The 576716-nt window shown below is 37.3% G+C and overlaps 1 protein-coding gene, 1 long non-coding RNA gene and 1 pseudogene across 5 annotated transcripts; 2 read left to right on the forward strand and 1 right to left on the reverse strand.

The window, feature by feature from the left end:
- Positions 1-124110: 124110 nt before the first annotated feature.
- Positions 124111-479481, forward strand: B3GALT1 (beta-1,3-galactosyltransferase 1). Of its 4 annotated transcripts, none has more exons than XM_086718817.1 (4): positions 124111-124216; positions 415941-416177; positions 439571-439704; positions 474529-479481. In XM_086718817.1, the coding sequence occupies exon 4, from the start codon at positions 474758-474760 to the stop codon at positions 475736-475738; it is 981 nt and encodes a 326-aa protein (XP_086574943.1). In that variant the 5' UTR covers positions 124111-124216; positions 415941-416177; positions 439571-439704; positions 474529-474757; the 3' UTR covers positions 475739-479481. The 4 variants fall into 4 exon arrangements, with proteins under 4 accessions (XP_086574943.1, XP_086574944.1, XP_086574945.1 ...); XM_086718818.1 differs by lacking the exon at positions 124111-124216 and adding an exon at positions 378671-378802; XM_086718819.1 differs by lacking the exon at positions 124111-124216 and adding an exon at positions 380272-380525.
- On the reverse strand, positions 267937-305840 carry LOC147578514 (uncharacterized). The gene is made up of 3 exons (XR_015255286.1): positions 305800-305840; positions 270193-270260; positions 267937-268202 (listed from the first exon to the last, which is right to left on the reverse strand). It is a non-coding gene; the product is annotated as an uncharacterized LOC147578514 (long non-coding RNA).
- On the forward strand, positions 312947-317372 carry LOC147578515 (small ribosomal subunit protein uS14 pseudogene; annotated as a pseudogene).
- Positions 479482-576716: the final 97235 nt, after the last annotated feature.

A 576716-nucleotide genomic window follows, 5' to 3' on the forward strand; every position in this document is an offset into this window, starting at 1 on the left:
ATCAGATCATCTTCCCAACTGGTTTCTAGGAATTGCATTTGATGTTCTGCATCAGTAGGTGTATGTGTTTTAATATAGGGAAATTAAATTTTATGTGTTTTGTGTAACCCTTCAAGCTGTATGTGACTTGGGATTCACAAGAACTGATTATACTTGAAATCGACTTGACATTTTTAAACATCAGTATTAGTGCCAGTAGAGTTTATATAAAAGTGTGAATAGAATGCATTCCTACAGAATCAGTAATTCTGTCTTGTATTTTAGTATCCACTGGGCTTGCTGCTTTTCCGTAAAAATATCATTTATTTCTGTGATCAGGTAAAAGAAGAAAATAGAAAATAATTCTCTTATTTTTTATCCTGGAAAAAGTTGAGTTAGTATCTGGGAAACCCAAATGTATTAATATCATCAGAGATCCAGGTTTACCTTTAGAGATATTAGGTTGGTCTTGGGGCGTCTGAGTGGCTCAGTTGGTTAAGTGTCCAACTCTTGATTTTGGCTCAGGTGATGATCTCAGAGTTGGGTTCATGAGATCAAGCTCTGCATATGCACTGTCAGCATGGAGCTTGCTTGGGATTCTCTCTTCCTTTTTCTCTGCTCCTCCCCCACTCACATGCACACTTTCTCTCTCCCTCTCTTACCCTGTCCCTCTCTCTTTCAAAATACATAAATAAACATTTACAATACTAGGTTTGTGTTTAAAGTGCTAAAAGGAAGTGACACTAGTTTTGCAGCTTGCCCAACTGACCTGAGTAACCATCTCAGATCCAAAACTTATTTTACTATGTGACCTTGGGCATTTCTGAATCTTAGTTTCATCTATAAAGTAGTATTAGCAATTCCCAAATTACAGAGCTGCTATGATGATCAAAGGTAGTGTATGTAAACCCAAATTTTGTGTAACACCTGACCTATATATTCAGAAAAGATTAACTCATATTATTAGAAATAGTGATTGATTTTTTAAGACAAAAATTTCAGTACAATTGAGTCATATTGGCATTCATCCATACATTTAGCCAATTTTTTTCTGATGCCTTTTCAATAATTTTTATATTGTTTCTATATATTAAGTTAAACGAGGTTGCATTGAGGCAAAGTTTTGGTAATAAGTTTATTTCTTTATATTTTTTAATGGACACTACTACCTTTAATTTCATAGAATATATTCATGCATAGATAGAACTGAGTAAGACAAATTTTATTGATGAAGATCTTAGTGCTTATGATTTTCCAGAAAACTGAAATAATTGATAGAACCTGGTATGTTTAACTATATTAATTACCTAAATGCAAGCTTATGTGCCCATCGTTCAAAGACTTCTGTGAACTGGTTTCTTCTGTTCTGAACTTTTATTTTATGAAGGCACTTCTAAATACATAAGCTGAACTCCACTTTCTGGCTTCACAAATTGTATTTTATTCACCCAGGATATGAAGTATTTCTGTCCCACTCAGCATATTCACATTTCATTCCTTCTAAAAGATTTTTCTCAAAGTCTTATTCCAGGAAGCCCTCCCAGATTCCCTTAATAAAAATATTGCTTTTCCTCTCACCCCCAGTGTTATTTTTCTAGAGAGGTTTTATGATCTGTATCTTTCTGCATTGTAATATAATTATATTACCCATATCTCATCTTTCTTATTATATTAAAAGCTCCTTGAAAGTGGGATCATTCTTGATTAATCCTTGTGTCCCTGCATTCGGTGAACAGAGGGCTTTACTTCTAATATTCACACCATACACATTTGTTGAACTGGTCATAATTCAAAGTTTTCAGTTCATGATATAGGTATTGAAATATCATACTAAATGGTAAGTGATGAGATAGATAACTATGTATTTAGTGTTCTATAAAGACCCAGCCTGTAACAACTTCTTATATTGTTAATGGAGCATATCCATATCTGTAACAGTTTATCTTTAAAACTCCTTTCATGTCTCTCTATATATTGAAGAACTAAAGTTTACAATTAAAACCTAATTCCAATCAATATATTCCACAAATTAAATACGAAAATACAATTCCTGTCATAAAATGCTTTAAATAAAAGGCCTAGTATCAATACAAACTTTAAATGTATCTTCATCGTTATAATTGCCAATAAGGACTAATCAGCATTTTCACAGAGATAGCAAAGCATTATCATATCCAATCTTTTAAACCTTTAGTAAACCATGGTAGTAGAAAAGACATTAAATGCATCCCAAATTGACCAGAATCATAACGTTAAGTAATTCCACCACTCATTTACAGTGGGCTTTTGGGTAGATTCCTAAATCTCATTAAATTACAGTTTATTCTTCATTTCAAAATGAGGATTATTGAACATAGCCAGCCTATTCTGTGGGTTGTTGAGAAGATCAGCTATGATTATATAAGCAAAGGGACTTTTAATCTCTGAAATGTTTATAAAATATAAGTATTATAATTGATTGTAATACTTGTTTGTAGTCTTTTTTTTTTAATGGTTTATATCAGTGTGGGCAGGATCCAAGTGCAGCTGGACACCTCCTCTGTGTTCCCAAGAAGAACCTTGTGTTCAGTAAAGGACACGCGGGCAAACACATGAATCACATCGCAGGCAGGGAGCTCAGAGCACAGACAATATACATATCTCTGTTCCTTCTGTATCTGGCACAGGCAAGCTTTTCTTAGAATTGCATGGCTCTATATGCTACTATGGCCCTTGGCCATGCCCCCAGATCTTTTTGTATTTCAGAACCCACTCGGTCAGGGTTGGGGTTCTTCTGCTGTAGCCAAAGTGGGGTGTGTGCAGCTGCACTGCCCACATTGGCTGCAGAGTGAAGCCGGCTGTGGGGGACCAGCACATTGCAAGGAGCTGGATCTTGTGTACTCTCTTCTCTTGCTAGAAATAAACACCGTGTCACTTGAGCCTGGTGTGCGTGTTGTCTGTTCTCAGGGATCTCAAAGCATGCACCGGTCTCTTCCCTGAGTGGCATTTATCTGCCTTTTAACCTTGACTGTGCTCATGTTATATTCTATCCTGGGGCATAACCTGACCACTTAGTGAAACAATATCATTTTAAGTTTTATTGTCATACTGGAGGTGTTTTTGTACGCTGTTAGGTCTCCATGTTGTCATAGATAAAGACGATATTTATGTAGTTCCTTTTAGAGCAAAAATGAAATATGTCCCTTGACAGTAAAAATCAACCTTCGTAGTTTTGCATTAATTCTTATTTATGGCATGAACAATAAAAAGCAATTTTGCCTTGGAAAGTAGACTTGGCTTTGTGAAAAGAGATTTGGTGTGACAAATCAAATAAAGTACACAAGTGTGTGTGGAGGAACGGTCAAGATGGAAAGTTTGCTTAGTATTCAGGAATATCTTTATATTTCTGGATTTTGCATGTTTAATGAGTAATATGCTGGTAAGAGAAAGTAAGATGGAGGTCAAGGGTATTGAAAACTTTGAGAATATGAAATGACCCGCTTTCCTTTCTCCCTTACTTTCCATGCCTCCCCCCATGGTCGAAAAGTGTTACTTATGTTTACTAATGTGGGTACAAAGACACATATAACAGCCACTCTACTTGATTTTCACCATTAACACAGCTAATCAGCCTATATGGTTATGTAATAATAGCTATGACTAGCAGTGACTAGCAGAATCTGTCAATACTGTGAAACAAGAAGGTTCCTTTTGAATTATTTTCAAAGTCCATTGCTATTTGCTTCTCTACGTTACCATTTATTAAGAAATATATGAGTAGTTTGTTTCTCTGTTTGTCACAGACATGGCTCTAGAGTTTGTCTATGTAAGTAGACTGGGAGTATGTGAGATAGTTCAGGAAATGTACAAACTGTACCTAGAAGAGGAAGGACTAAAGGAATGATTAACACCAGTGGTCACACTCAATAACCTGGCATAGACAGTCCAAAAGAATGTCTGAAAGTGATGGATAACCCCGCTGTCTCAAAAGGAAAACCACTATTGAGCAGACATCTCCCATTATCCTAGGAGAATGAATCCTAGGATAACAACAATAATTATAATATTTTGACAATGAGGCATAATACTGTAAATAATAAACCCAGTGTGAATTTTGGGTGCCAAGTGTTTATCAATAATAGAGATTGAAAAAAGAAGCCCTGTGGGGAAAAGTTAAGGTGAGGAACTAGAAATAACAGATTGTATCTCGGTATTATAAGTGTCAGATTTTCATTGGTTTATTAATTTGATCAAGCTATGACAATAAATGGATTTCCTTCAGAGGCTATGATTTCACTCAAATGTTAATAGAAGTAGAAGTAGTTCCTCCTTCTTTATTTCCTCTCCCAATTGGGGTAGAAGACTGATTGTATATGAGATGACTGGGAAACAGTTATTTCTTAGAATTTAATTTTGGATTGGTGATTTGAGGTCTTGAGGCCATGTATTTTAAGTGCAAGATTATTGATAAAAGTTCCCAGTGTAGAGACAACAATTTGTTCAACAGTGTCCACTGAAACTGAAGTCATACTGCAAATTAGATGACCTGTGACTAAACTGCTTCACAGGTCTCTCAAATATTGCTTGAAGTTGAAGCTTAATACTGTTTTTTTTTTTTCCCCCAGTGATCACATTTTCAGGTGGACAAATGGCTGTTTTGTGGTGTTTCGCTATTTTTATACCACTGCTCGAATGTTGTTAGGTAGGATATTTTCTAAGGTCTTGGGGTGTCTTATGAATTCAACTTATATAAACAGATCAGCTAATACAAGCATCATGAAGGGTAATTTTTTTTTTATTACCATAGCTTGTATCATTGTAAAATCTGAGTACATCAAATGAACAGTTTACAGTATGGATCTATTTTAAATTCTGAAATCAGGGGTACCTGGATGGCCCAGTCTGTTAAGCATCTGACTTCAGCTCAGGTCATGCTTTCATAGTTTGTGAATTTGAGCCCCACATCGGGCTCGCTGTGGTCAGCTCAGAGCCTGGAGCCTGCTTCATATCCTCTGTCTCCCTCTCTCGCTGCCCCTCCCACCCCCACTTAAAAATAAATTAAAAAACATGTAAATTCTGAAATCATATTGGAATAATATCAGTTTAGGAGACTTGCATGATTTTCCAGTTCCCTGTTTTCTTACTGTGTTGTACCTGGCTGAGTCACTTGGAATATCTACTATGTGCCTAATGGGTGCTGTCTCTGTTGTTTATCTCACACTTCCTAGAGGTTTGAGGGAGAAATTTAGTGTTGCAGTTTTGAATGATGGAATGTTAAGCCTCGTTTTATTTCTTGTGATAATTAAGGATGATATAATCATAAACATGGTACAGCACATAACAGTGAAATCTTACAGAGCTAATTAAATTCTTAAAAGCGTAATATGTGGATACAAATATGGTTTCCCCTTTTTCTGGAGAGATGCTACCATCTTGGCATACTGTGTCAGGATGCAAACAGTCATGAGGAAGCTCCTACAGGTCACCTGCATGTCAGCTCTTTTCCAGATAGGCACAGTCCACAGCAATACCCAGTCCAAGATGCCAAGTTGTATAATAGCTCTCAGTTTTATATACATCTTTTCCTGACTTATGATCAAACCATAGTGGCATCCTCTCTCTGAAACAGCTAAAGCCTCTTCAAGTTACTGCCAAATCTTCATATTTCCTTCCCTCTCATAGTAATACAAGTAGAGTTTTTTCCTTTGTTAACTCTTTTGTACTGTCCTTTTTGTTCTACTTCCTTTGCGCTATTTAGGCTAACACCTTTATAACCTACTATTCCATTTATTAAGAGCCCATTAATGGGGATTTAGTCTGTCATGATATTCCATGCAGGTTATTCCCTGCTTCACAATCCTTCAATTGTCTTCAATTGCCTCTACCACATTTACTATCTGCCTGCCCAGTCTAATTCTGACTTATTTTTCCATCTTTATTTCTCATAATGACATTATAGCAACCACTGATTCCTAGCAAATTGGTTCACTAGAACATGGCATGCGGAGTCACCATGCTTTTGCTCATTCAGTACCTTTCTCTTTTCCTTTTCCTAAAATGTCTTAATTCCTTGCATTCTCCATGGCTAACTTCAAGTCTTATCTTCTCAATAAAGTCTTGCTACATCTATCAGTGCTGGGTCAACAAGAGCTGAATTCATGTGGGTTTTAAATAAAAAATATAGGAGAATAGAGGAAATTGTTACATAGAAAGTGGTCAATAAACATGCTTCTTTGCCTGCTTTCTTTTCAAAATACATTTCAGGATGATGATGAATTTCCATTTTAACCTTGTAGGTGACTATCTCAGTGACTTTTGAAGGCTATCAGAGCCTTACCAGAAATTTGCAAATTACAGTTAATCTAAAAGTGGAAACCGAATTGATGAAAATTGCATTACATGGGTGAACAAGTGAGGGCTGAGTGGACTCAAGGCTCTCTCATGGGACACTGCTGAGTGACCAGAACTTACAAAGTTGGATTTGACAAATAATGGGCAAACACATATGTATTATATTTAACAACTTTGTAAAGTCAATAAATAAAGAATATCATTTAGAAATATCAATCTTTTGATTTCAAGTAATCTGAGCTGTATGTGGTATTTGGACATGATGCCGTTATGTATACAGTCCTAGATTTATTGTTAGCTTGGAATTTATCTTTCATGAAAAATATTTATTAAAACTAGTCCCTGTCTTTTTTATATTTCTTTTTTAATATTTACTTATTTATTTTGAGAGAGAGAGAGCACACATGAGTTGGGGAGAGGGACAGAGGGACAGAGAGAGAGAGAGAGAGAGAGAGAGAGAGAGACAATCTTAAGTAGATTCCATGCTCAGCACAGAGCCTGACACAGGGTTTGATTCCATGACCCTGGGATCACAACTGAGCTGAAATCAGGAATCAGATACTCAACTGACTGAGCTACCCAGGCCCCCCTGTTTCTTTTTATTTCTGAAATTTAAAAAGCTTTCTTCCTTATAATGAGGTTTTTTTAGTCTTTTGTGTTTTTTAGACCAAATGATTTCCTCAACCATTGAGTTTCAAATGAGTGCAATGTTTGAACATTTGTACTAGATCCCAGATACTAATGATGGATACTTTTCATGTAATAAAATGTAGAAAAATGAACATTCACAGCTTTCCTTTTCTTCCAGAGGAATAATTCATGGTAATACACTGAGACATGCATTTGAAGTTGTATAGGTGGGAGAATATTTTTGATTTCAATGTGGAAGAAAGGTACTGAGAATAATTCATACAGTACAGTGTTTCCAGGTGTGGCACAGCAAAGTTTATAGAAACTGAGTATATCAAGTTTTCCAAGGAAAAATGAGAAACTAAGCAAACTAGTGGAGTGTGAAGCCCGAGATTGGTTAAATCTTCTCCAGCAAGAAAGTTACTACTCTTAACTTCTCTCCCCTGTTTGCTGCAGGAATTGCTCTGGATTTGGTGGTAAAGGCAATACTTCTTTTATAACACGTTATGAACAGTGGTGTCTGAAATGGAGATATTGTGCACATATCTCAGTACCTATTGTTACTTTGTTTTCATACTGACTATGCCAATGGATCAAAATGAAATAGACCCTCAGTACACATATGTCTGTAGCCAAAATTTGGAGAATGAAAGGTGGATGAGGATTTAGATTAGAGTGATGTATTTGACTTTTTTTTTCTTTTGTATTTGACTTTTTAAAGTATCATTGTCTTGAAGCCATAGCATAGGTGTGTTAAATTTCATAGATAACAATATATTCATATAATTATGCTAAATTACATCTCTTATGTTATTCTAATTTTAAATTTCTTTGTCTGCAACACTGAATAAGTAGTGGTATAATAAACAAATACTGCATACTATTGGGAGTCTTTTTTAAAATTTTTTTTTCAACATTTATTTTTATTTTTGGGACAGAGAGAGACAGAGCATGAACGGGGGAGAGGCAGAGAGAGAGGGAGACACAGAATCGGAAACAGGCTCCAGGCTCTGAGCCATCAGCCCAGAGCCTGACGCGGGGCTCGAACTCCCGGACCGCGAGATCGTGACCTGGCTGAAGTCGGACGCTTAACCGACTGCGCCACCCAGGCGCCCCACTGTTGGGAGTCTTATATTTAAAGAAAGCTGGGTTTGAATCTTTTTGTAAAATGAGAAATTTTTGATCATCAAAAAAATACAATTTTAGTTAATATGTTCTCTAATTTTAGACTTTTCTAAGATTTGCTTAGTCTTTGGTTCTAAAGTAATTGCTAAAGGTTGGATCTAATAAAATTTACATAGTCATATATATTTATTAAATACATATGTTTAGGCAGCAACTTATTGCTAGTTTCCAAATAATAACGTACATGAGTCTAGCATTATTAGGTTGGCATTTCAGTTCACTTAAAGTCACACAACAAATAACTCTAAAATGGTTTCATGATTTAAATGTAAGTAAGGAAATCATAAAAATACAAAACAACAACAAAGTAGATACATCATTAAACTTATGTTTAATATGACTGTTGCAAATAATCTTTCCAGTTTAAGTTGTGTGCCTCTATACATAGGTATGATCATAAATATATACCTGTGAGTATGTATGTATACAGAACTACGCTTCTAGTGCTTTCTGGAACTTTGCAGAGAAGTTATATAAAAACTATAATAAATATACAACCATATTTATATTTAGTATACTACTTTAATATTTATCTTGAGAATTCTTTGTATTTTCCAAATTTCTTCAATTAACTTGCATTTCTGTTATGATAAAAGCATGTTTGAAGTAGAATAGGTACAAAATGTTTACTTAATTAATGTTGCAAATCCAGGAGAAAAATGTGTGGCCAAAAAAATTCCCAAATATTTAATTAACTTTTAAACACATTTTTCTTTTGGAAATTCACTTCAGTGTTATTATTATTACTGTTGCTATTATTATTTAAATTGCCAAAATATAATAGTGCTGGTATTTATCTTAGCTTCACTCTAAACGAGAACATTTGGTGTATTGAATCACATTTGGATACAGTTTGTCACTGCTGTAGTTTGTTAAAGAAGAATTTTCTTCTTTTTTTAATCTCTGCCACTATAACTTTGTGTCAAAAAGCCAATCAATTCTGTCAGGGACCAGGATGGTGCTTAAGAAATTGAAAACATTTCTGCTGACAGGTTCACTATTCATTTCTGACACCCGGCTGGTACAATATTGAGCACTTTAATTTATTGAAGTTGCTATTTGGAAAATAAAAGCCATACATTCTCCTACATGGAACCTATTTCAATATTTCCTTATATCTGTTTGGACACAGTTCATAGCTTTGTAATAAAACATTGCACATCCCTCTTTTTAAACTGCAATATCAATTATAGGTAAAACTATTAACTAATTTGAATCCAGGATAGATTTTTAAGATTTGTAGACATCACTGGATATCAAACTAAGAGCATTTTATATACATGATAAATTTTTATTTGGTTAAATCTTCAAAATATGGGTGTTTTGAAAAAGATTTAAAATGTAGATGTCTGTTTTTAAAAAGCCCACTTATTTGATATCAAAATTATTACGTACTTTTTTTTGTTTTTGGTTTTTGGTTTTTTTGCAAAGGATGGAGCAAAATCTATAGCTGTCCTGATCACTTGGATGAATGCTAGGAACCAGAGCTAAGATGGTCAGATATTGAGTTTGAACCATACTTTATAAAGAGCCAAAGTCAAGGCCGGGGAACCAAGATGAGTTCATAAACCCCAAATCTTAGAGATAGAAGCATGTATAAGGAGCAAGTACAATTAAAAAAAAAAGAATAAGGGAAGAAGGGTTCTGGGTGATTTTAATGAATGGCATTGCAGTTTGGGACTTATTTTCATAGACTGTTCATTTGAAGCACGTAGGCAAATTAAGCTGGCATAATGGCAAAACCTCAGGCACATTCTACCTGGTGGATTTTGTTTTGTTTTGTTTTGTTTTGTTTTTGGAGACAGTATATGCAGAATTTTTCATTACAGTTTTCTAATTATCATTAAAGGTAAGAAAAACTAACCAACTTTGTAGAGCATGTTGGTAAACTTCTTTTCACTGATAATTTGAGAATTGTATAAGGGGCTCAATTTGAAATTGTCAAACCTTTTACTTACTAGATCATACATTAACACTCCTTTACTTTGATTCGATATCTGGATCAGTAACATCATAGTGTGACAGGATTTTAATAAATTTTACTTATATGGGTTGCTAATTTCTATTAAGTTAGACACTGTAGTTCTTATTAACTTTCTAAGGGAATAGTTGTTTTAGCAACAAGCATATAATTATAATTCATACTGTATATGCAGAGATCTACTAAGAATATCTTGTAAATGAAATAAAGTAGCTCAATGAGTTCTGTCGTTAATGCTATTAATGTCATCTTTAAAAAAATTTTTTAATGTTTCATTTATTTTTGAGAAAGGAGAGAGACAGAGCGTGAGCGGGGGAGGGGCAGAGAGAGAGGGAGACACAGAATCTGAAGCAGGCTCCTGGCTCTGAGGTGCCAGCACAGAGCCCAAAGCAGGGTTCAGGCTCAGGAATGGCGAGATGATGACCTGGGCCGATGTCAGATGCTTAACCAACTGAGCCACCCAGGAGCCACACATGAATGTCATCTTTAAGTGCATCTTGGGTCAACCCTAACAGATTTTAGAATATGTGAAGGCAAAACCTCAATCTGTTGAATCTATTTAACACCCTCCCCAAATACAAAATACTAGGAGCATACTGCTCCCTTCTGCAGTACCCACTGCTCACTTCTGCAGAGAAGTAAATCTTCTCTGCCATTACCCACAACTTCAGTGATTCTGACATTTTAGGGTGCAGGCTTTCAGGTACAGTTTAAAAATGTTCATTCCTGGGGTGCCTGGGTGGCGCAGTCGTTTAAGCGTCCGACTTCAGCCAGGTCACGATCTCGCGGTCCCTGAGTTCGAGCCCCGCGTCAGGCTTTGGGCTGATGGCTCAGAGCCTGGAGCCTGTTTCCGATTCTGTGTCTCCCTCTCTCTCTGCTCCTCCCCCGTTCATGCTCTGTCTCTCTCTGTCCCAAAAATAAATAAACGTTGAAAAAAAAAATTAAAAAAAAAAAAAAAAACATGTTCATTCCTGACACAGAATACATATACATTGTTTATACATATCCTGGGTGATTCTGATGCAGAAGATCCACAGACCACATTTGAAGAACATCACAGTACTGGCTACGGCAACAACTAAGCTATTGACTGTGAATAGTGTCTCCTGATAACCGACAGTGGGAAAAATGTGGCCTAAGTTTGAACACTTAGAAGCACTCTCTTTTTGCCCATTCAGGAATACCACTTGCACATACTCCACAAAGAGTTTGGCTAAATCCATCTCAAGAAATATATTTACTGGTTTATGTGATTTTTGTCTTTTGTAATATTTGCCTTGTTAAATCCAGAAAACATTACAGTGGTAAAGAAGAGAAGTAAAAGGTAAAAACTCTCACCACAACAGGAAAGCATAAGAAGTAGTATTCGTGTTAATATGTTACTAGGTAAAAATAGAGCCTTTCATCTTGAAATGAATTATAATAATAATCAACTACTGGCATAAAGCACTCAAAATTATCTTTCAAATTTCCATGAAGGTTTATGCCTTCTCCATTTATCTCTGCTTTTCTTATACTTATTGATAACAAAATAAGAATTAAAAATTTTCAGACAATGGTTCGTATCTAAAAGTTTTCTCCTTTTATTTAAGCTAAAATCCACAGGAATATTAGAGGGTTGCATATGAGGAAATGTGTTATGAAGTGCAAAATGTTGATATTTACATACTTTGGTGTACAAAACTTATACTTAGGAACAGAATTAGGAACTGTTATATTCTGCCAGACACAAATAGGTATATACTAATTCATTATTTGTCTCCAAATAGTGGTGAGGAGTATTTTAAGCATTCCTTTAAATTAATGATAGGAGTAGAGAACATTGTTGCTAATCAAAGGGCCTTAAGTTCACTTGCTGTCATTCTAGATATAGGAGGAAGTCTTTTGAGAAAATCTTTTTTTAGTAGGAATGATCTAAGTCAGTGGTTCCCAAAGTGTGGCTCCCAGACCAGCAGCATCAGGATTATCTTGCAGCTTCTTAGAAATGCAGACTCCTGGGCCTTGCTACAGACCTGCTGAATCACAAACTGCAGGTGAGGCTTGGGGATCCTGATGTGTATTTAAGTTTGAGAACTACTGATGTGCATAAATGGAGCTGTCACTTAATGTGGGGATTATATGACCTTTGTACCATAGAAGCAAGAAAATTCTCAACGAATCATCTCTTCTAAACGATACAGACAGAATTCTTCATTAAGGAAAAAAATCAAGTGATCCAGCAAAAACTGACAATGCACGGTAGAGTGGAAACCACAAGAGGCAGGAACAGAGCTAAAAGTCAGGTGTTAGGCAGAGTACTGGCAGTTGCAATGCCGCATGCAATGCGGATTGTGATCCACGAACAAAAACCAAAAGGACGAATCAAAAGAAAAAAAAAAATCTCTCTGCTTTTCCTTTGTCAGAGCGTCTTACTGCTTAGCATTCTTGGTGACTACTCATCTGTTTCCTTCTTGTCAACATGCTGACAGCCAGCACCAATCAACACTTATCCTGTTTCCTTGTTTTTCTCCCTCCCTTTGTTTATCATTCTAAAACCTTCTCTGTCCCAAATCAGAGTTTTAGATTCTAAGAAAATTACCTGTCACTGTTGCAGAGATTTTTTTAAAAAGAAATACATATTTCACTGTTTGAAGCTATATCTTGTAAATCCTCCAAATAAACAACTGCTTTTCCACTTTTGACTTTAAAGAAGTCTTTTTTAGACAATGGGCCGAGAAAGAAGTAGTAACATATAAGAATATGAATAAAATGTAATTAGTGCCATGAAATATATCTATATTTTCACCTCTTTTTCCGTGCTTGCCTTTATTCTTTTTTCTCCTTTTCTTCACATCTGCCTTTCTGCACACGTTTACTTCTGATCACTCCGGGATGTTCTCTTTCATTTCCACTTCATTATCCTCTGTCCTTTGTTCCCCCATTTTCCAGCATTCCTTTTTTAAAATGAGCATCTTCCCCCAGATCTCAGTACAAGAGTCTTTTTTTGATTCATTGCCTCATTTACTCATTCACATATTCATTTTTTTTTTCTCCAGTTTCGTGCATTCATGTCCCTGTCCTTTCTTCCACCTCCTTTGTCTCTCCCTGCCATGGCCTCCTCATTCTGCTGGGCTTACTTATCAGTCTCCTGATCTCACCCTTCAGAGTGCTCTCTAGATCTTAATTTTTTTCTTTTTATTCACTTTCTTCTCCTTTTCACTCCTTTTCAATAAAACAGTTAATGCTCTGAGAAAAATGCATACTGTATACAGAGTTCTAGATGTATACTTATCCTAGCAAGATGAATCAGGCAGAGTTCTCACTCACAAGAAGGCAGCATTCACAGTGACTTTTGACACCTGCCTCTGAAACGTAGGCTGAGCCTTCAGATTTTACTCATTCTTAACTCATGCATTTTCATACTTGCTTTCTTTTCTTTTCTTCCCTCAAGCCCTGTCTCTGTGTTCTCTGCTGTTAGAGGATGGCCTTTTCTCCAGATTCACACACACACCCAAAAAATAGACAACATTGGTCATACAGTTTCTTAGGTTTTCAGCTGCCCCTGCTTCTCTCTCACACTTTACCTGCTAAACCTTCAAGTCCATCTAAAGTTGGATGTATTCCTACTCCACTTTCTATTATTTTGCAAGAGGTGACCTACCTTCTCTCCTGGGTCGTATTTATTGCCTGGCTCACAAAAGGAACTTCATAAATGTTTGTGGAACCAAATTAAAGTACATTTTCTCTACCCACACACTCCGTAACTTTTCTTCCCATCCTCTGTGTCCCATGCACTTATTACTGTCAGGTTTTTGGGGGTTTTTTGACTTGACTCTTGTTTGTTTGTATGTTTGTATGTTTTTAGTTTTTGCGGGCAGGATTTCCATCTCTGACTCCCAACATCTTAGTATCCAGTACATAGCAGAAGTTCCTACCACCATTTTGTGTAAAGGAAGAGTAAACACTGAGTCAATCCATCATTTTGCCTGCTGTGAAAAATGAAGGCATATCAACTCAACTCCACTGGTGGCCCTTCTTCCATTCTGCACATTTTCACCAAGGTGACTAGGAGTGAGGCAGAGGTATGGTTTACACAGGCCTGACGACTGCACCATTCATAGACGGGTGTTCTCTTACTGATTTTATATACACACATACACTTGCACAGCATTTGTGCTTTATGTTTGGCCTAAGTATTGATGTAGCTCATATCTTCATTTTCTTTACTCTGTCCCCTCCAGCTTATATGCCATGTATATTGCTAAATGAGGTGGAATTGAAAAATGCATGAGATCCTTTTAAAACCCACTGTTGTTTCTGGGAATACAGGGTATTATTTTGATGGACAGTCTAGATGGCCTTAAGGTACTTTGATTTAAAAGTGCCTCATTGGTGCTGACAGTGCAGAGCCTGTTTGGGATTCTCTCTCCCCCTCTCTCTCTGCCCCTGTCTCCCTCCCACTGTTTCTGTCTCTGTCTCTCTCAAAATAAATAAATAAATAAACTTAAAAAAAATGTTAAAGTGCCTCGTTGGTAAGTGAAAAATTTTCCTTGACTCTAAATGCTTGAAATGTAACAACAACAATAAAATGTGGGCTGTATGAACTTGCTTTTTGATGAATATTATACTGTCTCTGGATTTTGATATTAGCTCAATAACAGACTCCAGAACAGCTTTGGACTTTTTTGACTACAGGTAGTTGCTGGGGCTTCAGAGAATGAATTACAGTTGAGGAGTTAGAACCAGAGACTGGCATCTAGGATCTCTGTACACCTCCCCTCATAGATTAGGAACTGAAGTCTGAGAACAGTCTTGAAGTGGGAAAAGATCAGAAAGAATTATGTTCTTCCTGCCCTTTCAGTTTGAAGCATTTGGTAAAGCTGCCAGGAAATCTGGCTTCAAAAACAAGGCATAAGACTTCATGTTATGTTTCATTCATTCTCACTAAAATATGAAGAGTGTATTCCACTGTGAAAGGATCAGAGACACGGGCTCTTACATATCTGTTCTTATTGTTGTTGCTGCTGCTGCTGTCATGATGATATTGTTCTTAATCACCCCTAGTTTGCAAGATGCTGAACAGAAGATACACGAAGATCATATGTCTTTCCGTAGGGAGCTCATATTCATAGTATGAGACACATACACACACAAATACACAAATAAAATCCCTTTTGCCAGATTTTTGGGGACAGAAGAAAATCTGCCTCTTTTCCCAGTTTTTGAACCTCTGATTTTATTTCCTCAGAGATATAAAAACAGATTGCCCTAAAATCTCTAAATCATAAAAATGAGGCATACCTATTCATATGGTACACAAAAGAAAGCAGGGTGATAATAATGATGATAATTATTGACTACCACTTACTGAATGCCTTTGTAGCGCCTGTAACAATAAGTAGTTACACAAAACAGCAAGGAAGAAATAGTTATTCTTAATTGATGTAGAATGGAACTGAATCTGAGAATGATTAAATGACTGGCCAAAGGCTACACATATGGAAGATTCCCATGTTCCTTTTGGAAAGCATCAGAAGAAAGAGCAGAATTGCTTACAGAGAACAATATTGGGAAATGTCTTCCCAAAGACAAAATATAAAGTTTGAGAAGCATTTTTGAGATACTAATAATTTTGAAACACTTTGTAATTGCTTCTCTAAAATGTAAATAGACCCACTCTGTGTACAAGTGTAGCAACACCTTATTTAGAAAGTGTACCAGTTGCTGGCACCAGTGGCTCGTCAAGTTGAATCATGTACAAAATCAAGTATACAGATGCAAAAAAATTAAAAAAAAAAAAAGCTACCTCTTTGGCTCCAAAATTTTACTTTTATGTAGATTATAATAGATAAGAAGTTAGAATGGAGACTTAAGGGTTACATGCTAACAGTGAATAGATTCAGATGTATGGAATAGTTTTGAAAGTACTGTGATGTGTTTGTCACTCACTTTGTACAATAATCCTATGGGCTGGTCAGGATTTATACATGTGGAAATTGAGAATATGAATAGCCAAGCAACCAGACCATAAGAGGTAGACCTAGAATAAGAATCCAGACTTCTGATATCTGCTTGTTGTGCTCTTCAAAAACTATCGTGACCATGAGTCATTAAGAAAAGATCGACTGCAGTGTTTTAGTTGTCTGCTATCCCAAACACAGTGGCTTAGAATGACAGCAATCATTTATTTACTTCTATGTCTGTAGTTTGGGCATGACTCTAGGGGACAGCTCCTCATCTCTGTTCTATGAGACAACAGCTGGCTCAGTCCAACTGAGGAAGAGCCCCTTATAAGGCAGTTCACTTATATGTCTGGCAAGTTGGTTTTGGCTATTGCCTGGAAGCTCGGCTGGGGCTGCTGGCCAGGGATTTCAGATCCTCCTCATTGTGGGCTCTCCCTGAGGCTCAGGGTAATTGGACTTCTCCTAAGGAATCCAACTACCTCTAGAGCACAAAAGCAGAAGCTGCCAGACCTTCTTAACTCTTAGGCCTGGAACTGACACAGTTTCACGTTTGCCACATTCTGCTGCTTGAAGCCAGTCACGGCGCTAGTCCAGATTCTAGGGAAGAGACTACATAGTGCTAGTGGGTAAATAATGGGAGGTGTGGTCCACTGGGGGCCACTGATATAAGTGACTATTACATTACATAGAGTTTAGAACATTCTGCTTAAGAAGAACAAAGACATAGTATGCATTTTTTAAAAGATTTCCAAGTCAGGTATTTACAAAAAGAAATTTTAGTTAATAGGAAATATCATTTATTTCCTGTAATGAGCCAGATAGAAGAATCCACTGTAATTTGAAAAGGATCCCAAAATAATATATCTTAACTGTTTTTTGTTTTTTGTTTTTTTTTTCCTGTTAGCAGTTTGGTAATCTGCCTTCAACTAGATCTTTTCAATGAGGGTGTGATGGATTACCTATTGCTTAGTTTTGGATCTTCTTTGGCAGAGTGTCCAACATTTTTCAGCATTCTCTACTGGATATAGAGCCAAGAAAATAGTCTCTCATTCATATTACTGTTCTACCTTAGAGAAATCACTTATATTTTATAAAGGACATGTTTTTGAAGAATAAGCTAATAAGATATCTTAGACATGAGATGTAGGTTTGTGTATTATTGTATGTGGCTCTATTCAGCAAGAGGAACCTGCAGTTTTATTAAGAATTGAAGAATCAACTATTGTTATCAACTTTACATCTGGGAAAGGCAATGAAGTTCTTTCCCGTCAAACATATAATCTGGTCATGAAGGAGTTTGATCAAGAATTTGAACATTTATTTGCCAACTGAATAAAAATCCACCCAACTCTCCCCTGAGCAAGACTAGCCACCTTCATGGGATATTTATCAACTGCAATGTCTCCCTTGCTAACATCCCCTTACAGTGGTCTAGTCATTCTTTAAATCATAAGTAAGAATCTCTGGAGTGTTTCAAGGCATAGCAAATCAAATATAACAGGACTGCAAAGCAAGAATTTTGCCGTTTATTCTTCCACCAGTCTTGCGAGCAGGAAAAAGAATTCTCTGTCAGTTTACACTAAACTGTAGCACTCTTCTCTGAATGCTCCTTCCTTTAGCAGCCAGACTAAAAAGCAAGAGGACCAAATAGCTATAAGGAACACTTTTTTTTCCCTAAGAATGAGAGAGTATGATGCCTTCATCTCAAGTCATCTATACCAGAAAATGTGAAGATTCTGGAAGCAGTTCAGTGGGAGCCAAGAAAAAACTAATTTCAGGGAAACATTGTCTTCTGGAGTGTGTGACCACAGTGCTCAGGTTCACACTAGTTTCATCCTTGGGTGTCTTGAAGTTTTATCCTTATTTTTTTCCCTTACTGCTTTTTCCCTTACTGCTTTCCCTTACATTTTACAATGTAAGGCATGCATAGTTTAGGTCTAGAATCTATTAAGAAAAATAAAATTCTGTTGAGTCATTATTTGTGCTGAAACATGAATAAATCTTGAGGGTTGTATTTCAACTTTTGAGGCCTTGGATCCCCCTTCTCCCTACACCATGATTTCCACGTGCCCTATTCTCTTTACCTGGTTCCTGAGATGGCAAGATTAGCTAAGACGGCTGTGGTTACTTCATGGTTATGCAGAAATAATGTCAGTAAAATAAAATTCCCAGCCAGTACCTGCTGCACTTGGTTCAGACAACCCTCGTTCTCCAGTTCTGCAAAGGTCTGGCACTTCCGTGACTCGCTATTTAAGCAGCTTGCTGAGAGGAATCACGTTTACCTGAAACATCTGATTAGGAAGTGTTAATTAAGACGTTATATGATTCACAATTAAGTCTCTAAATTTAACCTTGTGTATGTTCAAATAAATATTATCCTTACTGTCTTGCCTCACTATTGATAGGCCTGTTGTGAATCCATGCTCTTTTGAATCTTAGGAATGCAGGCATCCCCTCAGCCCCAATGAAAAATGCTGCAGTATTTTAGTATGCCCATTACTTATTGCTTTCCCCAGCCCCATCAGTATTCTTAACATAGTGGAAGGTATGTAAAAAGCAGCCAGTTTAAAATGAGGAATTTAGGGACACCTCGGTGGCTCAGTCAGGTAAGCATCCGACTTCAGCTCAGGTCATGATCTCATGGTTTGTGAGTTCAAGCCCCATGTCAGGCTCTGTGCTGACAGCTCAGAGCCTGGAGCCTGCTTCAGACTCTGTCTCCCTTTCTCTCTGCCCCTCCTCTGCTCATGCTCTGTCTCTCTCTCTCTCAAAAATAAATAAACATTTAAAAAAATGAAGAATTTAGTCAGTACAACAATTATTTATAAGGAAGTATCTTGACTTGTTTAATTACAAAATTTACTTTTTCAACACTAAGTAATAAGATCTTTTTGTATTGGATAGATACAACTCATATTGTGTGTGTGTGTGTGTGTGTGTGTGTGTCTATGCATGTGTGTGTACTCAGTATCTTTGAGCAGGAGAGAGATCAGACTGGTTTTGTATGTGCTTAGCTTTGCATAGAATGGTACTTGTGTGTGTTGATATTTTGGTTGGTGCTGGTGCTGATGTTTTGGAGGCCTTGCCTTTTACTATCTCCATATTCAGAATAGTGGGAAGGAGTGAAGAGTAGAATATTCTATGACTTTGAAACACTGTGTGGGGAAATCAAATCAAAAGTTGCTAAGAGTGATAGTGTTTGCAATATTTTATATTTACTATTTGTGGAAAAGATGAAGAGGCCTTTTAGGGAATGATGGTAGGGAGCATAGATGTTTTATTTTGAATGATAACAGACAAGATTAAAGTTTGAAGTATTGCGTTGAGTAAACTAGGGATTGGAAAATATTATACATCTGCTCACTACCGAATCAGCTGAGCTGTGAAACAGTTGAGTAAAAATATATACTTTACAAAGGTAGTGATAGTATTACTCAATTTTGTTTTAGCCATCCAAGCATAGACTGGAGTACATTAAATGGAGGAAATGAGGCTAGGGTAATTTTGTAGGTCTGGAATAGGATTGCTTTTAGCTTCAAGACTGCTGTAGCTAACAAGGAAAGGAATATGTGATATTAAGTATAATAGTGATTATAATTAAATAAAAACCAAGTTTCAGAGTTTCTTAGCACCATCACACTGGATCAAAGTGAAATTTACCTTAGTGCAAATAGAAATATCCTTCATAATAGTTTTTAAATTTTATTTCTTTATTTTTGGAAGATGCTAAAATTTTTTTTTATTGTATAAGTTTAATTAACAAAAGAGACCAGATGATTTAGTTCCATTACTGAGACTTGGTAATCCTCTATGGGTTTTATGTTGTTGTTGTTGTTGTTGTTGTTGTTGCTTTAATAATGGATGCAGCGATGGTTGAAATTAACTGTAATTAAATGCAAAGCAGGTTAGTGTTAGTTTTTTTTTTTTTTTTACAAAACCAAGGTTTCGATTGCTATACAAATGTTAGTGCCTTCCCATTGCTTTCATTATGAGATTTTATTTTTTTTTATTTATTTTTTTTTTTAATTTTTTTTTTCAACGTTTATTTATTTTTGGGACAGAGAGAGACAGAGCATGAACGGGCGAGGGGCAGAGAGAGGGAGACACAGAATCGGAAACAGGCTCCAGGCTCTGAGCCATCAGCCCAGAGCCCGATGCGGGGCTCGAACTCACGGACCGCGAGATCGTGACCTGGCTGAAGTCGGACGCTTAACCGACTGCGCCACCCAGGCGCCCCTCATTATGAGATTTTAATATACAATGATTATGAGAACACCTCATTACTATATATACGCAGTTTAGTTTAGATCCCAGTCTCTTAAAAGGCTAAGATTGTATGCATTTAATTGCTGAGCCCATGCACATGATTGTTCATTTTGTTAAGCATATTTCTTGCAGAGGCATATATTATATCTCATGGCAATGTCTGCAGAGACTGAATGACAGAACCATGAGTTCCTGTAATACCTTAATTCAGCAAACATAAACTAAACACATACTCTGTGCCAGTCCCGTGCTGGCCTGGCCCTGTGGGAAGAAAATGAAGAAGATACAGCTGGCCCTCCAGTAGAGCATACAACCACTCAGGCTGTTTTGGTGCTTCTAAGATGGGAAGATTAGTCTACCAGAGGAATTAAAAGGTGGCTACATGCGGTTGAGGGGCACTGAGGTGGAGTTAGGGAGTAGAAAGCATAGGTAGGTATTATTTCATCATATTCTATTTATTTGGGTTGGGCTCTCTCTTTGTAGTGTTTATTATTTTTTGAAAGAAAATACCTAAATGATCAATTTCATGAAGCAATAATGAAATTGTATCATCACCATAAATTTCAAAATTTCACTTTTGTGTACTGAATACCCTCATCAGTGAGACTGCAGTAATGTCATAGAGATAGCACATACACACACACACAAATAGAAATTAATGGAAAGGGCTTTGCAAGTTTCTACTGCGAATCAAGACTGAGCTAATTCACTAGTCTTGTTCAATCTCATTTACGTGACAGGAATATTTGCTCTGTGAGGGCTTTTTATATATTTTTGTTCACTGCTCTATCTTTGGTTCCTTGTATATAGTATGTGCTCAAAAATATTTATTGAATGGTAGCATCATATGTCATAAAATTCTTTAGTCTCAGTAAGTCATGTATCTTTAATATTTTTCAAAATTTAGTAAATATGTTTCTGTACTAAATAGTCTATATTTCTAAAAGGGCAACATTTAGATATTGAAGATGTTGTTTGGCTTTTAGTAGCAATGTGATTAAATAGATAATACTAACATTCTACCCCCATATATAATGATAAAGTCCAAAATTGCCTAAAATGTTCTTGTGAAATATTTTAAAAACTTTCAAAAATAGATTTAATTAAGATTATTGGCAGGCAAAATTTATTCAATCTTTAGGTAAAACATTTAACACCTTATCTAAAGAAGGTAATAGCATAATTTGGAATTAATAGGCTATTGTGGTTGGGTGAATTCTTAGAGATTATTTAATCCAATCCCTTCACTTCATAAATTAGGAAACTGAAAAGGAGGTTAGAAATTATGAATTGCTAAATTACATGTATTTTAAGGAGAAATAATTGCTTTTCACAAATTCTTTTGGCTTAATTCTGAACCTTTAATAGAAGAAATAAATAATATTTTTGCTATGTTCTGGAATTTCTCATTAGAGATGTGCTGACAGCTCAGAGCCTGGAGCCTGCTTCGGATTCTGTGTCTCCCTCTCTCTCTGCCCCCTTCCCCTCTTGTGCACACACACGCTCTCTCTTTCTCTCTCCCTCTCCAAAATAAATATTAAAAAAAAAATCTTTGGGATATATAGGACACAAAGCACAAACCATACAAGAAATAATTAATAAACTGAACTAGGGATGCCTGGGTGGCTCAGTCAGTTGGGTGTCAACCTTCGGCTCAAGTCATGATCTCGCAGTTAACAAGTTCGAGCCTGCATTAGTCTCTCTGCTCTTACCACAGAGCCCACTTCAGATCCTCTGTCCCCCTCTCTCTCTCTGCCCCTCCCCAGCTCATGCGCTCTCTCTCTCTCTCTCTCTAATAAGAAATCAACATTTAAAAATAAATAAATAAATTGGACTCCACCTGCTCTTTGAAAGACACCCTTAAGAAAAAAATGAAAAAGCAAACTACAGGCTGGTAGAAAAATATTCTTAATACATATATCAGACAAAGAACTCAATACATATATCAAAGAAATGACTGGTGTCCAGAATATATAGATAATTTCTATCAATCACCAAGAAAAACAAACAGGCACATAAAAAAGGGGGGCAAAAAACTTGAACAGACACTTCATAAAAGAAGTAGATTAATGTAATCATGGTTTGAGGAAGCAAAATGATCAAATTAGTATTCAAGGGTTGATTTTTAAATGCTTTTGTTTTAATGTAATTTTTTTCCAAATTATACTCTGATTTATTACACATATCTAAACCAATGATTTTCAATGCTGGTTGCATATTAGAATCACTTAGGAGCCTTGAAAAATACCAGTGCTCAGGTTGCATCCTTGACCAGAATCACTGGGGGGAGGGTCCTGAGGATATCAGTACTATTAGAAAGTTTTTGGCGATGACAGCATGCAGTCAGAGCTGAGAACCCATGTGCTGATACTCACTTGATGTGTTTTACTTCTGACTCCAGGTCTGAGAGAAGCTTACATAAACTGTGCTGAATTTGTACTATGAAAATCTCATTTATCATTGCCAACTTTCCGGACATATATTAGGCATTATACAACAGGAACCTACAGGGAGTGAGTAATGCCAGCTGTTAGCTAGAGAGGGACTATTGTTTCAAGGATCACGTAAAAGCCTTTGTGGTGTTGAGGCTGCAGAATTGGCAACCAACATCTCATTTAATGGTTTATTTACCTACCATTTTTATCAATTTATCTTTCTTACTCTGATGATGTAGACAGCAGGATCCTTTTAAATTTGGATCAAATATGTTAGGCATAGCCTATTACCTCAGTAACCAGTGCTGCCAACTGTGTTTTATTGGAGGTTGATGGTGTGAGCCAAAGGTGGCTTGTTGTAACAACAGTGGCAGGAATAACTTACTGGGATTAAATTGAGGCTATTTGTTTTAGTTGCAGGATGCCATTTCCTCCTATCTCCGTTTACAGACTTATCAAGTTGCCTTTAAGTCACACTGTCACACTTATATAATGTCAGTGATTCCACCATTAAACATTTTTCTCTCACATGACAAAACTTCATTACTATTATTTAGAACTGGTCTAATCATAATTTTGGCATTAAAGCTCTTCTCATTTCCTTTCAGTCCTCTGCATGAGTCTTTTCTCCCTTCCTTTTCTTCCCTAAACAATTGTAATGAACACTTTCTTAACCTCTTTACTACCTCTCCATTACTTTTTTCTTTTATTAAGGATGTTGCTTATGGTTGAAAATTATATTTGAGCTGGGTCCCTGCCTCTCTCTTCCTCCCTCTTTCCCTCTGTCCTTCCCTTCTTTCCTTTCTTCCTCCTTTCCATTCCCTCGTATATTTATCAAGAACTTCTCCAGGAGGATCATTCAAGAGCTAATTGGGCTTTTACCTTAGAATGGAAATCAGTATTTTTAAAAAACAATCACTGTTAGAAATACAATAGGGAAAAGAAACTGCAGTGAAATATATACCTAGAAATCAAACTGGATGAATATGGGGTATGGAAACCTAGCCAACCTTCTTTGCAGGTGGAGAGGCAGGGGGCAAGTCATGTCTGAGTTTGTGTGTCTGCCAGATATTACTTTTAATAAGTCATCAGGTAGGATTGCATCTACTTTAATCTTAGATGCTGTACTCTATACCTCATTTATAAACATCATCTACATTCCTAGGTTGCTTATATATCACACTAAAAAGGTTAGATTCAATTTGCTTCCAGCTCTAGCACTTTGTAATTCTATGTGCAGTGCCTTATTTAGACCAGAATTCACTTGGTAACCTCTTTACCACGGTTTGCCACCAGAGGACAGGAGAAACTATGGTTTAATTCTGAGTAATTTCTAATCATAGGAGGAACAGCTGTTCAAGAAAGGTATCCCAAAGTAAGTCAATATGAGGGATTCAATTCAGAGATCTGTCCAGGAAGTAGGAAGTCTTCAAAGAATGGGAAGCAGGCTTTGATAGTTCCCACTGTTTAATAATATACTTGCCCAGCTTTTATCCTGGTTAATTCCTACACATCCTTCAGACTCAGGTCACTTCCTCTGCAGGCCTGCCCTAGCTCTAGAGCCTGTGTTAGGCACCATTCCTCTGGATTTCCTCCTTTATAACATGTAACACATGGTATTGCAATAATAATTTCTTGTGTACTTTTCTGACTCTTCCACTGGACTGGGATCAGGGATCAAGTTTTTCAGCTCCAAAACACTAGCACATACTATAGTATGAAATACATTGTAAATGCACAGTGATTTTTTTTTAAATACATGAATGAGTATTCAGATATTCTGTCTGGGTGGTTATAATGTCCATAGTTCTCTTCTGCTGGTGGCAGCTTCAGCACTGGGGAGCCAAACACTTCATGGCCGTTTGCAGTGTAAACCTTTAGTCACTGACATTGGCAAAGTTTTTCTACACATTTTCTAATGTACCTTCTCTCGGGTTTCAGTTTTATAGTTAAAGTTTTATATTTTATGGCTAAAAGTTTTTATTGTGTGCTTAAAAATGTATTACAGCATTACTCTAAAACTTTAAATTAGGTGTCCTACATTTACAATGTGAAATATTTATATATACACCTTTACATAGATGTTAAATAGCTATGGTTAGAAACAATGTGGATTCATGTAAAGAGCACCAGGTCCCTCAGTAACGAGTTATTTGAACTCAAGCAAACCTTTCCATTTTAGTTTTAAAATAGTAGCAACAAAGCAACAAAGGCAGAGCTTGCCTCAGATAATGAATTTGGAAGAGTTTGAAAGCTAGAACAACACACCGTGTTAATAAAATGGCACTACCTGATGATCTCTTCTGGATCCTTAATGACTCAGAACTGTTCTCGAAAGCATCTTCCTCCCTGAATAGTACAGATATGTGCTTGATAAACCTTGTTTATGGGCACATTGCAGTTTTCCTTGGATAAACTAACATGTGAACACGCATGCTCTCTCAGGGAATGCTTGGGGGATCCTGCAGGAAGCTTGGGAAGTTTCAATTCTAGACTCTTATTTTTGAAACCCTTTGTTGATGTCCACCCACTCATTGTGCAGACATGCTCCTATATTGCCTGATTTACCTGTCAGAAATCATTATCCAGTCAGCTGCCCAACCCAGAAACCTCTGATCTGTCTCATTTCCCTCCCATGTGCTGTCAGTCACTTGCTGCTTTCCGTGTCTGTGCTATCATCTCCTCTCTCCATGCACACTGCTGCTGCTCTAGGGCCAGCCCTCCACATCTCTTCACTGCACTACTGCCATGGCCTCCGCTCTGCATTGCTCTCAGCAACTGGCCTTTCCTTTCTCTCATCCAAGCCATCCGCTGTGCTTCACGCCTCCCACGCATGTACGAAACCTCCATTTTGCCAGTTTCTGGGAACTAAAAGCCAAATCTTCTTTATCTGGCCCAAAAGTTCCCCACAGGAGGTGGTTGGTCCCCTTTTTAGCTTCTCAGCCCCGGCTTCCTCCAAATCATCAGCATTGATATTGATACTCCCAATCTCATCATCATCATTCCCACCACCACCACCACCACCACAGTAACAACTTACCATGGGCCACACACTGTGCTGAGAACCAACCAGAGTCTTCTCAATTTGTCTTCACCACAGTCAAGCATAGTGGTGATGTGGAGGAGAAAATTAAGGCTTGAGGAAACTCAGTACAAGCTAGGAGGCAGGTCCCCAACTTGGGACCACTGAGGCTTCAGAGAAAACTGAAGTCACTGCTTCCTTGCCATTCTTCTCAAAGAGGAGGCACCTTTACTGCCCCTCTGTTCATCCATGCTGTCCCAAATGCTCTCTCCTCTTCTCTACCTATCAACTTCCAACTCATCCCTTAAGATGCTGCCTGTACTCTACCTTTCTCATGGTAGAGGAACTGTGGAAGATTCTAATGGCCACAATGCTAGGAAATAGCATAATTGGGGTTGAAATAAAGACACAGCACAACTGTAGCTTTCCTTTCATCAAAACAGTTGTTTTGATGGATACCACTAGCACAGGTTTGGAAATCTATCCAAGACAACTTGTTGATCGCAGTAGCATTCTGTTTTGCAGCATAATCTCAGGTTTCTTGGAAGGTGACCTTTAAGAGTTCTATTAACCCATCTCCCAACTTTTCCATCCTGCAAACACAGACATAATTGGAAGGAGGACTGTTTATATTCTTGGGGGACATGTTCCAGGTAAAGCAAAAATAACCAGTTTCTTAGTTCTCCCCTTTCTTATTTTGTCTTGCATAATGCAGCTGTTAAGTCAAGTCAAAACGGGTTGGTCGCCTACAAGGAGACTCTAAGCCGTTAGTGGCTTCTGCTAATTGACATAGACTGGAATTGAAATAGATGCACAGTGGGAAGTCCAGTTATCTTTTCACCAGCAGAAACCTAACACTCTTGTTCCTTAGAAGATGCTAGTAAAGTTCAGCTAGATTTTGAAAGCTCTCTGGATGCCTGGACAGGCCATTTTGTGTAAGATTGCACTGCTCACTCTTTATGAAGAAAGTTCCTTAGTGTAACATGAAAATTCTGCTTCCCTAAACTAGTTAATTAAATTACTGCAAATAATGGCATTATTTTATGGTGGGAAATCAAATAGAAAACTAAAGAGTGAAAACACATAAAACAATAGTATAAATAGTGGTTCTTAATTGAGGATGAGCAGCAGAATAACTTGGGGAAAAGTTTCTAAATATATACCATGAGAGCCATCTCTCATTTCCCCCAGTTCTAACTCAGTATACCTGGGATGTTGCCAGATATTGAATTTTCTTTCCCAAAAGCTTTTTAAGTAATTCTGATGTACTTATACTGGATTATAAATGGGGGTGATGGTCTCAAACCATGTTACTAGCCTTACACAGCCTTAACTTTTCATCCTCTTATATCAAAATCCAATACAATATCACTGTCTGATATGCAAATTCAAATTTCCAGTCAGAGGCTTAGGACACATGACCTAGGAGTTTAGATCCTATAATAAAATGTTCTTCCACTTCTGGAATTAAACAGGACCTTGGCCAATCTTTATTTTAATGGTATTTCAAACTAGTTTTGGAAACTGAAACCTTTTTTTCCCCCCTAATAAAGGTAGTACTGACTGTAAAAATAGATGAAACAGGAGATCACTTGAGTGAAGTGAGGCCTGTATAACTGCCTCCATTTCCTCTGGGCCTTGAGTGACTTCCTTGATTCCCTTGGGGCTCCACAGTTATAACCGCTGGTGGTATAATCATCCCATTTCACAGGTGAGGAAATCAAGGGCAAGTGAAGAGAAGCACCTTGCCTTGGAAACCGTTGTTGGAACATGAGAGTCCAAACTGCCAGTGGAATGCATTTTCCTTTACTGTAATTATGACTTTTGCTGGGAGAGGATATTAAGACATATAATGGGCTGCTGTTATCCTCATTAACATTTTGAACAACAACATGCCATTCCTACTCTTGGACTTATAACTGCTAAAATAAATGGAAAAATACATGTAAAATTAAATTAGCTTTATTATCCCATTAAAGGAACCATTTGATTTTGTCAGTTGGGAAAAATTTAATAAAATCAGATGTTATATTAATTAAGTAGAGTAATATAATGAAACTTCAAATTGTAAAATTGGATCTGGATGGGGCCCTGTAGAGGAGGTGATATGTTATCTCATCATATGAAATCTCATGGGGATTTCTCTACTATACATTCTATGGCAGAATGTAGAAATTAGTTGAATCTCTCCCTCTAGTCAAAAAAAGACTAAGAAGCATTACAAAGGGAAATTATGATGTTAGAAAAAAAACCAAACAAACCATTTAACTCAATGTGATCTCCTTACTTTGGCAACAATTGGGCTTATCTTAAAAACTTCCAAAACGAGGCTGCTTCAATTTAAGTTGTTACTAAACTTGCACATTTCAGAGTTGTTTTTTTTTTTCACATGTCATTTTTAAATACACCTATTTACTAGTTAAGTCATAGAATGTGTTGATTTGCATACATTCAATTTAGGTCAAATAACTCTAAGCCATATAATACTGTGGACATTTTATTTGAAAAAGGAAAACAAAAGAATAATGTAAATCTCCACTGCCAACCCTCCCCCCAAAAGGCTAATCCTGCCTTATTTTCTCCAGCTGGCAGAATATAGAGCATTGCATTTCAAACTTCAGTCTTTATTTTGTGATAGCATTAAAGCACATTTGAAAGGAACATATGTAATTTAATGGGATGTTACCTATTATATTACTAATGACATTTCCTAAAGAGCAAAACTTAATAAAAATATGAAACAAATATTGAATATTTTTGAATAGCAGGTGACATTGGACAGAAAAATACCTCTTCTGTCACCAACATTAAATGGAACATTTTAGATGGAGGGGAATTCCTGAGGCATTAGAATACTAAATCCTGCATTTATTGGGGGATGCAAGATGATGAGATAAATAGATATGACAAAATAAAGGGAGGATGGACTTGGTGCTAGGTAATTCACTGAGGAGGGTGGAATAATCTGTACTTGGTAGGATTTAAGATTGCCGTGAGACCCACTGAAGGCTTCTGCGCAGCATGAGGAGAGAATCTTATCTTAATTTATCAAACAAATTAAAAATAGCAAAATTTTGGTTAAGACAATCCATCTGTTCCAAAGCGTTAGACAGAGAGAGACTAAGGAAACCTCCAGGAAGGCTCCTGGGGTCTAAGAGTAGAAGGATGGTCACCCTGCAGCTGATTCTCCTCTGGGCCTCATTCAAGTTTATTGTGTCTGATCTAGCCAGGCTTGAAGGTAATATTTGGGAGTTAGAAAGTGAAAATACCTGAGATCAATATTTTGTAAAGGTACCCAGGATTCCAGTGCTCAATAACAAGGGAAGACAGAGACAAACTGACGCTGTAGCCATGGTTCCCAATGCTGGGTCACAGTAAAATTGCCTGGGGGGAGCTTTGGAAAAAAAATTCCACTGCCTGGGCCCCTCCTAGGTCATTCAAATCAGTCCTTGGGGGGTGATGCATAGGTATTACAAGGATTTGTTAAAAACTCTGCAGGTGATTTAATGTGCAGCCAGCCTTGAGAACTTCTTTTCTATAATAAGAATACAATAGCAATACTTCCCATAGAAACAGGGAGAGCCATCTCTCTAATCAGACCATACACTGCTATTTGGCAAATTTGATGTCTGTAAATACAAGAGAAAGATGGGGGGTGGGGTCTTGTCCTTTAAGGGGGAATGTATCTGTTTCTTTTGTGGACAAAATAATTTCCTAGAGTGTAAATTATCTTTAAAAAAAAAAACAATTCTGTAGGAGACATTTCCAAGAATATATCAGCTTTTTGGCTGGCAGGAAGAAGTCACAATCTGGTTACAGAGAGAGCCAATATATTATATAAGAACATCTTGTCATAGACTTAATTCTGTGATTCTGGTGTGCCCGTGAATATTTTTGATGGTGAAGACAAGTCTTAAATTATTTTTTCCTAGCACATAAGCATTGAATACGAGGAATTTGAGATTTTGTCTGTTAAGCATTCTAGTTCTATTTGCAAGTCAGAGAACAAATTCAGATGTATAGACCTTAGTAGTTTTATTCAGCAGAAAGCAGAGGGAAAAAATGTCAATGAACAACCACTGGTGGAACCCGGGTGATTTTCAGTGACTTGGTGCCATTTTATTATTTCAAAGTCAGTTTTTAACTTTTTTATTTAATGTTTATTTACTTTTGAGATGGAGACAGACAGAGCATGAGTGGGGGAGGGGCAGAGAGAGAGGGAGACACAGAATCTAAAGCAGGCTCCAGGCTCTGAGCTGTCAGCACAGAGCCTGATGCAGGGCTCAAACCCACAGACCATGAGATAATGACCTGAGCTGAAGTTGGATGCTTAACTGACTGAGCCACCCAGGTGCCCCTCAGAGTCAGTTTTAATAACAGTCATGCCTTTAGGAAGCAACTACCCTAAAAATAAAAAGAAGAACCACCAAGAGTGTCTGCTGTAAATTGTGAGAATTAATCACCTTGGTGATACTACCTTGAGTGACGTCCAGCAAGTACTTCAAGGCATAATAGGGGGCAACATCAATATCTCATGCATGAATAAGGCCCAGAAATGGGAAAGTCTAGGTTATTGTACAGTGAGCTGGAATTATGTGGTGGTTGTAGGAAATTTGCTTATTTACAAAAGGACCCTAAGCAGAGATCAGAGGCATGAAAAGCAAAGTCCAGCCACCTAGAAAAAGGCAATGGCCAGGTGAGTTAGCAAGAGAACAAGAGAAGAGGTTCTGGAAATAGCTCCATTCTGAAGGGGACACGCGTCATATTAAGGCAGAAGCCCAGATCTACACACTGAGCCATTGTGGAAGAAATAGGGTATAATATCAGCTACGTAGGTCCCAGACTAGTCCATTGATAGCCTCCAAGTCCCAGTAGAAGGTAAGATGAAGGCTTTTCAAATTCTTGCTGCTCCAGCTAGCATTTATTGTGGGTACTGGAGCTAGACTGGTGTGCAGGTGGGGCTAGATGGTTGATTCAGGTATGGGGGGCTACAAAGATACAGAAGAAATGAGGCAGTAGCTGATCAGGAGTTGCTCCCAGGGAATATGATCCTGATCTTGCCACTTCCAGAAATAGCCAGTAATGGTACACCAAGAAAATTAACTTACTGTCACCTACCAAAATAATTTACTTCTTTCCTCTCTTACTTTCCTCTTTGCTAATGGAAATAGAACACCAAGTATAGTTGGAAGAAGGTTCTCTTTATTTTTTTTAAATTTTTTTAACCTTTATTTATTTTTGAGACAGAGAGAGACAGAGCATGAATGGGGGAGGGGCAGAGAGAGAGGGAGACACAGAATCTGAAACAGGCTCCAGGCTCTGAGCTGTCAGCACAGAGCCCGATGTGGGGCTCGAACTCACGGACTGCGAGATCACAACCTGAGCCAAAGTTGGACGCTTAACCAACTGAGCCACCCAGGCGCCCCAGAAGGTTCTCTTTAAAGCTCTCAAATTTATGTGGCGCCTGGGTGGCGCAGTCGGTTAAGCGTCCGACTTCAGCCAGGTCACGATCTTGCGGTCCGTGAGTTCGAGCCCCGCGTCAGGCTCTGGGCTGATGGCTCAGAGACTGGAGCCTGTTTCCGATTCTGTGTCTCCCTCTCTCTCTGCCCCTCCCCCGTTCATGTTCTGTCTCTCTCTGTCCCAAAAATAAGTAAACGTTGAAAAAAAAAAATTTAAAAAAAATAAAGCTCTCAAATTTTATGTAGGCTCCAAGCAGAGGTTTTCAGTTGGAGTGCATCACCTTTGGAGCTTTATCAAACTAAACATACCACTACCTTCTCTTCATCCCCATATTTTTCTGGACATTCTGATTATGTTCTTTCCTTCTATCCCTCAGCCTCCCTACCCAGACACAATGCAGAAATCTTCCATATTTAAGATCCTTTTTCAGTGTCATTCATGACACTTGTAACTATGTATTTAATGTATTCCCTGCTAGGATGTGGACCATGATATTGATTTCTATGAGGGAGGAATCTGTGTCTGAAGTGGAGAAAGCATTTAGTAAATATCTAAATGAATGAGTGAGTCAATCTACTTGCTTATTGGTTTTTTAATTCAACACATTCATTGGCCCTCCTGCTTTAACAACCATAATGTAGAGAACATCTGAAGTCTTTTTATTTATTTAAAAATTTTTTTTAAATGTTTATTTATTTTTGAGAGAGAGACAGAGCATGAGTGGGGGAGGGGCACAGAGAGGGGGACACAGAATCTGAAACAGGCTCCAGGCTCTGAGCTGTCAGCACAGAGCCTGATGCGGGGCTTGAACTCAGGAACTGTGAGATCATGACCTAAACCAAAGTTGGACGCTTAACCGACTGAGCCACCCAGATATGCCTTATTTATTTTTTAATTATGTTACTTCCTAATCATCGTTCTCATTTTATTTATTTTTCTTTTTTTTTCCTAAGATGTTTTTAAATTTAAATTCAAGTTAACATATAGTGTAGTATTGATTTCAGGAATAGAATTTAGTGATTCATTCCATTTTTATAACTTTCAGTGCTTATCCCAACAAGTGCTCTCCTTAATGCCCATCACCCATTTAGCCCATCCTCCCACCCACCTCCCCTCCAGCAACTTTCATTTTGTTCAAACCCTAGGGTTTGCCTCCCATTCTGTTTTCATCTTATTTTATCTTTTCCTTCCCTTCCTCTATGTTCATCTGTTTTGTTTCTTAAATGCCACATGAGTCAAAGCATATATTTGTCTTTCTCTGACTGACTTATTTTGCTTAGCATAATATACTCTAGTTCCATCCACATTGTTACATATGGCAGGTTTTCATTCTTTTTGATCGCCAAGTAATTTTCCATTGTGCATGTGTGTGTGTGTGTGTGTGTGTGTGTGTGTATACCACCTCTTCTTTTTTTTTTTTTTCAACGTTTATTTATTTTTGGGACAGAGAGAGACAGAGCATGAACGGGGGAGGAGCAGAGAGAGAGGGAGACACAGAATCGGAAACAGGCTCCAGGCTCTGAGCCATCAGCCCAGAGCCTGATGCGGGGCTCGAACTCACGGACCGCGAGATCGTGACCTGGCTGAAGTCGGACGCTTAACCGACTGCGCCACCCAGGCGCCCCCCACCTCTTCTTTTATCTTCGTCAGTCGATGGGCATTTGTGCTCTTTCCATAGTTTGTCCATTGTTGATAGTGCTGCTATAAACATTGGGTTGCATGTGACCCTTTGAATCAGCATTTTTGTATCCTTTGGATAAATACCTAATAGTATAATTCCTGGGTTCCTGGATAGATCTATTTTTAGTTTTTTGAGGAACCTCCATGCTGTTCTCCAGAGTGGCTGCATAGTTTGCATTCCTACCAACAAGGCAAAAGTGTTCCCCTTTCTCTGCATCCTTGCCAAGTTTTGTTGTTTTCTGAGTTGTTACTTTTAACCATTCTGACAGGTGTGAGGTGGTATTTCATTATGGTTTTGAATTGCATTTTCCTGATGATGAATGATGTTGAGCATCTTTTCATGTGTCTGTTAGCCATCTGGATGTCTTCTTTCAAAAAGTGTCTATTCATGTCTTCTGCCCATTTATTCACTGGTTAGTTGTTTTGGGGTGTTGAGCACCCACTAGCATGCATGCACATACTCTCACACTCTCTCTCTCAAAAATAAACATTAAAAAACAACAACAAAAAGAAGTTGCTGCTGCCAAGGTCAAAGAGATTGCTATGTGTTTTCTCCTCTAGGATTTTGACGGTTTCCTGTCTTATATAAGTTTTGGTCTTTCATCCATTTTGAAATTATTTTTGTGTATGATGTAAGGAAGTGGTCCAGTTTCATTTTCTGCATGTTGCTGTCCAGTTTTTGCAACACCATTTGCTGGCAACTATCTTTTCTCTTGGTTTTTTTTTTTTTTTGATGTTTATTTTTGAGAGACAGAGCGCAAACAGGGGAGGAGCAGAGAGAGACACACTGAATCTCAAGCAGGGTCCAGGCTCTGAGCTGTCAGCACAGAGCCCGACGTGGGACTCGAACCCATGAACCACAAGATCATGACCTCAGCTGAAGCCAGCAGCTTAACCAACTGAGCCACCCATGCGCCCCTAGACTGTCTTTTTTCCATTGGATAGTCTTTCCTGCTTGTTGCAAATTAGTTAGCCATATATCTGTGGGTCCGTTTCTGGGTTCTCTATTCTGTTCCACTGATCTATGTGTCTGTTCTTGTGCCAGTTGCCAATACCATGTAATATAGCTTGAAGTCTGAAATTGTGATGCTTCCAGCTTTGGTTTTCTTTTCCAGCATGACTTTAGCTATTGGGGGTCTTTTGTGGTTCCATACAAATTTTAGAATTGTTTGTTCTAACTCTGTGAAGAATGCTGGTCTTATTTTGAAAGGGATTACACTAAGTGTGTAGAATGCTTTGGGTAGTATTGACATTTTAACAGTATTTGTTCTTCCAGTCCATGAGCATGGAATGTTTTTTTTTTTTTAATTTCTTTGTGTCATCTTCAGTTTCTTTCATAAGCATTCTGTACTTTTCAGCATATAAATTTTGATCATCATTCTCATTTTAAATGACTTTATATATGGGAGGATGAAAAAGGTCTATATTTATTCTGAAATATACTACAAAATGCACTCTTAGACAAAATTTCTCCTTTCTGTCACCTCAGATTATTGAAGGGAGAGGGATATGGATATTATATGAAGGAATCTAGTTGATGGCCTCCCAGAGATGGAGATTATACTCTCTGTCCTATTATCCACTATCATCAGCATGAGTAAGTAGTTTTATTGTATCATAGAAGTTATGTCTCCTCAGAACACAGCAATACTATGCAGATGAGTGAGTGAACTGGATAACAGTACATTTATGTGCCAATTTTATTTATAGTTCCATGGTTACTGTATTATGATCATTCTTTAACTCTGTGAGCTCCCTGGACTTGTTTTTGTTTCTTTATTATAGCTCACTTATTATTCAGAAAGCTTTATATAACAGTTCCACTGATTTGATAAGAGTTGGAATTACCTGATAATATTGAATTTTGGCCCAATAAATCAGTTGATGAAGAACACTTGTGTGAATCATGGGAATAACTGATGAAAGAATAATGAATGCTCTTCCAGCCACTGGGGTTGCTTCAATGAAAGCTTTTGTTAGATAGGTGTAATTTTGCTAAGGCTCAGTCTGGATTAACCTGATCTAATAGTTTTTTTTTAAGTTTATTTATTTATTTTAAGAGAGAGAGAGATAGAGGCAGAGAGGCAGAGAGAGAGGGAGAGAGATTCCCAAGCAGGCACTGTGCTGTCAGCGTGGAGCCCAATGTGGGGCTCAAACTCACAAACGGTGAGATCATGACCTGAGCCGAATCCAAGAGTCAGCTGCTTAACCCACTGAGCTACCCAGGCACCCCATGATCTAATAGATTTTTATGGCAAATGTGAGTTTTCAAAGTTTCCTGTTTTTCTGCATTCTCCTCCCAACTACCATTTATGTCTTTTGGCTCTTTGTCTATGAGAATTTAGAATCCCTGTTACCCCTTCAATTTTAGGGTTTTTTTCCTACCCTACTGTAAGTGGACTGTAACTTTTCTAAGAAAGGCATGTTATCTACTTTGTCTCAACTTGTGATATCTGGCACCTAAACAGAGCCTAGGACAATGAAATCCTGCAGTAAAAACCTGTTGAATATGTAAACTTAACTACTATCCCACTTTGAATAAGGTGAGGGTGAATCTGATTAGCAAGTGCATACATTTTAAAAGTAACTAAATATTGACTGTATCCTACAACTTATCTGACTTGACTTTTTGGTCTCTGTAGAACTCCATATTCTTCATCACTTTTGTGCACGTGATATTCTTCCGTGGCATTTGTACTAACTATCCAGGCAGACCACTGTTGTTACTTTTCTGTGACCTTATTCTTCTCTTCTCCCCTTTGGGCCTACAAGTAAACTAGACCAGAAATCTCTGTTCTCTGTTCAGCGAGTTGTCCTTTCAAATTCGTTCTCTAAAAATTTTAACAATTCTGATTTAGGAAGCTTTATCTCAAGGACAAAAGGGTTGGGAATATGAAAGAATCTGAAAAAAGGCTACATCTCCCCTTGCCCTGCCAAAATCCCCCACATAAGATGGTCTTTTTTTCAACCTACTGATTTGCTTCTTTTGGCTCTCCTTTAGGATGTAAACCCATTGGACACAACAGTGTAATCCATTATATTTCAAACTGCTTCAGGCGATTTAGATTTTCAACTCAGGGTAAAAACAATACAGTTTCAACTGTCATGACTTCAGTATTATCTGTGGTAGGAAAGATTGTAATTAACAGAATTATTATAGATACTAATTTTTGAAACCTATACTGAGATGTTTTAAAGTTGAATCATATTGAAAATCAAGTGAGACATAATTAAAATTACTTGGTCAATAAATATTTTTAAGTAGCTACTCTGTCTTAACTTTAGGTTTTTGGTTTTTGGTTTTTGTTTTTTTGAAAACAACAGAAAATAGCACAAAAGAACATTACAATTTAAAGATAACAAGCAGCATTTTGGTATATTTATTTGACTCAATGTATTATTTTTTATATGAATTCAACAAAAATCAGCCATGCCAGAAGCAATTTATAACCCATATGATATTGGTGGATATATCATAACACACTCTCCTTTAGAATGAACACTTCTGAAAAAGCTATACATTTTTGAGCTGAAAGTGAACCATTAATAAATATTTCTGTTAGTGGTGGTTTTTGTGTTTTGTTTGTTTTATAACCATATGTGGACCTGGTAGAAATCCTTCTAAGCACCAAGGTTTATTAAAGCAGACCTGGGCAACACCAAGATGTTAAAGAACAGAGAGATTATGGGTGCTGAGAGCAGGGATCTGGGGTTGGAAGACAGCATTAAAGGTAGCAGGGATCTGCTACATGTTTCTCTCCTGACAGAAACACATCACGAAGCAAAGACATAGCAGGAAACAAAACAATCAAAGGTCAATCTTCTTTTCTTAAAAATAATGCTACTGTATAAGACTTTTTAAAAAGATATATGATTATGAAAATAATTCAACTTCTTACATTTATCTTTTTGAAATTAGGGATTATTCTGTCTCGCTCAGTAAAGATGCCCTGCTTTCAGTGAGACACAAATCCACTGTGTAACAATTTGGAGGTCATTTCGACAAAATCTTTCAACATAATGTGGTATTTTTTTCAACTGCAGGCCTACATATGTCACCTCTTAATACTCATTACATAGGGAGGGAGTTTAAGGTAATAAATAGACCAGAACATGCCTCATGCTTTAGAGCCCTGATCCACTTGTCTGACTTTGTTCTAATTTGTTCTAAATTGGATATAGAGTGAACAGTACTGTCCCTTACCATTATATTTCATTATAATAATTTAATTTTTATAACTTATTGCTCTACCTATGTCATATGGCCAAATTTCCCCCTCCATTATTGGAGCTGGCTTGTTGAATTAGAATTAGAGATGGGTCACATTTCAGAGACACCACAACTTTGTTCTGGTTAGAATTCTTATCTGAAACAAATAGACCATTCTTCATATTCAATTTTAGCCGTGAAGTTAATCCAAAGTAAATACCAAAATAAATTGTTGCCTTAGTGTGTACCTTACAACAATGAATCTTGTGAATTATAAAGATTTCCAATGAAGTTGTATCCAGCAAAAATTGGGGTCAGAAAAAAATTTAGAACTAACTAGTTCATCTACTAATTTAAAATTCATAGTTTTAAGTCAGATATACTTTGTTCTCTATATCCTATGCAGAAGAGGTTTGGCAGTTCTAAATTTTCTCTGTCATAACAGAAGCTAGATTATCCCAAAGTAATCATTGCATTTAGCTCAGAAACACAACTGCCCTAACAAAATATTTCATTACACAAGGTTTACTCTGCTGTATTTCTGAAATAGTATAGATAACTGTAGCAGAATTTTTTAATATATTACTCTAGTAGATGTGTACCTTATGTTTTGATACTGCAGCTTTAATGCAGCCCTACTGAAACAAGGGTCTTTCCCTCTCTTTTTTTATTTTGGGTATACTTTGAAGCAGACTTTTTGCTAGGAGCAATTTGATGTGTGGACACTTATACATTATACATTTAAAAAAATCATTATTGTTTCATTTCGTTACTAAGTGCTAGGCAAAATAGATATTTTCCTTCTAACCTTGAAAATAGATATTTGCCACCAAATACTCTCTACTCATTGACCATGGAAATAAGGAATAAAGTGGTTTACAGGTGGAGTAAGGTCTCTGAGGGCAGAACTGTAAACCACAGAGGGTAATTCCCAGGCATTGGAGCCTAATGGAGTTTACCCAGTTGGATTTGACATTGCTTAGCACCAGTGATTCCTGTCTCCCTTCCATTTTCTTCCTTTGGAATGGGAATGTCTACAACTATTTTCCTATGCTGCTTCACTATTGTATTTTTGGAGCAGATCATTTATTCTCTAATTTCACAAGTCTGCAGATAGAGAGGAGTTTTGCCCCAGAATGGCTCATACCTAGAGTGTCATCCGTACCTGATTTAGATTATTTAGATGAAGACGTTTGAGCTGCTGGTATTTAGGTGAGATTTTTTACTTTGATTTGATGTTGTAATTATTTAGACTCTGTGGGATATTGACAAAGAGTGAATGTATTTTGCATGTGGGATAGATGTGAATCTTTGGGGACAAGAGGATGGGTAGAGTAGGCTGAATAATGACAGTTATGTCCTTGTCCTCATCCCTGAAACTTGTGATGGTTACTTCGTAGGGCAAAAAGGAACCTTTAGAAGTACTCAAGTTAAATATTTTGAGACTGGGAGATTATCCTAGATTATCTGAGTAGCCTGATGTAATCGCAAATGTCCATATAACAGGGACACAGGAGGAGTCAGAGTTAGTAGGGAAAGTGATATGATGATGGAGGCAGAGATTAGAGTAATATGTTTTGAAGATGGAGGAAATGGCTACAAGCCAAAGAATACAAGTGACAATAAGAATCTGGAAAAGACAAAGAAACCAATTCCTCCCTAGAGCCTCCAGAAAGAGTGCAGCCCTGTGGACAGCTTTAATTTTAGCTCAGTGAAACTGATTTCAGACCTTTGACCTCCAGAATTCAAAGATAATAAATTCAGTTGTTTTAAGCCACTAAGTGTGTGGTAATTTCTTACAATAGCAATAGGAACTAATACTGAGGGTCCATATGAAACTGCTTTATAAAGATGAGTTCTGGTACAAAACTGAAAATTCCTTGAATATTTAATTCATACTTCTTGAAAAAAATCAAACAAATATAAAAATAAAATTATGTAATGGGAGTGGGAGTTGGAGATGAAGTCAAAGTCAGAAATGTCTGCTGCACACATTACTGGGTAATAAAGAAGAGGAATTTTACAATTTGGCAGGGATGCTTTAACTAGTGTCCAAAAAACTGCATTAAAAACATTTTTATTTTGGTTTTCCTAGATATTTTCTCTCCTTCGTCACCCACCCCCACTCCTCTATAGCATTTCAAGTTGGACCTGCAGAGATACTTTTGAAGGTTAAATGAAGTTCAAGGGCTTCAATTCTTAGTTTCCCTGCTGAGACAAAAGATACACTAATTAATGGCTTTTATGAAGTCTTGGCTTTTACTGGAAATAAAACCAAATAATTCCTCTGAAGACTTTATAACTAATTGCTGTTTAGCATAATTTGATTTGAATTTCTCATGGAAAACAGTTGAATGGAAACAGAGTTGATTATTATGAATCCAAAAGTTTCTTCATTTTAAGATTAGTCATGCTAAAAGCCAGTATATCATTATAAATTTTATTCTGCAACACATTTTTTTTGTTTGTTTTGCTGTACTGTATGTGTTGGAATGAAATGAGTATTTGGAGGAACAAAGAATTTATTACATTAAGTGGTCTAAAACCTTTGTTACCTAAAAATTTCAAAAAAATAAGTTGCTCTAGATTGAAACATTTTCTGGATAAAATCTATCCTTTTAATCAAAAAGCAAATGTTGGGATGAGGGGGGGATATATCTTATATATTATATATGCATATAAGCTGTGTGTGTATGTGTAGAAGCCATATTATCTTTGCATGTTTTGGTTTTTATTTTAAACATTCTGGAAGGAAACATATATAAATTATACTTAGTTGTGATTTTTAAATTATATGTGTGATATAAATTAACTTTACCTTAGTGATATTGTACTTGCAATAAGACACTATTTCTTTGAGACAATGTATAAGGACACAAGAACAAGCTTGCTGAGATGCATAAAACCTGGGTGTACACAAGATTCAGGACATGCCCATGAAGAGTCACAGGTATGGCTGTGACCTTTCTAAAATGTAGCATAAAAAAGTAATATCATTACTTACATGTTTTAGTATATATGGAAAAAAAGATAAAGTACAACTTGTTATTGCAAACTGGAGAAATTTCTTCGTAAGGCCCTGATAAAAATGGCATGTTGTAATTCAATGAGCAAAGTCCTCAACATCTTTAGGGCCATTACTACAATGATTTTATAGGACTTTTTCAAATAAAGAGGCTTCATATTTGCTAATGGTTTGAAGCCAAAGTTTGAATAAAAACAATCTTAATCAGAATCTGCCAAGTCTTCAAATCCGAGACTTCCTAAAAGACTCTGAAATTGTACCCTTTATAAATGGCAATATGATATTTAGGATAGGATTTGTGTTTGTTACAATCCTATGTGAAATCTGGTTGTTGTATCATTAATCATCTTTTATTTAAATTGAAGTTCCTTCCTTCCTTCCTTCCTTCCTTCCTTCCTTCCTTCCTTCCTTCCTTCCTTCCTATTATTTTTTCCCTCCTTGCTGTTTTCCTCCCTCTCTCCCTTTTTCTCTTCTTTTCCTTCCTACTTTGCTTTCCTTCCATTCCTTGCTTTCCATTTCTTACGTCGCTTATGTCCTTTTTGTCTTTTTTTAGCCTTCCTTCTTTTTACTACCTAAGAGTACAAGTCGAAGTAGAATCTAAAATGCTGAGCACATTCTCTGGGGCAACTATGAAAACTTTTTAAATGATTCTCAAGTTATTGAAGTGAGGGTAAAACCTTCACCTCTGAATTCAGAAGGCACTGTGTTGAGATGTCATTAATAATATTTTGAAATCTCTTGGAACATCTTATTCTCACTGGGTCCCTAATTGTCTTGACCAGCCCTCAATGCAAACACTCTTGGACACTTAAGAAAGGGAATGGGGTTGGGGCGCCTGGGTGGCGCAGTCGGTTAAGCGTCCGACTTCAGCCAGGTCACGATCTCGCGGTCCGGGAGTTCGAGCCCCGCGTCAGGCTCTGGGCTGATGGCTCAGAGCCTGGAGCCTGTTTCCGATTCTGTGTCTCCCTCTCTCTCTGCCCCTCCCCCGTTCATGCTCTGTCTCTCTCTGTTCCAAAAATAAATAAACGTTGAAAAAAAAATTTAAAACAAAAAAAAAAAAAGAAAGGGAATGGGAAGGAACTGGTGGCGGGGGGGGGGTGGGGGTGTGGGATCATTTTCTACTCAAATGTTTCATATTGCACATGTAACAAGTGAGTTATTAAGAAATATTTTGCTGTCTTCTCTTGATATTTTAGATTTGTCACTTAAAGGATGCAAAGTTGTTTTCCCCTACATGCTTCTGTGTTCTCATGTTCTAGATTTTGTTCCATGGGTGGAAAGAACTTAGACTATATTCTAAGAACATTTTCACCAATTTAAGACAGCAGATCAATGAGCAGAATGTCCTCTCCCCCATTTTCCAGGCAGTGTAATTGTAGGTTCTGCCACAATCTAAGAAAGAATGCAGGAAGATATTGGACTTACTGTTAGTCTAGTTGTATGGCTTCATCCCTAGATTTGATTTGCACAAAAGCAAAGTAATATGTTATTTCTTGTACCTTGAGTGTTGTGGAGTAATTAATCTGTATTGCCCATAGAAAATAATAATAATTGTACTTGAAATTCAATTCACCGATATATAACTATGAATAGTGTGCTTTATTCAGTAACTTGAACAAAGTTTATGGTTCAGTCTTTGAGGAGACAATCAAAGTCAGTTCACGTTAAAAGTTACTAGTTATGCAAATTGAATGGATTTGGTTCCAAGGAATGGCCAAAAGTTTTAGATCTTCACAGGCTTATTCCAGGCTTAGCAATTTTAAATTTTTAGGTAAGGAGAAATGTATTTGATTTGATTTTGCCCTTCCAGTCCCTTTCTTCTCTCTCCCTTTCTCCTTCTTTCCTCTATTGCTAGTGGTATACCTATCTCTACCTTAATCTTTATTTCTATTTCTATTCTCTAACTCTTAAAAAATGATAATAGTTAACAGCTAATCTTTACTGAGTGTTTAATGTGTGCCAGGTATAAGTCTTACATTTATTTTATATAGATTTGGAAGAATGGTGAAATGGAGGACAAAACAATTGTTGCACTTTAAAGTCTTATGAAAAGTGAACTTCAATTTACATTTTGAAGTATTAAGCACTCATGTGAGGAATACCTACTAATGGTATTCATGAGAGAAATGTTCAGTAAGGTTATAGGTCTGACTAAACTAACTGGTCAGAATATTATTTCCTCAATCACTAATTTATCCCTCCCCCTCTTTGTTTAAGCATATCTTAGGTGCCTACTATATATAGGGAGGTGTACCAATAGTGAATACAAAACAAAGAAAGCTGAGTTTTCATCCACAACAACCTGTATCCTGTAGTAGGTGTTGCATTTCCCTGCTGGAGCTCTGTCTTTAGGGATCCTGTTCTAAAACCAGTATATCTAATGTCAAGGTAACATCTGCCAACCTAGACCTTCATAAACTAAGACTTTACTGACTGCTATCAATCAATAGGGTTCATAGCTCCCAGCAGTTTGAGCAACTCTAGATGTGGCAAACTTGCTATGGCCATGACTGCCAGAAGCAGTTTTACAGTTATGACAGGGCAGAATTTTCATTAGGTGGTTTCATTAGGTGTATAACAGAACACAATCAGCCACAGCTCTCTGAGAGTCTAGAAACATATGGGCCAGCAGGAATAGGACATAGTAGTAATGGAGTCAAAAGCCACTCATCAAGAATCATCTTTAAAACAAGTAACCAGTGTCCCTTAGAATGTATGAAATGTTTCCTGTTTCTTGGAAGTCAGAATAGTTGTTTATTTATAAAATAAGTATAAATGAATTGGATAAAACAAAGTTTAGACACTTTTTTTTTCCTCTCTAAGGTGTAAATGAAGCAAGATAGATCGGTATAATGTGATAACACCTATGTCACTTGAAAGTACATATTTCTAGCATCAAGTCCAGATGGTTCATATTCATTCTCTTTCCCTTTCTTCTTCATTCTATTTTGTTTTACTTTCAGTTGTTTAGAGTTGTGATATAATTATTTTGTATTTTAACATTTGTCATTTTACTTTTAATTTTCCTGAGATTTTTTATTGCCTTTGTTTTTACTGGTTTATAGAAGCAACATATTTTTTTATTCTTCAAATTTGTTTTTCCAATTACGTGATATAGGGATTCTCTTTTCTCCCAGTGAGATCCCTCCCATAGTCCTTGATCTTCTGCTCTACAGTGAATTATTTCCTTTCTAGGCATGCTTTACACTTGTCATTATGAGACTTCTTTTAGATGTTCTTCTGTGTTAGAGGCACTGTATCCTGGGATTTTATACATTATTCTATCTTGTTTGAACGTCATTTTGCTAAAATATATACTCAAGTTAGCTTCTCAAAATCAGGACATGAAGAACAAAGAAATAAATGTTTGATAATTGCGTATTAGAACTTCTCTCTATGGTACCTTTATCCTTGGTAAATAACTTCACTAGACATAAGATTATCTATCCAAAATCATTTTCCCTTAAAATTTGCACATGCCATATTATCTAACACTTATTTGTGCTCATCAGAAGTCATACCAAAATGATTCTTACTCTATTATAGGAGATCTAATTTTTAGTCTTTGTAAGTCTAAGTCTTTGTAAGTTCTCTTTCTCCTTGGAGTTGTGAAATTTCATAAATATGTATTAGAATAGGACCTGCCTCATCTATTGTGCTTGCAAGTAGGTGAGCTATTTCAACTTACTTTCTTCAATGCTATGTAATTTTGGAGGGTCACATTTTGGGAAATTTCTTACCCTCTGTTTCTTCTGTCTTTTTCTTCAAATCTTTTTAGTGAGATATTTGATCTCTTCTATGAAGACTTTATTTCTATATTTTGTTTGCATATCCTGTCTCCTTTTACATTGTGATATAAATTTTACCATTATGTTGTATCCATTAGCAGCATATCTTTTCACTTTTGAGTTTTTAGCTGAATCTTTATTAGGCTTTTTAAACTAGGGTTGAGGACAGGGGCACTATGGGTTCCTGTACCCTTACTAGACCCTGGAGATACACCATTTTCAGAAATTTGTTATAAACTCATTCACTAAAGACTTCCCTTTCAATTCTGTTTTCTTTGCTGTTGTAGATTTATACTCTTCTTTATGCATCTTCACTGTCAATTCAGTGGGATTTGGAAAGGCCTGGAGGGAAACTTGTGTAGCAATTTGGCCATATTGAACTGAACAGGATGCACATTTTCAATAGCTTAATTGGATGAAGAGCCTACTAGAAAATCTGGCTTTGTGTAGGAAATCTATCCCAAAAGATTGCCATCTCAGTCAGGAAACAGAAAGTGCAACCTAAACTTTCATAGACCTGAATTAAATAGGAAATTCTTATACTCAATCCAATAGCTAGGACTTCTAGCAGACTTGCCAATGACTAATATAGAGTGAGAATTTTATTTTGCTTCAGTCTATTTTTTAAGTAGTTTTTTTTTTCATGCATACATATATAATCAGTTTGAGTAGGCAAGTCTCATGGGATATAGTTAGAAATCACCATTATTTTTGTCTTCCACTGTCCCCTTAAATCTGTTTGATGAGGGACAGTATGTTCCTACCACTGAAGAAGCCCAGGCCAATCCAAGAGTTACTTTAAATTACCAAGAGTCTTGATTAAATAATTAACATTGCTTGGTCCAGATAATATAAAGAATTTTAAACTTCATTTAAAATTAGTCTTCCATTTTTTCTTCTTCCTCTTTTCTCATCAGGATAACCTATTTTCAGCCCAACTGGAGTTAGAAGAAAGCAAGGGAAGGATTACGTTATATTCTCTGATTTAGCAAATGTGTAAAACTGACTCTCTCATGGGGACTTCGGTGAATTTTGTGAAGAATCTTCTATTCTCGTGGATTCTTGGGTCCTTCTCTCTGCAACTGCTTTGGGATGGGCATTACCTCTCCTTTGCCAGGATTCTCCTGAGCCCCCAGCTTCAGTACAAGCTCTTACCATTGGGGTCCTCTTGCCTAACAGCCTGCCTTCATTAGCTGAATTCTTTCAACAATGACCTTCTCACTATCCACTGCATCCATAACTGCAGGGCATGCATATTTAATTTTCTGAGTGATTCCTTAGAATTCACTGTTGTTTTTGCTTGAGGTTAGAAAATAGCACCTCCTTGGCCTTTATGCCTCAGGGGATGGACTACTAGGCTGGTTCTCTTCAAATCAATCCTCCTCTCAAATTTCAGCAGTCAGGATGATCACTCAGAATTATCTTTGCCAGCATCACCTATGGCCTTCATACCTTAACCAAAACTGAGTAGGGAAAAGTCACATTTTAATAGTGTGTTATGCATGGGTTAATACTTATTAAGACACAGTGTTGAGGACAAATTTGAATGACTTTGGAAAACTCTGTGAACTGAGGAAGATTATTTAGGCTTGAATTTCATAACTGGAGTAGAATCTCATTAAAAGCAATGAATTAAATGGAAATGAATGAGTTGTTGCAATAAATGGCTTGAGAAAGCCACTAATTTGGAAGCAAAAAGTTCTGAGTGGAAGTTAAAAATATATTGACTTTTGAGAAATTACAACAGCATAAATTTGAGTAGGAATTAGTTAGGAGTTAAATAATAAAAATACATATAAGTAATTTCATTAGGGGAGGTAAATGGAAGGAATTGTTAAAAATGCTGACTAATTAATTTTATCATTAATAGGGTAAAATAATTTTAATTTCTAGAAGAAGTTCATAAGGAACCATGCTTGATTTTTATCTTTATGAATAATAGAAAATCACCAACTTAAAAATTCGGAAGTGTAACAAGTATTTCTCCCATTTGTCTTATGTGCCTATATGTCCTACTTTAAATAAAAATGCCAAAAGAACTAACAAATCAGATGGGACATGAAAATATGCATTTAAGGAAGGTGATTCATAAGTATAATAATTTCTGAAAAACTATTGTCTGACAGAATACATAATAGGATCACTATTCTGGATGAGTCCCACAAATGGGTTGCAATGGAAATGTGAGTAAGGTAAAAGGGCCCACAGTGACCACTGGGCCTGAACACAAACAGGCCCATTAGGTGACTCACCTCAAAATATCCATAAGCCCTAGCTGACCAATGGGCTACATACAACAAATGGGTTGCAAATTAATAGGTTGTCACCTAAGACTTACTATGAACTAGAAGCTTTCTTAGTAACTAATTATATTTTAATCAAATGAATCCTCACAAACTATGTAGCAGATATTGTTATCATTTTCATTGTACAGACAAAGAAAGAAGACATCAGGAGTTTAACTCCTCACAACTAATAAGCAGCAGAAACTGAATTAAAAATAAGGCCATCTGGTATGAGAGCTCTGCTCTTAGTCATTATGCCACTGGAAGTGACCAGACCCTTGTGAAAAGTGGAAGTTATCATGATGTTTAAGTTGACAAGCAGACAGGGGTCATAATGTCAGATTTCTGAAGTTCCAAATGTGGGGCGACCTGATCCTGTGGAAGCTTGTGGCACAGGCAATGGAAGAAATCACCCAAGGCAGAACAAAGGAGACAGAAATTTATTGATTACACTGCAAGGGAGCAGCGGGCCCTGAGGGCAAAGGTAAGAATGCCAGAAGGCCATAATAGGGGGCTGTAGTTAAGGGGGAAAGTGAGGAGGTATGGGAATGTATGGAATTTTATTTTTTTGGTGCCTGTGCCTGGTTGTAAGTAGCCCATTGGTCAGCTGGTGCCAGTGGGTATTGTGAGGTGGGTCACCTAAGGAGTCTGTTTGCATTCAGTCCAGTGGTCACTGTGGGCCCTTTTACCTTACTCAAGTTTCCATTGCTCAAGCCTGTTGCCTAAAAGTGGCCTCTACACCAAAGTTAGTCACATTTCCATGGCATGAGACTTTGGAAGATAAGTTGAAGGTATTGGGAAGCACTTAGCAATGCAGTTCTGATACTGCAATGAACATGAAAAATATTCTAACAAGCATAATATGGAATAATGGGAAGACCTTCCACCCATTACATTTGTCTCTGAATAATGAGCACGATGTGGCTAAATAGAGCATGTTAAAAAAATGACTCAGATTTGCACAAATGTAGCTTTGGTTGAGTCAGTAGAGGCCAGAGAGTGATGTGCTCAATATTATGATGTGGCCAACATAATCTGATGATGGTTATATGAAGAATAGCTAGAGCCAGCACATAGAAACCATTCTTAATCTGTACTGGAATGGTCTGACTGGAATATTGCACACCATTATGGACAGACTGGACATATTCATAAGGGATACAGCTCAGTCAAAAAGAGCCTAAAACCAGGTTGATGTGGAATAGTTGACTATTATCTTGGGAAGAGGAGAATGTAAGGGGAGGACATGATTTATTTTTTAAATATGTAAAGGCTAAGGTCTGTTCATGAAAATCAACTAGATTCTTTTTTTTCCCCTTGGTCTCAAGAGGCAAGGACAGATGGATATACATAAAAGGTTTCAGGGCAATATAAGGAAGCATTTTTTCAGAGTTGACAAAAAATAAAATAGACTACTTTGTGATTAGTGATTATTCAAGTATTAAACTAGAGAAAATTTCAGTTAATTAACAGGTTGTTCTGTTTTATTGTTTTGTTTCTTCACTGTTTAATACAACTTGTTTGCCTAGTAGTTTTTGGCTGATATGCCCAGCTTGACTAATTATTTTGAAATTGTGAAGATGCATCACAGTCAGTATGAATATGTTCACTATAATGTAAGTCTTTTTTTCACAGTGAAAATTGATGTTAGATGGCATAGTCATTCTTCACTCAGGGTAGTTTGCTCAAAGACATCTCCATTTACAAGAATGTCTTACCTTAGCATAGATTTCAAATGCTTTGGTGATTTGTACTATGCTTAAATAAAGCACATTCTGGCATGAAAATGAATGAATGCCTCCTGGCACTCTGTTCACATATTCCTCAGAGTTTATGATAATTAGGATGCTTGTTTAATTGCTGTCCTTTTATTTCCATTGGGTTGTGGCAGCTAAAGAGCAGCTTTCAAACCATGTGTGTAACACACACAGGTAATTTATAAACTCATTTTAGCTGTTATAAGCAGAGGAAAAAAAAAAAACCTTGAATGTCAATAAGTCAATATTTTAATCATTTTGTCCCCAGTAATAGTAATGGCACACTTGTTCTCCTTACACAGGAAAGATGACCATTTGAGTGACTGTATTACATGACTGTGTCATTTTAGTCATAAGGAAGCATCATATTACTACAATAATTTTTATGGAATAAGAACTCTTGAGATTTCTTATAGGTGCAGTTTACCAATGCAGTTATTTAAATATCTAGAAGTATAAGGTAGCTTTCAGTTGTTATCAGGAGCAAATATTTTATTCTATATGAGTGTTACTAAATAATTACTATCACTTAAAATGACTACTAATCCTATATATCCAATTTATTATGTTAGGAATGCTTAAAGGATATTGAATTTCTGAGGGTTGTTAATTTTAACTATTACAGTGTAATCATTATTTTCCAAATAGTACTCTTTTTATAGTAATTGTTTTTTTAATAATGAGCCTAGTTTCCTGGGGTATTATTATTGGGTCAGAATGGGTCAGAAGCTGGGGAGGTATTATTCCTTATAAGGAAATCATCTGCAAGTTCATGTTAAAGGCAGGATGAAATCAAGATAAAGAAAATCTGATTGTCTTTGTTGCATTATCAAAGGATTTTATTTTATGTGTATGTGTATTTGAAGCTATAAAATTACTTAATCATTAGATTCCTCATGCCTTCCCTTTTTATATGAAAAGTAATATATTAAATGTATTGTGTAGTTAATTCAGTCCCATTTTTTTTAAACCTTATTTCACTTTTGGCTGTGATTTACATTGAACTTTCCCATAAAGATCATGAAGTGAACAAATATGACTATTATCCAGAGAAGCTTGAGACAGCAATGGTGAATTGCACACTCTAAGGATTTAAATAGTAGAGTTGTATTAAAAAACTGTGACTGAGGGGCGCCTAGGTGGCGCAGTCGGTTAAGCGTCTGACTTCAGCCAGGTCACGATCTCGCGGTCCAGGAGTTCGAGCCCCGCGTCAGGCTCTGGGCTGATGGCTCAGAGCCTGGAGCCTGTTTCCGATTCTGTGTCTCCCTCTCTCTCTGCCCCTCCCCCGTTCATGCTCTGTCTCTCTCTGTCCCCAAAATAAATAAACGTTGAAAAAAAAAAAAACTGTGATTGAATAAGTGAAGCATGTAAACATGTATAGATAAATAAGTAGGAAGAAAAAGTAGAAAGAAATATTGGAAAATAAAGCAGCTGTTGTGTAAGGATGGATGGTATTTGGGGAAATACTTACAGTTTGCTAAGTTTTAACATAATTGAAATATTTTAAGGTCATCATTAAAAAGGGTACCCAGTGCAATTTCTTGCCTTTAAGCAACCAAGATGGCATAAAGATGTTCAAGAAGGGGAAAGGTTATAATTGGAAGGAAAGATCTTAGGTAGGGACCTGGATCAAAAGCCACACATGTTGTGGCTGAGAAGAATGATGTCCAGAAACTGATTTGCTTCCATTTTGACAGCTGTTGTAGATGAAATATCACCTGATTTCTAGTCCAAAACACTTCACCATGCCATTGTTGAAAGAACACTGAATTTTATAAGATCATTCCTAGGTTTAAGCTATTTTAAAAGTTATTTAATATTGGTGGTACCATTCAGTATCTGCTTCAAAACTGAAGGTAATATTTAAAGTTATGACCCACTTTTAGAAAAGGTAAATTCTTAAAAAAAAAATAGAGGTATATTGACTATACTTTATGCATTAAACAAAAACAAAACAAAACAAAACAAAAAGACAACCAAAACAAAACAAAAAACAATTCCAGATGGACTGTAGAAATAAATGTGAAAGGCAAAACAATAAACTTTTTAAAAAAATCATGAGGGAATCTTTTCATGAAATGGTGCTGGCAAAGATTACTTAAATAGCATATAAATAGCATTAACCATGTAGAAAAAAAAATGAAGAAAAATAAAAAGAAGTAAACAAAGTCACATTTTAACTAGAAATTTCTGTGCATCAAATGATATCAAGTAGTGGAAAAACCCAGCCATGGAATTGGAGAACATATTTGCAATATTATTATCTAGCAAAGGCCTTGTATCCAGAATATGTAAAGAAGTTCTACAAATTAATAATCAAAACATAAACAATTGAATGTAGAAATGAGCAAAAGTCTTGGACAAGCACTTTGTCAAAGAGGATATATAAATGATCAATAGAAATATGAAAATATGTTCAACTTCATTATAGAAACAAAAATTGAATTTGTAACATAATACCATAGATACTCACCAAATGGCTACTTTAAAAAAGAAAAACTATACCAAGTGTAGGCAAGGATGCAAAGCAATTAAAACCCTCATACATTGAGAAATAGTATGCAAATTGATGCAAGCGCTTTGGAAAACTGTTTGCTGTTATTTACTAAAGTTTAACATACGTATACCTTATAACCTAGTAATTCCATACCTAACATAGAACCCCCTCCAAAAAAAAGTGTACATTTCCTCACCAAATATTTTGTGGAAGCTCTAGAACTGAAAATACCTTTAAGAACTCAGATGTCCATAAATATATTGCAATATATTTGAATACCTGAAAATATGAGAAGAAAATAAAACATAAGAAATCTGCAAACTGGGTGGAACTCACAGCATAATGATAAACAAAAGACATCAAACAAAAAAGTATATATTATATGATTCCATCTATTGTATTAGAAATCAGGATAGCCTTGTAGAAGGATAACATCTAGAAGAGGATAACTAAGGAGCTTTTTGGATTCTGGTAATACTGGCTATACTGATCTGTTCACTTTGTGAACATTAATTGAGTGTGCAGTTACAATTTGTGCACTTTTCTATATGTACGTAGATTGAACCACAGTGAAACTTACAGATAGTGTAAAGGACTGAGGGACAGAGCCAGAGAGAGAGAGAGAGAGAGAGAGAGAGAAGGAGGGGAGCGAATAAATGAGAATGGAAGAAAAATGGTAGAATATAGTCAGCATTGTGTGGATCCTTTGAAATTTACTGCGAGAATCTTTTGACCTAATAAATGGCCAATTTTGTAAATGTTTATACTTAAACAGATTGTTTATTCTGATTTGAGAGGCAGAATTTCATATATGATTGATAACTCAAACCTAGCAGTGGTTATAAAGGTTTTTGTTGTTGAGGTTTACTGTATAACTATGTTTTGTTTTTGTTTTTGCATGGTTTATGTTTTCTGAAAGGGGTATGACAAAATATTTAATGCAAATTTTTTATTTATCACTTCTTGTTTTGTCAGTTAATCCTTTATGTATTTTAAAGATTTATTGTTGGATACATGTGTCTTTATGATAAATGTATCTTCTCCATCTATTCCTCATTTTTAAAATATGACATCTTTCTTTGTACTCTATTATTATTATTACTTTTTTTTTTTGCCTAAAGTTCTGTGCTTCCAAATGTTAGTATTACTGGAGCTTTCTTTGGGTTCATATGTGCCTGATGTATCTTTTTGTATACAATTCATCTCATAGTTTCTATGTCTTTTAGTTTTATGTTATGTAAATATATTGTAATTGCTATTTTATTAGTACTTAGCTTTGTCTTTTTGTCCATAATTTCAGTTTTATATATCATTTTGTTTCATTTTTATTCACTTTTGCTTTCTTAGAATAGCTGAAGGTTTTTTTTTTCCTGATGGTTTAAAAATTATGAATTCTATGTAAACTAGTACAGCCACTCTGGAAAACAGTATGGAGATTCCTCAAAAAATTAAAAATAGAACTATCCTATGATCCAGAAATTACACTACTAGACATTTACCCAATGGATACAAAAATGCTGACTTGAAGGGCCACATGCACCCAATGTTTGCAGCAGCACTATCAACAATAGCTAAATTATGGAAAGAACCCAAAAGTCCATGAATGGGAAGATGTGGTACACACACACACACACACACACACACACACACACACAATGGAATACTCCTTGGCAATGAAAAAAAAATGAAATCTTGCCATTTGCAACAATGTGGTTGGAATTAGAGGGATTTATGCTAAGCGAAATAAGTCAGAGAAAGGCAGGTATAATATGATTTCACTAATATCTGGAATTTGAGAAACACAACAGATAACATGGGGAAGGGAAGGAAAAATAAGATAAAAACAGAGAGGGAGGCAAACCATAAGAGACTCTTAAATACAGAGAACAAAATGAGGGTTGCTGGAAGGTAGGTGGGGAGGATGGGCTAAATGGGTGATGGGCATTAAGGAAGGCACTTTTTGGGATGAGCACTGGGTGTCATATGTAAGAGGTGAATCACTGGATTCTACTCCTGAAGCCAAGACTACATTGTGTAGTCTTGAATTTAACTTGAATTTAAATATAAATAAATAAATAATAAAAAATAAAAACACTCATTCTAACTTTATTATTGTAGTTGCCATAAATTTAAGAACTATACTCAGTTTATTGACCCCTATTGTTGTATTTAATATATCAATATCTTTCTTCTAATAGGAGAAACACTTTTGTAGCTGAGGGAAAGTACTGGTTGGTGATTTAATGTATGTGCGTTTTTGATCAAGATGTAAGATGTATTTTTATTGTGGCTGATAATCAAAAATGTTAATGGTCACAAATCTATTTTGTAGTCCTTTTTTTTAAAAAAAAATGTTTATTTATTTTTGACAGAGACAGAGTGCAAGCAGGGGAGGGGCAGAGAGAGACAGAGAGAGAGAGAGAGGGAAAGAGACACACATACACACACACACAGAATCTGAAGAGGCTCCAGGCTCCGAGCTGTCACACAGAGCTAAACTCACCAACTGCAAGATCATGACCTGAGCCGAAGTTGGACGCTTAACCGACTGAGCCACCCAGGCGCCCCAATTTTGTAGTCCTTTGTGAAAAAAGGTTGACGTATTTCTTTTAGGTCGTTAGTTTACTCCTCTGTCCTAGTGCATTACCAAGATCATTTTTATTCAGGTATTTATTGCAGCACACTTCCAGCAGGGAGTGGTTCTCAGAATGATTGAAGAGCATTCAGGTATAAAACTTGTAATAGGAATGTCTCAACAATCAATCTTTTATATTTCTTTAACCAAGCTCTAGATTTTCCAAGCATAATAAGTTATTTTAATCTTTGGAAATGGTTTCAAAAGAAACAAATCAAAAAAGCAACAAAGAAAAGAAAAATTACTAAAAATTAAAATGGTTTTACTTTTTATGTTTCTTTTAATTTAAAAAAATCTGAATGGATAATCTGACAGAGTAGGAAAGATATAGCCAACTTCTTCCTGTCTAATCAGTTATGGTTAATGGAAGCCATTCAGGTTAAGGAGTAGTTTTGATGAAGGAAGAATGAGAATGACTTACCACTGATATCTGAACATTATGCTTACATTGATTTCTTATTTATCAACATCATTTTAAAATCTTATCTTCATTTACATAATAGGTTATTGCATTCATTGACTTTAGGAATGGGTAACACTAATTAAAAATTGGAATAAGTAGGGGTGCCTGGGTGGCTCAGTCAATTAAACGTCTGACTTCAGCTCAGGTCATGATCTTGCGTTTGTGAGTTTGAGCCCCACATGGGGCTCTGTGCTGACAGCTCAGAACGTGGAACCTGCTTCGGATTCTGTCTCCCTCTCTGCCCCTCCCCCACTCACACTCTGTCTCTCTCAAAAAATAGATAAACATTAAATAAATTTTTTTAATTGGAATAGGTAAAGATTTTATTGATAGATAATATACCAAGTTGTTATAATTTCTGTTTTTATTGTGTATTGCCAATATCTGTTTTGATAGGTTGGTCTTCCTGTTGTACATGCTTTAAAATATTTTTATTAACATGAATTTTTCAAATTGGCTCTACAAATTAATTTCACAATACCCCCTGATATAGGTTAAATGTAAAACTTATTCACTAAATAAGGGAACTAAAGGCAAAGGGAGAGAGTCAAGTTTTCACAGAGCAGCCTTGCCTTTCTTATAGCAAATACAGACAATAAAGACTATTTTTTGCCCAATCTTAATTCAGTATTAATTGAATTAATTAACTAATTAATTCAATATAATTCTAGCAATTTTCATGAAAACCCTCAATACCACCCATTTCTTCTTACAAATTCTTTAGAGAACACAGAAAATAGAATGAATAGCAATTTTGAATCAAGAAGACTTGAGCTTAAATCTTGACTTGGTAGTTGACTGACTGTATAATTCTGGCCAAGTGATATAACAGCTCTATGATGCAAAAATATCTTTTTGCTAATTATCTTTAATTTTTAAGGTGCAAGTAACCAATTAGAATATAATATACACTTTATGAAAGTCATTTTTGTTCATTGTGTGTTACATTTCTCCTAAAGTGACACATAATTAACCATGTGTCCTCTTCTTGGTTCAGTGCTTTCTGTAAGATCCACAATAAATTAAAGATGCCAAATCTTAGATCTCAATGCAGAAAAATAAAGTGGACTTTCTCCATAAAAGCCATTTATATGAACTGTGAAATCTTAAAGACATAAGATATGTTAAAGATTCATTACATTTGAAATGAATGCATACTCACTCTTATGAACCTAGGGTAATGGCTGCTGTAATCGCTGTTGAAAACCATCAATCAACAACTTCTTTTAATTCCACTAATAAGTTGACAGTGCCATGGATCCATTCACATATACTTTCATCTTTCACCAGACTCTCACAAATATTGCATAACAATCTTGGCAGCCGCAGGTATGAGGAGTATGAGGTATGTTCCCTCAGGTATATGCACAGTCCAATCTTTCGTTTTAATTTTTTAGCAGATGTTTTTCAAATATACATTTAATACTTTTTAAGTGAGGAAGAAGTCCATCTTTATTGAGTGTTTATTGAGACTTAATGTTTGTTGAGTCTTATATGCATTATCTCATTTAATTTTGTAACAACTCAATGAGAAAGATATGTCTTATCCCCTCTTATGTAGATTAGAAACTGCATCTCAGAGTTATGTCACTTGGCCAAATTTACATGGTCAGTTAATTGCCAAGTCAAGAACTGTGCTCTCTTAAGAAGTAGTTGAAGGAAGCTATGTAGTATTATTAGGGTTATCCTGGAAATTTCTAGGACTCATTGGCCTACCATTGAGGTGACCTCAGGAATAATAGTTTCATGATTTTACTTAACACATTAGGCCCAATAAATCACAAAGTATCATGGTTGTTGAAAGTATTAACTACTCAAACAAATGCTAATAGTTTTCGTTAAAAATAACAGTTTTCCTATTGCACTGGTGACTTGGATGCTACAATAAACATCGTGCAGATCTTGATCCAGTAGTTGTACAATATGAATTTCATGGCATAATTAGTTCAATGTATTGCAACGGTAGTAATGCATTTATGATGTTAAGCACTATCTTTTGTGTTGCAAAAGTCATATTGTGTTCTTCAATTTAAAAGAGTTTCTTAGCTCTTGAAAATGACAGATTTGGCAATATTTTAATATTCACTTAGAATTTGCATGTGACTTATTTCCATTTTGAACCTCTGTCTTGTAGTCCACTTTATGCTGCTTTGATTGAAAGCAATTTTGGAAATCGCTTATATTTACTTCCATTGTGCCATTGACTCCCAAAGTGGAACATAGCTCTCAGTCCCCATGATTTTTAAGCACTTCTGGAAAGTTCAGATCTCCAGGTAACTGTGAATTAACTTTCTGACTACTACTTTCTTTCACTTTCTCTTCTTGGGTGTGGGTTTAAAAACAATGACATACAGAGAAAGACAGATACCATATGTTTTCACTCTTATGTGGATCCTGAGAAACTTAACAGAAGTCCATTGGGGAGGGGAAGAAAAAAAAAAGAGGTTAGAGAGGGAGAGAGCCAAAGCATAAGAGACTCTTAAAAACTGAGAACAAACTAAGGGTTGATGGTGGGTGGGAGGAAGTGGAGGGTGGGTGATGGGTATTGACGAGAGCATCTTTTGGGATGAGCACTGGGTGTTGTATGGAAACCAATTTGACAATAAATTTCATATTAAAAATACCTTAAATAAATAGGTAAACAAACAAACAAACATTAAAAAAAAACAATGACTTACCTGGGGAAAACAGCTTGTTGCAAAGTCTAATGTCCTCAATACTCTCAGAGAAGCAAAGGTAGGGGTGTGAGACATGAGTATGAGAAAAAGATGATGAAAAAGAAGAGGTCATGTTTTTTATATGGTGTTGAAAGAAACTTACCAGAAGAGAAGCCAGTTGCTTCAGTAACATCCGAACATTTTCCATTGTCTTCCAATACCTTAAATAATTAATATTCCAGAGCTTCCCAACTATGCTAAAAGCAATGGTGGAATAGAGTTTGTAATTAATATTGGTTCCCTGACTTTTCCTCATAAATAGGACTGCTAGTTTACCAAAGATCACAGCTGAAATGATTTTCCCAATTTCTTTCTTTCTTCCTCTTTCTTTTCCACCCATCTGAGTGAACAGATGCACAATGCTTGACTGAGGGGTGAAGTTGCTGTGGTGGTTTTCACTCTATTGTAGAGGAGTGTGTGTTTGCTTTTGATAAGTAGCATAGATACCACCTCACCACTGGGTGCTTTGTTTGCCTCTGGTTAGTGTTTCCCTGTGGGAATGAGATGGTTCTGTTTGTTAAACAACTTTCTTAACGTTTCCAGAAAAAAAAATAATTAGGAAAGAGACTCTGTGCCCTCTGGTTTAGAGATACTACAAAGAAATGGGGGAAAAAAAAAGCTTAACTACGGCTCTGAAAAAATATCTAAAAGGAAAGGAAATTCAAAGTTTTATCGAATAAAGAACTAATAAGCCCCAGAAATTAACCTTTTGGGAGCTACTCTGCTTTCAAATATGATCACACAAAAAAGACAATTGCAAACTTATGTAAGACGCAGAGCACCTTACCTGAGTAAATGAGGTATTAGTGCTTAATCACTACTGGTAAAATATAGCAATATTTAAATCTAGTTTCTCCTCCCCCCAAATGGTTGGCATTATACTTATTACAAATAAACAAACATTTATTAGATGCATTCTATTCCTAGAGTCATACTAGGTGTTGTGAAAAATATAGAAAATGCTTGAGGCATTTCCTCTGTTCATAAACACAATATGTATATGAGAGGTGGATACTAGAAGGCATTAAATTGCCAAGTCAGGTAATAGCAAGAAGTACCATAGGATTTTGGAAAATGTAAAAGACTGATACCCGATAAAGCAGCAAGGATGGTCTTTAGGGGGAAGTTAGTACAAAATGTCTTTATTCATATCATCATTCATACTCAAAGAATGAAGAATTTAAATCGTACCTGAGTTATAGTGCTTTAATGCACCAAGATGTATCTGATGGCCTCTTCAACTCTGACAATACACATTGATAATGGTGTTTACTATTTTCAGTGGCTGTTGGCTTTATTCTCCATCTTTAGTTTGAAACAGTCCCATGGATCTGATTGTGTCAAAACCAACGTGTCTGATAATAATGTTATTTCCCAATAGATACCAATAATACCACATTATATGAAGTTACAAATGTGGACTAAAACCACTACTATAATCAGAATAATTGGTGTCAATCAGAAAATATTTTTCCTTTAGAATTTGTTCTGAAGATTTAAAAGCCTATGAAATATAAACTTGATGGGTTTTCTCCTAGAAGAGTAGTCCCAGAAAATTGATATCTGATTTCCCTCCATCTTTTAGAGCATAACTCCAAAGTGAAGTTCTAGAACAAATGGAAGTTTTCTGCAGTAGTTTAAAGGGCTGCTGGAGATGTATAAATGATTCAGAATTCACATATGACCTCTATGCATTGGCATCAGTATTACTTCTGTGCCACCAATTGTTTTAAAGGACAGAATTAGTAGCCAACAAAATCTTGGAATTGTGCCTATGGCATACTCACTGAAGCTTGGTGTCAATGATATTCTACTTAAACTGGTGAACAATGGATAGAAACTGTATGTTTTGGCAAACTAGCAAATGGTAACTACAAAAAATAATAAGCAAAAATACTGAAAATTTGCTAGGTTAACTAAGGGTAATGTGGGGCTCCTAGTAAGTTTCGGAAGTAGCTGGTTCAATATAAAGTGCAGTTATCAAAGGTAGTATGGTTTTGTTTGTATAAAGACATTGTACATTTCAACAAAGCAAGGAAAGATCCATAAGCCAGAGTGTTTTGTAATAGCTGTAAATTACCTGATGCCTGAGATGGCCGTTGCAATCCATCTTTTCCATGATGATTGACCTTGGAAACCATACGAACCATTGTATCCTTGTTCTGGTAGTACTCAGTCTCAGAACATATGTAGTCATTGCTCTAAAGCTGCTGCTTTGAAGAATAAAGAATGCACACTGCTAAGTCCTACCTTCCAAAATCACTTTATTGCATGATATAGAAAAAGCATAGGCATAGTCGTGGTAGCAAATAGAAAGGGACATCGTTTGGTATTGGGATATTACTGAATGGAAGTGGCTTTTTCTAATATCACAAACTAGACATATTTAAATGCTAATTTTGGCTAATGTGAAATGATGAAATAATAGTCATTCAGTATTCTGAGTAGAATAATATAATGTACTATAAGTAGGACATCGTTCTGGATACTACTATATAAGGAAAAAGAAGTAGAGATCAAAATTTTAGTAATTTGATACTGTACTATCTGATATGGTAGATCCTAAATGTACATGGCTATTTAAATTTAATTAACTTTCTAATTTTATTTAATTTAAATGAAAATTTAATTTAATTAAAAAATTAATGAAAATTTTCATTAAATTAAATAGAATTATAAATTCCAATCTTTAATTGCATTAGCTACATTGCATGTACTCAATAGTCAAAGATAGATATTGGCTACCATATTGGACAGAGCAGAATTTTCCATCATCACCAAAAGTTCTATTGGACAGGTCATTTATTCTAGAACTAAATGATTTTTATATATGTGAAAAATATGGGGAATATAAAACAATAAAGCAAATGCAAACAGGAGACAAATATTAGTATTTAAAAGAAAAGACAAATCTCTATAAATGAAATCAAGGTTAGTTTTTCAAGCATTCATATATTTAAAAGGGTACTCAAATATTCTTCCTATCTCAGCATGTCAGAGGAATTCACAAAACTGATAAAAATGAGTCTAAATACCTCCATCATAAATTGAGTTTCTAAATTTTACATGCCATTCTTCAAAAGGGGTGACCAAAAGGTGGTTTGATGAGTTTTGGCACATCAGCCTCTTATATGGGCTGAATTGCGTTCCTCCAAAATTCATACATTGAAGCCCTAAGCTCAGTGTGATGGTATTTGGAGATCAAACTTCTGGGCAGTAATTAGATTATAAAGGTGGAGCCTTCATGATGGGATTAATGACATGGGAGACAAGAAAGTAGTATGTTCTTTCTTTTTCTTCCTTTCTTCTCCCCACCTCGCCTTTCTTCCTGTGAGGATGCAGCAAGGGGGCAGCCATCTGTAAGCCAGGAAGAAAGCTCTCACCAAGAAGCTGGCTCAGTTGGTAGAGCATGCGACCTTTAATCTTAGGGTCTTGAGTTCAAGCCCCACATTGGGTGTGGAAACTGCTTTCAAAAATAATAAATAAATAAATAAATAAATAAATAAATAAATAAATAAATAAGAGCCCAAACTGCTTGAGTTCAAGCCCCACATTGGGTGTGGAAACTGCTTTCAAAAATAATAAATAAATAAATAAATAAATAAATAAATAAATAAATAAGAGCCCAAACTGCTTGAGTTCAAGCCCCACATTGGGTGTGGAAACTGCTTTCAAAAATAATTAATAAATAAATAAATAAATAAATAAATAAATAAGAGCCCAAACTGCTGATACCTTGATCTTACACTTCCTAGCTTCTAGAATTGTGAGAAATGAATGCTTGTTGTTTAAACCAGTTTATCTGTGATATTTTATAATGGCAGTTCGAGCCAACCTCCATTTGGCTATGGGTTGATGAAGTGTGATAGTCAGGATTTCTTCTGAGACAAGCTAGATGTGATGTTGTTGCATTTCCTATCTTCAGTGCAGAGGAAGAGGGAGGGTTCTTTCTCCTTCACTTCATGCCAAGTAAGGGAGAATTCCAGAGGAACCTTGGGCATTCTTCACTTGAGTCTCCTAGAGATTGGGGGATGAGGTTATGGGTATCTGATTCATGCCTATAAAAGTGTAAAGGTCAGTGGCTGGCAGGTGGGCAAGGCAGGTCAGCTCTGAGAGCAGAGCTAAGAGCAGCACTCTAGGAATGGCCTCTCCTTCCAGAGGTTGGCAGGGCAAAAGCACATTTTTTCCATGAACCTGATGTGGATTCTACAGAAGAGAGCCAGGCTTAAGTTGTCTTGCAGTGGACAAAGGACAAAACAGGACAGAGGAAAGGCAGACTCATCAACCAGAAGAGACTTGCCCATGTCAGAGGATTGCAGCTAGAAGACCTCCAGCAACAGGAGTCTGAAATCCCTCAGAAGCATCCCAGAAGAAAAAAAAGAAACAGCATTTGGTTAACCAAATCCATAGGGTCCCAATATTAGGTTATACCTATACCAGTCAAGTGAGACCTATCTTCTTTTTGCTTCTCCTTTGTCTCCCCACTCATACCTGAGGAATCAAGAGGGAGCACTGTGAATGGGGGAGAAGTCTAAAAGAGCCAGAGGTGGGGAGTAAAGAAGTTGACTGTAGCCCCGGTTCATATGGGGGTATTGAGTCCAGGCTTCAGCCAGGAGAAAGAGAAATTTTCACCTGAATGAGTGATTACATTAAACTGGGCTAATCTTTGAAATACCAGAAACAACTATACAAAGAAGAAAGGAAGAAAGATATTATAGCGATTGACTGAAGGGGACTTAGTGAGAAAGAATTTATTTGCTTTCTGCTCATAACTTACCAGAAGCAGTTTATGCAATAAATCTGATACATATAACAAAAGTATTTCTCCCCAGTGCAGTTAAAAATTTTAAATCCTTTAAAGAGTCTTTTAAAAGTTCACATGCTATATTGTCGAGTCCAAGTTGAGGATCTCCATTCAGATTAACCGAATTATTTCCATTCAGAGTTTGTCATCATCATTTTTTGCAGCAATTAGCACCAATCTGAAGAAGTGTTATGAGTAACGTGGGAACCAACATTTTACCACGGGTTAACTTTTAATTTTTTGATCTTCTGTTTCCACATTTACAGATGGGCAATGATAGCCTCTAGAACACTATCCCTCTTCCTTAAAACAGAGAAGTTTCCTTTATTTATTTCGCTATTCCTAGTGCCAAAAATGGTGCCTGGCACATAAGAGATATTCAATAAACATTGAATGAATGTCTTTCCTGCCTACTTTATAAGAATACTGTGAAGATCAGATGAGGCGGTAGACATGACATGTTTTAAACACTACACCAAAGCCAAAGGTATATACAAAGTGTCTTTATGCAGGATGGAAGTGATTTGAAATGTCCAGATGCCATATTTCCCAGACACATTTGGTATCTAGTCATTCAACTATAATTTATTAAGTGCCTGATTAGGTTAAGTGTTTTTGTTTTGGCATGTCTATTCCAATGTGTCTTGACTGCTGCACATGCCATAAATGTAAGGATCTTAAATGATGCCAAAGAGGCAAAGAAAAAGAATTGGGGGACAAAAATGTTTTCTTAAGAATAAAATATAAGGGAATCCGGGATAACTCTCGTGCTAAAAAAGGAGGAAAGGTGCCAGAAGACCTGGTTTTTATAGGCATCTAAAAATGATGGTGACAATAATGTAATTCTAGATCAGTGGACTGGCAGACTAGCATAATATACAAGGAAGCGCAGATGCCACAGCTTCATTGATCACTGAAATGCCACCTGCTAAAATGCCAGAAGGAAGACATAATTAAAATTATGTAACCCAAGGAAGAGCCTTTTTTTTTAACTTGAAACTTTCAGAAGTGTTCTCTACAGTAATGTGTGTGCATGTGTGTGTGTGTTGTGATTTCCAAAATGATAGAGCAAAAATAGTTTGCAAGCCATATTTAGATTGAGGCAAGTCTGTAAGTCCTAGGGCTCTCATTCCCTGCTCATTTTTCTGTAGCTGACAATGAAAATACACACTCTTGTAACAGCCTTTGCCTTTTATAGCCAAAGGGGTTGTTATGAAAGATCGCAGACTAACAGCAATAGTAGAAGGCTTACATATACTACACCTGATTTCCAGCAGTAGACAGACAATGAAATTTGAAAGTATCCTGTTTAGATTCTGTGCCTTAGGGTGAGCATAGGAGAAGGAAGAGAATTCTTTTCCCGTCATTTTGAAGTCAACATTGCATTTTAACCAAATGCACACACATATGCCTGCACTTCTTTCCCCAGCTGCTCCTTCTGGTTAATTTGTTTATTTCTACAAGCTGCATCTTGCCAGTGGTTTTATCAGCCTCTCCTGCTACTATAAATCTACCCTATTACTTAATATGCTGCGGTAAATAATTTGTATTTGTGACTGTAAACAGTACTGGCAAACCGCTCTCGGTGATAAGCACTTCACAAAGTCTGCAGTCTTTATTTGTCCATGACAGACAGAACCCTACTGTTTGTGTCCTGTATTGAGTGCGAATCCAAAACCGTGAGCTTCACACGTTCTGTTGGCCGTTGACACTTATACATTAAGCTATATGGGAAGGCTACAACTGCTTTGGTTGTTATTTTGTATGTGATTCATTCTTTTTTCATGTTTTTTTTTGAAGTAATGCAGTGACAAGTTGCATTAAATAATTAAGAGATTCTATAGAGGTTTATTTATTTATTTATTTATTTTTTAATTTTTTTATTTTTGAGACAGAGAGAGACAGAGCATGAACAGGGGAAGGCCAGAGAGAGAGGGAGACACAGAATCTGAAACAGGCTGCAGGTTCTGAGCCATCAGCACAGAGCCGGACGCGGGGCTCGAACTCACGGACCGCGAGATCATGACCTGAGCCGAAGTCGGAGGCTTAACCGACTGAGCTACCCAGGCGCCCCTCTATAGAGGTTTAAATGTCCACCAAAGATTATTAAAAAATGAATCTCGCCAAAGGAAAAAAAACACACCTATTTTTAAAAGAAGCATTTATGTTTAAAGGATTAGGAATAGCATAAAGTAGTATAGTTGAGAAAAATTACTTTTTCATACTTCTACAGATGACATATAATTCTCCAATTGCATGCTGTGTGGACCACTGCCAAACTTGGGTCACCAGAAGTAACTCCTCTGGCAAATTAGTGTGGGAATAAGAGAATTGCTGTGCTGTGCAGTCTTTTACTTGATATTCAATGCCACATTTTCTCGGTTTCTTTTTTTCTTTTCATTCTACATTTATGCACACAAATGTACATTTGTATCTGAGTACCAAAGCTATAATGATTCGGTGACTTTGTACATGATTTAAATGCACTAATTTTGTAATTATGAGCACAGTAGATGCATATGCAAAAACAGAGGCACTCAGAAAAGTGTGTCCATTGAATTTAAATGAAATAAAAGAGGTCCTATTTAAAAACTGAACTGATTAAATATTATTCCGACATGAAGCATAATATACCATTTGTTGCTGCTTTGAGACACCTTTTCTTCATTCCATCAGTAATTTGTCAAGCTAAGACATGTAACCTATAACCTCAAAGCAACAATACAGGAATAATTTCTTGTGATGTGCAAGAACAGTAGTCCTCAAATAAGATGCACTTATCAAACCAATAGATTAGAAGGGAAGCAACTTGAACTGCTGTTGAATATGATCTCTAATCATTACCAGGATGATATGCACTAGATTCTTTACCTCTGCAGTAGGATCTTTCCTGAAAAATCATGTTCATAGTTTGTTGACCCACTGGAGTGCTGATGGAAATCTGAATCCTGAGGGGTGCTCAGGATTTGTTTATCATTATTTCAGTTTAGAGTGGACACAGCGTCATTGTGTCTGTTGTATTCATCTTCATGTTCCCAGTGCCTAGCACACTCACTGGGACATAGAAAATGTTAAAAATTTTTGAATGAATGATGGATGGATGAGTGAATGAGTATAATTTACACAAACTTACACAATTAGTGACAAAACTATCAGGAATGCTCATGCACTGCTGATAATTATGTAAACTGGCAAAACAACTTTGCCAAATGGTATAGCATTATCCAGTTAAGGTGAGGATATGCATCTCCTGTGACAATGAATTCCACTCTTATCTATATACGTATCTATATATATCTCCAAGAGAAATGTATGGTTATGTGCAGCACAATAAATATGCATTATGTTCATAGTAGTATTCTTTAATATAGCCCCGAAGTGGATTCAACCTAAATGTTCTTCACTAGTGAAATGGGTAAAAAAAAAAAACATGGTATGGTCATATGAAAGAATATTATACATCAATTAAAATAAAATTTCCAAACATTATATTGATTAAAACTGAAAATCGCAAAGGAACACAAAATGCAATTCCATTTGTACAAGCTCAAAGATAGGGGAAACAAAACTATGTTGTTTAGGTAAAGTAAATAGGGGTAACATGATTAAGGTAAGGAAATTAGTGCTGTAAAGTCAGGAGAGTGGTTATCTCTATGGGAAAGAGAGAGCTATGGTTAGAAAAATTTGCATGACCTGGGGAGTGTATCTGGTTGTAATGATGTTCCACTTCCTGACCTGATTGATTGTTATAATAATATTGATTAAACTCTCTATGAAAGTTTGTATACTCTGCTATAAATATATTTCACAATAAAAAAGTAAAACAGGTAGAAATTCAATTTATATCTACCATTAAAACAGTTGGACAGTATATTGATCATAAACTTCTTATGCAAGAAGCTACTGGCAAAAGTAACATTTTTCCTCAACCTTATTGAGATAAAATTGACACACAACATTGTACAAGTTTAAGGTATGCAACATAATGATTTGATATATGTATATGTTACAAAATGTTTGCCACAGTAAGTTTAGTTGAAGCATCCTTCACCTCACGTAGTTACAATTTTTTGTGTCCGATAAGAACTTTTAATTTTTTTTTTCAACGTTTTTTTATTTTTGGAACAGAGAGAGACAGAGCATGAACGGGGGAGGGGCAGAGAGAGAGGGAGACACAGAATCGGAAACAGGCTCCAGGCTCTGAGCTGTCAGCCCAGAGCCTGACGCGGGGCTCGAACTCACGGACCGCGAGATCGTGACCTGGCTGAAGTCGGACGCTTAACCGACTGCGCCACCCAGGCGCCCCCCGATAAGAACTTTTAAGATCTTACCTCTTCACAACTTTCAAATATACAATATGGTATTGTTAACTACAATATATCTCTAACAACAGGTCTCTAATAATTTTCTTCTGATAACCAATATTATACTTTATCAAGTCATTATTGGAATCATAAAATATTAATGTCAACTGTCAAGTAGTCCAACCCTTTATGTCATGATCCAGATGAAGCCACTGCGACCAAAGGGAATTGGCTAAGTGTAGGTAAATCTCAGTGTTAGAGGCCAGAAATGCCAGTCTTGTTTCTCTCTAATACTGCAGTGTTTTTTCTCTAAATTTCTCTCCAGTCAAGACAGTTAAGGGGAAAATGCTCATTCCTCCATCCTGGTCTGGTTTCAGGTTTCTTCTCCTTCAGGCCGTTGGCTATTCATGTCATAATACATTTTTTCTAACTTTCCCCCTCCGTAGTCTAGCTGCAGTAGAGTGAATAAGATGAGACTATGGCTTCATAGTATTAACTGACCCTGATGTGAGCTAAATTGTGCGCAAAATGAATCATTAGTTTTTTTATGCAGAGGGGGTTCAGATGGAGGTTTTGATGAAAGATTGAGATTGATGCAGAAGTTTTTGAAAGCCAATTAAACTAAGAACCTAAGATTAGATTAGACTGAGATTAGACCCTACAATCTTCCTTCTTAACAGCTTCTTAAAAGTGAAAATTTTATCAAAAATTTATGAGGCTACATACAGATTGACCTTAACCTGAAGAATTTAGGTTTTTCTTTTTTAGTGGAATTTTGACTTTTTTTGAATCTCACAAAATATATAATATGACATTATAAATGTTAACATTTGTAAAAGGCACATACCATGGAAACTATAAACAAAAATGCCAGTTTTCACTGCAATAGCTCCTCTAGAGTTTCTATAAATAAGTAAGAGAGTTTAGGCCTAAAACTTTAAGTACTTTCTAAGTTCTTATAAAAGCCTTTACAGAACATTAATTAATCTTTAAATTCAGCTATCTAAAGAAAATAGATTTTAAAATGACACTGTAAACTGCCCGAGACCCTATGTATTCCAGTATTTTTTGCAAGCTGGAAATCTTATGAGATATTTTGGAATTAAGATCCACTGTCTTCTACAGTGGATCTTAGTTTTCTTTAAAGAGAATTATGGGCACCAGGAAGTGGAGAGCACCATAGTAACTACGTTTTCTGATCTCACATCTCTACAAAAGCTCCAGGACCAAAGACAGATTATCCTGATAGCAGCAATGGGAAAAGCAGATTTTATCTGTGACCCTCCATTCAGGGAATATGCACTTCCTACTTAATAGAAGTGGTCCAGATTGCAAATGTAACACCCCAGAATTATTCTGGAAGTAGAGCTGGAAAGACACTCAAAAGGCTGTAATGAGTTTGCAAGCTGTGTTTGTTCTACACATATAAGCGACCAATATTTTCTTGACTACTTTAATGGTAGTAAAATGCACATTAACTGAGAACATGATGTGATCATTATTATTCAGTTCCCCATGTGCTGTAACCACTTTTTAAAGCTAAAAAAAAAAAGAAAGAAAGAAAACAAATGAGGGGAAATAAGGCCTGAAGATCATGTTTCAAAATTCAGAGTACAGAACTAAAAATGCATAATTAATAATAGTAACCACTATTTACCAAGGACTTAGACTAATAAAGTACTTCACATTAAATTATTGGTTGTTCCTCACAACTACATTAAGATGTATAATGCATCTTGCAGGAAAGAGAAATTTGATACAACAGATTTTAATTCAGCCTCCAGGATATTCAATAGAAAGATCATTTGAATATCATTTAAAGATTATACTTCAAACCTTGAACATAATATCATTCTAACTCTGAATTCTTTATCTTTCATTCATATCACTTTTTTTGCATGTCTTCTTTTTGGTTTCTGTATTTATTTTTTATTGGGTTGATTGGTTAGTTTGGACTATGACCGGTTCCAAAAGGAGCTTGAAGCAGCTTATGTATATATAGGCCCACAAACTCAGGTTTGCAAAAATGTCAGGGACAGGACCCATCTCTGTTGTTCTTGGTTTCATTGGCCTTCCTCTGCTTTCCCTCATCCCCCACCTTCTTCACTCACAAGAGCATTCTTCCTTCTCTTTCCCTCTTCCACAAACCCCTTTGCAATTTTTTTAAGGGTATAGGCATATGGAAAACAGAAGCAAGAAATACTTGCATGCTATTTTTGTTTCATGGCTGCTCCTTTTAGTATCTCACCTACAATACAAAGCTGAAAACATAGTACTAAAGGACAACTAAAGAATAGGTAGTTGTATAAGAGGCCAAAGCAATTTGGTGCAAGAACATAATTCTTTAATTTATAAATGTATGTATCTATCTCCGTGCCATCTCATTCTGAAATGCATTTGGGGAGTTTATGCAAATACTGTATACTATAAAAGGTAAAGTACATAACAAGGGAAATTGGAATGTGTATGAGAATGGGGATTTTAGAAAATAGTATAAATCCAAGGTTAAGATTAGCACCCAACATTGCATGCTAAACATTAGCTCTAAATTTCTGAGTTTCCTAGTCAAGAACCCAAATGGAAACATAAACATTTAGACATTTCATAGAGTCCAAAAGATGAAGAATGAGCCAACATAGCTTGTCCGTCCTTGAGACCTGAAATTTCTTCCATCTACATAACAGAGAAACTGTCTCAAATAGTGAATAGTGCCGTCTACATAAAATAACACACACACACACAATCAAATGTCATTGCATTTCTGATGAAAGTAAGTCCAATGTTGCGGTTAAGAAAGTGGAGACTTAGGGGAGGAAGAGACTTGGTTTGGATTTCAGCTCTGCCACTGCCATCTGTGTGACCTCAGTTAAGTATTTCCTATGGAAGGCCTCAGTTTCCTCTGATGGAGAACAAAAGCACCCAGTGTATAAGACTGTGAGCCTAAATAATTCCTGTAAAGATGTTGTCTGTCCAGTACAAAGAGGCAACTTATGTTAGTTTCTAATATTGTCATTCTTCTTCATAATCACTTATTCAGCACATATTTATTGAATGTTTACTATATGCAAGGTACCATTCTAGACACTGGGGATGCAGCAACGAAGAAAACAGATCAAAATCCCTGCCTGCTAAGAGTTTGAATTAAACTAGGAGGAGGCAGACAACAATCAAAATACTTAAGTAAAATGCATAGCATGGTAGGAGACCATAAATACAGGGAAAAAACAGGAATGAGGGCAAATAGTGTCAAAGATAAGTGTGGATGGTTTCAGTTTTAAATAAGGTTGCTGGTAGAGGCCTCTCCTAATGGGTTAGCGAGAAGGCATGAGTTTATGTGAAGGAAGGCATGCCAGACAGAGGGAGCAGAATAGCTGTTCATAAGTGTTTAAGGAATAACAAGGGGAGTAGTTTGGCTGAAGCAAAGGAAAGAGGAAGAGAGTGACAGAAGATGAGGCCAGGGAGCTGATGAGGGGCCAGACCCAGTAAGACCTTGTAAATACCTTCTTGCTTTCTGCATGTGAGGGGGCTACTAGAATTAGAGCAGAAGAGTGATGTGATCTCACTTGCGTTTTAATGAGGCCACCTGATTCCTCTGTCAGGAGGCTTCTGGGTCTATTCAGGTAAGCAGTAATCATAGCTTGCATCATGATGGAGGCAGTGGAGGAGGTGAAAACTGGTTATCATCTGGATTTTTTTTTTGAGATTAGAGGCAACAAAATGTGATGAAGGATTACGTGCGGGATATCAAAGGAAAAGAGGAGGCAGTGATGGCCCCAAAGTTTTTGATCTAGCAAATGGAAAGATTGAGTTGATGCCAACTAGATAAAGACCTAGAGGTGCTAGGGAGAGACTGTGGCAGTACCAGTCACAGGGAAAATAATATCAGCATCAACATTATCACTGTTGTTGTTAATACTGTTTTCCTGGGAGCAAAGTGATGGCATATCCCCAAACTGTAATTCAGAAGAAGCACTTCAATGAAGATCTGAGAGAATGTAGTATAAGTGTGCAGCTTTTTGATGGTCTAACTAATGCAAGGGTAAATTTAGGATATTAGGAGGAATTAATGAACTGCTTATCCTTTAGGCAACCTTCCAAGTTATTTCTTACGGCAGCGGTGTTGATAATATTTGGGCAACAGAGAATTCTTTGGCATGAAACTGTCATGTTCTTTACACTACTACTTAGGGAAAACCCATGTGCTTTGATAGTCAATTGAGTGGATGGTATAATTAATGATCTAAAAGGAAAATGAAAAAAAGAATTGTACTTGAAGAGATAATCATCCCACCTTCCCAAAGAAGAAGGTGAGGGAGTACACAGTCAGGGTAAACATTTTCCTCAGAAAACAACACAAATAGAAAAATAAAGGCCCTCAAATTCTTTTCCGTGGAACATTGCTCTAATAACTTTGACCTGGCAAAATTTCAAAGGAGTATTACCAGTCACCTAACATAGAAACTTTTCATTAACAGACCCATGAGACTTTTAATTTTCAAGTAATATAAATTCCTTATGAATTCAGCAAGACTGATTAAGTTGCAAAAATGCATCCCTGAGTAGCTATGTGGGTTAACCTTCTATAAGATAGGATGTTTACTAGACAATTAAGTGTTATAGGACATCTCCCTCAAATAGAGATTTTTTTTTTCCTTTTAGAATACTAGTCCTTAATTCTTTGTCCTGACAATAGTTGGATATGATGTTTAATTGTCTATTGAGACTTCTCTTACTTTGAGATAATAAAAGCACATCAGTGGCAACTTACTGTTTGTGGTGATAGAGGTGTTTGCATTCAAATCAGTCAAAAGCAGTTTCAAGCACACCTGTTAAGAAAAAATGGGTAAAAAAAACACTGCTTTTTCAGAGCACCTAAAATTATTATCTAAAATGTGGCCATTCGTTCTGGAAAAGGTGATTGCTTGAGAATTTTTGGCAGGTGCAGTATCCCCTTCCATTCTATGAAAAATATCTAGAAAATATAAAAATAGGGGGAAATCTGGAACAATGCTGGAAACTAAGGTTTAAGGAAACCCATAAACCTGCCACTAACTTAAAATACATTTTGTTACAATCAGCGTGAGTGGGGCATGAATAAAGAAGAATCTATTTGTAAATCACTGGCTCCAAAGAGAAGGATTTTTCTTATAGGAATTTTTGCAGTTGATATCCTGGAGAACATAACCCTTACTAGATTTGGAGAAATAAACTGAGGAACTGACCAGGCAAACCCTATGTAGGGCTCTATTGAATTACATGGATCCCATAGGTCATATGTCATAATGGCACTGAAGCTGGAAACTCAGAAAGGTGAAAGGAACAGAAAGGCTACAGTAACAATGACTGCAGTGAGTTGGGGGAACATTCCAGTCACTTCCAAGATAAAACTGTATTAGGGCTTTAGGAGCTGTTGATCTGAAATAGTGGTAGCCTGATACTGAGTGGGAGGCTTTGTTGGTTGGAAAGTTAGTAAGACTGGTCCAAAGAAATAAGACTATTGGTGCACCTGAAAGAAGGCTGGGTCTCACCAAATTTAGCTACTGACCCAGAGGCTTCTTTAAAAACAGGAGAGTGGTGCCGGGGTGGCTCAGTCCATTAAGCATCAGACTCTTGGTTTTGGCTCAGGTCACAATTGCACAGTTTGTGGGTTCGAGTTCTGTCAGGCCCTTCAGCATGGAGCCTGTTTGGGATTCCCTCTCTCATTCTCTCTCTCTTGCCCCTCCCCTGCTTGTGACCTCTTTCAAAATAAATAAACTTAATTTTTTTAAATAAAAAATAAAAACCGAGGAGAAAGCATGCAGAGATGGAGTTAGCCTGCTGAGATCATTCACAGCCTTAGTGGCCCGAGTCCTCTTACACACTGTCAGCCCATTAGCAGCATGTCCTCCAGTTCGAGCTTTGAAAGAATTCCTCTGACAGCATGCAAGTGGAAAATGAGGAGGCCTAAGAAGAATCCTCTTGCCCTGTTTTCATGGGAAATAATAGACATAGGTGGCCTTGCCATCCTTGAAAAATAAAGAAATTCAAAGAGAGGCCTATGAAAAGATTTTATAATAAAATTGAACACAAAGCATTCAAGATGCAGAGGGGAAAAATTTTTAAGAAATAGACTTTATTTTTTAGGGCAGCAAAATTGAGCAGAAAGTATAGAAATTTCCCATATACCACCTGCTTCCACACATACATAGTCTCCCCCCATTAATAACACTCCCCACCAGTTTGATACATTCGTGACATTCAATGAACCTACAGTGACACATCATTATCACCCGAAGACCATAGTTTACATTACAATTTACTCTTAGTGTTGTACATTCTGTGGGTTTGAAGAAATGTATAACGAATAACATGCATCCATCATTATGGTATCACAGAGTATTTCCACTGCCTTAAAAATCCTCTGTGCTCTGCCTATTCATTTCTCCCCACGCCCCTGCATCTCCCGGCAACAAATGATCTTTTACTGTCTCTGTAGTTTTGCCTTTTCCGGAATGTCATAAAGTTGGAACCATATAGTTTGTAGTCTTTTCAGATTGGCTTCTTTCAGTTACTAATATACATTTAAATTTCCTCCATGTATTTTTGTGGCTTGATAGCTCATTTAGTTTTAGAGCTGGATAATACTTTATTGTCTGGTTGTACCACAGTTTATTTATCTATTCACCTATGGAAAGGCACTCTTGGTTGCTTCCAGGTTTGTGCAATTATGAATAAAGATGCTATCAGCATCCAGAAACATATTCTTGAAAAAGATTTTATATATACAGTAAGAAATTTCGGATTCTATTTGCTTTGTCCTTTTGACAAAGGAAGAAAACATAGACTATACAAGCCAAGAGATAAAAGGTGAAAGAAGAGAGAGGCAAGCAGGTGTTTGAAGAGAGATCAGTAACATAAGGGATTAGGTTATGAAGTTATAGAAGAATTTTAAAATGTTTTAAAAACCAATTAGGAACAAGAACTATACAACAGGCAGCTGAATGAGTGCTATAGATCTCAGAATGTGGATGATAATAATAAAAACAACAAACATTTAACTGAACAGAAAAAAGATGAGTGGTGTGGAAAGCAGCATAGAATTGCTGAAGAAATCAGAACATACTAAAAATGATACTGGGGCACTTGGGTGGCTCAGTTGGTTAAGCATCCAACTCTTGATTTCACCTTAGGTCATGATCTCAACAGTTCATGGGATAGAGCCCTGAGTTGGGCTTGGTGCTGACAGAGGAGAGCCTGCTTGGGATTCTTTCTTCTCTCTCTCTCTCTCTCTCTCTCTCTCTCTCTCTCTCTTTCTCTCTCTGCCCCTCTCCCACATTCCCTTCTCTCTCTCTCTCTCTCTCTGTCTCAAAATAAATAAATTAAAAATTTTTAAATGATACTAAAACACATAGTAGAAGATATTCCATAGCTAAGGATGTAATTTAATAGTTAACAAAATTTATAGAATTCGTTTTAAAAGAATAAGACATGGGGGCGCCTGGGTGGCGCAGTCGGTTAAGCGTCCGACTTCAGCCAGGTCACGATCTCGCGGTCCGTGAGTTCGAGCCCCGCGTCAGGCTCTGGGCTGATGGCTCAGAGCCTGGAGCCTGTTTCCGATTCTGTGTCTCCCTCTCTCTCTGCCCCTCCCCTGTTCATGCTCTGTCTCTCTCTGTCCCAAAAATAAATAAACGTTGAAAAAAAAAAATAAAACATTTTATTGAGGGGTGCCTGGGTGGCTCAGTCAGTTACAGTCGGTTAAGCGTCCGACTTCAGCCAGGTCACGATCTCGCGGTCCGGGAGTTCGAGCCCCGCGTCAGGCTCTGGGCTGATGGCTCAGAGCCTGGAGCCTGTTTCCGATTCTGTGTCTCCCTCTCTCTCTGCCCCTCCCCTGTTCATGCTCTGTCTCTCTCTGTCCCAAAAATAAATAAACGTTGAAAAAAAAAATAAAACATTTTATTGAGGGGTGCCTGGGTGGCTCAGTCAGTTACAGTCGGTTAAGCGTCCGACTTCAGCCAGGTCACGATCTCACGGTCCGGGAGTTCGAGCCCCGTGTCAGGCTCTGGGCTGATGGCTCAGAGCCTGGAGCCTGTTTCCGATTCTGTGTCTCCCTCTCTCTCTGCCCCTCCCCCGTTCATGCTGTCTCTCTCTGTCCCAAAAATAAATAAATGTTGAAAAAAAAAAATTAAAAAAAAAAAAAAAAGAATAAGACATGGTAATACTATTGAAATTTAAGCAAAAGGAATCCAACAAGCATTCCGGCAAGAAATAGTGAATAAATAACACTTTTCTTGCCGGGGCAACAGTATACTCAGATCTGTCTTCTACAGTTGTAGAAAAGAGTAAACAATAACTAGGCTTTTTTTTCCTTCTTGTTCCATTATGGAAATTTTCTAATATATACAAACATGGGGAAACTTGTATAATAAACCTTATGTACTCTCCCCCCCAGCTCCACATTTATCAACTCATGCCAACCTGGTTTCTTCTATATCTCCACCCATTCCCCCATACCCCAATCTTGGAAGCAGTTCTAAGACATTGTATCACTTTGATCATGAATACATCATTACATATCTCTAAATTATAAGCATTCCTTTTAAAAGAACCGAATAATAACAAATCATTACCATATCTAAAAAAATACCTTTATAATATCATTTAATAGCCAATCAGTGTATAAATCTTCCCCAATTTTACATATTTACTTTTGGTTTGTTCAAATCAAGATCCCAAATACATTCACAAATTTTTGGTTTAGTCTCTAAAGTGTAATTTAAGCTATAAATGTCCTCAACCATTCTTTTTTCCTTATAACTTATTTGTTGAGGAAATAGTTATTTCTCCATCCTATAGTGTTGGAGGGAAAACACTATGATTTAAAAACTCTAAATTTAGCTAATTTATTTGTCCATGAGATTAGAAAATGTGCCATCCCTGTACCTTTCCTGAAATGCAAACAAACAACAAAATCTGTGAAAATAAAGAATCTCAAACTGGAAATGTTGTGGTATAGAACTGGCAATGAAAAAGGATTAACTCTTAAAATTACATATCTACCTTACCAAGTAGAATGAAAATGTCGTGACTGATTTTTAAAATCAAAAGTACATAATGCCTGAGTCTGTAATCCTAGATGATTTCAATAAAACCATATTAAACTGATCTTTTCTTTTGTAGTGGATAAACACATTTCTCCTTCATGCTTAAAGTGGGTAATTAGAAAGCAAGTTTAACAAAATAAAAGCAATGTTAAGACATATGTACTTTTTAAAAAGTTTTTTTTTTCAAAAACTTTGCTTAATATTCATCACAAGTACAAATATACTGAAGAGGATTTATTTAGTTGTTTACCACTTTACTAAATTCTGGACTCAATATTTTCAAGAATACCTATCTTTATCCTACATTTTTTTCCCAATAATAAGTCATTTGGCAGAAGTATGAGTTTTTGTTTGGGTTAGTTCCAGTAGTTTATTTTTCCTTTGTTTCCTTTGCCTTGAGGAGCCATGTCCATAAATATGTTGCTCAGGCTCATATACAAGGGATTACCGCCTAGGTTTTCTTTTAGGAGTTCGCATCTCACATTTAGGTGTTTAATCCATTTGGAGTTTATTCTTGCCTCTGGTGTAAGAAAGCAAGCAGTCCAGTTTCATTCTTTCACATATAGATGTCCAGTTTTTCCAGCACCATTTGTTGAAGAAACTGTCTTTTTCTCATTGTAATTCTTGCCTCCTTTGTCATAGATTAATTGACCATATAAGCATGGGTTTATTTCTGGGCTTTCCATCCTGTTCTGTTGATTATATGTCTGTTTTTTGTGCCAGTACCATACTGTTTTGATTATTATAGCTCTGTAGTATAGTTTGAAATCTGGGATTGTGATACCTCCAGCTATGTTTTCTTTTGTGAAGATTGCTCTGGCTCTTCAGGGTCTTTTGTGGTTCTGTACAAATTTTAAGATTTTTTGTTCTAATTCTGTGAAAAATGAAATTGGTATTTCCGTAGGGATTCCTTTTGGTTAGTATGGACATTTTAAGAATTTTAATTATTCGGATCTGTGAGCACAGTATATCTTTCCATTTATTTGTGTCATCTTCAGTTTCTCCCATGAGTATCTTATAGTTTTTAGAGTATAGGTCTTTCATCTCCTTGGTTAAATTTATTTCTAAATATTTTATTTTTTGTTGGTATAATTGTATATTGAATTTTTTTCTTAATTTCTCTTTCTGCTGCTTAAAAACAACAGATTTTGTTTTTTTAATTTTTTTTAATTAAAAAAAAATTTTTATTAGTTTTCTTTATTTTTGAGAGGCAGAGAGAGACAGAGTGTGTGTGGGGGAGGGGCACAGAGAAAGGGAGACACAGAATCCCAAGCAGGCTCCAGGCTTTGAGCTGTCAGCACAGAGCCCGATGCAGGGCCCAAACTCATGAACCGTGAGATCATGACCTGAGCCGAAGTCAGACGCTCAACCAACTGACCCACCTAGTTACCCCCAAAACAACACATTTTGTATCATACAACTTTACCAAATTCATTTATTAGTTCTAATAATTTTGGTGGAGACTTTAGGGCTTTCTATATATATATAGTATCACATCATCTGCAAATAGTGAAAACTTTACTTCTTCCTTACCAATTTAGATGCCTTTTATTTCTTGTTTGATTGCTGTAGCTAACACTTCCAGTACTATGTTGAATATAAGTAGTGAGAATGGATACCCTTGTCTTGTTCATAATCTTAGGGAAAAAGCTCTTAGTTTTTCACCACTGAGTATGCTGTAAGCTATGGGTTTAACATATATGACCTTTATTATACTGAAGTATGTTCCCTCTAACCTCACTTTGTTAAGAGTTTTTATCATAAACAGATGTATCTTGTCAAATGCTTTTTCCGCATCCATTGAGATGATCATATGTTTCTCATCATCCCTCTTGTTAACGTGATGTTCTTACATTGATTTGTGAACATTGAACCATCCTTATATCCCTGGAATAAATCCCACTTGATTGTGGTGAATGATCCTTTTAATGTACTATTGAATTTGGTTTGCTAATGTTTTGGTGCAGATTTTTGTATCTGTTTATCAGGGTCATTGGCTTATAGTTTTCTTTTTTGTAGTGCCTTTGTCTGCTTTTGATATCAAGGTAATGCTGGCCTCATAGAATGGATTTAGAAATTTTCCTTCCTCTTCTTTTTTTTTTTTTTTTTTTTTTGCAATAGTTAGTTTAAAAAGAATAAGTTTTAACTCTTTTTTAAATGTTTGGTAGAATTTACTGTGAAGCTATCTGGTCTTGGACTTTTGTTTGTTGGGAGATTTTTGATTACTGATTCAATTCCATTACTAGTAATTTGTCTAATCAGATTTTCTGTTTCTTTCTGATTCAGTTTTGGAAGATTGTGTGTTCTAGGAATTTATCAGTTTTTTCTAAGTTGTCCAATTTGTTGGTATATAATTTTTTGTAATATCCTCTTAAAGTTGTTTGTATGTCTGTGATGTCAGTTGTCATTTCTACTACTTTATTCCTGACTTTGAGTCTTCTCTCTTTCTCTCTTTTATTTTTTAAATGAGTTTAGCTAGAGATTTTTTTTCATTTTGTTCATCTTTTCAAATAATCAGCTCATGGCTTCATTGTTTTTTTCTGTTTTTTTTTTAAGTCTCTATTTTATATATTTTTACTCTAATCTTTATTTTTTTTCTTCTACTAACTCTGAGTTTTGTTTGCCCTTGTTTTTCTAGTTAGTGTTAGGTATAAATTTAAAGTATGTATTTGAGATTTTTCTTGTTTCTTGAGGTAAGCTTGTATTTTTAAAAATTTTCATCTTAGAACTGCTTTTGCTGCATCCCAAAATTTTAGGCTGTTGTGTTTCCATTTTCATTTGTCTCCATTTTGTTTTGATTTCCTCTTTAATTTCTTTGTTAACTTTTGGTTGTTTAGCCTCCACATGTCTGTGTTTCTTCCAATTTTTTTCTTGTAATTGATTTCTCGTTTTGTACAGTTGTGATCTAAAAATATGTTTGATATGATTTCAATCTCCTTAAATTTATTGAGACTTGTTTCGTGGCCTAACATGTGACCTATCCTGGAGATTGTTCCATGTGCAATTGAAAAGAATGTATATTCTGTTGTTTGGAGATGGAATATTCTGTATATATCTGTTAAGTCCATATGATCTAATGTGTCATCCAAAGCCATTGCTACCTTGTTGATTTTCTGTGTGGACAACCTAGTCATTGATGTAAGTGAGGTGTTAAAGTGCCCAACTACTTTTGTATTACTGTTAATTTCTCCCTTATATTTGTTTATATTTGCTCTATGTATTTAGTGCTTCTATGTTGGTTGTGTAGATTGGTACAATTGTTATATCCTCTTGTTGGATTGATCCCTTTGTCATATGTAATGCCATTCTTTGTCTCTTGCTCCAGTATTTGTCTTAAAATCTATTTGGGGGGCACCTGGTGGCTTAGTCAGTTGAGTGTGTGACTCTTGATTTTGACTTAAGTCATGATCCCAGGTTCCTGAGATTGAGTCTCACGTCAGACTCTGCACAGAGCATGGAGCCTGCTTAAGATTCTCTCTTTTTGTCTCTCTCTTTCTCTCACTCCCTCTCTTTCTGTCACTCTCTCTGCTTCTCTGTGCTCTCCCCGACTTATGTGCTCTCTCTTTCTAAAATAAAATTTTAAAAATTAAAAAAATAATCTAAAAAAATAAAATAAAGTCCACTTTGTCTCATATAAGTATTTCTATCCTGGCTTTTTTTTTTTTTTTTTTCTTTCATTTGCATGGAACATCTTTTTCCATCCCTTCACTTTCAGTCTGTATGTATCTTTAGGTCTGAAGTGAGTCTCTTTTAGGGAGCATATATATAAGTGTCTCTCTCTCTCTCTCTCTCTTATCCATTCAGTCACCCTATATCTTTTTTTGTAGCATGTAATCCATTTGCATTTGAAGTAATTATTGATAAGTATGTACTTATTGCCATTTTGTTAATTGTTTTCAGGTTATTTTTGTTCTTCTGTGTCCCTTTCTTCTTGCTCTTTTACCTGTGGTTTGATGGCCTCCATTAATGTTGTGCTTGGATTTCTCTTTATTTTTTGCGTATCTATTATTTTTTTGTTTGTGGTTACCATTGGTTTCGTATATAATAACCTATGTGTATAGCAGTCTATAAGTTAATGGTCACTTAAGTTCAAACACATTCTAAAAGCACTAAGTTTTTAGTACCATTCCATGTTTTATGTATTTGAAGTCATATTTTTACATCTTTTTATGTATCCCTTTACTAATTTTTGTGGATACAATTGATTTTACTACTTTAGTGTTTAACTTCCATACTACCTTTATGAGTGACTAATCTATCTTTAGTATAAGTTTGCTTTTAGCAGTGAAGCTTTTTTCCTTTCATAATTTTCTTCTAGTTATGGCTTTTTCTTCCCACTTAAAGAAGTATCATTAACATTTCTGGTAAAGCTGGTTTAGTGGTGATGAACTTTACTTTTGTTTGGGAAGCTCTTTAGCTCTCCTTCAATTCTGAATGATAACCCTGTGAGTGGAGTATTCTTGGTTGTAAGGTCCTTTTCCCTTTTAATACTTTGAATAAATAGTGCCACTCCCTTCTGGCCTGTGAAGTTTCTGCTAAAAAATCAGCTGATAGCTTTGTGGTGTTTCCTTTGTATATGAGTATTTTCTCTTGATGCTTTTAAGGTTATCTCTTTATTATTAATTATTGCAATTTTAATTATTATTGCTGTGGACCTCCTTGGGTTCATTTTACTTGGGGCTGTCTGTGTTTCTGGACCTTGATGTCTCTTTCCTTCCCCAGATTAGAGAAGTTTTCAGCCATTATTTCTTTAAATAAGTTTTGCTTCCTTCTTTGTATCTTTTTCTGGGATACCTATAATGTGAGCGTTATTATGCTTGATATTGCAGAGGTCTTTTAAGCTATTCTTTTTTCTTTTTGCTGTGCAACTTGGGTGCTTTCTACTACCCTGTATTCCAGATCACTGATCCATTTTTCTGCATCCTTTAATCTGCTACTGATTCCCTCTAGTGTATTTTTCATTTCATATATTGTATTCTTCAGCTCCAACTGGTTATTTTTTTTAATGTTTATTTGTTTTTGAGAGAGAGAGGAAGAGACAGCTGCATGAGCGGGGGAGGGGAAGAGAGAGAGGAAGACAGAGGATCCCAAGCAGGCTCTGTGCTGACAGCAGAGATCCTGATGAGGGGCTCGAGCTCAAGAGCCATGAGATAATGACCTGAGCCAAAGTTGGACGCTTAACTGACTGAGCCACCCAGGTGCCCCCAACTGGTTATTTTTTATATTTTCTGTCTTTTTGTTGAAGTTGCCACTGAATTAATTCATTCTTTTTCTTTTTTAATTTAACATTTATTTATTTTGAGAAAAAGAGGCAGAGCGTGAGCAGGAGAGGGGGAGACACAGAATCTGAAGCAGGCTCCAGGCTCTGAGCAGTCAGCATAGAGCCCAACACAGGGCTCGAATTCACGAGCCATGAGATCATGACCTGAGTTGAAGTCGGACGCTTAACCGACAGCCACCCAGGCACCCCTAATTCACTCTTTTCTTAAGTATGATGAGTATCTGAGAGACCATTACTTGGAACTGTGTATCAGGTATATTGTTTTTCTCTGTTTCATTTTTTTGTCATATTCTTTTATTTGGGACATATTTCTCTGTTTCCTCATTTTGTCTAGCTCTCTGTGTTTGTTTCTATGTATTAGATAGATCAGCTATTTCTCCTGGTCTTGAAAGTACTGGCCTTATGTAGAAGAGATTCTGTTGTGCCCAGTAATGTAATGCCACTGATCACCAGAACCAGACACTCCAGAAGTGTTCCCTGTGTGGGCTGCATATGCCCTACTGTTGTGGCTGAGCCATGATTGCTGTGGGCACACTGGTAGGTGGGGTTGGCCTTTAGACCAGCTGGCTGTAATAACCCACTGCCTGCTTTGGTACACTGGGAAGGGTTTGTTCCCATGCTGTTGAGAGGCATGGCTGTAGCCACCATAGGCTTGCTTGTGGTTGAGGCCAACACCCAGCCTTTCTGTCTGCAGTTAGTGTCTGTGACAGCTACACGCATACCAAAGGGCAGCACTTGCTCACTGCACGTCCAGCTAAGAGGCCTGGCTGCAGGAAATGCCAGAACACTGGTGTGTGAGGTTATCTCCCTCCCTGTTCAGGGCAGGAGTTACTTTGGTGGGCCACTGGTCCTGTCAGGGGCTGCCTGCCAGGTGTGCTTGGGAAAGAGCAACTTCAGAAGGGTGCCTGTCCTGGCGGGTGGTTTGAAAGGGGCAGATTTACAGGAGAATGCTGGGGAAGGACATACTAACATGGTAGATACAGCATGTCAGAACTAGCTCCCACAGCATCTGCCTATCTAGGATGAGGGAGGGCAAGAAAAATGGCACCCACCAGCATTTTTGTAACCAGAGAAGTTTCTTGCAGATCCCTGCCCCTCCAGCCTAAAAAGTAAGATTAATTAATAGATCTCCTTATAGTATTTCCCAGGTGCTTTTCAGATTGCTGCTTCTGTGCTGTGTTTTCAGCCAAGTTATTTAGCATGCTGTCTCTTTAAGAGTGGGGATTTAGTTTCAGACATTATAGGGACTTGTCTTCCCAGTGCAGGTTCCTAGGGCTGAGGAGCATTGTGTGGAGTCTGATCTTTCTCCTCTGTACTTACAATGGCCCTTCCATTTGTGATTAGTTACCCCGTGGTTTGGTTCCCGACCACATCTTTGCCCTTCCCCCACTTTTGATGTGGCCTTTCCTCTATGTCTGGTTGTGGAAGATCTATTCTGCCAGTTTTCAGAGTCAGTTGCAATAGTGTGTCAATGGGATGAGGTGAGTTCAGGATCCTCTGACTCTACCATCATCCCCCTCGGACTCTGAAGAGCCATTTATTATCTTCCTAGTATGAATATTCTGATGTGAACTCTGTGCTTTTTACCCTTTTACTTTAGGACTGATATATCCTCAATGTGAGATTGTTAATGTTGGCTAAGAAATGAGTGATCATTAAAGGTATCCCTTCATTTGTGACACCGAGAGTCTTTTATGAAGTATGAATCCTCACATGTTCTGCAAGTGATGTTCTATGAGTAATAGATTTCCAGTGTTAACTTCACTAAATTGCTTCTGCAGCATGAAATACATGGTCTCCCCCAGTAAGATTCCTTCTTCCGGAAAAAGAACTCACATGGGAGAAAAAAACCTATGTCTATAATCAATGTGAGAGAGCCTCAGTGGCCATTCATTCTTCAAGCAACATAAGTGAATTCATACTCATGGAGGGAAACCATAAAGTCTCTATAGGAAAGCCTTCAATTTATACTGTATCCTTAGCATCAGAAATGTTATACTGGAGAGACACCATGTAAATGAATGTGGAAGAATCTTCTTTCAGAGTGTGCATGTACACAGACACCAGAGAATTAACACAGGGTGATAAACTATATAAACATAATGAATGTGGAGAAGATGTCAGCTAAAGAGCTCAGTTTTATTCACACCAAAGAACACATGGTAGAAAAACTCTGTCGGAAATCCTCCGACATAGAGTGGAACAGCCTCCATTGATAATTTATCCTTTAAAAAACATTAGCAGATTCACATGGGAGAGCAGCCCCCTTTCTCTAATTACTGTGGCAGGACCTTTAGTTAAGCTCTAGCCTTGGTATGCACAAGAAAACTCTGAATTCTAGTAACATGTAAAATAGGAAAGAATGTAGGAAAGACTTTACTGAGAGATAGGCACTTTAAAAACATACAGTTTCCGAGAGAGAGAGAGAGAGAGAGAGAGAGATGTATAATTTTTTTAAATACTGAAAGACAGGGTATGGGGAGAAATCATAAGCCCTGGACTCGGGAGAAAAATTATAAAACATATATCCTAGAAATGTAAGCCTCCTAGTTTTACATTCTTATTCTATACCTGGGCAAAAAAGGGGGCTGGCCACATGGATTCTAGTTTATTTTTTATAAAAAAAATTTTTTTTAATGTTTATTTTTGAGAAAGAGAGACAGAGTGTGAGTGGGGGGAGGGGCTGAGAGAGAGGGAGATACAGAATCTGAAGCAGGCTCCAGGCTCTGATTTGTCAGCACAGAGCTCGACCCAGGGCTCAAACTCATGAACCATGAGATCATGAGATCATGACCTGAGCTGAAGTTGGACACTAAACTGACTGAGCCACCCAGGTGTCCCATGGATTCTAGTTTAATAAAGACTGTTAGATAATAAACTAAAAGTTATACTGAGACTTTAAAATATTTCTGGTGGGTTAGATTTGTTGTCTAGTCTGCCATAGTTAATATTTAGTGTAATTTCATTGTGATTCAAGAATGTTGCCTCTTTGCATTTTACTTTTTGGAATTGATTGAGTTTGAGTTGATACCTTAATAAATGATTTATTTTTATAAATGTCTCATAATTATTTGGAAAAGAATAGGTCATCTTTGTTGGATGGGTATGAATTGCTCTGTCTTTCCATTTTGGTCTCTTTCTCCATCTCTTCCTCACACACACATAGTCTCACACACAGTCTCCCTTAATCCAAGCCACTGTTACGTCTCATCTTGACTCCTACGGTAACACTTAACTAATCTCCCTGTCCAACATTTGACCCTGTGTACTCTACGTGGTCAGAAGAATCCTTTTGAAAATGACTTATATAATGTCACTTCTCTGCTCAAAACCTTCATCTCACTCAAAATAAAATTCAAAGTGCCTAACAAGGCCTATAATGACTTACACCATCTGGCCCCTGACATCTCCTCTGACTTCTCCTACTCCGTTTCTCCTTTTGCTAACTGCTCTACTCACACTCTACGCAACACAACCTGCAAAGTATAGTCTCGCCCTAGGTGTTTTACTGTACCACTCCCTCCCTGCTACACTCTTCCCCAGACATGTTATAGGACATGCTCTCATTACTTCCAGGTCTCTACTAATGTGTTATTTAGGAGTCCTTCCTTTGCCAACCTGTCTAACCTTTGCTAACACCTACCTATCCCTTTATGCTGATTTAATTGTACTCATTGCTCTTAATCATCACATAGAACACTATGTTTATATGTTACTATATATTTATTTGTTATTTATTTAATATATTTGTGTATTGTCTGTCTCCTTTCACTGGAATACAAACTACATTGCTATATCCCCAGGTTCTAGAACACTGCATTTACTCAATAAATATTTGGTTAATGAATGTAACCCACTCGCATCTTTCTGTTTGCATACAGGTAAAATCTCTAACACCCTAATATGAGAGATACGGTGGGGCTTCTAATCATCCATTTTGCTTTGACCTTGCAGTCTCCAATTCAGGAACATACTCTCTGCTTCAGTACTGTAGGCTAACTACTACATTGATATTTGGAAGTATTGTTCTTGAAATCTGTCCCTGAGGTTAGCAGCACACTGGTTTCTGGATATATAGTCTTCATCATTCATACTATAAAGAAATAAAAGGCAATAAAGAAATAAAAGGCAGCTGAGATGTGTTCCCTAATATTAAAAATGGAGGGAAACAATGGCATGGTCCTGGTGGCATTATGGAGAAACATTGTATATGTTCTTTTCTCTTGGGGAATGTATCCCCAGGATATTTAGTAGACTTTCATTTAATCTTTTATTGAGGGTCTCTCTTGAGGGATAGAAGGTTCTGGATATCTGAACTCCCACTAGGTGGAGCACTTTCCACATCAAGGGGTTCTGGAAACCTTCCCCGAAGTCACTAACTCCTATAGTGATAAGTGAGCATTCATTCATGCCTTCTGATTTTGAGTGGGATAAATTGGACCTAAAAGGTGAGGTGTTTCAGCAATTGCAAGTATATTCCCTACTTAAGCACAAAAGTCTATGAACACTAATTCCAATGAGTCCTGTATGAATTGTCCTTAAGTTAAGCTGCCTGTGTGGGTAGGACATTCTGCCAGAAGCAGAAGGCACAAATTTTCCATTTTTGGATCTGATAACTTCTGCAATTGTAGGGGGTGGAAATCACTGTCTAGATTAGTTTTAAAATTTATGTCCCCATTCATATATATGATGTTCTCAAAAGCAGGGAGATACTCACAGAGTAAGGCCAATTTTATCTTCTGACCTTGAACCTAGAGAACCACACATTACTTATGAACTCACTACCCAAGTAACATTTTAAGGCTTGGAAGTAGGTCTAGTCCATCTGTTCAACTAGCTTTTGCCTTTCTTCTTTATCACTTGAAATGATGGAGGTAATGGAGATTTTCCTAGTGTCACACATTCCTCAGCCACAGCGAAATCCCCAAATGCTTAGCCATTTCTTCTCCAAGAGTACTGATGCCACCATTGAGTCCCAGACTGCCTTCACTCTCAATGGGAAATGATTTCCATGACCTGAGCTAGAGAAATTCACATCTTTATTGCTGATGTCTGATTCTTAATAGACATTGGAAAATTATAGTCTGGAAGAGTAGACCTGTTGTCCCTAATCCAGTTCACTGTGAAACAGGATGTTTAATGGGGTGTTAGTAGTAGTTTCTAGTGAAGCCAAAGTGACAAAGTAGAAAACAATAGGTGACAATTTCTCCCATGTTCTAAAATAAGTTATGAGACTATTTGCATATGCCTTGCATAGGAGGTTTTCAACTTTTGGCTAACTGGTCAATTGTAAAAGAGGATAGAGAAGATGAAAGGAGATTGGAGAGAAAATGTCTTTGTAAAAAGTTGTTGAAATGCTATGGAATATCCCCACATTCAACATGACAGGGGAAGGGAAGTGCTTTTTCTCTAACCTTAACCTCAAATAGATTGAGGGAAGTTTCTTATAATATTTTCTTTTTTTTTTTTTTTTTTCAACATTTATTTTTGGGACAGAGAGAGACAGAGCATGAACGGGGGAGGGGCAGAGAGAGAGGGAGACACAGAATCGGAAACAGGCTCCAGGCTCTGAGCCATCGCCCAGAGCCCGACGCGGGGCTCGAACTCCCGGACCGCGAGATCGTGACCTGGCTGAAGTCGGACGCTTAACCGACTGCGCCACCCAGGCGCCCCTGAGGGAAGTTTCAAAGAGATCATTCAGATGCCTGAAAGAACCAAAGGACAAGAAATGGAAGTTTCTTACAGAAGCCCAGGAGAAGCCTGTGATTTTTGAGAATAATCGCTTATTCAAAGACATAAAAATACATGTTTCCTGTGATATATGCACAGAGAGTTGTGTGGAATTCTCTTATTAGTATTATTCCTAAGAGTACAACCTGGAGTTTTGGTAAAATTCCAAAAGAGATTTTCTCATGGGCTCAGACTGTTGAGAACCAAAATGTGCAATGGTGGTGATGGGGTTGGGGGTGTCATCATCATCAGCCCCCTGGAAACTACATCAAAAATTTCAGCAAGAGATTCCAATCAATGAATATCCTTCATGGAACCCACAAAGTACACTGAAAAGTACAAGTCAGCATATAACATATACCAAGCTAAGAGAGAACTGAATCCAGCTTACAACTCTTTTCATTTAAGGAGCTATTCTCTGCTCCTTATTAATCTCTACAACCTTTCCAGCTTCAGAGTATTGGCATTCCAGTGAACTGGTGTGGGTAGAGAGAGAGTAGCTTCAAATGGGGCAACAGAGTAGAAGTAACTATGCCCATCTTTCTCCTTGAAATGTTTTCATCTAGAGCATACAGAAGGACTTTGTATTATCTAAAATAGAACAAATGAGAGGTGGGATTTGCCTGAGATTTTATCCAAGGACAAAAAAAGACTTGCCCTCAAGAGTGAATTTTCAGAAGCAGTCATGAAAAACAGTAGCCTTATTTTGCCTTTTTATTCTGCCCTTTGAATATGCCACGTACATTTTATATATTTACATATATAATATATAAATATACATATATACTATAATATATATTATACATACATTATACATTGTATATAATTTGTATGCACATTATATGTTACATGCATATGTATATACATATATGTATCAACATTGTTCATTTTCTTATTTAAATCCTTTACATCCTGAATAGGTTTTGCTTTTATTTTCTGATACCTGAGATAGTAGTGTGAAATTCATTGTGATTGTTGTTTTGTCAAGTTTCTTCTACACTAACAAGTTTTTCCTTCTATATTTTAAAGCTATATTGTTTGATCCAAAAGGTTTCTGTTATTTATTTTATCTTAGACCACTTTAATTTTTTTCAATCCTAATTTTCACATCAGTATTATAAACTCTGTTTGTTTTCTATTAATGTTTTCCTAATATGTTATTTTATATTACCTTATTTTCAAATTTATGTTATTTTGTAGGCTCTTGGGTTTGGATATACACACATTTTGCCTAATCTGAGAATTAGTATTTAAAATTACAGATATCTTTTGGTATTATTTCTGCCATCTTATTCTAGTTTATTTCCCTAGTAGTAAAAACTACCCTTAAGTTTTTAAATTAAAAAATAGAATTTGAGAGAGAGAAAGAGAATGCAAATGGAGGAGAGGGGCAGAGGGAAAGAGAGAGAGAATCTTAAGCAGGCTCCACTCTCATTGCAGAGCCTGACATGGGCTTCCCTTAAATTTTTAATAGACATATTTAAACATATATTTTGTTATCAGTGAACACATCTAATCAGTAACCTCTCCTGTGAATGAGCAAAGATTTACTAAATTTTTTAGGTATTTATTTTTCCTCTCTATTTACTTTCACATTTTGTAGCAATTGTTCATAATTTTAGTTGCAGTATATTATACTATGTATTTGCATTATGAATCCTTAGGTAATAAAAACAGTATATTTCACAGGTACAATATAAATAATTATTTGGAATTAAATAAATGTTTTCCTTTTATCTTAGGTTACCTGTCTTTTATCTCTTGTATTTTTGTTTTGTTTCGTTATTTTGACAGATATCAGCAAGAAATACTATTGGTTGGCTCAGTCCCTTAAGCGGCCTACTTCAGCTCAGGTCATGATCTCACAGTTTATGAGCTTGAGCCCCATGTGAGGCTCTGTGCTGACAGCTTACAGCCTGAAGCCAGTTTCAGATTCTGTGTCTCCCTGTCTCTCTCTGCCTGTCCTCTGCTTGTGCTCACTCTTGCTCGCTCTCTCTCTCAAAAATAAATAAGTAAACATTTTTTTAAAAGCGTAACCTAAGATTTTTTTTTCCTTATGGAAAGAACATTTTTCTATATGGTTTTAATGATGTTTTTTCTTTTTTCAGTTCTTAATTTTGTTGGTCTATGTGTTTTCTTTTTTTTTAATATTGGCCTTTATATTTTCTTTGATTATTTCTTCTCCATTTTCTCTGTTGTCTCTCTCTGGAATGGCCATTTTGCTGGTTATTGGACATCTTAAATCAGTTCTCCATATCTCATAGCTTTTCTCTCAAATTTTTGCCTTTCCTTTTGCATTGTGTTCTGACAATTTCTTCTTTCACCTTTCCCTGTCCCTAACTTAATCTTTTCATTTGCTCTTTTTCTCTATTCCCTTCCAGCCTTAGCCATTATTTTATTCAGTCTTCTTGTTGATTCTTTAAAAACGATGATCACGATTACTTTTTGAGAATTCTAATTGGATATGTTTGGTCATTGGTATTATAAAGGATGGAATGTAGGTAGACCTTTTCTAGTTGCTAGACTGGGCTTATTTATCTCTAGAGGCCTAGGATAGTACATGTATTATGATTAGAGAATCCCTGGCTGTCATGCTTTGGATGGAAAGTATTTGGTCAAATGGATTCTAGTATGAAATGCTCCCCATAGTTGAATTTCACCATTCATGAAGAAATCTAAAAGTTGCCTGGAGCATGACTCCATTTTTGACTTAGTTTCTAGCACCCAGAGTATGACTCTCTGGAGGCAGATTGTTCTATTGTTAAAACAGAGAGCTGGCTGTTCTTTCATTTTTAGCTGGTTTGAACTCTGAGGCCAGCAATTCTGAGAGCAGGGGAATTAAACAGATTTGTACAGCCCTTTTTTTAATGGGTCCACTGATTGCCCCCAGTTCCTACTGCTTCATCTTGTATTTGTAACAAGGGTCTTCTTAAAACACTCACTTTTTGGCAGTTCTGTTTTTTAAACTGTTGTGATTTCTTAAATTTTGCTTGGCTTTTCCACCAATCTCATAACATATATATGTTAGTTTTCAGAATTTCTCCAATATTTGATTTGATAGGCATTCTTTCTCATTCATCATTAGTATACTGGATTTATTCTTACTTTTATTTATATTTTAACATTTTAGTGGAATTTGGAAAGAACAAATATACAGATGCCCTTTGGGTTTTAATAACTCAGATTATTGGATTTAGATATCTGATTATTAAACAGCAGGTACCTCTTTATATTAATGTAAGATGTCTTGTAATATTTACAGAATAATCATTTGAAACAGTTGTGATTCTGATATCCAGTTCTCTGAACTATTTTACTTGCAGATAGAAGTAGGATGTTTTGTTATTTGTGACTTCTTCTCACATTTGTTAACTTTTACTGAAGAGATACATTGAAAATCTGCCAAGATAACACATTCAGAAGCAGAAATACTCAGGAAGAATATCAGCTGCATTGCCTTTGCTTCCTGAATTCCAGATCAAAACATTCAGTCAGATGCTTTCCTCCTACTCAAACAAAGGAGATTGCCAGGGTGTAGAAGGGGAAAGAATCAATGTTCTTTTGCTACTACTAGCGAATAATGGCAATGACTCCTCCTCATATCTGCATCTTATAACTTATTAAAACAAGTAAGCATTAAAGATATGATTTAAGGTGGGAATTCTACTGGAAAACGGTCATAGCATAGCATCCTAAACACAGTTATTCTGTTATCAAGCAGTTGTGTTTGGAGGCAATCGTATCTGCAAAGCTTGTTTTCAAATCATTCCCAAGTGGTAGCTCTTCCTTTCTGAGGTACTTAATGGATCAGGATCATGGACTCTTATTGATAAGCAGGTATTTTCCACCTTAAACTTTTCCCTTAAATAATAGAAGGATCTTTTATTCCCTTGCTCTACAAAAACATGACCATTTAGGGACTTGTTATCTATTAAAGAAGAAAGAAAAACAAATGTGCACTGGGTAATTTCTAAAATAAGTCAGTCTTCCTGGGAGAGACTCCCAGCCATGCAACCTTCAGAATGAAAACAAAAATGAATGAATGATTTAGCAGTAATATTGTTTTCGATTTTGATGTGAGTTAAAAAGTGAAAGTTATTCAGAATATTCTTTCATTCAAATTAATCTTCCCTGGATCCTTCATACATTATTCAGAATGCTGTGGTAGAATGACCAATTCCCCATGAATGCTGGATGGTTTATTTTCTTCTAAATAGAGCCTCTGCCAGCTGCATGAATAACCATAACTCAATGACAAATTTTTTAAATGTAAAATATTTTTTAAAAATATTATTCCTATTCCTTTTTAGTAACTACTTTTATTGCCATGCTGGTTTCTAAGTGACTGAATAACAGCATAGATTTATCAAAGAAAGAATTGCCACTCTTCTAGTATTTTTGGACCAGATGATTAATTTTACAATAGTTCATATTTTGTAAACAAGGCGTAATCATGGCTATCTGCGTCTCTCAGGAGTATTTGAAATATTAATTTTTGATGAAAGAGAGAGAGGTGACAAAGTAGTCACAGTGGAAAGCTGCCTACCTGTGGAGTGAGGGGCTCATTGTGTTCAGTCTGGGTGGGGCTCAGAAATGTACACTTTTAGTATTATTTAGAGATGCAGATATAAGAATTGTACTTTGAGAAACATTAAAGCACAGCGCTCTTCAAACTTAAATGGGAAAAAAGAATCAACTAAGTTCAGATTCAGTAGGTTCTGGGTTTTCCCTGAGATTCTAAATTTCTTGACGAGCTCCCAGATAATGCCAATGCTGCTGATTCAGAAATAACCCTGAGTAGCACAAGGTGTCGAGACTGGGCTTCAGCTTCACAAATCCAAAATCTCAATTTTGTCAATTCACAGAATTTGATCATGAAAAGACAACACACAACAACCAAAGAGATAAGAGGCTGATGTATAAGCCAAAGTACCAGCTTAATGATTGCCCTGGTTCTTAACCCTGAGTACTGTGAGATTCACATATAGATTGTCAATATATACAGAATTGACCCCAATTCCAGAGAATTCTGATTTAATCGGTCTGCAGTGGTAGTGACATGCATAGTTAAAACTTCCCAGGTGATTCTGATATTCAGCCACATTGAGGACCGTTGATTTACATTGCAAAATAGATCAGATGCCAATGTCAATTGATCACCATGCTCCTTCCTGAAGAGATGTCTACATGGGGAGCCAATATGAAGTTGGTGGCTCACCTGAGGAAGTAGAAATCACAACAGAAGGGGTTAAATAACCAAGCGGCTAACCTCATCAAGTCTGTTAGGTATCCTTTCACGAAAGGATACACCTGAGAGACAGGGGGTAGTGTACAGGTAGACCCCTTTGGTGCCTTTCTTCATTTCCTATATTCTTGCATTCTGAGTTCCCACTGTCTGTATACGAAGGCAGACTATCCCACCTCTGGTATTCTTCTTCATTCTTGGAAACATATTTTTAGTATTAGCTCATGCAAGACTTATACTTTGTTTATTTCTGTTTACTGAATCATGTATTTCCAGCTCCCCAAAATTCTTAGTCCTCTTGATTAAAAGTGGACATTTCAACATCACCTCCATGGTTCACTTCATAGTTCATGCCTTAGGGTAGATTTTCTTTGTATATGACATGTATTTTCTGTTATATTTCTCACTTTTTGGGTTTCTTCTTTGACACACACCTGCTGACTTTGTATTTCCTAAATCTTTTGTTCATTGAATCAATTAGATGAATACATGAAATGCACAGTATATATTCTGCTAATTTTCACCGAGTTGATGCAATAGCTGTAATATTTGAAGACAAAACTGAAATGAGATTGCGTAGAATGTATTTTAGTTTAGGGTCATAGAACAGTACTACATTTTTCTGTCATTTAGAAAAAGTGTTTAACATAAAACTGAAATGATATGTACAAAGGCACATTCTTACAAAGGCACTTCAACCTGAGCACTGGACAAGTGCCATTGGAGCATTTGACTTTTTATTTTAAGTGGGAAAATGGCTGACCAAGAATTATTCTTTTTGGGAGGGGGTAAACTTTTACTACCATTAAACTCAATGGAAGTTTTAACAACGTATCATTTTGAAGACATATAAAAGGAAAGAGGTAGTAATCAGAATTTCTTTGTGAAGTTCTGTCAGACTAATTGAATTTTCCTCTCTGTCAGAATGATAGGACTGATATATCAGTTGAAGTAACAGCTGTAATTTACCTTGACTTTAAATGAGCTTCAGCTTCTACTTGTTTGGCATACAAATTACAGATTTTTAAAAATAAAAATAGTCTAGACTAGAATCTTGCATGGTTGGAGTTTTACTTATCCATACCAGATACTTATCCAAAATTACCTAAGATTTTTTATCTATGTGATATATTTGTATATACTTGACACACAATTGCAGATGAACCACTGTTATATAGTAATAACAGGAATATTATGTGTGGGTGTGTATGTGTGTAAATCACAGACGAAGCCAAGAATCTGCTAGTGGAATATTAACTTGGCTTGAGATACCAGTCCTGACTTTCTAAAGAAGCCATAGCATATGGCAATAGAGCCCAGAAATGGAGAGTGTATTAATCAGTTTTCCCCAGAGAACAGAGCCAATAGTACACACGTATGATGGAGTGATGGGATTCTTATTTTGTTCCCCTATCTTGAAACCCATCAAAATCAACAAAACTAAAATATTTAGATCCTCAGAAAGTGGGGTGAAGCCTGAATCTGGCCTGGAGAGTGGCATGTATTCTCTCTATATATGTTACATTTGTTGTTTTTAACATAGTAAAGATATGTATATTAAGAAATTGGCTCATGTGATGATTATGGAGGCTGAAAAGTCCCGTGATCTATCTTCAAGCAAAAGATCCAGGAAAGGCAGTGGGGTAGTTCAGTCCATTTCTGAATACCTGAAAAGCAGGAGAGAAGAGGCCATAAGTCCCAGTCAGAAGGCAGAAGACTTAACAGCACAGCTCAAGCAGTCAAGCTGAGGAAGGGAATTCTCCCTTCCTCCACCATGTTGTTCTCAGGTTCTCAGTGGATTGAATGATGCCCACCGGTATCAGGGAGAGCAATCTGCTTTACTCAGTCCAGATTCAAATGCTAATTTCACCTGGAAATATTCTCACAGACACACCCAGAAATAATGTTTAGCCAAATATCTGGGCACCCCATAACCCAGTCAAGTTGACATATCAAATTAACTGTCACATATAGCTACATCCATCCCAGCCCTCCCCAAGGTCTTTCCATTACCTGCTACGCTGTGGAAGACCTAAAATCAACATCATCATTGCACAAGGAAAAAAAAAAGAAACAAAAGGAACAAAAAGGAAGTTAGGGAGCTATATGGAAGGAAAAACACCTTAAAAGTTCAGAAACCAAACCAATTTCTCAAACATAATTCATACAGCAGAGAGATGTGGTTCAGACTTAGGCATCATGTAAATACCATCTGCCAAGTGTCAACCTTGTTCTCCTGGAAAACTGAATATGCAGAGAGAGGAAAGCAATGTTAGAAATAATAACCCCTTTGAATAGGATTTTATACTAATAAACAAAAGTCCTGTTATCTCATTTGCTACTCAGAACATCTCTTTAGATGGCAGTTGCAGGACGCTAGGGTGGCTCAGTTGGTTGAGAGTCCCACTTCGGCTCGGGTCATGATCGGCTCAGATTCTTGAGTTTGAGCCCCATGTCAGGTTCTTGTTGCTAACAGCTCAGAGACTAGGTTCTACTTCAGATTCTGTGTCTCCCTCTCTCTCTGCCCCTCCCCTGTTCGTACTCTGTCCCTCTCTCAAAAATAAACATTAAAGAAAATTTAAAAAAATAAAGTGAGATGGCAGTTAGTACTGTAATACCAGGTTTTCATATAAGAAAATCAGAGTATTTAAATGTTAGTTTTTAGCACCCACCCCCGAGGATCCAGAAGCACATACAGAGGCCTGCAGTTTGTACCTCTCTAAAACCAAACAAAGAACAACAAGTCAGAGAAATCTCCCTTTGGAGAACATGTTTCAAAATACCAATCCCGTATTTCAATCTATTAACACCATGCAAGAATTTAATGTATCTAAGTTCAACATTTGCAAATTGAAACATCCCCCCATGGGTTTCCATGCATGGTACATTCCATAGTTTTTCTATACCCTATTAATCCCCTAGATTGAGAACATCTAAAACATATGCTCATGTATTAGACCTCTCAGAATGATAACATTAACCTTTAGGGAAAATTCTAACTGAATCAAGGTTAGCTTTCAGTGTTTTCCCAGATTATGCAATTTTATGCAATTTCCCTTATATGCAAGTTTCACTAAATTTAGAAAAAACATACATAATATCATTTGGAAGATGAGGCAAGTTCCTTATTTTTTTTTATTTGTATAAAATACATGTATTTGTTCATTTTGGTGGGCCTTAAGAAAGAATAAAAATGTCACTGCTCCTTCTTCTCAAAGCAGAATTCAGTCCTTTATTCTTAATGGATCACTCTAAATGGTATACTCTTAATATCTGTAGAATCATAGACTACCACATATCACATTCCCTTAAAACTGTGGTCCAGCCAAACATCTATGATCACCTGATTTATGACAAAGAGACCAGACAGTATAATAGGGAAAATTTGGTCTTTTCAATAAATGTGAAATGAATCTCACCTCGAATTCATACCATGCATATAGAACAACCATAGATAATTTCAGATTACATCTGGTATAAATTCAGCAATATCTGGTAAATAAAACAATAAAACTTGCAGAAGAAAACATTAAAAAAATCTTCATAGAGTAGGCAAGGATTTCTTAAATAGGAATCAAAAAGTACCAATAATTAAAGAATAAAAAAAGATAAATAGGACCATATTAAAATGGTTCATCAAAATGCACCACAGGGAAAGTGAAAAGGCAAGGTACAGACTGGGAGAAGGCTCTGTATTTGAGCTATGGGCTATAGTTTGCTAACCCCTAGTCTAGAAAATGTAAATAAATGAAAGGAAGGCTAAGAGACAGAAACATTTTTGTGAAAGAAAGAAGACATTTCGGTAGTAAACCACTGGAAGAGAATCAGACTTCAGAAGGACTGAGTCATCAAATATAAGTCCAATGGAAAAAAAACTCACAAAATGTCTAAGGTTACCAATTTTATGTCCAGTCTGTTTATGGTTGGAAAGTAGCATTTTCCCCCGCAAATGAATATCATATCTGCAAAGGACAGGGCATATCTTAAGAAATCAGCATTGCAAAATTCAGGGTTAAGTTGTTTTGTTAGAATATGTAATACTTGTGTTTTCATTTATTTGAGAAACTTCACTTACTCAGCTGACTTTTTTTTTCTTGGAATGCAAAATGCAGATTCCTGATGGAATTCCTGATGTGCACACTTTTGATGGTGACAAGACAAAAATGTCAGTTTTACATCCACTTATGAAGGGTCCCCACAGCAATATCTCAGTTCATAGAGATTATTATAAAAGGCATAATGACTTCAGGTATATTTCTAGGGATTTTTAAATACTTTGCTTCATGAAGGATATAAGTATATTAGTTAAGATGGTTTTCAGTATAAAGAAAAGAAAGTTCAATTCAAATCAGCTTAAATATTGAGAGTTCTGGAGGGGTGTCTATTAACTGAATAAATTCACAGGTGGTTCAGGAAGCAAGTTCATTTCTCTGTTCTGTAGCTCTGCCTCCTCTGTGTGTTGGTTTCATCATCAGTCTCTTTATAAAATGCTTTATAAATTTGTTCCACATTTATAAGCAGATCAAAGGCAGACAGAGTGACTTTCACAATTTGGCCCATAATTGAAGTTGCTATCCCAGGAGCCATCATCAAACCTGCCCTCACATGTCTTTGGTCTGAAATAGATTATTCACCTATTTCTTGGGCAAATCTTTATCACCAGGGGAATGACCCTGGTATCAGCTGCCCATCTTGAATGAATCACTGAGCACTGGGGTTACCTTGAGTAACTTAGTCCACTGCTTCTCAAAGTGTGGTCCCCGAACTAGCAGGGTCAGTATCACCAGAGAATTTGTAGAAATGTAATTTCTAGGGCCTCATTCTAGACCAACGAATTTGAAGCTCTGAGGGAGTACCCAGCAATCTGTATTTTATTTTATTTTATTTTATTTTATTTTATTTTATTTTATTTTATTTTATTTTATTTTTTTAATTTTTTTCTTCAACGTTTATTTATTTTTGGGACAGAGAGAGACAGAGCATGAACAGAGGAGGGGCAGAGAGAGAGGGAGACACAGAAGCGGAAACAGGCTCCAGGCTCTGAGCCATCAGCCCAGAGCCTGACGTGGGGCTAGAACTCCCGGACCGCGAGATCGTGACCTGGCTGAAGTCGGACGCTTAACTGACTGCGCCACCCAGGCGCCCCGCAATCTATATTTTATTGAGCCCTCCAGAAGAGTCTGTACACACTAAAACTTGAGAACCACTGTTTTTGACTAATCAGAAGCTTATCTAGAGCTGGAGTCAAAGCATCAAACTACACAGCTACTAATTAATTGAAGAGATGTGAAGTGCATTATAGATACAGCCATAAAATCAACCACACACCAAGCATATAAAGTATACTTATTTGATAGGGAACAATTTAAAAAGCATTATGTGTAGTCAATTATTAAAGTTGTGAAATGTCATTTCTTGGAGTATATGTTATATGAGATTCATTTTTATTTGAGTGGTTGATTTTTCATACTTTGGATTGTGCTCCTTAAAAGTGATTATAGAAGTTGCTTTATTTAATCATGACCAATTTTTTAAAAAATGTATTAGATTTAGTAGAGAGAATAAAATAGTAGAAAATAGAGTGCAGCAGTGTGAAATTTTTATTCAAATGGATATCTGCATGTGTAAATATATGTGTGCTACTAGGTTGTAATATAAGATATTTAGCCACTAGGTGTCTGGGGGCAAATTGCTCTGGCTTATAGGTTGTCAGTTTGCATAGTGTAAATATTATACCTTTCCACTGCCCCATAGCAGATGTCAGGCTACCAGTGTGGCTCCACTTGTCTGTGGATGCACAATGCATGCCACTGTAATGTGTTTCAACCCTAAAAATAAGTATAAATAGCCTCAAGCATATAGTAAAATGTAATAATTAGAAATTGTTAGGTTTTGAGCATTTATTACCTTTACTTTTAAGCATTTGATTTTAAATTATATAATTTAATGTTTAATAATGGCCATCTTTAACAACTGTTTCACAGTGTTCCCAAAAAGTTAATAATCAGCTCTTGTGAGCTGGTAGAAGCCAGCTCAAATACGAGTAGACTGTGCCAGAAAGTTTCAGAGCTAGTGGCTTAGGCCATTCCCCATGCTTTCTGCTGACTCAAATGTTGAGGGAAAATGGCAAAGGTAATAAGCCATTTCAAAACCTTTATCCTGTCTCTGGACTACCTAAACTTCTCTATTAAAATAAGGAAATCTGATTTCCATCCACTCCTCTTTTCCATAATCATATTATTTTCTCCCTAAAAATTGGCAACTGTATCCATCTTCAAACTAATATACCTGATGAATTGGATTTGGGCACTGAAGGGAAGAGAGGAGTTGAAAACCATCTGATATCCAAAGATTGGTATAATTTTATGTCATTAACTTCAATGAGGAGACAGGAATAATAATAATTTAAGTGCAGTTGACTGGATCATGTTTACCATTCAAAGGATTCCTTCAATAGAAGCTTTTCTCACAATAAGCTTTAGCACATAATGATATGATAAGAAAAATAAACAAGGGCACCTGGGTGGCTCAGTCAGTTAAGTGTCTGACTTTGGCTCAGGTCATGATCTCATGGTTTGTGAGTTTGAACCCTGCATCGGGCTCACTGCTGACAGTGCAGAGCCTGCTTGGGATTTTTGCCTGCTTGGGATTTTCTCTCTCCCTCTCTCTCTTTGTCCCTCTCCTGCTCACATGCTCTCTTTCTCTCAAATATAAATAAACCTTCAAAAAAAGAAAAATAAACAAATAACTAATGAAATCCATTCTGCCTACATATTGTCTCTAATATTTCATGAGAAGGTATCAAAGGAAGTACCTTATGCAGGGAACAAAATTTCAAATATAACAACAAGATAATTGCCATATAATTTTTTTCTCTGGCACTTTCCTCAGAGTTTTTTGAGCATGTTAATAATAAAATGAATGCAAATTTATTTATGAATGATGTTTAATTTCCACTTAAGCTGCTGGAAAACATCATAAGCCTTTCCCTCAAGGCACAACTTAAGTCCTATCTTCTTTGCAAAATCATTCTTAATGACTTGCTCCAGTTTATTTACTTTTTATTTTTCTGATATCTATTATACATATTTTTTTGTGGCAAAATTAGAAAGCTATTGTTCTCTCAATAACATCTTACCTTCATTAAATTTTAAGATCTGTAACAACAGAATATTTTGCTTTATTTTTGTCCTCTGTAACCTCTACCAGCATCAGGAACATAGTAGTATTCAATGCCTTTTAAAGTCTATTAGAAAGAAGTGTAAGGTTCTGTACATGAGCCTACACAGTCAGCTCCCCCTAATAATATTAATAATATATTAGTATAATTATTTAGTATTTAATAATGCTAGCACTATTCTAAGTAATTTACATGGATTATTCATATAATTCTTACCACAAACTTTAGGTAGTAGAAAGAAAATTATCTCCTGATCATATAGTTTAAGGACCAGCATCCAGGAAGTTTGGGTCTAAAATCTGCACCCATAATCATTCTCTCTACCATCGCACATACAGATATGATCAAGTGATAGCAGCATGTTTCAGAAGTCTACCAACAAAAATCCCAACACTGGTGGAGTTCAGTGCTTTTAAGATTCTGTACAAATGAAATTTAGAGTTTTGGAAGTTCTCTAAGTGTAACCCAGTAAATGATGTGAAAATGGCAAGTGTGAGACCAAATACATGAGGAAATATGAGAATAAACTCAATGTGATTTGAGCTCCTTAGAAAGTAAAAACAAAACAAGAGACTTATGGTCATTCATTAAAAATTTACTGGGAAGACAGGAAGCAGGAAGATGAGATGTGACATTTTAGAACCACAGTTCACGTCTTTTGTAAGGCTTAACCCAGAGGACCTGCAAGAGCTAAGGCAAGCTGAGCTTTGGGTTGGGCCATCCTTTCAAGGCTCTGCCTTACTCAGGTCCAAGAAACTTAAGTATTCCATCTCTAATCTTTAATTTCTAAGAAAAGTCCAACTAAAAGAGGCTTTCTGAAACACAGTCTGCTTAAATGATTTATATGAGGAATTTAATACTAATACCAAAACCAAGAGTCCTGTGTGATTTTTTTAAAGGATATCTTTTTATTTAAAATAATGATTTGGAAATCCTAAAGGATCAGGGTGATAATCATATGCACTATTCCACTGCTTCAGCTATTTCTTAAAGCAGATAACCTGAAAATAAAGACAACAGAAATGCAAGTTTTGGGCCTCAATTAAGTCATCAGTCTTCGTTATATTATGTAGAATGGACTATTTTTTCACTTGTAAGAAGTTAAAATTATTGTTTCCTGTCAAAAATTTTATTTGGTCATTTGAAAGTTCTATGACATTCCAAATAAGAAAAAAAATATAATACAGCCTCTTTCTGGATAAAATGTATATTTCTGGAAAAATATATTTTGAGTTCTAATAGTGTCCAGTACTTATCTGTTCAGCAGAATCAGAACTCATCCGATATAAAATAGAGTAGGGCAACACTGCCTGGGAGCAGTAGCGGCTGAAGTCAGATAATCTTAAATTAGAAGCTCAGCTTTTCTTATTGGTTGAGTGACCTTAAGTTACCTAATTTTTCCTAAGCCCCACTTCCAAATCTCTGACATGGATATGAATGGAAATATTGACTCAGGGGATCATTGCAGGAAATAGATGATCCAATAGACATGAGGTGCTGAGTGAAATAAATGGAAATTACAATGATATAACGTAAAGTCAACACTCTGCTTTTCATTCATGTATTATTCATAGCATAATTGATCACAAGAACATTTTTCAAATTTGTATTGGCATTGTGGTCCATTTTGTTCAATTCTTTATGTGTTGACATAAATAAGATACTATTTCAAAGTATTGCAGTTTTTCATAGGGAGGGTCTTATAAGCATAGATAGATAGATAGATGGTAGGTAGGTAGGTAAGTAGATATATACTTAGTATTTCCAGACAACATATTGCCACAGTTATTTAGGAGGTACCTGCTAACTACTCTATTTTCGTCCTTTGTATGAATCTAAGATTTTCTTTCCATTCTGGAATATGAAGAGAACAATATTTAAGAAACAGTCAAGTATTAAGAAAGGGGAAGGTATTTAAGAAATCAGTCTCTTGAACTTTGGGTTTGTGTATGTTTTTGATGTGGGATAAAGTATTTGTTCATAACAAGATCAAAGATCTGTCTATTCAAATGTGCTTCAAAAAGAACTCCAAAGAGCAAATATACATTATTTTTAATTATCTAAGACATTGCCCAGTAATTGAGATTACAGTATAAAAGAGAATAGCGGCAGGTGATAAAAAATAATTTCATATTACCTAAAGGGAAAGTTGACAATTCAATGAAGATGTTGACTGGATTTTTCTCCCTCCTTTCACTGAGGTTATTTCTTTCCATCTCCAAGGGCCTTTCTCACAATAACCTTTCTTAAAAAAAAAAGAAAAAAAAAAGCTCAATGACATTGCCTGCAGAAATCATCTGCTGCTTCTAAAGTCAGTCATAGGTTTTGCTTCAAGGCAAGAAAATACGTTGCTCTCAGTCACACCTCAGTGTGTCATCTTCAGAAAGCCTCACATTCCTATAAATGCAACCCCATCTCTTATAGTCAGACTGAAATACAGACGGTCCCAGCTTAATATAGTTTGACACAGTTTTTTGACATTATGATAGTGCAAAAATGGTACATATTCAGTGGAAACTGTACTTTGAATTTTGAATTGTGATCTTTTCCCTGGCTAATGATATGCATTTCGATTTAGAATATTTTATTTTTTTTTAATGTTTTTTTTTTTTAATTTTTTTTCAACGTTTTTTATTTATTTTGGGACAGAGAGAGACAGAGCATGAACAGGGGAGGGGCAGAGAGAGAGGGAGACACAGAATCGGAAACAGGCTCCAGGCTCTGAGCCATCAGCCCAGAGCCTGACGCGGGGCTCGAACTCACGGACCGCGAGATCGTGACCTGGCTGAAGTCGGACGCTTAACCGACTGCGCCACCCAGGCGCCCCTAAATGTTTATTTATTTAAGAGAGAGAGACAGAGAGTGCATCCACACCTGTGAGCAGGGGAGGGGCAGAGAGAGAGGAAGAGAGAGAATTCCAAGCAGACTCCACGCTGTCTGCACAGAGCCCAACATGGGGCTCAAACTCACAAACCCTTGAGATCATGACCTGGGCCAAAATAAAAAGTTGTTGCTTAACTGAGTGAGCCACCCAGGTGCCCTGATTTAGGATATTTCCTACTTAGTGGGTTTTTTGGGATGTAACCCCATCATAAGTCAAAGAAAATTTGTATTTCAGGAAAACTTGAATTCCTCAAAAGGAAATGTTACTTACACTCTAGTTTTGTTAATGTGTTCGAGGAACTGTGGGTTTGGTTTTTTTTTTAAGAAAAGAAAGAAGATGCTAAGATATCAAAAAAGGGAACAATGAATTTGATAATCATATATGGATATATGCAGCGTGTATTAAAATTATGCATGTTAGGGGAGCTTGGGTGGCTCAGTCGGTTGAGCGTCCAACTTTGGCTCAGGTCATGGTCTTATGGTTTGTGGGTTCAAGCCACGTGTCGGGCTCTGTGCTGACACCTCAGAGCCTGAAGCCTGCTTTGGATTCTGTGTCTCCCTCTCTCTGGCCCTTCCCCTCTTGAGCTCTGTCTCTCCTTCTCTCTCAGAAATAAATAAACATTAAAAACAATATGCATGTTATTTAGAAATATCTTAAGTAGGATGGTTTAAAAAAAATTTTTTTTTTTTTGAGAAAGAGCACACATGCATGAGCAGGGGAAGGGCAGAGAGAGAAAGGGAGAGAAAGAATCCCAAGCAGGTTCCGTGCTGTCAGTGCAGAGCCCAACACAGGGCTCGATCTTACAAACTGTGAGATCATGACTTGAGCCAAAACCAAGAGTCAAAGGCTTTAATGACTGAGCCACTCAGGCACCCCTAAAAATTAAAAAAAAAAACAAAAAAAAAACTATTAACTTGGTCTTAGTAGGCTATGTGTACCCTTTTAATATAATTATTAACTGCTATCATGGTCCTTCATATTAAAAACTAACACTGAGCTGTGACATTAGGCCTCTGGATGGTTATAAACTCATCTATAATTTCCTTTAGTCAATCTAATGACCAGTAGGGATAGGGAATGCCTTCTGCAGTGAAAAGGCAGAATTAAGAGAAAATTGAGGCATGCTTAGCAAGGAAAGGAGTATAAAGCCCACTGACCCACTCAAGCCCTCGTTAATATTATCTATCTTTATCTGAGCTAATCTACAACTATTCTTTGTTCTCCTGGGAAGAAAATGAAAAGTACAGAAGCCCTGGTATTCTCTTGGCTTACTACTTAATGTAGGGCCTCTCTCAGACATTGTTTTTGATAACTCCTAAATAGTCCTCAGCAACCATGTTGAGTTATAATATTACCTAGCAGAGCAAACAGTAAAAAACAAAAATGTCACATTAAGTTTCTCAAAAGAATGGGGCTCCTGGGTGGCTCAGTCAGTTAAGCATCCGACTTCGGCTCAGGTTATGATCTCGCAGTTCATGGGTTCAAGCCCTGCAACAGGCTCTGTGCTGACAGCTCAGAGCCTGGGGCCTGCCTCGGATTCTCTCTCTCTCTCTCTCTCTCTCTCTCTCCACTCCCCCCCCCCCCCAATTGCTCTCTGTCCGTCTCTGTCTCTCTCAAAAATAAATAAACATTAATTTTTTAAAAGACTCTCAAAAAGAAGACTGCTTTATTTCTTTGAGTTATTATTCCTGCAAGTTCATAAACACTATATTATAAAACGTTGGCTGGTGAGTCTTTGTTTTGTCCTGTCAGCCAGAGTTTTGACATGATGACATCTGACTTGGCAGGGTTGTGTTTCTTGTAAAGGATGGGGGCAGAAGGCCATTCAAAGATAAAGATAATAAGGAGATGAATAAAGTGGCTTTTAACTCAAAATGCTATTTTGTGTAGGATTTGTATTTTGTCAAAATTGTTTTCCACAACTAGCAAAAAAGCAATTAAGCAAATTAATTCAGCATCTACTGTATAAACTTGATACAATATACATATGTATAGATCATCCAGAGTATATAGTATAATGTATTTATTCCACAAATTTATCTAGTTTGTGCTAGACACTTATTAAGGCATAACATGTACCCTTATAATGGTAAACAAAAGACCCTACCTCATGCATTTTATAGTCTAGTGGAGGAAAATAAACATTTAATAAACATCTAAACAAATATACATATAATGGGTTAATTGGTGATAAGCGCTTGGAAGATATATAAATATCAGTAAGGGGGTTGAGAGGGACAAATAGTGATGTCATTTATTATTCAGTGAGGGATTCAAGGGCCATGAAATTGTGAAAGAGCCTACCTTTCTGGAATGATGCCTATCTGGGAAGATTCTGTAGACTACTGATTTTCAAAAGTTAAGGTACTATAATGTTATAGAAAAGAGATTTTATGACATTAGGTCTATGCTAAACAATTTTCAATATAAATTACTTTTGAGTATAGACTATAAGATGGTTTTGTAATCAAATCTCATCAGAATCTGACAGAGACCTTACAAGAAAAGATAATTACAGACTATTCTCTCTTCTAACATAAATGCAGAAACTCTTACCCAAAATATTAGAAAACCAAATTCCATAATACATAAAAAGGATAACACAAATGATAAAGTTGGGCTTATTCCAATGGCACAAGATTTGAAAATTAAATCAATATAACTTACAAAATAAAACAAGAAAAGACATATTCATCTCCACTAATATAGAAAAGGAATTTGATCAAAATCATTTCTTCACAGTTAAAAAAAGTAAAGCTGTTAAACTAGTAATGAGAAAGATTTCCCAGTCTGACAAAATATATATGACATTATATTTAATGATGAGATGCTTAATATTTACCTCACTTAATATAGTGGCAAGGATACAGTATAGCCACTTCTATCCAATATTGTACTATAGAAACTGTCCAGTGAATAAAGTGAAAAGGAATGAATGTGAGCAGATTAGAAAAAAAGGTGACAAGTTGTAGATGAAAATAATATAAGAGATTCTACAGAAAAGTTATTAGAGTAGTAAGTAAATTTAGCAAGGTCTCTGCACCTGAAGCAAACATTTAAAAAAAAAATGTATTTCTTTATAACATTGTGGTAGATTTGAAAAAATGGTCACCAAATACATATATTTTGACATATATATCAAAAGACATATGATAGGGGCATCTGGGTGGCTCATTCAGGTAAGCATCTGGCTCTTGACTTTAACTCAAGTCATGATCTCACATTTTGTGGATTGGACCCCCATGTGGGGCTCTCTGCTGCTTGGGATTCTCTCCCTCTGTCTCTGCCCCTCCCCTGATCTCTCTGCCCCTCCCCTGCTCTTTCTCTCTCAAAATAAATTTAAAAACCTTAAAAAGAAAGAGACATATGATATGTTCAAAAGTTTTGTTAGGAGTTCAAAAAGAAATGTTGAATTCCTAACCCCTACTACCTCCAAATGTGACTTTATTTGGAAGTAGAATCTTTGCACAGGTAGTCAAATGAAAGTGAAGTCAATGGGGTGGGCTTAATTCAATATGACTGGTATTCTTATGTAAAGGAAATTTGGGCACAGAGACAGATGTGTACAGGAGGAAGACAATGTGAATACACACAAGAAGATAGCCATGTGACCAGAGTGATGCATCAGGCAACGAACACCAAAGATTGCTCACAAACTACCAGAAGCTAGGAAGAGGCAACAAAAGATTGCCTCGCACATTTCAGGAGCATGGCCTTACTGATTGCCTGCAAAACTGTGTGATAATACATGTCTGTTTTATGCCACCCAGTTTTGAACAGTTCATTACAGTAGCCCTAGGAAACTAGAACAGTTCATATTTGTATTATTTGTTGCATCTAAATTATTTGGAAAGAACCCAAATATTCATCAATGGTAACATGGATTTATTTTTATTTTTATTTATTTACTTTTAATGTTTATTTTTCAAGGAGAGAGAGACAGAGTGTGAGTGGGGGAGGGGCAGAGAGAGAGGGAGACACAGTATCTGAAGCAGGCTCCAGCCTCTGAGCTGTCAGCACAGACCCCGATGTGGGGCTCGAACTCACGAACTGCGAGATCATGACCTGAGCCGAAGTTGCATGCTCAACGGACTGAGCCACCCAGGAGCCCCAGCATGGATTTTTTTTAATGTTGTGTGTTCACATATTGGAATAGATGTATTCATGCATTGGAATGGGAATAACAATGAAGAGAATACTGCAGCAACCAGAGATAAATAGATAGATGATAGGTAGACAGATATGATAAACCCATACATAAAGTTGAGGAACAGTTAAACTACTCACTGTTGTTACAAGTCAGAATAATGATGACCTGTTGGGAAGAAAGAGATAAGGAGTGATGTGTGGAGGTACAATCCTCTTAGTTGTAGAATGAGTAAGTATCGTGCTGCTATTCTTGAAATAGCCTGAAACACTCATTCTACGATTAAGAGAATTGTAGAAGCCAAAACTGCAAGACAAGCTACTTAGCAGTATCTGAGAAGCAGCCTGGAGACATTGTTAAAATTGTGGACAGTGGACCCAGTCTCCCACACCTACCACTTACTGGCCAAGTAACTTTGGGTTAACTTTTCTGTGCTTCCATTTCTCATCTGTGAAATTGGGACAATTATCTCTCTTAGGGCATTACTTTGAGGGCTATATAAGTTAATGCTTCTAAAATATTTATAATAGTGCCTAAACATTTAATATATATTTAGTATATATTTATTAAATAAATATTAATATGTATTTATATTTATTATAAATTTATGTATATATTGTGTATTTAGGATATATTTAGTACATAAAATCTTGGAAAAACAAACAAAATTTGAACTATGGAGATTTCATGTTTAGAATTAAAATGGTTTTCTTCTTTTGCACTAGTCTGTATAAACCAGTACACAGGTGCACTTAAGCATTAAGCAGTACATGCAAACAAATGTGTCCAGGATAAGAACACATTCTGAATCTTAATAAAATAACATCTTGAATTGCTATAGATACTCACAATCATGATAAAACAAAACAGTTAAAAATATTATCTACATAAAGCAAAGACACTGATAACATACTGTCAAATTGTAGTTGTCTTCCTAGAAACATCAAACTATACTGGAAAGCAGTTTCTTTTGCTTTTCTTTTCTTTTTTTTTTTTTTTTTTTTACGTTTATTTATTTTTGAGACAGAGAGAGACAGAGCATGAACGGGGGAGGATCAGAGAGAGAGGGAGACACAATCTGAAGCAGGCTCCAAGCTCTGAGCTGTCAGCACAGAGCCCAACGCGGGGTTTGAACTCCCAGACTGTGAGAACATGACCTAAGCTGAAGTAGGACGCTTAACTGACTGAGCCACCTAGGCTCTCTGAAAGCAGTTTCTAATTATTGTTCATATTTTTAGGTATCAACACATGATTTTAATTAATATGTATGACCGTTAAAAGTTCATAGTAGGTAAGAAAAAACTATGTTAGCATTAAAATGTGACTAGCCTTTTTATATTCCAAAACTTATACAAATTGTCAGGTATTCCCTATTTCCTTATTAATAGCAAATTATATAAAATTATTTCTGTGGGATTTGCAACAAAAGACTGTCTTCCCACAGTGTTGATTCTCAAGATTTAAATCAGTATTGTTTTCTGGACATTCATTTTGTCCACTTTCAAAAATAAACTCCTATCACAGTGGGTTTCCTCTCAATCATAATCCTGATGTATATTCATGAGTTCCAGAATGAAGGGCTCAGCAGTACATCTTCCATCTTCAAACCCAATGTCTGTCTATTTGACCTCTTGCTCTACCCCAAAGGGAGTTTATTTGATGCCATTAGTTTCATAATACCAAGAAGGTCCACTAGGTTCACTGACATAGTCATCCCTAAGAATGGACCCACTGATCATTTTCTGCTCTCAGATCAATCCAAGACATAGTAAAAATTGGTTAACTCATTTTTCTGGATTCTAGCAATTAAAAAATAAGTAGAAATAGAATATGTTCTCTCTTTTGTTTTATTGAGAAATAGATTTTAGTCTCGGCATCCTTGTTTTATGTATGTATGTATGTATGTATGTATGTATGTATGTATATCTTAAGTTTATTTGTTTATTTTGAGAGAGAGAGAACAAGGGAACAGGGAGAGAGAGAATCCCAAGCAGGTTCTACACTGTCAGGGCAGAGATGATGTAGAGCTTGAATCCACAAACCTTGAGATCATGACCTGATCAGAAATCAAGAGTCTGTTGCTTAACCAACAGAGCCATCCAGGCGCCCCTGGGCCATCTTCACTTTAAAATGTAAATAATATGTAAATATATTTGTAATCCATTGCAATTTATTGAAAGTTGTAAAGGTTTGACTTTTAAATAATACTTCATGGAGTATTAATTATTAAGCTATTAAGTATTCCATTTTATTTTTTTAATGTTATCTAAATTGCAGTTGGAAACAGAAGGAGCAAGGAGCAGGAGAGAGACTGTAACTCACTTTATGAGTTTATGCTACCCTCCCCCCATGTCTACAGTCCACTCCTATACTACTGACTACCCAATATCATGTTCCATTCAGCCCAAGTTGAAGTCTTTACTGTATTACATAAGGTTATATTCACCTGTCTTTTGTCTTACTTTGTGAGATATGGTAGACCAGTTTCTAGGAGCTTATTTCTATTTAAAGAATTTGAAAAGCATTGAGGAAATGTAAAATTAAAAATAAAATATGTACCTGTTTTTCCATATAACGTGATCAATTTCATTTAGCTATTGTATGGGAGCATTCAGAGTCTCTGCCCTAAGGATTCATTATTCTACATAGAAAATAGGCTTTGTGGCTTTTGGCAGCTTGATATTTTGTTATCCTTTATATAGGTAGGAAAGAGCAGGCTGATTGAAGAGATTCATTATAATGTAGTTTCAGTTCCTTGATCCTGTCCAGTGGGGAAAACTGAAGAAGAATCTGCTAAAAATAGATAAACAGAATGTTGAATAAACAAAACGAAGAGACCCTTTCTTGTTCAGGTTTCTTTCCTGAAAAAGCCTGTGGGAACTGTTATTTCCGAACAGGTCCTGCTAATTAATTAGCACATGTTAAATATCTGTGCATTTTGAAAATAAAAATCAACATTTGGTTCATTTATGCCACATGAATAGATCTAAGCCTTGGTGGGAAGACATATTCCTATATACAAATTATTCTTTCATAGATGGAGTAGTTTCATCCCTTAAAAGTTAGCTGAGAAGGAAAAAAAAAATCAATATATCAAACCTCATCTTCTAAATTACTCCCATTGAAAATGAAAGATGGGTTTTGGAGTTGAAGATTTAAGAGAGCAGATGTAGAAACTGAGATTTTGGCAGCCCTGTAAAAAGCTAATGAGCTCTGGGGAAATCCAGCTGATACAGAGTTTGGATAGACTACTATCTAAACTATAGGGTGTCTAACAGCTACAGTGAACTGGCTTCAAGGTGGCACACAGAAACTGACCAGAGGTAGTCTTTCCCAATCACGTATAGAATTATTCAGTATTATAAAAGACTACCCAGTGTAGTATTACTCAATATATTTAGAATTAATGTTCCTATTAATATTTGCACCATACCTACTCTTTTTGAAGCAGGTAAAAGTTCACAGTACTTTAAACTCTTGGTAGGTGCCTTACATGGTTCATTAGTCACCATAAAGCTATGGATGGTCTTTGTTTCATGGAGGCTATCTAGGGCAGGCCTATGGTTAATATGCAGTGGACTCTCAGAGAGAGTCCCAGAGCCTTCAGCCAGCCATTAGAAGAGCAGAGGGATGGTATGAAGTGTAGTAAGGCAAAGTGTAAGGAGAGTATGAAAGCTCAGGGTTCCTGTACTCCATGGTCGGGAACTCTTTTTTATAATTGGTTCTCCTAGTGGTTTTGCTGTTTGTTTCCTTTCTATGATTGGCTATATACTAACTACCTAATTTCAGTGTGTTTAGTGTTTTAGTATGTTTTCAGTGTATAAATATAATTAGTGCATATTTGACTCTGCTATTCCTGCACATCTGGCTGTAGATTTTCAGGATATACAAATTAGGCAATCTTTATATATTGATGCTGATAAGATGCTGCCATGGGACTTCAAGTCAGAATTCATACATACACATTTTCTGGTTACTCAATCCTGCTCTACCAGAGTTTGGAAGGGTATGGAGTAAAAGTGGAGGTGGGAGATACTAACATGAGTGAACAGGAATCTCTCTCAAAGACTGTTGCCCCCAAGTATATTGGACCCCTCCATTTCGGCACCCCTCCAACTTGGCACCCCTCCAACTTATGGGTCTAATCCAGTGTTTCCAAAAAATCCAATCTCACTGTGGCCTCTGTCCCTTCATTCCAGTGGACTCAGCTTGATGACTCACACCCTAGTAAACTTTCAATGACTTCCCATTAAACTTTAGGATAAAGTTCAAACTTCTTATAGCCTGTATGATCCTATACAAATTTACCCCTGTCCACCAAACCTTGTCTATATTCTAGGAAATAGTTGGTTATCCTTACTCTTCTCTAAATTTTCAAAGCACCTCCTATTTCAAAGCCTTTGCCTTTTTCTTCTCTCTGCCCACTGTTTGCTCTTCCTCACTCTTCATTTTTGTAACTGAAGTATATAGTCTTTATCTGGCAACATCAAAGCAACAGAGTTGTCAAATGTTAAGGGAAACATGGTGAAAAATGGCAATCACTTGCTGTGATGTCAATATTTCCATTTGTTTTGTATTTTTTTTGTGACAAATTGCCATATATATGTGAGGGAGGTCTAAATGTCCTTCCTAATTTTTGTAAAAAAAAAAAAAAAAACAAAAAACAAAATGAAGGATAGTTAAGCCATTTTCTATTAAGAAATCTATGTCAGGCACATTCTGCATTTAGAAATCTGCAATGAGTGCTACCTCAGATCAGAAAGTCTATTTGCAGAGGTTAATTATTCACAAACCCAAATCTTATAAATTCATTTTTTTAGCCAATAGGCATTTATTGAGTAACTGCTATATGCCAATCACTCTAAAAGATAGCATGCAACATTTCCAGTTATCCTGTTGTAAAGAAACATGATCCCAAGGAAAAGATACATAGGGAATAAACTGTAAAGATATTTTACTTTCTTACAAACATTACCTGAGAATGTATTATGTGCCTATCACTCTGCTAAGCATTGAGAACATTAGAGCCCCTGATTTCAGAAGTTTACACTCTTTGGCAGAAATAGACTTAAAAATTTTTTCAGTATATTTTCCTAAGTATGATATGTTACAGAGGTTTAAAAAAAAAGGAAGGAGAAATAATGAATTAATAGTGAGAGAGGGGGCAGTGGGTCATTAGGGGATTTTTCCTGGGGTTTCTGAGAGTATTTGAGTTTTGAAAAGAGAAGGAACAATGTATTCTCAACCAACATGGGATGTTCCCCATCTTTCCCTTCCACCTGGAGGTAAAGGTGGTTTGTTGGTTTATTTGTTTTTAATTTTCTGTCTCCCCACTGTTCTTCTAGAAAGGTTCTGCCTTTGGCTAATCAGTTACAGTATTTAATTATACAAGTCAAGAGAAGGAAGAAAGAAGTCCTGAGTGAATCATAACTGGAGGAGAAGGTTGGAGATAATTTAGTAGGAATATGAATAGAGGTTGCTATTGTAAATAGGACAGAAAAGTAGAGACTTCTAAAACTGTGGCTCTTCTTAGGCTATATATCACATATATGGGGTCGAGAACATAACTATCCAGGAGTAATAGAGAGTAATGTAAGGAAATGTGTGCTCAACCCATTATTCTAAGGTCTAGGGCTAAACAATGGATGCAGAAAGGTAAGAAGACATTTACTGAGAAGACAGAGAGCAAGGATACGGACAGGGGCATAAACACATACCATAGCATAGGGTCTTGAGGTGATTGTAAAAAGCTTGGTACTGAATATTGTGTAGAGAGAAAGGGAATGTAACAGAATGTAGATGTAAGTATATGAAGCTTGTCTATGGGATACGCCACTGGAGTATGGAAAATTTCTAATCAGCCACTTGGTTCATACTTCAGGAGCTGTTTTGACTTACTGTGAGCATTAAACTGCCAAAGTGGCCAGCTAATTGGTCTGACTTCTCATTGGCACAGTCTTACTCATTGTCTATACAGTGAAGTTGCTTGTAGAGAAATGCTGGCATAAAATTAGACTGGATTAATCTGTCCAGGACATTTGCAGTATGTCTCAGCACATTGTCTATCCTTCCCTTGTGTTTGTACTTCTGTTTCACAATTATAGGCTAGCAAAATTCTGTTGATATCCCTTCATCCCTGTGAAACTGGTTGTAATCTTTCTGGGCTCTGTTGTCATTTTTTTATTACCAGAGGTGGATTTCAGGTGAAGTTAATCAAGACTAAGCTTCAGGGCCTATCACTTACATGGGCTCATTCCATATGAATCTAATATTTAACTTGTAATCTTGTCTTCTTTTCTTAAATAGGGATCCCAAAGTTGTATAACATGCAGGCCACATCACACCTGGATCTACTCCTGCAGTAATCTCAGCTATAAATATGTGGCCCAAGTTGAAATAGCCGTCAACAGTATTTCAGTCAGTTCTTGAAGCTAAATTGTAGTTCCTTATTTTCACTGTTTGGTAGACTCCAAAAATTTGATGTGATTTTGACCCAGATGTTAAAATATAAATTATTCATTATGAGGTTTGCTCTCCAAAGGGAGTACATAAATGTGATTCTAAAGTGATTCTAAAAGTTTTGAATTGCCAATTCAGATATAATTACCGGATGATGGAAAATTTTATCTCCTCATAATCACAAATAAATATACATGCAATGTTTTGTAAACATCACATCAGATTTTATATATCATCTTATTTAACAACTGTATTAAATTGCTTGGGCTGCCATAACAAAGTGTTTGAGCCACAAATTAGGTGGCTCAAACAACAGAAATTTGTTGTGTTCTCGGTTCTCGAGGCGAGAAGTCTGACATCAAACTGTTAACGGGGCTGGTTCCCTTGGAAAGCTGTGAAGAAGAACCTGTTCCATGCCTCCCTTTTAGCTTCTGCAGATTTGCTGGCAATTTCTCTTATTCCTTGGCTTCTGCTTCATCACCCTGGTCTCTGCTTCATCTTTGCATGGTGTTCTCCCTGTGTGTGTCTGTGTCTAAATTTTCCCATTTGATAAGGACACTAATCATATTGGATTAAGGGCCCACCCTAGCCCAGGGTGTTCTCATTTTAACTAATTACATGGGCAACAATCCTATTTTCCAGTAAGATTAGATTCTGAAATGCTGAGAGTTAGGGCTTCAACATATGAACTCTGAGGGAACAGAATTTAAACCTTACCAACTCATGATAGTAAACAAATCAGAAGGAATATTGACATGTATACAGTTGGCTTGCTTCTATTGGGGGAGGGCGGGTGCTTACAATTCAAGTTAGTAGCTCTAGGGATCTGTCTTGAGGAGGCACAGCCAGAGTCAGCAGAGCTAAAAGTATTGAGCATGTTTCTAATGACAGTGGGCATAGTTATAAGTATGTACTGTGTTTATGGTCTGGAGTTCAGAAAATATCATATCTTGCCCACAGGTTGTGGCCTCAAATACATTTCAATTCTAGGGCCTGCACCTTTGTAAGAGTAACTGATGCTGAAAGATACACAGTCCAATCCTTCTTGTCCTGTTAAACCTTGAAGCTTTTTGGGTTTTTCCTTTAAGCGGGGAGTAGTATGGACAGTTTTGAAGTTCTGTGAACTGTTTTAGGGCTGTAGTATCTTAAAAAACGTTCTGTGAAAAAATTGACTCCCTCATATAAAAATATATGTACCCCATTCAAAATAAAATTTTGAAATTCCAACTTCTATACTCTCATGGAGATAATGGTCTCCTTAATTTTTTGAGCAAAGTTGCCTATAATCCATATTTCATGTTAATTGATGAAATGGAATTATTAAAAAAGAAGGAAATTAAGGAAGAGAAGGCAAGGAAGAAAAAGAAAAAAGAGAAAGAGAGATGACCAAATGTGAAGAAAAGAAAAACAGAGAAAAGACTTTGTTCTGAATTTTCAGAAAGCCTCTCTTAAGTAAGTATTGTAGTTCCGTAAATAATTCTGACTGCCGAAGATAAAAGGAGCAGATTGGCCAATTACTTTCAAACTGTTTGATCAGATCCATGTTTTCATTAATTATTCAAGCTTTAGTACTCATCAAAGAATCCTAATGCATAACTCAAAAGGAGGAGCAAAAGCTAAGGCACTGGCAAATGCTTCTTATGTTTAAGATTTCTCCCACTTATGACATAGGTGCTTTTGAATGTTGAGCTGATTTAAACCCTGTCCATGGGAAGGAGGTTGACAGTTTACCCTTTGGAAAAAGGGAAAGAAGGCCATAAATTAAAGGTGCTTAAAAAGTTGTGTCAGCAAGTAGAGCTACAGGTGCAGGACAAAATGACATCCTTGGCTTTATGTGACCTACTCGTAGGTTGTCCCTATTGTGCCACCTCCTTGGCCTGGCTGTACATTTGATGCTGCAGGCCAAGCAATGATTGACCATATATAATAATGGTACTTGAGTCTTTACATGAAAAATAGTTGTAACAACAGTTTAAGGATCATATGAAAAATGAAATGAGATGATTAGACCCAAGAAGGAAGGATGATGCAGTGAGATCCTGCAATAATGTGAGAGTAAGTTCCCAAGAAACATTTTTATGAAGTCTATAATGTATTACTTTAGTTTTATCCTGATTGTAAGTTATCAGACCATTTTATGGGCACTATAATGTCACTAGAAGTGCATGTCTAACAAAATAATAGAGTGCATTACCGATTCCTCTGTGATGACCACTGCAGAGAAACTATTAGTCCCATTTGTCAATGTACTTTGGTGTCTAGTAACTTTAAAGAACGGATACTTGTGAACACTATTCAACATTTTAAAGGTATTGTTTCTCCTCACGTACAGTCCATTGAATCATCAATTTTGAGTACCTCTATTTGTCCACCCTTGCCTTTTCAGTAAGCTGATTGAAAAGTAAACAACAAAAACACATTTTGAATGACGGAGTAGAAAATACTAACAGGTGTAAGTGGAATTTGTAAGATCTATTTATTATTTCAAATACAATTGGTATTTTGTTACATTTTGGGTATTATGCAAGTTGGCCTAGAATATTAAAATATATACAACATATATCTTCAGAATAGTAAAAATCTGCTTTGCAAGAAAAAGCTTAGAAGTCCAAAATAGTAGGGTTCATGCCATTATAAGGAATTTCTTTACAACAGATAGATTTAGCAAGCTCTTTAAAAGCATAGTTTCGGATATTGTTTATAGTACTATATTTATGTAAAGGGGTTTGCTTTTCCAATTCTAACTTCAACCTTCATTGACTGATCTCATGTTCCCAATCCTTTATAATCCTAAATACCACTACCCTTCTCCTTTCCAACTCCTTTAATTATTAAAATGGATGAAGAAAAAAGAAAAAAAAAAGGAAAGAGGAGAGCAAGAGGGGTTTTCCTTTAGGAAGAGCTACTGGTTTGCTCTGTGCTTTTGAGTCAATTCCAATTGTTAAATAAGGGACTGAACAAGGTGATCTATAAAGCGTCCCTGCTCCAGATCTACAATGCTATGATGCCAAGCGGGGGCATGAAAATAAAAACTGTAAACAACAAATAAAAGCAAAGGGTAGTGTGGAACCAGCTTTCCAAAATTGTCACAAATGCTCAAGAACAACTTTTTAAATTAAGATTCAGCATTGCAGTATTTTGTATTGCACACCTTTAAGTCCTAGGTGGACTATTAACTAGCTCTGAGACATTGGGCAGATCATCTAACTCCTTATAAACCACAATTTCCTACTTCTTACTCTGTTAAATAAGAATAATGATATTACTATATAGGTGAGGATTCAGTAAGGTGATATAGGCTAAAATGTAGTACCAACTAAATGTTATCCAGATGTGTATTGGCCATGATTAATTTATTCTTCAGTTACCTATTCACAAATATTCATATATATTTTATGTCAAAAATTATACCTAATACTGAACCTCCACATTTAAATGTGGTCTGCCATGCATTTGTAGGATTGAAAAGTAAACTGATTAGCTTTTGTTTTAAAAATATATATGACTGAGAAGATATAACAAGTCACAGATTCAAGTGTGTAGAAGAAAACAACTTTTATTTATCTACTACTAAGTAAATGTAAGTCACCTATCTGGTCCTTTTTTGATTGTTAGCAGAAAATCTGATCTTGCCAGTGGAAGGTGACTTGCACCTCTTTTCTCAAATTCATTGACTTTTGGTTCACTTCAGGGTTTTGTATCACCACTTTTTTCTACCCCCCTGCCTTCTTCCCATTGAGTTCTTTTGTCTTGTCCTAGAATCAGGATATCTGATCTGTGGTTGCCTCTCTGTTTTCTGCAGTCTTGGTTGTCATTTGGCTTCTGTGCTGTAGGCATTGAAAACATGGAAGTTGTTCTGTGGGACCATAGGGTTCTGCCATTGAACACCCAGACTCTGTTTGGCTTTTGCTGACTTTGTGGTCCTCTACAATTTAGCAGCATCCTCCACCTGACCCCTAGCTAGAGATGTCCATCCTGCAAATTTTGTTTAGCTATGGAATCCCGTCACATCAAGCTAGAGTAACATTCTAGGCTCACTGATTCCCAACTTTTAACTCTCATTTGTTCCTCATTCATGGTCTTGAAAATTTCTTTTATTTCCTCCCTACCTTATGAGAACTAAAGAAAGCTTGGGTAGGATTGGGGTCCATCTCAGGCCTTCTCTATCTAGATCTGCCTGGCTCACACTTCTACCTACTGCAGTCAGCTGGTTTGGTGAAGGGTAACTGCCAAGGTTATTTTCTTCTCAAGTTCCAGAGTAGATGTGGGGGAGTCAGCATTCAAGAGTTACTAAATATTTGGGGGAATTTCTGTCACCCAACCCTAGAATTTCAATCGCAACATGGTTTCAGGGAATAAGGCCACCTATACTATTTTTATTCTCCTTTCTCTATCTCTCCTTTTCTAGTCCAAAAAGGATTTTTTATCACCTCTCTGTTTTATAGGAAAACTGCTCCAATGGCATCACTTCTTTTTCTTACACTTTCTCCAAGGCCTGAACCCTTGCTCCAGGATTTGGCTCTTGATATTTAAATCCAATCTTTTGGATTTTTTTTTTTTTTCTTTTAAAGCTGCTTGTACTTGCAATTCAAAGCCTTGGTTTTAAAGACTATTGTCTGCACATTTACTTACAAAGGTCAAATTAATTGCTCAAAGGCCAAAAATGTGATTCTTTGTTCTCTCTGAATCAACCATATCCTGAGGCATAGAGAAAAGTATTCTTTGCCACTTAAATTTAGTAGAAAAATAGAACTAAAAGAAATTGAAAAAACTCAATACTTAGTTTAATAGCAAAATACCTACTACAGAAAGAAATCCACAATGAAATAAAATAATAAGTATACTATATAATTTATCTATGTTTGCCCAGCTCCATAAGGTAAAAGAAAATCAAAACAACAAATGTGCCATATATATGTGTGTGTTTTAGTTATGTGCATATATATATATATATAATATATATATTATATATTACATATATTAACATGTTAATATATATAATATATATAATATACATAATGTTTTTGAGCTGCACATGTTATCACTGACTCTGTTTTTAAAAATCTTTTTGGGGCACCTCGGTGTCTCAGTTGGTCAAGCATAAGACTCTTGATTTTGACTCAGGTCACAATCTCACAATTTGGGAGATCAAGCCCCACATCAGGCTCTGTGCTGACAGCGTGGAGCCTGCTTGGGATTCTCTCTCTCCCTCTCTCTCTTGCCCTTCCCTCATGCTCGCTTGTGCACTCTCTCTCTCTCTCTCTCTCTCTCTCTCTCAAAATAAATAAACATTTAAAACAATATTTTAACATAAGCATACTATCTTGGTTTAATACTTCTAGCTATAAACATCATTAATTTATATATCGAATGCCTACTATATGCCAGGAACTAGGGATAAATAAGTGAAAAAGAACAATGGACATGTCCTTGATCTATTAAATGCTAAGAATTTCTCAGCCAACAAATAGACATCAAAAATCCTCAAGCTTACATCTCACACTGTGTAATCTCTGAAACCTTATCTTTCCAAGATGTTCAAAGCCACACCTAGAATCTTCACATGTTCTGTCTGGTGGTAAAGTAAACCATATCTGGCATTTCATTCTCCATCACCACAGAGAGTACTGTTAGATCCCCAAAAGAGTTAACCCGAGGAACACAGTTTTAAGGCTGATTTCTAAAAAAGAAGAACCTTGTAAATGAATAGTATCAGAAAGAAATGTGCTTTTTGTTAATAATTACAACTTACTGTCCACCAATAGCTATCATTTTTCAAGATGCAACTGGTTTTTAGAAGACTACAAAATGACTCCATCAGTTTATACGACAGAAATTTGATATATTTCCTTTCTTCTTGGATTTAAAATTGGATACAGCATAAATTCATCTCTCTTTATAGTTCTTTGCTAGCAAGTAGAATAATCTCATAGTCAGATTCTATTATTGCTAAATTGAAATTAATAGTATATCAAAATTTGAGGAGTTGAATGGTATTTTACAGCTATACAAGGGAGATTTCACAGTTCCACTAGGACTGGTTGGTTTTTTTTGTTTTTTGTTTGTTTGTTTTTAACAATGACATTTATTTTAAGCCTTCTTTTTTCTTTTAGTACATGATCTGGTGGGAAGTCAGGATGAATTAAGGATGATCATGAGATTTCAGTAAATTAACTCTTTCAGGACACCAGAGCTTTATCTTTTAGACACTAAATATCCACAAGTGCGAAATTTAAAATATACATTTTCCACAATCTTGTAGGTAGGTCAGTTCTTATTAAACTTGCATAATATAGAGAGTCTTTTTAAGGGAAAAGCAAAAACAAGGACAAAAATCTTCTCTTTGAGCCCCAGTATTAAATCACGTTTATTACATTGTTACTTAAAAATATGCAAACCTAAAACCAGGCATAAACACCTTATGCTTATACCTCTTACAAAACATAACAACAAATAAATTACAAATCTACAAATGTGAGAATTTCAATTTCACAATATTGGTTTTTAATGTAGCAGGAAATGTTTTATTAAAATGAAATATTTGTTCACTATGTGAATATGGCATTGGCTTGCTACATAGAAGATTCTTATCCAGTATGACAGCATGGTGTACAGTATAGTGACCATCCTTCTCATGTTTTGTTTGTGGAAACTCTCTTTGTACAGTGTCATCACTGGTTTTTTTTCTAGCTCTGTTTTTATTACAACTTCCTGGTGCCATTGTATTTACAAATATGAATGCTGGGTTCATTGGAGAGTATGTTGCTGTTAAAATACTGGTCTAGAAGACCCAGAAACCACTTGGATTATTTTTTGAATTACTGTGGGAAATCAAAACACAAACATAAAAAAATATTAAAGGATAATTTTTAGAAGGGCAAACTCAGAATTATTATACAAGTGTGAAAAAAATTAAAAAAAATATTTCACTTAGTTATTAATGAGGAACTAATAAAATGTTATCACCTGGCTCAGTAGGGTATTCAGAATACCGCACATACATGGTCAAGTCAGGAATGTTGAAATGAATCTCCAAATAAATAGATATAAAGCTGGCCTTTTCCCCTAGGGTTGGAATAGAGAGAGAAATCAATTTTTTCTCTATTAAGAGGAATTTGCAGGTCTTTGGATAAGTATTATTTTAATTGTTATCAGTAATGTATAATTTACAGCTCTGTAAAATGGCTAAAATTGCCCTCCAAAAGAATTAGATAGCCAAGAAATATGTGCTAGATAATGTCTCCTTTCCATTAAAGATACTCAGTCTTCTTTTGGTCCATTCCAGTCTTTCACAATTTGTCCATCTAGTATGTTTAAGAGGAATATGCAGACTGTACAGAACCTATCTCTGTGGAAACCTTGGAGATCTTCTCAGCTCAGCTCTTCCTCTTGAGAAATGACTTCTAGCTATGAATGAATGCCCCATCATGAGCCTTTAGTCTTAAAGGAATTTGTAGCTCTCCCTTCAAATATAAACACTAAGCAGCTGTTTGGATGAATTCAGTGACTTCTAAGGGAAGAAGAATTATGATAACTAATCCCAAATCTTTTATATGTGGAAATCGTGCCCAAAGGCGGAGTTATAACGATAAGCCAAATCTTCAATAGGAATGATAGAGCTTTCTCTTTTTCTCTTCCTTCCTTCCCTCCCTCCTTCCCTCCTTCCTTCCTTCCTTGCTCCTTCCTTCCTTCCTTCCTCCCTCCCTCCCTCCCTCCCTCTTGCTTCCTTCCCTCCTTCTTCCTTCCTTCCTTCCTTCCTTCTTTCCTTCCTTCCTTCCTTCCTTCCTTCCTTCCTTCCTTCCTTCCTTCCTTTTTGCTTTCTTTCGAGGGCAATTGGGCAGTTACCAAATACCAGGTATTGCATTAAGTATTATATATATATATATATATATATATATATATATATATATATATATATATATAATTTCATTAAATATCATAATAAGCCTATAGATATATGTATTTTATAAGTAAGAAAATTCTGCCTGAACTAACCCCATGTTAAAAATTAAAGAAGGGGCGCCTGGGTGGCGCAGTCGGTTAAGCGTCCGACTTCAGCCAGGTCACGATCTCGCGGTCCGTGAGTTCGAGCCCCGCGTCGGGCTCTGGGCTGATGGCTCAGAGCCTGGAGCCTGTTTCCGATTCTGTGTCTCCCTCTCTCTCTGCCCCTCCCCCGTTCATGCTCTGTCTCTCTCTGTTCCAAAAATAAATAAAAACCGTTTAAAAAAATAAAATAAATAAAAAATAAAAAAAAAATAAAAATTAAAGAAAAGATTATTAGATGAAAAACAGGGCAAAACCAAATGTATATTTAATGAGATCTGCATTAGTAATTAGGAAAATATCTTAAGGACTTAGATGACACATGTTGTCCCCAAATTAGATCAGTCAATATTTATGGAACACATCCTAGTCCTTCCCACCTCACCTGGGAAACTGAGTGCCCAACTTACTTTTTATTTTTTTTCAGAGCCCTGTGTATGCATTTGTCATAACACTTGCCAAATGAGATTAAATTATCTTTTTATATGTTTACATCTTCTTACCATCAATGGCTAAGCTATGAATTACTTTAGAGGAAAAGCTGTGTTTGATTCATATACCCCTAGTGACTTGCATAGTGACTGGCATATACTAGGAGGTAATATATACCTTTGAACTTACCTAAGGAATGCATATGTAATAAAGCCATTTCCTACAATTGAACCTCTAGAAAAATTGAGTCCTAATCACTAATTCTAAATGTTTCAGTGCTGTTATGTAGATTTTAGTACTTAATAAATCCATTAAATTTGGAGCTGCTTAGAATTTGCTCTAAGGACACATGGGAAGCCTTGTCTTATGGGATACAAAGCCTGCAGGCTGAATGTCATGATGTGACATCTCTTTGAGAGTGGGGAAGGAAGCTGTGACAATGCAAAAACCATTAGAAATCATCTAGAACTTTGCACCACAATTATGTATCTAATGGATTGAGATTGAGAAAGCTTTAAGTGCCAGTTTTTATAAGGTTCTTCAAATATCACAAACTCAACACCACGTTTTTTCCTTAAAGTATTTCTTAAAATACCAGTGACTATCAAAGAATGACTAAAGAACTGGGAACCCAGGGAGCTGATATTTACATTGGCAGGAAGAAAGAATGCAAACCAAACTAAAGTCAGATTGGTAGAGTAAAAATTAGAAAAGTAGAAGGAAAAATTACAAGAAAATATTCCATTGTGTTAATTATTATAATCATCAGCTATTTGGGGAATAAAAAACAAAACATGGGATTTAATAAAATGTACTACTTGGTCAAAATATTTACATTTCTTAAATATTTAATGTGTTAAACCTACACAAACAGGAACCATAATTCCTAATTAGCAATAGAGGATTTCTTTTGAATTTGTCACTGACCAGAGTTAGAAAGTAGTAAAAGTGTCATTCCACAGTTTGAACTACAAGCTCACAGTATTTTCTGTGGATACGTGGGATAGTTCTCATTTTTGAGAGAGTTAAGAGTTCCAGTTACTTTTGAGTTTTAGTGGCCATTTATGGTCCTTCCAGTAGAATGCAACCCAAATCCTAAATTGTCTGGTCAGAGACTGGGAAGGACAGTAGAAATCAGTGAGAGGCAATGTTGTGGATGCATGCTTGATTAAATACAAAACATTCATTATCCATCACGGCCTTGGTTTAAAGTACGCTTCTCATTCCGAGGCCAATTTTTGAATTACTCACTATTTCTAGTGTCTCACTATGAGGTTTCTCATAGAGCAATCTTTAAAAACTCATGGTGGTTTTCTTGTAGACAGCTTCACAAAATAAACCACAGCATAGTCCTCCTTAACAGGCTTGGAAATTCAATAATTATGTGGTTCATGTTTTATTTATTTGTTTTTAAGTTATATTTTTTCATCTTTCTGATCTTATAAATGACTCCTCCTATTTTGGAAAGAACTTTGGACAAATAGGTTAGAAAGCCATGAAAAAGAGAAAGATGATTTTTATACCAGTTAGACAAAGGAATATTATCACGTACTTTAAAAATTAGATTGCCCATAGAGAGACTTCATTTAAAAGTGTGTTGGGGTGATGGTGAGGGAGATGTATTTACCTAAAAGTACTTTATATTGGAATGCTGGTCCATTCATGGTTATACTTTGTTTGTGTATCAAATACTGTACCTGTCACAAGCTTGGATTTATTGTGCGTATGTATAGTGCTTGCTGTTGGGAAAGCCTGCAAATCCCTTGTTGGCAGCCGTCACCAGAAGTAGATGCACCTGTCTTCCCAGCTGGGATTTGCTCATGGGAAAGAGGGTCATTTAACACCATGTTATCCTCATGGACAGCTGTATCTATAAGTTGCCCTAGGGTATGGAAGACCTAAATTCTGTTTTACAAAAAGACTTCAATGTCCAAATGAAATTTGACATGAAAAGTATTTTGACGTTTTGATTCAGTAGATTTAGAGAATATTTAGGCTTGGTTTAATAGAAAAACATCATTTAGTTTGCTTTAGCCTGATCACTCTAACAGCTTTTAATGACTCAGTGAACACCAATATTTTCAGCTTAGCTTAGCTTGGGGTTTAGCATAGAATAGTTCATTCTGTTTTGATGCAAGCCCTTAGTTAAAATATGGTCCTTCTCTCAAAGCTACAACCATAACTCTTTGTTTTTGTCCGTTTTAATTGTCTATTTTCCCCCAACAGGCCCTAAGCTCCATAATAGAGGCTGTGTCTCTTTTGCTAACCATTATTTTTTCTAGCACACTGCCACTGTGTTAACTCTGGATATATCCGTGCTTAATAAATCTTTGTTAAGTGGATACCTAAATGGAAGAATGAAGAATTGTTTTTCACTGGCCAGGAAGGCGGTAAAGACTTCTTCATAAAGACTAGGTGATTGAAAATCATCCCAAAACTGAGAGGTCTCTTTAAGTCCCTTTGTTTTTCATTTTTTATTATGGTATTTACTTACAATAAAATGTAGGCTTTATGAGCACAGAGCCATAGAGGTTTTTCAATTGTGTCTACTTATATAATCACTAACCCCATCAAGACAGAGGATTCTTTCATTATCCCAGAAAGTTCCCTCATGCCATTTTCCAGTTAATCTCTCACAACCAGTGTTCTAATGATCACCATAGCCTCGTGTGTGTGTGTGTGTGTGTGTGTGTGCCTGTTCTAGAGCTTCATATAAGTATAATCATAACCAAATAAAGTATGTACTTTTTTTGTCTGTAATAAGATTAATAAGGAAGGGCTGTGTTATTTTAAAAAAAACTGCTTTATGCCTCTCCTTGGAGGATTTATTGTCCTACCTTCCCACTCTCTAATCATTTGCTCTTAAGAATTTCAAAGGTGGGGCGCCTGGGTGGCGCAGTCGGTTAAGCGTCCGACTTCAGCCAGGTCACAATCTCACAGTCCGTGAGTTCGAGCCCCGCGTCAGGCTCTGGGCTGATGGCTCGGAGCCTGGAGCCTGTTTCTGATTCTGTGTCTCCCTCTCTCTCTGCCCCTCCCCCGTTCATGCTCTGTCTCTCTCTGTCCCAAAAATAAATAAAAAACGTTGAAAAAAAAATTTAAAAAAAATAAAAAAAATAAAAAAGAATTTCAAAGGTATACAGAATAGGATTCCCAGAAGTAGAGTTCAGAAGTACCATCAAACTAATATCATTGTACTGTGTGCCTCCATAGTCAGATCATTTGACAAATCAAGCCGATCAAGAGGGGCATATTTTAGAACTGGGAAGGCAGCCCGCCTTCCTGACTTCTCTGAGCTTTACACAGCACTGCACCATTGGTTTCTCTTATCCTCGAAACAGTTCTGTGGGTAAACAACGTATGTGTAACAAGTTGGAGAGGTTAAGAAGGAGCTCCAAAATTAGATATTTCCACTAAAAGTCTCCTTTAAAATGTATTTTCAGTAACATGTAATTCTTTGTGGTGTAGAGGGTGGTGTCTGGGGTAGAGCTGCAAAGGAGGTTTGCAAAGAACTGTAGTCAGTTTGCAGGCAGTGGAAAGAGGCTTGCCAAGTAAAGCCGGCAGAAAATGGATTCATCGAATTAGAGCAGTCCATGATCAACTGCCAGAGCCGGCTTATTTTCTTTGCTAGTTCCAAAAAAGAATGTCTGAAACTTTGTGGTGATGGAAGGCTATCTTATAGAACATGCTGGCAGAGCACACTTTTTCACTGGCTCAGGTCAGTATTATTATAGACTTGATGGGGTACTTAGGGCTCTGGTAGAGATTTTTAGGTCAGAAAAAAAATTAGGCATAGGAGATTAGGGACCAAAATGTGTTAGTTTATTTCATAGCAGAGTAGAGCAATAAAACAGTCTTAGCAAAGCCACAGACAGGACTGGCTAAGCCTAACAATTTTTAACTTTTCTTGCAGAAGCATTTGCTATTACTAATGAGACCAAAGAATCAAATTGTGATCTAGGGAAAGGAAGTAAATAATCATGAAAAATAGTTAATATGATGTTATAACAGAGAAAGATGCCATTCGAAGATGGATGTGGGGGAGATTATAAATGATTGAAAGCAAGTAAATTCCTTGTCCAAGTTAAATGTTCTGTAAATGCTGATTATTTTGTACAAGATGGTTGGATGCAAGATATGTGGCAATCATGAAATGGCAAGAGAGAATGTGAACTCAGAAACGAGTGTTAATGTTAGCTGAAGTGCACCAAGGTTATTTACATATTTCTCTTGCCCCTCAGAGCTGGTAGAGACGCTTCAAGAACTGCTCAGTCCCGGAGTGGAGGGATTATGTGAAGACCCCAGTGCTTTACCCTGAGACCAAGTGCAGAGGTTTTCATTATAGGGTAAGAGCCGATTCCTACATTTGGTTTTATAGTGCTTGAAAATTAATGAAACTGTGATGTAAAATTGGGCAGTATTATCAGAAGTATGAGGATGCTCTGAATTTGATTTTAGCTTTGTAGTAGCTTAAGCCTTATACCTTTCATGTGAAGTATGTTGAGAAATAATTCCTTGGCAGGTATTATCCTTATGTTTGAAACAGGATGATATGTAGAAACAATGGGAATTGCAAAGCACCAATCTGGCCATTTTAGATGAAAACATCTTTAGCGAAGATTCTCTTGTGAGCTGCTTCTCAGCCTTTTTCTTAGCATGCCTACGTAGAAGAGAATAATATTCTTGTGATACACCGCAGAGGCTGCTTACTACCAGAGACAACTCGCACCAATAATCAGATCCAGAGCAACTCCACAGCTGAACAATTTGAATCTTAGGACATCTATAAACCATTATTTGGGGGAGATCTGCTGGGGAACAATAGAAGTTTTCCTTTTTGAAAGTGCTAAATATCCCCAGCTTTGTAGGCATCCAGGTGCTTGGAGTCTGGATTTAGAGGAGTTTTTCTTAGAGGGAAAAAAAAAATAGGATACTTTGGATCCCAAATTTTCACATGAAGGTAATTTGACCTAAAACTTGACCAGTATCCCTGATTTTGTGTCAAAAAAAATGAACCTAAAATATTTTCTCCTTCTTTCTGTTAGTACAATGATAAAGAAGCTCTCTCCTAGAGAATCCACAGGTACATTTCAATTCTGGCAAGGCTCCTTGTTGTCCTAGAGCTCTGGGGAGGTTTATATAAGACAAAATCTGCCCTAAGAGTCACAAGTTTCCCCAAGAGTCTGAGATGTGTACAGCTTATGCCTCATTTCAATATTCAATCTAGTCTGGGTAAGTCCTGTTAGTTGTCTTAGTAGTCATTTAAAAAATGATTATGTGTTCATCAGTTTTGGGGCCTGATTCAAACCCAGACTGAATACTGCAGAATTATAGGTTTCAGGCTAATGGGACCTGGATACTCTCTGGTATTTCTTCTGTGCCTTATTCCAGTATCATCACAGGTATCAACATAATTATTATCTCAAGAATAAATGACAACAACAGGGATGTCCAGTGGTATCACTGTGAAAGACTGGCATAAAATAGCCTTTGGTCACAATTCTAGAAGTTGTCTTATCTTACCAGGATTTTTGTCTTGTTTTGATTTGGTTTATTTTGGTATTATAACCTTGGTGTATTGGGTCTTGCTTTAAAAAAAAATTGGTAAACAACTTTTTTTTAGAGTTTTAGGTTTACAGCCAAATTAATTGAAAGCTATGGAGAGTTCCTATGTATCCTACCCCAAAACACACATAATTCTTAACATCTTGTATAAGCATTGTACACTTGTTATGATTAATGAACTAGTATTGGTAGGTACATTATTATTAAAATCCATTACATATGAGTTCACTCTTTGTATTGTACATTCTTTGGTTTTGAAAAATGTGTAATGACATATTTCCATCGTTACTGTGTCATGTAGTATCCCATACAGTACTGGACACTGCATTATACAGAAAATACAGAGTATTTTGACCTTCCTAAAAATTTCATGTGGTTTCCCTCCCCTCACACCCTGGCAACCTCTGATCGTTCTCCTACCTCCAGAATTTTGCCTTTTCAAAAATGTCAGAATCATACAGAAGATAGGCTTTCAGACTGGCTTCTTTCACTTAGTAATATCTCACTTAGCTTTTAAGTTTCCTTCATGTCTTTTTGTGGCTAGATAGCTCATTTTTTATTGCTGAATGATATTCCAGTGTATGAAATATACCATAGTTTGTCTATCCATTTGCTTCCAGAAGAACCTCTAGGTTTCTTCTAAGTTTGATAGTTATGAAAAAAGCTGCTCTTAACATTTCTCTGCAGATGTTTGCATGGACATGAGTTTTCAACTCATTTGGGTATCTGTCAAGGAGTGTGATTACTGGACCATGTGGTATGAGTAACTTGAGTTCTGTAAGAAATCTCCATACTGTCTGGCTATATCATTTTGCATTCAAAATGATGAGAATGCCTGTTGCTTTACATCCTTACCAGAATTTGGGGTTGTCAATGTTTTGAATTTTAGCTATTCTAATAAGTGAGTAGTGTTTTCTCGTTGTCTTAGATTTTTAACACAATTAGTTACACAAGATCATAACTGCCCAGAATACTCTGAACACTTAGCCACTAGAAATTTCTTCAGTATTTACTTGACAATGAAAATTATTAAGAATATGGGTTTTCCCCTGGTAACATCGACTGTGACAGTACATTTTTATGAGAGAAGTATGTGTGTACACCTAAGTGTATATTTATGTGTGTCTCTGTATACCTACTATTCTCTATTATACAAAGAAGGAGTAATAGGCAAAGACTTTTCTAATAATACACCCTTAAAATGAAAATATGCAGAGTAAATCAAAGATAGTTTCTAAAAATGAAATATGAGTATTCTATAGATCCGGATATTAGAGCAAACCATGCTCGATGTTATTTAAAGCTAACTCTCTGACAATGGTAAGCTGTTTCTAATTAGGCATTCCTAATTTTTGTATTCAGTCAAATTCAGCCATGTAGATATATCTATAGGAAGGAATTCTTTATTGCCCTTTCAAGTTGTAGTAATTTTTCTGTATGCTTGGTGCATGTTTCTCCTTTAGATTTGATTATATTGCTTTGTAAGTATGCTTGATGTGATAAACTTCCATTCTAGAGGGCTACTTTCTCAAGCATAAGGACTACTTCTCTCATAATTCTATCTTTAAAACATAGCACAATGCCTGTGTTAAAGAAAAAATTTTCATGACGCTTCATTAAAGATCGTAAGGAAGACTTTATTCAAGAGAGACTATGGCAGTGGAGTTTTTCCAAAGGGGAGAGAGATGGACCTCAATCCGCAATACAACATGGATAAGTAGAAATTTATAGCCAAGGATCAGGGTGGGGATCAGGGGATGGAAAAGTACCAGGCTAGGGGAATTCTCCTTAGACTGACTCAACAGGATTCTTACTGAAGGCAGGCCAGGATGATAAGATACGGAATGTGGAGAATGAGAAATTTGATCTAATATCAAGGATCATCAAATACCAAGGGAAGAGTATTTTCACTGAACTGATAGCAGAATTCTTGCTAAAATTCCACTAAACAGGTCAGAGCTCAGTTGAGAAGAGGATTCAGAGGACCCTGACACAGATTTGGTCCAGGAGAGAGTCTTTGTCACCTGACACATAGTACAATTTTAGTGAACATGTATGATGTTGTTATATAGATGGCTATCCATCACATACGATAGAAATCAATTAACAAAGTCCTAAAGACACAAGGCAAGCATTGTAATTTAAGGAAAAAAAGAGGGAAATCACTTTAAATGATGTAAATAATCCTGTGTAATGTTCAAGACTAAGCTATTAAACAAAGCATGGATTTGGCTAAAAAATAAAACAACTAATATACATGAGCAGTTTCTATGTGCAAAACACAATCTCAATGGTAACAAAAATGCAAAGATAAAGTAGACATGTTCTTTCTAAAAACGATGCACTCTAGTGGAGGAGAGATGGGGGAGAGGGGTAGGGGAATTGTTTTGTATTAGTGATCACAGATTATATATATATATATATATATATATATATATATATATATATATATATAAATTTTATAGAGAAATAGAATAAAATGTATCTTAAATCTAGGATGTACTTTAAGTTGGACTGTACTTTGATTCTAGGTTGCAAATTCATTGATATCATATTATATGGAAGCCTGGTTTTCTAAACATCAGTATACATAAAAATTACCTTGAGCTTTTATGTAAATTTCATTCTCTTAAGCCCCTCACCTCAATATCTGAGAAATTTGAAGGATCAGTGATTTTTCACTTTTAATGAGTACCCCAGTTTATTCTATTACAAGGACCTGTAAGCCATGCTTTAAAGAACGCTGATCTGTACCATTTACAGTTTTCCTCCCTGTAGTGTGGTTGATGTTAAAAAGTACCCCCTGAGAATAAAGTGATAGGGAGACCAGCCCAAATATAGGAACCAAGAGAATGTGCCAACAAGATTAACTTCATGGCCTCTTACAATGGTGTAGTTGAAGGAAGATTGTGCTACTAAGTCTGAAAGTGAGAAAACAAACTAATTGAAGACACCAGCACAAAAATTGTGTTTAAGATTAGAAAGTTTAGAAAAGACTGAAATGTGTATTTAGTAAATGGAATGAATATTTTCTAAATAAAATATAGTGTAATTACATCACTAATGAATGAGTTATTTCAAAGGTATGAGTTACAATATTTATAATTATAAGGGGAATAATAAATACCCAAGAGTCCAAAAGTGGGGGAATGATTGAGTTACTTAGTATCACTGTCCCAATGTAATATTTTCACTGCTTTAAAGAATGATGTTACAGGAAGTATCTAACAATGTTGTATCAAGAGAAAAATGAGAGTTGATATGACTGTTTCCCAGAAAATACATATGTATATGTGGTAAAATTACAGGTGTCTTGAATTCTAAATCTTTTCTTAGATATTATATGGTATTCACAAAATCAAATGCTAGAATCTAACACCTAGATGAAGTGGATCAATAAAATCTGGAATCAGAAGCCTTTGGTCATGAATTTTTAATAGTTAGTAATTTTTTTTTTTTTTCCTTTTGGCTGGGCTCACCATCTGCCAGTAATTTGCTGAAATGACTGCTGCAAAGGGGAGAGGAGAGGCACCCTCTGTATGTTCTCTAAGCCCTTTTAGAAAACATGGAGTGATTCCTTTGGCCACATACATGCCAATCTACAAGAAAGATGATACTTGTAGATGATACTACAAGAAAGACATCAGGGGAATGGCACAGTTTACAAAGGAAGCCCCATGGATGTTACCATGCCAAGACTGGGAGAATCTACATTGTCACCCATAATGCTGTTGTCATTGTTGTAAACCATAAGTTAAGGACAAGACTCTTGCCAAGAGAATTAATGTACATATTGAGAGTATTAAGCACTCTAAGAGTATGGATAGCTTCCTGAAGTATGTGAAGGAAAATGATTAGAAAAAGAGGAAGCCAAGGAGAAAGGCACTTGGGTTCAATTGAAGTCCCAGCCTGCTCCTTCCAGAGAGGCACACTTTGTAAGAACCAATGGAAAGGAAAGGAGTCTGAGCTGCTGGAACCCATTCTCTATGAATTCATGGCTTGATAAGTGACAAAAATATAAACAATCCCTGGACTATGAAAATATTTCTCTACTTGGATAGAAGTGTAGTATCCCCTCCCCCAAATAAATATTTAGCCATAAATAAATAAATGAATAAATAAATAAATAATTTTTAAGTAAAAAGGTATTTTGAGGTTATGTTACCATTAAGCTCTAGCAGTGATACCCACATCTGGCTGATTAATGGAATCATTTGGGGGACTTTTTGAAAATATCAATTTCTTAGAATCTAGACAAGTGATTCAGTTTCTGCAGATCTGAATTTTTCAAATGCTGTATTGATAGCCTTATTGATTATCAAATGTTGTCAACCACTGTTGTGGGGAAGACAGTTTTATGCCTCCAAGAATTTCTGCAATAATCAATATATGACAAAAAATATAAGTAAAAAATAATGTAAAAGTCTAGAATGTGTAATGTATATAACATAGTAAATAAAGTAGAAGTTAAGACAAGGGGAAGAATAACACAAGGAGGATTACCTGGGAGGGCCTTCTTGAACAAGAACCTCATAAGCATTGGTGGCAAAGGTAGAGTAAATGCTGCAGAAATTATCCTCATCTTAGTAACTCTCATGTTAGGATGAGGGGTGATGACCCAATGAAACACTTAGACATGTCAGTAACACAGTGGGCCCATTTGGGGATGCCAGCTCTTTCACCAGTCCAAAGTGTAAGCCCTCCATCCTTTCCCTTGAGGCCCAGGTCCCTTTCCAGGCTTTTCCTCCCAAGTTGGATCCTGGTTCTGGGGCAAGGGGTGCCTCCTGGTTGAAGAGGTTTTCAGTACTTTGGGATGGGAAGGCATGTGGAGTCTACAAATCATTCTTTTTCAAGTGGGGGAAAGGCATATCAGTATATTATGGAAAGACAAAATATTTATTTTTTATGTTTATTGAAAGGAATTATGGGTGTACCTAGGTGGCTCAGTCAGTTGAGTGACCCTTTGTTTCAGCTCAGGTTGTGATTTCACGGTTCATGGGTTTGAACCCTGCATAGGGCTCCTCACTAACAGTGTGGAGCCTGCCTGGGATTTCTCTCTCCCTCTCACTCGCTCTTTCTCTCTCTCTCTCTCTCTGCCCCTCTCAGCTTGCTCTCTCTGTCTCTCTCTGTCTCAAATAAATAAATAAATATTAAAAATTTAAAAAAATGAATTATGACTTCTAAAAGACAGAGAATCAGTCACAGAATAAGTTGAACTTGAACCTTTACAAATAGGTATGATTCCCTCCCCACCCCCACCAAACATGAAAGGTAGAGGTGAGAGGCATTTCAGTGATGGGCACCACATATGCCTAAATCTGCCAAATGTCTTTCTTCTGCAGACTCAATTTCTTCTTTAATACAAATGCCATTGTTTACACTCACATTCTTCTAACTTATGTTGCCTAAACTGATAGTAAGTTAGTTTTATGCCACATAGGACCCAAGAGTAGGAGGTCAACAAATACTTCTTAAAGAAAAAATGCCAATAGCAGCTTGACTCGAGTGGACCAAGGAATGGCGTAAGTGAGGCCGGACATGATTGGTAGTCATACTAAGCAGGGTGTCAAGTTCCAGAATAAGGAATTTTGACTTGGCCTTATAGTGAAGGTTTCTGAAAATGATAATGAGAAGATAAATATGGGTTTTGAAGAAGAAAATCAGCCAACAGTAAAGAAGATGGATTAAAGAGAGGAGGAACAGGAAATGCAATTAGCATGCTAATTAGCTAATTACCACAAGAGGAAACCTGGACTAGGCTGTTGGCAGTGAAAAGAAAAAGAAAGTAGAAGATAAGAGCAAAGTTTTTCAGCTCAATTAGAGTGATATTGATTGATCACCTACTAAGTGCCAATCACTGTTCTAGGCCACTGGGACATCAGTGAACAAAATGGAGCATATATTCTATCTGGAAAACAAGCATAAGGAGCAATAACTAATACATATAATAAGGAATGTATATTATTACATATCATTGGAAATTTTAAATGCTATAGAAAAATAAAAATCTGAGCAGAGTGAAGGGGGTAGGGGCCGCAGTTTGCAATATTACATAGGATAGTCAGGGGAAGAAGCCTCACTGAGAAGGAGCAAAGGTTTGAGGAAGGTGAGTGAGGCAGTACCCTGAGGGAAGAGCCTTTCAGGCAGAAGGAAAAGGAAGGGCAAAGACCCTAAAGTGGGGATGTGCTGCTAATATCCACATTTTGAATTTAAAATCTATCCCTTGGCAAGATGCTCAATTATACCAATTACCAACTACTGAAATGGGGGATTTTGCTGCAGGAAAGAATCTTCTTGCTTTGCAGTGCTGCTTCAGGCCAAATTGGATTACATTTCAAAAGGACAAAAGAAATAGAAGAGTGAATTAAGGAGTCAGCCTTGGGCCATGCCCATAGTTAAAGTCAGTGGGAGAAAATAAAGGACATAGAAGTCAAAGAGAAGCCAGAATCTCATTTGTTCCTTATAGCTGATTAAAGAGGGCTTGGCTAAGAAAAGGAGACTCCCAGATGCCAAATGTAAAAAGATTAAGGGAGAATACAGATTACAGAAACAAAAAAAACAGTGGGGTTGAGAAAAGAGGTGTTGGGGTTATGAAGGCTATTGATGACCCAAGAGAGAGCAGTTTCAGTTGATTGAGAGCACAGTTTTAGGAAATGCTCATCTAGTCATGTTGCCTATACCAAGAACAATGGAAAATCTGTGCTGTTAAGAATGAGTAGTATCCTAGACAGGTTGATTATCAACAATCCATTAAAGATATTTTAATAATGTTTTGAAAACGATCTTTGATAAAAAGTGTTGACAACTTTGAGAGAGTAAAATGAAATGTGTTAGGCTTCAAACTGAGGATGTATGCAACTTCTCTTTACCCCTTTGCTCTTCCCTTCTGCTCTGATTTTTAACAAGGCACAAGGCACAATATTGACATGTTAAAGAAGTCTCCACATACTGGGGTTGGGTAATGTTGCAGTATTGATCAGTTTGCAGAAATTCTCTGGACTGGGGCACCTGGGTGGCTCAGTCCATTAAGCGTTGGACTCTTGATTTTGGCTCCGGTCATGATCTCACGGTTTGTGGAATTGAACCCCTTGTCAGACTCTTCGCTGACAGCATGGAACCTGCTTGGGATTTTCTCCCTCCCTCTTCTCCCTCTCTCTCTCCCTGCCCCTTCCCCCACTCACATGCTTTCTAATTCCCCTCCCCACCTCTCAAAATAAATAAATAAGCATAAAAAAAAAAAAGAAATTCTCTGGCCTGAAGTATAGTTTTCTTCAGGTCATCACCAAAGCTTGTATGTTATTAATGTATCGACTCAAGTCTTTTTCTAGCACATGGTGATGTTCTGGTTTCAAAAGGCTTACAGAAACATGGTTATCCTAGAGTTAAGAGTGGAACCTGTCATTATTTGGTAGCAAAATAGCTCCCTTAAAGTTCATACAAATTAAAACATACCAATAAATAACCTGGGTGGCTCAAGTGGTTGAGCATCAAATTTCAGCCCAGTCATGATCTCACAGTTCATGAGTTTGAGCCCCACGTGGGGCTCAGCACAGAGCCTGCTTTGAATCCTCTGTCCCCTTCTCTATGCTTCTGCCTGACTTGCGCTCTCTCTCATTCTTTCAAAAATAAATAAACATTAAAACAATTTTTAAAAAAACAAAACAAAAATAACAACAACAAAAAACATAGCAATAAATAAATAGCACTCAGTTAAGCGTCTGACTCTTGATTTTGGCTCAGGTCATGATCTCATGGGTTTGTGAGTTCAAGGCCTGCCTAGGGCTACACACTGACAATGTGGAACCTGCATGGGATTCTGTCTCTCCCTCTCTCTCTCTCTGCTCCTTCCTGGTTCATTCTCTCTCTCAAAATAAATAAATAATTAAAAACATTTAAAAAAAAAACAAAAAATAAAACATCACAATAAATAATGACTCAATATACTTCTATTTAGAATGTCAATAACAAAATGTATAGGAGTCAGGGATTTATAAAATTGGTACATTCAACCATGCTTCCTGCTTCTTGTGCTATGACCTAGAATTCACTTTTTAAAACATCTTTTTTGTATTATGTAGTGAATCTATCAGGAAAAAGGGCTTTGAAAGCAGTAGGGTATTAGCCATTTAAAGACTGGAAAAACATCTAAATATAAGAAAAGGGATAGACTTGTCATTCCAGAAAACAAATAGGGAAAGTATGTTAAAATTGATGTGATAGGTCATGGAGATTATTTGGAATTTCAGGATTTATGGTAAGGAAATTTCTGGAGATCAGATTCATATTTAAGGTCAGTCTCTTTGCCCTTATTCTCTTCTTGCCTCTTCCTTCTAGATTCCCATCATTCTCCCCCTATTAAAACAGGATCCTGCTCAGGAAAGGATCCACTGTCACAGTCTTTTATAACTTCCTATGAATTTAAATCAGTGTGTTACTTCTCCCATGTGTATTCACATTTTATTTTCTTAATGTTTATTTATTTTGAGAGAGAGCATGTGAGCAGAGAAGAGGAGAGAGAGAGAGGAAGAGAGAAAATCCCAAGCAGGCTCTGCATGGTAAGTGCAGGGCCCCACTCAGGACTCCATCTCATGTACCATGAGATCATGCCCTGACATGAAATCAAGTCAGATGCCCAACAGTCTGAGCCACCCAGGTGCCCCATATTTACACTTTATTTTTATTTTATTTTATTTTTTTAATTTTTTAATGTTTTTAATTTATTTTTGAGAGTGAGAGAGACAGAGCATTAGGGGGGAGGAACAGAGAGAGGGAGACACAGAATCCTTAACAGGCTCCAGGTTGTGAGCTGTCAGCACAGAGCCTGCTGTGGGGCTCAAACTCATGAACCATGAGATCATGACTTGAGCCAAAGGCAGACACTTAAATGGGCCACCCAAGCACCCCACCCCCACCCCATAGTTGCATTTTTTAAAAAATGTTTATTTATTTATTTTGAGAGAAAGCATGAGCACACATGCACCTGCGTGAGGGGGGTGGGGCAGAGAGAATCCCAAGCAAGCTCTGCCCTATCAGCATGGAGCTCTATGCAGGGCTCGATCCCACCAACCCTGAGATCATAACCTGAGCCAAGATCAAGAGTCTGATGCTTAACAACTGAGTCACCCACGCACCGTGGTAGTTGCATTGTTAAATATATTTTCTTTTTGCTGGCAATTTATAGTAAAGGAACTGTGTAGTTCCCATAATTGCAACATGATGAGATTCTCATTGCTTCTAATTAACCTGCCTTTTTCTTTCTCAACTCCACAATTAATTTGGCTAAATTGGTTAGCAAACAAAAAAATGTAACTACACTAGCTGCATGTTGCTTTTACTGTGGACTGTTTGGTACTTCCATTGTGTTTCACATGAGAAAAATCTTAAAGTCTAGATTTTATATTCTGTGATAAAAATCACCACTTTGTCCTTGAAGGCATTGTCTCAGAAATGATTTTTTAAAAGATAGCACTATTGGTTTCATTTCTGGGAAGAGAAAAACATCAGTCAGAGTAGTAGTAAAATAGTAATCTAGTACGTTTGGTATTATGAGACTCAAGGATTTTGCAATAAAATGAAATCTTTACTGAAGAAAAATTGGCATATTTTGTTAAGAGGAAGAGAGTTGAATTGCTATATTTGACTGCAAATCTGGCAACACTAGAAGTAGTTACTTAGAAGTAAAAGTTTTCCTAAAGCTTTTTATTTGAATTAGTTGTTGTAATTGCATCAATAACAGAATTCTTAATTTTTACAAGCACAGAAGTATGCATAGGTTTTTTTAATCCTGTAATATCCCCAAATACCTAAGACATGTGCTTTATAGAAACAGAGTGTCAAAAGTTCAGAAATAACAGAAGTAAAACCAATGAATTACCAAAGTAGTAATTAGTACAAGTTTATTGTGCACACACCAAAAATTTTGCAAACTGGAAGCCTTCAAAGCAAAGTGTGGAATGAGGCTCAGGAGCGTATTGGTATAAAGCAATTCATATAGTGAGAAAGCAGTGACTGTTTATTCTTGACAGTGATTAGTTATAATGTTAGGATTTTCTTAAACAATAAGGAATTCGTCAGTGGTTACCTCAATATCTACCTTGAGAAATAGTTTAAAATTTGCTTATGATTTCCAGAGGCAGAAGGAAGAAATGATCCATGTCAAGTTCATCTTGTGAAATAAGCTAAATAAAGCTTTGCTTATGTGACTGAACTGGTTTTGGCTGCCCAGGAAATCTTCAAGGTTCATCTGTTGTTTTGATTATAACAAATCCCACTTTTGGTTATTCTCTCAGCAGGCTAAGAATATGACTAAGCAGTATAGCAGTATTTTGGTTACTACCATTGATGTAGTCAGACTGAAGAATCACATGTCAGTGTTTGCATTCATCAGGCCAGAGGGCCTTGTAACCACAGGATTCATCATTTGTGTGATTATTGTTGATTTGATCTAGTTGTCTGATCCTGATGAACACCATTTGGCATGTGATTGACTGACAACAGGCTTTTAAGACCCTCAAGGCAATACAGTGCACTAGAGAGGTCTATATGGTGACTATAAGAAGAAAAATAGCCAAGGATTAAAAAATTCACTGGAGGACAGCTTGTCATGAGCCAAGATTTAACCAGTTAAGTGTTTCAAGTAGGTTATAATTTAAGTTATTTACGTAGGCACAACGTGATGTGTTAGCAAACATCCTTGTGCTTACTTAGGACAGGATGAATATTGAGGATGCTTAATTTTAGGAGATGGTGTTGTGGGTGAGCTTCCACCTAAATTAGGTGGAATATATGAGATGAACAATCAGGTAATTTAATGAGAGGTGTTTTTAGGGAAACAAAAGAGAAACACAGCTTAATAGTTTGAACAGTTTATAAGTTTCTGAGTTTGGGAACCAGCCAGTTGAGATTTCCTTTTCCGGTTTCTAAAGCATCCTTAGATACAGTGAGAGCAAGCAGGGACAATCTGACAGATTTTCCTGGTTTGCAGTGTGAATGTGTCTGATGATCTTTCTGAGTGTCTACATAGCAACAGGCATGAAGATGGTCCACACATCCGCTGGGGTGGTGATTTCTCAGGAGTTTATATCAAGTTGTCCAGCTTTAGCTTGCGTGACTTCAAGAAAAAGATAGTTTTAGTTTCATAGTGATTCCAAATCTTAAGAATGGGAGAAAACTGGAAATGTTAGTTTGAAAAATTCTAGCCAAATATTAGAGGAAACTAAAGGAATTCAGGACCCAATCCAGTTTATGGGTAGAAAACAAAACCTCAAAAACATTAACAGCACTAGGATCTGATACCCACAAAAATGTATTACTGAAATATAATTTTTCTCTCTATAATCATCCCCATTTCCTTCAAAGATAACCACAGTAAGACTAATTTGTTTGCAAACTAATTCTGATTTCAATAAACTTGACCCGGTTATTTACCAAAGTGTAGCAAGAACAGTGGTTGGCCATATAGTTCTTTTGTTTTTTTAAAGTTTATTTATTTATTTTGAGAAGAAGGGTGGGGGCAGAGAGCAAGGGAGAGAGAGAATCCCAAGCAGACTGCACACCCAGTGCAGAGCCTGCTGTGGGGCTCAACTTCATGACCATAAGACTGAGATCATGACTTGATCTGAAATCAAGAGTCAGATGCTTAACAGACTGAGCCAACAGATGTCCAAACCATATAGTTCTTTTAAAAAATTTCTTTAATGTTTATTTATTCTTGAGACAGAGAAAGAGCATAAACAGGAGAGGGTCAGAGAGAGGAAGACACACAGTCTGAAGCAGGCTCCAGGCTCCGAGCTTTCAGCACAGAGCCTGATGCAGGGCTCAAACTCAGACTGTGAGATCATGACCTGAGCTGAAGTCAGATGCTTAACCAACTGAGCCACCCAGGTGCCCCCATATAGTTCTTCTAAATGTGCTTTGCTGGGCCTTTTCATAGGGTATCTCAGATTAGACTTTCAAAAGCCTTTCAAGGTTAGGAAGCCAAGCCAAGGATTTGTCTTTGAATTCAGAGAATCAACTATAGCAATAACTTGTGAGTGACAAAAGAGCCATGGTTAAAGAGCCATGGTTAAAGATCTGGTGAGAGTTCACACACATACATACACACACACACACACACACACACACACACACACACACACACAATGTTGACAAGTAAGTTTGTTTTTTGTGTGTGTGTGATTTATAATATTTTAAGTTAATAGCTGGAATTATGACTAAAAACATATCAATTTTTAAGGAATTTATATAAAAATTTAACTTACTTATTTTAATGATATATGTCCCATATAAATATGATCTAAGAAGGTTAAATATTACTTGTTATTTGACAATGTTCCCCATGAAATTTAATATATCAAGTTTAAATAAACTAACTTTTCTTTTTTTTAATTTCATTCAGATATGATTTGAGGAGGTTTAAATGTCAAAAGATTTTTTTTAATGTCAAAAGATTTAAAATACTTGATCAAATAGTATCATAAGTCTCTGTGAGACAACACTTCATTATCCATTCAACTCAAAAGTGAACTTAAAAGATGTCAGAGGCAAATACAAAGTTACATGGTTATACAACTAGTATGTACAACTATTGAATTTAACTTCATTAATGGAGAAGATTCTGGGTTTTTCTTTACGAAAACCAGGACCTGACAAAGACAACATGAAGCAAAGGGAATTATTTTCATAAGACACAGAATCTTTGTTTCCTAGGCAGAGTACATTAAAGGTAAGAAAAATCTTTGTTTATAATTTCTTATTAAGATCAACTGATGATCTAAAGCAAACTTTGTCATTTTAAAGGAGAGAAGCAAATTATAATTTTGCACCAGTATTCTTTTGATATTAAAAGTACCCCCCTTCTTTTTTTTTTTTTTTTACCTTGTTAACATAAATGTATTCCAATCTTAGCTTGACTACATATAAAATTCCTTTCTGAAGATTTCTTTTTCACAAACCTACAATTTTCTGTATCCATTCAGCTGTTGTCCTATCTTTTCTTATTCTGGAACAATTATATTACTTTAGGACAAAATTACTTTCTTTTGTCCTTTACAAAAAACCAAAAACATTCCATGTCCTTCATATCTTTTCTTACCCCTCCAAAATTCTATTTTCCTTACCCACTTTTCATATTCAGTCATTTTCTTTTATCCTTATTACTTCTAGTAGTTTTAATTACATATATTAATTAAAATTCTAATCTCCTAGAATCCTTAATGCCTAGTGAAAACTAAAAAGTAAGCAGTTGTGGACTGGCAAATTTATAATTACATTTCATAATTTCTAAAAGTATATTCTTCCTCATAGTAAATTTTTCGGTGTGGCACAAAACATGTTTATTAATAGACCCAAATATCTGTTGTCTCTCTAAAAATTAAAAAGCCAAAAGATGAACTTATGTTTATTATTTAATGTTTTTCTTACTTGGAAATTATTTAGGTATTCAATGAATATTCATTATTTAGTTTAACTTAGTATCAACTTTTATTTGCATTTATTTAAATTAATTGGTTTTAACAGTTATGTTTGGGTTAGACATTGAACAGCTAACTGTTACATTAAGTAACTTTTCTTGTTGACCAATTTTGAAGAACTAGAGATACCCTGAGCTTATTGGATTAGTAAAACTAGGTAGAAAAAGTTGTATGTTTGCATTACATTTAATATTTACAACTCTCAAGACATTCCTGTTTTTATTAAACCACAAACTTAAACTAGCTTTTATTTGTCAAAGATTATCCCAGATCATTTACACTTGAAAAACGTTTGAGTTAGTTTCTGTATTTCTGGGAATTTTAGGAGTACTTAATTTTTATAAGTGCTTGTTTTTCTTTAAGCCAATTAAATTGATCTCCTTACAAATTAGTTTTGGCAATATCCAGAGTTTGAAAAATATCACATATTTACAACATACATCAGGTGGCCCAAGTTACAGTTACCTGCTCAGATGGCCAAAGAGATTTTCCTGAAGACTTTTTATTTGCACGCTGCAAGGATCCTTTTAAAGCTATTTTCAAAGTAATTTTGTCTATTAGAAGCTTTTAAACACCAATCAAAGAATGCACTCCATTGCCTCTAAGAAGTTTGGAATCCTCTTTTTTGAGGATGCCTCTTAAGGTGCACTTATCTAAGTTAAAGTTTCTCCAACATGGCTACTACAGTTCCCAAAGCTCCTACAATTTCCAAAAACACACAAGATCCTGAACCATAGACCAGGTTGAACCCATCTCTGCCTTAAGATTCCCTAAGTCATCTTAACTACGAGGGGCCTTGTTTTCTAACAATTGTTCCAAAACACAGGGAATCATGTATTTTTCCTCCTTTTGAAAAGAATAGGACAAAGAAGCTTTATTAAGCAAAATATGGATATGCACAATAAAGTCAGAGAGCTCAAAAGGCAAAGAGAGCAGTACTGGGATCCAAGAGAGATTTATTCTCAAAACCAGGGTTAGTAAGAAAGCAGTGAGCTCAGCAAGCTCTGTAGGTACAGCACCTGTTTGTTTACAGGCCTTGGAGTCATTAGGCATCTTCTTTGGATCCTACGTCTGATGCCATGGCATGCCAAAAGTTTAGAAATAATAGAAGTAAAACCAGTGAACCACCAAAGTAGTAATTTGTACAAGTTTATTGTGCACACACCAAGAAGATAATTTGCAAACTGGCAGCCCCACAGACCAAAATGTGGAATGAGGCTCAGGGGAATATTGTTATAAAGCAATTTATGTAGTGAGAAAGCAGCAACTGCTTATTCTTCACAATGATTGGTTATAATAGTAGAATTTTCTTAAATGATAGGGAATTGGTCAGTGGTTACTTCATATCAACCTTGAGAAACAGTTTAAGTTTTGCTTATGATTTCCAGAGGAATAAGCAAGAAATGACCCAGGTCAAGTTAGTCTTATGAAATAAGATAAATTAGGCTTTGCTTGTATGACTAACTGGTTTTGTCTGACCAAAGGATTGTCAAGGTTAATCTCCATTTGTTTTTAATTTTCACAGGAGTAATAGGGAAAATAAAATAAACATCTCAAAACTCTATATTAAAAGATGAAAGAAATTATGTTTTCCCTTCCCCTGCAAAGAGCAGCACAAGAAAAATTTGGGTGGAAAAATAAGTGAACCAAGTGAGAATGCATGACTGGCTTGGAACCTGGAGATACCTTAGTTAAATTCACTTATCTGTCCTACTACTAGAGTAGTTTAAGTAAAATCTTGGGGATGGTGGGAAAGGAGTAAGGTGGGGGGAGGGGGAGAAAGGGAGAGGGAGGGAGGGAGAGAGAGAGAGAAAACAAAGAAAGAAAGAAAGAAAGAAAGAAAGAAAGAAAGAAAGAAAGAAAGAAAAGGCAAGAAAAGGCAAGAAAAGAACGTGTGTGTGTGTGTGTGTGTGTGTGTGTGTGTGTGTGTGTGTGTGTGTGTGTGTGTGTATAAGAAATAGTCTAAAAGACAGGTACAAAACCAAGCTCAGAGGGAAGAATTTGAGTTCCAAGTAGAGGAAGATATTTGATAATCTTTCAAGCTTATGGTTTGACACCACCAATGGCTTTTGTTGCTTTGGAAACATCATTTCACCTTCTTGCATCTGAATTTTTCTGGGAAAAACATCCACTTAATGTCACAGTAGCCTCACAGGAACAATTTAATAGTCCCTGTTAAAAGCTTGTACGAACTCTCAGGACTGAAGATGCAGTTTTGCAAAGGCATTCGCAGCCTCTGTCAATCTTAATTTAACAGATTGAGAATTTGATTGTTTTATTACCAAACCATCAGTTGCACAGAATAGAAGGCAAGAACAATTCTTTACAAATTGTTAAAATGCTAGTTAAATAATGACCAGAAAATTGCAAATTGACCTTCTTTAGTGGCATTTCTAAAAGATGGCTTCAATACGCCCAGTTTTATTTCCTTACTCTAAATGATAGCTCATCAGACAAAGTTCCCATGTTGTGCCATTGATGGAATCTTTGGAGAAAATTCCTTTCCTCTATATTTGTTTTATGAGTTGTGGCATCTTCTCTTGGTTTGACCATATCTGGAGGATCTGGCTATATTCATCATAAGCGTAACTGCAAGCATTTGAGTTCTGTTCCACACTAGGACCCCAGACAGAACTTAACTTAGGAGGAGCAAAACATGCCCATTTTATGCTTGTTATAAAAGCAAGAGTGTTTGTTTACAGCTTCATTTTTGTGAGCATCAGTAATTCTTTAATACATTGCTAGCACATGGGTCTTAAAATGAATATGACTGACAATCCCTTGACTAATGTTATTGGAATTTTCAATTCACTTGCTGATTCTAACTTATTCCTGGGGTAAGAGTAGAAAAATCTTGCAAAGAATGATTCATAGGAAGATTGATGCCAGTGAGGTAATTATAGGCTCTTTAATAATAGTTGATTGTTTGAACCACAATTCTTTACTGATGATAGGTCTATCATACTATCTGGAATAGTGAAACTATTAGTTATAAATTCCTAAAGTAGAATAATAGGACACCCTTTAAAAAATGACATTTAAGTAGCCACTGAGGTAAACAACTTTATAACATATTTTAATAAATTAAAATGCAGTGATTATAAAATTATTGTCCTTTTAAATAATTTAAAAGATATTATGTCATAGAAGTAAATGAAATGGGCTTTGAGTTTACAACAGTAGAAAACCTCTTAAAGTGGATATTTAGGCTGATTTTTTTCTGATAATATATCTGTTATGTATAAATGAAAGCAAATACAATATTTATTAACTCAAAATTCAAAAATATTTACATTGATTTTACTTTAAGTTGTAATTTCTATCATAGTTTAGTAAAAGTAATACATAATGCAGCTAATAACTATTTCTAGTTTTCAAACCTCAAGTTTTGTTTTTCCATATAAGCTTTTAAATATGCTAAAAATAATTTCTTGATTTTACCTTGAAGTTCAAACTTTTAAGCAATAAATTAAAATAAAAAACACCAATACCTTTTATTTACAAAACAAAATCAATGTTTTAAACATGTATGAAACAGTTTATAGTTGCCTCTTTGTTGTAATGTAAATATAAGATTGATTAGATCTATTCCAAATTTGGAAACCTTTTGCTCCTAAAGACAACTCTCCAAAATATTAATTCACTCATCTACAGCAGCAAAAGAATGTCAGTAAGGTTGAGCCACTAGTGTGCTACTCTTGCAGTAATTACATACCTTGGACTTTACCTTGAAGTACTTGCTTATTTGTTGGAATTTAGCCTTCAAAGTAGTGTTGAGTTTGAGATGAGTACATAAATGAATTACATATGACATTTATAGCAAGGCTCTAGAGTCTCATTTCCTCTCTAAATTCTTAAAGTGTTAAATCCTTTGAAGTTTTAAGCATAAAGTAAAATAAAACTTGTAAACTAGTAAAATAAACTTGTCTTATATCACTTGTACATTCCATTTTTCTTACAATAGATGCAAAAGACATTGGACTATAGATGATTCACTCATTCATTCATTCAAGGAACATTTACTAAAAAGTCTCTTTTATGTTAGGCAGTGAACAAGGTGGTGAAAGCTTCCAATTTAGTAGTAGAGATACACACTGAACAACACATTTCACCCATCTATCCACAGATGCAATTATGAGAAATACTGCAAAGGAAAGAACAGGAGGTGAGTGCATTTAAGAGAATGCCTTACCATAAAAGGGTCATGAAAATCCAGGAGTAAGGTAGTTAAAGGGAAGGGGAACATCCTGGAAAAAGCAATCTGAATGTTCGAGGGATGTATTCATTAAGATATTTTCTGAACAAAAATGGACAAAACCAAAGGACTATAAATGTAATTGAGTAAGATTTTAATTACTGCTTTATAACATATATTTTCAGATATTTTTAAAGTTAAGATTTTTGACATACTGTCCACTAAAACTTCTTAAATTTTTCTTCACAATCCTTCTTCCTCCCTAACCTCATGGATTAACTCAACTATTACATAAGTATTTAAAGGAGTGAATAGATCTGATGAGTGTTCATGAGCGATTATTTGTGAAAAATTTATGGGTGTGTATACTTCAAGATCTGCAGAGTCTCTACCTGCCATGAAGTTTCCTTTCACCTGACTATTACCCGGGCTACTGCTGGTTCCTGAATACCTGCAAAAAGTAAAAAAGCTTACTGCTAAGTTTTAATATGTTAAATTATTTAAAGCTTCCAATAGCTGCTGTATTTTATGTGATAATGTCAAAATACAGTAGCTTGGCTATGAAAACTCTTTATAGTAAATGTGATCTCCAACCTACGCTTCTAGCATGTTCCCCTTTATTTCATGAACACAGTCTATGCTTTGGCCAAAGTAGTTCATTTACTTTTCCCCTAATGGCACCCTAAGTTATCTCACTTGCAAGATATTTCCTCCATCTAAAGTGCCCCCTCCCAATTTCTATTCTTCAAAAGCCTACTCGATCGTCATAATATCATCACTGACCACTCCACTCCAGAGTACTTTTTTTTATCTGAATTCCAATTTAGAAATCATACAAACTCTCTAATAACATTCTATATTCCTGGATGCCCTTGTGGTTGGTAACCCAAAACTGAATTGGCTTCTTTGTGTTAAAATTTCAAGTGCACTTTGTTTTCATTATTTTGTACATAGATTCCATTTCCATAGCTGTCCTATATTCTAGGATGGTTTTTCTTTAAATCTTTGAGGTCAGGGTGCTTTTCCCATATTCAGCGTTCAGTAAATGCATGCTGCTGGGTTGATGAAAAAGAGCAGAGTTATCAATAACCACCAAGCAAAAGAACTACTGAATCTTCATCATCAGGAACTTTCTGGCTCCCTGGATTAATACGCAGTGGGTACAGTTCCATAACAGATTAATTGCCAGCAATCATGAAGAAGTTAAAATAGTCTCAGAATTTAAAAGCTATACTTGAATCATAATGAAGTTTCTTAATTTTGTGCCAAGCCCACAGATTGAGTGCCTGGTATTGTTTAGCTGGCCTTATTTACTTAGTGATAATCATTTCCTGAGATGGTGTAGAACACTGAATTAGAATGGATATAAGTCTAGCCTAGAATCCATATCCTACTATTAGTTATAAGTAGCTCAATATTAGATATTGTAAGTGACTATATGTCAACTGTGAAGGTAAGCACTAGCTAGTTTTTAGGATCTCAAATCATCTCAAATTTAAAGGTCAATTTTTTTCTGTTTTCACTATGATTGCTTTTCATGCAGAGGCAAATTATAGGACTATTACAGGACTATACAGATACCTCTTTTCTTTTAAACTGTTGAAAAAGAAAAATATAGAGGGGAGCCTGAGTGGCTCAGTCAGTTAAGTGTCAGACTTCGGCTCAGGTCCTGATCTCGCAGTTTGTGAATTCAAGCCCCACATCGGACTATGCTGACAGCTCAGAGCATGCAACCTGCTTTGTATTCTGTGACTCCCTCTCTCTCTGCCCCTCCTTGCTCAGCTCTGTCTCTTTCTGTCTTTCAAAAAATAAATAAATGTTAAAAAAATTAAAAAATATATAGGAAGAAAATCGCTTATCAGAAAGGAATAGGTTACTTCAATTTCCATTGATAGCTGGATGGTTAATTAAATTAAGGTACAATAGGGTGCCTGGGTGGCTCACTTGGTTGAGTGTCCAACTTCAGCTCAGGTCATGATCTCACAGTTCATGGGTCTGAGCGCCGCGTTGGGCTCTGTGGCTGACAGCTCAGAGCCTGGAGCCTGCTTTGGATTCTGTGTCTCATCTCTCTCTGCCCCTCCCCTGCTCATGCTCTGTCTCTCCCTCTCTGTCAAAAATAGATAAGTATAAAAAAAAATAAAAAATGAAATATGCTTAATTTAAAAAAATAAATAAATTAAAGGTACATTTACTAAATGTAGAATTGTTAAATTGTAAATATTAATTTACTAACAATACATTTATTAAATGTTACTATGCAACATAATGCATACAGCCATAAAAAGGAGTATATATTTCTTTATATACTGATATATAGAGATCTCCAAATATATGAAGTGAACAAGCAAAAGACAGATCAGTGTGCAGGATACGCTGCCATCTGTATAAATGTAATAAAAAGGAATATGGGTAGATCTACATATATGTGAAAAGAATATATCAGGAAGAGCATACAATAGGCTGATCATTCTTATGACTCTGGAGGAGAGGGGAGATTGTTAAAATGAAAAAATGAGAGACAGTCTTTTTGCTGAATACACTTTGTATTTTCTAAATGTTGAACCATGTGACTGCCTTAACTACTAAAAAATAAATAATGTTCAGAAATTTAGTTTTAGTAATGTACTATGTGTGATAATCATGGAATTACAGAATATTTATTATAGTGTTATTTTACTTTTTTATTTATTTTTTTTTAAATTTTTTTTAACGTTTTATTTATTTTTGAGACAGAGAGAGACAGAGCATGAACAGGGGAGGGGCAGAGAGAGAGGGAGACACAGAATCTGAAGCAGGCTCCAGGCTCTGAGCCATCAGCCCAGAGCCCGACGCGGGGTTCGAACTCACGGACCACGAGATCGTGACCTGAGCTGAAGTCGGATGCTTAACCAACTGAGCCACCCAGGCACCCCTATAGTGTTATTTTAATAAGACATTAAAAATAACACATGATAGAATGTAGTTAATTATTATATTCATTCATTTATTAAAAATAACGAACAAATATATGGAAAATAAAAACTGCAATAGATTAAGAATCTACGTGATTTTAGATAGACCAAAAATATTTTTGCATATTTGTTTTTAATTTAGAGGGTCATCTAAATGTTAGGAAACAATTATTGCTGAATGGTAGGTTTTCCTTTTTAACTCTTCTGTACTTTCTTAATTTTCTACATAAATTATATGTTGAGGAAAAAAGTTATCTGAAAAGAAAGGAACAATGAATGACATGAAAAACATAAGACAATTAATAAGATAGACTTGAATATTAATAAAATGAACATTTTTTTAAGTGTATTTATTTTGAGAGAGAGAAAGACAGAGAACACAATCAGGGGAGGTGCAGACAGAGCGGGAGAGAGAGAATCCCAAGCAGGCTCTAGACAGTAATTGCAGAACCCAGTGCAGGGGTCGATCTGAACCATGAGATCATAACCTGAGCCGGAATCAAGAGTCAGATCCCTCTCCGACTGAGCCACCCAGGCATCCCCAAAATGAACATTTTTTAACTTACTACCTTTACTAATGCAAAATGTGTTTCTTATTGAGAACCCATCATTGTACACCAAAAAGATACAGTGCTAAACACAAAAGACAAAGTCCCTTCTATGGTTGAGCTCACATTTTGACAAGACAGAGATAGAAAAATAAACATAAGATATGTTAGCAAATGATAGGTACCATGAAGACAAATGAAGCAGGATAGAGGGCAAGTTGTTAAATGAATGACATACTTTGAATTAAAAGTGCAGTTGGAAATAGAAGCTAAGACAACAAGAATCCTTTTCTCATTCCCAGCATTAGGTGAAAAGATTTTAATATTTCAACTATTAAATATGATGTTTCTACAGATACTTATCTAGAACATTTTTATTGGTTGTAGGGTATCCTTTATATTCCTAGTGTTCTATGAATTGTTATCATGAATAAATTTTGAATTTTATCAAAATTTTTATATATTCTTTGAGATAATCATGCTTTTCTTCTTTATTCCATCACTCTGGTAAAATGCATGAAATAATTTTCAAATGTTAAACCAAAAATATTCCTGGAATAAACCCATTTTGATTTAATTATATTTATTATATAAACTTAAATAATATTTTATGAATATAGAGGATTATAGATGCAAAGTTGTATTTTAAATTTTTTAAGTTTATTTATTTATTTTGAGAGAGACAGAGAAAACATGAGTGGGGGAGGGGCAGAGAGAGATGGAGAGAGTGAATCTCAAGCAGGTTCCACACTGCCAGCACAGAGCCCAATGTGGGGCTTGAACTCATGAAAGTGGGAGATCATGACCTGAGCTGAACCCAAGAGTCAGGCGCTTAACTGAACCACCCAGCCTTCCCACAAAGTTGCATTTTATATCCATAGAAATCTGTGTGTGTTATTTATATAAATATATATACTTGCATAATTTTTAAGTATATTTATATTCAGTGGGAAAAAATTGTGTACAATTCCTATTATTTCTTTAAATGTTTGAAAGAATTCACAGACTATCTATGGCACATTCTTGCTAAAAGTAAGTAAATAAATAATGTGGGATCTTTTCAAACCTACAGATGTAACTACCAATTCACAGAAAATTTAGGGGATTCAGGAACAAGTTAAATGACACCTGAAGAAGTAATCAGCCATATATAAAATAGCAGAAAATTTAAAGGATAAATGACCTGGTTTTTTCATCATATTTAAAGGTAAAAGTTGAAATCTTTCTATCACAACTTCTATTTCAAGTAGTACTTTCTATTGCCTGGTACAGAAAGGGAAAAATGAAAGGTGGAGTAGTTAGTTACAAATGCAAGCGTAAGCCATATTTGAGTTTTAATTTTTTTCCTTTTTTTTAATTTTCAATTTTTTTAAATCTATTTATTTAAACTCAAGTTAGTTAACATACAGTGTAGTATTGGTTTCAGTAATAGAATCCAGTGATTAATCACTGACATATAACACCCAGTGCTCATCCCAACAAGTGTGCTCCTGAATGTCCATCATCCATGTAGCCCATCCCCTCCACCCTTGGGTTTTAATTTAAACAAATCAACTGCAGGAGACATTTTGAGACATTGTGGAAACTTGAACATCAACAAGCTGTTATTAAAACTGAATTATCTGTAATATATAGGCTTATCATAATATTATTTTTTATCTTTGTGTATATTGGAAATGTCTATCATACAGTTCAGTGTTTCATAAAAAAAAGAATAAAAAGGTATCGTCAGCTTACAAATGTACAGTTTTTGCTCCACTCTTATTTCTACTGCTGCTATAAAATACCTGTTTCCCTACTGTACATGGTTTATTTTAAAGTTTGAGAAAGTTTTCAAAATTGGTATGTATTTCACTAGCTACTTTTTAAAGAGATTTGCTACATTTTAGAAAGAATACCAATTATATGTTTTTGTAAAAGAAAAATAAATATTTGGAACCAAATGAGCAAACTTATGGCAGTTTTAAAAAATATTTATTTTTGAACATTAGAGGATTTTCGACCAGTAACAGTTCCCTGTAGTAAACAAGAACAAGAACTGTTTTTTCTCTTTTCTTTCTGCCTTCCAATCTCTCTTTAATGTGTCCTATTGAAAGAATCTAATTGGAAGCCATGGGGGAAAGGAGAAATAAAGTTCAGAGTCCCAGCACCAGCTTCACAGAGCCGAGTGTAAATGAGTAAATTTGAGACTGAGTTATAATAATGATAACTGGAAAGCAGAGTATCTGTTATTTTATGTGGTAAATTTTGATCTAGTATTATTTTTTGTTACTTGTAGTCAAATTATGTAAACTGTATAGAATAGTGACTAATAATGTAGACTTTTATTTTATTCAATTATTCATTTTTATTATTATTTTGAGAGAGAGGGAGGGAGTATGCGAGCAGGGAAGAGAGAGAGAGGGTGGGAGGGAGGGAGAGAGACAAAAAAAGAGAGAGGGAGAATCCCAAGCAGGCTCCACGCCCTGCAGAGAGCCCCACACAGGGCTTGATTCCAAGCACTTGGGATCATGACCTGAGTTGAAATCAGGAGTTGGATACTCAACCGACTGAGCCACCCAGCCACCCCAGATGTAAACTTTTTAAAAGCAGCTAAATCCTGGCTCCTAGTTGTGCAAATGTGGGTAAATTACTGAAACTTTCCAAGCCACTGTCTTTTCATCCATAACATTGGTATATAATAATCCTATCTACTTTATGAAGTAGTTTCTTTACCCTTGTGAAGAAAAGGTGAAGGGTAAATGAGTAGCCTGGTCACATATGCAAACTGCTATAATTTTTTAATAATCATCATCTTGCTATCATTATCATCATTGTGATTTATAAACTTTAAAATACACCAAAAGTTTATTTTTAAAAGTGAGTATGAATATTCTGATAATTTCGTAACTGATTTACCATTTTTGATATAGTCATTCTACAAATTATCACTTTTAATGATATTGCATTTAATAACCAAAATAATACTGAGGAGAAAAATAATTGTCTTCAGCTTGAGTTAATCTAATATAGCTGGGAAAACCCAGAGATACAAAAGAGATTTTCCTCTGGAGGTAAGAAGGTAACTAGATTTAGCTAGATACCTATGGATTTGATGTACATATCTACTTCAAATGTTATTATTTCCTTTAGTATGTTTAAGGCCAATCAGGCATCTTAAAAGAGACAGTTGACATGGAGAAGGTGCTCTCTTCAGATTGTCTTCATGTTCATGTTGGAGTTGACAAAGGAATCCGTAGCCACGTGCCACTGACTAGGGTTAGTTAACACAGTCCTACTGATGAAGCATTAGCTGAGCACTCATCTGCTTACAGTGAAGCATAAATCAAAATGCTGAAAAGTGCCTCTGCCAACAGGTTAATGCCTCAAGGATGATGTGCAGCTCTTCATTTTCTTTGTACTGGATACAAAGCCACCTCCATTCTTGTTCATTAGGATGGAATATTGACATTATCTTTGTTTTCGATCTTACTACCTTCAATTACTTTATTTTTCTAGGGAAATTAAGCCCTCATAAAGCAAGTTTCCCTCAAAATTTTCTTCTAAAATGCATGGTGTATTTGCTTTAGATTTCAGATGTTCTTTGGGACGTATTTATCTCGTGAATCTGCTCAACCTTTCTTGGGAATCAAAAATTTTTTTATTATAAAATAACTTTTATGCTATATGGTTAAAGAATTTTCTAGTTGTGGGATGCCTGGGTGGCTCAGTCAGTTAAGCATCTGACTCTTGATATCAGCTCAGGTCATGATCTCATGGTTCGGGAGATTGAGCCTGGCGTCAGGCTCCAAGCTAATGGCAAGGAGCCTGCATGCTGCTTTCTCTCTCCCTCTCTCTCACTTGCTCTCTCTCTCTCTTGTCTCTTTCTCTTTCTCTCTCTCTCTCTTTCAAAATAAATTAATAAAAATTAAAAAAAAAAGAACATTCTAGTCAACAAGTGACTTTTAAAAACCAACTTTACTAGGTCACAAGACAAACTACATAAATTTCCCACATCTGCCTATATATGTGTTTAACATATTCTAGTAATTCCTATTCTGAAGCAAAGTTAGGCAGAATGGATTTTATCTTCTATTAACCATTAATTTAAATCATATTTGCCCATTTATGGTTTTTCCCTTTCATCCTATTATGACCACCCTATTTAGTTGCTGTGATTCTATACAGACGTAGAAGATTCTGTTTAATTATGCTGAAAAAATCCAATGTAATTTTTTTCTATCTCCAAGGGACATTTGTTGTCAACCTTCTTTCTTCTGGCAGGCCCTTATTTCTTGTTTGGACTGATACAAGAACTTCTTTAATGATTGCCTTCGTGGTGTCTTGCTGCTTTCTACACCATCCTTAATATTTCTGCATATGAAAGTTCTCTAAGACATAAATTTGATTTTAAAATTTTTTTTTGCTTATAATTTTTCAGTGCTTCCATAGTACCTTCAGAATTAATTTTAAACTTTCCTGTGACATACAAGGCCAGGCTGATCACTCTAATCTTGAATTCTGACCAAAGTATCAGAATAAGCTTAAATTCTTAATCTGTAATTAGGTAGCTGGGTCACCTTTGGCAAGTCATTTAATCTCTGTGGGCCTCTGTTTTCTCATTTGTGAAATGTTGGAAATAATAGTACTGTTAATGAAGAAGGCATTATTGTTGAAGAGATTGAAATTAGTTAACATATGTAAACTGCTTAGAACAGTGACTGGCATGAAGTAGAAACTATATAACTTCAGCTATTATTATTTTGTTGTTGCTGTTAGTTTTTTTTTTAAGTTTATTTATTTTGAGAGAGAGAGAGAAAGTGTGAGTGGGGGAGGGTCAGAGAGAAGAGAGAGTGAGAATCCCAAGCAGGCTCTCTACCTGACAGTGTGGCTCCCGATGTGAGACTCAAACCAATGAACTGTGAGATCATGACCTGAGCTGAAGTTGGACGTTCAACCAACTGAAACACTCAGGTGCCCCACTGTAACTTTTTAAAACATTTTTCTTATAACAGCATTACCAAGCCCATGTACAAACACATGTTATACTGCAGCCACAATGATCTGATCATACTCAGAGTGCTCCTTTGTCTATCTCTATAACTTTCTTTTGCTCTTCAAGATTTATTTCATTTTTCAATCTTGTGACCATTCCTCATATGGGTTACCTGTTTGTCATAGATGCCATCCACTTACTTACTTATTAAAATTTACTTTTTTAGTAATCTCTACACCCAATTTAGGGCTCGAACTCATGACTCTGAGATCAAGAGTTACATGCTTTACTGAGTGAGCCAGGCAGATGTCCCCATATTTAGTTAAACATATAAAATTTAACCTTCTTGACTATCTACATTACAAGATTATAAATAGTTTGAAGACAGAAATTTGTTGTTTTAGATATTTTAAAATCTATGTACCATGAACAGGACAGAGGCCAATATATATTAAGTGCTTGATAAATAATTGAACATTTGTCTTTTGTGAAAGAGACAAAGATGAGATCAGGTATGTGAAGGATGGTATGTTTGTAGACAAAACGGAAAAAAATAAAAAATTCTCCTCAAATGAATTTTCTTCCCTTTGCTTAAACATGATGCCATCACTTTCTGCATTGAGATATCAATGTTTTTACTGCACATTTAAAGGGAAATCAGATTATACAATATATAGAAGCTACCTTTCCCTTCAGAGATAACAGATTAGTAACAGCAACAGGTCACCTACTGAGCAAGCTTTTGTATTTTCTAAAGGAAATGCTGTTTCTTTATAGGAGTTACAAGAAAATCTTCTCAAAGGAAAACCGTTTTCAGTCTGGAAAGAGTTAAAAATACAGCAAATTTTATACTAACATGATACTACTGTTAACCAGTTCTAGCCAGTGGGTGTACTGCCCATATAATCAAGAAGTGCTCTTGTGAAGTTTTATATGCACTTTTTATTTTCTGTTTTATAAGTAAGCCTCTTACTTTTTCATTGATTTCCGTTATAGTGAGAAGAGCAGTGGTCCAGAAACAACCCATGAATTACATTATCTAATTTAATTAAGGTGAACTGGAAATTTCTCTAAAGATTTAACAGTCACCAGGCAACTAAAAATGAAACTTTAAACTAGCTCTGTAGTGGACATAAACTTCTTCCATTTACCATCATTATCCACTTTTACATTCCTTGACAGGAATTTATGAATAATTCTACAGGCTCCTCCATGCTGGATTTACATAAGCAAAACAGGCATTTCAAAATGTTAGTCTATTGCTTAGTCCCAAACAGTTTTAGAAGAAAATCGTTATCTTTAATTTTATGAAGCATGTGACACTCAAGTCTATAGAAACTATTTTATTATAACAATATAATCTAATTTAATCCAAGTATCTGCGAACTCTCCTTGCCATGGGGTTTACTGGTCAGAGGATTCAATGTGCTTTCATCAATAGAATTTTGATCCTAAGTGACTTTGCATGGAAAGAGAAGTTCCTGGGGCAGGGAGAAAGGTTATGGCTGTAAGAAGAGAAAAATCAGGCATTAACTATTTTCCTTCAAGTGCATCATACTACGAAACACTGGGAAATCCTAACAAATGGAAAGTAAGAAATTGATTGATTGGATGTAAATCATGAGATTTTGTTCTGGTTTTTCATCTGAATATAACAGACACCCAGCTTTCAAACAGGGATAAAACATTGTAAAAACACAAGTTGCTGTCGGTATCAGTTACTGACTGCTGAATTCTTACCAATCATTTGCTTTCTGTTACCTAGATAGAGCAAATATTCAATATTCAGTAGTTACTCGCTTCATCTCTGTCACATTTTACCCTAATTTCCCAAAGATTTTTCTTTGCTCATTCAGTTATTCTTTAAATCAGTTTGTACCTGTATTTCTTGTAAGGCTCCAAACTGCATGTGAAAGGGTCTAGTAAATTCAATATCTTTCATTATTATAAGCCTTTTGCTGGGAAGAATAAAATGAGTAGTGTGAATTTACATTAAGCTTAAGAAAATGATTTTCCATTTGCTGGTTTTTGAATAAGTAAATAGGAGTCAGCTAAATTGGTTAGAATATGGTGCTAATGAGATTAAAATTGCAGGTTTGATTCCCATATAAGGCAATTAGTGTTATATGGAAGAAAGCTATTCAAAGGCCATAATTTTGATCCCCAGTGGAATTCTTATGAAACAGGACCCAGGATATGAGTTGTAAAGCAAGATTTTCTCCTTGGGTTAAAAAAAATAAGATAGAAAAAGTTAAAATAATTTAGAGCATGCAGTTTGTCAACTGGACAATAGTATCATCATTTTATATAAGTCTACATATCAGCATTTAAGTGGACACTTAAGTGGAGTATGGACTTAGTTGATTTCTCCCTTAGCTCTGCACCATTGGAAATCACTTAGCATCAGTGGGAATACTGAGCACAGAGTAGAACTGCAGAATGCAAAGAATAATTGAGAAATGGCCCCCTGCTAGAGCAATTATTAAGACTTATTCCTTAATTGCTATATATGTTCTCTCGAAATGAGTAATACCAACTTGGAAAATATTTATATTTTTATTAGATACATATACTGAGATGAGCATTTATATTAAATGTTATTTTACCTTGTTTGTTTCTGATATGGCAAATCTTAGCTAATCAACATGGATATTGTGAGTACATTTTATATGTGCCATATGTTTTCTGCATATTAGCCAGCTGTTGGGATATTAACAGTAAAATTGAAAAACCTAACCTCATTTTAGGCTTGTTATGAATATATTAAATTAGCCTTCAATTATTTGATTTTTAAGTTAAAACTCAATAGCTTTATTTTAACAGAAATATGTGGTCACTGTAGGGAATTTGGAAAATATGTAAAATTTCAAATAAAATGGATATATGATGTATTCATAATCCCAGCCAGTAAACACAATTATTTCCTTTTATGTTTCTTTTCCTTTTATGCAAAAAAAGTATCAATATGAAAAATAGAATGAAATATAGATGCAAACTATAGCCTGGTTTTTTCCCCCCACTTTCCTATCAGTCATTTTTCAAAAACACTACTTTAATGACTATATAGGGATTTAATGACTTAGGGCTTAAATTATATACTGTAGTTTTAACTATTACCCAACCTTAGGATTTATCATTGTTCATATTTTTTCATTATTTGAAATAATGCTTTAGTGAACATTTTTGTTTATAAATCTGGCCAATGTAGATGAGAGAGTCTACATTGGTTCTTTAGATAGTCTTAGGACTGAGGTTATTGGATAAATGGTTTGAATATTTTCAAGTCTTTTATCACAGATTGCCAAATTTCTTCTCTCCCCCCTAAATTACCCCAGTTGATCCTACCACCATCAGAATACAAGGGTGCTCAATTCTTCAGTCTTACCACATCTACTGTTTCAATTTTAAAATCATTAATTGCTACAATTTTGTGTAATTCCTAGAATCTACTTCCTATGTCCTTTATTTTTAGGCCAATTTATGTTTTAAAAGATATGTAATTCATGTATATTTATTTCATTGCACCAAAAACATGGAGGTATTACTTAGAAAGATCTATTCTACCCACAAAGCAATATTAGTTTTTTGTAAATTGATGAATATAGATAAATTATAGATCAGATATATGGATGAGAGTTTTAAAAGAGAAAATTATTTAAATGTTGACCCAGATATATTAAGAATTATTAACATGGCCATTGTACCACAAAATTGAGAGACTGTAATGTGACTTCTGCCATAAGATTTCTAGAAAGGAAGCAGCAACCTAACTTTTATGAGACGAACTTTTGGTATTTTTACTAAAGAGTAGAGTATTTGAAAATACTCAGCCTCTTGGAGGATAGGTCTGAAAAATCTATTAAGATTCCTTGAGAGGGCAAACTACATGTACAAATTCTTTTCAGAGTTAGTCAATCACATTTCTCAACCTCAGAAGAGGGTTGCCTCTATCCCCAGTTTTGCTCGCTTGCGATGAAAAGCATACTCCGTTAAAAGTACGTAATTAGCAGATTCACAAACCTTCCAGATGTCTCTGTTGTTCATAGTCACACCCCAAGATGTTCATGAAAATTTCAGTGTTGGGGTGATCTTTCACTATCCAAAGATATATTTGATCAAGGAAGAAAGATTACCCAGTTCCCCAGTGTTTCTTGTGTATTACATTCTCAAATTAAAATATTTTGCCAGTTAGAAATTTTTTAGCATTTCTTTCAAATGAAAACATATTTTTAGAATCAGAAGTAGGAAAACAGTACAAACAAAAAGGATTAAGCCTTACCTGATCTCTCTGAATTCAAAATGGAATGTTTCCATCAATTGTTATTAGTGTGAGATTTTAAATGTTTTCCAATGCTTTTCAGATTAAAGAATAGAGTTCACTGGAGGTCTTGAGGTGTGCTTCTACATTCCCCACAGTATGTATAGTGAAAGTACTATAAAGCAGGAAAGTACTTTCAAGTAGGAAGAACTCCATAAGTATTTGAGGGAGATTATCAATATAGGATTAGCCCAGAGCTTAATGGTAACTTGGAATGTTCATGTTCGTTCTTCCCTTGGCCCTTCCTCCTCTTACATGCTATTGAATACTCCTGACTCCCTATCAAAAGCCCCTACCATCCTGTGAGCACTCAGACACCACACCTCTTCTGTTCCCCTACCCCAGCCTGAATCCTATCCGAATTTAATTTCATTCATAGTTCCATGCTATTAAAACTGAGATTGTTTTAGACTTTTAGAAAAAACATCTTAATGTCCAAAGACTGATTTCTATAATAGGAATAAAAAAAATTATTAGATCTTTATTTTTGAGAGAGAGAGAGAGACAGACAGACAGACAGACAGTGTGCCAGCAGGGGAGGAACCAGAGAGGGAGGGAGACACAGCACCTGAAGCAGGCTCCAGGCTGAGCTGTCAGCACAAAGCCTGATGCGGGGTTCAAATTCACAAACCGTGAGATCATGACCTGAGCTGAAGGATGCTTAACTGAGCCACCCAGGCGCCCTGGGAATTATAATCTTGTAGTCAAAGATATATTTTGGATCAATACTTCAAATCACACCAATTATAAAAAGGCTCACTCTTATCCTCTAGTCATTCAATTCTACTCAAGAACAACCACTGTTAGAAGTTTCTTGTGTATCATTCCGAATACATCCCATATTAATTGTTTAACTTGTTAGCAGGATGCTAATAAAAAAAAATTTCATTTTTAGAGAGATTATGTTGAGTTTTCAGTTTTTAGAATGGCTAACTCATGAACATTTTTTGAAAGTTAAGTACAAAATAGTGTACAGAGAAAGTACTTGCCCATCCTTCTCGATACTCCATCAGCCAGTTCTTCCAGAGGACAAATACTTTTCACCAGTTTCTCACAGGAATGTGTGTATATCAAGCCAAAATAGACACACCAGCAGCACCTTGCATTTGTTCCCGTAGACAGTGTATTTGGGAGGACTTTTTATATCAGTAAGTATAAAATGATGTCATTTTTAAACAGCTATGTAGCATTCTATTGGGTGTGTATATTCTAGTCTATACTGATAGACATCAAGGCTATTTGCAAACATTGGATATTACCAAAAATGCTGCAGTGAATTTCCATGTTCATATGCTATTTCCCATATGTAAAAATATATACAAAGGATACATTATTAGGAGAATTCCTAGGTAAACTAGTAGGTGCATTTTCAATTGGCAAATGTCGCCAAATTGTCCACCATGACACCTTATGCCAATTGTACTACCACCTCCACACATCTCTATGACATTGCCTGTTTCTTCAGACACTGAACAACTCTGGATTATCAATGGTTTGACATTTGTCAGCATTAGAGAAAGGAATTCATGTTTTGCTATGATTTGTTTCAGCGTATTTTCCTTGTTGCTTGCTGTATTGGAATTGTATTACCAAGTTTTTCAGTCTACGTTTTATTTAGCAAAATATTAAGAACATTTCCCACTTATTAAATATTCCTTATAAACATTTTCAAATAAGCATATTACTTTGAAATAATTTTAAATTTACAGAAGCATTGCAATGATAGCACATTTGTCTTTTGCTCCTCATTCATTTATTTAGTCATTAATTGTATCATTATGGACTCATGTATGTTTCACATCTTAGGATATAATCAATCCAACACTAAAATATTATTTTTTTTTACTCAAAAATTTCCAAATTTAGCCATTGGGGCCTTTTTCAGGTTGGCTCCTATGTCCCTCTGACATAGCCTAAACCTTTTGTTAGTTGAGCACATCCTTATTTTCTAATACAAGATGCTCCAGGATCATCTTGTATTTTCCTTGCCCCGGCCTTGAAACCATCATTTCTCCATTTCCTTCAATGGAGGGTACTATCTAATAATGAAGTCTAGTCAGAGTATATTTGTTGCTGCTAGTGTTAGTGATTCAAGGCCCTCTCACTGGACCAAATAAAGTAATATATGTATGTGTGTCTATGTATGTGTATATGTATGTATGTACACATATATATGTATATATGTGATTATTTCCTAATCTATATCTCTGTACATATGTTAAGGTAAACATGCGTCTGTGTGCATGTCTCCAATTCCAATCTGGCAGTGAAGGGTTCATTCAAATCTTCTTTTCTTATTTATCTATAACTTCCCTCTCTGACAGTGTGATTATTCTGGCCCTCACTATCCACCATCTGTTTACTTATTTGCTCAACCCCAGTGTATATGTAAAACATTTTTAGAATTATTAACCTATATCCATGTGAGAAACTTAGCAAGTACAATTTTTTTGTAGTTCTAAGTTGCATTTTTTATATAAGCCAGGAGATTGAATATGTTTTCAGATGTTTAAGAAACATTTGATTTTGCTTTTCTTTTGAGTACCTATTATATTCTTCATACATTTGAAAATTGAGTTATTACTAATTTTTATAAATTTGTAATTACTTATTACACTAAGGAAATTAGCCTTTGATCCATGATGTGAGTTGTAAATATGTTTCCAGTTTGTCATTGGACTGTATTTGTATGTGTGTGTGTGTGTTTATATTTATACACATACATATATATATGTACTAATCCATGCAAATGTTTGTATTATATGAAGATAAATATATCAATCTTTTATACCTTCTGGATAAAACGTTTTTTTAACTTGACTTATTTTTTTCTACTTGGAGGATAAGTTTATACACAATCCTCTGAATGGATGAGCATCTAATAATATTTTTTCAAACCAAATAATAAAAAAGGTGTTACCACCTCTTCTGTGTACCCAAATCTTATATTTTCATATATGTGTCAAAAAATCTCACTTACATACATGAGAACTGGTATTTGCCTGATTTGTATTTTGTTTTTTACTGGCTCTTTTCTTAGCAGAATATATCCTAGTAAGACTGTAAGTTACTGCAAAACTATTTTAAAGAAACCTTCCGCCAACATTATAACCAACCTAACTCAAAGCATGTAAGGAGATAGTTTCATTTCTACAGGGAAAACATCTGACAGTCTTCATTTGTAAAATTTTCTTCTACACATAATTACTTAATTCTCAGGGCCAACCACAGCATCTTCTGCAAATTAGTTGCTCCTCAATCACATAGTGCAGTTACTATACTTTATAACCCAGGTCCTACACCTGTTATGGCACTGAATTTTTATTACAACAGGACTAAGCTGTGGTGAACCAGTGGGAGACTTCTTGTTTGACAAGTATCTTAATATGTATTACAGATATATCTTCTATGGTTAGCATTCTCATAACTATAATAGATTTTAAACTTAGTTTATGCAAAATAAGGAAATCCTTACTTCTTTACATGAAGTGTAGAAGCTTTTTTACCTTAAGCAACAAAACTATGCTTCTGTCAAGTATCCATTTAAGACCTAAATACTGAACTGTGAATCGTAGACAAATAATTAGAAGGTTAATTGCTGATCATGAATTATCCATCTATTCTTTCTTCCCCTTGACTTTTTTAAACATGAACTTACACAGTAGAGTCCTTAATGGTTCCAGTATAGACAATTTAAATTTCTCTCTTTCCCCTCAAGAATAAACCCTGATAATAAAACTAGCTAGCAAAAACAAAACAAACAAAAAGGCAAAAAAGCCAACTAGCTAGCATGTTCTCTTAGTTCATTTAGTTCTGTAAACTAATTATTTAATATTCAGCTTTTCCATTTTTTAGCCTATTGTTTTTCTAAAAATCAACCTTCCTTTTTAAACTTATGGGTTTGGTGGAAAATAGATGTTTTGATGCTATGTCTCCAATTCTATTTTTATAATGAATTCACTTAACATTTCCTCCATGGTAAAAGCAAAGTATATTCATTATGACATATTTGAGAAAAATACCCTAAACTTAGAAAAAAAGAGAAGGAAATCACTTCTATTCTTACCTCTCAAAATTACCTCTCTTAATTTTTTGATGTATTTTATTTAATCTTTCTATTCATAGGGTTATTGTTATCTTTTGATCCTGTAATATACACAATTTTATATTAGCTTTTTAAACATAATATTATCATACAAACATTTATTATGTTCTTATAACAATTTGTGACTTTATTCTAATGGGCATGCAATGTAAATCATCTCAAAAATATTTTTCAGTTAATTTAATATCAACTTTTACTTAAGAGGATAAATAATGGATCTGTTGGACTGTTATACCAGGAGTTAGAAAACATTTTCTGTGAAGGGCCAGATAGTAAATACTTCGAGTTTTGCAGGTTATAAAGTCTTTGTCACAATGAATCAACTCTGTCATTCCAGTGCAAAAGCAGGCATAGACAATACACCAACCGGACTTAGCCCATGGGCTGTAGTTTACCAACCCCTGTATTAGATTATTAGACAAAGTGAGTAAACAGAAGTTGAGATATTCATGCTTGTAAAAAATAATTAAGCCTATTTTCTTCATTTAAGTACCTATAAATATGTCTTGTGTCACCATGTGCCATTGTGTCACACACAATGTGTGCATGTGTGTCTCATAGGCACAAGTACCCAAGAACTCAGACACATGCATGTGAACATGAAGACATTTGCATTTTTATCTTTAGGGCTCCTCCAAATGATGGAATTCAGTGTGGCCAGTTAAGGCCTTGAAACTTCAAATATTTTGCCTACTTTGCGTTATTTCATGATTTTTAACTATATATACTCTTCTTTCTTACTCATTATAAAAATAATTTATGGTACTTGTTAATATTTTAGAAAGTAAAATAAAGAGAATGTAGTACCAATTACCAATATTTCTACCACCTACACAGAGCCATGTTAATATTTTGTTGTAGTTCTTTCCAAAATTTTTTCTTTGAATATACATTTGGATGCTCTTCATTATATTATAAATTTCTAATTGATGGTAAATAGAGCACATTTCTCTAAGTATTTCCATAATGTTTGGATTTTATTATAGTTTATGAATTTATCATAATTTATTTAATCATATCCTGTAATGTCATATTTATATTCTTTCTACTTTTCTATTTCTGGTTTTTTTTCGGAAGAAATTCCTAAATGTGAAAGTGCCATGGTCAATTGTATGAAATATTTATGTCCTTTGATATAGACTACAAGATTTTATTTCTCTGAAAATTTCAATTTGCAGCCATACTAATGGCTTTTGAAGTTGCCCATCTCACAATGCTGTCAATGTTGTGATCTTGAAAGAATCTGTTATATATTTTCTCACTTTCTCACTTTTTCCTACTAGAACTTTAGTATTTGGTTCATTTTAATCCATTTTCTTTATATTAAGGATATTAAATCTTCATCCATTATACTTGATATAAATAAGTCTCCCCATTTATTTATTTACAACCTCACTTTATGAGAGTAGAAAAAGGCTAATAAATTTATGATCACTTTTGCAGACTAAAACTAAAGATCATATTTTGTCATTTAGTTATAAAATATTCATTTATTCAGATGAGTTTGACTGTTAAACTAATTGACTTCCTTTTCACAAAACCATAAATAATAGAACTTTATTTCCAAACTACAGGTGTATTCATCCAAACAAAATCGATTTGACCATATTACATGATGCTTTATAGCACAATAATAATTGCAATACTGTTCATTTGTATATAATTTAAAAGATTGTTTTCATTTAAAACCCCATCCTATCCCCTTACAACATTGTTGTGATTTTCATTTCTAATAATTGAAGAAATGGAGACGTTATAAGGTCAAGTGGTTTTTAGGATTTGCTGCTGTGTATTGGCAATACCAAATTTAGAACCTAAGTCTGCCCATTCTAACCAGAAAAAGAATATTTTTAAAGACTTCTGTGTGTGTGTGTTAAGTTATTCCCAGAATTGTGTTTAAAAAGAAAGGAATTCAAGAAATTGTTGTTCTTTTTTGATCTTCAGTTAAAGAGGAAATCGGATGAGTATGAAGGGGAAGATTAAGTCAGGAGGATAGAAAAAGAAAAAGCATATTGTAAAATACTGTGTACCATAGAGAGATGAGCCACACATTTTGTTTTCAGCTTTTCAGTAGCCAGCACAAAGAAGTAAACATAATCTTTCACCTGTGCTTGGAATGGCAGCCACCCTTCTTGCTGTGGGCCATGAGCCAGACCTGAGCCAGCCCTTGCCTGTCTCTCTAACCCCATTCTTCCACTCTCACTTGAGTTGGCCTCACTCTCTTCCAAGAAAACGTCAACTTTTTCCTGTGGTAGGGCTTTGCATGTGCATTTCTTCCATCTGGAGAACTCTACCCTCAGGCCACTCCTTATTTTGGCTCCTTTTTATCCTTAGATCTGTTTTGTGCCTCTGGAGTCTCTGGCTACGCTATGAGGGGAGCCTCTCCTCCTCCCTTTATTCACTCTCACCTTGTTCTGTTCTCGTTCTTCACAGCACTTTCTATGATCAGTTGAGGAGGGCCCATGTTTACACCTCAGAGACAATATTGATTAATGTCAAGAGTGTATGCTCTATAGCCAGACAACCTACATGGAATTCTACTGCTTATAGTTGTGTGCCATTAGACAAGTCACTTATTCTCTCTATGCCTGAGCTTTTTTCACATATCAAATGTCCTTGACTAAGTACTCTTACATGAAATAAACCTGCATACTTTAAGCAGTTCTTTTTGTCGTTAATTCTTCTTTCATTAATGCAGGTCTGCACAATAATGGCAGAGTACAAAGAGAAACTATTCCATCAAATAAGGTGGTAATTATTGGAATAGCTTTTGTTATGTTTTGTCTTATTTTCTGAACATAGATCTCTAGGATTCCTAAGGAGTCTCCTGTTTTCCAGCTTTGTGCTCATGACTCTAAATCTGCTTCTCTCTTCCCTGACCCTTTTACAGTGAAACTCTTCCAAAGAATTGTCTACCTTCTCTGTTATCTGCCTTTATGTCTTGATCTTATTTCAGTTGTATTTTCTTTCCTACCCTCCATGGAAACTGCTTTAATCAATGTCTCCAGTGGTCTCCACCTCATTGAAACCCCTATCATTGCTCAGTTTTCATCCTACTTGACCTGTCAACAGGATTTGGCACATTGATCATTTGATCCTTATCAAACCAATCCTTTACCTAGCCTCCAGGACATATAGCCTCCCAGTTTTCCTCCTATTTCCCAAGCTGTTCCATCTTCATTCTTATTACTAGTTTTTCCTCATCTCCCTAATTCTAAATGCTGGCATATTTCAAGGGTAAACCTTTGATTCCATCTAGGTCTGCACTTACTTGATAGGTAGTTTTCTTTTCACATATCTTAAAATACTATCTATACACTGGCAACTCCCAAATTAATACTTCTAGCCCAAACCTCCACAGATGATATATCCTTAACATTTACTTCCTTGACACCTAATAGAAGACTCAAACTCAGTTCATGATTCAAAACTTAACTCATGATCTCTCTTCCAAATGGACATCACCAATAGCTGCCCCCATCTTAGTAGCTCAAGGTAGAACACTTGGAATCATCCCTAATGCCTTCCTTTTTTCTAATCTGATCATTCTGATAAATTCAGATAAATTTGATAAATTCTCTTGGTTATACCTTAAGATATATCTAGAATCCACGCACTTCTCATTACACTTTGTTGCTACTACTCTGGTATGAGTCACCATTTTATTTATCACCAGAATTATTTCTATAGCCTCTTACAAGGTCTCACTGTGTCCACCCTAACTCCCAAGTCTTCATACAATGACAGAAGCAATTCTTTTAAATCACAAAGCAGATTATGTCACTCTACTTCTCTCAGCTCTCTAGTGGAATCCCATTCAAAATGATATCTAAAATCTTTACTGTGCCCCATGACACTTTATTTGATCTAACCCCCTCCTTACTTCTGCTACCAGTCTCTCTTGCCCATTCTGTCCTAACATGAAGCTGATCTAGTCTCTGTGACATTGATTTTGCTGCTCTTTCTGCTTAGAACTGTCTTCCTTCAGATATATGCATAGCCTGCTCCCTCACATTTTATTACGGTCTCTGCTTACATATCCCCCTCTCAAATAGGTACTACCACCACTGGCCAGTGCTAACTACAGTGGTACTCATGTCTCTCTCTCTGGGTTTATTTTTGTTTGTTATACTTCACAGTACCTGATATATTATGAATTTTTGTTTATCTCTTTTTGCTGTTTGCTTGGCTAGAATGTATGTTTCATGAGGACATAGGATTTCTATGATTTCCCAGCTCCTAGATTAGTGCTTGATACACATCTGAAGGAAAGAATGAAAGGGCAAGTGACCTCTATACAAATGGATTACATGCTGCTACAATAATTCCTTAGAAAAAATTTTCATTTTGTTAGTCGACTGATCCATTTTCTTTGATATTTAAGGTTCATTTTAAGTGAGACTGGGAAACAGGTATACTAGAATTGTGAGAATCAAGGATATAGGAAAACCCAAAAGCTCTCTGAATCACCTACCACCCTCCTGCCTGCATAGCACTCAGACAACCATCCATCTTTATTGAATGTTTGTCTTATTTTTACTACTCTTTCAGAGCTTTACAACCTTGATGGGAAACCTTTTCCAATATTTAATTATTCTTTCAATTGAACATCTATTATTTAAGTCACATCAGATTTGATCACAAAGGTTTAAGCTCTTTTTTGGGGCGATCTTGTGGGAAAATAGAAAATTAATTCTGCTTACAAAATGCTTAAGCAGATTAGCCTGCGTATTCAGTATAGGTGTACATAGTAGGAGACGCTAATGCTCAAATGCTGCCGAATTAATCGTATGTGAACAAGAATTTTTAGATACTTCAAGTACTTCAGGGTTTTTATGATAACATGTTTTTATTCATTTAATTATTTTTGTTGTTTGCCTTACATACTTTATTTCCTTCTCTTACTAAAAACACAGACATCAACAGTCCGTATAGTAAATGAACTGCACTAACTTCAAAATAAAAATCCCAACGTTTTGCATGTCAAAATAATAGTCTCAATGTCATGTTAAAGTTTTAAATAATAGCTCTTCTATTTGGCTTATGAGGTGCTCAACACAAATGTTTTGGGGGTGAACTGGGATGGAGATGGCAGAGTAAATGAAGCGGGTCCAAGCAGAAAGAAAGGTCATGTCTGGAAATTGATGCTCACTTTCTATGTTTGTTACCTTGAAGAAGATTAAGGGAAGGGTGGAACCTCTATAATTCGGCCATTTTATTTTTATTTTTCTATAATGTGTTAAGACTAACCCAAATAAATGACCAGACATCAGATATGAAGATTTAAGCTAACAATGAGAATAGGGACTGCATTATTAAAGACAGTCACAAAGGCATATTTCCAGGATAGGAAAGTCTAATGAAGTTATTTTTTCTTTATATAGTGCATGGCTTACTTCCAATAAATAAAAATGCACTAAAATAAGAATAATATATGTTGCTCTAAAAAAATTTGTCTTCACAAAAAATGCTACCATGTAGATACGACCATTATGAATATTTTCGTGCTTCCTATCTTTCTCCTACATATACTTTAATATATTAATGAGAGTATAATGTTAATTATACTCTATAATTATGTACCATAATTTTAATTACTATTACAATATATGCCTATTCTTACAAATGCCTAATTTTCATGATCACACAATAATATCTTATAATTTATTAAGGTTTGTTAATTTACTTAGCCATTTACTTATTGTGAATACTTTGGTTACTTCTAACATTCAGTGTTATATTTCCTTGCACAAAACTTTTATATTACCTTTTTGGGATAAATTCTTTGTATAAAGAAGAATGTGGGGCAAATGTTCTAAAAACTTGTCTTCTTATCAGTTTTGGTCTTGTGCATTTATCATAATTTTATTTTATTTAAAAAATTTAAAATATTTTTATTTATTTTTGAGAGAGTGTGTGTGTGTGTGTGTATGTGTGAGCAGGGGAGGGGAAGAGAGAAAGGGAGACACAGAATCCAAAGCAGGCTCCAGGATCTGAGCTGTCAGCACAGAGCCCGACGTGGGGCTCGAACTCACGAACCTCAAGATCATGACCTGAGCCGAAGTTGGAACTAGCCACCGAGGTGCCCCCATCATCATTTTATTTTAAATTGCTAATTAATGTCATTGTTATTTTAATTTGAATAGTTTTGTTTACTACTGAAATGGAACATTTTCTCATATTTATTAGCCATTTGTGTTTCTTCTTTGGGGATTTTTTCATATAATATGTCAATATGCTATTTGGGTCCTAGTATTTACATTCTTCGGTAAATAGTTTCTGCAGTCAGAACAAGACTAACTAGTTCATGGTCCATTTCATTTCTCTGCTAGTCAGTTTACCTTAACACTACAGAATAGTCAAGAAATGTTAAAGTCCATGTACCACATAATGGCTTAGAAAATATCCTTTTTTATGCCCTATCCAAACAGGTTCTAAATAAAATATCATGAATCATTTTATTTATAGGCAATACTGAGCTACTTAAATTTCTTTTATAGGATAATTTTGTGTGTGTGTATGTTGTTTCAAATCAAGTAAAGCATGGTTCTTTGTCCACACTTTTATATATTTTCTTAATTTACAGTGTTCTTACCTATACTTACAAACACACACATACATTTCTCATTCATTTACTTATTTTCCTTTTTGGAAAAGGGGAAAAATAAAAATAACATTCATGCTCAATGTGTATTAATGTTTATATGTAAAATATGTATGCTTAGTGCTGTTTTTCAAGTAAAGAGATTATATTCTTGGAGGAAAGAGTAAAAGAGAGTAAGATAATGAAATTTTGGAGGATTAGAGAATAGAAAGGAATTTATTTAGGATTTGTTTTGTTTTTAGATATTAAATATATTATTTAGAAATACTTATGTAGTTATACGTTTTTAATTTTTAAGAAAGCCTTTATAAACTATGGTAAAATTAAACATCTTGTTATAAATTGAGAAGATACAAATAGAATGTATATTATAGGGAATGGTCCAAGAGAAACCCCAAGATGGTAATTGAGCCGACGCACGAGCTACCCTAAGGACCCTAGTATCTCTGTCAAGTCACCTATGACCACAAACACAAAGAGAAAATATATATGTGTGTCCAATATTTATATTTTGGGGACACAGCTACAGTTAAATTGGGTGATCTTGGGGTAATTTGTGACATATTATTAGTGCTTCATTTTCCTACAGTTTTAGTAATCAAATCTAGACTGGCAACTGTGAGGGAGGAGGAAATCAGTATTTACTAAGGATTTATGATACTCTGTGTTAGGCACTGTATACACTTAACACCTACAATGGTTCTGAGGAGGTTTTGTTATCCTCATTTTACAAAAGAAGAAACTCAGAGGAGCATAGACACTTGTGATTACAAAGGTAGCAGCTGGCAGAGCCAGATTCAAACCCAAATCTGATTCCAAGGACCATGACCTTTCACAAAACCATCCTATTTTATCATAGGTCCTAATGCCTACATCATCAAAGAAACAAAGGAACAAGGGGGGAAAAAGATTATCCTATTCTCATAGAATAAGTAACCAGAGGGTGGAAAGAATCAAAACAGGAAATCAGAATTATAGTTGTTTTTTGTTGTTGTTCTATTTATGGTAGGGATGAATTGGTAAGGCCACAGAACATGGCTGCACAAGTTGAATTCTGTGCATCTCTAGGAATTTGATGAAAATGGTGCTTCCTTGAGTTCTCTAATTTATACCCAACACAGTGCGGCAGCCCACTATGGGAAAATCATGGCCATCTGGTCTTCGGAGCTGTGACATGCAACCTGCAATGTAATTTCAGGAAAACATTAGAGGAAGGGATGCTGAATTTCAGAGAAAATTGAGTTTGGTCAGTTGACTGAATTAATTTAGTGCTGGAACATTTTACTTGCCCATTCTTATAGAAAGAAGTGGTTCTATCCTTTGAATTTGTTTAGTCTGGGAAGAAGTCAAAGACAAAATATACAAATAAAATGAGGATGTGAAGGAGAGCCATTGCTTTCATCCCTTCAGTTTAACCAATGCTATGTTACTTCTCCGGAATAAATGGTTGGCAAAAAATTACATTTTTACAGCAATTAGATTAGGTAATTTTTCTTCTATATTAAAAAATATGCTGTTTATGTCACTTCTATTAGACAACTTTTATTATTCTATAGAATATAGGCATAAAAGAATTTATAAGTCAAATTGTATTTTGCATTTAAGTAATATACAAGGTCAAAAAGTCTAGTTTTAAAAATGCCTTCATTCAGTATTACACAATTAGATATTACAATTCATTCCAGATACACATTTTCTAAAATGTCAGGAAGAAAGAAAGAGAAAGAAAGAAAGAAACATAGAAACAAAGAAACAAAGAAAGAGTGGGGGTGGTAGGGGAGGGAGAAAGGAAGCAAGGAAGGGGGAGGAAGGGAAGAGAAAAGAAAGAAGAAAGAGATAATAGGAAAGAAAGAAATTAGGGAAGGGAGGAAGAAGAAAGGGGATAAGAGGAATAGTGATGTAATAATAATCAAAAAATTCTTAAATGGCATCAAGTCAACTGACATATTTGTCATTTAAAAAGACATAATTTCAGGGCACCTGGGTGGCTCAGTTGGTTGAGTATCTGACTTCAGCTCAGGTCATGATCTCACACTCCATGAGTTTGAGCCCCATGTCAGGCTCCTGTGCTGACAGCTCAGAGCCTGGAGCCTGCTTTGGATTCTGTGTCTCCCTCTCTCTCTGCCCCTTCCTCACATGCAGTCTCTCGAAAAATAAACATTAAAAAATTAACAAATAAAAAAATAAAAAGACATAATTTATTTTTATAAAGCAGATTGCAAAACATTTATTTGTCCTAAAGTAATAAATGTGCAAAAAGAAACATGCACACACACACAAACCTACACACACGTCATTCATCATTGCTCTATAAAGTCTTCTACCTTGTATTTGAATACCCTTCCCCTCCTGCCTCCCTATGCCTTCAGCCTTCAAGAAAGCAATTCTGTTTTAGAGATAAGGATGTGTTTGTGTGTTGAGAGGAGAGAAAAGAGAAAGGAAAATGTACAAGGAAAACAAAACATCTCTGGTACCTTTTATGTAGGATTTGTCCCCAGAAGACTCCAGGAGAGTTAAGGGTCCTTTAGGAACCAATATGCCCAGGCCCTTCCTCACTGCCACCCTAACACAAGGACTAAGGAACTGGAAAGTGACCCAGTAAAGTTGCAGACAAAAATGGAAGTTTTAGCTTGCCCTTTTACCTCAACACTCTAACACTGTGTTTTGGAAGGTAAATTTGATCTGCCTACTTCTTGCTAAACTTAGATTTCTAAAAGCCCGAAAAAAGTCCCAGATCCCTGATGCAAGTAACTGAAGGTTGATGTAATGATCAAGAAGATAGGGGGAAAAAATCATAATATCTATATCTGCAGTCTGTCTCTGAGAGAACTGAACGAAGATATAGTAGGAAGGGACACAATCAAAAAAGGACTTCAAATCTAAAGAGATGGTAGTTAATTATATATATATATATATATATATATATATATATATATATATATGTATATGTATATATTCATTCTTCCTTCAATTGCCCTTGCTCCTATTTCTACAAATAGAACATGAATCCACCCAATGGTTGAAACCAAAACACCAGTTCTGTGAACTCCTCCTTCCCTCTCCGGGCCCCTCCTGCACATGCAGCAGCAAATCGCAATTCCACCTCAAGACATTTCTGACTGTTTCTTGCCACCTATCTAAGCTGTTCCCCTCCTTCTGCTCCTATTGGTGGTCCAAAGTAACCCAAAATCCATGATGTCTAGCAGTTGGAAGCCCTTTCCAAACTTTTTCTTGGAATTCCTGGATGCTTGTTCTGAAGTTCGCTGTGCTCCCAGTTTTTTGCCTTTGCAAATGCCTCCTCTGATCCATGTCATATTGACTCATACACTAAGATCTATGCTGTGTCTGGATACTAGAGAACTGGCAAACAAAAGACTTAAAAAACTGTAAACAAAAAGACTTGGTGTAGCTGAGTAAACCATACAGATGTATGCATGAGTATACATACATACACAGATGTGTACATTTTTAAAGTGTATATATCCACATGTATGTGAATATGTATGCTTTGTGTATATATGTGTGTAAATATATATATATATGTCATGAAAACATATATGGTTTTTGAAAGTCTTGCAAATAGTAGGATGGTTGGGAACCTAAAACCTGCAGCATTGGTGAGAATGTAGGAAGGGTATCACTTTCGGGTTTGAAAGTGCTGTCTCTCTTTTGCTTCTAACAGAGCTGACTGCTTAAGACTAACACGTTAGTGAGCACCTTCCCTTAAGTCACCCTGGGTAGAGCAGTGATCTTATCACACTGTTCCCGGAAGGCAGCTTTGATTATTCTCCAAACTAGGTTTGCTATGCTCACCAACATGAAAAAATGAAAAAAGAAAATAAATTCAGTTCATCCTTGTATAACCCAAATAGTATTTTAGAACATTATGTAAATCACAGAAATTGCTGAATTAAATATGACAGTAAAGAGATTTTTAGCAGGGACTTCTTAAAAATTCTTACCCGAGGTTTCTTGACTTTCATGAAAAATCTATACCTGCTTCTAGAGCACTGATAGATAATACAACTAATATTAGACTAAAGAAAAAATAGTTTATTCATCAGGCCTAATTGTACCTTAAAATCTATGTGACAGATGTTTCTTGTACTCCAAATTATCGCCTTATTATTGTTAAACATATTCTAAAGGTGACAGATCTAATTATGTATATACATATATAGATGTATGTGTATATATATAATTGTTAATGTAAAAATGGTAAAAAGATAAATATGCTGTTTGGGTGTTTTTTGTTGTTATTGTTGGTTAATTGTTAAAGACACTGTGCCAAAAATTAATGACAAATGAAAGCAGTCCAATAAGAGTAACAAAAGTAGGTTAATCTCCTTAAGCTCAGATAAATTATGGCAGCCTCTATTCTTTCCCCAATAGTATAAACATGATTGGAATTCCTAAAAAGAGCTTAGGTAGAGTATACTCATTTCTTTTTCTATTTAAACAAGGTTTAGACTAGACCAAAGTTACCTTTATCAATGAAAAAAAAAAACAAAACACTTTTGTACTGTAATACAAAGCAGACAAATGAGACCTCTAAGGACAAAAAAAAAAAAAATTCCAAATATGCAAATATTTGGAATTTCCCAGATTGATGCAGGTATACACTTCAAGCAAAGGTTAGACAAAAATTATTCATTATCCCAAATAAACCACAACAATACATTACTTTGCAAATACAGGTTACCCTCTTTAAACAAAGTGATGTATTTTGAACCTCAACCTGATATGATTTATGGCACTGATATATTTTGTGAAGAGACAGGAGGATAGTGCTGATTATTCCTTGACATTATAGCATAAACTATAGGTCATATAAACATGCAGAAATTGAATTATAGTGAAGTCACCTGCAGAACTATACCCATTCTCTTCTCATATAACTCTATTCATAGTTAACCAAAACCAGCCTTTGTTCTGTTTTCTACTTTATTGATCAGAAGGTAAGCTGAAGCAAAGATAATATAATTTGGTTTACACAAAATACTAATAAAAATAGGAAATTATCAGATATAATTTTAAATTAAATTCAAACAGCTTTTTGGAAATCCTCTAATTCTTCTATTTTCCAAATCTTGGATTATATTTAAATTAATCATGAATTTCCCTTCTTCCAAGTGTTAAAAGACATCCCTGTTCCTTAAAGGAGAAAGGGTATATGGAATATGACTCAGATTTTATTTATTAGGAACAAGTTGAATCCCCTGAAACAAATGAGTCTAAACTACCTACAAAATAGTCATTTCCCCAGTCTTGTATTTGGTAGAACACTAGTCATCTTTTCTGTTTCCAAGAGAATCCTGTTGACTTTATTCTTGTCTAGTGGTGGACCACCTCTTGTCTAGTGGTGGTCCACCTGTTTAGGCCAGAAGTTGCCCAGATTGCCTCAGCTCTGGGTTAACTCGTTCAACTAATGGACCAAAAAAACGCCTGCACATGTTCCTACTCCATGTAATAGTGCCCTGCTACTCAAAAGGGTTTCCAAACCAGCAGCATCCTTCTCTCTTGGAAGCTTGTTGGAGACACAAACATTTCGGGCCCCACCTCAGACATACTGAATCGGAATCCATATTTTAACAAAATCTCTAGATGATTCATATGCCTGTTAATGTTTGAGAGGTGCTGCTCTAGGCTACTTGGTGCTTGAGCATTCTTTCTGTTAATTACCCTAATGCTCATTGGTTTCCTTTTAAGTACTGAAACTATGGATCGTGCCTTTTTAATCTATATTATGCCAAATATCAGATGCTGACTTTCTATTACATTTTAGAGATGCCAATTGGTGTTAAACTAACCTCTCTGGTTTCTTTAGTTATTTTATTGTCTTTATGTCTTTGGCTGTCTTTGGCGGAGAAGTGTGTTTTACCTCACATATCTATCATTTCTAAAGTACCATTACATCTACCTTTAGATTTTATTTTACTCCCCATTACATCTATTTCTGAAAAATTAAATTATTTTCTTTCTCAAACCTTGAGAAAGAGGAGGCAGGGATATTGGGAATATGGAGTGATTTCATTCAAACAAGGTTACCAACCAAATGGCAGCAATGGATTATTAATAATAAATCATTGAAATGATCACTCTTCAGTCTTGGCACATGCAAATCAGTCATTAAAATAACCCCAAATAAAAGCATTAGTTATTCTTTGTTTGGGTAAAATTCTGAAAATTATTTGTTCTTGCCAAATGGTAACATTTTTGTAATTAATGGTTTGTTCTTATTTTTTAAATAAACTCTTCATGCGTATGCTTTTTTAGTAAAGAATAAATTCTGTGGCCTTGGTTTTCAAACAGTCTGCTCATTTTGCATTCTTACTCTGCATTCTTCCCTTTAAGGTAGGAAAAAGCTGTATTCCCCTTTCTGATTTTACTCTGATTATATGATCAGGAGGATAGACTTTTTAGCCTTCCTGAGTTATTTTGATTAAAGATGCTAGTGCTTGCTCAACTCATGTTTCTTTCATTTCTATTCCTCTCCTTATCTCTAAATACTAATTTATTTTATAGCAACCAGGTTATATATAAGCAATTATCAGATGAGGACTAAAAACACTTTTTCAGTAACCTGAAGTTGGAAAAGTATTGTGGGTGGCTTTTTCCCGTTTCACCTCTTTCCCAGAGGTATTTGAAAATGCCTCACAAAGGATTTAAACTATTGTGAAGTAGATGAAGGTTTGAGGTAACTCGAGGGTTTTTGGAGTAATCTGGAAATTTCAGTTTGGATATCTGGAAAAAGTCAGAACTATTTAGAAATGACCTCAGTTCTCTACTTCCTTTTTATCCCTACACACAGAATTTTCTACAATGACTGCAATAGTTCCGCACATTTATTGAGGGCCTATTAGATTTTTACATGTGATGATTATATCATCCTCCATGAATGTTTTCCAACTCACCAAACTTCTAACAGTGGCTCCATAAGGCAAAATTATGTAACTCGTTATTCCTAATTAACCTATGCTTTGAATTTCCATAGTGGTTAATCTCTTTAATATGACCTATTACCTTAAAAGACAAATCATCTAGTGGAAATTAAATTGGGTTTAGAGGTCACAACACAAGGTTTTGGGTCTTGAATCTGCTGTTTGCTGACTGATGTCCCAGAAGGAGCTACTTGAGCTCCATTTTTTTTAATGGCAATATTAATACTGACACTGAACTTGGAAGGATATTTTGAAGACACATGAAATGCTTTTTTATAAATTCTTCTGAACCAAGGTTTAAATAAATCCAAACTGTTAGCTGCTTTGTAGTGCTTTTACTGTAAGTTTTTACATTTGTCACTCTACACCTTTAAAATTTGAGACAAATATATTTCATTTGTCATCTTGTATAAACGATGTAAGATAATTTTTCTGCCTGCTCTGATAAAAAAAAAAAAGGAAAGGATCTGCCCTTTCATAATTTATCTGTATTCTTTTTGTGTTTTCAACAGTGTAACTCAGTTGTATTCAATTTTCTAAGATAATGTTAAAGATTTAAAATAAGCCTTAAGAAGTGATTCTGCTGTGAGGTATCCTACAAAACATAGAACTGTGATGGGGAACCCAGATGGTGGTTTTGCTATATGCTTGTTCTGTTAAAATGTGGGCAAGTCAGGGTCTATCTTTTCCACCTGAAAATCTCCATATTTGGAAGAAGGGAAAAGCAGTGGCACAGTTTCTTCCTTATGGACAAAACTATATATAGTGATTTAGAAGCCTTTAGTTGTTTTTATGCCATAAAATGAGATATAAATTCAGCAGAATGCTTTTACAAAGGAATAGCAGAGTATGTGAAATGACTGTAGTAATCGCTGGTCTACTTGTATAAACATACTCTATTCTCAAAGATGTGACCAGGGTGTTGATGGAAAATCAACTCTACAAAGTGGAATTCTGCTCCTCTATCTTGTTTTTAAAATGCATGGGTTATAGGATAGACTATAGATATATAGTCTTCTCAGTACTATAGTATTCTAGAGATCTGTGTATGATTTGGTATTAAGGCTTTTTGTTTTGTAAGATTAAAGGAAAGAAAGTCAGGTAGATTCTAAAACTGAGAGTGACATTTTTACATGTGTGCCGTCTTAATTTTCACACTCTACATTAAAAAAAAAATACTCCAGAGTAGAACATTTTGAAGAGGGAGCTTAAAGTTCTCCCTGTGAAAACATATTTTCCCACTGGAAATAGTCTCATAGGAGGTTTCCTAATTAAACATTAATATTAAGAGATTAGAGGGACTAGACATGATTGATTTATTAGTTGTTATTTCGCTCAGACATTTTGGAAGGAAAATATATACTAATTATGCTCTCAGCTGGGTCAATAAGAGAGAAATTTTTATTTATGGATTTATCCTCTAGAACTGGGGTGCTGGTTTTTGTAAATAAACAACATGTTTGAAGAAGTCTACTTAATAATTACTTAGAAAAACAATGAATTTAATATTTATTTTAAACCAAGCAAGAAATAAATTTATTTTGAAACAAGGACTATATAGATGCTTTCAGGCAGCTAAGATGAGATTCAAAAACTTTTTGAAGTTCTTTAAAAGTACTAACGCTTTGGTGGATGGGATAAAGTATTTTTAATATGAATGGATATAACATGGTTATGCACCACGTATGAAGTCACTGGGGATGATGAGAGGGGAGTTGGTAAAAGTCAAGAGAAACGATGTATTAAAACAGCAAGAAAGTAAGGGTGCCTAGGTGGCTAGTTGGTTGTGGATCCAATTCTTGATTTTGGCTCAGGTCACAATCCCAGAGTTGTGAGATGGAGCCATGCATCGGGCTCTGTGTTGAACATGGAGCCTGCTTGAGATTCTCTCTCTCTCTCTCTCTCTCTCTCTCTCTCTCTCTCTCTCTCTCTTTCCCTCCCCTTCCCCTCTGCCTCTCTCCCTCCCTCCCTCTCTCTCTCTCAAAAAAAAAAATATAAGAAACTATAAGTTATAAGAAAGACACATTGATTATTCAATCTACTGTTTTAAGGGTCTAGTAATGGAACATTGAGCTTTATTACTTTAAGTAACTTTCTCTGACTCGAAGGTTATTTCATTCACTACACAGAGTAGTATGTAGAATATTAAGCTCATTATTATTTATGAGATAGGGGACAAAACAGGAGAAAAAAGGAGTATTGAGGAAGGTGTTGGCACAGGATTTAGGAGAATAGGGCTCAGTCTTAGTGCACCTATGACTTTGAACATGGTGCTTCCTCTTTCTGCTTTCTCGGGGTGGGGCTTGTACCTATTACAAGTACGTTTGGCTACAAACCACAGAGAAGCAGATATATACAGGCTGCAAACAAATACAAGTTTATTTTTCTTACATAGCCAGAAGTCCTGAAATATGCAGCTGAAGGCTAGTGGCTCAAAAATACCGTTAGTGCTCCAGGCTCAATCCAACTCTCCTAATCTTATAGGTTTGTATAGACTTATGGTCCCCACTCCCCCCCTCCCCCCCGCACACACCTAGGCATTATATCACATTCAAGGCAGACAAACCAGCAACAGGTGAAAAGCTATATGCATCCTCTTATCAGAAAGGCAAAAACTTTCCCAGAATACATGCACCCCCAGCAGAAATCTTTTTAGGGCTCAGTGGTCAGAACTGGGTCACATGGAAACTCATACATTAAAGGGATAGAGAAAACAGAATTGTTATGATTGACTTTGACCAAATTTAATCCAGTACCTGGCCTCAATAAGTACATTGGCTGCCCTTAAAAATATCAAGAAAAAGACAATGGATTTTGAATGGCCAACTAACAGTGTCAATCAGAAGGATCCAACAGACCCAAAAAAGGAAGGAGATTTACCTCCTCCCCAAAAAGGAAGGGGTACCCAGAGTTATTCAAACTCAAGGTTAAAGGTATAGGCCCCAGATTGCCAAATTGACAGAAAACATCTGACACCAATTGTAATGAGTTTGGCAAACAGCAAGTCTGAGGGCACAGTTCTCTCACAGCCCTTCTCTCACAGTCCTCCACAAGACTGCTCTCATGTCAGACACAGCCACAAATTGAGAGAACTTCAGTGCCACCCTCACTTTATCCAGACCAGCTGGCTACAAAATTGGATTCCCTGTAGACTTCCCTGGGTTCAATAATTCACTAGAATAACTTATAGAAGTCAAAAAATGCAGTGAAATTATAGTTTTATTATAGTAAGAGGATACAAATTAAAGCCACCAAAAGGAAGAGACACATAGCAGAGCCAGGGAGGGGTCAAAGCACTCTCATCTTCTCCTTTGTGGTAAAGGAGGGCATTACTTTCTCCCAGCTATGATGCGGGACTCAACATTGAGACTCAATAACTCAGGGTATTGTCAACCAGGGAAGCTCACTGTAGCCTTTGGTGTCCATAGTTTCTGTTGGGGCTCAATCACATAGTGCCTACATGGCTGATCTCTAGTTTCAATGCATCCTGGAAATTAGGGATAATACTTTTAGTTTCTAGTTCCTCCAAGGTCAAACTGACATGATGGTTTCTAAGCTCCATCATATTTCATGTTGTTAAACAGTTTGGTGATCAAAACTCACAGGAAAACAAAGACAGTCCTATCAGGCAGCATATTCCCAGGGCCCAGAGATCACCTCCTAGTAGCAGAGGGCAATGGCCAGACATCTCTTTGGCTTAAAGAGTTAATCCTTCACTACACAAATGAATTGAAAAAGGAGTTTCTGATTCAGCTCTCATATAATTCTAGCATCCAAATGTACCACCAATTTACAAGTTAGATTCCTGCTTAATATAGAGCATCTCTTTCCACATCACTGCTATAATTCTTTTTGACCTTAAACTTTTCCTGGCACCCACATTTCCCCCTGTGGTACCATTAAGTATCTCTCAAAACACCAACCTGGAGGAATATGAAGCATTCTTAGCACCAGAAAACAAATGTCATTTCACCATTGTTTCTGCATTGAGCCAAACCTCTTCAAGGTCAAGATACATCCACATCCTTCATGTTCCTTCCCCCAGCCCCATCATGGCCCCTGGCCACTACTAAGCATTCCGCATCACATTCTGGATTCTGCTACTCAGCCTCCATAAACTGGGCACATGGGCTACTGGAAATGACCTTTCACTAGCTCAGAAAGTAGGGGCTCTTAGCTGTATCAATCACATCACTGCTGCACATCCCTGGTCTTCCCAATGCCATACAGAGTTGCTCTGCTCCAGATGCCATCCTGCTTTTGCTGCTGCTACTACTATTCCTAGAACCTTCCACTTGGGAAGCAGCCACATGGTTCACCTGATTATTTGGTAGTAATTTTATTTTCCACGTGGCCAACTTAACTGGTACATCTGTACATTAACATCTTCATCAAATCACTGAATAGGAGGGAGAGAGATCTCTGGGTCTTTACATTATTTGCTTGGGATACCTACAAACATTTTGCATTTAGTAAAACTGAGACCCAAAGAAGTTAAGTGAGTGGTTGCAAGTCCCAGAGATAGTGAGTGACCAAGCCAGGACAGGAATTAAGGTTCTCTAACTTCTTTCCCTGCTTTCCTCAGGCCACTGGCCAACAGACTTTGCTGTATGAAATTTTGTGCTTGCTGAGGCTCATGAAGCATCAAATCAACAACCTCTAAATGAGAATTTCCATTGGCTCTGTATATCAGGACCAAAATCACTGCAGAAGGAAACCCCTTCCTTCATGACTCTGGGGTTATAAACCTTTTTCTAGTTCAGTGATCTAACTTAATCTTTTAAGTGTTAAACTCTTGAATATTTCCCATTTTGAATTTTTTTAACGTTTTATTTATTTTTGACACAGAGAGAGACAGAGCATGAATGGGGGAGGGTCAGAGAGAGGGAGACACGGAATCGGAAACAGGCTCCAGGCTCTGAGCCGTCAGCACAGAGCCCGACGCGGGGCTTGAACTCACGGACCGCGAGATCATGACCTGAGCCGAAGTCGGACGCTTAACCGACTGAGCCACCCAGGCGCCCCATTGAATATTTCCCATTTTGTAAAGTCACTGGGTCCAGCTCCATCAGTCTGATTTTACCCATGACAAAATTAGAGAGTTTCAGATGAGTTAAGAAACCTCACTCTCCTTTTACAGCCGATAAAGGAAGTGGGGAGAGATGCACCAGTCTTACCTAGTTCGCGAGAGCACCAGAAGGGGACTGCAGGATCTGCGTCCTGTCTTCCCACTCTCTTCTAGGGTCATGTCTTAGTTTTCCGACTAGAGGAGGAAAAATAAAACAGAAGCCAAGCCTACCAGAGACTCACCGCCCGTACTCTCTACCCACCCCCACCCCCAGCTCTGCCACCCATGCCCATTCTTTTTTTCTCTAATAAATGCTTAGAATCCAGTTTCCAGAGGCTCTGTGTCTCAATATGGCCCCAGACCTGAGTTCTGAAAATGAGAAGTGAATGGACATATAGTTTGTATCTAGAATGTCTTCTTAAAAGAAGTGAAGTGGGCCCTTCTTCCCCTTCCCCTCCTTCCAGCTGCCTGTAATGAAGATATATGACTGCAGTTCTAGCAGCTTCAGTGATGGGAGTGGATGCATCAAGACAGAAAAAACCTGAAGTCTGACTCTGAGAAGGTGCCATACCAGCCTTAGATTGTCTATTCAGATGTGTGGGGAATGGGCGAGGGAAGTAGGGAGAGAGAGAGACAGAGGGAGAGAGAGAGACAGAGGGAGAGGGAGAGGGAGAGGGAGAGGGAGAGGGAGAGAAGGAGGTAAATTTCTGGCTGAAATCACTAATTACTCTTACTTCTGTCACATGTGGCAAACTAAATCCTATCCAACTAAATTTCCAATTAAAGTTCTTAACTTGAATGGGCTCCTTTTTTATCTTTTGCTTCTTAACTAATATTTAGTATCTCCTGTTCAGAAATATATTTCCCCCAGTTCAAGGCCTACCTCTCATTTGTATTATTCATCACCTAAAACTCACATTCACTCTTAATAACGTATGATTTTGTATTAATATTTATTGCTTCCTGAGTATATCTTGACTCCCCAAATAATTGTAATCTCCTTGAGATGAAGGTCCAACAACTTCTTAGAATCACTTATGGTTTCTAACTTAATACCTGAATCCCATAAGCCTCTCAGTAAATACTTAGAGAACTATATTACATGAATTATTGATGTTTGTTATCAATGTAGTTATTTATAATAGTTAAAACCAGCAACGTATGTGTGTGTTTATGTGTGTAGCTTACAAGATATTAGAGGCAGATATTAGAAGCCCTGTTTTCCAGAAAAGGAAGCAGAATCAAAGAAGTTCATACCCTGCATAATAACATTCCTAAAATGCTCATCTTAGGAGAGATAGAACCAAAACCAAACCCTGACCTTCAGAACACAGACTTTCCACTACACCCTGCTGCCTTAAAGTCACAAATAACTTCATGCTCTTCACTCAGTGTGGCATACTTCGATGGTGTCCCTGCCATTTAGGAGCTAACCATTATCACTGATAGATAATTCCTTCATACTAGCAAATAATTATCCCTCTCCCTTGCTATGTTCTATTCTCAGCTATATCCCTGGGGACAAGAGCAGAAGTGACTTAACTATACATTACAAGCATACTTCCACACTCACCTGTGGGGTTGCCACTGGAAGGTGGAAGACAGCTTCTCTCCCTGCCCCTGATGCCATTTCATCACTGAGGCTCTGTTTCTTAGCATCGGGTGGTCTGGGTGTTCAAATGGTTTTCTGGACCTCACAGCAGAACTAAGTATCAATCAGTGAGTATTTTATATAGCCAGAGAATATGAATCTCTATGATGTAAAAACGTTACGGAAACTTGCCTCTTTCTCCTCACCTAATTTTAGCCTCAAATATTACTACTGTTAAAATCTCATCATTTCACTTTCCTCTTTAGTGTTTGTATTAGGTTATTCTAAAGCAAAAGTTGTTACAAGGAAAAAAGACTTCAAAAATACTCTATGCTCTTAATTTTTGCTCTGATGAACAGCTATGCCAGACCTATCTTGCAATTTGATATAATCCCCATAATATTTTTTAAGATTTTTGGTCTTCAGGTCTCAATTTCTACTCTGGCCTTTGATGATTAGTACCATTTCCTTCCATTTTCTACTTTGTTGTGAATCTACTTATGTTACCACCAACTTGAAATTAATTATAACATGTTGTTCTAATCTCAAAGGTGAACATCCTGGTCATCTCTATGCATTACTGTCTTCTAAGGGAGTGGGAGAAAAGAATTAGAATACGCAAGTTAATCTCAGATAATGAGGTGGTTTTGTGTGGTGCATACATCTTCAAAAAAATTAACTACATTTATTATCCTTTAAATGACATCCTGGGTACTTGGAGGGAAAGTCATAGAGTTTAAAGCATACATACTGGATTTTGTGATCTAAAATGCAGTCTCTGGAAACTTATTTTTCTTTCAAGAATAGCCTGTGGTGGTATGACTAAGAACAACCAAACTCCATTTGTCCTTTTACAATCATAGAGAAGGTATGTCACACCCAAAATGCTGAGTGAATTCTACAATATCAGAATGGAAGGGTAGAAATTGCATGATACTCTCACAAGTTTGGATGAGCTGGAGTTACTTGTCACTATCCTGAAGGCTTGATGTCTTTGAGAGTAGAGTGAGAAAGCATGATGTCATTGAATTTCCTATGCCACAGAAAGGATAGCTGCCTCTGATGATTGTCTGATTCCTCAGTAGAGCCTGGCAAATGTTGGAAAGTGGCATATTTTGCAGAGGGCTTTGGTGGCTTACTGTAAAAAACAGGAGTGTGCCCTGTAAAAACTGTAAAAAACTGTGTGTGCCCAGGAGGAAAAGAGAGTTTTGGTGATCAGCTAGCTAGAATAATTACAAACACGAAAGGAGTCACGATACAGAAGAAGGTGAAGATAAATAAGCAAAAATATGCCATTTGAGTGAGGAGGAGATGAGATAGAAGGTATTGGTGGAGATGTTGCCTTTGAACAAGAGGTAGAAAAACACATTCTCACACTAGAGAGAAGGCAACTTAAGTGTTAATAGGTGCTCAGTGGAGGGCTCTACAACCATGACATTTCCTTCTAATCTCCAGGGGAATTCATGAGGCAGCAGATCCAAAAGCAAGATCACCACATAGAGTTGTGTAGTTTGCGTGTTGCAAAGAAGTGCCCTGCCAAAAAAAACAGGAAGAGATGAAGAAGAGGCATTGGTTGGCTCTCTATGCAGTGTGCTCTGGGGACATCTGCATTCTCCTGGAAGAGGGAACATTTTTTTTGGCACAAAGTCATCTTGTTCCTGACAGGCTGCCGATCACCCAGATGAGGTATCTTTTTCTAATTCAACTGTGCAGAGAGGGTTCTTTTTTCTAAATTCATTCAAGACACCGTATGAGCTAACAGTGGCCCTACTAAGATCAGAGGGGACTTGGGCCAGACTAAAGCAGATATATTAGAAGTAGTTCTATGCCTCCCCAGTGTGCAGGTCTGGGAACACACTGGAAGGGATGCTGGAGAAGTGTTCTTAAGTCCCCAAGCTGCATCCTTATATTAAAATTTTGCTATTTTAGGGGCACCTGGGTGGCTCAGTCAGTTAAGCGGCCAACTTCGACTCAGGTCATGATCTCGCGGTTCGTGAGTTTGAGCCCCGCGTCGGGCTCTGTGCTGACAGCTCAGAGCCTGGAGCCTGTTTCAGATTCTGTGTCTCCCTCTCTCTGACCCTCCCCTGTTCATGCTCTGTCTCTCTCTGTCTCAAAAATAAATAAACGTTAAAAAAATTTTTTTTAAATAAAAAATAAATAAAACTTTGCTATTTTATTTGAAATTACTGTCTTTTCCCCAGTATTTTATTTTGTTTTTTTTTTTTTAATTTTTTTAATGTTTATTTAGTTTTGAGACAGAGAGAGAGAACAGAGTGTGAGCAGGGGAGGGGCAGAAAGGGAGGGAGACACAGAATCCGAAGCAGGTTCCAGGCCCTGAGCTGTCAGCACAGAGCCCGACGTGGGGCTCATACCCACAAACCATGAGATCATGACCTGAGCCAAAGTCGGACACAACCGATGAACCACCCAGGCGCCCCTCTTTTCCCCAGTATTTTAGATAGACTGTGGAACATTTCTGTCATGTCCTAAGGTTTTAAAGACTTATTGTAAGAAGTTTTTTCTTCTTATAACTTTACCTTTATTGCTATTTACTGCCAGGAGTTTGTAGCTACATGGGTTTTGCTTATAGTGGAAAATTCTCAGTGCTGGAAGCAAAGAGAACTGGATCTGACTTTACCCCTAACTAGCTGGATGACCTTGAAAGTCTTTCACATCTTCGACTCTGCATTATCTCAGTCATAAATGTTGTTGTTGTATTTGTACTGATGACTCCTTGAATACATGATTACCAATTTCCCCTTTATAGTTCTTATATTACTAGATTCTAGGGTACATAGCAAGCAAAACAGTTTAGACAAAGATATTTTCATATAAACATTTAAGAGACCCAGAAATGTATAACCTTGCATTTATCAGTTTTAATGAAAATAAACAAAACGGCTTATTTAGAATACAAAAGTAAAATGGCTTTTTTAAAACTTGTAAACTACTCAGGATTATTATAAGCAGATACACAGTAAAATAAGTGTACAAAATGAAATTTAATGTATTTATATATATTTTAGAGCAGTACCACATAGTAAGCACAATATAAGTGTGTGTTGTTTATTATTATCATTATTATCATAATTATCATTATAAACATTATCATTGTTTATTATCATTATTATCATTATCATATAATCATAATTATTATTATCATTATTATTAACACTCTTTCCACCCTAGGACTGATATTATAAATAGTCCACCTGTGATAAAAAAAATTTCTTCAAAACCGAAGTTGCATTTTAGTGTAATTTGGAATGTGTTTCTAAGTCCCCTTATTCTAGTTGACTTTTTGGCCTTCTATAAGGACACTAATGAGCCCTTACTGAAATATTTTTGGGGGGTCCAAGCCAGTTAAAATGGCAAAGTGTATTATAATGGCCTGGATTTCTAGGCAAGATAGTTCCAGTTGGTTTTCAGTTGTATGGTATGTCACATTTTGTTGTTTTTTAAATGTGCCTCAAGTCCTTGAATTTCTCCACTGGCCACCTTTGTCTTCATTTTTTCTACTTTAAAAGCAATTGTAATCAAGCCTTCAGTACTTGGATGTGTTGTTAAACATCTTCAGGGGTGTACTATTTTATCCCTGATTATGTGACCAAAACATATCATCAAATATTTATTGTATCATCATTATTAAAATACTTAATTCCTATACAGGGAAGAATTTTTAAACTATCTCAGTAGATATTTTTTAAAGGCTTCCAAGATAACCAAATCCAAAACAAAATGTAAATCTTAGCATAAAATCTATTCGTATCAAAAGAGCAAACGAGGGCAGTACAGTATTTGCGTTTAGAATTAGAATGGCAGTAGGCTGAAACATGGGTGGATAATGACAGTGTCTGTCTGACGCAACCAAGTTGACCGTACTATAATGAAACTCAGGATAATGTCAGAGTTTTAAACAAACCAAAAAAAAAAAAAAATTACAAAAAATAAGAAAACTTTCTTTTAACATTAGAAAACTTGAGACCCAGAAAGCATAAATGACTACCCAAAGACAGCATTGCCATTTAGGGGCAGAACTTAGATTTAGGGGACCCTTGAGTACTGGTCAATTTTTGCTTTTATTTTTGTACCTCCAAAAGAACACATAGAATCTTTTGTCTGCATTCCACTTCCAGCTCTGCTAACAGTGGGATCTGGGAATAATCAAGGACTCTCGGTGTCGTCCACCCTCATCGGTAGAATGATAAGGCTGGACAAAACAAGGGTGTCGAACTTTCTTAGTCCTAAATCGCTCTAATTCCCTGCCATGGTTTCTTTTTCTTAGTAATATAAACCAGATCTTTTTCTCAGGCCCAATTTAAACTTATAATTTTGGAACTATAACTATGGATATGAGGCTCTTAATCATCAAAGCATTTTTTTCTGAACACTTAAGCTGATGCAATTTTCTGAAATTCAGAAAACAAATTTTGCAATCACTTTTCCTAGTGATTGAAAAGAAGGTAAAAGGACAGATATGAGAGGCATAATTATATGGTACATTTAGTCAACAACTGTGCAGGAAAAATGTCAAAAAATAAGGGCATCCATCAGGCAAAAGCTGTACCATGACTCATGATAGTACAGATTTTCTTCCATGGGATCTGTGTTTATTAGGAGCATGACCTCTGATTGTCACTGGCCTAGATTCTAATTCTGGCCCTCCTACCTGCAAATAATATGACTCTGAGCAAGTGATATTTCTAAGTCTCCGTTTTCTCATGTTTGAAATGTGAATAAGAGTAGTACTTCCATTGTGATGGTAAGGGAATACATGGCAATAATATATATAAGCATTTAGTAGCAGTCTTAACATGTAAATGCCTAAGAAATATCCTTTCTGAGTTATCATTTCCTACATTGTGCAAGTTGTTAAATAATTTGAACATGGCCCCCTGTCCATAATGAGTCTCTAGGAGTGATTGGGAAGAAAGACAATATCTTCACACAGAGAAGCACCTGGCCAGGTGCCAGCTCACTGAAGGATCACTCAGTAAATAGTGGCTGGATGAACCAAGAGTTAGATGACTGGATAACAGATCAAGGTAACACTAAGGATTGTTTCAAAACCATTTCTGTTAGGAACCAATAGTATGCAAATAATCTGCCTACTGTCTACTTCCTCAATATACATACCCTTAGTTTTGTTCTTTTCCCTCCCATTCTATTATAAGGCTGGTGTGAAGAAAATGAGTGTATGAAATGAGAATATAAAATATTTTAGAAATTTAGATTTCACACTTGATTCTCATTGCTAATCCATAAAGCTCCTAGAAAATCTTTCATATAAGACTTTTTGTTTATTTCCTTGAAGATTACCTAAGTCAAATTATCTTTTGAATTACTTATAAGGCACTTAGTACCTTTAGCCAACTGAGCTAATTCTTTGTGTTCTTTCATAATATTTCTTTACATGTCACCATAGAAGATATCATGCAACTCATCATATAACTTTTATTAAATAATTACACACATTGTGTGGACAAGGAAACATAAGGTAGGAAGCCTGAGGCCTATCTTCTGAGTCTTCCACCTTAAAATAGGTAGTTGCATGATGATAAATAACATGCTGAATGATATATAAACTCATATTCTAACGATAGACTTATATTTCAGCTAACTGAACTATCCCATGACAGTGCATAAAGGACCTATGTATAAGCTTCAGTTTTCAAATTCAGAGTTTACATCTGATCTGTCTGATAAATCTCAGGAAAGCATTAAGGAGTATAGAAGGCATAAGAACAAGACAGCTACTGAATGTAGTGCACTTAAATTCTGTGCCATGGCACTGGGCTCTGGGACTTTTACACACATTATCTCGCATAAATTTCACTGCAGTGTCATGGAGTGAATGTTCCTATCTCTCAAATTTCAGAACTAACTGCCCCCCAGGTCACACAATGAGTCATAAGCTGAGAAAGAACTGCAAAGTCCCTGTTGTTTCCACTATAGTATGTTTCTAGGATAAAGTAAAATTCAATCTTTTATGGGCATTTTTTTTTTCTTACCCGTGTATAGCTCAACTACTTGTCACTGAATTACCACATCTGGAGCTATTTCATCTTTTTGCTTACATTTTACTTTTATACACTGTTATAAAAAAGCTGCATTTCAGGAAGAAACACAGGCTTTTATTCAGACATAAAAATAAGCTAATAGCAATGACAGGGATGACTATGAAAGGGGAAGAAGCAAGCGCTATTGCCAAATCTATATTAGGAGTTACAGTGTTCATCAGAAAAGAACTTGAGCATGTCATATTGTGAAATAGCATATGATAGAAGATACAATGTGGTGCTCTGACTGATTCCACTTGCCATATGGTGTGTTGATATATCCTATTTCCTTCGAGAATGTACTAAGGAGGAAAGGAGAAAGGAATCCTTCGAAAGTGTATTGAATAATCATCTGAGTCTGAATGGATTTTGATTATACCACCATGCACAATGACTCCATGACGATAATGAAATACCAGACTCTTTGAATGCATGTTGAGCCATTCTCCAGCTATTGACATCAGTCAAATATGAACTATTTCAACAGGATGGAATCTCCAGGGATTACGCCATGGGTCTTAGGGACAGTGTGGAAGGGATCAAGGCTAAATACCGATTATTTGTAAATCACCCTTTTTATAATTGTAACACAAGAAAAGCTTTTACATCTTCATTGGTAATCTGAGGGACAAGTAATGACAAGAAAAATCTCTTCATAAGAAAGGATTCAGTAACATTATCTAGAATATATTTTAAATCATAATTATGGAGTATTCACCTACTCAGGTTAGATTAAAAGAATACTGGTTCAATCACAATGCTTAAAATTTAGCACAAATGAGGTATTGGAATAGAAGAGGCTAAACACTCTTGTAAGAACTGAACAAAGCACTTAAAGTTCTTTAATGTGAAAAAGCTCTACTTATAAATTTATCTATCTATAGTGCACAATAGTGGGAATGCATAATTTTTCAGAAATAATTATTGTCAAGCATGCAAGGGAAGTATTAAAAATGTAATATAAGGATGCCACAGGGAGATTAAAGTAGCATTAGGAGGTCTTAGAAATTTTTATAAATTCCAGTCTTTAAAACTTTTCTTTATTTCAATAAAAGTGGTTTTATTATGATCAAAATATTTAAACTCACAAATCTCACTGCTTTATTGAAGTCTGGAGAGAAGACAGTGAGGGAATATTCATCAAAGCATTGCAGAAACAGTGAGTAGGCTATCCTCCTCATCTTCACTTGTGAATGATGCCCTTAGCTGAGACATTTTCCTATACTGCAATTACAATGAGAAATGGATAAGATAGGTATATATCTCTTCACGATGCTACTTAGGAAGCATTGTTCTCTGGTGAAAAAACTGATTTACTCCTTACTGTGTACAAGGTTCCTCTAGGTAATATTGTGCTAGTTTCACAGGTGAAGCTTAGGGGGGGTGAAAGGCTTGGAGAAATGAGGTAATGTACCCTTGGGTTATGCCAGTGTTCAGCATCTCTGTAATTCCAGAGTTCATCCCTTAAAATAAGCCATTTGGCTGTAAAATGTAGACCACTCTACATTGTAGAATAATACTCTGTAACTACTTCTGTAACTACTGGTGGTACAAGCTAGCTACAACACACACAACTGGGTTTTGTTTTTGTTTTTTTTTTTCCCCTTTTTTTCTATTCTATTTGTATACCAAAGTAAATTGTGAAGTGAGTTTGGGGATGGATTATGTGATCGAAAACATTTTAAGCATCTTATTTTGTATGCTGTTATGAATTACAAATATTGATCGACAAGCATTCTTTGTTGCGAAGCATTTCACCTCTTCTCATAAAAAGTTACGGATATTTTTATCTTCTCAACTAAGACCATATCATCTTAATGCTAAGTAATAAAATACTTGGCTACAGAATAGAAGTTACTCTACCTGATTGAAATTTCAGATTTGTTATATATTATTTAATATCTAAATTGTTTGTTAATGAAAGTTTCAATAAAAGAGAGAAACGTTGTATCTTGGATATCAAGAACAAACCAATACTTAGCAGGACACAAGGCAGCCCCTGTTTTGTTTGTTGGGTTGTTTTGTTTGTTTTGTTTTGTTTGGAGGGCAGAAGAGAAGAGCAGAGAAGCCCGTGTTGTAGCCATAGCCCTGCACTGATAAGGTGATTGTGGACAACACTCTATCCCACAGGCAACAGATGTTTGTTGTTTTTGCTTCATAGCTGGTGTAGAAGACAAAGGGCATGTGTTGCTTTCTTTAACTCACCCAAAACAAATGAGCATTATGTACTTTTCTGTTCCACATAAATATAAATTGCTGGCTTCACTGGAGACCAAGAAGAGTGTGTATTGAAATTTTATCCTCAGAAAGGAAGACTCAAACCTATATGCTGATGTCACTTTCACAGGAGTTTTATATTCAGTCTACATCTTTTGCAAAGTATGAGGTTGCACCTGCATTCAATTATTTTGCCAGTTCAAGAAAAAGTGCGGTGGGAGACTCTCAATACATTTGATCACTTTTGTTGTTGCTGTGTTCTTGTTGTTGTTGCTGCTGCTGCTGCTGCTGCTGCTGCTGCTGCTTCAGAGCGTAAACCTTTTTGGCCCAATGGACTTACTAAGTCATTCATGAATCCAGCTGGAGTCAAGAGGAGTAATACTGAGTTCCAGATAAAGTCACAGTGCTCTGGAATTTTAACATTTTTTAATGTCTTATCTCTGAAAGAGAATGCAGACAATGTATGGTATTTTGAAAAAGACAAGTCAGTTTATCAGAAAAAGTGCCCTTAGAGCTCATTTTGAAAACATATGGCTTAGATAAAATAATATGGAGAGAAAATGAAAAAAGAAAAACTAAGGTTTACTGATTTCACAAAACTTTGAAACCAAATGATGTAATCTGATCTACAATTTGAATAACATATTGTTTAGTAAAGTTATGGGTTTACTAATTGGCCCCTATAACTAGTGAAAAGCATTACTGGGTCTCGAACCCACATGTCCAGGCTGAACAAAGTGTACTGCTTAAGGAGTTAGAAGGGCTTATGAAGCAAGGAAGGGTGGGCATTGCTTTGCTGAAGTCCTGAGTGACCTTTAAGTCCTTTACAAATAGTGCTAGTGGCTATGCCATCTAGGAGTTGGAAGGAAATTGAGTTTAAGTACAACTAAAATTGGTCTCTCATGGCAACATGCTCTTCAAAAGCAATTTTTGAATATTGGACCAGAGTTCACCATCTGAATCACTTGGGGTACTTGTTAACTGTGGAGATTCCAGGACTCATGCAGTCTTACTGGATCAGAATCTCTGGGAAATGACTCAGAGAATCTGCATTTTTAACAAGCTCTTTGGTGATTTATGTGGACACAGACTTGAAAGAGTACTTGTAAAGAAGCTGAATTAAAGGGGAATGACGTTCCCTTCCCTGAATAAGATCTGATTTTTTTTTTTTTGAAAATGAAGAGTGTAGCTAACATTAAATTGATGTTAAGACAGTGGCTTCGATGATTAGGAAACTGTATTTTACAACCTAAGAAAATAAGAAATAGAATTAATCTGCAAGACTGTAGATAATAATACCTGATTATTTTTCAAATAGTGTTCAAATGAATGTAATCCTTTGATTTAAATATAGGAGTTGTCTTTTATTATGCATGGAATTTTTATTTGGTTTTGATAATCCAAGGCCATCTCAAGGATGTATTAAGCTCTGTGTATTACTTGAATAAAGGGATCATTCTTGATGTTTCATATTTGAAATAAAGTGAAATGATAGTGACAGTGCTGAGCAAACTGATATTTGAAAACTGCCATCACTATTCATGTTTCTTGCAGTGTTTTCAATAATGCTATAAGTGTTTTTAAAGTTTCATGCATTTGTACTTTATTGCTTCCAAGATGTTGTAGTGGATAATGATAAAAGTGTTATAATTTTTAATGTGATGGAGGGATTATATTAACTAAAGAGGCATTTTGGATACTCTGATTGAGTGGTAGCTTTGTGCTTCTCAGCAGTTAAGTCAAAAGGAATGCAAAAAATTTTATCCTTGTATTCAAAACCGTGTTCTTTAGATTTTTCTTTAGTTCTTTAATTATGTGGAGAGATTTTAATAGCATTCTGAAAACAAGGGTTATATCTTTCAGTGAGCTGGGAAATGTGGCTGTTAAATCTCCCTTTTAGAAACTCACAGTACACATTAGCAAATCAAAGTCTTGAGGACATCCTACAGTTAAAAAAGAAACCTGTTCAATTTTTGAATCTTGGTTCAATTGTTAAACAAATTTAGTTTCACAGGCATAGACTTTCACTTTTCATATGTAATAACATCCTCCACAATAATTTCTTTTAAAACTATTTTGGAAACTGTTAAGTTACGTAATTCTCATTCTGGTGAAAGGAAGCATTCTATTTCTTCAAGAGACACATTTCTCCTAGGTATCACACTGTAAAAGAAATGCACTGTGGGGGGGATAGGAGACTTGCAGGAGACATTAAATAACATAGTAGATAGGAACTTCAACAGAAAACATAGGAGAATTCTTTGCATAATATTTCCTGTAGCTGCTGTATAATTGCTCTGCGTTAACCTGAAAGTATAATTCTGTATCGGTGATTCTATAGTGGGAGAATCTCATGTTGTTTCGATGTACTCTGCACCTTTCCAGTCATGTAATTTGACACAATACTGGAGCTCATGCCATGTAGGAACAGGATTCCCCTTAACTCTCTTTATTAAATATTACTTTTGGCATCCAGACATTTAATAAGTCTGGAGAGAGCAAATAGGAGATTCTATTCTCAATGTTCTGTGTTTCTGATTGAAGGGCACCAGGCAGACAAAGAGCGGATTGGTACTTAACTGGGAAAGAAGAGAAATCTTACTTGGATCTTACCCAGAGCACCTAACACAGAAATTTGCTGCAAAGTTTCTTCTAGAAGCATATGAGCTCTGAGCATGTACTCAGATTAGGGTTCAGTTCAGATCCCAAAGTTGCATACAATAATATTTTTTAACCTGAACTTTTCAAGGATTAAGAGCAAACTGTAATTCTAACCAACATAAGAATTTCAGGACTATTCCTGCTGTACTTCTGAATTTAAGCAAGTTATTTTTTGTAGTATATCTGCCAACCTGAGTTAGCTAAAACATACAGCTTCAGACACCTGAAAATAATTGACCTGCTAACTGAGTAACTTGAAATTTTATAGACACCGGAAATTTTATAAAATTACAATTATGAAAACAACAGGAGAAAAGGGGGAAGAGAAAGAGAAAAATCCAAAATCAGAGTAGAACTTCAATAATTCTTGAAAGAAACAAAAAGATGCCATAACCTAGCTGTGTCAGACCATAAGTAACAAGGAAAAAAAGGTCATATTGTATTGATACAGCTCTCAAACTGCATGGAACCTAAGTCTTGACCACTACCTCTTAATATTATTGTAAGTCAATAACGAACATAAATGCAATTAGTAGAAACAGAAGTAAAGAAAAAAAACAGAATAATTAAAATGAAGGTCATTCTATTTACATTATTAATAACTGTAGGCAATTAGTATAATGTTCTTTACATGTCTGCTTGCTAGTAAGTCCCTTCATTTTAACAACATTCCTTGAAACATACATAAATGCTATGCATTTAGAAATATTTCTAAATAAGTAACTTTGCTCCATCTATTCAAGTTTTTAATTATAGCACATAAATCCTTTTTTTATTTTTAAGTTGTTGGCATTTTCAGCTTTATGGAAGACCCTTCCAGAAAACATTTTTCAGATTTGGAGCTTAGAGTGAACAGATGCTTTATTTCTTTTCTTAGTTTATTGAGGATTAACTATCTCAGTGCATTAAACTTGCCACAAACTGTAAGCATGTAAAATGAAACAAGACTTTTTCTTTGTAGGCATGTCTCACTAACCAAACAAAAATTGGGATTCATGAATATTTAAGTAAGCCTGTGTATCTGCTTGAAAATCTGGTAGACAGACACCTGCCTATTGAGGTCACAACCCCCACTTTGCCCAAAGTGCTTCGTTTATCTGGGATTGGATCTTTTGTTGTAAATACTGCCCTTGAAGTGATCATCTACGCAGTGACCTTGCTTGGTTTACAACAAATACATTGCTATGTTTCAGTCCTAAGGTCACAGCGTTGGTGCCGTAAGGAGCCCTCCAGTGACATTTGAACAGACCAGGTTGGGGGTGAGTGATGCTGGTATATGGATGCCTTAGGTTAGAGAGAAGGACATCATTAGTTGACCTGTTCATTAGAAATAATGAGGGAAAAGAAATTAAATCCTGCTGCCTCCTTGTCCCAATTCAAAGAGACATTGATCAATTGAAACTTCTAAAAGAACCCTCTCAAATTATCTCAAGTCCTTAATGATGCTTGCCAAAGTTCCTGCTCCCAAGAGTTTCTCTACATGTACAATTTCTGCCAGGTCCAAAGGTGATCTATGAGTCAAAAAGATTTGCTGAGATAATGCAGGTTGGCAAAAACACAGATTTATCCTGAAAATAATTTTAGAAGAAAAACAAAATTTTTTAAACTAAAAAAATGCAGTATCCATATTTTACATAAATACACTGTAGGTATCATTTGATTGTCCCAGGAAACAGCTTTTGGTTTCCATTAAGTGAATTGAAACATAAAAGGTATAAACTTTTTAAAACTATTTAGAATATTATTGAATTTTGTTTGACACGAGAGATGACAGCAAATGTGATTAATTGCCACTCATAATTGCAGTTTCATTCCAGTGGTTATTGCTTGTCAGTATCAATTAATAGCTCAACCAAAACCTCATTCATTCCAGAATATTAAAGAATGATGGCTTGTGGGAATTATGCTAAACTAGCACTTTCAATTAGATTTTGAATTTTATAGGGTGCTGAATAATAGTTTATGAGTTTATAATAGTAAGTACCAGTGAGTTATTGTTGAATTGTAATTACTATAATTATATATGTTTATCTGGAAAATTATAATTAGTATTGTCTTCATGATTAAAAATAGACTATTGTACTTAATTTTTTTTTTTTTTTTTACTGAATGTATAGTTTCTGAAGTTCATTATATAAATGAATGGGCTTCAAAAATAACAAGTTCCAAAAATGTGCAAGTATATTGAAAATGACTATTGGCTTCTCAGAGGGGAGAAAAGACTGAAGGTAAACATCTTGAGGTTACAATTCAAGAGGCGAGGCTTCTCTGCATGCTATGAGTGAGTAATCTAACTCTATGTCTGAGTTTTCTTTGTCTATTGAGTAAATAATTTGTCATTAGTTTAGAAAGATGAAGATATATAAAAGAGTAGTAAAATGTACTATAGTAGACCTTTCTTGTCAAAAGGGTTGAACCTGCAATTTAACTTTGCTTCCAGAACCTTCCAAAATTATTTTGTTTACAGAATCCAAGTTTCCATCAATCCTTAGGATATTAGAGAAAGCACACAAATTTCAAATTTGATACCATAAAATATAAGCTGTGTACTGAGTAATATTGTATAAAGGGTCTACAAGGGCATCTTTAGCATTTAAAAAATATCTTTAAAAAGTACATCACAGACAATTTAGAAATCCAGTCCTGAATTTAAAATTCAAATCTAAAATCTGATAAAATTGTTAATCTGGAATAATTAGAGTAGGTTGAAGCCAACTAAGTGTAGGTCTAGTTCCCTTTTTCCTAGCATAATTGAACCAGTAGCATTCAACCAAAAATAAATATGAAAAAATAGGGACTATATGACCAAATGAAATGAATGTTAAAAGAAGGCCTGGTTAGAGGCGCCTTGGTGGCTCAGTTGGTTGAGTGTCTGACTTTGGTTCAGGTCATGATCTCATGGTTTGTGAGTTTGAATCCCACGTTGGCTCTCTGTCGTCAGTGCAGAGCCTGCTTCAGATCATCTGTGCCCCCCATCTGTCTGCACCTCCCCCTGCTTGTTCTTGGTATCTCTCAAATAAATAAATAAATAAGTAAGCATTAAAAAAAAAAAAAAAAAAAGAAGGTCTGGTTATTTGGGAAACATGATGGTCATCCCAGATTACCCAGTCGATCCAAATGACTATGTGGTACTTATACGTTAATATGATTGAAAAATGAATGGACAGGAAAATGAATGAAGCACAGGCTTCAATTTCACTTTTTAGTTTATATTCCTATATTCACCAACCTGATTCATTGAATAATTGCTCAAATTTTCTTAAAATTTTGTGTTTTGAGCTCAAATTGTGCTGTATTTTGTTTTATGTTATTGTTTCTTTGTTAATGAGTCAAGTAGCTTTATCAGTGTCAATATAAATGCAGAAAGTGTAGAGAGCATAAAATTAGATGATGAATGAATTAGAAGCAGGGACACCACCATATGGAAAAACTAGAATGTTATTTCTCTTGATCTAGAGAAATTTCTGCACAAATGCTGCTAAAGATGCCATTAGCCATTCTGGCAATACTGATGCCTCATGTTGAACTCTCACAGAAATTTTTCACTGATGGACTGTTGAGCAGTGTCTCCCCTAGCAACCTGTGCTTCTGTGTTTGGTTTTTGAAACCTCAGGACAGAATTTATGACACAGTACTTCTTGAGTTAGATGGCCAGAGCTCTCCATTCCTCACCTCCTCTCTACTTACTAGTTCCATGACTTACAGAAAGTAGCTTTACTTCTTTGCTTTTGTTTCCTCACCTGTAAAATGGGAATGACAACTATTTCGTAGCCCTGTTGTAAGGATCAAATGTACAGGTAAACACATGCAAGAGTTCTAGCCCATAGTAAGGACTGAAATAGAAGTTGTCACTATTATTATTGTCTTTTTCATTTTTTATTGGGATTAGATGGTCAAATGCTAACTGTAAAATTTTGTCTTAAGTCTAGATACGGACTCTCGCAGAACACCGATACCCTATTGTTATTTTCAGCCCTTCACTCCAGCCTGTCAGTTTGCTTTAGGACCCTGACGCTGTTTTATAGTTTTTAGCTCTGTGAGATCTGCGAATATGACAGGATTGTATTTATATCTTCATACAAGTCATTCACAATAATTTTCGGCAAGACATGGCTGAGTACAGAGCTCTTTGGCACACCAACAGGGGTCTCCTTGCCAGGGTGAAACTGATCCACTAATCTCACACTCTTCATACAGTAGTTCAACCAGCTTTGCATCTGCTTAACCAGATTATCATTCTGCTCACACATCCCTATCTTGTGTATGAAGTATCATGAGAGATACTGTGGAAAGCCTTTCTGAAATACACTTTTATAAAACTAACAATGCCTGTCTCTCCAAGTCACCTCTTAATTGAAGTTTTATATAGGCCATCTGTAGGCTTACTCAATTATCTCACTCACTGCAGATTATCTATATATCTCCCACGTACAAAGAACAAAGGAGGGTGAACCCATAGAATAATTCATTATTATTATCATTATTGTAACTTGGCTTTAATGGCTTTCCAAATGTTTTAAAAATAGGAGTTTCACATTTTTAATTTCTAGGATACATATGAAATACATCTGTATATCTGTTTTTCAGTTGCCTTGTCAACCAGTCAACCATATACAATTATCTCTAAATTCCTAGACTTTTAATAAACCCCACAAATAAAAATTCCCTTACTGTCTAATGAATGGTACCATCCTTAAACTACAAATCATACAGTTTGTACAGAGAAGTTACTGGTGAGAACAGCAAGAACAAAAATCCTACTTTTGATTTTTCCGTGTACCATTATCCCAGGTCCCCAGGAGCACCAGACTTAATGTATGTGGGGACTTTCACCATGTTGGTGTCTGCTCTCTCCTTTTCCCCTCATCTCCTCATACACTAAGCACTCTCTTCTTAAACAGCCAACCACTTGGTCATGTAAACAGCTTGTGAAACTAATGGCTCTTTGGTATCAGTGAATATGAAACATTAATAACCTCAAAGGCAATTATTAAATCTCCTCCTCTGTCTTAGTATGATGTAGAATTCTTTCACCACCTTCTGCACCCTACTTACCCCACCATGATATTTAATAAATGCCTGGTACTTAGGAGGACCCAGGTTATGGGAAGACACTTCAGTTGAAACCAAGGGACTATAATTCTAATACTGATACTAACAGGATTTCAGTTACATTGAAAAAGTTCCTTCTTAGGGCACCTGGGCACCTGGGTGGCTCAGTCAGTTGAGCATCAAGCTCTTAGATTTCAGCTCAGGTCATGATCTCACGATTCATGGGATTGAGCCCTGTGTTGGGCTCTACCCTGACTGCATGGAGCCAGCTTGGGATTCTCAATCTCTCTCTCTCCCCTACTCCTACCCTGCTTGTGTGGGGTTCCTTTTTGGTGTCTCAGAATACTCATCTATCAAAGGGAAAGATGAGTCTAGATTAGTAATGGAATATCAATTAATTAAAAGCCAACACGTTTATTTTTATTTTGATCATCAACATCTGTATAAAGTGATGGGTAATGTTCTGAAGTTTAAGAATGCTGGAGCGGTTAAGACATTGCTTTTAATTAGTTGCTTTTAATTGACCACATAGTATATACTTTGTGAAACCAGTAATAGTGAGCATATTTATTTTCCTGACTCACTTGTACTTCTTTTAGTTCAATCATATTTCTGATTTGTATGTAATGTGGGTATGTTTTTTCATATGAAATATGGCTTCAGGGATTATACACATTGAAATGAATTTCCTACAGGTCTTGAAATGTTTTGGAAGAAATAGCAAGCAGCAGGCTAAGGTTACTTTATTCAAGAACATTCTTAATTAGTAAAATTAATTTAGAATCCCCATAGTAATTTACTGAAAAATGTTAAGAGAAGTCAAACAAGATGTTTCCTAGTGAACAACAAAAAAAAAATCTGCCCCTATAACCCTATTAGACACTTAACTTTTCAAATTGTCCTTTGAAAATGAGTATATAAAAACCCTGCATAAATGAAGCAGTCAAATGTTTTTTCTATCCCACATAATTTTATTCAGAGATTTATTATCTACCATAAATTTTAAGCAACAGAAATGTTAGTGAATACATTTTCTTGTTTTTTATGCTTATGAGTTCTCAGCATTATATTGGCATGTGAGCAATCAGCCTTGTATGCTTGTAAAGCACAGCATTGAGTTATGGAAGGAGCCATCCTATCATTTAGCCTAGCTCTGTGTCAGGAAGAACATACCCAAATCATCTCAGTGTAATAAAAATAAAAATTTTCCCAATTACAGATGTGGAAACGTGGTTAATGAGAAATTCTAAGTCTATCCAACAACAAACCAAAATGCAATGCTGGCTATAGATTGTGTCCACACTACAGGTTCCCCAGACCTACGTTCTGTCTGTTAGTGTTACTTCTCTAAGGAGAAATTGAATTTTAAAGTGCTACCAGAATGATGTCTAAATAAACATTAGGGCAGGATTTTCCCCACTTGCATGAATATAGTCAAACAAATTTTTTCTTGTAGTTATTTTGTGGGAAAGAAAACTCACTTCTAAAAATTAAGCACAGGTATCTTCAGCTTCTGTAATAAATGTATTTTCTCCGGAGAACAGCGCAACTTTCTCTTAAAATCATAACAGGTGTCCTGATAGAGGTGAAGAAACAAAAATAGCCTGGGTTGGAATGAAGGTATGTTCATGAGCTTTAGTACAATCTTTTCTCTCGTTTCCCCATGTTTCAGGGAAGTCCCAGAAGTTGAAAATCAGTGATGCTGTGGAAATTAACAAGTACTGAAAGTTGTGAGGACATTTGGAGGGCAAATATGTTGCTTGTTACTTGCAAAACTCTGATATTCAAGCCACAGTACGGGATGTGTATAATAGGAAACCTAATAATATAGTGGGAAGCATTTCCTTTCAGCAGAGAGAGAGGAACATACAAAAGGAACAGATGGTGATTAAGTTCGTGGCAGTAGGGTGAAGCACTAAATAGTCTTTGACAGAGCTTGCCCCCAGATAGAATGGCATTGGTGGGGCTTAAATCATTTTTTACATTGCTCAATGACTTTCTTTGCCTGCTCATAAGTCTTCAGAGAATGAATTTCGTTGCAACATGATGTTGCCTTTCTCTGTTAATGTTACATGTCCAATGCTGCATTTGTTTAACCTCATGACCCCAATTTTGGTTTTAGGACCCTCTCTTCAATCTTTCCTCTCTTAAAATGAAATTTTATAGGAAGCAACTCTAGCCCTCAACCATTCTCTTTTAAAATTTGGCATAATAACTAGAAAAACCTGGAGAAGGAAGTGGTTCTGAACCTTAACTGCACAGCAGAATCAGTTGGGGGTCAGTTGGGGGATTTTTTTTTCTCCTTTAAATGCTGATGCTCTGTCTCCATCCAAGAACAATTAAATTTCTAGAAATCTCTCGATTTCTGCCTAGTTTGAACAGTCTGGGCATAGGAATATTTTCAAAATGTCCTCAGGGGATTCTGACGTTCAGTAAGCATGGATAACCTTTGCGTTCAAGCCCTCAAAAATTGGAAGCTTTTTACACAAGCTGTAGTAACTGGCGTTTTGATACACTGCTGAGCAAAAAAGGAGTTTAGCTGAATTGGCAGCCATTCTTCCTTGATGCCCAGTACCTTGGGCTTCTTTTATCATAGTACTTATCCTGTTTTATCATAATTGTTGCTTATTGCTTTCTTTGTCTCTCTCCCCCTCATACAGGGCAATATCTCTGTCTTTCAAGTTCCTAGCCTTCCCATAACACGCTATGGAAAACCAGCTCCTGAAGGGCAGAGGTTAGGGGATTTCTTAAATATGTATATTTTTTTTTCCTTTCAAGTACCTAGCCTTTATATAAGTGATTGAAAAATAGTGAAGTTCATGGGGCGCCTGGGTGGCGTAGTTGGTTGGGCGTCCGACTTCAGCCAGGTCACGATCTCGCGGTCTGGGAGTTCGAGCCCCGCGTCGGGCTCTGGGCTGATGGCTCAGAGCCTGGAGCCTGTTTCCGATTCTGTGTCTCCCTCTCTCTCTGCCCCTCCCCCGTTCATGCTCTGTCTCTCTCTGTCCCAAAAATAAATAAACGTTGAAAAAAAAAAAAAAATTAAAAAAAAAAAAAAAAAAGAAAAATAGTGAAGTTCAATTTTTTTTTAACCAAATTTAGGCTGTTGCGAGGAATAGACTAGTACTTGATAAATTTCAGTCACCTTCACAACATCCTCACAATTTGGGAAAACAGTGTTGAATAAACTTAAGAGAGTTTGATGTTGGTCCTCAGTACTGTAATGCATCTTCTGCTGTCAGACAAGAGGTAAGTCATGGGTGGGCTCATGAAAGGATGACTTTTAAAATAGGCTTCTGTTTTCACTTAGATTAAGCATGACACTAAAATGTGTAATCTTTTCAGATGATGAAATTGAGACACAAAGGCTTTTGGAAACATATTTTGCATTAGCTCCTTTAAAATAAAACCCACTTGGGGACGCCTGGGTGGCTCATTCGGTTAGGCATCCGACTTCAGCTCAGGTCACAATCTCACAGTCTGTGAGTTCGAGCCCCATGTCAGGCTCTGTGCTGTCAGTTCAGAGCCTGGAACCTGCTTTGAATTCTGTGTCTCCCTCTCTCTCTGCCCCTCCCCCACTCACGCTCTTTCTCTATCAAAAAATGAATAAACATTAAAAAAAATTTTTTAAAATAAATAAATAAAACCCACCTGTTACAAGTAGCCTATTAATCCCCCACACTCTCCTTCCCCTGACTTCTCTTATCCAACTGGGCATTGCCCTGTTTCGTCCTTCTTTCCTTCTCTCTGTCTTTGAACAGAGGCCAGACTCCACCCCTCTGTTTCCTTCCACTGTTCCCCAGCTTTGGGACCCTGAGGAGAAAGTCATAGTAGCCCTAGTGAGAAATTGTATCTAACTTCTCAAGAAGACATTAACCCCTGCAGCCTCCCTACCCAACCATCCTACAGAAATACAAACTATTCTTTGTTGGGCCTGTCTCTACATCACCACATTAGCATGTTTTTTTGCAAATTTCCTTGCTTTTCAATTATGTTAGTTTCACTTCAACTGATTAAAAAAAATTTACTTCCTAACATTCAGGCTGGGGTTGGGGAGACATTGGATTTTTTCTTTTTTTCATCAAATCTCTGTAGTATTGTTTGGAGAATACAATAGTGTCCCAGATGAAGGTAGACTAAGGGGTCTTCCCTTCTAGGAGCCTTCTAGCTTTGTAATGATGGGGCAAAATGAGGGAAGAGGCTCCAAGGGACTATAGAGGAAGATCTATGGGGACACTGAAATATGTTCACTACAGTTTGTATTATTTTATTTTATATCCGATTAAAAAAATGAGATCAGAATGGCCTCTTCAATCTTTATAATTTATAAACTGTACCCTTCTCCATTAACTCCATTCTGAGCTCAAGCTAAGAAATACTATATTCTATTTATGCCCAAACTTTTTTATCTTAATAAACTCTTAAAATTATTCAACAGTATTTCAGTTTGATTCAACTTAGATGTTTTTCATTCTAATAAAGTGTCATATGTTATCGTTCAATAGCATTGATTGAATGCCAGAGAGCATCTTAATGAGACTTTAAAAGCTGTCCCTGGGGGCGCCTGGGTGGCGCAGTCGGTTGAGCATCCGACTTCAGCCAGGTCACGATCTCACAGTCCATGAGTTCGAGCCCCGCGTCAGGCTCTGGGCTGATGGCTCAGAGCCTGGAGCCTGTTTCCGATTCTGTGTCTCCCTCTCTCTCTGCCCCTCCCCTGTTCATGCTCTGTCTCTCTCTGTCCCCCCAAAAAAAATAAACATTGAAAAAAAAATTAAAAAAAAAAAAAAAAAAAAGCTGTCCCTGTCCAAAACATGCCTACATTTACCTATGGAAACAACTATGTAAATAATCAGTTTCAATATCATATATTATATGCTGTAGTAGAGGTACATATAAAATGTTTAAAGAAATTATGCCTCGGAAATGCTAGAATAAATTGCTAGTAATCATTAGAATCATACTTCTCCAATGGGCTGTTTTATTATTAACTTAGTCAACAATTTATAATCATTCCCTTATTCTTCCTTGAGGTTTTTAAGCCACTGGAAAATATACTTGCCTTGAATACACCTGAAACAGACTAACTACCTCTGCTGCATTGTCTGTTGCTTTCAAAGCGGACACATTTGGACATCATTGTACCTCATAGCTCTTATGAACCAGGCCCTTTATGATTCCAGTCCCACCAAGCCTCCTGTGCCAGTCATGCAATTACATCAAGTGAAATTCATCAATAACAAAGTAATGACAGAGAACTGTATTACAACACCAACGCAATGTCCATTGAATCAGAACATTAATTTCAGGAACACAGAGGCTTTTGAAAAACCATAAAGGGGTTTGTGAATTGTTTGAGGAGCACACTCCAAATATTTCCAGAAGGTAGCTACCCTTCCTATGTATGAATTGTCTTCCTATTTATGTATTTGCCTGTCAGTGGTCAGGTGAGTCCTGCAAATCAGAGGGCCCAGAAATAATTTCTTAGGTCTGTTGTATGTTTGTGTTTGTTAACAGCCATCAAACTCAATGTGCTTCCTCGTCTGTGTATACGTGTCTTGGTGATACAGTGATGCTCCCTCTCTGCCACAGGTTATCAGCAGCCTGCAGAGTAACAGTACTAAGACAGAAGGATAGCTCCTCTCTAGTGAACCCATTGAAAATGAAAGGAAAACCAAGTCCACGTTTTGTGGTCCATCTCCCAGATTATATGAACTGACTATCTCATTAGCGATTAAAACAGCAGCTGTTAGTATCTTCGAACCAGTTGATCAGTTTAATTATTTTGGAATCCAGCTAGATTCCTCTTCTTTTAGCCAACATGGGGATTTCATTCTCTCCAAACTTACCCCACAAAAAATAAAAAATAAATTAAATAAATTGAAATGGTTCTGAAAGCAGTGCTGTTGGCCGCCATATGTTTACAGACTCAATACACTCTTGTCCAAGCGGTAGTAATAAGTACTATGCAACTGGTTTTTCAGCTAATGCTGCAGTGGCATCACAGATTTACTCACTGTATATTCAGATGTACCAAGAAATATAGTGCCATTGTTCTGTAAAAGAGCCCTTATCTCTTTCACCAGCTTCCACACAGCGAGGAGTAGAAAGTAGAGACGTACTAAAGTTAGCCCAAACATAATCTGAGTCAATAATTTAGTTTCTCTTTAACTGCTTCTTCAAAAAACTTACTTAGTTTCACCATTTTCTCTCTTTGTTATTTTGACCTTTCCTAAGATGGTACTTGGGCTATTTATTAGAGGGTTAGGAGATCTAGTACATTGGCAAGGAGGGGTCCTGCAGGCACCCTGCTGATCCTCGGTTTGTCCCGCCACAAGGAGGCTACAAACAAATGGCCCACACAGACCCATCTCTGGGCATTTTACAGGGACTTCATACAGAACTCAGAGAATGGTACATCCATGCCCTAACCTCTCTTATCTATATCAAGACCCAGGGATCCCGGCAAGCTCTGTCTCATACTCATGTTGAACTTTCACCACAGTGGCCCACTGGCTCTGCCATGTGGGCACTGAAAGAACCGTGAGGCTAGAGTTCACTCTATGCCTGGCCATTCCATAAGACCCTAGCGACTTGGTTGTGGCAGCTCCCTATTGGAAAGTTCACTCCACACTACATTCTTTCCTCAGGGCACCATTAGGGAGAGAGATAAGAATTCCTCTGCTCTCAGAGTTGCCTGAAACATCTGTGACACACTTGCAGCTTCAGCTAAAGAAGCAAGATTTGGGCTCAGGATTCTGACACTCTACCGTCTTTATTACTTTTTTTTTTTTTTTTTTTTTTTTTTGCTATCCCTCAAATGGCAAGGGGCAGCCTTTTATTTTATTTCCCCAAGCCATTTCTTTCTCCTACCATATGACTGCAGACTTCATAATGTAGTTCCAAAAGGAGTATCTTCTCTACATTAAGGGAGAAATTCTATGATCTATCATTTTCATGATTAGATATTCTTGTTCATATGTTAAAGGAATTTAAGAAATCTATTCTCTTTGTTCATCTTCCTTTTCCTGTCTCTCCCTGCTCTCTCTCCCTCTTGCTTGTCAAGGTCATTATTTTTGTTAAAAGCATCAAATAGCATCCCTTCTCTGGGATGTCAGAAGGCAGAAAAAATGTTTTTTTGTTTTGTTTTGTTTTGTTTTGTTTTTTAATTTATTTATTTACTTTGAGGGAGAGAGCATACAACCAGGGGAGGGGCAGAGAGAGAGAGAATCCCAAGCGGGCCCTGCACTGTCAATGCCAAGGCTGACGTGGGGCTCAAACTGACTAACCGTGAGATCATGATGTGAGCTGCGATCAAGTGTTGGACCCTCAATGGACTGAGCCACTCAAGCACCCCATGAAAGAATGTTTTGAAAGGGTAAATTGCAGCACCAGTATGTATTTACAAATATTATATTTGTTACCTTAATCTATTTTCTACATCCATCTTAATTATATTTGTTACCTTAATCTATTTTCTACATCCATCTTGAATCAGTACTTCAAACTACTGTGCTTCTTTCCAGATAGTGTGAACATCATCTGTGACATCTCAGTGTTATCAAACTTGTTATCAGTATACTTGAGATACTGTGTTTAGTATTGTAGGGGAGGAAAAACATTCTCCCTCTATCCTATGAGGTTCTCCAACTGAAGTTCTGGAAGTTAGACTTATAAAAACAAGATTAACAAAAGAAAAGCAGAATCTTCTTAACATGTGCAGAGTGCTGCATACACGTGGAAGAATTAAGTGATGAGTAAGCCAACGGGGTGGTTAGATCTTGGGGTTTATATAACATCTAACAAAGAATAACGTTTTAGAGAAGTGACAAGACAAAGGAAAAGAATTTAGGCTCTTAGTGGTGGTAAACTGTGGGAAGATAAATGTATAGGGAAACTAATGGAAGATAAGGGTTGTTTTAGTAAGGTTTGTTATGGAGATTCCTCTCAGGGCTGTCTCTGTGCTAATAAGAGTCTAGAGTGTCTTTCTTGATTGAGAATCATCCTTCCCTTTCTGGTAGAGAGGGAGAGGACAGAATGTGTGTGTGTGTGTGTGTGTGTGTGTGTGTGTGTGTGTGTGTGTGTTGCTTGTTAGTTGCCTTTAGCTCAAAATCATCCTCCTGTCAGAGTGACATGTTTTGGGGTAGAATGCTCTGAGCCTCTTCTCTCCCCCATTTGAAAATTTAAGTTTTGTACATTAAAAGTCATGTTGGTAGCTAGGGTGGAAGATCTGAGTTAGAAGTTGTAAGATTAGAGATCTGTAAAGGAGGATAAAAACATAGATTTGAAAAAGCAGGAAAGAACAAACCTAAGTATATTGCTCCGTATCTTATTGAATCAGTCTCTCAATCCTGAGAATAGGTCTGTCCAGATAAACAATTGTGTCTCATTTCTAGAGGCAGTGGTGCAGGTGGAAAGAGGGCACCCCCTTAAAGGGACCCCTATATGGTTGAGCATTCAGACATTTAATGAGGGGCATTTCTGTGGAAACAAAAGGAAAACAAAGTTTAATGGTTAGAACAAACTATAAACCCAGTTTTTTAATCCAGAAGACAGGGAATCAAGATTTCTAGATGTTGGGCTTGAAACATCCTTAGATGATAGAGTGAGAATAAACAGTGGCAATCCGATGAATTTTCTGTTTTGTAGTTTGGGTGTCTCTGCCGATGGCGTATACATCAGTGTCACAGTCACAGTTATTTTTCAGAGTGGAGCAGGGAAGCATCCAGCTTCAGCTTGCAGGGCATTTTCAGATAAGGATCTGGGCAGTTGGGTTTTAGTTCTCAGTGACACCAAGCCAAGAGGGTGAGAGATAAATTGGAAACCTTAATTACTGACAAAATGCACAAAGATATAAGATCCAATTTACAAAGAGATGGAAATAGTTCAAAGATACTGAACATACATAAGGGTAGGTTATAATTTTTCACTGAAACATAGAATTTTTCCCTACAATTACCCCCTATTTCTTTTTTTAAAATGTTTATTTTTGAGAAGGAGAGAGAGTGTGAGCAGGGAAGGGGCAGAGAGAGAGAGAGAGAGAGAGAGAGAGAGAGAGAAAGAGACATAGAATCCGAAGCAGGCTCCAGGCTCTGAGCTGTCAGCACAGAATCCGATGCAGGGCTTGAACTCACAAGCCATGAGACCATGACCTGAGCCAGAGTTGTGAGATCATGACCTGAGCTGAAGTCAGATGTTGAACCGACTGAGCCACTCAGGTGCCCCCATCCCCAATTTCTATTAAAGATAACCAAAGTAAGACTGATTTGTTCACAGTATGAGCCTGGTCAAGTTAAACTTGGCCTGGTTATTTACAAAAGTGCAGCAAGAATAGTGACTGGCCAGATAGGCTCTTTTGTTTAAGTTTGCTCTACTGGAACTTTTTTATAATGAAAATTTTTTTTATTAAGTTTATTAGTTTAATTCCAGCATAGGTAACATACAGTGTTATATTAGTTTCAGATGCACAATATAGTGATTCAGCAATTCTGTACATTACTCTGTGCTCATCACCAGTAAAACTCTTTAATCGCCATCACCCATTTCACTGGGCCTATTTCACCCCATCCCCTTACCCACCTCCCCTCTCATAAATATCTGTTTGCTTTTTATAGTTAAGGGTCTATTTCTTGGTTTGTCTCTTTTTCCCCCTTTGTTCAGTTGTTTTGTTTCTTAAATGCCACATGAATGAAATCATATGGTATTTGTCTCTAATTGACTTATTTCCTTTACTTTCCTCTGGTTCCATCTATGTTGTTGCAAATGGCAGGCTTTTATTCTTTTTTATGGCTGAATATTATTCCAGTGTGTGTGTGTGTGTGTGTGTGTGTGTGTGCATAGACAGATATAGAGATAGAGATATACTTCTTCTTTATCTACTCATCCACCAGTGGACAGTTGGGCTACTTCCATAATTTGGCTTTTGTAAATAATGCTACAATAAATATAGGAGTACATACATCCTGTTAAATTAGTGTTTTTGTATTCTTTGAGTAAATACCCAGACTGTGATTACTGGATGATAGAGTAGTTCTATTTTTAATTAAAAAAATATTTTTTTAACGTTTATTTGTTATTGAGAGACAGAGAGACACAGAGCATGAGCAGGGGAGGGGTAGAGAGAGGGAAAGAAAGAATCTGAAGTAAGCTCCAGGCTCTGAGCTGTCAGCACAGAGCCCAACACGGGGCTCAAACTCATGAACTGTGAGATCATGACCTGAGCCAAAGTCAGTTGCCTAACCAGCTGAGCCACCCAGGCGCCCCGCTGTTTTTAATGTTTTAAGGAACCTCCATACTGTTTTCCTTTATTGGAACTTTTAATAAGGAATCTCAGACTAGACTTTTAAATGCCTCTTGATACTAGGAGGTCAAGCCAAGAAGTAACCTATGGATGTACCTATGAAACTATCACTAAACACTGACAGATTAGATTTAATTCTATAGAAATAAATTATATGACATGAAAAAATTTAATACCTATAGATTTAGTATATTTCTCTCTTCCTGAGTTTCCCAAAATATTTTAAGATTGCCAGGCCTGCTAGGAACTGACCTTTCTTAACTCACCTATAAGTCCAGGAACCCTGTAAGTCAGCTACCACACTGGTTTTTTTCAAGAGACCTTGTAAGCAGTGACTCTGTAAAGTAAATCTTACTTTATTAAATCTGTTTGGTCATATCTGGTTCTATGCAAAGAATTCTTAAATATGAAATTCCAGTCAACGCCTTGGTAATATAACCAGTGTTTTCAATGGTGTCCTGTTACAAGGAGAACAGAGTCTTATTAAACTAGTAATGTTTCAAGCAAAAGGTTGTAAGAAGGAGTTCAGGAGCATATTTGCTTATTATCAGAAATATAGGACAATTACTATTGAATCTTTTCTTTTTCTTAAGTGTAGAAAGTCCAGTGAATTCTTTTTGGTGGGAGATCCAAAATATATTTGCCAAGAGTTTTGTATGAGAAGATCTGAAGTTGTTGGAGTCTAGTTATAGAGTAAGAGACAGTAAACACAGGCTTACTGTGTGTTCCCAGGACCTGTGCTAAAGCTATTTCCTGGCTATCAGTATTTACTTATCTCACAACTGCCTGAGTGCCTTTTGCAATGTTCAATTTTTTGTTCTAAATCTAAACTCCACTTTCTAATCTTGTTAAGGGCAAGGAAATGAATTCTCCTGTTTCTCCCCCCCCCCCACCCCACCATCCCACCCTTTTTTTTAATGTTTAATCTGATCTTCCAATAGGTACCATTAGGACATTTGTTTATGATGAGAGCTCTCTAAAAATCTTCTTAGATATTTTCCAAATGTATTTTTCCAAACTGAAGATCTATCATCAGGCCTTCAAAAGGTAGGATCTCCAAAGGTATACCCATTCTAATTGCAGCACAAACCAGAAAGCCTTTTCAAGGAGAGACCCACAGGCAACTTTCCAGGCTTAGAGTAAATGCTTACATGGATGCAAGAGGCATCCCTGGACTCGGTACAGACGACATAGTCCCCATGATCCAAAAAGGTCACTTCCAAAGATAATAAAAGAAAGCAAAGACTTCACTGTCTCAGACAGTAAGAAAACTTAGGTCTCCCACAAAAATGAGATGCCTCCAATCACAGAGCCATTAATCTATTATACTTGGTAGGCTATTTAGGCAGGAGGTTTCCCAGCACTGACAAGGCAATGAAGGGAAAAGATGATAAAGGCCCTTATGGGATGAGACCCCTTGTTTGAACAAATTCCCCTGAGAGCTGGCACAGACAGTGGGGACGTGTCTTGGGTCCTCATCTTGATAGATGGCCATCTGCAGGTACAGGCCTGACAACCTATATCTCCCAGGAAGCAGAGAGATCAGGGAGAGTCCACATCCACTGGATTCAAGCCAACTTCTCAAGACACAAAACAAGTCAGAAGGAGACTCCATATCGTTTTTTTAAATTGATGACCCACAGCAAAGTTTGTCATCCAAACAGACTTTGGTCTGGTGAGAACTATAAAGTGACTGGGCTGTGAGGCCAGCTCAAACAACAGGCTTATAGGATTTCTGCTTGTGTTTTACCCTATGATTTTCCCCCTGGTGACAAATGACACAAAAGACAGAGACAAAGGGAAATTGTAGCTACCCGAGAGAGAAATGGAGCGATAGCAAATGGCCAAAATACCACATACCCAACATAGTTCACACAAATGTTTTTTCCTGTTAAATTTAATTTGGAAAGGAGAAATGTTTACCATACTTTCTTGACTGGACCCTACAGACATTAATCGGAAAGGCTGATTTTGGTAAGAATTCTTTGCTTCCTTGATCAGTTGTCCTAAGATTTACTGGAACCTCTGGGGTAAGTGGAATTTTCCAGGTATCTCATCTGGGTTGCCAGTTTATGGGAGCAAAATATTCCCTTACTTCTCTTAGGTTCAGTGGCTGGGGCTTCAGAATACAGTGATGAAAGACAGATTAACAAGAGAAAAATCAAACATAGTCTATTAACACATGTATCACACATGCGTGTGGGAGAACTCAGTGATGAGGCTCTCAAAAGGGTGATTAGAACCAGGAGCTTGTATAATATAGGAACAAAGAACCATACATTTTTTAGAGAAATTATGAGGCAAAGGAAAAGGGGTTTAGGCTCTTAGGGATCGTAAACTGTGAGAAGGTAAATATGTGAGGAAACTAATGGAAGATAACAGCTAGTTAGTAAGGTATGTTATGTTGATTATTCTGGTGCCATCTGTAGGCTGAGTCTACAGTTGTCTTTGGTGATTAAGAATTATCCTGATCTTCCTGGTAGAGAGAGGGAGGGCAGAGAGTTTTTTGTGTATGCTGTCTGCTTCTTTGCAATTGCATTCAGCTCAAAATAACCCTTATGTCAGAGTGGCATATTTTGGGGTGGCATACTCCGAACTCCTTTAGTACTGAAAGGGAGTAGATTTTGTTACCCCAAAATATGACTCTTTGGCATAAAGATTATTTTGACCTAAATATAATAAAAACTCAGCAGATTCAGGAAAAACACTTTACATCCCTGCCCCCCACCCTACCCCTCACACAGCTGGAGAAGGGGTCTGACTTGGGAAGAGAGCTATTACTAGAGATAGCTTTTTTTTTTTTAACATAAGAAATTTATCAGAATAACAGGGCACCTTTGTTTTCCAAAAATTTCCTCTGCCTTCCCATGAATGGCCTTCCTCCTCTTTGGATCCCCAGACTCCCATCCCTTTCCACTGTGGCTTAGGATGTCATATAAGCCTCAATCTCCTGGCTACTTTTTGTATCTCATATTTTATGGGGCTCTCATATATACAACATGTATTTGATTTTCTCTTGTCTTATATCAGTTTAATTATTAGACCAGCCAAAGAACCTAGAATAAAAAAAGGAAATTTTTCTACCCCTACAGTATGGATCATATATATTTCATTTGTAAGGTCTTGATGAGACACTTCAAATATCCACAGCAGCATTTCTTATTTTTCCTACCTCGTGCCAAACCCTAATATTTTTTAGCCTCTTGTGGGCTCTTAGGAACTACAGCAGTAATAGATTTTTTTATGTCATATGTTTTTAAGAATCCGATAAAAAATCATGGATTTTCTGCACCCCCGACCCTTGCCAAATACTTTCACACTCACAAAATTCTGCTTAAACTTAAAAAACAAATCCAGATTATAAATTCCACATCTAGAGTCAGCTCTCAGCCATGACAGAATAACTTATATCAAACTAACCATCTCTCTAAAAAGACGTACAATAGCAGAATAATGATAATAAAAAAAATACCAAGCCCTCTGCGTTATTGGAGGGCAACTGAGGTAGCCAGTGGGATCTGTAAGATCCTACGGAGAAGGGAAATGCATTCAAGAGAACTTGGAATTTTTTATTGCCTTTCAGTTCAAAATATTTACCCTTCCTTAAGTGACGTGGGCTGAGAAGCCAAGCAGAATGTGGTGACCTAGAGCTTTCAGCAGCTTCATAAGGCTGAGGGAGACGAAAATTAGAATTAAGAGTAGCAATGATGCAGGATTTCCTGGGAAAAGAAAAGAGAGACATGAGCTCTTCGCCAATTGGGGCATTTGCTAATAACTAAGCTCAAAGACTGAGCATAGCTCTTGGCAGTGTCATGGTTGTACGCAAACTAAAATTAGAGTTCAGGGCCCATTTCAGGATGGACAGAGAATTCATGTCTCAAAGAACTTAGTTGGTCCTATAAATCAGTTAGACAAAACCTCCTTTAAAACATTGGCAACCAATTTGACTAAGCACTTCACAAAAGAGGCTATCTAAATGGTTAATACACATGTTCATCTCATTACACCTACCAGAATATGGCTAAAATTTAAGAAAAAGGCAAATCTGAGGATTTGGAGAAAGGTGCACACTTATACACTACTAGTGGGAATATAATTTGTGTATCCACTTTGGAAAACCTGTTTTGCCAAATCTACCAAAACTGAATATTCATCAATATGATCAATAATTCTACTCCCAGATTTTTACCCAATAGCAATGAATAAGTTCCAGAAGACAGATGTGAGAAGTTATAAGAGCATTATGTATAATATTTTTAAAAATTGGAAACAACTCAAATATCCATCAGTAATAAAGTAGATAAATAAATTTTGGTATGTTCACACTGTAGAGGAATACGTAATAATAAAGATAATATGGGTGCTTGTCTTGAACATAGTGTTGTTCACATTAAGCAGGCACAAAAGAATGAATAATATATGTATATATGAACTCAAAAACAGACTGATGTGTGGTGAAAGGTGAAAATAGTGGTTACTCTTCAAGGGAAATAATGCTTAGGATAGCATAAGGGAAATATCCAAGTTACAGACTATTTCTTGAAGTGGATGATACTTACACAGGCATAGTCACTTGGAGTATTTACCAGTAAAGCTGTATACTTTCGATATGTGCATTTTTCTGTATTTATGTTATTCTTCAAGTTTTAAAAAGTTTGCTTAAAAGAGTTATTAAACTTATGGGAGACTGTTTTGAACAAAATCCTTTAATCCTTCATTATTCCAGGAAGCAATTTGCAAAGTCCAGAAGGCTCCTTTGGGGCATCCTGCACAATAATTTTAAAAAAGCCATATTTTCATAGTTACCTCAACTACACATTTACAGTTGGTGATAACCAAGATCCCCGTGTTTGAAGTTATATGCTAATTAATCCATTACATGGAATAAGAAAATCAGAGTATTGATAACCAGTTTGAAGTTGAGTTAAGGAAGATGGGATTTCATTAAATGATTCTTCTACTTGTGTGTATGTTTAAAATTTTTCTCAAGTTTTTTTTTTAAGAAGGGTAACACAGAATCTGCCTAGTCAGCAGCAAAAAACAATTTATATTACAATTAGATTCCCATAGAGGAGGACAAAGAAGAGTCAGAAAAAGAAATAATATACAAAATTGGATGCTAAAATTTTGTTTGTTTCAGCTACAAGTTTTAGTTAAACATCTCAAACTCCTACCTTTTTTCCAGAAAACTGAATCCTACTTTTATTTCTGTGGTTTATTTTAACCCCACCTTCTCTAAAAAGTCTAATTACTAGTCTTGCCTTTGACTTCTATTCAATTATTATTTGTATCACTTAATTGATCGTCATTATGTGGTATGCAACCCCAGCTGTTATATTTCTATCCATGTTATTTTTCTTCAAAATATTTTACTGCCTGCCTGGGAAATTTGCTATGTCCAGACAATATTAAACACTCAGTATGTTTGGGGCACCTGGGTAGCTCAGTAGGTTAAGTGTCTGACTTTGACTCAGGTCATGATGTCACGCTTCGTGAGTTCCAGCCACACGTCGGGCTCTGTGCTGACAGTCTGGAGCCTCCTTCGGATTATGTGTCTCCCTGTCTCTCTCTGCTCTTTCCCCACTCATGCTCTCTCTCTCCTTCAAAAATAAATAAACATTAAAAAAAATTCAGTAGGTTTAATTTATAATTTATAAAACATATTGTCATTGTGTTGATAGTTTATTTATTGGAGATTTACTGTTTGTTGTAACATTTTAAAACATGGTTTGTTCTTCTTACATGCTACTTATTAAATATGCTCATTTACTTATTTAGTCTTAGTAGAACCCATATGGACTTCCTATTATTATCTTTATTTTATGAATTAGATAACTAAGTTGCACAGAATGTTTACAAGGCATCACACACTATGTGTAGGAGCTCCCAACCTATATTTTAAAATCTGGGGTGCCTAGGTAGCTCAGTTGGTTAAGCATCCAACTTCAGCTCAGGTCATGATCTCACCGTTTGTGAGTTCAAGTCCCGCATGGAGCCTGCTTCAGATTATGTGTCTCCCTCTCTCTCTGCCCCTTCCCCGCTCACGCCCTGTGTCTCTCTGTCTCCCAAAAATGAATAAACATTAAAAAAACATTTTTTAAATAAATGGATGGATGGATGGATGGATGGATGGATGGATGGATAGATAGATAAAATCTACCTAATGCTGCATCTTGATTGTGTAGTGGGCCTAGCATAGTGCAGTAGAAAAAGAAAGCTTCCAATGTGCTTCCAGAATCTAAAGCATTTTCTATAGAATGTTGGCTTTTTCTTAATTAAAACGAAATTTTCTTTACTTCAGAAGCTATGGGACACAAAGTCTGTTCTTGCTGAATTTGTATTTTCTTCACAAGACTATTTGAATTATATCATTAAAATTAGTCCTAAATTTATGTAACTAGTATTGAACTGCTTACCATTAATTAATCTATTTGCAAATTCTCCAGTCGAGGACTGCAATACATTTATGTTATCTCAGAAAAAGTATATAACCTTGTGAATATAATTGAAGAGGGAATCTTAACTAATTCTTTTACTGTCCTTTGGAAACAAACTTCAGGTCCCATTGTGGAGTCAGCCAAATAGCTGCTGTGTTGTATCACAAAGGCTCATTAGATGAAAGTGTAGTACACTGTTAAATATTTGAGGACCAGAAATTGACTGGCACTGATGAGAATTTGCTCACTGATCCTGAGGAAGTCATTGCACCTCTTTAAACACACTTTGCTCTTCTTAACTGCCGCATATTAAATGTGCTCAGGAACCCCACTGTGCTTCTGAAAATAACCATCTCTGGACTGGACCCAGAGAAGTATGCCTCTTGTTTCCAAATTGGGGCTTCTAGTCAAAACATATGGGCACACAAATGGGAAAACTAATTTAAATTAACTGAGATCTCAAAAATCCGTAATTACCACTAACATTGTGGTATATGTTTCCTATCTCCTTTTACTAACAAATATTAACCTTTATGTTGATGAAATCAACAGGAAAAGAAGATACTATTATAGATTCCACACATATTTGTATAATTGGCCAGTATTATGTGTATTAAATGCTAAAAGACATGCTAGAACAAATGCTATTTCAGATTTTTTTATTTTTTAATGTTTATTTATTTATTTAGAGAGAGAGAGTTTGAGAGCATGAGCAAGGGAGGGTCAGAGAGAGAGGGAGGGAGAGAATTCCAAGCAGGCTGTATGTACTCTCTCAGTGCAGAGCCCCACACAGGGCTCGATCTTACTAACTGAGATCATGACCTGAGCCAGTATCAAGAGTCGGTGACTTAACTGACTGAGCCACCCATATACCCCATTTTAGACTTCTGATACATACTGTTAAATTGCTTTCTTGAAATTTTGACACAATTTACACTCCCCACAACAGCATGTAACAGCACCAGTTTCCAAGATCCATACTTAAAAGCTTGTTATTTTTTAATCTTTATCAGATTCATTGGCATCTCAATATTTTATTTGCCTTCATTTGATTACTGTGGTAGTTGAACGTTTCCATTGGTTATTGACATTTGAATTTCTTTGGGGAAGAATTGTTTCTTTATGCTATTTTTTTCCTATTATGCTATTCAGGTTATTCTTACTAATTTGTAAGCTCACCTTCTATTGCTGTCTTGTTAGATATATAGATGATAGATAGATAGATCCATTTATATGTATCTACATATGAATCCAGGTATATACATATAACCATTTTCTAAATATTTTTCTAAATTTCTAAAATTGTTTTTTTTTTATGTTTTTGATATATAGAAGTTTCAAATTTGTAAGTGATTAGACTTATCAGACCTTTAGGATTTTGGCCTTCATTGTCATGCTTAGGACAGCCTTCCTTTTAATAAAAGTGCATATTACTTATAAGCGTTTTATGATTTTATTTCAAAATTTAACTTAAAATGTATTTTGTTACAAAATATAAGGTAGGGATCAAAAAATTTCTTATTTTAAACTAACTAGCTACTTATTCTTGTACTGTTTGTTAAATAATCTACACTTTGCCCACAAATTTAATATCCCACTTTTATCACATAGTTCTGATATAATTGGATCTCTTTCTAAACTTTTATTTCATTCCATTAATCTGTCTTCCTCTCTTGACACTAGTACCACTCACTGGGATTTTTATTGGATTGCATTAAAATTATATATTATTTTTTGAAAAATCATTGTAACCTACTTTAAATTTTTATTACAGATACAATAAAACACAGGCAGTTTTCTAATAGCACAAAGTAGAGAGGTTTTATTTTTATTTCATTAGCATTGAAAGTCATAATGCTCTGAGTAATGAGAAACTCAGCAACAAAACTTGGGTCCACCTCCAACAAATCTACAGAAGTGCACATTTTGTACTTCAGCCCTAATCTTAACTGCATCATTCTTCCCATTCTTATACCCTCTTTGTCTCCATTGCCTAACTTGATTATTTTTAAAAATCTTTCACATTGTGTTTATAATTGCTAGCCACCTTATCCTGTTTTGAAATGACTTGAAAGTATAAGTAAACAGATTTCAGTAGATTCTCAAAGAAATTCGTGACTCTAAAGGTTAAGAACCGTTGTTCTAGACCATATAAAGTGACTCATTATTGGCTACATTGAATACAGTTTTACAAATTTCCTGACACCAAACTATTTAAAAAAGCCATCTGACCCAAATGTCACTCACATTATTTGAAGTTTATGTGAAATTAAAATTGTTAATGTTTAGAAAGCTGGTGCTGAAGTACAGTACCACCCACAAAGTCCATGGCATAGTGCTTATGTTTCAGGATAACTGCAATAAAACATTCAGGTTTTGCTTTCAGAGGCTATATGGTATAAATGTCAAATCCATAGACTTTGCTGCTTCCCACGTTGGTGGCATTAGACAAATGGATGCAAAGCAAGTCTTTAGTACATCTTGCTCAATAAATCATAGATTATTTGCTTTTACTGGATGCATATCACGTATTTCCATAAATTTATTTTTCAATCAGGACTTTGTCATTATAAATAATATTCTGGATTAATTGGTTGACTAAAATGCCATGACTGCATAGTAAAATAATGCATATGTTTCCTGATATGTGGCATGATCAAAGTATGATTTGATGTATATCATAGAACCTGATTTGTTGCCATATCAGGACATTTTTTTCCAGAGTGGTTCTTAAGCTTTCTGAAATCAAGTGGCCACTTAATCTCATATGCCTTCACATCCCTGCACTAGAAATTTGTATGAAAAGCTTAGATAACAGACAAAGGTATAGGCAGCTACTTACTCTGAACATTAATGGTGGAGCTGGAAGGCAGGCATACAAGAGACAGTGCAGCAGGTTGGAAGATAGAAGCAGAGCGGGGAGATAGGACAGGGTGCCCATGTGTAGCGGGGGCCAGAGAAAAAGTCCTGATGGAGATGACAGTGAAAGAGTAACACTAGGGAGCTGAAACGGGTCATAAAGCTAGAGGTTATAGAGTAAAAATGTACAAAAATAAGTCACACTGTAGCTGTCTGCTCTAGAACACCCACCTACATCACATGTTGTCTCCTTAGTCTGTTTTGTCAGTTTATTCTTTTTAGAATTAAACACTATCAGAGCAAAGATGATACTATTAAATAAATCACAGGTAAGTAAGGCCTTCAGATTGTCCAAGAAATTTTAAAATATTGTGCCTTCATCCGTGTGTGTGTGTGTGTGATTTATAAAAATATTCTACTCTTTACTCTGCTTTACATGTAAAAATTAAACTGGAAAATCACTGAGTACCAAACTCAAAACACCATGGAAACTCCTTAGCAATGACCAACGTCTTTCACTGATGACTTCAGGATGAGGGAAAGGGAAAAAGATTAATCACTTAAGAAACAGAATTTCCAACATTAATCCCACTAAAATGTAACTAGCACACAACTCAATAGTTACGTGAATTGAAATGTAAGCTTATGTATCTTGGTAGAATAAAAATGAAAATTGTTTCTCGGTCTTAAAATATCAAAAGACCAAGTGAGAGAGATTGAGAGGGCTATGTTGTCTCTTTCTGTGTTGGTATATGCATGTAACAGTTATTCTCATTCATTCCAAAGCTATTTAAGCTTTTCAATTCTTCTGACTTTATTTTCTTACATTTTAATACTGCTATTTTTGCTAAGAGAAATAAATGGTCCTAGGAGCCCTCCTGGAAGAGATAATTGTGGAGGAGTCCCTGGTCTCCTTCAGCAGTGTAACATATGTCACTTGGTAATGGCTAATTCATTTGTGCATTTGCAGTTTGGTCTCTTGAGGAGGGAAATTAATTTTTTTTCCTTTTAGCTTAAAAGAATATTGATATCTTGTGAATGTGTTCATCATATTTAAACTTTCAGGCAGGGCCTCTATTGAGGGGAATGGAATGAAAACAACCTAAACTCAGAGAATGACAGGTCATTTGCTGAGGACACCAGTTATAATAGGAAGTGCATAGGATGTTAAGTGCCTAATTTAACTGTGCCTATTAGATTTAACACTGGGCTGTATATATATTTGAATTTTTACATACTTGTTCTTTTTTTTTAATGTTTATTTTATTTTTAAGAGAGAGAATGAATGGGGAGAGAGAGGTTCAGAGAGAGAGCCAGAGGATCTGAAACAGGGTCTGAGGTTATAGTAGAGAGCCCAATGCAGGGCTCGAACTCACAAACTGTGAGATCATGACCTGAGCCAAAGTCAGAAGATCAACCGACCAAGCCACCCAGGTACCCCATACTTGCTCATGTTATTGAAAGAGAGAGGCAGTGTGCTATAGTTGAGAGAAAACCACCTTTGGAGTGATTTTTATCTAAGTTCCAAAGATGGCTCTACCATTTACTAGTTGCATAACCGTTGAGATGTACTTATATTCCAAGTCTCATTCTTTTCATCTGCAAAACAAGGATAATATTACTATACACTTGAAGGCTGGTTGAATTATAAATAACCCATATGCAACACTTAGTATAGTATATATCACATAATAAATTTTCAATAAATAATAGAATTTTTGTTATTATTTTTGAGATCTACCTAATTTTTCTGCCCTTTAGTTTTTTCCCCTCTAATATATAATATAAAAATACAAAACAGGAATATTGTAGAAAACCATAATACACTTAAGTAATATGCATTAAGATGACCATATTAATGCCCACAGCAATTGAATAATTTTAAAGGGAACTTGGATAACACATTTATTACAAGTTTTTTGTGGGGAGGCCTCAATGTCATTATTTATAAAATGGAAATGGCATAAATAACCAACAGAGTTGTGTGGATTGAATGGCATAAGATTTGTAGAAATGTTTTACAAGCTATAAAAACTTATGCAAACGTCCAATTGGTCAATGGCAGGCACTTGAGAGTTTATCTAAATCCTTATTTTAAGGATAATGAAAGTAAAAATTAGAGAACATATGACTTATCCAGGGGTATGCAGATAGGGGCAGAGCGAAACTCCAGATTTAGTGACTATTATTCCAGTGTATCATCCACTAATGCCAGTAATGTGTGTCTATCGTCATGTTTTAATGGGCCATTAATATCCTTCTAGTTCTTTCTCCATTGCCATAGCTACCATTAAAGGGCAGAATGTGTAAAGGTGTAAAATCACTATGAAATAGTATGGCCAACTAAAGGAGAAGTTCTGGTTGCATCTCAGGGAAATGAAGGAGATGTGGGGTTTCCATATATTGCCATATCACCTGCCTTCCCTGAATCAGCTCTAGTTTGCAAATCCATTACCACGTGTTGCCTGTTACTGTTTTAGAATAACGTATTATTGAAGCTAGAGCCCTGGTGTACTATAGTTTTATTCAGGAGAAAAACTTGATTCTGAAACTAGGTGTCCATTTTGTAGATACATGTTGAGGTCACTTTGCTGCTGCTGGGGGAAATAACCTATAACAATGAAAGTTCAATGATGCGATCTTTGAATATTAAGAACAACTTTGGCTCTCCCCAAGTGAGTTTTGGGCTCATCCCCAAACTATGTTCAGAAACTGAAATCTCGTCAGATTTGTTTTTTTCCATCAGATTTCTTGATACTTATATGAGAGAGTAGGTAGTGGTAAGAAATTAGCATCTAAGATAGGCCTGTTTACTGAGAGCTGCTGACAGAAACTAGACAATTCTAACAGTTATCCTTTGGACGTAGACTAACAATGGGATTACATTTATTTCATTATTGAAAATGGAGGAAAGTTGAAATAGATAGCCAAATAAATCAATTAATGTAATTTACCTTTATGTTCAAATGCTCAGTTCTGACTTTCCCTCTCTCTCACTCCATCTCTCTCCCTATATATAGATATAGATATAGCTATAGATACATACATTTTATATATATGTATTTTAATTTACATATTATATATTATAGAATATATTTATTTGCTTTAATATTTCAAGAAATTATCTAAATAAACTTTTAGTTCTTCAAAGTTAGGGAGACACAGCCAATATGACTGGCAAAAAGAGTCAATGTAAATTGCCTCATGTATCAGGTTTATGCAGGATTTACATTTTATCACTAATAAAGAACACTATTCATAAAATGGAGAGAGAAAATTCTACCCCTAAAAAATTTCAAAAGCAATATTTGGCAAAATTATATACCAGAGAATCACATACAAGCTTAAGTATAATTGACATAGTCTATTCCGAAGAACTAAAGTAAACTGTTTTTCATTAACACATTCTCCAATGGTGTGTCCATTATTAGTGTCTTGTAGAATAGTTTCTTTTATTAGCTTTAGGTATTTATTACATACATGATAGGCATCCTTGCAACAATATCTGAACTGGCTTTAATATTTCCATTTTTATTGGCTTAAAATTATAATTGCTTAAAACTCTTAGCAGATAAACTCTATTTGTTATAAAGGTTGCTTAATTAAAATATGGCAGAGGACATGCGTTCTATTCTCTATCAGTCTTTCAGACTATCCAGTGCCATATCAAAGAATCATAGTCGGCTATAGCTTTAAAAAATGTTATACAGATAGAGGCCATCTTTTCTTTACAAATGGGAAGACTGAGGTTCAAAGAGTGATTACTTGCTCAAGGTAAGCCACACAGAGCAGGTGCAATTAGGTAGGGTTCCTCCATTCACAGTCGTCACTATTCCCCCAAGTTGCCTGTATGTGCATTTGTATTTGGTACTGGTTATTAGATGCAAAGTATTCAGTTCTCTGTGATTCAAAAATTATTATAACTAATAATATTTTATGATGAATAGGATTTCATTCTTTCTCATTATGTTTTGTGTGGCTTTTAGAGTCTGGAGTATAACTCATCTATAATAGAAGATAAAATAATCAAAGAAGTGAAAAATAATGAGATTCCATTTTATGAAGATAACAAATCCAAAAAACAGACAGATCACATTTCTGCTTTTGGTTTTCAATGATATTATCAAAATCTCCATCTGTACAGCACATTTAAGAGCCCATTACAAGCTTTGTTAGAAATTAGACTTCACATTGCATAGGTGGCAAGAGACAGGCAATTTTTCGAGATGCATGTGTTGGAGAAAGCTGTGATTTTGTGGGTGTTTTTTCCCACATGTCATAAGAATATCCCCAAATTAAATAGTTTTGTTGTGTATCACCAAACTGTGTGTCAGTTTGTAGTAGAACATTTCATTTTACATTTTATATATTCCTAACTTTAGATAAATATAAACTAAACTCAGATCCTTTATCACAATGTACACTGCTTTATGGCTAAAATTGCTATTGCTACAGAATTGAACAATTCAGATGCACTACCAACTGCACATGTATTTTTTCCCATTTCTGACAGGTTATTTCTGTGGGAAAGTTAGTTGTATCCAGGGTATTAAACACTTGGTTGTTGATCATTAATTATAGATATGGAAAAAGACAGCAATAAGCAAAAAAAATAGGGCATCTATCTCATTTTTATCTGTATGTAGCAGGAATGTGTCTCCATATGATGCATGCTTTTGCAAGCATTTGATGTTATACATTACCAATCTGCTTTTGTGTTCCTTGATGCATTATTTATTTCTCCTCTGTATTGAGAGAGCCAGTTCAGAATAATAAAAATCCTTAAAGGAGGAAAATCCTACAACTATGATCAAGAGTGAAGTGTTCTAAAACCAAAGTAGGACAAAACTTGGCAAAAAGATAAGAAATACCTACCATGGCAGCATCCCAGAGTCAGTCATTACCCCCATTTACAATTCCATGGCCACTGTGTTATTGCAAGAGGCCAGCCCCATAACGTATTAAGGATTCATAGTTTTTATAGCTTTTCCCAATGTTTACCCAGTATTTTTACAACAACTTTATTAAAATATACAAGTCATATAATTTACTCACTTGGAGGGTACGATTCAATAGTTTGTAATATATTCAGAGTTGTACAACTAACCATAATTAAATTTCAACCATTTTCACGATTTCAAAAATATACCTATATTCTTTCACAATTATACCCAAATCCCCCCGCCATCTCCCCAGCCCTAAGCAGTCACTAATCTAATTTTTATCTCCACTGATTTGCCTATTCTGGGCATTTCATAAATATGGAACCACATAACATGCGTTCTTTTGTGATTGATTTCTTTTACTTAGCATAATGCTTTCAAGGTTCATCCAGGTTCATAAATAGCATGTATCAGTATTTCATTCCTGTTTATAGCTGAATAATATTTGGTTATACAAATACACAACATTTTATTTATCTAACCCTTTTTTCATTCAAAAAGTATTGTTTCTACTTTGGGGCTATTATCAATAATGCTCCTATAAACACTCACGTACAAGTTTTTGTATTAACTTCCATTTCCATTTTTCTTGAGTATTTATATACCTAGGAGTGGAATTGCTGCATTATTTAGCCATTCTTGTTTTTAAATAAATTTATTTTTATATCTAAGTTGATTCTCTTACTCTCAGATTATGTTGTTTTGACCTCTGTGGAGGACAACTAGATCTTTCTTTATACTTGACTTTTAGGTCATAAAGAGCATTAATTACCTTTTTTATTTCAATTCCAGATTTAACTATTGGAATTCCCTATGTATTTCAGATTTTTAAAATCTATCGCTGTAGTCACATTAACTTGAAACTGCTCTAATATCTCCATAACTTTCTTTTATATTTCTTATAAACCAATTTTCCACTGTTAGAATTATAGTATTCATATGCTGAGCACTTTCTATGTGTAGGTACTTTGTTAAGTGCTTTACATGCATCTCTCTAATCCTTAAAACAAATATGTGAGATAAATATTATCCCAGTATTGCAGGTGAGGGAACTGGCACTCAAAGAAATTAAGTGACTTACCCAAGGACTGCAGCTAAGCAAATGTAGAAACAGATTAGAAGCTAAAGGCCATCCAGCTCAAAAGCCTGGATTCTTCTCACATACCAGGCTGTCCAAATTAAGAAGTCTTTGACCAGTGGCAAATAAAATAAATAAAATAATAATGTTCTTCACAACTCTTAAGTAATTGTTTCAACTATTCACTTCAATGTAAAGATACCCAACAGTGAGCATGAAAAGCTTAAGAGTAAAATCTCAAATATCTGGAAATAGTTGGATACTTACAATTATACATTAAATAACATAGAAGAGTAATTTTCAAAGTTTTTAATATCATGATCCTAATAAGAAATATGTCTTATATAAAAAGTCAGTTACCACTTATAAACAAAATCTCAATCACAGATTCATATTTTATGCAGGTTTCAGGATCTGTAGGTCTGTAACCACAATTTTAAAAACATTGGCATAATAAGAAAGGATAACAACAATATGATCCCCTCAGCAGATGGCAGAAAAAGCATTTGACAAAACATAGCATCCATTCTTGATAAAAACCCTCAAAAAGTATGGATAGAGGGAATATACCTCAACATCAAAAAGGCCATATATGAAAGACCCATGATTAATATTATCCTCAGTGGGGAAAACATTATCTTCAGGGGTTCCAATGTGGTCAGGAACAAGACAGATACCCACTCTCACCATTATTATTTAACATAATACTGGAAGTCTTAGCTCCCTCAATCAGACAACAAAAAGAAATAAAAGGCATCCAGCATTTCAAGGAAGAGGTGAAACATTCATTATTCACAGATAACAGGATAATCTATGTAGAAAACCTTAAAGACTACACAAAAAAATTGCTAGAACTGACATACAAATTTGGCAAAGTCGTAGGATACAAAATTAACATATAGGAATCTCTTGCATTTCTATACACCAATAATGAAGCAGCAGAATGAGAAATCAAGGAACCGATCCCATTTATAATCACACCAAAACCCATAAGATACCTAGGAATAAACCTAACCAAAGAGGTAAAAGATACATACTCTGAGAACTATAGAATACTTGTGAAGGAAATTGAAAATGACACAAAGAAATGGAAAAACATCCCATGCTTTTGGACTGGAAGAAAAATATTGTTAAAATGTCTATACAAACCAAAACAGTCTACACATTTAATGCAATCCCTATCAAAATAACACCAGCATGTTTCACAGAGCTAGAACAAGCAATTCTAAAATTTATATGGCAACACAAAAGACCCCGAATAGCTAAAGTAATGTTGAAAAAGAAAACAAGCTGGAGGCATCACAATTCCAGACTTCAAGTTATATTACAAAGCTGTAGTGATCAAGACAATATGGTACTGGCACAAAAAGAGACACATAGATCAATGGAACAGAATAGAAAACTTAGAAATGACCCACAACTGTATGGTCAACTAATCTTCAACAAAGCAGGAAAGAATAACAAATGGGAAAAAATCTCCTTAACCAGTAAATAAACTCCAAATGGATTAAAGACCTAAATGTGAGACAAGAAGCCATCAAAATCCTAGAGGAGAACACAGGCAGCAACCTCTGACTGTGGCCATAGCAACTTCTTACTAGACATGTCTCTGGAGGCAAGGGAAACAAAAGCAAAAATGACTATTGGGATTTCATCAAGATAAAAAGCCTCTGTATGGTGAAGGAAACAATAAATAAAACTAAAAGGCAACCTTTGGAATAGGAGATGATATTTTCAAATGTCATATCTGGTAAAGGGTTAGTATCCAAAATCTATAAAGAACTTACAAACTCACCACGCCCAAAAAATAATCCAGTTAAGAAATGGGTAGGAGACATGAATAGACACTTTTCCAAAGAAGACATCTACATGGCAAACAGACACATGAAAAGATGCTCAATGTCACTCATCATCAGGGAAATACAAATCAAAACTACAATGATATACCACCTCACACCTGTCAGAATGGCTAAAATTAACAACACAGGAAGCAACAAGTGTGGGTGAGGATGTGAAGAAAGAAGAACCCTCTTACATTGTTGGTGCAAATGCAAACTGGTGCAACCAATTTGGAAAACAAAAGGGGGTTCTTCAAAAGTTAAAAATAGAACTACCCTATGACCCAACAATTGCACTAATAGGTATTTACCCAAAGGATTTTAAAATGCTAATTCAAGGGGGCACATGCACTCCAATGTTTATGGCAGCAATATCAACAATAGCCAAATTATGGAAAGAGCCCAAGTATCCATCAACTGATAAATGGTACACACACACATACACACACACACACACACACACACACACACACACACACACACACACTGGAATATTGCTTGGCTATGTAAAAGAATGAAATCTTGCTATCTGCAATGACATGGATGGAGCTAGAGTGTATTATGCTAAGCAAAACAAGTCAGTCAGAGATAGCCAAATACCATATGATTTCATTGATATGTGGAATTTAAGAAACAAGCAGATGAACTTAGGGGAAGGGGGAAAAAGAGAGGGAGGCCAATCATAAGAGACTCTTAACTATAGAGAACAAGCTGAGGGTTGCTCGAGGGGAGGTGGGTGGGGGGATGGGCTAAATGGATGGTGGCTATTAAGGAGGACACTTATTGGGATAAGCACTGAGTGTTATATGTAAAGTGTTGAATCACTAAATTCTACTCCTAAAAACAGTATTACACTATATGTTAGCTAGCTAAAATTTAAATAAAAACTTGAAACATTAAATAAATAAATAAATAAATAAATAAATAAATAAATAAATAACATTGACATAGAGTATCTGCAATTGGGGCAGATTATGTTTTATCACAGACTGACCTGAAAGTTACTCCACTTTCTTGAGAATAGCCAGGAACTATGAAAATCCTTGCCTTAGGACCATGAAGCAGCTGAGTAAAGGATAGCAGGCTGATTGGAAAAACAGCAGTTTACAGAGGCTACGACTAGCATTTTCAGAACTAAATGAGCTCCCAGCAAAGAGAGTATAAAGAGAGACTGAACTGCAGTGCCACACAAATGGAGAGTTCCAGAGTAATCAGCAACTAATCACGGGCAATTTGTAAAGCATATTTATGGAAAGAAAACCACTTTAGAAATATGGCTAAGACTCTATTTTCAAATAACCGCAAACTTAGAAACAAATAATTTCCGGATAATCTGCCATTTGTGTTAAAGGCCTGTATATAAGGTAATGGCTTTCTACTATAGATTAGTCTAGGCTTGTAACCAGCAGAAAAGTAGATCAATGATCTGGGATAAAAGTATAATACTAATGCCAGTCTTGATGAGAAATCTTTCTTTTGAGTACATTTCTCTACAGGTTTCCACAATTTCCAGAGAATATTTTACTCTGACTATAGACATGTTACCTACAGTTTGTTGTAGATGCAAACTATATGTAACCCTTTAATTCGCAACCCAGAGTAATCATTTGTTCATTTTTCTGTTGTCTTCACAAAATCATGAGTTTTAAAAAAAACGTATTGTTAGAGGTGACTCATCTGGGTGGGGTGGTCCCAAATAAGAATTCCACAAAGTAGAGCACATAAGATAAACAGCACCTCTTGAATAATATTCCTTTAGCAAGACTCATTCTTGTTTGTCTGTGCAACACATTTACATGAGGGAGGTCACCACATTAGTCAATAATTAGAGTGAGCAAATGAAATGGTACTGTTGATAGATATCCTGTGTGGAAAGCTTCTTTAGCTTTCCTCCTGCAGAAAACAGGTATAGTTTTCAGTGCATATGGCAAGATTTTAATAAAGAAATATTTACTGAACATACATTCTATTAAGATAACCAATTCTAGTTCTTCCTTAGCACTGTGCAAATGTGATCTTTTGTGTGATTTTTAAACTTCATCTATCACCACTCACAATTTTATGTGTCTCAAAATTTGAGCCACAGAATGATACAGTTAAGGACTCAAGCCCAGGAGTCAGAGGACACAGATAACGACAGCTCTGTCTTATTAGCTGTTTTGGATTGCCTCCTAATGAAATTAATAATATTAGGAAAGTTAGCAATCTTTTTGGAACCTCAGTTTCTCATAGGTGAAAAGGGGAAAAACATTACTATTCTGGCCTCCATCATGTGTTTGTTGTAAGGACTGAATAAGATAAAGGATGTGGAAGTTCTTTGTAAATTGAGCATTACTACACAAATGTAAAGATGAAAGGAGCCTCATTAGACAGCTCCTTTCATCACACCTGTGATCCGTACAAGCTAGTCATCTAAATATTTCTATCTATGCTATTAACAAGTTGTTAGAATTGCTTTCATTGCCTCCTTGTTCAGGTCCATATTTGACACTCAGATGCTTCCAAATGTGATCTTCATTGGCTTTCTGGATCTCAACTTGAATCCTGCTTTCCTTGCAGTCTGAATTGTCCTCACCAGGAGATCTATTCTTGGGAAATATGAAAGACTCCTACCATATAGATGGAGGTAGATTGCGGCAGCCGAGAAACGCATAGCTGAGGACTAAACGTGTAAAACATTTCTTCAAACTTTATAAGAAAAAACTTTTTTTAATCCACATAGAATGAAAACTGCTGCAATTTTGAATAATTTCAAATCTCTATGGCTTAATTGAGTTATCTCAATTAAAACAACACAATGAGAACATTTCAATGGAAAAATTGCCAGAAAAGAAATAATTAAAATAATTACTATGTTTAAGAGGAAATTTCCTGAACAGAATGTATTGTTCATACTGAAATCTTAAGTCATTATAATTTACAATAACCTTTTTCTTTACATTGCACATACACAATAAGTCCTCTGTTCCTAAACTGGTTGTGGCTTCTTTTGGTAAAGGAAAGGTAGCTCCCCAAAACAGGGCAACTTTAATGTACTGACGCCAAGCTTGTCATAATAACTGCTCAGCTGCCCCCATGTTATTATACTGAATTACAAATTGCACCAGAGATGGCAAGAATTTGCTCCCCTGGAAGCAAAAACTCTCAAGGGACTCACGAGCTTGGTTATATATCGAAAGCAAAGAATATGACTTGTCACTGAATATGCAGTTCTGTATTTTGATACTGTCACCTCTATTAGGAAATTTACCTAGAATCACATAACCATTTTGTTTTGTAGATTACTATAATTTTCATTCATTTGTGTCCTGGGGAAAGAAGACATTGTGCATTTATATACCTACAATTAAGATAATACTATGTCTAGTGCTTCACTGGGCATAGTAACAATGATTCCGCGTAGGACAAGAAAGGCTGAGACTGGAAATCTAAAAGTAGTATCCATTAGATGTAATAGCTCTAGGGAGATAACTAGTCAAGGTCAAGAGTGGGGGCGGGAGAGAGATAGTAAGCATAGGGAGAAACTTATAAACTACTATAAGGAAAGTACAGAAAGTCTATAAAGGTAGGGAATGGGGGCAGATAGGCAAGTTAGGTGTTAGGTCTGTGATGTCCACAAAGATAAATGAGACAAGGAACAGGGGAGGGGGCAAACAGAATGTAAATCTTGGAAGGCCATAGGCAAAGAACAATGAGTGAGTCTTTGAGAGCTGCACCCTTTAAACAGGCTGTGATCCTGGATTTTAGAACAAGCATATTCTCTGCCCTATGATTTATAGTCATTTAAGAACCCACATGTGTGTGATATAATGAGAGGATTCACACATTGAGTGGCGGTACAGGATGTATTGAACCCTAAAGTCTTCAAGTAAAGAAAAGAAATACTAGTGTATGCTATTTTCCCTTGTCATTGGGGAAAATAATAATAATTGCTCCACTTACTGAGCACTGTTTTGGCTATCTATTGCTAAGTAACAAACTATCCAAAACTTAAGAACTTAGTGGCTTAATTTAGAATTTTGTGGCTTGAGGAACTTGGGTGGCTCAGTTGGTTGAGTGTATGACTTCAGCTCAAGTCATGATCTTGCCGAATGTGAGTTTGAGTCCTACATCGGGTTCACTGCTGTCAGCCTGTCAGCACAGAGCCCACTTTGGATCCTCTGTCCCCCTCTCTCTGTCCCTCCCCTGCTTGCACTCTCTCAAAAATAAACATTTTTTTAAGCCACTTGATTTGTGATGCTTTAATATGGCACCCCTAGGAAAACAAATACAAACATCAAATGTACATATTTTGTTAGATTTATATCTAAGCATTTCATTTGTTGAACTTCAAATTTCTTTATTTTTTTAACTTGTTTTATTTTTTATTTTTTTTTAATTTACATCCAAATTAGTTAGCATATAGTGCAACAATGATTTCAGGAGTAGATTCCTTAGTGCCCCTTACCCATTTAGCCCATCCCCCTCCCACAACCCCTCCCGTAACCCTCAGTTTGTTCTCCATATTTATGAGTCTCTTCTGTTTTGTCCCCCTCCCTGTTTTTATTTTTTGTTTCACTTCCCTTATGTTCATCTGTTTTGTCTCTTAAAGTCTTCATATGAGTGAAGTCATATGATTTTTTTCTTTCTCTGAGTGACTAATTTCACTTAGCATAATACCTTCCAGTTCCATCCACGTAATTGCAAATGGCAAGATTTCATTCTTTTTGATTGCCAAGTAATACTCCATTGTATATATATATACTACATCTTCTTTATCCATTCATCCATCGATGGACATTTGGGCTCTTTCCATACTTTGGCTATTGTTGATAGTGCTGCTATATACATGGGGGTCCATGTGTCCCTTCGAAACAGCACACCTGTAAAAAAAAGAAAAAAAAAGAAACAGCACACCTGTATCCCTTGGATAAATGCCTAGTGGTGCAATTGTTGGGTTGTAGGGTAGTTCTATTTTTAGTTTTTTGAGGAAAATCCATGTTGTTTTCCAGAGTGGCTGCACCAGCTTGCATTGCCACCAACAGTGCAAAAGAGATGCTCTTTCTCTGCATCCCCGCCAACATCTGTTGTTGCCTGAATTGTTAATGTTAGACATTCTGACAGGTGTAAGGTGGTATCTCATTGTGGTTTTGATTTGTATTTCCCTAATGATGAGTGATGTTGAGCATTTTTTCATGTGTCAGTTAGCCATCTGGATGTCTTCTTTGGAGAAGTCAAAAATAAACATTTAAAAAATCTTTTTAAAAATGAATTTTGTGACTTAAGAAAAAACTATTATCTCAAGAGTCTGTGGGTTGACTCGGCACAGCTGGATGCTTATCCTTTTCCATGTAGTGTTGGCTAGGGCTGCAGTTCTCTGGAGGTTTGACTGGCCTGGAGCTTCCAAGAAGGCTCACTCACATGGTTGGTGCTTGGTACTTGCTGACCATTAGCTGATGGGAGACTGTCAACTCAAGTGCCTTGGGTCTCCTCCACATGGCCTTTGAATGTGACTTGGGCTTCTCATGGCATGGTGACTGTGTTCAAAGAAGAGGCATTCCCAGCATGAGAGTGAAAGGTGAATGTTTCTTAAGGTCCAGCTTTGGAAGTTATATAGCAATGTTGTGGCTGCATTCTTTTGATCAAAGCATGTCTCAGAAAAGGCTCATATTCAAGGTGGCAAGAAACAGATTCCATTTTTAGATGGTTAGAATAGTAAAGATAGTTCACCACAATCACCTACTATATTCCAGGCACTCTGGTAACTGCCATATCCCTCATATCTTATATAAATCTCAGAACCACAGAGCAGATTAAATATCATTATTGTCAGTTTTTCAGGTAAGAAATTTGATGATCAGAGATATTAAATTACAGAGTTAATAAAAGAAGGAAGTAGAATTTTGATCCAAGTGTATCTGTCTCTAAAGCTCCAGTAAGCCATAGAGAAGAAGTATAGCAATGACAATTGCTTATGCATTTATTAGGTAAGTTATATTGCTGTCTTAGTGGATCCCAAACTGTTGGTTGAATTCCCTCCCCCATTCCTATTATCTTAAAATTATTAAGATTTTTTAAGCCGATAAAGCTAAGTTAATTAAAGTGTCTAAAAATTTCCATGGTATGATTTTCTATACTAGCTCACTTTGTTTCTCATGGTTCTTCAAAAAAAAGGGTGTGTTGAGTTCTTACCACTTAAATAGTCACAAAGATAGATTAGGGCAAATATGCCTCTAAGTTTTTCAATCATGTCCAGTTGTGGCCTGATCAAATATACTTAATAGATAGAAACCTATGGGGAACATGCCTAGCTGAAATGAAAATAACTATTATTATAACTAAATTAAATCCAAATGGATTGTACTATAAAATATGCCTAGACATCTAACACTTTAAACCCATAAAAATTATTCCTTTAAGTTCATTTATTACAATTTTCCTTGAGTATTGTCTTGAGTTCCAGATTCTATTCTTTAAGGCTATAAAAACTACTTGAAAAAAAAGAAAAAGGAACATGCAATCAAAAGTAGTTTTGTCTGTATAAACAGCTGGGTGTATGGATTTCTTTTCTGCTTCAGTTTACTTTTCTACCAAACAGATCAATTATGTGGCTGTGGCTTATGAAAGAGAGATATAGAAAAGTTGAAACTGCTTGAAGTTTTGAGACTCATTTGTAAGAAAAGATTAAAAGGCCAGTGTTATTTAGTTTAGCCTAGAAAAGAAAAGATTGAGGAAAACAAAATATTCTCACTGATAGGAAGAATTATGCTCTATTGAAAGTAAGGCAAATGCAAATGTGGGTGGTTAGACTCTTTTACAAGTAAATTTCACCAAGAATGGCACTATAAATGCCAGAATAGACTCCGGAACAAGGATACAGACTCTTTTATCATAAACTCCATTAAAAACAATAAAAATTCTCATCTAGGTTGTATCATTGAGGGGAGAGGTCCTACACGAAGGTATGGAAACAGGGGTTTGCCTACAAAAACGATTGTACATTATGAATTTATGAGTATACATCCTTGAGTTAATGATTGGGAATGTGAAGCCCAACAAAGTTAAGTAGTTTGTCATTGACTGAACAATAAGAAAATATAGACTATTAGAAGATGATTTTTCCCTTCTTTATTCAGTAGGTAAATTTTACCCTTAGATAAATGAAAAAATATATGGAAAGAAAGAAGAAATAAAGAAAGAGGATTGTCTAACTGCGTTGCAATCACTCGTACATTTTCAGAAATGTAGCAGTATAATTTTTTTTTCTCACTCATAGGTCACTATGGGATATTCAGCAAGCATCAGGTTTTAAAGTCTTGTCCTGGGTCTTCTGTTTCATGTACAGAGAATAAGAGACCATCCAGAATTGTGGAGCGGGTTTTCATGGCTTCTGCCCACAGTCATTAGAGCTAGTTATATGACCCTACCTTAGTGCAAAGGAGGCTAGTACTTAGCAATGTAAGTTTGCTGTGTGCTTAGGTGTGGGGGGGAAAGGGGTGCAGGAGAAAGTAACAAAGCTAAGAACATATCCAAACAGATCTTCTTTCAAAGCACTTGTTAAACACGAACTATGGCCCTGCCAGTGTAATACTAGATTGCATTAGTGCTTCAAGTACAAGACCATTTTTAATCCTTTAAAAAATGTACTTTCAGGACAAATGTTGAATTTTTTTAGTGTGGACTTCTATTATAATGTCACTTGAAAATCAGACTTGCTGTGAATTCCACTAGAAATTCTTAGGGCTGAGCAATGAAATAGTGTAATTTTTAGCAAGTGCCAACAATTTCCATGTGAATGGGGCCTTTATTAAACATATTTTAACACTCCTGTGGATTAATAATGTGTTAGCAGAAAAAGACATGTTGAGCTTAGCGCAATTATCCTTCCATCCCAATTATACTGTGACATTAAATCTTGTGACATTTAATAAGAAAGGCCATTTCACCCATGGCTACCTCTAGTGCAGACGATTTATGCAACAGTGTTCCCATAGACAAAATTATGAAAAGAAGGCATTCCAACATGCTGATATGTCTAACTGCCCATGTAAATTAAATAAGGTGTAGCAAAATATATAAATTGTTAATATTATGATTACCTGCTACCTGAGACAAAAGAAAGAGAAGCTAACAACACTGGCTTTTCATCAATCAGAATTAAACAAATGTAAATGGATAACTAAGAGGGGAGAAAGTTGCTTTGTAAATAGGGATTTAGGAAGTTATTTTCCCCCTTGAGAGGCATTAAAGTTGTTTCTTTCATAATATCTCTCTCTCTCTCGCTGGCATATTTGGCCTGTAACATAGTTTATTATTTGTTGAGACTTAAATTAATTTGACATTAGAGTTATAAGATTTACAAAGAGCCATTGTTTTGGTAGACAGGCGTTTGGTAGAGGAAAGATTTTTTTTCCTCTGCCTTCTAAGGTTCCATGACTGGACCTGCTATTTAGACTGATAAAATACAGATTGACAGGAGAAAAACTTGCAAATTTAATTTGTTAATATTTTTATGTGAACACAAAGGCCTTCATATATAAGAAATGAAGACCAAAAGAAGCAGGTAGGCCTGAGAGCTTATTTACCATTTTAACAAAGAATAGTAGATTGTGGAGATGTGGCAAGACAAAGGAAAAAGGGATTTGGCTGGGGCAGTAAATTGTGGGAAAGTGATTAGGAAATATATGGGGGAAATAATGGAAAATAAGGGTTATTTTAGTAGGTTTGTTTGTACAGCTTCCTCTTGGTATCAACTCCCCATCTCTGGTGATAAAAATGTTTTCCTGGCACAGGGAAGGCATCTTTTTCAGAGAAAATTTGTGCCCTGTTTTTAGGTAAAAAGGGAGAGGTAAAAGCATTTGCTATTTCTCAGTAACCCACAGCTCAAAATAATATGACGAAGTGACTTATTTGAGGATGACATGTCTGATTACCTTCAGAGTTTTGTATTAGTTAGGTAATGTGTGTGTGTGTGTGTGTGTGTGTGTGTGTGTGTGTGTAATTATAATACATACATAGAAAAATAGAGATAGGAAAGATAACTAGTTGAATAAAGGTACATCTTAATCAAATGGTCTGAAAATTACTATCTTTGAATGTAAAGCCTTTAAGAATTTTAGACAGGGCTCAGATCCATAGGCAAGAAATGGTCTTAATCCCAGAATACTGAAATTGAAGTAGCCCTAATGGCCCCAAAGATGTTACATATTCTGAACACAACCCATAACTATGATAAAAGTAGATTTAAGGGACCATAATCCTGAAATTAAGAACTGTCCTTTAATATCAATACCATTATTCCAGGATCTCTTTCATAAATATGAGTAATCCTCTGTACTCTACATGGATTTCATCTCATGTAGCAAGTGAAAGCCACCTCAAGGATTCAATGATGATATTGGCTTCTAATGATCCTAGAGTAATTCATCATTAGATCAAAAGATATATACTTATTGATGTATCCATTGCTCATTCTCATCCTAGATGTTGTGTCTTGAGAAAAGTACCCATGATTTACTTATCTTTATAACTTCATGGCTGCTGTCTAGTTTGTTATTTTTAACCCAACCAGAAGCTGACAAGTTGTCATGATCATACAAATATTTTTGGATATTCAAGCTGTTTAGACATAGAGACCAGTAATAATCTATTGTGTTTTTTGTGACTTAGATTTACAGGAAAACTATAAGGAAGTAAAACCCGAGCTTCCCCTTGGAGGCTATCTTTGCCAATGCAGCAGTTTTTACTGTTACAGCTAGTAATACATGGATCAAAGTGTGTTGGTTTGGGTCCTTTGGACTACAAATAACAAAAAAGCCAACTCAAGCTGATTTAAGCAATAAGGAAGCAGAGTGAAGATGGGGCAGGGTCTAAGGGCTCGATAATAGCCTTAGGTCCTAGACTTTTTCTGTACTCTCTGTTCTGCCACCCAGAGTATTATCCTCTTCCTGAGGCTGGTTCCCCTTTGATTTAGAATGACTTCCAGTAGGTATTATATACTCCATGTTCAGGTCAAGAAGAAAATAGATTAACATCAGCTATTCTCTAGTAGGAGATAGGGAGATGTTCTCAGAAGCCACCAGGGCACATCTATCTGTATTTCTTGTCCATTATTGTATCACATGCTGTTCTTTTTATTCTTATTTATTTATTTATCTATCTATCTATCTATCTATCTATCTATCTATCTATCTATTTTATTTGAATATAGTTGACACACAATGTTACACTAGCTTCCGGTATACAACATAGTGATTCAACAACTTTATACATTATGCTATGTTCACAAGCGTAGCTACCATCTATCACCATACAACGCTATTATAGTACCATTGACTATATTCCCTATAGTGTGACTTTCATCCCCATAACTTATTCATTCCATTACTGGAAGCCTCTAGCAATCCTCAGTTTGTTCTCAGTATTTATAGGTTGGATTCTGCTCTTTGTTTTGTTTTTGGGGTTCCAGATATAAGTGAAATCATATGGTGTTTGTCTTTCTCTGACTAACTTATTTCACTTAGCAAAATGGCCTCTAGGTCCATCCATGTTGTTTTAACTGGCAAAGTCTCATTCTTGTTTATGTCTAAGTAATATTCCATTGTGTGTATATGCACATATACAAATGTATATGAATACATACACAGACATATATACCATGTCTTCTTTATCCATTTGCCTGTCAATGCACTTTTGGGTTTTTCCATATCTTGGCTATTATAAATAATGCTACAATGGAAGTGCATGTATCTTTTTAAATTAGTGTTTTTGTTTTCTTTGGGTAAATACTCAAGAGTAGAATTATTCATCCTATAGTATTTCTATTTTTAATTTTTTGAGGAACCTCTAACTGTTTTCCACAGAGGCTGCATGAACTTATATTCCCACCAACAGTGCATGAGGGGATCTTTTTCTCCACATCCTCACCAACACCTGTTCTTTCTTGTCTTTTTTATTTCAGCCATAGTGATATGTATAAGGTGATATCTTATTATGGTTTTGATTAGCATTTCCCAGAAGATCAGCAGTGTTGATCATCTTTTCATGTGTCTATTGGCCATCTGTATGTCTTCTCTAGAAAAAATGTCTTTTCAGGTTTTCTGTTCATTTTTTAATCATAGTACTATAATTAGTGTTGAGTTGTATAAGTTCTTTATATATTTTGGATATTAATCCCTTTTCAGAATTATCATTTGCAAATATCTTCTCCTATTCAGTAGGTTGCTTTTCTGTTTTGTTGATGGTGGTTTCTACCACTGTATCAAAGCTTTTAATTTTGATATAGTCCCAATTATTTATTTTTGCTTTTGTTTCCCTTGCTTGAGGAGACATATCTAGAAAGATTTGTTACAGCCAATGTCAGATAAATTACTGTGCTCTTTTCTCGGATTTTTATGGTTTCAGCTATCACATTTAGGTTCTTAATCCATTTTGAGTTTATTTTTGTGTATGCTGTAAGAAAATGGTCCAGTTTTAATCTTTTGCATGTAGCTGTCCAGTTTTTCCAATGCAATTTGTTGAATATACTTTTTCCCATTGCATATTCTTGCCTCCTTTTTTGATGATTAATTGACCATATCACTGTGGGTTTATTTCTGAGTTTTCTATTATGTTCCATTGATCTATGTGTCTATTTTTGTGCCAGTATCATACTGTTTTGGTTACTACAGGTTTGTAGTATATCTTGAAACTTGGAATTGTGTTACCTCCAGTTCTGTTCTTCTTTCTCAAGACTGCTTAGGCTATTTGGGTTCTTTTGTGGTTTCATACAAATTTTAGTTCTATTTGTTCTAGTTCTTGTCACATGCTGTTCTTGAACTAATTACTGCCAAAGAGGATGGAAAAGCCCAAAGACTGATCACAATAAGGTAATTCCTTCATTGTACTTTTGCTTCCCCACAGAAAAGGAATGGAATAAATGTTGAGTGAGTAACCATAATGTTTACCACAATGGGATCAGTGCAAGGAGAATAAGCCAGGGAAATAATGGAGAAGTAGACATGGAAAGAAGACATTGGAGGCTGACTGGTACCACCTTTGCCAGTGGTAGAGAAATAAATACTACAAGCCAAGCAAAATAGTGAAGGTAAAAGAGAAGGAGAAATGACAATTTAAAGATAGATGAGAACTATTTTATAAAAAGGGGGATGCTTGGGGCGCCTGGGTGGCGCAGTCGGTTAAGCGTCCGACTTCAGCCAGGTCACGATCTCGCGGTCCGTGGGTTCGAGCCCCGCGTCAGGCTCTGGGCTGATGGCTCAGAGCCTGGAGCCTGTTTCCGATTCTGTGTCTCCCTCTCTCTCTGCCCCTCCCCCGTTCATGCTCTGTCTCTCTCTGTCCCAAAAATAAATAAACGTTGAAAAAAAAAAAAAGGGGATGCTTAACTTTTGCAAAATATGGGTATTTATTACTAAAGCTATGGTATTTTTCTGAGAGGAAGAAGAGGTTATACTTAAAGAGGATAAGAGAAAAATAAGAAGACAGTACTATCTTTTAATGTTATCTCATGTTTTGGGATAAGGGTTACATATGAGAAAGACTAACCTATTGATCCTGTTTCTATGGATGTATTTTATTTACATGGAAAGATTCAACCACATAAGGGTTGAAATATTACTTGGTTTGTTAAAAGTAGGCAGAGTATATAGATAATGAGGAATTCAACTGTACGTAAAATCAATGGACTTGTCTTTTTGATGGGCTGTAATGAGCCTTCTCCTGTGCATACAGGAAAATGCATGCTCCTTATAGAAAGCCTATCTCTACATCTCTTCCAGGATTTCTGCTCCAGGGAAAGATTTACCATTTCATGGTCAAAAGTGTGTACCTGTACCAGCTCCAAATTGTACACTATCACTATCCAAAGGTGTCAATACATATCCCTCTGGGACTGACAAACTCCCCTCCCAAAGAAGGAATTTTCAGGCCATAGGGAAATATCGATAACCACAAGGTTTCTTGTAATAGTATTATTTCAGGTGGGAAGTGAGAACCATACCTAGTAGTGGTAATCATTCTAAAAGGTTTGCCTCTTTAGCAAGTTTAATTCCAAACCAGCCCAGACCTCAAAATATAGGCAACAGAGCAGACCTCTGTGTTTGAAAAAGTGTCTGTGACTAAGGGGAGGACCAAGGAGGAAAACACATCTGATTCCAAGACAGAACCTAGGGATCAAAATCTGTCACAAGCCAAGTGAATTTTAAGATGTCAGGGTCATAGAGCCAACCTTAGGGCAGAAGTTTTTAGGAAATTCCCTTCCTGGTTCATTTGGGGTAAAACAAAAAACATGAAACCTATTGAGACCTCAAGCTTTTGATTAATTTTTATGTTGATTAGTTTGCCATATAAGAACTTAATTACTTCAGTGCCTATAGAGAATAATCCTAGGCATATGTACAGTGTCTCCAAATATGTTTGTTTTTAAAAACTGGGCTTTTTAATGATACAACATTATATTCCTGTTAAATTATAGCAAAGCTGTCCTTTCTGGCCCTTCATCATTTTCTTTCATTTTCTCAGAATTCTCCTTCTGGCCAAATCCAGGCTGCATGTTGGAGTTTCACTTATGAAAGTGTTACAAAGTCATTTTTGCATTAACACCCTGGCATGATAGCTGGTAGAAATATATATGTATAAAGACTATTTATGGTGTAAATAGACATTGCCAGGGAGTTGTAGTTAAGACATGGTTAAGGGTGCAGTGCTCAGCAAGAAGGAGTTCTGTGAGAATTTCAGCATACCAAGCAAATTTGAAGGTAGTGGAGTGCCCTTGGGTCACACAGTTCCATCTCAGTCAAACAAGCTAAAGCCTTGTGGAAATGAGTTTAACGACAGCTTCACAGACGTGCAATTCACCATGAGGCAATTTTCTTTACCTAGTAAAGCCTAATCTTTTAATGTTTGAAACTCGTGGTTTCTAAAATGAGCATCTAGTATCCAGCTGCTAGTTCCCTCTCATATGCCATGACTGCAGTGGTCTTATGCTCCTGCCGCACATCTGCTTTAACCTTAAGGATGACTTTGCCTTGTGAAAGTTTTTTCAAAGTTTAAGCAGAAACATTTCAGCCAAGAAGACTCAAAAACCATTTACAGTCTGGGAACTAGAATCCATCATATTTCTTCTCTGATGGAAAAGAATATCTAACAGATTGTTTAATTTGAAAAAGGGAATGAGTGGCCTCTTGATGAATTAATTGCTTTAGTTCCTGACATAACTGGGAGAAGCCTGATAAAAATGTCTTTATATATAATCATTAACAGTGGGACTTTTTAGGGGGTTGGTGATAGCCTGTGGATAAACAAAGGAATTAACTTACTTCATTCTAAAGCTGTATGCAAATCCATCTTTCATTGTTAAAGGGCAGTTAAGAAAATTACCAATTTCTTTGAAAGATCTAGTTTGTTCCTTTTATCATTGGACAGTTAATTTATGAATAGTGGACCTAAAAATTCAATATTTTCTTCCCTGTGGTAATATGTTTGCAGTAAATGAGACATTAACCTTTTAAAATCTTTGCCTGAAACCATGAGCCAAATGGTTTTAACAGACATCATTGGGGCCTTTTTTTGTTCTTGTAGTGGTGAGGTGTGCTTCCTACTACAGCTTGATCACTGTGCTTTTGAATTGTGAATCAGGGGCGCCTGGGTGGCGCAGTTGGTTGAGCGTCCGACTTCAGCCAGGTCACGATCTCGCGGTCCGTGAGTTCGAGCCCCGCGTCGGGCTCTGGGCTGATGGCTCAGAGCCTGGAGCCTGTTTCTGATTCTGTGTCCCCCTCTCTCTCTGCCCCTCCCCCGTTCATGCTCTGTCTCTCTCTGTCCCAAAAATAAATAAACGTTGAATTGTGAATCAGCATAGAATTCCACAATGCAAGCTAATCAGTTCTCTGATAATCTTCTGTGTTGTAATTCCCAGTAACACATTGAATCCACTGGGCTCTATAGTTGCTTTGCCTAAGATAAGTGATCCAACTTTCTTATGTCTTGTAGACTGATAGTCAAAATTTAAACAACCTTTTCTTTGCTTTTTAAAAATATTAGATAATTTTTGCTATTTTTCAGACATTTTGTAATATTTTACAATGGGGAAATTTTTAAAATCCTACTTGCATTAAGGAATAGCATGAGTATTGATAATAATGCCAGACTCTCACAGTGGATCATGGGAAATTTATGAAGATTTACTAACTTGGACAATCCTAGACCTTCTTTTTGTACTTTCTATATAACTGCTATTTTTAATCCTATTTTAAAATCAAGATATAAAATTATAATTCTATTTTAATACACATGTGTATTTTGTACACATATTAGAGGAAAGAAAATATATAAAAAACAAATATCAAAAATATATTAGTAACTATCTTCTGTTTTTGATCATATGCACTTTTGTTTTTCTTTTGTCTTTTTTAAATTTGTAACTTAAAAAACAATGAATACATGTTACGTCTATAGGGAAAAATGTTTTTAAAACATTCTTAAACTCTTGTCCTCTGAGGATGTCTTTTCAGATATGTTGGAAGGGAAGCCCAGATTTGATAGAACTAGTATTTGGCAATTCACTAATTTCTTGCCGTGCTTTATCTTGTGGGGGGCACAATAAAAATAGGTCAAGATATTGCAAAACTCATCTATACTTTTTGCTTTTTAAAGTATTTACTATATAAAAAAGGTCTTACAAGAATTTAAAAATAAACATTAAGGGTTTTTAAAGATTTTTTTTTACTTCTCATGTGTTTCATGTTCTACTTTTTAATTTTTTTTAATTTTATTTTTTTTATCATGATAAGTGTACTTTTTAATCCTCATCCCCTATTTCACCCATCCTCCCACCCACCTCCTCTCTGGTGGCAACCAGTCTGTTCTTTATAGTTAAGAATATGTTTCTTGAGGGGCGCCTGGGTGGCGCAGTCGGTTAAGCGTCCGACTTCAGCCAGGTCACGATCTCGCGGTCCGTGAGTTCGAGCCCCGCGTCAGGCTCTGGGCTGATGGCTCAGAGCCTGGAGCCTGTTTCCGATTCTGTGTCTCCCTCTCTCTCTGCCCCTCCCCCATTCATGCTCTGTCTCTCTCTGTCCCAAAAAAAATAAATAAACGTTGAAAAAAAAAATTAAAAAACAAAAAAGAATATGTTTCTTGATTTCTTTCTCTCTCTGTCTCTTTTCCTTTGCTCATTTATTTTGTTTCTGAATTCCACATATAAATGAGATCATATGGTATTTGTCTTTCTCTGACTGACTCTTTTCCCTTAGCATTATACTCTGTAGCTCTATCCATGTTGTTGCAAATGGCAAAATTTCATCCTTTTTTATGACTGAATAATATTCCACCGTGTGGGGGGGGGTTGGGGTTTTTTTGTTTTTTGGGGGTTTTTTTGGTGTGTGTGTGTCTGCTATGCGTGTATGCTATGCCATCTTTATCCATTCATCTATGGATGGATATGGCCTGCTTCCATAGTTTGGCTATTGTAAATAATGCTTCAATAAAGATAGGGGTGTATATATCCCTTTGAACTATGTTTTTTGTACTTTGGGGGAAATATCCAACGTGATTACTGGATCATAGAGTAGTTCTATTTTTAATTTTTTAAGAATACTTAAAAAACAGCCATACTGTTTTCCAGAGTGGCTCCACCAGTTTGAATTCCTATAAACAGTGCAAGAGAGTTTGCCTTTCTCCACATCCTTGCCAAAACTTGCTGTTTCTTATGGTTTTGAGTTTAGCCATTCTGACAGGTATGAGGTGATCTCATTTTAGTTTTGATTTGCATTTCCTTGATGATGATTGATGTTGAGCATCTTTTCATGTGTCTGTTGGCCATCTGCATGTCCTCTTTGAAGAAATGGCTATACATGTCTTCTGTCCATTTTTAAATTGGATTATTTGTTTTTTGGGTGTTGAGTTGCATCAGTTCTTTATATATTTTAGATTCTAACACTTCAATGTATATGTCATTTGCAAATATCTCCTCCCATTCAGTAGGTTGCCTTTTAATTTGTTGATTGTTTCCTTCACTGTGCAGAAACTTTTTTTATTTTGATGTAGTGTCAATAGTTTTATTTTTGCTTTATTTCTCTTGCCTCAGGAGACCTATCTAGAAAAATACTGCTACAGCTAACATCAGAAGCATTACTGCAGTGCTATCTTCAAGGATTTTTATGGTTTAAGGTTTCACATTTAAATCTTTAATACACTTTGTGTTTGTGTTTGTTTATGGTAAAAGAAAGTAGTTCAGTTCCATTCTTTTGCATGTAGCTGTCCAGTTTTTCCAACACCATATGTTTAAGAGACTATCTTTTTCCATTGTATATCCATTCCTCCTTTGTTGGAGATTAATTGACCATATAATTAATTGACCATATAACTGTGTGTTTATTTCTCGGTTTTCTATTCTATTCCATTGATCAATGTGCCTAGTTTTATGCCTGTACCATACTGTTTTCATTACTACCACTTTGTAATATAACTTGAAATCTGGAAGTGTGAAATTGCCAGTTTTGTTTTTCTTTTTCAAGATTGTCTTGGCTACTTGAGGTCTTCCATAAAAATTTTAGGATTCTATATTCTGGTTCTGTGAAAAATATTGTTGCCTTTTTGATAGGGATTGCATTAAACCCATAGATTGCTTTGAGTAATATAGACGTTTTAACAATATTTGTTCTGCAAACCCATGAGTACAGAATGACTTTCCATTTCCTTACATCATCTTGAACTTCTTTCATCAGTGTTTTATAATTTTCAGAGTATATTTCAGAGTAATTTTCAGAGTAATTTTCAGAGTATTTGAGGTCTTCCATAAAAATTTTAGGATTCTATATTCTGGTTCTGTGAAAAATATTGTTGCCTTTTTGATAGGGATTGCATTAAATCCATAGATTGCTTTGAGTAATATAGACATTTTAACAATATTTTTTCTGCCAACCCATGAGTATAGAATGACTTTCCATTTCCTTACATCATCTTGAACTTCTTTCATCAGTGTGTTATAATTTTCAGAGTACAGGCCTTTTACCTCTTTGAGTTTAACTTATTCCTAGGTATCTTATTGTTTTTGGTGTAATGTAAATGGGATTGTTTTCTTAATTTCAATTTCTGCTGCTTTATTACTAGTATACAGAAGGCAATAGGTTTCTGTACATTGATTTTGTATTCTGGGACCTTACTGAAGTCTTTTATCAGTTCTAGTAGTTTTTTGGTGGAATCTTTAAGGTTTTCTCTATACAGTATCATGTCATCTGCAAATAGTGAGAACTTTATCTCTTCCTTACCAATTTGGATGCTTTGTATTTCTTTATGTTGTCTAATTGCTATGGCTAGGACTTCTGGCACTATTTTGAATAAAACGGTGAGAGTAGACATCCTTGTCTTATTCCTGACTTTAGGGGAAAAGCCCTTAGTTTTTCACCATGAAGTATTATGTTGGCTTTTTCTTATAAGACCTTTATTATGTTGAGGTATGTCCCCCCCTAGACCTACTTTGCAGAGGGTTTTTATCATAAATTGATATTGTGCTTTGTCCAATGTTTTTTCTGCATCTAATGAGGTGATCAGATGGTTTTTATCCTTTCCCTTATTGACATGATGTCATTGATTGTTTTGTAAATATTGAACCACCATTGAATCCCAGGAATAAATCCCACTCATTTGTGGTGTGTGATTTTTTAACTATATTGTTGGATTCAGTTTGCTAATATTTTGTTGAGGATTTTTGCATCCATATTCATGAGAGATATTGACCTATAGTTGTCTTTTTTTGTGGTGTCTTTGTGTGCTTTTGGGATCAGGGTGATACTGGTCTCATAGAATGAATTTGGAAGTTTTCCTTCCTCTTGTATATTTTGGAATAGTTTGAGAAGAGTAGGTATTAACTCTTCTTTAAGTGTTTGATAGAATTTGCTAGTGAAGTTGTCTGGTCCTGAACGAGTGTTTTGTTTGTTTTTATTATTTCTGATTCAATTTCGTTATTGCTAATATATCTGCTTAAATTTTCTATTTCTTCCTGATTCAGTTTTGGTAGGTTATATGTTTCTAGGAATTTACATCATCAAGGGTATTTTAAGGTAATTGTAAAAACATCACCTTTTATTGCCGATGAATTTCTTAGTAAACTAGAAATAAAAGTATTTTTTTCTTGAAATTATAATCTACCAGAAAGTGAGAAACAAGGAGATATTGAAGTCATGTTCTTCTAAGGTGAAGATAAGACCAAGACCCCACTAACACTATTAGCATTCATTATTTTTCTGAAAGTTTTAGAAAATGAAATTAAACAATATAATAGATAAAAGTATGAGTATTAGAAAAGAAGGGGCAAAATTGCCAAGATTATTATTACTTATAGGTGATATGAATGTCCACGGATGAAAACCCAAGTATATCAGCAAATAAATACTTAATGAAACCATTTATAAAATAAGTTGGCTATACTTGATTACACAAAAATTCAGGGTCTCCCTATATATGTTATTCACAATATCAGTAGCAAAAAGAATGAAAAAAAAATCTCTCCCATTTAAAATAACTACTAGAGGGGCGCCTGGGTGGCGCAGTCGGTTAAGCATCCGACTTCAGCCAGGTCACGATCTCGCGGTCCGTGAGTTCGAGCCCCGCGTCGGGCTCTGGGCTGATGGCTCAGAGCCTGGAGCCTGTTTCCGATTCTGTGTCTCCCTCTCTCTCTGCCCCTCCCCCGTTCATGCTCTGTCTCTCTCTGTCCCAAAAATAAATAAACATTGAAAAAAAAATTAAAAAAAATAATAATAACTACTAGACAGGGCCAGAGAGGGAGGTAAGATGGTAGAGTAGTAGGAGGACCCTGGGCTCGCTTCTTCCCTCAAGCACAGCTGGATAAATATCAAATCATTCTGAATACCCAAGAAATTGATCTGAGAACTGACAGAACAAAATGCACAACTATAGGAGAGAAGAGGCCGCAACATGAATATAGGAGGTGCAGAGATGTAATTTGGGGGAGAAAAGGGTCACAGATGCTGTAGAGGGGAGGGAGCCCTGGTCACAGAGAGAGACGAGAGAGAGGGGCACAGGGGGAAATCACACAAGGAAAACACTTCCCCAAAGATATTGACTGGGAACATGAGAGGGGCTAATTTTCATGGGGTTTTACAACCAACAGGGCTCAAAGACCAGAGTTGTAGAGGTGTTCAGCATGGCCAGTGTGGAACCATGGGGGCACTGTGGTGCTCCTGTGGAGAAGTAGAGCAGATAGCCCAGGAGCAGAGGGCATGATCTGAGGATCCCCTGGAACACATTGGGAGAGACGGTTCCCCTCCTTGGAGCTATTCTGGGAGAGGTGGCATTGCCTGTCTGGGGACAAAAGAGCTGGTAGGCACCATTACCATCCCCTGTCCCTCAGCATAGGTACACAGACATTGGCTGAGGGCAGCTAACCTGGACATTGTCTCTTAGCCGTGCTTTATTCCAAAATCTACTCCCTTGTGCTTTGGAATGACTACCCTTCTGGGACAAACCTGCATCATTCCCAGCACAATCAAACCTTACCCTAGAGGACAAGCATGGGTCCATGCCATGCCAGCTCCCTAAAATTTGGAGTTTTAAAAGTCAGCTGGCCAGCCTGGGATTGAGCACAGGTGCACTGCACTGCTGGGTGGGCAAACAACCTGGAAACAGTCAGGGTGAAGGCAGGGATCTGAGGGATGCCTGGGACACATGAGCAGAGATTGTTCACTCTTCTAGGAGGGCTTCCCTGACAGTGGTGGATGAGAACTCCCCTCTCCAGGATGGGGGAGGGGGCTGGCACCATTTATCTCCCTACCCCTCAGAATAAGCTGGCTTCGGTGAGCAGCACAGCACCAACAATGGTGGCCCTAACTGCTTACACCAAGCCGGCTCCCTTGCTCTCTGCAGGTGCTGCTTTTCTAGGGCAACAGTGCCTGGGAACCAGAGCAGCAGGCCTCTCCCCCAGAAGACCAGCACAAACAGCACCCCTCCTGCATGCACCATGTCTGCTACAAAGCTTTAGCTCTAGAGGAAATAGCATCAGATCTCTTTTAACAAGCAGACCAGAGCACACCTCGTTAAAACTCACCACACTCTGGCCAAGATCCAAACACACCCCACTCTAGTCAAGGAAAAACTCTATAGAGTAGTGACCTGAGAGAAAGAGCAGCCAAAACACAGCAGCAGAGTGCACGTAGCATGCATCAGAGACACTTCCTGAAGTTCCAGGCCCTGGACAGTATAAGACCTCCTCTTCATAAAGCCATTAGTCTCAGGAGGAGGAAACATAACAGGCTTTCCTAACACAAAGAAGAAGAGACCTAGACAAAATTCAAAGACAGAGGAATTCATTCCAAAAGAAAGAACAAGAAAGGTCACAGCCAGAGACCTAATCAAAACAGATATAAGTAATATTCTTGATCCAGAATTTAAAGCAACAATCATAAGGATACTAGCTGGACTTGAGAAAAATATAGAATACATCAGGGAGTCCCTTACCACAGAGATAAAAGACATAAAAACTAGTCAGGCCAAAATTTTAAAAAATGCTATAACTGAGTTGCAAAACTGATTGAATGTAATAGCCACAAGGGTGGAAGAAGCAGTGAACAAATAAGTGATATAGAAGATAAAATTATGGAAAATAATGAAGCTGAAAAGAAGAAGGAAAGAAAAATAGTGGATCACAGATATAGACTTAGGGAACTCACTGACTCCATAAAGCATAATATCATTTGTATCATAGGAGTCCTAGAAAAAGAGAGAGAAAATGGGGAAGAAGGTTTATTGGAGGAAATTGTAGCTGAAAACTTCAACTTCCCTAATCTGGGGAAGGAAAGAGACATCCAACTCCAGGAGACACAAAGAACTCCCATCAAAATCAATAAAAGCAAGCCAACACCAAGACATATTGTAGGTAAATTTGCAAAATATAAAGAAAAAATCCTAAAAGCAGCAAGAGAAAAGAAGTCCCTAATTTTCAAGGGAAGACAAAGTCAACAGCAGATCTCTCCACAAAAACTTGGCAGGATAGAAGGGAGTGCCATGATATATTCAACATGCTGAATGGGAAAAATTTGCAGCCAAGAATACTCTATCCAGCAAGGCTGTCATTCAGAATAGAAGGAGAGATAATGAGTTTCCCAAACAAACAAAAACTAAAGGAGTTCAATGTCCACTTAACCAGGCCTGTAAGAAATATTAAAAGGGACTGAAAGAGACCAAAAGCAACGATTAGAAAAAAAGAAAATCTCCGGAAACAACAACTTAACAAGTAACACAATGGCACTAAATTCTTATCTATCAATAATCACTCTGAATGTAAATGGACTAACTCTAATCAAAGACGCAGGGTGTCAGAATGGATTAAAAAGAAACCCAAAAACACAAGACCCATGTGTATGCTGCCTACCAGAGACTCTTTTTAGACCTAAAGACACCTGTAGATTGAAAGTGAGGGGATGGAGAACTATTTGTCACGCTAATGGACATCAAAAGACAGCTGGAGTAGCCATACTTACATCAGACAAACTAGATTTTAAGCCAAAGACTGTAACCAGAGATGAAGAAGGGCACTATATCATAATAAAGAGGACTATAAAACAAGATCTAACAATTGTAAATATTTATGCACTCAACTTGGGAGAACCCAAATATATAAAACAATAACAAACATAAACTCATTGATAATAGTACAATAATAGTTGCGGACTTTAACACCCCACTTACAACAATGAACAGATCATCTAAGCAGAAAAACAAAAAGGAAACAATGGCTTTGAATGACACACTGGACCAGATGAACTGAACAGATGTATTCAGAACATTTCATCCTAAAGCAGAGAATACACATTCTTTTTGAGTGCACATGAGCCATCCTCTAGAATAGATCACACACTGGGTCATAAATCAGGCCTTAATAATTACAAAAAGATTGAAATAATACCATCCATATTTTCCAGACACAACACTATGAAACTTGAAGTCAACCATAAGAAAAAATTTGGAAAGACCACAAGTACATGGAAGTTAAAGAACTTCCTATTAAAGAATGAGTGAGTTAACCAGGAAATTAAAGGAGAAATAAGAAAAAAATACTTGGAAACAAATGATAATGAAAATACAGTGATCCAAAACCTTTGAGATGCAGCAAAAGCAATACAGGTCGGAAGTATATAGTAATACAGGCCTACTTCAAGAAACAAGAAAAATCTCAAATAAAGAACATAACCTTACACCTAACAGAGGTAGAAAAAGGGCAACAAATGAAGCCTAAAATCAGCTGAAGAGAGAAATAATAAAGATAAGAGCAGAAATAAATGATATAGAAACAAGTAGAAAAGAAACAATAAAACAGATCAAATGAAAACAGGAGCTGATTCTTGAAAAAATTAATTAATAAAATTAATAAACCCCAAACCAGACTAATCAAAAAGAAATGAGTAAGGACCCAAATAAATAAAATCATGTATGAGAGAGGAGAGATCACAGCCAACAGCAAAGAAATGCAAACAATTATAAAAGAACATTGAACTGGACAATCTAGAAGAAATGGATAAATTACTAGAAACACATAAACTACCAAAACAGAAACAGGAAAAAATAGAAAACTTGAACAGACAGATAACTAGCAAAGAAATTGAATCAGTAATCAAAAATATCCCAAGAAACAAAGGTCCAGGGCCAGATGGTTTCCCAGGGGAATTCTACCAAACATTTAAAGAAGAATTAATACCTATTCTTCCCAAACTGTTCAAAAAATAGAAATATAAGGAAAATCTCCAATCTCATTCTATAAGGCCAACATTACTTTGATTCCAAAACAAGACAAAGACCCCATTAAAAAGAAGAATTACAGGCCAATATCCATGATGAACATGGATTCAAAAATTCTCAACAAAATAACCAGCAAATCAAATCCAACAGTACATTAAAAGAATAATTCACCATGATCAAGTGAGATTTACTCCTAGGCTGCAGGATGGTTCAATATTTGCAAATCAATCAACGTGATACACCACATTAATAAAAGGAAGGGTAAGAAGCATATGATCCTCTCAAGATGGAGAAAAAGCATTTGACAAAGTACAGCAAATTCTTTGTCAAAAGCATTTGACAAAGTACAGTCCAAATTCTTATGGACTGCAAGAACAAATATTGTTAAAATGTTTATACTACCCAAAGCATTCTACACATTTAATGCAGTCCCTATCAAAATAACACCAGCATTCTTCACAGAGCTAGAACAAACAATCCTAAAATTCGTGTGGAAACACAAAAGACCCTGAATAGCCAAAGCAATCTTGAAAAACAAAACAAATGCTTGAGGTATCATAATTCCAGACTTCAGATTGTATTTCAAAGCTGTAGTGACCAAGACAGTATGGTTTGGGCACAAAAACAGACACATAAATCAATGGAGCAGAATAGAAAATCCAGAAATGACCCACAACTATATGGTCAACTAATCTTCAACAAAGCAGAAAAGAATATCCAATGGAAAAAAAGACAGTCTTCTTAACCAATGGTGTTGGGAAAACAGGGCAGCAACATGCAGAAGAATGAAACTGGACCACTTTCTTACACCATACACAAAATAAATTCAAATGGATGAAGGACCTAAATATGAGACAGGAAACCATCAAAATCCTAGAGGAAAAAATGGGCAGCAACATCTTTGACCTCGGCTATAGCAACTTATTATTAGACATGTCTTCAGCGGCAAAGGAAACAAAAGTAAAAAATGAACTGTTGGAACTTCATCAAAATAGAAAAATTCTGCACAGTGAAGGAAACAATCAACAAAACTAAAAGGCAACCGACAGAATGGGAGAAGATATTTGCAAATGACATATCTGATATTTAGTATCCAAAATCTATAAAGAACTTATCAAACTCAACACCCAAAAAATAAATGATCCAGTTAATAAATGGGTAGAAGACATGAATAGACACCTTTCCAAAGACATCCAATTTCATAGCATACATATGAAAAGATATTCAACATCACTCGTCGTCAGGGAAATACAAAATCAAAACCATGATGAGATATCACCTCATACCTGTAGCATTAACAACACAAAAAGCAACAGGTGTTGGTACAGATGCAGAGAATGCAGAACTGTCTTACACTGTTGGTGCGAATGCAAACTTGGTGCAGCCACTCTGAAAAACAGTTTGGAGGCTCCTCAAAAAGTTAAAAATAGGACTACCCTATGACCCAGCAATTGCACTACTAGGTATTTACACAAAGGATACAAAAATACTGATCCTAAGTGACACATGCACCTGATGTTTATAGCAGTATTATCAACAATAGCCAAATTATAGAAAGAGCCCAAATGTCTATTGACTGATGGATGGATAAGGAAGAGGTGATATGTATATACAATGGAATATTAGTACTCAGCCATTGAAAATAATGAGCAAACAACTGGCTTTAGAAGCATAAAGCGGAAGCATAAACATTGCCATGGATACATTGGGTACCGACTCAAATAGATACCTTCTTTGTTCTTGTTAGCAGCAGCTCACTATGATGTGTGTGCTATTCTCACATCCATGTTCTCAAAAAACCACAATCTTAGCATCAGCACCAGAAAATTAGAACAGGAACCATTTTAGCCAAAGATTGTCATTTCATCCCCTCTACCTGGGATTGACTTGGGAAAAGTCATGTGATTCAACACTGCCCAAAGAACCATGGGGAGAAGTCTACTAGGGTAACTTCTGAGAAGGATTTTCCACTGATAAAAAGAGATATACAGAAAGCAACATGTCTCTGAATGTGGGTCTAAGTGACCCAGTGGTGCCAGATGTGTAAGCTCTCTTGCCATTGTAGCAGCTCAAGCATTAGGATAAATGCTATTGCCCTGAGGAAACATGTTGAAACCTGGGGATGTGATGTCACTGCTAAGCCACTTAACGGAACACACAGAGGAAATTTTGTTATCCGCAGTTAATTGTTATCTGTGTTTAAGTAATTTTGATTTGAATCTTCTATAACTTGCAACCAGAAGCATCCTAACATGTACTACCATTAAGGAGTTTATTGTATCATACTTCATCGTAATTATGACCCACATTTTTGCACATTTTAATATATCCAAAAAGGGATTCATTCACCTTACAATTGATACTATCTTAAATTCATTGAATGAAAGCAATTTTTTCTTTCGTAAGCTTAATATTCAATGTTAAAATATACAAGAGCACTGGGGCATCTGGGTGGCTCACTGGTTAAGCATCTGAATTTTAATTTTGGTTAAGGTCGTAATCTCACAGTTGTGAGAATGAGCCCCAGGCTCCACACTGAGCATGAGGCCTGCTTAAGATTTTCTTTCTCTCTCCCTCTGCCCTTCCCCTGCTCACTCACATGCATGAACCCTTTCTTTCTCTTCTCTTTCTCTCTCTCTCTCTCTCTCTCTCTCTCTGTCTCTCTCTCTCTCTCTCTGGAAAATAAATAAATAACTATATACATGTATATACATATACACATACATAACATACAAGAGCACTACATTAAACAGTGGTACCATTGTGATATTCTAAGGTATCTGGCCATTGATAGAACCTAAGGCAATCAATATTAAGCTGATCCAAAACAAAATAATAAATCATCCATTATATTAGTTACAAAATACAACTACAGAGCATGAACTATTATGGTGAACTCAAGATAAAGCAGTCAAGAGTAAGATATCTTCTGATTCTTCTCAAATATATTCTTATATATAGTTAACATTCATTTTGCTGAAGTAACATAGCTATTTGCTTTGAAAATACAAAGTTGTTTCTGATTAATTGAACATAAATCATTGAATGCCAGCAGTGACTCTTGTGTAACAGGAAACTTCTGCTGGGCATTGGGGATGGAATCTAGTAACTCATAACACTTTAGGAAGATAAAACAGGCATACAAGTAACTATAACATAGAGCAGTGTCCCAGTCCTGATATTAACTACTACGTGAACACCAACGAGGTAAAAATGGATACTCTACAATAGTATTGGGAAGTATTATGAAGAATTTAGACAGGTCAAGATACAGTGGGGTAACAATATTCCAAACAAAGAAACCTGTTCTAAGCAAACTCATAGAACCTACTATGGTTAGAGAGTTTTCTAGGAACAGTGAGGCCTACCAATAAAATGTTAAAATGAATAGAATAATGGGAGACAGTGTTGACAGGTAGGCTGAGGATAGATGTATGCTCATTCACCTACATCTTCTAGAAAGACTTATGAATGAGAGCTTGTTTGGAGGTTCTAGCAGGGGAGCGCAGCTACTCGTATACCCTTGACCGAAGAACGGTCCTCCTCTATCGGGGAAGGTCGTCCTCTTCGACCGGGCGCGCAGCTTCGGGAGGGACGCACATGGAGCGGTGAGGGAGGAAGGGGACACCCGCCTAGCCAGCCAGATCAGCCGAATCAACCCTGGCGATCAATGGGGTGACAGATGTCGCAGCCAGATCGCCCTCACATCCGAAAGACTTATGAATGAAATTCTAGTCTTTGACCCCTAACCATTACTACCTTCCCACTCTCATTTATGTTGGAATTCCTCAAAAGCAAGATCTGGACCTCCAACTGTCTTTAATATGTTTCCTTATAGTCTTCCCAAGACACAGCACAGTGCAGTGCAGAACCAGAAAGGAAAATGAAACTGAACACTCATAGTCATTATAATTAAAATGAAAATTAAAAAAAAAAACTATCTTCGATGTCAGCTGCTAAACATCTTATGTATTATTTTATTCAATGTTCAAAACAACCTTCTGATGTAGACATGATTTTCATTTTATTTGTGAGAAAATTGAGTTTGAGTACCTTGCTCAAGGTCAAACAACTATTAAATAAGAGCTGTATGGGGCGCCTGGGTGGCGCAGTCGGTTAAGCGTCCGACTTCAGCCAGGTCACGATCTCGCGGTCCGGGAGTTCGAGCCCCGCGTCGGGCTCTGGGCTGATGGCTCAGAGCCTGGAGCCTGTTTCCGATTCTGTGTCTCCCTCTCTCTCTGCCCCTCCCCCGTTCATGCTCTGTCTCTCTCTGTCCCAAAAATAAATAAACGTTGAAAAAAAAAATTAAAAAAAAAAAATAATAAGAGCTGGAATTTGGCTTCAGGTCCACCTAATCCTAAAATTTAAGTTTACATTCACGAAATCCATATGTTTACTATCTTCCAATCTGTTTTCAAGCATGGCTTTAAATAGGCGGAGTTAGCTCCTTAGTTTGCCATGTTGGGAAAGGGATTTGGAGGAATTGTTTTAGTTAGTGGTTCAGAGGTAGTTTTCTGTTTCTTTAGTTTATTTGTTCTTGCAGAGTCCTGTTTGCTTTAGTTTGCTATTTGCATTAAACCTTATGAAGAATGTTCATGGGGAACATTTAATATTTATTAGTAGGAAATAGCCTATAATTACCTATTTCATTAAAAAAATTACTGAATAGCTGTCTACAGATTGGTCAATCCCAACTGATCAACCAGCTAGTGATTTTCTATCAACTTAAAATATTTACTGTTCCGTTGGGCCAAATTTCATTCCATAAGGAATAGAGGGCCAAGCCTAATTGAAGAATAAATCTCAGGCATGCATCATGAGGAATATAGATTTTATTTTATATTCTACAAATAACTTGTCATGGAGGTGCCTGGAACTTCAGAAAAATTTTGGAGTACTGCACACTGAAGTGAAAATAAAATAGAAAAGTATAAAACCTTCCATCTTTTTCTTTCAAACAATTTAAAATCCAAGTCATGTACTTTGTTTTTAAGTATAGACCAGTCTGCAACTTTAAAGGCCACAAAATGCCATAGAAATAAAAGTGGATAGCTAACCTTTGAGGCAGTAGAGACCTAGCCACAATCATTCTGACCTCCATCAGTTTACTCCTTTTGTAGTAGCTTTGTTATTCCTTTATTTGAAGCGCTTTCAAATACTATATAATAGGCTAAAGCTTTTTTTTAATGTTTTTTGATGTTTTATTTATTTTTGAGAAAGCAAAAGTGGGGGAGGGGCAGAGAGAGGGGACAGAGGATCCAACGCAGGCTCCGAGCTGACAATAGCAAGCCCAATGTGGGGCTTGAACGCACGAACTGTGAGATCACAACCTGAGCCAAAGCTGGACACTCAATCAACTGAACCACCCAGGTACCCCTAGCCTAAAACTTTTTTTAACCAAAATCAGTATATACTGGAGCACTACAAAGCAAATATCTGTTATATAATATGGTTATTTGATCAGTAAAATAAAAACACAAAAAGCTGAAATATCAGAGGAAGAAATTGGGTATTAAACATTAAACCCAACCAACCCACATACTGATTTGTATTTGCACATTCAGAAGGAAAAATCCACTAACACCTATTTATTTTCTATGTCAAAGGAGAGCTTTAGTGTTTTAATTAGCTGTATGACATGATTCATTCCAAACTATAGTTTCTCTGCACTTTGCTTGTAATTAATTTTCTTCTTTTTAATCTTTGGAAACTGGTTTTGTCTTCTTCTCCCATTTAATTTCTCTATCTTATGTAATGACTGCCTATTGACTTCAGAATTATCTCTGGATGTGACAAATTAAGGCAGGCTGTAGAAATCAATGAGGATAGAGATATTTGTAATGTTTGTTTTTTGCTTGAAGCCAGGTCATATAAATTAGAAACCATCCAGATGACAGAAAAATCAACGTCTAGTCTCTCCTTTATCCTTCTTTTTTTTCACTTCAGAAATTTCAAAATCTAAGCCATGACAGTGGTTGTTGAAACCTCCAAAACAATTTCACTTTTAAGGGAACACTTTTGAGCTCAACCGAAACCATGGCAATAGAGTTAGGAAAAAGAAAAAAAGAAGGTAATTTGAAAAGACGCATAAAGTTGGTCACGAGTAGCATAAGAAATATTTTAGTAAATACTGTATTTTTGTGTGGCATAGTAGCCCCTAGCTGTACCAAGAACTTTTTTGATTTTAAATTTATAAGGGTAGTTCTAATTCTAATCCAATCCTACATGGATTTTTTCCTACCTTCCCTTGGTGGGTATTTAAATCTTCTTTCTCTCACAGTAATGAACGTTTGCATTCAACAGTATCAGTACATTAACTCATTTGTTCCATCCTGCAATATACCATCACAGCAAATCAGTTAAATAAAAGTCAGTATTTCTTTATGGTTCTATGTCAAGAAGTTTGGTGTGTGAATATTACATTTGGAAGTTGAAACTGTTGCCAAACCAGCAGATTCTGAGAAATAGATGTGGAGAAAGCACACAGTTCTTTTCAGTTCCTGATTCATTCTCTTATTCAAAGACCAAAAAACAGAGAAATATCGAACAAAAGTGTATTTTTTTTCTCCTTGGTAGTTTTGGCTTACCTTTTTATCTTTCTGCTAATATCCATTTAATGAAGAAAGAATAATTGAAAAAAATATACTATGAATATTTATTCCTATGTCTCTTCCTTTTTTAATGTTTATTTATTTATTGAGAGAGGGCAAGTGGGGGAGGGGGAGAGAGAGAGAGGGCGGGGGAGAGAGAAAGAATCCCAAGGAAGCTCCACACTCAGTGCAGAGCCCAACACTGGGCTCAGTTGATCATGAGATCATGACCTCAGCCGAAATCAAGAGTCAGACACCCAACCTACTGAGTCACCCAGGCACGTCCCCATGGTCTCTTTCAGTAGAACATTATATGAGATACTAGTAGACAAATTATTCCACAGACAGATACATTTGGAAAATATTTAATTAAACATGTTTATAGTCACTGTGGAGACTCTTGGGTTTCCTGATATGTTAATATATTAATAAGGGAGGAGTAGAAAGGGTTGCATATGGTATACAACATTCTCAAACTTGTTTGATTATAGAACCCTTCATACAATTTTCTTCAAAATATAAAGCAATTATTGCAGTGTATGTTTTCATGTTTATATAGCTATTTAATTAATGTCTCTCCTCCACTAGACAAATGCTCCAGGAAGCCAAAGACTATCTATTTTTCCTCATCATTTTATCTTCTGTGCCCAGTATAATACAGGACACACGTATATTTAATGATTTCATGGTAGAACTTTACCATACCCACCTACCTCCATACCACTGGCTCTCACTTCCTTGTTCTCTGCTTTTTCTGTTTCCTCCATCAAACTTATGACCATCTGACATAATATATATTTTATCTAGGTTATCATTTATTTTTGTCTTCTCTAATAATCTCTGTCAAAAAGAGCAGAGATTTTTGTTTGCAGTTTCATTCTGCCAACTAATGTTGCAGCAGAGCCTGGAACATAGTATGTCCTCAGTAGACATTTGTTTAATTAATAGGACATCCTCAGTTTTCATCCATTTGACAAAGAAAAGAACCTTAAATATTAATAATGCTCTCTTAATTCCTTTCCTAACATTAAACAATAGCCCTTCCATTGGCCAGAAAACAATAAAATCTCAGGCCAGAAATGACAGATGCTGTTGGTCTAGTTATGGTTTGGGATCAGTAAGGCTCAGGCCTCAATAATGCAAGTATATCCATCTGTTGTTTTGTGTTTGTCAGGTATTTTTAAGGCATACTTTACATATGATACTGTTTGCCCTTTTTAATGTATAGTTCTATGAGTTTTGACAAACCTATACTATCATCACAATCAAGATATAGAATATTTCCACCACCCCAAAAGTTCTATCATATTCTTTTATCATCAGTCTCCTCCTCTCCTTCATTGCACTGTCCAAACAACCACTAATTGATTTATTTCCCTATCATTTTACCTTTTTCACAAAGGACTATGAAAATGGAATTTCATATAGTATGTAGCCTTTTGAGTCTGGCTTCTTTCTTCTAGCATCATGCACTTGAGATTTATCCATGGTGCTACATATCAGCAGTTTATCCTTTTCAGTGCTGAGTGGTATACCATTGTGTGAAGGTACCACAATTTGTTTATCCCTTCACCAGTTCATGACATTTGAATTGTTTCCAGTTTAGGTCAATTATGAATAAAGCTACTAGAAACATTTGTGCACAGATTTTGTGTGGATGTATGTCTTCATTTCTCTTGGATAAATATCTGGAAGTGGAATAGCTGGGTCCCATGATAAGTGTATGCTCAACTCCTTAAATAAACTACAAACCATTTTCTGATGCGGCTGTACCATTTTGTATTCCCACCACTAGCACTGCATGAAAATCCTAGTTGCTCTGCATTCTTGCAGCAGTTGGTCTGGTCAAAATTTTTAACTGAGACATGCTAACAGGTGTGTGGTGAGATCTTGTGAATTGAATCTGTATTCCTCTAATTCCTGACAATTTTGAATAACTTTTCATGTGCTTATTTTCCATCTGCATATATTCTTTGGTGAAGTTTCTATTCAATTTGTTTGCTCATCTCCTTTTTAAAACTGAGGATGATTGTTTTCTCATTATCGGGATTTGATAGTTCTGTACATATTCTATCTAGCGAGCAATCTTTTATAATATATGTGCTTTGTAAATGTTTTCTTTCAGTTTTGCAGCTTGTCCTTGTATTCTCTTAACAGTATGCACTGTGCTTTTTATCCCAAATAATTTTCCTAATATGATATCCTGTTGTGAATTGGAGACAATAAACCAAAACTCTTTTAGTGGAGGTGGCCCTTGGTATGTCAACACATATATTGATTTAGCTTCAAGCCTGTGAGAGTAAACTCTTGGGGGGCGGAATTGAGATAGTTGCTTCTATAGTCTTATTTGGAAATTTGGCTTGCTGTACCATTCAATCAAAACTCCAAATGTATCTCTAATCCCTAACCTGAACATAGGTGGATATGTGGCTAACCTTTGAAGATGAATGTACCTGGTCTCCAGGTTTCATCTGAATCCACAGCAACCAGCAGCATTTACCTAAAAAGGTAAAAATAGACAAACTCGGTAGTGGATTTAACAACCCTCATTTTTAGATCCTTTGAATGAATATAGTGATAAGAATTCGCTCAAAATCCTCCCCGTATCTCTATTACCAAATTAGGTAAATGTAACAAAAAAAGTAGAGGAAGGAAAGATAGCCAGGAGCAAATTGTTTAAGCTCTGTGGGACTTTGGTAGCAAATTACCATGCCTACATCTTCATTGTATTAACTACAAGCAGTAAGAGGATATATTTTACTTATTATATATTTTACTTACTATAAATGTGTTCAGAGTGAGATGCTAATCTCATGCGAGGGATTTTATAGGTTTCAGATTCCTTAGGGTGAGAAATGTTCTTTGTTCTGAGAAAATTACTTCCTGCTAAGTAGTATAGGAGAAAACTCACAGAGTAAGGGGACACGCCAACAGTCTAGGGTAAGATCACTAGCACCAACTGTTAGTATTTGGAGCCTACCATAATTAGATGTAAGAGAAGTAAGTATAACCTCTGAGTTACATTGTATATCCAAAAAAGTGATGGGTTGGAGCAGAGATATTTAATGATTCCTTTGAAAGGCAAAACACCCTTCCAGACATGGCTTTCTAGTGACTATATTGAATGTGAACATATCTAATCAGCTAGAAGAGAGAATTGGTCACCTTGTAACCTCTAAGAGATAGGAAATTTTGGACAGTGGAGCTTCAATAGGTCCCATTGTCAAGGCCACCACTGTTCTGAAGATGGATAAACTTGGCATATTTGACCTGAAGTTGTTAAACCTAAGAATGATTTAAATAACTTTCTTTGTTTTAATTTTGGGTTCTGCCTACAGGCAGATAATGTATTTGTACATAGATGAGCATTTCAGTACACACAACTATTTTATTTCTCATTATATATTGATACATTTGCACTCTGATTTTATACATGAATTAGGATAATATTACCTCACCCTAAAAGACAGAGCTCCTCTTTGGAGTCATTCCCCTCCATCATCATGATGTTTTTGCCCTAACTATATGCTCTCTGTCCCATTATTGTCCTAACATTTCTCTTTAAATTTACTTTAAGTTAACTCACCTTTATTTTTAACTGAGCCTCAGGCTAAAGAATAATATACACGGTTTGTGTACTAGTTACAGTATTTCTCTAAAATGCATAAAAATAAATAACTGCAAAAATAAAAATTACTTATGCATGGGCCTAACATTACCTTGCATATCACACTTTGTAAACGCTGCTCTGTACCTTGGCAGATTTACAAATATAATGCCACCATGTGAAGATCCAGCTGACCTTCCACAGCGACACCGACTCATTAAATGCTTTTAACATTTGAAAATTACATACTAAATAATTACATGACTAGGCCTATCACACAACTGGTCTCTCTGGGCCTTTTTTTTCTTTATAAAATTAAGTCTTTTCAACTCTAAATGATATAATACTAGACAAAACTATGTGAGACACATACAAAGAACAGGGAGGAAAACACAAATGATATGTGACCTTAGTGAATTGAGTTAATCTCTCCGACTTCCATTTTCTTATCAGCAAAATAGATGTAGTAATAGTATTAATGTCTTAGCTTTGTTTTGAGGATTAAATGAGATTAAATGCATAAGATGCACTTCTTGCCATTCATGAACTGTAAGTATATTGGCTAGCTGATGAAAAAGGTGAGTGAATAGAGGAACAAGTAACACCCTGAGGAAACAACCAAACAATTTTCATCTCTTCATAGAGTCAGTCTAACTTTTTTAAATGCAGAGTGGAGCATTGTTCTAGATTATAAGAAATTGACAAGATTTGGTATCCACATTCAAAGAATGATTCTTAATTAAATGCAAGTTAGAAAACATATCTAGTAATGATACTTGGGAAATAATTGGAGATATTTTAGTAGTCACTGGATTCAGATAATATTTGAGAATTATTGTTGGTTTTGTTAGGTACAAAAATGTATGGGATAATGTTTGTTTTTATTTTTTTTAATGTTTATTTATTTTTGAAAAAGAGAGAGACAGAGACAGAACGCAAGCTAGGGAGGGGCAGAGAGAGAAGGAGACACAGAGTCCTAAGCAGGCTCCAGTCTCTGAGCTGTCAGCACAAAGCCTCACACAGGGCTCAAACTCATGAACTGTGAGACCATGACCTGAGATGAAGTCGGACGCTCAACCAACTGAGTCACCCAGTCACCCCTATTCTTTCTTTGTTTTAAGTGATAAGTCCTGAAGTAGTTGGGAATGAAGTACCATGATATCTGCAGTTTACTTTGAAATGATTCAGCAAAGAAATAAAGACAAATGGTTAAAAGATGAAATAAGCAAATTGGGTAAAATGTTAACAATTTTAATTGATGGGGGTGTATCAGGGCTTATTGGACCAAACTTCATATTTTGCTGTGTATTTGAAAATTTTCATGGGGCGCCTGGGTGGCACAGTCGGTTAAGCGTCCAACTTCAGCCAGGTCACGATCTCGCGGTCCGTGAGTTCGAGCCCCGCGTCGGGCTCTGGGCTGATGGCTCAGAGCCTGGAGCCTGTTTCCAATTCTGTGTCTCCCTCTCTCTCTGCCCCTCGCCCGTTCATGCTCTGTCTCTCTCTGTCCCAAAAATAAATAAACGTTGGAAAAAAAAAAAAAAAAAGAAAATTTTCATAATAAAAACTTCTCAAAAATGATCTAAATAGGGAAGGGGTTCCAAAGTATGCTATAAAACAAAGCCAAATGCTAAAGAGTACACTGAATAATCCCACTGTATGCATTGTTCTTATTTCTTCCTCCTCCCCTCCTTTCGTCCTTCTTTCCATTTTTTTCCTTATTCTGGAAGAATAAATAAGAAACTGTAAACCATAATTTATTTTACAGAAGAGAACTATAATTGGGGGTAAAGAAAAGGAGATGTTCCTTCCATTTTCTTTTTTTCAATATTGTTTGAATTTTTACCGTAGTCATATATTGATTTAACTTCATTTTTTTATGCTTAAATAAAGTAACAGACAAAAATTTTTAAATAGTTATTATTAGCTATTTAACAAAAATAGTGTTTCTCTGAATTAAAATCTTCCCATGAATGTGTCTGGGTACCGTATTCTGAAACTAGTGCTTCCGTGCAGTTTACCAGCTGGAGAGAGTTATTTGACGATAAAGAGAATGAGGGTTTAATCAGGATGCAAAGACCTGAAGAAGAAAAACTGTTGGCACTGCAAACTTGTCATTTATCTGAATAGAAGAAATATCCAAATACTTGCTCTTTATTTTCTACAAATTGCCTTAAAAAAATACAGATTGTTTGAATGGTCATTTTCACTGTTAAAATGCAACTTTTACAATTACTCTCGGGATATATTTTCTTGCCTAAGTTGAACTTCAGTTTGTTTAGAGTATGGACAACTACAAGTATTTTTTTTTAATTTTTTAATGTTTATTTATTTTTGAGAGAGAAAGAGACAGAGTGTGAGCAGGGGAGGGGAAGAAAGAGAGGGAGACACAGAATCCAAAACAGGCCCCAGGCTCTGAGCTGTCAGCACAGAGCCCGACGTGGAGCTCGAACCCACAGACTGCGAGATCATGACCTGAGCCAAAGTCAGATTCTCAACTGACTGAGCCACCCAGGCGCCCCTAACTATAAGTATTCTTAAGCCTTTCATGCCCCTACTCCTCACCTACCTCTTCTTTCCCAAAATGATTAAAAAAGAAATTGAACCGAGCGATGCAGTAACAGGCAGACCGCGAGTCGCTTTGTCAGCAGCTGAAAAGGTTAAGACTCTCAAGGCAATATTAACTTTCCATCACTCGTTCTCCGTCTGTTCTGAGCGTGACAGGGCAGCAGCAGGCACCTCTGGAGCAGTGGAATACAGAGGCTTAGTCCAGCCCATTTGGAAAGCAGAGAGGACCCTCTTCCTACCAAACTGAAACCATTCACTGTGGCAATGTGGATATTCAGCAGGATGCTACTAAGGCTCTTCTCTCCCACCCTGATTGGTTAATGCTCAGGCTATTTGAGCTTGTTAGTGTTTTGGCTATTCCCCCTGCCTGTAGGAATTACATGGGAAGGATAATCAGACACCCACTCACATAATGAATCAAGAAGGACGTCTGTTGCTTGTCCTGTTTCTAGTTTCTGGTGCATACAGTGCTTGAGTGGCATAGAAGGGCCTAAAATTTGTAGGAGACTGAAACATTATAGGGCTTCTTCTGTCACCAGTAAATACCCAGAAGGCCCCGGCCACTACCACCACCACACTGGGGCACAAAGCAGTCAGATGCCTCCACCTCTGATTTGTTTCTGGTTTGCGTGCCTATTCTATATCTCCTTCTCTACAATCTCTAGCCATAATCATTGGGCCAATAATCTCAGCAAGAGTAACCAAGCAGAAAGTCAGAATCAGGCAAACTGCTTCCTTTATCAACCTGTGACAAGTATTTATCATGTACTGGACACTATATAATACTGCTTTGGATACAGAATAAGAGTAGTAAATTGTATATCTGTAAATTCCAGATCTGTACATACACTGTTGAAGTGGATACATGGAGAGACCAACCCCTCAGATTTTATTTAGTAAATTTCAAAATTAAGCTTAGGGATCTATCATTTCATAAATATTTCAACAAAATGCATATAAAATGTGCTTTGTGCTACTATATAATAAAGGGACATTTTTATATCTTCGCTATAAAAATAAAACAGCATTGGCATGGCTGTGATATTTCATACATGATAACAGTTTAATGAAATGACATTTTATGAACTTAAAGCAAACTGATTTTTAAATGATCTCACTTAAAGCAAGCTGCCATGCTCTTTGGCTTTCCATAGTCAGCAGCTATCTTGTTTCATGTTTCACTGTACCAAGCAATGATATTTGTGTGTGAAGCCTCATAAGTCAGAGAAGGAAACAAAAGCAGGAGACACATACTTGCATGGCTCAAAGGCATGTACTGGTTGTGAGAGTTTTGTGTAGAATAATTCAGTCATCTTCTAAAATAATAGTGATGTAAGATCTTAAACATTTGCTTTTTTGATCTATAATCTGACATTAATACTGGATCCATTAAGGTTTATGATTTTATATTTTTGTGCCTCCATTTAGAAAATGGTTGGGCTAATATCCATAACAAATTTAAAAATTAAATTAGAATCTTATTTATAGTTCTCAAGTCTTTCTTGAATATCATGCTTTTAATTCTAAAACAGTCCATTAATAAAGTAAAGGAACATCAATCTAGGATTCTACTTGCAGCCCTCCTATTGATTAGCTGTAGAAACTTAGGCACACTACTTTTCGGCCCTTGATTTCCTGGCCTAATAACTCTGTTCTTACGTTCTGTTGTTAGAGTTTTATTTTCTATTGGCCTGCCTGTGGTGCGAGCAAGGAGGTATCCTTAGATAATATTCTTACAAGCTTAAATTTCTAATTTAGACATGTTTTATATAGGCTTAAAAATGATTAGATGCAAGAAGTAGCCACAGGAACCCAAATAAGAAGTCTGTATGATTCTCTCTTCCAGGACATATATTTTCTTTGGGGGAGGTAAGATACAAAGTTACATATTGTAAACCTTGATGGGTCATTGTATATAGTATTAGACCTAAGGAATGTCATGTTGCAAAGTTTATTCTTTTCACAGTATTGTACTAGGTGTATCTATGATTTGAGCTATATTTTAAGTAATCAATTTTCATTTTTAATTTAAAATTCGAGGCTTATTGAACTAACTTATTTTTAAATATCAGGTAAGAAACTTGTACAGATTATTCAGTCAAAACAGAAACACATTAAAGAAAGATAGCCTGTTCTTTTGGGTAACTTGTTCAAACATTGTTTATTTGTAAAAAAAAAAAAAAAAAAAAAAATTGTGAGTAAACTGACATTCCATGTTTATTTGCTCAAGTACTGTGATTGCTCAGTTCAATCCGGGAACTATCTACTAAGCAATTACTATAGACTTAGATAGATAGAGGGATAAGATAGACAGTATTATGGTTAGTCAGCTTCCCACTAATTTATTCTGATGTACCAATATACTTTAAAAATCCAGTACTGCCTTTTTAAAGAATTTTTTAGGTTACGTAATCTTTCTTTGGTCTATCTCTGTATGAATGATGTATCATTCTATGGATTCAGACAACAAAGCACTCTGCTGTCCTGTTGATCAAAAGAAGTAATTTAGTTGACATCCACATCATTGAAGAATTAGCTGGCCCCTGCATATAGCACTTTAGTTCCACATTCTCTTGGTGCCAAACCCCTAAGATCCCATTAGGAGAAGTGGTGTGATGTGTGAAAGAAAATGAAAGAAAACTTCTTATGAGGTTACCTAGGAGACAGTGTGATTTGATTTGCCTAAAAAAATCATTTAAGACTAAATGACAGATTAGAATATTATTTGTCAGCATTGTACAGGCAATAGTTTTGTAGAATATAATGTTCCACATATCTCTGTAGATACATTCTTTTGATCTAAGCAGTATGCTGTGGAGAGTACCGAGAGGTTACAAAATATGTACCTGACTGTGGAAGACATTTTTTCCCTTAGTTAAAGTCGACCTCACACCCTCCACGTCTCTGAATGCTGCCTCAGTCTATCACCAAAACTGGGAGAGAGATATAATACACTGTGCACCATACAGTGATCCTTAGAGCCATCCCCATGCATCTGGATTTTCCTTGGATCACACAATTCTTCAGGCAGATCTGCTTTAAATACTAATTATGGCAGGTTACCTATGCTTCTCTTTCTACTCTCATTAAAGACCTTGAAATATATTTTTTCTTCTGTGGTTCTTATTTTTAAGCTATCAGCTGTCATGCTATCTAAAAATCTGATACACTATGTCAAAAATTCTTTAATTCGCTTTTTTACTGTAAGTTTGATCAATTTCTGCCTTCCCCCTCCCCCAAATCAACTCTCTTGACTAGCGGGATTGACCTTGTGCAGACCAGAAGTCAAATTAGTGCCCCTTGGACCAGTTGCATCCCACAGATGTCTTTTGTTTTTACACTGAACGGTATTATCAAAAAATTGAGGGGCGCCTGAGTGGCTCAGTCGTTTAAGTGTCCAACTTCAGCTCAGGCCATGATCTCGCCGTGTGTGAGTTCGAGCCCCACGTCGGGCTCTGTGCTGACAGCTTGGAGCCTGGAGCCTGTTTAAGATTCTGTGTGTGTGTCTCTCTCCCCTCTTCCCCTGCTCATGCTCTGTCTCTCTTTCAAAAATAAATATTTAAAAATTTTTTTAAAAATTGAATTAGATGTCAGCATTACAAAATTTCATATAAAAATTTTAGATTTCTGGCTTTTCTCCAATGTGCCCCAGTCTTCTTATTCCAAAGCTTACAACTGGCTCAATGTACTCACTTCCATTGGAGCCTGATCGCCCTAGGCTTTTGAGCTTTGGACCTCTGATCTAGACAGACCTATCATCCTGTAAATGAACATTTTGGATAAATTATTGCCCTAATGTTTCACAAATTTTTGTATGTTGAACTCAACAATGGTCTGAGCATCTTTGCTGATACTATACTTGATTTACTACCTCTCTACAAAGCCATTCCAAAATGAATTTCCTCCATTAACTTCTTCCTTATTCTAACCCTACTCAACACTAATTGAACACTCAAATGATGAGAGAAATTGGAGTAAGGGCTGAAATACAGAGGTAAAAAAATACAAGGTGTGCCCTCAAAGAGTACTCATAGTTCAGCAGCAAAGACAGTTATCTGAAAGAATAACTGCAATAAAATATTGTCAGCACTATTTAATAATAGCCACCAACTATTGAATATTTTAGGTGCTAGACACACTAATGGTGTGTGTGTGCATATCCACTCTCTCTACTTTGTCACTCCCCTTTGCTCTTCAAACCACTCCAGTCAGCCTAGAGCCTACACTGCTTTACAGAAACAGCTCCATTTAAGACTATCAACTGTCTCTATCTTCCTAAATCAAGTAATCAGATTACATAACGAAGTAGCCTGTTACTGATATTCTGTTTCACAGTCTCCTCATCTGTAAAATTATGACAGTACCTGTATTCACCATGTACAATTGTATGAGATGATCCATGTGAGGATGGATTGTATGGAATATTGTTAGGATTGTATGCGATAATCCGTGCAAACACTTAAAATAATATTTGACAAATAATAAGGGTACAAGCACATTAGCTATTATCATTACTACTATTACCAGTAGTGTTAAATTATTACTCTACTACAATTACTAGTCATTTTGCAGCAGCATTTGACACAGAGGGGCATTCCCTTTTTGAAACATTCTCTTCCCTTGGTTTGCCTTTCCTCAAGTCACACTCTCCAGGCTTCCCTGTAGTGTGCCTGGCCTTGGTTTTCTTTCCTGGCTTCCTTTCCTTGTGAGACCTGCAAATATCAGAATGCTCCAGACCTTGGTACTGGGCCTCCTTCTCTTTACTGGGTACCTCTCTCCATTGTAATCATGTCTGGTCCATGGCTTTAGAGGCCATCTACAGTCTCATGACTGTAACATTTGTATCTTTATCCCTGACATTTTGTCCCTAAACCCTAGGCATGCATAACCCATGTGCCTTCTCAACATACGTATCAGGCAGCTCCAACTTGAACTCCTGATGCCCTTCACACGTCTGTTTTCCCATTTTGACTCTTTCTCCAGAGAGTCCATTCTCCATAAAGCAGCAGAATGATTTATTTTTTTAAGTTCAAATCACTCAGTGCATCTCTGTTGGTTGACTGATTGCTGTGAGCACCATCTAGTTTGCTGATATCCCTGCTGGCATGTGACAGCTACTTACTCACTGCACACTCGGGGAGACAGCAATCACTGCTTCCAACTACTGCCTGGATTTATCACTTGCTGCCAAAATTCCAGAATAAGAAAAGAGTGATAATCACCAAAGATGATTCACCATCAGAAGCTGTACCCAGGGATTTTATTTTGCCCTGAGAACTGGTGAATCTAAGACTATATCTTATTTTGTATTCATGTACCATTAAAAACAGCTGGTATAAAGAATGAAAAATTCAGATTCAGAGGACAGATCACTTCTTAGATTATGTTTATTAGACCAAATGGTTGATTTAATATTATTTTCTGATTGCCTTGTTAGATTAGTGTGGTGTAAATGTAGCCCATCAGAAGATAAACCTTCCTTCAGTGACTCTCAAACTTGTCCTTCCTGATGAGACCTTCATTCAGGTCTCTGCTGTCCCTCACACCTGATCTGAAATGGCACTCATCACATTGTGCTCACTCTCCCTGTTTTATTTGTCTTCTTACGTATTATATCTTGATTTGTTGAGCTGTTTGCCACTGCAATGGTTGTGGTGGTGGTTGTTATCTGTCTCTTTCCTCAAGAATAGAAGCTCCACAGGAAGACGGGCTTCATATTTTTTGCTCCTATGATATGCCCAGCAACTAAAACATTGGTTCATATTAGGCATGCAATAAATAGGTAAGAAAACATATAAATGAATGAATGCTATTACTGTGTAAAATGAATAAGCAAATGAGTGCTGTCAAAGGGCTCATCCCGCATCATTTCTCCACATAAGAATCTAAGGATATAGTTATATGTAAGGATATAAGGAACTTTCCCTTGTGAAGAAGTTGGTTAGAGCTGAAGCTTACTTACAGTATATTTTAAAGATATCTTATAAACCATGGAATGGGTTAGGTTATATGAAAATAACCTAGTAAGCTAGTAAGCTTTTCAGCTAGTAAGCTTTATGTACATACCATTTCTAAAATTCTCATTTACAAACAAAATATAAAACCAAAGTACATCATATCTATCTTTGAGATTTAAGGGGAAATTATTTATCTACATCAAGAATGAGAAATGCAAAGCTTATCCTTTACTGTTTGTTGATGACTCAAATGTTATTAGTGAATTACCTCTTTATTTCTGCTGTCACCAATCACATTTGTAAGTGGTATGCAATACAATTGGGATTAGGTCAAAATCCATGATACCCATGGTTTATAACATTGCTCATCTATTGTCATTCCTGGCAAGGGAGGTACGCTGGCATGACTTGGCAATGTCATGCCCCCTTCTCTTGTAAAGTAGTGGAGGCAAGAAAAGAAAAAGTGTGAAATTAAATTTGCCTATGGAGAATTGGAGTGATCATACTGAAACCTCAGTTTGGAATGCTGACATAGGCAACTGATGACAGAAAAAGAGAAAGGAAGAAAAAAGGCAATGATGCCAAATTACTCATGTCTTACACAAACATGCCATAACCCTATTCCCCACAGTCATTGTGCTAAATGGAAGATATCCCCCACAGATACCTAACTCTTCCTAATATAACACATTCTCCTTTCATGAGGTTCATCTGAATTGAACTTTATCTATTTACAAGTGTATAAGGTGTGAGTAACTGGCAAAATGTTTATATAGCCTGACAACTTCAGGTGCCCTGTGCAGACTGGTCTGTATTATTATAGAAGTTATCTATGGGTATAGTCCTTTTGCAAAGTGAACTGGAAGACTGAAGCAGTTTTTTGAATTGTCTTGTCATTACCTTCATCTCCTTTCATGTATACACAACTGTCAATGACTGTAAATTGGGTGGGTTTATCTTTGTGGGAAGAAGAGAGGAGCACAATACAACCTAAAACTGAAGTGTAAAGCAAGATGAAAAAGCACAAAATAACCACTAGAATCCAAGGTTCACATTTCTGAATATGGTGTTTAGAACTGTTAGCAATAATTATTTTGTATTGTTTTTTGTTTCCAAGTCATTTTATTCAGAATTTTGTGTTTGTTTCCTGGATCAATAAATACCATGCAAAACAATGTAAAAATGGCTACCATCTTCTCTCCCTTATTCCCCCCATCTGAGGACACTCCCCTGGGCCACTTAACTCAGGTGTTCTCCAGATTTGGTGTAGCAAATGAGGTTGAGTGACACTACAGCCTCTTGAATCACATAATTATTTTTTATCATGTTGATTTTGTGTTTTGATACTGGCAGAAGTAAGCAGCCATTGGAACACCAATTTTGGAGTGAATGGTCAAAAGTCAGAAAGTCAGATCTAAAGTAAGAATGTGTATGAAGGAGTTCAATCGAGATGTTTAGATGAGAAAATAAGTTATTATTGGTAGAAAATAAACAATAAAACTCTTATTATCTGGTTAAATAAAAGGGGTGCTATTTTCTAGAAGCCTTAAAAGGAGCACGACCATTGATTTGACCTATATCATTTTCTGAAGATCCTGTACCCCAAGTAACTAAAAGAAATATCATTCAGGATCACCTATTGAGCTGATCTTAAAAAACATTTTGCTGGCTTTTCTTCTAATATATTCCTAATAAATTTTCTCTTGCACTTCCACACAGGAACCTTCTTTCTAGAATTTACCATATTGACTTTATTATCTAAGCTTTCGCACCATTCAGACTCATAGCCATGTTTGCCCAAAATGCTCAATTGCAAGTGAATATTTACTGTAGAAATTTTGAAACTTCACTTTCAGAATATTTTCCAATATGTTTCTCATTTATTCTGAGTACAGAATTACAGAGAGCACTAGGCCAACAGCTTTCTTTATCTTCCACTCTAATCCCTTCCTCTTGTTATCGTTAACCAAAACTCCTATCAAAGCAGGTAAGGTTTAAGGGGCTGACTTGAATTGGACTCAGCCATCCATTGCTGTTTAGGAAAGGCTGCCTGCAGGAATGACCACTGAATGCTCATCACCCTGATTGATTTTTCATGGCTCTTCCAGATCTTTTCTAGGAATGCTGAAAGTAAGGAAAGGGAAGGGAAGGGGGAGGGGATGGGAGGATGGGGAGGGAGAAAGAGAGGAAGAGAGAGGAAGAAAGGAGGAAAGAGGGAGAGATGGAGGGAGGGAGGAAGTAAGGAAGAAAGAAATTACTATAATGAAACATAATGTTTAAAATTCTTGGCAATGTTTTGCATACATTCTTCTCTAAAAAGTCACTAACAGCTTTTGGAGAAGCAGGGTGATGAAGACAAGATATAGTATTTATCAAATTATGAGCTCAGAAGGGGAAAGCTGTGGACATTATCAGCAATAACAGGCACTGCTACACTGAGAACTAAGATGTCAACAAGTTTCATAATGCTTCAGTGGTTTTAGAAGTGTTTGTACTTGTTCTATACCCTCAGCCACTACCAGTAAAAAAATTATAATTGGGGGCTTGTAGCAGTTGTGAAATATCTGTGTGATTTACCCTCAGGAGATTGGCTTCAAAAACTATAAATGAAAATGCAGAAATGACTTGTGGGTAAATTACATCTGCCTGAATTCCCTTCCTAGCAAATAGTTTTCTGTACCTTCTCCAAAGCCATGGAATGTTAAAGTTGGAAGAAAGCTTAGAGATTATCTCTTTTGACTCCTTCTTATTACAGAAATGCACCTGAGGCTTGATGAAAGGAAATAGTTTGGTACAGTGAATTAAATTTCTCAAGGATAAATTGTGAGAAGCGACCATATCCTCAACAAGAGTCACCACAGGCCTGCAAGTAGTTTTAAGTGGACCAAGCAGGTTGGGTAAAGAAATAAAGGGCGTCCTTGCTTTAGACTCTTTCATCTCTCATGGGCAGGACCTGAGGTATCTCCTACCTTTTCCTGAATCTATGTCTTCCTACTCAGAAAGGAGCTCTTCCCTGGGTATGGGGAGCAAGAGGGCACTATTTTACTATTATCCCATTCCCCACCCCATCCGCATCTCCCACCCTAGCCTCTGACCACCTCCCTTTCACTTTGATCCCTCCAGTATAGCTGCTGACCCAGCTGAAGCTACCTTTTTGTGAGTCCCTGTTTTCTGTTTTGTTTCTGTTTTTGTTTTTGCTTTACTTCCCAATTCATCCTGATCCACCAACACATGATCCAATTAAACTCATAGCCACAGCAGTGGAAAATCAGATACTTGTAAAAATTCATTCAGCAAACAAATCTGAATTGGCAGAGTTCTTGCGGCCATTCATTAACTGAGGGTGACTGAGGACCCGCTCAGCCTTGTGAGAAGAAAAATAAATTAAAATGGCGAGGAAAGAAAGGAATAGTTTTAGGCTGGTCAGTGATCATTTGTTAGCTGAACGTAACACTTTTCTGACAGTGAATTGTGAAAGGTGGTGAATTTTATTAACAGATTTGTATGGGCTCTTTTTTCAAAATTGGTAGGAGCTTAATATAAAAATTTGATTTTTGTCTTCTCTTGATTCACTCATTAGACATTGTTGTGCCATTGGGTCTTGAGAAATTTTCTAGAGATCTCCTCTTTGAAAGCCTAAGTGTGAAGCTCATGTGTCTTAGTTTAGTTGCTCTTAGTGTGTTTGCTTTTGACACTTAGTACCCTCATCTCACATTTTATACTAGGAAACTGCCTTTAATAGAATATATTTTTCTCAAGGCCCCTGCCAGATAAGCCAGCTTACAATTGAACATGGACCTTCTCAACTGCACTCAACATACATCTCAGAGAGGAAGTGGCAATGTTCTACATGAAGGCACGCCACACAGCTTGAATAATGGGGCAAGCAGAGACCACAAACGTATTTACACATAAATTTTCCTGAAAATTCAACTAGACTGTATACATTTGAGTTTATATTTCCTACACGACTCATGTTTCTTATAGCACCAAGCACAATCTTACACAGAAGACTCCCCCCATCCCCATCAAATCCTCAGAACTGAGCTGAGTTGGGCATGAACAGGAAAGAAGGGGAGCCCAGGAGGAGAATCATTCAGAAGAAGCAACTTACTTGTGGGGTGGTACTCTATGGGAGCACTCCTCTGTATCTCATAACACATCTCTGTTTCTTCATTCTGGCTGGAATACACAAATGCAAGAGGAAAGGTGAAGAGTTCCCCCATTAAATAATGATTTAAAGTACTATTTATGTCACTTATCTAGAGCTCTCTGAAACCCTTTGGGAGACTACTAGAAGTGGTCAAGCAATGATTTTCAAATCTATATCCCCTAACCTGGATTTTCTCTCTAAATCCTGTCCTGGATATTTGCCCTATAGGAAATTTCCACCCTGATATGCTCCTAGGATCTCAAACTCTGAATGTCCAGTTGCATTCATTGTTCATGCCGCAAATCTGGTTTTTTGCCCTAGTCCCTCCATTTTTGATAGTGTTTCCACTGTCCTTCTAGTTTTTCATCTTATAAACCTTGGAATCATCTAATAGTTTTTCAACTCTAATTCACCTTTTATAAGTTATTGGCCACTAAGTTTCATGTCCATATAATTGTTTTCTTTCAATCTCAGTGTAATCATCCTTTTCTATGATAATCTTGCCTGAATCACCATCAAAACCTCCTCACCAGTCATCTATTATGTTCTCCCATGTTTTCAATTCATCATGAATACAATTAACTGTATCTTCTAAAAATCTGCTTTTGTAATATCATAGCCTTGCCCACAATCTTCTAATTGATCCCACCTAGGATAATGTCCCAACTCTTCACATCACCATTTAAGAACTTCATTTGTTTGGCCCTAACCTACATATCCATTATCAATTTCCTGTACAACATAAACCATTACACTGAACAAAGTTGTCATTATCTCTATCCTCCCTGCTGTGTCCATTTCATTCTGTTCCTTACTTGCAAGTAATGACTCTACTCATCTCATCTGTGACCAATGCCTACCCATTCCTTAGGATACAATATAAGCCCCTTTACCATATGAAATATTCTCCCTCATCTTTAAGCCACACTAATTTTACATTCATCTGGTATTCACCAGTGAAGGCATCTGATCCTGGGCTTTTTTCTTGGGAGGTTTTTTATTACTGATTCAATCTCTTTATTTGTTATAGGTCTGTTCAGATTTTCTATTTCTCCTAAGGCCAATTTGGTAGTTTCTGTGTTTCTTGGATCTCTTACTTTCCTTAATCACATTTAATTTTTCCTTCCATCTCCAGAGGTTAAATAAAGCTGAAGGCCAGAGGAAAGATGTTCCCCTTTTGAAAGTAAATCTAAATGGAAACACATTAACTAGAGTTAAGCCAGCTTCTTTACCAGAACTAAATGAGGCAAGAAAATATCTCTCCCTTCCATACAATAAATTGCCCTTCATTATACGTTCCTATGTTTTGAAACAATTCCTAAGGAAAACAAACAGCTGTTAGGTTTGACCTCTCAAAGCCTTTCTAGATCTATTTTTTATAAAGGTAAGTTGTCCAGAGATTCTAAAAAGAATTATCTTAATATTTTATCCTTTTGCTTAGGGAACTCATAGTACAATTGTTCTGGTCCTCTTGTCCTTTTGCTTCTCCTAGAAATTGTGTATCAGCTTTCTATGCATATTCAAAAATATTACTAGAAGAGCAGAAAAGGGATTGTGTGTGAGTGTGTGTGTGTAAGAGAAAAGAAAGGATAAAATAGCCACTTTATTTGTGATTATTAGCCACTCTGATGTAGCATTTAGTCAGGATAGTATTACCCACACCCCAAAATGTCTTCTGATCTAACCTATATATTTATTCCTTTCTCTGTGTAACTATTACCTCATATTATCTGATCACCTAAATTATCTTTTAGTGTGGGTAGTTAACATAATTATGCTTCTCCAGGGAGAAAAGGAACACTGCAGAAACACACACACACACACACAACACACACAGAAAACACCAGCTGCTTCTCCAAGTTCGTTACTCAATAAGCATTTATTGAACACCTACTATGTGTGATGCATATATTATGTGGGACATCTAGTACATCGTTTGAACAAAACAGGTTTGTCTTGTCAAAGATTCAGGGCATGATTCCTTTTGTCAAAGATCCAGTTCATGAGAATCCTACTTTTATCACGTGCAGAGTTCAGTAGTGCAGTTGAACAAAACAGTTGGAGGCTCACATACCAGTGGAAGTTAAATGGTAATTCAGCAATGACCCCAGAGCTTCTGCTGCCCAGGAAACATTTAATGGTGTTACCCAGGAAGTATCATGACACTGTACAAAGGGGCATCTGTTTGCAACTCTAACCTCAACAAAGAAGCAATTCTTCTTGCCAAAGGGACTAGAATAAATCTCTTCCCTTTGCCCCAGCACGCCCCACATCACTGATCCAGCAGAGAGTGCTGAATGCTTACAATAGACTGAAGGCTGCAGGATCAACCAAACCAACAAGAGCCACACCAGGGGTTAACAAGGAAAGTAGGAAGCCAACACTTTGCTGAGCATATTGGGGGGAAGCAAAACCGGGAAGCCATTGATGCAGTCTTTACCCAACACAATCTCCACAGCCAAGTGTGAGATAATCTACCAACAACTCAAAGTACAGAAATGAGGAAGCAGCCGATCTCAGAACAGACACCCTGGGAAAAGAGTGTCCCTGGCTACAGAAAAGAACATCAGCAGAGCCAAGGCTGAACAAGTTCATTCTTGCTTTATTGGTGTGAAATTGTGGCAAGACCTAGCATTGAATCCCAGCTCTGCCACTCTCCTGCTGTGACATTGTGTAAGTCACTGAACCTCCCTGAAGCTTAGATTATTTCGCCTGTAAAACAACCTTCCAAGATTGTGAGAATTAGAGAAAATGAACATAAAGTAGGCATTCACTATATGGCCACTACTTTTATTTTGAAGCATGTATTCACTCATCACAAATGAATCCCTTGACACTCCTCTTAAAGTTCCAACAGGTCTTTTGCTGTTAAGAGTCTCATGTCATATGTCATATGTGGATGCCTGCCTTACAGAGGCCTTTGACATGTCTTATTTGTGCCTAAATGTGGTACACCTGATGATGCCCTTATCACACACTACTTATATTTATCTGTCTCCTTCACTTCTCCTACCTCTGTCCCCTCCATACCAGAAGCTCTTTGGAATCAGACCCACATCTCATTCATCTTTGTCCCCAGTGACTGTCATACCTTGTACACATGGTGGGCACTCAATACAATTTAATACTATGGATGTCTCTCTTTCATCACTTTATGCCACATTTTCATACATTTTTTTTACTTGAAAAGTCAAATCATAAGAAAAATGCAGTACTTTATGGATTTAACTGTGTACGAACATGTGTATTTCTCAATGTGCACGTATATGTGTCTGTGTGTAGAAAATGGGAAACCACCTCACCTTCATTAATAGCTGGGTATCTGCACATGCTAAGGATTTATGGAGCATTCCTTCTCTAGGTATTGAAGGGAATACCTATAAATGGGACTTTTTTAAATGTTCATATATATTAAATGTTAACAATAGTAGACGTATATGAAGACTCCTCTGCTACGCTTCAAAAATAAAATGCAGTCATTCCATCTGTGTGACTATGTGTGTATTTATGTCCTGAAAAGTATTTAATACAAATAAGTCTAAAAAATATTAGGATTCAAAACAGCAGACAGTCAACTGTGGCCGATGTGGACATTAACCATTGTGCCTCATTTCCTATTCATTGTTGCTAATTTTAGTTTTCAGGCTCACATATAGCAATTTTAATACTCTGAAAATTCCATGAGCTCTTTTGTTAAAACCCATCCTCGCTCATGGTGATCTCACTGTTAATTATTTTTTAATAAGTAGCTTTACTCCAGCATCCCAGAACCTGTTTGAGCTGCCAACATTAAAAGATAGAAACTACAGAAAGAGCAGCAATATCTCTCTGGAATTACAGAATTATGAAGCTTCTGAAAAACAAAGGCTTTAGAAGTCAGTGGGCTCAGCTTCCCTCCCCAGTGTCTCACATGCTCTACCAGGTGATTCACAGGAGATTGACAGGCTCAGCCTCCTCTAATAGGTGTCCGCAATAGCTGAGCAAAGCTTGCATGCAGTGTTCAATATGCTTGAGTCTCCTTGAAACTACACAAATGAAAGTATCAAAACTATTTGAGTAGCCAAAAGTTATGTGTGCCACTACTGCCATTGCCCTCGTGGGAGTTCATCAGTTGGTTCCATCTAGTCCATCCCGACCCATTCGTCACCCCTTCTAGCTATCCAGGGTCCCTGCCATGCATTCTTGGAGGATTATGAGTGATTTTCCCCAGCCACTGAAATAGAGCTATCTACACACAGTAGATACAACTTAAGACTTGGTCATCTGTCTGTAGGGTTCATGGGCAAGTTCTTGGGTTGCACTCCTGCTGGACAATAAACAGGTGATACACAGGTTGGTTACTTGGATGGGTAGTAAGTGGTGGTGAGGAATATGGTCTCTGGCAGGTTGACATCCTGGCCTCAGCACTTACTGGTTGTGTGATCCTGGACATTTCACCTTTTGTGCCTCTGTTTCCCTTTTCATAAAGTGGAATTAATAATAATTGTACTTATTATAGGATTCTTGTGAGGAGTAAATGGATTGATACTCATAACTAATGTAGGCTAGGTGGCATTTAAGAAATACTTAATAACAATACTGGCTGTATTAACCTCATCAAATAGAACTGAAAAGAACAAACCATACAGCTCCTTATTACCAGCTTCTGCTCTGTTGACAGCCTGCTGCTGGCTGTTCAGGCTGAACTGTGAGGTCTGACCTATGAAATCTTTTTTAGTCTTTCTACTTCCCACCTCTTCCAGTCCAGGAATGAGTTAGAAGAGGGAGCTAAAAATTTATTCTGCAAGTTTACATCAGAATTTTCTCTCATCTACCTAGACCAACTTGTTTTTCTTTTTTAACTTATGACTGTATTATTTTTGTACTCTCAGGTCCTGTAATGACACCTTTCATATTCCTTCAACCCCAAGTAACTCCCCACTAAATTAGTAATTAGTGCCTCTACTTGTCTGGGGAAGATAAAAAGGCCTCCATAGTAGAATAGAAAATTCCATGAACAAATATTGGCAAAGGAAATCGATTCATATTCTTAGAAACAGTATCCTGTCATATTAATCTGGAACTATACTTCTTATCCAGAGATTTACATTAATATCTTATTCAAACTACTTAATCCTAACTTGTACCATACTCAATGAGACATTTGAGTGCTACCAAATGATTGACTATAAGTTAGAGCTTAAAACAAGCAAGAAAGTTAACAAAGACTACTTAACTCTGTAATCTAGAAATCTCAACATTCAAGCATAAGGCAGGCTGGTGTGCATCATGATTTCATAAATAACTCAGGAGAGAGGTGCCTGGGTAGCTCAATGGGTTAAATGTCTGACTCTTGATCTCAGCTCAGATCTTGCTTACATATATATATATATATATTATATATAAAATCTAATATTCTCCCCTCACATAAATCTAGAATGTGTCTATGTAATGGGAATAAAAGATGACAGCAGGGTTCTCTAAGTCCACTAGATATAGATAGATACATAGATAGATAGATAGGTAGATAGATAGATAGATATATCTGCTTAGATCTCTCTCTCTCTCTCTACATATATATATATATATACATAGATATATATAGATATATATCCCCATATATAGATATATATATATACATAGATATCTATACATATATATATATGTAGAGAGAGAGAGAGGGAGAGATTCTCAGAAGAGTAGAAATTATAATCTCAATGCAAGAAGTTGAGCTTTCAAAAATTCAGAAGAAAAGTAAAACTGAAGAACTATCCATACATTTGACCAAATGGCCAAATTACTCTCTTTTGTTTCTCAACCAGAAACCACACTGACTAAATCTGATTATGCAGTCTTAAAAAATAATAATTTAGGTCCTGGAAATCAACATATTGTGACACATGTATAGAAATTATAGACTCAAATGGAAACAAAATACCACCTTAGCAAGGAAGCTCAGAAAATACATTTTAGGCACTGAAAATTTTATTTGGGGATGAGAACATGAAAATACATTTAAAATTGTTTATTGACAGTTGGTAAGTCATTTTTTCCCATTTTTTTCTCTGTGTGGTACAGATGGGAGGCTAACATCTTCCAAAATCATTTCTCAGTTATACATATGTGTAAATTAGTGTGTGCAAATTACAAGTTTTCTTTGTGTGCTTTATTAAATCCTGTCAAAGCTGTTATTAAGACTGATTTTATATTGTCTAGTACTTGTGAAAATTGACAATGTAGGTTTGTGAGTTAGTCACTCCAAAGACTTCTAAATATCTGATCAAATGTCAGCAAAGTAATAAAAATGTCTGAATGTATAAATATCCATGCTCACATACCATTAACATTTTCATTCATGTAAGTTCATTACTCACTTCAGAAAGATTCCCTACATAGGGACAGCAACTCTGCAGCTCCTGGCCCTCGCTAACACAGACTGCGAGTTTCACTGTATGTTTAGATGTTACAATGACAGTCTAGCAGACTTAGATAACCCTGCTGTCGCCCTCTATTCCCATCCCATAGACACCTTGTAGACTTATGTGAGGGAAGAATGTTAGATTTTCTAAAACAGTAGAGATCTTCAGACTGGCAAACCACTTAATACTCTTCCCCCTGCCCATAATTTCCCCATTCAAATGGTGTCCTCTCCAGGTTATAGTGGAGCCCAGTTTGAACTTGAGAAGTCAGTTGTTCAAAGGTTTTGCCTGTGGCTCATCACTTAGGTCTAATCACACAGTGGGTCCATGGAGACCTTATGACAAAGAGCAAAAGCAAGCAAAGTAGCCACTACGAATATAAGTATAAAGCTCATTGTTGAATAGAGAAATTTTCAGGGTCTGACTTTTTTTCTTTTAGAATTGCACTTAGCAGAGTTGAATTTTCTTGTGAAGTATTAACAGCTTTTTCAATCCTTTTCTATATGCATTTCCCTTAAAATTCTAAAGAATCTAAATTTAAACCACTATGATATTAAGGAAGAAGAATTGTACTTCAGTGTGTTGTGCTTCAAGCATGTAATTGGAAAGAAAAAGGCATCAAAAATGAGAATAATGACAAGGCATTCAGGCATTGAACTGGCATATTTGAAAGTTGTGACTTATACTGGATTAGCCGTCCTAAAGCTTATTATTGGTGCAGCAATGGGAAAACTGATTATAGTGTATAATCTATACAGAATTTGACCACACTCACTTAATAAATACTCAATTTTGGCACTTATCTAAGAAATGTAGTGTCTGGATTTTAGACAGGGCTGGAAGCCTAAAAAATCCATAGATCTTTTCCCTAATACCTTAGAGAAAAATAGGTTTTAATGAATACTAACAGAGAAAATGTATTTGTAAAGTACAGTGCTGGGTGCTGGGGATGCCACAGTGAAGAGGATGGAGCGCACCCTCTCGTGAGGGGAAGGATAAAAGGCAACTCAGAATGAGTATGATAAAGGTCTCTCATAGGGGAAAATTATTTTTCAGCTGGATGGAGATAGACAACATTGGCAGATAGAAGTATGCTTATGCAGACCTGGAGGAAAATTGTTCAGTTTGGTACCTAGTTTGGTTATTCAAATGGAGATGTCTAATGGACAATTGAGTTTGCACATTTTAAAGCTCAAGAGAGGCCTTTGGGCTGGAGAGTAATCTGGGAGAACTGTCAACTTTTGATCCTTGAAACATCAGGACTGACTGAGATCAACAGGGGAGAGTGTGCAGAGAGAAAAAAGGAGAGAGCCCAGGGAAGAAATCTTAAGGGTCACTAAAATGTGAAGGGTAGACTAGGGTGGGAAGCCTGCACAGCAGCCTGTGAGGTACAATATTAATGCTGAAAGATGCAAGCCAGTGTGTGTTCACAGCAACAAAGGAGCAGGGATCAACTCTATGAGTTATGTTGTCATCTTTTGCCAAAATGTTTAAGAAAGCCCATCTACGTAGCATTCATGTAAAAATTTTGTCAGTTAGATTTTGTCTAGAGTGTGAAAATATACATGAAATATGGACAAATGTTTTATAATTCACTTACCAAGACTCATAACCAAGGAAAGATATCAAGGTTTTTTGAACCCTTCCTTAACATTAGTGGTCAAGACATTTACCAATAAACAGCAATTTAAGTTAATGTGGTATACTTTATATGAGTGTAGAATAAGTGAGCATGTATTTTATTAATTACTTCAAACTGATATGATTCCCTCAAGTAATCGGTTAAAGTATTTTCATGATCCATGCATACACTGTGTTTCCCCTACCAGCACACAAACTTGATTCACTTGTGTAAATAGGACCTGACATTAATATTTACACCATGGTAATCAGCATATGATACAAATAAAGGCTTTTATTTTTCATGGACTAATGTTTGTTAAACATTTGCCAACATATCACTGGCAAAGTGTATGAATAGACTGATCTACTTCATCTTAAGAAGATAAGGCATTCCTGGAGCTCCTGGGTAGCTCAGTCAGTTAAATAGACTCTTGAGTTCATTCAGCTCAAGTCCCAATCCCACAGTTTGTGAGATTGAACCCTGCATCGGGCTTGCACTAACAGCACAGAGGCTGCTTGGGATTCTTTCCTCTCTCCCGGCCCTTCCCCCACTCATGCGCTCGCTCTCTCCCTCTCTCTCTCTCTCTCTCTCTCTCAAAATAAATAAATAAACTTAAAAAAAAAATTAGATAAGGCATTTCTGCCTGGTATCCATTTATCTCTATGAAGTATGAAGCAAAGTCATCTACAGAGTAGTAGAGAGAAGATTTGAGGCACTTAAATAAAACCTCAATTGCTGCTGTGTAGATTCCTGTTCTGGCCAGAGTTTGAACTAGATGATCCTGAAAGTCCATCCAACTCTATGAATATTTGATATTATAAAAGTGCTACTAAGGAGCAAAAAATTCTAATTCACTTTTTAAATTAGTTTTCCAAATTTCCTCCCAGACTTGTAGATATAAGAATCACTTGTCATTTTTCTTATTTTATTTTTTATCACTACTATTCAATTGCTCACTAAGTTTCATTTTGAAAAATCTATAATTCTATGATTTAGAAATTGATTGTGATTTAGAAGAACAAAAGAACCAAATCTGAGATGAGGACAAGAGGTATATTTAAATAGTTGAAATTGTGGAAATGGTGTAAGAACTTTAATTAGAAAAGCATCCTAGACTAGTTCCAAATGTTTTTTGGTTTGGAATTTACTTTTTTAATATTTTAATTTTTGGCCATTGTCAACAGTTCTGTTTTTCTTTGGCTCAAAGTTGCAATGCAAGTACTACAGGGTAGTTTAATATGTATAAGTAGACAGAGAAGGCTTTGGGCAAGTGACTAATCAGACAAAAACTTCAATATTGAAGTCATATTAGATTAAAGGTATTGAAATTTTATCAGAATAAACCATAAGGGAAACTAAAAATTGACACTTTGCATATTAGAAATTTTCTTGTACCAATTGTAAAATACTTATTTTACTTATTATTTCTTCAACACTATCTAGAAGACCTTGGTTCCTTGGACATTTGCATAATTATACAGATGTGAAGAAAATGTAAAGCAAAATAATGTTTTCAGTGGACTGTAGGGCAGTGATACAAATCTTGAAAAGTGCACTTGTGCTGAGTTCTGTCTTTTTGCTCTGTCCCCAGCCTATGGTAAAGGCAGAGGACCATTTCTGAAGAGAGCATTTTAACCACTCCAGTTGGAAAATATTTCTGTAGTCTGATGTGGATTGCTTCTGTGGATTGCTCTTTTACAGGGAGACACTAATGAGCTGATATCCCTACCATTTCACCGATAGTTTAGTCTTTGGGCATTTCAGAGAGAGATAAATCTCCTCTCTTCTTTCTTCAGTGGAGAAAAGAACTCAGTCCTACTCTGGAACCAAAGTCTCAGCTGCTCTTGCTTATGAATGATGAGTAGCAGTGATGGTTCCTCAATTCCAGAAGTGAGTGGCACCCAATTCCAATTTTTATCCCAGTTTCAGGAAGTCTGTTTGTCTTGCTCTGAGTCTGGTCTTTCCCAACAAAGTTATTTTTTGGAAAAAGTCTTTGGCATTCAATTGCCCTCCATAACATTGGCCCATCTCCAAATAGGAGGTCCTCCTATTTGTAAGCTAAGTGACATTTCATAAACATAGCAATGCTCTTCAGCAGAGAAATCTGAAGTTTATGCAGCATGTGTGAAAGGTGGATTTTGTCACTTGAGCATTTAGAGCTCTTATAGCTGTCCCTAAGTCATAACAAAGGTGCAAACCTTGGAAGTTATTGCAGGAAACTGTCTCTAGCTGTTCTGTTTTATCTCTTACTTGTATGGTTCTCTACTGTATGGAAATGGGAATAATGGCGGGTACCATGGAGTGTACAAGTGTACCTGGCCTGTGTTTTAAAGAACCAGAAACAGTCCAGTAGGTCAGGAAACAATGTTAATAAAGTTCAGATACATTCAAGTGAGATTCATTAGAAGGAACAAGCTTGCTGTTCTCTACAATTCCAAAGGTATCTTGAGAAAAGATTCTGTTATTGTGATCTGGCTTTTTGGGTCTCAGAGGCCTGAGTACTTCCCATATTCTAATTATTTGCATACTCTTTCTAGAATAATTTATGAAGGAACTGTGTGAATTAATAGGTATGAAGAATCTTTCAAAATACAATTTGTGAGAGTCTGGATCCTCTTTTTATTATGCATGTGAGTTTCCTTGTGGCCAGAAGGTGTTGGCTACGCCTCTGTTAGTAGACTTCTAGGAATCCACCCTTATTTTATTGAATAAGGTATACACTGATGGTGACATTACCTTATCAGAAGATTTTTACATAACTGAAGCATAACTGCTACCTGGCTGACAGTGACTGCACAATGCCTTGCATTGTAAAGTAAACCTTGTTTCAGAAAGGTTAAAAAGTGAAAATATGTGCAGCTGACAGTTGATGAAATAACGTAATGAGGGAGAATTTCCTGGATTGCTGCATCACATTTACAGATTTGATAAATAGCCTATGAAGAATTGTTCCTGATAGTTTGTCTTTGTTAATGCAATTTGTAGTCTTCAGATGTATGTTTGATCAACAGGAGGGAAAAGAAAGATAAGCTATAAATCTCTGGATTTTCTTCATCAGGCAATGGAGCTTAAATCCTCAATGCAGGATGGACATCTACCATCACCATTAGGCTACAAAAGAAATTAATTGAATAAGTGGGAAAATATTCCTTTAAATCTGGGAAGCCATGCCATCACCCTCTTATCCCTCAATTCCAATGTGTGAAATCTCACTAGTATTTTATTGGAGATGCTTTTATAGCTCTTTGTGTTTCATTAAACCCCAAAGCAATCTCTATAATACACTATGGCAAGTGCCAAACTGCTGCTTGAGTTACTCTATGGAAAAGACTGTTTTGGTGGTGCGTTAACTCCCTCTAGCCCCAGGAGGGCCAATCTGTACAGTCTGATTTCTTCAAACCAACGAAAAGTTCTGTCTGCTTGGAATGCCATCCACCCCATTCAAGTGCTTCTAAGCTGTTGTTCTCCAGCAGGGTTTTTCAGTCTAAATACTACTGACATTTGGGACTATGTCGACAAGAGCTGTCCAGTGATCTGTATGTAGGATGTTTGGCAGAATTCTTAGCCACGAGGTGCTACAAGTACCTTCTGTACAAAAGTAACAATCAAAAATGTCTCTCGACATTCCAAAGGTTCCCTGGGACATAAAATTGACCCAGTTGAGAACCATTGTTCTAAAGTGCTCTTTTTTCAGCTAGAGATGCCTTGGAAGGATAAGGTCAGATATTTCCAGAACTAGTTCTCACCCATGTAATTATGATGATTAAATATAAAACCAAAGGATGAATTGATTAGCCAGAAGTTATTATATAATCAGTAAAACCGATGCTTTCAGCTTAGGGACTCAATATTGCAACATGAAGCTACACTGTGAGATAATTTAGTGTCGGGGGTGGGTTTGAAGACAGGGAGGATGATGGCATTTGCTTCTCTCCCTGTCACACAATTTCTGTAAGGGAAAAACTAAAACTTTCAGATGTGTGAGGAAACAGCCAAAAGCGCACAGGGTCAGTGTTATTCATTGTAGACTCTTCTGATCCTATATATTTTTAAAAGGCATAAAAATTGTAAGTTTTTCATAAAGAAAAAACACAAAGAAAATAACAAATTATAGTATAATTCAACTAAAAATGTTATTATAACAACACTACTCCTACCCCATCAGTGCTTTGCTCCCATCCACATGAAAGTATTTGTCACCCAAGTACTTCCCCAGAAGTACATTTTTTTGTATATAAATGGCCTTAGTCTTAGTATTCTTTAGTAATTAAGTACTTCGCTATCAGAGCTGTGATTAGTTTTCAAAAATATATCAAAACAAAAACTGTATTCATTTTGCATATACAGAAAAAATTCTCTAAGAATTTGCCAGAGAGAGTACTGGTCCTACTGCTATAGTGTGAAAAGCCAAGTATGTCATCATCTGCAAGCAATCAATGCTCACATGGAACCAACATGGAATGGCATCCTCTCTCACATGAAATGTTGCAATAGTCCATTTCCTAGTCTCCTTGCTTCCATCTTGCCCCTTAAAGTTTATTCTCTCCCCTGTAACAGAGTGATCCTATTAACCATCATGGAGATCATGTAAATACTTTGTGCAAAGCACTGCAGTGGCTTCTCATCTTACTTAGGAGTAAAAGCTAAAGACTTTTGAATGGTCTACAAGGTCCCATCTCTCTGGTTTCATCTCTTCCTCTCCACCTTGGTTGCTCCACTCCAGCTAAATTGGCCTTCTCAGTTTTCTGAAATCATCAGCTCTAGTGCCGGCAGTGCTTTTCTAAGGAAATATATATACGTGTAAATATCTTTATTATATATAGATATGTATCACTTCCTCATTTCCGTTAAGTCTGTTTTAATATCACCTTTTCAGGGAGGTTTCTTCAGACTATTTAAACTTGATATGTCATGACCCTCCCCATCCCACTGCCCTTCTCCTTCTCCTCCTTCCCTTTATTTTTTCCCCATAACATGTGTTTTTCTAATATATTAAGTACTTTTTGTTTTGGTTTGTATTCTCCACTCCTCCCAAGAAAAAAAATCAAAATTCAGTGAAGACAAAGATTTTTTACTACATGATCTCTATTATATCACAAAAGCCTAATAAAGGCAGTTGATATATATGTATGATTCTGAAATCTGTATTATAAAAATAAATAATAGATATGAAAATCAAAATGATTTTCAAAATATGAATGCAAAAACCAAGAAGTTTCAAGATTTCTTGATACTCAGTGTTTTTGAAGAATGGAGTTTCAAATTACATTTGATGTGGTCTGTTTTAAATCCTTATTACCCTAAAAGATAGCAATCAGCCATGGAGAGGAATAATTTATAATTCAAAGAATTTCTCATTTTGAAATATGAAATGTATTAAATGTTTTTTAAGTCATCATATTTCTGTGGAGAAATGCCGATGATTAGATGATTATCATTTGAATTGAATCAGGTTGAGGAAAAAGGGATGGATCTAACATTTATTGCTACAAATATTTTATTTATTGGAAAACACACTATGAGAAGATAGCCAATCTATTTCATTTGGGAATGATCTATGTAGGGTATATATAATCAAATGATTTTTTTAAACATAAGTTAGATAGTGACTCAAGGGATTTTCTGTCAGTGGTTCCAAATTCTAATTTATATAGTGTCCATTAAGTCAAGGTTCTCTAGAGAAACACTACCAACAGGATTTCACATACATATATAGTGAATATATTTATGTTTATAAAGCAGTTTATTTTAAGGAATTGGCTTATGCAATTATGGAAGCTAAGAAGTCCCAAGATCTGCAGTCAGCAAAAGGGAAGCCCAGGAGAGCTGATGGTTTAAGTTCCAGATAGAAAGCCAGCAGGATTGCACCCCAAGAAGAGTCAGTGTTTCAGTTCAAATCCAAAAGCAGGAAAAAATCAGTGTCCAAGCTCAAACCATGGGTCAGAAGGCGTTCCCTCTTACTTGAGGGAGGGTTGGCCTTTTTTATTCTATTCAGGCCTTCAACTGACTGGATGAGGGCCACCCACATTAGGGAGGCAATCTTCTTTACCCAGTCTAAAGATTAAAGTGCTATTCTCATTCAAAAATACCCTCACAGACACACCAGAATAATGTTTGACCAAATCTCTGGACATGCTGTTGTTTAGTCAAGTTGGCACAAAATGTACTATCACATTGTATTCCAAGTTTCTCTACAATTTCTTAAGTATTAAAGATTTTTTCCAAATAATGACCTTAGAACAAAACTATATATATCCTCATTGTCTTCAAAAGTAAAGGCCATATGTTGTTTATTATGTGAAGGAAACAAATATTTCAAAAACTATTTGAGATAATGTCAAAAAATTATGTTTTTAAAATTCTCTAAATGTTTGAGGCACCTGGCTGGCTCAGTTGGTGGAGCCTATGACTCTTGATTTCAGGGTTGTATGTTCAAGCCTCACATTGGGCGTGGAGCCTACCTAAAAAATATCTCTGAATGTTTTTGTATTGAAAACTCTCCATGTAAAGATGAATGCAAATTTAGAGGAGAAGGTTTATGACAACTGTAAGTACATTTCTATTCCATTGTAAAAATGGTATAAATGTAACATTTCTTTTCAAAGGAGGGGCTTCTATCTTATTAAATGTTATTTTCATTTTTTATACAGTATTTGAAAGGAAATTATACACATTTCTGAACCACCTTCTTAAAAGAATGACAGTTACATAGGTAATGGCCCCAAAACAAATACATTCCTACAACTTTCATTTTCTCAGAACTACACAATGTTCAACTTCTCTTTGAGCATATTCTCTTCAGTGCTCTTTCTAATTATTCAACTGAGAGGTTTGTTTTTTTTTTTTTTCAGGAAATACCTTGGTGTTGGAGTCACTATAAGCTGTAGGGTTAACTCAGTTAACCCTACAGAGAAAATTGGGTCATAGCTTCTCTGTATTGCCCAATAATACACTCAACCATTGTAATGGGAAAAGAGACTCTGTGACTTGACACTAAAGCAAGAATTGATATATATGTGGCTCTATTCAAAATACTTAACAACTGGAAAGCTGTAGGTACTAACCAATCAGAACACATGACATAAATGTCATTAAGTGAATGTGACTGAATTTCGCGGTGGAATTTTGGAGGCTGTTGGTACATAAGAGACCAATGATGTCTACTAATTTAATCATGCCTATATAAATGTCATGTTTTCTTTGGCATGTCCTCACATTTTTGCATTTCAAACTCTAAATCCTAAAGCTTTCTGAGGATATGATAGTTTAAAAAACATGTTGGCATTGTTGATATTGTATGAAAATATTCCAAACTAAATAATACATCTGAAAATTTTTAACCTAAAATTTCTCAGAAAGCATTGTCAAAGACAAATGGGTACTATTGAGAATGGGCTACCTGTGTGTGTGTGTGTGTGTGTGTGTGTGTGTGTGTGTGTAGGTATCTGGTGTAATAAAGGTACACAGTAAAAGAAGCCCAGCCCTCCGAAACATAACCGTTAGAGTTGGGAAATAAACATACATAAAGAATTAGAAAACTAGATCAAATGTGATGATTCCTGTAAAGAAGCATGGGAGAATATCTGGAGCATCAAGGGGACCAAGATCCCTTTGTAATACAAGACCTCAGAAAATGCTTCAAGGACTGGGTGATGGGTTAGAGCATGAGAAGGGAAGAGGAAAATGAATGAAAAAGCAGGCTTTGGGTTATCTCACTGTGAGCCATAAATGGTAAACTAAGGCACTGTATTTGTTAAGGTGGGATATAAAGAAAATTGAAAGATAGAAAAAGTGTTATTCTAGACAGAAAATAATTAGGTTCTGAAATAAGAGAAACTGTTACTAATTCTTATAGGAGACTGGGGTGATATTTAGCAGATTGTGTAATCCTTAGAAAGAGTAACTGCTATTCATCAGATTTCATTCCCATTATTCCCAATAAGCCCAGCACTAGGGATACTGTTGAACAAGACTGGTACCTTGCACACTATCTTGCTCATGGTGAATATTTTCAAAATATATATTTATAAAATCAAGATAAAAATCCTTATATTAAGAGCCCATAAAGGGGTCTAACAAATATGTTTTTCAAGATACCAAATTGTCCAATTAGAATCCTTAAGAGTCACAAGAATTATCTACTTCAGAATTATCTAGTTAGATATTTAGAATAATTAGATATTATGATCTAGTTAGTTATCTAAGAAAGCTTTTTGATATGAACTATTTCTAAGGACCTCTGAATAACCAGAAAATATGTCCCCCTTATCACACTGCTGAACAAAAATTAAAAAGTAATGACTGGTTATTGTCACATTTGCCTTGCACGATTAATCCTAACAAGTAAATTGGAAGTTAGACATTAACTAGTCCTGAATTAAGCTTTGCTGTTCTATCTATTCATGGAAATTATTGTTTTAATTAAAGACACAACTGCAGTAAATAGCAATGTAAGTGGCCTCAGGATCTACATGAACCACCAATTACCAGAATTTAGTATATATTAGATACAACTAATAATAATATTAAAAGAGGAAGGAAATTGACAGTCATATTCAGGGCCTCTAGAACTGTGAATCAAATATTTTTACTTGTTGTTAAGATGGTCCCTGCCAACAGGCTGTTCAGAAATACCCAGTAGAGTTATAAAACAAGAATTTATTTTAGTTTGTGAATGGAAGGTTTAGTGATTAGAAAGCATGGTTTCTATCTTTCCCTCCCTCTGCTTCCTATCCCATTATGGATATATATCTTTTCCTCATTTCCTTGGAAAACATTTTAATAAGTATTCCAACTTATTTTATGGAAACAAAAGATTAATACTTAGAAATGTACTTGTAACATAAAATGATCAGTTAGTGAGCTTGAGGCATCTGGACTGAAAAATATTTTGATGCAACTGCTAGAGAAGCTCTTGTCAAATAAAAACAAGTCCATGAAGTAACCAAAAGTCCATGCTGAGTTGAGTTTGTTCAAAAGTATATAGACCCAGGTTAACTCAAAAAAGTCTACAACATCTTGCTTTGGACAGATGTAAATCATATGCTGACAAATGCATTATTGATAAACTGGCACAATTTGATGAAAATATTAGGCCAAAGAGATGAAAGACCAGAGAAGGAAATCAAAATTTGTCTTTTTTTTTTTTAAGAAATGATCATTTTTTCAAAGAATTTGTATTTTGATTATTTTTACATGCTGGGAAATTTGACACAGAATGAATAGTTGCATTTTTGTTATATGTATACAAAATAGATGAACAAATTTTTGTTAATGTTTATTCATTTTTGAGAGAGAGACAGACAGAGGGTAAGTGGGGGAGGGGTAGAGAGAGAGGGAGACACAGAATCTGAAGAAGGCTCCAGACTATGAGCTGTCGGTACAGAGCTCGACGTGGGGCTCAAACTCATGGACTGTGAGATCATGACCTGAGCAGAAGTCAGATGAAAACCGACTGAGCCACCCAGGGCTCAGTCCCTATATTAACAAATTATTAAGAACCACTTGTCTCCAGTACAAAAAAGGCAGAGTTAGAATCACCTCCTGAATTACTTTTGACTGCATGTCAAGACAAGCAGCTAGCCTGGCACCTGATGCTGGAAGTATATTTTCCCAAACCACAGACATACAATAACCTCAAGCATCTTTCCCAGGACCGTGGTGTGGGCCTGCCAGATGAACCACCCCCAGCACACTGATGACTGGACCCTTGTGTGGCATGCACACAAAAGTTGTCTTGCTTTTGGAGTGCTTTATCATCCTCCATTTTCCACAGCATGTGAATAAAAATGGCCTCCGCTTGGAAAAGTTAAAGTCAAATCAAGAAATGAAATTGATTCCCCATCCACTGTAATATAAGAGAAACTGAATGGTTGGAAACTGCTTTTGTGCTATTTTGACACATTTACTCTCAACCCTGTCATACTCCAAGCTCCGTTTTTATAGCAAATATTTTACGAGACATCTTTATTTGCCTCAAAGAAATTTCAATATAACCTCCCTGCACAGACTATCTCAAAGAAACAAATACAATGCCCTAGACATAAAGGACAAATATATAAATGCCCTGAAGCACAACGTCAGTAGGTGACATAATGAAGTAATCAAACACTTGCATCTATCCCGAGGTAGACTCACCATAGACTCATGGTGAGTGTGACAGCTACAAAGGCTGACTGATACAGGTGAGTGTATTGGAAACTCAAATGCCAAGAGCAGTGTTACTGCCTTGTGATGTTATTTTCCAAAACAGTGAACAACTCCCGGCAAATAAAAAACCTGAACAAAATACAGTCTTTCCTCCATACACACGCTAGTGCCATTCCTGATAAATTCAGTATATATGAAAACCATGCCAAAAATGCTATGTGTTCCACCTTGTGTAAAAGTGTTAGGTTGCAGGCTTCTGTACTTATACCCAGGTGTTTTACCTTCATGCATATAGGAAAGCCATGTAGGATGGGGAACTACTCTGTACATTGGAGGGTACCTAGCATCCCTGGCCTCTGCCCACTAAATACCAGCAGCACCCTCTCTGTTTTTGTGGCAACCAAAACCATCTGCAAAGATCCTCAATACACCCTCTGAGGAGTGGTACCGATGCTGTTGAGAGCTAGGCCTGGTTCTCAGCAGGGCATGTGATCATTACCACTTCTGCCCTGCCCCAATCCCGGGAAAGCCTAAATTATGCCTATTCTGAGTTCCTGTCTATCAGAATAATTCCTAATAAGTCCAATGTGCAAAGTAGTGAAAAAAAAATTTTGGCCCCAAATTCTTTAAAAGTTTGTTCTCACAACTATGTGAAGAAAAAAAATGTAAAGTTCAAAAGAAGCAGAAAGTACTGATAATGTTTTTTTTTAAGTGAATACATGGGGGCTCTCAGTGCTAAAGGTGCTGAGTTGTTGGAGAAGCCCTTGTCTTATATTTTTCACATCCTCCTCCCCAATCTCCATCAATTAATATCTATAAAATATTGAGAAGAGTTTCTGGTTACATATTAAGTGCTATATAATCTTTGCTAAATAACTAAATAAGTATTCCCAAAGTTATTCCAAAATTCAAATCTCAACATATTTCTCCCTTTATCAGAAATTTGAGGGTTTTTTTTTTAATTCAAATAGTTTCTGGGACACCTGGGTGGCTCAGTCGGTTAGGCATCTGACTTTGGCTCAGGTCATGATCTCAGGTGTTCGAGCCCCACGTCAGGCTCTGTGCTGACAGCTCAGAGCCTGGAGTCTGCTTCAGATTCTGTGTCTCCCTCTCTACCCCTCCCTTGCCCACACTCTCTCTCTCTTTTTCTCTCTCTCTCTCAAAAATAAGTAAGCATTTAAAAAATTTTTTAATTCAAGTAATTTTTATGGAGCAGATCCTTTTCTTCAAATAAAAAATCTTATATGGAAACACAATGTGTGAAAGAGATAAAGCAGTTCTGCTCTGGTTTAGAACTGGGGAGGGTCCAGGCACTGTGGCCATCCCAGCCTCTCCTTAGTAGTGTCTGAGGCAGTCCCACAGAACCTGCCATCATAGGGCTTTGGGAACCCTGGAAGGCACCGACCCACAGAATTCGTGGCAGTTAGCATGACCCCAAAGACCTCCCTTACTATGGACACCCTCACACGAAAGCATCTAATGATACTCTGTGAGGGGCAGTTCACTAAATACCTCCAGATGCCTCCTGCCTTTGTACCTTTCTTTGTTTTCACTGCTCCTCTTCCCCTAGACACCTCTTGTTGCCAGTCAGCCAGGTAGATGCCCACCCATGTCCTATCGGGTCTCGTCTCCCTGAGATATTTCCATCACACAGAAAGCTAATCAATTCTTCTTCCTTTGTGTTCCCACCCCACTCTGTTCCGTCACCCATCACGTGTTTAATAATGGCAGCTGGCATCGACTGATTGCTTGTCATATACCAGGGGCTTTTCTAAACCCTTTTCTGTTTTAACACAAGTCTCCTTCATTATCACCTGATCATACTGGTATTAATAGAGTCCCATTTTACATATGAAGAAACTGAGCCCCACCCCCCCAAAAAAAAAAAAAACTAAACAACTTTCCCAAGGTTGTTTGTGACTAGGAAGCAGAGGCACCACAATCTGAATTTACGGAGTTAGCTTGATCAGATTACCACACCTTTTTATTTATTTTTCTTACATTTGATGTCTTGTTCTACACTGAGAACTCCCTAAAGTGTCAGTCACATCTTACTCATCCTCTTGTACCGCACACTCAATAAACCTCAAAATATACTGTTGAAAGAATCAAAATGAATTTACTCTCCCTGTGAGGCTTTAACTCAAAAATTCATGAAATATTTATTGCACTTCCTAGAACAATTTCTCTTTTTCCCCACTTTCATATAAATGATAAAACTAACAGTGTTAGGGGCACCAGGATGGCTCAGAAGCATCTGACTCTTGATTTCAAGTCAGGTCATGATCTCACAATTTGTGAGATCAATCCCCAAGTCAGGCTCTGTGCTAACAGTGTGGAGCCTGCTTGGGATTCTCTCTCTCCCTCTCTCTCTATGCCCCTCCCCCACATGCACACTCTCCAAAATCAATAAACATTCAAAGAAAAACTAACAATGTTAGCTCACAGTGCAGCAGCATGCAGCTCAAATGGTAGTAGAAATTGAAAATGTTGAAAAGTAATTCAGTAAACAGATTAATAGATCATAACCTGAGCTGAAGTCAGGCACTTAAAAACCGACTGAGCCACCCAGGTGCCCCACAAACTTTATGTTAATACATTAAACATCTTTATTAAATAGAGGTATGTTTCAGTTACTATGTAGCTTTTGTGTTGCTATATTAAATAGGTTTTTTCTGGGGGTCCCTGGGTGGCTCTGCCAGTTAAGCGTCTGACTCTTGATTTCAGCTCAGGTCACAATCCCAGGGTTGTGGAATCCAGCCCCATGTTGGGCTCTGTGGTTAAAATTCTCTCTTTCTCTCCTCTGCCCCTCTCCCCTACTCGAGCTCTCCCTCTCTCTCTCTAAAATAAAAAATAAAATAAATGGGTTTTATCCTATCCTAAAATAAGGAATTAATATGTTTTTTGGGGGAGAGGGGCTCTCTATATCTTTTTTTTTTTTTAATTTTTTTTTTCAACGTTTTTATTTATTTTTGGGACAGAGAGAGACAGAGCATGAACGGGGGAGGGGCAGAGAGAGAGGGAGACACAGAATCGGAAACAGGCTCCAGGCTCTGAGCCATCAGCCCAGAGCCTGACGCGGGGCTCGAATTCACGGACCGCGAGATCGTGACCTGGCTGAAGTCGGACGCTTAACCGACTGCGCCACCCAGGCGCCCTGTCTCTATATCTTTTTTTAAATTTATTTTTATTGAGATATAATTGACATATGACATTGTATTAGTTTCAGGTGTACAATGTAATGATTCAATATATGTATGTATTGTGAAGTGATCATGACAATAAGTCTGGTTAACATCCATCACCACAACCACACTTAGTTATAATTTTCTTCTTGTGATGAGAACTTTTAAGATCTACTCTCTCAACAGATTTCAAATATACAACATAGCCTTGTTAACTACAGACACCATGCTGTATATCCCCATGGCTTATTTATTTTGTAAGGGCAAGTTTGTACCTTTTGAACACTTTTACTCATAGGAGTTCATAAAAATATATTTATAGAGATATATATTCATAGAAATGATTATATTTCTATTTTTCCAAATACTCATTTTTAAATTTTTTATCAATTGTGTGTAATTTCAAACATTTCAACCTTTTTTTATACTTATTCTTCTACTTATCTACTGAGGCAATTACATTCCTTCTTCCCAACACATCTTAATTCAGCCTTGGTAGAATTCTTTAAGAGTTTTCCAGATCTTGAGATTTCAGAGCTTCCTGTAGTTACAGCCATGGGTCTCAGGATCCGGCAGCCTCTGGTTCTGCCGTTCACTAGCTAGATGACACTGAACAAAGTTACCCATCATCTCTCACCTGTAAAACTGGATTATAATTGTCCCTAGCTCAACATCTTGAAAATGCTTAACTCAATGAGTGGCTCAGTAATATGTTCAGTAAATGTTAGTTGTTTTTAACTTCCATATTTATCTTGGGGGAGAGGCTGCTTTTTAAATGTAAGTATCTCAACTTTCTATTCGACGGAGTGTCCTTTGTCACTTACCTTGTGGCAAGCAATATATATTTATTTTTTAGTTTCCTTTTATTGATAGAATGTATTATCTGAGATTGGTCTTGCTAATTCATGAACATATGAGTTCTTTCTACTTAATAAACCATATCAATGTCTAAATTACCCTTTTCTTTTTCCCCACTGTTCTTTGGTGAAACCTTGAACCTGGCATTTTCTAAATGTTAATTGCTTTCTTTTCTCACTCTGGTAATTCATTACAAATACATACTTTTAATGAAGGATTAATTTTACATAAATATTTTCTGAATGAAAAATATATAAAGCTAAGCCTTTTTTGGTGCAGGGAACAGATTTATAAATAAGCATCAGTGATTTAGAGTTGCCATATTGTAAAAACTTCAGGAAGACTGTATTTCTGTTTCTTCAGTTAAGGAAGCTGATAAACAAAAAGTTATTCACAAGTTGGTCTGTTCAGATGTTTTGTGATAATATTCAGAAAAAAGATTTCAAAACACAGTGAGAGAGAGAGAGGCAGGTGGGGTGAAGGTGGGGTTTTAGCAGTGATAGTGCCTTGCACGCATTCATAAGCACACATCCAAATCTGCTCGTGGTTTGCATGATGCATGGCAGCACATGGGAAGGCAACCTTTCTAATGATTTAATTTCTAAATAACCAGGTTTCCAAAGCATTCAGGTCACTGGATGAGGATTTTTTTTTTTTTTTAAGGAGGGTGGGGAATTAAGAGCCTATTCCCTCCATTTTTATCTTACATGTTTTTATGTAGTTTAAATATTTTCCAATATTGTCTAAGTTCACAGATTCTGAAAGAACTAGTTATTTATGATTCATATGATTTTTAGTGAGTGAAATAGACCTATCAAGAGGCTAAAGGATTTGTCTGAATTGAGGCCATCAAAAATGTCAGGGGCAGAGCGTGAATGCAGACTTGGAGACATTTCTCGTATCTTCCCTGAGTATTGGTGTACAGCTACTTCTTTCTATGAACTGAAAGCATTGAGAGGTGTTTCTCACTATACTTCCATTAAAACAAAATATACAAAGTTAAATGAAATACAGTACAAAGTAAGTTTCACACGTTTTCAGAAATCTGATCTAATGTGAAACAAAGTGCTTTTTTTTTCTATGAATGTTTTCAGTCATCTAAAAAATTCTAAGGCTAGATAATTAATTTTAAAATGTATAATTGCGAGGTTGTTGCTGTTGTTGTTAAACCTGAAGGCATAAAACATGACAACAAAGGCTATGACTTAAGGAGAGAGCCCTGTATAACCAGAAAGGAGATTGGGTAGGGAATGGAATACAAATGAGGAGAGGAGGTGGATATGACCATGCCGTGGCAAGCGCACAGCTCGGGAGAAGGCCACATGGTGGCCTTAACTCCAACCATAATGTTTTGCTTTCAAGGAGTGAAATTGCAGCCACCAAATGCAGGGTGTTCCCATCATCCCAAAAATGTGTTTTACACTGGCATTTTCTGCTGGATAAAGCCGAGGTTTTGAGTCAAATGAGTTTTCCCTGTTTTTGTTTTAATGACACACACAGTCTGTGAAACCATTTCCATTGTGAATCTCCTCCCAAACTTCTCACTCTCCACGAATGTTGTTCATTCTCTAAGAGAAGACTCACATGGCAGTTCAGGGGCTTCACAGGAGTTTCCATAAAGGGGATGTGGTTCCAGGTTATCAGCCAAGCTCGGTGACTTTGTAGGAGTGCGAGCTCAACAAGTTATTTAATATTTCTGAGCATTAGTTTATTAAGGTGTATACTGAAGATGATCTTACTTATCTCATATATTCACTGTAAAGATTAAATACAAGGATATAGGCTTCGGAGAAGATGGCGGCATAGGAGGACGCTGAGCTCACCGCGCCCTGCGGATCACTTAGATTCCACCCACACCTGCCTAAATAACCCAGAAAATTGCAAGAAGACTAGCCGAACGGATTCTCCAGAGGCAAGCGTAGATGAGAGGCCCGCGGAAGAGGGTAGGAAGGGCGGCCGGGCGGTGCGCACTCCATGGACTGGCAGGAGGGAGCCAGAGCGGAGGGGTGGCCCACTGGCCAAGCAGAGCCCCCGAGTCTGGCTTGCAAAAGCAGAGGGGCCGGTCGGAGCATGTTCAGACAGCAAGCGGGACTTGACATCTGGAAGGTTATAAGTTAACAGCTCTGCTCAGAGAACAGGAGGGCTGGAGGACAACGGGAGGGAGAGTTGTTGAGCCCCGGACAACAGAGCTCAGCTTGGCAGGGAACAAAGGCGCTGGCCAGTGCCATCTCTCTCGCCCATCCCCCAGCCAAAATCCCATAGGAAACCAGTTCCTGCCAGGGAACTTGCATGCACCGTGCAAACACCCAACGCTGTGCTTCTGCAGATCCATCACTCTGGTGGGTCTGGCTCCCTCCCGGTGCCGCAGGACCCCTCCCAAAGCGGATCTCCGAAGGAAAAGCGAGCTGAGCCTACCCCTCCTGCCCCTGTGCACCTTGCCCATCCACCCCAGCTAATACGCCAGATCCCCAGCACCACAAGCCTGGCAGTGTGCAAGTAGCCCAGATGGGCCACGCCACCCCACAGTGAAGCCCGCCCCTAGGAGAGGGGAAGAGAAGGCACACACCAGTCTGACTGTGGCCCCAGTGGTGGGCTGGGGGCAGACATCAGGTCTGACTGCGGCCCGCCCATCAACGCAAGTTATTCAAGACAGCACAGGGGAAGTTCCCCGCAGTCCCGCACCACTCCAGGGACTATCCAAAATGACGACACGGAAGAATTCCCCTCAGAAAAATGTCCAGGAAATAACAACAGCTAACAAACTGATCAAAAATGATTTAAACAATATAACAGAAAGTGAATTTAGAATAATAGTCATAAAATTAATCGCTGGGCTTGAAAACAGTATGAAGGACAGCAGAGAATCTCTTGCTACAGAGATCAAGGGGCTAAGGAACAGCCAGGAGGAGCTAAAAAAAAGGCTATCAACGAGCTGCAAAATAAAATGGAGACAACTACTGTTCGGATTGAAGAGGCAGAGGAGAAAATAGGTGAACTAGAAGATAAAATTATGGAAAAAAGAAGAAGCTGAGAAAAAGAGAGATAAAAAAATCCAGGAGTATGAGGGGAAAATTAGAGAACTAAGTGATGCACTAAGGAGAAATAATATACGCATAATTGGTATTCCAGAGGAGGAAGAGAGAGGGAAAGGTGCTGAAGGGGTACTTGAAGAAATAATAGCTGAGAACTTCCCTGATCTGGGGAAGGAAAAAGGCATTGAAATCCAAGAGGCACAGAGAACTCCCTTCAGACGTAACTTGAATCGATCTTCTACATGACATATCATAGTGAAACTGGCAAAATACAAGGATAAAGAGAAAATTCTGAAAGCAGCAAGGGGTAAACGTGCCCTCACATATAAAGGGAGACCTATAAGACTCGTGACTGATCTCTCTTTTGAAACTTGGCAGGCCAGAAAGGAATGGCAGGAGATCCTCAATGTGATAAACAGAAAAAATATGCAGCCGAGAATCCTTTATCCAGCAAGTCTGTCATTTAGAATAGAAGGAGAGACAAAGGCCTTCCCAAACAAACAAAAACTGAAGGAATTCGTCACCACTAAACCAGCCCTATAAGAGATCCTAAGGGGGATCCTGTGAGACAAAGTACCAGAGACATCGCTACAAGCATGAAACCTACGGACATCACAATGACTCTAAACCCATATCTTTCTATAATAACACTGAATGTCAATGGACTAAATGTTCCAACCAAAAGACATAGGGTATCAGAATGGATAAAAAAACAAGATCCATCTATTTGCTGTCTACAAGAGACTCATTTTAGACCTGAGGACACCTTCAGATTGAGAGTGAGGGGATGGAGAACTATTTATCATGCTACTGGAAGTCAAAAGAAAGCTGGAGTAGCAATACTTATATCAGACAAACTAGACTTTAAATTAAAGGCTGTAACAAGAGATGAAGAAGGGCATTATATAATAATCACAGGGTCTATCCATCAGGAAGAGCTAACAATTATAAATGTCTATGCACTGAATACAGGAGCCCACAAATATATAAAACAATTACTCACAAACATAAGCAACCTTATTGATAAGAATGTGGTAATTGCAGGGGACTTTAGCACCCCACTTACAGAAATGGATAGATCATCTAGACACATGGTCAATAAAGAAACAAGGGCCCTGAATGATACATTGGATCAGATGGACTTGACAGATATATTTAGAACTCTGCATCCCAAAGCAACAGAATATACTTTCTTCTCGAGTGCACATGGAACATTCTCCAAGATAGATCACATACTGGGTCATAAAACAGCCTTCATAAGTATACAAGAATTGAAATCATACCATGCATATTTTCAGACCACAATGTTATGAAGCTTGAAATCAGCCACAGGAAAAAGTCTGAAAAACCTCCAAAAGCATGGAGGTTAAAGAACACCCTACTAAAGAATGAATGGGTCAACCAGGCAATTAGAGAAGAAATTTAAAAATATATGGAAACAAACGAAAATGAAAATACAACAATCCAAACGCTTTGGGATGCAGCGACGGCAGCCCTGAGAGGAAAATACATTGCAATCCAGGCCTATCTCAAGAAACAAGAAAAATCCCAAATACAAAATCTAACAGCACACCTAAAGGAAATAGAAGCAGAACAGCAAAGGCAGCCTAAACCCAGCAGAAGAAAAGAAATAATAAAGATCAGAGCAGAAATAAACAATATAGAATCTAAAAAAATTCTAAAGCAGACCAACGAAACCAAGAGTTGGTTTTTTGAAAAAATAAACAAAATTGACAAACCTCTAGCCAGGCTTCTCAAAAAGAAAAGGGAGATGACCCAAATAGATAAAATCATGAATGAAAATGGAATTATTACAACCAATCCCTCAGAGATTCAAGCAATTATCAAGGAATACTATGAAAAATTATATGCCAACAAATTGGACAACCTGGAAGAAATGGACAAATTCCTAAACACCCACATGCTTCCAGAACTCAATCAGGAGGAAATAGAAAGCTTGAACAGACCCATACCAGCGAAGAAATTGAATCAGTCATCAAAAATCTCCCAACAAATAAGAGTCCAGGACCAGATGGCTTCCCAGTGGAGTTCTACCAGACGTTTAAAGCAGAGATAATACCTATCCTTCTCAAGCTACTCCAAAAAATAGAAAGGGAAGGAAAACTTCCAGACTCATTCTATGAAGCCAGTATTACTTTGATTCCTAAACCAGACAGAGACCCAGTAAAAAAAGAGAACTACAGGCCAATATCCCTGATGAAGATGGATGCAAAACTTCTCAATAAGATACTAGCAAATCGAATTCAACAGCATATACAAAGAATTATTCACCATGATCAAGTGGGATTCATTCCTGGGCTGCAAGGCTGGTTCAACATTCGCAAATCAATCAACGTGATACATCACATTAATAAAAGAAAAGATAAGGACCATATGATCCTGTCAATCGATGCAGAAAAAGCCTTTGACAAAATCCAGCACCCTTTCTTAATAAAAACCCTTGAGAAAGTCGGGATAGAAGGAACATACTTAAAGATAATAAAAGCCATTGATGAAAAGCCCACAGCTAACATCATCCTCAATGGGGAAAAACTGAGAGCTTTTTCCCTGAGATCAGGAACACGACAGGGATGTCCACTCTCACCACTGTTGTTTAACATAGTGTTGGAAATGCTAGCATCAGCAATCAGACAACAAAAGGAAATCAAAGGCATCAAAATTGGCAAAGATGAAGTCAAGCTTTCACTTTTTGCAGATGACATGATATTATACATGGAAAATCCGATAGACTCCACCAGAAGTCTGCTAGAACTGATACATGAATTTAACAAAGTTGCAGGATACAAAATCAATGTACAGAAATCAGTTGCATTTTTATACACTAATAATGAAGCAGCAGAAAAACAAATAAAGAAACTGATCCCATTCACAATTGCACCAAGAAGCATAAAATACCCAGGGATAAATCTAACCAAAGATGTAAAAGATCTGTATGCTGAAAACTATAGAAAGCTTATGAAGGAAATTGAAGAAGATACAAAGAAATGGAAAAACATTCCCTGCTCATGGATTGGAAGAATAAATCTTGTCAAAATGTCAATACTACCCAAAGCTATCTACACATTCAATGCAATCCCAATCAAAATTGCACCAGCATTCTTCTCGAAACTAGAACAAGCAATCCTAAAATTCATATGGAACCACAAAAGGTCCTGAATAGCCAAAGTAATTTTGAAGAAGAAGACCAAAGCAGGAAGCATCACAATCCCAGACTGTAGCCTCTACTACAAAGCTGTAATCATCAAGACAGCATGGTATTGGCACAAAAACAGACACATAGACCAATGGAATAGAATAGAAACCCCAGAACTAGACCCACAAACATATGGGCAACTCATCTTTGACAAAGTAGGAAAGAACATCCAATGGAAAAAAGACAGTCTCTTTAACAAATGGTGCTGGGAGAACTGGACAGCAACATGCAGAAGGTTGAAACTAGACCACTTTCTCACACCATTCACAAAAATAAACTCCAAATGGATAAAGGACCTGAATGTGAGACAGGAAACCATCAAAACCCTAGAGGAGAAAGCAGGAAAAGACCTCTCTGACCTCAGCCGTAGCAATTTCTTACTTGACACATCCCCAAAGGCAAGGGAATTAAAAGCAAAAATGAACTACTGGGACCTTATGAAGATAAAAAGCTTCTGCACAGCAAAGGAAACAACCAACAAAACTAAAAGGCAACCAACGGAATGGGAAAAGATATTTGCAAATGACATATTGGACAAAGGACTAGTATCCAGAATCTATAAAGAGCTCACCAAACTCCACACCCGAAAAACAAATAACCCAGTGAAGAAATGGGCAGGAAACATGAATAGACAGTTCTCTAGAGAAGACATCCGGATGGCCAACAGGCACATGAAAGGCTGCTCAATGTCACTCCTCATCAGGGAAATACAAATCAAAACCACACTCAGATATCACCTCACGCCAGTCAGAGTGGCCAAAATGAACAAATCAGGAGACTATAGATGCTGGCGAGGATGTGGAGAAACGGGAACCCTCTTGCACTGTTGGTGGGAATGCAAACTGGTACAGCCACTCTGGAAAACAGTGTGGAGGTTCCTCAAAAAACTAAAAATAGACCTACCCTATGACCCAGCAATAGCATTGCTAGGAATTTACCCAAGGGATACAGGAGTGCTGATGCATAGGGGCACTCATACCCCAATGTTTATAGCAGCACTCTCAACAATAGCCAAATTATGGAAAGAGCCGAAATGTCCATCAACTAATGAATGGATAAAAATTGTGGTTTATATACACAATGGAGTACCACGTGGCAATTAGAAAGAATGAAATATGGCCTTTGTAGCAACGTGGATGGAATTGGAGAGTGTTATGCTAAGTGAAATAAGTCATACAGAGAAAAGACAGATACCATATGTGTTCACTCTTATGTGGATCCTGAGAAACTTAACAGAAACCCATGGAGGAGGGGAAGGAAAAAAAAAGGGGGGTTAGAGTGGGAGAGAGCCAAATCATAAGAGACTCTTAAAAACTGAGAACAAACTGAGGGTTGATGGGGGGTGGGAGGGAGGGGAGTGTGGGTGATAGGTATTGAGGGCTCCTTTTGGGATGAGCACTGGGTGTTGTATGGAAACCAATTTGACAATAAATTTCATATATTGAAAAAAAATAAAAATAAAAATAAATAAAAATAAATAAATACAAGGATATATGTGAAAGGTTTAGCGTGATACTATTAACATTTATGTTTTTAATGTTTATTTACTTTGAGAGACAGAGAAAGAGAAAACCAGTGGGGAAGGACAGAGAGAGGGAGAGAATCCCAAGCAGGCTCTACGCTCGGTGTGACATGGGGCTCAATCTCATGACCATGAGATCATGACCTGAGCTAAAGTCAAGAGCTGGATGCTTAACCAGCAGAGCTACCCAGGTTCCCCAATATATTAACAGGTAAACTTTTCACTAACTCATGATCAGACCCACTAAATAGACCTTTTCATTAGACCATAGAATTTTCTTTCTCAATTTCATTATCTACCATAAACATAATTGATTTACATAGATATGGACTTGGTGTTCATCAAATAACCAGTAATAATATTTGCTGGCTTATATTAGGGTCACTCCATTCGACTGAACTTTATTAATCACAAATCATGGAGGAAAGAGAGATGGGCACCAAAGAAATAGAAGGAATTTAGGAAGAAAAGGGCAATAGGTATGAGTGGGAGAGTAAAATAAGCACTTAATCAAAATAAACCTAAGGCAGAATTCTTATACATTAAGCAAACTCCCACAAGTGCTGGATTCTAAACCTCTGCACAAGTGAGCCACGGACTTTACACATGTCACCCAGCTTGGGTAGGTCTGCGTTTCCTCATTTATAATGAATCATCTTCCAGGACTGAATCATCTTCCAGGTCCCATTCACCTCTGCCCTTCTAGAATTGTCTTGAATTGGAGAATGTTAGCAAGTAAAGTCTTGAAAGCAAATCCAAAGCTTTAAAAATTCCAGTTTTTTTAAAAAAATTCTATTAAGCAACTCTAAGTATAATCTTTACAAGTAGCAGTACTTTCACTCTTTTATATAAAAGTTTTGTAGAATTTAATCTGAACGGCCATGGAAAAGCCCCGGTCATTTCTCCAAAGTCTAACTGATGACAGCTGTTAACCAGGAAAAACATCTGGAAAGCCATCTGCTACAGTTCACGCAGGAGTTCTCAGACTCAAGCTATTCCCTGATAGGACGTGTAGAACCCTAACTCTCTGTGTGACTGCCTGGAACACCTTTCATTTGGATTTTCCAGGATGGGAATACCGCCAGAGGACAGTGTGGGCTTGTTGAAGAGTCGAGGCATGCGCTAAGGGTTCTCTGGAAGTTAGAAAGCCAGAAAATGCTACTTACAATCAGTGCCACTGTTCATCAGTTTGTATATTTTAAAACCAAGTATGAAGGGTCTCCAGGGTGCAGGCCACTGTAGCAGTAGAAGAGCATGGACCCTGCTACTGAGGCACTTACAGTGAGATGCGAGAGGCGGGCGCACAGGCACATCATTGCAGCACAGTGTGCAAAAGCCCAAAGCAGAATAGCAAGGCTTAAATCCAAGGTGATGATGCACAAACCCTGTCATCAGGGTGGCTGTTTTCAGAACAGTGAAGGATAAAGCTAAGCTGTGCTTTCTTTGGCCTGCTTTCCACTGAAGCACTTCCATAAAGCGATCTCATTAAGGTAAATCATATCGACTCAGTTCCATATCCAATAATTACAAAATAATGATTTTTTTTAGGTCACAGCTATTTGCTTCTTGTCTTTTCCATCCAATTGGGAGCCAAGTCCTTTAATTCTTCCGCTGTTGTTCTATGACACCCTGTTCCTAGCACCATTTTTCATCTTCTTTATCTCTTGCTTAGATTATTGCACCCTCCCTGTTTCTGTGCTTGCCTAGCTCCAAATCATTGTCACCTTTGTTACCTGATATTTTAACTAAGGCATTTGGATCAAATGGAAATATGCTTTCACAAAAAGACAAAATAAATAAAAATACTAACTTTCAACTAATGATTAAGTAACATGTGAAACTAATTCTTCATCCAAGTCCTAAATGTTATTTCATCTCTGTGCATAACCCCACACTTCCTCCCATATTTGATGCCATATTATCAAAATGGTCCAGTTTGCATTGCAAAATTAAAATACCCTGCCTCCCTCCCCATACAGATAGCAATGTACTGCTCCTAAAACACTTAACCCCTCACCCTACTTGTTTGCTTAAAACTCTTCAGTGACCTCACCTTGCCAAAGCAAAGGTTCTCAAACTTGAATGTGTTTGGGAATAACTTGAAGAGTTGTTGTTGTTGTTGTTTTTGTTGTTGTTGTTGTTGTGTTGTTAATGTAAATTGTCAAGGCCAAACCTCCCAAGATTCTGATTCCATAGTTCTGGGTTGCAGAGTCTACAGGATCCAGCCCACTATGGCACAGGCACCCTCTTTCCTGCTGTTCTTACTGGCAACTCCTCTATTTCTACCCTCCCTCCAGTCTCTCCCTCTTTCTGTAAATTCCTTGCGGATAGGAATGTGACTGTGTTCCTAGTACCGAGAAGAGTACTTAGGAAATGGATGGCTCTCCATAGTTACTTTTCAATGAAGGAAAGAAGCAAATGCATACTCAAAATCATTCTGCTTGGTTCGGTAAAACTAGAAACATGTGACATTTTGGCAGATACCTGAAATGAGTGCATAAATTGGACAAAGATTGAAAGAAAGAGTATTCAGCTTTTGTTTTGATTAACATCTATTTCTGATTATCCTTAGAGAAGGAAATTGTAATTTATGACTTTTATAATTATTGTGAAGATAGTTCTAGACATGTAGATTTTTAGAAAAACAATTCGCTTGCTTTTAATTTTCTGGGTTATTAATTTACAATGACCTAGCTAGAGCCTAAATGCTTCAAGGCAGTTGGCCGAAGAATAAGGAAGTGCCACCTTAATATGTTTATTTTAAATCACACCAAAGACTTTAAAATTACACCAAAGATTTTCTGAGGAAGGTATAAGTGATCAAGATAAATGTGAACCTGGCCTTCTTCAAAGTTCATAAAGACCTGCCCCTCTGCACTTTCAGCCGATGGGGTCTCACTATAACCCACTTTGCCAGGGTGATGAATCTTTTATAAGGTGATAATCCAAATAAAAACACATATGAGGCAATCAGTTATTGAAGTACCATTTTTCACAAAAAAATAAGAATAAATGCTATTTTGTTTTTTGTGTTTTGCTCATCATGGATGAGAAGATACATTAAGGCATGCACTTTGACATGCATGTTCCTCTCTACCTGAAACATTTTACCTCTTCACACAAACATTTCTTTCTCATCCTTTAGATCTTAGTCTGGGAAAAGTATACATCAGGAGCTCTTCCCAGCTGGTCACCATCTGGGTTAGTTGCCACATCTCTGTGTTCCCAAATTCTTGTGTTTATCATAGCACCTAACACTGTGTGTCAAAATTACACATTTAGTATTGGTTAGTCTCTCCATTTGACCATGAGCTCTTGAAGAGAGAAATGCTATCATGTTCTCCATTATATCCCTAGTGTCTAGAATAGAACCTACAATAAAATAGGCATGGAATAAACATTTGTCCAGTAAATCAATGGTATGTGTGTATTTGTTCAATAAAAATCACTGGGTATCATCACAGCCTACAGATTACTTACATTTTTATCTTGTTCTCCTTGTTCCCATACTTTCAAGCCCTGCAAAATTACCCAGTGTCTGATATAATTTCAAAAAAGGCATAAATCATATAGACTGGAAGGGCAGCAATCTGGACTCAGTCCTGGCTCAACCACTAAGTAGCTAAGTGATCTTTTACAGATCACTTTGTCCTCTCCGTTCCTTATTTTTGTCACCTATAAAAGTTAATTTCTAGCCCAAAGATTCCAGGAATCCAAAAAAAATATGTTCATATTTCAGGCAAAATACCTATTCCTCTGGTTATAATGCTAGATTGTTCTCCTAGGGATAGAAGTTTCCATGACCACGTTTTGTAACACTAATGAAGATCCAATGGCTTTAAGCACATAGCATTTATTTTCCTTTATTCTAAGCAGAATTAATATTGGAAGGAAGAAATGGTGACTTTGTGCCTACTGGGGATAGCAACAGCTTGGTGGTCGGATCAGGTAGCACTGATGCCAAATGTGGGTAGGTTGGTTCACAGTCCACATGGCCATATGCGTTACATGTGTTGCTGTCCCATCATTTAATCCCAGCCACCTGGGGCTCATGAAGAATGGAGAAGTGACAGTGAAGTACATGATATCAACATCAACCACACCACTTAAATCCGGATATGAGTCACGATGTGGCTCATACAGTTTCTAAACTGTAGAAAGAACAATATCATCTTACCTTAATTTCTTCAGATTTTATAAAGGTCTAAGAATATAATGAGATATTGTACATGGAAATTTTGGTAAGTTGCAAAATGATTATGCAAATATTAGTCCTTAGACAAAATTACACTGTCACAGAACCTACCTTTGAAATAACCTGAGGGTCATTCAGTCTGTATATATTATTGAGCACATAATATGTGTCAGATGCGGTTCTAGGCATGGTTCTAAAATAAGTTTATCCATTATTCTACTTAGACTAGACAGAAAACAAACACATAGGTAAATAAATAAACTATTAAAATAATTTTCAAGGCATCAGAGAGGGCTACTTTTAACAGTGAAGCTTAGGAAAGACCTAAAAGGTATCATTTGGTTTGAGAGCTATGAAGATACAAGGATTACTATCCTAAGCAGATGCAAAGGCCCTGAGGCAGGAATGAGCTTAATATATTTAAGGAATGGAACTAGGCTGCTGAGGTTAGAACATAGAAAATGATGCACAAGAGGAAGAATATGAATCAGAGGGAGAGGTGGGGGCCAAGGGAAAGAATTTGGGTTTTATTCTTTGGGCAGTGGAACACCATTGGAAAATTCTAAAGCAATGTAGTCACATGTCAGTAACCCTACTCTTCAAGCTAATTTTTCTCCTCAGAAGAAAGGGCTAAGTAGATAAGGACTGTCTCAGGGAAATTTAAACCAACTAAGTTCACACACTTTTGTTTGCTTCCTTAAACCTGTTAAATATTTTACTCCACCTGCTTCACTTAAATGAAAAGGTCACTTTTAATTTATTTATTATTGGTTTGATTTACTGAAAACCAAAATAAGACCAGGGGTCATTTGCAATAAGTAGTGACTGTCAGTCAGTGATCCTGGAATTCAAAATGAAGGATTATTAGAATTCCTTCCCTGTTTTGACTTGTTAATTATTTTTAGTATTCCATTTTGAGAGACACTGCAGGTAGGAAGATTAGACAGTGCATTAGGATTTATGAACAGCTCATTTTAATAAAAACCTTAACACTTTCTGGAGAATTAGGTTTACTAATAAAAATATACTGACTGTCATCCTTTCCAATACATTTATCCACAGTTATGTATTGAGCATTATAGTTTTATAGTTTAGAATTTGATCTTATAGTTTCACCTAGGCAAAAGCTCATCTTAATAGACTTTTAATAGAAAATAAAATATGATATTAGAAAATTTAGCAGTTCTTAGTAATTCATGTGAATTTCTGAGTAGACATTAGAAGAATTGAGATATATTTGTTGCACTTTAAATCTGTAAAATTTAAAGAAGTATCATTTTAAAGATCAAGTTTAAGAGTTACCAGGATCAAACCAATTTATTTCTCTTTGTTATATTGTTACTTATTTAAAGATTTTGGAAAAAAAATTAAAAGTAAAAAAACACGGGCACCTGGGTGGCTCAGTCGGTTGACCATCCAGCTTCGGCTCAGGTCAGGATCTCACAATTCGTGGGTTCCAGCCCAGAACCTGGAGCCTGCTTCAGATTCTGTATCTGTCTCTCTCTGCCCCTCCCCTGCTCACATTCTGTCTCTCTGTGTCTCTCAAAAATGAATAAACATTTAAAAAAATCTTTTTTAATAAAACAAATATTTTGGTTTTGTTTTCAATTGGAAAGATTTGTATTTGAATAACATTAAAGTCTTCCTCAAAGCTAGTCAGGTTTTAAAAAACAGGATTTAAGCAGTCTAGTGTGTGCAAAATTATGCTTACCCTGACATGCCTGCACACACACGCACACAAACACACGTACACACACACACAAATACATACAGACTAAATTCATATCTTCATTCTCTAGTATGCAAGGCTTGAAAAGAGGTGGCCGAGTTTAAACTTTTGGATGCTGACTATTCTTTTATGGCCACTGCTTCTTTCTCTGCAAAGTTCACCCCTGAATAGCAAGTCCGTGTGAATTCCCTGCAATGTGCAACAATCACACCTTCACACAGAGAGGGGCTAAAGGGGTCTGTATCTAGACAGACATTTCTCAATCAGCCAAGAAGAGACCTTTGTTGTCATTTGAAGGTTTTTCAGTATTCTGCTGTGGGCTTGTGGGTATGCTTAAGAAGTCTCAATGTCAACCCAGACATGTTAGAATTTAGGAAAAGCTTTCTGACTTATTTCACAACATTCATAAATTTTGCTCTGTACCTGAGTGGCAAATTCCTTTGAATTTGAAACTTGAAAATCTCTTCTAGACAAGTGTTGGCTTTTTCTTTGTAACAGCCTTTGGAAGAATTGTGAAGCAGAATAGATGTTCCATAGCCAGCAACATGCCAGCATTATTCTCACTGAAAGAGTGAACTTGAGACTTAGCATATAACCAATGTTTTAAACAAAAATTGTGGAACATCCTAAATTGCTTAAGCTACATGTCTAATTTAACAGTGAACATATTTAAATGAAGATGAGCTGAAGGGTTTGGTAGTCATGGCAACACGATGTGAAAATATACCATGTCATTCAAGTCTATTAGAAAAAAATATATTATCATTCCAAAGGTTTCTGTTGCTACTTTAAATACTGACTGTAGAAGAGGAAAGAAGTGAGTGAGAGAATGGAGGGACCATGGAATATATTTAATTATTTTCACTACCAAAAAAATGCTGGTTTGAAGATAATCTGATTTAAGTTCTAAATTACTTTGACTATAGATGAAATGGACATTAAAGAATATGAGGAAAATAAACAGAAAACAAAATTTCTCCCTTAAGAAAACTGTGTTAAATCTACTTCCTGCAAATAAGAGTTTAAAAGTAAAGAGTAATTTTATATTTTTTAACATTTAATTGACTTTTTTTAGAGCACATAATTTGTGACTATTCATATGAGAAACAAAACATCAAAAACACAACTTTCAATTAGTTTCAACAAATATGCAAGATATTCAGAGCTTTATTCAAAATCATAAAATGGATAGGTGATTAAGCTGAGATTGTTGCAGATAATTTAAAACACAGAAAAACAAAAAGGGAAATCATCTAAATATTATGTTCATTAAAAATACCAGCTAAGATTTTGAAATCTATTCTTAAGTTTTTTTTTTCTATGCTAGAAATCCATATCTAGCTGTACATTTTTTTCTTATAAAAATAGAATCACACTACACATATTTGTCTGTAATTTGAGAGCTTGAGAGCCTGGCTTTGGTATCATACATAGTTGGACTCTGGTTTCAGCTCCCAGCCCCATTTTGAACGCTATGTTCTGGGGCCCATCTGAGCTTCCATTCCCTTATATGGAAAAAAAAGACATAATAAAAGCACCTCTAGCTAAGGGCCATTGTCGGACCAGGAGATATCAAACAGAATTTAAAAAGACAATCAATAGATGTCAAAACAGATTTGACAATGTTAGAATTTGCTGCCAGAGGTTTTAACACAGCCATTGCAAAAATGCTTCAATAAGCAATTATGAACACACTTAAAAATAATGGAAAAAAAATAGTCTCAGCAAGGAATTAGAAAATATAAAGAAGAACCAAATGGAAAATTGTTTATTTTAGAACTAAAAAGTAAAATAACTGAAATTAGAAAACCTCAGTAGATGGACTTAGCAATAGAACAGAGGGGCAGAGGAGAAAACAATCAATAAGCCAAAAAATGGAATAATAGCAATTACTCATTCTGAATAGAGGAAGAGGACTAAAAACATAAAAATGAACAAAGCCTCAGGGACCTATAGGACTAATACAAAAGATCTAATGCCCATATCATCAGAGTCCCAGAAGGAGAAGAGAAAGAGGCAGTACTGGAAAAGTATTAGGAGAAACAATGGCCAGAAATTTCCCAAATTTGACAAAAACCAAATAAAAATACCATAAATGTATAGATTTAAGAAGTTGAGCAAATCCCAAATAATATAAGCTTAAAGAAATCTATACCAAAAAACATCATAGTCGAACTTTTCAAAAATAAAGACCAGGGGCGCCTGGGTGGCTCAGTCGGGTAAGCTTCCGACTTCGGCTCAGGTCATGATCTCACAGTTTGAGTTCAAGCCCCGCGTCGCGCTCTGTGCTGACAGCTCAGAGCCTGGAGCCTGTTTCAGATTCTGTGTCTCCCTCTCTCTCTGCCCCTCCCCCGTTCATGCTCTGTCTCTCTCTATCTCAAAAATAAATAAACGTTAAAAAAAAATTTTTTTAAATAAAGACCAAAAAAAAAAAAAAAAAAAAAACAATTAAAAAGCCAGAGAGAAACACTTTATTTATAGGGGGGAAGCAATTTGAGTAACAGTGGACTTATCAGAAAACATGGAGGCCAGAAGTAAGTGGTACAGCATTTTTAAAGTACTGAAAGAAAAGATCAACCCAGAATCCTATATCCAGCAAAAATATCCTTCAGGAAGGAAGGGGAAATCAAGACATTCTCAGATGAGGCAAAACAGAAAACCTGTCAACAACAGACCTGCCTTAACAGAATGGTTATAGGAAGTTCTCTAAACAGAAAAGGAATGATAAAAGGAGGAGTTTGGAAGCATCAAGAAGAAAGAACATCATAAACAAAAACATGAATAAATGCAATAGACTTCCCCGTCCCTCTTGAGTGTTCACAAAGGAGTGAGGACTAATCTTGTAAGGACATCTGGACTCGAAAAGGTATGGGGAGCTCTAGGAAAGTCTGGCTCAAAGGAGTGATGTGTTTGGATCTGAAATTTAGGAGGATCATCCTGGATGCTATAGGGATGCCAGAGTAATCCAGAATGAGATGATGGAGACCTTAGACCAGGGCATCTGCAGAGAAGATGATAAAGTGCTCTGTTTCTGAAAATGTTTTGAAGGTGCATTCGACAGGATTTGCTACTGATGATTGTATAGCAAGAGGGAAGGAACTTCAAGGACAATGCCATGATTTTTGTTCTCAACAATTGGAAGCATAATGTTGCTGAACAGCTGTGGGGAAAGATGAGTTTAGGAATAAGCCAATGAAAATTAAAACTTTAGAACACTTAAATTTCTTGATTACCTTCTCATACAAACATCCTAAAAGCTACATTTATCTGTTTGTGTATTAGTATCAACCTCAAATTTGGAGATTTGGAAATATCAAGACTGTTAACTATGATTTAAGCAATACATACACAATGATGCAATACAAGAGAAAAATGACAAAACTGCATTTAAAAGTGCTTAGGGGGTGCCTGGGTGGCTCAGGTAGTTGAATGTCCAACTCTTGATTTCGGCTCATGTCATGATCCTAGGGTTGTGGGATTGAGCCCTGTGTTGGGCTCCATGCTGAGTTGAGCCTGCTTGAGATTCTCTCTCTCTCTCTCTCTCTCTCTCTCTCTCTGCCCCTCTCCCCTGCTTGTTCTCTTTCTCTCTAAAATAAATAAATAAATAAAAATAAATAAAAGTGTTTAGAATTAAAAACTGTAAAAGTAAGTATTTAATACACTTAAAATATGAAAATTTATAAATATTATAAAACATCAAAAAATGAACTATAAAATGTGAGTGAGTGATAGCCATACCTTAACATTCCAGTGAAAATAATTACTAAGCAAGAGTAATTACAATAAAATGAACAGAAATAACAAACTATTCCCAGTGTAAAAATGAAATAAATTCAACCAATAATTTTTAAAAAGAAAGTAAAATAATATTTATTTTTCAAAAGGTAAAACCCTTAAAAAGACAAAGGGTATTAATGATGCAGAGTTTTGAGTGTATTTTTTATGTATTCTTTGTGCATATTTTTTAGTTCTTACAAAAAAAGTTTTTTTGGAGCCTTGGTTTTGGGGAAAATGAGGACATAATTATAAACCAACTCCAGATATGTTCCTTTGACTCTTTAGTTTTCAAACAATTTGTGCCTTATTTGATACCTTTGAAGACTTTTTAAAACAACTTTTTGTTATTTGCAAGAGCTGGAATGTTTTTATTGAGTGAAAGTTTAACTTTGTGTTTCAAAGAATATATTACCAATTTATCTTCTTTTAGTTTTATCACTTACAGATGGGTATTCTACTTTTCAGAAAGTCTTTGAACTAAAGTAGGAATTGTTTGTGCAGTTGAAGCTTTGCTCTGTCAATTTTCATTGTTCTCTTTCTTTTGGAAATGATTTGCATATGGAAGAATGCTTTCTAAGCAGGTGCACCTTGTTTATATAAAAATTTTTAAAACTGGTTGAAATGTAAGATAGAAAGGTTTCAAATTTCAGATTTTTTAAAAAGATCTGAAATAACAATAACAATACCAACAAAAATATAAGTATTTCGGTTCTTTAAAATAGCACAAAATACCAGAACACCTGAATGTAGAAAATTGACATTTAAACTCCCAAATACATAGCTTTCTGTGGTAGTGTCTTTTAAAGTAGTTACAGCGAAATTCTAAAATCTTAAAGCCCTCACAGTGGTTTAAGATAATGTTGCTGTTTCATTTTGTTTCTTCTTCAGAGCTAATCAGATCTTACCTTTATATTTGTATCCTTATCCCTTTTGTTCCAAAGTGTATTGAATCTAAACTGGCTTTGAATGGCCCATTTAATCCCTCCCATGTGGGATGAGGACTTTTTCTTTTCTTTTTTTCTTTTTTTTTTTTCTAATCACAGCTAAACATCCTTCCGCAAGTGTTACATTTTCCTATATTGCCTACAGGTTATTTTGAAAAGTTACATTTTCTTTTAAGTGTGCAATCACTATGTTTTCAAATGTGCTCAAAATATAAGTATAGGCTTACTTGTATTTTTCCACATTTAGTAAAAATTAATACAAACAAAATAAAGATCATTACAAGAAAAATTTTAAATATATCATGCATCACTGTGAATAAAAAGTTTTGACCACTCAAAATTTATTAGAAGGTTTTGTGTCTTTGTTCTCTGCTGAATAAGCAAAATATTTTGTTTATTTTGTTCTCTGCTGTATCACCACCACTTGAATTTTGCCTAGAATATAGTACATTTTCAATATACATTTGCTGAATAAATGAGTGATATGTGTTTCCTGTACTTGAGAATATTTAAATCTGCTTTGGAAGACAAGAAAATGGGATGGATATGTTAAGCATAATGAATAACTTAGTATCTTATAAGGCATAGGCAAAATTCATAAACCGTGTTAGGTAAGAGAAGGAATAAGCAAGTAGCTTGCAGAATAGGCGTGTTCCATGGATGTAGATGTTAGTTACGTATGAGACAAGCTGGCTATGGATCAAGTAAGTAAAGCATGTGTGTACTAAGTATCTAATATGCATCATATGGTAAATGTACATGAGTTAGATGGGGCGCTCAACATTCAGGTGTATTAAGTTGTCCACCTTCGGATGACATACATTCTGACAAAGCCTGTTACTGCTCATCAGGTTAATTGGCAAACTTTAACTATGGCCAGGTGTACTGGCCTCTGTTATAAAATGTATGCGTTGGTGTAGGCACCTTCCATCTGCCAAGCCCTTTTGCTCAAACATCACCTGTGCTCCTCATAACCACATCAGCATCAGCAGGAGAAAGATGGTATTTATATCATTACATAATCCAGAATTCAGGCAGAAGACTCCTACTCTACTTTCCCTTTTCCTATCACATCTCTTGCCTCTTTCTTCTTGCTAAGTATTTAAAATGACTTAATGGTCTGAGTGACTCAAGCATCTTATTTTGGTCCGTGACCCTTTCTGTTCCATGGTCTCTGGAGTAACTTAACCACAAACTTAGAGTCTACCTTGCATCATATCCATATGGCATAATTTTCATAATGGTAGTATGTATAACTATGTATTACTTTATAATAAAAAGAGCATGCATACTCATTTTAAAAAAATTTAGGACTCAGCACAATTCCCTCTTTTTTCTTCCCAATGAGACGATTTGAGAACCAAAGTGTGCTTATTATTAATGCAGTTGGTACAAACTTTATAAGTGCCCTGTAGTTTAAATTTTATGTCTTTGCACTTAAACAGATATTTTCACTTTAATGGGATTGGATACATTTCTGATTAGTAAAAACTTAAAAATAATAGAACTGTTCAAGAGTTTTAAAATTACCTCAAATCATAAAAATCAAATGCCAAGTGTCATCTAGTTGATAACATAACTATAAATAAATGATACTAAAAGAAAATAGTATCTTAGTTTTTTAGATAATTGGGCTCTGCTATCTGAACTCAGTAAAGACATCATAGCCCATGGGTAATCGAAGAGAAAACCGATGATACGGGCTCTTCTTCCAGTTTCCTTACATATGCAATTCAGGCCAATTTCCAACCAGTTTGATGAGCCAAGAAAAGGAAGGAAGTCTGCAATAGTGCAGACTGACAGCATGATAAGGGAAATTATAGCCCTTAAGGAAGCAAAAGCAGCGTAAGGGGTTGCTGAACTTGTGATTGAATTGTCTGGGGCTCTCAGTGGGCGCATTAAGATCTTGGTAAGCCAAATGAGATTCACAACACAAGAGTGCCCAAGGTCCTGGTGCAAAACCCTGTAGAGAGTATGGGTAAATGCTTATCTAATCTCAGTTGTTTCAAGAGGCTTTTTTTTTTTAAGTACCAGACTCACAGTTGAATACCAACTTGAAATCAGTGGGAGATGGAAACAAACAAACAAAGAGATATTAGTAGATGTTGCACCAGATGCTAATGAGCATGATGGTCTGTAAGTATAGGAAGCAGAAACCTGATACTTAAAAGGCACAGACCGTTGGGCTTATTTCTTGTTTAAGACCCTCGTGGAAAGCTATGAGTGAACTTGAGCAGCCTTGAACAGATAAGGAAATCAATAGAACTTTAAGCTTCATCCAGCTTTGTGAAGAGTGCCAAATAAAGAAAAAGACTGTATGTTATAGGATGCTCTGTGTTCCTTTTTAAAAACGGTATTATAATTTGGGAGAAAGGAATTTTCACAGTGATGGTAAATTCAGTAGGCCAAAAAAAGAAAATGCCCTTTTATTAACTGACTACAGTAATGACAAGTTTAGATATTTCACTTTGTAATTGGCATTACAGATAATGCCTATAATTTCTTAATGTGAGATGCTGTCTGATTCTTTCCTACATTCGACAATATAGATTGTACCCTAGTTGAAATAGTCTTTTTCCTCTGCTTCCACAAGACTACATGATTCTGATTTACCTCTTCCCCTCCTAGATTTTAGTTTCTTCCACTGTATCAGTTAGCTACTGCTGTATAACAAACCAACACAGAGGCTTAAAACAACATAGAAGTCTTTCTCACAATACTATCAGTTATCTGGTCTAACTAGATGATTTTTTTTCCATGTGATGTTGGATAGGATATGTTATACAGCTGTGTTTACTAGGAACTCAGCTGAGACTGGAACATCCAAGTTGGCCTCATTCACATCTCTGGATGTGATGTCTGGAACTGGTTATCTTATCTGTGATGACTGGAACTAGTTAAGGTTGGCTGAGCCTTTCTTTCCATCAGGGTATCAGGCTTGGTGGAGTAGGCCTCTGAGATGACAAAAATGGAAGCAATAAGACCTTCCAAGGTCTAGGTCTGAAAATCATCCAGTGACATTTCCACCACATTCTATTGGTAAAAGCAAGTCACCAGATTCAAGGTAAGGGGCCACAGGCTGTACCTTTTAATGAGAAGAATGGCAAAAAACCAAACTAATACAGCCACATTCATCTATTCCTCTCTGTCTTGCTAACCAGTACTTTTATTGCTGAAGAATTGGACCTTAGTTTTCTCCTTCTCTCTTCCTAAATTTCTCTATTCACAGAACTTCATCTGAAAGCTCTTCAAGTATCGCCCAACACTTTCTATATTCTGACTCTACTGACTTGCTTTTGATCTCAGAATGAGCCAAGATGTCTCACATGACCTCCACTCAAAACATCCTCTTCCAGGGGCGCCTGGGTGGCTCAGTTGGTTAAGTAACTGACTTCGGCTCAGGTCATGACCCCATGGTTCATGGGATCGAGCCCTGCATCGGGCAAAGAGCCCGGAGCCTGCTTTGGATTCTTTGTCTCCCTCTCTGTCTGTTCCTCCCCTGCTCATTCTCTATCTCTCTCTGTCTCTCAACAATAAATAAACGTTAAAAAAAATTTTTTTAATCCTTTTCCATATAACTCTTCTCTCCTCAGCTGATTTGCTCCTGCTCACTCTGTAGGTATCAAATTAGGCATCGTTTCTTCTAGAATGTTTTCTTATTATCCAAGTCAGAGTCGTTTTTGCACTCCAATAATATGTCATCTTTCTTATTCTTGAATTGAATTCACTCTGTGGTGAAAGCTTCTAATGTGTATATCGGTACCCCTCCCCAAGTAGATAGAATTTGTATCTAGATTATTAAATGATCTCCTAACTTTCATTCCTGTTTCCTGGCTATCTGTTACTAGTTATTCCCCAAATTATTAATTATTGGTTATCTTTAACCATGGGTTAATCTTTGAGGAAAAGTTTTTGTTATATCACACAGAATTGATAATCAACATGCATTTGCATGGGAGTTGGTGGGTTAATAAATATACAAGCCCCTGCTCAAAAGTCTTTCAATTGCTCTTGTGTACTCAAATGTACATCCTTAGCCCCACCAAGGAAATCCTTTCATAACCTGACCCCCTTATGCATCAAAGAATATCTTTTTCTGTTTATCAGTGCACTCTTGGCTTTAATTTTTTTTTCCAACATCCTTATGTTTATCACTGCTTTGCCTCTTATTCTTGATTGCCCCACTTGATGAACTCTTTCAGATAGAGGTCCCTATAGTATTAAATATGAGATGACAAGTGATTTAAACAAGCTATTTTTTTAAAAAGCTATTTCTTTTTTAAAATTATTTTCATGTTTATTTATTTTTGAGAGAGACAGAGACAGAGCACAAGCAGGGGAGGGGCAGAGAGAGAGGGAGACACAGAATCCAAAGCAGGCTCCAGGCTCTGAGCTTCCTCACAGAGCTTGATGCAGGACTCAAACCCACAAACTGGAAGATCACAACCTGAGCAGAAGTCAGACACTCAACCGACTGAGCCACCCAGGTGCCCCAAAAGCCACTTCTTTCTTACATAAGACAAAACATAATGATTCCAGGGCTGATATTGCAAGGCCAGTGGTGCTGGGAACCTCTCTTCCTCCCCCCATTCTCCACATGCAGTTTTCATCTCAGGACTTGAGATGGCTTCCCTAGCTCCCACCATCCCATCCACATTCCAGCTGAGGGAAGGGATGCAGGGGAAATGAAGGTTGTGTAGTTATTCTTTTAAGAAATTACACACATCCCTTAGCTCATGTCCCACTGACTAAACTACAGGCACATGGCCACATTTTATTGCAAAGAGATGATGGAAAGTAGAATTTAACTGGTATCCATGTGCTCAACTACAATTTGAAGTTTCTCTCTATTCCTAAAGAAGGAGAAAATGGACACCGGGAATAAAAAGTTGTCTTTGCCACACTTTTGTTTACATATTTCAAAAACCTAACACATTATGGAGTGGGACAGAGCAACATTCAAATCCCAGCCCTGCGTCTCACTAGTTGTATTACCTTAGGCAAATGATTTAAACTTTCTTAGTCTCACTGGTTAATGTGAAAAATGGTATATACCTGTCGAGGCTGGTGAGAAGACTGTGCATATAAAATACCTATCACACTTTTTGCCTCATTGCATCCCTGAAAGGAAGATGGGTCACCAGCAATTCTACTGGAGCCATCGGAGTAAATTTGGCCAGGCTCTCCTTCTTGCCAGGCCAACTCAAACTGGCATGGACTGATCCAGAAATATAGCCTCAATATGTACCACCAGTGTTTCCATCAGTGCACCAAGAACATAGGCTCCATTAAGATGGATTAAGTAAGCCTCCTTGAATGGGGCATCCAAGTTCCCTACATTAACGGCAGATATCCAAGATACCTACCTTAATGCTAACTCACTGTACATAAAATAAAAAGACTTCAGTTATGAAAAAAACCCACCTATCATAGCATCTGACATGCAGTAGGTGCTCAATATATGATGGTTCCTATGGTGATTATGTTGCACTACTTCCTTTGTTAAAACTTGCCAAGTGCCTCAGCCTTACATTAGGATTCACACATAGAGCGATCAGTTCCGTGCTATCAAACAGATTTTCCACTGTTTGCTATGTGTTTGTCTTTTCAACTATGAACAGAAACCAGGTGATATTTTTGTTCTATAGACGTTCCCCACATTGCCCGATCCCACACATAATAAAATAGTCAAACTATTTCACAATCAAGGTCAATGTTGAATAACCTAGGATCAAGAGACAAGAATATCATCCACGTTATAGGTTTTCATTTAATGCTGAGAAACCACGAAACCATGAAATAAATGGGAACATAAGTAAAAACAATGTTGTATAGCAGGCTTTTATTGCCATTAACACTTTTCAGGAAGACTTGTCCATCTCTTTGATCAAGAGATGAGAAATCTTCACAACAATGATTACTTAATCTGAGTTAACTGTGGGGAATTACTTAATATCTCTGGGCCTCTGTTTTGTAATCTACAATATCAGGTATAGTGACTCCTAATACATGGGGTTATTACAAAGATTAGATGAGATAATGCACATAAATTACTTTGTATGGTGCATGTTGAATACAGTAAGGGCTTCATAATATTGAGCAATTACTGCTGCTGGTGGTGTTCCATGCATTGCTTTCATAATAGATATTGCCTTAATTGAGTGACTCAGATGTGAGAGATTCTAAAAATTGCCCTGGATGAAATCAAATTGAACATATTGAATGGAAATGAGTATATTATGAAATTAGTTGACAATTACATGCCCATTTTCAAAGTTTACATATAGTCATCATATTCATGATCAAAGGATTCATAGAAATGAGTAAACAAAGAATCAGTCAGCTGAGGGAAGCAAACTGTGCCTTGAATGCAATTGTGAAGGACCAACTAACTGTTCCATCCTAACACCAGAGCTCCACACTGGGCTAGGATGGTTGTGTGCACTTAAATGTGATGGCTGCATGGCAATCACATTTGTGGTCCTGCTCAGTGAGGCAACCCACTGTCCCTGGTTTCTTATTTGAGAAATGCACTGAGTCCCCTGACAGACTTTTCCGAATAAAACAACAAATTGGCTATTCCTTACAGTGGGTTTCTCACTGAGTCCTATTTGATCTCCTTGTCTGGTTAACAAAGGTTCTATTTGTCATTTTTTTTAATATAATATAATTTATTGTCAAGTTGGTTCTATTTGTCATTAAAATTGAGATGTAATTCCTGCCACCAAGGAATTTAGAGATGTTATAATAGAGGTAGGTACTTGTTTAGAAAGTAAAAAGAATATCAGAGGTAGGTGCCCGACATGTTTCCTAGGAGAGCCTGGTTCAAGAAGGAGATAAGTCAAGGCATTGATTAGATTGGCAATGAAAAACAAACAACGCCCTCCCCGGCAAACACACACACACACACACACACAGACACACACACACACACACTCCAATTAGAAGTTAGCTTGGTGGTCATTAGGAAGACACCACTTGGCCACTTTAATTCGGTATTTCACCTATCTATATTAATACATGTACTTCAGAACCAGGTTGTACCGTCAGCCTTACTTTGTCTTCTGTGGAAAAGCCTTGAAATGTTTAAATTGTGTAGCATTGAAAATATATTTCTGGGGCACCTGGACAGCTCAGTTGGTTAAGTGTCTGACTTCAGCTCAGGTCATGATCTCACGGCTAGTGAGTTTAACCCCCACGTTGGGTTCTGTGCTGTTAGCTCAGAGCCTGGAGCCTGCTTCAGATTCTATGTCTCCCTCCCTCTCTGCTCCTTCCCCACTTGTGCTCTGTCTCTCTTTCTCTCAAAAATAAACATTACAAAAAATTTTTAAAAAGAAAATATATTTCCTTTCTGGATATTGTCATGATTGTACTTAATAATTGATTTTTTTTCTAAAAGATCATGTTTATTCCTCTTCTGTGGTTTCCTGGGCTGGTCTTAGAAAGCTTCACAGTTTTATAGGGATTTAGTTACATTACTTAGCATATGGTTCTGTAAATTGGTAGTTTTTATGAAAATAAGGAAAGTATTTTGAAACATCTTGGTCGTTGTGGATATTTTGTTTATAAGCAACTCAAAATTTTGTGGTTTGAATTTTATTTATGGCTCATTAAGCAACGCTTTCAGGTTCACAAATGCTCTGAGAAATAAAGTCAGTGAGAAAAAAATAGAAAGTGATTTTTAAAGCATTTATTTTAAGGTCATCTGCTTCCTATTCTGCAATCCATTAGTGTGTAAATGGATTTAGATTAAAAAAAGATATTTTAAAAAATGGGGCATTAGAGATTATGTCCCTGTAAGAACCTCATTTTACAAATTACTTCAGCATTTCAAAGTCAAGGGACTCAATCCAGGCCAAGGCAGGAACTAAACCACTGAGTTCACCGCCTCCCAGTCTGCTGGGCTTTTTCCTCTGTACCAAGTCGTCATTCCTGATTAAGAAAGAAAGATAAGTAAAATGTAAAACGGCTATTATTTTAGTGCTTCTGAAAGTTGTATGAAGGGTAGGACTTTGACAAGTTTATTCAAGGGTAAACGCCTCCAAGAAAACTTTGTTGAAATGTAAATGTCAAAGAATGGTTATTCTCAATAAAGTAACTAACAAAACAGAAAATACTGTTGTTTAATAAATCTTTTGGCCTTTGGAGGTTTAGCATTTGCAGTTTTGACCCTGTAGGCCCCTAACATGGTCTGATGTTGGAGTTTGGGTTTATTCATTATGGTTATATTTTTCTCCACTTATCTTTGAATATATAATAAGTCTTCCGAGGATATTGTTTGTGGAATTTCCAACCCCAAAGGGAAATCCATTTTTTTAATTTTCAGAATTAAAATGAAGAGTAAAGAAATCTTAAAAAATTATTCTTCATAGCTTTAAACTATTTTTTTAATATGAAATTTATTGTCAAATTGGTTTCCATACAACACCCAGTGCTCACCCCAACAGGTGCCTCCTCAATGCCCATCACCCACTTTCCCCTCCCTCCCACCCCCCATCAACCCTCAGTTTATTCTCAGTTTTTAAGAGTCTCTTATGGTTTGGCTCCCTCCCTCTCTAACTTTTTTTTTCCCTTCCCCTCCCCCATGGTATTCTGTTGAGTTTCTCAGGATCCACATAAGAGTGAAAACATGGTATCTGTCTTTCTCTGTATGACTTATTTCACTTAGCACAACACTCTCCAGTTCCATCCACGTTGCAACAAAAGGCCATATTTCATTCTTTCTCATTGCCAAGTGGTATTCCATTGTATATATAAACCACAATTTCTTTGTGTATTTAAAGAATCACCAAGAACTGAAGGGGATCCCTAACGTTTTCAGATATGGGGGAAAAAACATACCATAAAGTTATTGTGAATTTGCAAAGATTTGCATTTTTTCTCTCTTACATATAAACATTCACTATGTTTATAATAGTATTAAGATAATAATTTATTTTATTTTGTTTCTCACACAATTTTTAAAAAATGACTGCTTAACAGAATCATACATGTGTAAGGATAAATCTGTAAGCATCGTTTATATAATACTGCCTTACTAAAGTTGCTGCCAGAGAGAGCACAACATAGGTGTTTGGTTGTTGTTGTTTTTATTCCTAATTTTTAAAAATTCTGTTAACTAAAACCACAATTAACCAGAATATGATCCACTATGCTTTTAGGTGGAGTGTAAATGACTAAAAAAGTTGAATAGGGAACTTTTGCAAAAATTAAGGACACTTCTCAAATATACCCTCACAAGAGCATATTTAAGATTTCTATGTCTAAATCTTTAAAAGTAAGATTGAATTTCACAAAAAGTTACTTTTAGTCACTATAGCATCTTGATAACCAATAAAATATTAAGGAACATGCAGTACACTTAACCTAGGCAAGATTGTGAGCCAATGTATTTTAAACATTTATTAGAGTTTAATATAGACTTATTGTTATCTATTTTATCAAATCTTACATTAGTCGACATAAACATTACTAGGGGAAAGGTCAGTTGTTTTGATCATTTAGATTTTTTTTCCTAGTTTGGCATCACTACAGAAGTAACCTAGAAAAAAATAACTCCTCTTCATTGAAAAGGAAAAGTATGTCTTTATTGTCACCCATGTAAAAGATATGATCTCTTTTTGAAATAACAACTTTGGGAACTGATGTGCTTGGGAAAAAATATGTATTTTCTTAAGATTTAACATCTAATTCTTAATGGATAAGTTTCTAGAATTTATTTGGGTCATAAAAATGTATCTTTTCAAAGAGAAACACAGGGAGTAAATTAATGATACACTTGTTCCCTGGCCTAACTCATGGATTCAAAAAGCATGTTGGATTCTCACCAGAGTCCCAAAGGACAGTGGTCTTCAGGTATATCAGGAACCAAGCCTGGCCTAGGTTAGCACTGATATCCCAGGGGTTCACTGATGGGTAGGGATAGAAATAAAGAGGGGTTCAGAAGAAAATATCTGCAAGAAAGTGTGACATTTGTAGTCACATAGGTTATGTTTATCTGTTTGTTTTCCAGCAAGAACATTCTTGATTGGTAAATAGACACTGAAAACTTTTTTTATTCCATATGTCATGTAAGACAATTAACCTCACTCATTATTTGTTGTCTAACTGCTCATTTTGACATAATCCTTTTTTGAGAAGATTATAAATTTTAGAAGGTACAGTGACTGAAGTAGTAAAAAGAATTCAGAAAAGCAGCTGTAAATGCAGAACACCCTGTAGCACTCTGACCCAACAGATGGTTCTTTCTCAGAATCAAATGCTAACGCCCACCTTCATAATTGCAATAACTTCCTGAGTGTTTACCATGTACCATGGTCTGTGCCTTGCACTTATATGAACTTAATATTCCTGGCAACCTTATGAGATAAGCACTGTTGTTGTCTTTATTTTATAGATGGCAAAAAACAAAACAAACAACACAGAGTACCGCCATTAGGGAGAGGAGTGAGCGAGCGTCATACCAGTTGGCAAGGTCCCACTAGTGTGATGCATTCTCACAAGACTGGAGCTAGATGGAAATTCAGAAGTATCTGGGGGTGAGGGGGCATGGAGGTAGCAATGCTAAAGCACTAATACCTCACCCTTGCTCGTGGGAGGATGAGAGGTGTGGCTACCAGAGACAGAAGGTGAGTGAGAAGGAGCCCAATGTGGTTGAGTTACTAATTGAAGGTTTCCATTGCAGCAGCGAATGAACAGAGACAAAGCACTGATACATATAGTAGCCAAAGCCAACAACACCTTCCTTGAGAAAATTAGCAGCTTTCTATAGTTTCCTTTCTAAGAGAAATGAACGCTGGGTTTCATAACAATAAAAATAAATTATGTCATGAACTTGATTTTTTTTCCCCAAGGGTTGTTAAATTGAAAAGAGTTTTAAGATCTTAAGGCTTCTTATGTTCCTCGGTTTCTTGCCAAAGCAGATGTTCAGGATCAAAAATTAATTAGAATATAAATCTGTGGGTTTTGATAATTACAAATAACATGCAGTATACAAGGCTATCTGTTTCTTTGAATAAAATTCAGCTACACTTTTAATTTGACATCAAGTTTTTCAGCCAGGCATTGTGAGGACAGATGCTATTTGGCAGGCATCAACACACCATATCAAGCCTCTTTCGAGTTCTTTATGGACAGCGTTGGTGCTTTGGTTGCATTGCATTTAGACCTAACACCTGTGATAATTTCTCATCCATTTTAATTATGTCCACTAAAATTTGGCGTGTCAGCTACCAGCCTGAGTTACGACTGAGTTCTAAAGGAGGTGAGAACTTTCGGAGTCCTTTGCAGAATAAATAATATACATTCAAAATATTAGAACCCTTGATTCTTTGAACTAAAATCCATAGCAGTGGCTTTTAAGAATCCCTGTGCAAGAGACACCTGGGTGGCTCTGTTGGTTCAGTGTCCAACTCTTGATTTCGGCTTAGGTCATGATCTCATGGTTTATGAGTTCAAGCCCCGCATGGGGCTCTGCAATGACAGTGCAGAACCTGCTTGGGATTTTCTCTCTCCCTCTCTTTGCCCCTCCCTGACTCACACACTCTCTTGCACCCCCTCACTCTCTTTCTCTCAAAATAAATAAAAATGTTTTAGAGTGCCTGAAAGGCTCAGTCAATTGAACATTCGACTTCACCTCAGGTCATGATCTCACCGTTGGTGAGTTTGAGCCCTGCATTGGGCTCCGTGCTGACAGCTCAGAGACAAGCCTGCTTCAGATTCTGTGTCTCCCTCTCTCTCTCTGCCCCTCCCCCCCAAAATAAATAAAATAAAATAAATTAAAATAAAATAAAAACATTTTTAACAATTTAAAAAAAGAATCTCTTTGTGATACAGTCCTCTTTTTCCCAGAAGCTCCCCCTTGATGGCTTCCTGAGGAACTCTTAGTCCACTTACTGCCCCAACATACCAAAAGCCCAAAATCTTTCTTGGTCACTCACCAGCAACTATGGGCAGAAGAGAAAATATTTCACTTGTGGAGCTTAAGTCAGTTTCATGCCTTTATCCACCAAATATTGTATATTGTCTTTGCATTTTATTATTTTTTCTGAGAAATGTTCTACTCAATGAGGCAATATTCTTCCATCTTCAATTTCTAGGAGAGTGTGATTAAAATAATGTGCATATATGTTGAAGGGCAGAGGAAGGTATTGCACAATATAGATGAAATAGTCATCAGTTTGTTTTACATTCTATGCATTTTTAATAAGCAGATTCCCATTTACAGGAATTAAATGTTCCAGATATTGATTTCAGAGGGATAATATATAATATGAAAATAAAGTTCGGTAACATTATGTGATGATGTGTAATTCAATATAGCTAGAACCCTGGAAAGTGAAAAATGATGCTATTCCTGTTGAAATATTTTAGAAAATCAAATTCATTCCCTGAAGTACATTATAATAAAATTGAAACAATGTTACATGATTTATTGTCTTCTAATTCCAGTTTTAAAGGGATTTTTGTGTCAAAAGCAAGGGATTCTTTGCCCCTTTTTACTCAATCACATATATATTCTGTAATGAAATAAGGAAGATCTACAAAAGAAGCATAGTAAAGCAATTGTGACTTGCCAGAGGTTATACAACATAGTAATGGAAACAGCCAGGTTTCAAATTTTTTTTTTCCAACGTTTTTATTTATTTTTGGGACAGAGAGAGACAGAGCATGAACAGGGGAGGGGCAGAGAGAGAGGGAAACACAGAATCGGAAACAGGCTCCAGGCTCTGAGCCATCAGCCCAGAGCCTGACGCGGGGCTCGAACTCACGGACCGCGAGATCGTGACCTGGCTGAAGCCGGACGCTTAACCGACTGCGCCACCCAGGCGCCCCAACAGCCAGGTTTCAAACTCAAAAATCAGTTTGCTCTAACTGCCAGACCTCTGTCCTCGCCATTAGATACCCAGAAATGGCCAGAGTAGGGGGACCAACTTCCATGAATGGTCATGAATTTGATTTATGAAATGTTGACACATGTAAAGTGCCCCAGGAGGAGCCTCGTCCTGGGAAATTTGTGTTTTTGTCATTTATTCTGCTAGAGAGTTGCTATTGAAGGATGGAAATTATTTTAAGGTAAAAACAGAAATGCTTGAACAATGCAAAAGGAAGCTTTTGCTGTTAGGATAGATGACATTTGTTGCCTGGCTACAATTCATTTTAAGATGACACAAAATGATGCTACAGAGACCACAGAGCTTTCCTAAGAAAACAGAAACTCTTGGTCACTTTTTCTCTAAGTGCTTTCTCTTTAAAGGGAAGCTGAGCTCAATCTGGAATGCGTAAAAATGGTTGCAAGGACAGATCATTTTAGAGCATGAGATATTTAGAAATCAAACACTGAAGAAAAAAATGGAACTAGAGCAATACAAAATGCAATTGCCTACTGAACCCTGACCAAATTTAACTGACCCCTCAAAAGCACCCACCTCTCCTTGTCTCCTTCTCTGAAAAGGTAACTCAAAATTAGAAACTTGTAGATAGTAAATATATGAAGCTTCTTTCTATCCTGCCAACTATGACAGCCTGTCAAAATATTTGAAGTATAATGATATGGTTTTTATTTTTAACCACTATTTGTCATAAAAATACTACTTGCTTGCTGAATAATAATACAATGGTATCCAAAGCATGAGATGAAAATGAGACATTGCCACCTCTCCCCAGAGGTAACTTAGCCTTCCTGATCTCTTCTAAGCACATGTAAACACAAATATTTATTTATATAAATAATATCATTCTATCTTTTCTAACCTACTTTTTTTTTTTTTATTTTTTTTTTTTAATTTTTTTTTTCAACGTTTATTTATTTTTGGGACAGAGAGAGACAGAGCATGAACGGGGGAGGGGCAGAGAGAGAGGGAGACACAGAATCAGAAACAGGCTCCAGGCTCTGAGCCATCAGCCCAGAGCCGGACGCGGGGCTCAAACTCACGGACCGCGAGATCGTGACCTGGCTGAAGTCGGACGCTTAACCGACTGCGCCACCCAGGCGCCCCTCTAACCTACTTTTTAAAAGTAATAATATGTCATTAATACTGAAGATTTGTTTTCTAAAAAATTTGAACAGTTTAGACTAAGCTGGAATTATCTTGGATGCCATTGAGCTCCACGTGGGATAGCTCTAGAGAGATTGGATGCTAAATTAGTGGGTTTGCTTTTAAATAAATGAACACCAAAGGCTTTAAGAAAAAGAGAAAAGGTAATAAAAATGGATGCACTGAGACTAATTCCTCTATCACACCTCATTTAGACTATCAAATAAGTTATTGAAGGCACAATTAGGAAACTAGTTTCCAGATAACTAAATTTGCTGATATATCTGCCATAAAAAAAATGTGATTTAAAAGAACTTTCCCAAAGATGGAATTAAAAAGAGAAGAGTCAAAGCATTGCCTTTCTGGGTATAAAAAGGGCTTTTTAAAAGCATTGATTTTGTTATCATTGTTAGCATTGATTTTTGTTACCAGAAAAGTGTATGTGGGGGGGGGGGGAGGGGGGGAGAGAGAGAGAGAATCTATTTTTGACTCTTGACTTGGCTATGTGACTTGTTTTGTCCAATGGGATGTTAGCCTATATAATCTGAGCAAAAATTTGCAATGTGTTTGCAAGGCTGAGCTTTCTCTCTATGAGAAACAATGTCCTGAAATACCTAGAATAGACCTGAACTATCCTATAACCTGCTGGCAAACACAGCTGTCCTTAGCCTAGATCAGCTGAACCCAGACAACCTATACTTGTTTGTATTGCGAGCCACAGAGTTTTTTAAAATGATTTGTAACACAGCATTATGGTTGCAATAACTGATTTGTTGGTAGTTATAATTGACCCAAAATAAAAATTTGTCTCAGCTTTAAGCCCTGAGGAACTCTTCTTTTGGACTCTGCTGAGCTATTTATGATAGTGGAAGAATTGGGAGAAAGGTGATGTTGGCCTGAGGCAGACTTTGCCAATGTTAGAGCAATATTTGGGGAGCTCTGCAAGAAGAATCAGGATGTTCTTTCTAGTAAAAGCAGCCATGATATGCATGGCCACAAGATAATTGACATAGTTGTGTCTGTGGTGAATGAAGCTAATCTTATAAAATAAAACTACTCAGGGATAAAACCAGAGTCTAGTTGAACTCCTCAGTGGCACAGCTAGAATTATAACAATATATAAAAAGCCTTACATGCTCCCAAATCTGACTGGGGCTCTAATTTCTTCAACCTTCCTACCTTAGCCTTGAGGGAGCTTTCCGAAACAGAGGACCTGGAATTCTCACTAGTATGCCATCGTTTAGTCATACTATCCAATATAGTACCACATACACCTATTTACCTTTAAATGAAATAAAATTAAATGAAAAATTCCATTGCTCAGTCACATTAGTCACATTTCAAATACCTAATAGCCACATGTGGCTAGTGGCTACCATTTCAGATAGCTCACATATAGAGTCCTTTCATCATCACAAAATATCTATTAGACGGCACTAACTACAGGTTAGAGGACCCTTTCATTAGTCATCTCTTACAGTCATGGGGGCTGAAATCATTTGGGATTGAGGCAAAAATTTTGTAAGCCCTTGTTTGAAAAAGGAAAAGGCCCAAAAGAAGGGGGCAATTATAAAAAGTGGGATGTCCATATATTTAACATAAAAAAGCAGAGGATAGAAATTGTAACAGCTGTCATTTTGCCTATTTTATCTATAACTCAATCAAAGTTAGGCTTCCAGATAGGAAAGACAGAAATAAGGATATTGAGGTAAAGAAGACAGAAGAGACTTTAATCTTTGTAATCGCCAATCAGCTAAGACTATATAGGATCATGTACCTTGAGTAGTGCAAGTTTCCAAAGGCTATTTAAATCTGAATTCTGTTACTGTGAGTACAAGCTTAACACTACTTCTGAGTTTAATTAGGTCTTGTCTTGCTACATTCCATTTGCATAAGGGACTGAGGAGCTTTATGTTAAGACTACTGATCCAGGGGCACCTGGGTGGCTCAGTTGGTTAAGTGTCTGACTCTTGGTTTCAACTCAGGTCATGATGTCTGGGTTTCCTGAGTTAGAGCCCCACAGCAGGCTCCACACTGTCAGCTTGGGATTCTCTGTCTCCTTCTCTCTTTCTCTGCCCTTACCCCACTTGTGCTGTCTCTGTCTCAAAATAAATAAATAAACTTTTAAAACAAGTAAGCTGTTAAAAAAAAAAAAAGAATAGTGTTTCATTTGGAACACCAAAGTCAGAGAGACCAAAAGCTGACATTCCTCTTTTGTTACAGCCTAACATATGCATATGGCTCCTCAAGAGTGATAGCACAGTGGGAATACCAAAAAAACCATCCGTTATCCAGAAGGCATAGCCCTGCTGAGAAACAAGGGTTGGAAGCAAGAGAAGGAGAATAAAACTGCATATATCAGATAGTAAATACAAATATTATTTTTAAACATACATGGGAAACATGCTGCAATCTTCCAGAAATAATCTTGGGAGCTAGTGCACACAAGGCTGAGATCTCGCATTAAGTGAGTGCTGCAGATTGTGTCTCTCAGAGATGGCTTCCCTAATGTCTTCCCATCTCACATGCACTACTAGAATCTTGCCACACCATGACACGAGGTGAATCTGTGTCCTTTCCCCTTGAGCCTCATCAGGCAAATAGAGTATGACAGAAGAGAAATTATGTCACTTTCCGAGCTAAATCATGAAAAATGTCATGCACTTCTGCCTTGTTCTTCTCCCTTGTTTCCTTGGAATGCTTGATCTTGCATCACACTGTGAGGAAGCCCAAACAGCTTGTGTAGCAACACATGTGGGAAGGGAATGAGTTCCTAAGCCCTCAGCCCCAGCTGAGCTCCGAGTGAACTGCCAGCTAACAGCTAATACTTATTCAGCCATGGGAGTGAGCCGTCTTCAAAAGTAGACTCTCCACCCCTCAAAAGAGGTACCAACTTGATGGGATGCCCAAGTGAGACAAACTGCCCTATTGAGCCCTGGCCAAATTGCAGATTCACAAGCAAAATAAATGATTATTGTTAAGTCACTACATGTTCAGGAGGTTTATTATGTGGCAATAGATAACTGAAATAGGTATACTTTTGCTACCATAACAAACTTAGTGGCTGAAAACAACAAATTTATCTCACCTTTTGGTAGGTTAGAAATCCAATCCAAGTCTCACTGGGCTAAAATCAGAATGTTGGTAGGGCTGAGTTGCTTTATGGAAGCTCCAGGGGATAATCCATTTCCCAGCTTTTCCATCTTCTAGAGGCTTCCCACATTCCTTGGCTCATGCCTCCCTTTTGCCATTTTGAAAACCAGAAAGGGTGTGGATTCCTTCTCAGCATCATCTTGACACTTACTTCTGCTTCCCTCCTCCATATTTAAGGACCCTTGTGATTACATTGGGTCCACCCAGAGAATCCAGGATAATCTCCCTATTTTAAGGCAAGCTCATTAGCAAACTTAATTGCACCTGCAGCCTTAAATCTCCTTTGCCATCTTACCTGACATATCTACAGGTTCCAGGTATTGGGATATAGGCATCTTCAGGGGGGCCATTACTCTGCTACCACAAATATGGACGAGAATCCATGAAATCTGCATTATACATTTAAAGTAACAGTTTCATTGGTTCATGGCCTCTAGGTATCAGCTGAGGCACCCCATCCGTTGAGATCTAAGCGCAGTTGGTTCAAACATCATGTTTAGTCAGGGTTTCACATTCTTTCCAATCATGCCAGGAATTCTGGTGGAGGAGACGATGGCTTACATTGTTCGTAGTCACCTCTCTTTTTATATTCCCATGTCTCCTACATTTGTCAAGTTTGTGAATTTTCTCACCATCCCACACATAGTGCCCCTGCTCTGTACTCTATCTCACTTAGATATAGCAGCCCTCCTTTCCTGGATTGTCACAAAAGAGCAAAGCAAATCAAACCAAACATGATACAAAATGAAGCCCACAGTAAGATTATACTAAAAGTGTGAGGAGATAGAAGGGGAGAACATCACAAGAGAAATTACAAGTCACCCTTTACACATTCTCTTCAAATGTCAGCTCCTCCAACCTAGATCTTCCTCCCCACATGGCCTGGCTCTCTCTTCCAAAGCAAAACAAAATATATAATCATCTCATTGCTTCATGCAGAACGAGGCAACTCCCTCCAGCCTCCAACCCCAAGCTCATCTCTGTCTCCTCTATTATACACACAAAGTTCATTGATGTGTCCCATTTCTCATTTCTCCTTCACTCGTAAATGTCTGTGAGAGGAAAGGAAAGAGAGGTTTCTTTCCAGAGTAATGAAAACAATACAGGTTTCCCCTGCTGTCCAAAAATAGTGTTCCTATGAACACCTTGATATGAACCCAAACAGTATAAAGAAGCAATCATCATTAATTTATAGGGGAAAAAATATTATGAGCATTCCCAGACCCAAAAAATAACCTCTCTTAGGCTTATCTCATACCTTAGAACACATCTTGCTAACAGATGCACAGAATAAATTGAGAAAAATCACAGGTGCTCACAGACACAATTCAGAGCTAGAGTGGCTTGATGCTAGGATGCTGAGTGTGGTTCCCAAAGAAGGAGCTTGGCGGAGCCACTCACTGCTCAGGGTGCACGCGGACTCTGTAACCACTCACTGCAAAACAAATGCTGACCAAGGCTTTCGCTTTTCATCTTTAAAAAAAAAAAAAAGCAACAATCCTCTTTGGATTTCTTTCAGTTCGCAAAAACAGGTACTAATGGAAGTCTTTCCTAAAAGCAAAGTGGTGTAACGCAGACTTGTGAACAGCAGGGGACACCTGTACTTCCCTCTACCCCCTTAGAAGGCAGCAAAGCTTCCTGTCTGTTTTGCTTTAAAATATATTTTCTCCTACATTCAGGTATGTGAACATAAAGGAAATATTTATGTAACACTGCTATTTAGGAAAGCTTGTGCATTCAGGGACCTGTGGATCTCAAGATAAATGTTTTTCTGGTTCTTTTGCTCTGACCCCCTCATGCCCTGCTGTGACCCAGAGACCAAAAATCAGACAAAGCAAGCCAGCCAAGGAGCCTGCTAACCAACAGGGCAAAGTACTTGGTAATGTGTGCTTGAAAAACAAAAGGAGGAGTTCTTGCCAGGAGCTGGCCTCAGCCCAGAGCAGTGTGGTGCCAAAGGCAGGAAGGAGAACAGCCAGATGTAACCCAGCGTCTGCAGGAACACTTCAGACTTTCCAAGGAAAATTAAAAACTAATAACCAGATAATACATTCTGAGCTCTGTGCCCTGTGGACTTCTGCTGAATTTTGGATAAGGTGAGAAAGAGAGGGAAGGACAGGTGGCTGGAGAAACAAACCTTTCACAAAGGCCACAGGTGGAGCGTAAACCCTCTTCTAAATGGTGCCAGAGGGCTCAAGAAGTCACTGGTGTTTTGTGTACGCTAAAATTGTGTTAATATTTGTTTGAGGAGAGATAGCTTTGATAGAAAATTTGAGTGGGGCAGAGTTACGAATGATTTGAAAAATTCAGAAAGACCTCAGCAGCAGGTAGCAAAAAAGGCAGAGTGATGGGTGCACAGCAGGAGGCGACTGGGAACAGCTGGGAGAGCCTTCCTTGCTGAGGAAGAGCCTGGGCCAAGGAGTCTGGCAGAACTGGCCTGAAATCCGTGTTCTACCACATGCCAAGGTTCAATTAACTCATTTGCGAAATGGGATAAACACACCAGCCACTTCTTGTTGTGAGGATTGAATAAGATCATATGTGAAAATCACTTACCACAATGCAGTATGTGACCCATACCACATGCTCAGTAATGGCAAATAGATGTTAGGGGGGAAAACAGAGTGAATTTATTTCAGCCCTTAAATCAGAATACCATAAGTATAGGTAATATTAATGTATTTTCCACGCAGGGGAGTTGATCCTACAAGAAAAAAAAAAAGCTTATTAGAATAAAGGGAAGCATTCCAACTAGGGCTTATGTACCTCTAAAGAAAGTTTTGGGCACCTGGGTGGCTCAGTCGGTTAAGCGTCCAGCTTCGGCTCAGGTTATGATCTCAGGTCAAGCCCCACATCGGGCTCTGCGCTGACAGCTCAGAGCCTGGAGCCTGCTTTGGATTCTGTGTCTCCTTCTCTCTCTGCCCCTCCCCTGCTCCTGCTCTGTCTCTCTCTGTCTCTCAAAAATAAATGTTAGAAAAAGAAAAGAAAAGATATCATTTTGTCCCAGGGGCAAAGGGTAGACAGAATATTCAAGCAAAAAGAACTATACATGCTATCACTTCAGAAGGACTATAAATACTAAACCAAAACAAGCAATTTTGTTTTTGAATCTAGAATTAAGTGTAGGAATGAAACAATAAAAAACAGCCCAAGTATCTTTATTACTGTAACTTACTTATTGCATATGGCTTCTACATCCAAAATCCCGGGAGTAGACCCAGCAGGGTTTTACGGCACAGACATTTTAGACTGGAAGCAGCCTGACTGTGGCTTATGCAGCCAAGCTCTCCCAGGGTGGAGAACCACAGTGGAGTTTCCAGCAGGAGCTCTCCCCGGCTGCCTTTCAGAATTGGCTGTACTTCTCAGAGCTTTATCTGTGGGTCCTCAGCAGACCACAGACCAACCTTGTGGGGCATTAATGTCTCATAGAAATGCATATACCTATTGCAATCCAAATATCACTTCACTGGAAGTTCTTCAAGTCCAGCCTCCTGTTTCCCATTAGTTTGGGAAAGTTAGGGGTACTTTTGCTGACTTTTTTAAGTCTGTTTAACAAGATCATCCTTGAATCGTCTCTTCCTTTTACCCCTCATCCCATCAAATAAACCAGCAAGCCCCAATGAATCTGTCTTTAAAACACATGGCAAATCCATCCACTCTTTTCCCAACTCCTCGGAGATCAGCCTCCCGAAGCAAAAACATCATCTGTCACCTGGGCTAAGACAGTGGCCTCCCAGCTCTTCTCCTTACTTCCACCTCATTCCAAAATGGCAGAAATCTTCTGAGTGTAGACCAGATTGTGGTGACCCTGTGTGAAGCCCTCCTTAGTTCCCCTCTGTCTTTACAATAATATCACATAGGGACTTGTAGGCAGTGTCTCTGTGAGCACCTGTGATTTTTCTCAAAAATCAGTTGACTATATATATGTGGGTCTATTTTGGGGCTCTCTATTATGTTCCATGATCCATTTGTCTATTCGTCTGCTAATATCACACTGTTTTGATCACTGTCGCTTTTTTTTTTTATTTATATATGAAATTTATTGTCAAATTGGTTTCCATACAACACCCAGTGCTCATCCCAAAAGGTGCCCTCCTCAGTACCCATCACCCACCCTCTCCTCCCTCCCACCCCCCATCAACCCTTGGTTTGTTCTCAGTTCTCAACAGTCTCTTATGCTTTGGCTCTCTCCCACTCTAACCTCTTTTTTTTTTTTTTTTTTTTTTTGTTCCCCTCCCCCATGGGTTTCTCTTAAGTTTCTCAGGATCCACATAAGAGTGAAACCATATGGTATCTGTCTTTCTCTGTATGGCTTATTTCACTTAGCATCACACTCTCCAGTTCCATCCACGTTGCTACAAAAGGCCATATTTCATTTTTTCTCATTGCCACGTAGTACTCCATTGTGTATATAAACCACAATTTCTTTATCCATTCATCAGTTGATGGACATTTAGGCTCTTTCCATAATTTGGCTATTGTTGAGAGTGCTGCTATGAACATTGGGGTACAAGTGCCCCTATGCATCAGTACTCCTGTGTCCCTTGGATAAATTCCTAGCAGTGCTATTGCTGGGTTATAGGGTAGGTCTATTTTTAATTTTCTGAGGAACCTCCACACTGCTTTCCAGAGCGGCTGCACCAATTTGCATTCCCACCAACAGTGCAAGAGAGTTCCCGTTTCTCCACATCCTCGCCAGCATCTATAGTCTCCTGATTTGTTCATTTTGGCCACTCTGACTGGCGTGAGGTGATATCTGAGTGTGGTTTTGATTTGTATTTCCCTGATAAGGAGCGACGCTGAACATCTTTTCATGTGCCTGTTGGCCATCCGGATGTCTTCTCTAGAGAAGTGTCTATTCATGTTTCCTGCCCATTTCTTCACTGGGTTATTTGCTTTTCGGGTGTGGAGTTTGGTGAGCTCTTTATAGATTTTGGATACTAGCCCTTTGTCCGATATGTCATTTGCAAATATCTTTTCCCATTCCGTTGGTTGCCTTTTAGTTTTGTTGGTTGTTTCCTTTGCTGTGCAGAAGCTTTTTATCTTCATAAGGTCCCAGTAATTCACTTTTGCTTTTAATTCCCTTGCCTTTGGGGATGTGTCGAGTAAGAGATTGCTACAGCTGAGGTCAGAGAGGTCTTTTCCTGCTTTCTCCTCTAAGGTTTTGATGGTTTCCTGTCTCACATTCAGGTCCTTTATCCATTTTGAGTTTATTTTTGTGAATGGTGTGAGAAAGTGGTCTAGTTTCAACCTTCTGCATGTTGCTGTCCAGTTCTCCCAGCACCATTTGTTAAAGAGACTGTCTTTTTTCCATTGGATGTTCTTTCCTGCTTTGTCAAAGATGAGTTGGCCATACGTTTGTGGGTCTAGTTCTGGGGTTTCTATTCTATTCCATTGGTCTATGTGTCTGTTTTTGTGCCAATACCATGCTGTCTTGATGATGACAGCTTTGTAGTAGAGGCTAAAGTCTGGGATTGTGATGCCTCCTGCTTTGGTCTTCTTCTTCAAAATTACTTTGGCTATTCGGGGCCTTTTGTGGTTCCATATGAATTTTAGGATTGCTTGTTCTAGTTTAGAGAAGAATGCTGGTGCAATTTTGATTGGGATTGCATTGAATGTGTAGATAGCTTTGGGTAGTATTGACATTTTGATAATATTTATTCTTCCAATCCATGAGCAGGGAATGTCTTTCCATTTCTTTAAATCTTCTTCAATTACCTTCATAAGCTTTCTATAGTTTTCAGCATACAGATCCTTTACATCTTTGGTTAGATTTATTCCTAGGTATTTTATGCTTCTTGGTGCAATTGTGAATGGGATCGGTTTCTTTATTTGTCTTTCTGTTGCTTCATTGTTAGTGTATAAGAATGCAACTGATTTCTGTACATTGATTTCGTATCCTGCAACTTTGCTGAATTCATGTATCAGTTCTAGCAGACTTTTGGTGGAGTCTATCGGATTTTCCATGTATAATATCATGTCATCTGCAAAAAGCGAAAGCTTGACTTCATCTTTGCCAATTTTGACGCCTTTGATTTCCTTTTGTTGTCTGATTGCTGATGCTAGAACTTCCAGCGCTATGTTAAACAACAGCAGTGAGAGTGGGCATCCCTGTCGTGTTCCTGATCTCAGGGAAAAAGCTCTCAGTTTTTCCCCGTTGAGGATGATGTTAGCTGTGGGCTTTTCATAAATGGCTTTTATGATCTTTAAGTATGTTCCTTCTATCCCGACTTTCTCAAGAGTTTTTATTAAGAAAGGGTGCTGGATTTTGTCAAAGGCCTTTTCTGCATCGATTGACAGGATCATATGGTTTTTCTCTTTTTTTTTGTTAATGTGATGTATCACGTTGATTGATTTGCGAATGTTGAACCAGCCATGCATCCCAGGAATGAATCCCACTTGATCATGGTGAATAATTCTTTTTATATGCCGTTGAATTCGATTTGCTAGTATCTTATTGAGAATTTTTGCATCCATATTCATCAGGGATATTGGCCTGTAGTTCTCTTTTTTTACTGGGTCTCTGTCTGGTTTAGGAATCAAAGTAATACTGGCTTCATAGAATGAGTCTGGAAGTTTTCCTTCCCTTTCTATTTCTTGGAATAGCTTGAGAAGGATAGGTATTATCTCTGCTTTAAACGTCTGGTAGAACTCCCCTGGGAAGCCATCTGGTCCTGGACTCTTATTTGTTGGGAGATTTTTGATAACCAATTCAATTTCTTCGCTGGTTATGGGTCTGTTCAAGCTTTCTATTTCCTCCTGATTGAGTTTTGGAAGAGTGTGGGTGTTCAGGAATTTGTCCATTTCTTCCAGGTTGTCCAATTTGTTGGCATATAATTTTTCATAGTATTCCCTGATAATTGTTTGTATCTCTGAGGGATTGGTTGTAATAATTCCATTTTCATTCATGATTTTATCTATTTGGGTCATCTCCCTTTTCTTTTTGAGAAGCCTGGCTAGAGGTTTGTCAATTTTGTTTATTTTTTCAAAAAACCAACTCTTGGTTTCATTGATCTGCTCTACAGTTTTTTTAGATTCTATATTGTTTATTTCTGCTCTGATCTTTATTATTTCTCTTCTTCTGCTGGGTTTAGGCTGCCTTTGCTGTTCTGCTTCTAGTTCCTTTAGGTGTGCTGTTAGATTTTGTATTTGGGATTTTTCTTGTTTCTTGAGATAGGCCTGGATTGCAATGTATTTTCCTCTCAGGACTGCCTTCGCTGCGTCCCAAAGCGTTTGGATTGTTGTATTTTCATTTTCGTTTGTTTCCATATATTTTTTAATTTCTTCTCTATTTGCCTGGTTGACCCACTCATTCGTTAGTAGGGTGTTCTTTAACCTCCATGCTTTTGGAGGTTTTCCAGACTTTTTTCTGTGGTTGATTTCAAGCTTCATAGCATTGTGGTCTGAAAGTATGCATGGTATGATTTCAATTCTTGTAAACTTATGAAGGGCTGTTTTGTGACCCAGTATATGATCTATCTTGGAGAATGTTCCATGTGCACTCGAGAAGAAAGTATATTCTGTTGCTTTGGGATGCAGAGTTCTAAATATATCTGTCAAGTCCATCTGATCCAATGTATCATTCAGGGCCCTTGTTTCTTTATTGACCGTGTGTCTAGATGATCTATCCATTTCTGTAAGTGGGGTGTTAAAGTCCCCTGCAATTACCACATTCTTCTCAATAAGGTTGCTTATGTTTATGAGTAATTGTTTTATATATTTGGGCGCTCCGGTATTCGGCGCGTAGACATTTATAATTGTTAGCTCTTCCTGATGGATAGACCCTGTCACTATTATATAATGTCCTTCTTCATCTCTTGTTACAGCCTTTAATTTAAAGTCTAGTTTGTCTGATATAAGGATGGCTACTCCAGCTTTCTTTTGGCTTCCAGTAGCATGATAAATAGATCTCCATCCCCTCACTCTCAATCTAAAGGTGTCCTCAGGTCTAAAATGAGTCTCTTGTAGACAGCAAATAGATGGGTCTTGTTTTTTTATCCATTCTGATACCCTATGTCTTTTGGTTGGCGCATTTAATCCATTGACATTCAGTGTTATTATAGAAAGATATGGGTTTAGAGTCATTGTGATGTCTGTATGTTATGCTTGTAGTGATGTCTCTGGTACTTTGTCTCACAGGGTCCCCCTTAGGATCTCTTGTAGGGCTGGTTTAGTGGTGACAAATTCCTTCAGTTTTTGTTTGTTTGGGAAGACCTTTATCTCTCCTTCTATTCTAAATGACAGACTTGCTGGATAAAGGATTCTCGGCTGCATATTTTTTCTGTCTAGCACACTGAAAATCTCGTGCCAATTCTTTCTGGCCTGCCAAGTTTCAAAAGAGAGATCAGTCACGAGTCTTATAGGTCTCCCTTTATATGTGAGGGCACGTTTACCCCTTGCTGCTTTCAGAATTTTCTCGTTATCCTTGTATTTTGCCAGTTTCACTATGATATGTCATGCAGAAGATCGATTCAAGTTACGTCTGAAGGGAGTTCTCTGTGCCTCTTGGATTTCAATGCCTTTTTCCTTCCCCAGATCAGGGAAGTTCTCAGCTATTATTTCTTCAAGTACCCCTTCAGCACCTTTCCCTCTCTCTTCCTCCTCTGGGATACCAATTATGCGTATATTATTTCTTTTTAGTGTATCACTTAGTTCTCTAATTTTCCCCTCATACTCCTGGATTTTTTTATCTCTCTTTTTCTCAGCTTCCTCTTTTTCCATAACTTTATCTTCTAGTTCACCTATTCTCTCCTCTGCCTCTTCAATCCGAGCCATGGTGGTTTCCATTTTGTTATGCATTTCGTTTAAAGCGTTTTTCAGCTCCTCGTGACTGTTCCTTAGTCCCTTGATCTCTGTAGCAAGAGATTCTCTGCTGTCAGCTATACTGTTTTCAAGCCCAGCGATTAATTTTATGACTATTATTCTAAATTCACTTTCTGTTATATTATTTAAATCCTTTTTGATCAGCTCATTAGCTGTTGTTATTTCCTGGAGATTTTTCTGAGGGGAATTCTTCCGCTTGGTCATTTTGGATAGTCCCTGGCGTGGTGAGGACCTGCAGGGCACTTCCCCTGTGCTGTGGTGTATAACTGGAGTTGGTGGGCGGAGCCGCAGTCAGACCTGATGTCTGCCCCCAGCCCACCGCCGGGGCCACAGTCAGACTGGTGCGTGCCTTCTCTTCCCCTCTCCTACGGCGGGATTCACTGTGGGGTGGGGTGGCCTGTCTGGGCTACTTGCACACTGCCAGGCTTGTGATGCTGGGGATCTGGCGTCTTAGCTGGGGTGGGCAGGCAAGGTGCACGGGGGCAGGAGGGGCAGGCTTAGCTTGCTTCTCCTTAGGTGATCCACTTCAGGAGGGGCCCTGTGGCAGCAGGAGGGAGTCAGATCCGCTGCCGGAGGTTTGGCTCCGCAGAAGCGCAGAGTTGGGTGTTTGCGCGGAGCGAGCAAGTTCCCTGGCAGGAACTGGTTCTCTTTGGGATTTTGGCTGGGGGAAGGCCGGGGGAGATGGCGCTGGCGAGCGCCTTTGTTCCCCACCAAACTGAGCTCTGTCGTCAGGGTGCTCAGCAGCTCTCCTTCCCTTTGTCCTCCAGCCTTCCCGCTTTCTGAGCAGAGCTGTTAACTTATGACCTCCCAGACGCTAAGTCGCGCTTGCTGTCGGAACACAGTCCGTCAGGCCCCTCCGCTTTTTGCCAGCCAGACTCGGGGGCTCTGCTTGGCCGGCGAGCCGCCCCTCCACCCCGGCTCCCTCCCGCCAGTCCGTGGAGCGGGCACCACCTCGCCGCCCTTCCTACCCTCTTCCGTGGGCCTCTCGTCTGCGCTTGGCTCCGGCGACTCCGTTCTGCTAATCCTCTGGTGGTTTTCTGGGTTATTTAGGCAGGTGTAGGTGGAATCTAAGTGATCAGCAGGACGCGCGGTGAGCCCAGCGTCCTCCTAGGCCGCCATCTTCCCTCTCTCCGATCACTGTCGCTTTATAGTAAGTCTTGAAGTTGGGAAGTGTCAGGCCTCCAATTTTGTTATTCCCTTCAATATTGCATTGTTCTGGGTCTTTTGCCTCTCCATATAAACTTTAGAATCACTTTATTGATACCACCAGAATAAGTTGCTGGGATTTTTATTGAGCTTGCACAGCATGTACAGATCAAATCGGGAAGAACTGATATCTTGCAATTTTGTGTTTCTATCCACAAACATGGAATATCTCTTCATTTATTTAGTTCTTGGATTTTGTTCATCAAAGTATTATAGTTTCCTCATATAGATATTGTACATATTTTGTTAAATTTATACATAAGAATTTCATTTTTCTGGTGCCAATGTACATAGTATAGTGTTTTTAATTTCAAATTCCACTTGTTCATTGTTGGTGTTTAAGAAACAATTGATTTTGGGGCGCCTGGGTGGCGCAGTCGGTTAAGCGTCCGACTTCAGCCAGGTCACGATCTCGCGGTCCGTGAGTTCGAGCCCCGCATCAGGCTCTGGGCTGATGGCTCAGAGCCTGGAGCCTGTTTCCGATTCTGTGTCTCCCTCTCTCTCTGCTCCTCCCCCGTTCATGCTCTGTCTCTCTCTGTCCCAAAAATAAATAAAACGTTGGAAAAAAAAAAAAAAAAAAAAAGAAACAATTGATTTTGTCACATCCTGCAACTTTGTTATAATCACTTATTAGTTCTAGGGTGTTTTTTTTTTGCCAATTTTTTTCTGATTTTCTTTATAGATAATTATGTCATCTGCAGGAAAAAAAGACAATTTTATTTCTTCCTTTCGGATATACATACTCTTTTCTTTGTGTCCTCCTGCATTAGCTATAACTTACAGTACGATGTTGAAAAGGAGTGATGAGAGGGGTATCTTTGTTTTGCACCTGATCTTAGAGAAAAACCTTCAAGTTTCTCACCATTAACTATGATGTTAGCGGTAGATATTTTGATATTCTTTATCAAGCTGAAGAAGTTTCCCTCAGTTACTAATTTCCTGAGTTTTTATTATGAATGGGTGTTGGATTTTACCCAATATATAAAATCTATTGGTATGATCATATGATTTTTCTTTCTTTGACTCTTGATATGAATGACAGCCATTGATTTTCCAATGTTGAATCATCCTTACATACCTGAGCACTTAGTCATTGTTTATAATTCTTTTTAATTTAAAGATGCCTTGAAACAAATTTGCTAGCCATGTTAGACTAAGTCTCTAGCAAATTGGATAACTCTGTCCTTACTTGGGAAAACTTGTACTTGAAACAAGGCCCTTTCCCTTTTGTTTTTCAGAGCCTATTCATTGAGATCATAGTGAATATGCATTTCTTTGAGCCATGAGGATTCCATGAGTTGAGGAGTAGGGTTGTCTCCATTTCAAACTCTAGGAAAAAGTGTTGCTTCCTGTTGGGAGTCACCCCATCTCTAGTAGCAGAGATTTAGGAAAATACTGTGTTCAAAGTCATATTTGTTTTAAAAAACTGCAATGAGTAATTTCTCTGCTGCTTATAGGGGGAAAAAATACCACATCAAGAGGTGAAATTAGTGACCATTTTGAATAGAGCATGTCCATATGAAAATATTGGGTAATAATTAGTCATTGGAGGAGGACTCACGAATTTTGCAGGTGTACACATAGCAGTTATTACCCCTTCTAGGCAGAATATACAAATGAGCAAATACATCCACAAGTTTTTGTCACAATACTTACTATTAGTGACACTCAGTGTCCATTTACAAACCCTAGGACCAAACTCTAGCAGCTTATTAACTTATTATAAGTTACAAACTGATCATTATAATGCAAGAACATATATATATATTCCAAAAATAAGATGTAAATAAGGTGTTATGAAAGTGTTCTTGGAAAAGGTTAAAAACGAATTCTAATTATTGTTATCATAAAATGACATGAGAATGTTACAGTGTTTGAAAAATACATTTGAAGACACACATAATTCCGTCATCCTAATACTATTGAGTTATATGTCTCTCAAGATGTTTGCCCATGTGTACTTATTTTATATATAAATATCCATATTGTATATATACTTTCTTAAAACTTTTAAAATTATAAAAAATTTTTTCCTTTGTTGCCATAACCACCCTCATAATTATCACTTTGGGGTTGCAACATAATATTCTATCAGGTAGCTTTACCATTATTTAATTAATATTTACACTATTATTTGACATTCAAGTTCTTTTCAGTATCAAAAATGACATTGGAAGTAGACATCTTTACAGGTAAGATTTTTTTTTCTCCTCTTTTGGTTTCTTAGGATAAATTTATAAAAGTGGGATTTTCAGATCTTTGCTTCTGAAAATTTTTTATAGCTCTTATTATATCAAATTATTTTTGCAAAGGTAAAATAATTCTTTCTCTGCCATATAAGAGGGTTTCGGATTCACCTCAACTTCACCAACATAGGTACATCTAACCATCTGTCTCTCTGAAATGTAGTAGGTAAAAATGGTATTTATCCTTTCATTTCCATTCTTCAATTACCGTGTTAAGTAATAATTATATTTCCTCCTTTTTGTATGATCTATTATTGTTTTTAAATGAGTTTGCCCAATTGTGGGGAGGTCTTTTCAACAGAAAGCTCAGACTGGTAAAGGGACACATAATAAATGCAGAGTACATGTATTTGTTTGGATTATAGAGTACACAAGGGAGGAGGGCAGGAAACAAAACTATACATCAAGCTGTGACCAAATCATAGAGGTCAGGGACAGGAAAACAATTTCCTGAACAAGACTTAAGTATTCTTTTCTTGCAAGAGTTATGTCAGATGTGAATTAACAATTCTTAAATAAGATTTATCCACAGCTGTTCATCAGTGACAACAAAAAAGTAATAAATCCACAGTTTCCTCTCTTCTTCCTCATGACTCATGAAGCAGTTAAATATGTTCTTTGGTCTCCAGGACAAAGGTGTAATAAAAATATGTTCATGTCTTTCTGCATATGGTGAATGTATTCTTAACAAATGTTTTAGAATGTCAGTGTTCGTTTTTGCAATCAGTGAAATTTAAATGGAGGATAAGTAAACAAGAATTCTAGCTTCCAGTTGACAATATAAACTAAATTATATAACGTGTGGAATGCAGTGTCATCCCAGTAGCCTATTAATTATCAATACACAAAAGAACTTTAAAAATAGTAGCATTAGTTACAGCAATCAAGGTCAGGTAATCAATATGACTACCAAAGCCCTCCTACTCAGACAGAATTTGAAATTATCCCAGGCTACCAGACTATAATTTAACTTGATTTTAGTCATTCTTTATGTTTTCTTCTCGTGTGTGTGTGTGTGTGTGTGTGTGTGTGTGTGCGTGCGCGCGCGCGCGCGCGCATGCGCATGTGTTGGCTTTGAGATGTTTTTAAATGATATATAAATAAGTTTTGCTACTTTGGTTATTAATTTTATCAAATAATATGTTTGATGTACAGACAGATTCAGTGAATTTGTTATTAATGTGCCGTAACAGTAACAATAAACATTAAATGATCACAGGTACTTTTTTTGCATTCAAGTTTATATAATATAATTTACCATACACTTATCAAATCTAGAGAAAATGGGATTCATTTCTGTGATTGTCATCTGTGATAGCAGAATCCTAGACCTCTTACCTACAGAAGAATTTTGTTATTCACTTGACACTGCTTTGTTTGAGAAGCTTTTTCTTTTTTTTTTTTTTTTTTTTATCAGAGCAATGGGTGATAAAGGTGATAAGAAAGTGTAAGAACTCTGGCTTGGTTTCCTTAGTGATTGGGAAGAAGCAGCCCACTGCTCTTGAGCAAAGTGAGCTTTACTTCTGCCCAACGATATAACCATCAATACAACTGCATTATTGAAACTTGTGCGTGAAAAACAACGTTATTCCGTGTCTATAATTCTAGCTCCCTATTTCCCTTTCCATCTTATATTGTGGTTAAAATGTGAGTTTTTAAAATAGGTTTTCTTGGTAATGCAACTCTGGGGATATAGCAGGAAAGATCATTTTGATTAAAATGGTACTCATTTTATCTCAACATTTGCTATTTAGAAATTGGTTTTTGTAGTAAAATTGGGGTTTTTTTGTTTGTTCTTGTTTATTTTTGTGGTTTTATATTGGCTATTTTATTAATTTACTCACTTACTTGGACTTTGGTGGTAAAAAGTATGTTATGGACATACCAACTAAAACATCTGGATAGAAAGTAAGCATTTAACTATCTGAATGCTCCATCTACATTATTCCAAATGTCTGGACACTGGAAATTGTTTTTAATTTCTATTCAGATTACTATAAATGGTACCAAACTCAATCACCAATAGACAGTCAATAGATACCTCTTGCATTAAAGTATTAGGATCATTCAACTTGCTAGGCATCCATGAAGTGGATCCCAGTTAGGGAGTTCAGAAAAAAAAAAAAAAAAAGCTGCCAAACAGTTACATAGTCACCAAGAAGGAATACCAGGGTTAAGACATGGAATTTCCAGGAATTCTTGGCTTTTACCCCATCCATTCACTCATTTGCTTTCTTGTTCACTTATCCAGTAAGTATATGAAATGCAGTTGAAATCAGAGTTTGGTTTTTTGGAAATGATGCATTAGAGTGACATTATTTAAATTTTCTCCTAGAGAAATCTTCTGCTGCACATTTACCCTCCCTATTACCATTCTTGAACTTTTGGCTTGATTAATTCTTGACTGAATATATTACATGGGGCGTCCTGACTGGCAGATTCCTGTCCTTTATGCATTGAGAATAAATATATTTTTCTAAAAGTTACCTAGAGAAGAGGAGCAAGGGGTGCATCATCCACTTGGAGGATGTATTGAGGACTTGACATAAGCCATCCTATCCTGTAGGATTATCTTTCTATTTGTATTTTGCTGTCTTTATTGTTGGGCATCTTCTCTCTCTTTCCTTCTCCCTCTCTTCCTCTCCTCCACTCTCTCTCATTTCAACTAGAAATGCCGTGCAGGTGTTATTCATCATTGAAAATACACTCTATTACAGACAATTTAGTTTATGTGCTAGAGCAAATACACAGTTACAGACAATTTAATGCAACCAGAAAGTTTTGGTATCTGATCATAGCTCCTAGTTGAAGAGGAAACTAAGGACAACAGGAAAGAATTTAGCAGGTCTGCATGTAGTTAACGCAGGGAATAGGCAAACAATTTGTGAGCAGCTAAAGCAATGCACAAAGGGGAGAGTTTGTCTATCACATGGTCTGAACTGCCTTTGGTCATTCTCCATTATAGAAATTCCTTTTGTTGACAGACAAGGACAGGAGCAGGAATAGCAGCAAAAAAATTAGAAGATTTTCCCTGTCAGAGAACAACAGATATAGCTTAAAAGAAGTAGAACAGTATGTGTTTTCTGGATGAGCAGCCTATTGGAAAAATTATCAAGGCAGCAACTAGGAATTGGTAGGACAAAAATCAGGCCTTAAAATGGAGAAGGGAGGAGAAAATTAAATAAAAGTTCTTCAGAGTGCCAGAGCTCAAGGCAAGGTTTCAAAACAGGAAAGGTCCTACCCAGGACAGAAGAGGAAGTCAAGGTACAATCTCAGGGATCCAGCTGAGGTTGACACATCCCAAGACTCCTAGCTGCCCAGGGCTCCACATACACATTAGCCGTCAAGCATTGATGGCTCTAAATCTGGGCAGGGCTGGTCCCGTAGACAGATGAAATCCAGCCCTGTGTTAAAGAGCAGGCAGGGATTGGCATTTGCCATATTAGTCTTATTATTTTCTTTTCAATTTCTGACCTCTTTGGGGGTAGGCTTATGTGCCACCAATCTTTCTCTGATGATAAATTCTGTATTTTTTATTCATTTTGATTGTCTTCATGAATGTTTTTCTGGGGTATTCTTTCTTTGGTGCTTTTGTTAGAAAAGAAATCAGTATTGTGTAAAAAGGATAAAGGAGCCAACTGATTACTCTTCTCAAATGTTAATTGTAGTTCCAGGACTTGTTTACTCAGAATCTTTGTATAATAACCATAGGCTTTGACATAGGCTACAGTATAATGTACCATAATGTAAATATAAATTCCACTTGTATTAGAGAATTCCCGGCACAAATGCTGTGAATCTTTGCTATACATTAAAGATTGAATATTCCTTCTTCCTTTTGATATATGAGTAGATTACATAACAAAAACACTGGACCCTTCTCAAAGTCAAGAGGCTGAAATTACCCCAGGAGAAAGACTTTAGTGTCTTTTACCTGACATTGACAACAGTTTCCAACTTTCTAGATGTATTGAATAAGTAGAGGATATCAGATATTTAAAAATCCTCATTCCTTTTAATTAACTTTTAATTAACTTTCTATGTTCTTAACGAAGATTCAAGTTTTTTGTAATCATGCAGAGTTCATGACTTCTGCATATTCTTAAAGCCACTGAAGCCAGAATTTTACATAATAATTGGTTTCTTACAATGCAGTAGCGTGGCAGACAAGCTATAAGCTGATGACTTTGAATTAGCATGGTCTTTGATAAGATTTTTATTCCACTGCCTTGGGATCATAAACTTTAGGAAAAAGCTGTTTAGAATTGGATAAAACTTAGAAGTGGTGAAAACTGAAAGTCCGAAATCAAGTGACACAAATATCAATGAACCAGAGAAATAAGCATTGAACTGGCCCAAGTATTATTATTTCCCTTCACCTCTCTCTCTACCCCACTCCCACCACCTGGCAAAACATGTAAAGGAAAAACAATACTCAATAATCAAGTGAATCCAAAGTTATCTTATTGAGATACCTAAATTCTTTAAGGGTGAAAATTCTACTCTTGCCTGAAATACCATAATTTTCTATGAAAGTCTTGAGGTTTACAAAACGTCATTGAACTGATGTCAACATTCACTGTTTTGTCATAATTGATCTAAGGTTGTGTTGAATTTTGTCTTTGAACTTTATAGTAAAAATAGTGTATAGGGTAAACAGAAAAAATTATAAAACAGCAGATGACATGTTTTACTACCTGAGAGAGCAAAAATATGCTTAGGAAACCTACTTGGTTTATGGCCTACTTATAAATGAATGTTACAGCTAGTGATTATTGATGCATTCTCCTTATTCAGTAGATGTACAAAAATTAAGAGACTAAATGACCGGTTCAAAACCACAAAACAAAGGTTTTGCTTTCTTTAAAGTAGGTTCAATACTATAGGTATTTTTTAAAATTTCACTCTGTTATTAGCCAGAAGTATCACATATATTTCAAAACATTAACATCTCATCTTTTAATTTTTTATTTGAAAGTATTTTCATTCTAAATTTATTTTCATGTATTTTTTTGGACTTTATTTTCATTAGCCTAGTTTACTGAGGTTCACCCACAGTCATAAATCTTTTTGATCCAAAAGGTAAATTGTTTGCTCTTTTCTGTAAACTCCACTCCAGTGAAATACTGAGATATATCTTTGCATCTGATATTATCTAAGTGATGAAACTTCAACCAGTTACCAAGAGAGAATGTTTTAAAATGGAATCATTTCTCACCAACATCAATAGAGAGATTTTCCTTGCATTATTCTAAGATTTTCTTCAATCAGTTCAATTATGCCTAGTTGCAGGACACTTTCTTTCATCACTGGGTTATTCTAGAGGCTGAAATGTAAGTGACTAAGGTCATGCCAATTAGTATTATCTGTCACGCTGAAAGCCAGTCCAAAGTGGAGAGACTCAAAGCCATGAAGGGGTGACTTCACATCTGTCAGGCCACAGTCAACCTGAGTAAATAATCTAAATACTCTGAGGGCAGCCTCTATATTTCCCAGACAACTTAACATTTCATGTAAACTCAGAAACCAAGTTTTTGCTATTACCCTATTTTTAAGAGACTATTCAGAAAAACTTGAATTCTGATACCTTTGCAACAACAATTGGCAAATAAATATTTTGATCTCTTTACATTCATTAGAATTACTGAAGACTCCCAAAGAACTTTCTATTATATGGGTTATATTTGTCAGTATTTGTCATATTTGAAATTTAAACTGGGAGATTTACATTTTTGTTTAATGAATTTTAAGGTGCAATGAAGTCATTATGTATTAAAAATAAATAGAATCTTTTTTAAAGACAATAACTACATTTTTCAAAACAAATTATTAAGAAGAATAGGACTGTTTTTGCATTTTTTGCAAATCTCATTACTGTCTGAGTTCTCGTATCTGCTTTGCAGTCCGTCTGTTGTGATCCATTATTCTGGTTGAAGTGTAAGAAGAAAACAGGCCTCATGGGGATATGTAGTTGGAAAGGGGAGGATATTATATTCTCCAAAAGTGGTAGCAGAGACATACAGGAGACCAAGAGCAACACTTGGAGAATTGCAGTTCCAGAAAATACAAGGCTTTATTCTGCCCAGTACTTGAAGAACATGACAACCGAGGAGCCCCAGTTTCATAATTCAGAAATGACAATGAGACTCCTTTTTCCAAGAAAACATAAAAAAGCCCATTAGAAAAACATTGCTTTATTAGAGGGATTCCTATAATGCAAAGCCTGTATGTCTCAAAATGGTCATTTTAGCCTGCAGCTCTCTCCTGTATTCTGGTCCACTGCCCTTTAGACACTTCGGACATTATAAAGCCCTACATTGTGTTATCGATGGGCCTTGAAACTTGGAAGACAGCTGTCAATTCAAAACCATTAAGCAAAGCCTGTATTTCTACCAATTCCTGGAAGTCTAAGAAGCGAATCCACCCTTGTTCCAGTTCTAAGACACAATGGTATTTTAAAACCAAACACTTACGGTTTTTTTATCCCCTTCATTTTTTGTGGCCACAGAGTGCTTGGCTGAGTCTCAATTCTACATACTTTTACAGCTATTTTCTCTTTCCTCCTGGATATATTTTATGTCTCTGGAGTCTCTGAACTAATAATTTTAAACCAAATACTGCAAATTGTTTTATCTTTTATAAGGAACTTATCTTCCCCTAAGATATTATAGTTCAATTTCTTCATCTTTCAGTTAAGAAAACAGACACTAAGAAGGACCAAATAACTTTCCCAAGGGTACACAAAAAGAGTGGAATTTATATTCACCCCTTTATGCCCTCTTAACAGTAGTATGGCTAGACTGTCTAATGGACAGGAATAAATAATTGCCCTAGAACTATACACCTGGGAGCCCTTTACACACTCGTGACCTCACATAGTTGAAACATTCTACACTTGTCCCACCACTAACCCTAAACTCCAACCTGGTATTAGTGTTAAAGAAAGCACAGACCTTCCTGAAAGAACCATGAATTAATTCAGGATCTCTGAGAATGAGGAGCAACCCTAAGTCAAACCAATTTGCATCACGTCATATCTTCTTTCCTCTACAGGGAGAACCAGTTCTGAACAGTTCTATCCAGACATTATCCTATTGCTGACCTATATTTAGAAATATCAAATGGATAAAACTTTTCTCTGGTGTTGGGGATCAAAAAATGCCTTAACAGACCTTGGTTCTTTAAGGCAGAGAGATTTTGGCTTCTTCATAAAAATGGTTTGAGTAATCCTGAGTTGCCTCCTTTTCAAGCAAGAAGAAATGGCTTCCCTTGGAGCTATCCACAGTGCTCATCTCAGGGCATTATTTTTCAGCCTGCTTTGCCAGCTTAGTTCTGCCCTGCTTCCAAGTATTTTTGGAATGCTAAGCTTCTTTGAGAGACTTGCTATGATTATTTATTGTCAGTGTTACACCCTACATGTTCATCTCCCTCTTTTTGATAGCCTTATGTTTGTCGGGATCTGCCCACTTGCCTCTGCTACTAGCTCGGCCTCCATTGATCCAGGCATGTTGCCCTGCCTGAGACAGAGCAATGGCCAAGACTCACCTTAAGAGTAAGCAGTAAGAATGATTTAAGGATGACAGGAAAACCTCCCTTGCCCAGAAGCATCTCCCCCTTAGAGACTTGCAAAGTGACAACGCTCACATTGGTGATGTGAGCATCAAAGAACAAGAGTAACTGGATTTACATAAGGCACTGGATTAAATATTTCATAGATACTTTGTCTAATTAACATTCACAACATCCCCATGAGATAGATATCATTATCCCCCAATTTACAGTCAAGAGAACAAAGACTCAGAGAAGTTACTACCATATGCAGTTTGGCACAAACAGTATTTAGCAGAGGTAGTTTGAACCTTCGGACTATCTGATTCTGCACTCAGAGCATTCTGCCTTGCAGAAGGAGTCTAAAAGAACCTCAGGCATCCTTAAATTCATTTTTATTTATATGTAAGCAACATTTGGCATCTGGCCTTTAATATCTCTTTGATTTAGGTACTTTATCATTTCTAGGTCACACGCTCATTCACCCTTGACTAAGGATAGGGGAAATTTATGCTCTTTACAAACCAACTGATTGAGTGAAGGTACAAAGCTATGTCATCATAAACATCTAATCCCTTCCTCTCTACCAGGTAACAGGCAATTAAATCGGAGTGTTTTGTTCCAGGCCAGAAGCTCATTGACCAGCACAAGGCATCTATACTTTCTTTGAGCTTAGAAAGAGATACCATTAACACCACAGAGCCCCATGAAGGAAAGTTTTGTGAGTGACGGATTTAAGCTTTATCCTTTGGGAGCTAGATGTGATTATCTCCATCAGCTTTTGTTCACACTTTTAGAGTTCATTTTTTAGTTTCACTTAATCTTCAGCTTCTTCTAATTCCACAGTCCTAGGGCTCAGAGAACTAACTCTGGGCCAAGCACTCACTTAACCAGTCAGCCAGTTTTTTTAACCCATGATATGACACCACTGAAGAGTTTTCCTCCTTCTTTTTTTTAAATATTCAACAAACGGTTTTGATAGATATATAACTCTTCTTTTACATCATTTTATAAGGCTTTTATTTTCTTTTTCGTGCTGTTTTTCTATTTTTTAAAGTATTTCCACTATAAAAAATGTGGAAAGAAGCATCCTCTATCCCAGGTTGAGGACTTTATTTTCACTGTTAAGTACAACAGTCAGTGGTTGTCTTCACCACGCCAGTACCCAAAAGGCTTCTTTACTCTTCAAATACCTGAGGGTGTCCTAAGGTTGCTGGATGGTTGGAGGAGTTGGAACTTTTGGCATCTGCCAGACATGGCTCCCACTCCTGTGGTAAAGTACCTACGCAATTATCATATAGCCTGGTATCTAGACCTGAACCAAAATGCCCCTGGGATCCTAAAATAGTGCCCCTTTATAAGCACTGGCCACACTTTTAGCACACTGGGTTCAGTGTTGTGCCCTGACAATGGCCATTATCATACCACTTGCCAGGCTCCCTCTCCCTTTACCCCTCTTCCTTAGCCCCCCGTCTATTCATATTTCCATCCCTTTAATCCCTTCCATCAAAGTCCCATACTTTTATCATTATTTATTTTTGGACTCTTTTAAAGTATTTGAAAATCTGTTAAAACCAGAGTTATCATCACTGACAATGGAAAAAAATGTTTCCCTTTCCTAAAGACAATTAAATATTTTCTTCTTTATTCACTGTAAACTAAGAGAATTACCCATGTTCTTTGCTGAAGAGTATTATATTTCCTACCCTAAATGGGTCACATGATCAATTCAAGGGGAAGAATGCTTTTCGTATCAACAATTGGTTAAATATTTGTATCCCATTAAATACATATAAAAGCATATAATTAAATATCACCTAAACTCTCAGTTTCCAGAAATACCATGTTATATATGGTGTCATGGAGTAAATGTTTGTGTTTCCCCAAAATTCATATGATGAAGCACTAATTCCCAATGTGATGGTATTAGGAGGTGGGGCCTTTTGGAGGTAATTATGTTTAAATGAGGTCATGATAGTAACGCCTTCATAATGGGATCGGTGTTTTTGTAAGAAGAGGAAGAAAGGTCAGAACTCTCTCTCTCTCTCTCTCTGTCTTCACTATGTGAGGACATGGTAAGAAGACTGCAAGCCAGGAAGAGAGCTCTCACCACAACCCAATCATGCTGTCACCCAGATTTCAGACTTTCCAGAACTGTGAGAAAAAAAAGCCACCCATTCTATAGTAGTTTGTTACGGCAGCCCAAACAGACTAAGACATACTATCTTCTAGATATCTCTTTATTTTTTATTCATCTATTTATATCTGCTACTTTTAAGTTAAAATAGCATTACACTACACTGTATTTTTAACCTTTTCTTCTACTTTATCAGTCCTAATCATGCCATACCATAACTATTATATGTCCCTGTCTTCTGCATTAGTTTTCTGGGGCTGCTGAAACAAATTGCTGTATATTGATAGTTAAAACAACAGAAATTTATTACCTCTCAGTTCTGGAGGCCAGAAGTCTAAACTCAAGGTTTTTGGCAAGACTGCACTTTCTCCTGAGGTTCTAGGCTGAAACTGTTCCTTGATTCTTCTAGCTTGTGGCTGCAGTTGATCCTTGGATTTGGCCACATCACTTTGGTTTCTGCGTCCATCTTCATAATGCCTTCTCCACTGTAAGAGTGTGTGCCTAGCTCAAAATTCCCTCTACCTCTCTCTTTTTTTTTTTAATTTATTTGATTAATTTCAATTCAAGTTAAATTCAATTCAACATACGGTGTAGTGTTGATTTCAGGAGTAGAACCGAGTGATTCATCTCTTACATATAACACCCAGTTCTCATCCCAACAAGTATCCTCCTTAATGCCTATCACCCGTTTTGCCCATCCCCCCACCCAGCTCCCCTCCAGTAACCCTCGGTTTGTTCTCTGTGTATGAGAGTCTCTTGTGGTTTGCCTCCCTCTCTGTTTTTTATCTTATTTTTTCTTCCCTTCCCCTATGTTCATCATTTGGTTTCTAAAATTCAACATATGAGTGCAATCATATTGTATTTGTCTTTCTCTGACTTATTTCACTTAGCATAATATACTTTAGTTCCATTCACGTTGTTGCAAATGGTAAGATAACATTCTTTTTGATGGCTAAGTGATATTCCTGTGTGTGTGTGTGTGTGTGTGTGTGTGTGTGTGTGTGTGTGTGTGTACACCACCTCTTCTTTATCCACTCATCAGTTGATGGACATTTAGGATCTTTTCATAATTTGGCTATTGTTGAGAGCACTGCTATAAACATTGGGGTGCATGTGCCCCTTCAAATTAGTATTTTTGTATCCTTTGGGTAAATACCTAGTGGTGCAATTGCTGGGTTGTAGAGTAGTTCTGTTTTTAACTTTTTGAGGAACCTCCATACTGTTTTCCAGAGTGGGTGCACCAGATTGCATTCCCACCAGCCGTGTAAAAGTGTTCCCCTTTCTCTGCATCCTTGCCAACATCTGTTGTTTCCTGAGTTGTTAATTTTAGCCATTCTGACAGGTGTGAGGTGGTATCTGATTGTGGTTTTGATTTGTATTTCTCTGATGATGTTGAGCGTCTCTTCATGTGTCTGTTGGCCATCTGGATATCTTCTTTAGAAAAGTGTCTATTCATGTCTTCTCATTTCTTAACTGGATTATTTGTTTTTTGGGTGTTGAGTTTGTTAAGTTCTTTATAGATTTTGGATACTAACCTTTTATCTGATATGGCATTTGCAAATGTCTTCTCCCATTGCATTGGTTGCCTTTTAGTTTTTTTGATTGTTTCCTTTGCTGTGCAGAAGCTTTTATCTTGGTGAGGTCCCAATAGATCATTTTTGCTTTTGTTTCCCTTGCTTCCAGAGATATGTTGAATAAGAAGTTGCTGCAGCCAAGGTCAAAGAGGTTGTTGCCTGTTTTCTCCTCTAGGATTTTGATGGTTTCCTATCTCACATTTAGGCCTTTCATCCATTTTGAATTTATTTTGTATATGGTGTGAGAAAATGGTCCAGTTTCATTCTTCTGCATGTCGCTGTCCAACTTTTCCAGCACCTTTTGCTGAAGAGACTTTTTTCCCTGGATACTCTTTCCTGCTTTGTCAAAGATCTGATGGCCATACCTCTACCTCTTTTTTCATAAGCATACTTGTGTTTAGATTTAGGGCACACTCAGATCATCCAGGCTAAATGTCTACTCTCCTTGATTTAATCACATTGTTTGCCATATAAGATAATATTTACAGGTTCTGGGGATTAGAAAGAAAATATGCCTTTGGGGAGGAGTGGCATTTTTTTAGCCTACCAAAATACATCCTCTGGTTCCCAAAGATTCACATCCATCCCATATGCAGAATACATCCTATCCCATCATCCTCCCAAATCTTAACCCATTACAGTATCAACTGAAGCCAAAATTCTCACCTAAATATTATTAGCTTGTAAGTCCTAAATCTCATCATATAAATCAAGTATGTGTAAGTCTGGGTATGTTCCATCATGAGACAAATTTTCTTTCCATCTATAGACCTGTGAAACTAGAAAAAGAAAAGTTATCTACTTCTAAAATAAAGTGGTGGGACAGGCATAGGATAACAGTTATAAACATTACCACTCCAAAGGGAAAAATGAAATTGCAGTCTACACCATTTATAGTCATAAGTTTTTGCTTGCCATATAGGCCACAAACAGTTATGCATTGCTTCCTAGGGACATGTCACTTCTCATAACATAGGATCTTTATTTTGACATCTTTCCACCTTTGGGGTTGATTTCAAAATCATGAGGCAAATCAAAGGACCGGAAAAGCCTCATAGGCATTTGGGGGGAGGGTGTGGGGAAGTGATAGATTCAGTTTTGGGTTTTTTGCTTAATTGTATTAAAAATGGATGAAACTTAAACAGCTTCTCTTGAACATCAGCCAGAAGCTTTTGATATGTTGGTGCCTGGGTGAAAATCGTTCATGATGTATGAATCAGTCACACTAGCATCTCCTGGCTTTTAAAATCCTGTAATCTATTCCTAGAGATTTGGCTATTTCTAGTGTGTTAATTGCATTGTCTGGCATGTGACAGACACAATCTTTTGCATACACAATATTTTTCATGTCAAAGCTGTATCAAAATGTATTTTAAGACAATTAAAATGACAGTTAAAATGACAATCAGAAGTACAAACTTAAGTTAAAATTCAACATAGATGGTCCTGCCATTACAAATAACTCAATTGAGGTAACATATGGATAAACAGAAGTCTTTCTCTTTATATACAGCTACATGTGCACATGAAGGCAATATCTTAAGTCACAACTCACTCATCTGCTTAGTGATTGTTTGTTTCAAGATTGGTTGTGAGATACTTCCCAATTTAAGGAATTTTAAAAAGCAAACTATGTATAGCTTAGACTTAAGGTGACATGGTATTTCCATATAATTAAATATTCTTTTACAATATCATTTTCAATGGCTACATATTATTTTATTGAATGAATGTATCAATCAGCCCTTCTTATTAAACATTTAGTTTGTTTCTGATGTTTCTCTAATAGGGATTTGCAGTAGATATCCTGGTACTGAAATGGAGTTCAGATATTTAACATTTATTCTAGAAAGTAGTATCTTAATGGGAATTAAGAAGATATCTTGTTTAATATGCAAATGAAAAGACAATTTGGGGGGCGCCTGGGTGGCTCAGTCAGTTGAGCATCTGATTTCAGCTCAGGTCATGATCTTGTGATTTATGAGTTCAAGCCCCATGTCAGGCTCAGTGCTAACAGCTTGGAACCTGGAGCCTGCTTTGGATTCAGTGTCTCCCTTTCTCTCTGCTCCTCCCCCACTCAAGCTCGGTCTCTTTCCCTCAAATATAAATAACATTAAAAAAATTTTTAAAAAAAGAAAATACCATTTTTTTCAATTTCTTATTTGTTTTCTTCTTCACCCTTATTTTAACTTTCCAGTGTATTCTTTGTTTGAATAAGTTCATTAGGTAGTCCTTTAAGTCATTATTGGTCATTAACACCTATCTATTTATCTATCTATCTATCTATCACATTAGTTTTAACATACTAGAAAGACCCAAGGAAGGGGACATAGCAGTGGTGACAGTGGGAGAGGAGAGATTAAAGGGGAAGGCCTGGACCATGAGTGAGTGTCAGTGAAAGTCATTTGTGCCCGCTCAGAGGGCCACCTAAGAATCACTAGGCAATAACCTTGTTGAAAGGACAGGTGGTGACAGGTACTAACAAAAATGATGAAGGATGGCAGAAGGCAGATGTTGCCTACTTCTTAATATACCCAAAGGATTCATCTCATGCAAACTCTAACATAGTTACCACTACCATTTCTCTGTTGTAAAATGACAGGTGGAAATAGTGAACATAAGAATGATGTTAGGGAAGAGTCGTGGACAGATGGAAGGCACTGGCTCAGTCATTGTATTCCTAAGTATAGAGGAAAGCGACAGCCTGGAATTGTATACAGAGACACCTCACTGGGGCCAGCCATGGAAACTTCTGCTGAGAGTAAAAATTGTAGAATCCATATATTTCTCCCTCTCCCCCTATCATTTAAGGCTTTTTAAAAAAAATCTTTAATAAATGGAGTCTGGATTAATTCTTCAACATGTTGCCTTACCAAATGTTATGATTCATTTTTATCTATTACCACATCCCTCTATCCTTTCCAGTGTGTTCTCAGTGTCCTTTCCTACCTGTTTTCTGTACACTTACACTCAGGTCATATTTAAACACATCCAAAAGAATCATGTAGAGAGGCAAAGTGGACAAAATCCCTTTGGGAAAACCACAAAAAGAGCTGAAGGACATTCCACTGACATGCAGAGCTGTGGGTGGTGGCTAAACCCTCCCAAGGTTTTCCTCCTCCAGTTAGGTTCACTCCTCCTTCACAGACAGAAACTCAAGGGGTGTGTGTGTGTGTGTGTGTGTGTGTGTGTTGGATGAGGCATCCTGGCCTTAGAGGTGACCTGCAGTGCCCAGAAGGGTGTTCGGCCAGCACTGTCCTGGCTTCAAAAGGAAGAAAGGAGCCCATTGTCTCTTGATAAAAGCCTGAAATAGAACTGCCCTTTTAAATGCTGCATGACACTGTAAAAGTTCAAATCCATTTTCTGACTTCCTACAACCACTGGGTCGCTCAGCCACAATACTGCTCTCTAGGTTTCTCTGAATTTCTTTCAGAGTCCTTTCTTCATGCATACCAAGTTACATTTTTTCTAGACTGAATCACATTTCATTTTTTTCTTTGTTTTAAACTAAATTTAGTACAGTGTGTCTCAGTTCTTAATAGTATATGCAGCGGTTCCTAAATTAGAAAGCTCTTCAAACTTCATCAGTCATGTGTTGTTTTCTTGCTTTTTTCAAACCTTCACCCTGTCTTAACATAATAATTAATATTTGTACAGTGCTTTACAGTTTACAAAATACTTTCAAACCCATAATCTCCTGGGAGGGAGGTGTTGTTTGGAACTCTCTTACCAAGGCAGAGATTGAGGCTTGAAGATATAACTGGTTTGTCAAAGGCTACACAACTACTCACAGAGTGATGATTGAAGCTGGTCTTCTGGCTCCAAACATCATGCTTTCTATATCACACAGTGCTGCCTCCCTAGTGCCTTCCCATGTGTTTCCACACTAGATATTATGGATAGCAAATATAAGTATTATTATTTAACAGGTAGGAGAATAAATCTCAGTGTCCAGAAAGATGTTCCTACTGTAGCCTTTGGTCAAACTGTGTCATTTTGTACTTGTTAATATAAAAGCAATACATACAGAAGCAGGAGCTGGTGCCTCTAAAGGTATTAATAGCTAACGTTTATTGAATACATATAATGCACCATACTCTACACTCAGGACTCTCCAAAAACTGTGTCAATTAATTAACAAATAACAAAGAAAGTACTAGGATCTTAGTTCTGACTGCTATAACAGAATAGTATTGACTGGGTGACTTAAACAATTTCTTTCTCACATTCTGGAGGCTGAAAGTCTGAGATCAATCTGCCAGTATGAGTGGGTTCCTGGTGAGGGCCCTCTTCCCACGCAGATAACTGTCTTCTAGCTTATTTTCACATGGCGGAGAGGGAGAGGTCCTTTCCTCTTCTTGTAAGGATGCTAATCCTATCATTGGGACTCTACCCCAATGACCTCATCTAAAACTAATCATATCCCAGAGGCTTCGCTCCAAATACCATCATATTGGGGATTAAGGCTTCAACATATGATTTTGGGGAGGGAGGTATACAAACAGTCCATCATAATCAGTATCATCCCCATTTTGTAGATGAGGAAATAGTTGTAAGAGATTATGTAAGTCACTCAAGCTAATGAGTGGTGAGGTGGGGACTTGAACCCAGGAAAAATGGTTCCTTTGAGCACATTCTTAATCACTAAACTATAGGGATTAAAATGCCTGGTTCTGTAATCAACCTTAGGTTAGAATTTTAGTTGCACCAGTGATGAGCTTCCTTAAACTGAGCAAGTATTTAATCTCTCTGAAGCTCAGTTTTTCTATCTGTAAAATTATTAAACAAGCTGACAAAAACAGGAACCTACTTAATAGTCAATAATTGCTAGCTCATATTTTTCTACTGATGCTATACACAGTTTCATTTATTCTTTCATTTCTTTTTGTAAGTTTTTATTTAAACTCCAGTTAGTTGACATACAGTGTAATGTTAGTTTCTGGTGTACAATTCAGCGATTCAACACTTCCATACAACACCCGGTACTCATTATTTCTGAAGTATATATAGAACGCCAGCTACGTGTGCCAGACTCTTATTTCTCCACACATGCAGTTTTCAGAACCTCCATTACTTCTGCACCCCCAAGATCACCAATGTCCATTCCCTTCTCTCCTGCACGGGAACAGTTCTCTCAGCACATGGAGTCAGGATCCCTCACTTTTCACCTGGTATTGCTACTGTTGTTCCAAGTGAGGTTGTAACTCCAGCACCTTCTGCTTTGCAACATTACTACTGCTCTGTCTCCTGCTGATTTCTCCTTCAAAATGCCAGAATTTATTTGCCTCTTTTCTAGGGCTGTTTGAGGACACCCTCTCCTGTGCATGAGGGAAGCCAGTCTGTTTCACTACAAACATCTCCCATTTCCACAGCATGATTTTAAATCAAAGGCCTTCCATCTCAATGTCTCCTCTTTCATTCTGTTCCACTTTCTTTTCTGCTTATGGACTGCATCATGGACTGATGCCTCACAGTCAGAACAGCAGTGCTTGATGGGTCTCTACACGTAAGTGGATTTGTTTCCAGGCCCCTTTGCCCAGACTGTCAAGTGTCTCTTCCCAAGATACTGTTTTCCCATTCATCCACCCACAGAAGTTCCTTGGCAAACTTCCACTTGGAAGGGCAGTGTTTTCTACACAGTATTGTGACTTATGTAATACTGTTCTATATGAATGTGTCCAAGAACAAAACTCTAAGCTCGATGTCAAACCTGATGCCATTGTGATAAAACAAATGCAAAATGCCTTTAATTAGAAGAGACATTTTATAATCTGAATATTTCTGTAAACTCAGCCCACCCAGCCAACGTAGCAAAGAGTAGAATACATTAAGAGGCATAAAATTGTAAATTGGACATGTGGATGAGCTTTATTGATATTATAAAATGTTATGGTGAAACTTTCTGTCAAATCTTCTCATTTTGGGGCACCGCATTAAAAAAAAAAAAAACAGTAAAAGTTGTGAGTAGTACTGAAGTAATTAGAAGTTGAACCTATTTGGAGTCACAGTGCTCCCTGGAGACAATTACAGTTTTAAACTTTGAGCAGATGGCCAGAATTAAGTCCTGGTGAGGCTTTTCCACAGCAGTGAAGCCAACATTCAGTAAGATCTACTATTGGCAAGGATTTAACTTCACCTGCAAATAAGCTAGTGGGGTGGAAACTGCTGACTCTGATAGTGATGTCACTGTAACTTCAACAGAACGGCTGCCTCCAGTGAAAGTTCCAGGGTTTCTTCATAGGACTGAAACAAGGGTCGGTTTGGTGAGAAACCCATAATTGAACAGAGTAGGGGAAAGAGACAGAAAAGGGAGATGAATGAACCAGTTGAATTAGTTCTTTTGTGTGAACTAAACAAAATGTTCTTTAATGGAAGATATTACTCTTATTAGTGTAGTGTTGGTAGTCTGTTGACATAACAATAATCTATCACAGCCCTACGTTGAAGATAATGAAATGAAAGGAAAAGAGGGAACGAAGAATAGTCACTGGGAGTTTCATGGAAACTGCTGTGGCAGCCGCAAACACTTTTTGAGTGTTTACTATGTGTTGGGGATGGTCAGGCTCCTAAGATATGCTACCTTCTTATGTCCTCATAATGCCTTATGAAATACATTCTGTTATGATTCTGTTATGATTCACTTCATTTCATAGACTTTTCTTCTTAAAGCAGTTTTAGATTCACAAGAGAAGTGAGCAGAAAATACAGAGATGTCCCATAAACTCTATCCTCACACACGCACAGCCGCCCCCACTATCAACGTTCTCCGCCAGAGTGGGCACATTTGTTGCAATGGATGAACATGGGTTGACACCTAAATGAAAAATCCTAAATCCATAGTTTACGTTAGGGTTCGTTCTTGGTGCTGTGTATTCTGTGGGTTTGGAGGAATGTATAATGGCATGTACTTACCAATATTGGAAACTATTTTTATTTCTGTTTTATACCCAAAGAGAATAAAGCAAAGGGAGGTCACACAGCCAGTAAGTGGCAGGGCTGTACTGAAAAGAGTCTGCTGGATCTAATCATACAGAGGTTTAGCTGTGAGCCTGTGAGGGCAGTTTTAGGACAGTTGTTGGGTGGCAGTGGGAAGAGAACCTGATTTTCATATCAGCAGGATCTCTGGAGACGGGCACTGAGGGGAGCCACTGGGCACCTACACATTCAGTTAAATGAATGACAATCTGGGTGTTTCTTGTCCAGGCAGTTTGGCTCCAGTATGCTCTTAGCCATTATGGTGACCTACCTCTTGGTGGCTCATTTGTTTAAATAGTTCCCAAGTTTCCAAAACCATTTCAATCAAATACAATTTGATTGTCACAACATTCCTATAAGATATATTATCTCCATTTTGCAGACTAGCAGCAGAGTCTCAGAGAGATTTCAAATGACTTGCCAAGAATGCAAATCTGGTTGCTGATAGAGTCAGTATGAAAACTCAGGAATAGTATTCTTCTATTAAACTTAAGTCCTCAGAGCCATTAATCTTTGACTCAGGTTTCCAAAACCATGGCTGATGGGGATGCTTCATCATGTCTCTGATGGTCTTGAGGAGAGCTTCTGTGGTGATTGATAGGATCCATGAGACCTTGTAATCCCCTGCATTCCCCCAGTGCACTAGGCAGAGACCATTGACATGGTGATGTTCTTGGACTAAATTCACCTGAAAGCACCGGGAATTTTGCCTTTTCTTGGTTTAACCTGATGAATATTACTCAGTTTGCAAGGCCAGAAAAGTAAAAAGCAGGCAGTGTAAGTTTAAGATAGAGTAAGTCAGACAGAAGAACCAGACTGCTCAATTCTTTAAGCAACATGTCACTCCCCCTTTGTGCAGGCAGAACATTTAACACATTGGTTTTCTGAAATCTGAGTGTCATATGTATGGGTCTATAAAAATTATTTTGCTACAAAGATTCAGAAACACGAGTCCAGGGAATGGTCTGTAGAATAAACTCCCCAGTACTTTCTAGAGCCAGTCACTGAAGAAGTAAACATATGTTGATCCAGTCCTTAGTTACCCAAGCCAGGATATAAAGAAAACAAAGTAGCAGTGGTCTTTGATCTTATTTCCTACCAGGTTACAAGTTTCTTTGCTTGTGGATGCTACTGTAACACCAAGTTAATTTCCAAGCCATTATTGCTCTAAGGCAATAGTAACTTTTCAGGTGCTGTCAGCATGGCCTGAATGTGTTGAAAACTTTCAGAGATTATTCAGACATCATCAAAAAGTGAATTATATCAGTGAGCGTCCCATGCACAATGTGTGTCCTTGGCCTGGAGACCAGCATCATGATCCATTTGTTCCTGAGGGCACGAAAGTTGTACAGACAGTCCCAACAGCCACAATGGTCACTCTTTAAAAAGTACAAAACCATGGATCTTCGAGAACTGAGAATGAATTACGAAAGGCTTTCTTTTAAAATTTTCATCTCTTTGACAGTCCAGTTCCTCAAATATAATTCCTGGACCCTTTTCTATTAAATCAAGCAGACAACATAAAGAGGGGACAGAAAGAAGTATTCAAAGCCAGTTGACCTCTTTTTAGCACGTTGTGTTTGCATGTTCAGTTCTTCCAACTATTTCATTTCATGTGTTTTTCTATCTTTCTTTGCTTGATTTTCAACCATTTTCAAATACCTCATTAATAATTACCACTTTTCTACCCCTTCTCATTTTCAATATGTTCAATATTTCATTTCTCTTCCCTTTCTTCTTCTGCCTCCATCATCTTCTCATTCTTTCTTCGAGTAACTGAGTTTGCACATGGCTTTTATATTTTTAAACAATCACTCCAACAATATTCCAACCATCTCTGGAGAAAAGAATACAATCTTCAATATAAATCAGCCTGAGCCAAGTGAAAGCGTGCTCAAGCAAGGCATTAAATCCCCCTTCTGATTTCTAAAACCTTACTGAGAAACAGCTTAGGTCAGCTAGAGAGGATGTGGCAAAGGTGAAAAATGATAGTATGAAAAGCCCCTGGTTATATAAAATTTTGCTTTTTTTATTACCTTGGACTTGCCAATAAATTCTGGGAGCCATGCCTTTTTAATATATTTCCTTGGTCTCTGCTAACTCCAGCATTTGGCAGATGAAATTCCAATAGACTGTCTAGAGACCTCTTGCCCCAAGAGCAGCTAAACATCTCAATGGGCCATCCACAGAGCAAGAGCGATGAGAGTGTGAATTTCTACCTATTTCTATCCTCACCATCTTAGCAGAGACTGCTTATATTTGGTAATATGTAGCATAATATTTGAGAAACTTTCACTGGCTTAAAGCAAGTTATGCAAAAGCAAGAAAACAAATACATCTCTCCTACATACATTACCACAAATACAAATAGATGTAGATATAGATACATATTAGTGAAGAATGAAGAAAGGGTTGGGAACAGAACGGGAAGGAGATAATGCTTGATGATTCACTGAGCCTCTACTCTGTCCCAAGTGCTTCAGATATATTACCTCATTTAATCTTATAATTATCCCATGAGTACTTACATCATAAAGTACTTCCTTAAAGCTATACCTTTTAAAAAAGGTAAGAAAATGGAGCTGCCAGATAGTTAAGTAGCTTGCCAGTGGTCACCTAGCAAATGGTAATGTGACCTATGAATCCAGATTATGATGACGATGAAGAAGAACAAGAAGGAACATTTATTGAGCCAGACCTTGTACTGTATAAGCATTTCATATACGTTATTTCATTTACAGCAACTCTCTGAAGTAGGTAATATTACTACTTCCATTTTATTGATGAAAGCCAAAAGGATAGCATAGGTAAAATAATTTGTTCAAGTCACAGAGCTAGTGGGTAAAAGCTCCAGGATTTGAACCATCACCAACTGACTTCAGATCTCTCATTGCTAACTCCAAATCTGCATGCTTTTCACTGTATAACCATGTCTCTTGAAACATTTGAAATGGAAATTCAACTTCAAAAATATATTTTAGTGCCATATTCAAGAAAAATAAAAATTCTTTTAAGTTAAAATGTGAATAGCATGCCAATAGAGCCCAAGTACTGAAAGGGTTATGTCAAAAGATAACTCAGCATGTCTAGAGAGTGCTCTTCAACATTTTGTCATCACTGCAGTACAGGTAGAACTCCCTTGTCAGAATGCAACTGGGGGTTCAAGGTAGGACTAGTGGGAGAAGAAAGCAGTCTTAAAATTGCAGGGTCAGCATATCCAGTTAATTCTGTTGCTCATGCAGAATTAGCAGATTGCCGATGAACTGGATTAATAAATTCAAAGGGGTATGTGCACTCAGCTAGAATAAATTCCAGATGCTATGGCTCCAAACTGAGTGAAACCAATTAACTCATTCTAATAAATCCCTTGTACAGGGTTAAAACAATTTATGATGCTTACTCTTTCCTTTGATAACTATCCTAAGCGATGTAGATTTTAAAAAATATTATTCCAGTCATTGTTTCCCCTTTAACTCTTTAGATCTCATTGTCTCTCACAGTGTCAATTTTGAATAGGTGGAAAGTATGGATTTACAGGAACTTATGTGCATGAACACAGTGCCAAGCACTGTGCTAAGTACTTGCTTTCTGTTATGTGAGTTGGTACTATGTTATCTCTACTAAATGAAAGACAAAACAATGGCTTAATGAGATTAATTTGCCTGGGTCACATAACTAGAAAGAGCTCAGGTTCAAACTCAAGTTTTTCTGACTACAGAGCCTGAGCTCTTATCAGTGTTTGTTGGATTCATACTGGTCAGATGATCATGTTCAAATATGTAGATTAATAGATCATTGTCAGCATTGAAGGGCTGTGATTGTTCAGTTCTAGGTCTTAAAGTTTTAAAGAAATACAGATCAATTGGTGCTCAGAAAAGAGCAACTTGAAGGGCAAAGGGCCCATGACCATTTCAGTTAAAAAAAGATCCTAGGAGCCAGAAATTCTTACCCAGGAGAATAGAAGACTTAATATGGTCTTGTGTTCAGATATTTGAAGACCTGCCCTTAAGGAAGTGAAATGAGTCTGTGAATGGAGGGACCCAGAAGAGACATTTCCAAGGTTCCTTAACATCCTGTGACCCTATGATATATTACTCATGAATCCAAAGTGTATATTTTAATCATTTCAGGCCACTATAACAAGATATCATAGACTAGATGGTTTAAGAACAAACATTTATTTCCCATGGTTCTGGGGGCTGGAAAGTCCAAGATCAAGGCACCAGCATAACTGGTATTTTGGGGAGGTCACACTTCTTGGTTTGCTTCTGGCCATCTCCTCACATTCTCACAAGACAGTGAACAAAGGGCTGGTTCTCTTCCTCTTCTTATAAGAACACTAGTTTCATCATGGGCATTCATCCTAATGATCTAATTGCCTCCCAGTAACCCCACTTGCTAATACCATCTCATAGTGTTTCAACATATAAATTTGGTGGGGGACAAAGACATTCACTCCAGAGCAGAGTAGAACCAATGGAAACTGCATGTCAGTCTAGCCTGAGGAAGAATTTTCTACTAGAGCAATCTAATGGTGGTAGTTATGCCTCAGATTCAACCGATCTTTGTGATTTCTAGCATAGATTAGAAAAACACTTGGCAGGACTTTTGGAAAGGAAATGTAAATATAGGGTTATTAAACTGGATGCCTTTCCCAGGCTAGAGGATCATGAATTAACACATTAACACATGATTACAAACCCTTAAACAATGTGCTAAGTTTTCTGAGCCTTAGATCCCATGTTTCCTTTGTTCATTGCAAGTAGCCTCCAGTAGAAAGAGAAGAATAGAGACAAGAATCTAAAATGATAGTAGCATCAGCTCTCAACTCCTGTACCTGAGTTATAAAATGGCATAGGTAGGGCTGTAAGAAAATCTATGCAATTATTCACAGTAGCTAAGAGGTGAAAGCAATCTAAATGTCCACTGGCAGATGAATGAATAAACAAAACATGGTACATATACAGTGGAATATTTTTCCATTTTTGTTTTTTAAAGAATGAAATCATGTCATATCCACAACATGGATGAAACTTGAGGACATTATGCTAAGTGAAATAAGCCAGTGACAAAAAGACGAATATTACATGATTCCATTCATATGTGGCATCTGTTTCTTAGAAACAGAAAGCAGAATGGTGGTTGCCAGAGGCTGGGGGTTGGAGGAGAGGGGGAGTTGTTATTCAATGGGCAGAGACTTTCAGTTTTACAAGATGAAAAATTCTAGAGATCTATTGCACAACAATATGAATATACTTAACACTGCTAAACTGTTCACTTAAAAATGGTAAATTTTATGGTATTTGCTTTTTTGCCACAATAAAAAAAAATCTATGCAAGAACTAATGAGATAACTCATAAGAAAATGTTTTGGAAAAAACCAAACTCCTTTCAAGTTTTAGGGAATATAAATAGTATCAACAAGTTAGAGAGGCAACATTCCTAATTACTAGGGAATCTTCTTTGATTAAATGCAACTAAAAGGGATGTGGTTTAATGAGTGAAAATTTCAAATTGAGAAGATCAAATTCACTTTTAAAGTTCAGTAAAATCAGTCTTGGGGTGCCTGACTGGCTCAGTCAGTAGAGCAAGTGACTCTTAATCTCAGGATGGTGAGTTAGGACCCCACGTCGGGTATAGAGATTACTTTTTTTAAAAAGCCCCCTCCAAAATCAGTCCTAATGATGAACGCAATGAGAATGATAGAAGCCATTCAGCAAATATCCTGAAGCTGGATCAATTTTATCTCTAGCTTTTCTCAAATTATATTTTCCTAAAGAAGTCACTACAGTGATGTTCTTTTTATATTTTTTCTTCTTTCAACCTCAAAGACCCCTAATATCTTCTATGTGAAACACACGCATGGATACACAAACAAAAAATTAGTTTGGAATCCCTCTCCAGACAGGGTTACAATTCAAACCTCTGAAGAGACATTTTAAATAATACCTTCAGATTCTCAGCCTTTCAGAATAGCTAGAAGTTTCAGAAAAAATGTTAAAATCACCCTTCTGATTGGCTTGTTGTTTGTGTACTTTCCATTGTGGGACCAACTCTAGCCTATATTTGAAATCAAGAAACAATTGCCTTTGAACTCCTTGTATCCTTGATATCTTCTAAACCTGAAACCTTTCCAGGTTTCCCCTGAAAGCTCTTGGATTGAAATGTATAACTCTTGGTGTGCCTGGGTGGCCCAGTCGGTTAAGTGTCCGACTTTGGCTCATGGTTCGTGGGTTGGAACCCTGTGTCGGGCTCTCTGCTGACAGCACAAAGCCTGGAGCCTGCTTCAAGTTCTGTGTCTCCCTCTCTGCCCCACCCTGACTCACACACTCTCTCTCTTTTGCTCAAAAATGAATAAACATGAAAAATTAAAATAATAGATGTATAATTCTTAAGACAATATTGTAAGCAGTCATTCCTTTATGATTAGATGTGAAATATTATGTCTCCCTAAGCTCAGCCTGCCCTAATTTTCAGTTTCATAATGGCTAATTCCAGTCCAGATTCCATTCCTCTTGCCTTTCTTGCCCTTGGTTGGATTGATTTCTGCCGCCTAAGCTGTAACAATTGGGGAAGTGTGTTGAAGGATAAATTAGCTATCATTCTAAATTGTACTCTACCAAATGGAGAGATTTTTAAATTAAATTGTTGTTTTAATTTTTCTTCTAAGCAATTGTAATTTCTAAATTTATGAATCACATATAGCTCTGATTTAACTTACAAGAGAGCTTGTAGTGATGGAAAATTTAATCCTTTAAAATAGAAAGTCAGAGAGCTATCCATAAGATATGGTAGCTTTCTTGGTCCAAAGAAGGAAAACATGAGGGAACACAGTGAGGTGAGCTAAGGACTCTTCTGAAAGCTGCAGTTGGAAAGACTGTGGTTCAAATGGGTTTATGTTTCATGTTTAGAAAAATATGAGAAAACTGTGTTCTCTTCAACCATGTATTTTCTTGGTATTTAGCGTTTTCTCCCTTTTTTCTGACTCTAGCCTACCTTATTTTCTCCATAGTAATTTTCTCCTCTAACAGCATATAATTATGTGTTTATTACCTCCATGCCAATAGACTATAAGCTCCCTCTCATTCCAAAGATAAGCCCTAGGTAAGAGTTCATTAAATATTTGTGAAATAAAGGGATGAATGAATGGCGAGACAGCTTCTTTTATTATAATCCACACTACATTAAAAGCAATTCTATTGGGGAAACTTATAAAGCAATATTTTTGGTAGTTCTCAAATTAGGATAAATGGATCACATTTAATAGCTTCTCTGAGAAGTCCACTTTTTACACCAGTAAAGATGGATAGTATATCCAGTCTCTCTAATTTCATGCCACAAAGTGAAGCATATATTTTAATATATAAATACAGAATTTTCAAGGTTCTTTGGCCTATTTCTTTGCAGCAATGTTAGTACATGCTGCTCTTGAACACCAGTGAAAATACCGTATATCTTTGGCCTGTTTGTCATTCTTGACTTGGATGCAAAACAATACTGAATAAAACTTTTGTGGACTTACTTTTAAACAGTCAGATGTGGCAAGTAATACAGTATTATTAAAGCATGATAATAAATAACTTTATTATGTTTTTTTAACTTTTATTTATTTATTTTGAGAGAGAGAGAGAGAGAGAGGGAAGAGGCTGAGAGGGAGAGAGAGAGAGAATTCTAAGCAGGCTCTGCACTGTCAGTGTAGGGCCTGATGTGAGACATGAACTCATGAACCCTGAGATCATGACCTGAACCAAAACCAAGTGTTGGCCACTTAACTAATTGAGCCACCCAGGCACCCCAACTTTATTATGTTTTTAGACACTTTTCAAATTTATTACAGGAATAGCCCATATAGTAAATTGGAATAAAAACAGTGCAAAGTAGGAGCACCTGGGTGGCTCAGTCCATTAAGCATCCAACTTCAACTCAGGTCATGATCTCACAGATCTTGAGTTCAAGCCCCACTCAGGGCTCTGTGCTGGCAGCTCAGAGCCTGGAGCCTGCTTCAGATTCTGTGTCTCCCTCTCTCTCTGCCCCTCCCCCACTCTCACTGTCTCTCTCTCTCTCTCTCTCTCTCAAAAAAAAATAAATAAATAAACATTGAAAAAAAATTTTAAAAAACAGTGCAAAAACAGGGAGGGGACAAAACATAAGAGACTCTTAAACATGGAGAACAAACAGAGGGTTACTGGAGGGTTTGTGGGAGGGGGGATGGGCTAATTGGGTAAGGGGCATTAAGAAATCTACTCCTGACATCGTTGTTGCACTGTATGCATGCTAGCTAACTTGGATGTAAATATAAAAAATAAATTAAAATTAATTAATTAATTAAAATAAAAATTTTTTTAAAGACTTCAGAGTAGAAATATCTCCTGGTTACTTCTCTGAATGATAGTAACACAATACAGATAAGATCATCTTTAGGCAAATACTGTAAAAAATAAAACATTAGCAATACAAATGGCCAAACATATAAATAATAAAAATTTTTCTAGAAATGGTTCATATATATTTGATCTTTTTTAGGTTTCACCCAATATCATAAGCCCTTTTCCAAGTCAAAACCTACCTTCAGACCCCACTGTACAACCAATTGTACTTTATTCTTTTGGCAGACCCTGTGATGGCCTCACAATTTTCATTTCCCCCTCTACCTGGAAACTAAATGAATATTCTTTCCTGTCTGTGGGAGAATCTCTCTTCTCCCCTGGCTCTAGAAGTCATTGATTCCGGGCTAAGCACATGACCAGGCCAGAAAAATGAGAATGGAGAACAAGACTGAGAAAAGAATGTTCCTTGTTCTTGTGAGGATACTTCTGGAGGGACTTCTGTAGCCTCTGCAATTGTTTGCAGCCAGTTTGTATCTGTAGGGATGATCTGACACCCCAGAAGGTAGGGTGGAGAGGCAAAAAGAAAGTGGGTGTTTGACCCAACATTGTTGAGTCACTGAACCAAGTTTGTCTTGTGAGTCACTGTATCTGCTTCATTGTTAATATCAGTGTAAATGGGTATTTGGGTACTTGTCACCAAATACATCCTAACAAATGAAATTCCTTTCTTCAACAAACATCTAAGAATCTACTAAATGTTAGGTTTTGTGATCCAAAGGTAACTAACATCCCTTTCGTACCCTCAAAGAAGTTACAATCTGGTAGTAGAAACAGAAAGTAAATACCAAGTTGAGGTGGTGACACAGTTAAGAGTGGTCCATCACAGATGTGGACAAGTAAGATTCCACATTATTCGATTCCAAATAATGTCAGTGCAGGCCCTCCCTGCCGGGGGGACCACTCCCACTGTCTTCAAGCCCCCAAACCTTGTATGCCATGGTTAAATGACTACTGATGAATCACCCTTATAGAAATAAGGTTTCTAAAGAATGCTGCTCTTAGATCGATGGGAACCAAATTCTTGATTGCAGTAATAGAGTCAAGCTATCTAACTATAATAATGTTGGCAACAGGGAGTGTTTAATTCACTACTGTATGAAGGCAACTCAGGAACGTACTGAAACTATATGAAGGTACATAATGGCATTTTAAGAAAATTACATGTCACAATATATGAAAGCTATGAAGTGGAGAGCTGATAAATACTTCCAGTTTGTACTTACTGACAAACTGATGATGTCTCTCAGCCAGGTGTGGCTATGAGAACAAACTGTAATGACTCTGAATGATTCTAGAAGTTCCTGCTAAGGTAGTTTAATCCTGATGCTGTTCTGTGCATCTCCCATTCTGGCTGTAATCTGTCCTTGTCCTTGTATTCTATCGGTGCTTTGTACTCTCACTTTCTGATGAATGTTTGCTCCAAGATTGCTTTAAGTGTAGTCTTTTTCCATGGTAGCGTGACAGTTACTTCACCATTACAGCTTGGCTATTTCCCACTTGATGGATGCAGATTATACTGCAACGTGGGTATAGGTAATATGGAGTGGGAGAAGTGACACTGGGTAAGTGGGTAAGTCAGTCCTCACGGGGAGATGAGGAGGAGCTAGATCCTGACGGATGAGAAAGATTTGTACAAGCAGGGGACAAAGTGAAGGCTGAGGGAGCAGTTTAAGAAAAGATACAGGAGTATGAAACTATATATTTATTAAAGGAAAGTAAAGCAGCAATATATGTGGCAGGATATGTGGTTAGAACAGAAAGAAATATGTTCTAACATTGCAGAAAGATGACCTAACTTTGTGAACAGAAGTTGCATCTAGAACATCGTGCTGATTACTTGGAACATTAGTAAATATTAAGAAACCAAAAGTGGGACCATAGAAATGCTATAATTCTGGTTGGATTTTATATTATATAATATTTGAATATTCAAAAATATTTTAAATATATAAGGTATGAATAATAATATGACTAATATCTATGAAACTACCACCCAAATTAAATAATTAAAATAATCCTAATACCATTGCATACGTACTTTGCTTTACCTCTAACCTGCCCTTCATTTCCTGCTCATAATTCTCTACTATAGTGAATTTTTTTTTATCACTCTTCGTCATTTAAAAAGAAAAAAATACTTAGCATGTTTACATCCCTAAACAATATACTGCTTGGTTCCCTTGGTTTTTAGCTTTATAAAAGTTACATATTACAAGTAGTCTTTATTACTTGCTTTTTCTATGAATATTATTTTTTAAATGGATCAGTGTACACTTGTCATTATAGCTACAGTTCAGTCATTTGCATCATTGTCTAATATACAAGTGTGAAGGTATCACATTTATTTATCCATACTTCTGCTAATGAACATTCCAAATTTTTTGTTACTACAGGCAATGACTTCTGATGCATGAAAGCAAGAGTTTGTCAGGGATATCTAGGAAGGGAATTGCTGAAAGTTAGGTTAATGAGGTTTAATTTTACAAAATAGTGCCAATACGGGGCACATGGATGGCTTGGTCAGTTAAGAGTCCAACTCTGGCTCAGGTCATGATCTCATGGTTCGTGGCTTTGAATCCCATGTTGGGTTCTATGCTGACAGCTAGGAGCCTGGAGCCTGCTTCTGATTCTGTGTCACCCTCTCTCTCTCTACCCCTCCCCCACTCAAGCTCTGTTTCTGTCTTTCAAATATAAACCAATTCAAAAGATGCTCAAACAGGTTTACCACCGAAAGACGACCTATGAAAGTGTCTATTAGGCAGGTATGCAGACCAGTTCTTTCCATTCTCGCTGTACTGCATGACATTTGAAGCACCTGGATGGGCTATCAAATGAGAAACTTAGCATTACACCTTGAAAGCATTGGGAAACACTGGTCTTTCATTTCCATTTTTGTCCTCTGCCCCTCCCCCAACCCTACAATATGTTATCCATCTGGTTTTAATGCCGAATATGCATTGTCTCATGCCTGTTTGCTTTGGATGCTGTGTGCTGAGCTGCAACAAGATGTTGCTTCTTTTGTTATTTGTATACAGCTGCTTGCTTTAAATTAGTAGATTCTGAAATCGCTTTCCTTGCATGCCTAAAATAAAAGTATTGTATGTAAAAAAAATTAAAAAATAAACGTTAAAAAAATTAAAGAAAAGCAAAAAAATAGTGCCAATATTTTTCTAAAGCAGTTAAAATAATTTAAACACTAGCCAGTATGAACCACATCAACAGCAGTAGCATTCAGGAGAGTCAAGCTTTTTTCTGCAAAACAAGGAAACAACAAAATGTCTAGCATTTTAGCATTAGTTTGTATTTCCCTGATTACAAATGAAATTGAGCATTTTAAAAAGAATTTTTTAACATTTTATTTTATTTTTTGAGAGAGAGCACACAAACAGGGGAGGAGGGACAGAGAGAGAGGGAGACACGAAATCAGAAGCAGGCTCAAGACTCTGAGCTGTCAGCACAAAGCCCAACGCGGGGCTCAAACCCATGAACGCAAGATCATGACCTGAGCCGAAGTCAGACACTCAACTGAGTGAGCCACCCAGGCACCCCTTGAGTATTTTCAGCATATTTGTATATGATTATGTCTCTTTTAAGACATGCCTGTTCTTTTGTCCGGTTTTCAGTTGAAATGTTTTTATAGTTATAGAACATTTTTAGTTTTCTATATTTTACTTATTTTTTATTAAAGAATAGTTGGCACACAGTGCTACATTAGTCTCAGAGGTACAACATGGTGACTTAACAAGTCTGTTTGTTATACAATGCTCACCACAAGTATAGCTGCCATCTGTACTGTACAGCTGCACTGTACAATGCAGTTACAGTAGCACTGACTATATGCCCTATGCTGTGCATTTTGTTCCCATGAGTTGTTCATTCCATAACTGGAAGCTTGTATCTTCCACTCCCCTTCATCCATTTTGTCAATCCTCCCACCCCCTTCCCATCTGGCAACCAAACCCCTCAGTTTATTCTCTGAATTTATGGGTCAGCTTCTGGCTTTTGTTTGTTTTGCTTGTTAGATTCCCCATATAAATGAAATCACATGGTATTTGACTTATTGCACCTAGCATAAACCCTCTAAGTCCATTCATGTTGTCACATATGGCAGGATCTCATCCTTTTGTTATTGCTAAGTAGTATTCCTGTGTGTGTGTGTGTGTGTGTGTGTGTATGTGTGTGTGTGCACGTGTGAGCAATACATCTTATCCATTCATCTATCAGTGAAACCTTGGGTTGCTTCCATAATTTGGCTATTGCAAATAATGCCGCAGTAAACATAGGGGTGCACGTATCTTTTCAAATTGTGTTTTTTGTTTTCTTTCAGTAAATACCCAATAGTGGAATTACTGGATTATATGGTTTAATTATTAATTTTTTAATATTTTTAATTTTTTAAGGAACCTCTATACTGTTTTCCACAGAGGCTGTTCTGTTTCACATTGCCAGCAATAGTGCATGAGGGTTCTATCTTCTCCACATCCTTGCCAACACTTGTGATTTCTTGTCTTTTAGATTCTATCCATTCTGATAGTAGTGAGGTAGTATTTCATTGTGGTTTTGTATTGCATCTCCTTCATGACTGTGTTGAGATCTTTTACGTGTCTGTTTGCCATCAGTATGACTTCTTTTGATAAATGTCTATTTAAGCTCTCTGCTCATTTTTAATGGGATTATTTGGGTTTTTTGGTGTTGAGTTGTATATGTTTTTATATATTTTGGATATTAACCCTTTATCATATATATCATTTACAGATATCTTCTACCATTCAGTAGGTTGTCTTTCTGTTTTGTTGATGGAATAGCCTTGATTTTTATGCAGTTTTAACTTAAGATTACTGTCTCCAAGAGCCAAAATAAGCACTTTTTAAAAATTCCAGTGTAGTTAACAGACAGCGTTATATTAGTTTTAGATGTACAATATAATGATTCAACAAATTCTACACATTACTCAGTGCTCATCATGAGAAGTGTACCCATTAATCCCCATCACCAATTTAACCCTTCCTCCTCCAACCAACCTCCCCTCTGATAACCATGAGTTTGTTTTCTATAGGTAAGAGTCTGTTTCTTGCTTTTTTTCCCTCTTTCTCTCTTTTTTTGTTTCCCTTTGCTTATTTGTTTTGTTTTCTAAATTCTACATATGAGTGGAATCAAATTCTACATATGAGTGAAATCATATGGTATTTGTCTTTCTCTGGCTTATTTCATTTAGCATTATACTCTGTAGCTCCATCCATGTCATTGCAATTGGAAAGATTTCATTCTTTTTTATGGCTGAATAATATCCCACTGTCGAAATATACCACGCCTTCTTTATCCACTCATCTATCAGTGGATACTTGGGCTACTTCCATGGTTTGACTATTGTAAGTAATGCTGCTATAGACATAGGGGTGCATATGTCCCTTTGAATTAGTGTTTTTGTATTTTGGGAAGAAATACCCAGTAGTGCGATTGCTGGATCATAGGATAGTTCTATTTTTAACTTTTTGAGGAACCTCAATACTGTTCTACACAGTGGCTGCACCAATTTGCATTCCCACCAACAATGCATGAGGGTGCCTCTTTCTCCACATCCTTTCTTGTATTTTTTATTTTAGCCATTCTCACAGGTGTGGGGTGATATCTCATTGTAGTTTTGGTATCCATTTCCCTGACAGTAAGTGATAATGAGATCTTTTCATGTGTCTGTTAGCCATCTGTGTGTCTTCTTTGGAGAAATGTCTGTTCATGTCTTCTGCCCATTCTTAATTGGATTATTTGTTTTTTGGGTATTGAGTTGTATAAATTTTTTACATATTTTGGATACTAATTCCTTATCAGAAATGTCATTTGCAAGTATTTTCTCCCATTCAGGAGGTTGTCTTTTAGTTCTGTTGGTTGTTTCTTTTGCTGGGTTTTTATTTTGGTGTAGTCCCAATAGCTTATTTTTGTTTTTGTTTCCCTTGCCTCAGGAGACATATCTAGAACAAAGTTATTACCCCTGATGTCAAAGAGGTTACTGCCTGTGCTTTCTTGTGGGATTTGTATGCTTTCAGGATTCACATTTAGGTCCTCAAACCATTTTGAATTAATGTTTGTATATGGTGTAAAAAACGGGTCCAGTTTCATTCTTTTGCATGTAGTGGTCCAGTTTTCCCAACACCATTTGTTGAAGAGACTATCCTTTTCCCATTGCATATTCTTGCCTGCTTTGTCAAAGATTAATTGACCATATAGTTGTGGATTGATTTATAGGTTTTCTATTCTGTTCCATTAATCTGTGTGTCTATTTTTGTGCCAGTGCCATACAGTTTTGATTACCACAGCTTTGTAAAGTAACTTGAAGTCTGATATAGTGATACCTCCAGTTTTGTTTGTCTTTTTCAAGATTTCCCTGGCAATTTTCAGTTTTAAATCAGTTTTAATAAAAATGTGTTTCCTGTCAATTTTGTCTACATTTACATATTATTGCCATAATTTCTCTGAATATATTTGCATCTTCTCTCTTTTTCTCTTAATCAATCTGGCCACCAGTTTGTCTATTTTAATGGTTTTTCAAAGAAACAAACTTTGACTTTGTTAACCATCTATTTTAATGTTTCTTACTTTTGCTTACTTTTTTAAAACCCATCTTTGTTATCTTTGTTATTCTGCTTTCTTAGAACTTATTCTCTTTTCCTAACTTCTTAATTTAATGGCTTAGACATACTATATAAGATTGCAAAGTTTTATTGAGTACTATTTCCATGTAACATTATTATTCCTTTTAAATATTTTAATTTTAATTTAAAATGTCTTGATTTATGAGTTATTCACATATATGTGTGTGTTTAATTTTCAACTACATGGAGATTTTTATTAATCTTTTGACTATATTATCTTCTAATTTTTTTAAACTGTATTTACAAAAAAATGGTTTATGTATATTGACTTTTCAACATTGAGACTTGCCTAATGGCTTAGTGTGCAAATTTTTTTTAATACCCCACATTTCTTGATAAAAATTAAATATCACTAGTTGTATACAGGGGTCAATAAATCAGTCTTGTCACCAAGTGTTGTATGAAGGTGCTGAATTACTACATTGTACAGCTGGAACTAATATTACACTGTATGTTAACTAACTAGAATTTTAAAACTTTAAAAACATAAATTTTTAACATTTATTTTTTTTTTTAATTTTTTTTTCAACGTTTTTATTTATTTTTGGGACAGAGAGAGACAGAGCATGAACGGGGGAGGGGCAGAGAGAGAGGGAGACACAGAATCGGAAACAGGCTCCAGGCTCCGAGCCATCAGCCCAGAGCCTGACGCGGGGCTCGAACTCACGGACCGCGAGATCGTGACCTGGCTGAAGTCGGACGCTTAACCGACTGCGCCACCCAGGCGCCCCAAACATAAATTTTTAAATAAATAAATCAAGCTTGTAATTTGTATTGTTCAAATCTTTTATAATTCATTATACTTATCTGCTTTATCTATTAATAATTTAAAAGATTGCATTGAAACCCTTTGTTGCAATGAGAGATTTCTCTGTAGTTTTTTTTTTTTAATTTTTTATTGATGTTTATTTTTGAGAGACAGAGAGTAATAGAGAGAGATAGTGTGAGTGGGGGATGAGCAGACAGAAAGGGAGACACAGAATCTAAAGCAGGCTCCAGGCTCCGAGCTGTCAGCATGGAGCCCAATGCAGGGCTCAAACTCACAAACTTACAAACTCACGAACTCACAAACCGGGAGATCATGACCTGAACCAAAGTTAGATGCTTAACCAACTGAGCCACAGAGGCGCCCTTCTCTTTGTAGTTCTAATACTGTAGCACTAACTTGCCCTAACTAGAACCGTAGTTCTAGTTTTTCTTTGTGTATGTGTGTGTTATCTTATTAGACACATACAAGTTTATGACTGTTATGATAGCTCTGTGGTGCACTGACCCTTTTTATCATTAATTAACAACCCTTCCTATTTCCGATGACTTTTTATCTTTAAGAATATTTTATACTCTCCAGCCTTTTCTTGGTTAATATTTACCTGGTATGACTTCTCTGTTTATTTTCAAATTTTCTGTTTTTTAATAGGCATGCCTCTTATACATAGAGCAAAGCTGGTTTTGTTTTCATATTTAATATAATAATTTTTATTTTTAATTAGCAATCTTAGATCATTTACATGTATTGTAGTTACTAATATGCTTTAACTTTTTCTTTTTATCATTTTTTCTCGACACTTTTCCTCTGCCTTTTCCCCCCCCCCCCCCCCCCGCTTTTGAGCCCTTATATTTTGGATTCTCAGAGAATATGTTTTTATTATTACATTGTTTTCCATCTACTGGTTTGGAAGTTATTTTATTTACAGTATCTTAGTGGTTGTCTTAAAAATTTTACCATGCCTACTGAATAAAGTCTAATGTTAATTAGTATATTAACCCTGTCCTAAAACTATATGAGGATCTTGAAATATTTAATGTTGATTATTGCTTAGTCTCTCTCCTAACTTTCACCTTATGGTTTATCTTTTCTCTTTTATTCCCTACATTAATGATGATTATGGTTATTTATAGAAACAATGTTTATTTAGATATATCTGCTTATCAAACAGTTTCTTCTCACCATTGCTCCTTGCATTTCTCTCTTTGAGATCACTTGCCATCTTCTAAGAAGTATAAAACTTCAGTATTCTCTTCATAATCACCTATTATTAGAAACTCTATTTTGTTGTTTGTTTTTTAAATGAAAATGCACCTATTTTATCCTCATTCTTAAAAGGTAGTTTTTATATTTATATTGAAAATTATTTTTCTCAGCACTTTGAAGATTTTATTCTATTGGCTTACAGGTTCTAATATTGTTGAGAATTTCACTGTCAAATTTTTAGCCTTTAAAGTTGTTCTGTCTTTTCCTTCTGGCTATGTTAAAGATCTTCTCTTTGTCTTTAATATTCAGTTTCACTGGCTCTGTCTAGGTGTATATTTATAAAAATTTATTTTGTTGGCATATTGTGTGCTTCCTTTATGTGTGCAGTCATGTTTTCCATCAGTTCAGAAAATTTTTCAACCAAATATTGAATTTAATTATTGCATCACCTCCATTATCTCTGGTCTCTCTAACTGGACTACATATATATATGTATATGTGATTAGTATTCTGATATTATTCTCCATGTCTCTTATATTCTCTCTAATAATCTTCATCTTCTTGCATGTACATAATTATATCAGATCTAAGTCTTCATCTGCATTGAATCTGCTGAATCTCATAAATTGGTTATGAATGGAAATAGAGAAGCAAAGGATAGTTTAAGGAGTGGTAGAGTCATTTCAAAGATTCAAGAGACAGATCAGTTTTTTCCAAGTAACTTAAATTAATAACCATTATTCTTATAATTCTGTTTGCTTTAGAATTTCTTTAAAACTCAATCTGTACAATTAACTGAATTTTTTACTTTAGAAGAAATTTTAACTCTCATCACTTGTTTCATTCATTTTTATTTTTAAAAGAAATAAAATGATATCTTTATAAAGTTTCAAAGTTTGGTTAAGAAACTTAAGAGTCAGTGCAGTAATGCATTTGGAAACTCCCTTCGTTGATTTATTTCTTGTGGGTTCATCTCTCAAGCCCTCTCCTGACTTTTACACACATCTGTAAGAGGGTATGCATGACCTAATGAAAGGCCAACACCATGTTCTGTGAGTGTGTGATTTTTTTTTCCAAAAAGATCAAAAAGTCATGTGTTCCACAAATACAGCTGAATTCTCCTGCTATTGAGCAAATGCATTTCTTATTGAGTTTCTTCAAAAATATACGACTACAGGACATCTTTTTCACCATTCTTAGCAAGGACAAATTGGTTATTCACTTCAATTAATAACAATTTGGTAAATAGCCTTGAGACACCTGTTTGTCAAGATTAGTGTTCTTCTTATACACTAACTTAAGATACAGAGCTATAATTATGAAATTAGTTTTTAAATTTTAACATATTGCATTTAATGGTCATTAAATCTCTTGTGTCTTTTAAGAATTCCCCTCCCCACAGATTATAAATCAGTCCTTTTTATTTCATAAAAAATTGGATTAATACATACAATTTGATTTCAGAAATGGGTTAAAAATACACTCATTCTAGATCCCTTATAATATATTGCAGTAACATTCAGATTAAAGAAATACTTCTTTCATTCCCTATGTTGACATTCTCTCCTTTCCTGCCTTTCTCTCTCCCTTCCTGCTTTCTTTCTTGCCCTTCTTCCTCCCACCGAGTCCAAAACTTATTTGGAGCCACTGTGTTGACATTTTTCCCTTTTTAATGAGTTCTGCATTTGCCATTGTCAGCATTTGGGACTTACATAGAATATAACTTCTTGATTATTCATGGTGATAAAGGGCTACTGCATTGTGAAAGTGGAAGTCCTCTGCACTGTTAAAGCTGGCAGCCAATATGATACAGTTGGAAGGCTTCCTGACCCCTTGATGCCATCTCTGAAGACTTAAGTTCTACCATTAACAATTTTATCCTTTGGGTTAGAGCATTGCCCCTTATCAAAATGTAAATCCCTCTGGGCCAGAAAATGCCTTAAGCTGCTATCATTCATTAACATCATATGACTAATTCATATATTGGAATCTTTCCAGCAGAACTAGACTAAGAACATATTTTGTAAGGAGAACTAGAGAGATTCAGTTTGAGATTTGGGACTGAATGGGGTCATAGAATGTCCAAAGAGCAGTAGAAGGACTATTGCAGGCAGAGAAACAACAACTAGAGGCTGAAGAGGCTTAAGAGAAACTCAGCTAATTCCCACTTTGCCCCTCCTTTTTAACAAGTATAATTTTTTTTTAATTAAGAAAAAAATATCCACATGAACTTAAAGCAGGAGACATAGTTTCCTGCATAATTTCATTTAGGATCACATTAGGCAAGTATAGTGGAAAGTAGGAAGCATCAACAGAAATTAAATTGTAGGTGATCAAAAGCATGAAGAAGTGTGGGTAGATGTAGGGGAAGTAGATGTTATTTGTTGCTTATACAAGAGTTTAGAATACATATGTAAGTCTGATAATGACTATTAAAACTAGGTACAAAAACTGATCAAGAAGCTCAGTTCTTTTTTTTTTATTTTTTCAATATATGAAGTTTATTGTCAAATTGGTTTCCATACGACACCCAGTGCTCATCCCAAAAGGTGCCCTCCTCAATACCCATCACCCACCCTCCCCTCCCTCCCACCCCCCATCAACCCTCAGTTTGTTCACAGTTTTTAGGAGTCTCTTATGCTTTGGCTGTCTTCCACTCTAACCTCTTTTTTTTTTCCTTCCCCTCCCCCATGGGTTTCTGTTAAGTTTCTCAGGATCCACATAAGAGTGAACACATATGGTATCTGTCTTTCTCTGTATGGCTTATTTCACTTAGCATCACACTCTCCAGTTCCATCCATGTTGCGACAAAGGGCCGTATTTCATTCTTTCTCATTGCCCTGTAGTATTCCATTGTGTATATAAACCACAATTTCTTTATCCATTCATCAGTTGATGGACATTTCAGCTGTTTCCATAATTTAGCTCTTGTTGAGAGTGCTGCTATAAACATTGGGGTACAAGTGCCCCTATGCATCAGTACTCCTGTATCCCTTGGGTAAATTCCTAGCAGTGTTATTGCTGGGTCATAGGGTAGGTCTATTTTTAATTTTTTGAGGAACCTCCACACTGTTTTCCAGAGTGGCTGCACCAATTTGCATTCCCACCAACAGTGCAAGAGGGTTCCCGTTTCTCCACATCCTTTCCAGCATCTATAGTCTCCTGATTTGTTCATTTTGGCCACTCTGAAGAAGCTCATTTCAATACAATGGTTAATTATTCATTACACCAAACTAGAATTGGGTAAGTTTGCATATGCTTCTGTTTTCTTGTCTTACGTTTAGTAGGCATTTCTAGTGTCTTTTCTGTACAAGGTTCATGCTGATGTTCTGGGAAATACAATGAGTAAGAAAATCAAAAGAGCTATCCTCATTTAGCTACCAAAGTACTGCAAGAAAGAAATAAAATAATAAATATAACACAAGGTAAGCAGTGATGTGAGCTCTTTGGGAAGTACAGATGAAGCACAGCGTGGTATATGGAGAGTGTTACATAATCCTCAACCCTTTAGTGATAAATAACCTGTTCAGCTATTGCTGTAAAGACTGGCAGTTGGGGGTGACAATTCCTTTCATGCAGATTACCCAAGAAAAGCCATCAGTTACCCATTAAGATGAGAGTTACCTAGGAAATTTTGGATATTTATCATTGAGAAAAGAGTTCTCTCTACCTATCTTTGCTAAAAATTCTCAAAGATCCACTAGGCTTCAAGGAAGGAAACAGAAAATAAAATATCTGTCGAAGTTTTTCCCCAGATTATTCCTTCTGGTCAGGTTCTCTCCTTGTCATAGTAGATTAGGGTTGGGGGTCAGTCAGGAAGTGCCAGAGTGCTAGATGTTAGAGCAGGGACTTTTGAGCTAAAGTAGCAGAAGGTACCATGGCTAAGGGAAGGTTCAAAGTGAACCAGTATGTGGAAGTAGATGATCCGGAATTTCAGAAGGAGAAACTTAATGAACAACAAATTAAAAGGAGCCAGAGGCAGGTATTGATATTAGGGTGTGAAGCCTGAATTCTATAATAACTTAGTCACTTTGGACCCTACAATAAATGTTAGTGTCTGTGACTTACTTTTATGGAGGATATGGGAGGAAAGCTTGAGGTCAAATTTATTGGGCCAGAAGTTGAGTGGATATTGGCAACCAAAACCAGTCTTCCTTGGACAAGTCACTATCTCTATCTTTGTGTTTTCACATTGCTTAATAAAAGGTGATGAGAATTATTCTTGTGGTCATCTAGACTATGTGCATTTATTAACTAACTATTGCGTTCCAGGCTCCATGCTGAGTGTACATGGAGAGTCAAGTGGAAATTAGTGCTCTAGAACCTGGAGTCCAGAGGGCATAAATAAAACACTGGTAGGCCAGACAAGCTAAATTACATGTATTTTTGTAAGGCTCGCCAGCGGCTGGCCTTAGAAGCCTAGCTTCAACTTTTAAATAGTCATGATTAAGCTTCCCTCAGAACTCCTAAAAGTCCTTTGGTTCACAACAGTTTTCATAGACTGATGAATTATAACAAGTGGATTTTGAGAACATGTGTCTTTAAAGGACTGATAAGCAGAAAATAAGTAGGCTTTTTCAGGTAACGCTCAGGGCTCTTGTGGATTGTCATATCTCTTCTCTTGGACCTACACGTCACATCCACCTGCCCATCTGTTCCTTTCATTCAAGGTCCAGGAATCCTACACCATGAGCAGGATTTTCACTTCTCAATATAGAACCATGTACCTTACCTCATAGTCCAATGGACTTCCTGAGAATAAATCATTGTCCTTGTGTTTTGTAAGAGGCAACATTGACTTTGTCGTTAACATATGTGAATCTGCCTTCAGTCAATGAACTATTTTAATTACCAATAAGTGTCCTAAAATTTATATAATGCCCTGAAAGATCAACTTTTAATCACTTATTGATTATGATTTGAGGGGCCTTGTGTCCAGACTAAATGCAGTGTGACTTATCCCATGGTAAGTAACTCCTCTTCCTTCGCAGTCTTGAAGTTGTTTTAAATGCCTGAAACCAAGTTTCTCCAACAGCAGTGGCAGGATTGTGATACTTTATGCTAGTTTTATAGCAAAAAAGATTTTTTAGCAATGTGTTGAAAGGTAACATGAGTTCACTCTGAGTCTTTGATTGTGTTTAATAGCTTTGCTGTCAGACAATGAGTCATGATCTTTTCTCTTCTACTTTACAGTTTGTATTTATACCTCCTTGCATTTGATAAAAGCAATGTAACGGGCTCTGCCCATTGACATGATAACTCCTTTATTTTAATCAGTGCAGAGAAAAAAATAAAACTTGGCACAACAGAATGTAAAACCCTTTCCTTCAGCCATTTTAAATTTTAGTAGTCCTATGTGTAACCTTGTAGAAAGACTACTTTGTGAAACGAAATGTCATTTGATTTACATGAGAAATTTTGCTTTCTTTCTCTCAGGTTCAATTTAGCAAATGAGCTTAAGAAAAAAAATGTTTATCTTGTCTATTTGCAAGCCTTAGTGATGTAATCATTTATAAGCATGCCTTTGTAATATTTTATTTAATGGTAGAAAAATCAATGCTAATTCTCTCTCCAAAACAGTGAGGTTGAATTCCTCCAGCAGCAGGGTGTGGTCAGAGTAAATGAACTGCAAAGAGAGCACCAGTATTTCTGAATTCCTACTGGACTGCAATAATTGTTAATAATTTATCTCAAGTTTGCTACTCTCTAGGCTGCATTTTTTAAGTAATTTCTTCTAGAAGCCTTTGAGCTTAGCTTTGCAGGGGAATTTTACCCCTTACAGATACTAATGTCTTTAGTTGGATGCCACTGATTTGAAAAGAGATTTTATCCCTTTTGGTGAAAATAATTTGGAATTCAACCAAGTTGGTACCTGAGTGACTGTTAGAACTCGATTTAGGATCCAAGCAGAGAGATGAAGTAATGGATGTGCATAAGGTGGAGGTTGGCAAACATTTTTATAAAGGGTCAGATAGTAAATATTTTGGCTTTTGAGCTATACAGTCTCTGTCACAACTACTCAATTCTGCTATTATGGCAGGAAAACAGGTAAATTAATAAACAATGATCATGGTTGTGTTCAAATAAAACTGTATTTACAAAAACAAGGAACAGGATAGATTTGGCCTGTGTGCCATAATTTGCTAACCCTTAGTATAAGGTACCAGCCCCTTGGGGATCTGAGTAACCACATACATTTGCTTTGCTTGTCCATACAAATTATTAGAGTTCATGTGGATACCAAGAAGTTATTTAAAATATGTCCTAATACCAGCAAACCCTTACTTAAGGCCTTCAGGGCCTGAGGCAACAAGTGCTTCAGTAGAAGGCAAAAGAGGACCATCTGAGACCTGGTAGAGACACCAGACAGTGAAACCCACCCAGTATGTTTTCCCAGATAAAAATAACGTGGGGTGGGGTACGCTGAAATGGGAGTAGAGGAGGGAAGCTGGGCTGGGGAGAAGTTCTTGCCAATGTTTCCATTCCAAATAAAAATCCATCCAAGAGCTTAAGGAAGTAGGAGTCATCAATATAATGGTACTCCAGCCTAGTAGATAGTAGACTAGAAGAGAGTCAGTCCCAGGAAGGATATTGGACTGTTTGGTAGACACCACTTTGGACTGATAAAAGGTATCTGTGTTGTGGGGATAGAGCTGTTGGGGCAGCCAGTGGAGGTAAAGGTAAGGGAAAAAGCAAGGAATGATTGATGAGACATTCAGGGAAATGGAAACTTGTATGATTCAGTAGCTAACTTAGACACCCAAGTTTTTCTCAGGTGACCTAATTCCTGGGGTATTGTAAGATTTAATTAAGGCACCACAGGAGTGTGTGACCAAGTTTCTGATCTACAATCAGGTAGATGGCTGCAGAGAGCACTGCAGAGGCTTAGGAAGGGTATTGTCAAGACCCAAGAATTGGTGGCTGCTGACATAGGGCCAGAGGCATTATGCCCACATTGGACAAAAGCTACAAGGCCCAGAAATGGATTCTTTCTTTATGAAGTCTATTTTATACCTCCACAGGAAAATCAGACACTAAGGCCTAACACTGCATTCTTCCATGAGAGTCTTAGCTACTGAAAGTCATATCGTCTACCTTTTTTTTTTTTTTTTGCACATAAAGAACTTTTACATTGTAAAAGATTTTAAAAGATGCAGTGAGAATTTTACTTGAAAATGGGAGTATTTCCAAGATGAGAAGTGGAAACAATGAACAGCATAATAGGTATTATGTTCGGTAGACCTTTCAAGTTGAGTTATTTTATTGTAGAATTTTTTAAAAATAAAGAGAGCAGTACTTTTAACCTTTATGTGTATATTTAAACATTCATAAAACATTTCTACTTTTTATACTAAGAATTTCTATGTACTTACAAATGAAAGTAAAGAAGAATGCTTGATATTAATCGTGTAAAGGCTGTGTAAATGTAAAACATATTGCTTTTATAGTCATGAGGAGACCCATATGACTTTGTATACCATTTGTGTAGGCTTATTTCCAAAAAGAGATACTCTGTTTGTTCTTTAATAAACTGCAGGCTTTGTCATCAATGGAGAATAATAGCCACCCTTTAGTTTCTCAGTTAGTGCCTCTCCAGAAAAATTTGCCTGAGAGGAAAGTGCATTTGAGTTCTAAGAAATTAACATCTCTTGAACAAAACTCTAAAAAGAAAAAAAAAAGATTCAGTTCAGCACCTTACAATAATTGGAAACACTAAGACTGACACTTTAGTCACATGGCTTTTTGGTAACCTCATTTGGGGAGCCACTGTTTGACAGGAGAGTTGCTGAATTTGAGATAAACAGAACTGAGATGCTTCCTCAGTGAGCCAGGAGAGATGAGACAGCTAAAATGCAGGCAGTGCCCATTGTATTCAGCACCCTTGACTCCCAGGATAAATCTACATGTGAAAAGTAGGGTCTGGATCCAAGTTAGAATATGTACCTACCTATATATAAAAGGCTAATTCTGGAAAATAATCATATGCCAGGCAGCCCATCAGTGTTGATGAAGGTCCTACTGCATGTAGAGCGTTAGAAAGAGGGGCTATTTCCTGGAAACAGAGAGCCAAAATCCAACTAGACACCCAAGTTTGAAACAGGAGTGTGAGTGGCACTCATTGTAAGTAAAGAGAAAAAAATAGGAAACCTAAGGTAAAAGCAAAGGCCATTCACACTTGTCCAGACTAGAGGAATACCCAGAGCCATGCGCCTCTACAGAAACTGCTTGGCAAGTCTCAGGTCCCTCAGTGCATGCAGGCTCTTGGTCTAAAACCACGCTAGGCTAGGGGAATCATCGACCAGCAGGTGAAACCCAACCATACACCCTGCTGAGAAGTAAAACCTGGGTCCAGCTTTGACGTTCCTTGTCCGTAAGCCACTTGTTTAACCTCCTTCCATTTTTCATGCAGAGAGTTGAGTTCAGACACTAAAAACACCTTCATGGAGCTTTTTTCACTTCTAGGAGTGCCACTGAGCCAGCATCCTGCAAAGGTTCTAAAATGCACTGTGTCACCACAATCTCCTTCTGTCCTTCCCATGAAAATGTGGAAAAAAATTCACTTCTCAGGTGGTATGTCTTTAGGCCAAACAACTCACCTGGTAATTAGCTTAATAGCAATATACTAGCTTATCAATGATTTTGGAAGAGTTGTAGCTCTATATTCTCGACATTTCTTCACTCACACTGCTTCCCCAAAGACTAATTTGGGGGCTCTTAGAGAAGATGAACTCTTCTGGTTGCGAATCTGAAAGGGAAACCCATCAGATTGCATTTATTTAGTCTCTCTGTTCAATTTGCACTGTGATAAACTGGGGTTTGCTAGTTTTGTGCCTGCTTCATACAATAGGGATAATGGAAATAAAATGAATACTTCAGAACAAAGGCGATAAAGTATCATTATGGCTAATGAAGGAATGATTTGTTTTGAATGCCAATGGCTTAGAGGCAAGGATTTTGTAAAAATCAAATAATAAATGGTTACCATATTGGCAGTGTAAATATTCCCCTATTGATCTTCTATGGAAATCAGTTTTCAGATAGAAAAATGCCCAACACGTTTAAGAATAGATTCTAGAGCAAGTATCTATGATGAAATGTTATCAAGTTCCTAAATTGCTTACATTACATTTTTAGAAGAACCCTGATACTTAGATTTATAACTTTGCCTACATCACTTTGATTTCTAAATTCTATAGATTAATAAAACTGAAGAGTGAAAGTTTCATGAACACAATAGTCAGAACAAGGCAGCAGTTTTCATAAGTCTGCACCAGAGTCACCTAGAGAGTTTATTTAAAAGACATCAGTACATAGTCTCCAGAGACTCTGAGTCAGAGGAACCAAAAAGGCCCATGAATCAGCATTCACACTAAATATCCAATGCGTTCCTATGCTTGTGGCCTTGATCGTATTTTGAGAAAAACTGTAAAGAGTACATCCTGCTTTTGAATCAGATTTCATAGGACACATATAAGAAAGAAGACTGAACGTTAAGAGGCTTAAAATAGCTGAAATCAGAGCTGAGATCAAGCCGCCGATCCAGAGTAGAGTGCCAAAATGGAGGGAAAGGATAAAAAGGAATATATATAGCCGGGTTGCTCACCTTGCTCCCCTTTTCCTGATCCACACAAAGTCCATATCTTACAAGACAACCCGGAGCTAATCCCCCATAGTCTTTAATGCCCCCACTGAGTTCAACACTCCCTGCTTCTCAAGAATAAAGGCACATTTTAGTGAGTGACACTGCATTTACAAAGACTGGGGCTGCTCAATAAAAAAATTTTTTTTTTAAGGTAAAAATGTCAATCACACAAATGTATTGCCTGCCCTACTAATTATTTTAAAACATCTGGATAGCATAGTCTACAGTTCATCCAGATGTTTTGGCTTTGTGTACGGAGTCATGCGCTTCATATAAGCCTTCTGGTTTGATGTACATTTCCACACTCGAATAGTCAGTGTCTGATGAGTGTGTTGCTGGGTGGAGGGGCAAGATACGCCCTGGGGGCAGGCACAGACCGTCCCCAATTTCAAATAGATTCTGTTCCAGAGGTTGGTTTGTAACTTAGATGTTCAACATTCAATGTATAGTTTCCTCTAAAAACCATGTTAAATGCAGTGCTTAACTGCTGAAGCCAGTTCACAGAAGGCTGTTTAGTCCATGGCATAGCTAAAGCTGGGTATGGATTAAATTACCCAGTTAAGTCACAGAGGGAGGATGCCCCCATGAAGCTCTCTGGAAGAGGAGGAGGAGATGAAGAATTTTATCTCTTTTCTGCATTCAAGAATGACCCTGGGCTACAAAATTTATACCTAAAACTCACTTTCCTAAAATAAATATTTCTGGACTAAATGTAATAGAAAGAAATTTGAACAAATTTGATTAAGTAGATAAATGACCTATAACCCTCTAGATTCCCAGGAAACATTTGCCTTATAATTGTCAAAATGGCGAACAGTGTAGCATAGTGTTAGACCTACATGAACATAAGAGAAATAGTCAGATTTTGAAGGGGAAAGGGAGATTATAGGCAGGCTGGACTTGCCTAGAAATTTTCTCTTAGCCTGCCACCCAAGATGCCTCTCACACTTATATCAACAATTTTTATTTCTCCACTTCCAAGTATTCAGATTTTCCAAAGGTTACACATGATGTTTTGAAGCAGCCATATAGGAGCAATTAGGCCACCAATGTGTGTGATAAGCAGGAGTCAGGGAGAGGTAAAGCAAACAAGCATTTGAGCATATGGACCATTTCTGAGGTAAGTTCTGCCACTACTGAAAAATGTATTGGTTTATGTGGACAAATACCCATGCTGATTGTATATAAATATACTGAGTGCTGATGGCAAATCATGTTAATTAACAGAGACCAACACTTCTTAGTGATATGCTACAATCAATGCTGTTCTATTATGATATTCATCTCTAATTAATTTGGCTCAGCAGGATAAAACTGCAGACTGTGGCTACTCCGGGAATGGAATTTGAAATATGCATTGCTTTGCTTATGGACTAAACTAGTGCATGGCTAAGCTTTGGGAGACAGAAGAAATCATTTCACTTCACATCACTGCTCTCTGTTGATGAGTTCCAATCAGAGAACCTCTGAAGAGATGACAAAACACATTCACTGCAGGAGAATTCCAGAGGTGTAAAGAGAAAGACATGATGTAGATATCCAAGAGGATCTTGGGGCCTGAGTCGAAATCAGCCAGAAGAACCAGCCTATTTCCTGGCACTTACTACAGAAGGCAAACACTTTTTGGTTTCACTCCATTCTCTGTGTAAGAGAGTAAGGTGCTCTTTCTAATGCTGGGAAGCAGTGTCTCAAACCAAAAATAGAGCAACCTCTCAGGTCCAAATAAGTGGGTTCAAATCCCATCACTTGGCCACTTGTCAGCCATATTGTTTGGGACAAGTTACTTATTTTCTCAAGTATCCCTCTCCTCATCTGTAATGTGGGACTAATAATAGTTATTATCACCCTCTACCTCAGTGGAAATGGTAAAGAATAAGACCTGTCTTCAAGGGGCCTGGCACTCCATGAGCATTCATAAAGTGTAAGCTGTTATTAGCTTGAGGGACATAATTTGCTTTCATGACCATTTAGTTCAGGGTAATAGTGGGTTATGTGTAATAGCATCCTAGTCTACCTATCCAGACAGAATCACTACTCTATAGGCCAACTCTACAACCCTTATGACCTAGAAGTGTAGAGGGACGAGATATACTGTTTCTCAAAGCTATCTTTCAGTGACCTTGATTGTATAGGTATCTTGGTCATGGGCTGGAAAAGAATGACCAGTTAAGTTTCTGGAAGGTCATGGCCTTCTCCCTCAAAATTTTAGGACTGGACTGACCACAGTCTGAAAAGGAGAGAAGGGCCCCTTCTTATCCAGGCCTTGTATATCCAAAGCACAGCCTGTGGTTGATTTGATTTGATTTCCTATTTACTTTGTAAATGTGGGCCAGGTCCAGTGCTGGGACATCCAGAGTGCACATTATAAAGCCAGCTCATAATTCAGATGAAGGAGGAGCAAATTCCCCAGCCCAGGATTGAAGACATTGGCACAGTGCCCCTCCTCATTGTGCAGTGCTATAGCTCATTTGCTATTTGTCCCTAGCTCTGATGAGCACTGAACTCACCCATAATATACTAAGAGATAGTTTTTTATTAAACATGATATTAATAGAAAGGGTAGGTTCTCTTTTAGCACTGCAGGCAATTACTGAAATATGTAAATTCAAATGGGAACAGAATTATAACAGGTTTTTGCTTTTTTAGTCTTTCCAGATCCCACCCTTTCCTTTCTCTCCTTTCCCTCCATCCCCAGCTCTGTCATACAGGCCTGTAATGAGAACATGTAACAATGTCCCAGGAGATCCTTTTAGAGAGCCCTTTGGTATATAGTCCAGTCCATCCAAGCATATTTAGCCTTAAATTATAATCACCTATGAACATCTGCATCTGCCTCATTAGATCATAGCTCCTTAAAGATTGAGATCATGTGTTTTCACCATTTTTTATTCCCACCCACCCCCCACCCCTGCCTCAGCAGCAGGCTATGAGACAGTGATGGGGGTACAATGGAAGGACGGAAGCCCAGGAGGCAGGCTGAACAGTCTGCAACCTAGTGCTTCCTGGTCTTCACTGGGGACACTCCAACAACTCTGGTGGGTCACACAGAGACCCCATCCTTCTCACTGACTTGGCTGCCTCCACTCCTGCCTCTTCCCTCTACCCAAACTTCAACGCCCTCATCTGTTGTCTCCTGACCTCTTTGGTGCATTTTTCTAACATATAACTCAGTATTAGTGCCTTCTCTGTGTGTCTCACATTCAAATTCTCAAGGAGTGGATTTGATTCATTTAATTATTATACAGGGCTTTCACATTGATTTTTCTCATAGGTCACAGTCCAGAGATGGCCACATTCAGATCCCCAACTCAGTCAGCTGTGGCCCAAAGAGATTTGTTACCTGCAACAAAACATGTCCACCTGAGCACAGTGTACTTGTGGATACTCTATAGAGAGAGAAGCTTTAGGTATGATGGGTCCTCAGCTTTGTAGCACCTTTTCTCCAGCAAAGATGAATAAGCTCTTCAAAAATGTTTTCTAAATGGCCAACTGGCTCTGGGGGACTGAGCTTTTGCTTTAGGCATAACAAATAATAGATTCTTTGAAAAGATGAGCACAAGCATGAATATAACCACTAAATTCCAACATTGTGCCAAACACAAAGGAGAGAATGATTGACTAAAACCCTGCCCCCATTCTCAAGGTGCACACAGACTAGTAGCAAAAGACAGAATGGAAGCCACTAAGAGCAGCAGCATATGACAATGGCTAAGAGCATGAGCTTTATTTTTTTTAACTATTTTAAAATATAATTTATTGTCAAGTTAGCTAACATAACAGTGTATACAGTGTTCTCTTAGCTTTGGGAGTAGATTCCCATGATTCATCACCTACCTACAACACCCAGTGCTCATCCCAACAAGTGCCCTCCTTAATGCCCATCACCCATTTTCCCCCTCCCCCAAAGCCCCCATAAACCTTAAGTTTGTTTTCTGTATTTAAGAGTGTCTTATGGTTTGCCTCCCTCTCTGTTTGAAACTGTTTTTTTTTCGCTTCCCTTCCCCCATGTTCTTCTGTGAGGTTTCTCGAGTTCCACATATGAGTGAAAACACATGATATCTGTCTTTCTCTGACTGACTTATTTCACTTAGCATAATACCCTCCAGTTCCATCCATGTTGTTACAACTGGCAGGATTTCATTCTTTCTCCTTGCCAAGTAGTATTCCATTGTATATATAAACCACATCTTCTTTATCCATTCATCAGTTGATGGACATTTGAGCTCTTTGCATACTTTGGCTATTGTTGAAAGCATAAGAGCATGAGCTTTAGATACGAGCTTAAATTATACTTTGGGGTTTTTTTTGTTTGGTTGGTTTTTGGTTTTGGGGTGTTTTTGCTAGCTGGGTAACCTTAACTTCCCTAGGCTTCGGTTTCCTTGTTTTAAAGTACAGCTTTGTACTGAGAATATACAGGGAAGTAAAGATGCCCTATAAATGAACTCAATAGCCACACAGCCTAGTGCTCTGTGGAGAACTGGAATGCAGGTATAGTAATTCTTTGCTTGCATGATATTATGATACATAAATCACTTAACGTAGAGCCTGGCATACATGAGAGACCTTACTGAAGAATAGCCATATATTTTCTAATGCAACCTACATATTAAAATAAAAGAATCCATAAAGTACCATAGAAAGCAAAAAAGGAGGAAGTAGAGGCCAGGAAGCTCCGACTGAGCACTAGTTGTTTGGAGCAAGTTGGCAGGGCCATGGCCACAACCCAAGAACACAGTGACAGCTTTGGCCTGCTGTGCTGGCCTGAGCCGCTGCGCTTTTTGGTCCATCCTGACAGGAAGCCAAAGACAACCATGTAGGGGAAGACTGAGGCAGGCCCATGTGCTAAGAGACAATTGCCACCATGTCTGTAATAAGCTACTCTGTTATCTTGCAAAACACATATCCTGTTGTAATGGGAAAGCATAGAATTTCTATAGATTGGCATTAATTTTATGTTCATCTAGGCCTATAAGGATGCTATTGTAGCTGAGACACCATTTTGAGGGTTTGTTTACTTAAGTTTTCTCCTGGGAAAAGCAAAGTATGAAAAATACATGACAGCACTCGAAGTCTTTCTATCATCATTGGAGTCTCAACCCACAGTATTAGTTTGAAAGATTGATTAACAGCCAGGAAGGTCATTAGAGAGGGACTTGAGAGTTCATTTAAGGATACAGCCGTGCTTAGTTTACTTCACATGAAAAGTTAAACACATATAATAACCACAAAAATTTGTTTCTGCTATGGGATTGTTTTAGACCAGAGGGGGAAAATTTATACTTTTTTAAGTTTCTGATTAAAGTAAGAGGTCTCTTACTTTAGCATTTCATACTAAATAAAAGGAACTAATTTTTGACTGGAGGCCGCAATTTATAATATTAACATGCCTGGAATTACAATGACAGTGACACTTCTGCGAATCACTGAGAGTGTAGGGACCATGGTAAGGGAGAGTGAATTGTTCTGATGAATGAAGAAAGCTGGATATCACAGCAGTTATTGTCCTCAGTAATAATCAGGCCAACCTACTACCTGTAACATGCTGAGCAAGTACATAATCAAGGACAGTGTCATGCATTAAAATGACAAGAAGGACCTGCTAAAAATCAGACCACAACCTGCCAAAAATCAGACCACAACCTCACAGTCACCCTTTTTGGTCTGAGATAAAATGAAATGCTAAACTTCTTTTTAGTTCTTATCCTATTCCTCTCAGACGTAAGGAAATTATCTTTTATTACCAGATTAATTTTACCTTTTGAATGTATTAAGACACGGGCCCCTCTAAAGAATAGCAGTTGAAACTTGCATTCCTCTGGCTTCCCCAGTAGTTTCTTAGGCAGCCTAATAAGTATGACTCTAATTTCTTATCATTGGTGCGTCAGGATGCTTTAGAAATATGTGATAATAACTGAATGTTCTGCAAAGAGAAGAAAAAGAGGATAAGGATGCCACCCATGTCTTGGCATTCATGTTACGGTGTTAATATTTTTACTATTGCATGAACTTGAGACAGGGTTTGGGATACAGCATATTTGAACTTGGAGCTCAGTAGGGGGCTTTATAATTCAATATTGTGTGTGGCTATTTGACCTCTAACTCATTGTGAACAATCTCTCCTCATCAGGGCATTTCTTGGCAGCAGTGTTCCAAGACTCTAGATAACTTCTCCAGATTAAAAAGTAATACAAAATAGTGTGAAATAGTGGTCACCTAGTGATAGTGGAACCTGTTTTCAGGAATGAAAACAAAATTCAACTTTGAATTGTAGTAATTTTTTTTTCTTCTACAGCAAAAGATAGATTTTCCGATGATGATGCTGGATTAATACAAAGCACCATTTCCCCCAGAACATTGCCACTGTCATCATCATATTCCCTCCTTGGGGAAATGACATACAAAAAAAAAAAAAAAAAAAAAAAAAGAATACACTTATAAAAGTTAGAAATACAATCACAGGTTCGACAGGCATTCCTGGAAGAATGCACTTCAAGTCAGTGCCTTCAAAGCATTTCCTCTTCTTTATATATGTCTTTATTTTTATTTTATTCATTCCTGGGATGTTGTTTTGGCACTACTCTAAAGCAAGGCTTTTTTCCCTATTTATCTACTAGATATATAAGCTGAAGCAGAAGTGTGAGAAGAACAGAGATTGTTTAAAAGAGCTCTTATTTGTTAACCCAGGGCAGTGAATCAGTCCTTCATAGATGTGTAACTGGCCAGGGCAAGCGAAACCCTTGCTATTTTCATAAGCATCCTTCTGGGTTTTTGTTCAGAGGTTTAGTCGTTCCAAAGCAGAGTTCAACATCTGGAAACAGAGATAAGAAATTGAATCTCTCCCACCCCTGAAATCTCCATAGGTTAAAAAATCTCTTACTCCAATGAATACATTCAACCAAGACATTCAATCTACACATATTTAAGAACAAAGTCAAATATTATAGACTCTCATGTCTTAAATATCCACATTCTGAACAATCTGCCTCTTGTTCATTGAGGACTCCCCGTCACAACACCTGGGACACATAGTAGGCACACAATTAATGTTAACTGAATCAATTTGAACTTTGAGGGAGTGAGGAAGCCCAGATCTGAAAAGGAAATGATCAGATTCCTATGTCTCTTTTTCCCTTTTCTAGTAAAAAGAAAAAAAAAGTAACATAAAGTACATAAAATATATATGTACTGTAAAACAAGTAATTAAAAAGTGAACGCCCTCATAACCACCACCCAGTAGTTTTCAACCTCTTTGTTTGGATTCAAAATGGATTAATTTTCTTCCCTCTAGTTCTTAGCACAATGACACATCACTTGATAATTAATCCAAATGAAAATTAAAAACTTAAAAATATTTTCATGTGAATCTATTAAAACCGTACCAGTTACCACTGCATGAAATACAGATTGCTAGACCAAGAATATGGCATTTCAAAAGAGAACTGAACTGGTTTCTCCTCTACTCTGGTTCCTTTGCAGTTGCAATCCTCTTTTGAGAGGAAACATGCCCATCCCCCCATAACAGTGCTGAGAAAATAACCAGAAATTTCACACACACACACACACACACACACACACACACACACACAAAATGAAAACTGGGCCTTTTTCCTCTGCAGGAGACCACTACTCCTGCCATTCAGGTAAACCAAGTGCCTGAGGAAGTTTTAAGACATATTTGAAGAAAGAAAATATTTTGTGAACACAAAGGAAGTCTGGACCCAAAATAACCTAATGAAGTGAAAAGGTAAAATTTAAGAAGACAGCTACTTCTTGCTTAATTATTTATTTATGTGCTGATTGAGCTGACACCCCTTCACACTTAGAGTTTGGGATGTGTCCAGGCTCCTTTGTAAAGAAAGAACTCCACCAAATTTTCCCTGAGAGGCTAGAGAAAAATTAAGGTTGAACATTTTATGTGATGGATTTCAGAAGTGGCTCAATTTAGCTAACTTAAGGTTGAAATAGTGAGAAAACCAATACAATCCCAAAGGCAAAATACTTTCTTCTGTAAAAACTAATCTTTTGCCAAAAATGCTTGCTTTAGAGCACAGAAAGAACTCTGTTCAAGTTGTGATTTTAAAACAATTGCTATCACTCTTGCCCAGAGGGTGTATTAACCTGAAACTCATTAGCCATAGAGTAAAATTACATCTGTTAATAAAATGCATTTTTTCTTCGTAGTCATACTGATTCTGTAAGTGACCTCTAGGTTTCACAAGAATTAAGCTGCATTTATGGTTACAACAATTTAAAACAATGAACACTTATCAAGTACCTAGGTTGCATACAGAATGATACTAGGTATTCTGAAAATGCTATCAGTGGATAACTGCAGATTCTGTCTTGAAATATAAAATAAATGCTGAAAATATTCATGAGAGTAAACATCAGGGAAACTAATGTTTTCTTTCAATATTTAGTTGGCTTTTTTAAAATAGGCATTAGAAGGGGCGCCTGGGTGGCTCAGTCGGTTGGGCAGCTGACTTCAGCTCAGGTCATGATCTCACCGTCTGCGACTTTGAGCCCTGCTTTTGACTCTGTCCTGACAGCTCGGAGCCTGGAGCCTACTTCCAATTCTGTGTTTCACTCTCTTTCTGCCCCTTCCTTGCTTGCTCTGTCTCTCTCTCTCTCAAAAATAATAAACATTAAAAACAAATTTTAAATAGTGATTAGAAGAGAATAAAGGAACAACTTTGGTTTAATAAAGTCATCAGTAAAAAGGTAAATAAACACTTTTGAATGTGTATAACAAACAGCTGCGTATTTTAAAACAAGCATAGACTGGTCAGGATTCTGTGGAGACAAAAGAGGAAACAAATAATGGTCTGTTTTTCCTTCTTAATAACCTACTCCATGTCCAACAGGGTCATTTTGAGAGCTCTAGTAATCTATTCAGGTGTGAAAATAGAAGCTAGTATATTTGTGTTCAAAAATAAAAGACTTTTGAACACTAGAGTCATCTCTAGACCTTAAAGAAAGCACTAAATAGTCTTCAAAGGAATAAAGGAAAACATGAGCTGCAAACATATCCTCAAAGACAAAGAATCCTAGTGCTAATGAGCTCTCAAACAGGATCAATAGTTGGGGATAAAACTCAGTCAAGAGTAATTTACATGCGGTGTCTGGTTGGCTCAGTTGGTTACGCATCCAGACTCTTGATCTTGGCTCAGGTCATGATCTCACATTTTGTGAGTTTGAGCCCTGCATTGGGCTCTGCACTCACAGTGCAGAGCCTGCTTGGGATTCTCTCTCTCCGCCTCTCTCTCTGCCCCTTCCTCCCCTCCTTAAAAAAGGAGCAATTTACATGAAAGCATAGAAGATACTTTGGGAAATGAAATCACTCTATGCTTAAAAGGTCTGGCATATTAAGGTCTCAATTTTTAAGTGTTGTGGGAAGAGATACCCTGCATTTATACATAAAATTACCTCAGTTTTCAACAGCAAGATTTGTTGCAATGAAAACGTTCTCTTCTTTTAGGTTTAAGAGCTCCAAATTGTACTGTAACCTACATTAAACATAAGTGTCCCTTTCCTTTACAAAGCTCTGCTCTACTCAAGTCAGTGAATTCCAAATAATCCTCACTAGGGTATCTGCATTAGCTCCCATCGTCACATTCAAAAAATTAACCCTAAATAGATTACAGTCCTTCAAAGTTGGCATCTCACCTTTCCCTTTCAATTATATGGCCTAGTCCATACTTTTCAGTAAGTAGAGTTATTAATAATATAAGCATATAAGGTAGTAGTCTGCACAGCTGAGGAAGAGGTGCATACTCAGGCGAAGGTTACTGCAGATGCATATTGAAGCCCAAAGACATGACTGGGTGAGTCCCCAGTGGAGTCCTACCTTGTTATTGTTTTATAAAGGTCTAATTTAGGTTGGCATAAATACAGAAAAAAACATTCATTTTTGTTTATGCATCTGGAATACACTTTTATAAATATGTAAAGTGAACACATTTTGAGAGTTTAATGAGTTTTATAATTCTATTCCTAGATAAACATACTTTCTGATAAAAAAAAAAAGAAAAATAATTATTTCCTGATTTATTCCAAATTACCTAAAGGGCCCAAAACATAACAGAGCAAATAATGAATGCAAATGAGGAAAGACTCCTCATATTGCTTTCCTTCAGCCCCAGATTTATTAGAACATGAGAACATGAAAATAAGTAAAATGAGTAATGGTTTTCTACCCTGGATCTTGGTCTGTGCTGATAGACTGACTGTTTGAGGGTGAATCACAGAAACCTTGATAGTCCATGCTTTACAAAGGCCAGATAAAGTAAGCTGGTGATATAGCTGTATGGTCTCTCTCTTTGGGTATTGCTGACACTCCCTGCCTTTTAGTGAACCATCACCAGATAATGTGGAGGCAAGAACCTTGACCCATTTCGGAAAACACTTCTCATGAGCATTTTGAAAGGAACAGGGATCCTACCCACTTACAAGGTCATCAGATTTGGTTTTATATCACCCTTTAAGCACTGTGACTGTGTGAAGTGGCTTACCTAGAAATGCAGCCTGGAGACCCAGCACAGTGAGGGAGATTCCTGTCTGCAATTAGATTGCCTCATGATTCATGATTTATTATGGAATTATTATGCGGCTGAGCATTGTTTGTGTGTGTTTGTGAAAGAACAGTTACACTGAGGAGAAACGGAAGCCCAGGTAGAAAGTTTAATGAGAATCTTCTCTCCTCTTGTTCTGCTTGGAGGTATGGCAAATTTGTGAGTTCAAAAGGAAGTGGGAGAGCCCTTAGGTATAAGCTCTGTCAAGGTTGGTTGCAACATAAGAAATGTTCCTAGTGGGAAAATAGAAACGATCAATAAATCTCTTGTTCTTGATCCAAGGTAATTCAGAGTAGGTGTTATTTCTAAACAAATGGATTGATAACTAGAATTTGCCTATTAGCCAAATGAATGTTATTCTTTTCTTATTTGGCTTGCCTCTGTTGTATCAAATAAAAAACATACCATTTGTATAAGGAGCAAATACATTTTCATGACAATGTAACAGGATACCAAATTTGACCAGACAGTAAAGACAGTTAAAAATGCCTTAAACCGTAAGTTTAAACTCAGATAATATAGTTTAGAAGATGCCTTTTCTTCACTGTCAAGACAGAACCGGTAAATTGTGGACATTGACTGTGGACTAACATGTGTTGTTTATTGAAATCTTGTAGCACCATTATAAGTTTATACCTCCTTGATACCTTTCTCATAATCTGGCTAAGGATCTTCCAGGAGCATTCAGACTCTGTTGCCATTTATTAACATGTTACATGAGAAATGAATAATACCTTTGTGACCAAGTAAAAGCTTACTTCTGTTACCAGTCTGCCAGCTCATTTGCCAGCCCCCTTTGCCCAGTAAGGTGCAGTGGAGTGAAGAGGGGCATATTGAGTAGGATTCTCCTAAACATTCCACTGTATTTTAAATAACCACACCCCCCCTACACACACACACACACACACACGCTGAATACAAAGTGGTTTAGCTCCCTTAGATTAATAATGCTCTAAAGATCTTTCTACCTACTTGATTTGTATCCAAAGAAGCAAGGGTACACTTGAATAGGTTTGACAAACCCATCAATGGGAAATCAAAGTTGGAACCAGTGTCAAAGAAGGGATTTGCGATTGGCAAGGAGATCATTTAAAATTCAGTGATGTGGGTGCACCAATAGGACATGAGTCTCGTAGCATTACTCCTAGGAAATGAGATAAAGCTTGGAAATAAAACTTTCTATAGAAAGCTCAGTCATGTAGCAAAATCACATATATTTGTTAACTTGCAAGGTTGAAGGAAAAAGAAAAGCAAGCAATTTAGTTAACCTTAGCTGTAATTAAGTAAAGGTCATTATAAAGTATCTTCTATAAAGGAGAATTATATGCAAAAAGTTAATAAATCTTTACAGCTCTAACTAGGAAGGCATCTGTAAATATATGAAGAAACTCCTTTTTTTAATTTTTTAAAAATGGTTATTTTTGGGGAATGCTTGGGTGGCTCAGTCAGTTAAGCATCTGACTTCACCTCAGGTCATGATCTCATGGTTGGTGAGTCCGAGCCCCACATCGGGTGCTGTGCTGACTGCTCAGAGCCAGGAGCCTTTTCAATTCAGTGTCACCCCCTCTCTCTGCCTCTCTGTCCCCCTCTCTCTCAAAAATAAATAAACATTTAAATGATGCAGAGCACAGGGGGAGGGGGAGAGCAGAGAGAGATGGTGACACAGAATCGGAGCAGGCTCCAGGCTCTGAGCTGTCAGCACAGAACCCAACGTGGGGCTCATGGGGGACTCGAACTCAGGAGCCATGAGATCATGACCTGAGCCCAAGTCAGACACTTAACAGACTGAGCCACCTAGGCACCCCTATGAAACAACTTCTAAACACTGTAGTCATATATTCACTTCATGCTTCCCCACAACCAAAATCTTTCTCTACTCTGAATAGCAGGACTGGGTTTATTGGCATTTCCCTGGAATCCTTTTTTTTTTTTCTCCTTAAAAACTAAAAGTCATCATGATCTGAAAAATGGTGGGCAACAAGACATCCCCACTTAGTATTGTGCTATCGCCTTCCAACAAAAGTCTGTTCACTTGTGTGGCATGTGCACTCCCGATTTCTCAATATGGAATAATGATGCAGTTACAAATTCCACTTGGAGTGGAGGCAATTATTTTGATGACAGGAACACAATTATTCTCAAAGATATCAGAACATAAATTAAAATATTAGATTCTCAAACTGACAGTTGAAAAAACAAAGGTTATTCCTAGTGTGTAAAGTAGATATTTGCCTCTGACAAGTTCACAAAAATGCATCTGTTCTTGGTGTTGTCACCAGCAACTCAGCCCGACACCTAAAATTTCCTTACTTTAAAATGTACTTGATGTTGCCTGGAGTACAAGACAGACATTTGGAAATCATAACGTTTGACTGCGCTTGGTAGCAATCGTGGGAAGATCCTAACAATAGTCAAGGTGCCTTCAGATCCTATTTGCTTTTACTGATATCTAAATTGTGAATTAGAATCTTGTTACCTTTGCTATTGCATTTAGGAAATTATTGCTTAACAGGATCCTAGTCATCGTAGAAAGGTAATGTACTTCCAGGATTGCCTACTTTTCTCACTTTTACAGGATTAAGTAATACAAGAATATTTTCTCTTAAACCCACCTTTACAGAGCTAGGTGGCAGTAGAAAAAAAAATGTATTTGAAATTGCACTGAATTAGTTGGATTCCTGGGGGTACCTGGGGCCCATGGGCAGGCAGTTCAGCCTGTCTGGGGATCCTAGCCCAGTCCCAGCAATGACAGACAAGCCTCTGAACCCTGAGACTTTGTAGCTGTAACTCTAGCCTGCACAAATCCTGGAACATACAGGATGTGGTTTGCTGCAAGAAATAAGATTGCAGCCAAGTCCTAGCCCTTCCCCGTGCTTTCCACTCTCCTCCACAGCTAGGTAGGGACAAGAATAGCGTCTTTTACTGAATTACTAAATCCCAGTGCCTTCTTTTTTTTTTTTTTTTTGATGTTTTGAATTTTCATTTTCCATATTTTAAAATTTTATGTACAATAAGATTCACTTTCTGGTTTGTATTTTTATGAGTTTTGACAAATATGAAGTTATATAACCACCACAATTAAGATGTAAAATAGTTCCATTATCCTACTCATCAAAAAAAAAAGCCATTATGCTACTCCTGTTTAGTTAAACTCTCCCCCCATCCTTAACAGAGAATAGAGGTATTCTGTCTCTATAATTTTGTCATTGCCAGAATATTCTATGAATGGAACCATACAGTACACAGCATTTTGAGCCTGTCTTCTTTTGCCTAGCATATTGCATTTGAGATTCATCCAAATGCATTATAGATGATATATATTGATATATGTGCCTACATTTATCAATTATTTATTTTTTTATTGCTGAGTAATATTTCATTATAGGAATGTGCCACGGTTTGTTTATCTATTCCTTAGCTGAAGGACATGGGGTTGTTGTCAGATTTGGGCAAATATTAGCAATACATTTGGCGTGTTTTGTGAACATGGATTTTTATTTCATCTGAAATATCTAGAAGTAGAATTTCTGGGTCGTATGCTAAGTATATATTTAACTTTGTAAGAAACAGCCAAACTATGGTTCTACCATTTGACGTCCCCACCAACAATGCAGGAAAGTTCCAGTTGGTCTATATCCTCCTCTGTGCTTGTTTCATTTGCTTGTTTGCTTTGTTTAGTGTTTCTTTTAGCCATTCTAATAGGTATATAGAGACAGCTCACTGTGGGTTTAATTTTCGTTTTCTTAAAGACTAGTGAGATTGAGTATTCTTTTCTGTACTTAGCTGCCATTTGTATATCCTGTTTGGCAAAGCATCCATTCAAATCTTTTGTTCACTTTTTAATTGAATTATTGTTGCATTCTGAGAGTTCTTTAGATATTCTTGATATTAGTCATTCCTCAGATGTGTGGTTTGCAGATAGTTTCTCCTGGTGTGTGGTGGGTCTTTTCATTCCTTTAGCAGTGTCTTTCTCAGGGCAAAATTCATATATTGATAAAGTCCAATTTATCACCTTTTTCCTTCATGAATCATGCTACTGGTACTACTAAGAAATTCTTGCCAAACCCAAGGTCACAAAGATTCCCTCTTACGTTTTCCTCCAAAAGCTTTATAGCTTTTTTACATCAGTGCCCCCTCTTAATGGGGTCACTGAGGATTCTATGAATTCTGAGTATTTAAATGGCTAGAAGATTTAAGATATCAGAGAAAGTGTCTGCTCCTTGAAGTCAAACTCTACATCTCACAGTGACAGCACTGTGCCTTGCCCTAGCCTATCCTTGCCGGCAGCTGGGTGTTCAATAAACACATAGTAAGAACTGACCAATCCTCTCAGAGAAGTGATTACTTCAGTGTAGTGTAGCACGGGAAGGACAGGCTTCACCACCAGTTCTGTGTTCACATTACAGCTCCACATCATGCTGGCTCCACGATTTTGGGCAGGCATTTTACTTAGGTTCTTCAGACAGGGTTTCCTGGCTTTAAAATATGGGCTAATAATGCGGTCTAAGATTTTTTTGTGGGGATGAAGTGTGACATCATGTGAAAGTGTCTTCACGGAGTCTGACATACATTGGGAACTCTGTAAAGAGTCAGGTGGTTCATGCTGTGAATCAATGTCTTCCATATCTGCCGTTTGAATATATTCTTTCATGTGTGCATGAATTGTTAGCAAAGATGACTGAAATGGTTTCAAACATGGCTGTTTTCAACAGGTTCTCTCCTTAAAACTGCCCTTCTCCTGTACACAGTAGAGGGAATGAAAAGGGGCTAGACTGGGGAGGATGCACAGGGATAATTCTAGAGTGTAGTCTGCATGGGGAACCCCTCTCACACCTATTGGAATTTGGCAAGGCAGTCTGAATCAGAACCTGGCAATCGATATGCTAATTAATAATTAAATGCAAGCTGGAGGAAAAATGGTTCTGTTCATGTTTTGCTTATCAAATCATTATCAATAACTTACCAAATGTAAAGTTATGCTACATTTTATTAATCTTAATTTTTTATTGAAGTAAAAGGGTATTTCTATTTGAACTTGCTCATTAATAACTGACTGAGGGAACCAAAAAGAGTTCCTAGTCCCAGACAGTAGTTGGACAACTGCATAATCATGTTGCTTCATTGACAACATGAACATTGACAACATGGTTTACTTTCATTTACAAAGTAAACCCCCAAATTTCTTAGTTTAGAAGCATAGTCTAGTACAGTCTATTGAAGTGCTCTTAAATTGGTTATTTTGAGAAGTGACCTGAAAAGAAAATCATGGTTATCTATTTTTTCTAACAATATTGCCATTATTATTATTAAGCATATGCTCCATGCCACACAGTGTCATTGATGCTTTCTGTATATTATCTAATTTAATTCTTGTAACAACCCCATGAAGAGGGTGTTATTATTCTCCTGATTTTATAAACAAAGAAATTGCAAGTTTAGGTTAAATATCCACTGCCAGGTCACACTACTAATAAATGACTGACTCAGAATTTGAACCCAAGTCTATAAAACTGGAAAGCCCTGTTTTTAACTGCTAAGCATTGTCACCTTATCTCCATTGCTTACAACTTATAGAAGTGCTCTCTAAAACATGCAGTCTGTATTTTGGACACCCAGTGAATCCATAATGTTCCTAACTTCTAGATATGCAGCAGAGGGCCTTTTGATTAGGTACATATGTATTTCAGTTCCCAATTACAAGATTAAAGGTCACTCTAGTTTTATGTTTCCTTATTAATCTCCTAAACATTTTAGCACTGTCAAATGCATAATATACCAAGTATGTTACTCTTCTCAGGCTCATCTAAACATTTAAAGTGTTACTGATTAAACTTTATGGATACCTGTCAAGAGGTAATTATCATTTAATAGAGCTGTCCAAATGTTTCCTAATTTCCTAAATGCAGAATTTCCCCAGCCAAAAGAAAACATTCCCATAACCCCTTAGGCAGGGAAGATCTGAAGCTTCTAAATAACTTACATCAAAAACTTCTATGTGTTTCCGGGAGAAAGAAAAATATCTTATTTGCCATGGTACAATGAATTACTTCGAGAAGAGGATCAGAAATGTTTGTTGAGCTGATGAATGAATGAATGGGTCTATCAGCAAACATGAACTCCAATGTTTTTAGGATGGATTAATTGATTAATCTGTTGACACATTTTAGCTCTTAAAGCAATATTTTTGCATACTTACCCTGAATCTTATAACTAGATAATTTAGAAGCAACTTTTGACACTGTACATGTTATATTCAAAGTTATAAACACAAATATACATATTAGACATATGTATGTGTATATATATATATATATTTTTTTTTAAGGGAAGCATTAGCATCAAGCATCAAGTTTCCTTTGCTATTCCTTTGCTTTGAATTTCCTATTCATTTTCATGATATTAAATTTATAGCTCATGGATATGTCTCCATGACTGGCACTTATAAATGGTTTTCAATAAACTAGATCACCTCTACAAAGAACCTCATAAAATATGCATAAAATAATAGAAGTCACAAGCAGCAGACATGTTAGGTTTGGGGCTCCAATAGGCCTAATGATAAGTAAAAAATGGAGAAAGAAATGAACTGTAGTAGAGCAAGACATTGCCTGTATGGTAGTGGTCAGACCCATAAATTCTACCTTACCTTCCCCAAGCTAATGTTACAAAGTCAATGAGCACATAATTCTAGGCTCGTTTGGCAGATTTCTTACTACACATAGGCTGCTCAAGTACTGTACTTGTTTTTCTGGACAGAATTCCAAAGGCAGTAGGAGCCACATTCAGTCACATGTATTCTGATTTTTCATCTCTATTTTACATACTTGCCAGCTGGCTCCTAAGTAAAACAATGTGGGGGCAGCCATAATCAACCAAGTGGTCATTCACTCCTGCCCATCTCCTAATCTGGAGGATACTTATCCTTGTGACCTAGAAGAGGCCCAGCTCTAAGCCTGGATGTATTGCTAATGAGTTAATTGAAAGGTTAAACTGATAGCTGGCTGTTCTGAGTGCTCAATGTAAAGATCCATGTTTCATTCCAATTGAAATGGCGTCCCACTTTTTCAAAGTATTTGGAAGACTACTATTTATGCCCAAACTTATAGGGCCTTTTTATAACCTAATGTTTACTTGTTTGTTTGATGAATCATCATATGGCTGTTAAATAGGTGATGATGCAGTCACTGAGAAGGTAATTTCTATTTGTTTCAATAATGCTGCGTTGCCATAAATCAACTATGTGACCCAGGATGTTCCAAGTCTGTAATAATCATCATTTGAGTATTTACTGTTAGTCAGCATTAGAATAAATATGGATTAAGGAGCCAAAACCCCCACCCTTTCTTATAATTTTTCCTGGGGAGGCACCTCTAGCCCATATCAAAATGAGAATATTACTGAAAACATGTAAGATTGAAGAACCATTTTCCCTTTCTGTTGTCACTCAAAGACCTTTATCTTTCTATATGAACCTGTGGAAAACACTATCCTTTGAATATTGGCTTCTGTAGTTTCCCTGTGTTTATTCTTAAAACTTAAGCTAATGAACTGGGTTTTCTTAATTACATTAATAAACCTATTAAAAATCAAACTCACTAACAATCAAAGGAATGCAAATTAAAGTAGTGGTAGGATATTATCATTTGCCTCTCAGAGCAGAAGCAATAATTTTTAAATGATAATGTTTAATGCTGATGAGTTTACTTCAGATAATCATTCCCATGTGCAACTTATAGTAATTTAACCTTCTTTAAAAAGTCTTTCTGCCTTTTTACCCAATACTCTCTGTTCTAGAACCAAATAACAAGGAAGATAACTATAGGTGCAAAGATTCATGAATAAGGAAATTATTTATACTGTTATTTGAAACAAAAATTTTACGCTAGTTAAATGTTCACATTATGAAATTAAATTATAATACATATAAATGATGGCATGTCTTTATATAGTATAAGATGTGTTTACAAAAAATTATGAAATGCTTATGATATCATGTTATATAAAAAACATAAATTGTAAAAAGTATAACTCCAATGTAGTTTTGAAACTATACAGACACACACATATTATACACACAGACGGAGAAAGAAACAGGAAGAGAAACAAAAACTGTATGTGCTTATGCTTATGGGAATCAGACTCTAAGGCAAACTGCTCAAAACAGTAATAGTGGTTATCCCTGAACTATAGATGATACTCTTTTCTTTTCTTCACTTTCCTATAATTTCTGGATTTTCTATAGTAAACTTGAGTAATCAGTAAATAATTATTTTTAATTATCTCAGGAAACCCCAGCTTTATATAAATGAGTGGCATGGAATAGCAGATTATCAAAATACAAAAGTAAGAAGATAACCAAATTCAAAGGAAGACTGTGAGATACACTATTAATTTTTAGGAATTATAATTATTTTATAATTTTATAATTTGTAGGAAGTACTTCTCTTCCAGTGCATGATTTTTAACTCTTATAAAAGCAATGTTGTAACAAAAGGAATTTTTAAATAGCATATTTTGAAGATTTCCCAAGTTTCTTGCTATCTATACTGCAAATAAGATTGTGCAACACTGGGGTTTTTTAATTAAATGGTATTCATGGGAATCTTATGAAACTTAAACAGGTGCCTCCATATCCAAATATATGAAGAAATAATATTGCGTGTATTACCAATTCCTACACAACTGATTACTCTGCATGACCAGCAACCTCTTTATGTAGATCAGGCAATAATAGGAAATGTGTTTTTGTACATTTGTACATTTTGTACATTTTTGTTCTGTCAAAAGACCCAAGAGATATCATCAGCATAGCCCTTACCCATCAGGAGTCTGTAGTCAAAAGGAAAGAAACCAGAGTACAAAAAGATTATCAGAAAATTTATTAACTAGAGAAGTAGATAATTATGTAACTGCGCACACACACACACACACACACACACACACACACAGACACACACGCAATTACAGGTATCTAGAAGGATCTTCAGCCTTCACAGAGATTCTTCTAACCTGTGTGCTGACTCTTGGCACCTCCAGACCCAGATATTCTCTATTCCATCTTTGAGCATTTATGTCAGTTCTGTGATGTGAACATAGATGTGAATGGTGAGGGATTGTGAGATGTGAACCACGTGAGGAGGGAGTGTTTTGTGGGGAACATTCCACACCACTTTCCCCCAACCATCCCTCCATGGAAATTAACATTGATTAGAGGAAAAGCCCTGACCCTAGAATTGCAAGACCCCTGTCCACATCCCAGTTCTGACATTTACTTTTCTGGACTTTCAGGTGATTGCAAGCATTATGAGGGGTTTACCAAGCAGAAATGCCTTTTTCATTCATTCTCTTTTTTCATCCATTCATATCGGACATAAGTGAAGTATTTGGATAGCATGTCCAGGTCATTCATTCTCTTTTCCTCTCTCTCTCTCTCTCTCTCTCTCTCTCTCTCTCTCTCACCTTCCCTCCCTATCTGTCTCTCTCTTTCCCTCTCTCTCACCACCAACGTCAGTTTCCATCTACACATTTTTTTCAAGCTTTTAAAACAAGCCACATAGCAGAAGAAAGGCATTTGGAGCCACTTGGAATTGCTTGCCGTGTGCAAATAATCTGAATTCAATGATCTGCATGATGAGAAGGGAATGGCAGACTCTAATCAGGAAAAGAGTTGGAACTGTTTCAGGCTGGTAAACATATAAAGACCAACAGATTCTCTAAGATACCTGCTATGATAGGTGCATTTTCTTTCTATTGTAGAAAGGCTCTGACTTGCATAAAATACATCCACAGTCATTTCCTGTTTTTCTGATGCAGTTAGCCCTGATCAATAAGCATTCTTTTCACTGCTTGGTATTTATTGATCATAGTTACTACACTGAGAATGACTGTTGAAATATAAACTTCTTGGTTTGCATGTTCTGAGGGGCTATTATTGCCTCTCGCTAATTTGTAGACACTGGTCATTTCATGCGTACAGGGGCTCTGTGGTTCAGTGCTTAGGAGACAGGGCCCAATCTGAATGTCTGTTTGTGAAAACAACGATCAAAAAGAACAGTAAGAACTGAAGCATCACATATTGTATTGTTCTCAGAGTACCACTCAAACCCATAACTGTTATTAATTTGAGAGTAATCACTGCATGATAGAGTGCTATCCATCTGTTCAGAGAATTGTGGGAAACTATTAAAAGATTTACCACATATGTAGTCCCTTCCACTAAATATCACATGTCCTAAAAAATTCAACATTTAAAAATTTATATCAAAATGTGAATGTTAGGAAAATTATTTGACTGCTAACTACCAAGGTCTATCTCACTGCACGAATCAAAAATCTCAGGCAAGTTTCAAAGAGATTCAAGAAAACATAATACAAGAGTTTATTTTTTATCTTTTCTCTGTTATACCTCCACCATATTCAAGACAGTGCCCCAAGACGGTGAATCAAGATTTCAAAGCAGTTTCTGCAAACACAGATTTTCTGTGACTAACAGAATCTTGAATGACAAATACGTATGGACCATATTGCATTGCACACAATGTTTTAGATTAGAGTCTTCAAGCTGGTGTGCTGACATGCTGAATTCTGAGCCCTAAGTGTGGCTCATGGAGCTCAAAGTGTCCAGAATCCCTGGTCCAGTCATCTCCACAAATGATCAGCTTTGACCATTGTCCCCAGTGCACTGCTCTAATATTACTTTTGTTGTATATATTGGAATAGAAAAGGTTAAGAGTGCTGCCTTCAACAATTAACTATGGTAATCATGCTCTAAGAAAGTCATTTTGCATTCTGCAAGGTCCACTAAAATTTAAGAACTCACTAACAAAGAGAAGGCAGCTATTATGATGACATCTACACAGCTGTCCGTTGACAAGCACTTTCAAATAGGCATTCAGTTCCAACAACAGTACTCTGCTCCTAAAGCTTCTAGGGACTCTTTTACATCTTTTTGTTAGTCCATTTTGACATACTCTCACAGATGCACACTTTGTTGACAGAGCCCTACTTATTGACTAGATTGCTATATTTTGGAAGCACAGTTGTCTCCCAGAATTGTTTCCTGACACTACCAAAATGCCACTTTTTTGAAGTCAGAGAAGTGATCCATGCTGAAGTTTCAGTGAAGGACTCCACGTTGATTTCAGCTCTGCAGGTGTTACTGTACCTGATGAGCAGCCTGAGAGAATGTAGGAGGTATCACTGTATAGTCATGAACAGAATATACTGAAAGGGACCAAACCTGGTTTCTTTACAAGCTCTTTCCCAAAGCTAGGGATTTGTCTCCTGTTCCATTTGAAGTCAGTCTTCCCAAATGAGTACAACGTTCCATTTACCAAGGCACACAATCACTCCCCTGAAAATTATGTCTGTGTACAAAGCTTCAAGAACCAAAGAGGAAGAGGAAGATACAAAGCATCTGAAAAATCAAAAGGATTTCAGCTCAAACCCCAGTGTTAGTTTGTTTCCACATGATGCAGGGCTTGGGTGTAGACTATGAACCCAGATTCCAGGCTTGAGTGAGAAGCTGAGACATTAAGAGAGCAATAGCAGAGCAAACCAATGAAGGTGGCCAAGGGAAACTGTGAAGAGGAATGACGTGTCCCTCGTGATGTTATTTCACATCACTGCACATGTCTGGGTGGGGGGGCATGTGTTGGGCTCATTGAAAAGGGCCTGGGAGGATAGAGATGGGAAAGTCTGAAACCCAGCAACAAGATTCTGGGAGAGGCAAGACATGGCATCTCCTAAGTACCCATCAAGAAGTTGCAGCATCTGTCTGATAAGATGGGGCACAACTGGATATTCTAGCCAAATAGTTAACCTGTTTTCATAATATGAATCTTACCTTACAAATATCCTTTTAAACATGGTCAACTCTAGGGGCAACTGGCTGGCTCAGTGGGTAGAGCATGCGACTCTTGGAAAAATAAATAAACATGATCAACTCTAGACTTTTAAATACAACAACACAATGAAGGGATCTGTTCATCCAAATGAATGTGGTATATTATCTCGATTATTCCGTATTCTTCTCAACTCCTAGAAAGAACATTATTTTACTAGAGCTTGCACTTTAAGATTCTCAGTAAAAATGTATGCAAGTATTTTTTTTCTAAATATAATTTTTGAGGGGCACCTCAGTCAGTTAAGCGTCCGACTTCAGCTCAGGTCATGATCTCACGGTCGGTGAGTTCGAGCCCCGTGTTGGGCTCTGTACTGACAGCTCAGAGCCTGGAGCCTGTTTCAGATTCTGTGTCTCCCTCTCTCTCTGACCCTTCCCTGTTCATGCTCTGTCTCTCTCTGTCTCAAAAATAAATAAACGTTAAAAAAAAATCTAAATATAATTTTTGAAATTCTGGAATTGTGAAAACTTCCTAAAAATTGAGTGAATGAGTAAAATTATATTTACTATCAAAGTCCCCTTTGAAAGCTATGTTAATATTGCCATGAAATTATCTTAATAGTAAAAATAAAGAGAGAGTAATAAGAATATATTAAAGAAGTAAACATTTTAGGTTAAATACTAGATGCAGCTGCTGACTGTATGATGCATATGACTACTGGAGAATTTTCTCATATGTACAGGCAGAGTCTGGTGGGATGTTTAGTTTATGGGTGGGTTGGCAGAGAGCAAGAAAGCCGGCTTTCTGCTGCAGTTCTGCACTCGTGGGGGAATAAGGTTGAGAATTTTAAGCTTACCACTTCTGCCTTCTGTTAGGCCCTCAATCTCATACCAAACAACTAAAGCTCAAAAAAAGGAAAAGTGATTCAAAAGAAGAATGAGGGTACAAAAAAATGTAATGCCCCTTTCAGTGAGGTTTAATTATTGAATTCTACAGGAGTACGTGAAGGAAAAAAATGCCGATGTTTGTGGCCCGCCAGGGTACATTTGCTTGTTTATCTCTGTGTCAACTACAAGTGATGATGGTGAGGGAGAGGATGGCAGAGCTGAGAGTCCATGCAATTATTATTTCCTTGAGCCCAAGTGAGCTGCAAGAGCCATTATATTCCCATCCCACCTCCACCTAACACCTGACTCTGAGTCACTATGTGATGCTTCTACCAGCAGAGTAGGAGTTATTTTTCTAGATCTGCAAGAGAGAAAAAAAAAAAAGTGTAGTCATTTTCCACACATTTTCTTATCGTGAAGCTCGTTGGGATTTTTTTTTTTTTTTCCTTATCCGACAGGGCTGCTGCCTTTTAAAGCAAATAATAAGGAAGAGCTAGGTGACTACTTAGCATAGGTTGGAGGAGAGGGGAAAGAAACTTTGTCCACGTGGCTCCCCAGGGATCTGGGGAAGGAAGGAACAGAGGGCAAAGAGACAACGTGCCCTTCTAGCTAATCTCGATTTCAAATGCCAAATCCTACACTCAGGTGAAGTAGAATTCGGCAAAGTTGCTGTGGTCATTAACTTCCTTTGTCTTAAGGACAACGCCCCTATCATTAGATTTAAAAGCAGTTTTTCTAGGCCAGTAACCTCTGGCCGTAGCCAAGGCTTAAGACTGCCTAAAGCAGAAATAAGCATGACAGTTGCAGCGGCAGCAGTAGGAGGCTGGATCTGGGAAGGAACTGGCAGTGGTAGTTACAAATGAGTATGACGTAGATGGCATGAGGCATTTGAAGCTGGGAGTCTGGGGAGAATGCCCATACTTTACCTAGCCCAGTTCCTTCTCAAACTCCAAACCCTTGCTCCCTGCTCCTGTTCCCTAAGCCGTCTGCAGAGCACTGACTTCCGGCAGGCCAGGTAAAATGTGCTAAGGGCACGAAACCAAGCGTTCAGCACACCCAGCAGTCCTGCTACTGGGCCTGCAGATGAGTGGCCAACCACAAGGAGACATGTGTGCCTCTGAGGAGTCCCGTGCGCACACTTGGCTGCAAAAAAACGTTGTTCACACCTATTGTTTTTGAAGAGTCTGAGGCCATGTCGCTTTTTTCATGACAATATAAACATTCATAGAGATAAAAAGGGATAGCGATGCCTTCTTCCATTGGCAGTGCCGCTGTTAATTAGTACGTTATTTTTAGAGCACATTCTGGCACTGCAAGAGCCAAATAAAATGATCATGCCCTTTGAGCTGGTATCCTCATACTGGGGAATTATCTAAAGAAAATAGCTTTTAGGCCTACTTTTGCAAAGTTGTTTACAGCTACCTTGTTATAGCACATCACTGGAAACACCACAAATGCTCAACAATTAGGGAGTGATTAAACAAACTTTAAACTTTAATATGGTGATAAAGTCTGTAGCAATAAAAATGATGACTATCTGCACTATATAAATATTTAGAAAGTGTATGTAAAACAATGTTATATTTAAAGGAGAGCACACCCTATTCCAAGCACAGTACGACCAAATTATTATGACACAACGAAAACTACATCTGAACAATGATAAAAACAGAGGAGACCACTCCTATATATAGTTAGTGCTCTAGAGGGAATGAGGACTTTGTATTGTTATGGTATTTTAAAGCTGGCTTTTTTCTCTTTTTTTTTTAATTTTTTTAAACTTTTTTAATTTATTTTTGGGACAGAGAGAGACAGAGCATGAATGGGGGAGGGGCAGAGAGAGAGGGAGACACAGAATCCGGAAGCAGGCTCCAGGCTCTGAGCCATCAGCCCAGAGCCCTACGCGGGGCTCGAACTCACGGACCGCGAGATCCTGACCCGAGCTGAAGTCGGATGCTTAACCGACTGAGCCACCCAGGCGCCCCAAAGCTGGCTTTTTTCTTAAACACAAAACAGTAAACATGTCTTAAAATGCAGTATTTATTTATTTTTTTTATTTATATATGAAATTTATTGTCAAATTGGTTTCCATACAACACCCAGTGCTCATCCCAAAAGGTGCCCTCCTCAATACCCATCACCCACCCTCTCCTCCCTCCCACCCCCCTAAAATGCAGTATTTAAATATGGCATGTATTACTCTAGTTCAAAAAGCATTGAAACCATCTGTATATATTAGTCTGCCCATTCATTTGGTGTGTACTTTTGACCTCTACCACAAGATCAAGTGGCCATAGAGAAGCCAGTGCATTTAAACAATATGTAATTGTCCTTACCTAAAAGTAAGTGCTAACTTTGCTTTCAATAATGGTCCCCATTTGAATGGAGATACAAGTCAAGGTCAAGAATACCATAACTGAAAACCAGACATGGGGGGATTCGGACTCAGAAGGCCAGATCTGATGTGAAAGCGCAAGTGAGGAACCTGTGAGAAGATGGTCAGAATCATAGGAGCAGAGAGCAGAGAGAGAACAGCCAGATGCACGGACTGAAATAGAGAATCGACTGAGAAGCAGATCACAAAAAGAGCTTCATGTACCGGGTTATTGTCCCAGGGGCAGCCTTTTTTCTCCTCCGTCCTTGTTTTCAGATTTCAGGTGACAGTGATACAGCAACCCCTTGGACAAGACCCATCTTAGGTTTTCTAGAAAATGTTCACATGCCGGTCCACTCAGTTTGTGTTGCAGTTAAGGAGACACGTGAATTCTGAATTCCAAGTAAACAGTATAATTTTTAGCGACTGACACTGTAATGCACTGGTCTAAGTCATATTATTAGAAATATCTTATTTTCTATTGCTGGAGTAAATCAAGTAGCTAATTGGAACAAAATACATTAAATCCTTGAATGTCATGCTTTGCTGAGCATTAAACAGGAGTGCTTGGATCCACAATTATTTATGTAAGGATTTCCTTATGAATTCAGTGGCCAAACCCCAGATTCCTTCTTGCTGAGGTGTTCTGCTTTAGGGAGCGGTATTCTTTTTCACTCAGCTCACTGTTCATGAAGTCAAATGAGAAGTCAAAAGCCTTCTGTGAACATTGACAAAGCTCCGTTCACCCTTAGGGCTTTTCTACAACTGCTTTTCCGACTTCGTATCAGTAAACTTTTTCCAACTGTTCAAATCAGCAAGAACCATTGATTCATGGGTGCTACATTGAAAGCAATTTCCACTGCTCATTTCCAATCATTCTCACTAGTCAGCTTTTCTGAATCACTATAGCTATTAAATCAACACAGATGCAAATGGCAGGTCTGCCTCTCACTCTGTGAATTTGGATCGGCTTTGACATCATGAAGGATTCGTTGAATCCAGATCATTCCCATTAGTGTGAAGTAGTGGAAAGAGGACAATTTGCAGCCAGGAAACCTGGGTTTTAGTTCCACTTTGGGTGAGTTGTACATACACAGAATCTCAGGATTCTCACCTGTCACACAGGAGTAATAGCATCACATCCTTCTGGGAATGTTATAGGATCAAATGAAATGGTAATAAATGGGGAAAGGGTAATTCAGCTCCACGGCATTATTTGATTCTCTTTAAAAGGAGTGGTGTTTGGGTAATTAATGTGCTCATTTTCTGTGTTGGCCACATTCTTACTAACCTCTTTGGGGGCTTATTTAATAATATGACCTCAGATTGTTGCCAGAAAAATCTTCCTTCTGTTTTTGGACTTCTCTCCATGTTATAAGTATTTTAGTAAATTAAATGATAACTTAAGTGGCAGGCACTAATAAATACAATAAATGTATCTTCGTTCCTTTATCACACATATTAGCATGGACTGGCATTTAGGAACATGGAATATTTATAACTGAAATATCAAGGATGCACTGTTTTATAACTTCCCTATTGATTCTATAGAAGTATTTACTAGTATTTTTTTCTCAAACCTCCTGTCTACTTTCTTAAAGATCATGATTCTCACCTACAACCTAGACACATACTGATCTCTTTGTGTAAATGAGTGGTTCTCAGCCGGGGCTACAATTAGAAATACCTGAAAAGCTCGGGCACAATGCACATGTGAGCCCATTTCCAGGCCCAGAGATACTGATTTCATTGGTTCAGGATTAGTCTCAGACATGCCTTTTTTTTTTTTTTCTTTTAAGCTCCCCGCATGATTCAAATGTACACGTAAGGCTGAGAATCAGGTTTTACATTTTGATTAACTAAAATAAAGTAACCGTAGGCCATAATTATGGCCTGGGCAGTCCATATTTGGGCCAGCTAGAGGACTGTCATACACATACTATCTAAATTCAGCCATGGACATGCAATCAGAAATAGTGAAAAAAAGAAAAGAAATATTGAAAAAAGTACAGACTTTGGAATCAGCATGGAGTGAAATCTGGGGCTGCCCCATTCTGTTACCATCAGTGAGTGATCTGATCCCCATGTCCTTGTCTGTCACATGGATATAACAGCACCTATCATACAGGGCTGCTATGAGGTTTAAATAAAGAAATATACATACTAGCAGGTACTAAAACTGATAGCTCTATCAATAATTAATGCAACAAACGAAGTCCCTATTTTCTCAGTGAATAAACTGAATTTGGAAGGTCAGAAAAATTACCTGAATGCTAAAACTGGGGAGTAGGGTCTACCAACTAAATCAAATGAAAACTTTCTGGTTCTACGGTATCTATTCCTGGCACAGCCCAGATCCATATAACCACACACTCCCCAAGCACAGACTCGAGAGGCAGGGCTTTGAAATTGAACATTTCTCTGCCTGAAAGACTCCAGCTCTCTCCCAGAATGGGGTCTGTGTCCGTGTTCTTGTGCAAATCCTGGTTATCTCCTTCCTCTTTTCCTCCTTTCCTGTCTAATCATGCCAATCGTTGTTCTATCAGGATATAAAATAGTGATTTTTTTTTTTTACCTTTAATGGCTGTTCCCTTAACTACAAAAATACCCAGCCAAAGCTTTGAAATTACCATTGGTATTGACCTAATTACGTTCTTAAACAAGGTGCCTCCCTTTCCTCCTACTTACATTATTACATTATTTTCTTTGAGTTGCCCTTTTACGTGGACGTGGCATAAATGCAGAGATCTCCACTTTAGGTTTTTATTTGCCGGAACTGTGTCAGGAGATGAATACAAATTACTGTTTATCTATCAAACACTTACTTAGCACTTCCTAGGTGCCAGGCAGTGCTCTAAGTGTTTTACAAACATTAGCACATTTAATCCTTATGACAACCCTATAGGTAGGCATTATTATCATCCCCACTTACATGCAGGAAAATGAAAGCACAAAGAGGGTAAGGAATTCAACAGAGGGCACACAGTGGGTGTATAGTAGTAGGATTCATATCCAGGCAGCCTTGCTCTGGAGACCATGCCTTAAACAATGGTTCATCCTCTCTGGTTGTGTCACATGAGCCATTATCTCATTTTTTATCTCACTGAAATAAATTCCTGATGTAGGTGATTTTTATGATCATTTTTAGATATGAAAGAAAACTGGCCTCCAAAAGTCTGAGCAGCTTTCCAAGTCACAATTAGATACCAAATTCAGAGCAGTCTTGTAAATCCAAAATCTGGCTTTGATATACTGCCTTCTGCTTGCTTGGGTTTACTCAGACAGTCTCTGAAGGATGAACATGAAGGAATTTTGGCCATAGAATTGTATTTCCCCACTTGACTTTGCAGTCAATATAATCATTTGATCAGGACTCTAATGCAGAACACATGTGCCTAGGAATCCATTTTGTAAATTACAGAGAAAGCCATAAAATATCCCCACATAAAGTGAGCAGGGATCAAGGCTGCCATGTTTTTATGAACATAGTGATACACCCTTAACGAAAATTATATTTTCTTCTTGTAAATGAGGATACAAATTACATTTTTGACCTTTGGAATTAGATTTTGTATTTATTTTATGTATTTCTCAAAAGAATTCATAAAGATTGACAGTCATTTGAGCTGCTGCTAGAAAGAAAAGGTATTTTTAAAACCTTGGCATGCAATAGACAAGCAGTAACTACTTCTTTATGGATTGAACTATTGAACAATTCATGCTTTGATCATTACTTAGCAATTTATGACTTCTGAGAAGCCATTTATCACTACCTCCTGAATGATTTTCCAAAACAAATACAAACCAAAGAAGAAGAAGAAGAAGAAGAAGAAGAAGAAGAAGAAAAACAAGAATAATTTACTCTAATCTTTTTTTATGGATTGTAGTATTGATCACCCCCATATCATTACATAGGCATTATTAGCCCAAGGTACCGACAAAAGACAGCAGAGACATTCTATACATTTCTTATACTGAAACTTGAGCTCTGCTGAGTTAGAATTTCCCACCTTTGCACCATAGACCTCCTTCTAGAATCAATCACAATACACTTATTAAATACCTACTATGCACAAATCCCTGTATTGAGCATTAGAAACTCAGAAAACTAAGGCATACCCCCTGGCTTCAAGGAGTTTGTGTTTTATTGAAGAAGACAGATTACAGACAAATACACAGAATATTGCAAGATAAGCATCGGTAAAATCACCTACAGGATACTGAGGTGGCACAAAGAGGGAGTGATCAATTGACCAGGGGGCCAGCAGGAGCTCAGAGGGGACTTCTTGCTTTTCAGCTAGGTCTTGAAGGAGGAGTAGGAGCCAGTTGAACACTACTGCCAGTTGAATACTCCTAAAAAGGAGTATTTCAGGGTAGAAAATTTGGCAAGAATCAGAATATAAAATACCTTGTAAATATGAAAACACGGACTTATAGTCACCATTCCCAACAGTGAGACACATTAAAGAATTTAAGTGGAAGAATAATGTGACTTAGTTTCCCTTCTAGAAAGGGCGGGGTGATTACAGTCTGCTGGATGTGTCCAGAGACCAAGGCTGCAGACATGAAGTGAATTAGAAATTGTTGTTAAGAGCCCATAAAAAAGACATTCAGGAGCAAAAGCAAGACAGGAGGACAGAATTTAAATAGATAGATAGATAGATAGATAGATAGATAGATAGATATAGATGATAGATAGATAGATAGATAGATAGATAGACAGACAGACAGATAGATAGAAGTGGAAGATGAGGAAGAGAAAGAAATGAAGCTGGCTACTCACTTATGTAGCTGATACAAATGTATCAATTAAAGTGCTTTCAGGGGATTAATTGTCTCCAATAACCACAATTGTGTAAGTCAGGTAAGCCCAGGATTGGTCGATTAACCAAGTCCATCAGAATTCAGGTTCCCTTTCCTTCCATCTTTCCACTGTCCCTTTTGCTCACGGTCACAATATAGTGCTAGCTCATACATGCAGGCACCACCTGTGGCCATACCAACGTGTGACGGCGTAAAAAGGGAGCTTATACACTGAGTGCCTCTCTCTCTCTCTCTCTCAGAATGAAGGAAGCCATCCCCAGAATCCCTCAGCAGATCTCTCAAGTCTCATGACCAGAACTGAGGCAAATGCCCCTGCCTAACTTAACCACGGACAGAGGAAACAAGGCCACCATGAAGTAGCTTAAGTCAGTATGACTCAGCTCAGGCTGGTGTCTGCCCTTCCTGGAGCACGGGAAGGGTACAGACCAGAGCAAAATCCTGTTTCTAAGGAAGAGGCAGAAAACAATGAGGACCAGGTAGGAACGAACCTTGTCTGCTACAGGGAAAATGATTAGTTTGGCTTCTTCCAGTCTAGTTGTGGGCGAAAGACAAACTGTAAAAAAGTAAGGTGGTGAGTAGAATTTCCCAAATATAAATAACCAAAGTGATCAAGGTTTTGCAGACTCAGAGGATAAAGTAGATGTATTGCATCATTTTTGTTTTTAGAAATGAAGAATTCATCCCCCAACCTGATGTTTGACCTGCATGGTATCTAGTTCTAGACACTTACCAAACATTCGAATGATGGATATTCACACATGTTACTTTCAAATGTTAGGATTTCACAGGTTATATAGATGTATCTCTATATAAGTCCCCCGGACTCCTTTCCTTTCAAGCACACTGTCTTCCTAACCTGAAACTGTTTTGCTTCAAAACCAGCCCATTTTTCAAACAGGATTTTCCAAAAAGGTGAAATTTTGAAGATTCTCCACCACCAGCTATTTTAGTAGGAAGGAGACTCAACAGGCATGTTATGCACTTTTTGCAGCTTAAAGCCCCGTTCTTCTGAGTCCTTCTCACATTCTGGAGATCCGTCTCTTACTGCTTAGAAATATTTCTAATGTTTGAAACAAAAATTTGTTCTTCAGTGATTAACACTAGTCCGACTCAATTATTTTTCAGCTTTATTATCACTGAATAAACTAAAACCTTACAGTGAGCCTAATGAATATATGTCTTATTCAAATAAGTCTGGTTGAATTTGATGTTTTTAATAAAGAAACACACTCTCTGGAACACGTTGCCTTAGTTCATAATGTAAAAGAATAAAATTCTTTCTGTCGATTTGCCATTGTGCAAAATACCGTAGTAGGAACGCCAGCTCCTTTGTTGTGTTTTGCATAACAGTAACCAGAGCATTTAATAAACAAACTATATGGTGAAAATTCCCTCATCTATCAGGCATCCAGTTTAATTGATAGCTTTGGATTTTGGCGCTTCTTTAGATGATCCACCAGACAAAAAAAAAAAAAAAAAAAAACAAACAAACCAGAAAGCTTTGCCGTGTATTGGTTATTTTCCTCAACCTTGAAATTTATCCATAAGACGCTTAGGAAAGCCCCTTTGCGGTAACAGGAAGGTCAACTTCATTGTCGCTATTTTTCCAACAGGCTGTTTATTGAACAAATCCTTTTTATTTCCCCCTTTTAAAAAGTTTAAGTTGGAATGCATTAATGTGGTAAACTGTTGACTTTCATCCTGGTCACCCAATTCCACAAAGTCAAAATGATCAAAGACTAGGCTCTTCTTACCTTCTTTCATCTCACTGCCTCCACGGAGGACGGAAGGTCAACACAGTCACACGGGTCTCCAATTACCGATATCAAGATAAGAAAGAAATGGCTTTCCTTTCCCACCTTTGAAATTATATTTGGATTGATGTAAAATAAATCTCAGAGCCTCAAGTACCCGCTTGCTTTCTGATTTCAGACAATGGCTCCTGAACAAGGACCAATACACGGGTGAAGTGGGAGAGGTAACCCGGTCCCCAGGCAGTCTCAGCACCGGGACAGCCTGGTCCATTTCTACTATTAAACTCAGCTTGCCTTTGGCCTTTTGATTATTTAGATTAAAATTCTATTGGCAAACTATGATTTGTATTTTCCCCAAGAACCTACATAGCAGGTACATAGTAAAGAGAATTAAAAAACAATTACAAGTTACGACTGTGTGTTGTCTTTAATGATCTCAGAATAAAAAGTTTAATTTAAAAAATTCTTGGAATCCAAAATTATAAGGAAAGGTAGAAACAATTTGATATATTGCTCTAGAGTGGAAAGCTACAGGGAAGAATATTCTGAGACTATTATGACACCAATGCTCCCTTTGAAATTTTAATTAGGGGGAAAAAACGCCTCAGAACGACTCGCTTTTGCATGTGTGTTGCTTTCTCTTGTCCTGGTTAGAGTCATCGTTGCTTTTTTTGGCAGAATTGCCCTTTTATTTGCCTGAATTAACAAAAATAATTGGTTCTTTTATATCTGTCTTAAAAATAACTCCTCCGTAAAACCCTTTCTTCTCTATCCTATGGTAATATTTGGGATATTTATTCAAGACTTAGAATCAATCCAATGCTGTATCTAAGGAGACTCCTGATTCCTTTCATTTGTTTCTGTGCTAGGATGGGGCCTTCCGCACATTCTGAACAAGCAGAGATCCATGCTGCTTTGTTTTCTCATCTTTAACAGTAAACGGTCCTACCACTAGTTGATAGAAATTTCAAAGCTTAGAGACCATCCATCCACCATCAGTTAGCATTAAAGAAAACTAGCTCTCCAACGTGTTTGTTTGTTTTTCCCAGAGAATTAACCTTGAATTGTCAGCTATGCAGATATTTCTAATGCCAGATGAAAGAGTGATTTGAGGGAAAATGTTGAGTAACTGATCTATCTATGTATTCATATCCTGGGTCATGTGTTCATATCATAATGATGTGCTTCGATCTAGAACTGCCTTCACTGAATTGTGCTTTAATATTAGTCCTTTGTTTTTATTGCACTTGATTTTAACTGGTCATATGAAATAGGTTTAAACATTTGGATAGTGGCCATTATATATTTAGTCTCCCCACTCCATGTAAAAGACTTTAATGTCAAAAATAACATTATCTCCCCTGATAAACTGGCATGTTTATTACTTTCATATTTAAAAAAAACTATGTAACCAACTTGTCACATTTCTCATTTTTGCATTGGCTGCCAGGAAGCTCAAAGACAAATCTAAAAGAGACCTCCAACTATTAGTAACAATAACTCTTATGGTTAATTTATCTGATTGTTTATAACTTAGGTCAATTTTTCCATTTCTTTTTTATTTGCCTTACAGTTATATCTTCTGCTTTATGCCCCTGAAATCTTTGTCGGAAAGAGATAGTTTGCAAGTGAATTCAACAATTAAAATCTTATTTTGGTATAATAATTTTTTTGATTTTAAAACATATGAAAGGTTGGGTGCCTGGGTGGCTCAGTCAGTTAAGCATCCAACTGTGGCTCAGGTCATAATCTCACAGTTTGTGAGTTCGAGCCTCACCTCAGGCCCTGCACTGACAGCACAGGGACTGCCTCTGATGCTCTGTGTCCCTCCCTCTGCCCCTCCCTCACACGTGCCTGCACGGCATGCACGCACTCTCACAAAAATAAATAAATACCTTTAAAAAATAACAGATAACATGGGCATGCGCCTGGGTGGCTCAGTCGGTTGAGCGTCGGATTTCGGCTCAGGTCATGATCTCACGGTTCGTGAGTTCAAGCCCCGTGTCGGGCTCTGTGCTGAGAGCTTGGAGCCTGGAGCCTGCTTCTGATTCTGTGTCTCCCTCTATCTATGCCCTTTCCCTGTTCATGCTCTGTCTCTCTCTCAAAATAATAAATAAACATTTAAAAAAAATTTTTTTAAGTAACACATAACAAAGGTTTCACTAAGGAAATACTAGTTAGACATCTGAAAGCAATGTAAAACAAAAATGAACATGGTGGATTGCACTAGACAGTAAGCAGTAATTAGTAAAAATAAAGGTTTTTCTCTAGTGAGGTAAGTGGATGAGGAAGATTGCAGGAACCTTTTTGAGAGGCCATGAATTGGAGAACAGTTTTGGCAGGTTTTCATATCACCTTATATATGCCATCATTATAACACTGAGTAATACTTAGATTGTCTATAATTCTGACTTTGTTGTTAGCTGTTGGCTTCTTGAGAATATGACCCATGACTTAGTCATTCCGATATATAGTACAATATCTGATCCATAGTAGGGCTTCAATAAATATTTTTGAATGCCAAATAAGTTTCCATCTATTCAGTGGTATTCCTGAGTGAGTAAGTTTTTCACAGTGCTTTCTAATCCTGTGATTTCAATGAGTGCACTTTAATTTATGTTGCCATAGATACCATGTCCTAAATATGCTGGTTGATACAGCCTTTTGACTCTAGTCATTTCATCTGTGAGTGGTCAGTATCAGATTAAAAGAAGTCTACATCCAAGCATTTGTCTCAATGTTGATGAAGTGTATCAAAATCAACTCTTAGAAACAAACCATCATTTTCAGAAACCAAAAACATAAATGTAACATATTAAGATTTTTTTTTTACTTCACTAACTTTTGCTAAAAATGATTGTCCATCAAATGCAAAGAGAGAGTTTGAAAAAGTGTTTCAAACCAAATCATTAAGCCTGATTTTAGTTTTGAGAAGTCATGCTTTCTAGAACACTCTAAATGGTTCTTTGTGGTTTTATTCCTTATGCCTGGTGCTTGCTCTTGTCAAGCTGTGGTAGAATGTAATCTCATTAAGAAATGAGGGGGAAAGTTTAAAGCAAATGTTAAAGGGCAATCTAATTACTTTATGAAATATAAGATGTGTACAAGACCCACAGACAAAGGTTCTTAGTCTTAATAAAATTTCTGATTTCAATAAATGAATAAGTTAATTCTATTGATGAATTATATATATGTATATATATGTATACACACACACACACACACACACACACACACACACACATACACACATGGTATAATACATAGATTCTCCCCCTAAAACATAAGCTTCACCAGAGGAGGGATTTCTATCAGTTATATGCACTGATGTATTTCCAGGCACCTAGATTAGTGCCTGACATATATATATACATATATATATATACATATATATTATATATATATATTCTCATTAGACATTTGTTGAATGAATATAAAAATATCATGCTGAGGGAACAATAGCATTTCATTATTTGCTCTATTTCAGTCCAACTAAATGTTTTCTCTTTATTTCATATACATAAAATCATTGAGACAGGGATCCCAGGAGGAAAAATATGGGACATACACACAGCTCCCAGGATAGTCAGTCAGCAGTGAGCATTCTTATGTGGTGCCTTCTAAAATTTGGAATCCCATGGTTAAACAACCTCTGGAGACTGTTTTTTTAACCTTTAAATCCAATATTTAGGATTTAAATATTGGTGCCACCTGTACCGTCCTCCCCTACAACCCACCATCACCCACCCTATTCAAACCCTCCCCCTAAACTTTCTCGACCAAGCACAATCATGAAACATAAAAATATGCAAATATAAGTCCCAAACTAAAATGAAAGTGGTAAATACACTAAAAGTATTATCTGCAACTCAGCTTCCCTACCTAAACATAAATCTTTGAAACTTTAGAATTATTCCTTAATATTGAGAAGCCTTCTGTAAACAACTTGGCTTCAACCCTATTTAAATTCATCTTTCCCTCCCTCAGAAAAGGGAGGCTTCCAGTGAGGAACCAAAGGAATCTACTGATCCTTGTCTTTGTGTCTGGGGATGGGCATTTGTGTGAATGAGACCTGTCCCTGATGAGTCCTCACAGACCAGGAAGAATTTAGGCCGACGGCTTTTATGTCCTAATCTAGGAGCCCTCAACCCACTTAGCTTGCATGTTGGAGTCTAGAGAAAGCATTCACAGAAAGGAGACATGCTCTGGACCTGAATTTAAAAACCATACATGAAAAACTCTTCCAAAAGAGCCACTTGGTGAATATATTCATGATGAGTCATTTCTACATGGCAGAAATTCAAAGGGTGAAAGGTGAAATAGCCAAACATATGAATAATGCGTTGATGCACGGGCTCCTTGGCAATGCATGCTCCTGGTTAGATTATATAATCATATATATATCATGATATATGTAATAATCTTATTCTGTATCTAATCATGTATATTTCTAATGTATATGATTTATGATAGAAAGAATGGAAGACTAGAGTATAAAAACTCTCTCTCTTGTCTATACACACTCACACACACACGCGCACACACACACACACACACACACACACATATACTTTCAACACTCTACTGCAAAGCTCAGGACATGAGGCTCTGATTAAGTCCTTAAGGGCAATAGTGAAAACAAAGCCAATTGGTGTATATTGGTCCTAAATTTAAAAAGCCATCGATTAGAAAAATTACCCCATCTTATTTGTCCTCCCTTTAAATGAATAAGAAAAATCACTGGGGACATGAGCAACAGAAAAGAGAATGTGAACCTTAGATTTAAATAATTCACTTCCCTCAAACTATACTTCAAGGCTCTCGGAGGAAGATGGCGGCGTAGGAGGACGCTGGGCTCACCGCGCGTCCTGCTGATCACTTAGATTCCACCTACACCTGCCTAAATAACCCAGAAAACCACCAGAGGATTAGCAGAATGGAGTCGCTGGAGCCAAGCGCAGACGAGAGGCCCACGGAAGAGGGTAGGAAGGGCGGCGAGGCGGTGCGCGCTCCACGGACTGGTGGGAGGGAGCCGGGGCGGAGGGGCGGCTCGCCGGCCAAGCAGAGCCCCCGAATCTGGCTTGCAAAAAGCGGAGGGGCCTGACGGACTGTGTTCCCACAGCAAGCGCGACTTAGCGTCTGGGAGGTCATAAGTTAACAGCTCTGCTCAGAAAGCGGGAAGGCTGGAGGACAAAGGGAAGGAGAGCTGCTGAGCCCCCGGACGACAGAGCTCAGTTTGGTGGGGAACAAAGGCGCTCGCCAGCGCCATCTTCCCCGCCCATCCCCCAGCCAAAATCCCAAAGAGAACCAGTTCCTGCCAGGGAACTTGCTCGCTCTGCGCAAACACCCAACTCTGCGCTTCTGCGGAGCCAAACCTCCGGCAGCGGATCTGACTCCCTCCTGCTGCCACAGGTCCCCTCCTGAAGTGGATCACCTAAGGAGAAGCAAGCTAAGCCTGCCCCTCCTGCCCCTGTGCACCTTGCCTACCCACCCCAGCTAAGACGCCAGATCCCCAGCATCACAAGCCTGGCAGTGTGCAAGTAGCCCAGACAGACCACCCCACCCCACAGTGAATCCTGCCCCTAGGAGAGGGGAAGAGAAGGCACGCACCAGTCTGACTGTGGCCACAGCGGTGGGCTGGGAGCAGACATCAGGTCTGACTGCGGCTCCGCCCACCAACTCCAGTTATACACCACAGCACAGGGGAAGTGCCCTGCAGGTCCTCACCACGCCAGGGACTATCCAAAATGACCAAGCGGAAGAATTCCCCTCAGAAGAATCTCCAGGAAATAACAACAGCTAATGAGCTGATCAAAAAGGATTTAAATAATATAACAGAAAGTGAATTTAGAATAATAGTCATAAAATTAATCGCTGGGCTTGAAAACAGTATAGCTGACAGCAGAGAATCTCTTGCTACAGAGATCAAGGGACTAAGGAACAGTCACGAGGAGCTGAAAAACGCTTTAAACGAAATGCATAACAAAATGGAAACCACCACGGCTCGGATTGAAGAGGCAGAGGAGAGAATAGGTGAACTAGAAGATAAAGTTATGGAAAAAGAGGAAGCTGAGAAAAAGAGGGATAAAAAAATCCAGGAATATGAGGGGAAAATTAGAGAACTAAGTGATACACTAAAAAGAAATAATATACGCATCATTGGTATCCCAGAGGAGGAAGAGAGAGGGAAAGGTGCTGAAGGGGTACTTGAAGAAATAATAGCTGAGAACTTCCCTGAACTGGGGAAGGAAAAAGGCATTGAAATCCAAGAGGCACAGAGAACTCCCTTCAGACGTAACTTGAATCGATCTTCTGCACGACATATCATAGTGAAACTGGCAAAATACAAGGATAAAGAGAAAATTCTGAAAGCAGCAAGGGGTAAACGTGCCCTCACATATAAAGGGAGACCTATAAGACTCGTGACTGATCTCTCTTTTGAAACTTGGCAGGCCAGAAAGAATTGGCACGAGATTTTCAGTGTGCTAGACAGAAAAAATATGCAGCCGAGAATCCTTTATCCAGCAAGTCTGTCATTTAGAATAGAAGGAGAGATAAAGGTCTTCCCAAACAAACAAAAACTGAAGGAATTTGTCACCACTAAACCAGCCCTCCAAGAGATCCTAAGGGGGACCCTGTGAGACAAAGTACCAGAGACATCACTACAAGCATAAAACATACAGACATCACAATGACTCTAAACCCATATCTTTCTATAATAACACTGAATGTAAATGGACTAAATGCGCCAACCAAAAGACATAGGGTATCAGAATGGATAAAAAAACAAGACCCATCTATTTGCTGTCTACAAGAGACTCATTTTAGACCTGAGGACACCTTCCAATTGAGAGTGAGGGGATGGAGAACTATTTATCATGCTACTGGAAGCCAAAAGAAAGCTGGAGTAGCCATACTTATATCAGACAAACTAGACTTTAAATTAAAGGCTGTAACAAGAGATGAAGAAGGACATTATATAATAGTGACAGGGTCTATCCATCAGGAAGAGCTAACAATTATAAATGTCTATGCGCCGAATACCGGAGCGCCCAAATATATAAAACAATTACTCATAAACACAAGCAACCTTATTGATAAGAATGTGGTAATTGCAGGGGACTTTAACACCCCACTTACAGAAATGGATAGATCATCTAGACACACGATCAATAAAGAAACAAGGGCCCTGAATGAGACATTGGATCAGATGGACTTGACAGATATATTTAGAACTCTGCATCCCAAAGCAACAGAATATACTTTCTTCTCGAGTGCACATGGAACATTCTCCAAGATAGATCATATACTGGGTCACAAAACAGCCCTTCATAAGTTTACAAGAATTGAAATCATACCATGCATACTTTCAGACCACAACGCTATGAAGCTTGAAATCAACCACAGAAAAAAGTCTGGAAAACCTCCAAAAGCATGGAGGTTAAAGAACACCCTACTAACGAATGAGTGGGTCAACCAGGCAATTAGAGAAGAAATTAAAAAATATATCGAAACAAACGAAAATGAAAATACAACAATCCAAACGCTTTGGGACGCAGCGAAGGCAGTCCTGAGAGGAAAATACATTGCAATCCAGGCCTATCTCAAGAAACAAGAAAAATCCCAAATACAAAATCTAACAGCACACCTAAAGGAAATAGAAGCAGAACAGCAAAGGCAGCCTAAACCCAGCAGAAGAAGAGAAATAATAAAGATCAGAGCAGAAATAAACAATATAGAATCTAAAAAAACTGTAGAGCAGATCAATGAAACCAAGAGTTGGTTTTTTGAAAAAATAAACAAAATTGACAAACCTCTAGCCAGGCTTCTCAAAAAGAAAAGGGAGATGACCCAAATAGATAAAATCATGAATGAAAATGGAATTATTACAACCAATCCCTCAGAGATACAAACAATTATCAGGGAATACTATGAAAAATTATATGCCAACAAATTGGACAACCTAGAAGAAATGGACAAATTCTTCTGAACACCCACACTCTTCCAAAACTCAATCAGGAGGAAATAGAAAGCTTGAACAGACCCATCACCAGCGAAGAAATTGAATCGGTTATCAAAAATCTCCCAACAAATAAGAGTCCAGGACCAGATGGCTTCCCAGGGGAGTTCTACCAGACGTTTAAAGCAGAGATAATACCTATCCTTCTCAAGCTATTCCAAGAAATAGAAAGGGAAGGAAAACTTCCAGACTCATTCTATGAAGCCAGTATTACTTTGATTCCTAAACCAGACAGAGACCCAGTAAAAAAAGAGAACTACCGGCCAATATCCCTGATGAATATGGATGCAAAAATTCTCAATAAGATACTAGCAAATCGAATTCAACGGCATATAAAAAGAATTATTCACCATGATCAAGTGGGATTCATTCCTGGGATGCAGGGCTGGTTCAACATTCGCAAATCAATCAACGTGATACATCACATTAACAAAAAAAAAGAGAAAAACCATATGATCCTGTCAATCGATGCAGAAAAGGCCTTTGACAAAATCCAGCACCCTTTCTTAATAAAAACTCTTGAGAAAGTCGGGATAGAAGGAACATACTTAAAGATCATAAAAGCCATTTATGAAAAGCCCACAGCTAACATCATCCTCAACGGGGAAAAACTGAGAGCTTTTTCCCTGAGATCAGGAACACGACAGGGATGCCCACTCTCACCGCTGTTGTTTAACATAGTGCTGGAAGTTCTAGCATCAGCAATCAGACAACAAAAGGAAATCAAAGGCGTCAAAATTGGCAAAGATGAAGTCAAGCTTTCGCTCTTTGCAGATGACATGATATTATACATGGAAAATCCGATAGACTCCACCAAAAGTCTGCTAGAACTGATACATGAATTCAGCAAAGTTGCAGGATACAAAATCAATGTACAGAAATCAGTTGCATTCTTATACACTAACAATGAAGCAACAGAAAGACAAATAAAGAAACTGATCCCATTCACAATTGCACCAAGAAGCATAAAATACCTAGGAATCAATCTAACCAAAGATGTAAAGGATCTGTATGCTGAAAACTATAGAAAACTTATGAAGGTAATTGAAGAAGATTTAAAGAAATGGAAAGACATTCCCTGCTCATGGATTGGAAGAATAAATATTGTCAAAATGTCAATACTACCCAAAGCTATCTACACATTCAATGCAATCCCAATCAAAATTGCACCAGCATTCTTCTCGAAACTAGAACAAGCAATCCTAAAATTCATATGGAACCACAAAAGGCCCCGAATAGCCAAAGTAATTTTGAAGAAGAAGACCAAAGCAGGAGGCATCACAATCCCAGACTTTAGCCTCTACTACAAAGCTGTCATCATCAAGACAGCATGGTATTGGCACCAAAACAGACACATAGACCAATGGAATAGAATAGAAACCCCGGAACTAGACCCACAAACGTACGGCCAACTCATCTTTGACAAAGCAGGAAAGAACATCCAATGGAAAAAAGACAGTCTCTTTAACAAATGGTGCTGGGAGAACTGGACAGCAACATGCAGAAGGTTGAAACTAGACCACTTTCTCACACCATTCACAAAAATAAACTCAAAATGGATAAAGGTCCTGAATGTGAGACAGGAAACCATCAAAACCTTAGAGGAGAAAGCAGGAAAAGACCTCTCTGACCTCAGCCGTAGCAATCTCTTACTCGACACATCCCCAAAGGCAAGGGAATTAAAAGCAAAAGTGAATTACTGGGACCTTATGAAGATAAAAAGCTTCTGCACAGCAAAGGAAACAACCAACAAAACTAAAAGGCAACCAACGGAATGGGAAAAGATATTTGCAAATGACATATCGGACAAAGGGCTAGTATCCAAAATCTATAAAGAGCTCACCAAACTCCACACCCGAAAAGCAAATAACCCAGTGAAGAAATGGGCAGAAAACATGAATAGACACTTCTCTAAAGAAGACATCCGGATGGCCAACAGGCACATGAAAAGATGTTCAGCGTCGCTCCTTATCAGGGAAATACAAATCAAAACCACACTCAGATATCACCTCACGCCAGTCAGAGTGGCCAAAATGAACAAATCAGGAGACTATAGATGCTGGCGAGGATGTGGAGAAACGGGAACCCTCTTGCACTGTTGGTGGGAATGCAAATTGGTGCAGCCGCTCTGGAAAGCAGTGTGGAGGTTCCTCAGAAAATTAAAAATAGACCTACCCTATGACCCAGCAATAGCACTGCTAGGAATTTATCCAAGGGACACAGGAGTACTGATGCATAGGGGCACTTGTACCCCAATGTTCATAGCAGCACTCTCAACAATAGCCAAATTATGGAAAGAGCCTAAATGTCCATCCACTGATGAATGGATAAAGAAATTGTGGTTTATATACACAATGGAGTACTACGTGGCAATGAGAAAAAATGAAATATGGCCTTTTGTAGCAACGTGGATGGAACTGGAGAGTGTGATGCTAAGTGAAATAAGCCATACAGAGAAAGACAGATACCATATGGTTTCACTCTTATGTGGATCCTGAGAAACTTAAGAGAAACCCATGGGGGAGGGGAACAAAAAAAAAAAAAAAAAAAAAAAAAGAGGTTAGAGTGGGAGAGAGCCAAAGCATAAGAGACTGTTGAGAACTGAGAACAAACTAAGGGTTGATGGGGGGTGGGAGGGAGGAGAGGGTGGGTGATGGGTACTGAGGAGGGCACCTTTTGGGATGAGCACTGGGTGTTGTATGGAAACCAATTTGACAATAAATTTCATATATAAATAAAAAAAAAAAAAAACTATACTTCAAATTTAAAGGTCTAGTTTACACAGACACAAAAAACCTGGAGTCTTATATTTGTTTTGTTTTATCCACTTCACATATGCATTACTAAAATTGGACTACATCCCTTAGAAAAGAATAACAGTGCATCTGCTTTCCATGAAATCTCCCTAAAGGATATAAATGTTTTTGTTTGCTACAATGAGCTACCTGAATGTCATGCCATAATACAACATGACAATACTTAACCTGGGGTAATTCAGTTTGACAGCACTTTTTTGGACAGAATTTAAAGTATTTTAGAGTAATTTACCGTATTAGCAAGCGTTGCATGGAATTTGCTACAGCTTTTTGAGTATAAATGCATTGAATATCACATGACCCTTGTGCATCCCTAACACCAAATGCCAGCTCATTGAGTTATCGTGAGAACACAGTATGGATCAGCTCTAGTGTCCTCCTGGTATAGGACAAAGTGGGATTTCATAAATGCTCCAGGGGTGTCCCCACATGTTTGGTGGCAGGAGTTAAGAATCATTTTTCTCTCTGCACCCATAGGCAGTTGTGCCACAAGATACAGTTGGATGGGAGTTTGCTGTAGTCCCGTAGCCCCCAGACACTTGGACGTGTGGACATAACAGCTTGCACTATAGTCCTCCCTGTGAGCTCTGACTTCATGTAAAGTGTACAGCCCGGTGCCCAGCCTAGGGCTTTAACATGTGATGGACATGATTGTCACATTGGGAGAAGCCTCCAAAGTTACACAGAATGAGAAATAATGCTCCACCTTCTAAGGCAAGCCTACTGGAAAAGAATGGATGTGTGAGAGGCGCCCAGAAGCCAGCACCTCATTGGCCTCGGAAGAGACTGTTGATCTCATCACATGAGATCACTGTGTGGTTGTTTTTATTTTAATCATTTTTTAAAACATAAACTAATATTTGAATTCATATTATTTGTAAGTAATATAAGCAATAGAGAGGTAGAAAGAATAGAAATTAGTGGCCGCTCCCATCACTGGTATCCCCAGAGGTAATGGCTGTTAATTGTTTTCTTGTTTTATTTTGGGGTTAGGCCTAAACATGTAAACTTAATATAACCAAATGGTTTAATGATTCTTCTAATGGGACTCATTCATAGTTGAAAATTCAATTATATCTATCATATCCCCATTATAGATCTCTAGCAAGTCCCTATTATAACTATTTTTTTTAACAACTCTTGAAATTCATTACTACAGTGCATCTAATACAGGAAGAAGAACTCCTTCTTAACATTTAAAGTGCTGTGGTTGCCCATAGGTAATTGCTATGTTTTTATAATCCATGGATTGAAAAATAGTTAGAAATCTGCAATGAAGTTGACAACACTTTAAAATGAATTCACATTTTTCTTATCACATGGGCATATATACGCATTTGAAAAAAATGATATACCTACATGTACAAGATGAAATTTATTTAGGCTCCAAATAATGATTGGTGTGCAGATGGATTTTCGGATCAGATCACATGGGGAAATTAATTCATAACTGCTGACCACATCCACCTACCCCCCCTGCCCTGCCCACCCCCCCCCCCGACACACAGACACACAGTCACACGCCCCCAGTTGAGAAATAACAGCATCAGACTATAAAAACTTTCCATCAAGCAGGGAAGTTCATTTAAAGCAAACCCTTAAAAGATTGCAACACTGTTCTAAATGGGTCATCATTTAATTTTTAGATATTTATGTGTTTTGAAGAGCAAATAGGCTTTCTATTCCAAAATAGCTCAATTACGTTTTGATTGCAACATCAGATTTTCCACGGATCTTGGATCTCAAATACTGTAATCATTTATACATAAGTTGATAATTGCTTTACAAAAATAAAAACTGTTGCTGTGGTGGTGGTATAGAGTGGGCATGTGTGGTGTTTTATCATCCTAGAGATTTCACAGTCTACTTAGCTCTATTGATTTTGGAACACGCATTGTTTGATTCTGCATGATTTCAGGTACAGCATCTTCCAGGGAAGGAATAGAAGAAGATGGGCGGTTGCTTGTGCCTCTGGCAGGGCCTCCTCCACGCGGGGGCTTTCCACAGCTTGCCCATCTCTTTGACCTTTAGCAGGTGGTTTTGCTCTGCGTAGTTCGCTTCTTTCACTTCCTGCACAGAGGCTTCAGAAATGAAAGAACATTCAGTCCATTTATCCACAACTCCCCCAAGGAATACCTTTAAAAAAAAAAAAAAAAAGGACATTCTGAGTGACCCATTTACACCCTCACTCCATCAAATGTGTCACGATCCTGTGGAGTAGTGGGCAGTTCTAGGTATGCGTTTAGCCAGTGAAAGAGTTGTATTTTACTTTAATAGAGGTGTATTTCTTGGGCCCTTTTGTATTTATCACCATTTCTTTCCAGGGGAAATATATTACAAGGAGTACACACACAGTTGCCCTGATTTGTGACTTTTCTCAAAATTTCTTTTTTATTTTTCATTGAAATAAAAAAAGGAACTGACTGGTTTTTTAGGAGCCAGACCAAGAAGGTTTTGATGGGAAGCAACAGATGGACTGCATCAGGCACCATATCTTTGAGGCCACTATTGCACTAAGTTTAATGAATATAGGCAGAATCAGGTTTAATGTAACTTTCAACTGTAAAATTGATCATTCCAGCTATTGTGCACTATAGAGCACATCTTTGTTCACTGCCTACAGTTTAAGTAACATCCAGCTAAGCTAGCTAAGCTTAGTAGGTCCCACTTCCTGCCCCACACAAAGAAAACAACACATGGACCCAAAGGCAGTTTATCAGATACTTTTTAAATAGAATTCCAGAGAGCTTTGCACTTATTGCCCAAGGTCATTGATTGTTATCTTGGGAGAAAAAGAGCTTCTTTTCCTCATATCTGCCCAGTTAAAGCGTACAACAGCTTCCTCCTGAAAAGAAATCAGGCAAAAATAGTAACACAAGAAGAAAACGTGATGAGGGTGTAGCTCGCCCACCCTATTCTCAGTGACTGAGTGGGCTGCCTAAACATCAGAGAAGTTTAAGGCAACAAAGAATGGTAAGCAGCCCAGGTGATGTTGCTGTCAAGGGCGTGAGGTGTAGGTGGTTTCCAGGACCTTTAGTGAGCAGGGCATTCTGGATCTCAAAACTTGAAAAAAAAAATAGCATTAAACAAAGTACCAGCATAAAGATATAAAAGTGCATTCATGTAGTGTAATTGTAGTCAAAATTGTAAGCTTTCTGTTATGAACCCATTTCTTAAGTGTCTGATATTCAAATTTAGTCTTCCTGTGAACTCATTAGTCTATAAGCTTCACCTTTCTTTGTTTTCCAAATAAAAGGACTTGTGTTTTTTTTTCTTTAAATGTTTATTTATTTTTGAGAGGGGGGAGGGGCAGAGAGAAAGAGAGAGAGAGAGGGAGAGAGAGAGAGAGAGAGAGAGAGAGAGAATCCCCAGCAGGCTCAGCACTTCCAGCACAGAGCCTGATGCAGGGCCCCAACCCACAAACCATGAGATCATAACCTGAGCCAAAATCAAGAGTAAGGTGTTTGACTGAGCCATGCAGGCACCCCAAAGACTTGTGTTTTCTAACATGAGTTCCAGCTGTTCCGGACATTTCTCAACTGATTTCTGGGTAAATTAGCCACGGCGTGGAAAATGCTTTGACAGCAGCTTTTTAACTCCCCATTCCTTTGGAAGGTCTACTGAGGAAAGCATGCCCCATTTGGAAGTAACAGAGTACCTCTTCTTTGTGCATCTAAATACCCATCAAACCTAGGGTGAGAGAAGTGCTTTATGTTTTTGAAGAAAAGATGCACTGCTCCCAAACTGGACCAATTGCTTACCATGCCACAATTCTGGCAAGTCTCACTGACCCTGAAATACAGAAATCGCCATTAAGGACAAAGGTGACCTCTCTGTAAGTCCCCACCTCCCCCACCTCCCACCCTCTGCAGAAGCTCCCGCAGGTTCTCCATCATGCCTCTGACTGGTCAATATGGTTGTTGGCATCTGAACCAAATGCGCTTGGGTATGGTGGGGAACCTCTTAAGTCAGAAGGAGGATCACTTTCCAGATTTCAAGATGCTGCCCTTTGAATTAAGAGGTGCCCCTGCTGCTCCAGTTGTCTATAGGGCATGTATTTCAGACTATTGGTTTTGCTGTTTTTTTAATGGTGGTGATGTATTTGTACGAACACTGGCCTATTCTCTCACCCATTATCTCTAGTGACAGATGCCATATCCATTCCTAAAAAGACTGATTTAGAATACAATGCCTACAGAAAAAAAAAAAAAAATGAAAGCAACTGCCCACAGATGGGTCACACTGAATTCTCACTGGAACTAACTGGCTGCAGACAGTCATGTTCAAATAGGTCATGTTCAAAATCAGCAGTCATGTTCAAATTCCACGAGCTCACATGGCATGATTTACAATAACAGTATTTTCAAGATATGTGGAGCACGAACTGAGAAATCCAGCAAGGCAATAGTTGACTCAGTCAATATGCAAGCTTTGCAGAATTTCTTTCCACATATGCTTTGGAATGGTCTTAATTTTCAGAACCAACTTCAGCAGCTATAAAGGCAGAGATAAAGCTGTAGCTACAAAGTTGGACAGCCAAACACAAATAATGATCGATTCCATTGTTCTGTTTTTGCTTGTTATCAGCGTAAATTCACGTTGTACCAAAATCATTTGTGAAGCAACTCATTTATACAGACTAAACTTTTATAAGTGAACATAAATTAGGACATTTTTATTCCTGAAAAATGTCATGAAGTTATATCAAACTTTTAAAAGGCTCATAGGAATTTCTTGCTTAAATTTTTTTAACGTTTGTTTATTATTGAGAGACAGAGAAAGACAGAACATGAGCACGGGAGGGGCGGAGAAAGAGGAAGACACAGAATCCGAAGCAGGCTCCAGGCTCTGAGCTGTCAGCACAGAGCCCGATGCAGGGCTCAAATTCACAAACTGCAAGATCTTGACCTGAGCCAAAATCGGATACCTAACCGACTGAGCCACCCAGGTGCCCCTGGAATTTCTTACTTAATAAGACTTTGAAAACAACTTGGATTTTCTTCATTCTTCTTTAAATCACCAGGACCTAGTATGTGAATTGCTCTTAAAAGGAAAATAAAAATATCGTTTAACTGTTGAAAGACTAGCTCACATGTATTTCAACTTAAAATCAGGAAAAACAGGCCGTATAATCTGGGGCTCCATGCTAAACTCCTTTATCCTCACAATATCTCCAGTTTTATTGGCAGAAACATTAATTGCATTTGTATTTTTCAGTCAGAACAGGGAAAGCTATTGGTCTTAATTTTTAGTACTCTGGGGGCACCTGGGTGGCTCAGTCAGTTGAGTGTCGGACTCGATTTCCACTCAGGTCATGATCCCAGGGTTGTAGGATCAAGCCCCGCAATGGGCTCTATGCTGAGTGTGGAGCCTGCTTAAGATCCTCAATCTCTTTCTCTCTCTCTCTCTCTCTCTCTCTCTCTCAGTCTCCCTCCCTCTGCCCCTCTCCCCCACTCACATGCTCAATCTCTCAGATAAAAACAAATAATTTTTTTCAGTGTTCTGAACACCTCATTCAAGAGAAAAATGCATTTGATTACACCCCAAGTGCTGTGCATGTGTGTGCACACACAGCCACGCTCAGTTCAGTGTCTCTCCTTTGTACTTCAGTATTTCCATTACTATACTTTGTTATCTGAATTGTATCTTTCTCAGGAAGGGTATGAGTTCTTCTGTATATTTCTAGCTCTTCTGTATATTTCTAGCTCCTAGTAGAACACCTTAATAATAGAAGATATTCAACATAGTTTTGTTGAATGAAGCAGTGGATATTACAGGAGAGGAATTAAGAAGCTGATTCTAGAATCCACATGTGGCCATGGCTATATTTCATCAGTTCATCTCAGATCAAAGTGTGGAGAGAGACTGAGTTCCTGCCAGGTACAAGGCTCTGGGCTAAGCTGTGACACGTCAGATGGAGTTTGTGCCCAGTGATTTTATGTCATGGAAGAACATTTTTTGGAAACCTCACTTTCTCTCTGCTTTGATGCCTGTTACAGAAACATGATAGACAATGGAATAGATGTAGTCAATATCAGTCACTTTTTAATCACTGAATTCTGGAATCATCCACACTTTTCTTGCTGAGTTTCATAATTCTAGCCTCATGTGCTAAAATTGGGAGAACTTCTCCATGTGAAGTCTACTGCTTTTCGCTAAGTTGGATGCCCAAGTGGAGTTTGACAATTGCTGCCATGCCAAGATTTAGCATAGCATGTTAAAGAGCAAAGCTGAGAAGAGTTTATGTACAATCTGTCACCGCTCATCAAATCTTGGGTCTCTCTAGTGCCTTTCTCTAAGGCGTAAAGGACTCAGAAGAAGAAAGAACCTTGGTAGATGTGCAGCTTTGTGCAGAATGGTCCCCCTGAAAGTTTCTGCTGCCCCAGCCAACGGTGAAGTCTCTCAACACCACCTCTCTGAGTTTCCTAAAGATGTTGGTATTTGCACACGGAAGTTGGCTTAAATTCATCTTTCCTAGGAATTAACTTTTTTAAAAAACTGAAATTATTTTAACAGAAATTCTTTGTGTGGCTTGGCTAATACACTTAAAAATCTTCTCCCTCCTTATGGTATACATCCTGAACTGCCTCCATAAATATTTAATGACTTCATTAAACAAAGACATGCTGCAATTATTACCATTCCACTTTATTGGTATGAATGACCATGTTTACATACAAGGAAATGGAAGTACTTTGAAACAAAATCATTTCAGTTGGCTTATTTTTTTTAAGTATTTTTTTCCAGGATGTTGTCCGATCATCGTCAGTACTTACTTTTGATAACTCTGTCACTTAGGCTTTGGCAGTCATATCACCGAGTCTTATCGTATAGGGCTGATTCTGTTTCCAAGAGAGCTCAGTTGCCTCTTTCAGAAAGGCAACAATAAAGATCCCTGACAACATAGCAGGGCTAGAAATCCTGGGATTAGAATAATACCCTGTGTAGAATAGGGAAGACCTAGCTGCAGAAGTTACAGCAATACAAGCTGGCTGTGGCACACACTGACCTCTACAGGTGTATCCCTGCTCCAGCACTGCCTTGGGGTCCATTAAGGCCTCCTTGTGACTGTATCACAGCTCAACCTATCCCTCCCTTTCTTCCTTCTCCTCTCATCATGGCCTGGGTGTCACTCCCAAGAACATGCCCCAATAAACTTGCTGCGTGGATATCTCAGAGTCTCAAAGTCTGTTTCCCAGGAACTCAGGCTGTGAGAAGAGAAAAGGAAAATTACATTCATGATCAGTGAAACTTACAAAGTGAAAAACCCTGTTCTGTTTTCTAAATTTGTTAACTAATTAGGTCAGGTATTACCTTCACCTGATTTCCTAATGAATCACAAAACTTACTTTGGTAAGTTAATAAATAGGCAACTCAGCAGCACTTTCTGTTTTGTTCTGTCAGTCTTTATTCAAGTCCTTGGTTGCAGACGGACCACACACAAACCGGAATCAAATGTGGCCAGATGTTGACGTTAGAGATTCACAGTGCAAATCCCTTTGTTGCTGCAAAGGAGGCTGAAGCAGAACTGGGGAGAAAAAATCTCATGTCCAAATATTATTACTATTTTATTTGTCCTATTCTTCACTAAAATACTTCATAGCTAACTCTCATGTGGAGACACACAAAATGAATGTGATTCCTCAAATATGGCCCTGGTGGAATTCTTTTCTGCCACATGAAGCTAAAAAGAAGGGAAGATGTTAATGATGTGTAATAGAATAATGCACTGGAGTAGCTATAATTTTTAATCCTGGTAAAATTGTAACTTAGATTAAGATGTGGGTGACAAATTTTGAGTCTAGGCTATTTCCCCAGAAAAACACAACAATTTATATAGCCAATTTTCAATTATCTGCCCAAGGAGAAATAGCAATAATGGCAATTATCCAAAAGAGTATATAATGAACAAATTAATTTCTTTTTTTTTTTCCTTCAATGTTTATTTATTTTTGGGACAGAGAGAGACAGAGCATGAACGGGGGAGGGGCAGAGAGAGAGGGAGACACAGAATCGGAAACAGGCTCCAGGCTCTGAGCCATCAGCCCAGAGCCTGACGCGGGGCTCGAACTCACGGACGGCGAGATCGTGACCTGGCTGAAGTCGGCCGCTTAACCGACTGCGCCACCCAGGCGCCCCCGAACAAATTAATTTCTATTTGACTTTGAAATACTGTTTTGTATTCCAAAACCAACATTTGGATGTGGATGCCTTTTTTATTCTGTAAGGTTGCTATGCCTCAAACTTAAATACTAAAATTATACTTTCGAAATCAGATGGTAGAAAGTGGCTTATATTTTTCATCCTGTCTTGTGCAGTACATTCCTGCTTTCTATATTATTGCTGAAAATAGATATTATCTCTTAGGATATATTAAGTTCATCCTAAAGTAGAGAAAACTTGCATCTATATGTTTCCTAGTTTATATTTTCCTGGCACTGATGATAATTTAATACTTTGGTTAGGAGGATGCCATCCCTCCCTGTCCTTGCTTGGCTAAAGTTAATTATAGTTATATTTTGTGTACGTGTCAAAAAAAAAACAAAGCAAAACAGAATGGTGGTCAAGGCAAGGAGTTATGTCCAAGTAAGACTTAAGATGTTTAAATGGAAATATCTGCCTATGGAAAATTGAGTTGGCCATACATACATTTTCCACACAGATTTTGGCCCTGGTTTGGTTATTTTTCATTCAGTAGATGCTAAATTGTATACAAAGTTATCTGGCATAGGATCCAGCTCATGTTAGCAGTCCATAATTGCTTATTTCCTTTCCTCCTTGCTTCCTTTTCTTCATTCAATATGTTTTATATAAGATGCTTCATATGAATGCTTCATAGACCTTAACAAATGTTTATGTTTTATTCCATTCTTTTTTGTATAGAAAATATTCATTTTGTGAAAATGAGGAATTTCTTTAATATGTTAAAATAAAATCATCCAGTTGTTATCTTCCCAATGTTAATATACAATATGTGTTTCAATTCTTAAAAGCTACCTCCATGGAATTTGATTTATCACAGTTTTTTTTAGATTTTATTTATTTTTATTTTCTTTATTTAATCTCTACCCACAATGTAGGGCTTAAACTCATGATCCCAAGATCAAGAGTCACATGCTCTACTGACAGAGCCAGCCAGGCACCCCCTGATTTATTATTATTAATCTATTAAGAACCATAGCATTTTAAAAGATAAGCATGAGGCTTTGCACACTCTAAAAACTGGCCACATACTCTCCTGTCTTATTCTCAGTCATGCGGTGCACTCGCATTCTAGAACAGTACATTTTTATATAAGGCAGAAGATTATCAAGCATCGCAGTGCTTTCAATTGTTTGCTTTAGGACTCCTTTGCTTTGGTGTTTGACTTGATAATTATTTGGCGTTTGACCAAAGTTGGCTTTACCTCCCTTTAAAGATCTAAATAGAGTCTTCAGTTGAACACTGGAGACATGGGTTATACAAAATATCCAAGCTGTGTAGACCTAGTTTCAAACCTGGTTCTACTACCTGCCAGGGTGATATTAGACCAGAGACCATCTCTCAGGGTCATGGTTATCTCATTATTAAAGTAAAGATAATAATATAAAATCAAGAGGAATGTGGTGATGCTTACAAATAATAAATGTAAGTAAGTTAGGGTATATTAGGCATTCAATAAACGTTGGCACTGTAGCAGGATTTTCACACAGAGAGTCGTGACACCAAGGCTTGTCTTTCCAAGAAGCGACTTTATTCATGCCAGCACTGCTCAATTGGGTTTATACCCGAAGAACTGCGCCCCGAACCCCACGTGGCATAGTTTTTTTAATACATTGTCTATTTCTTTGTCTCCCATATATGGTTACACACAAACATGTAGTCTGGTTAAGTGGTCTCATGTTACAAGGTCATGATGGATGTTGTCATGTAATAGCATATAGCCAGGTTGCCTTGAGGGTTTTTTTGTTTTGTTTTGTTTTGTTTGTTTTCCTTTTTCTCTCCTTAGGGAGAGGACCCTACCACGTGTGCATTTACAAATACTAGCATACATGTACTAAGTGCTAATACCATTCTAGGCATTTTCTGCGTATCGATTCATTTAAACCTCAGTATAATCTATGATCCAGGTACCATTATCACTATTTAAGAGAACTTAAGTCCCAGTGAGCAGCTGAGTCAGTATTTCAACCCATCCCATACACTTAGCCATCACGTAGCACTGCCTCTCGTATAAACAGAGCAACCTGTTAGCAGAAACTGGAACCGGCAAGTGGATTCAGTGCGGCCCCCTCAGGCCTCTGCCCATAACTCCAGCACTGCCATTCTTCCTATCTGACCACACTGCTTAAACACCATCCCAAACAAATACCTGCAATCAGAGTTTTATTTCCTATGAGGGACCATCGTATTTTAGTCATCCAGCTTTACCCAGAACTCATTCCATAATATAAATGGAGAGAAAATTATGCCTCTTATTATGAACTTTTATATAAATGCATCTTGAGACCCAAGGCTCAGATCAACTGAAGGCAGCCTCCAATGTTTCATTTAAACAGATCTGATCAGATTCAGCCAACCTCAGAGTGGTCCCAAGTGGAAGTGAAAGGTTGTAGGTAAAAGGGAAGATACTCGTGATAAGAAGCCCCAGTTCTGCCACTCACTAGCTGAGTCCTTGCCCAAGAGGCTTCTGCCCCCTGAACCATTCACTTTCTCTCCATTTGGAAACTGAAGATGTTGCATTGGATCTTAGGTAAAAGCTGGCCACCCATGAGCGAACCCTGACCCTCCGGTAGGCTTTGGCTTTAACCTCGTTTGACCTGCACAAAGTTTTGTTTAATTTATACTTATGAAATATAAAACAAGAGATTTCACATGAAAATCCTTATTTCTGTCTTCCTTTGAAAATCTGAAGCTGTGGTATTATTGGGCCTGTTTTTCCTTATGCCATCAGTGAAAACCATCGGCTAGATGTGAGTGCTGGCTCCCCCTTTAAGATGGGACATGTGCTGTCCACAGCCCACCATTCCCTGTTGTCTCACACCTGTCTGCCCCTCATTCATGCTGCTTACCTGGTCTTGTAGGCATATGGGTTTGCAAACCTAGGACCAGTACCGACCTTCATTTGTTCATTTATTCATTCTTTTTTTTCATTTGATCAACCTGTATTCAGTGCTTTCATGCCATCTTGTCTATTGTACTTATAACCTAAATACAAGTCTTTTTTTTTTTTTCACTTCTCAGAGATGAATTAATCTCCACTGTCCCTAACATTTTCTCTCTTTTTGTTATCTGCATAGGATCCTGCAGCTTGCTAATAAGCAGCAGCTTCTCCTGGCACAAGCCACTGTCCTCATCAGACAAGCTGAGACCATGCTTTGTGCCCTGCACCTATAGTAAGAGAAAAAGTACACGGCAAGCTTTGGCCCAACAGGTAAGAGAAGAAGGCACTGTTTGGTTATGCAGCCCGTCACTGGGGAAATTAACAGCAATTCTATAAAATCAGAAATCAACATCTAAGGACTAATGAGGAAAGCGAGACATTTCCTTTTTTCCTCTCATTACTGTTTACCTGCTATAACATATAAAATACCCTTGCCATAAGCCATAAAATAACCCGTGTTCCTGAATGATAGGGGAGAAAAAAAACGAAAGCTAAACAGAGAGTGGCCTTTTTAAAAAATTCATATTTACAAGCGCCTACGAAACCTTTGACTGATTTTAGTGGTGGCCTCTTTTAGGATGAAACATCCGGGAGCTAAATATATCCCTCAGGTGACCTGAGACAATGCCTATTTAAAAATCCATCTCTCTAAGGCGATAGCTAATTGATTCTTGAAACTTCTTTGCTGAAATAACCTTGTCCCACAGGCAATTGTGCTTCAATTATTTCTTATTTCACTTGAAAATAATGGTCTTTTTCTATAGAAAATGATAGAATAGTTATAAAAAGTATCTATAATAACACATAATTGTTAAAATATTTTTATTTAAAATGATAAAACGCACAACAAATACTCAGAATATTCCTTTATACACTAACTTTTTGCCCTAAATAGCATGCTAAGTTTATTGAAATGATTGCAGCCTTCCTGGAGTATGACTCAGGAAAAGAAGCCCCCACTGGCACCAGGAGACTTGAATCATACTTTTATCTCTTCCACCATCGCCTCTGTGATTTGAGCCAATAACTTCATCTCTCCAAACTACAGTTTCCTTGCCCATGAAATGGGCTGTTATTTCAGACTGCTACACTTGATCTTAACCATAAGGCCAAAAAGTGATGTTATTTCAGATTTCTAAACACCAGGCTCAGTTTGACAGTGAGGTACCACTGTAGGGGTGGGGAGCCTTGAGCTAGTTCCCTGCAAATCTGTTTGCCTAAGGCAAATTCAACAAAATGCTGGTTTGCCAAATTCCTTTCTTTTCATTATTTACAAAGTTTACAGCAATTTGCACTGCGTAATTTGGTTTTTCCCATCTTTGGAGATTTCTGTGAGGTTTTAATTGATAGTTTTCCAGTTTGCTCCAAACCAACATTTGAAGGAATGCCCAGTTTGTCTTTGCCTTAGCCCTACTGGTATTTAGGGGAGAGGATCCTCTAATAAGGAGGAATGGAGAGGCATCAGCAAGCACACAGCCAAAAAGGACATAGACTGAGAGACATGACTGGGACACCATAAGGATTCTCCAAACTGAAGACAAATATATTCAGGACTTAAATATATTAGGCAGATTGACCGTTTGGGGGAACTGTTTCATAGGATTAGCCTGCTGTTGTAGTTCTTCCTTGTAGGGATCTTATAATTCAGTGGGGGAAAAAAAAAGATTAAAATGAAAGCAGGAAATAAGTAAACAATGCAATTACAAATCGTGATGAGCACTCTAGAAAAATGAAAGGGGTGCTAAGACAGTGAAGAGCTCGACCTTGCTTCATACAGGTAGTCAGGGCAGGTGTGAGGCAGGAGAGCGGTTCCCTGTCCCTCCCCTTTGCAGGTTTGTGATAGGATTGCATCGCTTTGCTCTCCCCAAGATTCCGTGGGGCCATGGGATTTGATCTGGCCAATCAGTTATGCATTAAAACGATATGTGTCTCTTCCGTGCTGGAGCATCTAATTGATGTTGCTCTAGCTCCCTTTCCCTATGGCATTCTGACAGGGCATATGGTCCAAGATGTGGTTGGTCCCTTCACCTGGAACTTGTGTGACACCAAAGAGCAGAGTCCCCCAGCCAACCCACACTGGAGATGCACAGCCTACAGCATGAGCAAACAAACCTTTATTGTCTTAAGCCACTGAGATATGGAGGCTTTTTGTTAATGTAGCTTAACAGAGACAATCCAGACTATTACAAGAGACATATCTGAAGAGGCAGAAAGACAATTTGTAGAGGCTTTAAGACAAGAGGCTCTGAGCTTGGCTGGTTCACAGAATTGAAAGGCGGTCAATATGGATGGATTATAGTAAATCAGAAAAAAGTAGCAAATAATCTTTAGAGTTCCTTCTACTCTCTCAACTCTTGCCTATTCTGACTCTGACGCTGTTCTGATATTTATATTCCTGGCAATGCTTAGAGATAGATTAAGTAGCTGACTCTAAATGCTTTTGATTTGTTTACACAAATCAAACTCTCATATTTTATCTCTTGCCTCTGGATTATGATCGTTTTTATCAAGAACTTTGCATGTGGGCTATTGATATGATAATGCAATCCTAATGCCTTCTCAGGAGTGAGGGCCTCTATCCATTCAGTCAATAGGAAGATGCACTTAAGTATACAGGCCATTCATAGCTGAGCTGAGGCTTGGGGTGGGAAGCCCACAGCATTTCACAATTGAATAATATGTAATACTGTGCAGTTTTTAAGCTCTCAGCTTTTCATATCCATTTCTAATATTCTGGCAACAGAATCTAGGGAAAAGCCCAAACTTTCATGGGACTCATCATGGCTCCTTTTATGTATATGTATGAGAGATTGTCCTTTGCACTGAAGATCTTGTTTGAAAACAAAACAAAAACCCCCTAGCAAAAAGCAGATTGCATGAGATGCAGTTTATCTTTTTTGGAAGAAAAGAAGAGCTGAGTCAGCCCTCCTGGGATTTGACAACTAAGGTATTTCTTTATCCTTGACACTGCTCAGATAGAGCCACAGATATTATAACTGCCTTTATTGAAGTTTGGTAGATTTAGAGGAAATACATCCAGCTGATATTACAGTCATTCTTGTACAGTTCTTAAAGTCTTAAGGATTTTTTATTGAGGTGAATGAAATCCTGCTTAAGAAAAAGAAAAGTAGAAGAAAGGAAGGGAAATGGATCTAAAAAAAAAAACCTGGGTCCTTAATGTAGTCCAGGCTCAGTGTTAAGTGCTTTCATATGCAGTATTATCCCCATACAGTGGAGGAAATAGCCCAGAAAGGTTAGGATCACCCAGCCAATGAGTGGCAGACCAAGGAAGGAACAGAGGTCTTCCCCCTCTAAAAACCCTTGTCTTTCCTCTCTACCACTTAGACTAAAGTGTAAAAGTCTTCCTATACCATCACCACTATCATATCCAAAGTAGCCCAGCCTTGCATTTCTATGATCTCCAGAGTTGTCCTCTAAATGGTAAACACTAGATCAGTCTTCATTTATTACATATATAGCTTCAGAAGAGCCTCTAAACAGAGATGGTTGTAATAAACTGTGCTCTGCTAATTGTAAATCTTCCTTTTGTTCAGCCTCATCCTGTATAATTAGCACAGTCTTAAAAATAGAAGTTTTCGATGGCATTAAAGTTCTTACACAGCACACCCTCTAATTATTTCATATCTTCACATTAGGGATAAGATACGGTAGAGGGGGTAATTCTGTTTGTTCTTTAATTACTTATAGAAGGAGTTCAGGAAAACCAGGAAAAAGATATCATTAAAATAATTTCTACATCATTCTGAGATATATACACATAGACCAAGGCCCAGGCATACATTTTTCTCATACACTTACTCCATCCTGGCTTCTGACATCATTTTTGGCATGGTCTCAGTTATACCTGTTAGCATCTCTTTCTATCAAGGACTTACCTTTCCTTCAAGACTCAAAAACCCCTCCTCCACTGATCTTTAAGATATCCACCATTCAAATGAAGCTCCATCTTCCCATCTGCCAGGGTACTTTGTACTAATCTTAAAGCCTGTCTCTGCTCTGTTTTATAGGGTTGGGAGCTAGGGCAAAAATGGTTGGTGACTCACTCAAATAGGTTTTCTCTCTTTTCTTCTTGGGCATCTAACTAGACAGCATTTCCTTGCCTTCCTTAGAACTGGGAATGTCCACATGACGACTTTCTCACAATGGAGTGTGAGTGTAAATGACATGCTTCATTTGGGAGCCAGGATTTTTAGGAAGTACATGTGCCTTCTCCATGCACACTCTCCCCTGATGCTGTTGGAGTGAGAGGAGGAACTCTAAGGCCTTCAGGGATGGAAGGAACCTGGGCTCCTAGATAACCAGGTGGAAAGCTGTATGGCCAAGTGGGAACACCCCTATTAGGTTGTGACGCAAATAAAAAATAACTATATGTTGTACTAAACTTGGAAATTTAAGGTTTATTCGTTATAGCAGCTATGTGGGCTTACCTAACACAGCATGCTCACAGCGTGCTAACACAGGTGTGACCCCCCTCTATTTGATAAGCCCTAGAAGGACTGGGACAAAAAAACAACCCTTCACTGTGAAGAGAATTAAACTGAATAGCTGCCTCATGTGGAAATGGAGCAGATAATCATCAAAATGAAGAGTGGAAGATACTCTAAAACATCTCTAACACTGGAGATACCATTTTGTCATTTATAAGCAACTATCCAGAATTTTGTAAATAATCTCATAGATGACTAGAGTGGAGAATTAAAGGGATACTCAGTTCCCATATTAAAATATATCCTAGTTCATTATTCATTCAAATATCCATTATTATTTCGATCAACAAGTGGGTATTAAACACATTTTATATGGCCTCACCTCACTCCGTACACAGTCCAGTGGGAGAGCCAAATATCCACTAAGTCTTTACTCTGCTTCCCACCCAGGTTCTCAGGCTCCTTATCTGTGAAAAAGAGTAATAATATTACATACTGCTCAGATTTTGTTGTATTTTTTACTTATATAATATTTAAATATGATTAATGTGAAATATTTAGCATTGTGCTTGACACCTGAACTTGGTAAACACTCAATAAATCTCAGCTATTATTATTTGTGTTAGTTGGGGTAAATAAGATTGTACAACAAAAAAATCTGGGTAAGAATGAGGGAAGGGTGGGGCGCCTGCGTGGTTCAGTAGGTTAAGCAGCCGACTTCAGCTCAGGTCATGATCTCGTGGTCTGTGGATTCAAGCCCTGCATCAGGCTCTGTGCTGACAGCTCAGAGCCTGGAGCCTGCTTCAGATTCTGTGTCTCCCTCTCTCTGCCCCTCCCCTCTTACACTCTGTCTCTTGCTGTCTCTCAAAAATGAATAAACGTTAAAAAAAAAAAAAAACTTGTCTTTCAAAGTGACTCCTGATATGAGAGTTGAGAGGTTAGGAATAATGTTGCACCTTTTTAAAAATGAAAACAGTATGTGCATAGGACCAGTGATGTGAGGAAGACTTGAAAAAAAAGTAAGATTAGCTGGAATACAGAGAGCAATGAAGAAACACTGCAGAATGAGATCATGCAGAGCCTTGGGAACCATCTTGTAGTCACGCTAAGAATTTACCCTCTTCCTAAAGTGCCATAGAAAGTCACTGAATGGTTTCAAACACGTCATGGCACAGAATGACATGATCAGCTTTGATTTTAGAAAGGTCATTGTGGCTATGAAGAAAAAATGATTGGAGGGCAACAGAAAGGAGCATGCAGGCCACTGGGAAAGTTACTGTACGAGCCAAAGCAAGAAATCCTCACGGATAGGTCAGGTGGTGGTAATGGGGATAGAGTGAAGTAAAGATATCAGAAGTTCCTAAAGTGACATGGAAAGGACATGGTGATCAATTAAGTGCAGAGATAAGGGAGAGAGTGCTGTTAAGAATGGCTCCTGGTCTTTCACAGGGTTGTGGGTACATTTCACACAGATAAGGAACCCTAGAAGAGGATCAGGGTTGCAAGATCACGAATTTACCTTTGTACACACTACATTCGGATGCTCCCCAGAGATCCAAGAATACATTCCATGTACACAGTTAGATATATGGGTCTGGAGTTCCATAGACACATCTGAGCTAGAGTATAAATTCAAGAGTTATTGGCATATGGATAATACCTGAGACCATGGGCAGGAAAAATTTGCTTAGAGAATAGGCAAAACTTAGACCTGAGAGGAAAAGAGGGTCTAGAACCTAGCTTAAGGAATTTATAAGCAAAGAAGACTATACTAGTCAGGCAGGGTTCTCAAGACAAACAGAACCAGTGGAATGTGCATGAGAGTGTGTGTGTGTGTGTGTGTGTGCGTGTGTGTGTGTGTGTGTCTAGTTATACTTTAAGGATTGTGGTGGCTTGGGGAGTGTGAAATCTGATAGGGGAGGCCAGCAGGATGGAGACTCAGGTAAGAATGACAGTTGGAGTCCCAAGGCATTCTACTGGAAAACCAGGAATAGCAAGCGTTGCAGATGAAGTCTGAAAGCAGTCTGCTGGAGAATTCCTTCTTCCTAGGGGAAGATCCACCTTTTGTTCTATTCAGACTGTCATCTAATTGGAGGAGCCCTACCCCACACCACCCCCACCACATTATGGACAGAACTCTGCTTTACTCAAAAGTCCTGGCTTAAATGTAAATCTCATCTAAAACACCCTCACAGGAACATCCAGCATGATGTTTGACCACATATCTGGACACCATGGCCCAGCCAAGTTGACCCATAAAATTAACCATCACAGAGACATAAAAGGAAAACCAGAAATAGTACTGTTTCTAGGTGCTGGGAATGTGACCTATACTGTGGTTTACAGTGTGAACCCCAGAGTCAGATGGCCTGAGTTAGAATGCTAACTCGTTGTTTACTTGCCTTGTAACCTTAGGTGCTTACAGGAGACTGGACCAGCCTAGACTGGCACCCGGGTAAAACAGAATGAACAAGATGATGCTAAGCAGCTCTGGCTTTGGGCAGTGGAGGGCTGAGGAGCAGGGAGCTCTGCAAATGATACTCACCCTGCCCTCTCTCTGGCCACAGATATGGCAGTTTCCCTTCATTGCATGGCTGGCATCCAAGAGTTTGCTTTTCTAATGCTGTGTTTATTTATGGCCTTGGATGTGCTATAACCAAAGTCCTTCCTGACCTGTGGCTCTGCCACTGAACAGACCAGAATGGAAACCAGAATATTACACAATTCATAGGTTGAAAAGAGAGAACAAGAGAAACGTTGGCCACATCACAGTGCTCTCTCCTGGGGCTTTGTGGCAGGTATTCTCAGTGAATTTTACTGAGCCCTGGAGAGACAGCACAGAAAGATCTTTAAGCACGGTAAAGACTTCTCCAGGCAGCAAACCTGTGGCAACTCAGAGTAGTGGCTCCCCCACCTTTCCTCCTAGGCTAGCTTGTTCTTAGGTCTCTAACAGCAAGTATGATTAAGTAAGGACTTATTTTCCAATTGCCTGGGCAAATATTTATTCAGCTGTGTGTAAGGCGCCATGCTTTCTCACCAGACTGTGACAGATCTAATGCTTTGGCTCCCTGACATCTAGGCTAGAGCAGGGAAATTAGTGGGTGCTCAATAGATGTTGGTCAAATGAATTACCATAAACCATATAGTTAAAAGGCATTTGGAAAATACCCTATAATATGAAAGGGTCAACAAATCCTTCTTCCCTAATAAAATCTACCTGAGATCCCACAAAGGGCTTTTCATATGTTTTCTAATAGTATAAAATATCCCTCATGCCCTAATGAAATAAGTCTAGGATACGATGAACTTCCATATAAATTAATTAATGTAACCCTGTTGAAAAAGGACCTATGGGCATTTGAAATAGCCAGAAAGATGATAGGCAGCGATCATATAACTCACGGTGAGATCATGACCTGAGCCAAAATCAAGAGCCAGATGCTCAACTAACCGAGTCACCCAGATGCCCCAAATCTGCTCTACCTTTTTAAATTAAAACCCAGTAGTGGACAGCCTTTATTGAGTGTTTACTGTGTGCTAAGCACAGTGCCATGAGTTTTGTGTATATGATCCTATTTGAGCTAAGAGCAACCGTGAACGATTGCTTCTGTAGCATCTTCATTTTGCAGGCTAAGAAAGAGAGGTCTATAGAGATTACAGAATGTTTCAAGACTAATACACGTCGAGAAGTTGAATCTAAGTCTTTTCGTTTACACTCTCCTGTTTCCAAAATCATACACAAACTTCAGCACTTGGTGACTATTAGTATAAATTTCCTGTGACATCCCTCACAACTGACTGCCACAATCTGTATATTATAACATAGAGAATTTTTTATCAAGGACACAGTGCTGCTTTTATTGAAATTAGATTTTGCTCCATGGTTTGAACCCAATTCATTTATTTGAGTCATGTTAAGTCTTAAAAAATAATCATGTAATGACCACCTTTTATGGAGTGTTAATATTTCACTATCTCAGACATTTTGCAGAAATTATTTCTAATATTAGATTGATTAGTTAAAATATTTCTAATATTGTATAGATTTATTTATATATATTAATATTAGATTTCTAATGTAATAGATATACAAAGTGTTATATTAAAGTTGGAGCAGAACAGGGGCACCTGGGTGGCTCAGTTGGTTGAGTGTCCAACTTCAGCTCAGGTCATGATCTTGCAGTTTGTGGGTTCAAGCCCTGCATCAGGCTCTGTGCTGACAGCTCAGAACCTGGAGCCTACTTTGGATTCTGTGTCTTCCCCTCTCTCTGCCCCTTGCCTGCTCATGCTCGCTCGCTCTCTCTCTCTCAAAAATAAACATTAAAAAAAATTTTTTTTTAAGTTGGAGCAGAACAGAAAAGCCAAGTCTTACCCCACTTATTAGTTTTATTTTCAGGCTGCAGGGCCTTCTGACTTCCCCTTTCCCCATTCTCCTCAAGTTTCATGTGCTGCCTTTCCTCCCCCTCTGCTTCCTTCTCCACCAGCCTCAGGGCCACTGCTCCCCCAGCAGAGACTCTGACTCACTGACTTGCCAGCCAAGAGCAGGTCTGGGAGGACAGTCCTCAGAGTTGTGGGAGGAAGATGAGAGGAGAAGACCAGAAATGGTGGAGAGAGAAGCTGTAGGAGGGTATGTGTTCCCAAGGGAGGTACAGAGTCCAAGCAGGAGAATGGAGAAATGAGCAAGGAGAGAGCACAGCTAGGCAGCCAGATCCTTCAGGTGAGAAAATGGGAAAGGCAGGTGAAAGTGCCCCAGACTATAGCAGAGTCTGGCAAAAGGGAAGGAAAAGGAAAAAAAATCTCTAGACAGCGTTGAAGATTTTTTTTTTTTTTTTTTTTTTTTTTTTTTTTTTTTTTTTTTTTTTTTTATGAAGGAGAACCACGAAGAAAGTGAAAAAACAGATTTTCCAGCCAAGCTCTACATTTGTGTGGGAGTCCTGTTGACAGACAACCAGATCATTTCTCTCTGTTGTTCTAACCAATCACCACTGGAAGCCCTGCCCCAGGGAAATGCCCTCAAGGACTAAGCAAAAGGAAGTACTCTGGAGCTCTTGCCCCAAGAGCAGCCTCCTGAATGACAAGCCTGACTAAGGCTGGACCTTTGTTCACAGAGCAGGGAGCAGGGCTCAGTAGTGAGCAGGCTGTTGGCCAGACATACCACTGTCCAGATTTGGATGAAGCTGGAATGGAGTGGAGTAGGGATCAAGCCACTTTAATAAATAAGTGTATGTATGTATGTATGTATGTGTTGGTCAGAAAGGAAAATAAAAAATATATGCAGGGTGCCTGGGCAGCTCAGTGGGTTAAGCATCTGACTCTTGATTTTGGCTCAGGTCATGATCTTGCTGTTTGCAGGTTCGAGCCCCACATCGGGCTCTGTGCTGATAGTGTGGAGCCTGCTTGGGATTCTGTCTCTTGTCTCCCTCTCTCTCTGCCCCTGCCCTGCTTGTTCTCTCTCTCTCTCTCTCTCTCTCTCCCCAATATATATATATATGCAAGTTATTCCCAGGCTTCAGTGAAATGCTATCAAGATTTCAACTGAGGAGTTTGTACATTCTTTGATTTCAAACTTGCCCATAATTTTAAACTGTCAATATCAATATGGGCACATTGTTCTACACATTTAAAGAGGATGCTACTAGTGGTGATTATCCTGGTTTTGTATAGATTTAACAAGCTGGTGCATGTCTGGCAGTCTCCCATGTTGCACAAAAAGTTGATTTCAAACTGTAGCTGTTTGAAAATACACACCACCAAAACCGAGAGTTTGATGGAAAACTAAACAAGCGCTTCTTAGTCTGTATTTTTTGCAAACAAGTGATTCAATTGCTTTGATTTTAAATTAACAAATCAAAAGGTCAGTCAGTTTGATTAAAAACACAGGAACCATCTCATTGATTTGTTGACTGCACTGACTCTTTGCTTGAAGAGGCAGCATGGTGTGATGAAAACAGAAGTGGGTTTGGGAGCCAAGCAGCCTGGGCACTGGTTTGGGCTCCCCCCCACAAACACACCCCGGTAAGAATCTGGGTGACCTCTGAGCCTCAGGATACTCATACCTCAATCGTGGACTCCAGTGATAATCACATGAGAAAACATGAGGAGAAATAAATTTGCACACTAGAAAGTTTGGTACAAAACTCAGTTATTACTATCAATAACTGTCACATAACCCCAAAGCCAAGTGTTCATCAATCCCCTTCAAAGACTGGGAGCCCTCCCATGTGTAACATTGTCTGTCCCTCTCCTGTCTGAGTCATATTCCCTAATAGTTTTCAACAGTGCCCTTTCTTACCGATTTAATTCAGCACCACTGACAATGATAAGCCCAACCACTGCGGCAGTTAATAGAAATTCTCCTTTAAATGAAGTGCATCTGCTGTGACATCTGTTTAAAACCCACGGAGGGGAGTCAGTGTTCACAAGCAAATTGAGTAATTACTATGTAATTACACTATAAATCGTGCAGTCATTGATTTGCTATCAAAATTCATATCTTTTGGACATACTCAGTATGAAAACCACCTGGGTTCTTCCAAAATGTGCAGCCATGTTCTTATAATGGTCAGTAAAAGGATTTGAGCTAAACACCTGTGGCCAAAAAATTAGAATATTATCTCTAGAAGAGAGAAAGTGTTGGAGGGAAAGACATTAAAGTGTGGAAGAAGATGGTAATAGAGTGAGAAAGAAAGGGGAGAGGTATTTTGAAGGGAAATCATCTAATTGCTTTTTTAGTCATTTCTTAAGAGCTGTGACATTGCTAAGCCTTGCTGGCAGGAGAAAACACAGGAAGAAGAGAGACCAGAGATGCAGGATTTCACCTGTTCCAAGAGAAGCCCATCACTCTTTGGATGCTGTTTGGAAGTTGGGAAACTTGTACCATATGCAGAGAGTAGAGGAATTAATGATTCAAGACATAGTATCTACTAGTCCTTTACTACTACCCACATTTATAGCAGTAAAAACTGATATCTAATACTTTACTAACCAGTTACAAGACATAGCTCTATGGTACTTCCTTAAAATCCATTTTTAAAAAGCCAATCAATAGATATTTTATTAACACATAGAGTAAGTAGGTAATGCATACAAGGCTATATTCTTGGAACAATACAGAATATAAATAAATAAGGCAGCATCACAGCATAATGGAGGGAAGGCTGACTTTGACCCTGGCTGACTTGAGTTTGAATCCTGGCTCTCTTGAACAGCTGTTGGGTTGAGCCATATGAAGCTGCTGATGTTCAACCATTTTTAAGCTACATAGTGGCAATTTCATGTGGTTCGACCAAAAAGAATGGGAAAATCTCAAATAGTCTGGGCCTCAGTTTCTTCATTGCTAAAAAGGAGGATGATTATTTGAAAATCAGAGAAAATGTTTATAAGATGTTTATAACCATAAGAGACTCTTAAATACTGAGAATAAACAGGGTTGATAGGGTTGTGGGGGGAGGGGAAAGTGGGTGATGGGCATTGAGGAGGGCACCTGTTGGGATGAGCACTGGGTGTTGTATGGAAACCAATTTGACAATAAATTTCATACTAAAAAAATTTTTTAAATACAATAAAGTTGTGGACAACAAACAAAAAAAGATGTTTATAACAAATGTTCATATAAATACTTATAAAAAGTTTATAGTAGGATGGATGTAGAAACCTCCTACCCTCGGTCCCCCCAGAGAATGTACTAAGCAACACCATTACTGTATAATGGGAAAGGAGACAAAGGACAATGTTGCAAAAAGTCAAAGTTGTGGGAGTCTCCCTTCTGATCGCTGTGTATTTAAAAATAGAAGTTACACTAAATATTTAATGTTAGGAATTTTATTAAAATGAGAGGCTCCATTTGTTAAAACAAAGGCATTTGATGCCCTTCCTAAACATGCAGTTGTATGTCCAGTCTCTAAAACTTAAATTCTATGCCAAACAGCTATCTTCAACAAATTGAGCACTAAAATCAGTTACTCTGCAACTATATTAACATCAAATGGTTCGAATTTAATAGCATGCTACTTTCCAAACTATGTTCCTCCAGTCTTCAAAGTGTAAGTCTTATTTAGGGATGGCATGCAATTTTACAAAAAGAAAGTAAAAACTGCACCCCAACGCAGCCAGTCACATTTATATGGTCTCTTTCCTTTGCAGGGGTGGGGGGAGCAGCCGCACTTAGCAGCGACAGAGGCAGCAGCAGGGGAAGAGCCAGTGCCATCAGTCAATTTGCTAAGTAGAGACAAGAAGCAAGTTCAGTGGAGCAGAAAGGTCCCTGCCTCTGTAGAGTTGATGGAGACAAGGATGTGATTGGTTTCTTAAGGGGCAGGCAGAGGGGCAATGTGTAATTTCGCCTCCCCTCACTAAATGTGCCTGTCTATCTGAGATGAATCAACACCTTAGATTACACATTATGCAGATGACAGTAGCAGTTTGGCACCTAACGCAGTCTCCTACCAGAGTTTAGAATCACTCCCACCATTGTCTGTGAAAAGCGAAAATAAATTCCCCTCCTTGGCTTCCTTGTCCTTGAAATACAGCTTCCTCTAAGCCCCACAGCTCAGAGGCTGAGCTACGTGGCAGATGGCAGTGTCTCCTTGCAGAGGTTACGAGCTCAAAACTCCCAGACTAGAAAATTAATTTAACAAAAACAAAAATAGAGGCACCAATGGTCCTTGCAGATCATACAGCGAGGATCTCAGGGAAATTCAATTCTTTAAACAAAATCAGAAAGATCTTGACAGTGTTTCAGCACCAATGGGCCAGTTGAAAACCATAGCCAAAGGTAGCTATTTCCTGAGTTGCTCATTGAAAAGTGACCCCGGAAGAATGGAATAATAACCATGTGGGCTAGAAACTTTTTTCTGCCACCATTAAAATGGACATGTCTTAATCCAGGGAAATGAAAGCTGTAAGTTTCTGATCGATCCTCACTTAAGTACCATAAAAGAGAACTGAACTGACTATTTCCTACCAAGTCCCAGGGTGAAACTGGAAGATAGCTGCTGAAATTACAGGAGTAGTTAGCCCATACATGAAAAATAACATCTTTAAGTGAACATGATCAGATCCTAGTACAGATTCCCAACGGAAATTCTAAAAACTCTCTTCCTAGAGCTCCTAAGAAATATCTATATCTAAAATGCTCTGATTTATCCCTGGGGTAGATTATTGCCTTAAATTATCTCTTAAGACCACTTCTAATATTGAAATTTAGACTGTAAGGGTGAAATCAGAGTTCTTAACAAAAGCAAGTGCAGTGTTGGACTTCTATATCAATGAAGGGTTGAATTCTATGGTAGAGTAGGTTATTATCAAAAAAGAGAACTTTACTGGACAAAATATGGTGTGCCAGTGTCCATTTCAAAAGCACCCTCTAACACAGGTCAGAATTCAAAAATAAAAGAGACTCAGGTCAGAGCAATGGCATTCTCGTGGGTCACAGGATCTTTATATCCACTCACACTAAAAGGAGCCTCCATTTTGTATCTTTGCATGAAGGCTTAGTGCATGTAACTGTGTTCTCTGTCAACATTTATGTCAACCATAGAAGAGTTAAGCTTGAAGTAAAAACATGGATGGCACCCAAACAAAGCCTGGATTTTTCTTTATAAAAAAGTCAGCCCCATCTGAATAATAGTCTTCTTAGTGAACATCTTTTGTGGGAAGTTGGAGAAAGACCAGCTTTACCTAGCCTGGCTTGTCTGTCCTCGAAAGCACAGTGTGGGTTCTTCTCCAGAAGATAACAAGTCTCTTAATAGAATCAAAGACCCAAGTTCTAGCTTTAGATTCTCCTGGTTCTTTTACTTTGGTCACAAATGGTTAATCACTCTACAGACTTTCTCCTTGTAAGACGTTGTGCTGAGGCTTCTAAACTAATCATGTTTATAGACGCATTGAAATCCTTTTTAGGCAAGCTAAGAAACTTCTGCTGCCTTACATGCTGCCGTGCACTTCACTGAGAATGACAACTTGTTAGACGTACCTGTGTAATACTTAGAGCCTCCTCAAAAAGACTTTTTTTAAGAGCTACTCCATAGCAGCGCCTGGGTGGCTCAGTCGTTAAGCATCCAACTTTGCCTCAAGGTCATGATCTCAAAGTCCATGAGTTTGAGCCTCCTGTCAGGCTCTGTGCTGACAGCTCGGAGCCTGGAGCCTGCTTTCAATTCTGTGTCCCCCTCTCTCTCTACCCACCCACCCCCCTGCCGGCACTCTGTCTCTCTCTGTCTCAAAAATAAATAAACATTTAAAAAAATTTAAAAAGCTTCTCCACAATGTTACATTAGTTTCAGGTATACAACACAGTGATTCAACAAGTTGATATATTATGCTATACTCACCACAAGTGTAGTTACCCTCTGTCCCAATACATTGCTGTTAAAAAAAAAAAAAAGATATTTTTAAAATTTCTTTAAAAGCTAATCCAGAGCAATCTCCTCCATCCAGTGCTAGAACACAATATACATACACCCCAGGTCTTCACCCGTCAGAAAGAAGGCTGGCTTTGTGGTTCATTCACATCTGACGTTTGATCATTGTGAGCCACATTGATCCACGTTGAGCCACATTCATGTCTGAAGGGAGACTAAAAATTTGAGAAGGTGCCTTTCTATGCCTTTAGGAGAGGAACAGAACGGTGGCATTAAACCTCCAGTTTGGCAGATTCCTCAAAGATACCAAGATTGTAGGGATACTCTTTCACGTTCCCCAAATAGCAAGCGTGGCCACTGTGGCATTGCCACACTTACCCAAGCACCTTCTGCAAAATGTACAAATGAAATGTATCAGCCATCTAATGACATCAAAGGCCTGTGCCAGCCTCCCCCTTTCCCTAACAGGGGATGAGAAGCAGTACCAGGCTGTTTTTTAAATTTTTTTTTTTTAACATTTATTTATTTTTGAGACAGAGAGAGACAGAGCATGAACGGGGGGAGGGCCAGAGAGAGAGGGAGACACAGAATCTGAAGCAGGCTCCAGGCTCTGAGCTGGCAGCACAGAGCCTGATGCGGGGCTCGAACTCACGGACCATGAGATCGTGACCTGAGCGAAGTCGGACGTTCAACCGACTGAGCCACCCAGGCGCCCCAGTACCAGGCTGTTTTTAAGCCCACAGCCACTCAAGCCATGTTCCTAATTAAGAAAGTAAAATGCCCCAGACAAAAGTACAAAAAACCCAAATGGTTACTGTAAGTACAGATTTTGAGATTCTCTATTTGCTGCCACGAGAATATCTCAGGGAGAAGGAAAAATATGGTAAACCACAGGAAATAAGGATAGAAGGCTAATATATTTAAGTAATTTTCACTACTGTAGTATGTTTCCTTTTCAGTATAATTGCCTCTTGGATTTTTTTTTTTTTTTTTGGCTTATTTTTGCTTAAACACCAGAAACTTTTGACTTGGTCCAGGTTTTTGAATACTTGAATAGAATGTGGTTTGGCGTAAATATTAACAAAACTGAAAAAAAATGAATTAAAATTTATTCTTTGAACTAAGCTAAAAAAGGTATATATTATTACAAAAGTTACTTTGTATACGGAATAGTAGGGGCTTGTTGTATCACATCTTCTGTAGGGCAATCGAAACCAATGGTCGAAACAAAAACACTTACTTGGGTTCTCTCCACTTCTTTAGATTTAAGCCCGAGTGGAAAGCCTTGGAGGAGAGCACCAATGACATTTCCGTAGCCCATGCTGATACCCAGCAAGTAACACTGCATTGCCTGCACCATGACTACAGCAAATATTCCCTACATCTGTCTACACTGAGCAGTGCAGCTTCACAACATCTCATACACACTTTTATGCCATTTATTTCATCACTTACAACACTATATTAAAATAAACTCCAGGGGCGCCTGGGTGGCTCAGTCAGTTGACCACCCGACTTTGGCTCTCACAGTTTGTGAGGTCGAACTCCGCGTCGGGCTCTGTGCTGACAGCTTGGAGCCTGGAACCTGCTTCGGATTCTGTGTCTCCCTCTCTCTCTGCCCCTCCCCCCCCCCTCTCTCAAAAGTAAATAAACATTAAAAAATTTTAAATAAATAAGTAAATAAGTAAATAAACTCCAGGTGACAATACTGGACTTCAGCTCCTTAGAGGACAGTATGATGGTTAACCTTCTACCCCCGGAAGCTAACACAGTGCCTGCACATAAGAGAGACAATTAATAATAGCGTCCTAATTCATAATAACATGCATTAAAAATATTTAAATACATTTCTGATTTTCTTCAAGTATTAAAATTAAAAATAGTATTTATGAGCACAAATACGTGCCCAGACTGATATTGAGTGCTTTCCTGATATTTATTTCATTTCATTTTCATGAATCTGAAGTAGGCACAGTTCATGTCTTCTGAGGAAATGCGTGCAGAACAGTGATACAGTTAGCAAATGGCAGTTTTATAGTTTTTAACACCTCACAATACTGCCCGCTGGTACAAGTCCCTTAACAAAAGCTTTTTCAAAATTACTGATGAAATCCAGACTCTTGGCAATTAAAACACTAAAGTTTGTAGCTGCAAATTTTCATGATAATTTGACACATAGAGATAGCCCATGGTATGTCTAGTCCAACTTGACTTCCTTTATATGAAGTGTTACTTCAAGGTGCTTCACAGTGAGGGAAACAAGGATGAAAGAAACTGAGATCTCATCCTCATAAGATAGTATTCCTGGAGTAGAGCTCCACTTGACCAGGGAGATCCAGCCCACCAGGCTAGCTCTCATCATACCTGACCTGGAAGAACTTCTGTGGCGAGTGCCCAGATAGGTATCCTCAATACTTGACAGCTCAAATCATCATCGGAGTTGGCTCATCAAACAAACTACCAGGATGTGCTGATTTCACCCTCTTAATAACTGTCCCTACTGTGCTGACGATACTGTGTATTGTGTGAGTGATATGGGCGTTGATTACAGAATGAGCTGCAGATTTCAAACAAAAGATGGACCTGTCTCATACTGGCATCATAAAGGCTCTCAGATGCCATACTGTTCTCATCCCAAGAGCAGAAGGGTTGACTTAGGACTGTTCTGTGGATTTGACCCATAAATTGCAGGTTTCGATTGCTTGTATTGTTCCTCTGAAATATTAGTGGCCCGGGAGTAAGTTGTAGTTGCAGATTAATGAGCCAGGTTGGGAAGTTATGACTGTCAGCAGCACCATGAGTATGATTTCAGGGACTCCAGGCAGCAGATCATTGTTGGTGCCTTTGTTCTCTGACACTGCAATTGAGACATGAAGTTTCTAGGACAAGGCTTACAGAACCAAGAACACTGTCATCTGTTCTAATATTCACATCCCTGAAGTCTCTGAGGATGCTAACAAAATAAACTCAGGAAATGCAGGAAGTCTGTTAGACTAAGTAAGCAATAGTGGAGGGATGATTACATAAATAAAATATGGTAGTAATTGAAAACAAAGTGTCATGAGAATATTGGTAATGGCAGGCAAAGGTGTTGATGATGCTAAGAAGGAAAAAAAAACATGAAAATGTCCATATAACATGATTTATTTATAAATAAAATATTTATAAATAAAAAATATAAAATGCAAATAGAGAAAAGATCTGTATCTACTTGTCAACAGTCCTTGTATCTGCTTGATAGGATTATGTGTGATTTTTATTTTCTTCCTTTTGTTTATTTTGATCATCTTAATTTTCTGTCCTGTGTATGTATCTTTGTTTTGTATCTTTTTAGTACTACTAAAACAAAAGCTTTCTTAAAAGCAATATAGCCATAAAATGCAGTTAGAAAGAGAAAAGTTTAGAAAATTAAGAGTTATAAGGTACTAGGCTTATAATAATTTTTTTAAATAGATACTCTAATAGGATTATGTTCACCCCATAAAGTAACCAGAAGGCTGTGACCAATCTGCCTTTCTTTAAATCTCTTTTTTAAGAAACAAAAAATACAGTAACAATAATGTGATGAGAGTCATTTACAATCCCAAAAGGGAGGTCATGGAGCATCTTAACTGTCCAATAACTGTCCATCTCAAACTGTGTTGCCAAGAAGCTTCTAGTAAAAGCAAAATTCAGTGAGCTATTTTATGTCGGTCTTGAGATTCTCAAAAGAATACATCATATTAAAGGCTCTGAGCAGTCCTGCTGTAAATTAACTTGAAAACTTCATTTAATCCAGTGTTTTCTTCCCATTAGCATCTCACATCCCAAGTAATAAGGATATTGGGATGAAGTCTGGTGATGAGGCGACACTGAAAAACTTCTTCTTTCAGACCACATGGATACATTACTCATATTGGGCATTTACTTATTTGCTTAGCTCTCTGCTCCAAGTGCAAGATAAATAATAATCTTGATTTCTGACAATTGCCCCAGGAGCCATGCCCTAGAACTCCCCAGGGACACGGAAGCATTGGCACTTCTCTATTAGTCTTCTGGGACTGACAGATGCCCAGGAACCAAGGAGCTCATTATTGTTACTCACTTCATGCCTTGAAAACTTTTCAGATATTAGAGGTTATACTTTGCCCCCCATTCCTATTACCCAAAATGCATATTTTCCTCTTGAATCTGGCAACATATGGCCACTGTATAGAGTTTCCAAGCATGCTAAAGCCAACATAATGATAGCTCTGAAGATAATTTCCTGGAAGGGCATTTTTAGCAGTGAAGTTATGCTGTCTCCAAACTTTTCAATGTTTATACTCTTATCAGTATCTTGGAAGTGACATGAGGTGAGCGTCTTGTTAGGGGATTTCACAGAAGAACACAGTACAGTAGCTATTGCGAATAATGACTGTGGCTATGGTAACCCAAGGTGAAAAGCACTATTTGCATCACGTTATCACTCCTTAGAGATCCAATTTACACATGTTACTGCTGTAACTGGACAAGATGGATATAATCACAAATGACCCACCACAACAGCAAGCCAGATAATTTATTTTTAAAAAATGGTTCAGAAAGACATTCAGGAAAGAATAATTCAAGGATTTGACAGTTGACAACTTGTGAAAAATTTTGAAAAATATTCACCCCAGAAAAAGTTCAGATTCTATATTATGTTTCCTGAATTTCTTTTTTATTAATGCTGGGCTCTGTGTGTGTGTGTGTGTGTGTGTTTATTGTCATTTCCAGAAATGTTATCTTTTATCTAGAAAATTTACTTTTAATCTAGAATCGATTACAACAAAGTCATGAGTTCAGGAATTAAATCAGAGGCAGAAATTTGCCTTGAATGGCATAGTGAAAAGGTCCAGGCTTGGGAGAAGATACCATATATTCAGACTACGAAACACCTTCTGGTGTATCTTTCTAGCACAACACATAAATGCTTGCTCTGGAATACAGTCCACTTACGTATGATATCTCAGCTCTCAAGAGCCCTCAACAAGGCTACTATTGTATGACAGATAACTGTTGATGGCTATTTATCTGGAAGCCATTTACTCCACAGTTATTTACTCATCAGCTACAGTATTTCTTGCACCATGCTATTACACTTAGGTACAGTGATAAAGATAGAAGTAATAATAAGAGTAATAAGAGTAGTGATACAGCCAGAGAAAATCTTTGTCCTTATAGAGGTGACAGTTTATCAAATGGACATGGTTAAAAGCAATGAGGAAACCAGCCTAGTGATTAAGGGGTCTTTCCATATGACATAAAGAAGCAATCAACCCAAAATGCAATCAGTGGTAAATTATGAAACTGTATTGAAAATGAAGAAATGGTGAAAGTATGGTGGAGAAAAAAATAAATTCATGAGCAATGACTCCCTTTGCATACTCAGTTTCAACTATATTCTATCATGAATCCAACACTCTACCATCCCAGATGGCCCCCTATTCTCAAATAAATCAATTTAACACTTTTGTTTCTTTGCAAATGCTTTTCTCTTAACATCGAATGTCTCTTCCCCACAACCAAGTTTTCACCTATTGAGATTCTCTATTCATTTTTTAAAATTTGAGATCCAAGTCAAAATTTGTGTCTTCCATGAATGTAAACCAATCATCTACATCAAGAATGAACTATTTTCAGTTAGAGTACCATAACTCTAATTATTTCTTATTTTTACCACATGGATTATGGTTAATATAACAAAAGCTTCTTAAGGGTAGTGAATTTGCATTTTAATATGAGTATTTAATAACATTTATAAATTTTTTTTTAATTTATGGCTTATTCCATTTTTTTAAGTTTATTTATTTATTTAGAGAGAGACAGAGACAGCACAAGTGGGGAAGGGGCAGAGAGAGAAGGAGAGAGAGGCCAAGCAAGATGTGTGCTGCCAGCACAGAGCCCGACACGGGCTCGGGGCTCAAACCCAGGAAATCATGAGATCGTGACCTGAGCCAAAACCAGAGTCAGATGCTCAACTGACTGAGCCACCCAGGCGCCCCAACATTTGTAAATGTTTCTCAGGGGATTGTCAAATATAATGAATGAGTAAATGCAAACAAAAGCATTTCAGTAATCCTCCCAAATTAAAAAAAGAACAGAGAGTAATGAGTTATCAGCACGTCTTCAGACTTAGTAGTAGACACATGTATGGTGCCATGTGTAATTATATAGGTAAAATTAACACATCACAAAAAAAAGAACCAAATGAATTTTCAGTAATTTTTGAGAGTGTATTTTTGGTGGCCTATTTTTAAATGAAGACTCCATGGTTTTCAGTGAATTCACCTAGAAGAAAGGCTCACAGAGTTTCCTGAAAGAGATAACCAGTTGTCATCCAGGGCATCTTGCCCTAAGCAAGGTCACAAGAGGGCCATGTGACATCCAGCCAAAACACACATCCATACATTTTTAGACAGCATGGAGAGAGAAAATAGGGTTTTCAAATATGATCCGCAATTCAAAGGCGGCTCCTTACATGGACAATGCTACACAGCATTTTTCTAGATGAATATAGCAGGGATTCATTCATTTTATAGTGGTGGGTAGCTCTCTCAAGCAATGCTTAAATGTCCAGCAATTTAAATAGCAAATTCATATGCCATTTTAAGGCTTACAATGCATGTACCTCACAATCAGCCTGAAAATTAGATTATCATCGTTCCATCTTTTAAAGTTTAAATTCGTTAGTTAACATACAGTGTAGTACTGGCTTCAGGAGTAGAACTCTGTGATTCATCACTTACATAGAACACCCAGTGCTCATCCCAACAAGTGTCCTTCTTAATGCCCATCACCCATTTAGCCCATCCCCCACCCAGCTCCCCTCCAGCAACACTCAGTTTGTTCCCAGCATTTAAGAGTCTGTTATGGTTTGCCTCCCTCTGTTTTTATCTTACTTTTCCTTCCCTTGCCCTATGTTCATCTGTTGTGTTTCTTAAATTCCACATATGAGTGAAATCATGTATTTGTCTTTCTCTGAATAATTTATTTCACTTAGCATAATACATTCTAGTTCCATCTACATTGTTGCAAATGGAAAGATTTCATTTTTTTTTTGATCACGGAGTAGTATTCCAAATATATATATATATATATATACACACACACACACACACACACACACACACATACATACAGCTATATACCACATCTTCTTTATCCATTCATCAGTTGAGGGACATTTGGACTCTTTCCATAATCTGGCTATTGTCAATAGCAATGTTGTAATCATTGGGGAGCCTGTGCCCCTTCAAATCAGCATTTTTGTGTCCTTTGGATAAATACCTAGTAGTATAATTGCTAAATCGTAGGGGTAGTTCTATTTTTAATTTTTTAAGGAACCTTCATACTGTTTTCCAGAGTGGCTGCTCCAGTTTGCATTCCCACTAATAGTGCAAAAGGGTTCCCCTTTCTCTGCATTCTCACCAACATCTGTTGATTCCTGAGTTGTTAAATTTAGCCATTCTGACAAATATGAGATGTCATCATTTCATTCTATACTTAAAGAGTAGAGAAAATGGTGTGTGGTTTGGGGTCCTTAGTTTAAAAAGCAGAAGCCAGTTTACAGGTAAAAGAGAAAGGAACTTTTCAAAGGGCATTAGGTAGTTCATGGAATCTCTGGGGGGACAAGACCCACGTCAGGTTACTCACCAGCCAGAACAGCATGACCATGAACAACACAGCCCAAACAGTGCTTGACAATTTTTAGAGTTGTTTTAGGAGGCACATCATTGCTTCCACTGCCTTACTCACACCTATGATGTCACATTTGGAGGATGGAAATTCTATCACAGCAGTTTGAGAATAGACACCTTTGTCACTCCATGTACTGTCCAGTCAATCCAAATCACCAGAAGGCACCTGCCATATTGTGTTGCTGACCCCTGCATCTGTGTCTTGTCCAGAGGCATCTGATTGGTGGAAACTAGGTCATATGCCTTTATCCAAGTTGTAAAGGGACCTGGGAAACTTAGTTTTTGGACTTCAGCTTCTTTTACAACTGGCCTACTTCCTGGAAGAAAAGCTAAAGGGGAATTGGAATAGAAATAGATTGGAATAGCTAAACTACCAAATCTGCCATAAATGGAGAATTTACTTGACTACAGTCATGTCGCTAGTAAGTGGCAGAGCCAAGTCTTACATTCTTCCCAAGGTAAAATGATTGCGTCATTATGGTAGAGATGAGTAGTTCATCTGGCCTTCAAAGCTTTATTAAAATATCTCGTAAGAGCAACTGTTTCCTTTTGACCCAGAATTGCATGGGCTCTAAGCATCATTATTGGTTTGATTTTCCAGATATCTTAATATTGTGAAGGGAGATGAATCCTTTATCCTTTCTCAAGCTCTCATTTAAAAATAATGGGGGTGCCTGGGTGGCACAATCGGTTGGGTGTCTGACTTCGGCTCAGGTCATGATCTCACAGTCTGTGAGTTCGAGCCCCGCATCGGGCTCTGTGCTGACAGCTTGGAGCCTGGAGCCTGCTTTGGATCCTGTGTCTCCCTCTCAATCTGCCCCTCCCCTGCTCACGCTCTCTCTCTCTCTCTCTCTCTCTCAAAAATAAATAAACATTAAAAAAAATTTTAAAAATAATGACAGCTTTTACATTGTGCAACCAGTGGTCTCAGGGCCAGAAAGAGCCTTGAGTGGTGGTGAGAGGCACAGCAGCTGTGAGTTCATTTTCCCTACCTTCACATTATTGCCTGGATAACTAAAGGAAATAGGGAAAACAAACATTTTTAATCTGATTACATGTAAAAAGTGAAATGTAGGATATGGTGTAGAGACCCACACATTCCAGTTTAAGAGATCGTGTTCACATCCACGTTTAATCACTCAGTAATTGTGACACTGGAGCAAGTTGCTTACTCTTTGGGCCTCAGTTTCCTGTTTTGTAAAATGGGAACAAGGATGCTTACTAACAATTATAATTGTTAGGATTATATGTAAGTTATAGAGAATATTATGAGTAGAGGCAGAGAAGCAATGGTGTGTACTCTCAATTATATGTACAAATAGTTATTTGTAAGGCATTTTATATAGTCCTAGCAAATAGTATTGATTAAATACAAACTATTATTTAAAATATTGTTTTAAAATAATTAATGTCATAATCTTAATTGAGCAAATTTGAAAAATGAAGTCCTATGGTAATCTACCCAGTCATAAAAATGGTTACACTTTTTTTTGGGCAATCCAGAATATTAATTTATTTCCTCTTCCCTCAGCCCCACACCTTAGAAGTCAATCATTTTCCCCAAGAGCCTCCTGAAGGCCCCTTTCATGTCCTTGTTCCATAGGCTGTAGATGAGCGAGTGGTTACACTTTTCACTGAAGAGCTATGATAGAAAATAATGACAAATGAGATTTTCTTCCTCTAATTTCTGATAGTTTTACATTTGTATGGCTTCATGTGTTTTAACAACAACAACAAAATGTCTACTCCCTTCCACAACTGACCTGTTTCCAATTATACTTAGAGACCTTTCCTAAATTCTACCTTTATAGAACTCAAACTGTCTGATGGTTTTCAAATAACATAATAAAGGAAAGGGGAAGCAAATAGCTTGATATCTCTTAGAAAAGTCACCTGTACCATCTGTCTAGGCCTTACTGGAAAAAAATGACTGTTAAAATGCAGTCTTTAAACAAAAAAAAAAATAGTCTCAGAATTTCATGGAAACTCATCTCTAATGGACCAAGTAAAAACATGCTTTGAATGGACCTTACAACATTTTAACAGTTTCAGAAACAGCCTGACATCTCAAATATAAAGAAGAGTAAAGCTCTCACATGTGTAGAGCATGTACAAAAAGCACAAAATCATTTTTTACCTTTTGTTGTCATTAGTAAAACTTGTCCTCAATGCCTGTTAAGTTTGTCTACGATATAGACTTCCTAGCTTAAAAAGAAATTGGACTCAAACACATGTTCTGAAATCTATTTTCTACAGGGAAAAGAAAAAGCAGAAAGCAGAAGGAAGGCAAATGTCTCTCCACTTTGGTATCATCTTACATTTATACCCGGTCTGAGAGAGAGAACCGCGATGAAAATGGAAAGGGATGTATAAAGTTCATTGGTCTCTGACCCACGTTTCCGGTGAACTCTGCTAGACAGCTGACTGCTGAGGGAGTTCCCTATGCTAATGAGACTGGAAGTGGGGCTGAGTGTGGTGTGGAAATGGGTAGAGCAGGCAAAGGAGGGGGAAAGAGGAAAGTGCAAAGACCACCAGAAATGTGAGCAGAGAAACATGAGAGTGCAGGAAGGAGGAATCCTAGGCAAGAGTTGGAAGAACAGAGTGACTAAGCTGTCAGGGAAGGTCTTATGGCTTTACTCAGAATGACGTTATGCACCATGCAGATAGATTGCAAGAGTTTAAATGGGTGACGATTTAAAGAGTTTTCATGCATAAAAGTGTGAGAGAGCACTTATTTGGGGGCTCTGGATATGAAATGAAAGAGAAAAATATGACAGTAATTGAAAGTGATGCCAGGGTCAAGAGGTTTTGTTATTGTTATTCTCGTCATTTTTCTAAGCCTTCTAAAGACAAAGAGCCAATGGTAATGGAAGGACTGAAAATGCCAAATAGTGCAGTGAAGAGCCCCTCATCAAGTGGGTTGAGAAATCATGGACTGATGTGGAATTCCTGATCAGTGAAAATTAATGCAATTTTGAAACAAAGAGAAATTTTTAAGGAGGAAAATGTTTCCCAAGAATTTTATGGCAAAACTACAACTTGAGGTTTCTTCTGTTGACTGTCAATCCCGTGCTTTCTCCAGGAGGCCAAATTGTCTCAGTCGCTTTGACGATGAGATCTTACCCCACAAAATTTAAAGGCTCAGGAGTAGGAATAAAGATTGCAAATGATTGTGGAGAGCTGATGCAGTGGGGAATAGAGAATGGTAAAGTGACAAGAATGAGAGTTGAACCTCAGAGGCCTTGGGCGGGGGGGATTAATGTCTTGAGCCCTGCCCATGGAATCCAAGTGAGAAGAGTCCAGTGTAGCCGCAAACAGATTCAAGAGCTATGCAAGGTGGATTGTGGTGAAGAGTTCAAGGTGCCAGTAGGATGAAAACTGGCAGGCTGGGTCTCTAACCATTGGGGAAATAAGAATCATTAGCAAAAAGGGAGTTATGAAAAGAGGGGAATGTGTAGAAAGGGAAATCTCTAACACAAAATAGTGTCTGGTGAGGGGAAGCTGAGCAAGTGTTTGGTAAATAGCTTGCGGGGAGCAACACCGGGGATTGGCGGAGGTAAGGACTGTGAAGAACCAACACAGGTGACTGAGGATATTGGTGAAATCCAGGGCAGCATTTGTCACCTCACTGGCCAGGAGGTACCAACTTGAGAAAGTATACACAGAATCACAGATTTCAGAAACAAAATGGTTTGGTTAAAAAGCTACTCTGCCAAACAGAACTCGTTGTCACCCAGGCTTTCCTTTGGGTACATCTCCAGAGCAATTCATAAAGCTAACTCTGATGCTGAAACTTGCCAAGTCCCTTAAGTTGAGTGATGAAATGATCATATGCTTTGTAATATTACATTGTGGATAAGTTCTGTTACGACCTTGACAAGCCTATGAAGAAAAACTGGTAAATCGTGAATTGGCTTTGTCTTGAATATCTCTAAAATACTCATGGTATAGCCATTTGAGCCTGTCCTAGTGGACATAGAATGTTAATTATGACTATGTAAATGCTACTCAGAGGGCTATTTAAATCTGGTAGATTTTTGATATTCTAAAGTTGTATTTGAAAAAAAATCTAGTTCTTTATCACATAATATTAATAATAATATTATGTGATAATAATAATCATAATATTTCCTCTAACTTGTGTATCCTTTTTTCACAGAAGTATAGGACCTCTTAATATTCACATTATAAAATGAAATTGAAACTTCTTGTGAGAACAGTCAACTGCCGAGCTTTCCCCCCACCCCTTTTGAGTATCAGCCAAATAAGAAAACTGCTTTTGCACCAGTCAAGATGAGTTGACTTATTGCTCATTAAACATTTTATAGGTGATACCCTCAAGATTTGTCTTTTGTTTATCATGTTTATATTAATAATGATAATACTCTTCATTCTGGTAGCAGTATTTAGCTTACAAAGTATTTTCAAATCCAGTATCTTATTTGATCCATACAATGACCTTGCAAAGTATGTCCGGATGTCATTATTCTCATTTCATTGATGGGGAAACAAAGGTAGAGAGATGCACAGAGTCCAGAGCTGATTACTAAAAATCTGGAAGTTGAATCCAGATCTTCCAGTGCCATAAGATTGCCTACAAAATAATTTCCATTGACAGCAGCTACACAAAATTATTTTTGCCTAGGAGCGCCTGGGTGGCGCAGTCAGTTGTAAGCATCCAACTTCGGCTTTCAGGTCACGATCTCTCAGTCTGTGGGTTTGAGCCCTGCGTCGGGCTCTGTGCTGACAGCTCAGAGCCTGGAGCCTGCTTCGGATTCTGTGTCTCCCTCCCTCTGTGCCCCTCCTCCACTTGCTCTCGGTCTCTCTCTCTCTCTCTCTCTCTCTCTCAAAAGTAAATAAACATTAAAAAAAATTTAAAAAATTATTTTTGCCTGTTACGTGTTCTGATAAATTGATATTGTGTAAAGGGGCATTTGAGTTAGAAAAGGAAACAAACGGAAAATAAAAATTGCAAGGTCTTTTCTGTATGATGTTATCAGTTCCCTCATGGTACTAATGTCATTCTCTGAAATATGACCCAAAAGATTACCTCTCTGTGATGGACTAGGAAATATCTCCTTAGACTTTGTAAATTTTAGGTAGCAATACACTAACATCTTTCTGGTTTCTAATAATATCCATTTATATCAGCTTCCCCTACCCAAAATAATGGGGCAAATGAATACTCTTTTTGGTGTCGCATAGCTCATCATTTTTAAATTCTCCCAGCTGCTGTTTATATGAGTAGGATGTCTTTCCTCTCATCCTCTTCCACCTCTGTAATAAAACATCATGGCGTTTCTTTCCCAGTGGAGAAGCCCTACCCAAGGCCCGACCATACTGCCAGGCTCCCAGGCTCCTATGATTAAATAAGTGATGGCTCTGCCCATCTTTAAAAATGTGTCTCATATAAGGCAGTCAAGGCACCATATCCATCACTGCAAAGGAAGCTAAGCATTTATTTAAAATAATGAGACATCCTCATTTTCATTTTTCCCTGAGAGGATTGTAGCGATGTTTAAAAATTCTCTGAATTCTAGAACTAGGGCAACACATTGATTCGAAGAAAGCTATAATCTTCTCTAATTTGAAGTGCACTTTTTTCTGCAAGGAAATAGAGTGTAGCTTTCAGAATAGCAAGAGCCCTAAGCCCACACATGAACATCCTCATCCTGACCACTCCTCTTTCAAGTTGGCCCCATTCTTCTGAGTGCAGGGATTTATAAGGACCTTTTCAACAAATTTCAAGGTATAGTGAACTGAAAGGAGAAAGGTTCGAATAATCTCTTCCAGATTTGGGAGGGAAGGGATTTCAGCTGCCAAATCATGATGAATATTACCTTTCTTTGCTTTCTGCCACTTGCTTGTTGCAAACGTTCTGTTGGGTGAGTTCAATTATGGGGTCTCTGAAAGGATTCATAATTAAATTTTTTTAAAGGAACAAATTAGCTTTTTGTCTTTCTGAGGCAGAGGAGTCAGACCGTTTACCTCTATGAGCATTCAGGGATTTCGACTTCTGTGTGTATAGTGCCTGTCACAGCCAAGGAGGCTGACTTCAAAGAGAGGCTAGGAGAGAGAGCTAGCCCTCAGTGATTTGGAGAGATAATAAGTTAGCAAGCTGTATAACATAATGGTTTATGAAATTCTTCCTTCAAGGACCATTATCTAGTGTTAATAGTGCTTTATTTCTTCCTCTCCTGTGCTTATTTAGAGCATAATTACAAGAGCGAGAGGAAGGGAGGGAGTTGGGCATCAAGATAACCATTCGCCAAATTAATGCAGCTGAGTAGAATCTCTGGCCTTTGGGGCTCGTTTATCAATTAGTTCTGTTGCGGTCTGAGTTCCTGGATTTCCCCATAGAATGAAGATTCTTTGATTTCGCTCATACACCAGCTCTGAGGAAAGTCATTTGAGATCAAAACATTTTTCAGGCAGAATCTCTTTTACCCTCCCCAGGATGGTGATGTGTGGTACCACCAACTTTTCATCCATTTCAGGAGCTTTTCATAAACACAAGTGGTTGGCCCTTTCTCTCCCCACCTTCTCTTTTCTTTATTATCTTTTCTTTTTTTTTTAGAATTTTTGTCTTCCTTTTATCCCTCCCTTTTAACTGGTTAAAATTGGGTTGATTTGTTTTCCACAGGTTTATCTTTTGTACCATGTTTTAAAATGACTTCATGGATTTTAATGTTAAAACCACTTTTGTAGTGCCATATGGTCTCTGAATATTCAAAATCATTTCTGAATAATAGGAATGCTGGTAGTTGGAGGTGACACAGGAGAATCGTCCTTATTCTCCAGAAAACAAGTCAGGTTCTCAAGAATTGTTTGACCCCAACCTTTTGGGAAAGGTGTCACAGCCCTGACTTCACTTTCCCAACTAATTATGGGTTGATTTTTTTTTTTGCAGGGGAGGTGGGGGATACCTCAAGGGAAAGAAAAAATGGCAGAAGCACAGGACTGTTTTTAAATCTGTGCCATATTCCTCATGTGGTCTTACAACGTTTTATTTTATTTTTTTATTTTTGGGACAGAGAGAGACAGAGCATGAACGGGGGAGGGGCAGAGAGAGAGGGAGACACAGAATCGGAAACAGGCTCCAGGCTCTGAGCCATCAGCCCAGAGCCTGACGCGGGGCTCGAACTCACAGACCGCGAGATCGTGACCTGGCTGAAGTCGGACGCTTAACCGACTGCGCCACCCAGGCGCCCCCCTCATGTGGTCTTACAAAATAAATGAACTAACTTTTTTTAATCTAAAAATAAGCCAAACTTTGTGTCCCCTTACACGTTGATGTTCCATTCTACTTTGAATGCTAATTACACATTTTTTTACCCTTTAAAAGTTAGTTTACCAAAACCCAATAATTTCCCTGCTCAAATCAAGAGCATAAAATGTGAAGAAGTGAAATCTTGGGGAGCAAAGTATTTCATTTTGTTGCCATCCAGGAAAGTAGATGTGGATGGAATTGTGTCCCTCCCCCCTAAAAAGACATGGTGAATTCCTAACCCTCAATACTTCAGAATGTGACCTTGTTGGGAAATAGGGTCTTTATAGAGGTAATCAAATTAAAATGAGGTCATTAGTGTGGGCCCTAATCTAATATGACGGGTCTCCTAAAAAGGGGTTGAGGGGTAAATTGGGACACAGAAGGGAAAATGCTGTGTAAAGATGAAGGCAGAGATCTAGGTGATTCATCTATAAACAAGGAGTGCCAGAGAATTGCCAGCAAATCACCAGAAGTTAGGAGAAAAGCGTGGAACAGATTCTCCCTCACAGCTCTCACAAAGAACAACTCTGCCAATATCTTCTCAGACTTATAGCCTTCAGAATTGTGAAACAATAAATTTACCCAGGTTCTGGTACTTTGTTATGGCCACCTTAGCAAACTAATACATATAGCCTGCTAATACCAATAACCTCCATCTCTAGAAGCTGAGGGCATTTGGAAGAGTGAGCAAAAAGGCCACAAATGGGAAACATGAAGCCAAGAAGATCCAAAAGACAAGAGAAGAGCAGAGTTCAAAAACCAAAAAGAAAGTGTTTCCTAATGAAACACTAATCCCAAAGAGCCAAGCAAAGAGCCAAAAAGTTAGTAAAAGACTCAATGACTAGACTGAAGAGAACAAGACTTTCTATTCTCAGCTCAAATGTCACCCTTCAGAGAGTGACCGATTCATCTAAAGTAGCTCCCCTCTCACCTCTGCTCAGTCTCTATCCCATTGCCTGACTTATTTACATCAGTTGCCGCTCCTGTAACTATTTTTGTATTCATTTATCATGCGTTTATTGTATGCCGTTTCCTAGAAAGTAAGCCCCCATCTGTCTTACCAGAGTGGAGAGCAGTGCCTGGCATCTCTGCAGGCATCAGGTGTTTCGCACCTGGCATTAGGTGTTTTGCACGTTTCTCATGGACAAATGAAGTAGACTTGAAAATCAAAGGGAAATCAGAACATGGAGATATTATATTCCTTGAGACACCAGAGAGTTGACGGGGCCTGGACAGCCTTGCCCGTGGGTGCAGGGAAGCTGGAATGACTGCAGGCCCCTTCAGTGACAGTCAGGGCATAAGGAATCAGTGCTGACTCCTACCTGCCTGAATATGATGGAGAGTGACCGAACTTGACACCCAAATTATGCACAATTCACCCAAGAGATTCTGCCCACTTGCTGCAGGACTTACTTCCGGCCATACAAGAAAAGAATTTTGGCAACTTAGGGGCTTCTTAAAAAATACACTACTCAAAATAACAGACTATCCAATGTGATTTCTAGGGGAATCAGGAGCTCCTTAAATTGAAAATTCTGCTCCATTAACTTCCTGAAAGGTGAAGGTGGGTAGCTCCTGAAGGGTCTTGTGAATGAGGTAATCTGCGATACAGGATGGCTCCTGGGGAAGAAATCTTTCAAGAGTTCTAGAGGAAGGTTATTTGGAGGGATTTGTATTTAATGGATGACAAGTTAATATGTCATCAGTGTCTGTGGTTGTGGTAGGACTGCTAAAAGGAATGACAAATGTTCTATATGCAACTTTGTATTTTAATACATTAACGCGTCTGTTAAACAGGACTTTTTTAAATCTCATGAAACTAAAAGAACCCCCCAGAGGATTCCTCTTTGTGACATTCAGCTCCTTTCTCTAGAACTTTTCAGCTGACGTTTTCTTTGCTTTTTAGTGGACTTTTGCGTTCGTGTTTTCCAGGAAGAAAACAGAATTCTCTAGTGAAAATCTGTTCAGTGCATTTGCTAAACCAAAAAAATGATCGCAATCCTGTGTTCAGAAGAATCGACTGATGTGTGTGACCTGGACCCCAAATCATGAACTGATAAGCTGACATAATCCTCTCCTCACCACTAGAACCTGTTCTTTATATCATAATACTATCTCCCTGTGTAACAACATTTCCCTCAGAAACTCAAAGGATCGGTGATGATCGTTAACACGTATAATGTGTTTGGAAATAATGTAGATTTTATTTTTGTCCTTATTTTAGCTTAAGGCTACCGAGGCCCAGAAAGCCTCACAGCAAGGATTGCTCAAGGAGTAAAATGTGGACATCTGGCCCATCACTAACTACTTCAATCAACATACATAAAATCATGCTTTAGAGTTAAATGCAGCATGCTACTACTCTCTCTTACCTTTCCTTATATTGCTATCTGTTCCAGAGGTATATTTTTGTGTTCGTTTGGCCACCGGAGACGTGTGTTTTCTTGTAAGCAAAAAGGATGTTTTTTAACACCCCTCGCTGTAGGTGCACGTTATCCTTGGCTGCCCTTCAGATCCTAGGCTGGTTCTTTTGCCCATTTCCAATCCTGTTTTTATTGGTGATAATTTGCATTTACTGGTGACCAAGATGTAACTAATGCTGTGCTTACTTTTGTTCCCATGTCTGAAAAAAAGTCAGTAGTAAGAGCAATTCTTGCAGTGTGTGAGTATGAGCACATGTGTGTGTTTGAGGACATCAGAGAAAGGGGAAAGCAAAGTGTGTCTGAGCCTCTTCCACAGTAGCCACTCTCTCTCCCTGCCCCCAGCTTTAATGTACTCTTTGCAAGACATCAGTTTTTGGTGATCGAGGATCTTCACAGAATCGGTGTCATGCAGTGTGTAACAAACCATAATGAACTAGGCAAAAATTCCAGCTGCGGACATACATCTAAGAAAACAAATGCGCAGATTGCTGGAAAAATAGCAGCATGAGATGCTCCCTGCCACCCTGCATTTTCCTGTGCAAGATTTTGCCTGTTGTCCTAACAGGCCTTTCGAAGCTCGAGATGACTACTCAATTATTCATTCACTAGCTGTGTGATCTTGAGTAAGCTACTTAATATCTCTGAGTTTCCATTCTCTCAACTGTAAAATGGAGGCAATAACTCTCTTGTAACATCATAAGGAATTAAGCTCCATACAATACAGGCCATGGAGTGCACAGCACGTAGCCTGATGCCTGGTGTACTACATTTATTTTGTTTTGTTTTGTTATTTAAGTTATTTAAGTTTATTTATTTATTTTGAGAGAGAGAGAATCGTAAACAGCCTTAGCCTGGAGCCAGATGCAGGGCTCAATCCCATGACCGTGGGATCATGACCTGAGCCAAAATCAAGAGTCAGATGCTCAACAGACTGAGCCACCCAGGTGCCCCTTTATCCCTCTGTTTTAATCATTTACATGAAGTCTTTCCTCCTGGAATATGAGTTCCGTGAGGAGGAGTACGGGTTCTATTTCTGTTTTCCCAATGCTTCACATGCACCCATGTGATTAGTGGCTCGAGAAAAGAACTTGAGAGGAACCTCTTCCAGTGACTATTTTTGGTATACCAGCTTAGTGATAGGTGACTCACACTTTAGTAGGAAAGTATGGAAAGTGACAAGGGCTGTATGATGATCACGGTAGGCTTGTAAGAATCAGATACTAAGCCCTGGAATAATGAGGGAGGAAGTTTGGTTGTGATTACCATCTTGAGACTCACTCATATCCCTTTGGCATTCAAATGGAGTCCATGTCTGTATATTCCAAGTTGAGAAACCCTTCTCTATACTCTACTGCTGGTTTCTCTTCCTTCTTTTTGCTTACTGTTTAAAGTATCAAAGCTTGCTGCACATCACATCCCTTTTATCAGCTCTGGTGCACCTTAGAGTGGACATTTCCTTCAGGAGCCAAGAATACTGGAGCTTATATTTAGAGAGTACTTATTACGGGTTGGATGAAGGTGTGATTATGCCTGGAGTCATGCTACTTGACACCATTCTCATATTCACCATATTCATTTAGTTAGAATGGTAACCACCCTGAGTTATTGCTGGTCTCATATGGATCATATATTCACAGTCAGCCCTTGGCTTTGACAAGATGATGTGTATTATCTCTGCTATTGCCCATCACTTCTTTTCATTGCATTATGAATATTGTGCATGGAAGCATGATTTTCCATCTATAATCACAGTTGAGTCCTTTCAACACAGTCTGTATGTTTAAGTGCATAGTTTTCTTCAAAGCAGACTTTGTTGAAATTGATATCCATTATCTGCTATCTTCGTCTTCCAGGGATACCATGTTTTGCTCTAACTGGGAAGGAAGAGACAGTTTTTATTAACATGAATAGACTTTGTAGCCTGGCATGTATTGTTTTACTGGTGTGATAGCAACTCAGGTTCTAGAAAGGAGTAGCATTCTGAAGGACAACTTTTTAATTTGAACACCAATTAAAGTGTTGTGTCCATCTTCATTGGATTTGTGGCCCTAAGCGCAATTGTGTCTCTCATTATACTCCTGCTATGTTTACTGACAAGTGTAACCACAGAAAAAGAATTGAAAGGGGCCAACGTAATTTCATCAAGGGAACATCAGGGTGAATTGTTGAAAACCACAAAAAGTGATACCATTTAGATCAACTACAAAATGCATGCTGCCAGCTGTCTGAAAGGACACTTGGGTGATGGTGTCCATGCCTGAAGAAAAGGCTCTTCTTCATAGGATGCCTCCTAGAAAACTGATAATAAGGGACTATCATTTGTGAAAGCCAAAGTTAGGGAAAAGTGAGGAAAAGTAAAGAATTACTTGTGAGTCAGAGCCTAGAGAGACCATTTTAGCAGAGATTTTCCAGTGGCGATGGGCACATTTTCAAACACAGGGCTAGAGAAAGCAAAGAGATGTTGAGAACTGATTATTTCATCAGAATTAAGTGAACGAAAGCTCAGACTTGGAAACGTGGAAAAGAGATACAAGGCCCTATGTGAGACTCTCCTGCTTGAAAGAAGCCTTTAGTGTCCGAAGGTATTTAACAGCAAAGAAGTCCTCTTGTGACGAGGGAAAACTCGTTTTAATTACTAATGTTCAGTTTACTTCATATTCTTCTAGAGTTTATAATCTAATATTTATTAATTGGGTATAAATATACATAAATAATTTCTATCAAGGGGAGAAAAAGGAGGCTGGTTGTGTTAGGGAGTTTTCAGTAGTGGTGGAAATGAATGATTATGTTTTTTATTTTAGTCACCATGGGTAATTCTAACACCCTTATTCTGTTTATGTGGGGATGTAAAGTAACTGAATAAATCTTAATGAAAACTGTGTTTTATTGATTTTGCAGAGTTAAGAGGAAGACTTGGGAGGGATGGAACCTTCCAACAAGTTTGGAAGAAAGTAGAGGGAATGCACAGATGCCAGACTCCCACGAAGACCCATGGACAATCCCGCACTCACGCTTCTCTATCGAACTTTAAGATTTATTAGTAATATGCTGCCTTTGCAAGATGAAAAGAAACTAATGCCAAGAAGGCATATTCTTCAATATTTGGAATAGACGTGCTCTCAAGACAATGGCTTCAAAGGTGTCCTGTCTATATGTTTTGACAGTCGTGTGCTGGGCCAGTGCCCTCTGGTATCTGAGTATAACTCGTCCCACTTCTTCCTACACTGGCTCCAAGCCATTCAGCCACCTAACAGTCGCCAGGAAAAACTTCACCTTTGGCAACATAAGAACTCGACCTATAAACCCACATTCTTTTGAATTTCTTATAAATGAACCCACCAAATGTGAAAAGAACATTCCTTTCCTTGTTATCCTCATCAGCACCACCCACAAAGAATTCGATGCCCGCCAGGCAATCCGAGAGACGTGGGGTGATGAGAACAACTTCAAAGGGATCAAGATAGCCACTCTCTTCCTCCTGGGCAAGAACGCTGATCCTGTTCTGAATCAGATGGTGGAGCAAGAGAGCCAAATCTTCCACGACATTATTGTGGAGGACTTCATTGACTCCTACCATAACCTTACCCTTAAGACATTAATGGGAATGAGATGGGTGGCCACTTTTTGTTCAAAAGCCAAGTATGTCATGAAAACAGACAGTGACATTTTTGTAAACATGGACAACCTTATTTATAAACTACTAAAACCCTCCACCAAGCCAAGGAGAAGGTATTTTACTGGCTATGTCATCAATGGAGGACCAATCCGGGACGTCCGCAGTAAGTGGTATATGCCCAGGGATTTGTACCCTGACAGTAACTACCCACCGTTCTGTTCGGGGACTGGCTATATCTTTTCAGCTGATGTGGCTGAACTCATTTATAAGACTTCACTCCACACAAGGCTTCTTCACCTTGAAGATGTATATGTGGGACTGTGTCTTCGAAAACTGGGCATACATCCTTTCCAGAACAGTGGCTTCAATCACTGGAAAATGGCCTATAGTTTGTGTAGGTATCGCCGAGTTATCACCGTGCATCAGATCTCTCCGGAAGAAATGCACAGAATCTGGAATGACATGTCAAGCAAGAAACATCTCAGATGTTAGGATTTTTACCAATGTAAATACATTTCTTTTCTTTTTTAAGAAATGGGGCCTAAGGTGTTGGTATTTAACAGGTGTCACCAAGGGAAATGAACTGGCAAAGGGGTTTTGTAAAAAGGGTTTTCTTCCCACTCCTACTTTCTTTCTTGGATTACCAATTTACAAATGTCAGGCTCTGGTCATAGAAACAATACACGAGTTTGAAGGGCCAGATTTCATTCTCAGGTCCTAAGGCATTGCATTTATCTGAAAAAGCAACTTCCTGAAAACTGCTAGGATTTACATACTCAGATACTGTGCATCTGAGATAAAAATCTGGTTTTGGGAAACTGAAACTCATGGTAATGTCTTCATATCAGCTCTGCAAAAATGAATAAGTAAATAGTGCTTTTTCAGAAATAATTCAGAAATAATACGCAGTCAGGAAGACACGCTCGATGTGATTATTAACATTGTGTGTGCTGTTATATTGAATTTTTACATATATTGCCATGGGACATGTACAGAGTTTGCCATTCCAGCAAGAAATGAACTTAGGCCTGGCAGGAAGGCTGCAGTTAAATAAATGGAAATCTAAACTTGAAAATCAAATATCCTGTATGTTTGGAAGACAACTCTGCCTGCTCATCCAAGGATTAAACCTGGTCATTGGGTGGAATGTATATAAAATGCTACTTAACAAAATAAACAAGAGCTTTTTTTTTTTTTTTTTTTGCCCTTTCAAAACAAACATTACCTGGTGCCTCCAAGGAGATTTTGCCAAATGTAATCTCACCTGCCTGCCTCCATACAGTGTTGCTAAGTGCATTTTACAATTTCTGACAGAGGCAGGCACATGTGTAGAAATAAGTTGGAAGGAGGGCAGAAAAACGATAAATTACATGGAGAAAATACAAATTTATGTCTGCATTAAAATTAACATAAGCAAACTTAGCAATAGTATGAGATGCCACGCCCACACATTTGCAAAGCATGTGAGAGAATCTTTCAATGGGTACCAATGTTATTGGATGATTTAGCTCTGTAGGTGATAGATGTAATACTCTAACATCTGAAACATCCAAGCACCTCCAGCAGCAATGCTGTTGGGAGGCATTCTGGGAGCTCCAAGCTCTGTGATTGAGGTTCACGGGAAGGAAGGGTGGAGAAGCTTGGAATCAGTTCCTGGAATCTTTGCTGGGTCATGTGAGCAGGCGTCTTAACCTTGCTGTGCTTCAGTATGCTCATGTATAAAATGGATGGAAAAAACACCTACCTCACAGGTGCTGTGAGAGCAAATTGCATTTCCTAAGAATCTTGAGATCCTTAGTTTACAAGGTGCTAATGCAATGTGTCATGCGTTATGCCAAATGCTAAAATAATTCATTACAATGATGGTCATTGTAATCAGTAGTAGTAACATCAGCTTAAATGTAAAATCTGCCAAAAGAAAGATTGAATATGAACTGTTCGTGCATCTGGTTCTTCTAAGATTTTTTGACTTTTCCCTGGATATCTTAGGTGTTTGGAGAAGCTTCAATTTCTCTACCATTTCTTCTGGTTTCAATGAACAAGTTTTTACTTCAGTGCATTGCCTTGATTTCCCAGGGTGCTGCAAGTGAAGGCGGATGTGTTTCTTCAGGGAGGAGCCTCTGGCTGGAAGTGTATTACAATAAATGAATCACATGCTTTGCAAAATGTATTATATCCCATCAACTTGGATCTCAGGAAACAGTGATCTGAATTCTCAATAAGAACTTTGAAGAGTGACCGGTAAAGCTAGCCCCCCCTCTATCAGAAGAACAGGCACTCAGCAAACCCCCACATTGCACATCATCTATTCATTAGAAAACTTCTTTTTGTTTGTTTTCATTCAAAGAAAGCCCTGCAACTGAAAGAATATAACTTTTCTTTTAACCTGACCTTTGGAAGCCTCCCCCAGAAGTTGATAGCAAACAAGTAAACACAATGAACAAATGGAAGTCATGGCCTATTTCTTGAAAACACTGGATCTTTTATCCCCAGCCCCAAAGAATGCAATATGAGACAGGCCTTCCTGTCCTTCAATACATCTTCATCAAACAGCTGGACTGCCAAGTTTGATTGGAAAACAGCATTAGGTAGCCTGGGGAGAGATGGATCAGCACAAGGTGAGCCCTCTCTAACCCCCACCCCTCAACTGCTGTGAGTTCCAGTCATTGGAAAAGTCTCATGACTTTGTGCTTGGTTTGCGTTTCAGTCACATAGCTGAATCAAGCCTCTGTCTTATACTACCATTTTGCATTTACCTTATGCTCAGTCAAGCCACCTTCGTGTCAAGGAATTGCACATTATGAACATCGTATATGTACATCTATGAATTGTTTTCTCTGTGTGTGTGTGTGTGTGTGTGTGTATCCACTATAAATAGAGCCCTAATCTTTAAAAGGAGCAAAAATCAGAGAATCATGTCTTAAAGAACTATTTCCTAACTTTTTTATGCTAGGTAGTGCCCATGTGACAAACATGTAAATATTCATCAAAGACCATATGTATATATTTTAAAGGCATTTTTCCCTTCTCCCCTGTATGTATAGCTAGAATCTGCTTGTTATGTACATTTTCTTCTGCATGGAGCTCGGTGAGGCAAAGCCATTTGTCCAGTGTTTCAATAGCTGAAAGCATGATTGCCCTTCATTTTTTGAATGTTCAAAAAACAAAAAAAGTTTAAGTCAAGTGACCATGAAAAAGCTCTAATTTTCTACTTTTCTTAATTTTATGGTGCCGGCCAAATTATGGTTTCAATTATTTAAGCCATTTTTTATCATTTCTCTTACATAAAATAATGTTTCAATGTTGTACCAGGAGTCGTTCAGAGAATTTTTATAAAAACCTTCTGACTGTCCCCCTACCTGTTGTGTTCATTATGCATTGGATAACAAAAGGTATCAATAATTAATGTCTGTATTCTTAAATTTTCCTTTTTAAGTTTGTTTTTGGAAAAAAAAGTTTTATCTTTGCTGGTTAGTTTGCGTGGCTTTGGGTCTTCTTCTATTGAACCAAATGCCAGTTTCAATATATAATATTGTATTTTTAAATAACGGGAATCAAAAAAATGAACATCGTTTTCGATTTGGATTAAAATCAGAAGAACAAAACCCCTTTGTGTGATGATATGGGGGAAACAAACTCTTTACAGAGAAGCTGAGGAAGGAGTTTTTCAGTCAAACCTCTTCTATCAAAAGACAATGGAACATTTACATAAAGCTTCTGGGATTCATTTTCTACCTTTCCTAATATGTGGGTTTAGTGGGGGAATTGATTCTGTCATTTCTTCTGTAAAGGTGAGGATAGTTTTTATAAGCAACAAAGTAACTTGTGAATGAAAGAAGTAATTTACTAGAAACGCTTGTTGATGATAATTGACATTTAGGTATATCGTTATATATGAATGATTGTTTATTTATGTATTTATTTGTCAAAATTGTACATACTATTTCGCCAAACGTACTTGTCTGTAAAAGTGCACTCTCCAGGTTTGTAGTACTATTTAGGGTTACATGGGTTGCCAATCAAGCTGCTAATCAGAATACTATTTTTTGTATCAATGTTATAACACTGAAAAATAGATGTCTTTACATTCAGTTTCTTCACCTTCCTCTTGAAATGTAAACTGTGGATTGAAAGCACGATGCCAATGTATAAGCCCATCTGTCATGAGGAAGATTATGGTTCCGTAAAGCTGATTTTTTTAAACCATTGGGACAAATAAACAGAAGGAGAACATATTTTCCACTGTGCTTCTTTTCTGGAAAAAACCTCTTTGGCGAGATGCGATCATTAAAATTAGCTGATGCCCTGTTGTTTATCATTAACCTTCTCCGCGACCTCAATATAGGTAATAGTTCAAATCATTCAGAGCTCATCCTAAGAGCCTAATGCAGTCAACTTAGAGATGGTTTGGTCCGGAGATTATGGGCTGCCCGAGGATTTAGGAAACTGGGATCTCCCTTGACCCTTGGAGGCCTCAGGAAAGTCTCTTTTAAATTCTGACAGGTTGAACATGTCAACAAATTATAATTCAGAGAGCAGTATATTGATAACATGCTTGGTGAATTAGGACCTATTAAATCAAGATAAAACTGTCATTCTTATGTGTCACCCACATATATCTTTTGGAATATTGCATACTATTTTAAAAGTTTGCTCGTACTGGAAAAATGCTATTCAGGCATTCTTAAGGGCAGACAAGTAGATGCTGATTGCTGATGCCTGACTTTGGAAACAAGAGACTAATAGCTATTTAAGAGACAAAAGTTCCTCTTATTATCAATCCTGAATTCACTTAAATAGGTCTTTACTTTTTAATGGAAATTTAACTGGATTTACTGCCGCTGCACCTCAAGAGTTCAAAAAGTTAAGTCCATCAGGTGAGCTAAAATACAGGCAGCATAAACAATGAAAACGTAAAACATATAGATTTGTATTCGGCGTGACTTTTTTTAAAGGAGCAACATCAAGAGCAATATTGTAAAAGCCTGGTCTTAACCAGGAGCATCAGTACCAAGTGGACTTTGTTAGAAATGCAAATTCTTGGAACTTACCAGAAACCTGGGGGTGTGACTCAGCAATCTATATTAACAAGCCGGTTAGGCCATTCTCAGGCCCATTAATGTTGAGAACGCTGCTCAGGGGCTGGCCGACTACCCTGTGTGAACCACAGCCAGACTGCTGCCAACGCTCTGAGAGTGGTTTCAGGATGAATATTGGCAAAGACTCGATGAGGGGAGATACATTGCACCCCAAACTAAGCAACATGGTTTCCCAATGGTAAGAATTCTACTCTTTTCATTAGTAGATGTGTGTTGCCAAAAATGTACTTAATGATTATTTTATTATATTTTAATTTCATTAGTACAGAAACTGTGGCGATCTGTTTCTTAAGCAAGTTCACAGATATCTTCGATTTTGCCTCTTAGCCGGCATGCTTAAAATACTTGGTCCTTTAACAGGAAGAGTTTGCCAACCTCTGACTTAAAGAAACAGGGAGACATCTGACCAAGGTGTTACATGCACATTTCCTCCAATTGTAAATGAAAAGTCACATCGATAAAGCATACTGGAATTGTTTCTATGCAGCCGGGGAAATGACAATGTAGTCACTGAGGATGAATTGCATTAAAAACCGACAGCTGCATATATTTTTTAAATATTTCCTTTTTATCTCTGGGTGATTTTTAAAAATTATAAAAACTTGATTCTAATTGTAACAATTATCCACAGCTTAATTAATATATTGCTTAAAGATGTGTGGGTATTAGACCTAAGAGGGTGGGTTTCATATAGCTTGATTATCATAATTACAAGCATTCTATTTTCTCATTTACTTAATTGATTGTCAAAGCTTTCCAGATAAATTCACACTGCTGGAAGAGAACTGAATACATTTCTGAGAGAAAAAAAAAAATGGGACTATTTAGAAGAACGATGTGTCCCAGAATATAATCCATGTGAGCATGAAAAATTGCCCTTGATAATATCTCCTTACTTCTTTGCTGGTTAAAATAGGCATTTTTGTGAAATGAAAAAGAAGTGAATGAAAAAGTATTATTGATTCAACTACATCTATAATAACACTGGCTCCACTGTCTCTTCAGCCAGAGGTGCCCAGCACTCAAGAAAAATTTTCCATTTAGTTTTCCTTATAGAATCTATTAGTTTGGTACATTATGTCGACTATTTGTTATGCCTCTTGCAATGACCTCAGTCTTCACCTGGGGGGAGGATGGCATGAAAGGTGATTTATTCTCTCTCTGAGGTTTATTCCAGAGCGTTTACTCAGCAGTGGCTGCCTGATACGGCAGGCTGGGCAGTGTTACTTGTGGGGCTTTTGTGATGAAGACTATTTTTCAGTAGAGACAAGGATGACCTCACCAAGCATGAGGTGAGGGAAAAGAAAACACCAGACTCTCTCCCATTGCAAAGCCTTAAATTTTCAGTGCCCATCCCTCTGGCTTCTTAAGTCCTAACAGTAACCCCACTGAGGTAGTGTTACTGTTATCTCAAGTGACAGATTAAGAAACTGAGGCAACAGACAATTGTGTAACTTACAGAGTGAGCTCAGGCCCTCTGGCTGTAAAGGCTGTGTCTGTAACCAGTGCAGCAGGCTGCCTCTGAAGGTAAGAACATGCACCCCAAGTCCCACCCCTAGCCCCACTCCAATGAAGTCCGTGTAATTATTTTCATTTGTTTTCAGATTGGAACACCCCACCCACCACTTTCTTGGAGTCATAATTTACACACTTTGATATTCACCCCTTTTAAGTGTACAGTTCTATGAGTTTTGCCAAATGATACGTTTGGATAACCACCACCATCAGCCAGATATGGAGCAGTTCCATCACCTCCCAGATTCTCTTGCCCTTTTGTAGTCAGCCCCCTTCTCCAGCCCCTGGCACTCACTTACCTGCCAGGTAAGTTCCAAACTTCTATTTTACACGAGGTTTGCATTTTATTCAGTAGTCACCATGCATAATGTCTAATGCATATAAAAGTTCTTCAGATAACCCATTATGACCATTTAGTACAAAGAAAAGGAAAAGCCTGGAGAGGAAGAGAAAACCAAAAAAATCTTAAACAATGTGAAAGGACAGGTAAAAGCTTCTGTAACTTAAAAACAAACCACATTGATTTGAGAATATCCAAATCTAATGAATATTAATAAGAAGGTGCAAGTCAAAAATCTATAACCCCACTCACTCAGAGTCTAGCCCAGCTCAGTAGGAACTTTTAACAGAGCTTCTATCCTTCAGAGCTCACACACACACACGTTTCTGTAAAGTAGAAAGAACAATCTATAAGTTCAATTATACTTTTTCCCTCTTGGAAGCAAAGGATCCTCTGGAGAGGCATCCATCACTTGGTAGCTCATTAAAAAGGCAAGCCCTCTCTGCACTTGGGGATTTGTCTCCACACTTGTCCCAAACCACACTCAGACGAGCTCTATTTCTGCATCTGCCTGTGCTCCCTTTCTATTGGTTTCTTCAACATTTGCTGGTCCACATTTCCTTTAGGAAAAGATAACTTCACAACCACAGGTTCTCTTCAAACTTTATCGACAGAAGTATCTGAATTAACTTGGAAAGCATGCCATTTGTAACAATATGCTCCTCAGTCCTACGGGCAATCCAAGCTATAAGCAGCATGGCTGTGGGAGCAAAGCAGGAGCCTGGAGCAGGAAAAACAGCATGAGGGACACATACACTCTACAGCAATGCTTCTCACGTTGTAATGTGCCTAGTAATTACCTGGGAATCTTGTTAAAATGCAGATTAGTAGTCGGGGCGCCTGGGTGGCGCAGTCGGTTAAGCGTCCAACTTCAGCCAGGTCACGATCTCGTGGTCCGTGAGTTTGAGCCCCGCGTCGGGCTCTGGGCTGATGGCTCAGAGCCTGGAGCCTGTTTCCGATTCTGTGTCTCCCTCTCTCTCTGCCCGTCCCCTGTTCATGCTCTGTCTCTCTCTGTCCCAAAAATAAATAAACGTTGAAAAAAAAAATTAAAAAAAAAATGCAGATTAGTAGTTCAGTGTACAACCAAAGTTCCGATTTCCTGATAAGCTCTCAGGCAATGACAATGCTCTTGTATCAAGACCCTAGTATTCAGGCTAGAGTCTAGAGATACTAGCATTCATTAAGGATTAAGGTGAGGTTTAAATCTCTAGTGCAGTCTTCAGTTAAAAACTCATAAAAACTCCTAAAAACCCAGTGTTGGGCTTTGGACTGACAGCGAGGAGCCTGCTTCAAATTCTCTGTCTCTGCCTGTCCCCTGCTTGCTCTCTCTCAAAAATAAACATCAAATAAAAGAAGTAACCTAGATCATATGTAGCCACAAATAAGTAAAATAAATATTTTTCACCAAGAACACAAAGCACACTTCATAAAGGTTTTGTGCATCTATTTTTTATTTTCAAGGCAAATGGAGAGAGGAGAAAATGACTCAAGTAACAAAGGAAAAGCATCAGCAATAGGGACAATGAGAGCGTTTGAAAGAGACAGTGAGCAAAGGGCCCGAAGGACGGGAAGTAAGAGAACAGAAAGTAGTAATTCAGGGTAACGTGAAGATGAAGAAAAGGTCACCTGTTTTCAGATTATGTTGATCAATGTTACTCTGCTTTTGCCATTGTGAAAAGTATCTAAGTGTCATGGATTTCAAGCCACTCTCCATCCAACTTTTTCTAGGTAGAGAAGTTTAAAACAAGGGGAGTCCCCAAGAGGCAGTTGTCAGTCAAGGTTTTCTCTAAGGTGGTGATAGTCAGTTTGCATTTTCTTGTCTATCAGCTTGATTTTTTGCTTGTTTGTTTTCCTTCACTTACTTTTGCTTTATAATTATTCTTAGTTCGTTCTCATGCCCATACTAGAAATGCTACATTCTTTTGCTTTAAATTTTGCACATGTGCTATAACTGAATCCCAGAGACTGGATTTGCTTGGATTTCCACAGACATGGATTAAGTACTAAGTGAAATCCCTAATATTTTCAGCAGAGAAAGAGATCATTGGATATTCTTCTCTATATTAGAAGGCAGGTATGACCTAACGCAACCTTAGCTTTAAAGCTAACTTTAAAATCAAAATAAAAACATTCACATTAGGTTTTTGATAAACTATAAAATCAATTTCAGTGGAGTAAGCTATCATTTTGCTTTATTACTCTTAGATAGATGATAGAATGTCAGTGAAAGTCCATGGAGGCATATTCATTCATTCAACCATTAACTCAATATATTTTTCTTGAAGGCTAACCAGGAATCAGGCACAATGTTAGTACCAAGTGTTTATACATTTTAGGAGTGGATTGCCCAATATTATTTTCAAAGCTCAAGCTTCCTTGTTATTCAAAATCAGAATATGCTTCTTAGAATTCCTAATCCCTGGATGCTTTAGTGGGAGCTAGTTCACTGTGGAAGAACTTGTGATCCCATGATCACTAAGCCAGCATTGTTTATAACCTGGTCCATGGACTCAGCATTTTTATTCTTTCATGAATAAACTTAATGGATTAGAACATGGTTGATTAGTGTCTGCTAACCAGAAAAGAAACATAGTAATGCATATGTAGTCTATATATTTGAGTATCTCAAATACTAAATCCATTCTCCCTGCAGTGTAAATTGTGTTTGAGCCCCACCCCAACTAAGAACCAGTAAGTTTGGGGCGCCTGGGTGGCGCAGTCGGTTAAGCGTCCGACTTCAGCCAGGTCATGATCTCGCGGTCCGTGAGTTCGAGCCCCGCGTCAGGCTCTGGGCTGATGGCTCGGAGCCTGGAGCCTGTTTCCAATTCTGTGTCTCCCTCTCTCTCTGCCCCTCCCCCGTTCATGCTCTGTCTCTCTCTGTCCCAAAAATAAATAAACATTGAAAAAAAAAAAATTAAAAAAAAAAAAAAAAAAAAAAAAGAACCAGTAAGTTTCATTTACATTATGGGCTGATACTTTCTTTCCTTCAAACAAATGGAAGATGATACAAAACTCTAAATAGCTTTAAAAATTTAATATTAAAATATATTTCTATGAAATTAAGCAGATTGTACAATGGGCAATAGAATTTGCTAAAGAGCTTTGAGCAAGCAAACCTGCCCCCTATCCTGAGTTAGCAGCTATGTTCGATCTGTGTTCACAGCTATGCATGGGCAACTGGACATGGTTTAAAATCTCCAGACTATTCAGCAATTGCCCAAGTAGGATGAAGGCATCTCTCACTTAACTTTATTAAACTTCACAGAAACATTCAACAAGGGCTTGTTTAGTCTTCTGTATCAAGATATCTACTCCATGGTCTGGGGTGATCTCCCCATATCACACCTCCATTTTACACAACCTTCAAGACTCCTGTCAAATGCTACACATTGATATTGTTTATCACCCTTTCTTAACTCAAAGCATGCAGGTAGGGGCAATCATGGTATGAGAGTTGTAGGGTTTCTAAAATACAAAATCCTTCAGAAATGCATTTGATAATACCATACAGTCTCTCTAAATAAGAGTTTCACCAAATAGAATTCTGAAGTCACAAATATTCCCTAATATCATTCCATTGGTATAAGAGGAAGATTTTCTGGGTTATTGCCCTTCATGTTTTAAGAGCAGATGAGCTCCTTTAGAATGGATCAAAACAATGATTACCAACCTTAGATTTTGCAGACATTATTTATCTTTTCCCAAAATCTGCTCCATTTCCAATTTTCCCATCTCAGTAATTGGACCTATTAGCCCTAGTTGTTCAAATTAGAAATCTGGGAACCAGCCTTATTTGATTCCGATCTATGTCTCCCTTTATAGTCTCCATGAAGGCAGACTGCTTTGTCCACGTTGTATGTTCAGCACCAAAAATAGACAAAGAAGGTACTCAGTAAGCACTTACTAGATAACTAAATTAACAAAATTTTCTGTTATCTTGAGGAAAATGCCAACGTCCCAAATAGTACTCAAAATAAAGTTAATTTTTCCCTTATTTTAGTTTTCCTTTTAATTGATTTCATCCTTTAAGGAGAAAAGTCATAAATTATAAAACCTAAGTTGTCAGAAGAGACTTTTATGCCCTACTTCAACCAATTTCAGTTCCGATGATGCTCATCCACCTTTGCTTTACTTAACTCCAGATACAGGGAGCTCATGCATTCCTAAGGCCACCCATGCCCTTCCTGGACAGGCCATTAGACTCCCTTTAAGTATTAGAAAATAATTACCATTCTGTCCCTTCATCCTTTCTTTTTCCCATAAACTTCATCCTATGACATGTAATCTTTCTAACACAGATCTGATCATGTTAGTTTCTCCCAACCCAAAGGCTCCCCATGGCTGCAGAATGAAGGTCAAATGCCTTTTTACAAAGGTTTACCAGATCCTGTTTTCCTCTCAAGCATTATCTCTCACCATTCTGTGCTCTGGCCACACTCCATACATTCTCTCACTTGCCTCTAGGCTTTTCACGTTATCCTTTCTGCTTGAACCTCTCTTCCTCCCTCTTCCTTCTGCCATTTTCCCACCTATTCACCTGGATAATTGCTCCTAATCTTTCATCCTCAGTTCAGAAGCCCATTATGCTGGAAGCCTTCCCTGACACTCCTCTCTACGAACTCTGAGCTATATTCTATTTGCTTTCTGTCTTTTTAAACCTGATGATCATACATGGTAATTACCCGTTGACCTATCTCTATCTCCCACCCAAAAAGAATTCCATGAGGGCAGGGGTTGCATCCACCTTTATTCATTTACTCAATCAGTTATGCATTTATTTAACAAATGTTGACTGAGCACCTATTATGTACCATGTACCATTCTGACCACTGGGAAAATAGCAATAAACAAATCAGACAAAAAACCTTTGCCATTATACTTTCTGGTTTTCTCTTGTTCACAGTTCTATAGCCAGTTCCTACAATAGTTTTGATAGTATGTGTTCTTTATCTCATTCATTAACTCAATAAATATATACTGAGCACCGTGCTAGGAGCTGGGAATATACTACTGAACAAAATAAACTCAACCTTTACTCTTCCAGAGCTTATGTTCTAAAGGAGGCAAATTTCAAACTAATGATATATTTAAGACTGAGATTTCAGCCACTTTTCAGAAAATTATTAATTTTATACCCTGTTTTTGAAGTATCAGATATTAATTTTATACCATTTTTAAAGTATCAGATATTTTATCCCCTGTTTTTGAAGTATCAGATCTTTATTCATTAGAGCAGGCGTCAGCAAAGTATGGCCCACCACTTGTTTTTATAAATAAAATTTAATTAGAACACAGCCATGCCCATTTGCTTATAAATTGTCTATGAACTATACAAGGAAATGAAAGATAGATGATGTGGGTAGAACATGGTGAGCTGGAGGTGGAATTAGAGATAATGCTGGAATGGGAAGGAGAACCAAGTCATACAAGTCCCTATAAGACAAACTACTGATTTTTAGATTGAAATCAAACTCGGCAATTCTTAGATTTTACCATGTATAAGAACTGAAAGAGGAGAGGGGCGCCTGGGTGGCTCAATCGGTTAAGCGTCCGACTTCAGCTCAGGTCATGATCTCACTGTCCGTGAGTTCGAGCCCCGCGTCGAGCTCTGGGCTGATGGCTCAGAGCCTGGAGCCTGCTTCTGATTCTGTGTCTCCCTCTCTCTCTGACCCTCCCCCGTTCATGCTCTGTCTCTGTCTCAAAAATAAATAAACTTAAAAAAAAAGAATTAAAAAAAAAAAAAAGAACTGAAAGAGGAGAATTTTTATTCTAACAGAGAGTAATATTTGTATTTTTAGCAATAAATCTTTTTAGGAATCTTATGTTCCTAAGAATCCCAAATTGGCCACATACCACACTTAGAAAAACTTCAAAGGGTTTTAAGGAGGGCAATAGTATGGCTTGAGCTCAGTTTAAACCATATGAAACGCTCTGTAGAAAATGAACTCGAGAGAAACAAATTAAAACCCTGGAGGTTTTTTTTTTTTTTTTTTTTTTTTTTTTTTGGTGGGGTGAGGGTATGGGAATTTCATTTTCTTCATTAGTTTTCTGTTCTAACCATGTAAACTTTTTCCTTATTAACAAATAATTCACATAAAATAAAGTTGGTTCTTTTAAAGTGTACAATTCAGGGCGTTTAGCATATTCACATAGTTGTAGGTTGATCATTATCTAATTTCAGAACATTTCAGGTGCATCTGGGTGGCTCAGTAGGTTGAGCATCCGACTCTTGATTTCAGCTCAGGTCATGATTCCAAGGTCATGGGATCAACCCCCCACATTGGGCTCTGCACTGAGCATGGTGGAGCCTGTTTGGGATACTCTCTCTGTCTCTCTGTCTCTCCCCCTCTCTCTCGCTCTCCCTCCCCCTTTCTCTCTGCCCCTCTCCCATGTACATGCCCTCTCTCTCTCGCTCTCAAATAAAAATTTAGAAAAATATTTGCTTTCATTTCAGAACATTGCATCACTCCAGAAAGAGACCCTATATCCATCAGCAATCATTTCCCATTCTTCTCCCTTCAGCCCCTGGAAACCACTAATCCACTTTCTTTTTCTGTGGGTTTACCTATTATGGACATTTCACCTAAATACAGTTATGAAGTATGTGGTCTTTAGTGTTTGGCTTCTTTCATTTCGCAGGATGTTTTCCAGGTTCCCCCATGTTGTAGCACATTCTTTTGTGGTTAAATAAATATTCTATTGTATGGATATACCACTCTGGCACAAATTTTTCATATTCTTTCCTATAATCCTTTTTAATTTTGTTTTGTTTTGGTAGTGGTATCCCTTCTTTGATTCTTGATTTTGGTAATTTGTGTCCTCTCTTTCGTTTTTCTCAGTCTAGATAAAAGCTCATCAATTTTATTGGTCTTTACAAAGAACCAAGTTTGGCTTCATTGATTTTTTCCTTATTGCTTTTATTTCCCTATTTTATTGGTTTCCACCCTGGTCTGTATTATTTCTATCCTTCTGTTTACTGTTTAGTTTTGTTTATTTGCTTTGTTTTGTCATTCTTTAAAGTTTTAAAGTTTAAAGACCCTCTTTTCCTTTTTTAAATTTTTTTAATGTTTTATTTATTTTTGAGAGAGAGAGAGAGAGAGAGAGACAGTGTGTGAGTGGGGGAGGGGCAGAGAGAGAGGGAGACACAGAATCCGAAGCAGGCTCTAGGCTCTGAGCTGTTAGCACAGACCCCAGTGCAGGGCTCGAACCCACGAATTGCAAGATCATGACCAGAGCAGGGCTCAAACTCACATGCCGTGAGATCATGACCTGACCTGAAGTTGGACGCTTAACCCACTGAGGCACCCAGGCACCTGACCTTCCTTATTTTCTAATATAGGCTTCTTTGGGTTATATATTTCTCTTAAATCACTAAATTAGATATATCCCTTACATTTTGATATGTTTTGGTTTTGTTTTCATTTAGTTCAAAATATTCTTAATATTGCTTGTGATTTTTCTTTGGCTTTGTATTATTTAAAAGAATATTACTTTATTTTCAAATATTTGAAGATTTTCAGTATCTTTCTATTGGTTTCCAGTTAAACTGAATTGTTTTGTATTATTTTGAATCATTTTTATATATTTTTGAATATAAATGTTTTGAATTATTTCATTTATTTTAAATTTATTGTAATTTGTTATTTTATAGCCAAGTGTACAGCCTATCCTGGAAAACATTTCAGGTACTCTTAAATAATTTCTATTTGGTTCTTATTCATAATTTCTCTCTTTATTGATACTCTATGTGGTGAAGCATTGTTACCATATATTTTTTCAATGTTTATTTATTTTGAGAGAGAGAGTGTGTGAGTAGGGAAGGGGCAGAGAGAAAAAGAGAGAGAGAGAATCCAAGAAGGCTCTGTGTTGTCAGCACAGAGGCTGACATGGGGCTCAGTCTCATGAACCACAAGATCATGACTTGAGCCTAAATCAAGAATCAGGCACTTAACCAACCAACTGAGCCACCCAGGTGCCCTGTACTCATATTTTTGTTTATTTTTTTAGATATAGTGTCTTTCAGTTTTTTAAATGTATTTATAATAGCTAGTTTAAAGTCTTTATCTTGTAAGTTCAACATGGCATCTTTGGGAACAGTTTCAATTGACTGTTTTGTTCCTCTAAATGGGAAATGCTTTCCTGTTTCTTTGCATATTCTTTTTATGTTGAAACTGGACATTTTAAATAATACAGTTGGCCAATTCTAGATATTCGACTTTTGTCTCCTCCCCAGGGTCTATTGTTACTGCTCTTTGTTGTGGTGGTTGTTAAACTATTTCTTTGTTTACTGAATTTCATGGACTAAGTTTATATAGTTTATATTCTTTAGCATGTATGGCCACTGAAGTCTCTAATCAGTAAGGTTAGTGGCCAGCTAGTTATTGGACAGAGATGTCCTTAAATGCCTTGAACCAATATGTTTTCCAGTCTTTGCAGAGGAGCTCTGTGTGTGAAGTGGGAGAGACATGCTTTCAAAGCTCTGGCAAGCCCTGTACAACTCCACCTTAGCCTTCACTTCCTGCTTGCACAGAGCTTCCAAGCTAGCCAGAGTTATGACCATCAGGCCTTCTTAGGTCATTTCTGGGCACCATAATCTGGTATGTGCATGGCCTTTTAGACTTCCAGGAATATGCCAGAACTTTTCAAAGCCTGCTATGGACATCTCAATCTACAGGGTTTCTCTTAAGAATTTGGTCAGTTTCTTGTGAGTCCCAACTGGTAACATTACCTCAGGCAGCAGTAATGTTAAGTAGTTTCCACTGGTTTTATCTGACAAACACTCTTTGGGTAGGGTTGCTTTCAGAGAGTGAAATCTGCATCAGGTTCAATAAAAGCAAGCCCTGATAATGGAGTTCTTCAGTGAGCTGTCAGATCAAATAGTAACAATTCCTTGGTAATGGGATATTTGGGGAGTATTCCAAACCCAGTATGCCTCTTCCGGTGGCTTGTTAAGCTGCTGGTTTCCATAGCTACCATAACTGCAAACATGTTATTTTTCAAGACTACTGCAGAGCTAGGAAGAGGTGGATGGAATTGGAAAATGAAAACCCCACAAAGTTCACTGTTCCTTTAAAGATCCAGTCCTATTTCTTAAATAAACTCTCAGATTGTTGCAAGCCTTTAGTTCATTTACAGAGCTTTGAAAAAGTTTCTTATTTTTTTTTAAAAAGTTTACTTTAACAGTTGACAGTTTTTTCCAATGACCTCATTGCTTTCATGGAGGAGCAGATTTTCAGAGGTTCCTATTCTACTATTCTGGAAAATTATTGTTGAGAGTTCATTGATTCAGTCACTCATTCACATAGTAACTGATAAATTGTTGTTTTTTCACTCAGCAAATATTTATTGCATTTATTGTGTCAAAAATCATTAAGTGGGGGTATACCACAATTTATAAGGCAGGACTCCTCTCTCAGATGAGTTGAGTGTGTGGGTACAAAGGAAACAAACATTGGAAGTAAATCCTAATGATATAATGTGATTACTTATGTAACAGGTATGAAATGAATATGTTGAAAGAGTCTTTGAGAAAGCACATCAGTCTATGGAGGATTTGTAGTAAATGCTATAGAACAGGTGACATATAAGCTGAATAAATTAAGGTGAATAAAAGCTAATCAAGGAAAAGGGCAGATGCACCAGATAGACAGGATTGCATAAGCAAAGACAGAAGAGATAAAAATGCCTCGAAAGTTCATTTGGCTGAAGATGGTATTAGAAAGTGGCTGGTGTAGAATATAAGGAATAACTGAAGGTTCTGAAGGTTCTGAAGCAAAGTAGATAGTGATAACAGGGTATTCAATGTAGTGGCAGTGGAGATTGGGATAGGTATAGATGACCACTTAAGTACAAGAATGATGGAGCAAGCGAATCAATGTTTTCAGCATTCATTTGTCAGAGTTCCTCCTTGCCAATATAATTGGTCAATATCCTTTGTAATATAGATGTTCTCATACTTAATACAATAGTCTAGATGTGCTTGGTGGGTTCATCACCTCTAAATCACCAGAGCTTGGGACAGCCAGACCCATAGTAAGCTTGCAGTCAACTCAACCCCCTAATTCTTTTTTCTGATACAGGAGCACTTGTTCCCTCCCTTTGTTACTTTTTGATTGAAGGACTGTGTAGGGAAATGGAAGTCAGAGAGGAAGAGGTGCTCAGACCAGTAGATGATCTTCATTCAATTAGCTTTCATTTTTAATTAACCGTTGGTATACTCTCATTTTTGTAAACCACCTTACTGAAAGTATGAAAAAGAAAAAAATCCCACTATTCTAATGCAGTTATTATTTATTCTATACATTCTCTTCAACTAATTTTCCTGTTTCTATTTTTTCATAGTATCAATATTTTCCATACTATCTTCGATCTTGTCTCTATTACTTAAAGCTGTAAACATTTTATATGTTGTTCCACTCTTTGTATACACTACTTTTACTAGATAGATTACATTTCTTCTAGGGTACATATTATAATTTAATCAAACTGTCTACTAAACTACAAGAAATTTCTATCAAAGTGGTTCATTGTTCCAAGAAGACAAAATCACGGGGTAGGAAATTGCACATTAAAATTATTTATTATTTTCCGATTCCAAAATAGAATTGTTACCTGTCAGAAAGAGCACCAAGTTCATTAGGGCCCATGGACAGGGAAATACAGCCTGTGGTTCTACTTGGAGGACAGAATGCATCGCTGGTGCTGTGGGAGCAGTCATTCCACACACACTTAGGCTGGCCTGCTGAAAGTCTAATTCTGCAAATACTGGGTTTTGGCATCTAAAGGGAGCATTCTCTTCTTAGCAACACAGAGAGCACTAACATTTCAGAACCATCACATTGATCTCAACTTTCCTCTTAGGGACCTAAGTAGATCTTTATATCTCACAGACAAAAAGGAATCAAATGCCTGTGTTTGAGCAAAAACATTTACTCGTCTAGGCAGCTGTCACACTTTCCTCAAAGTTTATTTAATATTATTTCCAGGAAAACAGACTGTGGAAAAGGTTAAGAAGAGACTTGCTCACAGTGCCCAACACACCCTCTTTACATGTAAAGCCTTATTCAATTTATTTTAAATAAGCTCATGCTGGGAAGGGCTGCTTTCCTAAAGGCTGAGAAATGAAAGAGACAGTAGCAGACATTCACTCACTTGCAGGTTCAGAAAGAAAAAAATGATCAAAATACACTTCCAGCCTCATTTATTAGATAATTAGCAGTTAGTTCTCTACCTATATCAACTGTCAGTCAGCCAACAAAGATGTAAGTTTCCTTTATACAATTCCCATTTCACATGCAACCAAAGTTTTGCATGACTACCCCAAAACAAGCCAGAACCTGTCTTGTCTTTTGCTGACTGAATAAACTACATCTTCAAAGACTTACCCTCCCTACAGAGGCTTTGGGTGACCCTGGGTACGTACTCCAAAGAGACTTTCATTTTTGCTGAGAGGAATGGAAGAAAATAAGTTTTTGAACTGAAAGCAAACTGTGAGTTCATCTAGTCCAGTGATTCTCAAATGCCATCCATTTGCCAGTCTAGCTAACTACAAAACAAACAAACAACAAAAGAAACCACAAAAAAAAACCAAAAACATCACTATTGGAGCTTTTAAAGATACAGGGTACCACACCCTCAATCCTGGAATTTCTAACATTGGGGCAATCTTAATGGGTGATTCTCTCTGCTCAATCATGTTTGGAAATGAATAAAATATAGTCCAACTTTCACATTTAAATGCAAAAATGGAGGCCCAAAGAGAATGACATTCAACCAGTTATTGACAGCAGCAAATCAAAATTCCAAGTCCTAATTTTCCCATCCTATTACATTTTCTTCCTAAAATCATAAAAACCTGCTACGTGCCTTCAAAAACAAGTGTAGGGTTCACCAAATAAAATATTAATAAGCTAAATGATCACTCATTTTGAGGGCAGAGCAGTGCTTTCCTAAACAAAGACCCCAGTGAGTAATTACTTAGCTACAGAATTCTAGTTAAAATGCTTCCTACATTTCCTGGAATGTTCCTTCCGGGAACATTCCCTATTCCTGCAGCACCACCTCACCTACATGAGATAAAGAAAAGGGTAGGGGAAACTTACTCATTTGATTACCAAATATTTAAAAATAAGTCTAAATACCTTGTAATATATCAGATTGTGCTATGTCCTAGGAATATAGCTGATGAACAAAAGAGATACAGTCCCTACCAGAATGAACCTTATAGTTTGGTGATGGCTAAAGATCATTAATTGGGCAATTTTCTATTTAGCATGGTGAGTGTCATGGTAAGTGGATTACAGAGAATTACCAAACTTTTATTTATTTTTTATTAATTCTTTTTTAGTTTTTTAATTTAGAGGCAGAGGGAGAGAGAGAGAGAGAGAGAGAGAGAATCTTAAGCAGCCTCCATACTCAGTGCAGAGCCCAATGAGAGGCTTGATCCCACACCCCCAGGATCATGACCTGAGCCAAAATCAAGAATCAATGTTCAACCAACAACGTAGGCACCCCAAGAGTACCAAATTTTAAAGCTCTTGTAAAATCACAACAGAATGACTTTGACCAACAGGTATTTCCTATTGATTCAAAAATGGTCAAAGAAAATAAAAGATGTGAATATATTTATAAGTGGATATTATTAAAGCAGTTCAAATCACCCAACAACTGCCTGTGGTAAAGTGAAGAGTTTGGCAAATCCTCTTTCCTAAAAGACAACTATAAAACTGGCTCAAGGGGCACCTGGGTGGCTCAGTTAAGTGCTGGACACAGCTCCTGAGTGATTTCAGCTCAGGTCATGATTTCACAGTTCATGGGTTCGAGCCCCACATCAGGCTTTGCACGGGCAATGTGGAGCCCTGCTTGGGATTCTCTCTCTGCCTCTCCCCTACTCACATGCCATCTCTCTCTCTCTCTCTCTCTCTCTCTCTCTCTCTCTCTTTCCCTGAAAATAAATAATCTTTAAAAACTGTCTCAAATGTTCATAAACATTCATTTCATGGCTCTGGAAGTGGACTAAAGACAAACAACAAATTGAGGAATGTTTATTTATTAAAAAGCTGCTAGAACTTTATATAAGAACATAGGGATTCTTCCTTGCCTGGGGTGGTTCCCATTCATTCCTCACCTCCCCCCCAGCTCAGTCAATGAGGTACTTTTGCCACAGTGAGGCTAGCCATGAAAAGGAAGAGCTTCACTGCTGGAGGGGATTGGCTTGATTTGGAGTAGAAAGTGAAACCCAGGTTTCCTTATGCTGTTAGAGTATCAGTATTGGTCAGCAACAGCTCTGCCAAGGCAGTCAGTAGCTGTGTTAGCCTGAAGTTGCCGTTCTAGTTGGGGAGAATAGTGTGACCCGAGATGACCCAGAACTTCAACACAGAGGTCTTGGAACAGCAGTGTGTTATTAATGGCTGACTTCTCATCTGAGACAGTGGAGACCAGAAGGTAGTACAATGACATTCAAATTAAAAAAAAAAAAAATTCAGTGAATAAATCTATGTCCAGCAGAACTATCCTTCAAAAATGAAGACAAAATAAAAACATGCCTAGATAAACAAAGACCGAGGTATGTTGTTAGCAGTCTTGCTTTATAAGAATACTAAAGTCCTTCTGGATGACAGGAAATGATACCAGATGTTAGAGATTCTACAGAAAGAAATAAAAACCACTAGCAGCCTGTATAAATATTTTTTCTTCTCTTAATGAGCTTAGAAGACATAAGACTGGAACCATTCAGAAACGGAATTTAGGAGACAATTCATTTACAGTAGCATCAAAAAGAATGAAATACTTAGGAATAATTTTAACAAAAGAAGTGCAAGTTCTATACCCTGAGAACTACAATGAATTAATCAGATAAAGAGACAATCTGAATAATGGAAAGACATTTCATGTACATGGATTAGAAAATTCATTATTCCAAATCTCAGTAGGCTTTTTTTTTTTCATCTGACAACCTGATCCTAGATTTGTATGGAAATGCAAAGAACCCAGAATAGCCAAGACAATTTTGAAGGAAAAGCCTGGAGAACTTACATTATGTGGGGCTCGAACTCATGAACCACAAGATCATGACCCAAGCCAAAATTAAGGGTTGGATGCTTAACCAAGCCACTCAGCCACCCCCAAAATGATTTTAGACTGTTACCTCACACTGTATAGAAAAAGTAAAATGGATCATTGACTTAAATATAAGGGCAAAACGTCTGGTCTGAAGATATGGATCTAAGAATTATCAAACTGGGATGAATAAGATAATGCCACTAGAAAATCCAAGAACACTCCAATCCTGCCTCTTGAACAGTATCCTGGGGAAGATAAAAGTGCAAAGAATAATAGCTGAAGAACTCACTTCATTTTATGATGAATTGGGGATGGACCCCAAATCTGGTAAACTGAAGGGGAGAGTCTGGAACTGAACCCCCTCTCTTTAGTTGTCATTTTCCCATTTTAAGTGACAGACAATCTCATTCAAACGGTCTTAACAAGATAGAATTTACTGGGTTTGAATGAAAAGGTCAAGGGTGGAGCTGGCTTCAGGGATGCTTTGTCCTACAGCTCAGTCTCCAGGTATCTTGCCACCCATAGCTTAACATATCCCTGCATATTGTCTCCATTCTCAGGAAGCCCGTCCCCTTGTGATTGAAGATCGCTGCCAGAAGTTTCCAACGTCACGTACTCTCATCTCAAGTCCAGTGGAAAAGAACATTTCCTAACAGTCCCAAGAAAAGTATTATTAGTTTCTGATCCCTGAAACAAGCACTGTGGCCAGGACAAAAGAATGCTTTGACTACTCAGACCCGAGCCACGTGCTCCTGGGCATGGGGGCTCAACCCAAAGGACATGAATGGAGGTTGGGGAAAAGGGTAGCTTCCCAGAATTAAACTGGGTAACTGTCTCCAGGAGGTGAATGAATGGGTCTGAGGAAGTAAAAATGAAAGTAGTCTGCTACAACCTTCTTCTAAGCTAATAAATTTCAATTTGCTTCATGGAAAATACAACTGAAAAACATCCATCAGATCTAGATGGAGAGAGAAAGAGACAGTGGTAAAAAGTAGAGTTGACAATCAAACGAAGGAAAGAAAGAAAAGAGAAAAGGAACAATTTTTCTAAACGGACATTGGTTCCTGAGTCCTGTTGCTTCAGCAGACAAGGCCCAACTGTAGCAGCTGCCATAGCCCAGCAGCTAGGTGCGAGAAAGAGAAAAAGGCAAGAGAGAAGCTGAGAGACAAAGAATAAGGACTAAGTCTCTACCGTCTGCAAAGTGGGCCCGGGGCCCTGGTCATACTAACCACGGTGAAGAGAAAGGGAAGTGCAGGCAAACTCATGAGAACAGCAGATGGTAGCCAGGTCCACTTGGAAGCAGCAGACCCCGGAGCAGTCAATCAGGGCAGCTGCGCAGAGAGAAGAGACCGAGCAAGGTGGCAGGGCCTCTTCTCATGAACGATGGAGAATCATTCGGTAGTATTCAAGCCAGGAGAAAGGAAGAAACGAATGAAAAGAGGCACAGCCATAAACTGACCTTTCAACATGCAATGATGTGCCTACTTTTGAAGGGGGGCCAGTCATCAGATGAGTGTTCTGTGCCTTGGAGAGAGATAAGGAGAGAGTGGAGGCCACCCCCTCCCAGATATCTACCAATGCAGAGTGTGTACAGTGAGGGGCAGAGAGGAGACGAAAGAGAAATGGAGGGAAATAGAGACAGACCTAGGATAGATCCTGGAGGAGCTCCTACCTGTAAGGAAAGGGTAGGCTTTCTTTTCCCTTACAGGTTTTGTTGGTTTTGGTTTTCAGAGTCTTTGGAGGTTCATAGCAGGCTGGACACAGGTTTGTCTCTGAATTGCTGGTTAGTGAACCGCAAGGGACTTGAGCTTGCCCAGGAAGAGCGTGGAGGAGGTTTGGTAAGGGGTAATACTGCAAATGGAAGAGTTTTTGCATGTAATATCAGACACTAGTTACATTTTCTGGGTTTGAGAGGAAGTATTGTCCTTTTTGAAATCTGGTTTGGCCATTACAAACCTTTTAATGATAAATTTTGCAAAAGTTACCAATTCTTGCCAGAATCCTTGACACGGATCTTGCAAGTTAGCAGGTGCCGTAAAGTGCTGGAGGAAGAGCAATGGTGGGCCAAGAAAGGTGCTCACCCTCAGATGGTGTAGAAGCGTCTGGGTCTAAGGATTTAACACTAGCAGGGAGAGGAAATCTATCAGAGGTGAGGCATCTGAACTAACTACTTTTCCTGAAGGGACTATGAGGGGCCAGGGCAGGCTGCCCCAAGATGTGCCCCTTTGGCATGAAGACTATTCAGAGCCAAAGGCAATCAAGATCCTAAAAGCTCAAGAGAAACCTTTGCCCCTCCCTTACCTATGGAGCAGAATCTAAATTGGGGGCCCTTCCCAGAATAAGGGTGATTAGCAGAAATAAATTGTATCTGAGTGACCCATCTGCATGCCAGGGCAACAGTCTGATTACCACACATCTGCTCTCCTTGTTGCCCCGGGAAGTGCATTCCTTTCCTCCAAAGTCCCAACCCCCTTCCCTGCTTCCTTGGTTCAGGATGACACATATACCTCATTTTGCCCATCTTTGAAAATCCCATGTCTGGGTGGATTCCGTGTACATAAGCTATTAAGTGATTTTCCTCTGTTAATCTGTCTCATGTCAATTTGATTCTCAGTCCAGCTAGAAGACCTTTGAGGGGACAGGAATTCTTGCTCCCTGACAGGACACAGTATCTGACCAGGAAGAACAGACTGGAAATGAAAACAGATAGCTTTTTGAATCCAGAACCAATTACATGTAAACAGATCATACTGGCGTTTAGGAGGGAGTCATATGTTCGAAATCCTGGGTCAAGCTATTTTAGGGATAAGAAAGCATGGTGAAAAGAAATCATTGGTGAGGAAATTGTTTCTTAAAACCCCAAATCACTCACACCTTTTGCCAGGATTATTATAGTGCTTTACATAGATCCCCTCACTTAGATCCCATCAAAATCCTACAAAGAAGGGGCTATCAATAATATTGCTACTTCACAGAAAGCCAAAGCATAGAGGCATTATGTAGCTTATCAAAGTTCACAGAGCTAGTTAGAGATGTGCTAGGATTAGAACCCAGGCATTCCCGGTTTCAGAGTCAAAACCTTAAAACCACTGTATCATCCAAAGCTGAGGTTGGCTTAGGAATTTATACCAAACCTCACATCACAGTGACCGTGGACTCTGTCTATACCCAGCAGCTATCTCCTGGCTGAATACAGAGTCTGAGTACCTCGGAGTAGCTTGCCTGAGAATGACAGACTGTGGGAGAAGCCTTGTGAAGGTAGGGAGGGGAGAAAAAGAAATGATCCCAGCTTTCAAGAATAGGATGCATTTCACATCCGGCACCAGGAAATCAGACCTACGTCTTGCTTTCAAGATCTGTTTTCCCCTCACTGAGCACAGTTAAAGGGGAGAAAACGAATTCTGCCCATTAAAAAAGGGCAGACTATAATGAAAAACAGCTTTAAAGACGCTTCAGCACATAAAGTCTTTGAGCTACATCACTGACAATGGTTTACAAGTTTATTTTCAATTTGCAGTTATGCTGAGCAGACATTTTGGGAAGCACAGCACTAATTCAGGCTGCAGCATCATCTGCTGTGCGTCCATCTGTACAGGAGCGGATTGTCACAGACGATCAGGTGCAGATTTGCCCAGACACATCGTCCGCAAGATGGCCAGCCAGGAGAGTCTTCAGAATTATTTTCCTCACCATTTTTGCTAAGTATACAATTCTAAGGAAGCAAATTTCTTGGCAAAGACTTTTTTTTCCCCCTAAAGAAAAAGCTTTTACTTAGAGTGGAGCAAAGAAAGCACAGGCTTCAAGTCCATAACTGAATCCTAGTTCTGGCACTTGCTAAGTGGCAGCCTTGAGCACGTACATTATGCAAACCCTCTGAACTTTACTTCCTTATTTATAACATGGGGTGATGAGTTCATTTATCTATGGGGCTGTGGGGGAAATTAAAGGAGATAATAGCCATTTTCTTCTTATGCTACATAAAAACAGGATTTGGGTGTTCACTATTGTGTCCCCCACACTTAAGCATAGCAATGGCACATAATAGGTGCTTAATAAACAGGTGTTGAAGGAATGAATGTGTGAATAACACTATCCTTTATAACTGACATGTAGGGACATGTCAGAGCTAATTTCTTCTTTATTTCTCCCAAAGGGAAAAATCAGCTCTCCCTCTCAGCCTCTGTTCCTTCCTAAGGGGATTACTTCCCAGGACTGACTGCATGTCTGCTATCCTTAGAACTTTTTCAAACTTTTTCTTCTTTTCCTTTTTTTTTTTTTTTTTTTTTGGTTTGGGTGTTTTGTTTCCTGCATCCGTGTCTTCCACTCCATTGGCTTATTCCACTGACCTTCCCGGAAAGGACAAATTGAAGCTAAATTTTTTAGTACTTTAATTTCTAACATGTTGTTATTCTAGATGGCTACTGATAATTAATTGCACTGATACAGAATTTGAGTCTGAAATTTTTTCCTTCAGAATTTTTAAGGTGATTCTCCAGTGTTTCCTATAATCTGGTATTGCTTATTAAAGAAAATTTGAAAAATGTAAGTAAGTGTAAGAAAGATAAAAAGCAACGGTAATCCTACTACCCAGAGACACCCCTGTTCACATTGTGATATATACCTTCCCAGAACACACATTCAGCACACATATGTACACACGCACAAAGGCCACATTGTATATATAGTTTTACATCATGACTTAGTGTCCTCATGTCATCATATATAACTGAATTACTTTTAAGACCCCTTTCAACCCTAAAGATCAATAGTTCTATGACTTGTTAAGAAGAGATTGTGACATATGCATGGTGTCAGTAAGAGTAGCAGACAGTTTAGGAGTTGGTTTCATTGATACAAGCGTGAAATAGAACTGGGGCAAAGGAAGATAAGGTTAACTGCCTGCCAAGTGCTTTTCATTTAGGGACACAGAAGATTCTCAGTGTGAGGGAATCAAAGACATATTACAGATGAGGCTCAATAAATCATCTGAGTATAACCTACAGTCAGGAAAAGCATGTTAGGATGGAGAAAAGGGCCCAGCAGAGCCTCCCGGGAAGAACATCTTGTGCAGCCTTTGGGATAAAAGGGGATTATATATAAGCAAAGTGCTCAAGGCCCCACACGGGAGATAGGCAACCAGTGCCAGTTTCAAAGGCTCGCAATGAAAGATGACAGCAATGACAGAACACGTTTGCCTAACTGAACACACAAAGTCCCCAGCACTGGTTAGTGCACATCGCCTAGGTGAGGTTCAAAGACAAATGGAGAGAAGTAAAGAAGAGGAAGGTAAAGGAAAATAGAGCAAGTAGCTACGGGTGGAGGCGTGGTACACAGAGATGAGGGCTCCAGCTGAGGACAGAAGCAAGAAGCATGTATACAGCAAAGACACCTTCACGGTGCTGACTCCTGGGGTGTGATGGTGGTACCAATCCGCCCTTCTCTTATTTCCCACTGTAGTAACAGCAAAAGGTTACAGTGAGTTGTGGCAGCACTGAAAATCAGAAATAAATACCAACCTTCTGACACTCTGGGAGGAATTTCTACTGGACAAAGCCTAGAAGGGGTCATGTGGTTACAAACAGCAGTGCCAAGCAAATGCTGCACCATGTGAGACAGAACAGCGTGTCCATGAGGAGAATGGGGCAGGAGAGAAGATGGAGAGAGACGCCTCCCCACACCTCTCGTCCTGGATAGATCCTTACCTCAAAGATGTGAATCCTAAGCCAGAGAGTAAAGCATGCACACACACATGTGTGCATTCATAGGAACCTCAGTGATCCCTCTGTTCCCATATACCGAGAGCTACCCTCTAGTGCATGAAGAAAATGGTAAGAGCAGACAGGAGGTAGATGACATTGTCATATGCAATCAGGCTTCAGGAAGGCATATAAACAGGAAGCTTCAAGGAGTAATGCACTCTGGGGATTGTATTTCTCATGCTTCTGCTTGAAATTTCAGAGAAAATTCAAAAGTAAATGTGCAGACAACTCCTAATATGAAAGAATGAATTGCTTTCCAATGAATCAGAAGAACAGGAAGCAGTAGACAATCTTTCCTTCATTCAAGAGAGCTGCATTAGATCACATTTGTCAGAATCAGCCCTGGACAGCCCTGGCAAGCTCCATGTGGAAGGTAAGGGAACCATTAGTTCCTAACATATTGTACTTATAGAGCTATCTTCTGGGGAATGTAAAGCCCAAGAGAAGTGAAAAGGTGCCATGGATTGGAAGGGGGGAAGGGAAATATCTCATAGAAAACAAAAGAAAAAATTAGAAAGCACTTGTGGAAATACCTTGCTTTATTGTGCTTTGCAGATATTGCTTTTTTTATTTTTATTTTTTTTTTACAAATTGAAGGTTTGTGGCAACCTTGTATAGATCAAGTCAACCCTGTTGGCGACACTTTTCCAACAGCATTTGCTTAGTTCATGTCTCTGTGTCACATTTTGGCAATTCTCACAATTTTTCAAACTTTTTCGTTATTATTATATTTGCTATGGTGATCTGTGATCAGTGATGTTACTACCATATTGGTTTGGAGGCACCGCAAACCACACCCTTAAAAGACTGTGAACTTAATCGATAAATATTTTGTGTGTTCTGAATGCCACTGGGCATTCCCCTCTCCTCAGGTCTCCCTATTCCCTGAGACACAACAATGTTGAAATTAGGCCAATCAATGACCCTACAATGGCCTCTAAGTGTTCAAGTGAAAGGACGTGTCCAGTCTCTCACTTTAAATCAAAAGCTAGAAATGATGAGTGAGGAAGGCATGTTGAAAGCAGTCACAGGCCCAAAGCTAAGCCTCTTATACCAAGTTGTGAATGAAAAGGAAAAGTTCTTGAAGGAAATTAAAAGTGCTGTTCCAGTGAACACATGAATGATAAGAAAGTAAAACAGCCTTACTGCTGATGTGGAGAAAGATTTAGTGGTCTGGACAGAAGATCAAATCAGCCACCACATTCTCTTAAGCCAAAGCCTAATCCAGAGCAAGGCCCTAACTTTCTTCAATTCTCTGAAGCCTGAGAGAAGTAAGGAAGCTGCAGAAGAAAAGTTGGAAGCAGAGGTCCAGCAGAGGTCTAGCAGAGCTCGCTTCAAAAGGTTTAAGGAAAGAAGCCATCTCCATGACATAAAGGTGCAAGATGATGCAGCAAGTGCAGATACAGAAACTGCAGCAAGTTATCTGGAAGATCTAGCTCAGATCATTAATGAAGTTGGCTACACTAAACAACAGATTTTCTTTTTTTTATATGAAATGTATTGTCAAATTGGTTTCCATACAACACCAGTGCTCATCTCAACAGGTGCCCTCCTCAATGCCCATCACCCACCCTCCCCTCCCTCCTACCCCCCCATCAACCCTCAGTTTATTCTGTTTTTAAGAGTCTCTTATGCTTTGGCTCTCTCCCTCTCTAACCTCTTTTTTTTGCTTCCCCTCCCCCCATGGTCTTCTGTTAAGTTTCTCAGGATCCACATAAGAGTGAAAACATATGGTATCTGTCTTTCTCTGTATGACTTATTTCACTTAGCATAACACTCTCCAGTTCCATCCACGTTGCTACAAAAGGCCATATTTCATTTTTTTCATTGCCATGTAGTGTTCCATTGTGTATATAAACCACAATTTCTTTATCCATTCATCAGTTGATGGACATTTAGGCTCTTTCCATAATTTGGCTATTGTTGAAAGAGCTGCTATATACATTGGGGTACGAGTGCCCCTATGCATCAGTACTCCTGTGTCCCTTGGATAAATTCCTAGCAGTGCTATTGCTGGGTCATAGGGCAGGTCTATTTTTAATTTTCTGAGGAACCTCCACACTGCTTTCCAGAGTGGCTGCACCAGTTTGCATTCCCACCAACAGTGCAAGAGGGTTCCCTTTTCTCCACATCCTTTCCAGCATCTATAGTCTCATGATTTGTTCATTTTAGTCACTCTGACTGGCATGAGGTGGTATCTCAGTGTGGTTTTGATTTGTATTTCCCTGATGAGGAGTGATGTTGAGCATCTTTTCATGTGCCTGTTGGCCATCTGGATGACTTCTTTAGAGAAGTGTCTATTCATGTTTTCTCCCCATTTCTTCCCTGGATTATTTGTTTTTCAGGTGTGGAGTTTGGTGAGTTCTTTATAGATTTTGGATACTAGCCCTTTGTCCGATATGTCATTTGCAAACATCTTTTCCCATTCTGTTGGTTGCCTTTTAGTTTTGTTGATTGTCTCCTGTGCAGTGCAGAAGCTTTTTATCTTGATGAGGTCCCAATAGTGCATTTTTGCTTTTAATTCCCTTGTCTTTGGAGATGTGTCAAGTAAACTGCTGCAGATGAGGTCAGAGAGGTATTTTCCTGCTTTCTCCTCTAGGGTTTTGATGGTTTCCTGTCTCACATTCAGGTCCTTTATCCATTTTCAGTTTATTTTTGTGAATGGTGTAGGAAAGTGGTCTAGTTTCATTGTTCTGCATGTTGCTGTCCAGCTCTCCCAGCACCATTTGTTAAAGAGACTGTCTTTTTTCCATTGGATATTCTTTCCTGCTTTGTCAAAGATTAGTTGCCCATACTTTTGTGGATCCAATTCTGGAGTCTCTATTCTACTTCATTGGTCTATGTGTCTGTTTTTGTGCCAGTACCATGCTGTCTTGATGATTACAGCTTTGTAGTAGAGGCTAAAGTCTGGGATTGTGATGCCTCCCGCTTTGGTCTCCTTCTTCGATATTACTTTGGCTATTTGGGGTCTTTTGTGGTTCCATACAAATTTTAGGATTGCTTGTTCTAGCTTCGAGAAGAATGCTGGTGCAATTTTGATTGGGATTGCATTGAATGTGTAGATTGCTTTGGGTAGTATTGACATATTAACAATATTTATTCTTCCAATCCAGGAGCACTGAATGCTTTTCCATTTCTTTGTATCTTCTTCAATTTCCTTCATAAACTTTCTATAGTTTTCAGCATTCAGATCTTTTACATCCTTGGTTAGGTTTATTCCTAGGTATTTTATGCTTCTTGGTGCAATTGTGAATGGGATCAGTTTCTTTATTTGTCTTTCTGTTGCTTCATTATTAGTGTATAAGAATGCAACTGATTTCTGTACATTGATTTTGTATCCTGCGACTTTGCTGAATTCATGTATCAGTTCTAGCAGACTTTAGGTGGAGTCTATCGGATTTTCCGTGTATAATATCATGGAATCTGCAAAAAGTGAAAGCTTGACTTCATCTTTGCCAATTTTGATGCCTTTGATTTCCTTTTGTTGTCTGATTGCTGATGCTAGCACTTCCAACACTGTGTGAAACAACAGCAGTGAGAGTGGGCATCCCTGTTGTGTTCCTGATCTCAGGAGAAAAGCTCTCAGTTTTTCCCCATTGAGGATGATATTAGCTGTGGGCTTTTCATAAATGGCTTTTATGACATTTAAGTATTAAACAGACTTTTATTGGAAGAAGATGCTTCTAGGACTTTCATAACTAAAGAAAAGAAGTCAAGGCCTGGTTTCTTTTTTTGATTTTTAAGTTTGTTTGTTTGTTTGTTTGTTTGTTTGTTTGTTTGTTTTGAGAGAGAGAGAGAGAGAGAGAAAGATAGCATTAGTGGGGAGAGGTTCAGAAAGATAGGGAGAGAGAGAGAATCCCTAGCAGGCTCCACCCTGCCAGCACTGAGCCTAACTCAGGGCTCATACCCATGAACCATGAGATCATAACCTGAGCTGAAGCAAAGAGTCAGATGCTTAACTGACTGAGCCACCCAGGCACCCCAAGGCCTGGTTTCAAATCTTCAAAAGACAGGCTGACTCTCTTGTTAGGGGCTAATGCAGCTAGTGACTTTAAGTTGAAGCCAATGCTCACTTACCACTTGGAAAATCCTAGGGCTCTTCAGAATTTTGCTAAATCTACTCTGTCTGTGTACTATAAATGGCACAACAAAGCCTAGATTACAGCACATCTCTTTACAGCATGGTTTACTGAATATTTTAAGCCTACTATTGAGAACTACTGCTCAGAAAAGAAGATTCCTTTCAAAACGTTATTGCACATTGACAATATACTTTGTCACCCAAGAACTCTGATGGAGATAATGAGAGTAATGTGGTTTTTATGCCTGTTAACACAATATCCATTCTGCAGCCCAAGGATCAAGTAATTAGCTCAACATTCAAGTTTTATTATTTAAGAAATAGATTTCGTAAGGCTATAGCTGCCATATATAGCTGGATTATCTGGTGATTCCTCTGATGGATCTGGGCAAAGTAAATTGAAAACCTTCTGGAAAACTTCACCATTAAGAAGATGAATGATTCACAAGAAACGGTCAAAATATCAACATTGATAAAAAGTTGGAAGAAGTTGATTCCAACCCCTATGGATAACTTTGAGGGGTTCAAGGCTTCAGTGGAGGAAGTAGCTGCAGATGTGGTAGAAATAGCAAAAGAACTAGAACTAAAAGTGGAATCTGAGGATGGACTGAATTGCTGCAATCTCATGATAAAACTTGAAAAGATGAGGAGTTGCTTCAAAGGAAGAAGCAAAGAAAGTGATTTCTTGACATGGAAACTATTCCTGGTGAAGATGCTGTGAAGATTGTTGAAATTACAACAAAGGACTTAGAATATTACATAAACTTAGTTGATAAAGCAGGGTCAGCATTTGAGAGCACTGACTCTAATTTTTAAAGAAGTTCTACAGTGGGTAAAATACTATCAAACAGCATCATCTGCTACAGAGAAATCATGAAAGGAAGATAGCTTACAGTAAAGTGTAAACATAACGTTTATATGCACTGGGAGGCCAAAAATTTTATTTGACTTGCTTTACTGCAATATTTACTTTATTGGGGTGGTCTGGAACTAATCTGCAATATGACCAAGGTGTGCCTGTACTTTTTGTTTTCCTATGTGTTTCTATGAATCAAGAGATCATAGCGAAAATAAGTTCAAATATAGAATTATTTGAAATGATCAGCCTTAAAACATATAAAACACACACACACACACACACACACACACACACACACACACACACACACCAGGACACTAAAAGTATAGTAGCATATTAAAATCTACAATGAAAGTAGTAAAGAGCAGAGGTGATATCAGAAAAATAGGGATCAATGATTTGAAAGACAAAATGTGAGGGAAGAAGATAACATGAAGTCTATGGATAAGAAATCTTTCATAGGGAGCAGCCAGGCAATACAGAAGCAACACATGAAGGACAGTGCTCCTGAAGAAGAGCCAGGAGGAACTGAAGCAGGACATGAGAACAGGGAACCTTGGTGGTTAAGAATGGGGGCTTTTGAGTCAACAGGCATAGACTTAAAGTGATTCACTTGAAAAAAAATTATTCAACTATTTTAATCTTGGGATTATCACCTGTAAAATGGGGATACGAATTATTCCTACTTGATATGGTGGTTTTTGGATTTAAAGCTTTGTGCTAGACACCAAGGAAGAACTCCAAAATAGCTAAATTTGCAGCGGGTGAGGGGGTGGTCCCTACATAGGCATGTCTTCATTTGTATTTAATTTCAAGAGTGGCTCTTGTTCCTTTGTATTTTCTATTTTCTGATGAGTAAGGATAGGTTTTTGTTTTTTTTTTTTTTTAATTTCATGGTTGAAGGAAAAAAGGAGTCCCACAATTAGGAAAATAGAAAAATATGTTACTTTCAAATTCTTTCAAAGTAAGAGTGATTTCTTTCAAAGAATCACCGATTTTAATCCTCTCCAATATTAAAGACTAGAGGGTGATGTGCCAATATCCATGAAGATTTACTTTTTTCTTTTTCATCTTTACCCAAATTTAATTCAGAAAATGAGGAAACACTTAGATTTTCTTAAATTTTTTTAATCTTTATTTATTGAGAGAGAGAGAGAGAGAGAGAGAGAGAGAGAGAGACAGAGCATGGGCGGGGGAGGAACAGAGAAAGGAGGCACAGAATCTGAAGCAGGCTCCAGGCTCTGAGCTGTCAGCACAGAACCTGACACGGGGCTTGAACTCACAAACCGTGAGATCATGACCTGAGCCAAAGTCAGATGCCCAACCTACTGAGGCACCCAGGTACCCCAGAAACACTTAGATTTTTAAAGACACTATTCGTGTTTAATTATTTTGTTCCCAAGCACTTCCTCAGCCCACTCCATAATCATGATATCCTACTAGTGCTGTAACAAATGACCACAAACTTAGCAGGTAAAACAATACAAATTGATTACTTCACACTTCCTTAGGTCAAAAGTTCTACCCAGGTCTTATTGGGCTAAAATCAAGGTGTTGGAAAGTCTGCATTTCTTCTGCAAATTCTAAAGAATTTGTCTCCTTGCCTGTTCCAGCTTCTAGAGGCCCCCTGCATCCTTGGATTATTGCCTCCTTCCTCCTTCTTCAAACCCAGCAAAAGTACATAGAGTCTTTTTCACATCACGTCACTCTGACTTCCTCTCCTAACTCCCCTTTTAGGAGCCCTTGTGATGATATTGAGCCCACCAGATAATCCAGAATGGCCTCCCTATCTGAAAATCAACTGATTAGTAACCTTAGTTTCCCCCTTGCCATGTAAAGTAACATATTCACAGGTTCCAGATATTCGGATGAGGACATCTTTGGGAGAGCTGTTACTCTGCCCACCACAGCCAGGAAACAAGTTTTATCAGTAAAAGAAACATTTTGAACACTGAGAATGGGGCCTCCAAGAGGGGCCTTCTTTCCCCATTAGATACACAGGCTCCCCTACTAGGAAGTGGGAGATTGATTTGGGGCCATAATGCCAACATCGTCTACTTACTGTTTTGGTTTGTTTTGTTTTTAATGAATCAGTGATACATTCTCATGGTTGAAGAATAGAATATTTTTTAAAATATGTAGTGAAAATATCCTTCCTAATGCTGCTTGCCACATCTGTCTGTTCCAAACCTACCCGCTTACAACCACTATTGACATATCCCTGTGTATACTATATATTGTTTGTGCATATTCAAGCAATTACAAATACATCTAAATTTTTAACTCATTTTTTAACCTCAAAGTTTTCATATTCTGTACCATATTTTTTCTTGTGGTAAAAAAATATATATAACATTTACTGTCTTAGTCAATTTCTAAGTATACAGTTTAGTAGTGTTACATACATTTGCATTATTGTGCCACCAATCTCCAGAAATTTTCATCTTGCAAAATTAAAACTCTGTACCCATTGAACAACAACCCCTCCTTTCCCCTTCCTCTAGTTCCAGGCAACTACCATTCTATTTTCTGTTTCTTTTTTTTTTTTTTTTTTTAATTTTTTTTTCAACGTTTTTATTTATTTATGGGACAGACAGAGACAGAGCATGAACGGGGGAGGGGCAGAGAGAGAGGGAGACACAGAATCGGAAACAGGCTCCAGGCTCCGAGCCATCAGCCCAGAGCCTGACGCGGGGCTCAAACTCACGGACCGCGAGATCGTGACCTGGCTGAAGTCGGACGCTTAACCGACTGCGCCACCCAGGCGCCCCTCTACTTTCTGTTTCTATGAATTTGACTATTCTAGATACCTCATATAAATAGAATCACATAGTTTTGTTTCTTTGTGACTGGCTTATTTCATTTAGCATACCGTCCTCAAGGTTCATCCATGCTGTAGTATATGTCAGAATTTCCTTCCTTTAAGGCTGAATAATATTCTATTATATGTATATACCACATTTTGTTTATCCATTCATCCGTGGATGGATGAATCTTAGAGATCTTTTCATATTCTGTATGGAGAGCTTTTTGTTTATTTCTTTTTTTAAAAATGTCATAATATTTTGTTATATTGATGACCACTGTAGAGTTAACTAATCCCACATTGATGAACATCTGTACTCTTTCCACTTAGCAGAGTTTTCAAAGTAAAAAATTTTATCCTCAAAAATCCATTCATATTTAAGTCCTCTTTCTTACAAGAAGTCAACAATAAGAGATGTCTAGATATTTTGACTGGACTTCTCCAATAAAAGTAAAGGTTTACTTGAGTTGATCTAGAGATGAATAAAAATATTGAACTCAGGATTGGAAAAATCTGGACAGCTAACATGGAAAGTGTTTAAACAAAGGATTAAATAAGATAATTGTTTTAATATGTCTACCTAAGTACATATTTTAAAAATAAGACACAGTACTAAATTACTAGTGACTTGAAAATAATCTGAATGAAAGTTCAGATAATGTAACACTAGAATGTATTTTTAAGAAAATTTTTAAGAAAAGATGAGGGGAAATTAAAATTTGCTGAATTCCTTAGCCTATATAGACAAGTGTCAAAGATCTTTATGTTTTTTGTGTGTTTTTGACAATTCAAGAAATATGAATTAAAACATGTTCAACATAAAGATTATAAGTAATAGAATTTAATATTATGTGAATGCACTAGAAGTTATTACAGCATAATGACACCTCTCCATTTGAATCATTGGACAGGGGGAGAAGAAAAGGCAAGAGCACTGAGAAAGATATCAAAAAAAATGAAAATAATAAGGCAGACTATAGAAGAAATTCAAATACAGGAGAAAGGAATAACATAGCACCCTCATCAGGAGAGTCTGGAACCCAAGGAGTTAAAAGAAGTGAGTGAGGCCAAAGGAAAACTTAGCCAAATAAATAAAAATAAGCTCAACTGGAAAAACAGTACAAATGAGGTAAGGAAACTCAAAATTGCCAATGCTATCAGACCATAAAAACGAAAATGGTAAATGTCATATTTGACAAGAGAGACAGAAAAGTTTATTGGAAGTAAACTAGAGACAGATTTGCATCTCCGGCAAATGGTATGTTAGGAAAAGCAGAGCCTAGGGGGCTTGATGCTGGGTAAAGTTTTGGATTATCCATCAGATACTGGAAGATCCAAGAGATCTGTGTTGGAAAGATAATGCAAGGTATGAGTTGGAAAGGACACAGATTGGATTTTCAAGATGCATGCACAACCCAAAAGATATGTAAGAAGAAAGTTATTTGAAGCTCTGCTATGCTTTCTGCATGTAAGAAAGATAGTATAATGATTCCACCACCTTGAGAAAAATGGGAACAAAAATAACCAACAAAGTTAAATATTTAAAATCAGTGTATAAGATACACTTTTAGGAAAGGGCATATTTTTAGATATCCACTTTAAGAAGCCAGAATAAAATCACATAAAAAGAAGTTGGCTAGTAGCATTGATGCAATTAATTTGCAAGGTAGGAGACAAGTCATAAAATGTAAGTGAAAGGCATGTTCTTTTTTTTATGATGCTATGAAAATAACCAAAATTAATTTATTAAAAGCTGGGAATTCAATTAAAATTCATATGGAAGAGAAGCAAATTCCTTGTAATCATAATATTTCAGAACTAAAGGCAACCTCAAGGAGCATTCTATAGTACTGCTATGTTAGAAAATGAATATGTAAGACAATCCATAAAGAATAATGAAGAGGCAGAAAGCAATTCATCCTTAAAAAGAGACAACAGTGGTTGCCAACATCAAAAACATTCCACTTTCTCAAAGAAAAAAAGTAAAAGCAGAGGCTTGGAGAGCTGAATTAGATATTACTATTTGCAAATGAATTTTATGTGTAAATAGAAAAAAAAGGTAGATGACATTTGAGAAGAAATATAGAAAAATATTTTTTAAATGTTTGTTTATTTTTGAGAGAGAGAGACAGAGTGCCATCAGGGGAGAGGCAGAGAGAAGGAGACACAGAATCTGAAGCAGGCTCCAGGCTCTGAGCTGTCAGCACAGAGCCCGACGCGGGGCTCGCACCCACAAACTATTAGGTCATGACCTAAGGGCAAGTGGGATGCTTAATGAACTGAGCCACCCAGGTGCCCTAGAAAAAAAAATTTTTAATAGGCATCCTTGTTCATAGATTTTGGCAAAAAGAGAAAAGGAAAGACAGAAGGCAAACAAAAACAAATGCTTTTACATTTAGACATCTGAGGATAGGGAGAAAGAGTGATAAGCCAAAGAGATTAAAATAAATGCTTTCAGATGGCAGAAGGAGGATCCCCAGGTAACATGAGAGGTGAGCAGCCACAGGTGAGAGGGCACGGATGAGACCTGGACATTTGAGGGACGACTGCATCATGGACCGCTTATGCACTGAAGAAGAAAAGGACTGATGAGCCAGAGCAGAGGCACAGGTGAACTGAGCCTGAAATTTTAATGATCTGATATTGCAGTTGGCATCTTTTTTTTTTACATTTTTCCTAGCAATGCTCCAAGGCCCAGAAACTGGAGTAGAGAGAAATTGGGATGAGTTGCCAACATGCCACTGGGATTTCCCCCAGAACAGGATTTCGAAAGAACTTTTGCCACTGCTCCTTCATGCAGCCCACTTCATTAGAACTGATGGGTAAGACTGCCAGTGCTGACGGCTCCCTCTCTCCTGGCTCTGTACTCTGCAATTTTGCAAACAGTCAGCCCCAGAAGTCATCAGAATAGGCACCTGGTTCCTTGGAATGATGACTGGGAAGTGCCCCAACCTGAAATATTTCCCACAGTCTCTGAAACTCCCATCAGAGGCTCCTCGTTTAGGTCTGGGAGGCAGCTTTGCCTAGCTTCACATGTGCTCTTCCTATGACCTAGAAAGCTCCTCTCTCCTCTTTAACCCATCTGACCAACTCCTACTTTCCCTTTATAGATTCGCTTCATGTCATTCCTTAAGGAAGCCATTCTGAATACTCTTCACAGCACTATCACATCTGTAATTATATATCTATGTACAAAATGAGTATTTTTTTTATTTTAGAGAAAGAGAATGAGCAGGGGGTGGGGCAGAGAGGGAGAGAGAGAGAGAGAGAGAAAGAGAGAGAGACTGAGAGAGAGAGAGAATCTCAAGCAGGCCCTGTGTTATCAGTGTGGAGCCTGACGCTGGGCACAATCCCACGACTCTGGTATCATAACCTGAGCCAAAATCAAGAGTGAGCTTGACTCTGACTGAGCCACTCAGGTGCTCCCAAATGAATAAAATTTTAAATTTTGCCTGAGTATCAAAATAAGGACCATATATATTTGATCACTGATGAATCGTCAATATAGAATAAAGTACTTTGTAATAAATATTGAATATACAAATGAATGAATGAAAATATAGATACCCTCAGAGAAGTAATACTTTATTTTTATGTTTGTTTATTTTTGAGAGAGAGAGAACACACAAGTGGGCGAGAGGCAGAGAGAGAGGGAGATACAGAATCCAAAGCAGGCTACAGGCTCTGAGCTGTCAGTGCAGAGCCCAGTGTGGGGCTCAAACCCACAAACTATGAGATCATGACCGGAGCCGAAGTTGGACGCTTAACTGACTGAGCCACCCAGGTGCACCAAGAAGTAATGCTTTACAGCAGTGGTTCCCAAAGTGTGGTCTCTAGAATAGCAGTATCTGCATCATCTAAGAATTTATTGGAATGTAAATTGTCAGGCACTGCCCTAGACCTACAAAATGGGGGTTGAGCCCAGCCATCAGTGCTTTAACATACTCTCCAGAGGATTTTGATATGTGCTAAATTTTTAGAACCACACCTTAAAGTTAAGTCTTCATCAGTTTTTTGCTCTTTTGGTGTGTGTGTGTGTGTGTGTGTGTGTGGTGTTTGTTTGTTTGTTTGTTTTGCTTTATGGAGGGAAACAGACTCAAATGACAAGAGAAATAATGAAAGTTGCATAAGTGAGTGCTATAGAGGGAACAGGTATAAAATAATAAGGAGTGGTGACTGCAGCAAAACAGAGAGCTCCGCCTAAAGAGAAGAGCTTCTAGTGACATCACCAACATGGTGGAGTAGGAGACCCCACCTTGGTTCCCCCAACAAGGAACAACAATTAGCTATCCACGAACGAAAATAGCTCTGGGGAAGTTCAGGGGTCCGCTTAAGGAGCTTCAACAACACTGTGGAGGAAAAAACAAATGAGAGTAACCACATACAAGGGGTAAAAATGATCTCATTTTGCCTACACCTGCCCATCCTCTAGGCTGACATAGCTCAGCTGAGAGGGAACTTCTCTCACTAGAAAAAGAAAAGTAGGGTGAGCAACCACTTCCACAGCATTTGAAACACTGCAAGAAAGGACCCACCTCAGTCTTAACCCACCCAGAGATTGGCATAGCTGAGACGTCTCGAAATGGCTAGGAGCAAATAAGGGCATGGGCTACCCATGTTGACCACTTGGTAGGAACGACCACAGTTCCCAGTGGCCTGCTTTGCAGAGGACCCCAGCAGCCTTCGCCACCAAGATTCTCAACAGCGCTCATGGATGCTGTGGACTCTTACAGCTCTCATCACTGAGGACCCCATCACAGAGCCCAGCAGACTGCTCTGCAGAGGATCCCAGCAGCTTCTGCCACAGAGGAAACCAATGGCCGACACAGCTGCTGCAGACCCCTTGCTGGAGGCCCCATCGCTTTTTGTGTTCGCAAACTCCAGCTGCCTGAGTTCCTCCTTGCTCTCCACCCTGACCAGAGTTGCCCCAGCCAACCCCAGGCTGGACAGACAATGCCTGTGATCCAACAATGGCCACCCCACCCACAGCTCTCCACAGTTCCCGCGGCTGTGTGTGTGCACAGTGCCAGTTTAGGATGGTGCACTTGCTCTGCTGCCCAGAGCCATCCCAGACTCCTGTCACCAGCCTGTACGGTCACAGGTGCCTGCAGCTAAACTCTGAAGCCTTTCATCTGTAATGCATTAGCCCCAACTCCCGTCATTGGTCCCCACCACATGCCTGCACCTGTGGTTCATCTGGCAGCCTCATCAGTAGACGACAAAAGCCTAGAGCCCTGCTGCATCTGCACTTGGCTTCAGCCCCAGCCACTGGCCACTGTCCTTGCCACTGTGCATGTGCCTTCTGCCACCCTACCACCACACAAGCACCTGCAGCCAGCTCCCACAATTGATTATATGCACACCTCCAGCCCTGGCCACCATCACTACTTGCCCTGGTTCCCATGAAGCCTGGAGGTGCTACTGGGAACTCCAAGAGCTCTTGTATCCCTGCAGCCCTTGCCAACAAGGGTTGCAGTCATTGATATCATGGATCCCTACTGCCTGAGCCAACAGTTCACCATGTCCCCTCAGATCCAGACCAACCACAGGCCCCCACACTTGGTGCCCCACACCAGTAGACCTGAGGCCACAGCATGCTCCAGCATGCCCCTACCCACAAATGAAGATATTTCCTTATGAACATGAATTATAAAATCTAGAAGAGGTGACTGCTTCTTCAAATGTGCCCCCTTCTATGCAAGGCTACAGAGATGACGAAGAATCAGAAAAATATGACACCACCAAAGGAAAACAGTCAACTTCCAGTAACCACAAAAAATGTAGATCCACGAACTACCCAGAAAAGAATTCAAACATTATTCTAAAGAAGCTCAGAGAGCTACAAGAGAATATGGATAAATAATTTAACAAATTCAGGAAAACAATACAAGAACAAATGAGAAGTTCAACAAGTAGATAGAAAACATAAAAAATAACCAAACAGAAATTTTGGAGCTGAAGAATACAATGAGTGAACTTAACGCAACTGAGAGCTTCAGTAGGAAACCCAGTTAAGCAGAAGAAAGAATCCATGAGCTCAAAAACAGTCCTTTCAGATTGACATTATCCAGCCAGAGGAGAAAAACAGAAAAACGATGAAAAGGAATGAAGAAAGCCTATATGACTTATAGGACACAATCAAGCAAAACAGTTTTCGTATTATAGAAGTCCCATAAGGAGAAGAGAGAGAGAATGGGGCAGATAGCTTGCTTAAAAAAATAATGGCTAAGAACTTCCCAAGTCAAGGGAAAGATGTCATCAGCCAGGTACATCAAGCTCAAAGGTCTCCAAGCAGGTGAAACCCAAAGAAGACCTCACTGAGATACATTATAATGACACTGTCAAAAATCAAAGAGAGAATGTGAAAGCAGCAAGAGAAAAGAAGCTCATCACATAAAAGAGAATCCCCCGTAAGACTATTAGCAGATTTCTCAGCACATACCTGTAGACCAGCAGCAGAATATATGTTTTTTTCAAGTGTATGTGGAACATTTATGTTAGGCCGCAAAGCAAGTCTTACATATTTAAGCAGACTGGGGCATGGCGGCTCAGTGAGTTAAACATCTGACCCTCGATTTCAACTCAGGTCATGATCTCACAGTTCCCCAGTGGAGCTCTGCTTGGGATTCTCTCTCCCTCTCTCTCTCTTTCTCTCTCTCTCTCTCTCTGCCCCTCCCCTGCTCAAGCACACACACTTTCTCTCTCTACCTCTCTCTCTCTCTCAAAATAAATAAATAAACTTATAGAAATAATCATAATGATAAATTTAAGCAGATTAATTGAAATCATATCACATATGTTTTCTCACCACAATGGTATGAAACCGGAAATCAATAATGGGAAGAAACATGGAAAATTCACAAATATGTGGTGATTGAACAATACATTTCTGGACAACAAATGGGTCAAAGAAGATATCAGAGGGGGTATTTAAAAATAGCTTGAGATAAACAAATATGGAAACACAGCATACCAAAACTTAAAAGATACAGCAAAAGCAGTTCTAGAAGGGAAGTTTATAGTGATGAATGCTCACATTAAGAAAAAAGAAAGATCTAGGGGCGCCTGGGTGGCGCAGTCGGTTAAGCGTCCAACTTCAGCCAGGTCACGATCTCGCGGTCCGTGAGTTCGAGCCCCGCGTCGGGCTCTGGGCTGATGGCTCAGAGCCTGGAGCCTGTTTCTGATTCTGTGTCTCCCTCTCTCTCTGCCCCTCCCCTGTTCATGCTCTGTCTCTCTCTGTCCCAAAAATAAATAAACGTTGAAAAAAAAAATTAAAAAAAAAAAAAGAAAAAAGAAAGATCTCAAATTAACAACATAACTTAAGAAAAATAAGAACAATCTAAGCCCAAAAGCTAGTAGAAGGAAGGAAATAACAAAAATCAGAAATAAATGAAATCGAGATTAGAAAGACAGTAGTAAAATATCAGTAAAAGAGTTGGGTTTTGAAAAGATACAGAAATGATAAACCTTTATCTAGACTAACTATGAAGACTATGAAGAAAGGAGAGCAGATTCAAAATCAGAAATAAAATAGGTGACACTACAACTGATACCACAGAAATACTAAGGATCAGGAATCACTACTATGAAAAATTAAACACCAACATATTGGATAACCTAAAAGAAACGGATGAATTCCTAGTAACATACAAGCTACCAGCACTGAATCATGAAGAAATACATATTTTGACTGTAAACCAATGTAAAAAGATTGAATCAATAATCAAAAATCTCCCAACAAAGAAAAGTTCAGGCCAGATGACTTCATGGGGAATTCTATCAAACATCTAAGGAAAAATTAATACTAATCCTTTTCAGACTCCTCCAAAAAAATGTAAGAGGAGGGAACACTTCCAAACTCATTTTACAAGGCCAGTATTACCCTGATACCAAAGCCAGAGAAGGATACTGCAAGGAAAAAAATTATAGGCCAATATCCCTGATGAACATATAGGCAAAAATCCTCAGCAAAATACCAGCAAACTGAATTCAACTGCACATTAAAAAGAACCCTATACCATGATGTAGTGGGATTTATCCTTGAGATGCAAAGATGGTTCAACATATGCAAATCTGTAAATAATGATATGCTACCTCAATAGAATAAAAGATAAAATTCATATGATTATCTCAATAGAGGCAGTAAAAGCATTTAGCAAAATACAACATCCTTTCCTCAAAAATTCTCAACTAAGTGGGTATAGTAGAAAAGACTTCAAATAATTATGACCATTATGACAAGCCAACAACTAACACCTTAGTCAATGGTGAAATGCTAAAACGTTTTCTTTCAACATCAGGAACAAAACAAGGGTACCCTCTCCTATTCAACATTGTACTAAAAGTCCTAGTCATAGCAGTTAGGCAAGATAAAGAAATAAAAGTTTTTCTAATCAAAAAGGAATATGTAAAACTGTCCCTTTGCAGATGATATGAACTTATATATAGCACCCTCTAAAGATTCTACCAAAAAAACCCTGCTAAAACATGTTAATAAATGTAACATTTGTTATTCATAAATAGTAAATAAACAAAACTGTTAATAAATGAATTCCATAAAGTTGCAAGATAGAAAATCAACATAAAGGGGCGCCTGGGTGGCGCAGTCGGTTAAGCGTCCGACTTCAACCAGGTCACGATCTCGCAGTCCGTGAGTTCGAGCCCCGTGTTGGGCTCTGGTCTGATGGCTCAGAGCCTGGAGCCTGTTTCCGATTCTGTGTCTCCCTTTCTCTCTGCCCCTCCCCCGTTCATGCTCTGTCTCTCTCTGTCCCAAAAATAAATAAACTTTGAAAAAAAAAAAAAAGAGAAAATCAACATAAAAAATCAGTTATACTCTATACATTAGCAGTGAAATACCTTAAAAAAAAATCCTATATACAATAGCATCAAAAAGAATAAAATACTTAAGAATAAATTTAACCAAGGTGGTGGGAAGATCTGTACATTTAAAATGTAAAGAAACTGAAGATGACACAAACAAATGGAAAGAGAACCCATGTTTATGGGTTAGAAGAACTAATATTGTTGAAATGTCCATGCTACTCAAAGTGAACTGTATACAGTGGCATTTTCCACAGAAATAAACAATCCTAAAATCCATATGGAACCACAAAAGACCCCAAATTCCTAAAGCAATCTTGGAAAAGAAGAACAAAGCTGAAGTTATTACACTTCCTGATTTCAAACTACATTACAAAGCTCTAGTAATCAAAACAATACAGGACTGATGTAAAAGCAGACACACAGATCAACAGAACCAAACAGAGAGCCTAGAAATAAACTCAAGCATACATGGTCAACTAATTTTCAACAAAGGCACCAAGAATATATAACGAGGAAAGGATAATGTCTTCAATAAATGTCCAGTTGGGAAACTGGACAGTTACACGCAAAAGAATGAAATTGGACCACTATGTTACACCATGCACAAAAATCAACTCAAAATGGATTAAAGACTTAAATATAACACCTGAAGCCATAATTCTCATAAAAGAAAACAGGGGGAAAATTTCTTGACATTAGCCTTGCAATGATTTTTTGGAATTGATACCAAAAGCACAAGCCACAATAGCAAAAACAAGTAAATGGGACTATATCAAACTAAAAAGTGTCTGCTCAGTAAAGGAAACAATGAACAGATGAAAAGGAAGCCTATGGAATGGGAGAAAAGATTTGCACATCATATATCTGACAAGGTTTAAAATCCAAAATATGTAAGTAACTTATACAACTTGATAGCACAAAAGCAAATAACCAGATTAAAAAATAAACAAAGGACTTGAATATACATTTTACTCAAGGACTTATAAATGGTCAACCAGTTTATAAAAATTCACTTAACATCACCAATCAAGAGGGAAATACATATAAAAACCACAGTGAGGTTTCAGATCACACCTTTTAGGAAAGCTATTATCCAGAACCTGAAAGGATGTGGAGAAAAGGGAACACTTGTGCACTTTTGGTGGAAATGTAAACTGATACAGCCATTATGGAAAACATTACTGAAGTTTTTGAAAACTTTAAAAAATTAAAAATTGAACTACGGTATGATTGAACAATCCCACTTCCGGGTATATATCTGGGGGAAATGAAATTATGATCTTGAAGAGATATCTGCGCTCCCATATTCATTGCAGCATTATTCCCAGAAACCAAAACCAAGATATGGAAACAACCTAAGAGTCCCTCAACAAATGAATGAAGAAAATATACAATAGACCCTTATTCAGCCTTAAAAAAAAGAAGGAAATTATCTCATTTGCAACAATGTAGATGAACATAGAGGACAGGTTCTAAGTGAAATAAGCCAGACACAGAAAGGCAGACATGACATGGTCTTAATCTTTAAAAAAAAAAAAAAAAAAGTTGAACTCCTAGTAACAGAGGCAGAATAGGAAAACTGGTGATATTGATCAAAAAGTACAAGCTTTCATTTATTTTTTTAAACAATTTTTGCTGTTTTTCTTTTTTTTTAATTTATTTATTGTTTAATTTACATTCAAGTTAGCATATAGTGCAACAATGATTTCAGGAGTAGATTCCTTAGTGCCCCTTACCCATTTAGCCCGTCCCCCCCACACCCCCTCCAGCAACCGTCTGTTCTCTATATTTAAGAGTCTCTTATGTTTTGTCCCCCTCCCTGTTTCTATATTATTTTTGCTTCCCTTCCCATATGTTCATCTGTTTTGTATCTTAAAGTCCTGATATGAGTGAAATCATATGATTTTTGTCTTTCTCTGACTAATTTTGCTTAGCATAACACCCTCCACTTCCATCCACATAGTTGCAAATGGCAAGATTTCATCTTTTTGATTACTGAGTAATACTCCATTGTGTATATATACCACATCTTCTTTATCCATTAATCCATCGATGGACATTTGGGCTCTTTCCATACTTTGGCTATTGTTGATAGTGCTGCTATAAACACTGGGGTGCATGTGTCCCTTCAAAACAGCACACCTGTATCCCTTGGGAAAATACCTAGTAGTGCAATTGCTGGGTTGTAGAGCAGTTCTATTTTTAATTTTTTGAGGAACCTCCATACTGTTTTCCAGAGTGGCTGCACCAGTTTGCATTCCCACCAGCAGTGCAAAAGAGATCCTCTTTCTCCACATCCTCGCCAACATCTGTTGTTGCCTGAGTTGTTAATGTGAGCCATTCTGACAGGTGTGAGGTGGTATCTCATTGTGCTTTTGATTTGTATTTCCCTGATGATGAGTGATGTTGAGCATTTTTTCATGTGTCTGTTAGCCATCTGGATGTCTTCTTTGGAGAAGTGTCTATTCATGTCTTTTGCCCATTTCTTCACTGGATTATTCATTTTTTGGGTGTTGAGTTTGTTAAGTTCTTTATAGATTTTGGATACTAACCCTTTATCTGATATGTCATTTGCAAATATCTTTCCCATATCATCGGTTTCCTTTTAGTTTTGCTGATTGTTTGCTTCACTGTGCAGAAGCTTTTTATTTTGATGAGGTGCCCAAAAGTTCATTTTTGCTTTTGTTTCCCTTACCTCTGGAGACATATTAAGTAAGAAGTTGCTGCAGCTGAGGTCAAAGAGGTTTTATGCCTCTTTCTCCTCTAGGATTTTGATGGCTTTCTGTCTTACATTTAGGTCTTTCATCCATTTAGAGTTTATTTTTGTGTATGGTGTAAGAAAGTGGTCCAAGTTCGTTTTTCTGCATGTTGCTGTCCAGTTTTCCCAGCACCATTTGCTGAAGAGGCTGTCTTTATTCCATTGGATATTCTTTCCTACTTTGTCAAAGATTAGTTGCCCATACATTTGTGGGTCCATTTCTGGGTTTTCTATTCTGTTCCATTGATCTGAGTGTCTGTTCTTGTGCCAGTACCATCCTGTACAAGCTTTCATTTAGAAGATGAATATGTTCTGGAGACCTAATGTGCAGCATAGTGTCTATAGTTAATAATAATGTATACTTGAAATTTGCTAAGACAGTAGATTTCAAGTGTTCTCACCACACACACAAAAGGTGACTATGGGAGATGATAGACATGTTAATTAACTCCATGTGGTAATCATTTCACAATGTATACATGTATCAAAATATCACATTGTATACACTAAATACAATTTTATAAAAAATAAAAATTTTTTAAATTTTTTATAATGTTTATTTTTTTCAAAGAGAGACAGAATGTGAGCAGGGGAGGGGCAGAGAGAGTGGGAGACACAGAATCCGAAGCAGGCTCCAGGCTCTGAGCTGTCAGCCACAGAGCCTGACGTGGGGCTTGAAATCACGGACTGTGAGATCATGACCTGAGCCGAAGTCAGATACTTAACCGACTAAGCCACTCAGGTGCCCCAAAAACTTTTTAAAAAGAGAAGGGGTAACCTGTTTTTCTGCAGGATTCTATGTTCTATAGGCCAAAATTTTCATTCTTCCAAGAGATTCTGGTACTTGAGTCTTGATATGACATTTACCAATTATTAACTGCATACCGGCCTCACAAAATATATCTGCCATACAAAATGCAGCCTGTCAGCAGTGTTTGGTTTAGGGGTCTTCCAAGGCAACACGATGCTTGGAGTGTATTGCCAGGGACCCCAAGAGAGGACCGAAATAAGAGACGAGAGAGTAACAATCTATGCACTTGATTATTTTTTTCCTAGGATTGACCCTGTTTCTGAAACAAAAAGAAGGAAGTATTTGGTTTTATCAGCTAGGTCAGTTTTATCTCAGTCTAGTAGTAGACTTGATATAAAAACCTAATCAATACAGCACTTGCTCTAAGAACTCGCTGGGGAATTGGACACAGAAGCTTAACAGGAGGAAGGAGTATACTACACTTAGAACAAAATTATAGGTTTTTACTCTGAATATCGCCTCAACCCCAAATTATGCTGAGAGAAGTTGAAATTAATGGTTTGAGGGATTGCATTTTGTTGTGTCTAGTTTCTTTTTTAGACCATTCTTTTCCTTGAGTGGTTATGCAGTTGCCCAACCTTTATGGAAATAGCCACGTCTATAGAAACAATAATAAAAATAACACAAAACAGAAGCAAAAATCAAACCAAAAAACAAAAAGCACACACTGCAAGTACTTTCATGCCATTGGAATTAGAAATACAACCAAAGCACCAGCAAACTTCATTTCAGCCTCAGAAGCTGACAAATAAAGCATTTAATCAAAGAGAAGGTCCTGCCTGAGATGTAAAACACAAATCTTGGGAGTTCTTTATAGAGATTGTTTCAGAGAAATGGTTTTAATTTCTTAAGAGGCTTTATAATGATAGCTTGTGTCTCCACATCAGCTGGTAAAAGGACAACAAAAACTCCATGAAATTCTCTTAAAATTCAAGCATAAAAAAACTAATGAGACAGTTAAATTACCCATTGAAGGAGTTGAAAAGCAAAATTGACAGGTTTTTAGTCAAAGAAATGTTCCTGTCTCCCAAATAAACAAAGACTAGTGAGGGAATAAAAGAAAGAAAAAGAACATCTTGTTCTTCTGGGAACTATTCTTGGAATTCTTGGGAATGAGGAGCTGCAGAAACCTCCTGGGTAAAATGAAACTATAAGCACTGGGCCTGAGGGAAAATGGGTCTCCTAGAAAAGGAACACCCTCCACCCTGTTCCAGACAATCAGGCGGAAGTCACCAGGAGAAATTGAGGACAGGGATTGAGTTCCTTCTGGTGCCCAAGTTTTGAGGACTCTACTCAAGGAAAACTATACACTTTCTAGAACTCCGCCAGAATGCAGGGTGAATATGACAGGTGATAAGGAGGCCTATTGTTAACTGTTGCCAGGATTTCGGTGCCAAATAGCCAATCAGCTTTTTTTTTCTATTTCATTTTTAGAAAAAAAAAAATCTCATCTTTTAGAGATTACAAAAATAATATGTGTAAATGTTAAAACTTAAAAAATATTTAGAAAAGCACCAAGAAGAAAATTAAAACTCTCTACCATACTACTATGTAGGGATAGCAACTTTTAATATTTTATACACATCTTCCAGTGTTTATATAGCTTTATTATATGGATATAAAGGTACAAAGATATGGAAAAGTATGTAGATTTGGGGATCAAGCTACACAATCTATTTGGTAACTGGCTTTATCAGAATACATTTTACACAGCACAAAAAATATCTTTGCATTTTAAACATTGTGTTAAGCCATTAACTATTTTTATTTGATCTGATTTTAGTGTTTTTGTGCTATTACATATTTGGGGATTAATAATTTATTTACTCAACCCCACTTTAAAAGACACAGCAAGGGGGTGCCTGGATGGCTCAGTCGGTTAAGTTGCTGACTTTGGCTCAGGTCATGATCTTGCTGTTGTGAGTTTGAGCCCCACGTCAGGCTCTATGCTGACAGCTCAGAGCCTGGAGCCTGCTTCGGATTCTGTGGCTCCCTCTCTCTATGCTCCTCCCCCAACTGCACTTTGTTTCTCTCTCTCTCTCTCTCAAAAATAAATATTTTAAAAAATTCAAAATAAATACAAAAAGGATATGAAGAGAGAATTTACAGAAAAAATCTAAATTAAACATATGAAAAGATGCTCAACCTCACTCATAATAAAAGAAGCACCTAGAGCCAAAATTTCTAATATGGGTTCCACCTCTAATATGGGTATGACCCTGTACAAGTTATTTAACTTCAATGTGCCTCAGTTTTCATATAAATAAATTGGGTACAACAGAAGAACCTACCTCTTAGGGAAGTTTGAGTATTAAATATGTTGATATTTATAAAATGCTGTAACAATGTCTGGCACATACTAAGAGCCATATAAATGCTGTAAAATTAAATAAATGCAAACTTAAATTATGGTTATATGCCACTGTTTTGCCTATCAAATATGCAAAGGTTAAAGAATTTGATAATGCATTGTTTTGATGAGGGTGTGAGGAAATAGGCATTCTCATACATTGCTACACTCCATGGAAGACAATTTGGCCAGATGCATCACTCTTGTAGGTTTACAAATCTTGTGAACTAGCAATCTTACCTCTAGGAATTTATTGTGTGTATATACTCACATGTGAATGGAGAGAGGCAAATACAAGGTTATTCATTACAGCAGTGTTTGTAATAACAAGTGATTGGAAACAAGTCTAGGTATTTACCAATAGGGAATGTATTAAATAAATCAGTATGCATCCACATGAAATGCTGCCTTAAAAAAAAAAGCAGCAGCAATTTCCTTTTAAAAATGGCATGAATGAAAACCAACATATTTTTTTTTAAAACCAACGTATTTTAAGTGAAAGGAGCAAAAGCAGAACAACATGTATAGTATGCTACCAATTGTGTGAAAAGGAGGAAAATAATATCTATTTGTGTTTGCTTCAATATTATGAAACATCTCTGGAAAGATACAAAAGCAAGTGATTAACGTTGGTTACCTCTGTAGGAGGCAACTTGATGCCTGGCAAACATGGGAATATCTTTATACATATCATCATAGATCTGTAGTGGATGCTGTGAGGTGCTACCACATTCCTCTTTGTGTCAGAGGCTCTCATGTCCGCATCTGCCAGAAATGTCTGGTTCTCAGTTGAGTGCCTCTCTGGAAATTGCCCTCAGCTGGCCAGGACATCCTGTGTTAATGAAACTGATGAGGAGAGGGAGTTATAAACACTGACCCCCTTACCTCAAGAAAGGACAAATCTAAAGCAAGATCTCAGCTCCAAGACTCTTCATGGGTCACGGGATTGTGTTTTCAGCTGAGCTGAGCTGCTATTAGCTGATAACACTGTTATCTGCATCAGCGTTCTGCTTTCCCTCTGCCCAACCTGGTTTCCTTCATTCTCCCACTGATGCAGCCAACCAGGGCTCTCCCCAATAAACTTGCTTTCTTAAATCTCCATTTAAGAGTCTGTTTCCTGGGGTGCCTGGGTGGCTTAGTGGGTCGAACATCTGATTTTTGGTTTCGATTGAGATAATGATCTCAAGGTTTGTGGGTTTGGGCCCCACATTGGTCTCTGTGCTGACAGTTCAAAGTCTGCTTGGGATTCTCTCTCTCCCTTTCTCTCTGCCCTTCCGCTTCTCTATCTCAAAATAAATGGGTAAACTTTAAAAGAAAAAGAGTCTGTTTTCCCACAGAACCCAACCCAGACAGGGCTCTTTTGAAATTTTTGAATTTTAATGTTTATAGCCACTTATATAAATGGATTGATAAATAACCAAGTAAACTTTAAATTTTAAAAAATTAAGGTTTTCTCCCTATATAATTGATAGCAATTCTTATTTTTAGTATGAAATAATAATCTCCATTTTATAATTTGCCTTCAAATTTTATTCATGTCTTTTCATATTACAAAATTGCTATTTTTTGGCAATACATCTTTCCAATAGCAACATTTAGAACACTACGTTCCAGAGTTGTGCTGGATGCCATGGGGTGGACTGGGAGATATAAAATTGGATCATTGCCTTCAAGGCAGTTGAAAGGACATGATGTGGTACAACTGAAAAAGAATACGCCCTAGAGTCACATTCCTTGGGTAATATCTCCGTTTGGGTTCATGTTAGCAGCACCTTTAGCCAATTAACCTCTCAGACATTCAATTGCCTGACCTATAAAATACAGATAAAATACCTCTCAAGATTATTGTTAAAATATGGTGACTTTAGAACACCTAGTATAGTGTTCAGACTCTAATAGCCGCTCAATGTGTTTACACATATATATAGTTGGGGGGGGATACATATCAAATGAAAATATAGGCAGGAAATGCTAAGTGCTAAATTGACTGCGTAGATGATCATTACTATAGAATTCAGACAAAGGAGATCATTTCTAGGGGATGTGGTCATAAGATATTGATTGAAGAAGTGAGAACTGAAGCTAGATCCTGAAAGGTAAGCAGTCTGTGGAGAAGAATGGGGGTGTCATCCCAAGGAGGTAGAGCAACAGTGTGGACACAAGATTGGGCTGAAAATGTTTGGATGTAGGCAAGAGCCCACCTGGAATAGAGGACAAAGAGCTAGAAAGATAAATTGTGGTCCAATTAGAGAGGGCATTAAATGCCAGGCTAATGAGTTTGGATTTTGCTCATAGGAAGCTCCTTCAGATTTACGAGCAGGGTAATATCGTGATGGAAGTAATGTTTTAGACTGATGACATTTTGGCAGCCAGCCATATAGATTGGGGTCAGCAAAAGTGGCAAGAAGGTCAGAGACTGACTTAAGCTGTAGGCCAAGCATTAGCTAATAAGGGCATCTACTACAGTGCTGGGGGTGGAGAGAATGGAATAGGGAAGAAGGTTGTGAAAATCATGAAAGAACTGGAAAAATCTAGTTCTAGTTAGATAATGCTGAATGGTGACAATGAGGGAGCCTTCAAGATTGACATCCACGCTTTAACTAGGTTACTGGACAACTAAATAGTACCACTGAACTAAAGCAGAGATGAAGGACAGAGGAGAACAACGTTCTAGCAATCTGGGGAAAATATGATTTCATGTGTATTAACTCATACTGAATTTGAAGTGAAGGTGAGGTAATCTGGTGGAAAAGTTCACTGTGCAGTGGGAAATCCAAGCCTAGAGCCAGGGACAATGGGGCTGGAACTAGAAAACTAAGATCATTGGCAGATGATACAATTGAAGGCATGAGGTGAGAGATCATCTATCCATGTCTCAATGACTGAAACTTGGGCCGTGCTCATATTTATTAAGAGGAGAAAATGGAGCTGGCAAAGAAGACAGAAAGAAAGATCAGAGAGAATGGACAAGAACCACAATCGTATGGTGCTTTGGAGCCAAAGGTGAGGTAGTGATGAGAAGGAAGAGGGGTACCAAAGATCAACTCTATCCTATACTTCGGAAAGGGAGATGAGTATGATAAATGGATAATGTCAGTGGACTCAGATCTTTTGAGGCTACACACTTCCTGCATCTGGGTTCAGAATTCTGGGAGGGCTGACTGCAGAAAAGAGAGAAACACAGTATGAGACAGTCCTGTAAACTGTGGGCGCTGAGACCAGACACCCTGGATTTCAATGCTATCTCTGGCACAGGTTTACTATGTGATCTTGTGAAAGCTGCTAAATAAACTCTTTTCTTCCTCCATTTCTCCATCTTTAAAATGGAGATAATTATCATAATAGCTACCTCATAGGATTTTTGTGAGACTAAAAGTGTATGTAAATTGCTCAACACCGGGTAGGCACAAAGTAGACACTCAGATGTTATTTATAATTTCTTGTTATTAGTGTTACTATTACTGGAGGTAGACACTGGGTGGTATTTGGCCAAGGGTCTTGGTAGGGAAAAGCAAAAGTAAATTAGCAGAATAGCTTAGGAAATCTTCCAGGCACAGGTGTGTGCATATCTGCAGGCAACTGAAAAAGGGAGCCAAGGCAGAAGTTGAAATGGAGGGTGCTGAGGGAAGAGGAAATGTAAAAGAGCAAAGTCACTAAGAAGAGGAGAGCATGGGTTTATGAATTCAGGCTGGCTAATTAGCTTGGGAAAACAGACGCCCTCTGAGATCATAAAAAAAGAGAAGAGGATTCATATAAAGATGGAATTTTGAAGAAACCAGAAGGTATCAAGAAAACAGACACCTGAGGACTTCTTTCCTCCCAGTAGAGAAAGCAGGTCATTGGCGGAAAGTGAGAAGAGCTCAGAGGGACAGAGATCTCCTCAAGCATTTGCAGGGTTTCATAACAGGTTCTGTCTTCTTCAAGTTTAGATCTCCTTCAGACTCTTTTTACCCCTTCGTGGCTCCAAATGGAAAGTAAAGAACGAAAGAGAGTTAAAAAAAAAAACAGTTAAGAAATAATATAGGATTAACCTGGGGCTGCCCAGCGGTGTTATAAGGGAGCTGGCAGTGGGAACCAGCACCTAGCCTGGTAAGTCAGCTTGCCCCCTGTAGGGAGGGAAACCAAGGAAAACCAAGTACAGCAGAGGCCATGGATCAATCAAAGACCTAAGTGAACCACACAAATACCTTTCATCTAATGGTTTGAACAATAAGCCAACAGCCTAGCAAGTCGGACTTCTCCAGGCCTCTTCAAGGTCCTTTCAGATCTGTGGTTTTAGAAAGCTTTTCCATTTCACTTAGAATAACATTTGATACTGGGTGGTCTTCCAGGTTTAACTTCTCTATAGAAACACAAATCATCAAAAGCAAATTGCTCTCTCAATTAAAGATTCATTTGCACCAAAGTTTGTATGTAGTGAGAACAAGCTGACTAAATCTGTTGGTCGGTTTTTTGTTTCCCAAATGGTTTTTGGCCAATTGGAAGGGAGGACATAGTCATTCTCAGAAATGGTGCTGGTAAAGCCAAAATGCCGTCCATATGTGCCTTCATCTGCCTTCTGAGTTCTCTCCATGCAACAATGTCTCCTGGAGCTCAGCTTCAAATGTTAACCCAAAAAGTGTGGAGGGAAGAGTTTGTCCTGAGGGTCTTGCAAGCTTCTTTGATCCCAAGGGACTATGGGCATTTCAGATGTTTTAAAGAAGCAGAGGGAAAAATCTGATGAAGATGAAGTGCTATGTGCCATAGCTCGTTATTCTGAGCAGCTTTGAGGCTGCCAGGCCATTAGACTTGCTTCTGTTTTTGCCATCAATATTGCTCTGGAGATGGCTTATTTGTAAAAGGAGCGGGATCTGGGATACGCATTCATTTGTAAAAGATGCCACCACACACATTCTGCAGCTAATAACGTGTTCATGAACTTTACCTGTGACTAAATACATTTCATTTCTTACAGCTGAGCTTCAGTAATTGGTTTTTGCAGCCACAAACACATCCAGCAAGGAAAATATGAGAAGCCCAGCTCTCTCTCTGCTTTTTGAAATGGCTTTTGCTGCAGATGGGAAAAGCCATCCCAGCTCTGTGTTGGCAGTTCCCAAGGTCAAATCTTAGAGAGCTGGCACCTGGGAACTCAAAGGCAAGGAGGAGCAGGTGGCTTTGGAAGAGTAAATGACACTGAAGGTAGGCAGCAGGGGAGGGGGTGGGGGGAGAGGCAAATGACGGTGGAAGGGAGTTAGTGGTTAGGAGCGGGAAGACTAGAGTCCCTGTAGAAACAAGTCTCACATCCACAGTTCACAGCAGCTCAGTGTGGTTTGTTTTCCAGGGCTAATACAGTCGTGGAGGTCTCTTAAAATGCGTAATAAGTCCCCAAATCATAAAGTGCAACCAATTCCAGATTAAACTACCACTGGGAGCTGGAAAATCATTATCATGTTATGTGGGATTTGGCTGTGAAAAGGAACTATGGATTCATCCAGTGGATTGATTAGTTTATTCAGGAAAAAAATAACACTAAATATGCAGCATTTGCTTTGGCCTTGAAATCACTGAATTATATACTTCAACAGTTTGGCTCATTGAGTCCCACATTGCCAAGAGAATTAGACTAGTTGATATAACTCTGATAGCTACACATAAACTTGATACTGAAATAAGCACCATGATTCCAAAATATATCAAGGGGATATGCAGAATAATCATATTCTCCCTTCTAGGCTAGTTCTAGAGACAATTATGATGTAAGGAAATGTTTCTGAAATCCTCCCATCCCCTTCTCTTACCAGCCGAGACACTCAATGTCTCTGGTTTTTTCCCTTTTGTCTAGGATGACCCATTATAGGTACCATCATATCCTGATCTTTCCCAGTCTCTTTCTTCCATGAAATTCACCTTTCTATTTTATGTTTTAATGTGTATTTATTTTGAGAGAGAGAGAGAGAGAGAGAGCACGTGTGAGTGAGCAGGGGAGGGGAGAGAGAGAATCATAAGCGTGCTCCACACTCAGCGTGAAGCCTGACACAGGGCTCTATTGCATGACCATGAGACCATGAGCCAAAATTAAGAGTCAGACACCTAACCGAATAGCCACTCTTAAATTCACCTTTTCAAAATTATTCCATCCTATACTAATAGCTATAGGCTGATGAAGAATTAATTATTTTCCCAATGCTATTTGCATTTTCACAACTCTTTGGTTATTGTACAATGTCACATACAGAAGCAAGCCCAGAAAGGAGATCTGGGGGGGGGGGGGGGGGATAGGAGCATTATTCTCAGAACATCTTATACTACAAAGGTGTTAACACCAATATCTGCCTCTCATTCTCAGTTGCCACTCTTTTTGTTTTTCCTCATCAACCTTAGGACCTACTGTGTGTCAGGCCACTCTACTCAGTGCAGAGGTCCACAGACGGGTAAGGCACAGTCCTTGTCTTAGGCTCATAATCTGATAGAAGAACAATTATATAAACAAACAATTACAACGCAGTTTAGTACATAAGCTATGGTCAAGGTGCTATGAAAACCCTAGGAAGGGGATTCTGCATATGGCAGAAGAAAAAGATATCGTGTAGTTGGTAAGATTTGAGTTGATATTTTCAAAATAAGTACAAAATTGGCCTGGTTGCCAAGGGCATAAGCTTGGATGCAGCAAATAGGAACTCATAATCATTCTGAAAGGAAAACACATGGATGGCCCTTGACCAGCTGTGCCGAATTCTCCCCTATCTACTGATTAAACATGGAGAATCTACTCCCCTGGCCATCAGCTCCCTGTCGAAGAGAGAGTTGAGGATCTTGCCAGCTTCCTCTCAGAACACAGGTAAGACTGTGAATGCACCAAGATGCTGCCCTGCTGACAGATTTTTCTTTAAATGATGTATAATTAGAAGCCCAGTAGCAACCTAGAACTGGGGACACTTCTCCCTGCTCTTCAGCAGGTTATAAATAAAAGCTCCTGAGTGGATTCAAAACAATAGTCCAGCACTCCAGACTCATCACTTTAGACTTGTTTTTTCATTCCATTCTGCCCTTGGCACATGGGACCCTAATGAATTTAGGCGTGTGGTATAAAGGCACAGAAAGAATCAAACTGATTTTTTCTTCAGTTCTGTTTGGGTATCAGGTACTGTGAATAGATACATAATATCAAGCCTTCTCTTTTGCTCCTACTCTTGGAAACAGCTGTCTTCCACAACTCAGGCTTGAACCCTTACCACAGTATTAGCGGTGGTAGAATGTTATGTTGTTGAGGAAGCTCATCAAAAGAAATGACCACCAGTTGACCTGTGAGCTAAAAGTGCTTCACCCCCTCCCCTGTACTTGGAATGTGCACTCTGCTTGCCTTTCCTGTTCCCAGAGGCTGCTCCCAGGACATACTTTAAAGATAGTGATATGGTATTGAAAACACCTGCACAGTATACGTGATGAAGCTAGTCAAGGCCTCTTTAAAAACTTCTAAGATTTAGCAGGCGAGTGTGGGGATCCATTCATGTAAGTTTCCTTTGCTTATCAAAACTGCCACCTACCAACCTGAAGTGACCTGCCTTTCTTCTGCTGCTCCCTGCACTCTGCACATGGGGACTCATTCCACATTATACCCAGGAAGCTCCCGAGGGGGCTGTCGGTTGCAAACCAACATAGGGATTAAGGGTACAGGCTTTTGGAGACAGATGACCTGGCTTAACTGCAAGCTTCTCCAGTTATTACACATATGAACTTGGCAAGCTATTTAACATTCTGTGTCTCAGTTTCTTCATCGGTAACGTGGGGATGATATTAGTACCTGTCTTAAATTGTTATAAGAATTAAACAACTTAATGTATCTAAAACACATAAATGCATACCTGGCACATTTATAAACTATGTATGTTAGCTATTGTTATTCTTCCTATCGCTGGGCACACGATCTTTCTTGTATTTCATTCCAGCTTTCAGGAAGAAGGTAGCTAGGATAAGTTCCAAGAACCATCAAGGATATCCTGGATACAGGTAAGGACCACCACCCAGGGTGGTGACCCCCTTGTTCCCTTCCCAGGACTGTGAGGCAGAATCTTTTGGTGGAATTATAATGCAGACAGCCTGAAGGGAGCCACTCTTTATCCTCTGCCACCTGCCAACAGGTGCAATGTGGCCAAATGTGCCCTCCGTTTTAGAGTTGCTCAACATGGGGAGATGGGTTGAGGCAGGGCTTCAGGCTCTGGAGAAAGAAATACTAGGTCTAGCTTTAGGCAGTCTTGGAAAAGACTTAAAAGGACCCTTAATGTTCCTGCATGGTCCAGACAAGGCTGAAAACAAGCCATGTAAGGAATAGTCTATGGGCAGTTGGGCTGTGCTCTGTTCCATGGTTCTTTGTAACTATTACAGTGTAGGTAACAGAGATTCAGAAATTAATATTTTTAATGTACTCTGTTCCTCCTACCCTCCTCCGTGGACTTAATCCAGACCGTTCATTAATTATCCTCGAATCTTATGATAGCCTTCCATAGACTGCCTGGCTCTCCTCTTGCTAGGCTATCTCCTTTCCAGTCCACTTGCCCTAGGGCCCTCAGACTGACCTCCCTGAATATTGCTCTGATCACTTTCCTACCACAAAACTTCCATTGGCTTATTTGCCTGCTGGCTCCAGCAAGTGTCATAACTGAGCAAAGTGGGTCAAAGTAACAGTCCCATTTTGGATCTGAAATCCTGGAAGTCTCTGTAAGCTCCATAAGGAGACGCACTTCCTCCCATTTATCTTGAAAGCGAAGATTTCCTAAGTCTACAATTTGTTTCCCACATTTAGTTCACACTTGGTACAAGAAATCTCACTTTCTTCCTAACTCTGTTTTAAGGAAAACAACATGCCTCTCAAATGATTGTCTTAGTTAGCATGTTGGCTTGATTGCTTAAACAGAGATCGAAGCACAGTGGCTTAAGGTAGTAGATTTATCACTTGCACAAAGGTGTATATTGGTAGGTGGTCTAGGGTGTATGGGGTTAGAGGGCTCTGTTCCATGTGGTCACATTGGGACCCCAGTCTTCTATTTTGTCCTCAGCAATGGGTCTCAGTGTCTAGCCCAGGGCCTCTGAAGGAGTCTCTGACACACTTTCAAGATTTTACAAGATCAAAGTTACTTTTATGAGAATCCTAAGGCTTTTTTGCCTTTTTCATTTTCATTTTCTCATGAGGATATAGTGCGGTATTCCACAGGTTACATGACATGTAATATCACAACAAATTAAATGCAAAAGCAGACATGAGAATCTAGCTGTCTTCTATTGTCAAACTTTAGAAAGATTTACAAAGATGTGAAGCAATGCAATATTTTTCACAGAAGTTTTTAAACATCTTTCACTAAAAATGTTATTTATAGTAACATGTAATGGATTCATTGTTTTTAAATACTTATTTTTAGTTTTAGTTTTTAAATTGTTTTAAATGTTTATTTATTTTTGAGAGATAGAGAGAGACAGTGCATGAGCAGGGGAGGGGCGGAGAGGAAGGGAGACACAGAATCTGAAGCAGGGTCCAGGCTCCAGCACAGAGCCCCACATGGGGCTCAAACCCACGAACTGCGAGATCATGACCTGAGCTGAAGTTGGACGCTTAACCAACTGAGCCACCCAGGTGCCCCTTAAATATTTATTTTTAAACTTTTAATTTCAAATATGATAAATATTAATAGATATAATTAATAGATATATAGATTAATAGATATAATATAATATAATATAATATAATATAATATAATATAATATAATATAATATAATATATAATTATATATATATTATATCTGCCCGTCAGTCCTCAAAAGGAACCAACATTGATGACCCCTCTATCTACGACTTTCAGCCTCCAGAACTGTGAGGAAATGTACTTATGTTGTTTAAACTATCAGTTTGTGGTTTATACACTCCTACCGTAATACTGAAGGTAAAGCAGCTTAAGAAACCTACTCACTCACCTAATGAAAATGACCATAGGTAACAGAATGCATTGGAGGAAAAAGATAGCTTCCATGTTAAAAAAAAAACGTGTATAATATCTACATGTGTTCAACTGGCTTCATTGATACCAAAAAGGCAGCTGAACATCACTCCATTACCAGTCATGCGTATTTATATTTAGGTGCATCACTTTGCCTTTTCTCTGGATCCTAACATAAGTATAAATGCAGGATTTAAAATCTTCCCTAGAGTGTCATTTATATGGGCACCTGGATGGCTCAGTCAGTTGAGTGTCCAATTTTGGCTCAGGTTATGATCTCAAGGTTTGTGAGTTTGAGCCCTGCATCAGGCCCTGTGCTGACAGCTCAGATCCTGGAGTCTGCTTTGGATTCTGTCTCCCCCACTTTCTGCCCCTCCCCTGCTCACACTCTGTCTGTCTCTCTCTCTCTCTCTTTCAAAAATAAATAAACATTTTTTTACCCCTCCCCCGTTCATGCTCTGTCTCTCTCTGTCCCAAAAATAAATAAATGTTGAAAAAAAAAATTTTTTAAAAAAAAGGGGCGCCTGGGTGGCGCAGTCGGTTAAGCGTCCGACTTCAGCCAGGTCACGATCTCGCGGTCCGTGAGTTCGAGCCCCGCGTCAGGCTCTGGGCTGATGGCTCAGAGCCTGGAGCCTGTTTCCGATTCTGTGTCTCCCTCTCTCTCTGCCCCTCCCCCGTTCATGCTCTGTCTCTCTCTGTCCCAAAAATAAATAAATGTTGAAAAAAAAAATTTTTTTTTTAAAATAAATAAACATTTTTTTAAAGTGTCATTTATATGTGTTTAATTCTCTGTCAGAAATATAATGGCTGACACATGCTAACATATTAACTACTGCCTAACTATAAACATGGTATGCTAAACAGGCATAATTGAGCTTCCAAATGAAAAAAAAAGATCAACTCTTTTTCCATATTAAAATGTGCCTGGTAAAATGTTTCCTTCTTTTGCTACTTTAGCACGATCATTTTGGAATCAATAATACTCATTAACAAAGTATTTCCTTTGGTGTTGAACTTTGTGAAATTATAAGCCACCATAAAAATGTTTACCGTGTTGATTATTTCACTGTATATATCAAAACATGAAGCTGCACACCTTAAATATATACAATTTTTATTTGCCACCTATACCTCACTAAGCTGGAAAAAGAAGGAAAAATTTACCATGTGGTCAGCTACAAAAAAATAGCAGGTTAAATGTAAACTAATGAGGTACTAATGTTCAAGTGACTCCGAAAGACTCACTGCTAACAGGATGTACAGTTACACGCTGTATAATTGAGGTATTCCCTTTACTAATGTAAATGAGTAAGCATTTACAAAAAGCCAGCAAGTCATTGCAATAGGATGGGAGGAATAACATAGTTAAGACTGTCACAGTAAAGAGCAGGCAGCATGGCACAGAGGAGGAGCATGAGCCTGGGGGTAAAGTTAAAATTTGAGTCTAGGGTTGGGTCTGTCGGTCCCAACCTATGTGGGATGGAGGCAATAAGCTTCATCTCCCTGGATCCAGCCCTCTTCCGATGTGAACATACATGACTGGAACAGAGAATATCTCAAATTTATTACATCAGTCAGAATCTTCTGAGTCTAAGCTTTCAGAGTATTATGACCTGTCCACTATCTTCGAGCGCTGTGAGAAAATCCATACTTTACAGAGCTTAGTCTATCGTATGTTTGTCCATTGCTTCTTTTATTCACCAATATTTCTTAGGTACAAACTTGTATAGTTTAGCCCATAGTTTGCTTGGGAAAACTTGATTGCTGACTATGCAGAGAATCTATATCCTATCCAAGGTTCACTCCAGTTCTGTGTTGGTAGTTATGATTGTGGGCGAGAAAGCCAATGTCTACCTTCAGTTCCATTTATGTGGAATTCCAGAAAGATACCTTGAACAGATAAGCTTGTTAACAGTGGAGTATGTCCAGTCTAGAATTTTCTCTTTTCCTACTCTTTTAATCAAAACTGAAAATCCTGACCTTTTACGTTCATTTTAGTTAAATGGAAAACATGGTTGGCTAGGTATTCTATATTTCCTAGTGTTCTATATATTCATTTCCTTTTAAGCATCAAGGATTCCTGGCACTCACTTTGGTGTTATTGTAAAAATACTGACTACACTTTGTAATATAAGCAAAAAACATATACATATATTGACGAGGTTATACATAGATCTAGTTCCAAGCTACTATTGCAGGAATAAGATAGGAATGAATGAAGTTCCCCATTGGATTGTCAGAGACAAAATGTTTAATGTCCTCACTAAAGAACAACATTTCACTATCCTGTGGTTAGTGTGAGCATTTGATGGAGTTTCGAAATGTGCTATTTATGTGTTCACTTATCAGAAAAATTAATATACTTGGAAATATATATGCTTTATTTCTGGGTTGTGGGCTTTTGTGGTTTTCATTATAGATTGTTTTTTATGACTTGTTTTTAGTGGTAAAAAAAGCATCATGTAGCAGCTTATACCATGTAAGTAGTACCAAAAGAAGTATATGGAGTAAAGAAATTCTTCAAGAAACAGTCAGATGGATCTAGGGCATTTTAAGGGTCAAGAAAAAAATAAAGAGAAAACTTTTCCTCTTTATTTTTTCTTTTGCTTATGTGTTGTTTTATAGGCTTTGTAATTCAACTTTCCTTCTGTGATACCCAATGGCATAAGTACTTATAAAGTTTACCATAAAAGCTGAACGTACACTTAATTTTTAAGGAACTGGCTCCTCTCCAGAAGCCCTTCCAAATTATAGCACATTAGGGCTCTTACATCCTGTCCCTGTTCAATCAAAGAGAAGCATTTATCTTAGATATTTTCCCAATTTTTACCCAAACTATTCATTTTCACATCCCCAAAGGCATTTGGTAACAGAGAAATGTAATGTTCATTCACATTAACCCATTTTGAAAACACTTAAAGAGACCATGTGAAGTCGCCTAATCCCCATATCAGTGCTACCAACTAATGACAACTCATTGGGTTCTTGCTTCACAAGAGAAAACATTTGGTTCATTTTGTGAAGGAAGCAAACTGAGACCTTGCCTCATATGTTTTGCCTTTTCTTCCTTAAAGCTCACAGAGATGAATGGTGAGGGAGATTTGCTAAATGAGAGTAGAAAGGCAGTTCTAGGAATGCACAAAAGAATTGATTTCTAGGGGTGCCTGTTTGGCTCAGTCGGTTAAGTGTCTGACTTCGGCTCAGATCATGATCTCATGGTTTGTGAGTTTGAGCCTCCGTGTCAGGCTCTGTGATGACAGCTTGGAACCAGGAGCCTGCTTCTGATTCTGTGTCTCCCTGTCTCTCTGCTCTTCCCCTGCTTGTGCTCTCTCTCTCTTTCAAAGTAAACATTATAAAAAAATTAATTTCTTGATGTGGAGGCTGGACGAAACATTCTGATCATGAATAGTGTATCTTAGATGAAGAGTAAACATTTTTATTTTAAAAAGGGGGGTGGAGCACCTGGTGGCTCAGTCAGTTGAGCGTCTGATTCTTGATTTTTGCTCAGGTCATGATCCCAGGGTCATGGGATGGAGCCCCGTGTTGGGCTCAGCGCTGCGTGTGGAGTCTGCTTAACATTTTCTCTCTCTGTCCCTCTGCCCTTCTCCCCTGCTTGCGTTCTCTCTCTCTCTAAAATAAAATAAAATAAAATAAAATAAAATAAAATAAAATAAAATAAAATAAAATAAAAATCATACTCTTCTTACTCTTCTATGTTAGTAGGATATATACCCCAGTGAATTCAATATTTTTAATATGAACCACTTTGTCCCCCACCAAACACACACTTTGTTTATTCATTCAACTTTTCCCCAGTTTTATTGAAAAATAATTGACCTACAACAAGTTCTAGTTGTACAGCATAATGATTTACATATATTGTACAATGATAGCAGCAGTGTTTTTGTTGGTATCATCTCATAGAGATGCAATAAAAAGAGAGGAACAGAAAATTTCTCTTTGTGATGAGAACCCTTAGGATCTACTCTCTTAACTTTCTTGTATATCCTACAACAACGTCAGCTATAGTCATCATGTTATACATTACATCCCTGGTACTTATTTATCTTATAACCAGAAAATTGTAGCTTTTGACCCCCTTCTTCCAGTTCTCCTTCCTCCCACCCCTTTGCCTCTGGTAATAACCAACCTAGTATTTTTCTAGGAGTTTGGTTCTTGGGGGCTTTGGTTATTTTTTGTTTTTTATATCCCACACATACTGGGATCATATGGTACTTGTCTTTCTCTGTCTGAATTATTTGACTTAGCATAATGCCTTCAAGTTCCATCCATGTTGTTGTAACTGGTAGGATTTCCTCCTTTATTATGGCTAATGTTCCATTGTATATATACACTACAACTTCTTGATTCATCCACTGATGGACACTTAGGTTTTTTCCCTCTTTTGGCTATTATAAATAATGCTGCTATGAAGATACAGTTGTAGATATTTTCTCAGGTTAATGTTTTCATTTCCTATGGATATATTTTCAGAAATAGAATTTCTGGATAATATGGTAGTTCTATTTTTAATTTTTTGAGGAACCTGTTTTTCACAAGGGCTACACCAATTTACATTTCCACCAACAGTGTACAAAAGTACACTTTTTATGCCTCCACACAAGCATTTGTTATCTCTTGTCTTTTTTTTTTTAAGTTTGTTCACTTATTTTGAGAGAGAGAAAGAGAGCATAAGGGGGGAGGGGCAGAGAGAGAATCCCAAGCAGGTTCTGTGCTGTCAGCACAGATCTTAAAAATCATGAGATCATGACCTGAGTGGAAACCAAGAGTCGGAAGCTTAACCCAACTGAACACCCAAGCTCCCCTTGTTTTCTCTTGTCTTTTGATGAGGGACATTCTAACAGGTGTGAGGTGATGGTTCGTTGTCATTTTGATTTGTGTTTCCAAATGACTAGTGAAGTTAAATACTTTTCCATGTACCTGGTGGCCATTCATACATCTTCTTTAGAAAAATGTCTTTTTAGGTATTTTGTCCACCTTAAACATTTATTTTATTATTTTTATTTATAGTAATAATTTTTTAAGTTTTAAATTCCAGTTAGTTAATACAGTGTAATATTAATATTAGTTTCAGGTGTAGAATTCAGTGATTCAATACTTACATATAACACCCAGTGCTCATCATGACAAGTGTACTCCTTAATCTCCATCACCTTTTTTTTTAATGTTTATTTAGTTTTGAGAGAGGGAGAGAACAGTGGGACTGGGGGGAGCAGAAGGAGAGGGAGACAGAGGATCCAAAGCTGGCTTTGCAGTGACAACAGAGAGACTGATGCAGGGCTTGAGCTCACAAACTGGGAGATCGTAACTTGAGCCAAAGCTGTACACTTAACCAACTGGGCCACCCAGGCACCACTTCCCATCACCTATTTCACCCAACCCCCCAACCACCCCCTCGGGTAACCATCAGTGTGTTCTCTATAGTTAAGAGTGTGTCCTTGGTTTTCCTCTCTTTTATCCCCCATGTTTGTTTTGTTTCTTAAATTCCACGTATAAGTGAAATCCTATGGTATTTGTCTTTCTCCAACTGATTTATTTCACTTAGATAATAACTGAGGTACAGTTGACATAATTTTAGTTTAGGTGTACAGCATAATGAATTGTTTATATATATATATTGTTTATATATAACATATGTATATTATGTCATATATATTGTTTATATATTATGTCATATATATATTGTTTATATATATAATATGTTATATCTATCTATATCTATATCTATATCTATATATGTAATGATCACCAAGATAAGTCTAGTTACCATCTGTTGCCATACAACATTATTACGATGTTGTTGAACACATTCCCTATGCTGTACTTTAGAATCCCTGTTGTGTATTTTATAACTGGAAGTTTGTACCTCTTAATCCCCTTTGTCTAGTTTGTACATCTCATCCCCCACCCTCCCACTTGGCAACTACCATATTTTTCTCTGTATTTATGAGTCTGTATCTGTTTTGTTTGTTCATTTGTTTTGTTTTTTAGATTGTACATATAAGCAAAATCATAGGATATTTGTTTTTCCCCGTCTGGCTTATTTCACTTAGCATGATACCATCTAGGTCCATCCACATTGTTGCAAAGGGTAAAATTTTATTCTTTACTGTGGCTGAGGCCTATTCCATTGTGTATATACACACCATATCTTTCTTATCCATTTATCTATTGATGGACAGTGGCTTTCATATCTTGGCTATTATAAATAAAGCTACAATTAATATAGTGGTGCATATACCTTTGCAAATTACTGTTTTCATTTTTTTTCCAGAAAAATATGCAGACGTAGAATTACTGGATCATAGAGTATTTCTATTTTTAATTTTTCAAGGAACCTCTATACTGTTTTCCACAGTGGCTGCACCAGTTTACATTCCCAACAGTGCACAAGGCTTCCCTTTTTCCACATGTTCACTAGTACATATTTTTTGTCTTTTTTATACTAGGCATTTAAATAGGTGTTAGGTAATAATCTCATTTTGGTTTTGATTTGCATTTCCCTGCTAATTAGTGATAATGAGCATCTTATCATGTGTTTGTTGGCCATCTGTATGTTTTCTTTGGAAAAATGTTTATTCAGGCCCTCTACCTATTTTTTAATCAGATTATTTGGACGGATTTTTTTTTTCCTGTGGTATTAAGGTGTATGAGTTCTTTATATATTTTGGATATTAACCCCTTACTGGATATATCATTTTAAAAATCTTCTCCCATATGATCTCCCATCATATATTGCCTTTTTTTTTTCTTGATGGCTTCCTTTGTTTGCAAAGCTTTTTAGTTTGATGTAGTCCCAGTTGTTTATTTTTGCTTCTGTTACCTGAGGAGATAGATCTAAAAAAAATATTCCTAGACTAATGTTCAGACACGTATTGTCCATGTTTTCCTCTAGGAATCTTCTGGTTCCAGGTCTCACATTTAGGTCTTTAATTTATCTTGAGTTTATTTTTATGTATGGCATAAGAAAGTGACCTAGTTACATTCTTTTGCATGTAGCTATCCAGTTATCCTAAAACCATTTATTGAAGAGACTGTCTTTTTCCCATTTATATTTGTGCCTCTCATGTCCTGGATTAATTGACCATATAAGTGTGGGTTACTTTCTGGCTCTCTATTCTGTTCCTTTGATCCACATGTCTATTTTTGTGCCAGTACCATACTGTGTTGATTATTATAGTTTTGAAGTATACTTTGAAATATGGACTTGTGATACCTCCAGCTTTTTTCTTCTTTCTCAAGATTGCTTTAGCTATTCAGAGTCTTTTGAAGCTCCATACAATTTTTAGGATTATTTGTTCTAGTTCTGTGTAAAATGCCTTTGGTATTTTGATAGAGTTTGCATTGAATCTGTACATTGCTTTGAGTAGTCTGGACATCTTAATATTCTTCCAATTCAAGAACATAATATATATTTCCATTTATTTGTGTTGTCTTCAATTTCTTTCACCACTCTTTTATACTTTGCAGAGTACAGGCCTTTTACCTTTCAGCTAAATTTATTCCTAAGTATTTTATTCTTTTTGATGTAGTTGTAAATAGAATTGTTTTTCTTAATTTCTCTTTCTGCTAGTATGTTATTAGTTTATAGAAATGCAACAGATTTCTGTGTATTAACTTTGCATCCTGCAATTTTACTGAATTCATTTTTTTAGTTGTGAAAGTTTTTTTCGGTGGGAGCTTCAGGATTTTCTATATATAGAATCATATCATGTGCAAATAGTGACGGTTTTACTTCTCCTTACCAGTTTGAATGACTTTTTTCTTTTTTCTTTTTTTTTTCTTTTTTTTCTTTTTTTGTATCTAATTGCTGTGGCTCAGACCTCCAGTACTATGTTGAATAAAAGTGGCAAGACTGGGCATCCTTATTCCAGATCTTAGAAGATAAAATTATAGCTTTTCATTATTGAGTATGATGTTGTCTGTGGGTTTCTCATATATGGCCTTTATTATATTGAGGTATATTCCCTTTATTCCCACTTTGCTGAGTTTTTATCATAAGTGGGTGCTGAATCCTGTCAAATGCTTTCTGTGCATCTGCTGAGATGTTTATATGATTTTTATCCTTTATTTTGTTAATATGTATCATGTTGATTTGTGGATATTTAACCATCCTGACATCCCTGGAATAAATCCCACTTGATCACGGGGTATAATTTTTTAAATGTATTGTTGAATTTGGTTTGCTAATATTTTATTGAGGATTTTTGCATCTACATTCATCAAGAATATTGGCCTTAATTTTCCCTCTTTTTTTGTGTGTCTTTGTCTGGTTTTGGTATCAGGATTATGCTGACCTCCTAGAATTTGGAAGCATTGTTTCCTTTTCAATTTTTTGGAATGGTTTGGGAAGGTTAGGTATTAATCCTTCTTTAAATGTTTGGTACAATTCACCTTTGAGGCCATCTGGCCCTGGACTTTTGTTTATTGAGAATTTTTTTATTATTGACTCAAATCCATTACTGGAAATGTCTGCTCAAATATTCTATTTCTTTATGATTCAGTCTTGGAAAATGGTATGTTTTTAGGAATTTATCCATTTCTTCTAGGTTGTCCAATTTGTTGCCATACAATAATATGGTCTCATAATATTTTGTATTTTTGTTGGTTGTAATTTCCCCTGTTTAGTTTCTGATTTTATTTGAGCTCTCTCCCCCAACCTCTCCCTCCCTCCCTCCCTCTCTCTCTCTTTCTCTCCCTCTCTCTCTCTTTCTCTCCCTCTCTCTCTCTCTCTCTCTCTCTCTCTCTCTCTCGTGAATCTAGCTAAAGGCTTATCAAATTTGTTTCTCTTTTCAGAAAACCAGCTTCTTATTTCATTGATCTTTTCCATTGTTGTTTTAGTCTTTATTTCATTTATTTCTGCTCTGATTTTTATTATTTCCTTCCAGGTACTAACTTTGGACTTTGCTTGTTCTTATTTCTTTCGTTCCTTTAGGTGTGAGTTTAGATTGTTCGAGATTGTTCTTATTTCTTGAAGTGGCCTGTATCACTATAAACTTTCCTTTCAGAACTGCTTTTGCTGCATCCTATAGATTCTCAAAAAATTGCTTTCCATTTTCATTTGTCTCAAGGTATATTTTTAATTCACTCTTTGATTTCTTCATTGACTATTGGTTGTTTAATAGCATGCTGTTTGGTTTCCACATGTTTGTGGTTTTTTCCATTTTTTTTTCTTATAATTGACTTATTTCATATGGGTGGGGTCATAAGAGATAGTTGACAGGATTTCAGTCTTCTTAAGTTAATTAAAACATGTTTTATGGCCTAACATCTGAACTGACCTGAGAATGTTCCATGTGCACTTGAAAAGAATGGGCATTATGCTATTTTCCAATAAAATGTTCTGTGTGTGGGGCGCCTGGGTGGCGCAGTCAGTTAAGCGTCCGACTTCAGCCAGGTCACGATCTCGCGGTCCGTGAGTTCGAGCCCCGCATCAGGCTCTGGGCTGATGGCTCGGAGCCTGGAGCCTGTTTCTGATTCTGTGTCTCCCTCTCTCTCTGCCCCTCCCCCATTCATGCTCTGTCTCTCTCTGTCCCAAAAATAAATAAAAACGTTGAAAAAAAAAATTAAAAAAAAAAAATAAAATGTTCTGTGTGTATCTTAAAGACCACCTGATCTAATGTATTATTTAAGGTCACTGTTTCTTATTGGCTTTCTATTATAGATGATCTATGCATTGATATAAATAAAGTATTATAGTTCCCTACTATTATTACTATAAATTTCTCCCTTTATGTCTGTTAATATTTGCTTTATGTATTTAGCTACTCTTCTGTTGCTTGCATAGATATTTACAATTGTTACATCCTCTTGTTGATTGATCCCTTCATCATTGTGCAACATCCTTCTTTGTCTCTTGTTACAATCTTTGTTTTAAAATGTATTTTCTCTAATGTTACTACCCCAGCTTTTTTAGTTTCCATTTGCATAAAATATATTTTTCCATCCCTTTGCTTTCAGTCTGTATGTGTCTTTAAATCTAAAGTGAGTCTCTTGTAGGCAGCAAATATGTCTAGTCCACGTACATTTAAATTCATTATTGAGGTGTGTACTTATTGCCATTTTGTTCATTGTTTTCTGGTTGTTTTGTAGTTCTTCTCTGTTCCTTTCTGCTTCTCTTGATCTCTTCCCTTGTGAAATGATGGCTTCCTTTGGTGCTATGTATGTATGAATTCTTTCCTCTTTATTGTTTTGTGTATATATTATAAGTGTTTGGTTTGTAGTAACCATGAAGTCCATCTATAATATCCTACATATATAGCAGTCTGTTTTATGTCAATTATGAAGTGCAATACATTCTAAAACACAATTTTAAAATGCCACCCCACATTTTATGTTTTGACATCATATTTTATATCTCTTTATTTTGTTTGTCTTTGAATTAATTATTTTACGTATAGCTGATTTTACTACTTTTGTCATCTAACCTTTATACTAGCCTTGTAAGTGGTTGATCAACTACCTTTACTATAACTTTGCTTTTTACCAGTGAAATTTTCTCTTTCGTAATTTTCTTTTCATTATGGCCTTTTTTTCCTGCTTAAAGAAATTCTTTTAACACTTCTTGTGAGGCCAGCTTAGTGGTGATGAACTCCTTTAACATCTATTTGTCTGGAAAATATCTCTCCTTCAATTCTGAATGATAACTTTTCCAGGTATAGTTTTCTGGGTTTTATGTTATTCCTTTCAGCACTTTGAATGTATCATGCCACACCCTTCTGGCCTGCAAAGTTTCTGCTGAAGAATCATTTGATACTCTTATGGGTGTTTCCTTGTATGTAATTATTTGCTTTTCTTTTGCTGCTTTTATGATTCTGTCTTTATCTTTAATTTTTGACATTTTATTGTATTTTTAAACTTTATTTATTTTGAGAGAAAATGTGATTGGGGTGCGGGGGTAGGAGAGAGAGAAAGAGAGAGAGAGAGAGAGAGAAATCTGAAGCAGGCTCCAAGCTGTCAGCATAAAGCCTGATGCAGGGTTCAATCTCACAAACCATGAGATCATGCCATAAGACAAAACCAAGAGTTGGATGCCTAACCGACTGAGCCACCCAAGCACCCCTATTTTTGAGATTTTCATTATTATTTCTCTTGGTGTGAACCTCATTGGGTTCATCTTGTTTGTAGCTCTCTGTACTTCCTGGACCTGGATGTCTGTTTCCTTCCCCAGGTTAGAGATATTTCCAGCTATTATTTCTTCAAATATGTTTTGTGTTCCTTTCTCTTTTCTCCTTCTGGGACCCTTTTGTTACTAATATTTATATGCTTTATTTTGTGCTAAAGGTCCCTGAAACTACCTTCATTTTTAAATTTTTCTTTTTTCTTTTCAACTTGGGTGATTTTCACTAACCTATCTTCCAGTTTGCTGACCCATTTTTCTGCATTCGTTAATCTGATGTTGATTCTTTCTAGGGTATTTTTCATTTCAGTTATTGTATTCTTATGCTCTGATTGCTTCTTTTTCATATTTTCTACTTGTTTGTTGAAGTTCTTACTATGTTTATCCATTCTTCTCTTGAGTTCAGTGAGCATCTTTATGAGAATTACTTTGAACTCTTTATAAGGTAGATTGCTTATCCCTACTTCATTTAGTTATTTTTCTGAGGTTTTGTCTTGTTCTTTAATTTGGAATATATTCCTTTCCCTTTTCATTGTGTCTTAATCTGTATGTTTCAATATATTAGGTATACCAGCTACATCTCCCAATCTTGAAGGAGTGGTCTTATATAGATTGTGCCCTGTGATGCAGAAGCACAATCTCCCCTGGTCACAAGAACCAGGCACTCCAGGGATGTCCTAGGTGTGAACTGTGTGCACCTTCTGGGTGTGGCTGGGCCATGACTGCTGCAAGTATGTTGGTGGGTGGAGCAGCCCCCAGCCCAGCTAGCTGTGAGTTCTGGCCGTGATTCTTATGGGCACACTGATGAGTGAAGCTAGCCCCTGCTGCCGCTGGCTGAGAGGCCCAGCTGGCTCTCTTGCAGGTATACTGGTAGGCAAGGCGAGCCATCAGTGTGGCTGGCTATGGCTATTGAAGGTGTGCTGGTGGGCAGGGCTGGCATACCCCTGAGGCAGGACCCTCTTTGGTAGGGACTTAATCCAGGCCAAGGCCATCTGCCCAGTACAGGAGGGTGGGAGCTGCTTTGAAGGGGTGCCTGCTGGGGGAGATGTGTTGGACTAGAAGAATCCACAGGCGAATGCCAGGGATGGGCAAGTGGTGCTAGCAAGGTATATGGAGGGTGTTAGTAATGGTGCCTTCCAGTGCTGGGCCACCAAGTAAAAGAAGTGTAAAAAAATGACACCCATCAGAATTTCCATTCCCAGAGAAATTTCCTACAGATCCCTGCCTCTCTGACACATTCTTTTCAATTACTTAATAGATATCTTTCATGTATGGGCTGGATGCTTTCCAAACTGATGTCTCTGTGCTGGATCTCAGAAGGAGTGAACTTGTGGAAAGGCTCCTCAAGGGTGAGGTCTCTGTTTCCTATAGCTCTTCAGCTCTCCTGCAGTTAAGCCCTACTGATTTTCAAAGCCAGATGTTATGGGTTTTCTTTTTCTGGTGTAGGTCCCCAGACTGGAGTTAGGCCTATTAATTTTCAAAACCAGATGTTAAGGGGGTTTAACTTCCTGGTGTAGATACACACCAGGGCAGGTGTGCCTTTTATGGGGCTTGAAATCATCACTCCTCAGAGAGGACCTTCACACCTGTGATATTCCACCCATTTATGGGTTACTGTACTGGTAGTCTGAGTCCTGAAGACTGAATCTGCACCCCTCTTATTCTTCTCAATGTGACTCTCTATATCTTTAGCTGCAGAAGAGCTATTCTTCTAGTCTTTACGTTGTTCTCAGAGTTGCTCTGTATGTAATTACAGCCTTGGTGTGTTCATACAAGGAGGTGACCTAAGGAGCTAAGGATCCTTCTACTCTGCCACTTTTATGCACCTTCCCTTTGCCTTTTTTTTCACTATTTAGTTGTATGAGTCAGTTATATATTTTGGATATTAACCTTTTATCAGATATATGGTTTGCAAATATGTTCTCCCGTTCTGTATGTTGTCTTTTCACTTTGTTGATCATTTCTTTTGCTATGCAGAGCTTTTTAGTTTGATTATTTTTTATTATTCCATTTTATTATTTACTTTTTTTCTGGTTGAGCTTTCTGTGCGATTTGCAAAAAATTGTTACAAAGACCCATGTCCAGGAACTTTTTTCCTTTGTTTTCTTCTAGGAATGTCATCATTTGAGGTCTTACATTTAAGTTTTTAATTCAGTTGTAGACAGTTTTTGTGAGTGGTAAGATAAAAATCAAGTTTCATGATTTTACATGTGAATATCCATTTTTTCCAGCACCATTTATGAAAGAAATTGTCTTCTCCATTGAATATCCTTGGCTCCTTTGTCATATATTAGTTGACCTATTAGATGTCTGCTTTAGTTCCTATACTTTAATTCCTATAGCTTTATAGTATAGCTTGAAACTGTAATTGTGATGCCTCTTACTTTGTTCTTATCTCTCAGAATTTGTTTAGCTATTTGGAATATTTTCCTAAAATGTCATCCAAACTAAAGTGTATTTTTTCAATTTCTATAAAAAAATATGCCATTTAAATTTTGATAGGCATTGTGTTGAATCTATATATGGTTTTGAGTAGTATTGATATTTTAATAATACTCTTCCAAACTGCAAACCCAAAATACTTTTCCACTTATTTGTATCATCTTCAGTTTCTTTCACCGGTATCTTGTGGTTTTCAGAGTAGAGATCTTTCACCTCCTTGGTTAAAATTATTCCTACGTACAGTTAAAACCTTGGTTTGCCAGCAGCATAGCAGTATAATTCCTTCCAGAAACATGCTTGTAATCCAAAGGATTTGTATATCAAAGCGAATTTCAAGAACCATTGGCTCAGTTGTGATTATGTGACATTTGGTGTCATGTATTACTTGTATTGCAAGACATTGGTCACTTATCAAGTTAAAATTTATTAGAAATGTTTGCTCATCTGGTGGAACAATCACAGAACAAGTTACTCACAATCCAAGATTTAACCATATTTTACTGTTTTGATGCTATTGTAAATTAAATTGATTGCTTTATTTCTTTTTCAGAAAACTTATAGAAAAACTGCTGATTTTTGTATGTTAATTTTGTATCCTGCAACATGACTGAATTTGTTGATAAGTTCTAACAGTTTTTTTGGTTGAGTCTTTAGGATTTTCTACGTATAAAATCATGTCATCTGCAAATAGAAACAATTTTACTGCTTCCTTTTCAATTTTGATGCTTTTTTTTCTTTCCCTAATGTTCAAGCTAGGACTTACAATACTATGTTGAATAGGAGTGGTGACAGAGGTCACCCTTTTCTTGTTCCTGATCTTAGTGGAAACCCTTTCAAACTATCACCAATGAGTGTGATGTTAGATATGGGCTTGTCATATGTGGCCTTTATTATGTTGAGATATGTTCCTTCTATGCCTAATTTGTTAAATGTTTTATCATGAACAGATGTTGAATTTTGTCAAATGTTTTTCCTGCATCTATGGAGATGATCATATAATTCTTTCATTCCATTAATATGATGTATCACATTGAACAATCTGCATATGTTGAACCATTCTTACATCCAGGGAGAAATCCCACTTAATCACACTAAATAATCCTTTGAATATGCTGCCACATTCAGTTTTCTAGTAGTTTGTTGAGAATTTTTGCATCTATATTCATCAAGGATATTGGCCTGTAATTTTCTTTTCTAATAGTATCCTTATCTGGATTTGGTATCAGGACAATGCTAGCTTTGTGAAATGAATTGAGGACTGTTCTCTTCTCTAAGATTTTTTGAAAGAGTTTGAAAAGGGTGTTAATTTTTCATTAATGTTTGGGAAAATTCACCAGTGAAACTATCTAGTCCTGGGCTTTTCTTTGTTAGGAGATTTTTTGATTATTGATTCAATCTCCTTAATAGTAATTGATGTCTTCAAATTTTCTAATTATTCTTGTTTCAATCCTGATACATTATATTTTTCCAAGAATTTTTCCACTTCTACTAAGTTGTCCAATTTGTTGGCAGAGAGTTGTTCATAGTAATCTCTTATGATCCTTATCTCTCTGGTTTCTGTTGTTTCCTTCATTATTCATTTATAAATGTTATTGATTTGGTTTCTCCCTTTTTTCCATGGTTAGTCTAAGTGTTTATCAATTTTGCTTATCTTTCCAAGGAACCAGATATTAGTTTGGTTAATCTTTATTATATTTCTATTATTTCATTTATTTCTACTCTAGTCTTTATTTTTTTCCTTTCTTCTGCTAACTTTGGGCTTAGTTCTTTTTCTAGTTCCTTAAGGTAGAGAGGTAGGTTGTTTATTTAGGATCATTCTTCTTAATGCAGGCCTTTATTGCTATGAATTTTTTTAGAACTGCTTTTGCTGCATCCCATAAGATTTGATATGTTGTGGGTTTTTTTTAATTTTTTTAATGTTTATTTATTTTTGAGACAGAGGGAGACAGAGTGCAAGTGGGGAAGGGGCAGATAGAGAGGGAGACACAGAATCTGAAGCAGGCTCCAGGCTCTAAGCTATCAGCACAGAGCCTGATGCAGGGCTCGAACCCGCGAACCGTGAGATCATGACCTGAGCTGAAGTCGGATTCTTTAATTTTTTTTTTTTCAACGTTTATTTATTTTTGGGACAGAGAGAGACAGAGCATGAACGGGGGAGGGGCAGAGAGAGAGGGAGACACAGAATCGGAAACAGGCTCCAGGCTCTGAGCCATCAGCCCAGAGCCCGACGCGGGGCTCGAACTCACGGACCGCGAGATCGTGACCTGGCTGAAGTCGGACGCTTAACCGACTGCGCCACCCAGGCGCCCCTGAAGTCGGATTCTTAACCGACTGAGCCACCCAGGCACCCCTGATATGTTGTGTTTTTATTTTTGTTTGTCTCAAAAAAACTTTTTTGAAAATTTTGTTTTCTCAAAAGAGCCTTTACCCCTACTTTATTTCCGAAGTACAGTTTCACCAAGTAGGCAATTTTGAGTTGACAATTTTTTCTTTCTATGAATATGTCATCCCATGCTCTTCTGGCCTGGAAAATTTCTGTTGAGTCACCTCTATGTGACTTGTCAGGCTTACTAGATAGTCAGGAACAAGTTCTATAGTTAGTAATAGATGGGGTCATGAATTCACTTCCCTGCTCTTGATGGGACCCAAAGCCTGCATGGCTTATTGTTTAGGGACCTGAATTGGGCAAGAATGTGCACTGAATTTTCTGGTCAGGTGAGGCCATCAGTTTTGTTCTTCAGTAGGGAAAAGTCACAAGCTGTGTCTCTGCTCAAGTACACCGTAATCAGGGCTGTTAGATGTCCTACACAGCTTCCCAAATGCTCTGGTTATGTTCACTAGTCAGGCAGACTGAAAGCTGTATTCAGCAATGAATGGAACCAGGTATTAATTTCTCTGTCAGAGCAGAGGGAGAAGCAGCTCTAAAATAAGTAAAGCTCTTTGATCATTGTTCTAACTTAAGCTGACTATGGGTTAAGTTTTCTGGCCAAACAAGGCCATGAGCTTTGCTCTGCAGATTATCAGTTATGCCTGCCTCTCTCTCTGCTTGCATGTTGCTGGCTTATACAGTTTCCAGGTATTTTTTCCAGTCTTTATGGTCACATGGTACCAGGAGACCCTCCATAGCAGGTGGGGTTATGTCTCAGTTCCCTTGTCTGTGCAGGATGATGAGGGACCATATCAGGTCTGTCCCAAATTTTCCCAGATAGGATTTCTTGTCAGGAGAGGCTCACCTGAGGCTATGAATTTATTCCCCTGCCTGGGTGCACCAGGGTAACTCTCCATGCCCAGTACTGGCTTGACTCTAGGAGTGATCAGCTCTGCCTGCTCACCTCTTGACTCAAGCAATGTGGGGCTACACAGCTTTCTGGTGATCTCTCCAGCCCCTCTGGCCATACGGGGCCTGGATAACTCTCCCCAGTGGGTGGAGCTATGACTCAGCACCTGGTCTGGCATGGGCAAACTGGGCTCTGGAACCAGGAAAACTCCTCATTTAAGGACCTTAAAAAGGCAGATCTGCACCCTATGGAGTTCCCTGGTCAGAGTGCACCACTGACTTGGTTCTGCAAATAAGCAAGCCACTGGTTGGGATTACTAGTTGGCTTAAGAATTCATAACTGCAGTGCCCAAGATTCATCTACTGGTTTTTGTAAGTCCCTTTCCCTTCTCCGTCACAGTCAGATCCCCTGATTTTGGTTGAGTCCCTGCAACCCCCATGAGGCAAGACCAGACTAGGGGCTCCTACATAGTAACTCACAGTGCTATGGGTCGGGAGATGTTGGCTACCTTCCTGGGTGCTAGTTGTCTCTTTCCCATTGGAGGAGCCAGAGGCTCAGGGGAAACATCTCTGCATGGGCAGTGCCATCATTGTGTAGCCACCTCTCTAATTCTTTCTAATTCAGTCTCTCTTGGTCTCTGTGGTACAGAGAGGCGCTATAGCCTCACCCCCATGGTCTAGGGTCCTTTTGGTGGTGTCTCGTTCATAAATAGTTCTTAGTTGTTCTTCTTGTTGACAGGGAGCAACATCAGGAATGTCCATGTCACCATCTTGGTGATGTTGCTCCCCAGATCTGATCCACAGGCCTCAGCATTTGTAGCTTATGGCACTCAGCACCAGAAAATGTGTGCTTTCTGTGGGCAGCTGGCAACCCAGGTGGGAGGAAGAAGCTGAGTCCCACCACTCTTAATCCCAGAGATTGGTGAGAAGACAAGGATGAAGGGACTTCTCATTCTAAAACGTGACACCGAGCTCTAATAGGGAAAATTTCTGGTATGAAACAAATCTCTTGAAACATTCTCTCTACAAACAGGGCCAAGAGATCTGGATACCCCTTCATCATTCTGGACAAAGACAAAATAATGAAGTAAAAAAGAACATGGGTGTTAGCTCAGCCACTGTTTGAGGCCCTGGTTCTGCTCCCTCCTCATTTTGGCCACCTGGGTAGATATGCAGTGAGCTGGACCTTAGTTTTTTTCATCTGTATAACAAAGATAACATCTCTAGGAGCTATTATGAAGATTAAATGCAATCTTGTGTGTATAGTGCTTTGCAAGAAATGAGCATTCAGTAAATAGTAGCTATTATTATTGTAGAAGACTTTCAAGTCAGAAGAGTTCTTTTGTGGAGTTTCCAGTTTTTCTGTCAAAACATCCCTCCATTTGGCTCACAGGGACACAAGACCTGTGAGTCCGTAGGTTTCTCATTCTATTCTCTTTTCCTTGTTTTCTCAAATGTCTGAAATCATGCTATAAATAAGTCACTTGGTTTTCAGGAAGAATGAGAGGAAAATGATTTCATTAAGTTTCTGCAGCCCTCTAGATTATGAATAACTTTAATGGCCAAAAATGTTTAAGCATGAGCTCTCTTCAATGCACCACTGCTCATGCCAACCCCACACAGTCTTTCATCATTATCCCAAAGTTGTTTGGTTCAGGTCTTTGAATGGGTCTGAAATCTCTGGACACTATGGGATGATGGGTTGACTCTGAAAACAGCCTGACCATCAACAATCTAACAATCATAAAATAGCCATAAAATGATGTTTGTGTTTGCTGTAATACTGGCATTATCCATGGAGGCCAAATAAATTGTGGAAGCGCCACAATGTTGGGCAGTAAAATCTGGATAGTTCATCAGATGGACCAGCCTATAGAGACCTGCAAGGGAAACAGAACCATTCTTTCTAGATGAAGCAAATCTGATAAGCATTTTCAGTTTCCTGGCAAAAGTCACATTGCGAGATCTAGGAAACCAAAAGACCATCCCTGTTCCCATTTACTCCTTTAAACAAGTTCCTGCTGGGCACATTTTGGGAATTAGGTTATACTTGGCCAACAGATGTAATCAGTTTAATGGAGGCAGTCACTGATCTAAACAAGATTTTTTTTTTGTAGGGATTTTGAAAAGATCATCATAGAACTAAGCATTGATATGTAAATGTGGCATTACCATTCTCATCTCTCCAGGCTGAGCCATATTAAGGTGCCTTAAGCCACCTCACTCTGGCTCTAAGCCAGGATTTCCACACTACCTAGTGTGGTCTGTGTTCCAAAATGTCCTAGTTTTCTCTGCTTTTTGTTCTCATCAGGAAGATGTTCTCCATTAGAGACTGAAAGAGAGTGATGAACTGAAATCAATTCACAATAATGTATCAGTAACTGAGTTCTAAGCACCATTCCTATAGTATTTTCACTTTAAAAGATGAGATCACTTAAGTCAAATTCATAATATTGGTGACATTTCAGGCTGAATAATGAGGATAAATAAAGTTTCAGAAGGGTGCTCTTGGTCAGATTTTTCTGAACTATTCCTGTTGCTTCATAGCTTTTTACATGATTTTCCTTAAGAACTTATTTATTCTTTAATTGGTATTTGCTGAGATACTAAAATATTTTGATCACTATTCTGGGAGTTTAAATACATCAGTAAACAATAGATCTGTAACCTTGGGGAGCAGAATGAGAGACTATATACCAGACATAAAGTACATTTTAGAGAGTATTAGAAGGTGATACCTACTTTGGGAAAAGAGAAAAGCAGCAGAATAAGGGGAATTAAGAGTGCTGGGTAGATGGATTGATTTGCAAATTTATTTTTTTAATTAAAGTACAATTGACATACAATATCTCATCAGTTTCAGCTGTATATCATAGTAATTAGATATTTTTATACATTATAAAATCCCCACAGTAAGTCTAATTATTGTCATCATACAAAGTTGCAATGTTACAATGTTGTTAACTATATTGCCTATGCTGTATATTACATCCTCATAACTTATTTCTATTATAAATGGAAGTTTGTACCTTTTAATCACCTTCACCTATTTTGCCCACCCCCAACCTCCATACTGTTTTCCATACTGGCTGCACGAATTTATATTCACACCAACAATGTGTAAACCTTCCCTTTCTCTCACAATCTCACCAACACTTGGTATTTTTGTTGTTTTGGGACTAGTCATTCTCATAGGTGTGAGATGATACCTCATTGTGGCTTTGATTTGATTTTCCTGATGGTTAGTGATGTTGAGCATCTTTTCATGTGCCTATTGACCTTCCATATGTTGACCTTTCCCATGTTTGGGAAAATGTCCGTTAAATCTTCTTCCCATTTTTTAAATCAGTTTGTTTAATTTTTAGCTATTGAGTTATATCCATTCTTTATGTATTTTGGATATTACCCCTTATCGGGTATATGATTTGCAAATATCATCTCCCATTCAGTAGGTTGCATTTTTGTTTTGTTGATGGTTTCTCCTTTGCTGTGCAAAAGCTTTTTACCTTGGTGTAATTCATTTGTTTATTTTAACTTTTATTGCCCTTGCCTGAGGAGACTGGTTAAAAAAATACTAAGAGTGAGGTCAAATGGCTTACTGCCTGTTTTCTTCTAAGAATTTAATAGTTTCAGTCATACAGAGTCCTTAATTCATTTTGAATTTATTTTGTATATGGTGTAAGATAGTAGTCCAGTTTTATTCTTTTGCAGATAACTGTCCAGTTTTCCCAGCACCATTTATTGAAGAGATTGTGTTTTCATCATTGTACATTCTTGCCTCCTTTGTTACAGATTAATTGACCATATGAGTATTTCCAGTTTCTCTATTCTATTCCATTAATCTATGTGACTGTTTCTGTGCCAATACCATACTGTTTTGATTACTATAGCTTTTGTAATACAGTTTTGAAATCAGGGTGTATGACACCTCCAGCCCTTTTCCTCTTTCTCAAGATTCCTATGGCTATTCAGAGTCATTCATTGCTCCATACAAATCTGAGGATTATTTGTTCTTGTTTTGTAAAAAAATAAAAATAAAAACACCATTGGTATTTTGATAGAGATTGCATTGAATCTGTAGATTGTTTTTGGTAATAGGGACTTTTTAACAATATTAATTCTTACAATCCATGAAATATAACATCTTTTCATTTATTTATTTTGTCTACAATTTCTTTCACCACTGTCTTACAGATTTCAGAGTACAAATCTTTTCTTCCTTGATAAAATTTATTCTTACATATTTTATTCTTTTTGATATAACTATAAATGGAATTGTTTTCTTAATTTCTGTCTGATAGCTCATTATTAGTGTATAGAAAGGCAACTGATTTCTTTTAATTTTGTATCTTGCAACTGTACAGAATTCATTTATTCTAATAGTGTTTTAGTGGAGTCTTTAGGGTTTTCTATGTATAGTATCCTGTCATCTGCCAATAGTAAAGGGTTTACTTCTTCCTTTCCAATTTGGATGACTTTTATTTCCTTTTGTTGTTTAATTGCTCTGGCTGGGACTTGAAATACTGTTTTGAATAAAAGTCCCAAAGTGGGCATCACTTGAGATGATCAAGTTTTTAACCTGTATCTTGTTAATGTGGTGAGTCTTGTTGATTTATTTGGTAATGTCAAGCTATCCTTGCATCTGTGGAATAAATCACAGTTGATAATGATCCTTTTAATGTATAGTTGAATATGGTTTGCTAATATTTTGTTAAAGATTTTTGCATTTATGTTCATCAGAGATATTGGCCTGTAATTTTCATTTTTTGTGATGTCTCCTTGTCTGGGTTTGGTATCTGTATAATGTTCACATTGTAAAAATGAGTTTGGAAACATTCCTTCCTCTTCAGTTTTTGGAAAACTGTTGGCCCTTTAACGACATGGGTTTAAACTGCATGGATCCACTTATATGTGGATTTTTGTTGTTAGTACATATTTTATATTGTGATTGAAAAGATAGAAGTTGTCAAGTAACTAGACAGGAAAGGAAGAGGTGGAAGAAAGATGTGGGGAAGATTGAAATGGGTGGTTTCTCACCTGCTGTTGGCATTTGTACCACCTGTGCAAAGCTTGGTTAATTGAGGTCTTGAACTGAGAGAGGCAAAACAACTGGCTCTGAGGTGGGATTCTAGTCAAAGTGTCAGGCTCAGTCACTGGCTGAAGTTGGTCAAGGACCACAAATGATAAACTGTTTGCCTCCAAGGTAAGGGGTCCAGGAGAACATTGGGGTTAAGATAGCACAAGGAAGGAGCCTGAGACACAGAGCTGACCAGGGAAGGGATGCTGTCACTGGTGCTGAAAGTTCCCTGAAGCAGAGAGCTAATACCACTGGGGAACTGGCAACTCCCTCCTTGCCAGTACTTCCACAAGCAGAAACTGTGTTAGAACCACACAAAGGGGGTCAGGTGGAGTAAGTGACCTACCTAGAGAGATGGGCAAAGGTACTCTGCCTTCCTCTATTCTCTGCCCTTCTCCCAGACTTTGCTTGCAAAAAGATTTCCTTCATTCCTGGGTTAGAGAAATAAGGAGTGGGTGTCACTCCAGGATCTAGCCTTCCTAACCATGTGGGGATAAGGGTATGTGTGATGCTTCCTTGTACTCTACTGTACAGTAGATGTATTTTCTCTTAAGATTTTGATATTCTCCTTTTTCTAGTGTTGTTGTAGGAATATGGTATATAATTCATATAACATATAAAATACATTTTGACTGTTTATTTTATCAATAAGGCTTCCAGTCAATAGTAGACTATTAGTGGTTAAGTTCTTAGAGTGTCACAAGTTATATACAAATTTTTTTTGCTGGTCAGGAGCTTGGCGCCCTCAACCCTCACATTATTCATGGGTCAATTGTAATTTGAGGATAGGTACTAACTCTTTAAATGTTGTTAGAAATTCACTTTTGAAGCCATCCATTTCTTCTGGATGATCCAATTTGCTGGCATGCTATTCTTCTCGATAATCTTTTATGATTCTTGGTATTTCTGTGGTATCAGTTGTACCTGCTCTTTCATTTCTACTTTTATTTATTTGGGCTCTTGCTCTTTTTTAAGAGTCTGACAAAGGGTTTTTCAATTTCTTTTATCTTTTCTAAGAATCAGTTCCTAGTTTCAGTGGTCTTTTTTATTGTTTTAGTCTCTATTGTATTTATTTCTAATCTGATCTTTACTATTTCCTTCTTTCTATTAACTTTGGGCTTTGTTCTATTTTTCTAGTTCCTTAAGTGTAAAGTTGGATTTTTCTTTTACTTGGTATTTTTCTTCATTATTTAATTAGTCCTGTATCACTATAAATTTCTCTCTTAGGATTCCTTTTCCTCTGTCCCATAGATTTGGGGAAATTGTGTTTTCATTTTCTTTTTTGAAAAATAACAAATATATGTTTGGGGGGGCTCCAATAAACTTATAAAATGCCAAATATATTTATATTTTTCATAAATTACATTTATTATGTGTTAAAATATGTGTATATATTATCTCATTTAATTCTCAAGAACTTTCTTTGAAATTGTGCCATGAATATCTCCTCATCATTCCATCAATTACATAAATATTTCTCTCCTAAGGAACTTCTAAATATATTCCAAATTGATTAAAATTGGGCTTCATATTTTTTATCAAAATATTTGCATTGATTATAAGTAATGCCAGTGCTAGTTTTTTCCCTTTTTAAATTTTATTTGGTTAACATTTCATCATGATATGTGTACTCTTTAATTCCCATCCCCTATTTTAGCCATCCCCTAGCCCACCTACCCCCTGGTAACCATCATTTTGTTCTCTATAGCTAAGAGTATATTTCTTGGCTTGCCTCATTTTTTCCCCCTGTTCTCATGTTTTGTTTCTTAAATTCTACATATGACTGAGATCATAACATATTTGTCTTTCTCTGACTGGCTTATTTCCATTAGCATTATGCTCTCTAGCTCTATACATGTTGTTGCAAATGGCAAGATTTCATTCTTTTTTATGGCTGAATAATGTTCCACTGCATATATGTATAATACATCTTCTTTATGTGTTTTCACTTGTCTCAAGAAATTTTTAAAATTTTCTCTTTAGAAGACCCAGGAGTGGGCAGCATGGCCTGAGGATCCCCTGGGTCACACAGAGAGAAACAGTTCCCCTTCTTGGAGTGCATTTGGGAGTGGTGGCATGGCCTCCCTAGGGACAAAAAGAATTGGTGCCACCAAGGTACATCCCTATTCCCTAGCATTGGAACAAAGACACCGACTCAGGGCAGCAAAACTTGGCAATGGCTTTGTGCTGCACTTTACTATAGATTTTGAACCACTGTGTGGTCCTGAGACTGCTTTTCTGGGACAGACTGGCAAATGGCAATAGCGTAGGGAGACCCTCCCCCAGAGGATCAGCACCGGTCTGTATCTATGTGGGTACTAAAATTTGGCATTTGGAGATTTTAAACCTAGCTACATGCCTGAGATAAAATATAGGAGTACTGTCCTGTGCATGGCAGGCAGACAGCTCAAATGCAAAGAGGGTGAAGACAGGGATCTGGCAGAAGCCAGGGACACAAGATGGTGATTGTTTGTTCTGTGAGGACTTCCTGAAGAGTGGCAGGTGCAAACTCCCCACTCTGGGGAGGAGAGCTGGGCCAAGCCCAATCCTTCAGCACTGATGATTTCAGTGAGCAACACAGTGACACCCAGTGGAAGTTGAAGCTGCTTGCACCAAACTCTGTTCACTTTGCACTCTACAGGTACATCTCCAATAGTGCACAAACCTCTTGCTCACACCAAGGCTACTGATCATTTAAAGAGTGCTGCAAAACTTCAGCTCTAGGGGAAATAGGATCTAGCTTTCTTTTCTTTTTCTTTCTGGGATCTAGAATATTTTAGCAAGCAGACTAAAACAGATCTAGCTTCCTTTTTTTTTTTTTTTTTTTTTGGACCTTTTCTTAATACAGCTATTAGGAGCAGGAATACAACAGTATTTCCTAACAATCACACACAAACACACACACACACACACACACACACACACAAAACACACACACACACAAAACTGTGATCCAGACAAAATGACAAGATGGGGGAATTCACAACAAAGAAAGAATGGGAAGAAGTCAGGGATATAATCAATATAGATACAAATAAGATGTCTGAACCAGAATTTAAAACAATAATCAAGAGGATACTAGCTGGGCTTGAGAAAAGCATAGAAGACACTAAAGAATCCTTTATTGCAGATAAAAGAACTAAAAATTAGTCAGATCAAAATAAAAAATGCTATAACTGAGATGCAAAATTGAATGGATGCAATGACAATTAGTATGGATGAAGCAGAGAAATGAATCACTGATACAGAAGATAGAATTATGGAAAAAATGACACTGGACAAAAAGAGGGAAAGAAAGGTATTGGATCACAAATGTAGACTTAGGGGCCTCAGCAACTCCTTAAAGCATAAAACATTCGTGTCACAGGAGTGACAGTAGAAGAGGAGAAAGAGAAAGGAGCAGAAGGCTTATTTGAGCCAATTATAGCTGAAAACTTCGTTAATCTGGGGAGGGAAACAGATATCAATATCCAAGAAGCACAGAGAACTCCCATTAAATTCAACAACAGCCGGCCATCACCAAGACCTATCATAGTCAAATTCACAAAATACACAGACAAGGAAAGATTCCTGAAAGCAGCAAGGGAAAATGTGCTAGATGGGAAAAATTGGCAGCCAAGAATACTTTATCCCACAAAACTGTCATTCAGAATAGGAGTAGAGAGAAAAAAATTTCCCAGATAAACAAAAAGTAAAGGAGTTCATGGCCACTAAACCAGCCCTGTAATATATATTAAAGAGGACTCTTTGAGGAATGAAAAAACAAATGAAAGCAATAAAGGCTAGAAAGGAACAGAGAGCATCACCAGAAACACCAACCTTACAGGTAACACAATGGCACTAAATTCATACCTTTCAATAATCACTCTGAATGTAAATGGACTAAATGCTGCAATCATAAGATAAAGGGTATCAGAATGGATAAAAAAAAAAAAGCAAGACCCATCTGTATGCCTAGAAGAGACTCATTTTAGACTTAAAGACCCCTGCAGATTGACAGTAAGGAGATGGAGAACCATCTATCATGCTAATGGACATCAAACAAAAGCCAGAGTAACCATCATTATATCAGAAAAACTAGATTTTAATCCAAACACTGTAACAAGAGATGAAAAAGGGCACTATATCATAATAAAGGAGGTCTATCCAAAAAGAATATCTTACAATTGTAAATAGTTATACCCCCAACTTGTAATTTCCCAAATATATAAATCAATTAATAATAAACATGAAGAAACTCATTGATGATAATACAATAATAATAGTAGACTTTACAGCCCACTTACAGGAATGGACAGATCATCTAAGCAGAAAACCAACAATGAAACAATGGCTTTGAATGACACACTGGCCCAGATAGACTTAACAGATATATTCAGAACATTTCATTCCAAAGCAGCAGAGTACAAATTCTTTTTGAGTGCACATGGAACATTCTCCAGAAGCAATCACATACTAGGCCACAAATCTGTCCTCAACAAGTACAAAAAAATTGAGATCATGCCATGCATATTTTCAGGCTGCAATGCTATAAAATTTGAAGTCAACCATAAGAAAAAATTTGGGAAGACCACAAATATGTGGAGTTTAAAGAACATCCTACCAAATAAATAATGAATGGGTTAACCAGAAAATTAGATGATAAATTTTTAAAAAATACATGGAAGCAAATGGAAATGAAAACACAACAATCCAAAACTTTTGGAATGAAGCAAAGGCAGTCTAGGAGGGAAGTATATTTCAATACAGATCTACCTCAAGAAGCAAGAAAAGTCTCAAATATAACAACCTAACCTTATGCCTTAAGGAGCTAGAAAATAAACAGCAAATAAAGCCTAAAGCCAGTAAAAGAAGGGAAATAATAAAGAGCAGAAATAAATGATATGGAAACAAAAACAGTAGAACAGATCAATAAAATCAGGAGCTAGTTCCTTGAAAGAATTAATAAAGTTGATAAGCCTCTAGCCAGACTTATCAGAAGAAAAAAATGAAGGACCCAAATAAATAAAATCATGAGTGAGGGAGAGATCACAACTAATACGACGGGAATAAAATTATAAAAGAATATTAAGAAAAATTATATGCCAATCTACTGGGCAATCTGGATGAAATGGACAAATTCCTAGAAACATACAAACTATCAAAACTGAAACAAGAAGAAATAGAAAATGTGAACAGACCCATAACCAAGGAAAGTTAATCAGTAATCAGAAATCTCTGAACAAACAAAAGTCCAGGGCCAGATACCTCGCCAGGGAAATTCTACCAGATGTTTAAAGAAGAGTTAATACAGATTTGGGATACTAGCCCTTTGTCCAATATGTCATTTGCAAACATGTTTTCCCATTCCGTTGGTTGCCTTTTAGTTTTGTTGGTTGTTTCCTTTGCAGTGCAGAAGGTTTTTATCTTCATGAGGTCCCAATATTTCATTTTTTGCTTTTAATTCCCTTGCCTTTGGAGATGTGTCAAGTAAGAAATTGCTGCGGATGAGGTCAGAGAGGTTTTTTCCTGCTTTCTCCTCTAGGGTTTTGATGGTTTCCTGTCTCACATTCAGGTCCTTTATCCACTTTCAGTTTATTTTTGTGAATGGTGTAGGAAAGTGGTCTACTTTCATTGTTCTGCATGTTGCTGTCCCATTCTCCCAGCACCCTTTGTTAAAGAGACTGTCTTTTTTCCATCAGATATTTTTCTGCTTTGTCAAAGATTAGTTGGCCATACTTTCGTGGCTCCAATTCTGGAGTCTCTATTCTATTCCATTGGTCTGTGTGTCTGTTTTGTGCCAATACCATGCTGTCTTAATGATTACAGCTTTGTAGTAGAGGCTAAAGTCTAGGATTGTGATGCCTCCCGCTTTGGTCTTCTTCTTCAATATTACTTTAGTTATTCAGGGTCTTTTGTGGTTCCATACAAATTTTAGGATTGCTTGTTCCAGCTTCAAGAGGAATGCTGGTGCAATTTTGATTGGGATTGCATTGAATGTGTAGATAGCTTTGGGTAGTATTGACATTTTAATAATATTTATTCTTCCAATCCAAACTCCACACCTGAAAAACAAATAATCCAGTGAAGAAATGAGCAGAAAACATGAATAGACACTTCTCTAAAGAAGACATCCAGGTGGCCAACAGGCACATGAAAATATGCTCAGCATCACTTCTCATCAGGGAAATACAAATCAAAAGCACACTGAGATACCACCTCATGCCAGTCAGAGTGGCTAAAATGAACAAATCAGGAGACCATAGATGCTGGCGAGGATGTGGAGAAACAGGAACCCTCTTGCACTGTTGGTGGGAATGCAAACTGGTGCAGCCACTCTGGAAAACAGTGTGGAGTTTCTCAAAAAATTAAAAATTTATACCCTATGACCCAGCAAGAGCACTGCTAGGAATTTACCCCAGGGATACAGGAGTACTGATGCATAGGGGCACTCGTACCCCAATGTTTATAGCAGCACTTTCAACAATAGCCAAATCATGGGAAGCGCCTAAATGTCCATCAACTGATGAATGGATAAAGAAATTGTGGTTTATATACACAATGGAATACTAGTTGGCAATGAGAAAGAATGAAATATGGCCTTTTGTTGCAACGTGGATGGAACTGGAGAATGTGATGCTAAGTGAAATAAGTCATACAGAGAAAGACAGATGCCAAATGTTTTCACTCTTATGTGGATCCTGAGAAACGTAACAGAAGACCATGGGGGAGGGGAAGGAAAAAAAGAAGTTAGTGAGAGAGGCAAACCATAAGAGACTCTTAAAAACTGAGAATAAACTGAGGGTTGATGGGGGGTGGGAGGAGGGGAGGGTGGATGATGGGCAGTGAGGAGGGCACCTGTTGGGATGGGCACCGCGTGTTGTATGGAAATCAATTTGACAATAAATTTCATACTAAAAAAATAAAAATAAAAAAGAAGAGTTAATACCTATTCTTCTCAAACTGTTCCAAAAAATAGAAATGGAAGGAAAACTTCCAAACTCATTCTACAAGGCCATCATTACCTTGATTCCAAACCCAGACAAAGACTCCACTAAAAAGGAGCATTACAGGTTAATATTCCTGATGAGCATGGATGCAAAAATTCTCAAGAAGATACTAACAAATCGAATCCAACAGTACATTAAAAGAATTATTCATCACAATCAAGTGGGATTTAGGGGTGGTTTAATACTCACAAATCAACCAATGTGATATACCACATTAATAAAAGAAAGAATAGGAACCATATGATCCTCTCAATAGATGCAGAAAAGCTTTTGACAAAATACAGCATCCTTTCTTGATAAAAACCCTCAACAAAGTAGGTATAGATGGAGAATACCTCAACATCATAAAAGCCATATATTAAAGACCCACAGCTAATATAATCCTCAATGGGAAAAAACTGAGAGCTTTTCCTTTATGGTCAGGAAGAAGACAGTGATATCCACTCTCATCATTACAATTTAACATAGTACAGGAAGTCTTATCCTCAGCAATCAGATAATAAAAAGAAATAAAAGACATCCAAACCAGCAAGTAAGAAGTCAAATTTTCACTATTTGCAGACAACATGATACCCTATGCAGAAAACCCAAAACTCCACCAAAAAAATTGCTAGAACTAATACACAAATTCAGCAAAGTTGCAGGATATAAAATCAGTGTACAGAAATCAGTTGCATTTCTATACACCAATAATAAAACAGCATAGAAAGAAGGAATCAATCCTACTTACAATTGCACCAAAAACAATAAGATACCTAAGAATACACCTAACCAAAAGGGTAAAAGATCTATACTCTGAAAACTACAGAATACTTATGAAAGAAATTTGAAGAGGGAACAAAGAAATGGGAAAAAATTGCATGCTCAAGGTTTGGAAGAACATTGTTAAAATGTCTATACTACCCAAAGCAATCTACACATTTAAAGTAATCTCTATAGGGGCGCCTGGGTGGCTCAGTCAGTTAAGCGTCCGACTTCGGCTCAGGTCATGATCTCACAGTCCGTGAGTTTGAGCCCCGTGTCGGTCTCTGTGCTGACAGCTCAGAGCCTGTAGCCTGTTTCAGATTCTGTGTCTCCTTCTCTCTCTGACCCTCCCCCGTTCATGCTCTGTCTCTCCCTGTCTCAAAAATAAATAAACGTTAAAAAAAATTAAAAAAAAAAATAATCTCTATAAAAATACCACCAGCATTTTTCACAGAGCTAGAACAAACAATCCTAAAATTTGCATGTAACCACAAATGATCCTGAATAGCGAAAGCAATCCTGAAAAAGAAAAGCAAAGCTGGAGCCATCACGATTCCAGATTTCAAATTATGTTACAAAGCTATTGTTATTTAGACAATATGGTACTGGTACAAAAACAGACACATAGATCAATGGAACAGAATAGTAAAGCCAGAAATAGATCCACAACTATATGGTCAACTAATCTTTGACAAAGCAGGAGATAATATCCAAAGGAAAAAAGGACAGTCTCTTCAACAAATGGTGTTGGGAAAACTGGACAGCAACATGCAGAAGAATGAAACTGGACCACTTTCTTACACCATACCTCAAAATAAATTCAAAATGGATGAAAGACCTATGTGAGACAAGAAATAATGAAAATCCTAGAGGAGAACACAGGCAACAACTTCTTTGACCTTGGCCAAATCAACTTCTTACTAGGCACATCACTGGAGACCAGGGAAACAAAAGTAAACATGAACTATTGGGACTTAAGATAAAAAGCTTCTGCACAGCAAGGGAAACAGTCAACAAAACAAAAAGCAGCCTATAGGATGGAAGAGTATATTAGTAAATGACATATCTGATAAAGTGTTAGTATCCAAAATCTATAAAGAACTTATTAAACTGAATACCCAAAAAACAAATAATCCAGTTAAGAAAGGAACAGAAGACATATACGAAAAGATGCTCAACATCACTCATCAGGAAAATACAAAATTAAAACCATGATAAGATATCACCTCATGCCTATTAGAATGGCTGAAAAAACAACTCAGGAAACCACAGATGTTGGAGAGGATGCAGAGAAAGGGGAACCCTCTTTAATTTTTGTGTTTTAAATATTTATTCATTTTGACAGAGAGTGAGTACAAGGGTGGGAAGCAGAGAGAGAGTGAGAGAGAATCCCAAGCAGGCTCCACTCTGCCAGCACAGAGCCAGGACACAGGGCTCAATCCCACGAACCATGAGATCATGACCTGAGCTGACACTGAGTCAGATATTTAACCGACTGAGCCACCCAAGTGCGAAATGGGAAACCTCTTAAATATTGGTGGGAATGCAAACTGATGTAGACACTCTGGAAAACAGTATAGAAATTCCTCAAAAAGTTAAAAATAGAATTACCCTATGACCCAACAATTGCACTACTACGTATTTACTCAAATGATACAAAAATACAGATTTGAAGAGACACACGCACCCGATGTTTATAGCAGCATTATCAATAGCCAAACTATGGAAAGAGTCCAAGTGTCCATTGACCAATGAATAGATAAAGAAGATATGGTGTATATATACAATAGAATACTACTCAGCCATTAAAAATAATGGAATCTTGCCATTTGCGATGACATGGATGGAACTAGAGTATATAATGCTAAATGAAATAAGTCAGTCAGAGAAAGACAACATATGAGTTCACTTGTGTGTGGATTTTAGGAAACAAAGCAGATGAACATATAGGAAGGGAAAAAAAGAGGAAAGCAGACCATAAGAGACTGTTAATGATAGAGAACAAACTGAGGGTTGAGAAGAGGTGGTGGGGGGGTCATGGGCTAAATGGGTGATGGGTAGTAAGGAGGGCACTGATTTGACGAGCACAGGGTGTTATATGTACATGAAGAATCACTAAATTCTACTCCTGAAACCAACTAACTAACTAACTAACTAAATCTTAAAAGTAAAAAAATAGGGATGCCTGGGTGACTCCATCGGTTAAGCATTTGGCTCTTAGTTTTGGCTCAGGTCATGATCTCGCAGTCCATGAGTTCGAGCCCCACATCAGGCTCCACACTGATGGTGCAGAGACTACTTGGGATTCTCTCCTTCCTTCTCTCTCTGCCCCTCTCTTGCTTGTGCTCTCTCTTTCTCTCTCTCAAAATAAGTAAATAAACTTAAAAAATAATAAGTAAAAAATAAAATTTTCATTTGATTTCTTCATTGACTTATTGGTTGGGTAGTAACATGTTGTGTAGTTTCCACATGTTTGTGTTTTTCCCAATTTTTAAAAAATTGATTTCTAGTTTCATATTGTTTGGTTGGAGAAGATACTTGATATGATTTCATTCTTCTTTGTATATGTGCTGCCAGAGTGAGCACTGATTTCAATCTTCTTGAATTTATAGAAATTTGTTTGGTAGACTAACATATGATCTATCCTGGGGAATGTTCCATGTGCCTCTGGAAATAATGTGTTTTGTGCAGTTTTTGATGAAATATTCTGTAAATACCTATTATATCAATGTGGTCTAATGTGTCATTTAAGGTCAATGTTTCCTTACTTTCTCACTGGATGATCTGTCCATTGATGTAGGTGGTGTGTTAAAATCCCCTACAATTATTGTATTCCTGTCAGTTCCTCCCTTTATATCTATTAATATTTGCTTTATATACTTAAGTGCTTCTATGTTGGGTGCCTAAATATTACAATTGTTATATCTTCTTGTTGGATTGATCTGTTTATCATTATGTAATGTCCTTCTTTGTCTCTTGTTACCATCTTTGTTTAAAATCTATTTTGTCTGATATGAGTATTGCTACTCCAGCTCTATTTTTGTTTCTATGTCTGCGAAATATTTTTTCTTTCCCTTCATTTTCAGGTTATATGTGTCTTTAGATCTACATTGAATCTCTCATAGGCAAAATATACATGTCTTATTTTTCATCCATTTAGCCACCCTATGTCTTTTGGAGCTATTAGGCCATTTACATTTATGGTAGTTTTAATAGGCATTTACTTATTGCCATTTTGTTAATTCTATAGTTTTTTAGAGTTTTTCTCCATTCTTTTCTTGTTCTTTTGGTCTCTTCCCTTGCAACTTGACCATTTTCTTTAGTGTTATGTTTAGGTTCTTTCTCTTTATTTTTGCACATTTATTGTATGTTTTTGTTTTGTGTTTACTGTGAGGTGCATACTCATTGACCTCTACACAGAGAAAACCTTTTTGTTTTTGACATCATATTTCACATCTTTTTATTTTAGATTTCCCTTAACTACTCATTGTAGTGACTGTTGATTTTACCATTGTTGCCTTTTAACCTTCATACTAGCTTTTTTAAGTGATTGACCCACTGCCTTTATTATATGTTTATCTTTACCAGAGATAGTTTTTCATATATTTTCTTATTTCTAGTGATACCTTTTCCTTTTTCTTAAAGAAGACCCTTTAACATTTTTTGTAATTCCATTTAGTGTGATGAACTCTTTCAGTTTTTGCTTGTTTGGGAAACTGTCACTTCTTCAATCCTGAATGAAAACTTTGCTGGGTATTCTTGGTTGAGTTTTTCTGTACAGTGATTTTAATATATCCTGCCACTTACTCCTGGCTTACAAAGTGTCATATGAAAAATCAGCTGACAGTCTTATGGGGATTATCTTGGATGTGATTCTTTGTGTCCTGATGCCTTTTTAAGAGTCTCTCTCTAATTTTGCCATTTTTATCATATGTCTTGGTATGGATATTTTTGGGTTCCTCTTGTTTGGGGCTCTCTGTATTTCCTGGACCTGAATGTCTGTTTCCTTCCCAGGTCAAGGATATTTTCAGACATTATTTCTTCAAATAAGTTTTTTTTTGCCATTTTCTCTTTTGTCTTCTTTTTATACCTCTATAATATGAATGCTTGTATATTTGATGTTTTCCCAGAGATTCCTTTAAGTTATCCTCATTTTAAAATTCTTTTTTCATTTTGCCTCTGTGATTGGGTGATTTTTACTATTTTGTCTTTTTGCTCGTCCATCTGTTCTCTATCATCTAATCTGCCATTTATTCTCTGTAGTACATTTTTCATTTTAGTTATTGTATTCTTCAGCTATGACTGGTTCTTTATTTTTTATTAAAGTGTAACTGGCACACAACGTCACATGTTTTAGGTGTACAACACAGTAATTTAACAAGTCTATATCTTATGCTTACAAGTGTAGCTACCTCTGCCACCATATAACACTATTACAATACCACTGACTATTGCTGTACCTTTCATCCTCATGACTTACTCATTCTGTACCTGGAAGCCTACACCTCCCACTGCTTTTTATCCATTTTGTCTAACCTCCCCAATCCCCCAACCCTCTGGCAACCATAAATTTGTTCTCTGTATTTATGAGTCTGTTTCTATTTTTTGTTTGTTTTTTTAGATTCCACGTATAAGTGGAATCATATTTGTCTTTCTCTGACTTATTTAACTTAGCATAATACCCTCTAGGTCCATCCATATTCTTGCACATGGCAAGATCTAATTCTTTTTTATGGCTGAGTAATATTTCATTGTGTATATACCACATCTTTATCCATTCATCTATCAATGAACATGAGGGTTTGCTTGCATTTCTTGGCGATTGCAAATAATGCTGCAATAAACATAGGAATGCATATATCTTTTTGAATTAGTGTTTTCATTCCTTTGGGGTAAATACCCAGTTGTGGAATGACTGGATCATATGGCATTCCTATGTTTAATTTTTAAAGAAATGTGCATAATGTTTTCCACAGTGGCTGCATCAATTTACACTCCTTCATTGGTTCTTTCTTATTCTTTCTCTTTCTTGAAGTTCTCACTGTACTCCTCCATTCTTCTCCTGAGTTTGATAAGCATTTTTATGATTCTTACTTTGAATGCTTTATCAGGTAAATTACTTATCTCCTTTAGGTTTTTTAAATGTTTTCTAGCATTTTATCTGTTTCTTTCTCCTGGGATACACTCCACTGTCTACTCATTTTGTTTGACTTTCTATGTGTTTTTTCTATAAATTAGGTAAAACAGCTACCTCCCCCAATTTTGAAGGAGTGGCCTTGGGGAGTCATGTTCTCTGTGTAGACTGCGTGTGACTGTCAGCTTTGATAGGCCAACTGGAGTTACAGCAGTATAGCTCATGGAGTTCCTTGGGCTTGTTTTGTCAGGGGCAACTTGTCAGGACAGCTGTGGCTGGAGCGTGTGTGGGCCAGGTGGTGCTGGTGTGCATTACACTAGAATCACCTTGATGGGACAACTGGGGGCAGAATATACATGACGGGATGGCAGTAGCATGACTGGGCACAGGCCAGAGGTCCCAAGGTGCACTTCATCAGGTGCCACATTGGCAGGGTGGCTAGAGCAGGTGCAGAGGTCCAGAGTGTGCCATACCTTGTCCACCATGGCTGGAAAGCTGGGTCTGGTGAGGGTCACGCTATGCCACACCAGGGTTGTCCTGGCAGGATAGCTGGTGCTGGCACTGGAGCAGGCATGGGCTGAAGTTGTCCCTGTGTACATTGTCCTGGGACTGCTCTGGTAGGACACCTGGAATTGGAGTAGATGTGGCAGGATGGGTGGGTTGGGTGCAGGCCAGGGGAATACCAGAGTGCACCATTCTGGGGCAGCCTTGATGGGATGGATGGAGCTGGTATGGGTTAGGGCCCTGGGATTTACTGAAGTGGCCCTAGCAGGACAGCTAAAGTGCTTGGATTCTGCTCCCATCTGTACTATCAAGATAGAAGGGGAATGAAAAAAAAAAAAAGTGCTGACTGGCACCTCTGACCCTAGAGAGAGTTCCAGAAGTTCCCCCACCCATTTGGTGGACGCCCTCGGGTTAATGGATTTTCTTCACTAACAGTCCTGTTGCCCTTCAAACCACTAGGTTTTATTTTAAATATATTTTTAAAGTAATATTGTCCCAATATGCTTACCTAAACATTATATTTTAGCTTTGCCTATTTAAAAAAACTTTATTATTTCTTTTAAATGCCTCTTGATTTATAGGCTCCTCTTCTATCCCTTTCATTTGCTGATAACTTATCTGTTGAAGAATTCAGGCCAAGCGACATACAAAGTTTCAGGCAGACTGGGTTTTTCTGGTTTCATATTCTTGGTGTGACTTGATGTATTTTTGTGTCCTTGATATTTCCTGAAATTGGCAGCTACATTCAAAGGTTTGATCAAACTCATATTTGATCTCTTTGGCAAAACTGTAGGCAGCTTTATGTTTTCTCACCAGGAAATATACTATCTCTTGTCTCTCTTTTTGAGATGTGAGCAGTCGTTGATACACATGTCCTAAATCCATCAATTCAGTAGAAGTTGCAATTTTTTTTCTTTTACTCATTGGAATGGGTTTATAAAGAGACCCTTCCCTCCTCTACTGTAGGATATCCAGTAGTATAGTTCATGTAAGAAATGCACAATAAATGCATGATTCTTTCCCTTTATTTTCTAGTTTTGAAAACAAATAGTTAATTCTCTGTTATTCTTTGAAACTAACCAATTAATCCCTTTTTTAATGTTTATTTATTTCTTTTAAGAGAGAGAGCAGGGGAGGTGCAGAGAGAGAGCAGGGAGAGAGAATCCTAAGCAGGATCCATGCTGTCATTACAGAGCATGATGTGCGATTCAATCTCACAAACCATGAGATCATGATCTGAGCTGAAATCAAGAGTCAGACTTTTAACCAACTGAACCACTCCAGGTGCCCCCCACTCCAATTAATCTCTTTAGAAAAAATCATGGAGAACTTAAAGATTTAAAAATGTTACAAGTTTATTTTCTTCAAATAGACTGGCTTATTTTATTTTATTGAAGTAAAGTTGAAATACAATATGTTTCAGGTGTACAACACAGTAATTTAACAACTCTACACACAAAATGCTCACTTACATAAGTGTAGTTGCCATCTGTTCACCATAGAAAGTTATTAAAATATTGTTTATTACATTATTTTATACTTTTCATCTCTGTGACTTATTTTATAACTGGAAGTTTGTACATCTTACTCCATTCATCTTTTTCTCCTATCCTCCCACTACCCTCCCATCTGGCAACCACCAGGTTCTTCTTGCATTTATAAAACTGTTTCTAGTTTGGTTTCTTTTTTAGATTCCACATATAACTGAAATCATATGGCATTTGTCTTTCTTAGTCTGACTTATTTCATTTAGCATGATACTCTCTAGGTCCATCCATGTTGTTGCAAATAGCAAGATTTTATTGTTTTTTATGGCTGAGTAATATTCCTGTGTATGTGTATCACATCTTCTTTATCCATTCACCTATTGATGAACACTTAGGTTGATTTGAAATATTGGCTATTGGAAATTATTCTGTAATAAACATAGGCTCATATATCCTTTTGAATTAGTGTTTTTCTTTCCTTCGGGTAAATACCAAGATGTGGTATTTATACTTGGTCATTTGGTATTTCTATTTTTAATTTGTTGAAGAAGCTCCATACTGTTTTTCATATCAATTGCACCAATTTATATTACCACCAACAATGTACAAGAGTCATCTTTTGTCCATATTAATGCCAACACTTATTATTTTTTTTTTGTTTTTTTGATACTAACCATTCTGACCGCTGTGAAGTGATATCTCATTGTGCTTTTCACTTGGCATTTAACTGATGGATTAGTGATGTTGAGCACCTTTTCATATGTTAGCCATCCGTCTTCTTAGAAAAATGTCTATTCAGTTCTGTCCATTTTTTATGCATTAATTTATTTTTTATTTTAGAGACAGAGCACACAGGCAGGGGAGAGGGGCAGAAGGAGAGAGAGAGACTCTTAAGCAGTCTCCACACTAAGTGCAGACCTGATGTGGGGCTTAATCCATGACCCTGGGATCATGACCTGAGCCTAAATCAAGAGTCAGATACTCAACCAACTGAGCCACCCAGGTGCCCCTATCCATCTTTTAACTGGAGTGTTTGTTTTATTGGTGCTGAGTCCTAGCCATTGTTTATATTTTCTAGATATTAACCACTTACTGGATATATCATTTGCAAATCTTTTCTTTGATTTTGTAGGTTGACTTTGTGTTTTGTTGATGGTTACCTTCACTGTATAAAAAAGCTTTTTGGTTTCATGTAGTCTCAGTAGTTTGTAGTAGCCTGTTTCTTTGTTTTGCTTTTGTTACACTTGCCTGAGGAGACAGATCTGGAAAACTATTGCTGAGGGAAGATCCAAGACTTTACTGGCTGTTTTTTAAAGGAGTTTTATGGTCTTGGGTCTTACATTTAGTTCTTTAATCCATTTAGAGCTTACTTTTGTGTATAGGGTAAGTGGTCCAGTTTTATACTTTTGCATGTAGCTTAACCAGTTTTCCCAGCACTATTTGTTGAAGTGACTGTTTGTTCCACATTGTATATTCTTCTGTCTTTTGTTGTAAATTGATTGATCATAAGTGTGGGTTTGTTTCTGGGTTCTGTATCCTGTTCTATTGATCTAAATGTCTATTTTTGTGCCAGTACCATGCTATTTTGATTACTGTAACTTCGTACTGTAGTTTGATATTTGGGATTGTGATACCTCTTGCTTTGTTAAGATTTCTTTGACTGTTTGGGGCCCTTTGTGGTTCTATGCAAACTTTATGATAATTTGTTCTAGTGTTGTGAATCTGGTGTTTTGAGAGAGATTGCATTGAATCTGTAGATTGCTTTGTGTAGTATAGACATTAACAATATTAACTGTTCCAATCCATGAGCATAGTATATCTTTCCATTTGTGTCGTCTTCAGTTTCTTTCATAAGTGTCTTATAGTTTTCAGAGGACAGTTCTTTCATCTTCCTAGTTAAATTTCATCCTAGATATTATTTTTGATGAAATTATAAATGAGATATTCTTAATTTCTCTTTTTCTAGTTTGTTATTAGAAATACAACAGGTTTCTGTATATTGATTTTGTGTCCTGCAATTTATCCTCAATATCGTTATTAGTTCTTATAAAGTTTTGGTGGAGTTTAGGGTTTTCTACATATAGTATCATTTCATTTGGAAATAATGAAGTTTTACTTTTTTCTTACCAGTGTAGATGGGTTTTCTTTTACTTGTTTGATTTTTGTGGGTAGGACTTCCAGTATTTATGTTTAATAAAAGTAGCAAGAGTGGACATCCTTGTTTACTCCTGATTTGAGAGAAAACGCTTTCAGTTTTTTATCATTGGGTATGATGTTGTGTGTCATATGTGGCCTTTTTTTTTTAATTTTTAAATGTTTATTCATATTTAAAGAGAGCCCATGAGCAGGGGAGTGTCAGAGAGAGAGGGAGACACAGAATCCAAAGCACGCTCCATGCTCCAAGCTGTCAGCACAGAGCCTGACGTGGGGCTTGAACTCACCAACTGTGAGATCACGCCCCGAGCTGAAGTCGGACACTTAACCAAGTAAGCCACCCAGGTGCCCCATGTATGGCCTTTCTTATGTTGTGATATATTTCCTCTAAACCCACTTCCTTGACAGTTAGTTTCATGAATTGATGTTGTACTTTGTCAAATGCCTTTTCTGCATCTCTTTAGATGACCATGTGATACTTACCTTTCATTTTGTTAATGTGGTATATTATGTTGATTGATTTTATGGTTATTGGCCCACCCTTGAATCCCTGGAATAAATCACACCTGATCATGGTGGATGATCCTTTTAAAGTAATGTTGAATTTTGTTTGCTAATATTTTTTTCAGGATTTTTACATTTAATAGTGTTCATCAAAGATATTAACCTGTAATTTTCTTTCTTTATAATGTCCTTTGTGATTTTAGTATTTGGGTAATTGTGGCCTCATAGAATTAATCTGGAAGCTTTTCTTCCTCGTCTATGTTTTGGAGTAGCTTGAGAAATATAGGCATTAACTCTTCTTTATATATTTGGTTGAATGTACATGTGAAGTCATCTGGTCCTGGACTTTTGTTTGCTGGGAGTTTGTTTGTTTGTCCATTGTTTTTAAGTAGGCTTCACACCTAGTGGAGAGCCCAATATGCACTGCATTCACAACCCTGAGATCAAAGACCTGAACTGAGATCAAGAGTACTATGCTTAACTGACTGAGCTACCCAGGCATCCTGGGAGTTGTTTGATTAATGATTCATTGTTGTTACTAATAATCAGTCTGTTCAAGTTCTCTATTCCTGATTCAGTTTGAAAGAGTTTATGTTTCTAGGAATTTATCCACTTCTGATAAGTTGTTTGGCACATAATTTTTCTTAGTAATCTTATAATCCTTTGCTCTTTTGTGGTGTCAGTTGTAACTTCTCCCCTTACATTTCTGATTTTGAGTGCTTTTTCTTTTTATCTTGATGAGTCTGGCCAAAGGTTTATCAGTTTTGTTTATTTTGACACGACGAGATCTTGGCTTCATTGATCGTTTCTATTGTTTTTATAGTCTCTATTTCCATTCTGATCTTTATTATGTCTATCTCCTATTACCTTTGGGCTTTATTCTTTGTTTCTTTCTAATTCTTTTAGGTGTAATGTTAGGTTGTTTATTTGAGTTCCCTTGTTTATCAGGGCAGCATGTATTGTTATAAACTTCTCTTATAGAACTGTTTTTGCTGCATCTGAAAGATTTTGACCTGTTGTGTTTCCATTTGTATTTGTTTTGAGGTATTTTTTTATTTCCTCTTTGTTTTCTTTGTTGATCCATTGTATTTGATAGCAAGTTGTTTAGCCTCTTTGTATTTGTTTTTTCTAGTTTCTTTCATATAATTGATTTCTAGCTTTATACCAGGGTGATCAGAAAAGATGCTTGATGTGATTTCAGTCTTCTTAAATTTACTGAGACTCGCTTTTTGGCCTAATGTGATCTGTTTTGGAGAATGTTCCATGTGCGTTTGAAAAGAATGTGTATTCTGCTATTTGGGGTGGAATGTTCAACATACATTTGCTAAGTCTAGGTGGTCTAATGTATCATTTAAAGCCACTGTTTCCTCATTGATTTTATGTCTGGATGATCTATCCGTTGATGTAAGTGGTATGTTAAAATTCCTTACTATTATTGCATTACTGTCAGTTCCTCCCTTTATGTCTGTTACTATTTGCTTTATATAATTAAGTCCTTCCATGTTGGGCGCATAAATATTACAATTGTTATATCCTTTTGTGGGATTGATCCCTTTATCATCATGTAATGTCCTTCTTTATCTCTCATTACAGTATTTCTTTTAAAGTCTATTTTGTCTGGGGTGCTTGGGTGGCTCAGTCGGTTAAGCATCCGACTTTGGCTCAGGTCTTGATCTCACAGTTGGTGAGTTTGAGCCCTGCATCAGGCTCTCTGCTGACAGCTCAGAGCCTGGAGCCTACTTCAGATTCTGTGTCTCCCTTTCTGTCTGCCTCTCCCCTGCTCACACTGTCTCTCTCAAAAATAAATAAACGTTAAAAAAAATTAAAGTCTATTTTGTCTGATAAAAATATTGCTATCCAGCTTTTAAAAATTTTTTTGCTTCCATTTCCATAAAATATGTTTTTTTTTCCATCCTTTCACTTTGAGTCTGCATATGCCATTTGGTCTGAAGCGAGTCTCTTATAAATAGCATGAAAATGGCATTTTTTATTCATTTGGTTACTCTATGTCTTTTGATTGAAACATTTAGGCTACTTACATTTAAAGTAACTATTGATAAGTATAGTACTTATTGTCATTTTGTTACTTGTTTTCTGATTGTTTTGTAGTTCTCTTTCTTTCTGTTTCTCTTGCTCTCTGCCCTTGTGATTAGCGACATTCTTTAGTGTTATACTTCGATTTTTTCCCTCTTTTGTCTGTATCTAGTATAGATTTTGTTTTGTGGTTACCCCGAGGTTCCTATGTAACATTATGAGTGCATAGCAGTCTATATTAAGTTGATGGTTACTTAAATTCAAATGCATTCTAAAAGCTTTACATTTTTACTCCTCCCTTTCCACATTTAATGTATATGATGTCCTATTTTACATGTTTTCATTTGGTGTATCCCTTAATTAATTTTTTAGATTTAATTGATTTTACTGCTTTTATCTTTTAACTTTCCTACCAGCTTTGTAAGTGATTGACCTTCTACCTTTATGGTGTTTGCTTTTGGAACTGAAATATTTTCCTTTCATAATTTTTTACTTCTAGTTATGGCCTTTCATTTTCTGCTTAAATAAGTGACTTTAAAAATTTTTATGAAGCTGGGCTCATGGTGATGAACTCCTTTTGCTTTGTTTGTATGGGAAACTTTTTATTTATTTTATTTTATTTTATTTTTATTTTTTTCAATATATGAAATTTATTGTCAAATTGGTTTCCATACAACACCAGTGCTCATCCCAAAAGATGCCCTCTTCAGTACCCATCACCTACCCTCCTCTCCCTCCCACCCCCCATCAACCCTCA

The sequence above is a fragment of the Puma concolor genome, chromosome C1, assembly GCF_028749965.1.
Source record: "Puma concolor isolate L17-30 chromosome C1, mPumCon1.1.hap2, whole genome shotgun sequence".
NCBI classification, from domain to species: domain Eukaryota; kingdom Metazoa; phylum Chordata; class Mammalia; order Carnivora; family Felidae; genus Puma; species Puma concolor.

Excerpts from the sequence above, each read along its gene's own strand:
- B3GALT1 (XM_086718817.1), top strand. The coding sequence starts at position 474,758 with ATGGCTTCAAAGGTGTCCTGTCTATATGTTTTGACAGTCGTGTGCTGG.